Genomic DNA, 511,267 nt, shown 5'->3' with positions numbered 1-511,267 from the left:
ACAACCTGAAACCTATTTCATTTTACTCGTCCCTGCACAAACTTTGAGCACTCATATTCTAAATTCATGTCGACAGTGGCGCCTCTAATTGCATACACAATAGAATACAGACAGACAGTCAGTCCCTTTTAGTAGACTCCTTAGGTCAGATGGCTTTAGGTGGCAGGCCACTCAAATCGGCTATTCCTTCTCAGTTGGTATTTAACAATAGGAATAGGCCTGTGTGTAGTTTTTGAAATACATATTGTGTAAATAATAAACTGAGAAAAGAAACACTCCTACAGAGAGGTGGATCCACTTCCTGGTCAGTACCGACATCCAGAGGAGCGGCGCTCAATTTTCAAAGCTGCTCATTGTTTTGAAACAGACAGTTATTGATTCTTTAGTGTTAAGAATTCAACTTTCACACCATCTGTTCATTTTATGGTTCAGAAGCCCCTGTTTTGTGTACAGAGAGAACATCAGTAGACCAGGATGTGCATGTAGAGTTTGTTGACTCATCCCTTTTGTAGTGCATCTCCAAAACAACAAATGGAGGTTCCAGATGAACCATGCAAACAAAGCTGGTGAAGAGCAGATAACAAAGGGTCACCATGTTGGATCAGCCAGACTCGGTGTGTGAGCTTTAATGTGTGTGTGTGCATCTGTTAAGCAACTCAGAGGTCCAGAAGGATGATCCAACTGTGTACCAAAGACAGAATGAAGACCTCTAAAGAGAGCCGTTTCAGCCTGTTAGTATTATCTTCGCTGCCTTTCATGGCTGCGAGGGCTTCACTGGACTTATACGTGCTGGCAACATTAATTCAAGCGTTGTTCAGAGCTGCATTTAAGTTCTTATTTTATTTTTTGCTGAGGCCTCAAATTGGAAAAATTGTAACTGTAAAATGTCTTTACGCCTCAACGGGTGTAATTTTAACTCCCTAACAAGCTTGCAGTGAGAATATTTGGAACAATACATTAACATCTCTGTTGGGACTTGGTGTACTTACACATGGAAAGATGGGCTCTGAAACTGCTTCATGAATCTTTAAAGAGCAGCCCAGGGCCGTGGGGATCTTTGAGTAAAGTACATATTTGCAATGTGCTTCTGCATTTGTAATTCAAATCAACATTACATTTTTGCAACAATAAAAAAACCTAATCGATGGTTTAGAGGGGATTGGGGGGCGGGGGGTGGTTATTTTGGAGATGTTTGTCTTTCTTATGAATGTCTCTTAAACCAAAGACCCTCCTGGATTACATCTTTATGTCTTCCTTCGCAGGTCTAACAGTCTTTCCATAATGGAGAGGAGATCTGGGTCAAAGATGGGAGATGGACAGCTCTCACCTCTTGCTCCAGGCAAAGGTACATTGATTTCCTATCTTTATGAGCTGAAGCAGTGAAGACACGACATTAATGAGAGATTGGTTAATCATGTGTTAAAGCAGCAGAAGAGGGTGGTGGAAGGGGCTTTGTAAATATTTGTTGGAGCTCTTTAACACTCCTGCTACATGACAAAACAAAGACACACGACTCTGAGGTTCATGTTTTAGGTGTTTGGAGCAGACTGTTAAAATGTCTGAACACCAGTGTCATTACAGCACAGGTGTTGTTTTAGATAAAATAGGGAAGAGCAGTGGTGCCTGTGTGAGGTAACACAATGCCCTGCAGGAATGTGTCATGCAAAGCTATAACAGTGTCCTGATGTTGCTTTTAATCAAGACAGACTAATGAGGAGAAACAAAGAAATGAGAAAATAAGTTAGATGACATTTTCATTGTGAACAGAGGAATAAACCTTTAGGCCCCAGCTGGCAGTGGTTCACCAAAGGAAGCTGGGCTTTCAATTAGCAGCTCCATGTAAAGAAAAAATATCCCTGGAGCCTTTACTGGTGGTGATGATGACGAATGAGGTGTGAGATTGTATAGGTGAAGTGAGGAAATTTCTACAAAGAAAGCCAGGCATGTATGTCGCTGTGGAGACAAAAAAACACACAACCAAAGACAAGTGTGTCAGGTTGTGATTGGATGATGAGGAGCTGGTCGGTTTGTTGTCATCAGAAACTTTTTTCGGTTTGCCAGTATTTTCCTACATTCTAGGTTCCAGTTCAAGTTAACATTTCTACTAAGAAGCATTTGACCCTTTATGATGCCGTCACAGACATGTACAGCACTGCTGGCATTATGTTAGTGGAGCCCATATCTCTTTAGCTCCTGTGCTTGTTGAATTGAGAGCTAGAAGGACAAAACCTGTACTGTATCATAAATCAAGCTTTAGAAGACATAGGCAAGAAAAATGACTTCCTGACTCGCTCTTTTGATCTTGTTCCTTAGACAACCTTTAGTAGATGTTAGCCATTGCTTACCAAAAACTCCCCACAAGGCCTACAGAAGCACAGAGGTAGTATGTGGCCATAATAGTTTAGCAACACTCTCTCACAAAAAAAAGGGAATGTCAACGTCATATGCCTGTATTCAACATTGTTATATTTATGTAAACCGATTGCCCAACGTCATTCAAAATTGGGACTGATGTCCAAGTAGGGACGTAGGTTGGGGATGGTAGGGGGTCAGGACAAGTCCCCGCCACCATGTTGCGACCGAAGATGATGCGCACACATGATCTGTTTTCATAGACTGAAATATTGACCTCATGTTCATTGTCCTGGTAAAGAGTGACTCAGATCCTGCACAGTTTTGTCTTCTTCCAACACATCAGCTTGTAGAACTGACTGTTCACTTCCTGTTTAATGTATCCCACCACTTACCAGGTTCCATTGTATAAGAATATCGTCACCTGTCAGAGTTGAGGCTGCCTCTTTAGAAAACTCCTGTATGTAATGATTGTCCTCTCGCTTCTTTTACTGTAATTTTTTTCCCATTACTCATTAGCTGGTTCCACTAAAGACATTAACTGTGCCTCTGCTCCATGGCTCTGCTATGACTGTGACATCGAGGCAGCACCATGACCCTAAAACTAAAGCAGCTAAATCCGCTTTTCCTCCTGTAGCGCTAACACGTTCCCAGAAGAGCACATTGTTTGGGGTTAGCTCCTGCTTCATAGTAGCTCACCAATTAGCGCTGTAACAACATTCTAACACTTCTAACTTTGTTGCACCACTTTTTGGCATGCTTTCTGTCACAAGGGGGTAACATCAGTGGCAACGCAACTGTGGTGTTGCTCTAAATGTGTGTAATATATGGGCTTTTCTATTCTTCGTTCGTTAGATCCATAATAATGCAGAAACCAGGCAGCTACCTGTGTTTTAATTAATTGGCACTCATTATAATTGCTTTACTCCTGTACTAATTACCAGAATTTGAGACATCAGACGTTCTGTCCTTCACAAGAAGCTGTGGTAAACAAATGCACACACATTTCCCAAATGAGACAAGACAACCTCATTTTAATGTTGCTGCAATTCCAGGTGTCTTGTACGAGAGTGTAAAATATGTTCAACTGACAGCCAGCTGACATTTAAAGCAGGAAGTGAAAAGCACCTCACAGATTTTATTCGTCCGTGTTGGCCAACATCTCTCCTCCTCTGTCTCCTGCTCCAGCACTTCACTCTACACCTCCAAACACTGACAACAGTGGAAAGGAAGCAGCTCATGCATCCATATAGTTCTCCCAGGATGGTGATGTCATGTCTGCTTGATTATGAACAGAGTGGTGGTTGTTCTGTGTGAACCCCTGGGACACTTCTGCTTTTTTTCCCCCCTCACAGCTCAGTTGGTTGAAATGGAACATACTTAAAACAAAGTCCTTTAAACGCCACAATTATCTCATTCTTGAATATTTGAAGAGACTTCATTGCCTGCTAATATTAGCGGCAATTTTTTATCCACCTTGTCATCTCTAGTATTTAATAAATGTGACTCCAGTGTTAGTCAACCATGAGCGGAGGTTTAGGTGTATGCAGCCGCAACGATCTGCATGTTGTACAGCCAGAGCCATGCCAAATAGAGCAATGTTCAATTAGTGCCAGACTGCGCGGCGGGCATTCTCACAGACGGTGACTCCGTTACCTCTCACTACAACAGATGGTGTGTCTCATGCATACTCTGTGGAAGGTTATGTTACTGCTCTGCGGATGCCTAGTTGTGTCTTAAACTTAATTTGGACCACACAGACACTGCAGGCACACATACACAGACACATGGAGGGGTGGGAGAGTGCACTGTTAAATGAATTCATTGGTAAACGATAACATTTTTGTTATGTTAAGCACATTAAGCAACACTGTCACAAAGGTGTTAGTTCAGCCCTTTTTTATAAAATAGTATAGGGCCTCCCATTGTCTTTAATCTCAGGGTTTAACCATTAACACTCACCTAATTACAGATAAGCAGAAAGATCAGGTTTCACTAGTTCACTAGTTTTTTTTTCTAGTACAGGCCATCTATCTCTGTGGAAGGTTTAAGGAGGTGATAAGGTTATCCGTGAACATCTATCACTGATTTCCTGACACTCCTGGTGGCCAAAAATAATCAGATGGCACCTGGATCAACAGCTCTGTGTTTTAAGTTCCATAACTCCTCCCCTGGGGTTTTCTGAATGTTAAAGCTCACACTGAAATATGTGGGTGAGTGCAAGTGTGTGTACGGATCTGATTTGTTTTGTGTGTGTGGTTATAAATGGCTATTTGGCATTTTCAGTGAGCGTGTGTACATGTTTTCTTAAGCAAAAGGCAAAAGGCACTGAGCAGATGTTCATAGGAAGAGTTGTAAACCCTGTTCAAACGGACATATTTCCAGATTTTAAAACTCAATACTTATAAGATAAGGTCATAATAATTTTAGAATTGTTTTTTTTTTTTTTTTGGGGGGGGGGGGGGGGGCTTTTTAAGATGCATTTTCAATTAAATATTTCCACCATGCATTTTTGAGGCACCTCAGACATTCAAATGATTATTTCAAGAAGTTAGATACAACAGGCTATTATTCCTCTATCTCTATTTGTTAAAGCCCATCCTCACCAAGGTAGAAATGAGTAGTGGTCTGATTTTAAAGATGTTTGACATGACTGCTGTTTGTGTAGCTGCTGTTCTAGCAGCTATCTGTAACTTAAATAAGGATGGAACGTCTATTTTAATTAATGTGTTGAAACCCGTGAGGGGTTTTCTTTTTTCAGTGGGGGTTCAGACTGAAAACAGCAGAGTTGGTACCATGTTGTTTTTGTTAGTGGTGAGACAATGAAATACAATACAGTAGTGAGCTAGTGTAACAGCCATGTGATAAAAGGTCTATCAGATGTCAGAATAGCACAGGACAGCAGTTTATGATACTTTGAAGCAGTGTCATTTAATCGGCCAACAAAGCAACTTACCTGCAGTTGTTGTGTTGCTGTGCAGTAAAAAAGTTCAAAAGTTTAACTTTGATGCAGGACTTTGTGTGTGAATGCCCACAGTTTCAGTGAATTCAGAGGCCTTTTCTCCATGAGGCTAATGCCATGCCTTGATGTATATTGTTACATTACATTCTAGTAAAAACAACCTGGCCTCAGCAGAAAAACCAAAAATGGTGTTAAATTGTAAGTCAGTCAAAGTGACCAGACTTTCTACATTAAAAAAATGATCCTTGATTCATTCTGTCGGAGAAGCCAAATATGTATGATTTCTGAAATCGGTGTCATTTTTGAAAAACGTTTTTTCAGATCAACCCCGGGCTGTTTTTTCAACCAGGCCTCACGCTGGTTTAAACGTGTCCTTTTGGCCTTTTGTTTTGGTAACCAAAGCAGACTTGCTAACAGTGCAGTTCGGACAGACAGACAAGGTCATGCATGCAGTAACAGCATATTGGTATAGGCCACACTTCCCTTAAGAGGTCTGTGTTGTTATGAAAGTGCGAATTCCAAGCAATGTGCATACCTAATAATGTATTACCGATGTGACAGTGAGAGATGAGGCACATTGCGGGCACACATGTCTTTGTTATGAGCTGTGTTTTATAACACTGACCTGACCTGGACACCCTTTCATTGATGTTGTCCGTGCCGGCCTCGTATGTGCATCCCAGGGGAAACACACACAATTAGCCAAATTAGAAGCCAAAATCTGGTGAGGTCAAGGGTCAAAGTGGAGCTGACGCTGTTTTACATGCCATGTCGTAAAAAAAACCAGCTCAGCAGCATTGTTATTTTTAGCGGTCTAATGTGGAAACCCAATTACTTTGGCTGTCCCCCACCCCATACTCTTTTTTTTACATGCACTATATAGAGAATAATTTTCATAATGTGCTTAAACCCTTGAAATCAACATCACTTTCCTCTTAAACACACAGAGGTAGCAGTTTACCTCGTGTCTTTTTTTAACTGGAAATCAGGTGCAATTTGTATTGAGCCTCGCTACTAAGTAAAGTAGTTATTTAAGAAATGAGCTGTTTGTCAGTGCAGATGGTAGCAGAATCAACACAGCAGTTTACAAGCTGTCTTTGTGCTTTTTTTTTAGTATTTAAGTGTGATACCTGTTAAATTGTGTTAACATGGGTTTTAGCAGCTGCTTGTTGCGAGTTGGGGCGAAGTGGTAACAGGATTTGTTGTGAGTTCAAAGTGCTAAGGCTAATTATTTTGTATCCTACATGTGTGATAATTGATTTTTCTTTCTGCCATATGTATGGTGTATGCTTGGGGGTATGGCAGCTCCCACACCAGCAGGTGATTCAATCCCCTGGCTCCAAGGCAAAGAGATGTTATCCTTCTACTCATACAGTATTCAGCTTTGTAGGTTTTTGCCTCGCATTGCTTATACTGGCCCGAGGTTTTCATGAATATTGCTCTCTAGTATGCTCTATGGTAATCGCCATGTTGTGCGCAGTATATCTCATTACATCATGAATTATAGATGGGGGTTATGGAAGAGGGATACCTCACTTTTGCTGTGGTCTTCGATCCAAATTCTGGGTAAAATCAGAATATATTTGCCAAAATGAAGCCTCAGTCCCATGATACAAGGGCTCTTTGTTTCATGGCCTGTCTAGTCTAAGTCCCTATTTCTGTTGTCCAGCTTTCCAATTCCACATGTACAGATTTATAGCAACAATGGTTCATCTACAACTAGAAATTTAGGATTATCTCTGAAAAACATGCCATTGTCATTGCTGGATTCTTGTGAGATCTCAAGCTTTACACAACAATCCATCTTCCAACAACAGAGGTCCATATATCCTACCTGCCTTGGCAGAGAGTGTTGGAGAACTCATGTGCAATGTTGAATTTCATTTGAGTTGGTATGCACTTAAGCAATATCATTTTATCCAGAGTGAAAACCAATACACTGCTTAACTTCGTCTCCATTAAATTTCACATATAGGCAAAGTTGGACATTAGACCCAGACATTCATGTATTTGCATTCTCATATACAGCACCTCCAGGTGATGTTTTGAAACATTTTAAGGATGCAATGCAGGTGAAGGATTTTTAATTTTTTTCCAAGCTTGCAGCAACTTCTGGGGCTTAGAAATCAAGCTCATGTTGAAGTGTTAAAATTTGTAGTTCACCCCACATCCTTTAGGAGCTGGCTCCAAAAGGGAGTCAATCCCCATCTTCTGTAATCTATGGGTAATGATGTCACAGTAGATTTGTCCATAGTTATATACTGTGTCTATTGTTTATTTTTATGTTTGTGAGCAAATAATATACCTACCGTTTTAGTAGTAGTCTTATACTGCTTGGAAGCCTGTAATATAGGAAAGGTAACTGAATGTAATATAGGAGTGTCATTACCAGACATATCTCTGTTATACCTGAAGAAATTCATACGTCTTTTTGTCCTTTTCACTTGCACGAGAAATGCTTTGAACAGTATTTTTCTAACTTGTAAGACAACATAACGTTCATTCCCCTTCAGAACAGGAGGCAGTGCAATGGAGCTTGTAGAAGTCGTAAGTTTGTTGGCCATGTGACTATATAAACACAGCGCTTGATCCTTTCCTTACATCAGATGTTCTATTAAGTGACACTCACTTATTTGACCAGTTTGTTGTTTAAGTTATGATGGAAAAAAATAAATAGTTCAGTCATATTTCCTTAATATCTGATCTGATCTGTACTGACACTGAACCATGATATTTAATGTTGAAAGTAAATACCTTAAAAATCAAATAGTAAAATTTACTTCAAATTTATAGCATTAATCACCTCAGTAACATTAAGTAAATGACTGTCATTGAATGCCACATGAGACCTTGTGTCATGGCTGTACCTTAACTCCCCACACAGCAGTGCTCTCGAACGCTGTCATTGTAAAACCTCTCACATAATGTGCAGCAAGCATTATAAATAATAAGGCAGTCTGCTGTAGGTGTCATCCCTTCCTGCTTTAATAAATAACGGCTCCAACTATGGGTCCCTAGACCTTATAGTGCTCGCACTTCATAGTTAGGCTGGAGATCACTGCAGTATAGCACACTTTACTCAGCAACAAAGGCGGGAAACTTAAAGCTGTTTCTTTGTCTTCAGCGTCCCTGCAGCTGTGTTTCTCTGGTGGTCGCTGCATTGATGTACTGCACAGTGTAAAGAAATTTGTGCTCAGGCTTGTTCAGGATACACACATAGAAGCAGGAGGCAAGAAAGTTTCTTTATTGGAAGAGCGGAAATATTCAGTGATGCACCAATGTGTAAAGCAACTGGTGAACTGTGACTTGTTGGGGTTTTTCTGTGAGATCTTGAGATCGTATTGATTCTGGCAGCCTGGGTCTTGTGGTCCAGTTGTTCTCATAGAGTTTTTTTTTTCGGCAATCACTGTGTGTCATGTGAGGTAGACAGCCAGCTAAAGAACAGCTGAATTTATTCTTATTTAAGTCCTTTCACCTTCACTTGCCGGTGTTGGGGTTTGTTGCCTCACCTAAACTTCATTCTCCTACTGCTTCCCATTTCATTCATGCTATTCGTTTCTGTGATCTTGGGATCATCATCCTAAGAAAACGTTCAGTTCAGCTTCCGTTCTGGACAGATGGCCTCACATTATCTTCAAGCACTCTTTGATATTATGCAGAATTCATACTTGAATCAATGACTTCAAGCTGGCCGGACCCTGAGGCAGCAAACTGACCTCATAACCATCACATCTCCACCTCCATTTTTCATGGTTGGTTTGAGGTTCTTCTCCTGAGGAGCTGTCTTTGGTCTGCATCAAACATGTTACTGCAGCCAAACAACTCTATCTTTGATTCATCTGTCTGGAGCCCTTTTTCCAACCCTGCTTCCCTTGCATGTTTTTTGTTTTGCTCTAACATCCATAAGGACTTTTTCTGGCACTCATCCCATGCAGGTCAATTTAGATTTGATGTGATGAAAAATGTGGCGATTTCTTTTGCCTCTTTTTGTTTTTGCTTGGATGGCAAGTACTAGACAAACCGGTAGTTTTAGATTAGATTGTTTTCTTGTGTCCATCATCGGCACCATTTTTCTGAACATTTTAGAGAGCTCTTAGATCTCGATATAAGATACATGTCAGTGTCAAAAGCCCAATTTATACTTTCCACTTTTTACATGACTGTATTCAACATCTATAGAGAAATGCAGCTCCTAACCATCCAGTGGTTTCATACAGCGAAAACATCGGTTTGCATCACATTTTGACCTGCAGCAGTTTGGCTGAATCTGCTCTTATGTTTTCATAAAGCTCACAGTAACTTTCAAACAGAGGCCACCGTGTAGTTAACTGTTGAAAGGCACTCTGATGGTTAACAGCTGCAGCTTTTGAAACATTAGTGCAATAAAAGAAAAAATGCTTCATATTTGCAGGCTGCGTTTCACCTTCACAAAGTGAGCCACAGAGATGCTTGATAGAAGTGCTGATAAAGTGGAGGTACAATCAAAGCTGATTGAGATAATTATGTAATATCCATTAGCTTAGGTGGTAATTGGTCCCATTATGCTGTTGAGATTAAAGGAAGGTTGGTGACAGCATCAGGTCATAATTACTGTTATTTTTATATACATTGAACCACAGCTAAAGAAAGATTAATAAAATAAATCATATACCATGTGTTTGTGGACTTTTAAAGACTTTTAAAGACTAATTGATTGATTGATTGAATTAAATGATATAAGTTGATTTATTAGATTTCATGTTGCAACGTGTAGATTTACCTGAACACTGCTCTGCTTCTCTGTGCAGTGTGTGATTCCCTGGGGATCTGCTCATCTTCAGTTCACAGTTATATGAACAAGGGAAATCTTTGCAAATCTGTTGCAGTTAATAACACATTTTGTTTGATCTGAGCCAGAATGTATTTCCCAACAGTGTATAACACACGTAAGAGAAGTTATCAGCAACAACATGAACAATTTGACATCGCTATCTCAAGAAACACATGATAAGACAAAGTAATCAAAACCAGATGCGTTAAGGCATTTCATGATACAACCATTGCTCCAATAGCATGCAGAGTTATTCAGCTCCATGGGAAATGTGCCCCTGAGTCCTCTGGGGAGCGAGAGTGAATGGGAAGATTCAGGATCCGCTCTGCTGGAGAAGGATTACATCCCACAGAGTCTCGTGGGGAGAAAGACACAGATGCTGCATTGATCCTGCTGATAAACACTGAATGGCTGGAAGCTCCAGTAAGTGTCAGGTTCCCCAAACGGAAACACTGAGCCAGCCCGGAATGAAGTTCGAAGCTAAGCATGGAAGATTTGTGGATAAGCCGAACTTATGTGTGCTATTTGCCAATAATTTACATAATTTTCCCATTGCTATGTAATTGATGGAAACATGAGTGTAATGAGAGACAGACCTGGATTATGTGTGCTTTCCTGCGTGTGGTCTTGTCTTGAGTGTCTCATGCAATAATGTTAAGTGGACATTTAATTGAAAATTTTGACCAGTTATTAGAAAAGAAATGTCCGAATAGTTTTACATAAAATCAGTAAAACATCTCTGGGGACTGTTTTACCTTCATTAGTAAATGACTTTTAAGTGCCTATCAGTTAATTGATTAATTGATTCAGCACTAATATCGGTGAGATGTCTGTAAGTTAGTCCATAACAATCAAGATTTTAGCCAGAATAATCACACCAGAAATTGCAGTTTGCCACCTAAGGGAAAGGCCACCTAAAGGCAGAGGCCACACATTACAATACACAAAAAGAAGTGAGTGGATCTTTACATTGGCCAGTCAGTGGAACTGGACCTTCTTGACCACACAGGACCCTTTGTAGATAAGACCGGATGCTGCACAGTGGAGGAAACAAAACAATCTCACCCCTACAGCTCTTTGATTTGCACAGCGTGAAATGACTGCACTGTTTGCATGGATGGGAGCCACGGCCACCCATCAGGTACAGCCTCTGTGGAGAGAGACAGAGAGGTCCAAGAGGCCCTCATGAATTAAGGGTACATTCATAGAGTCTCCAGGGAGGTCTGCTGATTGCCCGTAGCACTACTAATTGATTTAGTGCAAGGTCGCAGCCTGAGTGACAGAGGGTAAAGGGAGGAATTTCCTGTTTCTGCATCTATAATTCAGTGGCTTCCTGTGTGAGTGTTCTTGTATGGAAACATATTTATTAATTCACATGTGCCTTACATAAATGTGTAACTCATCTATGCAATTAGACATGTATATGTTTGCAAATATTCCTGATGTTTAATTATATAATCATATTGAATTATATGTTATATATCATGTCCTTATTCAGTATATAAATAAAGTAAATTATAAGTATAGAATATTTTTATTGTATAATTAAACAATGGCAAAGCTATAATACAGGCCTTGATTGAATGCCTGTACATTGAAACTGCGATATAATTAAGCCTGTAAGTGCCAAGTAAATCTCTGCAGCGTACACTGTGGCAACAGTTACATGCTGGCATATCTACAGCAGTTCTTTTAACAAATGAATGAGCAGCAAGAACTATAGGAGTATGCCAAAGCAGAAAGTTATAGGAAGTATAAAAACAAAATGGTTCAACCTTTATTTGTGGTGATTATTCATCTTACAATATTTTAACCAGACTATTAAAGCAATTTTTTTTATTTAGTTACTTAGTTTAGTTTGTTCTTATTTGATATTATAGCGGTGACACATTCAGTCTTTCCGCATACCCTGTGACCCTTGGTTAAGCTGGGGACACACCACAGGATTTTTTGCCTGATTTCACCCTTGATTCCCTGTCAGTTGGTTTACCTCTTCTTTTTCTTCTTTGAGTTTTTTGGCGGTTGCCAAAACACAAATTGCCGCATTACTGCCACCAGCTGGTATGTTTGCTGCATTTATTTGGCTTTAGCTGATTTGACAAATCCTGTAGTCTGTGACCCGCACAGTTTATATTGTGTGACCCACATTGACATAAAAAAAACCTGCTGAAGCCGTGTCCGTCTTTTCAAAATCTGATAAGACTGGGGAAGTCATGTAGTGTGTCCTCAGCTTTAGGAACCTTTTTAGGAACCTTTTTATATGTTAAATATGTTGACCTATACATGGTTTGTTCATGCATTATATTGGATAATGCTTTGTTTTGGTGTTGGTCAGTTGAGTGGAGTTGTACGGTATGCAAGCTGTCCAAACCAGCAGTCTGCCAGCACTCCCTGCTGTGCTGTACCTTTGAAGGTCTGGTGGATTTCCCTCTGGTTTCTCAAGATTCTTCCACCAGCCACACAAACAGACCGCCAGCTTCATGAGGGAGGCCTTTGTTTTCGTTCTATTTCCTCTACAATGCTCAAGCGTCCCGTTACCATTGAACAAACACTGCACTGTTTTAAAATCTGTGATACACTTCCTCCAGTTAGCAGGAGAAGACAGCCCATCATCTGAAAAATGGAGCGAGGCTTTTTTCATTCAGGGTAGTTTAAAGAAATGTCTGCACAATTCCCAAAAGCAATTAACGTTTGGTGGAAATTTCTTATATGAACCTAAATCTAATTTCAGAGTGCATATATTACTGTTCAGACAGAATCTGGTCCTTATTTTAATGTGTCAAACTGTTTCATTTTGGTTGGGCTAGATGACCCTTCACTCTGAATAACCTCCAGTCATCTTTTTAACTTCATTTTAAGGGAGGAGAGGGAAGTAGAGACACTTTATTTGCTCTCATTCAGAAAAGGTGTTTTCCATTCCACCTAGAAAAAGCAAGGATTCCAAACACCCCCCCCCCTACTACCACACCAAAAAACTTAATTTCCCATCACATTTAAGAGAAACATCTGTCTCTTCAGGGGCCTTCATCCCATGTCACACTAAACAGGTTTATGTATCAAAATGCTAAATGCCTCCTGAGGTAGCACGGCAGAATTACGATGTTGGTTATGGGATTTGTTGGGTGGATCCCCCACCACAGAGGCTTTAATCACATTTCCAGCATGTGCTCAGATCCAACTTTCTGTCCTGATTTTGCACCCCTACGCATTATCGTAAAACTTTTTGGAACGGTTTCGTTTTCAGACAACGCAGGCTTTCAGAAGCACTTCCATCTGGAGAATAAGATGTTCTTCTTGTCACACTATAAACAGACACACCTGATCCAGTCATTAATCTGGTTTGTGGAGGACTGGGCATGTGAGGACTGAGTCATCTGGGAAATTCTGCTGGTGCTCGTGTTGTGGACTTTGAAAATATTTCCATTTAAACGTTTTATCTGTTCATGAACCAATGTTTGATGTAATTGGAAGCTGTTGCCAGATAATATGCTTATTGTTTGCTCCTGCCACGATGATTACTAATTAGATGATGTCCTGAGGTGATATTGATGACTAACAATACTTTGTCCAATAAAAGACACCCTTATTGTAGCAGGAGGCTTATGATGTGCAGTAAATTCCAATAATTATTTATTTATTTACAATATTTAATGACAAACAACCATTAAAAACAAGCCACAAGATCAGCTTTTGCATGCAAAATGGTGTCTGTGAACTGATCTTACTAATCATTTAGAAATTGCAAGTGTTTTCCCACACACATATATATGACCACTGGGTTATCTCAGCCTGATAACATAATGAAGGGGCCTTCTCTGTGCTCTTTTTATGTGCAATCAATGGAAATTGTAAGGACCTCAAACAACTGGGCATAACATTAGACATGTCACCACCCCCTTCCCTCCACATGCTGGTCAAAGCATGTCCTCAGGGTGTGTCTGGTGATGAAGCAGGAAAGGGAGGGCCGGCTCACTTTCACTTGCAGGCCATTTCATTTGGGGTGGTGCACTTAAATTTATAGATGAAGGATTTCTTTTTCGTTTGAATTCAAATGTGGACATCATGGATCTTGAAAAGGTCACTTCACAGAGGCTATTGCAGACATTCTTATCAGAGATTGATGGGGAAACATTCTCCCGGCACCTAAGGGCTAATGCAGTGATCAATGTGCAAAAGCTCAGAGGATAGATTGTTGGTTGTACAAAATAAATACAGCATTTTTTTACTATTTTCTGCCTTTTGCTAAATCAACTCATACATTAATGTACACAGAAATGACAGAATAGGCTGATTGCCATATAGAGCTGTAGTCGATAAACCAGAAGTCCAGATTTTTCCAGAGGAGACTTAGGAGTGTGTCCCATGTGGAACCATTTTCACTTAACAGTTTTTCAGTTACTGTTTGGTTTGGTTGATGGTGATTTGTGTTAAAACAAGTTAAACACATGAAACAAGTCGAGTTTCTCTGCCATTTACTTGTCTGGGGAATGGAGGCTCACCTGACACACCAGATGGTTCGTTACATAAAACCAGCCAGGCAGTTTTTCTTGGAAACTGTTTAATTAGATCACTCAAAACACTGTATTGGGATTCAGTTGAAAACAGGTGCTTGGATAAAGCGTGTCTTTCACATCCATCACAGAGCTGTGATCCTTAACCAGTCGGATCGCCTCTCGCTGTCATCAAAGTTGCACTACGAGACAGTTCTTCGCAATCTTCTGATTGTTTCCAGCCACTGTTTTTGGACAGAAGTGTATGCGTAGCTTGAGGCAGGACAAGATAGATCATTGTGTGATCTTGTGACTTAATGTATCTTGTGTAATGTAAACTGTGTTGCTTCTGTTATCTTAAAAATTCATTTGGTTCTTCTATTTTCCAATTTATGACAGCTAACTGTGCACTCCAGTAGTAATTATATTTATATGTATTTAGTTCAATCTTTAATCTGTTTTTTTGTGTATTGATCTACAATTATTGATCAATCAAGACCAAAACCTGGTAGGTTATTTATAATAAAAATAAATAGCAGCTCCAGTTCTGACCACATAATCTTAGAATTTAGAATTGTTGCAGGCCAAAGACAGAAAATTTTAAAAGGCACTTTAATCAGGTGGACAGATCTCAGTGGTGCTTTTATGCAAATTGTTATTGATTTATTTATTTTTTTTCACTTTCAAAGTTGCTTTCAAATACAAAGAATATTTTCATATTGTAATGGTCCACTTTATTGTGCATGCAGTCAGCTTTTAGAAAATTAAATGAAAAAAAAATGTGTCTAAATAACAGACTTGTCTCATTTCATCCAAGTCTTGTTTTCTATAAAAAAGATCCCTGTTGTAATTGGTTCACAAATGTGACCTTTTATAAGATGAGCAGTCCATCAACCAGCTGCCCACAGGATCCGAGAGAAGCCCTTGATATTGAAAAGTGTCTTATCTAGACAAGCTATCTTGCTAGCATGCTTATGATTCTGACTAGTGAGAATAAGCTGCACATAATTGGATACTGTTGCTCCTTCCGCGTCCCTGGACTCTGAAATGCCACAGCCGAAAGAAAGCATTAGCCTCATCCAGCAAGGATGTGTTGAATGTCCTGCATGAGATGTGAACATGAGATAGCAAGAGATAAAGCTGAATAGCCAGAGTGTTTCAAATGCCTCATTTGCACTACATGAGTCAGACCATGTTTGGTCTCGGCGGGAATGTCTGGCTTGACCTTAAAGGAAGAATTCTTGTAGGCATTCATGGTTGATCACAGTTGACCTCTTTCATATATGGCACAATGATCTTATTTTAATTGCGAAAGCTTCAAACATGAGGTTTTTAAAAAATAAAATGTACACATCTCACAGGAAAGGAAGGGACATGGTGTGTAGTGAAAAAAGCATTCAGATACAAAATGCTGAAACTAATCAGCTTTGTGTTTCCAAGGTCTCGCTGGTCTGGAGCATGAATATCTGCTGTTCCATCATGCTGACATCAACATATTTGACAGGTTGAGTAGAAAAACGTGAACCTGCTGCTGGAACTCTGAGAGGTAAATGGATTCTTCAGAAACTGTAGGCCACATCCTCTGGGGACCATGAATGTCTGGAGCAAATTTCCACAGAGTAGTGGACTGACAGGCCCACGTTGTAGCACATGAGCTGTTAGAAGTTGTACTTGGAAAACTTTTTAAACAAGACACACAGACTGCTTCAACAAACAAGGTTTCAGTGCCAGCAATAATGGTGGGTGGGTCAGCTATCCATTAGTCTTTGCACATTTTTCTGCATTACAAACTCAAGTCTGTCAAAAAAATGAAGGCAATAATCATGTTTTTATTCATAAGGGAGAAGCTTGGAAAATTCAGGTAGCAGTTTATTTCCTAGGTTCTTCTGTTAGACAGGCACAGCACAGCTAGTTCTACTGTATATCTTGCTGTTCTGTAACTTTTGTGATGCTAAAGCCTCCGTTTGGATGATTCATAACTCAATTCTTTGTGTTCCATTCCACAGGCTCAGGCCGCACAGCAAGATTTATATGATGACATTGAGGCCTTAAGCGTTTCTCCCTGAAGATGAATGCCTGGTTGTTGCACTGCCCGCAATGTTTCAAAATCAACCCAGATGAGACACGGCAGAGGTACTGCTGACAATCTGTACCATTTTGATTTTGATCAAGGAAATAATTCCAGCAGAACTGAACCACAGAAATCTCAAATAGGTCACTCAGCATCCATGTTTGTGTTCTTAAATTGTGTTTATTTTAATGCAGGGTGAGCTAGAGTGCAATAACCTTACCTCAGGTTTGCTGAGGCAGTCATTCATCAGTTCAGTTCGGCCCTGTGAGGCAGCCATGGTATCCGTTGTGGTAACCAATCTGGACAGCACTAATGTAGACTGCAGATTGTTTCCATATGGGGCCTGTTTTAAGCAGAGTCAATTTGCTTGGGTCCAAACATCAGCTTTTGTTTCATAGTTTGCTTTCTTCAAAAGCATGCAGTGTGAAACAGTTAGACAGCTTTCACACTAGCAGTCACAAACAAAACAGCCAACCTTTAACCTTAGAGGATAAATCAGGCAGGTCGCTGGAAAAGGGATAGATAGATAGATAGATAGATAGATAGATAGATAGATAGATAGATAGATAGATAGATAGATAGATAGATAGATAGATAGATAGATAGATAGATAGATAGAGCTTATCACTCGAGAAATGAAAGCATCTCATTTGTGAGAGGTAGGTTTGTATTCTGTCTTCAACTATTGATCAAAGAAGCTAAAAGATTATCTAATGTTAGCTGCTGCTGTAAATGTGTATGTCTGTGTTGCATGTTTATCTGCACATTATGGGCCTTCACTTATATTTTATTTAGTTCATAGAGCAACAAACCACATGAACATCTCAGGCTGACAGATACAGTGTTGTGCAGTCCAGTCTTAGGAGTAATAATGTGAATTTCTGCTTCAAACTTCAACAGTAACGGTTTGAAAAATATGACATTTTAATCACTTTATATTAAGTCAAGTACTCCTCCATCTTTATAATGCAGGATGACAGTGCTATGCTACTCTTAGATCATTGTAGTCTTTGAAATATATTCCAAGTGTTTTGCACTCGATTTGTCAGAATAAAAGACTCTTTCTCTGCATAGTAATAATGACCCTTCATAAAGCTCCCCCTTCTGTTTTTTCACTTGTTTCACCACTTCAGCCCTCAAACAAGCTTCTATCTGGCCCACTTCTGTCTGAACGGACTGTTTGACCTCTCTGCTTTGAACAGCTACACTGTGTGGTTGGAGCTATATGCGTGGCAGCCCCGACCCGACCCCTGCATTGGACCGCTGCACCAAAGCCCATGCTCCCAAGATACAGAGCTCCTGCAGTAATTCTGGCTCGGCTTCTGAGGACGACAGCTGATTGCAAAGAGCTTCAAGTGGGGCTTATGTCCAGAGGTCCAACCTCCTGCCACACTGGATCCCAGGTGTGCATCCTTTCATACATGCAATGTGTGTGTGCATGTGTGTTTTCACTTCTCTTTTTAGTATAGGTATTTGACTCAAGTAAAACTAAGATTTAAATTTTATTGGAAAAAATTAGCCATTAAATCCTGGAAGAAATCCTGGACACTTAACTTAACACTGATTGAATAGATTGAATGACACCTCCGTCTCTCACTCGAGAGTGTCTGTAGCACTGACACTAGGAAACTTTGGGGTTCTCGTAGGAACCCGTACCTCTCACTCCAACAACAGAGATGGGGACTCGAGTCAGAGACTCAGACAAACAAAGACCTAAGACTTGATTTGGACAAAAATGACTAGTGAACATCCCTGTTCAACAACATCAAACTACTGAACTTGATATTGCTTTTAGCAAAATCTTCTACTCCTCTACTAATACAGCAAGCAGCAGATAGACGATAAACTTTTGAGATCTGTATTATTGTGTATATCGCATAAGTTTTGTGTGCATGGCCCACAGGTGTAGGTTAAATTAGATACAAATTTGGAGTTGGATTGACAATGTATTTATACATGGTAGGCTCATATATGTATACTGCATGTGTAATATGTTCATTGTTAATGATGGGTTTATAGTGTTAGCTGGCAGCAACATCCCAAGACAGACAATGAAGCTGGATCTACTCAAAACTGAAATCTTACATTGCTTCCGTGTCCTTGACCATTACAGCAATGTCTCACTTGAGGCTCTATGTCTCACGACGGCCGAGATGCTAACCCTAGCTCTGCGTTAGGGTTAGGGTTAGGGTTAGAGTTAGGAAGGTCTCAGAGTGGTGCGTTAGTGTTAAGACAATTTAAATAGGAAGTTAATATGCAAGGACAAGTATTTTAGCAGTGCAGTCTTCTGTGGCAGGAGCCGTAGGTGTGTAAACCAGACATCCAATTTCAATGGTTTATGCCAGAGCAGTATAAATGACAACTGCTGGACTCTTGTTACAATATCTAAAATGTACATGTGATATACAAAGCCACATTCTCCCAGATGCTTAATAAGAAAATAGATTTTCAATATTTCCAATTTTTTTTGAGTTACTGATTATTACAGTCGTTGTAATATTGATTCATGAGAGCCAACAGCAGTTTCATGTAGAACCGTCCTTTGATATACAGTTCTCAACTAAGGGCAAACAGTTACTGACAAAGCAATTTTCCACACAAGGTCTCAATAATATATTAAGTAAGGTTTAACTTAACCACATAGATCATAGTATAAAAAGTGAACCATATATCACCGGCTGGGTGCATCCTGTATGACAGGGCTGTAATTATAATGGGATATAAATAAAGAGCCTCCTCTACACATTGTGCATAGTTATGTAGCAAATTTGTAGAGCAGCCTGAGATCCTGTCGACCTTTTGCTTCACTGCTTTACTCTCTTAAAGTAATCAAAAATAGGTTAAAAGCTGTAATGTAACCATGAAGATTAAGTAATGATTTTCAGCTGTAAAGCTAAATTACATTAGAGAGGAGGGCAAAAGGTTTCTTGTCCAGTTTGTTGTTTTGAAAAATTGTTTGTTTTATTTTTCTAAGATATTGAAAAAGGTGTCTCTGGAGCTCCTCAGTGTGAAAGGAAGATGGAGTAAGGATTTGGTAAGTCCTCTCTCTAGCAGATTAATTTGTGCTCAATCTGGCTGAACCCTTGTTTAGTGCATCCTGAGATGTTTGATGGAGGTTTTTCTGGGTCCTGGTCTCTATTGTTTATTCCCACTGACAGCATGGCCACCTTGACCTGCAGGTGAGGGTTTATCTTTAGAATTTTGTAGAAGTGGTAAGTTGATGCCCCTGGATAACTGCCTGTCTGTATCTGGTCATATCTGGAAGGCCGGGATGCGGTTTAGATAAGCATGCTCTTATTCGGCTCACTGGAACCTGTCAATGCCTCAGTTGAGTCTACACCCCAAAAACGACCAAGCTGCCTATCTTAAAGTCCATCTTAAACATAACTGTAACTCTAACTCTGGGTTGGCAACTCGGTTGTTTGGAGGTGTAGACCCTCAAATGAGGCACCGCAGGAAAGGTCATGGTGAGCTGAATAAGAGCAGTCTCCTCAGTCTAAACTCTAACACTACTAGATCTTGGTTGCCCATTAACATGTATTTTGTGTGTGTACATAAATATACCAGATTGACTTCTCAGTCATTGTGATGACATTATAATCAAATTGTTCACCAGATTTGCTCAGACAAGCTTTTTTCTTTAGTGTTTGTGCTGGTCATGAGTGAGCTGTGTGGCAGAACTTGGAGCGGATAAGGCTGGTGGTTCCCAAATATTTTTGTCCAAGGCTCTTTTTCTTTTGTAAATATTTCTGAATTCAATACCAAGACTGTTATTGTAATGTTTAATGTTTATGAGCAGTCTGTTTGACAGATTACATGTATTCTCTCATTGATCGTTTAACTGAAGTCAATTTATAATGTGGCAAAATTCATACAATTCTGATGTCATGTTATTTCATCCATTGAGTAACCCAGGATGTGTTGACTGGCCAACAACGCTGGTGGCTACTAGACACAACACAACTTTGAATAGTGTTCTATGTCTACTAGATGTATAATTAGGCAACTGTTCCCCAACACATTCACTGTAAGCTGTTGCTGTGTGGCCCTGGCGCCAGAAAGAAAAATGAACGCAGCTTGGTCTTTGTTTTATTTCAACCTCCCGGGGTGCTGAAGTATAGCCAAAACATATCACTGCCTTAATGCAGACACACATGCATGCACCTCATTAGCTCTCATTAGCTCTCTAAAACAAAGACTAAGTGGAACTGCTAACAGGATGTTGCTCTGCACAGTTCTGGCGAAATGCAGATCACGGCCTGGATTCTTGTGGGCTTCATGGCTGCTTAGCATGGTGAAAGGAATGGGAACAGCTGAGAACAATATGGGTGAGTCTTTCATCAGACATCTGTCATCTCATCTTCCATCTCATCCCCCTCTGTTTCACCTTCTGCCTCCCCATCTTCCTCTTCCTCCTCAGATGTCACATCCAGCTCATCCATTTGGGAGATGCACTTTGGACACGAGCAGACGAACAGATAGTTCTCCCTGGGAAGAAAATACTCCCGTCAGTCACACGTTTAGCAAGAGCTGAGGTAAATCAATGCACTTTGCTGTTAAGTTAAATGTGGTGCTATTTCACTGGCTGCTGCACACTACAGCAGGCTGTAATTAAAGCTTGTGACATACTCCACGAGAATAGATACTTTTTTCGTCTTCTCGAGGTGACAGAAACAAAAACAAAGACTTGACGAGATGTGCAGAACTCCTTATACAGCCATCCCACTACAGCGCACACACACAGTTTCTGAAGACGCTTCGCTGCTGAAAATTGGCAGAAACAGCAGTTTAGGCAGACATGTTTGAAGCGGAGGAAGATTTGTACTAAGATTTCTACTTGCTACTATTCGCAATTTTACGGTTTTGCTTGTTTGCTCAAATATCTGTTTACCTGAGGGCCATATTCAGGAAGGTGGGCGTGTACGTGCTTGTAGCGTAATAATAGATGAAACGATAGGTCTAGCAGACAGTATTGTTTAACTTGTGTGGATTGTGCACTAGAGGAAAAGTGTTCCCACTTTTCTGCATTCACCATGCCCACTCCAAAATTCTGACCAATCACAACAGTTTGTTGATGAAGGTTCTCAGTCATCCAGGTCATTATACGTAGAGAAGATTGAAGTAAGGCGTGTGGACTTGCAGAGTTTTGTTGAAGACATTTCGCTGCTCATCCAAGCAGCTTCATCATTCCAGCTTAACATAGATGGCTTCCTTGACTCCTCTTTCGAACCACCTTTCGTGTCTGTCGAAAATGTGAGCATTGTTGTCCTTTCTGTTTGAGGTGAACAGCTGAGTCTTGTCCTGAGGAGCTCTCTCTCTCTCTCTCTCTCTCTCTCTCTCTCTCTCTCTCTCTCTCTCTCTCTCTCTCTCTCTCTCTCTCTCTCTCTCTCTCTCTCTCTCAAGCTGCAAGACCTCCCAAAGCAGCGCTCCAACAACAAAGTGTTGTCATTTTCTTCTCTGGGCGCTCATAGCCAGAACAACTTCCTATATTCTTGTGGAGTATGTAACAGCCTTAATTCCTTTAGTCAGCTAATAACATACAGAAACCTCTGAGTTCACACCACCAACACCTGAAGCTGCACCTCCTTATAGCTGTGAAATTACACAGGATGAACTAAAAACTTTGTGTGTGTGGGAGTTGTGAAACAATCCCCTCCTTCTATATGTAGGAGTGTAATTTAACAATGGATGGACATCATGCTGATCAATGGAGAGAGTGAGCACAGGAGTAGCCATCAGACCCCACAGCAACTCAGCTTCAAGACTGCCTATTATTGCCTGGAAGACTTTCTATTGATCCAGATGAAATTCGTAACAGCATGACCCCCCCCCCCCTGTTCAGGAGAATTATCTAAAGAATTACAGATGTTTACCTCAGAATTTTGTGTCTGCTGTGGCGGCTTCGGTCCCGCTGACAGCAGTCCAAATAACTGATGCAGATCTCCTGATAATTAAAGAAAACACTACAGTTTAGTCCCACAAACATACACCCAGTGTTCCTGTTTTCTATCAGGAAGCTGCTCTGTCCATCCCTATGCTACAGACAAGTAAACTTTCTGTCTATGGCAGCATTCAGTGGAGAGCTGTGCAGTGAAAGTGGCACGGCTGCTGTGACATTACTGTGCCATGCAGATGCAAGGCTTCTCAATCTTTGTGACAGCTTGACAAACCCGCTCCAATCCTGAAAGTCTCAGCCTCCTAATGCTGTCTGACAGGGGACGACACAAAGCTAGAGCGGGCTGTTCTGTCCCATCTATCCTGGGCCAGAATTTATCACACCAAAGCCAGACGTGTCAGCTGACCTCTCCTGGGTTGATGTCACTGAGGGCACCGAGGTGAAGCAGGAAATTGTTGTCGGGGAATGATGCCTCTGCGTTAGGTATGCAGCTGTGGTTACCTGTAGAGGTCAAAGAAGCCATGTGGCAGAAAAGGTCATCAGACAGCCTTTTAACCAGAGTAAAAGCATCTCTGAAGTGAAGTGACAGCGCTCCTGATGACACGTTCACTTACATGAGCTCTGAAGCAGAAACAGTCCGGAGCCTTCACAGTTAAGAAAGTCTCCCGTTTCTGCAGAGAAAAAGACAGAATTTATGTGCATGCCTGACATTTGTTGAAATCTGCTCACAGGTTACATAATAATCACAGCATGTCCACTGGTCACAACTGCAGCGCACACACAATGATGAACACTCACTCAACAATGGGACCATTGCAAATCTGCTCAGCTGAGACACACAATTATTTACTCCAAAAAATACTGCAAGGCTGAGATAAAACTGTGACCTTTCTCTATGTCCTTGTACAGCTGGTCAATAAAAGAGTCCAAGTGCTCCCTCTGCTGGGCAGGAAGTTCAAGTGCATCACAAGCATGAACCCACTGACTCAGAGAGCTGACAAATGGATAAAAAAAAAACAGAGCACAAGGACAGATTAATCTATGAGCCAAACTGAGTGGGGTCTGTTGATAGTTGAAGTGAAGGAGCAGCGGTTTACCTGGTGCCGATGCCTTGTCCATTGGTCCCCACCAAAGCAAACAGAGAGCGGAATCCTTCAGGAACAAACCACTGAAATACAGACAGATTTTTATTTTTTAAGGAAACATGACAAAAATCAATAAGTCAGTGGAACCAATTTCATAAATGTAAATATTCAACAACAAAATAAGGCATTAGAAGACAATACTAAATGTAAAGACGACAATATATATCAATCAATCACAGAGCCTTAGGTGACACATGTCCTGTAATGTTTCTCTAATGACAGAAAAAGGAAAAGATTTTCAGTTTACAGTGATATGAAGAATGCTGCAGTCCTCACATCACATCCTGCCTCACTTTTATAACATGATTGACAATAAAGTTGGGTTTATTCTCATAGACCTCCTACTTTTGGCTCTGGCTGAAAAATACTTACATTGTGATTTTATCCAGTAAATAATGGGCCATTTAATAAGTTACTATTAGCACAGAGTTAGCTGCTAAGTTGAGCTGCCTTGCAATATTTCTGACAGCTCTGCAGTGTTTGGTCTAAATAAGGTGAATGACTGGAGAGTGGCAGCATTTGAGACGCACTTACCCGGCTGAGATGGTCATCATAAAGTGCTGCTGTGAAAAAGCTGTGTAACAAGGCCAGCTGTCCCTACAAACAAAACACAGTGTGAACACAGTGGTTAAAATAAATGAAACCAAATCGACACCAAAATCATGTCAGACAGGTCTCCCACAGGGATCACATTTAGGACCAGTACTCTTTACAATATACATCAACGATCTACCATCAGTATGTGACAATGTTAATATACAAATGTATGCTGATACAATAATCTATGCAAATGGACGAAAAGGTGCAGAAGTTGCTGCAAAGCTAACATCTGCTATGGAAAAGGTAAACCTCCTGCTTAGCACTGAATATTGGGAAAACAGCTCTAATGTACTTCACAATCAAAAACAAAATGGAAAATTATCCCAGTGTAACAATAAATGGAGAAAATATCCAAAATGTCACCGAATATAAAAACTTAGGACTCATATTGGACTCCTCTCTTAATTTCAGAAAGCACATAAAAAAGATATCAAAAACCTTAAAATACAATTTAGCCACCTTCAAACATATAAGAAATTAATAAACTGCCTTCCGATGTGTTATGCCATTGTATAGAAGTGTTTTTAGCCGTTTTTATGTATATACATACAGATGTTCTTAATCTCTTATGATTATAAGCAAGATGTCTGATGTTGATAAAATGTATGATGTGGTTGTTGTAGCGGGACTACAGATGGAAATTAGCTTGTGAGCTACAATCTGGTACAAGCATCTCTGTTCTTTTGAGCTTAATGTCATTGTACATTGTCCCAATAAAAATAAACTTAAACTCAAATACATCAATATTACAACTTACATAACAGAAAGCATACATCACATCACCCACGTCCCCTGTGGGAAGTGAAACCGTGTCAGTTGAGAGGGACACTGGCCTGCTTTGCTCACTGAGCTGTGATTGGAGCAGGACATTAGCTTTGAACCACGACAACGTGATATCTGCAGCAGAAATAACATGAAGGTAACTCACTCTGAACTGTTCTCCCAGGAGCTTATGGGCGATCTCCTCTTCCTCATTGGCTGTCCGGCTGCAGAAGTGAGAAAACAGCTTCTGCCAGTGTGCTTTATCTTTGGCCTGGACAACACGAATGACATTTTGTTATCACACAGAAGTTACACAAAATTCACATTTCACTGGAAGATAGGCCAGAGATATACATGTTGTATAGGAGCATTCATATAAACAGCAACCAACATCCTGAGTTAATACTCCGTGTTGCCTTTAGGGAAAAAATGTATTTTTCCCTTGTGCAGCAAATCAATGATAATCAGAATTTCTTCACAAGCTCAGACGTGTGTTGACTAGTGAGGGAAAAAAAACACCAGCACACAAGATTCTCTACAATATGTTGATGCAACATTCTGACTTGTTCCCAATTATTTTTTTACAGGTTTCCATGGCAACTTCTAAAAAGGTGCTGATTGCTCAGCAGCCATTTTTGCCACAAAATCTGCGAGGAACCAAGGTGTTTAAGCACCTTAAGTGTATCTCCAGCCTGAATTATCAGTTGAAACTGAAGCAGATTTAAAAAAAAGACTGATGATACTAGCACATGAATAACTGACATCCTTCAACAGAATTAAAGGAAATGTGATTTTGAACAATAAATAAAAACAATGAAGCCCAAAGTACTTTTTCTTTGTTAAATGTTTCTAAATTATTCGATTCGAACTGTTTCTGCTTCGACCTGTGCCCTTTTAAAAATGATTTTAACATGCAGCTTTCTTATTCAATGCATCTGTATCGGAGTTAATTTCAAGCTGTTGTAGTTTTAATGACAAAGTTTGATTTAAAAAAACCAAAAAAAACAATGCAGACTAAAAAAAATCTAATTACATGCTGCATGTTCTTTTCTTCTGTGTGCAGTATTGCATGTATAGCAGCATACCGCAGCTTCTTATCTAGAAGCTAAAAGCAATCAGACCCACCTGTTTGACCATGGCTACCATCCTGGCCATGAGCATGATGCTGGAGGTCTCTGGAGGATAATGCATGCTCCTGAGAAGGAAGAAGACAAATCATCTTCAGTGAAGAGAAGAACATCAGCATGCAGAGGGTTAAAACAGCTTTAAGAGTCTCTCTCACCTCCAGGCGTCTTTGAGTTTGTTGATGGGGTGGTCCAGATCTTCCTGAGAGGGACCCAGACACAGAGCGCGATGGTACTGATCCGCTGCAGCCTGCCTACACTCGCTGCTGCAGTACATCACCTGCAGGGGAAGCACACACACACACACAGACACACACATGACACATCATAAAATAAAGCAGTGCACTAATGCATCTTCTACACACACATTTGTGCAGGATTATTCATTATAACGTTTTAAAATTACTTTTAATCCACATTTATGACTTCCCTTTAATTAATTCTTCAAAGAGATTTACTGAAACAATTTACAAAGTTATTAAAGAATATAGATCATTTACACGTGGGGGCCACAGGATCATATCTGTGCTTTTTACAGACGATGTGGTCCTGCTGGCCTCATTGAGCTGAGGCCTCCAGCTCTAACTGGAACGGTCCTCAGTTTAGTGTGAAGCAGCAGAGATTTCTCACTGAGTCTTCACGAGTGAGGGAAGTGGGAGACTGACAGGGGGAATCAGTGTGGCGTTTGCAGTAATGACCTACTCAGGACCGCTGCAGACAGAGCTGAGCCAAAAGGCAAGGCGCTCAATTTAGTCGTTGGATCTATGTTTCTACCCTCATATATGCCCATGAGATGGGGTAGTAAAGCCAAATGAGGTGGTTTGGACATCTGGCTAGGATGCAACCCCGGACGCCTCCTGGGTGGGATGTGCAGAGCATGATGGAGGGATTATAGATCTCAGCTGGCCTGGGAATAGCCAGCAGGAGGTGGCTAGAGAGAGGAAAGTCTAGGTTTCCCTGATTAGACTGCTGCCCTACCACCTGAATAAAAATGGATAGATGGATAAATCATTTCTCCAGATTGATCTATAGGAGAAGAGTTAGGAAATGTGTGCATGTGCTGTATAGATAAGTAGTAATTTACACAGTAAGTGAGAGACTGCAAAAGGTCTCACTCTTCCTCTTTTTAATAAGAGTAAAATGGACCAGTAGTTTGGCTTATTAATCAATAGTTCTGACCTCTAAAAATCTGTAAGGCCACCACTTATTGAAGCTCCTTAGTGACCACAGCAAGCTTCAAATCAAAACATCTCCTGTCGTGTTTTTGAGGGTTTCTTACTGATGAGACCGACCTGACACTGAGGGCAGGCTTGGTGCAGCTCTGGTCGAACCCGGCAGAGCTCGGGGTGAAGAAGGCTGAGTCCGGGGTTCCCGCTGAGTCTCCTCGCATTCTCCTCGGCAGTCTCCAGAGCACGTAAGCAGTACTCGCAGGCTGTTAAAGGTAAAACAGTACAGCAGAGGTAGAACATCACTGCAGAGCTTACAGACCTGACCTATATAAAGTATAATTAAAGCTGCAAGCAGCGATGACGGGCCCTTGCACTCCTTGCGGTCCACGGGACTCGCAGCCGCAGCCCATCTATTGTCCCACGTCCTCTCTCTCCCGGTACCGACACGAGCTGTGGTCAGCAGGACAGAGGAGTGCAACAAAATATGTATATATACAAAAGAAAGGTCCTCCGGCCAGTAGGTGGCGCAGTGACTGTGGCATATCAGCATATCAATGTGTGCAGAGTCAGATGTTCAGCATGACTGTAAACTTTCATCCACGTAGGAAGAAGTATGTGGGAGATACAGCCACGTGTACCGATTTACGTGTGTGTAGGTCAAAGTGGGACCCATATCTAATCCTAGGGGGCGCTGCCGAGCCATATGGTCATATCAATCTGTGCAGAATGACAGGCTCAGCGTGCCTGATTTTCTGGATCAACACAGGATGAAGTATGTGGGAGATACAGGCAAAAGTACATCTATTTCCTGTGTGTTGGCGAAGGGTCAATTTCGTGGTGGCGCCACAGCCAGACCGTATGAAGAAGTGCTGGGTTTTTGAGAATTTTTGGTCCCTAATGCTTTAAGAGTAACCAGACCAATTTTCAGCTGTATTGGACAAATCGCCTAGGAGGAGTTCGCAGAAATGCGGGGATAAAAAAAAAATGCAAAATGGCGGACTTCCTGCGCCTTTTAGAGGATACCTCCAAGAGACTTTTTTTCTCGGCTACAGGGGATACATATGTGTACCAATTTTTGTGTGTAGGTATAACTGCAACCCACAAGTCAATGTAGGGGGCGCTGGCGAGCCATGTGGCCACGGCCACATGTGCATATGGTCATATCAATCTGTTCAGAATGACAGGCTCAGCATGCCTGATTTTTTTCATCCACATAGGATGAAGCATGTAGGAGATACAGCCACAAATAGATCCATTTCCTGTGTGTTGGCGAAGGGTCAACTTCGTGGTGGCGCCACAGCCAGACCGTGTGACGAAGTGCTGCATTTTTGATAACTTTTGGTCCCTGACCCCTTTAAGGGCAAGCGCACCAATTTTCAGGCCAATGGAGCAAGTCCCCTAGGGGGAGGTCGCAAAAGTGCGGGGAGTGCAAATTGGAACATGGCGTGGTTTTTTCAAAATGGCGGACTTCCTGTACGTCGTGGATTTTTTGTCCAAGAGGCTTTTTTTTTTGTCACGAGGCGATACACATCTGTGTACCAAGTATCAAGTCTGTAGGAGTTGCGGTGAATATTTTCACACTTTAGGGGGCGCTGCAGAGCCATGCGGCCACGCCCGCCAATGGCGACAGTGTCAAGTAAAGATTTTAGTTGGGGGACAATTTTGGGTAAAGTTTGGTGAGTTTTTGAGCACGTTCAGGGGGTCAAAATCGCGTCCAAACGCGGGAGAATCACAATAATAATAATAATAATTTCTTGCATTTCAATAGGGCTCTCGCACGCTTCGTGCTCGGGCCCCAATAAAGGTCTCACCTTTATATTTATACAAAGCGTTCCACAGGAACTGGGCAGAAACAAGAGGCCGCTCAATGAAAATGGAGTCTCCTTTCTTGATGCTCCTTTTGGCGAAGAGACCCTTACCCTGAAACATGAATAACAAATAGCATTTAAACCTGCACACAGCAGCAGAGGAGACACAACCACAAGGAGACATGCTTCAAAGAAAAATACAGTGTTACACAAAACAACATCAACCGCCCCTAAAAAGACCACAAAGCAACACAACTGCAAAAAAAAAACAACACAACAAATACAAGATGCAAATCAGCTACAGACAAACTGATCCGGACACACAGCTGCAGCCTGTCTGTGCCCGAGGAGCCAACATGTCAGAATCCATGCTCACGTTTTATGATAAATTTACAAACATGAGATTTTTACGTGTTTTATGTGTGTGTAAAAATGTAAAAACATGATGTAGTCAATGTTACGTCTAGTTCACCACAAACACAGGATTCTGTCTGAATAAATAAAGGTTCATTCTGTTATAAAACCTTTCAGCGCTGCAGGAGTCAAAATATAAAAACACGCTGCAGCTCTTAAATCAGAGAAAAACGATCAGACAAGAGCGTTTGATGTCATGAAAAGACGCTCAGAGGAGTTATTTCATTAGAAAGATCTCTGTATGTGTGTGTGAGCCACACTGACAGCCTCCACGCGTGTAACCACACACGCCGCTGCTTTAAAAACACTTTCTGGTTTGTTCCATTCAGTCCGACAAACTACCACCAGTCTCACCTTGATGTTGTCAATAAATCTCACTTCTACGCTGCTGGAAACTTTGCCGGGATCCACGCAGAAGGAAAACATGTCATCCACGGGAGCAGCCATGTTTGTTACCACCTTTCACCTTTCAACCCCGACCCTGACGTCTTATCTGCGAGAAAGGCTGCGGCGCCCTCTGGTGGTTACCCGGTGAAATTACAGTTAAAATGATTCTGACCTCAAAGAACAAAATAAAACATATTACAGCCTTATTTGAATATACATATTATTAGAATAATATATAAAACATTTTATGAGTATAAATTTAAAATTAAAATAATAAACAGTGATGAGACTAAAAAATAAAAACATGTACACATATAGAGTGAAAGAGTATTTATTATATATTGTAAAATAATATAGAGGTTTCACATTGTTTGTCTAGCAAACTTTTAATAAATTCATAGTAGCATTATATAAAGGTTTAAACAGTCATACAATATACCTGTTATAGTTTAAAATATTGTACAAAAGGAGTAATTTATTAAGAATACTGCAGGAGTTTAACAACAGTCTGTAATGGAGTTAAATGTCTTTCATACAAGGTAGGATGAGTCAGTGTTGGTTAAAATGTCAGTGTGGTCAGGTACAGTATACAGCCAGCAGAGGGCTTCACATATACTGTTTCATTGTCATTTTGTCTGTTGTCCATAAGGTCTCCATCACTGTTTCAGACATAAAGCACCAATATGGCTCACATGAGGACTGGAGATTACAGGCTAACCTGTAGACAGGCTCCTGTTCACCAGAACAAACCCGACCTGCTAACCCAGAGTGTTCTTTATACTGAGTCGACTAAAGAGAAACCATATAACGCTTGATTTAATTAGCTGAAAATCTTTAAAAAAAACAATAATAAAACAGATCACTTATTAGCAGGGACCTGGTGACACTAGTGGTGTATTTGGCAGCTAAGAAGAGACCAGAACAGGAGAGTAAATATAATCAGCCAAGAGTATAAAATACTGGCAACATGCCACATTAAAACATATATAACTGTTGTGTTATTAGCTTGTTAATATCACCACCGTTGACAAAAATAGGATTTATTGCCTGTTAAATCTGGATTTATAAACCAGTCACCTGTGTAGTGTGTTTGTGAGAACACTGTAGCGTAATAACCTAATAATACTGAAAACCCTATTTAACAGAAATCATTTCTATATACAGATTTCTCAAAAACACAATGAAAGGTACGGCGTTTCCTCCATGAGCTGCTCATGGGGCTAAACGGGTCCTACTGTGACAGCAATAATGCAGCAGAAAGTTCCCGACCCTGTCGACCGGAGGAACCCCCACCGCGGCTTCTTTTTGACAGCCTCATTTCTATCCTCGCTCCTCACCCTCTCTCCTCTCTCTCACACCACACCATCCATCATAAACCTTTGTTGTAGGTCACCACCTTGCAATCTGTTGCCATGGCGATCTCCGGCTCAAGGCGAGATACCTCAATCTGCCGAAAAGAAAAAACAAACACAAACTGAAGATAAAATTTTAGCTCTACATCTCGGTCTTTAGCCCTAAAAGTCCTTTTTAATTAGACGTGGGAGGAGACATCTGTGTGAGCTGTAGGCCGAGGCTCTGTGTGTGTTAAGTGGTGTATATGTAATCTGAATTTATTCACAGCTGCACACAAAGCCATCTGGCCTTGAATCGGCAGCCGCTCGCTGACAGTATACACTGTACCTGAGACATCTGGGGGAACAGGCTGATGGCCACGGGCAGGGAGAGGCTGAAGGTAACCAGGCACACCACACTGTGGATAGGCAGCAACAATCTGCGGTTGCTCTGCAGGAATCGCAGCCTACAAGAGGGAAGACAGAGATAACAGGAAAGAAGCTGCTGTATGGATCGATCCCTGATGACTACCGCCAAGTTATTTTTGGATCCGGAGAAAAAAACATCATGTGCAAAATTGGGGGGGAGCGGTTTCACACAGTTGGTGGGTGGGAGGTTGATCTGTGTGTGTGAGTTTAGTGAGTCAGACGACAGATATCCTTCTGTGTTACAAGCTTTTGTTCTTTGGCTTCTATTCCTTCTCTCTGGATGCAATGACCTACTATTGCACAAATATGTAGTAAGCACTTTGGGGCACAACATATGTTGGCTCAGCACACACACACACACAAACACAGGAGAGTATTTTTAAACCAGACTCCATGGGACAAAAGACACAGAGTAACTAAAGTTGAAGATACTGTGAAACAAATAGAATCTGTTTCAGGCAGATTACTCTAACATTTATGACAATAAGGCTACTAACCCAGCAGGCTAACCCCGCCTGATAATTACCTCACCTACCACCTGAAAGGTTATTTGCGAATTACTATTGCCACAATTATACAGGATAATATCACAGGTGATAAAGATCATAAAGTACTTTAATTTGGGGGGGGGGGCAAGTAGCTACATTTCTGCAGCTAGCTTTAACCTAGCACTGTGTTTTTAGGCATGTGTTTAAATAAAAAAAATTTGGAAGTGGATTTTTTGCTGTTATGCTATACAGCCTATTTATTTCAGCATGTAATTATCAATAGATTGATATTGATGGACGATAAGGGATAATTTGCATTTTACTGTTTGCCTTACCTTTTTTGATATTAGTGCTTCGAAGTGATGTTTCTTATTTTCTTGTCATGATTAAATATTTTTGAGTTTAGTACCACAGTGTGTGATCTTGAAATTGGCAATGTTTTCCTCTTACGAACCACAATCACTCAGCTGTTATCTACTTATTAAAAAAACAGTGATGTATCTGTGCACAAACCTCTCGAGGTAGGACATGATGATGGGGGGCAGGACAAAGATTGGCATCGGCAGGACCACACGTGTGAAGGCGGTCTCCGTGATGGCCTGGGGATAACCATGAGAACATTGTGCACACGCTTCATTTCAAATATTGCAACGAGTTGGATTTAATTTTCATGAAATCGGAGCATGCTGAGTGACAGGAGCAGGAAATGACACATTTTCCTATTATCTGCCACCATCATATTACAAATTTACAGCAAGGCGGTGTAAACACATTCAGTGCAAAACAACAACAACAAGAAAACTCCACTCACGTGTCTAGCAGCGATTATGGAGGATCCCACCACGTTACCCTGGTCGTCCAGCACGTCAATACCTTCAGACAGCTCGTTGTGTCTCATCAGGCCCACGTTACAGATGTTTGCACTTGCTGAGGAGGGAGGAGGAGAAATTCACCTTAAACACCCAGAGAGAGGCTGACAGACAGGAACTGTCAGCACAAACCAGAAGAAGGAAACCTCAAACCAGAACTATGATCTCAAAGAGTTCAAACCACCAGCAGAGGGCCACACAGGGACCACCCACCTACTGCTGGGAAGGGGACAAGTCTCTGTATTATCATTCTGGTGGCAGGGTTCAGCTTGTTGGCCTTTTGAATCAGCATGTTCAGTCCGACCTTTAAATAAAAGTTTGAAGTTACTGTAGATAACACACCAGCATTAGAGCTGTACTAGTGAAGTATCCGTAAGGGTTGACACACTCACAGCGATGGAGACCGCACTGGACACAGCTCCTACATAACCCTGGAGAAACTTGGACATTGGTGTGGGCTGAAGAGGCAAGTACATATTGTTACATAGCTTTATAAAGTTTGTTTGTACAATTTCTAAGGTGAAGTTTGATTTACTTACACAAGGTTAAAAGTAAAATATGGTTTTATGGGGTCAACACAGGTTCCTACCTTTGTGGCGTTGCGGTTTGCATAGTTCACACAGGCGTTGTGACTCTGATTCAGCCACTGAAGGGAAGAGAAAAAGAAAAGAACGACCAATAAGTGTTATAAGGACAAGCAAAGGAAAGAAAGGAGCGGAGATAGAGAGGAGGCGCGACACGGCACCGGTGCTTGGAGTTACTTTTATCATGTATATCATCATTATTTTAGTTTTGTCCATTCGTGATGGTGGCAGTAATGAAGAAGAAGAAGAGGATAGAGAAGAAGAAGAAGAAGAAGAAGAAGAGAAGGAAGGACAGGAGGAAGATGAAGAAGAAGAAGACTACTTTCTAGCTGGATATTAGATATTATAAATGAAAAGAGAGCAAAACTCTATCTGTATATCAAGATGCCGTCATCACAGCCAACCTGTCACCTTTCCCAGGTGAGAGCAGCTCTGTGTTCTGTGGAAGGCCTCTTTGTTTTCCTTCATTTTTACAGTGTGAGTCTTCATAGCAGGTGCCAAAGCTTTTACATGTACACAGCTGCCAAGTGCTCAAAATGGACAGTAAATGCAATGGTTAACAAAATGCATGACATTTACAGTACCTGCCATATAATGGTAGACAGCACAGTCTGATTTGGGAGAAGGAGGCCAATGACCTAGATGAAACCAGGGAACAAGAGCTTATTTTGGAATAAAATAAGTTCAGTCTCATTTCATCTGTTCCCAGACATGAACGTGTTGTTATGAAAATCTGCACAGCCGAGTAAAGTTCTGTGAAAGGCATGAGTCATTGTTCATGGTTCTCTTAATGGGACTTACAATTGGTGTTCCGAATGGTACATAACCTGCACAGTGAAAACAAAAAAGTGATGACAAAATGGAGCAACTCCAACAAGTTCAGCAAAGATCTTCATTCTGAGGTCGTACCTGACATTCGAAATGGCATGAAGATCTTCTCTCCTGTGTCGGGATGAATGATGGCCTGCGTGCAGACAGCATGAAAGCTTCCACATGCTGCCAGGAGCCCAAACACTTGAATGTATGGAAGCAAATTTATGACTGATGGATCACTTACCTGTTTGATCTTCTGAGCCTCCCACAGCTGAACAGGTGAGCGGTGAATAACACCAAGAGAACTATTAGTTTATACATTCACTTGATCTTTCTATTGTCCGTGTTTGTGCCTAATCATCATCATCATCATCATTATCTTCAGCGGCAAAGGCTCACCTGCTTGTCAGACACTCCTGGTGGAAGTGCGCCATGTTTGTAGTCATCAAGGAGTTTGATGCATTCTTTTAACCGCGTCTACAAAAACAGGGGGAATGTGTTGTCATTGGTTACACACATCACAGGTTTGTTTTTGAGTGATGTAATGAGCTAGCTTGACTTATTTCTGTTTGTCAGGTTTATAATCGAAGAATAATTGGCTTTTTATTCTTTTTTTTTCCCATGGTTTTTTTATTGAAATTTTTGAGAAGTACAAAACAGAACCCTTTCACAATTATCACACAGTCAAACATAGGATTTCTGTGATTAGTAAGTGATTCTTACATTCTCACACCTTACCCATCCCATCCCATCCCACCCGGCCCAAGCTGTGTTAACTAATTTTTATTTATTTTTTACAAAATAAAACAACACAAAAAAATAAATAAATAAATGAATAGTACTTAAAAAAAAAGAAAAAAAAAAGGGGGGGGGGTGTCCCTCTCAAATCCCATACACAATCAGTGTGAGGAGGAATGTGTAATATTTTAGGTTAGTTTAATGGTGGTTGTAAGATTAGTGAGTCAACATGCAAAAGAAAGGGCTGCCAAAGTGCATCAAATTTGGACACTGCACCCCGCTTGAGGTGTCTTATCCTTTCAAGCTTCGAGAACATTAGAACATCCCTAATCCAGAGAGTATAAGAAGGTGGGTGCTGAGATTTCCAGTGTTTTAAGATTAAACGCCGGGCAATAAGAAAAAGAAATGCAGCAAAGTCTGACTTAGAGTTAGAAAGTTTAATAGTGTTAGGTAGGACCACAAATAAGGCGGCAACAGGGCATGGGTCTAGGTCTATCTGTAGCATGTCTGAAATTCCAGTAAGGTATGTAAAGAGGGACATGTCCAGAACATATGTAAGAGTGTACCACGGTAACGGCGACACCTGTCACAAAGTGGGTCAGTGTTGGGGTACACACGGGATAGCTTAGATTTTGGGCTTTTTATTCTAATAATGGATTGTCTGCTTGGACCTGTGTAATTTCCTCTGCACTGTTGTAAATTTAAACCAGAAAACAGGCCTGGTCCTCTGTGACTCTCTCTTTAACACTGTGATCCTTCATCAGAATTTCTTTTGTGTTTGCACCCTCAGAAACTTTTCTCTGAGGCTCCGTCTTTCTCTTGGTGTTACTGCAGCCTGTGTCGTTTCCGTGGATACGGTGGCTCCACTTTTCAGTGTGCCAGTGTGAGAATGTCAGCACTGATGGGCTACTAAGAATTATGTAAACATGTATGACAGGAGCCTGAACATAATGAAGTGAAACATGTTTGTGACTTTACACTGTGATCCAGGTGAGCTTTGGTTGATTTCAAAGTACTGATGTTTGATAACTACACAGGTTTTGTCTAGACTTTGCACCAATATACACACACACAACATGTCTATAGACATGAAGCATAACTGCAGGTTAATGTGTGTTTATGTGTGTGTTTGTGTGTGAAGTGTTACCTCTGACACGAACAGGGTGCTGGGATCAATGATGTCGACAAAGTGCCTCAGTCGCCCAAGGAACGAGCCCTAGAGAGAGAAGCGACAACATGACATGGAGTTTGAGGTCATGTTTGTGTTCATACAATCGGTTCATTTAAAAGAACAGAAAATGGATCGGGAGGGCAGCAGCTAACACATACTGTGTTCATAAATGCACACACTGCCTAATAAAGAAACTCATCACCAACATCTGAACCTGATGATATCACATGTTGTTAGTACTCGTTGTCATTAATAGACTAAATAGACTATTAATAGATGCTTATTTTTGTCTAAAACAACCTGAACTTCTCATCATCTAATCAAAACACACACAAAAACATCAACAATATGTTAACAAACCATTCTCTATCTATGAGCTATGCTAAGCTAACTTCAGATTTCCATGCAGAACAATGACTGGCTTGTTCTATTCACTAATGGAGATGTTGTTTCTTCTTCTATTGCCAATTAAAAGTGTAAAAAATTGGGCAAAGTATTTACATCTCACAGCACAGCAGAAATATTAAGTGTGTCTTTCAGGATTTGGGAAAGGACTCAGCAGTCTGAGTAAGTTCTCATCTACCACACACACTGCTGGTCAAGTGCCCTGTTTTACGCTCCCTTCACTGTCTCCATCCGCATGCCAATTGCCTGGTATGTGTGCCAAGAGTCTGAAAAGGCCCAACAGCACTTTATGCCAAGAGTCTCTTTGGCAAAGCAGATAGGCAAAAACATGGCAGCTTCCATCAGATTCCCTCAGAGACATTTATCAGCGATGAAGGGAAACGCAGCAGAAAGACGGCAGAACCATCAGGTCTGTGTTTTTATTTATGTCTTCACAGCACCAGGTCCTAATCGGAATCAGTCTTCACTAGTCTTCACCTTCAGTCCTCACTAAGGCTGCAGATGAAACTGTCTTTCTGCACCTCTGCTCCTTCCTCACATGTCTCCTCCTCTGACAGGCCATATGTGCTGCAGTGCCATTTTGTAAGAGAGAGAGAGAGAGAAGGATCCATGTGAGGAGCTGCTTTTAATTATGCATGAGTTTCAGCTCCCAGGAGAGTACACAACAAGGCAACAGCAGAGACGGAGCACAGCAGAAAACACACAAACCGAGCCGGATTTATGCTGATTCCAGGACTGGCCTAATTTTACCAGCCCTGATGCAAGGAGCAGGAGGTGTTGGAGCACCTTTAACAGCCCAACACCAGCCGCAGGAGGCTGCAAATGAGTGAAAAGGCTTCCTGCTACAGTACTAATGACGGAGGCAGACAGCCGAGGATGAAGTATGTCTGCTTTCACACTTTGTGATGGTAATCAATAAAAAAATAATTCACATAAGACAAAGTGCACTATTATTTAGACTGTGAGTAATACACCATCTTGCGTTCACAAATGAATTATGACACAACAGGACCCCGGGCACAGCTCATCCATGCATCCAGATTGAGACATTAATCTGTGCCTCTTCGTCTTTTTTAGAGTTTGTTTAGGATCTTTTCATCTCTCGCTATTTTGTGTCTTATTTTGGGACGTTTGCAGTCATTGAGATCAGTTTAGTGAATGATTATGTAAACTTTGATCATTTGTTTGGTGTCAGCACTGGTTCTTTGTGTCTCTGTACTTGTTTTGTCTCAGTTTTCTATTTATTGTGCAGCAACTGTGTATTCATCACTATTTTTTGTCATGTTGTGCATCCCTTGTTGTTTTGCATACTGTCATTGTAACTACTTTGTGTCTCACTGTGGTCTTTGTGCATCCCTTTGTGCTTGTCCTGCATGTTACTGAATGGACATTAGGAAATTTAAATGTCTTCATGCAGCACAATCTGAGAAACACTTTAGATGAAAGTTGATGTCTTTTGAATAAATGTATTGTCAATTTTTTATGTTGCTTGAAAAAAAAAACCCACAAAGTTTGGTGACAGAATCTGGACTTCACACTCAGGTGAATCATTTCTGTATGGCTGCTGTATGTAAACATACATTTAAATGTAGCCAGCGTGTCGACGGTGAAGTGAAAGTGCCATCCGAGCTATCGTGAAGGACACATTATCTTTCAGGGCTGACCAATGCAAATTCATTTGTGGGCGTAAAATTGAGTAATGGTCTCCAGATAAGGAAGGACGGCCCATTAATCAGAAGCAAGCCCACAGTCAGCGCCGGAGGTGTGATCCAGACTGTGTGTTTGCACAGAATCTGCCGCGAATTTGGTGCAAATGTTGCGATTCTACAGGATAAACCGAGAGCAACACACACGCATGATGTAAAACTGACATAAAAATCACGCAAGCTCTCATCAGAGTCTCAGCTGCAGATCTGATCTGATGTTTGCAGCGAGCAGCGGGTGTGAAATCTGACCATCAGCGATAAAACACACACAGACCTCCACCAGGAAAACTGCAGTGAAGTCCGAACTCATCTAACCGCAGACAGAAGTTCATTATCGGCTGAAAGTTGTGGCGATGCCCTAACAGACAACAAAGAATCGGATCGCAAATCAAAGGCAACTTTGGCTCCAAGGTGCCAGCATCCGGAGCGCAGCGGCGGCGGCGGCAGGGCGGAGGAGGAGGTGGTGGAGGAGGATGGGGCTGTTTTTCAACCAAAAGCCTGAAACACAAACATCTTCAGCGGGCGCCTGACGGAGAACAGAGAGCACTTACCTGGTCGTATCTGGGTCTCCCGAGCTGGAAGGCAGGACACGCTGCAGACTCCGCCATGACACCCAACTATTTATTTATTAATGAACTGAATCATGAACGGATTTCCAAGTATAGCGAACTCCATTCAGTCCGTGTGTAACTACTGAAGCAATGCGCCGCTACGTCTGCCGGGAGGTGTAGTCCTCTGGTTTGCTTTAACGCTGGCAAAGTTGAACCGCATGACTACACATCCCAAATAATCGATAAAGTGGAAGCTATTGCATAACTGTTCGGATTGATCTTGGGAGAGATAACAGTGAGATGCGCCCATAGGTGTCAGACTGTGCCAATAAATCATCCTCCTCTGAGGAGGTGTGGCCTGCAGACACACACAACACCACACACAAGCTAAAGTTCACTGCACAACAACAATAACTGTGTGGTATAAAGCTATTTACACGTTTCTCTGCAGAAAAACAAACTCATTAACCATCCTGAGCATCCAGCCATCAAAATAACTACAATACTGTTTATGCCTTTGTGTAGACTGTGAGTATAATTTGTGGTTTTTACTTAGAAACAAAGATCTAAATACCAAACATGGTGTCTTCTGGTTAGATTTTGTTTGCATTCATCAGGTCAGCTCTGAGGAACCCTGTCTCCCCTCACAGAGCTGCAGCTTCCAGCACGACCAGACTTGTTGTGATTTTATATGTTTTTCCTCTGGGATAATTGTAGGCAACACCCATGGTGGTGATATACAGGCCCACTGAGCAGAAACTCTATGGTACTTTGCTGTCGTTACAACAAACTGCAGCTGTCTTATCATGTTTTATATTCAGGAGAATCATGTCTGCATCATTCACATTTTGAGGTCCCACTGTGGACCTGGAGGGGTTTTTCTTGATGTTTTACTTGTTGATGAAGATTCTCAGTCATCCAGGTCATCATACGTAGAGAAGATCGAAGCAAGGCCTCTGGACTTGTAGAGTTTTCTTGAAGAAGTTTCGCTGCTCATCCAAGCAGTTTGGTGGGGAAACATGGTTTATATGTGGTTGCAGACCTCAGTGGGTGGGTCTGGGTCTGGGACCACATATAAACCATGTTTCCCCACCAAACAGTTAGAACTGATGAAGCTGCTTGGATGAGCAGCGAAACGTCTTCAAGTAAACTCTACAAGTCCAGAGGCCTTGCTTCGATCTTTTGCTTCTTTGCAGACAAACACCAGCCTGTGCAGATATATTTTGCTTTTCACCAGAATTGTGACGTGAAAAACAGATTTCTCTATACACCATCTGTGCAGTTATAGCTCAATTTAAACTGAATTTGAAAACAAAGGGTGCAAAGCAGACATGCTGAACCACCAGGTTTTCCACCACAGTCTGTACAGGAGTGCCTTCTAGTGGAGAGACAACAACATCACAGCTTTACTTACCAAACATGCACACATATCTCCAGAGTGTCGCTGCAGCCTGTTCAGGGAGAGAACATAAAGACTTTGGTTCATGTGCACTTTATTTTATTACAGTACTGTGGTCATGTAAAGCATAGCAAGTGTAGCTACAGTGGTGCTAGAGTGGCATTAAAGAACATGTTATCATGACAAAAGTGTTTGATAGAAATAACTTATATTACTCTTATTTATTACTTTCTATAGTAAAATGGAAACAAATGACAACAAAAACTTAAAAATATATTAAAACATTCTGGTTGTTTTAGGCTGTGATTAAAGGGAAACACAAACAAAGCGTCTTCATCCCCTTCAGACACTGAGATGAATGTTTGCTCTTTTGCTCACATTACAGCAAAGTTAATGCAGAAACATCATCTCTTACATTGTTTTCATTGCAAAGCAGCATTTTTTTTATTTCTAAATTCTCAAGTTAACCTTTAGTAACACTGTTTAAGATAATGTTTGGAAATCTTATAATAAAATGTGCAAAGTCTTTAAAGGTTACTTGAGCTAACGCCATATGAAAAACACATTAAATGTGCTTCACACTGAGTTTTATTTCAAGCGTGCAAAAGCAGTGACTTTCTGCTGACTATGCTGACTTATTCTAGTAAGCATGGGTAAAGTAATTGCACCTGCTCTGATAGAAGCTTTCTGTCTGAGTATGCTGAGCCAGATTTATAGGGTAAACAGCATGCATGTTGGGTAATATCGTGTCTACATCAACAGGGCAGTATTAGCAGTGAGAAGACCTGGATGAGTTTGTGGCGCATTCGTTTGACTGTAACAGCCTCTAGAATAATGACTCCCATCCATAAATAATTATAATAATAACATTTCTCTAGGAAACAATACTCCAGAGGCTCGTACATCACACACCAAAAGCACAATATAACACTGTGGTCACTTGTGTCTGGAGCGTACTTGAAGCAGCGTGGGCGTCTGCTCCATGATCCGCAGTAACAGATTATCTATGTAGTCCTCCAGGTCTCGGACCTGCGCCTTGACCTTTTTCAGCTCGGCCTCACATTTCTCCAGCTGCGCCTCCTGCCGCTCGGAGGCCGCCTGCTGCTTCTGCATGTCCATCTCCTGCTGCAGCAGCAGGGAGATCAGCTCCATGTTGGTCAGGTGCTGGTACTGAGCCGAGCGGTCCACAGACACCTCCTGACAAGAGAGGAGGAAGAAGTTATGAGTGAAAATGTCCTCTAAATGGCACAGTGATCCTTTATATGATTATATGTTTATTATGAAGCGGAGAGGCTGAACATAACAATCAATGCAGGGCAAACAGCTGAGCCAGCTCATATTGATGGTTTTATAGATGCTGAGTTTCACCTTGTTTGAAGTGTCTATGCTAAGTCAACAGAACAGCGAATCAGCATGTCTCATAATCTCTAAAACTGTGAAACAGCAAATCCTGCTTATTTCTGACAGTTTGATTGCTTTTAAGTGAAATTAATCACGCTTAAAGTGAGCCGACTGTGGACTCATTATTATCATGTTGGAAGGGATAACATTAAAGAGCAAAAAAACGAAGATTAGCATCCACCTCCAGAAAGTATTATTAGGTAAATGTAGTCAAAGGTAAAGTAGTGGTTTGGCTCTGATGACTGTTATATTATATCTGCATATAAAGAGCAAGAGAGCAGCATGTTTTGGCTGCTGGAGTGGGAGCTGCTCTGTACTCCCTTTATGCAGGGATGGCAGATGCATCTTTATCTTGAATGTCTGATCTTTTGCTGAGCTGTTAAATCATTTAAAATGACTCCATGTGAGATGTGAGAGAGACAAAACCATAAAAAAACCTCATAAAAAGCGGATGCGTTTTATGAGAATACACAAGCATGGAAACCACCGCTTTAATCTTAAAAGCATTAAATATCTTCATCTGAATTAAAGCTGAAAAAACTGATGAATCTATCAGAGTGAGTAAGTAATACCAACTAATGATACGATAATTGACTGGCAGGTTAGAAACATATCTACAGATGCAGGTGGTAAAAGAATGAAGTAAATCACAGGAAACGATGAAGCTATACTCCTGCAATGCAGATATTCACACAATGTGCACTGCTGGTGTTAATAAATGCTCGTGGAAGCATTCATCTGCACCCTAATGGTGTTCTATGATTTAGTATGACACGTTATTAACTTCATTCTTCCGCAGTTTGCACACAGCATTGAGGATACCTTCTGAAAAGTGAGTGAGGTCATTTTAATCCTCATGAATGAATTTAAATGTTAGGAGAAAAATGCACAAAAACGAGTCAGACGTGAGGTAATAATATCCACAAAAAAATCATCTTATTATCACGTGAAAATCAGGAAAATGTTCCACTTGTGTTCATTTTCAGGTGAAACTAAAAGGTGGTGCTGAGACCTGGGAAAAATCTTATCTGGGCCAAAGATTATGTCAGACTGGAGAAAAGTAATGGGATCAGGCTTTCTCTGCCAGGTGTTGGAGGCTGACTCCGTTTAACAGGGAGCTGATAGGAAACAGCTGCAATCATACATGTGTGCTGTTCCTGTAACACACTGAGAAGTCATGCATGTATCAGTGATAAGAACCATCAGCTGCAGACAGGCTGTCCTGTCACAACATGCAAGGATGTGTACATAATGTTATAAAGGACTCATAAAGTACCTGAGTCCTCTCAGGTTCGGCTGTGACATGGTGGGCGGTGCGCCCTGGGTGGATGGTAGATTTGAGCTTCTCCAGAACAGAACGACCCTCCTTCTTCTCTGATTGGCTGGATGTCAGCGGCTTCACTGGATGAGGTCTGCAAAATAAAGAGGTCAGCACGAGCATTTCCACACAAGCACTCTGCTTCATGTTCAGTCAAACAATAAGACGTCACCGTTACTGATCTGACTCACTGTCAAACCAGTGCAAGCCTGGTCAAAACAAAATGACTCTATTTGCCTTTCTTGTTTCGCAAAGTTTTGAACATATAACGTTCAAACACGTTGAACATGGAGGCTTCCTGTTTGGTTAACAACAGCATGTTCTAGTTAAATAACTCACAGGTTTTCAGCAGGTGGCCAAAATAGCAGCAAAACTAGAATTTAGGCAGAACAAAGAGTACGAATGCAAAAAGCTACAACACTCAAGAAGAAACTGAAACATGAGGTGAAGAACATAAATGTGAAGCAAAGCCGAGAATAATGCAGCAAGAACCATCCATCCAACACTTTGGATGCAAAGGCAGAACTTAAAAATGCATCAAACAAGCCAAGACAGCAGGAAACCAAACCACCAGAGCAACCAAAACAAAAACAATCCCAATTACATGTTTTGTTAGTGCAAATCATGTCTGTTATTCCAATTCAGCACAGCTTGTAAAATACCTTCATGTCCTAGTGTGAGGGTTCTCACCTGCTCTCCTGATGGGGCAGGTTGTTAGCTGCTGGCTGTGTCTCCTCAGGCAAATGTGAGTGCCATGCAGCGACCAGGGGCTGGGCAGTGGTGGAGGAGGTGGAGAAGGAGGAGGTGTAGGGGGCCACGGCCAGCGTGGTGCTGGCTCCAGCACTCGGCCCTGAGCTCGAGGGATGTATGGAGGGGCAAGAGACGGGGGTGTCAGCTGACAGGGAGAGTGCAGAAGGGGTGCAGGGAGAGGAGGGTTCAGGCAAAGATTCTCCGATCTTTGTCCTGGGAGGGGTTTTCGAGTGTGGGGATACTTTTGCGTGGAGGTCTTCAAAGCTGATCTCAGAGAGTTTTCTTGACACACAGTTGGTGTCTGAAGATATTTGTGTATGTGTTTGATTTTTACTGGTACTACTTTCCAACAACTCTGCCTGTTTATCTAAAGATGTAGAGGGCTGACCTGGAGGCGACTCTTCACCAACTTCTGAAATGTTCTGAACAAGGGATAAAAACTGCTCAAACTCTCTGTCTCCACTTTTGCTTCGGCTGTTTGGGCTGTCACTGCTGTTCTGTTGGGGCGCTGCCTTTGGTCTGAAACGTGCACTAACTATGCCTGAAAATGCCTGGTTAGGATTGGCTAGCTTGTCTTGGGGGTTTCCATTATCGTCACAGTCCCTCTGTGTCTTTTTAAAGTCATCGTCAATACTTTTTACCTCTCTGCTTTCAGGTCCAAATTCAGGTGATGTCAGAGCAGCCACCTCCCGGTTAGAGTGACCACGTGGGGCCACATTATTCAGGTAATCTCTGCAGTTGTCTTGGCAAACTGGAGATACTTTGCAGAGTTTATTGGAAGTTATCTCAAAGGAGGAGTTCATCTCAGGTATGTAAGTGTCCTTTAAAGTGAACAGATCCTCAGGCGTGGTCTTCTCATGGTAAACAGCTATCTTTGAATCTTCATGCTGGAAACTGCTGATGCTTTTCAGAGTGTCCGTTCCCTCCGACTGAGAAGATGCATCAGAATCAATAAAACCAAAGTCTGTATTGTTCATATTCAGGTTCAGATCTCCTAAAGTTAGAGAGAAAGATATGTTATTGTTCATGCATGTGCTTTCTGGTGGATTCGTCTCTTCTGTCTCCTCTACTGGAGTGGAAGAAACATCTTCTACATTTTTCTTTGACGGAGTCGTAGATGACCGTTTCAAAAGGTCAGTAACAGATGGCTCATTCTCAAGAAGCATTTGAGGTCCAGGGTTTTTAGCTGTGATCACAGTTTCTTCAGCGTTCAGTGATAAACGATGGACTTTGGACTGTCTATAACTTTCCGTAAACAGTCGTCCATACAGATCTTGCTCAAACAGCATCCCTCCCCAGCAATCGGTCTCATCTTCCAAAGGTTCATATCTGAACTTTTTGAGCTTCTCTTCAGGCAGGAATCCTGGAGAGGTGATGCTTCTGACTGGCTGTGAGTGGACGCTGAGGGAGTCGGAGACCTCGCTGCTTGTGTGAGGGTCTGGAGATCTTTTACACTCTCCGTCTCTTCCATGCTGTAGTGAGGCGACGCCGGTCTGAGACAGGAGGTAGGCTTCTTTATGGACAGCTAGCTCCTGACCTCTGTGCAGCCAGCCGTCAGAATAAATCTCATTCACCGGGGTTCTGAAAAGTCTCCTCGGAGGTAAAGGTGGAAGCTCCTCTTCACTGTTCTGCAGTTGTTGTGTGTGAACTGGAGGGTAACTACGTTTACGTGATGAAGGTGGGCTGGTTCTCCGGTGTTTTTGAGGAAGACTGGCTTTAGGTGAGTTGAGCCTGCTGGAGGCGAAGGCATCGAATGAGTCCTCCCATTCACTTGCAGCACTTTCTGACATGTAGGGTGGGGCAGAGTGCAGTGGAGAGGAGTTATGTGCAACTGTTTTGGGTAATAACGCAGGAAGTGATATCTGCCTAGCTACTGGTCTGGGGCGCTCTCGCCTTATGGAAACCACATTTGTAGCACTAACTTCAGAAGCAGTGTAAGGCTGTGAGGTGTAATGAAAGGGTGATGAGGCAGATAAGGAGCGGGGAGCAAGAGGAGGTGACTTCTGCAAGTCTTCTGCTATGAGCTCCTCAAAGAAAGGGTTGCGCTGCATATGTGGGAGAAAAGGATTGGACGGGGAGATGGGGGAGGAGGAAGGGGTAAAGAGATTGGTATGACTGCAGTCATCAGGTGAGGTATGACCAGAGGGGGAGGCAGAGGGAGAGGGGGACTGTGGGTGTACAGGGGAGCGTGGAGGGAGTGGAGGGGGTACGTCTGAGCTGCTTTCTACTTTAGGAGAAACTTCCAGCCTGTGGAGGAAAATAGGGCACAATAGTCCTCTTAGTTAATGATGTGCCGGGTCACCAGATGGGGAACATCGTTCTTACACAAACAGAAAACACAACCAAAAAACAAGCTGATATTCCACAACTGAGACAGCTAACTTCAATTTAATTTATTTTTATGATAACGTATGAAAAAAGTAACTTAAAGTGAACTAAAAGAAGCAAAGCACCCTTGCAAAAATAATCAAGCAAACAAAAAAACTGATGCAGCCATTCAAGCAGCACCTGCACTGCAGCTATTCTGTTGGGTGAGCTCATATCAACATGGAATGATTCTCTTCGCATCCTCGAATCAAAACCTCTGACAGAGAAACACACACTGATAAGGAGAATGACAGGAGTGCTATTTGTGGAAAATATAGTGTGAGATGATAATGGTTGTAAAATCAATTCCATTTTCAAATGAGCAGGGAGCGGAGCAAAACACTGGACACCCAACGTGAATGCAGGCCTCCCATGTGCCTGGATAGAAACAGTGAGTGAATCCCGAGAAGACCCTGACTCACCTCGGCTTGTTCTGGGAGTCACCGGAGCCAAACCAGCCTCTCAGTCTTCCCTCAGATGTCGAAGCAGCCTGGTTGGAGTCGGACTTGGCAGGGAGAGAATCACTCCTCCCTCCAGAGAATAACGTCTTTCTTAACTTCCTGCCTTTGTCAGGTGATTCAGCTGCTGTGGGGACGGTGGGTGCCTGCACGGGACAACCCCCTAGCTGAGCTTGCTGAATTGGAGTAGTTGACGGCCGAGCTTCCTTTTCTTCCTCCTTTTCCTCTTTCTTCATCTTGTCAAAGGACCAGCGTCGGCCTTCTGCAAAGGAACCTTTGTCTTCACTTTTTTTGGTGAGATTCTGCAGCGAGCGAGACAGCGGGGAGCATTTCTCCAGCAGGACCAGCTTGGAAGGCAGAGCCCCGGAGCTCTTTGGAGTCGATGGCTCGGATTCATAGACATGGCTTCCATTTATGCACAGGGAGGACTGGGACTGAGTCATGGTCTGACCCTTTAGAGACTCCACTGCAGTATTTGCTCGAGGGAAGGCTGTAGTGATCTTACTAGCTTCATCGCTGAAGGCCCGCTTGTGTGTGAGGACTTTTGTGGTGTGTTGACTAGTGAGCACTGTTAGAAAGAAAGAAGAACTGGGTTACCACTCTAAAATATCAGATAAAACTGAGAAAAAATGTTGAATTTGCATATTAATGAGTATGATAATCAGTTTCTTTGTATCGTTTTGTATCCCCCTTTTTGCCCTAGAGCTGTAATGCTTGATTTTTTTTTCCTTTTTGCTCCATTTTTGGTCTCCAACAGAATCATCATCAACAAGATACATCAGCTATTTCCTCAGCTAGCTGCTATTTTTGTTTGTTGTTTGGTGCTGGGCTGTGAGTTAAAAAGTGATGAAAGAACATAACACCTAAACAAAGCCTGCAGCCATGAATTTAAATCAATGAGCTGATGATACTGCTAAAAATACTCAAGAATTAGAGGGGATGATAATCAATGGACATGGTATAAAGGCGTATTACATTACTTTCTTGTCCACTAGAGGAGGGATTTCAAGGACTGCTGATCATCAGACATAGGACTACATCTGTGTTTTTTTTAACTTTTTATTAGTATTTTGTACCTTGTCTTCTTTTTGATTCATCCCAGGGATCAATAAAAGCTTATTTTATGTAAACTCCATGACTAATACTTGTTACTTATTATATTTAGCATTCATTTTGTTTGTAGCTTTCTGCACAGACACAAGACATTGGTCGATAAACACCTGTGTAATATTTGTTTTATGTGATTCTGTCTATATGAAGTCATCTTCATTTAGCATGGTGGCTAACCTGTACTAATGTCCTGTGTCCTGCATGTGACTGGTGTCAAAGCCTACCTTTTTTAGCTAAGTCTGTCTCTCCATAGTGGGTGTCCACTCTCACTTTGCTAGTGTAGATAGGGGAGCTTGGAGGGTCTGACAGCAGGTCCAGGCTGGGTGGAGGCCCGAGGTTATCACTGGCCATGGAAGACACGCTGCTTTCTGAAGCCAACGAGGAGCACGACCTGGTGTCTGACGACTTTCGCAGCCTCCCTTTGAAGAAATCTTTCACCTTGCTCCTCTTCTCCTCTGCAATCTCCACATCTCGTGGTTCCACCGGCCTGCCCCCCTCCTCTCCAAACGGCTGTCCCACGGATCCTGACAGGGCGGCGTAGCGGCCTGGCACGATGGCTGAGGAAGACTCCACGTCTCCCCTCTTCCTCCCTGTCACACGATCCTTCAGCTTGCCAAATGCAGAGCGAGGTTTGTCCTTCATGGTGAGGTCGAACATGCTGGCGGTCATGTTGTTTCGAGTGAACTGGACTGTCACCTGAAGCTCCCCACGCTCCTTCTCCTTTCTTCCTGCCTTTGAGTTCAGCTTGAACCATCTGCAGAAAAACCAGGGAAAGCCCACAATGTGACACGCAGACTTACATAAACATGATGCAGCACATGAGCAGGATATTTTCAGAGTAATGATATCTATTCACAAATCAGAGCTTGTGCTTTTTTGCTGTTCACTGTGACAAAATGGAACAAAGAAAATGCACTCACTCCCTCCAGGCAAACTTCGTCACATATTACATAATCTGGAAATACAGCTTGAGGGGACTAAAAAAATCTGACAAACAGTTTTATAAACCTCAGAGCAGGAAATCACAGCTAAAACTCTCCAGGTCCACCCACCCACACCTGTGTGAATGTTGAAATTACAACAAAAAAAGAATATGAGGAGTCAGCCAATAAAATCCTCCTGCTGTCCCTGCCTCTGAGTCTTCTGAGTGGACGAGAGAAAATGTGACAGAGCCAAAACCAACAGCAGGAATCCAGAGTTCCACTGAGTGCAGAGAGGGCGGAGGAACCACAATTAAAGCCAGATGTGTTGTATTGTTTTACTTCACTCTGCTCCTCAGTGTTGATAGTGGGAGTGTTTCACATAATACTAGTACTACTACTAGTCCAGCTATGTCACCTGTGGCCCAGAGTGAAAGCAGGGTTTCCATGTGGTTAACTCAAGTTGTACCAAACATCTTCTTCCTCATTCACAGCTGCACCATTAGGATCACTGCGAAAGTGGTGCCCACTGAGCTCCTCCACCAACTTGGGGAAGGGATCTGAGGGTGACAAATTAAGGGAACAGGTGGAAGAGTTTGTGTTCTTCTTGAGTTTCTCCTCCAGAGGTCATTGTTAAAGGTGCCTATGAGCCTTCTGAAGGAAGTTCACCTGCAGCACTCTCTTTACATCCCAGGCAATCACACTGATAAACTCCAGGTGTCCTCCCCTGTCTCTGACCCAAGTCTCTTCAATTGTTATAAAGCTGAGGAGGAATCTCTTGTGCCCCATCACTTGTGACAACTTTTGCTGGTTGTCATTGGATCTCATTAGTGGACTCTTGTGATGGTGACACGCCTTCCAGGACAGGGTCTATCTTTCTTTTCATCATGCTGCTAGAAAAAGCTGCCACCATGTCCCCGTGGACCTGTTTGGATGATAAGTCCTTGAGACTGAATTACAGGGTGACTGTTAAGATAATGCTTCCTGAATGTATTTACGATTGAGTGATTGGAAGATTTCCTAAACCCTGTCACACATTTGGTTGTGTTTTCTTTCAGTAAAAAGTAAGTGAACTGCCTGTTATGTCACTCAGAGCTACATACCACAGTGGCATGATGCTTTTTAAAACTGCATGGCCACCACCTTGATGTGTCCTAAAAGTAAGAGACAATATGTGTGAAATTGTGCACAAAGATGGAAGTCTTCCTGTGTGAACCCACACACTGGGAACTGCATTTCATCCTGTTGATTTGCAGTGCATTCTGGGAGCTGCTGCTGGAGCAGCCTGGTGAAGGATGTCAGTCCACAGAGCCAGCATTGAATCAGTCTGTGGGTTCAAGCTTTGGCAGCTTCCTCTCTCTTACTCCTGTGTCATGCTGCAAAACATCCGAACTCTCCGCTGAGCTGCTGCGTTTTAGGTTGTAAATAATGACGCACATGACTGATAATCAGCGCAACGTGAGGCGGAAACTAGCCCCAAAATAGCGCACTGAATAAATAATAGTGCGTAGAAAGTTGGATGTCATTTAAATGTTTTATCATCTGATAGAGACACATGACACATCACTTCTGTCTCTCAAGTTTGTCATAAAAATAAAACACAACCTACTCATCTCTGGGACACGCTCCTTCCTGAAATATCCGATCCAGAGGGATGATGGTTTGACCGAGGAAGACGTCCAGTCCGATGAGCACACGGTGCATCACCGTGAGGACCAGGTCCCCGCTTCCATGGGGGTATGCGCTCCGGCCGCCGTCCTCCAGGATCCCGGGGAGCAGCTCAAAGCAGCACTCCTCGTTCCACTCGGGTACCTCCGCCTTTTCCACCAGCCCGGTGGTGTACTTCTCCTTCCCCACCTGGATGATGGTGTAGAGGTAGCGGCTGCCATGCTTGCCCTTGGTTCGCAGTCCCCTTGCCCGGAGGACGGTGACATTCACATGAGTGGGCACCCATCGCTGATCATCATCCAGATCTATCAGTGACATCATCTTGCACCGCAGAACAGGGGCGCCTTTGTGCCCCCTAAATGGTTGTACTTCAACTCAGTGGCGCAAGTTATCAGCGGGGATCATCCCCCTCGCGTTGCGCCAGAGTTTCCGTGCTGCGCAAAAAAAAACACCTCTGCAGAATATCTCCAAAGTCCGTGGAGCCTCTGAGGGTTTACCCGAGGTCAGGCTGCAGGCAGCTCCTGCTCAACTTCAAGCTCTGCATGCTATCCTAATTCAATCAATGCAAATCGCGTTAGAGTTGCGTGCTGCTGAAACCAGAGTCCACGCCGCGTTCATGTCGCATCATTTAGTTTACTGTCCAAAATCTGCTCATTGTGCTGACGGCCCGCCCTCCTCCACAGCAGCAGGCCCGCATACAGCGAGAGCGATGCCGCAGAATTAAAGAGAAACACCCAGCCGAAGCTCCTCCAGACACACACACACACACACACACACACAAGGTGCTTTGTGCGTGAGTTGTCAGTAGACAAACAGCACGCACAGCAACGTAGAGAAAAGCCTGCGAAACAATAAGATGCAGAGAGTTGTCTGACACGGATCAGAAAAGAGAATGCAGACCAGACTGATCAATACATTGAAATCAATCATTTCAGAGTCTGACTCATAGACTCATTTTAAAGGATAAGCCTTCTTCCTGCAGATAGACCTGTCCATTGACTTAAAATTACTGTAGATTATTTTTAGATAATTTTATTATTTTGGCTGAAATAAAACTTTCACTGATTGACAACATTTCTGTAAGCGCAGCGCCATCTACTGGATTGTAGTCACAACTCAGCATGAAAGCCGAAAAATCAGACAGTGAAGAGTCACATCCTGTTATTCAGAACTGACAGCAGGACGTCTCTGCTGTCTATAAGATGGCATGGTCCACCCTGGCCTGCTGCTACTACAATATTTACGGTAAAAATAAGTGAACAGTCTTTCAGGTTTCATGAGATAGATAGATAGATAGATAGATAGATTTGCAGCCTCAGTGCTTAATATTATTTATTTTTAAATAAAAAACCAACAGAATCTATTATATTTGTAAAAATGTGAATGATGTTTCACAGTGTTGATTACAGCCACTTTGAGGAGTAAATACAAACCAATGCTCACATTCAGCACAGCAACACAATGACAGAATCCACCTGTTTCAAGGTTTCTGTGGCACTTTTCTACTTGGCTTTAAAAGAGGGACACATGTTATTTCAACACTTTGCACAATAACTCTACTTTATATTACACATTTACACAGCACTGTCGATGCGGTGAAAGGACCTAAAAAAACTAAAAACGTGCTACATTCAAACAGGAAACAGTGTCATGAAGTGACAACAAATAAATAAAATGAAATTGGAACAATAAGACACTTAAAGGTGCAAATAAGAGCTTCAGAAGGAAATAAGTGCTCAGATTTTTTTCCACTGGGGTCTACTGATAACTGTAGATACTTTCTGTCATCACGAAACAACAAAAGAACTCACTGAATGAGCTCTGACAGCTTTTACATTTTACACTATGGAGGTTGTCTACCAGCTTTAAGGCAATATTATATGGCAGCTGCCTCAAATCCATCATAACACAAAAAAGGCTTCTCAAATCCTGAAGGAGAGTTTGGAAGTAAATCTTTCTGTTTGTACTCCAACAAGCCTTTTTTATACATACAAACCTTCAAATAGAACAGAACCAGACTTTTGTGCAGTCACTTTTCTTTTTTCTTAAAATATGAATCATTTGAATAGAGGGACAATTTAAGAGACCTCAGATAAAAGAGCCAATTATTCGACTGTTCAAATCGAAGCATGTTCGAGGACGAAACTTTGGCTGAATAAAAAATGGAATGACTGATTTTAACAGTGTGACTTTAACTGTGTGTGTTTGTGAGAGGATCAGCAACACTGCATCATTGATTTAAAAGAAATGCACTTCTCTTTTGAAGACATAAAACACAATAGAATCGATTCAAATAAAAAAATAATAATGTGGACGCAAAGTGCAAAACCATGGGTAAGAAAACACGACTTTCTCAGAGGCACTCCTGTAGAAGGGCTTAAGTAAAGGTGCTTAAACAAAATAAGTGCTACTTTTCATGCTGATAGTGACAGAGGTGCAGCTTCAGCCATATTTCAGCTTGGTCACAAACATAAATGTGCACATTAGAGGGAAAAAAATCCCAACCTTCTTGAAGTCCAATAAAACTTAACACTGAACGTGACATAAGTGCTCCAAACCATAGAAAACATGGAAGACTCAATTTAAAACCCTTAACAGTCAAATTTTGACTTTTTAGGTATAAAAATGGCAAAAAAGTTATAAAACTATTTGAAAAGAGGACTGTAGTTATATTCTGTATGATAAACTTCCTCTGGAATGTTTTCTTCACTTTGTAAAGTGACGGGATAAGGTCGGTGTTTTGGGATATGTTGTTGCACAGCTACATGTCAAGCATTTGTCTGTTAAAATTCTTCAGCTTCAATCCGACTGGCCGTTCTGGCAGCCTTTTAAGTACAGTTCGTCCTGTGACAGATGTCCGTCAAAGCCGTCCATATAGAGGCTGCTGGTGCTGCTGCCGCTGCTGCCCAGAAACGTGCTGACTGCCCGGCCCTGACGAGCGTGACCCACGGCGTCGCTGAACACTTTATTGATCTGCTCCTCTGACGGCATCCACCAGTCCGGGTTTGAGGCACAGTGCATCCGGATAAACTCTGGCAGGATTATGAATTAAAAGTGAAGTCAAAGGATGTTTTTGCTTTTGTTTGTTAAAATCAGGGCTTAATGAGGGAATGTTTGGGAGTCTGGGTGACAGTTCTGATGAAGATGAGAAGACCAGCAAAGGGACCAAAAGCAGAGCCACAGTGTCAATCATCTGACACACACTTTTAATAGTGCCATGTGCTTAATTTACAGCAGTGCTGGCACCAGATTTATTAAAACATCTATTTATCTGACGCTGAGGAGCACATTTATGGAAGAGGCTGCCTGATTCTGCTATGACAACAAATGTGTGATACGGCATTTGTTCTGCTTCATCTCTGTTGCCTCAGATTTTGGTTGGAGCTGCACTCAACACCAGCTAAAGGTAATTATCCTTGGTGCTGTGTCTTGAGCATTATTGGAGACCATCTGTAGCAAACGGAATGGATTGGACACACACCTGTGTTTAAGTCCTCTGTTCACACTGTGCAGGCACATATCTGGACCTGTAAAATTAACCCTACAATAACAATTTTTTGTGAGACATATGTGCGCCTGGACATGCTGGTTGGTGAAGTAATATAACAGATAGCTCCACACTCTGAAATGTAACCTTGAAAAAAATCATGTGAGAATCCAGTTTCGTTTAATTAGACGTGAGAAGTGAGAGCACTCTAATGAGCCTGGCATTCCTTCACTCAAAAAACACTGAGTAATATTTTATAAGCGCACATTTGCCAGAGATTCGTACTCAATAAAGGTCATGTTTAATTTCATGCTGACTGGAAGCAAATATTCTTCTGAATGAACTGACATTTTCAGGGCTCGTACCTCTGAGGCAGCTGACTTTGACGGGGTTGAGCGGTCTTCTCTCCAAGCCTGGCTCTCCTGAGTGGACTGAACGTTTCCTCTTGCCCAAACCACAGGAGAACTTGAGCTCATCTGTGGTGAAGACGTAGCGGATCAGATACCGCAGCAGCCGCCTGCCGTCCTTCTTAGAGGAATTCACGGCTTCGTCCCACTGCTTGTTGGTGATGAAGAGAGGATAGCTCTCGAGGAGCTGTTTACTGCCCTGCAAAGGAGGGGAGCACAAAAAGCGTAAAATCACACAAATTAATCTTAAAATCATCTTTTCTTAATTTAACACAAATGAAAACACAGACCTCAAAGACTGTTTGCCGTTCTTCTTCCTGTAAAGACACAAATTTGAATTTTCACACCGGTTGATAACACAATTATCACCATGAAGAGATTTCTAATGAATGATGGATCTGATGTTTTGACACCTTTAATCATGCTGCTGAGAACACATGCTTTAAATAGCTGGAGGCAAAGCAGGTCAGCTCACCTCAGTGAGCTGCTCCTCTGGCATCGGCTGGACCAGCTGGTTGTGGAACTCCAGGACAGTCTTGAAGTAGTCGAGAACATTTTGACAGGGAACTGCATAAAAACACAAACTAATGTAAACCAGTAATACAAACAATTAAATCATCCGATTACCAAAAATCCTGCAGTATTTTACTTCACATCAAATCATCATTTTGACTCTGATGTTGGGTTTGAGATCAGATTGTTGCTCTGCTCTGTACACAGGATTTTATATGCAGTTAAAATAAGCAGATAAAGTGCTAATTAGGTCACTGTGACACAGGGGAGCTCAGAAAACAAAAATAGATGCTTTTAAGCCCAAACTGCGTGATGCATTTAGAGACCATGTGAAAGAAGGGGAAACTTGTCTGATGGTTGAGTATCACAGTGTTGGCTCCCCTTTCTTTGCAGTGCCTTTGGCCGCTAGAATAGGATCCACAACAACTATTAATACTGTCACTAAGCTCCTTCTTCATTTTGGAGAAGCATTTTTGCTTTTTATTGATACTTGGCAGCAAAGAAGAATGAAAAGCACTGAGGCAAACAAAGGAGGATGACATGCAGTAAAGGTCTGCATGCTTGAATCAAACCCAGGCAGCTGCAGTGAGGACAATAGCCTCAGTTTAGGTGGCACCCACTCTGACAGGTGAACCATCTGGGCACCCCAAGGTCATTTTAGTCTATATTAGTGCTGCAGTACAAACAAACATTCCTGGATGGTCTTTGATAGTCCTGAGAAAACTGCATGCTCATTAAATGAGACTTGAATAAGTGATACCCTTCTGTTTTAGGACACAGACTTAAAGTCACTCCTCATAAGCTACGAGAGGGTTTGTGCAGCTAATAAAAAGTTATTTTTGTGCAAAATAAAGTACTTCTACAACAGAGTCACTAAAGCTAAATCATATGCATAATTCTCTGCATCATGAAAAAACCCCAAAACAAGAAAAGGAGGAAACAAAAGGAACAGGGCTCACAAATCCAACAAACGGACACAGAGCGGTCTCCTTCATTTTGCCACTCTGTGTCAACGCAACAAATAACACTGCTATTACTGCACCTGGAATATTCTCCAGCTTGTTGCGGAGCTCCTCGTTCTCCTGTTGCAGAGACAGCACCTCCTGCTCCAGCTCAAGGCAGCGAGGACAGCAGCTCTCCTCCTCCTCCTCTTCCTCCTCAGGCAGTGTGGATGAAGGGTGGCCGTACGACTCTGATGGAGTCGGGGAGCCCCAGCCACCCAGGTTGTGTCTCGGAGACACGCCTGAACCTGGTTCTGCTGATGGACACTGCTCCTCCTCTAGGCCTGCAGCCAGATGCTGCTGCTGCTGAGGTCCTGAGAGCAGGTAGCTCTGTAGAGAGTCTGTGAAGATGCGGAGAACTGCAGAGGTCTGTTGTTGGTTCAAATGGCTTTGTTGGGCCTCCTCTTTGGGGTCTGTGGTGGAAGAACTCTCTTTAGACTTCCCCTGTGACGAGCAGTGAAGCCCCTGAGCGTCCCCTGGCCCCTCTTCCTGCTTGATGTTGGAGGTGAAAGAGGAGGAGGAGGAAGGGGGCTCTAGGAGACGTCCATTGTTGAGGAGGCTGAGGACTCGGCTACACTGCTGGGCGAAGGCATCCAAGATGAGGCGGTTCTCTGCGGCAGAGCGACATTTCGACTACAGGTTAGTCATTAAAAAAAGAACCACATACATCTGTTTCTAACAGGTTTCTGCTTTATCTCTGAGGTCCCCATTGAGTTTGGTCAAGTGTCAGTACAATCAGATGAAGAAACATCTTATCTCTTTTTAAGTGCACTTAATGCTCATTATTCAGCTGCAACAGAAATGTGGACATTTAAACCTTTGCATCAACATTAGGGCAGAGATTTGAAGGCAGCTGAGCAAACACACTTTGCTGTGGAGTATTCTGTGACAAGCAGACCAGATACTGTATGGACCTCAAGCACCTTAGTGCTGATGATGTTTCTTTGTTAAGAGCCAAATGGCTGAAAAGACATTTCACTCTTAAAGACAGACTTTATATTTTAATACTTGGCAATTCTGATGTTTTATTTATTTCCCAAACATTCACAATAAAGTCAGTGTTTAAGACTTTATCGTCTTATGGTGGCAAAGTGTTTCATTACTGTAGCTCTTCTGTTCACAGAAATGCCAGCGTGATTATGCTGATTTATTCAGATGTCAATAAACTCTAAAGTCACAGTATCTGCTGTGACCAAACCCAGCCGAGCAAACAAAATCAGCACAAAGATGGAAACAAGCCTCAGTGTATGGTTTCCCTGGTAGTCCAGGCACGTCTGTATGAGATGATCTCACACCTCTGTGTAATGATTATGAGTCCTCTGGAATCACACACACACAGAGACAAAATGAGTTCTGGGCAGCTTCTTTCTGCATTGCCACTTGCTCAGATGTGTCTATCAGCCCGGCGCAGATGTGTCGCATTTATTAATATGCGTGCCGTCTCTGTTTACCCGTCGAGATGTATCTGATATCATTCGCCCTCACCCTGCCACCTCCACCCTCCCCTCTCGCTTCTCTCACCAGTTCTGTGAGCTGAGAGCCTCATAAAATTTCATTAAAAACAACACGGTCGGCAGAGGCAAATTTATGAGACCCATTTATTTTAATCACAACTCTTTGGGAAAGGCTTTTCAATGCAATTTGTGTTATTGTGTGCTCAACTGATTGCTGAGTCCCAGGGTCTACAGTGCTCCTCTTTATAAGAAAGGACATCAACTTTTTTTTTTACCAGCCACGAGAGGGACATTAAGCTGTTCACAGCGTGCAGATAAAAACACTCTGATATGTTACTATCTGTGGGATTACATGGCATGTTAAGTGAGAGCATCTTTGTGTGATTCATGCCAGAAACACTGACACCTGAGTTGATCGCATTAATTGTCAAATTATTTTAAATATTAAACAGAACACACATTCATGTATATTAAATAATACAGACCTGCAGAAACCTGAGCACTGGATCAACGCCGGATTGTCTGTAAAGCAACAATAACCAGCAGCAAACTGAGCCTCTGCTGCCAGCGGTGATAAAGAGATTAATATCTTGATTAAAGGATGAGATGTCTAATATTTAATTTCGCATCAGCCAGGATTAGGTCCATTGCTTTCATCTTAGTGTTAGTTCCCATGGACCCGCCCTCCACATGGGGAACACATTTCTTCCTGTACAGCCCTCTAATGAACAGCAGCTGGAGAAAAATGAGCAGGGAACAATGTGTTTCAACAGGAGATTGTGAGGGCCCTTCTTGCACGTGTGCACACACACAGTCACACACAGGCAATTTACACAGTGTAATTCTTAGCACATGCACACTGGAGATTCAATCATGACTGCTCTCATTACAATAGCAAATCAATCACTGCTGTCAGGAGGAAGAAAAAAAAACAAGAAATTGGAACAAAAAGCTCAGATGATGTGAAGCAAACAAAAGAGATGCTGGCTTTTCTCCTCTCACTTAAGTTTATGACTGTAGAGGCTTCATGCTCATTTTACTAGACAGTAAATCCTTAATATACATCAGTATCAGCGTGATATGGAGCAACATTCACACTGAGAAAGTCTCATTATTATTATTATTGTTATACTAGAAAATGCATATAAAACCTAGAAAATGCACATAAGTCTCTTTTATCACTCAGTCTGGACAAGTTTGAGACCCACCTGTGCTGATACCGTAGGTGCAGTCTGGAGAGAATCTAGGCTCAGCTGCGCTGCTGCTGGCGCACCGCTGCTGGGTACCAAGAGATGCTGCCGCCGCCACTGCTGAGGTGGATGTGGGGACCCTGCTGCTGGGCCTGGTCTCACATGGGAAACGATGCTGCTGCTGCTGCTGACTGCTGCTGATGCCGACGCTGTTTTGGTGGAGCTGCTGCAGCCTCTGTTGGTGGTGATGGTGAGGCTGGAAGTGATGAGGCTGCTCGGGATGAAAAGTGAAATCATGCCCGTCGCCAAAAAAAGGCACCTCGACCACAGCGGACCGGTCAAAGCGCGACTTGCCCGCCGAGCGCTTACTCTGGAAGGTTTTCAGGGTGCTGTACGGACCCCGCTGCTGTCTGCACATCTTCGGGGCGCAGGGCCCTTCATCTGCGGGCTGCATCTCTCCCTCAATCCCGGCCAGGTGTCACACAGCGCGGCGGGTCGGTATTGTAGTTAGTGGCAGCTGATGAGTGAGGGATCAGATCGTCACTGTCTGGCTCGGTTCCACTCACACACACACACGCCGTGTGAAGGGTGGGCTAAATCACTGACAAGACGCCGCTCCAATCCCCAGTCGGCAGCGGCGATACTGACACTCCTCCGGAGGGAAATGCAGGCGGGACTTGAGCGCCACTGCCTGCCTCCTTTGTAGCCAACATCCTCACTGAGAACAACGGGGCGGTGAAGCATTTTACAATCTGACAGTGGGAAAAAAAAGGAGAAATCCTATAAAAGAGCAGACAGAGGCCATTTTGCTACTGAGCTCAAAGCAGCATCATGAGCTCAAATCACTGAACAAGCGTCTGGATCAAAAATAAAGAAACGTGTGAAAAAGAATTTTAAAACAACAGATTTCAGTAAACATGACACAATAAAAAAATGTGGTTAATTTCAGATGATGTAAAGGCTCTCATAGAAAAACAGACCTGCCTCATTGAAACATTCAAATAATTAAAATGTCCACAAATAATATCAATTTACTTTATGTCTGTTTTCCCTGTTAAAGGTTAAAAGCTGTAAAATAGCCCGCAGACCTAAAAGTTTGCAGCTCCACACGGGGGCGCTGCTTCAATAGGTTTCACACAGGAGGAGGTTTAACAGATGCAGACGTGATGATCACACATTCTCATGTTAAACAGACCAGTGTTATACAGAATCTGAAATAAGTCCAATTAAATAATCATCAGAAAATAAAATAGTTTGAATGGTAGACTTCCTCTGAACAGTTACAACACTGACCGCTCCTATGAAAACAAATGTAATTTAGTTCAGCTGCTTTTTAATTCATTAGCTTATCTTACTGGAAACACAGTTAGCTTCACTGTAGTTTATAGATTATGAAGCTATTTTTATGGCCAGATGAAACACTGTCTAATAGAATAGCTCTGATGCTCAAGTGCTAACAGTTTTTATAAGAAAATTAGAAATGAGAAAAATTAGAAGACTTTAGAATCATAGTCAAATATTATCTGGTATCTAAACTTTGCTAACATTAGCATTTAGCCACAAAATAACAGTGTCTGATTTATGTTTACTTGTTCAGTCTTAAATGTAAATAATGTAAACAGCAGCTACAGTGACTTTAGTGCTAAAATCTAATGAAATTATTTAATTTCGTTTGTATTTATTTGTGAGAAACGACAGTTAGCTAAAACAAAGGTAGACATTAGCTTATGTTGTTGTTAGCTCATAACACTTTTACCTGCTAAAAGAAGACATACAGAAACATAACCGGCATGTAAGTGCGAATATTTAGTTTTTAAAACACAATTAGTCATTGGAAACTGATTTTGCTAACTTGAGCAAACACATCAGTCATATCTATGGCAGAAAACTACTATTTAGCTTTTGTTTCTTACAAATGTTAATCCTCATTTAAAGATGTTACTTTGTTTTAAAGTGGTGAATGTTAATTACCTCAGCTTCCCATTGACTTGTATGTTTTTTCAGTGTTGAATCTAAATGATAAACAGCACGATTATATGCAGTATTTAAATCTGCTGTACTCAAGTTAGCAAGCTAATTAAGCTAATGAAGCTAAACTGGCATTACAACCGCCACAGCAACTCGTGACCGCGCACGTCCTCTTTAATGGGGGTTCCGTGCGCGTGCACAGCAGCCAGACTCACAAAAGTAGCAGCTCTGCGGCGCGGCGGACTCACAACTTCTGCTCCGGCTCTATCAGGCACAACAGGAGAGGGTTTCAGGGGGAACTCGGGCCAACTGCTCGGCGTCGCTCTGCTGGTGATTCTCGCCAGAATAAAGTTCAGTTATGTTATTTTTAAAAGTAAACTGAGGATTTAATTGAGGATTTACCTCAGCGTGGTTCGGATGCTGGGAAGATGACGGTGACATAACTCTTTTGGATCCGGTCACTGAGTGTTTTTCCTTTTTGAAATCTCAATGAAGAGTCTGTAACTCGGACTTTACACGCTCGGTGTCCCGGGAGCCGCTGAAGCCCACAGGACGCAGGGGGGACACCGTAAAACCCACCCGCGGCTCGCCGGGATGGTGCGCCTGTTGAGCTGCCTGCTGCTGGGATATCTGACCTGGAACCTGCGCATATCGGACGCTCAGGGAGAGTACTGCCACGGCTGGCTGGACTCTAACGGGAATTATCATGAGGGCTTCCAGTGTCCGGAGGACTTTGACACAATGGACGCCACCGTGTGCTGCGGCTCCTGCTCGCTGCGCTACTGCTGCGCGGCCGCGGACGCACGGCTGGACCAGGGGAGCTGCACCAACGACCGGGAGGTGGACAACACAGAGTTTGCAGCGCGTAAGTGGACTGTGTCTTGGTGCACAGCGCTCCCCTCTACAGCTGTTCTTTCCTCTTCTAAAACTCACACTAATGAGGACAGTTGTTTAGAGTCTATTTATCCTCAAATAAACAGCATTTATGAAGCTGTAATTAGAACTAAAACACTGCCACGCGTTATATGGACATATGGCAGATCAGGTCAAAGGTCAGCTGGACAATTATGACAGAGCAGAGCAGGACATTAAAGCTCTTTATAGACATCTAGTTTCCACCCTGCTGTCCTTATAATGATGATTACACTTTACACTATACCTTTAAAACTGATCCTAATATTCAGATTGTTCTTGGCATGTTTTTATTTGCAGTGAACATCCTGCTGTTTTAAAGTTTTTCATGCACCTTCAGCATTACACAGAGTCCACTTCCCACTACCTGTTTGTGTCTCTGCTCCCTGTGGCTTCATGTGACCTCGTTATTATCTAACTGGACAAAGTTTTTGACAGAGTCCCTCATTTCAGTGTTTTTAACAAACAAATTCTTGTTCAAACGAAGAAAGAAAGAAAAAGAATGAAATTACTCGGAAACTTAATCAAGTGGAGCTAGATTACGCTTCAGGAATGTTTTCCAGAGTCCAAACCTTCTCACACAAGCAGGCCTATTGTGCTGCCAAATATAAAGCACATTCACTTTGACAGCTCACTAATTTTCCGACTGCAGTAATCACAACAGCTCGTTTCTGTGGCTTCTTTAGGCGGCGTCCAGGTGTTGTATAAATCTACTGTTGGTTGTGAAGGTTCGATAATAATCCTGATAATAAGAGCTCACTGTAACTCCAGAATTATTATTTTTTAAAATCAGTTTTCTTTAAATTTCCCGAACAGATAAGCTGATAAGACGTTCCACTGACTGCGCCGTGCGCCCACAATTTCCTATATTTCCAACTTAAAACAAATAAACATTGGCAGATTTCCTCCCCGAGTGCATAAGGTGAAGTGTATGAATGTGTAAATTGAGATGTTTGTGTTCACGGCAGGAATGTGTTCCTGTTTTGTTCGGGATTAAAAAGAAAATTAAAAGATTATAAATGTTTGTTTAAAAAATGCTAAGAAAATGTTTATAATCATAACATTATGAACAGCAGGAGAGGCCACAGTTCTTTATACTCTATAAATATATAAAACAATGCATGAATAAAATGTGCATTTATCTGCTCACAGTCTGTCAAATAATTTTTAATGTATTTTAATTTTAATTTTTTAATTTATGTATGAACATTTTTCTGTGTCTGATCCTGACCTGTGCCTCTTTGCCCTCAGAACCCGTCTACGTGCCCTTCCTCATGGTGGGAAGCATCTTCGTCGCCTTCGTCGTGGTCGGCTCGTTGGTCGCCGTCTACTGCTGCACCTGTTTGCGGCCCAAGCAGCCGACCCAGCAGCCCATTCGCTTCTCGCTGCGGAGCTGCCAGGGCGAGACCATCCCCATGATCCTCACCACAGCTCCTCCGAGCCTCCGCACCCCGTCGCGGCAGTCGAGCACAGCCACCACCAGCTCCAGCTCAGTCGGAGGGGGCAGCTCCATGCGGAGGTTTTCTCTCGGGGGTCAGGGGGGGCAGCAGCAGCAGCAGCACGGCTGCCTGGTGTCGGCCACCGTCTCCTCCTCAGCCTCCACACCAACCCAGACCCCACAGACTCTTCCTCTACCTCCTCCTCCTTACACATCCCCACCAGCACCCATGACAGGAGGAATCCAGCACCCACTGCCCCCCTCCCACGCCCAGCTGCAGCTCCACCAGCCACCCATGGCCTCTCACCCGCCCCAGAGCGCCAGCTTCCTCCTGCCCCAGCAGTACTTCTTCCCTCTGCAGCCCGACACCTTCACGGCGGCCAAGGGCTTTGCCGACTTTGGACAGAGCTGACAGGGCTGTCAGTGGGGGAAATAGAGGGATTACACGATTTTTAGGAGGTGGTGGTGAGAACAGACACATGGCAGCACAGCTGGTGGTGTGAAAATCCCGTCTGAATGGATGCAGAGAGAGCAACATGGGGTAAAAGCACGCCCTGAAGGCGCCTCCATGTCTGTGACACAGGACACATCCACAGACCTGTCCTGGATCTGATGCACTTTTGTAAAAAAGATCTCTGTGGTCTACATTTTATTTTCTATATGCGCCACCTCCCACACTCTGAGACTCTGCTGACCGTCATCACGTTATTAGATGAACATCATTAGACTTTGGAAACCAGGGAATTTTGTTTGTGTGACAATCTAAAGAGAGACTTGTTGTAAAAGTGTTCTCCCCACATGTGGGTTGTCATTGATGTACAGTGAATAAATCATGTTTCTCCGCACCTTCTGTGCACTGATGTGTGTAGGGTTTGTTAAATGACATTTCAACAAAAAGAAGCCTCATCATCACTTAGACAAAAAAAAAAGAAGGAAACCGGAGCGGCCAGGCCTGCACTGCAGCTCCCTACCTGTCGCTCATTTTTGCGCCAGACTTCCCAGCAGGAATGCGGCGCTGAGATCAGTCATTGTCAGTGTTCAATGAGCATGGCATGGTCACAGTGTTAAAAACAACTCGCCCCCGAAATAGAGGTTTAGGTTGCACCGGCAGGTATGGCAAAATTTCCACAAAGACTTCTCTGTTTCCAGGTTACCTGACTGTGAAATAGACTTGGCAATCAGTGTCTGATTTAAAAAAAAAAAAAAAAAAAAAAGAACCTGCAAGATGTTCAGTCTGCCACACTCACAGATCCCCAGAGTCTTTGTATTTATCATAAAATGCAGCTTAGAACTACCTGACAGATTCCAGACTTCTGCTTACATCTGCCAGCATCGACTGTATCACATTCCACACTGCTTATAAAAGAAAAATACAAGTTGCGAACACGTTTTCATGACGTTTCCCTAATCTTTTGGATAGGTTAAACCTTTTATGTCTTTGCCAGGCTCAAAAAAAAGTTTCCAGTTTCTTTTCCAAGCGATCCTTGGAGATAGGATCCCATTTATTACTCCTCACATTGAATGTTTTCACTCAAAACTGCCTTACAGTTCTCAGAATTACACTTCTACAACTCTGAGAACATAACCAGACATCTAACTGAAATCGAGAACAAATTAAAGTCATAATTCTTTAGAATTGAATCTGGTTTTTGATGCCACTGCAATGTATCTGCCACCACAGCTAACACTGACTGCCTTCATTCATCAAAAATGTGTCTACACAACAAACAAAACCTCTGATTTCCAGCTTCAAACTGCACAGTGATACAGTGGGACATTTAAAAAGCACCAACTGCTTGAAGTGCCCTCTTAAACAGTAGCTTTTCCACTGTTTTCTGACAAGATGCTGCTCAACAACTGTAGTTGTGGCAACAAATCACACATGATAAATACAGAAATATACATGCAAGGGAAAGGTTGTGAAAAACACAATGGTCAAACAAGTCATACATAATCATAACTAATTACATTATTCAGCAGTAAGTCAGTGACAAGAATCTGAGAACTAAAGAAGAGTGAAATGTAAATATTTCAGAGGAATCTCACAATAGACACAACGGAAGAGGCAGAAAAACAATCCGCAAGCTTATAGGCAGCATTCCCTAAAACCAAATCTCACCGCTTCCTCTGAGCTTAACACCCAGCTGGTGTGATGCTACAAAAATGCAGAATGTAAAGGAAGAGAAATGTATTCTGTGGTCACTATTAACTAATCTGGTCACTTATCTACATAGGTTTGATTAAATGCCACAATCATAACAATAAAGACTCTCATTGATATGATTCGTTTGCCACAGTCTGATGGCCGTCCCTGCCTTTTCCTGTTTAGGGTTTTCCATCCACACACAGACACTGACAGTTAACACAGATGTTCCTCCATGATTGTAAAGTTTATTTCAGTAGTCCTTCATGGCAGTAAAAGACAACACTTATTAAGTTTGCAGTCCCAACATGCAGAACAATCATCGAACAAAACGACAGAAAGAAACGAAGAAAAGAAAAAGTCAAAGGTGCATTTTTTTCCTCTTTTGTAAAGTGATCAACACTCGAGGGAGAATTAAAGTAGAGTACAGTTAACACTTTAGAGAACAGTTTGTGTTTTCCATTCATGCAGCCCACAGCCTTCACAGACAACAAAGTGTGTTCTATGTTTTCTGGAAAAAAGGCAAAAGCAACAGTCCAAGCCTTCCACAACGACGACATCCACATTCAGCTGGTTGGAAATTTTTGACAGGGTGACAAAGTTTTCACACAGAGAAAAAGAAACACAAGAGAGAGCTTTTTCCTGTAAAGCAGAGAACACTGCATAAAGAAAACAAGTTACAAACAGAGAAATTATATACCAAAACCAGATAATACCACAACTGGAAAGGTACATCGAGTGCATTGTGCAACATCTCCCGTCGAAGTGAGCTGAGCGTCAGTCGAGGCCGAGTCCCTAAACACACACAGTCACACCGCACGCAGTCTCACTGTCCCCGAACGGGCCATGCATCGCCACACAGCAGTACACCATAGCTTTACCTGGAGTCGTGCAGACGGACAACTGGAGCAAGCGTAACTACACACACACTCACTCACTCACTCACACACAATAAAAGATACACTCCAGGAGCACTGAGGCCCCTGTCTCGCTTAGAGGACACAGACATGCAATGCATACATTAAAGTTATCCACAGTAGAGGTGACACACACACACACCCACACACACACACACACACACACTCACACACGTACACCACATGCACATGCAGGCAATAAACACACACACATCATCAGAAATCTGATCTCCCATAGGGAGAAGAAAGCAATCACACAGACAATACGTAGTCAATTATAAATAACTCAAGCTGTAACAATATTAATATTAATAATAACAAGACATTTAAGAAAGCTCAGTTTCCTCATTAGATCTATTCTATCCTGCCAGTTTATCAGAGGAAGAAAACAAAAAGTTACAGACGAGTCATTACAAAGCCGGTCGATGCAAAAGTCAAACATTTCCAATATAAAAATACAAATCCACAAAATAACTATAGAGACAAAGTAGTTCTGATACTGTCGTGGAGCTTCCTGGCTAATATTTTTCTCTCCCTTAAGCTAATGGCACTTATGTTAGAAGGATAAAATCTCCATTTTAAGGGAAACACTACCATCACTGTGAGCTTCCATGAGCCTCCCCTCCTCCGTCACCTCCGCAGGAACATCTTCACTTGTAGGAGTGCAATAGTGTGGCGGGCAGGGAGACAGTGATGTTGTCTGGTGTGTGGAGGAGTACTGGTCTAAGCTAGCTGGCTAAAACTTATTTGCGGCCATGGATTTTTTTTTTTTTTTATCGTACAGGGAAAAGTTTCACGTAGAGGCACCGTTGTGATTGTTGAAACTGGAGTGATGTGTGTGGAATGCAATACTTCTGCTGCAAAAATGGTGGAAACAGGACTACTGTAGGTCGCTGGAAGCAACTTCTTAAAAAAAACTAACAGGAAAAGAAAAACAGGCACGATATCTACATCTTAAGAAGAACATAAAACTAAAAACAAAAAATATAGAAAAAGAAGCGACAAAGGACGAAGGCATGAGCAAATGTAAGGCTTTACATAAAAAATAAAATGAAAACATTACAAACGTCTGCTCTGGAGTGGTCTGTTCAGTGCTGGAATACACGCATCATTACATTTGGTTTTCCCAATTCACGAGTACTTGGACGATTGTATGTACGACTGCTCTTTGGCAATCTCTCCTCTAAACTTCATTGTCCAGTGTTTTAACTTCCATAATAACAGTGTTCAGGAATTTAACTTAATTTAAGTTTCATTTAAATACAATGATTTTAGCCTTTTTTTTTTTGGCTCAGTGCTAAAAGCTGTCATTCCTTAAATCAATAGAAAGGAGACTCCGACAAACTGAGCGAGAACAGTGAAGAACTTCAGACCACAGACTGCTAAGAAAGCACAGTGCTCATCATGTCTGCTGGACACACAACTACGGCTGATAGTGAACATGATTTTGTTTTGTTCCACATTATTTTTTTTCCCTTTTTCAAAGACTAACCAGTGTCCCTCTCTTCTTGTCCATTTCATGTCCAAACCCCCCCCCCCCCCTTTTGTGCAGGAGGCACCAACGCTTCTCCCCCCCCATTCAGCTTCAAACGTCGCCATTAGACACGACTGCAGCGGCTCTGAAACCAGCCGGCCGGGAACAGGAAGCCGGCGGCTCACCACTCGTTGGTCCTCTGTTTGGTGGTGTCGTACGCTCTGATGACCTCAGACTGAGACACCACTCCGTTCTCGTCTTGAGAGAAGGCGTAGCCGTCTGAAAATGAAGCGAAGCAGTCAAAACAAAGCTCATACAGATCAGGGACGGGTAATATCAAATGTACACAAAAACACACGCAAACAAAATAAATAAACAAAAAAATCTTAAAAAAAATTCTTAACAACAAAAACTTAGGGCAATTTGGTTAATTGTGCTTTCTTGCTGATGAAATGCACCTTGATCTCTTACACAGTCTACTTATTAGAGCCTGATGTTACCCATATGTTACCCGAACTAACCGTTTTACTCTGTTTACAGTCTTTTTAAAATATTTTTTAGAGAATGAAATCTGTCCATTGATCATAAAACTGATACACAAGACAGAAAGTGAACCGACAAATGAGAGTTGTGGAACTCAGAAAAGACAAATTAACAAATTGCCCAAAATGCATTTAACACAAATCATCTAACATAAATACCTCCCCTAACATTTGTTTTATCAGGTGTAGTATAAAAGCTGCTCTATGATCTACCACCTAAACTCTCCTACGGGAGCTGACCTGACCTTTGACCCCCTGACTCACCTTCAGGTGTCAAATGACTCGCTCAGTACCTGGAGGCCAGCGGGCAAGCTCAAAGGACCCCGCTGAGACGAGTGCATTGTGGGGGAATAACAGCGCAACATTTCATCATTTCATCGTTATCTCACTCTACTGAGCTCAACTCAGGACACACCAAGGCACACGAGAGAGAGGGAGGGACAGGAAGTCAAAAGGGGAAAGAGAGCGGTGTCTATCTGGGAGCTACAGTTACAGAGGGGATGGAGATTTTAACGGGTTTGAATTATGAATTTAAACAAAAAAAGAGAGAAGGGTATCACACAACAACGATCTCATCCCCACCTATGAGACAAACAAAAAACAAACTGATCAGACACAAGACAGAAAAGAATAGAAAAGAAACAGAAAATCAAAGCAGTCACACGTGAGTTTGGGCTTTCAGGAACTTATTAGATACCTGGCTACAGCTGTACAGTGTGTAGCCTTGTGTCTGAGGAAGGAGAGTTTTTCATAGACAGCAGAGTTTAAAGTATGTGTGTTCATGCTATGAATAATGGGAACATCATTCATAGCATGAATACACAGATAGATAATGTGTAGGGAGCCATGCAGCCACCATTACTGACTGATCTGCATCTGGTTAGCGCAAAAAAATATTTATGAAAAGACGTGGGATGAGCAGAGTGTAACTGTCTCCCAACGGAGGAAAGGTGAGCTAGTCTGGAGATATAGTACATGTCAAAGGAGGAGTAATGATGCTCGATCTGTTTTCCTGACAGGGGAACATATTTGGAAACAAATAAATCTAATGTGAATAATCTGTAAGACTGGTGCCTGGTGGCTGGGAGTTAGGAGGAAAGAAAGAGACAGCGAGAAAGAGAGAGGAGAGAGAGAGGATGAAAAACAAGAAAGAAAGAAAGTTTCAATAACTTACGTAGCAGGTTCTGCTGCATGGATTCAGAGCGGTACAAACTGACTGTGCTCTTCTTGAAGACGTTCTTCAGGAGCTGGGCCCTCTCCGTCAAACTACACACACACAGAAACAGAGTGTTAGCAGCATGCTGAGCACCACAGGCAGATTTAATGACCCATACATCAAGGCTGTCCAGCAGGCGAGGACCTGCCAACTGCCCTACCTGCTGGTACAAACAGCAGGCTGGGACACACAACTGTGGACGCTCATACTGCAGCATGGCATGTGTGTAACAATAGATGCCCTGTGCTTGCACACATGGATGCAAAAATATCATTCATGTTTTTGAGTGAATGTATCTGTACGTGTTTGTGTGTGTGTGTGCAGCCCGCTGGGCCCGGGACAGCGGCCAGGCAGGAGGATCACTTTCAGGCAGCGGGAGATCTCACACTGATCTCACCATGTCGATACCTGCTGCAGGCCTCAGACCCCAGAGAGCACAGCAGACCTGCTCCAGCTAATACCTCTATATAATATATAGCTTTAATATGGGAGAGGCTGCTGCGCTAAAATGAGACATGCAGTATTTGAGGACAGAGGGAAGGGGGGAAAAAGAGACCACCTCTCTTATGACATGATTACAGTCAAACTCCTGCAATTTAGCAGCAATTTTAAGATTTCTCCCTTCCAAATAGGAATATTATTGGCAGCGGAACATGAACATTTTGAGGCATTTGGGAGGACAGAGATGATTCTTTCCCTGAGTTGGTCTTGAGAATTTGGGAAATGCTTCAAGAGAAGGCATCAACGGTGCAGCTCTGATAGGGTAAGGAGACATGACACCCTGACACAATATGTTTGTTATGTTGCCATAGTGTTAGTGTTGAGCCATGTGAGCGATGCTGCAGGTCAAAGAGGAGACAGGTTTGCTACTTTTTGTCTATATATAACATTAGTTTGTGGTGGATGCTTCACCATTATATGTTCTGATCCGATTACAGACTAATCATTAGCTCAGTGAACCGCTGTGTATCTGAAATAGTGGAGTAAACACAGGAAGGGTGAGATGGTGTGTAACAGTACCTTTTTCCGTGCACCACTGCTCCGGGGTCTTTAGATAAAGCCTCAAGCTCCTGCACCTCATCCACCAGAGTCTTGAAACATGCCTTCTTCACACTGTAAATGAGATATTTCATAAGAGTCAGAGTCATGTGGCAGATGCTTTAACATGATGGAACCACCAGACACTGACATAAAAATACCCCGTTGTCCAATTTGGGCTGCTTGGAGTAACTCAGGAAATAAAACTTTTAGCTTTGCAAATTGCTCTCGACATCTAGGATCTGCTGCAGGCCGATGTCGAGCAGACCCGGGGGGGAGAAACTAACATTTCCCGTGGAGTATCCACAGAGTGGAAATGCTATACCTCCTTAGAAGTCTGAACAAAAACTCAAGGCAGGAATTTTTCCAGGACATACGAGAGATTCCTGAGGAATTTCCTGTATCAGATGTGTATTTGAAGCGATGATGAGCGAGGAGAGCAGAAAGAAGACTCACACTTTGTAGGCCACGTCAAAGACCAGCGAGGTGATGGGGATGAAGAACAGGCCCATCCAGAAGACACCTGAGCTGAACATCATGCTCGCCTGTCACACACATACACTTATTCTCAGGTCACTGTGACAATGAAAGTTCAACTGCTGATCAGATAAAAAAGAAGAGCTCTTTGAAAAGAAGAAACACCTGATAAGGGACAAACCATTACCGTCCTCTGTGCTGCCACATTTAAAACACATACATGACAAAAGCAGCTCAAAACAAACACAGATATTGTGGAAATAGGGAGAAGATGGGTCCAAATAACCGAGCTCAAAGTGGTTTAATCCTCCATGACTAAATGATACCATGTTTTTGTTTGGATCGCCCCCGCCTCTGTGCCCTTCAGGGCAGAGGAAGTACCTGTGATGTATTTAGACAGTGGTATCTCTTTCAAAGGAAAACAGCTCAGCTGTGCGCTGTGCTGAGAGCTCCTGTCAATACATCACAGGAGACACGGGGCTGTGATCTGAAGTGTTTTTAATGATACACAGCAACCACTCAGTGTGAGTGACTCTCATTATGGTTGTTTAGGCTTTATATTGGATTCCAGAGGTTTATGTCTGCAAAGAATGTTCCCATCAGATGAGCTCCAGACTTCTAGAAACCAAGAGCAACGTCTAAGAGTCCTGCCAGTCCTCTCAGTGGCTTTAACTCTCTGAACTCACTACAGTAGAACATCCTGCACTTCTACAGAAACCGCACAATCATGGCTAGAAGTGGAGAGAACTCAAATAAGACATAAGAATGCACCCTTTTATTCTGGATTTTACAAAAATTAAAATACACAGGAAGTACCTACACGTGTTAACCAGGAACCAGTTGACACTACTCTGCACATTTGGTTGTTTTCTGATTAAAACTCTTTGTGTTTTACAGATCAGGCTGCGATGAAGAGTCTATTTAAATGTATTCTATATGATGTATTTATTTATTTTTAAAGCAAAAAGCCTGCTGGCCTACAAGTGTCAGATATTACATAAAGCACCCATCACAGTTTCTCTGAGCAATTTACTCCTCCCTCAAACAGAATATTGAGTTGACCAAAAGTTCAGGCAGAGATGGTTTTCTTTGCTGTCATATAACTCTTAAATTATAAAGTAATGGTTTATTTTAGCCCAGAGAGTAACATAGCTCATGAGTAATGAGGTTGTTTTTTGGGGAGGGTAGACACACCATGCACTGTCCTGGTTGGGGGCAAAACCTTTTCTAGTGTGAGGACGATGTTTCCTTTGGCCCGCTGCATTGAAACTATCCGTCATTACACGTCAGAGCAAAACTCGGCGCTCCTTGCATTGTAATGTGCTACTTGTTTAAACTGCCGAGGCCCCTTGACGGCGTCCTTCCTGTAACATGACACAGGCAGACCCTTTACGATGCACACACACACACACACAGATCAGTTTCAAAACTATTAAAATGCTCAGATTAGCTAATCCGTTCACCATTGCCTGCAAATTGACTTTGATGTCTGACAAAACATTGGAGGAGGAGAGGAAACCCCAAATGACAGAAAATCAAAAATGGCTTTTTTCCCCTGCAGTTGGGGATGAGACCTGAATGAATGAAGCTTTTCTGTGTCGCCTGGAGAGGCTGAGATGAGGGAAAATTGCGTCGGAGCAAGGGATATTTTCACGTCAATTTTAAAATCATGCAGCCCCGGTGGAAACGTTTAGGTTTTTTTTTTTTGTCGTGAGTAGGTTTAATTATTTTCGTTTTCATTCAGTGTATCATGCATTTTAATGGGGGGGCGTTTAAGCTGTCGTGAGAGTCTTTTGAAAATAAACCTGGGATGTATATACAGCATATTAAATCAAAGTCAAAGAGCTTGAAAAATAAACCATCTGAGTCTTTCACAAGTTCAATGTATGAACAATATTTATGTAACTCCATATATAACTAAGCCACAAATTATGTGTATGCAGGACTGACTTTAAATCATATTTATCATGTTTTCTTTTTTGAACATGGGTAACATCACTTGGTACAACAAGTAAAAAAAATCATTGTTATGTTATCAATTTGACATCAAAATGTCGAAACACAAACAACTACGACCAGTTAGAAACAACAACTGTTTGTCTCCAGGCATCTGGACCGGCTCCACGGCTATGAGAGGGGCCAGCCGTGTTGGTGGATGCTAGCGATGTCTCATACCAGGGGGCCCCTGGGAGCAGGACGGGGTGAGAGAGGTCCGGAGAGCGGGGCTGTGTTTTTAGGACAAACTAATAAACTTGTCTGGTTGGACAGACGGTAGTGTCCGCTGGCATGGAGGGGTCTGTTTTGACAGGCCGTGCCTCCCACCCCATGGCCACACACACACACAAGACACAAGACTAGACAGACAGAAAGAGTCACACACAGAAAATGCCAACTAGTGGACAGACTGCTGCGAGGTTTGCGTGTTATTTAAAATGGTGTGAATCCACTGTGACATAATAAACAGAAAAGTGTTTCTGTGGTGTTCTGATCACCATTCTGTGTTAATCAACAAAATGTTTTACTAGCCCGCACTCTTCTGTCTTTTGGTGTGGTGATCAGTGGTTTGAAGAAAGAAAACGTTTTACATATGAAACATAAAAAATGATTCAGTGTCTGAGTCTTAAACAAAAGCTTCCTGGAAAAAACACTGTCATACTCAGACAATCTATCTTGTTTGAAAAAAACATTAAAGATGTACTTTTATTGAAAGATATAAATCCTTTAACTCCAGGAGAAAACTTTAGGAGAATACAGTTACCAGACAGTAAGTATTTTATGCCTCCTCTTCCAGGAAGACTTGATCAGCAGAATCTGGCACCTGGCTGAGGAAGCCTGTAGTCTCAGCAGTCTGAATTATGTTAATGCCTTCCATTGTAATGCTAAATGTTGAACTGAGGTTATACACTGCTTGATTTCACAGCATTGAGTTCACAGCAGACTAAAGTTTCAGCAAATAAGCCAACCTCATAATGCTCTGCCATCCGTACTCCATCAACTGCTGCTGATATTCAGACACAGACTGAGTGACTGCTGTTTAACACTTGACACACAGGTGGAGTAAGAAGGAAAGCCACACCATGTCTCCAACTGCAGTCTGCATCTATGTGGATTCTTAAACTGGCCAAATTCAGCCAGCTAAGAGAGAGATTTTGGTCTATGGGGCTCCAACCCTAAACATATTTTCATGTGTGCTCATTACAGTCAGGAAACGCAGCACTGAGGGATCAAGACGCCTGAGGATTAGAGATGCAGAAACCAATCCATGGCCAAAGAAGGCCAATAAAAACAACAAACAAGAAGACGTACTGGGACAAACGTCATTAACAGAGACAAATCGACCAATGAGCAACCCAAAGAAGGTCACTGTGAAAAGCAAACAATGACCCTCTGAGTTGAATTTTTCCTCAACTCTATGCTCTCTGTGTGTTGCCTAACAAACCCATCAAGACACCGACTAGAAAAACAAAGGGAAAAAGTCTTTATATAAACACTAATAACTCAGCAGTCTCACAGACGACATGTGATTTACAGTGTGTGAGTAGCTGATTAAAACGCCTCTCTTCAGCCATACTGTACATTAAAGTCAGCTATTACACCAACTTTGTGTTGTGGTGTTTATCAATCAAAGGGCAAAGAGAACAAACCCTCTAAAAGCACATACTCATCAGTCTCAAAGAAGGATAGTCCCACAGAGGGACAACAGTGATGGACAAAGGTCTATAATACCATTATATTTAAAGAAGAGGAACAGTCAGAGTTATAGGAAAAGCAATAAGAGATTGTCTTAACTAGAACAAAGTGACTCATATATGAATAAACAGTGTGGAGGAGTATGAGAATACATGTCTCTGAGTAAGAATCATTAGCTGACTGCAGATCAGCCTGTTAGCAATGTTAGGGTAGAGCTAATTTGTTAAGCAGGCCTACTTGTCTGTCCGATCTTTGAAATATTCGTTTGAGAGCTACAACCTTTTGGTACACGTGCTGGTTTGACCATTAAAAAAAGGCTTTTCTCTTGATATTTAAACATGATGTTTGTCAGTTTAAAATCTAATATTGCATGTCAAGAAAATGGCATTTCATTGTTGCATGTGAAACCACTTAGTGGACCAACATGGTAATCGCCATTTATATTTTAAGAGGATTAGACAACAAAGGGAAAACAAAATATTTTCAGTTTCTACTGAAAAAATTACAAATGACATTTAATTGCATGGGCACTGCCTCCTTATAATCTGGCATGTTCTGCCTGTGTGTGTGTTAGGTTAACAGTGGACTCTAACAGACTTAGGGGTAAGTGTCTGTGTAAACGGATGTTCTGTTCTCTCTGTTAGCTCTGCAATGGAATGGCACCCTGTCCAGGGTGGACCCTGCCTCTCGGCCGTAGGCTCCAGAACTGTGTCCCTGCACTGCAGGACAAAGCGGGTTCAGAATATGGATGGATGGATGGATTTAATTGCACATTATGTAATCTGTGGTGATATCGATCTTCAAAGTAAATCTCTTAACTCCTCTTCCTGTATGTACCAAAGAACAATAAATCACTTTAACTGAAAACTAAACATGACATATGATGAATGCTCTCACACAAGTTTCAACTTTCTCTAAGGAAGGTGGTTCTCTAAAAACTCTGGAACGAGCAGATACCAGTTGGATTGCCTGGGAGGTAAAACGCAAAACAACTAAATAAATAAGGATTAATAACAAAGCTGATCTGTTGTCATTCCTGTTATTAATCTCATCAATATCTCCCAGACTGGAACAGATAGCCTTGTGTGTGTGCATTCCTGGCACGTTAGACATCAACAAACTTTGAGGTAAAGTGATTCCTTTCAGAGAAAATGTTTCTTATCGCTGAAACTATGAAAGAATCTGGTGCACACTTGCCGAGTGTAACAACCCATGTGCTGATGACAGGTACTTGAGTCTGACAGAGCGAGAGGTGCTGTGCTGCAGCTTGCAGCAGAAACTGAAAAATAGCAAAGGTGTGATTGAGACGTGAGGAGCAAGAAGGGATAAACTGTACTGCAGACAGCTGTGTTGATATTACAGGCAAGTCAGCAGGTCAGTGTGACAGCGCATGCATGAGACATCTCCTGAGGTGAGGCTAAGCTGCTTAGTGCGGCAGATTACACTGCATGAACAGAATAATCTGACATTTTCTTCTGATATTCATGTTGGACTTTTGTAAGGTGGAAACCGGATCAGATACGTGGTTTGGGATGGGGCCAGTCTGGGAGGACCTATGAAAAACACGCTAGCCGTTTCGGTGCGTCTGTGGATGGATCCTGCACCTGTCTTGTCAATCGTCCAAAGAATATTCGGCCTGACATTGATGAATGCGTGAAGCCGAGCGCTGCTCAACGTCTCTACCTAAAGGCAGTGAGCCGGGTAGTGAGTGAGAGCAGAAACAGGAGGAGGAGGCGGTCCTGGTGTCTGTTATGCTGTTGGCCCTCCGGCACTTTTTCAACTGGCAGAGGTGGGGTGGGGGTGAACAAAAAGAGAACAGAGGGAAAAAAGTTGAGAAAGTAGAAGAAAATAGAAGGAAGGACAGAGAGCACAAAGTTTTTTTTTTTTTGAAGACTGAAGCTCACAACAGGGAGGCTGCGGTGAAATATGTAGGGCTGCTTCAGGTTCGAGAATAATCCTGCTCTTCAGAGGCTACAAGGTCTTGGAAGAGGAGATTGAGTCTCTGATGCTGTCTCAGGTTTCAGAGAGATGCGTCCCTGTTAGATGATGTACTGGCATCCCTGAGTTAGGGCTGGGCATAGAGTTACCAACTACCCACAGGACACCATTACTGTCTTCAGTCAAGTGCTGCAGGGCATGGATGAAAGCACCATTCTTCAGACAGGGAACAGGGTGAAGCTAATACACCTATCGCCCCTGTGTGTGTGGTGTGTGTGTGTGAGCCAGTGACAGAGCACAACAGTCAACATTTTGATGCATGTGTAGCTGGTTATGTTATTTATAAAACACTGCTGCGGTGGTTAAACCTATGTCAGACAAGAACCTAACATAAACTTAAAGAATTCTGTCTTCTGTCCAAAACCTAACAAATAAAATCTGCCACAGAAATCTTCTCGTCCAAAACAACAAACTGTAATCGTCCAGCTTGAGAGCAGGTCAGAAATGAAGGACATTTGACTAAAAATTGTAGGCCCCTGAAGGAGTAGCCTGACATTTAGGAGAACATACCTCAATATCTGGCAGGAAGTCCGATGAGAAAATTGATACCACTCTCTATGGTAAATATGAAACTACAACTAGCAGCTGGTTAATTTAGCTTAGCATAAAGACTGGAAACAGGGATGACGGCTAGCACGGCTGCTTCCAAAGGGAATAAAACCCAGCTACCTGCACTCCAAAGCTCACTAATCAACAAGCCGAGTTATTCACATTAGATAAAAGGAAAAAAACATGACTGGATGTAAACAATAATGGTGTCCTCCTTGACTGAGTTGTAACTATCTTATGTGAGGTACTACAGCGTAGATCTGTAGAAAATAGTTTTCTCACTGCAAGGAATTACCTGATGTTATTGGCGGTATTTACATGAATCCTGAAATTCTGGTTGAGCAAAAAAGCGCAAATTTGTATTCATGTGAGACACAAGAACTACTTTTAACCGTTTCTAAAGAATATTTTCACTTTTAGGAGTCCTAACAGTGCAAAGCATCCCTACAAAGGCAATCATTACTGTAAGGAGTAGTTTATGCTCCTCTGCTGTAGGCCGTGTAACACCAGCCTTTTTCTGTTGAATGGCTTCCTACTGTGTTGTTGTTCTGGAATGAAAAGGCGCCTCAGTCTATTCCCCAGGATGCACTGGGAAATGTCACCTGTTAATTAGGTTTGCTCTGACCACATGTGGTGACACAGAGATCGGTTACATTCACATGTAAATAACAAGTCTGAAATAAAGTCAACTAAATACTTGAAGGCCATTTACACGTGGTATTTTAAACTAAATTTCTGATTGCTTGTAATTGTTGTTGAGTCATCCTCGTCTGTCTCTTTACTTAGCTTGACTGTTTCACTGTCACCTGTGGATACTCAGAGCTCAGGGAGGGAAATGTAACACAAACACTGGGCAAATTGGCCCAATTAAGTCATTACGCAACACAAGCCACAGGTCTGACAGCTTGCACTCCTGTGGCTCTAGTTACAAAGACCTGTGTCAACTTTAGCTTGGAATGTTCCCACCAGCTGAAAATGAAATATACGGCGCTGCATTTTCTGTCTGTGATCAGCACTCTCTGTGAGCAAGACAGAGTGTTTAAAGCATGTGTACCACTACATGGTAGCGTGTGTGTGTTTACCTCGCCTGACATGTCGGGTGCCAGAGGAATGAGGGGCCATAGGGAGGAGTAGATAATGAAAAACACCACCCATAGGCCGATGCTTCCCCAGATGGCGATGTGACTGAACTGTTAGAGGAGAATCAGAGTACAGTGAAACGCATATTCACTTCATACATTTTCCTGTCTTGTTTGTTGCCAGGTTTACAATTTGCACTTTAAAGTTTACATTACAGGCCTTCTGAAGCAGTTACCATAAATTTGCCTGAGTTCACAGTTACAATCCCAGTGAACAAACCATAAAGAGATTTGGAGATAAGAAGAGGATGTCACAAGTGTCAGTGGTCACATAAAATGGAGGAACTGAAAAAGAGATAATGGAACCTGAGCAACTCACCATGGTCCACGATGAAGTTTCAAGGCCAGCTTTAAGGCAAACTGTAATGACCACAAACTGTGGAGACACAAATCACAGTCAGAGAGAATCCCTGCTGTATACTAAAAACATCTCACACTCCACAGTATTAACTGGAAATGATGAAGATAAATAAAAGGTTCAACTGATGTATATTCACCTACATGTGGTTCAGACACTAATATCTAACAGCAGACAGAAGACCGGCCACTTACTGTGTAAACCATGTTGCCTAAGAGGAGATAGTCTGGAGTTCTCCCATTGCCAAAAACTGTATCTGTGAAGAGAATCAACAACAGAGGCGTTAAAGGAGCTGATGCTGTCTCTGGGTCTGGGTTTTACACAGCGCCTGTAAGATATGACTTTAAGTACATCTCTGTGTGAATTTAATCGTAAAGCCGTCGGAGTGGAAAAACAGTCAGAGGCTGCTTCCATCACTGTCCTCTGAGTAAGGCTGGAAAATTAATTCTGTCTTTCAGAACTCAGTGTTTGTATGAAAATCCATCAGCAAGGCTCATGCATGCATTAATCACAGTCAGAACTAAACCATCTGTCTAACTTGCTGCTGAAAAACAGAGAGCAGAATTGTTTGCCTGAAAAATACTTATTTATTCTGCCATTAAGAAGAAATTCATCACTTCCTAAATTAATACAACTGAAATGAACTGTCACTCAGACAAATTTCGTCAAACCGCTCAAGTGGTGCCGAGGCTGAAATATCAACAGAATATAACGGCTGGTAAAGAAAGAAAAGAGAGGCTCCCTCTCCCTTTACTTCCGGCTGGTCACATGTCTCGTGTGCGCTGAGGCTTTGCTGACAGCCTGTCAGTCAGAGTGAAGGGGCTTGGTGCCTTTGTTTGGAGAGCAGGCCCAAGCTTGTGTGGTCCTCAGCTTCACTAGCCAAGATGTACTGGCTCAAAGATCCCTGTTTTCTCAGTGTCCACTCGCATTGAAACCTTGCATCTTAATGTGCACAAATATGCACAACCGACTTTTTTATGAATCAATAAAGTTATGTTTATTTGCAACCACAAAAGGTGTCATAATGGTCACTGTAAGCAGTTTGAAGCATTTATCTGAGTGATTTATAAAAAAAAAAAATGATACTTCAGCTGACGCTGGTGCACACATGAACACAGACTGAAGCACACACATGTTTGCAATTCATGACTAGACGGTTGGAGAGAGAACTAATTAAGACTAAGTATGTGTGCCTGACTGTCCCTCTTTATCCGCTGAGTCCAGCAAGAGCCATGGAGGGAGTCTCTGGGAGCTACTTACCATGCTGGAACGCTTTAAGGGGGAACCAGAAGAGGATGACGGAGTGGAAGAGGCCGTTCAGACAATGGGCCCAGAAGACCTGCAAAAAAAAAAGAGGCAAGAAAGATGGAGGGGAAGCAGGCAAGAGGAGGAGGGGAAGGAGGAGAGGGTGGGGGTGGGGGGTGAAGGCAGCAGGAGATTCCAAAAAGGGAGAAGGAGAGAAGAAAAAAAAAAGCATGAGAAAAGGGTGTGGGGAGCTCCAGCTTTCCAAGTGACCCCTAACCTGGGCCCTTTGTGCCAGCCCAGCGCTAGGCTAAGTGGCGGTTTTGTCGGGGCCTCCTTGCTGAATGGCCACCCCGCTGACAGACACGTTGTATATCCTCTGTGTGTGTTATGGGGGAAAAGAGAGGCTGCCGAGTGTGTGTACGAGCAGTGAAAGGCAAGTGGACAATATTAATGTGCAAGTTTTAACTTGCAAAGTTAGCAAAGTAGCAAGCATAAGAAATTGTAAGATGCATGTAATTGCATTGCATTCACAATAACAACATTATTCCACATGCTGCCAGGGTGAGGGTTTCCTCTCATTACGTTTCATTAGGACTTGGCTCTTTCATGTGAGACTTTTAACTGGTGCAGCAATAAATGACAGGAGAGTTTCAACAAGCAGGATTCAGTCTAGAAACACACACAGACTGACAAGCCTCACAGAGATTTATTTTTTTCAAGGTAATTATTTAGGGCCTGGAAAGTGGTGGACTGCAGTCTGCATGTGTGTGTCCGTCTGTAGAAGCGTGCAGAATTTGGATGAGTCGTCTAAATCAATAGTCGCCCTCCAAAACCACCTTGTTTCAGGTTTACATTATGCAACACCAGAGCCAAACAAAACACTAATGGGCGATGTAGCATGAAACAGCCGTGAAACCTATTCTGCCAAAAACTGCTCCACATTCGTGCCCCCTTTTCCTCCCATGTGTTGACCCAGACACTGGTGTAAATTCAGGGAAGATGAAAATCCATCAAATGTCTAATGGTGGAGGAGGAAGAGGAGGTAAAATAAAAACAGAACCACATTTTCAATAATCTTTGGCTTCCTTCTAATCATCACTTCATGGCAGATGACATGTTAAGACTTTTCTAAAACCACCCTTTTCAATTTCTTGCGCAAATCTGTCAGAAAAATATGAACCATTCAAGACAAATGAGGAAAATTTGTGCAGGTTTGAGTCGTTTTACTTTGCAAGGTCATTGCAAATATTCAGCCAGGAAAGGGTGTGAAAATGCAGAGAGGGGGTACAGTGAAGGAAAAAGTCTGCGAGCCTTCATAATACACCTTGGCCTCAGTGGCACGACCTCTTCACCTTTCCTATCAACCAAACAAATTCCTGCAGCAGCCAACCCCCCCGCCCAGGATTACCTCAGCCTCCCACTGTGTACACAAAACCCCAATACACTTAGTGAGGGGGTGGCTGAAAGAACCCCCCCCAAAAACACACACACACACACTCCTCTATCTTAAATGTGTATTAAATTATCGCTAATGTTACATTCACATGTTTATGCCAATTAGCCTCCTGCTGACAGGCTCAGCTCCTCAACAGTCCCCAAACGCTCTGTGGGGTGCACTCCTCTCCACAATAATGAATGCTAATGAAATCAATAAATGTTCATAATCATTTGTAACAGTGGGATCCTCTCTTTCACCCCTTCAGCCACCCAGCCCCTTTCATTCCCTTGTCTTTCCAGCAAGCTGCAAAAGATCCTCTCCGAATGAATGAATGCCTGGTCTGTCCTGTAAAGATTCGGCCATTTGTAAAAGTCTTAATTGCCAAAAAAGGAGGGAAAAAAACACATGAAAGCCAGTAATTAATATTGAGCCAAATATTTCCAGAGCTGCCCACTCCTCTTTCGGTTTTTCTATGAACAACTGAGGTAAGAAGGGGAAAATGAGCAGAAGGGTACAGTGGAAGGGGTGATAGTTGCTGGTAAACTGCTGTAATTAAAGGCCACATTTCAAGGGGGCCAGTTATTTAGAGCGGCTTAAAGTGTCCCAAATATGTAATTAAAAAGTGAATGAGCGACACAGCTAAAGCCACGCCTCGGGTTTCTAACACCCTCCATTTCTCCCTTCTCGCACCTCATCACAAACAGCTTTAATTCACAAAGACAGTATCTGTTGTGTACAAAAGAACCAGGCGTGCAGAAAGACAGGCTTCGAGGGGCCAAATTCCTGCTGGATTTTCTCGCCTCGCCTCGGGCCAGCTACAAGGAAAATATCTCGGGAAAAGAGTGAACAAGCCAGCAAAAACAACCTGCTGACCTGCCCGAGTCATCATTCATGGGTCTTGGAAAATGTGGCCCAAACAAAATTGAGGTTCATTTGCTTCTAATATCAGACACATACTTTTGTGATCCTTCTTTGGCAAGACGAACCTAATGAAGTCTTCAAAAAAGGAGGTAATGAAAGGAAAATCCATCCAACATTGGTACTCATCCAAAATGTTGGACATTTAATCTGCAGTGTAATTAATAACAAGATAATGATGACGTCTCATGTTCTCATTAGTTGGTGTTTAAGATACAAGTTGTTTCTACAAGTTGTTTTCCATTTTATCTGATTAATTTAGTGGGTTTAATTAATCATTTGTTCATTTTTTAAGATTAACATCAGCAAAACCTTTTTCTGTTTACAGTCATTTTAAAGTGTGAAATGAACAGCAGCAACAGATTTATACATATAAAAGAAGAAAAATAACATCATTCATTGGTTACCCAAAGAGTTACTGACTTAAGTTCTGATGATTAACTGATAATATCTGGCTTTAACTCTCTCCTGATGACCAAAAAACACTTGTCTTGTCCCACGTTTAACATGGTGAGCAGGTCTGGAGACGTCACTTGATACGTGCAGTCTGGCCATGTGTGGCTTTAACGTGATCTGATCTGTGAGCTCGTAGAACAAAACCCTCCCTCACTTAAACAAATTGCATAATTTTCCGCAACAAATGGCGTCACACAATGACAGCACACTCTCTATTCCCTCCATGCTCCAACTCTTTCTGCTGCATCCACACCCCCACCCCAACCCATCTGACCTTCCCTGCCCCTGACCACCATGGCCAATCCGCCTTTAATCCACCTCCATGCGGTGCTAACCAGGTCACCACGCCTGCGAGGAGGGGTCCAAGAGTCTCTGGCTCAGCATGAAGAAAGGAGGAGACAACTTTATTACCAGCGGGGGAAAGCTAACGGACTGCCCCCCCACCACCAGACAGAACAGGTCAAGCCAGGCCAAAGCAGGATACGACCGGAGACTCACAGACTACACTGATACGTCAGTATGCCACAGCAACATGACTGTCACTAATGTGATGTAGTTAAAGCTGGAACATTGACCATTTATCTGGAGGAGCAGATGACAGAAACATCGTTTTGTGTCACTTAATACTAGTTGGACAAAGTTTCTCAAAGTTACTCATATTCTTCTGATGAAGTCATCTTCAAAAACATAAAATCATACATATAGTCAACAGTAAATGAAGCTGTGGTAACCAACTTACTCAAGCAACAGGTCCGGAAAAATAACTAACATTCAACAATCACAGCTCGTCAATGTCAACATACTAAATCATTCTGCTGCCATGAAATTCAACTAAGAACGTCACTGGTGATTTCTTAATAGTGCCTTATAATATAAGAATTCTTTAAATGTGTGCAGGAGGCCTTCATCAGGATCATCTGGAGACAATTTAGGTCCAGCAGCAGTAAGTGGAAAGATGAAATAAAACTTACAAACTAACAAATCATGTGGCAATATAGAACCATTTACTGCTTGATACCCTGAGAAAATCTTAACAGTAAAAGAGAGCAATAATATTCAGAACTTTTTATATACAGACACTGACTGAACCACTACATAAAAAGTGGCAAAAATTTCCCTTGAACTAAATATTATTTACTTAAACCAAAGTCAAAACTAAAGAACAATTTAGCACTGTATTTGGGGAAACCTGATGCCTCCCCTTCATGTTATTGTAGCAAAAAACTCTGAACAAAAACAGCACAATGAGTTCAAAGCAGGGATACTAAATTGTAATATAAGATGTACATTTTTTCTCCAAATAAAACATTAAAATGCACGTTTATAACACATGATACAGACTAACATTACCTTTGTATTAAAGCCCATTGCATTCTGGGAGGTTTTGTAGAGCTCTGGGTACTTTAACATGTTCTCTTTCCTGCAGGAGCGTTCGAATATTCCCAGAGTGAGAGGGGGCAGAGCCGTGAAGATCTGCAGAAAAAACACACAGAGAAACGTTAGAGATAAAGAAGATGAATCGAGATTCTCCTAAAAATATTTAATTTTATAGATATGACTGTCAAATTGTTTAAATGAATGTCAGATGCTTGTCCATATGTTAAGGCTGTAGAAGAATTTGTTTCTGTTCTCCACTTGCTCCACTCAAACTTAAGTTTGCATCATTTAAGACTACTGACCCTAAAATCCTTTGGGGTTTCTTATTTTGATTTGACATGCTTCAGGTCTGTTCATATGCAAAACCCATCTCCAGTGAACATCTGCAACATTCGTGACTAAGAAGCAGGTATTAAAGTGTCCTTTCTTAGCGGTGTTGTAATGTTCTGTATAGCAGCTGTGGAGAGAGGACTGACGGTATTGTGTGACTCTGGGGCTCTGTGAGTCAGTTGGTGTGAGATCCCTGTACGCCCATCTGGAGTGGGAGTCTGCAGCCTTCAGACTGTAGGACCAGCGGGCCGCAGGACATGCTCCACTGGGCTTCTTTCTTATTCAGAGCCAGGCAAGGAAGATCTCCATTGAGGGGTGGATTCAGCCCACTGCCTCCAACAGACACCCACTGAGCCAGAGGAATTCACACAGTTTTAGAAATCCTCTTCCCATCCTGTCCTAAGAGGTGGTGGTCTCTTATAAAACCACGCAGGAGGCAGGGCTGTGCAAATGTTCTTCTTACTTGACAGCTTGTCCCTCGTCTAAATTACTTCCATTTGACATTGAAGAGGAGTTTGGGGAACTCTCACTTCACACTTTCTGCATTCGTTTTTGTTGATTCAATTAAGTTTGTTTTAATAAACAGTTTAAAGTTACATTTCAGCTCTTAAAGCAAGATGAGCCTAAAGAAGCATGTTTTTTTTCTTCTGCTTAATTCATGACAGATTTGAAATATGAGTTCATTAGGAGTGGTCCCATTATGGTGCCCTGTGGGACTCCCTACATCAGCAGCCGGATCCCCTCTCTGCTCCACTCTTCCTATTCTTTTTATCATTGAAACGTAGCTGCTGTTACTAACTACACTCTTTGGGGTAAGCAAAACTGTTGTTCTTTCACATTCAGTACATACTTTAGGGCACAGAGGGAATACAGACTTGACAACAGGCTATAAATAAAGGAGGGTTTTTTTCAGGATGTTGATGACAGTCGTGCAATAAAGGGATTGGTCTTGGGGTACTCCGGCCTGTGTCAAAGAGCGGGCAGAGGGTAGAGGAGTAAACTGGACTCTTTAGAAAGGAAATTACTTTAACACTCACCACGTTGTATAAGCCGATGCACCAGCGTTCAAAGAGAATCTGACCGGAGAAGCCATTGACGAACGCAAACCAGATCTGAGGGGACAGGAATCACACAAGTACAGAGTCGGTAAAACAGTTAATATTTTATCATTAAAGCATGATGAGTACACACTCTTCCCACTCTCTTTTAAAGTAATTTTAATTATACAGGCAATTATACAAACAATATAATGTTTATTAATGTATGTAGACTTTTTATTACCATTTCTGTATATGCTTTCTATTAGTGATAGTGAGGATGTGTTAACATGATCAGATTTGAGGCTGGATCTCTGTGTCTACTGACTAACATGCTGACCCTCCTATTTTCCGAACACACTACATTCTTCAGGGTCTTATGACAACACACAGCTCGTTCATATTATATGAACACATCAAAGAGAGAACAGCTTCAGCTAATACATCTTTAAAATGACCACACTGGGGATGTGTTGTTTCAGAAGCTGAACAGCACAAAACATTATAAATGTTTCCTGTCAAAGTGAAAGAAATAACAACATGATCCTTACACTAACATGGCTGAGTTCGAAGTGCTGACCTGTGATCAACATGTCATTAGTCTAACTTAGCCAAATTTCAAACTCAAGCAGCACAGGAAGAAGCAAAGCAAGCCAAATGAGAAAAAAAATGAGTGACAGTGGGAAAGCCAAGACCTCCACATGCCACCACCGCGATGCAAATTGTCCACAGGATTACCTTCAAACATACATCTTTCCCTCTGTGATCTACCTGATGACATGTGGGTGACAGATGAGGTAAGCTGTAGGGCTAGGGACTTGATATATCGTGTCAGGAAAGGGAGACAGAGGTAATGTAAACCATCTGCTGGGTGGAAACAAGGCTTATCACTGTATCATAATTAGTCACACTCATCTGAAATACTGCTGCTGCGATCAGGACAGAAGCCAGGTACCAACAGATACAATCTGGTACAAAAACACACACATCCAGAAGTGAAGTTTGCGTTAAACGATTTAGAATCTACACATTGCAGAGTTTCTGTTTGACACTTTATGTTCCAGGAGATGCCAAAACTGTTGAGGCCACAACCAGCCAAGCATTTCCTCGCTTCATTGAACTACATTATGAAGGCATGAACTGCTACAAATTCTCAGATTGGGACAAAGCCTGTTCGAGGGCCCCATCCGCCACTGCCACTGCCTACATGACCAATAACAATCTGCCACTGGTCCTTCCCATTTAATTGTACGAGAGTATGCATGAAAACAAATGTACCCCCACCTCCACACTCATTCAGCCCTCTAAATGGGTGAGTGGCAGTGGTGGGGGCGGGCTGTAGATGAAGACTGTGTTTATGTGAGTGGCCCCTCCCCTCCCCCTCCTCAGTCACACCCACCCATCACAGATCCCAGCCTTTGCTCCATCAGGTGCACTCTACCGTGACATTGTTTCTTTTACATGAGAAGGTTTTTAAACTCATGCAGGATGTTCAGCTGAATCCAAAGACTTACAGTACACCTACTGGCAACACTATAAAGGTTTTAGGGGGTCTTGGGTTGTTGACTAACACATTCAGATGATGTTGCTATGGGTTATGTGTAGATGAAGCCCAAGCCATGAGGCAGGTTAAACCATTAACGTGGCTCCAGCAATGGTAACGAGAAGCTAGTGGATAGGTCAAACTGCTGAATTAATTACAGCTCTGCTCAATGAGAGGCTCTGGGCTGATATATTGTTGTGCTAAGTTAAAAAAGGCTCCTATTCATTGCATGTGGTAACTGCTTCTGTGTGAGGGTTTTGGCCTGGTCCTCAGGGTCCCAATAGCTTCACTCTCTTTCTCACTCTCCCCGTCTCTTAAGGGACAGATGCATTGATTTGCTCATTAGGGGAAGTACCGGGCAGGATTTTTTCTACCCCTTTTCTTCTTCTCATTGAGTGCCACTCAGCGGAGGGGTGTGGCTGGCCTCTATCCCCCACTGCACATCGTGAAAAACAGTGATGAGGGAAGCGGGAGCTGAAAAAAAAAAGAGGATTGGGCAGAGGCCTTGCCGATAAGACGACTTGCATATTCATCAGCGAGTGAAAAATCATTGATTCCAAGTCCGCTCTGAAGCGTTGGCTCCAGGGTGGAGGGGGGGGGAGAATGACATTTGTCCACAACAATGTGAGTCCTGATACTCTTAGGCTTTGCACTGCAGAATTGCTAATGGAATCCATACACAAAGCAAGCACGGAATAAAGAGTGGTATAAAGAAGGAGCTGATAAATATGCTGGAAATATGTGGAGCTACAAACGGAGGCTGCCTTACAATGCCAGGCATGGCCTTCATGGATTAATTCAGTGCTGGCTTTGCTCTGCCATCTCGGACTACACTGAGCTCCACTGAATGAGCTTTCATGTAATTGCCTCATAAATGCCACTTGTCCATCAGCCCCCTCTGTAGCACCCTGGCAATGTGTCAATCAAACCTGAGTGGCCAGCTGGATCGTCCATTTGAACTTGGTTGCTATGGCTTCCTTTAGAGGGGTTTTCTTAGCTTTAATGTGGCTGAATACAATCTCTCTTTGCTCCTATTCTTTAGGCAGTGGGGTGATTTGTAACAAGTAAAAAGTTATGAATTATAACAGTTTACACAGCCGATACTGGACATGTTGTTTGTCAAATAATTATAGCAGCATTTTTTAATCAGATAAAGGCCAAAAAGGTTCAGGAAAGCCAAAAGAAACCCTGTGAAGCAGTTCCATCTGTCAGTCAATCATCCACAGCCTCACAATCTGACTCACACTTAACCTTTCAGTGAGTAGGGAATAATGTAGAGCTGTTCAAGGAGTTTCAGGTTTTCAACTCTTCCACAAAGGCCTTAGAATCCTTCAGCCTCCTACTCTATGTCTCTTAAACAGAACCAAAGACCCAGTGGAAAGAGAGAGCGATAAAAAGAGGCTTAAATTCAGTCTTCCAGCCCTGGCATTCAAATAGTAACACACACTGTACAGGACAATGGCAGAGTGAACAAAAAAGTCAAAATTCCTGTCAACATCTCTGATTCCGTCCCTTGTAAGTTAGCCTGAGAGTCAACCAGGAAAACATGTGAGCTCAAAAGTAAACCTATTAGTGCTACAAATGCTTTTACTCATAGCCTGGGGTTGCTGCTGTGTTAGATGTCAGGGTCTTACAAAACAGCCACATTTGAAATACTGAAGCAGCCAAACAGTGAAGAAATGTCCCATTATCTACTTCAGTCCCCTGAAGGAGTGCAGCATGAGGGGGAGGGGACTCGTATTTTCACGGAGCAACAAAAGGTGTGCTGCTGTAAAGAAGCTCACCCTGCAGACAGAACTATAGATGTTATGTTCCAGTTGCTGTAAAAAAAAACTTTGTGAAGGGACCTGGTGAGTTTCAAAAGAGGAGCTGCAGTTGGAGATGCAAAAAATGGATGAGGTGAAAAATTCTGAACAGGTTTGATGTGAGTATATTTATTCCACTGAGGATGGAGAAATTTAATCCAATTTTCAGGCACAAATAAATTGGTCAAATAATGTTTTTTCCCCAACAGAAAATTTGTACATTTTGAATTTAAATCCAATCCAATCTATCCTGGGAGGAGATTCACTACCTTCTTTCTCTTCTGGTCATGATCATTTAGAAGCAGACACGCTGGAATGTTAAAAGGTAGTCTCCTGATTTTTCATGGCACATAAACTAGAATGAGGCTGATCAGAGGGGATCAGAGGTCAAGTGTCACAGAAAGAGGATGAACAAAAGAGATGTTTAACGTGCTCATATTTCCAAAACGGGTTATGTGGTGATGATGTTTTAAAAATGGGCGGCTTATCGTTTCCAGCCAGGGAGAAGAGCACATATGTATCCACAATGTGCACTATTGAACAAATACTTTCTGATTTAGCATTTTCAGAGAAGATGCAAAGGCAAAGCTGTTACTTTTTCCAGTAATGTGTATGGCCTGTAAATCAAAGCAAAAAACCACCTGAGCTCTGCCTGTTGTGTGATAAAGCTGCTGCTGATAGGAAGCACTTAACTTGTCTGGTCACTCTTGGTTGTATCTCTGAAGCTGCAGTCTACACTGTGTCTGGCATCTGTCAAATGCCATCAAACACACTGCGCTCCAACTGGCCGATGCTGAGGGCAAGATGTGCAGAACTACTAAAACTTATCCACTAACATAACAGGGAGTCAGGCATGTCTGTGAATACCATTCATCATCTGATATTGACCTTTACCTATTCAAGTGGTGAGTACAATAAATATTTAATAAATGATTATCTCGTTGTTACCTCCATGCTACACTTAGCCTTAAACATTAGCAAACTATATGTTCCAAAGAAGAAACAGGAGGTAATGTCTTTCTGCAGCCACTCAGAGATATTCAATAAAATTAAGAGGAAGTTGTGCAACATAGAAAGAACTGTGTTCATATTCATTGGTGGATCCTAATAATTGGAAGGGGCATCCTGTTAATTATAGCGTATTTCCCTTCATTACTGAGTGTACTTGTGTGTGAGGGTGTACCCGTTCTTTCTCTCCACATTCACCCAGAGGCTGCACAAATTGCCAGGCTCCACTCAACACAAACATGGAAAGCCTAACAAGGAAATTTTGCCTTAACATAGCTGCGAAAAAAAAACATCTGAGCTCTGCATTCACATCTGGCTCTTTGAACGACTCTCAGTGCAGAGAGCTTCTATGTGAGACTTACCTCAATGATGTAGAGGACAATATTCTTGTAGAAGCAGTACAGGATACACTTGGCTACGCGGTTGTAATTCCAGGCTCCGTGGACGAGCAGCAGATTCTTTAAGTATTTGAACTGTGTGGGAGGGAAGTAAATGGGGGAAAACGACAACATGAATGAACAGCAGGGGTCTGTGTACAGTAGACTGTCTAATGATTCTTCATAATCAGAGATCAGTGCTGGAACACTGAAGCACTTAGAGGAACTTCAAGATTAAAGAAAGCCTTTTGTCAGTCTCACAGGACTGATGAGGCATTGTAGCTCTCACTAACACATTCCAGAAATGTCTCGTCAGACTGTAAGGCCGAGCTTTGACTTGCTGAAATTAGAGAGGTTCATATGGGGGTGCTGGTCTCCGAGGGCCGAGCATAATAGTTAAATGGCTTCATAATTATACAACAATTTAGGGCCTGCGGTAAATTTCGAGCTGATCAGTGTGATAACACACGTGCGGAGCTTTGAGGCAAGTGTTTCATCACATTTTTCTGCCATCTGACAAAGGAAACCGGGATGCTGAGGAGGAGGAGCTGAATTTTAATTTTTGTTTGTTTATGTTAAGTGTTGCTCGTCTTTCAGCGTCACCTCAGAGCTCTTTGGTGAAATGAAAGCACAGTGGCGGCCTCCGGTTTGTGTGACCCCTCGGATGGGTGGATCAGACATCATTTAACACAGACCTGAGCTGATGACAGACGGACAGCAGGGGAGCCTCCGCCTCTTTAACAGAGTTTTTAAATGTTAAATCTGAGAATCTAGCTGCCTAATAACCAATAGCAGCATGGAGCTCATCTGACAGACAGAACACAAATATATATCATGCATAAGGATAGAAAAACAAGTTATACAACTTCCCCAGATTGATTTCAGTTTGCAGTCAGCAAATTACAGTTAATGTACCGTTGCGCCGAGTACCACTGGAAGTCTGGAAGTATAATTTAATTTGATGCAGAGACAAAACCTAAATGGATTATCAGAGGCCACCTGTCTTTGAAAGACATACATTTTCTACATCATACGTGGATTGAAGGGGGCACTTACTGTGTCTTACTTTTAATCTACTGGTTTCGAATGCTCTCAGTTACTCTGTAACAGAAACATGATGTGCTGATCTGCATGTAACTTACTGCCCATGTAAACTGTAAGAGAGCCCAGCGGCTTTTGTTGCTAACAGATATCACATGTCGCTGCAGAGTTTCAGACAAGCTGGTTAGCAGGTCATAAGTATGTGTTTAAGTAGCATTTTGCCAGAGTCTGTTTCTGTATAGTTCTGATGAGAGTTAGGTGTCACTAAATACCTGTAAAACAGGTGTCACTACTTTGCTGCACAAGCTAAAGCCCTTTCAGACATATGACCCATTGTTACTCAGAACAATGTGTCCTGCTATCACTGACACTCATTACACTTGAGAAGACAGTGACAGGAATGACAGTCTGTGGAATCTGACATGCCAGATTGAGGACATACCGTAGACACATCGTGATCAAATTCCACTGCAACATCGCCAAAGAGCAAATAAAAAAGTTTTCATCTTATGCACATACTTTGGCTTTGGTGTAAATATATTAATTTTTAACAGAAGTGAATGACTGAATTGCACAGTTGTTGATCCCACATCAATGAGCTTCTGTGACCCTACAAATGTGGTCACATCATGCAGTCACGTTCCAGAAAACACCTGAATTTACTATCAGAGGGGTGATTCATACATTCTTGGTCCAAGGTAGGGCTGCAAGTAAAGCTGCAAATTATACAGCTTTTGTTTTACACACATGCAGCTGAGTTCTTTGAGTGAAAAGGGAATGTGATTCCAACACTTGAACTGTTAATCTGTTTCGGCCGACATAGACTACTACCTCCTCCCCAAGATAATAAAGGAGCCCAGTGGCCACTATTTTGCAGAGAACTGATCTATACGCTCCATGACTGCTGAACCAAGCATGTAAATGAAAAGGGGGGGGGGGGCTGTGGATGCTTGTGACTTCAATCTCCCCTACTAATCTCACCTGTGCAATAGAGTAGTCAGATGAGTTTGCTGCCTGCAGACCTTCGTTGCCTGAGATTCCCACACCGACATGAGCTGTCTGGATCATTCCCACGTCGTTAGCACCGTCACCAATGGCCAGTGTGATCACCTTCACCTGTTTCTTCACCATCTCAACCACCTCTGACTTCTGAAGAGGAGATACTCTGCAAGAGAGCAGGGAAACGGTGGTGTTAAAATGCATCAACAAAAAAGCATGGTCCTAAAGGGAGGACAACACTTGCTTTAATCCTCAGTAGCTGTGCTCCTGACTGCACTTGGTGTCACATAATTGGTGTAATAGTTAAAGTAGACCTCTGCATGTGTGATAACCCTGCGTGGTTACTCCTCTGCTGAAGGTTTTCAAGCTGCTTGAAGTAAGGTATATTTAATGTGGCATTCTGCAGGAAAAAGGCCCTTTAATACCACCTTATAATTCTTCCTTTATCAAAATTAAAACTTAACTCTGCCTTACTGCGGCCCCTGACACGAGAGCTTCCTCTTTGTGCACCACAATCAGCACAGTATACAGTACAGAGTCTCTGGAGATGATTGTAAACTGCATGTCTGTCTTTAGCTGTGAAACTGTTAATGTTTATGTTCTCCGCAGTTTAAGAGGCCTCATTCATCTCTTGGGGTGTCTTCGTGCCCACAGAGTGTGCACAAGGCAAAGGCAGGTAGAAGTGGGGGAATAAAAATAAATAATAATTTTGACGTTATGTGTAGAGTAATAGAGTGGCATCTGAGGGTTTGCTGCGGTGCTGAGTTTGGGCCCCAAACCCTGTCATGGTTGCTTTTACTTAAGTACTTTGTATTATTTATGTGGTCTGGGCAGGTCAACAGTGTACCTTCATAATGTTGAAAGTTGCCATTGAAATTTACAGCTATCACATATTTTAAACTGCTTCCATAAAAATAGTGAGTAAGCTTGGTGGCAAAGACATAAAAGTTCAAGTCGACCACAGAGTTCTTTAATTTAATTTGGGTCATTATTTAAACACAAATTCTGGGATTTTTGTGGGTGATTACAAATTTGATCATTTGTATCTTTCCTTGTTCTTTTTTCTTGTGTTTCAGGTTGACTTGAATGTTTGTGGAGTAAATCTTACCGGCAGCATATGACAGCTTTACAGGACAGGGCGAGGTCCAGGAAGTACTGACGCACTCCGAACGTTAGCGCGTATTTGAGAGTCTTTCCATCAATAATGAGAGCAAAGTCGTTCTCCTTGTAGAGGGCATCTCCCAGCATTCCACAGTGGTGGCTAAGTGTTTCTCTTGTTCTCTGTAAGACGGAAAACATATCACAAACATTAACTGTTGAAATTAGTTATTTTAATTTAGATCCCTTAGTGTTGTTGTAGGAAATGTGCGCTGTTGTTAGCTAAACTTGGGCATGGATGGGTTTTCAGGAGCTTTTCTTTACCGGTTGATTATGATTAATTAACAAGCTACAACAACAACAGCTATAACAAATTTAATTTGGCACAAACATTCATGAAAAAAAAAATGAATTCTCTTTGATGAGTAAAATAAGATTTTTCATTGCAACACAGTGATGGACTATAAGAAAATATTATGAAAATATGTTATTCTGTGCATCATTAGAATCTCATAAATAATTACAAATATCACATCAGTTTTTCTCACAACATTTCAACAATTTATGTTACTTTTATACTGCAGAGTACAGTTTGATTTTACTAATAAATCCTCTAATCTATACAGTATATAAATCTAAAATAACAAAACTTTGTCTCTGTCTCCTACAGAGCAGCTGCTTCTGATATTTTAGATATTTATTATGATTCCCATATTGATTGCACTCCTTGGCTTTGAGGTGATAACACAGATAAGTTCTGAGGATGGATCATGTTTGCTTTTACAGTATATACAGCTCTGATGATGAGTGATGATAAAGAGCCATTAATCTGAGACTGACGAGGAGAATAACCATCCTGGTACATGGGCATGTGGAGTGGTGAGATCATTATTGTATTCATCATTCAGTCATCTTCACTGCAGATGGTAAACAATGGTAAACAAATCCTATTTCTGTGTGTAATTATGTGACATAAAGTTAACAAAAACTTATCCAGATGTAATTGTGTACAAACAAAGCAGATACAATGAGATCTAGTGTCTGAATCCAGTGTTGCCAAGCGGATGCCCAAACAGCTGAAATCGCTGAAAAAAACGTTGGCTATTAACACGCCTGAAGAAGGGAGGGGTCCAGCCCGGTGTTGAGGTCAGATATGTCATAGCAGTCAGATTGTACCAGGGGGACCACGCAATGTTCGCTTGGCATAACAAAACCCTGAAACCCCAGCTTAAAGGAAATATTTGGAGAAAGGCGCTTTACGTTTCACAAAGCGAGGGAAAGAGAGTGAGAGACACGCACAGAAAGAGATGATGGATTAACAGAAGAGAGAAACTGAGCAAGAGGATACAAGCAGAGAGCAGCTGTGAGGACTTAACCATCCCTGATGGGGTCTGTAAAACAGCACGAGATGGTGAGCAGTGGGGAGGCTTGTGTGTGTGTGTGTGTGTGTTCAGGCCATAGGTTGTGATATCTACAACTTTTCCATTTAACTCCAGCTACTCATTCTATGGATTTTAGTTGCTATGTCAGTGCATATAGGCAGGTAAACTATACATAGGAGATAGGACTCACTTTGTTTGGGGCACAATCTATTAATCGCACAGCGTGATAAGCAAAGTTTACCATTTCCTTAAGTATAGCAGCCATTTCCCCCCTAATTTCCACTGAGGAATTTTAACACTAATGCAACATGTCTCCTCCTAAAGCCTCTTTGTTATGGTTATAATGACTGCTTTAGCCTATGTGACAAGCTAGTGTTTGGTTTTTGGAATGGGTATGTGGCAACCATTCAGATCATCCACAAGCGCTTCCCAAAAAGACTGAGCTTCATTGTTGATATAGGCCTTGAGAGATATAGGCAACAGGATGTGACATATATGATGTGGAATCCAGACATTTGTATGGATGCAGTGTCCTCATCATCATCAGTCTTAAGACTGTGAGGCACACAAAAGACTTTTGATCTGTATGTCACTGAAAAGAAAACACACAGCATCTAATATTGGTTTAGAAAAAGCTCTGAAAATAAAGGTCCTACCCTGGAGACAACACTGAACTTTGGGAGGTTGTAGTGTGACATTTTGCACAGGTGAAAACATTGCCCTCTCTTTGATAAGCATTTCTAAACAGAGCAAAAGTCAGACATGCTCCAGTTACCCCCCCCCCCCTTCGCAGCACGAGTGTGCTCAGAACAACCTGGCTCTCTGTTCACTGTACCTCCTCACTCTTGGAGGACTGAGAGTTTTCTCCGTTTTAACAAACTGCCTTATGTAAGCATCTGCTCAACCACAGCAGAATGGGATCTGACATTTCAAAGCGCCGGTCCTTTTGCGTTATGAATGCACCGACCCCAAATTTCTACCTCAACTCCATTTATCACGCTTAACGACCGGCTGACAGGGTGAAGGCCGTCCGTCATCACCCCCAAACACCCTCCTGCTGCTTTCCCCTCCTTCGTCCACTTCTTCTCGCCATTTCACCCCCTCCTTGTCCGACAAGCTAACCCCAGAAAGTTTCTCCTCCATCTGTGGCTCCTCTGCTTTGCTTTCTCCTGCTGGAAATGAGAGGACTTGCCCTTTTCAATCTCAGAAACAACAGACAAGGCTCTCCTGCCGGGGGGTCAACAGACTTCTCTGCTGGGTGTCTTAAAGATGTTAAATGCAGATTTCAGGCTGTGTGGTGGCTTTATGTGGAGTGATCCCTGTGGCCTCATCCTTTCAGCTTTGAGACTTTTTCCACAGGGATGGCGTGAGGACACGAAGGGGATTATTATAAACAAAGATGTCCTGGCATCATATTTTTTGACCTGAAGTGTCTGTTTTTTTCAAGGAAGATTTATAGAAGAACTGATAATCAATTTAGTAATCTGCTCCTTATTATGATTATAATAACATTATTTAACATGTCTTTTAACTATAGACACCGTGTTAGTCTTCACTGATTACATAAGACAAATGACTATTCAATTACTCTATGTCTAGCATTTTATAGAATAAACATCAACAAAGTTGATTTTTGCATATACTTACATCTAGTGTATCTTCATTGATCACAAGCATGCCCATGTTCTTGGTCAGTAGTTTGCAGGAATGTCCTACAGTAAAAAGGAAAAACACAAGAGAAGATTCTTTATTTAACAGCTATTCAATATCTACATAAAATTGTAGCTGTAGCTCAGTGACAATTTACCTGTTTGGAGCCCAAACACACAAAAAAAAGATTAAAAGAAAAGCAACCTAACATTTTAAGGAAGACCAATTAAAATGACACAGCTCAAAGGCAGCGTCTCAGGACATGACTAATGACTTTAGTTTACAAGAGTTTGTCAGTTTCCTGTTTTAATAGGCAGTTACAGCCCTGCGTTACCCAACATGGCTCTCTGGGGAGCATTCCTCTCAACTCTTGGCTGGGACAGATTCTCAGGGTCACCAGCAAGGTGGTAGAGGGAGCCTCCCATTGGGGAAAACAGAAATGTTTCATGAACAAACTGAAGCCCTTGGTTTAGAGTGGTATGAAAAGGCTGCCATCTGTGGCATAACCACATGAATATTTGTGGGCTTCAATACTTTGCTTCTGTCTGGAAAGAGATTTTAGTTTTTTTAAGGGGGTTACCACTAAGCTTCTGATTTCTGAATACATGGGTGGCAATTTCTGTGTGTGTGAACCTGAGATGATATACTAAAGAGTACACAACGGTGCACACACAGTGCACATACAGAGGAAATGAGTATGTTTCACCTCCAGAGTCAAAACCAAACAGGCCTGGGGTCTGGGGTCTGCCAGATTGTTTTCTTAAGTGCAAAGGTGCAAACGTCCAAAAAAATTTGCCAATGTGTGGAAAATATCTCCCCATCTCAGCTCTGTCTCCACTTTCCTTCCCCCCTTGTCAATTCCTGCCACAGCCCTTCCGCTTAATGTGTTTACCTTCAGCTCATTTGACTGCCTCGCTTTTTCTTTTCTTTTTTATTTCACCAAATTCCTGCCCTTTCTCCATCTCAGGAACTAAACACTGCTCCCATGGGACTTGAGGAATGTGCAACAATGACACTCATGTCGCAGTAATCTGGGACGCTGCCTTGGGAGCAACAATTACAGATAAAATGTTTCAGAGCCACAGAATGAATAACAAGACAACTCGGATTTTAGGAGGCTGAAAATGAATGGTAAGGTGGAAAAGCTGGCATAACATAGTCTAATATTTATGTGGGCAGATACTCTGGAGTGTCTCTCTGCCTCAGGGGATGGTGGAGCCGCTGGCCAACTTTCAGCAGGCTCTTTCCTTTCGCTGGATTCTGGCTCATACCTGTGTTGAGCATTACGTACATATAACTCTCTTCAAGCAACAGCCCTGCGAGCATGTCCCAGAGCAAACATAGCTCTTTCCTCAGGCAGCCAGACACACAGACAGAGTAGTTACTTTATATTATGTCATTACTGCTCGGGCTTAAGGACAGACTGAAACAATGACACAATGTCTTTACAGCCTCCAATCACACTCACCTGCCATGATTTGTAAATAATTTATCAAATTCAGGGTGGTTCAGGTCTCAAAATGTAAATGTTCTGTGCTAAATTCATCAGTCTAATTTGGCAAAAGGTACACCATTAACTCTGGGAATGAGGATCGTCTTTCAGTGAGGAATATAGTAAAAAACAAAGTCAATATTGAGTAGAGTTTTTACAGAGCAACTCAGTCAAAAGGTGGACCTGTAAAAATACTTCCAGCGAGCATGAGCTTCTGCTGAGCTCCCCTCACATCTGGGCACGGTGGGCACAAAGAGCCGATTCAGGCAGGCCACAGTGGTAGGTACAGCCACAAATGGAGGTACTTTTGATATCTATTTTTCTAAACTCTGTGTTACCAAGTTGGCTGCATTCAGGGTTGATGCTTGCAGTTGTGGTATTTACCCACATTTAATAAAATCAGGACTGAATAAGGAAGAAGGGAGATGAACCGAAATGGTTGACCAGTCATTCACTTTTTTTGATAACATCTGCAAGACCTCTGAGGAAGCCAGATATGTGAGAGGTGCCCGCTTGTGTACACATGCATGTTATTTATTTCATGTCAGTGCAGGCTGCTCATACATCATCTGGCATTCTGCGACAGATGCTTTCAGTAGATATGTGTGACAGCTTGTCAGTAGTTTGTCTTGCTGGGTGAAGAATGACCACAGAACCTGGGAGAGGTTGGCATATATTTGAACACAGTAAAGTCAGGTTCACCTGCAGCTGCAGTGTACAAATGGGGCTAAAATATGCCTTGATGCACAAACATTCCTTAAAAAAACATGGGTGCAAGCAGCTGTTGATTATGACTATGTGTTTACCGTCATTGGATTTCTTGTTGGAAATTCATCAGAGGAGATTGTTCAAGAACTTAACTAGTGTTATATTTATGACCATCTTTAGTGTTAAAACAGCATGAAGCTTGATACACACAAGCAACAATGTCCGGGGCTGAAAATAAAGCCAGTGCCAAAAACCACAATTGCTCAAATGCCCAACTTTATAGCAGACATAAGCATGTTAACAACCATTTTAGCATTTATAGATAATTTCCTGGTTCCTGACAGCTGTGCACAGTGTTATATTGCATCCCTTTCGGTTTAGCCATAACATTTTCAAGACTGCTTTGAATGGCAGGTGGATGCCTCGAGGTAAATGCCTAAGCTCCATCCACGCTTTACCCTTTTCCCCATTATAGATTTAATTTAAGAACCAACATGGCAAAATCTGAAACCACTACAGGCTTCAAAGCTACACACAAGTGACATTTAAAAGGGTTTGTCTGGTGCAGAATTCATTTAAAACGTAACCTTCCAGTCACCTGGAACTGTCACTGCTCACCTATATTGATGGCTGTTTCTTGTTTGTCCCCAGTCAGGATCCAGATCTTTATGTCAGCCTTCATTAGAGTCTCAATGGTCTCGGGAACCTTATCCTGTAGCTTGTCCTCTATCGCTGTGGCCCCGAGGAGCTGCAGGTTCTACACCAGAGAAAAAAGTCAAAAGACGGCCTTTAAAACACCACGTCAGAAAAATATCTGATCAGGATTGTGTCACTCACTTAGTCCATTTTTCCCCCCTCATCAGCTGCTCTTGTTTATCACCCAGAAAACCCACCACTGGCTTAAGGGGTTTTGGATCAGTTACTGTGCCCCTCTGTGTGTAAGTGTGTGTACTTCTATATACACAATCATCCCACACAAGCACACTCCACTAAATATGGTTGGTGTTTTTCCCAGGAAACTCTGTGGTTCTTGGGGGCTGATTGTGGGCTTCTATGGGCCCATCACAGGGGCCACAGATTTGACAAGACCCAGGAGTGGAAAGGAGACAGGAGCCAGCAGCAGAGGAAAGGCCGGGGAAGCTCTTTAAGCTGTGACCTGAGCCCTGCTGCCTGAACGTCTGTAGCTCTGTCTTCTCTAATCACTGGGAACCACACAGGGTGGATAACTGAGCCTCGGGAAGAACACGACTACATCTGATGAGCCCTCATTTGGCTTTTTGATGTGAATTGTTCTATTGTTCATGTGGTTGCTGTTAGAGCACTCTTTGTGGATTATGATACAAGAAGCACTTGGATCAGGATTTCAACCCTCGAGTCAGGGAGGAACCATCACACCACTGGCACAGTGTTTGCTGCTCAGTGTCCAGGTATGAATTGAAATGTCACTTCAACGTGTAAAAACAGGAGTTCTCACTTCAATAAATGAGGTTGCAGTGAGGAAAACAGACAGAAAGCTGGCTGGGCTGAAGCGAAAAGGTTCCAGAAATCAATTTAAGATTAGGCCTATTACTTAAGTTGATGTAAACCACCCTCTTTAAATAGTGGAGCAGTTCACACTGACCCTGCAGTACACAGTTATATGAAGGAGACGTGTAAAGTTTCTAAAAACAGTTACATTTGTCTATTTCTGTGTCATTGAGAAATCCAATAACACTACTATTAAACAGAACATCACATTGTTGGGAGTGCATCTGTCTTAAAAAACACTGCAACTCTATTGTGCCCCCTTGTGGCACATATTTTTCTCCTGCATTTTTAGGTGTGGGTGGCCTCCTGAGCAGCAATGAACCCCCAAAATTTTGGCAGCAGCAGCACCAGCCGCGGTGCCACACTCTGCTCATTAAGCAATGAACACTACATTTTCCTCTCTGAAAGCTTTTATGTATTTTTCATGATTGATTGCCTCCATTTGTTCTTGGGCAGCGGGGAGCAGCCATGAAGAACATGCCAAGTGGCTGATTTACAGCTGTGGCTTCCTGTGTTTGAATAACGCTTCCACACAGGGCCTTACCTCACAGAAAACCACGTCTACCTGCTGGTGAAACCATGAAACTCCCTCACAAAAAATGTAATTACACTTTACTCATTACTTGCACTTGAGTTTATGTCTGGGTCTGATTTTTCTACAGACGACTGTTAAAGTCCAAAAAGATGGTTTGTATGAAACCTTATACAGTATATGTAATCGGCAGAAAAGCTGATCCTCATGTGATATTTCACCTTCTCTATCAGTTCGTAGCTCTCCTCCAGTTTGAGAGCTCTGTTCTGCAGGGAGGTGCAGGCTCTGTGGTAGATCTCATGCCACTGCTGATAGGTCGACTCACTGATGTCTGCCACTGCGAAGCACAGAGTGCGAAGACCTAGAAGATTGAAAAAACAATCATGTGTCAAACAGTGTGAATTTTTTTCAAAACCATCATTTGTTGACTATGTTGATCTTTGTGTTCAATATTAAGCACGCTGTTCATACAGACTGGACCAGTGTATAAATTATGACCTGATAAGCAGTTGGAGAATGGTTACCATATGGATAGCAAATACTACTCAGCATGGCTGGTATAAATACATACACGTAACCACTGTTATTCTATATCTAGATTATTTTGATGATGTGCAGATACTATTCTACTAGTGCAGTACATAATTTCAGTAAATTATCCCATTTTATTTCAGTACACACAAAGTCTGTGAAACAATATTTTAATATATCATTGATTGTTTTTCTTACATACATCTAGTAAAAGTCTAAGTTCTTTCTACAGTAATATTCACTATGTGGTTATAACATGTCTTCTTCAGTGTGACTGAACATCTTCCATATCTGTCCTGAATGCTATTTTTAGCCTACATCAAATATTCCAGATGACATCATTTTGCTGGTGTCTCACAAGGGGGCAGTATGAACACAGAGCAAGAGGATGGGTCTTTGGTGCAGTTTCATTCAGGTCCACTGCCTTACTGCTGCAAAATACTCACTGCAGAATTGAAAAGAACTAAATAACAGCATGGCAGGAAAACTCTGACTGGGAAATAAAAGTTGTTCTGCTGCTTTATAATATGATCAAATTCTGATTTTAACCAGAAACAAATGAGGAATTAAAAAAAATATTAACGGCATCTATCTCACTCTTGGCAGACAGGGGGCGATGTTCATCCACTCACCCTCAGTGGCAAACTGCTCCAGGTGCTTCAACGTGATCTCTTTGTACCTCGAGCTGTCTGCCAGACGGTCATAGATCACTGTGTCCTGAAAGGAAACAAACGCTCGCTGGTTATTGACACCCAGAGAGGAAAGAAAGGAACCTCCTGAACTCATTTGCTGCTCTGTGTGTTTCAAATCAGATACAAGGAGCCTTCTACACAATTATACTAATGCAAGCTGCAATTTACAAACTATTACAGGGGATTGAATAATAAATGTCTACTATCACTCTATGTGATAGCTGCAAAATAATGGAACCACACACAATATTAACCTCCTCTGAGCAGCAAAATTGCAAAGTATAATCAGTAAATGCATTGATAACGGTATAACAGAACAGAATACTGATAAATGTTCTTTTAAATATATAATGCAGAAGGTTGATTCTATTGCAGACTGAACATCCTGGCTGCACAAATGCCGTCATGTGAAACACAAAGCTTCTTATTTTGCAGCATGTGTGAAATGTGGTGGTGTTGCTTCATCCTGCTCACTGACACGAGCATGAGGCAGTAAAGGTAGAAGAGTGTTCAACGTTTATATGTTCGAGTGCAACGATGATGGTGATGGCCTGTCATGCGTTGCCATGGAGAGAGACCGACACTCACAGCTCCTTTGCAATAGAGGCGGATCTTCCCAGATGGGGTGCGCATGATGACTGACATCCTCTTCCTCGCACTAAGACACAAAAGGCGAGAGTGAGAGAAGAAGGTGCAATGAGGGCAAAAAAAAGTGCGAGCTGTGTTAAGGTGTAAAAAACGCTAAAGCAATTTATGTCATACTGTTTGAACTAGCATGTGATCGCTGCAATTAGAAAACCAAGAGGTGGTTATAAAGATATCACACCATGGTCACAGAATTAATTAGTCCAAATCATAAGGGCAAAATGGAGGTAATGAACTGGGCAACATATTACTGAGCATGCTGCAATAAAGAAGTACCTTGTAAACTCCAGTACATGAAGCAGCTCGTACTTTTCTTCTGTTCCGAGCTAAACCAGAGAGAAACATGCGCGTTAACATCCTCCAACAGGAGACACAACCTCAGCCTTATGAGGCAACTTATCTTAAGTAGCACAAGCCAACCCCGCCATCCTCCTCCAATCAGCCTTAATTGCACTTTAAATGTGTTTATCAGTTGCCTGCACTGAACTGATGGAGGGAGAATAACAAGGTAAAATTCTATTAACTTCTTTAATTGTGGAGACTGCTCAGTACAACACAGAGTGATTAGGTGGAAGCTGAGAGTTTTAAAAGGTCTAATAGAGATTAAGAAATTGGAACCAGAGACAAGATATTCTGACCGGGAGAAACATAAATGAAAATTGTTCTGGCCTTTCTGCCTCAAGCTGTGAGTGCAATCATGAGGGTAGTCAATTAAAGAAACAACAGAATGGGTGACCTGAGCTCTGGAAAGGACATGCCGCCTCAGCTCAGGATGTAATCATGGCAGCCATTTTCCATCACTGAGGCCCAAGTGAATACAAATGTTTCAGCCAGTACTAGTTTAAACTTAGTTTTCAAAAAATAGTGCATTTACAGCTTCACTACTGACGGACTACGGACTAAGACCTGAACAACTTCTTAACTAAATGCAATAACTTTCTGGAGTCTTTACTCTTTCAAAGCACATTTTTCATATAGAAAGGTCATCATGGGGTTAAACTAATGGCACATTTTTAATGGGACATCACTCTTTTGTGCCTATTGTTATGTGGGACGGAGTGAGGTATTCTAAACCTGATGAACGGGTGAAGAAATAACAAGTCGTTTCATTTTTATAATGACGATCTTGCAGGCATTACATTCCTTTTTTTTGGATTTATACACTTGTTTCACACACACTCAGTGCCTGAGCCTCAATTGTCTTTTTTCCTGTTTGAGGTCATAGTAGATCATTATGATGCCAGTATTAAAGATTAAGTGGATCCATCCATCAGTACAACAGCCTTCATGACTTTCATTAAACGTACCATTTCCACAATGACGCTGTCTGGAGTCCGACCAGAAAACACAAAGCCAAGGTTTCTCGCTGCTCTCACCAGAGCTCCTTCATCTAGAAAGCAAAGAGACAATGTTACAGATAAACACACCTGCACCAACCCACACAATGATTTTTTTGTTTTTCAAACTTGGAACAAAAGCCCAACACATTTTCACTGTGGCTGAAACGCTGTGGGCCAGGTAACCTTATGCTGCAGGGCGAGAAAAAGCTTTCTACTTGTTTTTTACAGTTCACTTAACCAACCGTTCCCCCCACACTGCTGCAAACCCCAAAGCTCCATAAGATCACGATTGTTCTACGCAATCAGGCAAAAAAAGTCCTCTCTCTCATCAAAAGCAAAACAAGGATGGAAGGCAGCCGCAGTGCTGCTTTTTATTTCACATCAACAACTGTTTTTCAGCTAAAGAAAGCGTTCCTTGTTTCTATAGTGAAATGAATGCAGGTCTGCTTTACTGATGTTGTCAGAAGCATTAACATCTCTCATCAGTAGCAGCCTAGTGTTTGTTCATATCTAACAGAAAAGTACTGTCTGTCTTTTTTCAACTTTTTTTAGTGTCTGTTTAGATAATCTCACCTCCTGTAGTGTTTGACATGCTGGTGAGTGTGTGGAGTTAAAAACAATCATGACGAAGGGCATGTTTCCTTGACGGACAGCTGTCTCAGTCTATCAGATTCAACTGTGTTTATGTGATAGACTGAGGGATCACAGCGAGGTTTGATGAATCTCCATGCCATATGCCACAATCCTGGCTCTATAATTGTATGAATGTTAATAACAGTGTCTGTAGGCTGCAGAGGTGTGTTCCAGTTCCTAAAGCACAGATGTAATGTGTGTAATCAATTAAATGTTGCAATGAAGACAAATATCAAGGACACACAGCTTTGTTTATGCTAACAATATCATTTATGGAATCAAAGGACCAGCACCAGCATTTTTTCCTGCAGTTTCAGACCTGCAGTGTTGGACCTGCAGCAATGGAACACTTGTGCAGTATTACAAAGTAACATGTCACCAAGCACCGTTGACAAGAGTGGTTCCTGCATTTCTGACACCTACATATGTCACCTAAAGGCAACAAGTGTTGCAAGAGCCAATTCCTTTCTATTTTTACCACCAGTGTGGTTGTTAGAGAGACTATTAACCTCAGCGTGTTGTGTCTTCAAGTAAAGACTAGAGTTCCCAACTTGCTCTTAAGTTATCATTTGGTACAATATATATTGGTACTATTACAGCCTCTTTTACCTCAGAGCTAACTCAGAGTGGAGGGTACTCCTTTAGCCAGAGGACTGCAGATTTTAACATAAATTTAACATGATGTCAGACATTGCTTTTTGCTTAAACTTAAACTTATTATTTGTCAAAGTTTTGGATGTTTTCTTTACATATTATTTGTTTTTGTAATAAATGTTGAGTTTTTGTAAATCTGTATACTAAAACAATGCATTCACATTATGTTCTACATGACACTTAGCTGCTTTTTCTATGCAAAATGAAGGTTTAAGTATATTTTGTCAAAGTGTTTTTTGTTTTCATGGACTCATTCTCTCTTACTGTGCAGCCAGCGAGGTATGTTTCTTTATGCGTTTATGTTGTACGTTTCATTTGTAATTACGTTGCTTTGGGTTGTTTGGGAGACAAATGTGGAGCTAATTGCGTGTTGTGTATTTATGTTTGATGGTGCATATCTTGTGGTTTTGTTTCTTGATAGTACTGACCGGCAAATATGAATTACCGAAAACAATACAGTACCACAAAAGCTACTGAGCTTTAACGCCCTGCATGATCACAGCAAAACATTGGGTTTAACATTTTCTGCGCATTTCCCTTCATGACTTGATAATGTGTGCAGCCTAACAAACATATATGTGCACATCTGTGATTAAAATCCCTTCTGATGATATGCTTCTTAAAATATGAATTTTATTACTTGCTACACGCCACAGTATCCACATGGATCCCACACACACACTCCAACAATGAAACTGAAAGAATATATTCATTCTTGATTTATGCTTTTTTTTAAAGCACACAGTCCGCCCACTACACATCACACCCTGGGAGCATGCTCATAATTGGAAGCCACTAGTAGGGATGATATACCTGGAGATGCAGCCTGGTAGGTGATTTTTCCATCCATGCGCTCAGGTACTGCAGTGTGACAGATGGCCATCATGGTCATGAACTCCAGGATTACAGCAGCTGTAGGCTAGAGGAAGAGGAGCGGTCACTTTGACTTTTAATGTTCTTTAATAAAACATAACAGGAGCAAAACAACTAGAAAGACCTTGGTGACAGTGTAGGCAGAGAGAGAGCAGTGGCAGAGGATACACTGACTGAAACACTGTGATCAACCTGCATGACTCAGAGCAGACGTACATGTGGCACAGTGAGAAACACAACCTGCTACAGCAAGTGCTGAATGTCAATAAACTAATAAATCATGACATATGCTCAAACCTACACACTTGTTTCTATATTCAGTGTTGCAGTGTCTGGAGACTGGAAACAACCAAACTATCTTTCCCAGTTTTGAAATATTAATTAAAGAAACTAATTAGAGAAGAGGCCAGTTAACAACTCAACAAAACACTGTCATTAGTAGTAGAGCTTCTCATGCTAAACCACACTGGTCAATTAAGAAAAGTCTAAAACAAACACTGTAGGGGTGAACATAACTGTGGAGCAGCTTCTGGCACAGTAACATATACATAAACACATTGTAATTTGTGCTGTCCTGACCTCTACAATGGCCAATCATTAAGGATGTAATGTGTATTCTGTGTCTCTGGAGGCCATCTTTACAATAAGCTGTTCCTTCAGTAACCTATGCTGCACAAACTACAGAATCTGCTTGCATTGCGAATTAACCCCACCTCCACCTGCAAAAATGGTATCTTTATTAGTGCAACGGATGTTACAGTGGAACAATTATACTTGTTTCAGAGTACTGCTGACTCAAAGACAGCACACTAACTGCTGGTGCCTTTGTTGGGGGCTCTGAAAGTAAATTAGGAAAAACTGACCCTGTGCAGCAGGACTGAGGGCAAATTTCAGTGAGTAACGCTATTTCTATATATGTATATTTGGCCAACAAATTAAAAGCTACAGGCTAATGTGATGATACACAGGGGCACTGAACAAGAGGTTAGGTCAAACAGATATCACCATTTCCTTGGCATCCTGTTGTCATGGTTATTTTGTCAAACAGTGAATCACTTTCTCTGTCAACACAGTGGCAGGTAGGTTAGTAGCTACACAGATCCATGTAACAACATAAATAGTCATGAATTGTCCCTTAACTGTTTTTTTTCCTGTTCCAGCCTGAGGTTTGTCACTTACTGAAACATGTGGCTTCAGTACTCTTTATTCTGGCCAGACAAATGACTGCTGGTAACAAGCCAACAGGATCTCACAGAGCTCGCCAGCTCATCTCCATCCAACACAAACTGGCTTTAGTTAATGAAAAAGGGCCTAACCTATATACTGAGGGTATTTTACATTAATGAGGGGAACAGTATGACTAATTTGCCACAGGGTGGACACAGGCAGGCATCTGCTGAGCCTCCTGTCTGAGATCCACCAGCTTGTAGTCAGTGACCACAGCCGAGACAGATACCAGCCGCCTTCAGGGGCACGGCAGGCCCATATATACAACAGTAACACTGAACGATAAATCATATCGCTAATTTACCCACATTATGAGCAGTAAATTATGAATACAGTTGTCACTAAGCTGCAGCTACACAGAGAACATACAGCAGCTCCAACAAATACACTAATCTCTCTTGAATAATGCTATGAGGCAGAGCCATGTTATAAAGTGATAGCTCAGAAGTGGCAGTGTTATTCTCCTTCTCAAACAAAAATCTGTGTACTCACACACAGCATTATTAAATTTGGTCTTTGTGTTGGCCGTGAACTCTGTGATGAGAGGAACAGGGAACAAAGGAGCAAAAAGGATGAAGAGGGAGGAGGGATAAATCAAAGGGCCTGTAAATGAAAAAACACACTCTATTACAGGCCAGGTGGTGTGAAAGTCCCCTCTGCCTCCTAGCAGCATGCTAATCTGGTCTGGGTTGACAGGTATCCTCTGAAGGACATGTCACTGCATGTGTGTATTTGTTGTATGTATGGGTGTGTACTTGAGTCTTAAACCCCAAGAGGGAAGACATTTTTTTCAAAATGCTGACATTATGGTCACCTTTTCTGCAGTGAGACACACACCAGCTAAGGTGTTCTATAATTAATACTTTGCTGGCTCTCTGATTAGATCATGTACATGTGCTGCATGTATGATAATGTGTTTCAATCTGATGTATGCATGAATTTATCTTCTGATTCTCTCTTCTCCTCCTTTCTCTCCTGTCACATCTTTTTTCTAGTTTCTGCCTGACCTCAGACAGAAGACCTCTAACTGCTTGCTCTTGAGGACTTTAGTCTTTTTTTCATTATACATATTGTAAATCAGCAGGTTTCCACTCATGGGTTGTTGGTCAGCTTAGCAATGCTAACAGGCTTATCTGCAGCCAGCTAGAAAGAAGTTAGCTCGCAGGTTGCAGTTCAACCTGTTCACTTAAACTATAACAGATTGTGAAGTAAAAATGTAACGCTACCATCAAGTCACAACTGCCCTACTCATATGTTGTATTCTAAGTAATATGAGCTATTAAGAGCAATGGTAACCTAGGCAAAGAGTTCAGGCTATCTGAACTTTGCTCTGATGGCATAATTAGATGTGACAGTTATCACTGAGCTGCCAGCCATAACCTCCCTATGACTCCTGGGTAACCTGTGTCACGACAACAGTGACTGACACTCATCACTTTAGACACAGCCAGTGTGGAAGAAGTTGAAGGGTCAGGAGACAGTGAAGCAGAGAGCCTAAATGGGTGAGCAAACAAACACCCACGGAGTCTGCTGAAATTCTGCATGCGGGGAACATGTCCAGTGACTCAAGAGAACACAAAATGCACCAGAGGGGATGTTTATTTTTGTCAGCACTGTTAATTCCCCTTCTTCTATGGTATGCTGTCCCCCACAACACTGTATCAACATTACTCCTACAAACAGCCTGCAGCCATGTAAAACTGCTGTTAATGATGTAGATTAGCATTCAAAGAAGGAAGCATCCTGATGGCCATATGGACATAAGTGTGACAGACACATGAAGTGTTAAATAACCTACACTTCCTTTAGCATCCATAGCTGCACCTGAAGAAATAGTTTTTTTGGAAAGTTTTCTTTGAGTCTTAAAGTGAGCTTAGCTTAGCATAAAACTGTAAACATCATCATTTCAACTACAAACTGAACACATCCAACATCTGCAAAACAGTCGTACAGCCTAATAGATTCATAATTCTGCATGTGGAACAACAGCTGCTTGTGCACAATAATTAGAGAAGGCAGGGGGATATCAATATAAAGCTAAAGAAGATCTTAGACTAACAGCGTATGCAGGGATTCTGCTGTCATAGCAAAGCAAACATCACAGTTGGGATTACTACTTTCCCTGAGAGGTACTACTGTATGTAATTAGATGTGACATGCTGCCTCCCACACACTGTTCTGCAGCTGAGTGACTCAAACAGCCAATCAATCACAGCCTTCACCCGTTTCCTGACTACAGGTGGCCATTACGGCTCCCTCTTTAAGTCCAGCGAAAGCCGACAAATGCATGTGATCGTGTGGATTATGTGTCTCTCACTGGATAAAGCAGGTCTTGATCTTGTCAGATGACTTTAATCAAACTGATATTACAAAGAGTTGAGCCCACTGGTCTCCCAATTTGCCATGTCCTCTTGTGACAGACAAGGCATGCCATGAAATTTCACCAAAACACACTCTACGCACTCAAAATGGCAAGAAGACATTATGCATCCACACACACAATTAGATTGAAAATCCGTCTTAATGTTGTCCTAAATAGTAGCAGTCACTGCAGGCAAGCGGCGGGGAACCCTGACATTACTTACGTGATTACTTTGGAGGTTTTCCAGTAAGCTCGGGTCATTAAACCCCGCCTCGTCTGACGAGTGTGTGCTGTGCCTGGAAAGAAGAGATGCAGCAGTCAAAACAACAGAACACACTGGAATACTTGTCAGTGCTAATGTATAGCACTGACAGCCACGTAGAACATAATGCCTTGAAAGAAGACTAAGATGTGACAAGTAATTAATTTGCATCATGGCATCATGGTCGAACAACCATGGACATGTTAACATGAGAAATTGTGCAGTTTTCTAGCTGTTGCTGACACATTTCTAAATAAGATAAGTGTTACAAAAATGATACAGATCCTAAAGCTTCACTGAAATACTAGAAAACACAACTGTCTCAATTATACCTCCATCACTGAATATCTGAATCCTAGTCTCTCTATAAGCTGTTTTTTAATTGCATTAGATTTTCTTAGGACTAGCTAATAAAGCTGCTGCTAAGTATAGTTACTAATTAATTTTCAAACTAATTTGCACATAGACTGTGATCTGAAAAGTGATAATAGCACAGGCAACACTATGTGCCAGCAGTATTGACAGTTGCTGAGCAAAGTGATAACAACGTTGCAGACAGAATGCAAATGCCTGTCCCCTGGGCTTCAGTACTGTGATGTACAGTGTGACTGCTTGGGATTCTGTGCATGTAGGTAAAAGCAGATCCTTCACTCAGAAAGTACATTCTGAAAGGGGACATTATCATTATTTTATAATGCACAAAGAAAATCTATGATCATTTATTCATTATCCCGTTTATATATCATATTTACTTCAGTCATTTCCATAAATCAGTGCTGTTCAAATAATGTGTGAGGAGCAGCTCACAGGGCCAGGTTGCTTGTAAATTAATGACATAAATACATAAGACTATTATGAATATATAGGAAAAATATTAAAAAAAACAAGATTGTAGAAAAATATTCATTTATAAAATTGTGTTTCTTTCCAGCTTAGAGCAGTGGTTCTGTATGTTGCCATGAGTTCTCACTGTCTGGCTGTCTAGTGGGGATCGATTCATGATTCTGTGATAAAATAGAGCCCTATAGATCAGGCCGACAGCAGCTTTGTCCATGCCATTGGGGTTTGATAGAAATGTTGGCGAGGCTGCCATTAGCAACCGTAAGTCTTCCTAATCCCACAGGATGTACTCATTCAGATCAACGGAGAGCCAAGCCAGCTAGCAATACTCCCATCTACTGCACAGAGAACATGGGTTTGGACAGAAGGAAATTACAGGAAAAAAAGACAGCAGCGCAATTAAGCTGCGAGGCTGGAGCCGATGTCGTGTTACAACTACACAGATGGAAATTTAACACACTAAAATAGTCAATCAGAAAATGAAGTCTGCATTTTTGACAATTTTTATGAAAGATCTACACTGTCATTGTTGCTGCTGTCCCTGTCTCTATAGCCGCTTTAGCTGCGGTAGCACAGCTTGCCACATCTGCTGTCTTGATGAAATTTCTGAGGCACGAGGCTAGATGAGGACGGCGGTCAGTTATTGATTATCTGCCAGCACTCAGAGGTCCTGTCACTATGGGAACAAGAGTGCTGGCTGTTCACAGTCAATAATCAGGGACCAGTTCCAGATCAAACCTATGACACAGCAACACCGACCTGTTCCCGTCAGAAAAAGGAAATAATACACTTATAACTAAGCTGTGTCACAGATATTAAATCCCAGAGACACAAGCTTCAATAAAAGACAACTGTGAGAATAAGACTGCTTTGAAGCAATAAAACACTCATTAATATTTCACTTGCCTCTGTATATCTAAGGCAATAATGCACCTATGTCGTTTCAGGGAGGACAAAATAGCAATATAGAGACACATGCTTTCACAGAAGCTGGTTGCATCTTGTAATGCAGCAAGACTCAATATATTGGCATGATAGGCATTAACAAACAGGCTCCAATCCCCCATGCACAAAGGATGAGACACGCCCATGCTGTAACTGCAGATCTCAACACTGTGGCAGATGGATCTCAGAAGTAGGACTGTGTGTGTGTGTGTGTCTCTGTGTGTGTGTGTGTGCGTGTGAATAAAAGAGAAAGTGGGTGTGTAGAGACCATCTCCAAAGTTTGTTCAGTGTGAACAGGAGAATGTGCTGCACAGCTTCAGCCTCCAACCTGCCACTAAATATTAATTCTCAAACAGAACGTTGCCACAAATATTCACAATAAAACACTTTCCTTTCACAACCATAGAAATACACAGTGCTCCAAGAGCCACAGTTACATCAGTACTGAAACACACAAAGATTGTACTGTGCTCAAAGTCACAATTTCCACAAGGGCAAGACAGCACTAATACATCACAAAAGCAGAAAGCAAGGGGGGGAAAAAAAACAACCATCACACCCATCATCTTACCAGTCGTCCTCTGCAAAACTACCCTCCTCAGCCTCAGCGATGTGACTGTTGGAGTGAAGGTGGAGAATAACAAAGAGCATCTTGTTGACAAATTCATAGCATGTTGTGTAAATGTGGAGGCCAGGGGTTAGTATGAGGTGCACAGCAGGCCAAATGTCAGAGATGGGTCGACAGTGTTGATTTTAAATGTTAAATGTGAGAGGTCATTAGCATAAGCATCCTCATGAGAGAAAACAAATGACTGTAATTATAACTATACAGTCATAGAACATACTAAGTCCAAATTTAAGAAAAATAGACAAAACTTAAAAATGAGGAAAAATTGTTATTAAATCACTGAAATATCTTTGTTATTGTAACAGAAACATATCTGGCCAAATCTCTGTGAATGTTCTGTGTATATATTCCTGGCCAACGCTGTAGCACAGAGAACATTCACGTTAGAAAGTAAATGTAGTCAGAGAGCACCATGCTCAAAAATGAGGCACCAAATTATTTTGACATCTCTGCTCTGGCAGACTAACTGCACTGCAGGATTTTGTTAACTGTGATGAGAGGAGCCGACCAGACGATGTGCCCCACTGAACATTATGGCTTTCCATTTGATTCACACTGTGAAGCCTTTCCATCTTCTACCGTCACTACAGAGCATGTAGGTGATTATTTTCAGTAACAACAAAGCAGGCTCCCTCCACACTGGCTAATCTTAGATGTCTCATGTACAAGTGCAGTGGAATCCACGCTACAATGGCAACCTCTTATACAAATATTTAGAAATCGTAGTGAGTTCTGTCATTTAGGTACATATACAAAATATGCCATCACTGTAGTCTAGGCTAATAACACCCAGGAGGATTCTGGGAAACAGTATCTCTCCTTCAGATTTGGACTCCAATCCAGCTGAATTAATTAATGTCTACACCCTTGGGGACGACTTTATTAATTACAGCAGAACTTAATTTGTGGTGAGGAACACATGCAGGCGGCAGTGTCGGGGGGTTGTGTGTGCACTGACAGCAAATTACAAGTCACGTTAACGAGTAACCATATGCAGACGCTTATTATATTAATTTGTGTTAAAATATATTTTTTAATAAATAAATCTTGTTTTGTATACATTACTTGAGCTTACTGATGTAGTGACACATCTAAAATAGTTTTTAAATAGTTAAAGTATTCAAGTATGCAGAGTTTAAAGTTTAACAACATATCATATTTCATAATTGGCCTGAGGCACGCAGAGGGCTGAAAGCATTTATAATAGGAATAGGAAGGAAGTGTATGTTGTCAAACTTATATAGCACTGTGCAAATGCATTCAAGCTGCTTCACTAATAGGTAGATACAAACAGTAATGTATTTGTTTTGTGTTTATATGATATGTGCCATTAATAAACTGCTGTTCTTCATTATATTATTGACAACCTGTGAAGTAGGACATAAATAAACTGCTGTTGTAGTGCACAAGACAAAGAGCCCAAAACTTACAACTGAAACACGGAGCCTCTGGACACATGCACCAATATGAAGTGCAAGAAATCTTAGCAAAAGTTTTCCAGCAACAGAGCTGTTTATTATAAGGTTGACATTGTTGCCGTCTGGTTGATTATTAATACAATGACCTGTATTTCCCAACTCTTATTTTGGAAACCAAGAAAAAGATAGATCAGAAGAGGGAGCCGGCCAAACGATGGCATTATCAAAACCGCCTCGCCTCATTAGAACCTGTCTTCTGTGCTGCTATGAAACACTCATCCATATTTATGAGTTGCATAAGAGGGAGTCCTCATTTTACAGAATCAAAGAAAATCATTTCTATTTAGGATAAAGGAAGGACAGACTGCAGCCTAACTTCAGTAAGTGTTTGTCCCCGAGTAGTTTAATTAAAAAAAACTAGACTTCTGTGATTCTGCAACAAAAAAACCTTGAATACCAAATATATCAGGGTATCACATCATCATCATCATGTACGTCAGAATCCTCCTTGGACTCCTACAATAATAAAATACTCCTTTGTCCTTCAGTGTGCACTTTGTCAATCACGCTTTTAATCAAATCCTAATGGGATTAATCATGTACTGTCACGCCTGCACTTGCTCTGAGTCTGTAAAGACACTCTGCTCTCCCACTTGTTTTGCTTCCACTAAGCCTAATTATCTTTACACAAAAATTAAATGAGACGGGAAACACATCAAAAGCTGATTCAAAGACATGTTAAAATATAAAAGAATGTGCTCAGAGGAGCTGAGGAAAACACAAGTTCACCTGGCTAAATCTCACACACTGCACTTGTGCCAAAACATTCTCACTGCAGACTAAAAGTGTTTTCAAAAACACCTTCAACATGACAAACGACAGACGAAAGCCTGCAAAGGAGAGTGTAAAGTGCCTTCGCTTGCAGATGCCAGTCTGCCTTTTATTTATAGTTTATGTTGAGAGGAGCATTGATGCAGCTGTTAATGAGAAGGCAAGGGAGGAGAGAGAAACGCCAGATGTACAGTGATGCACACTCTGCATTTAATGAAGGTGATAGAGGGGTAGAGGAGGCAAGGAGGGAGGCAGGGAAGGAAAAAAGGGGGGAGGTACATACCCATAGGCTACACCAGCGATGGTGCACTTTTTGAACTGCATCACGTTGCAGGTCAGAGTTCCTGTCTTGTCAGAGAAAATGTATTTCACCTGTAAGGATGGAGAAACGCAGGATAATACTAATGAGTATGCTAATTTATTTTAACAGAGAGATAGGTCTTTCAAGTAGGCGCTGGCGCAACAGAAAACATGATTAGAACTGCAGTGTTTACCTGGCCTAATTCTTCATTCAGATTAGACGTACGGGCCATGGCAGGTGTGTTTGTGGGCTCATAAAGCATATCTGTGTCCTGAAACCAATCACAGAAGAACCTTAACACTACATCTTTCAATAAAGTAAACCTTGAATCACTGATGAAAATGAAAAGACAAAAAAACGTCACAGACATTTTAACCCCACAAGGACTACTGAACCTACTGGGCCTACATGAAGAAAAAGCTACTGCCTTAAATGTTTCTGAACAAAAGTGACCTCAGAATAACTTTGGAGAATGAAATGATCCCTGAGCTAGTTAGTATTAGAATCAGAATCAGCTTTATTTGGCCAGGTACACAAAGATATACAAGGATATTCTTTACTCTTGTGCAAGGGGAGAGGCGTTACAGCTCATCCTGTTTATGTAAAGATAAAAAGCAAAATGTTTCTTCAATGTCCACAGTCAACAAAAATAAGGCATAACATGGACGTATGCACATCTGATGCTGCCACCCATGCACCTATGTCTAGTCTATTCTGTAAATGCACTAATTTGTTTTTTTTATTTTAATACCCTATGTTTATACCCTTATGCATGCTATGCTGTCTGCTCCAGTGTTGCTACTGGATACCTGAATTTCCCCTCGGGATCAATAAAGTACCTATCCATCCATTTGTCTATCTATCCATGTTTGTTTCTGTATATGCATACAATTTTGTTCAGTCAAACTCACCCAGTTGATGAAGAAGGCTTGGATAAACTTGATAACCTCCAGTGTGACCAGAAGACTGATGGGTATCAGGTTGTTGAACAGGATAATAAAGGTCAGGAAGTTGAGGCCAAAGTTAGCTGCCCCGCCATCTATGAGGAAACGAGTTTTGGACAGAGGGAGGTGATACACAGGAGACTCATCAGTGCTGCTTTGTTAATATTGGTTAGTTAAATGAAAATGCCCAAAGCTACTTCCAGCCAATGATCAACATTATCCCAGTCCACAGAATGTTTGGGTTAATATTGTGCATTAGCTGGAATTAACTACTTCTTCCACCCAACCTCATCCTCTTACAACTCAACCGATTTGCAATCCAATTTAATGTCCCAAAGATTCAAAGTAGCGAACTGGGACTGAAGTATCTGAGATGTCATTAGTGTCACAGCAGCAGCCTTGGCATCCAGCATGATCCAGGCAATGAATTCCACAAAGCACTATGCAAAAATGATGCTGGTCCCCCAAAGCCCCAAACAGTTGGCAGTGATCAACATGTAACCCCACTGACACCAAACATGAAAACAGGAGGGATGTGATTTACCTTTCCTCAGCTTGCAGCAGGTGCAAATGTTACCTCAACCCAAGCCTTGATCTTAGCATTGTAGTTGAGAGGGCGAGCCCTTCCCCATGACAGAACGATTGCAAAACAAAAACTGAATGGCACAAAGAAGGTGATAGAATGGAAGCTACTGCTACAACAACACAGATAGGAGGGAAGTAATTTTTTCAGAAGTGGGGGGGAAGACAAACGCATTGGATGCTCTCAAGACAGAAGGAGGGAGATTCAGTCCATAGCACATTCTCAATCAGCAAGAAGTGGAAAGGAGTGGGTGAATTATGCCAGTGACAAAAATTTGGGCATGTTAACGGTAATCACCTCATTTCACTCATTTCTAGTAGCCTACTAATTATGTTAGACATAAGATCATATGAGAGAGTGATACTGGATTCATTAAGAGAGTCACTAAGAAACTCATAGCAAGCCAAGACATTCACAGATCACACAACTACAAAACACACCTGATGTATTTCTTTCTATGTAACAGCCATGTGAGGTCATGATGCTAAGTAACTTTTCATTGTTTTAGCACTGCATGCCTGCTTTAAGGTGAAAAAAACAACATCTAAACACAGAAGCAGACGTGTTAAAAAGACATTTCTACCATTCAGTTAAGACAGCAGCACTAACTATGCTGTCGTGACACAAGCCTGCATCGGGTAAGCTGTCACAATGTATAGGGTCATTGCAATGACCAGTGTTAGCACTTTGTGACAGGTCAAAGTCAAATTTATTAGAGCGAGTTTTTAGATAGCAAGTGTTTTGATTGATTTTCATAATACTGTAGTCAAAAAAAGCAACGTGCGCTGTGTTGTGGTGCTCTTTTGATGAAGCTATGAGATGGTGTGCTCCTTTGCTACCTGACTGAGGCCTCTGTTTATCCCACCGGCTGCTATGATGTAGGCTAACACAGACTCTATATATTGTCCAAATGTAGATGAGAGAGTGAAATCAGAATAATTTAGAAAAAACAAAGGGATGTGAGTAAATTAGATGTCTCAGATACACCAATCTTCCCACCTCTTTTTGTGTCACTGGTTGGACAATATGCACTGGACAGAGTCTCAACAGCTCCCTATGGAAGTAAAATCAGTCTCAAGATGGATGTTTGCTTTATAACTTACACTCCCCTCAGCAGTTTGATATGAAGTTCTTTGAGATATGGGTTTTAATGCTGCTGATGACAATATTAAAACCCTTACAACACCAATAGAAGCTAATGTAACATCACAAGGAGTAGTGTAAGTTGTAATGCAATCTTAAATTGACCAGGGCACAACCTCTCCTACAGGCCTATCAGGGTACAGAATAATGGCCAGTGTGTGTCACGAAAATCACTTTGCATGCCAGGTTCAGAGCTTCATGGGAACTTTTAGAATCTGTGCAGCCTATATTTCGCATTGTGTTAATGTCTGCAAGCCATTTTCTATAATAGTTTGAGTGTAAAACCCAAACCTCTCCCCCCCCTCCCCGCTCGGTCTGTCCTTTGAAAAATCCACACAAGAAAAGAAGGCGGTAGAGACATTTAGAAAATGTCAGCGCTTGCCCCTCGGGTTGCACCACATGTTGTGTTCAAGCAATAAACACGTATAAGCCTCCTGCTATGAAAAGCTTCCCGAGCACAACCTCATCTTCCTTGCAGTCAAATTAAATGCTGCCGTTTTTTTTTATTAAAAAATGAGGAGGGAAAAAAATGACGGTCTGAAGCTTGGGAACTGCAAAGCGTTTAACGTGGCACAAAAAAAGAATGGAGGAAAAGTGAGACACTGTTTGCATCAGGCACTGAAAATAACTAGACGAAGGTATAAGAGAGCTGGAGGGGAAAAACCTATTGTTGGATCCCTGGTATGCGCTTGTCCATGGCATGGGCCCATACAAAGTAGGGCAACCATATAGGGGCGAGGGTAGGGGGCTTCATTTGCTTAGCAAAGGCAGAGCTTCAGTAAAGGGTTAGTAAGGGAGGGTCATTCACGGATGGCCAAGGCTTTTAAATGGTTGTTACCTGGAGCTGTTAAAAAACGACAACAAAGAAAACAAAATCAAACAGAACATTAGAAGGGAACCAAAAGGTACAGCAGCGCAGTGATATTCAACCATTTCTCATTTTCTCATTCACAACACATTTATGCATGTCACAGCTGTCTGTTCTCAGTTAACAGGGAATGCACTTATTCCCACATTGCCACATATTTCACTTGTAAGGCGAAACATACTTTAACTGAGGCAACATAAAAAAAAACAACACAACACATACCAGCAGTTAAAAACTAAAAATGACAAAGAAATAAGCTGATATGAACAAGTGAGACAAAATATGTGGAATAACGTGCAGCTGTGCGGACTCTTACAGTTGAGATCCATGTACCAGGCATCATTGCCAAACTGGTACTTCCAGATGGTTTGGCCAATAGAGCAGACCAGAGAGATGGCAAGCAGACACCCAAACAGCACGAGGATCTGAAAGTTGGTGATGCGCTCCACATTGGACAGCTTCAGAGGAGGCCGCGTGGAATTCTGGGCAACAAGATAGTTGCGGTTAAGGAAAAAGGGTTAGGGTTAGTGTTAGGTTCTCCACCTGTTTTGTTAAAATAAATATATATTTGCTTCTAAATGAGTGACACAACCTGGAAGGTCTGAAACTATAGTCTGGGGAGATGCCATGAGTCTGACACTACAGCCTTAACTACAAAATAAATCTTTACCTGCATGAGCTTGGTGTCATGTCCTGTGTAGACCACCACACCATGGACCCACTGTGTGTTCCTCAGCTGGGCTCCCCTCAGTAAAATCTGATCTGGACCCAGTGGCACTGTGCTGTATCAATAAACATCACTGCATTCAGAATATTCCAATACTTTCCCTGTCTCAGTATAATTGAATGAGTGTCAGCCTAAAAATTAGCCACTGACCTAATCGTATCCTCCATGATTCTCTATTGATGAATAATGACTGTAACAACAGTAGTCAATAACCAATATTGAGCCAATGTATCCTTAAACTACTTAGTAACAGGATACATTGGCTCAATATGTTTACGTCTACTTAAATATAAATCACAATATTGGATTTTTGTCAGCAGACAAATACACTAGTCTATTTTGCCAACACAGATATGTGGACAGATTGCTTTTACTAGATAAAATGAAGTCTCTTCTGAACTTTACAAATTGTAAATTGTGGTGTCACTTATTATTGTTCTCAGACTGTTATATATAGAAAAGAGGATAGCATGAATACTATAACTTGAGATAATCTTATCAGTGAAATGCTAGTAATAATAGAGAAATATTGTGAAAAGAATAGGGGAAAAAATAGGGAAAAGATGCCCATCAAACTATGAATCTGCCAAACCTAGCATCTGATAACAACAATTTGAATCAAGCCAAAACAGCCAAAAAATCAAGCCAAACAAAAAACAAATGTCTAATTAAATATAGCTGCAGAGGCTTCTTTCATTTTATCAGCAGAAGGATTAAATGTTCCCTAAAACCTCATAATGCACTGACTCTGGCTCTGCTCCTGGCTAATGGACTATTGAGTGGGTAAGAGGGGCAGAGAGCCAGGCATGGAGCCCACCTGTGTCCGTCCAGACGGATGTTCCCAACAAACTCATACAGATGGCGGTTTGGGCTTTCACACTCCATCCTACCAGAGAGGCGCATCAGGCTGTCAATTTCCTTTATGTCTGCAGTCACTTGGAGACCCTGTTGGTGTAGTTACAGCAGGATCAATACAGTGTTAGTGCTTTACTTTTCATTTTTTCATTTTTTTACTTTTCATTGTATGTACAATGTTTTCAAAAATAATAAAAAAGATAATCACCTGTCTGATTTTAAGGTTTGTTTCTCCATCCAAGTTAGATGTTTCAATGTAGCACATTCCCTGTGGTTCACTGTTATGGAGGCAGAGGACAAAGAGACTTGGAGCCACATTATATTTTTTATTATATGATTTTTATATATATTTTTATTCTTATATGATGTATTTCTATGTTTCTTTAATATGTTCATAATCTGAAATAATACGATACACAAACAGATAACTGGAGTATTAATTTCCTAATAATATCTTATCACTGTCAATGTAAATTTGATTCATTACATACTAAATGTGAGAGAGAACAGGGCTACAACCAAACAACAGTTAAAGACTAAAGCACTGCAAGCAAAGATGCTGCATGCCAGCCGAAGTGGCCACTAAGACACACAAAACTACATCAATGTTACCCACTTAATGTTCAGTAAACATCAGTAGGACAGATATAACATCTTTGTTTGGTGCTATCCCTAACTTAAAGAATAAAAGCTAGAATACATTGCAAAAAAAAGAACTAAGAGCAGAGAGAGAGAGAGACCATCAGAGTGAGGTGATGTAAGCAAGCAGGCATACTAAGCACAACAAGCAAAGCAGACAAATGGGCCTCTGACAGACTCTGGGCAGAGAGACAGAGAGTTAGAGCATGCCGGCGGGTTAAGGTGAACTGGATCACTGGTTAGTTAATTTTTTCTCTTTCATACTGAAGAAACCGTACCACAGTGATTGTAATCTACCGCTGCCAATAGCCATCAAATGAGAGCTTTGTTTGATTTAGTTAATGTAATGAGCCAGTACCTAAAACATCAAAGCACTGCTTTAGTATAAATCCAAGATGGTTTCCTTCTCGTCTTGGACTGTGACTGCATGCAAATCAAAACTATTACATTCAGGTGCCATACAAGCCATGCAAGGGCAAGAATATGGAAAATATATTCACACCCAAAACATCTAAAATAAGGAGAATACTAGGTGTCTCCATTCACTGTGAGCAGTGTTAGAAGTTTCAGACAAACTATAAAAAGCTCTGCGTTATATGTTAGATTGTAAATAAAAAAACATAATAAAATAACTGTGTGAATAGCCAACAGTGGCTGCCAAACCACAATGTAGAAGAAAAAGAACATTGATTGAATCTGGCACTTCACAGGCCTCTTTCTTCCTTAAAGTGTGGAAAATCTGCCTTGTTTGTGTCAGGAGAGCAGATAACGTCTCCTCCCGGTTGTTACACACAGCCCCAATCTCTCCCACCGCTGTTTTGTTGGTAAATGTTGCTGGTTTCCTGACCTGGACGACAGTATGACGAGGTCAGCCGGGAGGTGATCCCCATTTGCAGCTCTGACTATTTCCCCAACAGCCACCTGATATTACCAACCACACACCAGCAGGGGGCGAGAGAGAGAAAGTGTGGCAGTTGTTCACGCAGGGGGGGCAGGAGGAGAGAAGATGAGGGGGGGGAAAAAACAAAGAGGAGGGATGGAGAGGATAAGGACAAACAAAAACAGACAAACAGCGAACATATAAGGAGGAGAGAGAACAACCAGTTCAGTTCCAGGGAGATGAGAAGAGCACAACGATCAGACCTCTATGATCAGAAGTATGCTTGGTCTTCTGTTCTTTTCACAAAACCATTCAGAAAACCATATCTTGTTGGAATTGATAGTTGTTTCTGAACAACATTTTTAGCTCATTCTACTATGCATTTTTAGATAAACTGCAAAACTATAAGCATTTAAGTTGAAGAAAATGGTTGTAGAGAAAACCTCACATTATAGTTATTCTAAATGGTTTTTGAAAAGGTGAAGGAGGTACCACGGTCTATGTTGATATGGTTGGTCAAACCTAATTCAAAATCACATTACCACTGATACACCTAATGAAGGTATGGTTGTCACACCAGCATCAAATCATATTCAAAAGTCATATTTTACACAGATTATCCTCCTAATTTCAATGTTGAATTTTGACAATGCAGTCTGAATGTATTATCCAACCATCACTTCATTAGATGGAGCTGAGAGAGAGCAAGAAGAAAAAAGACAAACAGAGAAGTTCCCCACAGACTGGCAGCAGGGTGGACTCCTATACCTGGATGATAAAATGACAGCATCCGCAGGAACGAAATCACTGCCATTTACTCTAATAATATCGCCCACTTCAACCTGTGAAAATAAGCTGGTTACTGCTGTGGTCTACCCATAAAACAGCAGAAAAAGAAAAATGCATTCAATAACAGGAGTGAAAATTCACAGCTGGAAAGAGAAAAAAATGAAGTACATTAAGGCACTAAAACATCAGTACAGCACAGATGAGGAGACAAATCGGCTGGGGTCTTCTTTCCATTACTGCTGAACAGGTGCAGCCACAAAGACGGTCATCATAAACACAGATAAAAGGCTGCAAAAAACTCTACAGTCTACAGTTCAATGTTTATTTAGCCACTGATTGCATTTGCAATTAAATCTAATCTTGGCAGCAATAAAACAGCAGAAAATGAAATGACTTGTGTTTGATTTGCATTAAATACATTTAATGCAAATCAAATTCTTTAATACATGAGCTGACAAATTAGTATCCAGGATAGAAATTAGAATTACATAAGATGGATACAGAGATGATTAAGACTGACATCATTACTAATAATTATGATCTAGTAGATATAAATATATGGCAAAAATATGAGAAATAAATAAAGAAAACACAGGTTAATCATTTCAGGATTATTTTAGTTGCCCTGAGAGAGTTAAAGAAACTCAGAAACTGAAATTAAGGACACATCCCGCTTTTACAATATGCATGATGAAGATGCAAAAAGCATGAATTATTCAAACCCTGGCTTTTTAGAGAATCTGTGTGTATATAAAGTGAGGGGGCATCCACATAGCAGTGAACAGCACAGGGCTTTTCTGTGATGCAGTCTTTAATCTCTGTAACATTTCTGTGGCTGTTCAAATATTTTATGTAATTAATTCTTATTGTTCATCTCATATCACATACAGGAGGACAGATTAGGTTTGTATGGCCCTTCTACATGTTGTATGTAGCTTGTAATGGAGGAAGCAGTACAGCTGCTTATTAAGCTTCAAATGTACCTCATTTCTGAACTGCCCTGTGTTTTTACACACACACCCGCTCCTTTGAAACAGTTTCATTATAAAGGAAGAGAGAAAGCTGCTCTTTATCCTCTAGCATTGCCTCCTAATGACCATCCACATGGAAACAGTGGATTAATTAGTTTTGACTGGTTACTAGAGGGGTCAGGGCGTGTTTGAGTGTGTGTACATGAGATTTGTCCAAATGACAACAGCACGATAGGTGGTATGTTTGCTGCTTCAGACGAATAAAAGGAGATGTGGTTAAAATGAGCGTTAGTGAGACATTGTGAGTTCATACCTTTTCCCAGTGCACAATCTCCCAGGCACCATTCCTCAGTACTGCAGTCGGTAATGACAGAAATGAAGGAAGTGGAGGAGACAAAGAGGAAGTCACAGTGAAAGACAGAAAAAGATGAAGAGAAGAGATAGAGACCAGCTGTTAGAAAACAATTTGTTCTATACTAACACCTTCTAACATGCTTACAAAAACTACAGTGATGTATTTTAATGTAAAACCGAGAGTACTTTGGCTTTCTAGGAAAAAGCAATGGGTTTTCCATACCTTGACATTCCTTTTTGTTGACAACACTGTCAGCATTGTGACGTTTCTGTAAGAACAAAAACAGCAATATTCAGATTACAAACATACAATGTTTAGATTTGATCTAGTGATTTAAAATAGGCGAAAAAAATGAAACTTTTGCCACAAAAATATTATTTAAACTAAAACAAAAGCAGTAGTTGCAACCCTACAAACTAACTTCCCATATACTAACTACAGTCTTTGTGTGTGAACACATCAAAGTACAAATCAGCAGAATTACTTCCCCTCATGTCCCTTTAGTTGGCTGAACAGTCATGCAATCAACTGTGACTTCAACAGCTGATTCCACGGGACAGCTTGTCAACATGCATCACACTGAGTAATAATGTGTGTCTGTGTCCATCTCAATGATTACTGTGTTTTAAAAACCTAGCTCTTGAAAGCACAGCGTGCTGCATCTGATTAGCAAAGTGAGGACATTTCCACTCACATTTCTTAATAACCTGTTTACCAGAAGAGAGAACAGATCTATTCTAATTTAGTCTAATTCAATTGAAAACTAACTCGGGTAATTTGTCCCCACTGTGCTGAACATTTCAGGAGCGTCTCACTGAGAAAAACCGAGCGGCTGTGTAACCAGGAGTGACAAGAGGTTTTTTAGCTCTCCTCAGACACATTTTTACCCAAAACTAAGAACTCAGGAATCTTCACAGTCACAAAAACATCTGTCTTCAGCTGCTATCCACCCAGTAATGACAATCCCTGCAGTCTGTAGGCCCTCTGGACAACAACATTGCTAAATCAACAAATAAATAATCCTGCCTTAAAGGTTTTATTTCACTTCTGTGATTTTATGTTGCAATGTTTCTTATACATCTCCACTCTGCAATGAAGTCCCTGCCTGCTATCCCCAGGCTCAGGATGAATTCAATTTGATTTAATATCCCTGCATCATGCTGTAGTGTCTAATGAATAGGCTGGCTGTGTCACATGGCTTTAGCCTTTCACCGGCTACACTATGCCCAGAAAAAAAAAAGTTTGCTATAGTAGAGACCTTTACAAAGCTCATTCATCACCATGCTGTGCAAGAGCTGTCAGCTAATTTCATTCACCCACACTATTAGGTCTGGCTGCACAGACCCTCCTCTATTCAGAGAAGTGTAGGAGAAGCTGAACTGGATTTGTATCAGTTACTCCACAACTTTACTCTTTAGATTTGTGGTTAGTGCCTCTCCCTCTCTCCCTGTCTGTCTCTCTCTCTTTGTGTCCCTATGGACATGAGAAAAAAAGAGATGTGCTGTATTTAGATGATGTGTGTAATCACAGTGCAGTAGAAGCCGAGTGGTGTACAGAGGTTGTGCATAAATACTGCAGTATCAGGCCTCTGTAAGCTGGAACCATAGAGGGGAAATATAAAAAGCAGTGAAAGTTAAAAGGAGCATCTGCATTGTACATTGATTAAACTGCTAATGTGGGGCAGACTGTAATGTAAAGCTAATGAGACTGTGAGCAACAGTGAAGGACGTTTAAGAGCAAGGATAAGATATTTTTTGGACCTTGTAGTTTGACAATAAGAGTATTGTAACGGTGTAAAAAGTCACCACACACTGTAGCTCAGTTACACTACACCATTTTTCAGTTTTTCTTACATTTTTATATAATAGGCAGCCTGAGTCTGCTGCCGCAGAGACAGCCAGCAACAAGGTAAGGTACATGCTGTACAGTGTGTGTCCGTAGTGCATGATTCATGAAGTTAGGGGTCGATGTTGCCCTGTCAGGTCAACTTGTGAGGGACAGCACAGTACAGAGAACAGACATGTGTGCAGGTGACCTTCAGTAATAAAGTCCGAGTCATCAACCACTCTGTTCCCATGTTTTTCACAACAGGCCAGGAGAAAAAGTGCTGCGCTGGTCCCTTCAGCACGAGAAGCTAATAGTATAGAGTAACTGTCCACTGGGACCTGCATAGAGGATCGCATTGCAGGGTCACTGCAACACAGTAGAATGCAACATCCTCATGGATGTGAGCGGATTACTTGCAGTGCTCACACCTAAACTTTATTATTCATACAAAGATTTACCCAAAATCAATTGAAATCAAGCTTCACACTAAATGAACTGCACAGCCTTTATTCAAGCATCTGTTCAACAGCTCAGACTCAATTGGGGGCAGGCAGTTGTTTGTTTTGTTAGTACTAACTGCCTTTGTACATGAGCATTCAGTATGTAGGTTAATTGACTGAATGACTACTCCGGGTGCACATGGCACAGCTGTGACCTCGGAAATGAGTGTGCCTGTATCTGTGTGTGATGTGCATGTCTATATGTTAGGGAGTATCCTGCTGTGGTCACATAACCATCACTGCCTCCTCTCAGAGGACACACTGTAGGAACTAAACAAAGGCTGTGCACACACACACACTGTAGAGACACAGAGTCTACTCCAGTTTATATGTGTCACTATTGACCTGCTGACCAAGGATCTAATGTATTTCGTGTAATTCACATGTAACGGTAATACACACCTGAAATACATGCCTCCATTAAGGCTCTTAATTAGATTGCAGAGTTTAAAACTATTAAGAAATAAAACAATGGTTACCAGATCTTCAATGATCTCCTTAACGGCAGCCACCACCAGGATGAAGAGCAGCGGCACCAGTGTGGTCCAACGACCAGTGGGTGATACATCAGGGATTTGCTGAAAGAAGACAAAACAAACTGCATATCAGAATGTTTAGAGGAGGTTAAGAGGCCTTCTATGTGTGCCCTCTAGATTTTTCATCACTACAGTATTTCCTCTCATATACTGGTTTGCTAGACTGTACCACCGATCATTTAATTCTGTCTTACTAATAGCCTCTGCCTCTGAACTTGGACAATGTGCCAAAGGAAAGCAAGTGCCGCTTGCCTGAAATGGGCCAACAAATCACTACTATCACCTCTTTACCATTGAATCTTTGCTTGTATGGCTCCATTTTTTTAAATTAACAGTCAAATTCTGCCCTAATTAAAGCCAAGCTTGGGCCTCAGGAGACGGTTACACGGCATGGTGGAAACTTGAACGAAATAGATCTCTCATCTGCATAGATGTTTTATTCAAGGTCGCAACATCGACAGGGCAGGTAATGAAGATTCACACTGGCTGCTTTTCAAAGCAGCCACTTCAAGGTCACTGGATAGAACTCTTTTACAGTCCTCAGAGCTCTCCATTCACATGGGGAAGTCTGTCTGCACAAATAAAGACAGAAACTGAATGCTATGTAGCCTCCCTTTTTCAACATTACTGAATCTTCCCTGGGACACTTTGAACGAGTTATGGATTTAAAAATCTTTGAGTCATGTAGTAATAAATGGTGGTTGCTGCTTTAAGTGTTCTTGAAAGGGATTAATGTTGACCTGTGTAGGCAGACCACTACAAACATCCTCAGGACTTGAAAGCCTTTGTTCTATAAAAACATTAGCAGTAATGCTGAGATATGTGGCTGGAGCTGTAATCAAAACATGTCCAGCACTGCAAATCAGATGGACCCTGAAACCTCCTGCCAGGAGCAGCTCATTTCTTTAACAAATTAATGCTTACGATTTTGACCCCTGCTACTCGACCTGTGGCTTTGTGTGTGCACAATGCAGTGTCTGTACTGCAATATACAGCACAACGAAGTACTAGTACTGTGCTTTAACCCTGTAGATAAGTCCAGATCCTTTTAAAGCAGGCACACATAGTATAACATGCATTATTCATTATCATGATATATATAAAGTACTGTGTCTGTGTGTGTTTGTGTTCGTGCCCCTCTGTCTGCATATGAAATTACAGATATGTCCTAGGGATAGGGTGTCTAGGTCATGGCAAACAACAAAAAGCACATTAATGAGAACAAGGGAAATTTCTAATTATGAGGGAGCCCTTACTCAACATGAATACAGTAGTTTGCATGTTTCCTTTGTATTTAAAACACAGGGGGAAAAAACACACAGACAACATCGTACCTGCAAGAGTGCAATGAAGAGAAAGAATGCATTGGCTGCCCTCCTGAACTGTGAGTAGAGGAATCGAGGAAGGAAGGTGAGGACATTGTACTTGGCTGTGCTGAAGATGGAAAGAGGAGTGATGGAGAGAAAAGGAGACAACAGAGGGGAAAACAACAGCAGGTTAGTTCAAAATCTTAAGATATTTTTTACCCAGTTGGCCCAAAAGCTTAGCATTGGTCATATAATTGCATTTTCATGAACCACCTCGCCTCCTATCCAGAGAGGGTCTGTGGTTGAGTGTAAGACTGATGAACAACAGAAAGCTGTGGACATGACGATCATAAAGAATAATTAGGAGAAGAGGAGGGAGCAGGCAGCGGGGGCATAAAGAGCTCCTGGCAGATGTGAGCTATGTTGCCCGTGCTGCAGTGTGGCTGGCTGCTGGTAATGGTGGTGGTATATTGAGGCTGGTGGAGCTCTCAGCAGCCCACAGGCAGACCTCCAGCCGTCTGATTTACAGTTGTGTTAAAAGGCCAGTCAGAGCAGCCACTTTGGGAGAAGATATATACCATGATGTATGCCAAGCCGCTGGCAACGCTGTGCTTACTCATGTGCAGACAAAAGCCGTCAGATGTATACAATCAGGATATCAGACTGTTTGGCCTCCAACTCCTCTGAAGGCGACCGAGCAGATGGTGTTCAACTTCAGCAATACCACTATTTTACTTGCAATGAATCATATTTGACAAGCACATGTACAGCAACTTACTTGTAGCATGTCCACAAGCACAATGTAAAATTACATAAAAGTGCACCATTCCAAACTAGAAAAGGAGTTTTACAGTCAATGACCCAGACAGCTCCACTGTACCAAGCTGCCAGGATGCCAGAGAAAGGACAAGCCACTGGCCCTTCTAATAACAAGCATGTAAAAACATCATCATTGTATGCACATATGAAACTTAGAGGGCATTTCTAGACAGGAGAAATATCACAGTTACAGTTATTACACCGACACGGCAAATAAAAACCAATCAAACACACCAGGTGGAGTATTATTAAACAACATCATCATAACATCAATAGAAGACAAACAAGCTGAGCCAGATGTGAAACAAAAGCACCCTGTGTGCATTTGTTTGAGTATGCGAGTGCTGCCAACACTATGTACAGCACTCTGTACTTTTATAAAATAGTCACTTATGAAAGAGTAACACAACTGGTTATCAAACACCTGAGGGCTAATGTATAACGACTGCAACAAGCTGGGTTCCATCACCCCGTCTTGAGCTTTTTAAAGTATCACATCAGAACATGAGACGGAAACATTTTAAAATAAAGCTTCTATGTCCGCTTCAAGGGTTTTTTGACTTGTGCTCACAATAAGGGGTGGAAACATGTATAAGCTGTGAATATGAAAAGCAGTTTTGACTTGTTTAGTTGCCAGTTTGTGGTGGCCTTTACATCTTCTACATACTCTGTTGCCTAACCACTATTTTTTTTGTGTGAATGCTTTGTGAAAGATTCGCTTCACATTTAGATGGAAACCAGGTTACAGTCTGTCCCTTGAGATACAAAGGCACAGAAACCTGAAAGCTCTGCTGCAGGTGAGCCTAAAAGCCACAGCTTCATCACTTTTCTCATTGTGCATTCTTAAAGATCATGCTTCCCTTTCTATGCAGCATCACCATTTCTTTCATTCCAACCTGATCTCATGGGAGTGAAATATAAAGCACAGCATGTCTAATCCTTAGTTACTCCTGGGTGCTGAATAACTTCCTCCACAGAGGCAGGGCAAGATAACACCTCCTAATGGATGATTATGGATCTGACATTTTATTTCTTGGCAGTGCCCAGAGGATCAAGATGATATGAGAGGAGCACTTCCTCCACCTGCCCACAGAGATCCACATTACAGCTATGAACCAGATCAAAGAAAGTTTTAACACAGTATAGCGTAATCTATAATTTAGTTTGTCTAAATTCTGTCGGTCTCTAGTAGCCACATCATTTCCATATAACCACCTATTCATGGTGGATTTGAATAAATGATAGATTACTCAAAATTCATACAGGAGCTGAATGCTCACATCACACAGAAAGAGACACAGACAACCTACAAAACAGCCAACAGGCCCAAAATTATTTCTGCAGCAAGACTTGCAAATCTTCCATGATTGCAGTGATTGGTAATGACAACACATGATGTGGATTTCATCTATGTTAGGCAGCCAGGGGCCACAAGACAAACAAAGGTTAACCAGCTGTTGACAGATGACAACTCTCACAGAAAATAAGCTGAAAATCCTACACATTCTAACATATTATCTGCATGGTTACTTTGGAACTATGTTATTTCTTCACATGTATGTTATGTATCATGGCTATAATGGCTACATATCATGTTAGCTTTATTATCCCTCCAAGATCAAGATTTATATTCTTATTTATTATTCTTATAAAATCACTCACTTTGACGGATATGCAGAATTTCTACAGTTTATGTGCAGAGTCTAATGCAAAACTGGTTTGTAGAGGTGGTAAGAAATTGCAAACATCTATCGAAAATGCAAAAAAATAAAAATAAAAAAATCAATACCATCCAGAGTGCCTCTATTTTCCAACTGATAAACACTTGTGGGCAAAATGATGTACTTTCTTACTTTATTAAATCATAGCAAAGGACATATTGGAGATATCGCTAATTCCCTGTGATTGTGCAGTTTTCACTAGTGTCACTAGTGAGACTATAAAATGTGGTTGGGGTTAAGCTGATTAGTATACAGTGGATTTAACAATAACACAGACAGACTTTCTACACTATATTGTCAGACAGGTGGTTAGATAAGGACTCATGCTATTGGTGTTTCCTTGTGTAAATAATTCTAAATGTACTAAAACACAGCAGAACAAATTTGACAAACTGGTTGAACCAGACCTTCTATTATGTGTTCTGGAATCAAAGATGTTGCTGTGTATATATGTAACATTCATGTAGCAGTGCAACTGATGTGGTGGGCGTCACATAATGATGATAAGAGTTAAAATTTTAATCCGTCTATTATGAGTAACGATTACAGTAATTTGTGTGTCTGTGCTGACACATTTTCAACACAACTCATCACAATTATAAACATCAGAGAATGCTCCATAGTAAAATGGTTTGCACAAGCCACTCCTGTTTGCTACACAAGCTTGATCACCTTTACATCACAAACAGATCTGCCTGCAGTGCAGCTGAGTAAACAGTCCAACATCGCATATATTAGTACACCGTACGCCTGCCTGTGATGTGGTAGGACTACTGTGCATCTGTGTGATGGTGAAAGAGTGATGTTGCAGTGGGCCAGAAAAGAGTGTAAGTGTTTTCTGTCTGCTTGTAAGATTAGATTCACCATTTATCACAGACCCTGCTCCTCTAAGTGTCTCCACAGGTCACTCTGAGACAGCAACCCATCCTGTTGAACAAATTAGATCTTTAGAGCAGCCTTCAGCTGGAGCCTTCAAAGCCTGAGGCAAATGTTTGGCCACATTTGGAATTTAAAAAGTACAAGTACAAAGAAGAGCTTCACAAACGGTTAACCATCTGTGGGATTTGTTGCTTAATTACCGTTGCGTTTACTTCATTTTATAATTTTAAGTCACAACTTGGACTTGTTACAGTCAGAGCCAAAGGTTTACTGTGTACTCAGACCTAATAGGCCTGCAACGATTAAACCTTAGCAAACAGTTAACATTTTTAATTAACTGATATTATGCTGAATTTACATACAATATCAGTATTTAATTGTATAGAGTACTAATAGTCACAGCAAAAATTACTTCTATGGTGCAACATACTGTAATTAAAGCATTAGCATTAACCACTTTGTTACTGTTGATAAAATCAAATAAAATGGTAATAAAGAAGTTTCATAAAGTTTCATTCACCATGCCAGTTTATTCCCGTGCCTGTGTTATCATATCAAAAGCTGCTCATGCAGCTGGAATGCTAAAACTTATATTCCTTGACAGAGGACAGCCTGACCTAACTATCTTGACCTTTAATGTTAAAAGCACTGCATGCCTCCAAGAAGAGCAATGGGATATAGATGCTAGAATACCTGCACTAATGCAGCCCCGGTGATATATGTCTTGCGGGTATTTATCAAACAAAGTATGATGGCTTTCATAATAATTAATTAAATTAAAATATCCTAATATACAGTGTCTTTGATTCAGACATCCCTCACACTTAGAGTAGTGCTTTGGAACATCACACTGTGACAAACTGTTAAAGGTCAAAAACAACATGCTGAAGTCCTCAGCTGAGTAAAACAAAATAACTGACAGTAACACAAGCACTTGAATGCTATTATTAGTAGACTATTTTAATAAATGAGACAAGAAGCTGGCAAACTCAGCTTAGCTAATGTCTGTAGTTGAGTTACAGTTATAGTTATAAAACTGCACATAACATGATAAAAATGCCACTTAACATGCACAAAATCTAACAATACTGTCACTGAGGCAGTCCATTTACTACAAGACGTTACATAAGAACAGAGCTCACAAAGTATCTTAATCATTCAGTGTGAAATTATAAGGTCATGAAAAGGGACATTTTCACCAGTGGCATTTCAACAGCAGCTGAAAGCATGGCTCCTTTGCTTATGAGTCTGAAGGTTAACATAGGGTTAAAGGCATGTCATGATGCAGGTCTCATCGATAAGCACAAATGGACAAAGGGGTCAAAAAAAAGCATCAACAGTAAGGGAATACAATACATACTTTGAATGCAGCCAAGACAATTCAGTTTAAGTGACTTCAGACAAAAAAACCTTAATAATTACTGTGCTAATGCTGAATGTTAAGTTTGTGCATATTGTGGTAAATTTTCTTCATCTTCATCTATCTCAGAGAGGATACATTTGATTTTCCTGCCCAATAGTGGGACTGTTACTTCCTGATCTCAGAGAGGAACAATACTGTATTTGTTCATTGTTTTTGTGTTTTTTCTTGGGCACCATTGTGGCAGCACTGAATGCAGATGTCATTCTGTTTCCCCGCAACACACAAAGAGCACATTTTCCCTCATGCAGCTGATATAGTAAAAGCTATAAATGAATACACTTTCTTACCTGACCCGATTGCTGCAAAACTTTGTGAACTGAGGCTGGTTGAGGTATATCAGTCGGGCATCTTCTTGGTCAGCCAAGGAGGTCTTTTCTGATGTGTCCTCTGTCTTTTCATAACCTGCAGCACGTAAGAAAAGAGATCTTAAAGTTAAAAAAACAACAATATACCTTGAGCAAAAGTAAGATAAAAGGTGTTTTGAAGTGTCAAGAGTTGGTGCAAAGTGGAAAACTCCCCAAAGGAGTCCACAAAAGGAAAGGCAGTAACTCAAACACTCAGAATTAAATCTATAGAGAGCTTAGTTGACCTTGATATGATAAAAGGCCTTAGATGTATATTGTATAACTCTTTATACAAACGTCTCAGTGTAATAGATAAAGTTAGCATTGTAAAGTTTTTTTATTTTAATATAAATATGTCACTACAACATTGATGATACATTTGTTATTGATGCTATGTACTATAAAATGCCAACATGGAGAAAAACTTTATTAGATAGACACTTACACAAGGAATCACTGGCTCTCTGTTAACAGTGTGACTCATATCTATGGAGGAAGATAACCCTTTCATATTCTGTCTGAAGATACACCCTGTATGTTGTCTTTTAGGTCCCAAACTAAGTGTATTTCTGTTCAACATGTCGAAACACTATCGTTCAGAGGAAATGAGAGGAAATGTCCAAAGTCTGATTAGTTAAAACATGTTAAGGAGCTCACATTTCAGCAATTGCCCAGTGAGTACTGTTACTGGAAATGTGCCATAAAAGATGGGAATTTCCTGTCAAGAGTCACATCCTGCCGACTACAGTACAGAGAACTTATCTGAGTGGATCAGCTACAGCAGCCCTGTGTCAATAAAGACATGTTGATACCAGACCCTTATCAGTTGTACTTCTGAGTTTATTGTTGGTATTGTTTCTAACTGAAGATATGTCACTAAAATGAGCCCATTCATTTCTCAATTAATCCTTCTTGTTACTCTGACTTTTACGTTGGGGGAAAAAAAACATAAACTGGCAGAATCCAACACTCTGAGCACTGCTCTGCTCCCACCAAGTTCAACAAAGTGGGATGGAGGCACTGCATGTTGGCTCAACACACTGGCTGAGGGCTGAATGTGGGTCGCAGAGATGCTTATGTATGTAACACGTTTTCTCTTTTTTTTTTCCAGTCACATACAAATGATTTTTTGATTGGCAAGAGGCTTTTCTGTGCCTTCCTATATTAGCAGTACCAACACATTGCATGCATAGACTCTGTTCAGTTTCACTTCAATGAGAGGATCTACCGTCATTTGTGTTAAAAAACAAAACACAACAAACAACAACAACAAAACACTGTCTTTGGAACAACAGCAAAGAAAAATGTTTTCCATTTTTTGACACTTCATAACCCAAATAATGATGATCATTGGAGCCTGCCAAGTTTATTCCTATGATTTTGAATTTAGTTCATATTTTAGATGTATAGGCTAAAAATCCACCAAACTAAAATTTCATCTAAAGCTGGAACATCTGACACTCCTACAAAAAGATGTGACTGTAAGAGGAGAAGTGAAAGAGAAAAAACTGAGGTTCACATTTCCCTGTCCTCATGTTTTAATTGATATGTCTAGATTAGTGCCTTCTGCACTGCCAAGAGAGCACTACTGTAAAACTCTCAAGTCAACAGTATTCCAGACTCTCGAGTTGCATGCATGTGATGCAGTGGGTGCTGGATGGCCTCCTGTAGCAGGCAGTCTTGGTGGGGTTAGAGGAATATGAGGTAAGGCAGGCATAGCACAGCTTCCACACCTACAGACAGAACAAACCCTGGAGTTTAAAATGGAAAGCAGGGCCATGCTGAGGCATAGACGGAGTGGGCACATGAGTGAGGCAGGCTGGATTCTTGAAACATCAACAACAACAAAACGCAGTGTCATGAGGTCCTGTAACCAGAGCCTGTTCCAGATATGCCCCAGTAGCAACCTCCCTGTGAGCCCCTGCCTGCAGTATTTCTTGTCATGTCAAGTCAAGAGGAAACAAAGTAGTGGACTGACACAACCTTCAAAGTCACACTTCCCACTTTCACCAGTCTTTATTTTCCTTCTCATTCTCACCTTACACGTCGCACTCCTGTTACACAAACTCAGAATTAAATTACAGCTCCTAAACCACTTGGCTTTGCATAGACGATTACTGAGGAGTGACTGCCAAATACAATCTCCTAAAAGTTTCCCTCCTTAGCATGTGCTCCAGGGATAAAAATAAACAACCCCCCACCCCCGGTCGTCATTTGGTCAACAGGGGAAACACGGGTTGGCTGACGGGTTGTCCTGACCGTATTATGCAAGGTCCATCTGTAATGGCAGGTGTCACAACTTCATTACACAATATTCCTGAAGAGCTGATCAACTGATCCTACACAACCTGGTGCTTCCTCCTTGAGAGGAGGTAGCTGCTCTCCTCTTTGCATGGGCCACACCTCATCTATCCAAAATTAAAAGTGAATTTGCAGCCAAGAGCTCACCTGGTAATACCGGGATGACAGGTGGTTTGCAATGAGTAACAGCACCAAGTAAAGGTAAGGCAAAGGACATTGACTCAAAGGCATGCTGCCTCACTGGAGTGTGTGAAGATGAGAACAGGGCGTATATCATAATATTACTTTATAGCAGACATTCTGCAAACAACACTGCTTTATTGTCATCATCATGACATGTTTGTTTCATAAGAAAGTGAAACCATCGCAGTTTCATGTCTGGCTTGTGGTTGCATGTCTGTCTGACTTTCTCTTGCCTTGTTTCTTGCCTGAAATTCTGACAAACTCATTAGAGGAAACTTTAGATCATACTGAGACCACCAGATGGCTCAATGAGATGACAGCAATGATCAATTACATGCCAAAGACAGAGATCCTTTGACCACCAAGGAACAAATCTATCAAACCAAGTTAGTTAAATTTGTTAAAACAGCTAAGGTAATCGAGAAATTAGCAACGAAAAGTGAAAACAGTGGACTGGCATACATGGTGACTGCAGCATACAGCAGGCCAGAGGAGCTGGCTGTGAGCATCTGTGATTGATGCTGTGTCTCAGTGTTCTGAATGAGCCTTCGCAGCAGGAGCCTGTGTGCTGGGGTAGGCCAGGTGCTGCAATGCACCAGTTGCAGCTGGTACTGCTTCTGCTTAACTTCGTCATTTTGGTCTCTCCTTTTAGCAGCAGTTGACACAAGAGATGTGTCTGTAAAAAGGTCATGTCAAAGCTCAAGACAAGTATTCCGTACTGTACAATGGTAGGATTCCAAGAAAGGCCATAGCACTACTTCACTATTTGTTTTAGTTTAGTTTAATTTCTAAAATGGGCCAAAAAAGGGACAGAAATAGACCAGGTAACCACGCATATATTTCCCCTGAGTGGACTTATTCTTGTCACTTGTTACTGTTGAGTATGCCCTACAAAGCAAATATTTATAGTCTTACTCATATAATAATCACAGTCTAACTTGACACAGCACGTACTGTCTCGCTTAATCAGCCTGCAGTTATCTACAATAAGTATTAAGAACTACAAGCAGAAAAGCACTGCCATCAATACACCTAATGCTGGACACTGCTAAATGCTGTGCATCACACAATCAGACAGATTAAACCTATACATGATTACAGAATTATAGCTGATATTTACATTTTCAGACACCAGACGTTTTTTTTCTTTTTCAAAAATATGTGTTATGTCTACACAGGTCTTTAGCTTTGTGGTCTAGACTTTTCACCAATCCAATCCAACCAAAGAAATAAAGCCCAAAAGTGCCAAAGTGGTCTCTTCATTGCTACCACATTGTGTCCACACTATAGATAATTGTTGTCAGCTAAGACTAGCACTTTAAGACTGCTTGTCTTAAAGTGCTAGTCAGGTTTTTGTGACAGCCACTATTTTTGTACACCTTATCCAATTAAAGGCTTCATACTAGACACTATAATTGGATTTGAGAGCAAAAATAAAGGCAGAATGCAGTCAGCTGGAAAGTGTCAGCAGTAACACTGGACTAATACTTTGGCCCATTATTTTAACAGTTTCAATCAAACTGGACAAATACTCACTGCTCTTCATTTTGTTAAAGTAACAGCTCACGTAAGCATTTTACTGTCAAAATGAGGACTTAATTTTAAGGCCAAGGGTTAACAAGTTTTCCGTTAGACCCAATGTAAATTCAGCTAAATTTAAAAGTACCACACAGGGCCACCATCCAAAGGGCGTGGGGGTGAGAGGTGGAGGAGGTCATTGGCCTTTTTCCTGCTTCCTCTACAGAGGCATTTATGGAATCCCCTCCTCCCACAGGCAGTTCATTTCCTTGTTTTCTAACACACTCTGTAGACAACGTCTGAGCTACTGCCACAGATGTCTCAGTGGGAACTGCTCTTAATATTCCCTGGTGGACACTGTGCATTTTCCTGAACTAATTTCATTAACTGCAGGCGTGTCATGGCTCAACTACCCTGACATCAATAAAGAGAGGCAGAATACTGTGAGCATAATTCTTAATCTGTGTTTTATTATGCTTCATAACAACACCTTTCATCTATTAACTGCACCACTGTATTACTCATTCTGGGTGGTCAAATAAAAACAACATAAGAGGCATGGAGAGAAAAGAAAGGAAAGAGTGACAAGGAGCCAAATAAAGCTCTGTAGAAGTAGAGAGCAGTAGCAGACAGCTCTGGAGGGGAAGCCTCTGGAGGAAGGATCAATGCCACAGAATGTCGTAATGAGTTTGGATGCAGGCCAGATGTCAGGATTATTGCTTGTGTCAGCCAACAGACAGACGGGTGGAACAATAGTCACAAGGGGGCACGTATTTTGGAGAGGGTGCCCAGTGGGAAAAACTGGGCCCAGAAAGGCTTGGCCAAGACACGCTGGTCTTCCCCTGATATCACACGCTGAGTGTGGCAAGAAACAGAGAAACCACCAGGCAAGAAAAATCCCTGTTCAAACATTTTAAATATATCAAATGCTGAAAGATAGTTTTTGCATTATATGCTTACAAAGAATAGGGTTGAAGTCCAGACTCTGTGTTTTAATTGTAACAAACAAATTGCAATAAACCAATCAAAATGACAAATTTTGCAAACTGAGCGAGCATCCGGGATAGAGAGAGCCAGAGCGAGCAGCCAACACAATCAGGGCAATGGAGACTCAAACAGTCATATTAGCAGCTGCAGCCCTAGAGAGACTGAATGCTCCATGGATAATAAAGCTTTGACAATTTTATCAACATCTACAGGTAATTGGTTTGATAAGTTGGAGATACCTGGACATTTTCACCGTGGCAGATATCAGGTTAACTTATTTACTAGCTGTAGCACGCTGTCAAACATACCCATGCAGTACAGAGAGTTAAGTACATAAAACTGGTATCAGTGGGTACCACTGGAATTCCAGGTATCATTACTGATACCTGTGTAAGTTCAAACGTTAACAAAGAAACAAGACATAAAGAAAAACTACTGGAAATCATGTCAAAAAGCGAAGCAGCCAACCTTCACACACTTGGGATCATAGTCTTCCTACTACTTCAAACAGAAACCTCTTCAGCACTATGTTGGAACAACGTTAGTAGATAAACCAGTTTGCAGATAAACCCAACCTCTGCAGATTTATTATTTCCTAGGTGGTTATGTATTAGCTCACGTCAGGGTGGGGTGGAGAGGGTGGAAAATTATTGCTGCCATGACTGTCAACACAAGCAAGATTAAAGGCATCTAATGGCAGCACTGACAGGAACAGAGACCAGAGCATCTTATGTCACACAGGGTTAAATATTAAAGACAACACAGCTGACCAATGTATTACCCTGCTACTGTGGAATAAATGTATTTTTATCAATCAGCTAATCAGCTATCAATCAGCTTATCTTAATAAATCTGGTTTCAAATAAAAATGTTGCAAAAACGCATAAAGACAACACGTGCTGCATGTTCGTTCAGTCAGCACCTACTCTGTCCTTGATTACACGATTCCGGTGGCTCCATGACTAATTCTTCAGAAAGGCCCAGTCAATCCCAAAACAATGTAAATCCAGAAGCAAATCAAAATACAAAAAAAAAGGCTTTTTCCTTTTCCAAATATAATCCTGTAAAGAGTCCTGTCCAACTCTGGAAACACTAATGAGCCCGAGAGACTTGTAGGCTGGTCAATAAAGTGTAGATGAAGAGGCACGTGACCTGGCCAGATCCAGGCTCCCACACGATTTACTCAATAATACCAGGGCAGGTGGGGGCCGGCAGCTTAGGCTTCGCAGACATTGATCTACCGCAAGCAAACGAACAGCAGCCAGACCACTGTCAAGATTCGTTTTGAAGAAAATCTGAATGTAGTACTTCACTCAAAAGAAAAGAAAATATAGATGAATGACACATGACCGTTTTTGCAGAAATTAACAATTCACTGTCAGTGTACCCATTGTTCACCTTAACCTGAGGCAGTTTTCCAATTTGCCTCGGATTATTTCCAAATTGCTTGGCTTTGGGATGTCTCTATCTCGCAACCCAGTGAGCATAATGTGCCATTTATATCTTTGCATTGCCACCAAAGAAAGATCTCTACATGATTCATTTATGCTGGATAAATATTTCAGTAGGCTGAGCAGCCACAGTCTATTCATGGGAATCAAGGTCTCAGAGATGAAAGCCCCTCCCTATGTGCAACACTTTGTGAATGGGAAGAAGAACTGGAGGGGATATAGACGCCTCTTCACTCAAAGCAACAGCAACATCCATAAGTCGCTTATCAGATCACAGTGCTGTAACCAGCACTCACAGCAACACAGGGCAGCTGCACAATTAATCCCCAACCCCCACCCACCCTGCTTGGCTCTGTCTGGCTCCTCATAGGCTCAGGCCAAGGTACAGTGGGACGAACAGTCCAGGGACAACACAGGCAGCTGGGGCTTGCAGTGACATCACAGGGCTGGCCTGGCTTAGCTTAGTGAGGGATCTGCAGAGACAGAAACCTTTCCACTGTGTGCAACTTTATGAATGATAAAGGGGAAGTGCAAATGACGAGCAATTCAAAGGTCTAAAAGCAAAAAATAGACCTTAAGGAAGTCTGTTACTGTTAGCATGCTAAGAGCCTGTGCTATAAGCACTCCAGACAAAAAACCTGCATTTAAAAAAGCTAGGGAGGAGTTATAAAGAAATATAAAGAAAGATAAATTACAACAATAATCAATGAATTACCAAACCCTAGCTTACAGCACACTGTGTCTCATGTGTCCACACAGAGTTACAAATCTAAAATTTCTTTCTAAAACATTTTTTTTTACACAGAATGCACAGCAGCTGCTTCCTGGTTTTGTAGCTGTAGGTATGTTTTAAGGGTTTGGCGATGGTACTGTTGGATTAGTTAACTGAGATGTCATCTTCTGTTTGACGAACTTACTGAGACTCGCCCCTGAAGGTAAATAATGTGTTTATTCACTGCCCAACTTTATGTAAATTCTACAGACAGTACACTATGCTGTGGACTTGAAAAGGGGAGAAAACTGATATTACATTTTATCTAAAAATAGATGTAATCCCTAAATGGCTAAGTAATGACAATTAATCCACGTCAGTGACACCATTTGACCTGATGTACCTGATGGCACACTTGACGTACCAGCCAAACTGGCAAAACCGGCACCTCCTTCATCTAGACACATGACATGCATGTAAAGCACTTAGCCAAATAAAATAATAATGACGCTGCCCTCTGTTATTGAACACCAGAACACCAGTTAAAGTGCTGCTTTTATTACAGCAGCATTTTATTATTCATAAAAGTGACAAAATCTTATTAGCACTATCATTTAAACAGTATGACCCATATATGTCCCACATTATATTAAACAGAACATTCAGATTAAGCTACACGTTGTATTGTACCGAAGGTAAATACTTCTTTATGATGACAGTTATAGTGCATCATCATCATCATCATCATCTAGTGAGGCAAATATAAAAGAATAATCTGAACAGTAATGTTTTATTTTTATGTGTATTATCAGATCTAACCAGATCTGCAGCACAGTAGCTTGGTTGAATAAAAACTTAGCTAAGCCAGGACAGACAGAGAGGGGGTAAAGGGCAGCATGAGTTTCATCTTCCCAACCATTGATGGTGTTGCTGTCCTGTGGAGTGCCTCTCCATTTGACCTCGTCATCCCACTGTGACATGATCACATCGACTGTCTCCTGGCACATGCAGGCTTACTGCATTTTTCTGCTGTTACGAGTGTGTGCTTGTGTATATGTGCATCATGCTGACGCAAACAGGACAGAAAATTCTGCTCACCAGCAAACGTATGAATGACAGATTCAATTCAGAGCTTCTTTTTCTAGATCTGATAATATTCATTGTTTCAGATGGCAAACTGATTCACTGTGCTTCTACTGCTGATGGCTATATCTAGCCATTTGGACAACCAATCTCTCTGGAAGCATAAAGTAGTAATGCAGCTTTTTAGTGGTTTGCAAAAAGATTCAAACAGAGCAACATTGCTCAAGATCTCCAGCTCCAGTATCTGATCAATTCCAGAAGATGAATAATTCATGGACAAAGATTATAAGACATTACAGTATCTGAGTTCAAGGCAGCACAAGCAATCTGAGGTTCCTGCTCACAATAAGGTTTGTGTGCTTTTTTTCCCCGTATTGATGTGATATTATCAGTTGGACTGATCCTTGGACAAGCCACTTGATGATCACTTACTAGAACTAACCATGAGAGAACTAATATGAGTGGACTGGACTGGAGTGTATTGGCGGATTGAGTCAAAATACACATCTGAAAAATGCAGCAGAGAGAGGCAGAGGCTGCACCTGCACAAGCAAAGCAACAGGATACGACAGCAGAGACCATTCAGAAACTGAGACACCCAAGACTAGCAGGACCATGACCACTGAGTGGAGTCCATTACATTTGTATGGTCAGGAATTCAGTTCTTCATCTGACAATTACTATCATACAAGCACTGACAACTTCCATTTAAGACTGGGTTGTTTTTCATTATTTATAATTGAAATGATTTACCAAGTAATTAAAGAAGCCATGTAGATTAAACTATAATTAAAATCACCATCACTTAATCAGTCTCTTCAATGACACTCTCTGTGAATGTTATCCATTAGCTTGCAGGTCTTCCCTATTTGGGCTCAATATAACAACACGTATAAGCAAACACGGAACAGTGGCATGTTCTCTGTACCAGACTGAAATACAGTAGATCCCTTTTCTCCATGTGAACACGCACACAAGCATTTTTCACATCTACCCCTTCCTCACAGTGACCTGCCACATCCACTTTGTCTTGCAGACAAGAACCATTGATGTGAGGGAATCGGAGTATCTGAAGACCACGTATTAGACTGGCTGCAGGTTAGTGATGGAAGCAGGACATGAAGTGGAAAAAGAAGAGAGGAGACATCCCACGGCGACACAGAGCAGAGCAGCCTGAGGGGACTTGATATGACACACCAGTGGCCACAGACAGGGGATTTAGTGGCGTGTTGGGTTTTTGTGCCACATTATTATCAGCCAGTGATCCGCCAGGCACATGGGCAGCTCTGGATCCCTTCAGAAGGGAGCAGTCTATCCCCCTCCTGCCTCACTCCCCGTGCTGTTGCCACTATTCAGACAGACTGAGGCTTAGCTGTGGTTATTGAAATGCTACAGGGGGAACATTATGCTTCACTTACACTAGAAAAAAAACCTGAGAATAAGAGAAAAGTAGAGCTGTGGTGCTTGAAGAAACTGTCTTTTAAACTGGGTATATGAGATGAAAAACAACTATCATGCGAATCAGCAGACACACAAAAACAACTATTTGGTGCTTTGATAGCTTCATCCTCTCAGAAAAGGCTTACCTGCCTCTCTGCACCTTTAGTGTCAATTGTGAGAAGGGATTTGGCCTGTCTGCAGATAAGCATGCATCTAAGATGGCAAACAGGATCCCTGCTGCCATCAATGTAGCTTTAATTTGTGTGGCTTCTGATGATCAGCTTTTCCATGCAGACAGAGTAGGCAGGTATTAAGCACCTTCATCATCATGGAAATCTGTACTGGAGAAATCAGCCTGTCAGGGAAGTATCACACGTTCAACACATTGACGTCACATGTATCCTAGATAAGGTTATTTTGGAAGCACATTGGGGGACAGGCTGGCAGTGATGAGAGATGTTTCCACAGCACAGCGAGGAAGAGAAAGACAAGGAACGCGGCGACATGGGGCGGCCAAGACTGAGGAGTGTGCAGCGTGGAGAGCTGATGGACAGGCTGCTGATGGATTGGGTGGTAAGCCTAGCAGAGGGCTGCCCTTTCTAGATGGAAGCCTGCCTGATGCACAGTGGTGATTAAAGTATAAAACTGAAGGGTGGGGAGGGTGCTTAGGCTCTCATGAAAACAGCCAAAAAAAAAAAGTTGCCACCAAAACAGTGAAGTATAAAGAGCCACAGTCATAGAAACCGTCTGGATCATCGACATGGCAGTACAAGAGGTGATCATGATACTGTTATTTTCATTGAAGCAGTGGGATATAAGTGTCCACTTCACAGCAAAGTGAAGTGAAAAGCTAAACTGTTTGCTCTTTAAAAGGCAGCGTGAGAATGACAGCAATAGCTATTGCATAATTCATGAGGTCGCTCTTACAACTGCAGCAGTCACACAGTTATAGAATCTATATTACTACATTATTTAGACCTCTACCAGCCTGTGTGGGGAACCACATGCACTTCCAACAAAGAAATAGCAAAACTCCAGTGAGATATTTTCTAGCTGTCTATCCTATATCCATAAATCTGAAAGGTGATCGCACCACTGCATAAATTGTTCTGTCACTGTCACATGAAATCTACTACTGTGTTTTGACTAGTGACACCAAGGCCACCACCTGTTGAGAGTTTTTAAACATGAACGTATGACCGATATTCACAGGAGGTTTGGATTATATTAGAGGCATCTCATTTACCACTTAACTCAATAAAACTGACAGCATGGATTGTGTGCTAATGACTCACATAAGAAAATATGACTGTAAAAGCCTGACAAAGTCCACATACAGCCAAGGAGTAGTGAATGATATTCTGGGACATATTTTCCTGCCTCATACTAATTCCAAAAGCTTCTACTGAAGATTATTGATCACTCTGTACACTTAACTAAAACAGACAGACTGGTGTTCATGTTGGGACCAGTATTTGTGTTTACATTAAACCCTTGTTTTCAGTTCCTGTGTGGTGAAGTCAAGGGAAGATCATGGTTTGGGTAAATCAGGCCTTTGCCTCTGCCATTTTCTTGGTTACCATTATGATGAGCCCAGACCCTGACCCTGACCCAGACTCAGACCTAGACTCCTACATTGCTTTGCTGTTGTTTTTTTCTGGCAAGGACAGAAACAATAGTTCATCTGTACAATGCTGACACTGGCACTCAGTGTTCCTTCAGTTTAGTTTTAGTTTAGTCTTGGAAACAATGTGACAATGTTAACAAGTCTAGAACTGATTTTTAAGCAGTTACTGTTCGATATAAAAACGCTTGCTTCATGTGTATATTTGGGAATTTTGAAATGGAGGCATGCAGTTTAGGAACTGCCCGTATGAAAACAGTAGTTAAAAGTGAAACTGTCTGACACTGATGCTATCATAGGTACAACACAGTTTAAAGTGAATATAGGTAGGCAACCTATTTAACTTAGTTCATTCTTAATAACTTTAAGAGAGCAGGCTGTCGGCTTTAGAGGCCAAATTATATTCTCAACAGCAATAACTCAGACTGAGATATTAGCCTGGGCCTTCAGTAGTAAATCAAACCTAACCCGTCCAAGAAAAATCAGACTACAGTAGCACTGCTGCATTTAGTGTGAAGGGAAACAGAGACTGCTGTATGCTTCATAAATAACGTGATATATTATTGACAGCAGTAGATAAATTCAGTCCTGACAGGCCAAAGGTCAGGGTCAGCTACAAATCAGTGAGAGACAGAAGGGATTTTAAGACTTTATAAAGAACACTGAAGCACCTGCTTCCAGAGGTGCTCTCCTCAATGAACCCAAATTTAAGTAAACAGATCCCTTATGAGCATTTAAATCACTTTAGTGATGTGCCTGCACACTCTTTCCTTGGCTAACCACAAAGATGCAGTGGAAAGTTACTGCTGCAGTGAAGGACCCAACAATGGCTGTATTATTTGGCCCACACTGTTGTTGATGCCATTTTCTGGACACTTCTTATTGCGGCCAGACTTGTGGTCGTTGTCGGTGAGCATGCAACTTATTGAAATGATGAGTGGGACATCACGGTAATCTCAGTCTGAATGGATGCTGCAAGGTTACCTGGATCAGGTGCACCTTGCACTAGTTTACATATACCAATCTGTCAAAAGGACATATTTTATTTATTGATGAGGAAGTGGCAGCTGACCGACTTACTTTCACTTTAGGCTAACTCAAAGTACATTTAGGCAGGAAGAGGTATTTTCCTGGAGACTCCTTTAGAAAACTTTCAAGACCCCCGGGACTTCCCTGGACGCCTGTTTGGCTTCCGTTAATCACAGCTTTAGCTAGCAAGTTACTGCAGCTGCCTGCCGGCCTTCTTGCAGTTACAAGCAAATATAATTAGAATGGTGGTTGTGATTTTCAAACGCGTCTCTGACACATGAAAGATTTGTTACATACCCTCTGCCCGGGTACGAAGATCGGACATCGTTCTCTGGACAGGCGGCATCCCTAATAGCCGGGCGACGGCACCTGTCAAGCGGCCGCGGCTTGTTAGTTCTGCGCCCTGCTGCTGCTGCTGATGCTCCTCAACCGTCAAAGAAATTCAAAAAACGGCTAAAATTCAGCGGAGGAGCCTCTCTCATACGGACCGGGCTGCTGCGTGCTCACTGCAAAGGAGGGACGCAGTAGAGGAGTAACCAACTTTCATTTCCTAGCGGCTGACAGAACCACGCTCAGGCGCCTCATGGATCCACCAGCATCCCGGTTCAGGAGCGGGGGTGAAGCTGCTAGACGCCCTCGCTGTGGCGGCAGTGGACACGGACTTACCATAAACTGAAGTGAGGAGGACGCTGCTGTTTCACAGTATGGACCGTACCACCTGCACCCACAGCGGGAGGGGTGGGCTGGACACATTGACTGTCATGTCACCACGACTAGGAGTGAAATATTCTATGTATGTATAATTTTTCACACGACATTAAAAAAAATAAAAAGCTGAATTGTAACCTTGTTAGCCAGTGTACTGTTAAAATGCAGATATGTGTGTTAAAAATAAAACAGGCCCTCATATTTACTGTTTGGCGGGGACACCTCCCCCCTCTGCGGTAGCTGTTGTTCACAGGTTGGGAGACGCCGTTGTAACAACTGAATCATGTTATTTGTGTAAAATGCTTTAATTAATATTCATCGTTTTTGCATCGTCATACAAACATAGGCTACATTCAAACACGCAGTTTAGGATTTAGTGATATTTTGCATGCAAGCAATAGGCTGCATATCACTATATCTGTGTCGACTGACATTTCTTTTGTCAAGTATAAGCTGTAGACCCTGCTTATTGTTTGAGATAGTAGTTACAGTAGTGGCTGTACTAAATTTTTACAAATAAATAAGTTAATATTGCACCCATGTGTGTTGCATTTGCATATAATAATATACTGTAATTATTTTATATTGCTTTTATATTATTCTTTGGGCAAAACTATAGGGTAGGATTTGACTAGAAAGCTGGTAGTGTTTGATTTAGACTTAATCACACATTCACAATCATTCACAGTGAAGAAATCAGTCTTTAGTCAGAACTATAAGAGACTTTCCCATAAAATGTGAACAAAATAAAGAACTTGCTGCCTTTATTTTAACACTTAGATATCGACATAGAGACTCTGTGACTGTCTGCTGCAGGAGGAGAAGAAACATTCCACAGATATTTCTCTCGTCACCTGGTTACACTCCTCCATATGATAACACTCAGGAATGTTTTTGGATGCCACTAATCTGTTTTGTTCACAAACTAATGAATCACTTCTGTCCACAAAGTTGTGGATGCTGTGTAACCACAACAATGGAATCAAGCAGATTGTAAGCAGACACGGGAATCAGTCACCGTGTTATTATGTGATTATTGTCTAGAGACGAGCTCAGTAGAAGATCTAATCCGGGGTGACTTACTTGAGCTCACAGTTTCCTCTAGATCCCTTCCCCAATGTGTCACTTTTGTGTCATGAATCCACTCTGACATGGACACTAAAATAGGACACATAGAAGAAAAGGAAATATACATGTATAGAAACGTGCAAACACAAAGAGGAGTGCAGCAACAATGGCACCCCTGCTGCAGGTCTGCTGTACCCACAGTAAATCAAAGTGGGTTCTCTTTCTCACTGCAGCTGAAATGCAAATCCACCAGAGACGACATTTGTGCAGCAGCAGCACCACTGCAGTTTCCTGAGAGAACTGCAGACCAGTGTGTGCATGTTCACAATGCTGTGTGAGTATTCACAAAGAGATTCCTCAGATTTTCTTCAGGATCTGACACTCGTCATAGAAAATGATTTTCCTTCTATTTTCAAGCACATTCCCTTTAAAATGAAGACGTTTCACTGCTGTGGGGATTAGAGGAAAATGAGATTATGCTTCTACTGAAAACAGTCTGCAGGCTTTGTGAGTGTATGAGCAGTGCAGCAGAATGTGTTGGTTTCTGCTTCTTCAAGTCTTCACTCTCTACAGCCAAAAAAAGCAAAATCACTAACACAGAATCATCGTGTTACATAGGAGGTCAAGATTCACCACATCTAAAAATAAGAAACCAACACCTGAACATCTTCGCCTCCTCCTGAGCCTGCTACACAGACACATCTCTCCCAAAGATTCCCCTTCTCTCCCCCACTCCACCTAATTCAACATCAGCTCACCACGAAGGGGATTTGGCTCTGTAGCTCCCATGGTTGCTAAGCAACAGTGACAAGAAGACTGCCTCTTCAATTATGTGTGAGATGCACTGTTTTCTCTCTCTCTCTCTGTTTTATTGCATATCCCGTCCAAACAATGACTCGTTCAACCAGCCATCTAGATTCCTGTCTCCCTCTGTGTTTTTGTTTATTTTATTTTATTTTTTATTTTTATCAAAGCAGCTACAAGATTTAACACATTTTAACTCATTTTCTTCAGTGTAATTTTTTTTTTGATTAACCAGATTAACCAATAATAATTTGACTATACTAAAAATAACTAAAAATTAAAAAGGTAAGTTATGCATGTATGTATGTTTTTAGGTAACTTTAATCTAAATTAAATTTTATTTATAACATACATAAAATATAATAAAATGTCCCTGGCTGAATATCAGTATGTCAAATGCAGTGTGCCAGACTACCACGATGATTGTTTGTTTTGATTTTGTAGCACGTGAGCTGACATATATTTTTTTTGGGGGGGGTTCTTACCCACAATCCTTTGTACAGAGAAAAGATATGTCACATGACTGAACTTCCAATGAAGCACATAGAACACAACATCATATACTAACATCAGCAGAACTTGAATGATTATATTTTGAACTATGTGAGGTCTAAGGCACCATGTTGTGTTGAGACTTGTGTGCACACAACAGTTCTGTATTGGAACAAAGCCTTTGTTTACTCAAGCACAGCAGCAGATCAGTAACATAAAGACCATTTAGAGAAACACACACTAATTTATAACAAAGAAGCAGGAACAGTGAACATGTGCCTCCACACACACATAAAACACACACGTCACTGCAAGCCTCTCCTTCACCTTCCCCACATCAAACTACAGTGTCCTTCAGAGATACCTAACAAAAAATCCATTTGAATAACCAGCTTATAAATGATGATGTGTGTAAGCCTCCGTCTGTCTGCGGGGCCGTTTTTGCTTCTGCAGGAAAGTACTTTGAGCACTTTGCTGCTGAGAAAGGAAATACTAAAGGAAGAAGTAATGCAGCTTAAACCCTGCAACAGCTTTACTGGATTCTGTCCCAGATGCTTTTAAAAAGGTATAGTTGACTATAGAGGATGAAGGACCAGCTATTTCCCTTCACTGAGATCTCGCCCATGGCACTGAAACTGTCTATTGTGCAACCTCACTTGTACGTATCTCCAATCCTTTAATGCTTGGCTATTTTAAGGGAAATTATCATCTTCATACCAATGGAATTATTACTGAAAAAACAGCTTAAATAAGAGTGTTTTAATTTCCCTTTATGAACACCAAGGTATGCTGTAAAAGTCTTGAAGAAGACCACACCTTTGCAAAGCCTGAAATTGAATCGCTGTCCCCTCAGGATGCATTAGTCCTGCTCCTAATCAGTGGGCTTGGATAATTTTGCCATCGATTATATCATGAATCACTATCCCTTCTGTAATGACGGAAGTAACCGAGCTGATGGATGCAGCTATCAGGCCTGCAGCTGCATCATTCACCTCCGTGCCTGCAGCTCATCTGGGAGTGATTGGGCAGTGTGACATTTAGCTGTAATTGAACTGTATTCTGCCCCCTTGTGGATGTTGATCTGCAGTCAAGGGAGGGGTGAGGTGGTTAACCACAGCACAAACGGTGAGCCACTGCAGAGTGGTTTAATCAAACTCTGTTCTCAATAGCTGATTATCCTGCTAGACATGCACAAGGACACATCATGGTGTATAACATTAAATATATTTCTCAGTCCTCAGTCTGTCGTATTAACACTCAAAAATGCTCATCTGTCATATAATTACGTAAACATACAAATCATACTGACATGTGTTTGTTTATTCAGGAAGCACAAAATTAAAACCATTTATCACCCTGCACTGGTTGACTTTTCCTTCTCTGTCACTGCTGAGCCGACGATCAGCATTGACATTAAAGAGTGTTAAAGTATTAATCCTTTCAAATGGTTTTTTTAATAGCAGCTGAGGTGGCTGGTGAGGCTACATTAGCACCGTTGATGAGCAGGGCTGAGAGAAAAGCTCTCCAGGTTGAACAGACTATCAGTATCTAAATGTGCTAAAGTGAGATAAAATGGCTGCTTGACTTAACATGGCGTGGGTACATTTCACTGAAGTCGAGATAAGCATGGCCCCTTCCTGTCTTTACAAGAGGCTCAACCACACAGCATGCTTGTTTTTGTGCGTTTAATATCTCTTTGCTAACTCGTCTTTGTGCTGCTGTAAACACATGAAGACTGCAAGAAGAAACCAGAAGAGAAGAAAGTGAAAGTTAAAGCTTCTCTGGAGGCTGATTGAGAACGAGTTAATTCTTAAAAAACTAATTTAGATAAAAAATGATGTGTAAAGACCATGACTGATGTATTCCAGTTATAAACAGAGTTAATTTAACTGCCATGCAATGTATGATAAGCAGCTTTATTCATATGCTGCCAAATTTAGAAGCGAGAAATCTGTAATCCATCTACAACAACGTCCAAGTAATAATGCGATATCATGTATATATTATAATGTATTTTAATATATAATATGAATATTTTTTATTTACATCAGGTCCCATGTCCCTCTTATGTAGGTTTTTATTTATTTTTGTTTGGTGCTCGTTTGGTACTAATAAAAATACAGAAACCACCTTTAAAATAACCAGTGTTCATGATTTAGTGACATCTAACAGTGAGCAGTGTGAAACTAAGCAGCAACCTTAGGGGCTGTGTTAAAGATTGCAGTTCACACCACAGTCTCTAGGGGCTGGCACCAACCATCATGTTAAAATGGCCAACTTTACAACAGAAATTAAATTATGCATAATCAGGGGCATGATCATGCTGATCAGTTTGTCTTCTTGACTCCAGCTCTTTTATGAAAATATATACATTTTAAAAAGTAAAATCAGTGTGCCCTTTTAACATTGTTTGTCTTACACACTCAATTCTTGAGTTCACTAGTTTGCCAAGTTGAGGAGTGATTTAAAGCAACTGTCAGGGCCCAAATTTGTTGTAATCTGCTTAGTTTAAAAGCCGTTTTCTATTTCTGCTAGTAAAATTATTTAAAAAAATTAAATGTAAAATTGATTTTACCACGCCTCTCACCCATAGATAGCTGGGATAGGCTCCAGCCCCCCATGACCCTGCACTGCAGGACAAAGCGGGCTCAGATGATGGATGGATGGATTGATTTTACCACCTTGTCCTCATCAGGCAGCAATTTTAAAGTTTACACACTTCAATGCAATCAATGCATCTATCAGCAGCAATATTGTGAGCCAAGTCTGCACAGGCCACACTGTAATAGCTTCTCCAATGTCCTGATAATAAAAGATTGTTTAAAGGAGAGTTGGGGTCACTTTGGATCAATAAGACCTGAAACCCGAGCCAGACTCATAACGCTGCCACAGCCTGAGGGTGTCACTAAATCTTAGTTTGACACATTAGACTTCCCCAGATGGATTTTCTCCAATGATCAGCACGAGGTGACATAAACAGGTGATGACATGCCCTGTGTGTGTGTGTGTGTGTAGGTCCTACCTCAGGGCCAAGCAGCAGCACTCAAACAGAGTGGTGCTGTCACTGCTATAAGCTGACGTGTCACATCTCCTGGGAGCTGCTTCATCACCTGGGACACAGAAAAACTGGCTGAGATGTCTTTATGGACTCCCTGCTGTATTGTACTGCTGTGACACATTATATGGTCCCATTCTGTCTGTGGACACCCACTGAACACCTGCACTCCCACTGTGTATCACTGCACAGTGGGAGATCAAGCAATATCCACTTACGTCATGCTTTTATGCACAGAAGACATTACAGTACAATTTACACATTATGTTTTGACCAATGACAGACAAATGTTTAACAAAAGTTCTAATATGTAAGCTCCACTAATAATATGCAATGGTAAACACTTTTGGTGGTGCTGTTAGCACTGCTTGGTTCAAACCTGTTGGCTCCTGTACGGGTTTTCTCCGGGGCCTCCTCCTCTCCATGGTTGTCTTCTCTACGTTAGCCCTGTGACAGACTGATGACCTGTCCAGTATGTACCCTGCCTCTCACCCATCAAAAGCCGGGTGTATGGTTCAGCCATGGTATAGGGACCAGGAATAAAGGCACAATTCAACAAATGTTGAGATATTAGCTTTAGAGGAACATACTACAGTCAGTGTGGTTCATCTTCTGGTGACCATGAATGATGATTTCACATCAATCAATTTGAAATATTTCACTCTGTACCATCTTAAATGATAAACCTTTAATGAATCCTGAATGCCACCGATAGCCTCCATAGAAGAGGATACGGCCGTTTGTTTGATTAAAGCATATGAAGTCAGGCCATTAAAAGTCTTCTGTCAAAGCTTTGGAGAAAACTGTGTAAAGTGTGATGAATAATTCACAGACAACTATCATTTTACTTGAGATGAGCTTGCGAGGTTGCCATGGTGGAAATGCATGTATTATTTACTGGTTGTGTGAGTCTGACTGTAAGGCAGCTTACAGGCTCTCAGTTGTTTTTAGATTCGTTCAAACAGCGAGGATTAACCGTGGTAGTAATCCACGGGGAACAAAATAGTTTGTCTGAGCTGCACATTTACCTCCGGATGAGGAGCCGGGAGCTGGACTGCAGTGCTGTGGACCATGTAATGTGGCAGAGTGTTCGCAATGGAGGGGACAATGCTGACAGCCGGACAGGAGAAGCCACAGAAGCGGGTGAGGTTCCGTGTGGCTTCAGGGAACAGCGGCCGGGTGCTGAAGGAGATGTTCAAGGATGAGGGGCCTTCAGACTCCCTGGATTCAGACTGCACCAGCAGTTCTGATGCAGAACGGGCCAGTACCCCTTCTACAAGTGGAGATGGACAGGGACACCTGTTTGGATACATGGGCTCCGAGCTGGACGACAGTGAGGGTGAGCCTGACGAACTGCTCATGTACGCAGGGGCCACCAAGGACTGGATGTTCACCACCAAGAGGGTCAACATACTCAGTAAAAATGGGACTGTGCGAGGGGTTAAACACAAGGTCAGCGCAGGTCAGACGCTGTTTGAAAACCTTCCAAATACCAACAGTGTAAGTACATCCGACAGGGTTTATCTGATCACTTCAAATAATCTGCTGCATCACACTGTCGCTTCAATGTTTTCAACACTGGTTTCTATCAGTGTCAAGTCTAGTTACAGGTAGGAGCGACATGTGTGTGTGTTAGCAAGATAAAAGCTCACAAGAGAGGACAAGGTCACAGGCCAATTAAAGATTAATGATGCATTTCGTTAAGTGTTTCAGGAGAAACTAATCAGGTTAATGAATTCCTAGCACTTCGCTTTGTAGTGTCTCAACACTGTGTGTCATTCTGAGGTAACTCCAAGTCTGAGTGCTGATGTAAAGGTGATATAGAATGTCGTATCAAAGACACTACTCCCTGTAAGGTGCAAACACGATGTCCACCAGACCAGATAAAGAGCCTCATCATGATTAAGTCAGATTATTTTTTTCTTTTAGGAGGAAGTTTAAATACTTATCCAGGTAATGCAAATCATGCTGATAGCTTGCTTTGTGATAAAGTATGATTTTATGATTTAATGCTCAAAATGGCTTCACATGCACGATCCTGCAATGCTCAAGATTCCAGCTCCACAGTCACAGCAGCTGCATAATTTACATCAGGACTGTACCTGGTTAAGCAGCAATGTCCCTCCAGCTGTGGCTCTCCAACATCACCATACTCATTGTGATTTTCACCTTTTAATTCTTTTTTTCCCTCGTTCTTGAACCAAAGGTGAAATGGGCCGAGGTTGCAGTAAAATGTGACAAATAATTTGTAAAACATGAGATGTAGTTCACTGAACATTTACGTACAAAACAAAGTCACTACAGGCCTTCACCTCTCATTTGACCTTGGCTAGAGCCTCAGTTTACTCATGAAAGAGTAAGAAATGACTCCCTGAGGCTCATATCAACACATATAAACAGTACAACTCTTAATTTTTAATCTATGCTGCGGTCATACATTTCTGTTACCGCAGATGGAGCTGTCAGTCGAGTTTGGGCGGATTGTCATCTACACTACGAGTTTCCGTGTGGTGAGGACGACCTTCGAGCGCTGTGAGCTGGTCAGGAAGATCTTCCAGAACCACCGCGTGAAGTTTGTGGAGAAGAACATCGCCTTAGACAGTGAGTACGGGAAGGAGCTGGAGGAGCGCTGCAGACGTGTGGGAGAACCTCCTTCCCTACCAGTTGTGTTCATCGATGGACACTACCTTGGGGTCAGTTCTTATTGATTAGGTCAGAATCATGTGCAAGCTCACACTGAACATTACAGACTTAACAGTTTGGGCTTTTTTTCTGCAGGGTGCTGAGAAAATTCTTGGCATGAATGAATCAGGAGAGCTGCAGGATCTTCTGACAAAAATAGAGGTTGGTATTTCACAGTGTTTGCATTACAAATCACACTATGAATAATTGATGTCAAAGATGATTTCCTCATGAATCCAGTGGATTTACACACACTGCTGTTTAATTATTCAAATGTTTCCTTTGCTTTGTAGCACATATAATATTTACGCTCACTGTGGTTATAATCATAATAAGTTAACGGTTTGTATTTGCCCGTTGAGATGAACACAGTGCAAACAACAGTTTCCCCTCATGTCATCAATAACGCATGAGCAAATGAGCGATGTAAAAAATGCATGCACATCAATAGGAGATCAATAATGGAGGGCTTGTTATTGATTGTTCTGCTAACATTTGTCTGCTCACACAGACACAGACAAACACAGATCCTAAAAAACTGTTTCTGTTTCACATGAAGCTGTAAAGATGTCCGGGTGGTTTCTGGGAGCTCAACCCCTCCACCCCAAAAAAAAAAAAAGTCTTCATAAGTGAATGCAAAGAAGCATGATGATATTTACGTCATGTGCTCCAGTCACTGCAGGCTAATAAAAAAATATGCAGCTGTGAAAGGTCATGCAGCCACTAATCAGTGCAGTACTGACACAGACTGTGTGTATTTATAGCTGCAGAAAGAAGACAGAAAGGAAGTTGTACTTAAAATAGTGGTTTGACGTTTTCTTTATAGCTGTTGTTCATTCTCATGTTTGTATGTTAATGCAGCCAGAAAGCTAGTTTAGCAGAAAGACGGGAAACATGCAGAAAGGGCCGTTGTGGCACCTTCTGGACTAGTACTGGACAGGGGATACCTGTTCCCCTGATTCATCACCTACCTCTTCACCAAGGGGCTCAGGGGTCACCATTTGAACAGAGGTCATGATGCCATTGATGTTTTCTTCTAAAGGGGAGCTATTTGTCACAAACTTATCAACCTCCTGTTGAAATTAAAAACAAATTGTCAGTTTTGTATCATCATACCAAGAAAATGTTAGTCAGATTAAAGAGTTAAGTTCATCGGTCTGAATATGTTGTAACTTCAGTTTCTGGAATATTTAAAAATACGTTCTTACCATTTTTAGAGGGTACAGCATCCTCAGACGTGCCAGACCTGCGGGGGCTTTGCCTTCATTCCGTGCCCGACGTGCCATGGCAGCAAGATGTCCGTGTTCCGCAACTGCTTCACGGATTCCTTTAAAGCCCTCAAGTGCACTTCCTGCAATGAGAACGGCCTGCAGGCCTGCGCGAGCTGCAGCCACTGAGGATGTTAAAGTGCCTGAACCAACAACCCAATTTTCCTTTTCAGGACTTTTTACAGGAAACTGAACTGGACAGCGACACAGGCAGTGAACTGCAGCACAGCAGGACTCTTCCTTCACTGCCATTGTTAGTACAAAAAAAGAAAAAAAGACATTTGTAATAAAAATCTGTGAAATTGTGGATTTTGTGTTGTCTTGCTGAATCTCAGTGTAAATCATCATGTGGATGTGTGAAGTCTTTAGATTACAGGACTTCCCTCTCAGGTCTGTAAACACGTCCGTTCTGTCCCCAGGGGAGTTATGAACTAGTTTCCCTCTCTACCTAAGCTTGTTAGTGAATTAGTGAGGAGGCTCCATCGTTAACAATGCTCTCATCACTAATCCCATATCAGACATCAGAACAGGCAGTGAAAGTCGACAGCTCATGTCCAGCCAACAGACAAACTGGAACTGAAAACCCCAATCAAACCCACACACAAGAAACAAACTGAGTGATGTGAAAACACTTCATGTTTCATGTTCAGAAGATAACCCCCCCCCCAAAAAAACAAGCAGGTAGAACAGTCAAAACAAAGAAACGAAACTTACAGCTAACCAGTGGCACAGGGAGCAGATGAGGACTCAGAGAATGACAGAAGGCAGCAGGCATAGGTGAAAACAATCAGTCACAAGGGCAGGAAGTAAACCATATAAAGTAGGAGGTTTTCAAAATAAAAGAGACAACATTTCAACTGAAAGCCAAAGACCATGGCAGCACTTTCAAATCATAAATATGGACTCTTGGGGGGAGTCGGTGTCCTGATCTCAAAATCACAGATGCCTCGGACTGGGAGCAGAGAAAAAGGTCTTTGGTGTTCACTGTCAGGTCAAATGACTCTGCAGTATACCCGGCACCTCGAAGTCTGTGTTCAAAATGGCAAATTAAAAATACGAGGGCACATATTTGAATTCATATTCATGCATTTTAGTGCCTGAATCGTTTGCACATTTCTCTCCACTGACAAAAGTCTCACACACACACACACACACACACACTTAAAGAAATCAATACAGCTGTAAATAATGCAGTAATGCTTTAAGTATTTATTTATTTTTACAAGTACAAATGCATACAATTACAGAGTGACCTCAGCAGATAGACCGCTGGTTGCTGTCTGCATTACAGTATAAAAAAGCAGAAACTGATCAAATGTCAGAACAGCAGTGAGAGCGGTTCAATGTGTTTTCTGGTCATTTACATATATTTTTTGGAATCAGATGCTTATCTGTGTGAATTATGTCAAAACCCACAAACTGCAGGATCAAACAAAAACACAATAAATTAAAAAATGATTATCTCAGTGTTGGCTGCAGAGATTTATCCTGATTAATGCAACCCACGGCGAGCTGCATGTGCTCCAGTTTTCTTTACCCCAAAAATCCATTTCCACTCGCGATCACATGCAATGTTTTTTAACACGGATGATGTCATTAGTTGGCCGCCATCCACGGGGTCAGGGAGACGCAGCGGCCGAGCAGCACAGCTCTCTGTGCTGTCATAGCCCTGTACAATGCTGCTTGAACATGATTAGACAAGGCAGCACTGTAAAGAGGCTAAAAGCACAGAGCAGGGTGGTGGTGATGGTGGTGGATGCTCATCCGCCATGAAGACTTCCTGCCATCACACACACACAACCTGGATTATTCTAGATGCTGCTGCTCCTGTGATAATAACCAAATCGATCATTTAGTATAAAAAAAACAATACAGACACGTTGTTATTGATGAGAGTTTGTGAATGGGTGATGAGAAGTGATTACACTGCTGCACAGAATCTCATTTCTTGAGGACTGAGGGGGGGTTTAAGGGTTTTGTAACCACAGGCTGGTGATGATGGGGAGGCTTCATGAAAATGAGACCCCAACTGTGCAGGTTTACTGCGCCCCCATCTGTGGGCTGCTGGGGACGAAGACGAGAGGAAAAAAACACAGGATGCTTCGAAAATATCAAAAATACTTAAAAACCAGCCACAAAAAAATCTAATGAGTAATGAGACAGAATCATAGATGTGATGTGCAGGAGGGCTGAAGGTGTGTGTGTGTGCTGATCAGACGTGACAGACGAGTCTCATTCCTTTTCTAATAATGAGCCGAATCAGCCTGAGGATCTGATTGTTTTAATCAACGTGCACAGGCGACCCTTTCTTTTTTCCCTCTGTGGACGGGGAGACATGAAAGGAAACAGGATGGGCAGTGGCACTGGCACTTGGGAATGGTATGACGAGACATGACACTGATATGCGCGCAACACCCAAAAATGTTAACACAACATTCAATGGTCAAAAACCTGCAATGGTGTTCGTCCGCACTGTCTCCTCTCTCCGGGTCTCGGCGAAAATTTATTTCAGTCGAGTAGTCTAGCGTGGTCCGGCCGCGGTGCTGTGCGTAATGTTTTGAATGGTCGGTCAATGCGCAGACTGGTTGGAAATGACTGTTTTTATTGACGTCAGCGCACAGGCTAGTGCCCTCCTCTCTCATCCCCACAACTGCACCATCTAATGGACTTGGGTTTACATTCCAGTCAACCATGTGAGCTTCAAACTGGAAGCGGAGCTCCAATTAAAAAACAGAAAATATGCAGTCCAGAGCGCCTTTCACGGTGTGCGTAAAAGTCCTCAGAGCCGCAACCTGCAAGGTCGAAAAGCAAGAAGCCCCATATCCTCTTAATATGATCACACATGGCAACAAAAATCAAGGCATCTATGACAGACACGGAACGAAAAATAATTTAATAAATTATTTCAAATTTATTCTCCAGGTCCTTCAACAGCGGCACTATCTTTATCACCAACTAGTTTAAGTATTAATACACATATCTGAAGTCCAAACACAGATGAAATGACTGAGGCCAACCTCCAGAAGCAGAATAAAGATGATGGAATCCAGGTGCTGCAGCTTCTGTGAGCTTGTATGCTGACAATGAATGCAGAAGAAGCAAAAAATAAAATAAAATAAAAAGCACAGTCACTGTTGTTTCATACAGATAATTCAGCAGAAACACCGAACAGATGATTCAGCACACGCACTGTACAGCGATGACTGTAACTGGTGGGTTAAAGTTGGCGGCTGTAAGAGGAGCTTGACGACACCTGAAACAAATGCAGCCGTTTCATTTGTTTGGTTTGTCGTTAATACATAGACCACGTATTTATTTACACATGGTGGAGAAGAGGCATGAACATCCCTCTTCTTCTTCTTCTTCATCTTTGGAACAATCAAACACGTGTACATTATTTGGATGTAAAGATGACCGTGGCCAATAAATGCTTCATAAATATAACCGTTATTTTCATCTTGCCTTCATAATATCACAGAAACGTGATGAATTTATGACTTTACTAGAGTTTCTATGCATTTAGTGCTACTTTATCACTCATCAACTCTATTATGCAAATCAAATAAACATCTCCATAACACAATTTAATCCGCATATTCTTCTGTAATAGCAATAAAACCTATTCATCAGAATTTCTGGGAAGCTGCAGCATCATACCACCATCAGCGTCTGTTTTTTTACATTAAAAGAAAAACAACAAAAACTAGTAGCTGTTTAAATAGAGTCTGGATTAAACATGTAGTTCTTAAGTTTCCTTTGTGCTAATAAAGGAAACACTATCACTGTGGCTCAAGCATAGCCGTAACATCTAGTAAGTGATACTGGTCCTGTGCTTTTGAAACAGACATGACTTCAACCAAATCTGGGCATGTTCACGGAGGAATGTGAGTTCAAGCAAACAACCAGAAGAGTAAGATTGTAACAGCTGTGTGTGAATTTTTACTGAAACTTGAAAAGAAACTAACAGCAGTCCTCAAACTATCCTCAGAAACACTCACACCTGAAAGCTGATCTCTGGCGGGGAGAACTCACAGTGTCACTAAAACTGCTCGAGCACTGTCGATTCTGGAGTATTCTATGGTAAGACTGGATGAATTGTGCAGGTTATGTTTGTGTGGTGGTCAGACAGGGAGACAGATTGTGGAGGCAGGCTTAGCCATCCTTTCACCTTCTTCTTTGTACAGCAGGATGGTTCCTCAGCGGATGCCAGTAAGTGTTATAGGATCTCCAAGTCTACATGACGAACCTCTGGGTTACGTTGCTGTGGAGGCACAAAAACAGAGTTAGACTCAAAGCTGGCGTATGTACATCTAATGCACTGAATTATAGTGTAAGAACTTTCTCTGTTGAAGCATCAGTACCTTGAGCTCTTTCTCCAAGCGGTCCACCTCAGCCCCCAGAGTGTCGATGATGTTCTCTCCATGTTTCAGCATAAAGCTCTCCAGCTCCTCAGGGGTCTTCACCTGCTGAATGTCCTGCAGAGACAAACATCCACTGTAATCTGTCTTTTGTGCTCAGGGTATTTACTGATGGTGGACATTTATCCACTCCAGCCTTAATGAGCGGTGAAGTACACTTAAAACCCAGATGGAAAGGCTAATTCCTGGTTTTCTTTTGGCTCAGTGCTGATGTGTTTGTTATAGTCCATACATATATTGTTTACTATCTATACCTATTGTTTCTGGGAAAAGTTCGGGTATTTATCAAGGAGGGAGGAAGAGTACTTACATTGAGGATTTGGTCAATGTCTTGTTTTTCCAGATAAGACCGTGTCACCACTCGGCCATCAAAATCAACTTCAGCCTTGAAGCGCACTTTACTCAGCCCCATATCCGTGGCCTTCACATCATGGATGGCCCTGCTCACAACGACGCCAGAACATTTCAGAAAACATTCATCCAGAATTAGAATTAAATGCAGAATAAAACTGGTTAGATAGTTAATGTTCATGCCTTAACGCAAAGCTTGTCCCTAACACTGCATGCTCATAAGACTGAGGAATTAAACTGGATCACTGCTCTGCTTTGCATACAGCCGACCATGGGGACAGTTGCATGTCAAGTCCAGTAAATATCGGGAGGTTTATTTTAAGCCTTTTAACATTAACAGACCTCCATGTTTGACCAAGTCACATCTGAGATCAACAAGACCTTTGTGTTTTCATGAACACTGGTAATGGTGTGTGTGTGTGTGTGTGTGTGCGTGCGCACTGACCTTACGGCAGGGTCGTTTTCCAGGAACTCTGTAAGCTTCTGCACATGCTCAGCCTGTATTGAGCGTCCCAGCAGGGCCTCTGTGTTTGTGTAGATGAGGAAGGCTGAGACGGCTCCCAGCAGAGTGCCCACGCCGAGAGAGCCCAAACTGTCATAATACGGGTTACCTGAAGCAATCAGCAAACTGTGATTTAGTGCCAGCATTTAAATTAGACACTGATAAAATCAGCAATAAAATAATAATAAACTGAAGCGTAGATACAGAAACTGAGGAAGGAGCATGCACATCCGTTCACCTGTGAGTGAGGTGAGCCCCATGCAGCCAGCAGCCATAATGACTCCTAACACAGCAGCAGCATCTTCCAGCAGCACCACATTAGTACTGGGGTCCCGGCTCTGCATTACTGCACACATGGAATGACAACAATGCAACATTTTACATAAATATTCTTTACAATGTTCAGATTGTGTTGTTTTGCTCTCTGCTACTTTGTCTCACTATAGCCTGTCTTGTTACAAGCTGCAGCCTGAAGGTGGTGCTGCCTCCACATGGAAATCCCATGAAAGTCAAGGCTCAACAGAAGCAGAACCTTCTTTATGTTAGCACACCTGATAACTCCTACAGGACACTGACTGAACCTCCACCAAGTTGTAAAGTGGATAGCTTGATGCCTGGCAAGAAGGATTTGTTTGATTTCTGAGATATAAAATCTCATTAGACTAAGGCTGCTAAGCAAAACAACCAAAAACTATGCAAATGAGATTAAAAAGCAAAACGTGGTATCCCTCAGAGTACCTTCACATATAATATAAGTCAAGGCTGTCAGTGACAGAGAGAGTAAGGGGATATACACTAAATGCATTTGTTTTAGTGAGTCAAACTTAGTAGTTACCAAATGTGGCAGCACTTGACTTTGTACATTTATCAATACTGGGATTACTGATCAGAAACTCGTTTGGAAAAACAATCAGAGGATAATAAAACTAATGTTTTAAATAAATGTAAATCTAGGAATCCTGTTCATCAACAATTAAATCATATGTAATCATTCAGGAGAAAGGGCTGCAGGCATCAACACATACACCGAAAACAATGTCTCCTGTACTCACCATATTCATAAAAAGACAGTCCGTTCTGGTGCGCGCTCTTCTTTATCTCATTGATGGCAACTAGTAATGTGGCTGAGAGACAAAAACAGAAAAAGAAATATTAGTACAAACTGCAAAAATCGAAAGATCTTTCAGTTGATTATTATAACTCACCTCCTTCTGATACCAGAGAGCCTCCCAAAATACAGTACGCCTGTAACACAGATACAGAGTTGTTACGTTGGATTTTTTTTTAAATCATTCATAATTTTTGAAATGCAGACTAGAGTCCACAAAGCTGCTCACCCATAACAAAGATTCAATGGGCTCTGGGTGCAGTAATCCCATGATGCCATGGTACCAAGAGAGGCCTGCTCCCATCATAAAAATGCCCACACCGCTGATGAGGGAGGCGATGTAGCGCATGTTGGTAAAGCCGTACCTAAAACACACAGAACTCTATTACAGCTGACACTAATTTAAAAAAGTTTAGTTAGTTCTCAGTTCTGCTTTTTGCATGTACTGAATGAACGTAAATAAGAGTTATATTGGAACATAAACCAAATGTGACTTTTATTTCATTTTGCAAGTGATTTTTGACGTAATATCAATAGCTGCAAACCTGTAAAGCAACTACAATCTACTTTTTCTCTTTGTGTGTATTGCTTACGGGTGCACAGCGTCTGGGTTGCGGACGGACTGGCTGATTCCCAGAGCGAGCAGGGCCTGGTTGCACGTGTCAGCCAGAGAGTGAATGGCTTCAGAGAACATGCTGGCTGATCCAGTATAGACCCAAGCCAGGAGCTTGAAGAAGAAGTTCAGCCCATTGCTGAGGACAAAGAGAAGAAAGGAATGAATCCATCATCTAAAGCATGACTTTGTTACAGAGCTGGATTTATCAGGCAGTCTGTACTGAACATCAAAGCACATTTTAATTCAGACAATGCAAAAATGTCACCAACCAAATGAATTAACTATGAAGCCAGATATTTGCAGAGAATCTTCTTTTTTAATGTGCTACTTCTAAATTACTCCAAGACCTGACCCCTCCGGTGAGTCTTTCTGTATAATCTGGGTGCTTCATGTGACTGCATGTGCCTCTAACACAATCATCCTAATCTAATACACCACAGGGCTGCATGTGATACAAAGTTTCGGTTCCTGGCACACTAGTCCTTGAATCTCTCGTGTCAATTAAAATTCTCAGTCATCCAGGCCATTTTCATTCAAGAGCTTGAAGAATGGCAGCTGGATTTGTTGCAGCTAAGCAGCCCTGCTTCAAGCCCTTCAAGAGACAAGTATCAAAATCACAATTACAATTACTTTATAATTCACACACAGTGTCTCCAGCATTGTGTGTGTAGTAACCCTGCAGAGAGCAAACCTCCATTCCCTCTCTAATCCTTGCCTACTGTGTGTATGCATGTGTGCTACAGCTCGGTAAAGCCACTGAGTACAGGGAGGCATAAAAGCAAAAACAAATGGCAAACAGGAACTTACATGCAAATAGCAACCATGACAACCTTCCCTGGGCCTTGTAGAAATGTTGCCCTCTTGCCTGATCGCGGCTACATGAAAAAAAAGATAGGAATGAGTTTGCAAGCAGATAAAAATAAAACACGACTTCTATTTTCGGCCAGTTTAATAACAACACAATGTTGCTGATAGAATAAACAAACATGGGGGAAATGTAGACATAATAAACAATAAACAGTTGTCAGTACAGTACAGTACAGTAGATGTTATCTCACAGGGCATGCAGGAGGATACTCTGCCAGCATAGTATAGAATATACCATGACATACCAGACCAGTGCCAAACAGTACAGTCACTGAAATAACATCAGCATCGTACAGTAAAGAGAGGGGCGTGCATGAATGTCAACAGATAATGACATTGTCATATACATGCAGTAACCTCTGCAATGGGGACAAAGGTCACACAGACACCACCTGGTGTTATTAGGGTACAGTGTTGTGTGTGTCTACTTTACTTTCTCTTTCACATTGTAGCATGATATGGAGTTTGTGGTCATATTATCCAAGAAAATAGCAGCAACAGAGGACAAAGTGCTCACCTTAGTGTTTCCCCAGAAGTCTTTGTATTCCTTCAACAGCTGCTGATTGCGAAAAATATCTGGAGGACAACACAAAGAGAATTCATAGACAACTCATAGAAAAAAAAATCAATCACTGTCCAAGTAAAAAGCTTAATGACTTTATGGTGAAGAGTTAAATGATATGAACAAGACCACCCATCACATATGAAGCTACAGCTAGGGGCTGTTAAGTTTAGCATAGCATTAATACAGCTCTGTCTAAAACTCACAAGACTCAGTAATGACCTTCTGCCAGGCCCTTTCAGCTTTTGCGTTTCCATTACAGTGCAGGATCCCTGGACTGATGAAGTGATGTATAGCACAAGCTAACAAAGCGTGCACTTCCTGGTTGCTATATTTCTGTTTTACATTCTTTTATTTGTGGCTATTTTTAAATGCCACTTGTCTTCTGTTTACATCCTAGTTTATTTGTATGGGAACCTGCTGCAGGTAGGGGTGTCATTTACTTCCCTGAAAACAGTTTAGTCATCTACATTAGAAAGTTAAAAAACCACATATTTTCCAAAATGTTAACCTTGATTTAAGATCAGAAGTGCCATCACCTATTCACAAAGAAGCACATGCAGCAAGAAAAAATGCAAACCTACTTTCTTGGTACTCTCTCTCCACCTCTTTCCTTCGATCTCTTTCCCGGGCGAGAGCTTCATGACTTCCCCATACATCTAGTGCTCTAATGGTCACAGAAAGTGAAACAACTGGAGTGAAAAGGGTGATGTGAGAAATTATTAGTTGTAGAACATACATTGATGTATTCTCAAGAGGTGTAAAATATAAAGGTTTAACACTGACTTGGCCTCCACGTCTGACCGCAAGAACACAGTGAACGCCTCTGTGTCGTCATGGGGGCTGCGCCTTCTGATCTTCCGGAGTTGTTCCAAATCGCTGTGAGGTGAGAGGGTAAGACCAAGCTTAGGCCAGTGTTTAATGAAGGTATGCTGTCTTGTATTAGCTAATCACAACAGCACGCTTACTTATTACCCCAAAGGAATTTGTGGTCTGGTTGCAGACAATGTGCAGCAGCTATATTGGGGAATAGAAGTTACCTTGGTTTGAGGCAGAACTCATTCATGGCTCTGACTGCAGTGATAAAGTTGTTCTGAGTGTACTTGGCTCCATATTCCCTTTTCTTCAGGACAGCCCGAACTGCATTAGACAATAAAGAAAGGGTTAATGTTACCTAGAGTTCCAATAGAACCACACAATCATTCTAAAGATACAACAAATAAAAAGTCTGCTAAAACAAATTATGCATAATATGGAAGACAAATGTCGCCACTTACCTTTTACCTGAATGATCTCAGCTTTAGTTAGCCCCTTCGGGATTGAACCTATGATAGTGAAAATTTGAGTTTACATCCTAAATCTCAAATAAACCCAAAGTCTTTATGAAGACTTAATTATTCGTATCAGTGTGTGCAAACCTGTTGAAGCTGGGGTGGCTTTAGCTGCATCTGAAACAACCTTTTCTGGTGATTGAGCATCACTTGATGGTGATTTTGGGGGACCATCTTTACTGTTGCCAGATGTAGAGTAGTAGTGGACCTTTCCCAGCCCCAGAGAAGTCACACGGCAGTCTGGAAGACTCAACCATAAACCGTGTATGCCTCCACTCTGCCAACCTGTGCAACACAGTGTGATAATAGTTTAAATCAATATCAGAGAAGAAAACACCACAGCGAAGAAACACAGATGAAACTACTCACCGTAGCACGAGGGGGACCTCGGGGACCGCTGTGACAGACACAACCTGTGCTGCAAGGAGACCCTGCAGAAGACATGCCATGGTCTGTGGGCCAGGCTGAGGAACATCCTCGCTGTCGCGGGGCTCGGTACCGAAGTGCAGGAATTTGCTGTAGAGTCACAGATAGCTTGAAAACTTAACCCTCTTCAGAGATTAATTCCTCGGAAGTTCAAATAGTATCATCAAGACGCAACTTTAGCACGTTTATAGCGAACTCACATAATAACACAGACTACATTTTTAGCCACAGTAAAGTTGTTATCAGAGAGCGATTCAAATAATACATTCGCTCCAGCCGGCTAACAGTAAGAGCAGCGGCTCCGGAGCTACTTATTCAGCTAAACTAGCTAGCTAGCATCGTAAGCTAACATTACTGGCTTCCATAAATAACAACTGCTGTACAATTTACAACTTTACCCCAAACCAGCAGCAACTGACATTCGGATGATGATAATCAAAATAGCCGATACCTTTCTATGGTGAGATTTGTTCTGCATAATCTATATCCATTTTGAGAATCTATGGCCAAACTGACAGTAACACCGCTACGGACGTGCGGTAAAGAGCTACAAACAGACACACGTGACCCGTGACATCCAAGTGACGTTACGTATTCTCGTGAGAGCAGGCCTAGACCCAATACAAAGTGGGCATGTATCGCGATATTCTGCAAACCGCTGCGCAAACAAGGTCATCAGAGTTTTGTCGTCTTCATATTTTGAAAAGTAGAAAATGTTGTAATATTATGAAGATATAAAAACGAAACATCTGAAGACAAGAACAGTATAAAGTCAGTCACCTTAAAGAATAGCCTGTGAATATTCCAAATGAAGGGTCCGAGGCTGGAATAATACCATAAGCTTATGAGAAGCACAGGCTGTTTGATTTGAATGTGGAAACGTAGTATACAGCTGAAGGATGATTAATATGACAGATACAATGCTTAAAATCTGATAAAGACTACAAACGTGGCTGCTTTGTATGCGTCTTGTGTGTCAGCCTGTTACCATGGTAACAGCCCTGCCTGCCTGCCTGTATCCATGCCAACCTGAATGTTTATCAACTGTATCAGCTCTCTGTCCCCCTCCTAATGCATTTCCAACGTAAAAACACCCTCTAAACAACTGCTGTTTTTGTCCAAACCGAAGCCTTCAGACAAAACATATGGACGCCATGAGAATCACAAGAAGTTGCTCTACAACACAGTATCATTTTATGTCTATGATGTCAAAGATGTGGAGATGGCAGCGAGTTAGAAAATATGGCTGCTCTGCTTCTCTGTTTTTGGTTTTACATTATGTCTTAATGGAAAAATGACCGGCACTCTCCCCAAACAGCTGGCTGTACAGGCAAAACGGTTTGGTGTTCAGTTAGATGGAAGGTGCAGGCCTGAGAGCAGGTTAGAGAGATTTTTTTAGGCTTCTCCTCAGCCTCTCTCCACTCTGAGTGATGACATCATCCACTCTGGCTCCCAACATTCCACACAATACACACTAATGTTAAACTCAGAAGAGACCTCAAAAACCACTCCAACTTTAAGAGCCTGGCGTGCGGAAACATCTTGTGAGCGTTTTAAGACTAAAATGGAGTCTGTACCTTGAAATTTGTAGGAGATACATTGGCAGATGACCCTCGTTGAAGGGCTCTCTCATAGACTTCAATGTTAAATGGCTTTTGAATTTTTATTTTTTTGAAAACGAAACATATTTGAACAAACTCAAAAAAAGCTGAACAGAATGATGTTTGAACGGTTGCTGTAGCTGACAGCATGTGGAACTAGTTAAATGCCAAAGTTGAAGGTGGTTTTGAAGGCTCCTCTATAGGCTCCTATGTTAAAAATGATGCTTAATATTTGAAAAACTATAATTTTTGGAAAAAAAACTTGAAATTGACCCGGTATGAGATGAACATTTTAATATTTGAATGGTTGAAATTGGTGAATGTATGCTGAAGATATGCTGCGCCAAAAGAGAATAAGAATAAGAAAGAAAGAGGGTGAAGAACAAGAGTTCAACAGTCAAACTAATTGCTTATTCTTTGCTATCAAATAAATGTAGAAAAAAAATGCAATACTTTTTAATTATAGTTTCATAATTGGAAAAAAATTAACCTAAATAAAGGTTTTACAATCTCCTAAACTGTTTTAATTTAATTTACAATTTTAAGATTAAGATTTACTTTATTAATTCCTGTGGGGAAATTAAGCAATTAGGATGGGAATGTAACCCAAACATTGGAGCACAAAACACAAAAGCAAAAGGCTTATAATGAAGAAAAAGAAATAATTCCACCACTTAAGAAAAAACCCTGCAAGTTTATTGGATCTTTAGTACAGTACAGGAGATAAATGCCTTGACCTGCTTTGGTAATGAAGAGGTGCCATAATGAGCAGCAGTGTTTCTAATATTCATCTGACAAATGACTAACAAATCAAACACATACATTAGGGGAGAGGTCTTTTGACTTCTCATGTGATCCCTTGACAACAATACCTGCAGATCAATCACCTCCATTTTACAATTACTAAAATGGAATCCAGAGTATTCAATCAATAATCAGACCCACAGTACAGATTAATAAGAAGGCCATAACTCGGTCCTGGTCCATTTAGATAAAAATAAAGAAAAAAAAAAAAGTAAAACACTGTGCACAAATAAGGTCACTAAATGAGAGAAAATGGAAGTAAGTAGTTTCATAAAGCAAGTTGTCAAGCGGGAGAGCAGTATGGAAGAATCCCTGTCCTGGTATGCTTGTCTGGGATGCTGATTGTGTAAGAAAGCAAAGGGAGGATGACTTTATGTTCGCTTTAACGCATTGTGACAAACTCCTCGGATGAGGTGGGGTGAATGGCAACAGTCTTGTCAAAGTCTGCTTTAGTGGCGCCCATTTTGATGGCCACAGCAAATCCCTGCAGCATCTCATCGCAGCCAAGGCCCTGCATGTGCAGGCCCACCACCTGGGGAAAGACACAATCAGGTGTTGTAAAGAGTTATAAAACAGTGTGTGGTTATAACAGTATGTAGAATATAATTATCTGAATTACAGATTCTTTCCCCACTGTTAAACTCAAACTTGTTCCAGAACTACAGGCCCTTACAGGCATACTCCGAATACTGGTAAATGTCTGCTGCTTCCTTGTATTACAAATGAGGTTTCCAACGACAAAAATTGCATCATGTGTTTCTACAATTATTGCAACAACTGTGTTGCATTCATCTTTGCATCAACAGTCCACCTAAACACAAGCTTGCAAAATCCTGATGCGAAGAAACGACTGGTGCTTTTATTCATCGTCTGTTTTTTCTGCGGTGTTTAGATACTCAGATATTACAATGTTTCCGTAACACAAATAACTTAAAGCAGGATCAGATCTTTATTATTATTTGAGTTATGTGCACTTTAGAAATCTTTTAAATCTACTTTCACTGTGTAGTTGCTGTCTGTGGACACCTCCTACCTTCTCCTCCTTGCCCACACACACCAGCTTCATGATGCACTGGCTCTTCCTGCTTGTGATTGCGTGATACATTGGAGTGAAAGACGTCTTGTAGACCTTCACATTCTCCTTTCCTCTTGATTTAATAGCCTCCTCTGTAGTGAGAATATGTAAATAAATGCAAGCAGGTGAGTCTTTCAGAGTAATGCAATAGTTCCATTAGATGATGACTGTAAGGTGCAAACTGTGGTGTGAAGTGTATATTTCCAGATTTACAAAGCAGCAAATTGGAACATTTTGAACAGTTGATCTCTATTTATTTTTGTTACAGCTGTACTCACCCTCTGTGAGGCCCACGGTACCGATGGGTGGGTGGCTGAACACCACTGTGGGAATGCAGGAGTAGTCCAGCTTGGAGTCTTTCTTGCCCTCAAACAGTCTGTGTGCCAGCTTCCTGCCTGCAGCAATGGCAACTAACCAGACAAATGATATCACATCAGTGTGTTCAGTGCAACAATACCGGAAATGAAAACACTATATAGACACTTCCAGTGACAGAAAAATAGAAGTTCAAATTGTCATCAGTGAATTTACTCCAAAACACCTGTCATGAAATCATTAAACTCTTTGGTCCTTCCTACCAGGTGTGAGAAGAGCCTTGCCACAAACATCCCCTACAGCATAAATCCCCGACCGACTGGTGTTCTGGAACTCATCCACAATGATATGTCCTCTGTCATCTGTATCCAGACCCTAATAACAGAAAGAGAAACTCTTTTATAGTGTAACAAATCAGAGATCACAGTTTTTCCAGATAAACTTCATTAATGTAGTGAAAACAACCTTGTCTAAGATGACCTACTGGACAATTTTGAGGACAGCCTTTTTTATGTTTTGGCTGTTCTCCCACTTACTGAAGAGTGTTAACAGCACAAAGCAAGCTGAGCAGACTTTCTGTTTACAGCAAGGAACAACAATGCCTCATGCTAACCTGTGCAGGAATACATGTGAACTAGAACACACTGCTTTGACGAGCCATTTATATTCTCCTTCATGTAAAACATCAGCCAGCAAAAATGAGAGTAGCTCATTTCTTACTTGGTGATTTAATTTTTTAGTCCACCAGCTCCTGTGACAGAGCAAAAATAGCCGGAAGAGGGCTTTGACTTAACCCTGACTGTCCTGCCTCTTTAATCTCTCATTAATAGGCCTGGTAACCTTGAGCTAACAAACACTTCATGGTTGCCAGAACCTCTAACAAACAAAGCTGTTATGTGACAGCTGTCTAGTCCTATTCCCAGATTACACTTATCACTGGGTTAGGATGATCCAATTCATAGTTTCTTTTTACATAATGAAGTTAGTGTCAACACTTTTAAACATTGAGTTCATGGGTGAGTTTTTTTAGGATAGGAACAATTTGTGCTTAAGAAATAAAAGTCAAACTGGTCTGCAGTGATGCTATAGACAAGAAGCCAGGATGAGGGCACAACAAATAAACACTGGCTCACTCCCTCTGCAGACAGAGCCACTGACTTCCACTTTACTTTGTACAAAGACAAAAAATAATCATGGTAAATTATGTTTCTGTCTATGTAGCTTGCATGCTTTAACTGCTGCACATTAAGTCTACAGAAGCTATCCTGAGGAGACCCTTCAGGAGCAAAACTATTACCATCTCGCCGGTGTTCAGTCCATATGTGTTTGGCTGTCGGCCAATTGCCCAGAGAAGGCAGTCCACTTCCTGGATGGTACCGATCCTCTCCTCGTCGTTCTTCTTCTCTGGGTCTTTGGTGACGACTGTCACCTCCAGGCCCCGCTCTGTTTTACTCACAGACTTCACCTGAGAGTTCTTCCACATATCCACACCAGTGTTTTGCAGCTCTTTGGTACAGTTTGCACTTATAAAGGTGTCAAAATTCCTCAAAACCTACAAACAGAGAATAGATGGACACTTCTGTTAGTGTGTGGTTGCAACACCACAAAAAGAGCCTAGTGTGTGGTTTACAATGTGATTCTGTGTGCTCCTCTTACTCCGGTCTGTCTAATTATAAGGGATGTTTGAGAGCCCAGGGTGGACAAAATGCCTGCCATCTCCACCGCAATATAACCAGCACCCACAACCACACTGCGCCTGTCAGGACGACAAAAGTCTGAATGACAAACGTTTCTGATGAACCTGTCCTAAATAAAAATTAACGAGATTACATAAACATCATACTTTGGCAGGGTTTCAAGTTCAAAAAAACCATCACTGGTAATGCCCAGACTTGCTCCTGAAATTATCAATAAGAATAGTAAGCAACATTAAATAAACAAACTGCTCAGGCACAGAGCGGAGCTGCACAGTACAGCTCAGTACAGTGAAGTCTTACCTGGAACTTCAGACTCACTCAAAACAGAGGGCTGCCCTCCAGTGGCAATGAGGATATGAGGAGCAGTGTACTTTCTTCCATCGACCTCCACAGTGGGTTCAGGATCACTTGTGAACCGGGCATGACCTTGAATGATGTGGATTTTAGCCTGAAATGGAGCAAGAAGCAGTTTCTAAAACAAATTATCCATCCTAGGTTGTGATGCACTGACAGAATAATGTGAACTTGCCTTGTCAAGATTGTTGCGATAAATGCGATTGAGGTGACTAACATATGTATCCCTTTTGGCCTTAAGCATTCTGTAAACAAACAAAACACACATAAACTTAGAAGTATTGCTTCACACACACATCATAAACCATGCAGTTAATAGTGCATCATTCAGCAGCAGTTAAGTCTCTTCCAGAGACAGCAGGTGGACCCAGGCACAGCTCTGTGAACCAGCCCTGTCGTCCTTGGTGTCCCAAACTAACCTTTCCTCATGTTGCTCTGTGTCACTCCCTCTAAAGCCTTATCATTAACAAACATCTTGACTCGACCGTGTTGTCCACAAAAACAGGGAAGTGGGTAAAAGTTAAACAACACAAATGCAACCGACTGAGACATTGTGCTATGAAATGAATACGACTTTGTTCCCGGAACCAGCATAACTGCTCACAGAGGCGTTCATTGTGGCGGCATGAAAACAGTGAAAAAAAAACACCAACAGAAAGTTGAACTTACTCCCAACTGAAACGAACATTTCCAACGTCAAAGCCATAATCATTGTGATCATGCAGATATTCAGCGTGAACTGCTGCATTCCACATAACCTGTGGACAAATGGAAAGGCACAGTAAAACTAGAGAAGATTCACTGCTACTATTATAAAATGACAAAGACGAGAGGAAACTGTACCTTCTTAGGGACGCAGCCAACATTGACCTGGAAACACAAAGAGAAAGCAACTAATTCAGTGACAGCTGTTAGATGGCCTCTGAGCACATGTTAAGGTCAAAGGAAAACAATTAAGACTAGAGCGACAGAGGTCTGAACATTATTTACACAGTGCAAAGCAGTACGTTGCCAGAGTCTGTGTCATTAACCAACAACTTCTTCCTTAGAGATTGAAAAAAAGCCACTAATAAAATCCTTTCATAACTACAGTCAGCTTAGAAGAACCAGGCTGATATGGGTTAAAACTTATTAAATATCACAGAATACATGTGTTTAAGTGATCAAAATACATGTGAAGTGAAGAACAGACAAACTACAATGTGACCACTTCAGAGTAAATAACTTGTTTTGTTAGTTTTAGATCGCTGTGTGCTTGAAATCATCAAAACATTACACAAAATAAATACATACGGCTCTACACTAACAAAAACCTGACATATTCTGTAGAACAGAAGACGTGCAGTTTGAATGGACATTGACAAAGCCATTCTGAGGATCAATATGTTCATTCTAATCTTTATGAGCTTACATCCTCACTGAGTAATGACTCACATCTTTGTCTTTGACCAATCAACAGAACAGCTTCATGATAAATGAAATGACACTCATATATAAACAGTGACTCTGCGTCTGTCTGCACATGGAAACATATGATCTGCCACACTGTGTGCACAATATAGTGTTTCCGACGTCACACTTGTTTTTGGTCATTATTATTGAACAAATGTGTTTTTACTCTGATGTTAGCATCAAGGTTACAGGGCTGCTTCGCTGCTTCAAACTTCTAACAAACACGATGTTTGTGGTACAAAAAGAAATTCCACAAAAGGAGTCCGGAGGCTTCGCAGTGAACCGGGCAACTGACGTGTGTGAAAGCTGCACAGGCGACATTACAGTGGAGGGGGTGGATAACAGTGTTTTTATATTGTTACTCACGCAGGTACCTCCGAGTTTGTGACTCTCGATCACGGCGGTAGACGCTCCGAGCTCCGCCGCCCGCCGAGCCCCGGCCAGACCGCCAGACCCGCCGCCGATCACCAGAAAGTCGAACCGGGTTGTCTCCCCTCCTGCTGACGAGTCTGAAGCCATGCTGCGGCGTAAAACTGCGTGTCTGCGAAAAGACGAGAAAAGTTGCTTTCTGCGGACAAACCAGCAGGGAGCTTGTGTCCAGGTTAGCTGGATTAATATTGCCATAACCAGGAAGCTAGCAGAGGGTATGTGTCAGACAAACGGGGAATGGGAGGGTCAAGAGAAAGCCACTGCTGTGTCATTATGAATCGCAACAATGGTGTGTAAATCCCAGAAACAGGTTTCACAATAGTCATGGTGATCCTCACATGAGCTACAGTATGAGGGCTACAATAACAGGTGTACACACCAGAGCATCTGCAACGGTAATCTGAGCCTAATCTGAGGAATTTAGGCACTGCTGCCTCTTTAAACACTTTATTTAAACTGCGGTCAGGAGGGCGTTTAGACGCTATTCAAAAAAAAAAGTGCAAGCTCATCACTTTATCAATGATGCTGTCACAAACATAAATCACTCACCTTGGTAGTGGCAGTGAAACTGACATAGTGGAAAGAAGTCTGCAGATCCTCGTGAGCGGCATGTTTTCATTTGTTTTAAGGTGTTTTATTGAGCGTCATCCACGGCGTGCTCTTGTTTATCTCTCGCTGGGTCTCAGTCAGCGGGGGTCTGTGTTTGACTATATAACATCACACACAAAAGCTTCAAAGCACTTCCTGTGTCAACTGCGTGAGCTCCTGCGGATCCCGACATGTTTAGATAAACAACGGCGATAAATCCGCGGTCTGATTGCTGTTAACACGAATACAAATGGTGCCATTGCCATTTATTCAGAAAAATGTTTAAGATTAACAACGCGATGGTGGAAGTGGTCATCTTTGACGGCGTGGATGACGTTGATGCTCAAAACATACGTTGTTTTAGTAGCAGGTTAACGTAAAGCCATCCCAGCAAATATAGGAGCTCTACGTATGATTTTTCAGGAATCGCATGTATGCTGCGCTCATTCAGCAAACTGTTATGAAAAAAACAACAAAACAGCAAAAAGTCAAACTTCCGGTCTGAATTTTCAAAATATAATTATACGCTACATTATTATAAGAAACAGCATCCATCAAATGGCTTTTTTGTCCTAAACAGCACGATTTTATGAAATATGGAACACACCACGGTGGTATAATATTAGAAAAGTACGAGAGTTTAACTTGCTGGAGTGGTTTTATTTTTCCTCCATGCTCTTATTTTGAAAAAGCAGCAGCTACCTTCCGGAATTCTTTTGCTTGCTATTGATGGCTAACATCAAGCTAACCCGAAGCGGCTCGGTTGGCTGCTTCGACCACCGTTAGAATCATCTTTTAAAGAGGGATTTTCATTTAATGTGTGGATTGGGAAACTATATTACCAGCTAAAAGGCAGTTTCACAACAACCGAACCAGGTATGTGTGAGAGATTTTACTCGTTTGCAACCGTAAACAGTTTTGATTGGGGGCCGTCGTCTTTACTATCCTCCCTGTTGTGTTTAGTAAGGGCCTTTTCCTCACAGTCAAAGGGAGACAGGTCGAGACAACAGTGGGAAAATTAAAGTACAGGCCATTGGATTCCATTGCATAATGAGATTTTCTTGCTTTTGAATTGTTTACAATAGAACAAATGGCAACGAGCGAAAAAAATACTGCATGGGGTGTGTGTGTGTGTGTGTGTGTGTGTGCGTGCGGGAGGAGGGGCTTTGAGGGCCTCTCAGCAGTGTGTTCTGTAAGGTTAATTTACTGATGGGAAAACGTATTACCTGCCTTTTACAGGAGAGAGACGTCTTTGTGTCAGTTCGAGATTCTACAACCGTGAGGATTATACTCTGGACATCAAGTGAAGATGGATGTTCTCTGCACTGTATAATCGCAGCCTTTGAATTGTGAGACCTACTGCCTGATGACCAGGAGACCTCTCCACTCACTATGAAGCCTGTCAGCTATCAATGCATACCATCTTCTGTGAATGGTGGGCATCCGACTGTGGCATTGGATCGTGTAGTTACCACTTCAAACGTGATGTGTTGTGAGAAATGTGGCTTCGCTTCTACGGATGCTGCTGTGTTCGGGAAGCACATGATGGAGCATACAGGAATGCGGTTCTACTGTTTTTACTGCAACAATGTCTCCTTCAGTGAGGCAGAATTAAATGAGCACCTGAAGCAACACACTTCAAAGTATCCATTCAAATGTCCTCACTGTGGACAGGGTTATATGAGGAGGCTGTGCCTTGTGAAGCACATTGACCGCCTGCATAGTAAAAACGTAAACCAAGGACCCGCTAAACCTGGCATGACAAAACATCCTCAGGTCCCGGTCTCCAGTGCCTTAACAAGCGTCCCCACTGCTGATCCACCGTCATATCGACCATTTGTGCGGGTGACATTACCGACCCCAGGTGCACCTGCTGTCAGACTTGGGAAAGATGAACAGAGAGCAAAAACACTGGACACAAATGTCTCGAGTACCACCAATGGTAATGCACAACTTGTGGCTCCTATGAATGGTCTCATCCAGCACAACAGAGCTCTAACGGTTTCACTGCCAGAGGAAGTGACACTTCCTGCTGGCTGCTTGGTTGAACTTGTAGAGGTAAAAACTGTCAACGGGACAAAGGAGCTAAAGTTGAGGCTCGTCTCTCAACAGGAGAATGAGTCAGTAATAAAGGACTCGAGGACTGTCGTTTCTCAAAACACTGTACTTGGAAAGCCATTATCATCCACAGTAAATCATCCAAACACAGCAAGGTCTATGAGTACAGGCACGTGCACACTTAACAGGAAACAGTGTGAAACAAATGCAGCGGATCGCCCTGCTGTCTTGCCGGTCAGTATTTCCAACAACCCCCAAAATCTACTGCGCAAAGAAACGATTGGATTGAAACGAACATCACAAGAAATAATCAACCTGGAGTGTAACAAAGTCATTCCAGTCAAGATTCCCAAAAACAACCTTAATTCAGGAAGAGAAGGAAGTAGTGGGATAAGAGTTACACCACCACTACCTGGGAACCATAATGCTGCTCCTATGACGGTTATTTCCAACAGAGGTACCAGCAGGTTGAGTGCTCCCCTACATCCAGACAGCATGGGATCAAGTGTTTCTCAGAGAATGGTGGATGAGAGAAAGAATTTAATTCCTGAGCATTCCAAAAGTATCCCACCCAGGAGGGTCAGTGAGACAAAAAACAGTCCCTGCGACCTGTCAGTGGCTGTGAAGCTGGAACCTGAAGCAAACTGCCACAAGACCAGCATCACTCCAAAAACAGTGTCCCTTACCCATCAGAGTGTGAAAACAGCTTCTCCCTCCTTGAATGTTCCCATAGCTGCACCTCTCCAGGGGAGAGCTCCAGCAACTTTAGCTAGTAAGGATAATACTGCAAACCACTCTTTTTCACAATCCAGGACCCTAAACAAGTCTAAATACCCTGGACCTAAAATACCATTCCTTTATAATCACACAAATTCAAAAGTCCCCACTTGGGCGCAGGAATGCAAACCTACTGAGGGGGTAAAAGAGGCAGATGTGTCAGAACCTGAAAGCTTCCCTGTCATCTCCTCTGTATTCTCATTAAGCCAACAGACAGAGGATGTCCAAGGGTCCATTCAGCCACTGGTTATGGCTTTGCGGGGCATAGTGATGGACAAAAGTAAAAGCTCTGGCAGTGCAGGTCAAGATCACATTAAGATAATAAACAGTGCAGAGCAAGTCGACAAGCCTCCAACATCAGGGCACTGTGCTGAGGTGGCCACACAAAATGGCTCCTTCACTCATGAACTCTTATTGACAGACAAGACAAGTCAGTCTTTAAAAGTAGAAGAGGTTGATACAGGTATTCAGCCCCCTTCTGCACCGATCCATGAGCATATCCATATTAAGGAGGAAAAAAGTAACCCTACACCAACAGACAATAATAAATGCAGTCCCACACCAGCATCGAAACCTTCAGCAGAAAAAGAATCTAATCAAATCTCACCTGTAGAGATAACTGAAGCTGCAGACACTCTGCAGCAAGTGGCCAAAAGTGAGCTGGATGTCCCCCTAAAGTTCCCGACCGTGTCTCTGAAAAGAGTGCAAGTAGGTGTGTGGAAAAAAAGCAAGAAGGGCCTGAAACTTAGAATATCTAAATATAAACCTCCAGCAGTGCTGTGCAGTGTGACTGATTGCACTGTTATTTACCTGATGCCGCTGAAGGTGGACCAACCGGTGAAGCGACCAGGTCCGAACCAGCCGGTGGTTGTGCTCAATCATCCAAAGCCCCGCATCTCTGTACAGGGAACAGGAGCAGTCAGTTTTTCTGACACAGGAGCCTCTGAAGTGGTTCCAAAGTGCCAAATTTTAAAAATGAGACTAAGCAAAGTGATGGGACAGAAGTATGAGGTGATGGGATGCACGGTTAGAGTCTTTCCATAAATGTATCGGACTGTACCTCAGTGGATTCAAGCGTGCATTCATGGGGATAAAAAGTATTACAAAGGAAAGATGTTAACTTCAAAACCCGACAGAAGCAATTATTTTCTTTATGGGAGCATCAAAAATATGGACATTTAAGTATCGACGAACACTGTCTTGTATGTATTATATGGAATATACGAGTGCAATGAAATATTGACAGCTTTGGGTCATGAAACGTGTGTGTGTCTCTACCCCAGACCTGTCACAGCAGACATTTGGACCTGTCGCAGTAGGAAAGCCACAAGTTTACTAAAGATGTGTCACAGTAGCCATGACAGTGAACCAGCATGCACAAAGGCTGGAATGCTGCCATCAGAAACACACCTGTGATTTCCTACCATGACGGTATGTCTGCTGTGAAAAAGGACTGTTGTAGTTTGCAGGCAGTAAAAAATATAGAAGTACTGTTTGAGAAACTAGTAGATCCATCAAAGGCATTAATGCATGCTGTCTATTATTTAAGGATACGTTCTTTTATTTATTTTTCATTTTTAACACTAATATTTCATCTTCCATCTAAAATGAGCGCAGTACACCAGTGAATGATCAGAAAGGTAGTTCTTGATGAGTCAAACCTGACAACGCAGGAAAGGAAACAGTGTCCAGTCCATGTTAAAATGTTTTTCTGACAGCATCACTAGTTCCTGAGCTCATGATGGCTCATTTTTTTTAGGCACTTCAACCAAATGCCCTTCAGCTCTGACAACTGCGTACTGCCTGAAAGGCCTGTCCAAGTTCAAAGACAAAAAATTTGGCCTGAAAAATATGGCTCCTTAGAGTGTCTGTACAGTATCAATTAATTTTGTTGTGATGCTTCCAGACAATCTTTGTAAACTTTACAAGTTGGCATATTACCGGCACCAAATTGTGTTTTTCAAAAGGTCATCACTGGTATGTTGGGCAAATAAAAGACCAAAAAGCCTCTACAAAAGTGTAAATAATTGAATGTAGGCATACGCTCCTGTAGGTTATTGTGTTCAGTTTGAATATCCTGTAAATCACTGGGTGTTGCAGAGGTGAGAAGGTTTGTGTGATGTTAATGTGAAGTGAAATTTCAGAGTTTTACCACCGGTATTATGGAACGTGTCCCTGCTTAACACTAGTATTTACCACTTTGCTGGCCACTCCTAGTGATGATCTGGTCAGAGCCCAGGCAGAAAAATTAGAAAGGTGAAGCTGCTTCATTCAAAAGGTCAAAATAAAATTGTCAATAAATAGAAACAGCTAAACTACACTAATCCCTGCAGGGAACTCACTTTATTACAATTTGAAAGTGTTGTCAATTGTCATACAATTTCCCCAGACTTCAGAAGTCTGGAGGATCATAGTCTCCAATGACTAAATTGTGCCACAAAGAGATGCTTTTTATTGTACAGTCTTGTGTCTGTATTTTAAATTCTATTTCAATGTATCTTAAAGTGTTAGCACTAACATATTCTGTATCAAGCCTGCAGGTAGTTACTTTGCTTTCTCGGCTGACACAAAGAGCTAGATAAAAGCCCGCCAAGCTGGTTTATTACTGCTATAGAAAGAAAGCCATGTACATGTTTATTTTCTATGTCCTTGCCTGTGATGTTTAAAACCTGTTGTATATTTTTCATAAGCATCAAACATTAACAGATTTCTGCGCTGATGCATTGTAGATCTGTTTCTCTACTCATGTCAGCACCTGTGTTTGAATATAATCCCAATGTATGAGGTGCTAGACTGAAAATTAGATGTATAGACTTTTGGTTTTTATTGTGTATATACATTTTTTGCCACACTCAGATTTTACTGTGTATATGAAAGATGATAACTGGTGTTCATACTCAGTTTGGCCTCCTCCACCCACTCTTTTGATGTGCTTTACTTTCCTGTCACTGCAGTCTGGAGCTGCTGTGACGTCTATGTTTCTGAATGTTTTACTTTGTCTTTTCATTCATTCATTCATTTGTGCAAGAATTAGACACGTTTAAAGTGTTCTGGATTTTATTATACGTACTGTTAACTGTCATTGTTATGTTTTTATAATAACATTTGTGTATCGTCATCAGTTTTTTCTATTAAAAACAATGTAAATATTAAACTTCTGTGGCCTATTCCTGCTTTTTGCTTGGGAGCATTAACTGCAGAACGTGTTTTTAATCATCATAAACATCTTTGGTATTTTGATTTTCTGATAGAGGCCTGTCTTATTACATTAACCCACTTAATCAACTAGCTATATGTCTTTATATCATTTTATAGTATCAGTAGGAAATGCTGATGTACAAACAGAAATAATGACAGCATGCCTTGTCAGCAGTTTAACCATGAAGATCAATATATTGTAGACGTGATAACAGTGCTAGCTATAGTTACTGCTTGCTAATCAGGAAAAATGGACGTAGCAGTGTATTTTATGTCCTACATCTATTATTACATTATTAGTTTTTTATGACATTGCTGACTAGCTGACGAGCCAGCTACTGTCGGGGTGAAATCCCCTGCTTTTCTTCTGATCAGCGCCCCAAATTGGTTTATGAGGAAGGAGCGGATATATTCTGGTCTCAAGATTACAATGTATTGGCAGATTCTTAGTCACAGTGCTCTGGGTTGTTGCAACACAGAGGACAAGGCAAGAACAACAAAGAACAATGCAGCAACAACTTGACATAGAATTCACGCATTCGTAGGCGTCTGGACTTGTAGAGTAAACTCTACAAGTCCAGACGCCTTGTTTCAATCCTCTCTACGAATGATGACCTGGATGACTGAGAATCTTCATCAACAAATTCATGCATTGATATACACCAGGGGCGTTCCTGCCTGCCGGCCCACAGGGGCATCTACTGCCCCCCCCCTCCCCACGGAGTCATATAGCGAATAGACCATTAGTGTTTACTGCCTAATAAGGTGAAAGCTTCAATTCCTTAAATCTCATAGGTTGTGAGTTAGATTTAGAGGTGTCCATAAAGATAGATAGAAGAAGAAAAACTCATATGAGGGAGTCGGTCATAAATTGGGCTCTCTGAGGCACAGAAAAACACATTCCTTTAGAATCTGGCTTTTATCAGGTCAAAGGTGCTGCTGTCCTTAGTCTGAATTTATGACCATCTCGTACCAACCGGCTCTCTCTCCAGAGAGCAGAAAAACGACTGATCTCATCTGCCACAGCCTGAACTGCAGAAAACAAAGTTATATGACACACAATGAAAGTACTTCTTAATACATTCAATATCCCCGAATTACTTTGATTTTTTTATAAAAGCTTCCTATAACAAAAACAATAATAAAAACACATTATTGAGTAATAAACACTAATATGAATACTTTATATTAGGGCACACTTCTAGATATGTGAACACACGCTACATGGTAACAGTGCAGAGTAAATACTTTCACCCTTCAGTACTTCATCAAAGTTAGATGTTCTAACATTATTTGCACAGATAGCAAATATAATCAGGACTATACTAATTCCAATATTAATTTCTACGCCTAAAGTCTGAAAACTTTCTAACATTTTACAGAAAAACACCATTTGTATCAATTCTTTTCCAAATTATTACACAACCTTGGATGTTGTTGTATCTACACAACATAACATGATGGTGGTTGCTCCTGTTTGTCACTGTAACAGCGAGTCAACATCTCTTTTGGTTATTGGACATGTCAGCACACAGTTCTCTGCAGTCATGTTTCTCCCACTGATGAGCACTATTGGGAATATAGAGTGGAACTTGATGATGTCTGCCACAGAGTCGAACATCTGAGGAGAAACAAGATGAGAGTTACAATGAATGTACCGGTAATGCTGATGCTGTTGTCTGGCAGCTGTGCACTCACGTCTTTTGAGCGTTGTCCTGTTCCCAGCGCGTACTTGCTGGTGCTCTTGATGAACCGGATTTTTACATTATAAACCTTCTTCTCGTGATAGACAACCAGTACCAAAGGTTCATTGTTTGTGTTGATGGAGCAGTCTCGCACCAGAAATGCTCCATCCTGATGTCCGGAATTACAAAAAGAAGACAGGTTTAAAGTCTCCAACCCAACATATATAACCACACTCTGATACTTAACACTTTGTGTCCCTTGTGACCTGAACCAGTGTTTTATGCTAAGCTAAGCTAAGCACATCCTCACCGTGGCTTTATATTTATTACACTGAAAGTGGTGTTGATGTTCTCTTTTTGTTCTCAGCAAGAATTTGAATAATTGTGTCTAAAAGCTTTGACATATTTAAATACCTTGTTTACCAGGTGCAAAGCGTGTTCAGCATCTGCTCGACTACAAGCCCCAACATACCAGTCTTCCTCCCTGACCTGCAAATACAGTTCAGTGATCAGTGATTTCTTAGCTTCTGGTGTGGTCGCATGTGGCAGCAAGTTCACCTGTAGAGGTTTTTCCACTGGAACAAAGTCATGCTGGTCAAAGTCCTCTTTGGTCTGAGGCCACTCGTGGTGATGGCGTCTGGATGGCACCCTTTCTTTAAATAAACAGTAATGTTGTCTTAATTTTTGATATGTACATACTGTATGTAATGATAAAATAAGCTCTCAGACATACCTAAGTTGTGTAAGGACCTAAATAATGAGAGAAAAGCGTGTGTAAATTAAATGTGTCATAGAAATGGCCTAAAAAAAAGAAACACTGAGAAATGAAAGTCACACCTGTGTTCAATGGTCTGAGACTCCAGATCTAAAGAATGTCTCTGGCTGGTTTGAGGGGCTGAAAAACTTGCAGTGCTGGGTGAACCTAAAAAAACAAAAAAACAAAATATGTTATCTGTGAAGACTCTTTTCACCAAACCGCTCATTTTAATATATGTTGTTTCAGACATTACCTTTGATATGTACATGATTTTCTGCCTGTTAGAAACACAAATAAGTCATTTCTATTCATGTTACCAATGTACCTTTATAAAATAAATGATGAAACATCACTTCTCAACAGATGGATAGATACTTTATTAATCCTGAGTAAAATTCAAGATGCTAACAATACATAATAGAAGATGACTACAGCACTCAATGCTGTGATAAAAGTGAGTTTTCTTTGCTATGATTTTGCACATTTAACTTACATTGTTAGTTGCCTTCTGCTGTGCCCTGAAGTGAACAAAAACATATCAAACCAGGTGTGATTATTATTCCAGCCAGCAGAGGGAGCCGCTGCACTGTAAAACACACTGTACTACAAACTGTGTTTTTTCAGTGTTCACATCATTATCGCGGCCTTCTACTCAGTTACAGTAAATTAAACCAGCGGGGAAGACTCGGTCTTCCTACTGTCCAGCAGTATGACGTTCAAACAGTACTCACTCTCTGCTGCAGGAGTCCTGCAGAGCCAGTTCAGCCAAGCGGTTCACCAACTCTGAAGCAAATACTGGAGGTGAGTGAGAAAACCTGGAAGAACACAGACACATGATGTAAGTCCTTTCATAAAGATCAATGAAATACTTGGATATGAACGAAGCGAATTACCTGTGTGAGAGCTATAATATTAGAGAGAGAGAAAACGTTTAATGAGTGATATTTAATGAGTTGAATGAACACAGTTTCTGAACAATATGCTGTGTATGACACGCACCTGTTTGCCTGGCTGCACCGGTGGGACCAGCTTATCTGTAAATGCAACATGTGAATATATGGGATGTAACTGTGACCCTGACAGTATTTCAGTATTTTCTGTTTATTTGGTGGGTGTTACCTAATTTGGTCTCTCGTCTGCCTGGCTTCAGGTCTCTGTTTATAGCAGGTCCTGAGGAGGCAAAGGAGGGGAGTGACCATATACAGATATAATCCAAACAATATCACGTACTTTACCACAGTAATCTGATGTAAATGTTACCCGTAGAATGTGGTGTTTCTCTGGGTGGATATCGGGGGCGGATGTTTGCAAAACCCTGATTGTTTGGGATAAGAAAGGAGTATAGTCATTGCTGCAGTTAAGCTGAATGGGTATATTCATTACAGAAGAACAAAAAAGGAACCCTCACAGCGGACACTGATGAAAGGCTCTGAGCAGACGATGACCTTGGAAGATCTCTGTCTTAAAAGCAAAAAGAAACTGTGATTTTCATGTGGCAGTAATGACAATAGTTTCAGTTCTTCCAGTGTTAGCTGGCAGTTTTAAACACACTTTGAGTTTCTTTCTCGGTCGATGCCAGTCCCAGTAGCACGCTGTATTGATTACAGGAGGAGAACTCTGAGTGTGAACACATTTAAAAAGCTACATTCAGTATAAAGCTGCAGACTCGCAGCTGTGAAGCCTCTGGCTGTGGGCCACATCCATGCAGGAGAGTAAAGGGAATCTGCTCACACTACATGCTTCCTTCTCTTCCCCCTTCAGCTTCTGGATAATTGTAATCTCCCGCAGTCTGACTCAGCCAACAGATGGCCCTGGAGACCCACTGGCAGATCATGCTCACCCAGCATGAGCTCTCCCTTTCTCTCACATCCACGCTGCTTTCATTCTCACCACAGTTTGCAGTGTAGTTGTGGGTTGTGTTTTTTTTGGGCACACACTTTATTCAGCTTCATTCTAATTTTACTCACTGGAACTTTTGTGTGTATGAAAGTGAAACACTCAACCTCATTGTGTCAGCTGAAGCACCGTAAACTGAAGTTTGAACAAGTTTGGGAGGTAATTCTGTCTTATGATGCTCAGTGTACATGTAGGTGATTAGTTTATTTATCAATAATGTTGGCATATATGCATTATATATTAAGGAATAATAAAGTTAGACAGTGGGTTGACAAGCACCAAAGGTCAGGATTACTCAGTCTCAGCCCACTGAGAGACAGGAATAACAACAAAAGCTGAACCTCTGTTTACATGTGAAAGAAAAAGTAGGTGTAGTTTCAATTTTCTATTCGTCATACATGCAAACTAATGTTATCTATTTAAAGCAGATATTTAATTAAAGCATAGAATCTTTAGACAGAGAGGTGAAATGAAAAGTGAAAGAGCGGATGAGAAGCTCTCTCTACCTGCGTACTCCTTCTCATCATGTATAGGCCTCGCAGGAAGTATGTGCACTCTGAACATTTCCTCTTGGTCATCCACCACGTCATACTCCGGCTCGGCTATGTTGTTATAGTTACCACATCTCTGAGTTCTGTTCCAGTCTGCCCCGCTGTTATCCTGCGAAAAAGAAGGTTCAACCCCTTTAAACACAGAAAGTATATTCTGAGCTGACACCTAGGGGTAATTACATATGCAGCCAAGACACTGATAAGCAGAGTAAGTTATTACATGAGGTGTTAAGACGCAGCCCACGGTGTGCCTCACAGGAAATGTTCTTTTTAAAGTTTCATTTCAGAGGCCAGCCAGGAGACGCACATTTATTTTAACAGCCTGTGAGAGTTTTCAATAATAAACATGTTTCTGAAATAATAGCGTATGACTCAAAATGAATTGTGACTGTTTGGTATTTTTGTGCACCTGTGGTGTAGCTGGATAAGTGCTTGAATTAGGATGAATACATTATCAGCCGGTGCATTAATCATGCCCAATCAAATCAGACTCTCTCTCTCTCAGTTTAAAAGCTCTCTGCCTCTCCACATCAGAATGGGCTTGTTTGTGACGGGGCTGAGTCCAGATTGACTTTTCTCCCAGAGGGAAATTGATGTTTGCGTCCAGCAGGTGCATCGCCACCATTAGACATGTGTGCAGCAGCCAACCTGCATGTTTTCACCACAGGAAGGAAACGTCCCTTTCAGAAGCACAGTGGTTTTCAAGTGTAATGATGTACACTTGCAGACAGTGAGTCTGAAGTAAACTATTCTTAGCATGTATGTAGCTGTTTCACCATAAATCTATTTTTTGGGGGTTGAGAGGTTTGTTAGGTGAGATCAATAAAGCCGGTTGAGGTGAGCAGTGATGACTGCATGGAAAAAGATGCATCAACACAATAGTTATCAAAACTAAATAGAGTTTACTTTAGTCATTTTTTGCAGTTTTGTGCCCTTTACAGGCTCAAAACATTGGAGTGATTAGTTTATAAGCTAAATATAAATCTAACTGTATAATACATAATTCATCTTAACATCAATGCTGTATGCAATGTCTGTACATAATTCCTCTTACCTTTTTAACTTTTATTATACTATATTCTATTTTATTCTATTTAATCTTGCTGCTCTTACTGTCGTTGTTGTATTGCTGCTGGTACCCAAATTTCTCTGAGGGTCCTTCCCAAAGGGATTAATAAAGTACATTCTATTCTATTCTATTCTTCAAAAAATAATTCATCCAAAATATATTTCTTCTGTTACATTTTAGTTGGACTTTCTGAAGTTTATTTAAACTATATATTCAAAAGACAATAATATAAAAATAATTTGTTATTTTAGGGAAACTACAGAAATATTATCATTATCAAACACATTTTTTAGCATTTTCATTATCACTGTAAGATATTTACAGTAAGATTTTTACATCATCAAATTGCCGACCTGTATTAACTCTCCATTAGACATCAGAAAAAAATTATAATTTAACTCCCACGTTAGTATAACAGCACAGAGAGGAACCCACATCTGTTGTCTTTACTGTCACTAACAATGGCCGAGCAGAATCTCCCTCTTTACTCATTTCTGTGCTAAAGAGTTATTACACAGGGGGCTGCAGACTCCCTTAGTTTCCCGTGGGAACGTTCATGTGGAACCAACGAGGAAACAGTGTGGATACGAGCACCATAACTCACCATTATCACAGCCGATCATGGCGGTTCTCTCTCTCTCTCAGCAGCTAATGAGGGAGTGAAACAAAAATGGAAAACATTAGCTGGGTGTTCTGTTAAAGAATGTGGCCTTCCAACACAGTTTGTCCTTGGCTTTATCTTCTTCAACAGTTATACATGTAGAAGGTCTTTATATACATATAATCTATATATATACACAACACAGAGCTGTTTGTGGACTTCAGTTTCTAACACCGGGTCTTTAGTGGCTCAATATTATTATTTTGACCATCAGTGTAAAAATGTTATTTAGAATTTATTTGCACTTATTTTTATTTATTTCTATTTAGGGTAATGTTACAAAAACACGGAAAACACAGTATATGTTAAAAAACATCATGGTAATGGGGTTACAATTATGCCATTATTAAGAGTCTGTATGTATGTGAAGAACTTATTTTTAAATGTGTTAACTGAACTTTATCTTTTGCTCACACGAGTTATGACACGTAGGTCACTGGATTTATCAATCTTCTCTGTTCATGCTGCTTATCTCCTATGTAATGCGTGTTATTGTTGTCACAGTGACTTCTGTTCAGCCCAAGTTAGAACACTTAACAGCAAATGTACTTATGCGGGAAATAGTTAGCTAATTATCTTTTTAAAAATTTAAAATTTTGTGTCACACGAAGCAGCAAAAAGTGCCAAATCAGTGTTAAAAATAATAGTAAAACTGTTACACCTTGAGACGCACCTGATGCTAAATTACTATTTAAGCAACCTCAAACGTTCCAAGTGCCAATAAAATGCCGATCAAGTACCAGGCCTTCAGTAAAATACTCACGCACCAGGTTGAATAATCACAAATCAGAAGTGCCACACAGACAATAATGACCGTTTACATTTGGTAATTCATCAGCTGCCTCGCCGAATGAATGGAAATCTAAAGTTTAAGGGAAAACCGCAATGAAAAAATAAAGTGTGAGTTTCTTAGAGTTCTCTGTACTGAGACTGACATTTAAGTATGTTGGACCATCAATTCTAAGATCCTGTTTTCAGAAAAAGAGGCATGATGAGGAAGAGAAACACAGACTCAGGACTAATCCTCCATTCTTTGATTGACAGCTTCTGATGTTTGAATGCTGTGAAGGAAAACAAAACAGGAAGCAGGAAGGAAACCTGCCCAAAATAGAAGGGACACTGTAGCTAGGACCAGGGATTGTGAAAATGCCAGCAGACATTATAGAATAAAAACTCACATTTCCAAAAGTAAGAGTCAGAGACAGTATTGGATTTGGCACTGTGGTCCGATACTCAGTGGGGATGTCTCGACTACTTTGCAGAGCTTACTGGGCCATGGGAAGAAATGGGGTGGGATGAGACATAAGGAAAAGAAGGAGATTAGATATATGGAGCTCGCATCTGAGGTTCCTCCACCCCATGAAAATTGGGTGCAGAGGATTTGTGGCAACTCAAACCAGCAGACTACTTAGGGATTTGTGACCTGGCTTTTGCTTCAGGAGGAAGAAAGCATCAACAGCAAAGAGCTCAGTGTGAGGACAGAGACTTAGACTAGGATGCTCTGTTGATATAAAAAAATGCTCAGAACATTCTTGTTTGCATTGAAGTAGATATATTTAAGTATTTAGAGTGTTGTTATGTGTTGCTGTTTTGGACCCCCGACACTTCAACACTTCAACCTTTGCTAACTTCACCTTACTGTTACAATCCTCACAGGGCATGGTGTGAACAGTACCTGATATTAATTTGGCCATGTTCCTTTATTAATGTCATTAAACCAATAATCAATGTCAAGCTCACGCATAATCAGTGTCACTTTTGATGTGATTTACACAACTCCTAAATTAAACGAACTCAATAGCAGCATAGGACTCTCACACAGAAAATGATATTCATCTATATTTAGACGAGCGTCTCTGTCTTCCGTAGCTTTGACAAGATCACAAACAGAGCATTTGAAAGTTCCCTACCTTTGTGGAGGACTGACAAAGGAAGCACACCTTCGTCTGTGGGTGTCCAGTATACCTTCTGCCTCTTTGGTTTGGTTTGTATAACAGAAATAAAGTGTGTGCAGTTTCCCTTCCCTCCTCCTCCCTCTCATACACTTACAGAAACATGTCGTTTCTACTCTGACTGTCAGGGTTAAGCAGCCCACTGCAGTAACCTAAAACAACTTCCTGTGTGGTAAATTACTGGTCTGTAACCAGAGGTCTTCACAGCTTTGACAGTAAAAATGTTTCATGTCATTATACAGGTGTTCGTGTAGACTGAAGTTAACATTCTATACATGTCTTTTTGCTTTTTTTAAAAGTCAGCATTGTTTCCATGGTGGAGCTGTTATAATAATCGACACCTCGGCCACACCGCAGTCAAATTTAAATGTGCAGACTCTTTGACTATATTTAAAATCAAATCCAAGATTCTGCGTGCAGTCAGAGTTAAATGAATCTGCTCCTTCCACTCGTGCTTCTGTTAATTTGAACAGGAACACACTGACATTTCAACATCTGCTTTCGCACTGCAAAAGGAAGGAAGGCTGACATTTACTCTCTTCATCACCAACTGGCGGCTTCGTTTCGGCATCAAACATGAAGATAAAATCCACATGCTAATTTCTGACGGTATTTTTGTGAAGCTTAACCTTTCAAAGTAATTTGGTGTCATATTTTCATTCTAGAGTTTAACACTTAATAAAATGTTTGATAACAGTCATTTAAAAATAATGCTCTGCTCTGAATGGCTTTTTGGTCACATCTTCAGCACTCACAGCGTGATGCTTATGAGCTGTGGTGGTTGACATATTTCACACACGTTCACACGATTCTGACGACAGTCAAAGAGAGAGTGAGAGACATACAACTGAAGCTATCAATAATAATATAACAGCTCTTAGAGGCAATCAATCACTGGGTGCTGGAGAGGAAGCTGGGTTTTATTGGACTGTGAACAGGGCTGACCATAGTTATAGATTTAATGTTGATGTTACATAAGTGAACAGAAAGACCTTTAGGTTAGGAAAACTCTAATCGGTTTTAATGGTAATGATGACACTGAAGCTCATCACAGGCAGACAGGCTCCCACTTAATCTGGACCTCAACGAAAACCACCTGTGAATAAAAAACACACTACTTTGGCCACAGTTTGTGTGTCACACGTGTGTTTTCACCAGAAATTCTGCATGATCATTTTCTGGGATCAGGCCATAATTCCTGACTCGCCAGATTTTTTTCTGTCTCTGGTATTCTTGTAGTGAACAAATCAGTTTTATATTAGCTAATGTTGTGGGACAAAAACTCAAATAAAAGAATCAACAGGACAACAGACCCTAAAGTATAAAGAATAATAGAAAAACACAAAAGGGGTAAACCAGCAGTTACAAAATTTCATTTTTTTTTTCAGATTACACTTTGCTGAAAAGAGAGCCTCTAAATTTTGAGTTTTCTTTTCCCGTGCTGCTCAGACCACTTTTCTGATCTACTGTTTTTAAACCGCCCAGTACTACGTGACGCTGTGTGCAGCGGGTAAAAGGTCTGGTCTCCTCCGCAGAGCAGTGTAGCAGAGCACAAGGTCAGCGTCTCTCCTGTGGTTTCTTCTGCAATGGTATAGCTTGACTTCCTGTGAAAGATTAAAATCGAGCCTCTCATATTCTCTCTGATGCTTATCTTTTGAGCCACAAACACCAGCTCCCTGAACATCTCTACACCTTGGCCCCCAGTGACAGTTCCATCGTCCTGTCAATCTGCCAGTCAAGTCTGTGTCCTCACCCCCCCCCCCCCCCCCCCACCACCACCCAAAAAAGAACCTTCTCTGTCCTGGACCTGTCACCAAGAAATCAGATCCACAGCCCCAGCCTGGGCAGCGAGGCACACACAGGGCGAGGTTTGTGAAACTGTGTGTAACAACAAAATGTCATAAAGTGCTTCCATAGCTGTTGCTCTCCAGTTTAAGTCAACAATATGAGCTCCATAGGAAGGAGGCATGTAATCGCAAAGATAAACTATGTCAGTAACAAGATGATGAACAGCTGCAGATGTAGTCCGTGTCATACAGCCCCTATACAGGATAACCACACAGTATCTGTGGGCTGCCATTTCCTTTAAAAATTACTTAACCTTCATTCTTTAGGTTCAGTTCAAATGTGCTAATGCTTGACAGATCTCAGTTTAGCATGTCAGTGTGTTAATATTTACTACAGCACTAAACTCAGCTACAGCAAAGGTTCATGGGACCTGATACATTAACCTGAGGATGCTACATGGAAGGTCCAAATATCTATGTGGCAACACAATGTATGGAAAGACTTCAGGTAAAAACAACATGCATGCATGTGTTTGGAGGAATAAACAGCATTGAAACAAAAGAGTGTGTCGTCCAGGCTGTGACGTCAGAAGAGCTTACAGTTGTTCAGCCTGAGGATTGTCTCCACAATGGGTCTCAATGTGGAAAGACTGAAAAATGGTCAGACCAACACTAATTCTGACAAAAACTAATTCTGAAAACCACAAAACTCATTTTTATCTCCTCATCTGTAAACACAGAAGTACCCTGTTGCTCCGAGATGAAACTATTCATTGTATGTTTAAGCACAGGAAAAGCCAACTCCATTCTAATCTAGAGTTTATAAGAGAAGGATGAGGTAGTGTCATACAGCCAGACAGATAAGATCACAGAGAGAGAGAGAGAGAGAGAGAGGGGGCAGGCAGTCTGGCCAGTCTGGCTATCTCTCTGATGAGTGTGTGATTCAGCAGCGTGAATAATTAAAGCTGGGAGCAGTGATAGGAATCTGTAGACGCCAGGCTCGGATAATACTGGACGGATATCAGGGGCCTTTGTTGCGCGGAGGTGGCAGCTGGGATGACATTAGTCACTCACTCTGTGCCCCAGGCAGCCGTCAGGGCACAGTGCTGAAGGTCAGGAGATGATGGATGGACAGAGACCAGCGGTGGCTCACCGCTGAAGTTGACTAGAAAACGAATGTCCTGTACATGAAATATTATCCTCACCAAGGAAGATACCTGATCTGATACTGCAGCAATGTGTCATGGCTATGTGAACTTTGTGAAGAGCTGTGGTCCATCAGCTTGAAATGAAGTTTGTGACAAGGAGAGGTGAAAAGAGAGAAGCAGTTTTTAGCAGAGAAAGGGGATTAGTCAGATCACCTTCAGATTGTCAAGAATAAACTTAATACATTTAGTATTTGATCATTAATAAATAGGGGTGAAACACACAGGGCCACATCTCTGTTTTGTTTATCTTAGTGCTTATCACCTGACAGAGAAATGTTTTGAGGAGGATGTGGTATTTTCATGAACCTGTCAAAAACCTACTGCCTACTCACTGATTATTCTTAGGTTTACAAAAACTTAAATTCATAAGGGCTGTGGGTAGATGTCACAGCATGCAAAAGTTAGATTGAAACAAGCATCAGTATAAATCCCACCACAAAAGAGCTGCCTCCTCCTCCTCCTCCATCTCCATCATGATTTTACTGTACGTCTCTTTTTCCTCTTTCTTCTCTACGTGCTACTTCATTCATTATAGTGGCAGCAGCGCCTTGGCAGTCTCCATGACGGCAAGGAACCCCATATTCAGGTCAACTCGCAGCCAGAAATATTCCTTGATTATTCCTTATTTATCCCAGTCATTCCCCCTGCTGTGGTTGGAGTCTCTGGAAGATGTGTGTCTGAGTGAGGGGAACCAGGGCTGGCGAGCTGAGAGCCAGCCTGCTGATCGTTAGCAGGCTAGGAGTCGTGCTTCACCTGGCTCAGATGGCACACTCACCAGGCCAACGTCACATTAAAACTCATGCAAGCCAGTGATGCAATGTAATAACACTAATGTGAAGGTGTTTACTGTCTCACACTGACAAGTTGGTTAAATTGTAAACACCAACACAGCACCATATAACTGTTTTTTATAAATAGCACTACAGTATATCTATATAAGACAGAAATACTTGTTTTATTTTAACTGACAACACGTGCAGATGTTATCGGTGCTTCTCATAACAGGCGGATGGAGCGCTGATGAGAATAGTAGGGCTGTTTGCCAGGTGCACCACATCAAGGGGAAATACATGCATGATGTATGATTCTTGGAAAAACATGCTGCTTTAATTAGTTCTGGTTTTGTAGCATAGAATATATATTATATATAATATATATTGTATTAATAGAACTTGTGTATTAAAAAACCAACAACCCAGAACTAGCATTTGATTTTTAAATGAACGTTGCGTTCAAGTCTAGTACTAAAATGTTCAAACTGCTGTATAAAGCACAGCCGGCATAATCAAGATACTATCAGTGTTGACATGAGAAGTCAAAAACCTCATTCTGTGGAAGAACAGGAAGTTGTGCTTACTGCCATTGAGATAACATTTTATCAACATAAACATCTCAATATAAAAGTGCAACATGCAAGAAAAAGGTCTATAAATCAATAAGAATTAGAAAAACAGTAATGTCTGAATAGATAAATAGGTTGAAACTTACAAAATGTCTTGCTAGATACTTCAAAATTAGAACATCTATGTCATATGTCATCATATGTGACTAGTGGAAGATAAACATGTCCATCTGTAGTGAGCCTGGTTGTTAAAAGAGTCAACCAAGATGTGTGCATGTACTCAAAAACTACCCAAAGTCTTCCATTTGATACACAGTCTGCATCACATGATCACATGTGTGTTAAAGCAGAGTCAAAGCTAGATGCCAGAAATGAGGCTACAGTAGGACACACACACACACACACACTGGAGGAAAGCATTGCTCGACCAATTCCAAATGAGCAACAGTGGGACCAGGAGTAATGGATGAGCAGGTCAAGTCTAATTACTGCAACCCCTCGACTACTGAATCCTGCTCCTTACTTTGCCAGCCACCGCCGGTCCCGCCACATGTGTAATAGCCTGCAGAGAGAGCAAGTATCAGTCTCCCTGTGCTGCTGCAGTTTAGCAGGCTAACAGTCCGGGTCCTCACCTCGGCCGCAGCCCCCAGTAAATGTGGCTCTTCATCACCCCGGACACAATCCATCTACATTAACTTCAAGCAAAAGGGGCCTATTTTATCCTCATTGCCTGCAGCTTCTGAGCCCGACAGCCACTCTATTCATATAATCCACCCATCTCAATGCGTTATGCCGAGCTCATGAGGTTCAAGTGGTCTAAAGGACATGGCGGGGCAGAGAATGGAAGTTAATTGACTGTGCGATGACTGTAATGATTTGATCCTGAGTGTGAAAACCATCATGTGTTTCTCTGTAGACTGTGAATGTCCACAGCTGCAATTAGGCAATAATATTCATCACTGTTGCTGCTGCTGCAGATGCAAATAATTTACCACAAAAACTGAGAACCAGCCTGAAGCTGCTGCTTATATCAGGCTATGTGACTTATTCAAACCCTAATCTTGATCACAAATGTACTTCAAAAGTCTCTAAACAGAAATCAAATCAAATCAAATCCAAATTTTACATTTAAGAACACGATGCTGCACACAGTGCAAAGTTTATGAACCTTTAGAATTTCCTGTACTTCTGCATGAATATGATGCAAAACATCAGTTAGTGGGAAAAGAAAACCAGATCAAATCAAACTATAAATATTTTACCTTCTCATTGATTTATTCGGTAAATGAATAAATAATGAACTGCTTGCTTCAGGAGCTTCTACAACATCTTGGACATTCTTTTGTAAAACGACTTGTGTACTTGGAGTTGTTGTCTCGCTGCATAACCCACTTTGTCTTGAGAGTTACCTCACTGACATTTCCTATTGGAAGTCACAAAAATAATTCAGAATTCATGGTAAACTAATGAAACACACACACACACACACACACACACACACACACACACACACACACACACACACACAGTGTTGTTACAGCTTCTGTATATATATATATACAGAAGCTGTAACAACACTGATCAGTAAAATAAAAACAACTAGATTTTGAATGCTTATAAATCTGATGGGATTCTGTTCTCTTCCAAGCTTGTGAATTTAACTTAACACTAGAAATACAAAGGTACGTGGCTCTCCCCCTTAGTGCAGACAAGTCTTTTTGAAACTGCCACTTGGTGGTGCCAGTAATCACATGTTTAATTCTTCTGTCTTTCATTTCAGCTTTTCATTTAAAGCTCACTGTTTATTCAGTCACTTTGTTTTCATTGTCTGTGTTTGGGTCCTCCTTTAATACAATGTTTAAGCAATACTGTCTTATATGTATATTAATGTAAACCCTTCTGATTTTAAGGTTACTAAGAAAAACAATTGCAGGTAGACTTTAAAGTAGACATTAGTAAACTCTGCATGGAAAGACACTTTTCTGTGATTCTGTGTGACAAGAACTCAGCACAGACACAGGTGAACCACAGGCGAGCAATAAAGTCTTTAACAGAGTTTTATCAAACTTTGTGTAAATCGTCTTTAAAATGAAGCGCCTGTGAGACTCTTTCACCTAAAAAGACGAGACACACACACACACAGTTGGCCTTGAAGACACAGAGAGATTTTGTCAACTTTCAAGAAGCAGGTTTGGTATTTCAGGTCTAGTGCTTCCAAATTGGAAAGGTTACAGTGATTTTGTTCACTAAAGCCCCGTATGGGACAATTTAACGTCTGTGAGCCGAGGTTGGAAAAAAGAGGTGACTGTCCTGTCTGATGTTATTATCAGGTCACTGGCTGTGACTCATAATTTAAACAGTCACTATGAGCACCTTGCAATAAAAAAAGGTTCGGTCTGGTATTTTCTTCTACGGCCATCCTGGAGACACACTCAGTGAAAGAAACAAAAATTCCTTGGTTCCTTGGTTGTAACATGTTTAGTTTGAGGTAACAAAGGCTTGATAGAGCTGATTTATTTTATATATTATATATATATATATATATAATAGATGTATAAAAAAACAAAAACTATGCCAACATGCATGAGATTCAGGTAGATGTAAAAATAGCTTTCATTTTGGCCTCCAGCAGAGAGGATGGAGGAGGAACCAGCAGCACTGTGGCTGCATTTTTACCACATGCTGTGGGTCTATAGTAGAATCACATGTTTGCTTGGCCTGGCAGAGATAACTGACCAGCCCAGAATAATGGCTTCAGTTCATTCCCACGTCAAACCACTGGTGCAGTCAAGGGTATTTATTGGTCATAGTTCTTTTCACAAAGAGATCTATATCTGTGACACTCCACAGATAACATGTCAGTGCAAACTTTCAAGTGGCATGCAAAGTATTCCTCATGCTGCAGCAAGGTGCTCTCCAGGTGCATCAGTCCCACATTGAACAGGGTGCGAGGGACGTAAACATGCTGTCCAGATGGTCAGATTAATTTCTACCCTGTTTCTGTGCACCTCTTGCTATCTCAGCCACAGATTTCACAGTGGGGAATTTGAAGAGAGTAGGAGTAAAACATAAATAAGCCTTTGAAGTGTCTTAACATATGTGCAGTAATTTTAGTGTAAAAATGGTAACACATTCAGCACGATCCTGACAGCAGATGGTAGCTTAGCATAGCATGACGAACACAAATAGAGGCTGCCTTGCTCTGTTCAAAAGGGGGAAAAACCAGCTCTCCAGCATCTTGACTTAGCCTCCATGCTAAGCTAATAAAACAGATTGTGGACTTACCTGACTGACATGATAAACATGTTTCTAAAAACAAAGTGCTACTCTCCTGACGAGATACATCTTACAGACAAGCAAAGCTGTCTGAGGACGATGGCGCCTGCAGGACATGTACTTGTAAAAAGTCAAAACTTTGCCAGCTTGATTAATGGATGTCTCAAAGCTATTTTGGTCACCTACAGCATGGAAAGAATTCAGCTTTCTTTCACTGAGATGAGGTAACGCCTTGAGGGCGGGAAACAATGAATTGATCAGGATACAGCTCGAGCCTCCTTTCTCCCTGAGGGAACGATAAAGAGTGGAGGAGAAAAGTGGGAGGAAAATTTTATGGACCAAAACAAAAACAGGATCAGGAGATACTAAACGTGCACTGCAGTCTCTTAAACAGTCACATCTGATAACAGAACCACTACTTTTCTTTGTTAAGAGGCTCCAACAAAGTTGACACGATGCACAAAATAGCCACTCGAGAGGCTTCTTACTGTACATCCTCAATTAATGCTTCACGACTTTCCAAACTGTTCCTCTTGATGCTGAAGGAACAGTGCAACAGGGCACTGATCATATCAAAACATTGGCAGTGCTACAATGGCTTCACAGGCATAAGACAAGTTGAAGATGTTTTGAAGCAGACAGCATACTGAGGTTTTTTTTTCCATGCAAAACCTTGTCCTACATTCAAAACGGCTCTGAGCAAGGCGATGAAATTATTACATCAAACTGAGACACCAGTTTGCTCCTATTCTTATTTCAGCTTAAAAGTGAAAAAAAAGAAACTTTGCTTTAAGGAGGAGTGATCAAACGTGGCTATTTCCTTGGACTAAGAGATCAATACCACTTATAAGCTTGATTTATACCCCGTCGAACTGAAGCCAGGAACTCCTGCAGCCTGGCAAGAACCTCCTCCAGAATTTAACTACATCCTGTGCAAAGACCACTGTGATTGGTCCTCTTACAGCTTTACATTTCCTCCTCTGCATTCGTGACAGCTAAACAAGTAGATCAAGTTACATTTTAAGCTGATAATATCAATTATCACATCATCCTTTCTGCCAGACATGCATTTCCTCATCCTTGTCTCTCAATATCCGAACAGGCACAAAATGTTCAAAGCTATTTCCTCAGACGTCTCCTGAGAAGAAAGCTTTACGGGGTTGTTTTAGTGTTTTAGTTTCATCAGCTAACAGCTGAGTGCGCTTCAGCTTCAGAGTAGCACCCTGTGAGTGGATAGGAGTGACGTCTGTATCAACCAATCATGTCAACATTAGTCACCAAAAGTCTAAACATGAGGAAACACCATATGACACAGAATATGTGTGCGTATTTCCCCAGCCACATGTCTATGTGTAGGATATATGTAAAGGGAAAGTTTTTCCTCATAACATGTGTTTAATGTTATGAATTTAAAGCCTTACCCCGACAGCAATTGAAAACAAAACAGTATGTGACAACGAAACAAGCAATGTGAATTATGGACTCCTGAGGTTAGGGTCTGCAGCCTACCTAATGTGGACTTTTTCAGCTATACAATACAGTCACATGTTCCATTTTGGCCAGTCGGCATAAACATAACCATGTGTTGTATCTGGGGGGTACATTATTAAACCAAAAGAGGCAATAACGTGTATTTTACAAAAAGTGCAAAAATCCTCTAACATAACTAGTGCTTGCTACTTGCTAGCTTACAAACAGCCTCATTCACTTCTTGTGTTTCCTCTGTGAGTGATTCATTGATCTGATTGGTTGTGGTTAGCCTGTAATTGGCATTGATTGATTCAGTTCATTAAATCAACCGTTCTTCCCAAACAGTTTTTTAATGGCGACCTTTTTGATGGTTCTGTGTGTCACATTAAGTCACTTTCTATTTATCCCTATTTCCAGGATGCTAGCCTGTGCTAAGCCTTATATTCTAATGTGGTATCAGTCATTTAACTGTGAGGGTTTTACAAGCGATCAAAAATAGTAAAATATCAGCAGTAAGGTCTGTTCACACCTTGATTATGTGTACCGTGTACTCTACATGCTAATAAAGGTGGAGCGCTACCAGGTGTAAAACCAAACACTTGTCTTACTGTGAGGCCTCACACATTCTTGAGGTTAAAGGTGAGATTTCCCTTCAAGCTAAAGCTGTATGTGAGAAAACAGGAAAGTAACAGCTACAGTTGAAATATTTCTCCCCTCAAACAGCAGAGGGTTGTGGCAACGAGTGTAAGAAACTGTGGAGTGCTGCTCAGAAAGAAAGAAACCACTAGACCAGCTCTGCCTTTGCCCTCCTAATCCCTGCACCCTTCTCCTCTCATCTCTCTCCATCACCAGAATTCCAAATGGGTATGAATGTTTTTCTGCCCGCTTTTCTCAAAGCTGCGTATTAACAATTGCATTGCGCTGCAAATGGCATCTCCTAGGTAGGGGCTGACCTTCATTTCTCTGCAGAGGGCACGCCAGTAAATCCATTTCTCCAGAGATGCGGTTCACTGAATAACAAATCACAGGGGCAGACGTGGCTCTCTCTCTCTTGTTAAGAAGCCTGTTGCAAGAAGCTTCCTTTGCAGGGCCAGTAATACCAAGAGTTTATTATGAAGAAAGGGGAGTGGACAAACAGAACCTGCTGCCATGGCCCCATATCTTCAAACAAACCAATCTTATTTTTTTCCAACCTTTGCTGATTATAGTCTTGGTAAATTACACACATTACCATGCAAAAAAAATTTAATCAGTCCCTGTATATAAATAAATATGTTGTTCTCACTTCTCCCTAGTGTTCACACATCCCTGAAACACAATGCTATCAATGGTGCCTTCAGTATCATCACTGAGCAGTGCACAGTCCCATTTCTGCAGCGACATCTCACAGCCTCTGCACATATTCCTCTATCTCATTTCCCATGTTTTCCTCCTTGAACCAAATCAGCTCCACAGAATATCAGCTAGCTGTCAAAATCTGTTAAGGCTCACATTTTGTGAAACACCTTATCTTACTTCATGACCAGTGTAATGTTATTTACACCTCGCAAACAAAATGGCTTCAGCACTGTCAACGCTGATAAGGGCCTTTAGCCGTGGAGTAAGGTGACAGCAGCCAGATTACAAGTTGGTGATTTACCTTATTCATTCCTGTGACCTAGAAAAGAAGACCAATTTCAGGAGACGCTGCTGTTCCATTACAGACAGACTTGATTTACTGTCTGTGCTGTTTTATTGAATCCTCCCAAGAACTGTTCAACAGCAACTTTTCTACGATTTGAGAAGAGATTAGTTTGCAGATTGAAGGAGATAACATTCACAGCTTTTGTAAAAAACAATTTTGAAACATTATGGCACAGCGGCGATCTGGACTTCATCTACTTCATGTCTCTTTGGGTTATAAAGGATCTACGTTTACTGAAAGAGAGGTCCTCATACTTGTAAACACGGTTTTGTGCAGTAATTAGATTATTGCTTATGCTATGTGTGCACTTCCACTGCAAAAGCAAACTTTATCTGAGCCTCCACAAGCCTACATTAATCCTGTATCCTGAATTAGCTGCAGCAAACTGGGGACATGCTGGGAAAGAAGGCGAAAACGGCTAAAGCTAAAATGTGTCTATGTAATAAGTATATTGAAGGAAGTAAGACCAAAATGATTGTCTAAAGTTGCTGTTTAAAAACAATGAATTCACACAAGAGGTAATGTTTTCTGGTTATAATCTCATTTTGAACATTCATTGTCTTAAATATTACAAACTTGTAACCAATCCATAAAAAAAATAGTTCTATCTACCTAGATAGATAGCAGGATGATTAAAAGTTACTAATAATATTAACCTAGAAAATGATAAGCATACAGCAATCCCCCGTCAAGGTCCCGGACCATCCAGATCATGGGAGCTAGGCAACATGAAATTCAAGATATTGAGTGTGTGTGTGTGTGTGTAAAACAGATCTCAGAAAAGTTGAAAAACAAAAATTGACAGCATAAAAAATATTTGCTAGATAAAAATAGAGACGACTGTATCCATAATCCATCTATCAGACCTTGTTATTAAAGGGACACTTTAGAGAGGGTAAAATTATGTTTCCTCCATCCGTGTGCAGGTGGACAAAACATGTTTCTCTTCACCGGTCCCTCTGGTGTGTGTGAAATGTAAAAAGTTTGGGAAGTTGAGGAATAAAGGCTAAAGGAGTATTGATTTGAGGGCTGAGCACTCTTGGGACACAAAGGTGCAAAGAGCCTTCAGAGTGCATGCAGGATCACTCTTACTTCACTTCCCTTCTCGTCTCACACAAGGATGTAGCTTGCACACAGGCTTGCAGGGATGCCCAGAGCTACAACCTGATAAATGCATCACACACACACTCACACACACACACACTCTCCCATGTAGGAGGCAGGTTACATGAATGCATGGATGGGTGAGAATGGGCCTGGTAGCAGCTTATTAAATAAGTGGAGCTCCTACATGGTGAAATGGAGCAGTGAGGAAGAGTTATATGCACTGCCTCCTCTGCAGTGTTGGTGGACCGCCAGCATCACCATAAGCAGTCAGTCAATAGGCTGACTCAACAGTGTGTGAAATTAAGAGGGAAATAGAAGTAGACAGACATTAAGCCTCTCTCTCACTTCCCTCCACCCTCTCAGACGCCAGACAGCGGCTAATGCACCCCCCCAAGCCCCCCACACACTGCTATCACACACCAGCAGCAGCACCGCTTCACTTCGTGTCATTTGCTCCTCAAAAAAAAAAAAAAAACTCCAGGAGACACAGAAAAGCTACTCTGACCTCCTTTGACAGCATTAATGTAAATACAGCTGCAAGACACATTTTCACCAGCATGTGTTTCTGCAAGGGTTAATAAAACCTGCAGAGCAGTAAACATCTTTACATGCAGCCACATGGCAGGAAGCTCAAGCTCAAAGACGAGGTTCTGTATGGCAGGTGCTTTTCTATATATATGGAAATCATCAGGACAAACTATTACAGTTTGTGATGTAAAAAAAAAGACAGAAAAATGAATTTTTGATTCCTAAAAGACAGAACAAAAGCACAGAAAGCAAAGAAATATCAAAGCAATACATAATGTGATGTTTAAAAAAACCCACATGGTTGAAATAACTGTTTCTGCTACAATAAGACCAGACATCTATTGTCAGCCGTCCGCTGGGAAGATGTTTAGAATATCTCTCCGTCTTTTTTTTCCCTGTTTCTTCAAGCTCCTTGATATGTTAATACAGGTCTTGTTTTTGAGTTAGAAACAAAATCCTTTCTGCTGAGAGCCTCATTTTGTCAGAGCAGGGAGGAGTCACATTTCCATACGAAATGTCTCTGTTAGAATGAAACTACTATTAAGGAAATTTTGAACAGCGGCCTAATGATAAAACAGGCAGTTGCCAAGGTAATATGCAAAGCAGTCTCATTGACTCTGAGTTGAACTATGGGAACCACCTCCAAAATGGAGGCAGGAGAGTTAAACTGGATCCTGCTGACTGAGGATGAATTCTACTGCTTTCCTCATTATTACATATTCTTTAGTGAACAACACCGAGCAGAAGCGTATCTTAGGAAAGTTAATCTATATTTTCTGATTTATAATTTTTCGATTTTGTTTTGCAATTAGTTATTTCATTCATGAAATTACACAAACCAGAAGTGAATAAAATCAGCTTCACCTTAGATTCAGAAGCCTTATTATGACAAATAAGCATTGCTTTACATTGCTGTATTGCCATTTTTTACAAAGTGTTATTTACCGACCTATTATCCCCTTTTAGTCCAAGGTGACTTAAGAATCCACTAGAGGGAGCAACAATAAGCAAATGCAAAAAGAGAGGCTGTGTCAGGATTTATATTGTTCCCTGTCTGCAGCTTATAGTCTCTGTATTAGACAATAGGGCTTCATTGTGTGTCCATTGTTTCAGTATTTTGGCTCACCGTGATGCTGTTCCAGGCTGATTCTATTAGACATGCTTAATAGAATCAGCCTGAAAGTTAATAGAATACAGATTTCTTCATTGAAATCGGTTGAAACATACAATGTCGGCTCTCTTTTATTTCTCTAGAGTCTGCCCTGCATGTCAAGAGTTTTTTTCCTTCGTTCTTTCCTGTTGCAATCTGATTCTGCCCTCTCAGTGAAAGCAGCCGTCTGCAGATTTATACAAGTGGCTGAGGGCTAGGAGACAATGTCTGTGGAGACTCTTCAGATGAATATTGACCAAAGGGGAAAAAGCTGATGGAATTTCATTGACCTATGGCAAACTGCAGCATGTTACACAACTAGATCAATGTCCTACTCCCATCTTTTCTCTGTTCACCTCTCTCCGGGGGACTTTTAATGCTCAGACTTGCTCTTGTTGGGGAATTGAGAGGCGGGAGCACCTGAAAATGTTGACAGATGTGTGAGAAAGTGTTCTGCTAGGCTCCTTTGGATTGTTGGCTAGTGTGTTTGATCTGCAGGATTGAATGACGGCAAGCCGTGGCTTCAGCTACTGTTGTATATTCCTTTTCTGACTTCAGAGAGAATGGCAGAAACAGAGAGCTTCTGTGATGTTGAAGATCCTCAGCAGACGCTGCATATGTTTCTCTGCTTCTCAGAGACGTTTCATACTGTCGATGTGCTGTCTTTATGTTCTGTGACCAAGGTCAGCAGTTGAAAATATCTTATTAAATTCCTCTGGTTGATTTGTGATTCTGAGTTGTGCTGGGTCAAAAACCTTGACTTACAACAGACATACTCAAAAACACTGTCAGGGTTTCATGTCAACTGCAGCATTGAGCCTGAAGCTAAAAGAAACAGAACAGTCAAGGCATTTTCTTTGATCTATACAGTCTTACGATCATATAATTATATAAATGGAATATGTGCTTATTTGCCAACTCCAGCTACAATGACATGGACTGAAAAAAAAAATCACTTTCAACAGTCAGCGGAGACATGACAAGGGCTTCTGAAGGTTCCTGTCTGATTAAAACATTGCTCTTTTATATTAACTCTACTCAGAGCTATCAAATGATGTGAGCTGCAGTATGAACAGAGGGACCAATAAAAAGCTGGAATTCATGCTAGCGACAATCTCTGAGGCTGAAAAACGAAGCCCATGCGAAAGTGTTAAACATTGCAGTTCACCCTACAGCCTCTAGAGGCCAACTCCAAAGGTTTCATGTTAAAATGTCAAACTGCAGAAATAAACATGTTTACAGCTGGTATATATATATATATATATTACATATATATATATATATATATATATATATTACATATATTATAATTATGTGTAGTAACATGTGAGTCACAAGTTTCATGTGTGACAGGCAAGTGCCAACTCATAGGGCGAGCCTCCTGCTTCCTGCCTGCCCCAGCTCTACTCCTGTCCCTGCCCTGTAGGCAGACTGTGATGCTGCCAACATGGTGACCGTCGGAGCCTGCCACAGAGACTCAAAATGGCTCCATTGGTGACATCACAGGTTTTGTCCATAGTTATATACTATCTATACATTTGTGACTAGAGATTTTTCTTTTATGAATGTAAGTGGCCTCTAATTTACCTCTCTCTAAGCCAAAAGATGCACGTGACCAACCAACACTGTCCTAAAGCCACCATAGCTACCATTCCATTACCTTCTGAAATGTTCAAAGAGTAACAACATTACTGTAACAATGCAGACATCAAGTTTCCATGTTGTTTTTTAACACAAAGGGTCAGAAAAATGACAAAAAGTGTACACTGTGCAGCATATAATGAGAACAGACTTTAAAACAGACCTGGGCAAAGTACGGCACGTGGGCCCCCACATTCCCCCAATGCCACCTGTGGACCGGGCCAGCCCGCAAACAGGCGCTTTTTCTTTAAAATGAGGTGCACAACTATGCTGAGATGTACAATAAAGCATTCTGAAACTCCAGAGCGTATGCAGGTGTGACCGCAGTGCTGCAACTGGCATATTTCAGTCGTCAGCTCCCAAAAAACACATTTCTCACCCGACTTTCACATTTCTCACCCGACTTTTGTTCTCTTCTTGTTTACTAGTTTTAACTCTAATGCTTTTCTTCAGTAGGCTAGGCTAAAACTAACTTCACACCACCTGAGTGGGGAGATGCTTCAACACGCCTCTAGCACACATTTAAAGTATTATTTAAATATTATTTAGCTTAAAAAAATCAGTGGCCCTTTGCTTTTTTATAGAAGTCTATGTGGCCCTCGCAAAAAAAAAAAATAATGTTTCAATTAGGAAACATGACAGATAATTTCATTATCATTCTCCAGGGGAGACGCCGTACATCAGCTGAGCAGGTCATTGGATTTCAAGACTCATGGGTGAGGGGATTTGGTCAATCATTAAACAGCCAATTGCTTTTTCTCTCTCTTTATTTGCAGAAGGCAGGCATGAGGCAGGAGGAAATGTCTTTCCCTGTGTGCACAGATTGAATGTAATTTTGTCTTTACACAACAAGCACACTTACCACCTGTTTCCTATTTTCTCAGACTGACATTGGGGAATATGATTTCCCTTTGTGCTATGCTGTACATCATATTGGAAGAAGCGCGGTTCAACTAGAAAGACAATGTTTCCTGTGAGAAGTCAGAAGATTATAAGAAGAAATGTCTGAAGTGTGCCAAATGTCAAATCAAATCAAATCAGCCTTTTTTTTTAAAGCACTCAGCTGTCTGTCTTAATCTGTGAAATTCAGACTCAACATGCAGGGATGGATTTAGAAATTTCAAGGGTTCTTGGCGGTAACTAACAGTTATTAAAACTAACACCTATCAGTGTATTGAATTATATTATTATGTATAGATTTATTATTACCATTAGTACCAACTTGTGGTTGTTATAAATTATATTTTTGTGTCTTTGAGGTTGTTTTGTGTCACTTCTTCCTTGATCGTCCTGATTCATAAGAACAGAATTCTCATGGCAGTGTTGGGAGTGGGGAGGTCCCACACTCTCCCCCAGCACTTCCAATATTAGCCAATATAGCTGCAGGATCCTTGTTTTAATTAGAATATTATTGTGAGTTTTGTTTTCCTTTGACCCGGAACAGGAGTGTGTTCACAGCATAACACCACCACCAGTCAACACCTGGTTTTAATATGCAGCTTGTTTTAATCCTGATAGCACACACTCAAAATTCAGTGATGTTGTAATGTGATACTTGCGTGCGCTTGCACGTCATTTAGCTTTGATTTGAACCATATGCAGTGCATACACAGAGAACATTTGTTGGGTGTCTGGAGAACTAAGTGTTATTATGGGTGGATTAGAGAGGCAATGTTTTCTGACAAACTGAGTGACACTGCAGTATGATTTGAGTCAGAAGTGTCTGAATAGGCTTAGCTCTGACGTCAAGTGCAAATGTCACTATTCCCAATTACAGAACTCATTTAGAGCTATTTGAGTGCCAATATGTGGTGAGTATCTGGAGAAAATCCTGCTTAACATCAAAATCCATATGTTTCACTGCTCTGTACGGATGGACACACACATTTAATCCCACATATACATGGGCTTGCATGGACACTTGTAGATTTTTCTCCCCAATGCAGGACAATTCACATGTACACAGAAAAACACAAGCCATGAAACCTGCATGCATGTTGCACACACGCAGAGGGAGTGAGGGCTATCTGTGGGCCCAGTCATGCCTCGCCATGCAGAGGTGTCAGTTAGCAGTGGGAGTTATCGTTGGCCATGAAGGCTTATTCCTCTGCCAGAACACACCGTGCCAGTAAATGACTGATTACAGCACGCAGCTATGACTGGCTCGCACAGCAGTGGCCCATGTAGAACCTGAGCGAGATAAGGGAGTGATGGGAATATATGCGCATGTATCAGGCAGCAGAGAGCAGGCCCTCCCTCCTGTAGCCTTTTCCCAAATGATATGTATGTTTACGTTCCATTAGCTCTGAACGGGTAAACAGGATTGAGGAAGCTGCTCACTCAGAGGTAAAAGCACATTTTTCAGATCTAATACCTAAATGCTATACGTCAAGCTGCAAAATGGAAATGCTCATAGATATAATAAGCATAGGAATAAATTGATGATTTATGTGATGGCCTGTGGGAGAATCATAACTTTGAGTCACTTGCTGTGGTATTTAATTTAGTTGATTCAATCTATTCACTGTGATGCCGTCATCTTCTGCCAAAATCACTTTTAGTTTGTACTCTTACAGGCTTTCTCAAGAGGCTAAATAAGCCAGCCAATCTTGAGAATTTCCAAGAAGCAGGTAATGGAAGAAGGGCAATTTCTGTAAGTAATTTAAAACAAGCAGCCACACGGACTGTAGATTCAGAAGAAAAAGAAAACAATACAAACTCTACAGCATAAAGAAGCAGAATACGGGGTGTGTATTTCTCAGGCTTTCAGGGGATTAAACTGTCTGAAAATCTACCATATCTATTTCATAGTTTTTGCCTTTGTGGAAGCTGTTCCTAAATACTGTTACAGTCTGGGGAAATGTAAAACCACCGAATGACCTGGCCTGAAACAGTGATGCTTACAAAACCCCTTAAAAGTCTCCTCTAATTATAGATACAATAAAAGCATATTCTAAAAAAACTGTTATTCTTGGTTCTGTGTGGGGGATGATGTCTAAAGAAAATGTAGGACATGTTGATGTAATGTATGTAGCCCTGAATGACTTATTTAAGGCCATATTGAAGAACTAATTCAAAAATTTACAAAGTTAGTCAGTGATAGTGTTTTATACTCACGCACGCTGTTGCTATTGTACCTCAAACTAACAGTGGTAACTCTGACAGTTGTTACTGTAAACTGCCCTGCAGAGCATCAAAGTGGCATCACAGCTGGATTTATGGGGAAGTAAGAATTATAAAGCTGCCAAATCTGACAGATTCTGAACAGGAACCACAAGCTTGTTTGTTTCATCATGATTTGTTGGACTTCTAGTGATAGATTACACTGACAGCAGATTATCTGAGTCAAAGATGCTTCTCAAAAAGTGCAGATAAGATGGAGCATCTTTTCATTTACCTGGCATGTCCTGATTTCAAGGTTACCTGGTTCAAAAAGAAGAAGCTTTATTTTAGGCTAGAGTGCATGTGTCATAACAGCTTCCTCAAATTACATGGTCCACTGACAAGCTCAGGATCCTTCCTGGGGATCCACGAACTGTTGAAATATTGGACTAGCAGATGTAGGATGGGAAATGTGTAAATTATCAGTCAGTCTTTTGTATGTACATTGACCAAAGAAACATGTCAGTTCCAGCTCCTAGCTTTCTTTGGATTCACAGACGCAAATTAAGGAGGGTCAAAACTGTGTAGTAGAGAAGACAGAGAAGTCAAGTTTAAATATCAGGTTTGTTGTTTTAGGAAATTCAGATACTGTACTCTGTGACTCAAATATAAAGGTAACACACACACGTAGCCAGGTTTGTAAGCTGACAGTGTGTGTGTGTGTGTGTGCAAGATTCCTATTTCAGTGTTTGCATAGAAAATAGAGAAAGAGTGGGTGCATGTGTTATTTCTGCCGGCTTCACACACTGAGTGGACAAACAATCTATTCCAATTAAAGCGAGCTGCAGCCCGGGAGACTGCAGAAGAGGCTGTGCTCCATCGGATCACATCATCCTTTGAAAAACCCCAGAATGGCTGATTGTGATTTGGAGGAAACAGGCCCCTTCAGGAACAACCAGTGTGAGCTGGCAGCAGGGGGAGCAGGGGGGAGGAGAGGGGAGGAGAGGGGAGGAGATGTGGCGGCAGACAGTCCAGAAAGTTTCACAGAAAATAGAGTTACGGAGGAGGTGCTGGACAGGGGGAGGTGCTGGAAGGAGGGCAAAGCCATTAATCCTTGTTGTAGCACTGGTTTGCCGCTCAACCTGCATGTGGGGCGAGTAGGCAAATTAATTATGTGGCTGAGATTAATTAGGTGATGTTAAGGGAAATCTGTGACTGTAAAACTTTAAGAGGGCCACACAGCTGACTAGACTAATGGGGCGTTCATGAACTCTTAATAGATGCTTCGCTAATGTTGAGTTGTGAGAGACACAGCCAGAGACAGAAACAGTGAGAGCTGTGCTCTCACTGATTTCAGCCTTCAGAAAGCCAGAGCAGGTGCTTCGACATTATTGCATTATCCATCTGTTCTTAAAGGTGCTTTAATCAATATTTTATAGTAGCAAAGGATCAAAAGATGGTGCTCACAGTGACAAACTTACACAGAACTTCTACAAATTCTGCAGTAACACTCAATCAATAAGCTTCTTGAGTCAGTGTATTGTTTCTGGTTTCTGTGATTCATCTCCCAAATGTTCTGCTGAGGACTGCTTCAGAACAACAAAAGACATCTGCCTGTCAACAAATGATAGACACAGTCTGAAGGCCGAGTCATGGTCCCACAGTCCCACAGCATTATGGGAATTCAACCAAAGTGGAAGCTACAGAGACAAACTTGTAGGCAGTTTGTCTAAAACGGTGGATTACTGCTGAGTGGTGACGATGTGTGTGAAGTCAATGATTGGTTAATCTGGGATTGGGGCATCCCTAGCAGAGGATACCATAAAGAGGAGTACATATTTAAAGCAGCATGGGCATGAGAGAAGCACAATCAACAGCTATATACTATATGAGTTTTAACATACAACATAAACATAGCAAATTATGGCCTTTGGGATGAATTCCAAACAGATACATTCTTCACACCATTGTTTAACTCCTGATTTCTGAACTCTAGAAGTTTGCTGTGCAATGAAACAAGAATATCCACCAAATAAGCAGTTGTTCTTGGTGGTCAGTGAGCTAGCGTTAGTCTGCCAGCGATATACAATTAGAGGTCAAAGGACACAAGATAAAGCTGAGGGTCATGAGATGATTAAGTTAGGAAAGAAAAGAACTAAACTAGTTGTGACTTAGTTGTGAATTTGTGTATTTTTTATGGAAAAGTTTTGTGTTAAAATATATTAAATGTACATTTTTCTACCTAGCCTCAAAATGTTACATAAATAAAATGATCTGAGAAGACAGGAGTCAAACATGTCAAAAACAAGCCTAAGTGGTTTCTTTTTACAAGCTCTTTTTTTGAATTGTTATGTAATATAGAAATATTAAGCAAGCAACAAGACAATTCCCTCAGGTTGAGACCACAGTTATTTCAAGTATGAGGTTTTCCTCCTAAACTGTGTGTTTCTGCAGCTCCTGGTGAGACGAGAGAGCCACATTTCTCTGAAGGTGACACTGACATTGTCGCTGCTCTGTTTTGGATTTCTAGTAATGCTCATGCGGTCCTACAAATTCCTCCAGATGTGGCGACTCCAAAAAGAACATCTGGAGATATTCAGAAACAACACTAGAAAGCAGAACATGCTTGTTCTCGCTGCACATTCCAAGAGCTGGTAATCTTACAGCGTTCATCAGCCTCCACGTTGAACCTCCACATACTGTTTACTCTGTCTGCACCTCGTCTGCAGCCAAAACCTGTTTTGCCCGAAAGCATTGATAGTCTTGCTCAACAATGTAAGAACACATGTACACTGCATGCAGATCAGGGGATTACTCCTCTCACACAGGACACAGAAGAATAAAAGGTGTAAATATATTGCTGTGGTGTACGTTTAAAGGGCAGCGAGGTTAACATCCTGTCCCACTAAGCCCCCCGAGTAAAAACTAGGCCACATTCAAATATGAAACAGCTACTGTGGGTTTCCTGGAGCTTTATGTCGTCGAGACTGTGCTGCTGATGTTTTCAAAGTAGCACTACGATTTGAATAAATAACACCTTGCCTCTCTCTTAAAAAAAACTGAAAGGAGATCGCACCCTTGGGCATAAACAACTTCTCTTTTGATTTCTCATGGTTTGGATTGTGTTTAAATTCTAACTTTACCTACCTGCCCACTCTGAATTCTCTTACACTAATCCTAATTTTTTAAATATATACCTGTAGAAACTGCGGCCCACATCTTTTTGGCAAAAGGCAGCCAACAGTAATGATTGTTATGATTAGATAGCACCATTGTTTCACCTCTATAATGTGGCACACACACACAGACAGGGTACAGTCCGTCCACAGACACACCTTGAGCCGTCCTTTTTGCTCATAGATCAACAGACTGATACTTATTAGATGAGTAAAAATAGATAAACCCAAGAAAAGCATCACAGGACATGCTAAAAATAAAATTCATCTTTATTATGGTATTAATTCTTCACTTCTTTAAAAAATATATTTACAGTGATGATCAGCAACAAATGGTGTGCACACAGCGTTTGAATAACTTGACTCATACATAAAGAAATAATTATATTCAGTATGGTGTTTAAAGTGACTGAGAAAATCATAGCAGCAGGTAAAGGTCCTTCAGAACTCTAAAAAGTTAGATGTTATATATTATAGGAAGTGAAACAAGAGGGTATGACAATATAAAACTGCTCAGTGCTTATCTGTATGTAACATATTAACTGACACAGTCTAAAGTCTGAATGTCTTAATGAATGCAATAACAACTGTCTGCCTTCATCAGACAAACTACAGTACAAAAAAAAAATGTCAGGAAAATGAACAGTCATCAACTGCCGTCTGCCCTGATAGTTCGGCTCCATCACTCTCCTGTAACAAACATACTAGTACAAAAATAGATTAAATTTACATTAGCCTTGTCTCATCTTCATCTACGCTGTTACTGAGGAAAATGAGAGTTCACCCCTGTGGGTCTCTCACAGGGTTTTACTTCCAGTTGAATGTTCGACCGACCAGCTCAAAGAACTTCTTGTTGGGTTCATGAAAGAACTGGTAGAGTTTCTGCAGAATGGCCGGAGCCACGTGAGGGTGGGCCCTGCCTTTTGAATCGTGTAAACACCTCTCTCGTCCGTGGTCTCTCAAACAGTAGAATCCTTTAGTTTTGTTGAAATAAAAATTTGAAGCATTTATCTGGGGTTCCAGCTTCAAGAAGCGTTCCACTTTTATCATCTCGGGGAAGGGGTCCCTGATCAACTCGTCCCCGTCCACAATGTGAATGCTCTCCATCGGTAAGTACTGCAGCCAGTTCTGCATGTGAATATAGTACAGGCTGCGATTGAGAGCCTTGTATCCCAGGTTGATCTCGCCATCCTTCACCAGCACTGATTCGATGGGCTGGTAGCGCTTGTGCTTCTGAAGACGGTTATAAAAGACCTGGGTATAGTCCGAAAGCACCCGCTCCGTGGGGTCTCTAAGGATGAGCAGCAGCTTGATGTCAGGGTTCATCTGGTGGATGCGTCTGGGCACCTTGCTGGAGGTGAAGTAGGCCGGCGTCTTCTCTACCGTCAGCTGGTTGGGGAAAGCGTAGGGCATCTGGCTGAGATACCAAGGCAGGCCCTTCTGAAAGTGACTCTCCCAGTCAAAGAAGTGCACCTCGTTCTGAGCCGCTGCCACCGCGCTGTGCAGGCTGAGCATCTCGATCAGCGCCCGCGTCCCCCCCTTCCTCACACCAATAATTATTATCTGAGGAAGCTGCTGGAAGGTCCCATTAGGGTGGCTAGTGGTCCCGTTGTCTGTGGGTGACAAGGTGGGAGGAAAAGGTGGCCCCCCATCAACTACTGGCCTGGAGGGGATTGGGGGAGACTGCATTGCAAAAAGCAGCAGCCCAAGGAGCAAGGCTGCCATGAGGGAGGTCCTGACCCTGGAGGATTTCAGCCTGGCGAAAGCACTAAAACTGTATCCCACATTGAAAGAGCAGCTGCCGGAGGACAACGGTCTGACAGAATAAAAGGAAAAACTGCCTCTTCTCTGCCAGCAGCTGTGACTGCAAGGGAAGAAACGGCTGTGATTAGAGGATTTCTGCTGAAAATCTGGCAGTACCACAGAACCAGACTGCTGTGAACAAGTTCAAGAAAGAAACATTTGGATCATTTATGGCTGTTGTTGTGAATAAACTCCATCCTGCAAAATCTCCTATAGCCACAAATAAGCAGGGAATAGGAAATGTGGCATAAATTACCAGTAGATAAAATATCCTTCTTTAATACATGTATGTAGGATAAATTGTAGATAAGCCAAATGTACTTGTTTACAATCTATAAACATAACATAAACAATAAAAAGCATGCATTCGCCTTATTAATAAATGTGTCTTGTCTACAGTAAGTACAAATACAAAGCAGGCAAATTAATTAGAAGAAGCACGCACATAAAAGCTGCGCGTTTTTGTGCGCGCTGTCACACGTTGTCCTCTTGTGTGGAGGCATCTTGCTTCTCTTACCTTTATAACTGTACCCGTCCACTCGACAAAGGTTTCATTTCGTGCAGGTTGTGCCTCTGTCCTCTCTGTCCTCTCTGCACCGACGCGTCCACGGAAGCGGCCGCTGTACCGATCCACCCTGTCTGCGTCTGAGTGTGTTCTGCGAGCGCGCACGAATAAAGGGAAACAACTTGCTTCCACACAAACGGGGAAGTTCACCGGAGCCTCCTCTGCGCTGTGTGCTCAGCCTCGGACCGTCCTCTCGGTTTTGAGTGTCAGCTGTTGTGTGGAAGCCCACGCCTACATTACGCCCGCCGGACCACTCCCCCGGTCTGACTCACGTAGCTGAAATGTGAAGGTATTTGACAGAAAGTGCGATAAGAGACTGAAGCAGGTGACCGAGGCGTGGACCACACACACACACACACATACACACACACACACATTTTAGGGGGATAAAAAGCAGCTAATGATTCATAACACAGAGAATTGCTTCAATCTTGTCGTGTGTGTGTGTGTGTGTGTGTGTGTGTGTGTGTGTGTTGAAAGTAAGAAAAAAAAGTGTTTACCAAAAAGCTCAATATAAGCAGCCTGAGCAGTAAATTTGTTGCACACAGAGAAGCCTGCGCTGTCTCAGGATTCACATTGAAAAAGGCTATTCAGCCGAACCTCCAGGAGTTCTCCTCTCACTGTTCACATTCAGGGGAGATCGATGAAAGAGACAGACCAGTTATTCATCCCTGGCATTCTTCTCCTCTTTTGTCCATGGTGCAAGTGCATGTGTGGGTAGTCACCAAATCCAAGCTGCACAGTCCTACCACCTGTTGAGCTCTCTTTAAAATCCTTCAGCAACATCAAGTCCAAAATATTGCTCCAATCCAAGCTACAGATTCACTGATGAGGAAAGGAAACCGGTGTAATATTTCACAATTTCCTCTGAGTCACCTCTGATTGTACACTGAGTGAGAGTTAGTGACTTCACAGTGCTGATGAGTAAGTGGCACATCACTAATGTCAAATACCTTTGTGTCACTTTTGTCCTTCACAGATGAGAAAGAGGTGTGAGATGTAAAGTGTCTGATGGAACTGTTGTCCTCATTTTTAATTGGATGGTTACATACAGCCTGATTAACATGCTGATATTACGCCTGAAGCATGAGCAGCTTAAGGCCTGTTCGGCTGAATATCTGATTTTTACTGATGTTTGCGAAAATTTCCGCAGTGTAGGTTTTTCAAGTGAAGGCCATCGTGCGCATTAACACAGGGTTCTGCTGTATGTGGGCTGTGAGCAGAAGGTCAACCTCACTTCTTAAATGCATCCTTTCTTTGTGAAGAATGTCTTCTCTTTGCTATTTCAGCACGCAAAGTCTTAAGTGCTGATGAAGCCAAGAGTTTCCCACCACATTGATTTTTAGATGCAGTTTAGTAATCCTCAGATTCTGCCCTCATCTCTCCTGGAGAAGAGTGAATTCAGCGGAGTGGTAGTACAATATAATCCCGCTCTGAGGATCACCAGAGGCATCCGACTGCATTAACATGACAATGGTACAAATTCACGGAGCATAAATACCCTCAGTGCCACCTCAGTGCCTTCCCTCAGCCTCAGCTCGCAGCAGTGAGAGAAGCATTGTGATCTCTTTACTTAAAAAAAACAAACCCAGTGCCACACTATGAAAAACTCGATTTTAAGTCCTATTCAAAACTTTACTTTAGTAAGAGTACAGAAAAACAAGAGAATGGCTCTTTCATGGTGTTATATCACTGCATTAAGGTGCATTTTAACTTGTGGTGTGTTCCTTTAGCTTCTGGAGAGTATTTTAAATATACATGCTGCATGTTGAGTAGTTAAACTATAACATTTGGAGCCAATAGTTTCTGACACCAGTTTATAGATATAGGCAAACTGTAGATACATAGATGGAGGATGCCTCCATGAGCTCCTTATGAGCTGCTGTAAAGGTCAGCACGATGGCCCTGGCTGTCAGTATCTTGGCAAAGCCAGAATTCACCCAACTACTAAACAACCTATGACTTAAAGAGAGGTGGAGCTGAGATCGGTGGCTAACTAAGCAGGCAGCTAGTAGTGTGTGATGGCATCCACCTGTCACTCTAAGTGGTGAAAAAACTCTCCCACCACATATTATCAGACTGATGAAAACTTGTTTCTAACCTGGTCTGATATTTTTGTATTATGTGTGGTGGCTCTGGCCTACAGAGGCTTGAGGTGCCCTTGAGCAAGGCGTTTAACCATTAACTGTGCTGTATGTGCGACCACTACTCACTGTCTGCATGTACGAAACGAATATCTCTTGTGTCAAACTCTCTTCCTCTGTGTTAGCTGCATATTTTTATCTTTTGAGGCTTCAAATATTTGTTTTTAAAAGGTCAGAGACAAATCAGAGGTTGCACTCCAACCAAACAAATCACTTCTGATGTAAGTCAGATGACTCTTGTTGCAGTGTTGCTACATGATCGGCATGCTTGAAAACATTTTCTTTAGCGCTCGTGCCAGCAATGTGGGACATTAAAAAAGCAGGTTTCATCTGGCTGTATCAGCCTGATCAGATCCAACTTGGAAGATGAATGTTTCATGACACAGTTCATCCAAACAATAAATCCTGAAAGGTTTCATCCTCACACACATAAAAAACATTTAATAGCAACATGCTATGTGTTTGACAGACAACATTAGGAATAAGTAAATCTTGTGTTTAACAATGGAATCTGGATGGAGATGTTTCTCCAATTAACATAACACTGTAATCACCTTTAGGCTGAATTTTACTGTGGTGCGATTATACGGACACAAATGCACTGAGCACTATAACTGATTATCTTTTTTTATGAACATAGACGCTTCTCTGCCCCTGTAGGCTCTTTAAGGGGTGTGACTTTACACACTTCATATTTCTGTTTCCATCTACTAAACCATTTTGTTATCATTACTTTGCAGCACATGTACATGTGCCCCCAGGCTGCAGATAGCAATGTTATTCAGGTTTAATTCTCCAAATCACTTTGGAAAGGGGAAATTAAGATTTTTCTTTTGCAAATAATTCAATATATTATGGTGTTTTGTGATTGGAAACACCTGAAGAGGAACAACAGTCATGTCAACACTCATTGGCAATTGTTTTCTTTCACCTAATTCTACAGTTTAATTATGTACGCCGTGAATCATCAGCCATCTCACACCCACCTGTGGAACACTGCAGGTCATCCGCTCGTTCTGTAGCTTCATCTATTTAATGAAATGCTGCGCTTTGTTCAAGTGGGTTCACTGTGTGGATCATTGCTGCAATTATTTCTGGCGGTGATACAAGATGATGACAAATGACACAATCACACGATGAATCATGTCAAGAAAGCTTTCTCACAGGAACGCAACAAAACATTGTGAAATGAAATGAATGTCTCTGTTGTGTTATCCAGGTATGTTTTAGAAATATCTTTCCATGAATAACATATAGTGGAAATTACTTCAGCAAACAGCCAAAATAATCAGAGTCAGGGAAGCTTAAAACCTGATATCATCATAATCCAACTCTTTTTCTCTAACTGCCAATACAGAAACTGATACAGGCACATTTATCCTCCTTGTTGCAGAGAACATCAGACCTTCCCTATAGCAAACATTTATTTGCAACTGTGTGTGGATGAGAACCCCCCCAAAAAATCTATGTAATGACTATAACAGATGCATGTAAAATCTGCTGGGAGTAGACGAGACTTGAAAGGTTGAAACTGTTTTTTTTTGTTACTTAAACCTATCCAAACAGCAACTGAAAGCCGTAAACTGTGCAGTGACAAAGTGAGGATCCAACACATCTTAGTCTACTGGGTGAAAGTCCTGACCTCCACACACTGTGCCCCACCTCTGTGTGCAGACCATGCTGTTCTTTTGACGATCTCCCCTAGACAACCATTTATGACATCTTGGAATTCATTGACAATCCATCTATTCTGTGGTGTGTGTATGAGGATGAGTTAGAGTGAAAGCTGTCAGAATCAGAACCAGAACCAGTTTTTTTTTCTATCTCTGACAAAAGCTGCTGTGATTCTAAATAAAAAAACATGGTAGTCACTGAACTGTACTCCTGTTTGATCAACTCCCCAAAAAACTTATAAACCGGTTTTAATTAGTTCAGAACAGTGCTGCCCTAGAACTCTCGACATTACACAGCGTTGCACCAGCCTTTGTGTCTGCCATGCTTCCAGTCTATGGATGAGGATGGTCTCTTGGGTCCTCAGGACTCTTTCAGTTGTTCCAAAGTGCAGAACAAAAACTTTTTGGGAAGCTGTTAGTTCTGTATGACCACAGCTAAAGAAGAGAAAGAAGTGATGATCTGACAACAGCTGGACGTGCTCAAGACTTGTAATGATGTTTAAAATCTACATGTTTCGGCTGAGTTTTGATTTGGAAGTCGGAGAGTGACTGAGTAACTTCTAACTGTGAGGGTGTGCCAATTAAAGCATCTCCACAACTGCAGCTTCTAGATTGCATGTGGAGGTCAGTGCACGGGCCAAAGAAGGACAACAGGGTCATGGGGACATATTGATACTTGTACAGAGCCAAGGAAGAAGAGCTGCTATACCACATATTTCTGAAAACCATTATGCTGGCTATGACAGGAAAGAGGTAGAACACACAAGTGCTGTCTGCTGACATGACTCCAGCCCAACAAACAACAAAACAGTCTGAGGCTGTTTGGTTGGAGTTAACAGGAAAAAGAATTAACCATGAATCCATTGAGTTAACAGTAGTAATCAGTCATACAGATGTTTGTAGGAATCTGCCAACAACAATTATCTGATAGTAAATTCACACATTTATCAAGTCAGATCTCAAATGACAAACGCAATATCACAGACATTTTACGGGCATCACTGCACGTTATCGTGTTAAAGCAGGGGGGAGATCATCATGCCCAGGCATGCTCACTGACGTCAAGTCATGGGAAAGCAGTTCTACATGGGAAACAGAGGGATTTCATAAAGACATATAAACATGCAGATGATTCCAGGGTGCAAAGTTAGACAAGGAGACTTTTTGACATGATTAACATGAATATGATCTATTTTCATATTTACACCAGAAGCGTTATAGAAGTGCTGTGCAACAGCCACCATGAAACGCTTTCATTTTAGTCAATGAGAGTATTTACAGCAGACGGTAGCAGAGCGTGCCAGTTCTATTTTGGTGCTGTGTTGCGCCCAAAATGCATCAATTTGCACCAACCACATCAAGCAGACAGGAAGTCAGGCACCACAACACCAAAGAGTTTTCAAAATAAAACGCTGTGAGACTGAACTCTCGCTGATTTAACATTGCAACCAGCAGAGAAGGTTTATATTGGAAGAGAAACAGCTTTTTATATGGTATAACATGTTTTGTATATGGACAACATCAGAAAGGAGAAGCAGCAGCTGTTTTCAGAGTGGGAGGTGAGAAGCTGCCCTGTGTGTATGTGTGTTGATGGAGCAGAGGTTTATCCTGATACATGTAGAGAGGACATTGACCATCAGGTAAACAGGCAGATTACTATGTGAGTTTGTGAATGTCGCGGGAGCTCGGATAAACTACGCTTCAAAAAAAACGCCAGGTGGCTGTGCTTCTGTTACACTTCTGGTGTAAATCTGGGGTCAAAGTCATGATTTAGATTCGTAAGTATTTTAAATAAATCTAAAGATTTAAAAGAATCTTTGCTGTTTCTGCCTATTGTACCTTTCAGTGTGCACGTTTTTAAATTAATTATTAGGATGTCTTCAAAGAACAGTGAAGTCAGGAACAGGGAGTGTTTGTCACAGCTGAGGTTTACTTTATTTATTAGCTAACACAGTATCTCCATTAGTATGTTATTTCCCAGGGCGAATCATTACCAATTAAACAAATAGGTGGTGAAGTATGAAGAAACAAGTAGGCCTTTCTTTGTGTTAAGTGGCAGAGATGATGCGTCGCTCTGTAACAGTAAACATCATTATCAGTCAGGAGCTGTTCAGGCTGCATTTACTGCAAGTTTACAGTTGTGCACAAGAACAAGGAGGGATTACTATTTATAGTTCCACTAAATGCTAAAGGTAAGAGGAGTCTCTCTGTATCAGTAACTGCAGCAGAATTTGGCGCTTGCTCCAGGTGTAAATCCTTGGAAATGGCCTTCATTACTGGGACGCTCACAGACTGTGGCTGAGAAGTGAGGATAATGACAGTCTGGGATTAACCCTGATTCCAACTTCTCTGCCTTCACAGCCAACACCAGCCAGGCTCTTCTCTCAGAGGAGGCCCTTTTCTCAAACAATGCAAAAGCTTGCCGAAGGGGGTTTTGATCATCCTGTGATGCGGCGCTGTGTGACAGGCCTCAGACACAGATATTTAGTTTCCCACTCAAAGAACCTCAACTCAGGAGATTAGTGGAATAACTTCTGACACAGCTGCAGCTGAAATATTTTACTACCTCTATCTCCACCTCAAAAGAGATGCTTGAATATGTTTGTATGTGAATGTGAGCAATGCTGCGGTGAATCTGAGCATGTGTGCCTTTTAAAAAAAAAATCATTTTTCACTGGTACTTAACGCTTCCCCACTCCTCTCAAAGTCAGACCAAGGTTTACTACGGCTTCTGAATCAGCCGGCTTTTTCTATTTAAAAGTAAGTTTTCAAGCATATGAAAAGAGGGATTAGAGGCTATTTGGTGTGAAAAATGTTTTGGAAAATCCACTTGAGTGCATTTTAAAACTCTCCGCTTCACAAAAATGAAAATTCAAATAGCAGGTCTTGCATTTGGGCAATTCGCGGTTCTAAAAGCATTTTCTAGTTCCATTGATTATGTTATGTATTCATTAAATTGAACATCTTGGACCTGCGAAAATGTGCAAAAATGTCACAATTAGAGCTGTCAGGCTGAAAGACTGTATTGTAGTGGCTGCAAAAAACATCTTGAAAATTTGGGAAAATAAGACAGAACAGTACCTTGATTTTGAGCAATATTTTTAATGGAAAAAGAATTTTGTAATAAAATAGAATAACATAAAGTAGTTATTATAGATTTTCAGCTATGAGCACTGTGGAAATGTGTTTACAGGCATTTCTGTTTACACTGTGAATGCCTGAAAACATGACCTGACCTGTCAGACTGAGCATGAGAGCAGATGTTGAGTTCTGAAGGCAGATGTTCAGGTAAAAGGCTGCTGTAAAAACCCATCTCCAAAGAAAACTGCAGAACACCATATGATTATGATTTTTATCCTTTTTATAAGCTTTATTATTTAATGCAAACCATTACATACTAAATGCTAAAATGCAATATGTAGTAGTAGTAGTATCGATGTTGTTGTTTACTGCTGAGGGATGTTTTTGTGGTTAAATATTTAAAAACATGAACATGTATGATTCACTGTCAGCATTGAGAAAAAAGCAAAATAAGGGAATATGTTTTCATCTCAAAGATCTTATAGATTTTTCTATTGTGGCAAATAGATGCTGTGACCTACAAGTACCCACGGCACTGCAGGCGTAAATCTCAGATCTGAATGATTCTTTTGTTCAATTGGTGCTGCAGGTGTTACACAAAGATCTTTTAGTAATACTCAACTGATGGGAAAAAATCTATAATTCAACAGCACAATCACAAAGGAAAACACACGTTAACATACATTCCTTCCAAAGGTAACATCTGGAGGATATAATTAAAATTACAAATGAGAAGCTGCAGGTGTGTGATGGTGAAAAAAGACCAGCTGAGACTGAAAAGGTGGGCCAGATTAAAAATAATTAGCAGCTCAGCAGAACCTCATTATCGAACTGTAATGACAGATATCAGTCTGGATATGTAAATAAATGTCCTGGAGGTCATCTAAACACAAATACAAAAGTTTTCCACCCATATCCACAGATCCACAGTGTGGCGACTGGTTTTGGGTGCATGGCTAATAAAAAACATGAACTCATGAAGAACAAGCACAATATAAAGACAGATATCTTAAGCTTATTTTAAAACCTTGTCTTCACAATGGATCCTATAAATGTAGTTTTTATTGGTCAGGCTGTGACTGTCATCACACATTCTACATTTTTATCCAGGCACCTTTCTGCCATCCGTTATTTCACTACTATGCTCATTAAATAATTACTTCATTACCTGTCACAGCTAACAACATATGTGTTGATGATGCTTACAAACACAAAAGGACTAACAGTCAAACAAAGAAGGCAGAAGTAATGTAACTCTTTCACACTTCTCTTCACTAATGCAGACATATGGAAGGCGGGGGGGCACAAGCTGAAAGAACAACATGCAACAAGGAGTGGGATATATAAAGGTCGTCCAGTTCCTGCTTGCAATACAGCTTGTGGCGACCAGACTACACATAAACAGTACGCTGTGTTTGGGTTGAAACTCTACTTCCCCAGGAGCTTGCTGTCACTTTCAAAAAGACACTGCTGGAATGAAACAAAAAGCTGCTTCAGTGCATGAAAGCAGCAACGCAAACTGTGCAAAGATGAATTATAGCCTTGGATTGTCAAACATCTGTCAGTTCGGCATTTTGATTGAAAACTGAAAAGGTGAAGCTCCACTGAAAAATTTATTTCTTGACATGCTCCGTCATTTGATGTGATAGAATGTAGGTGGATTGAAATTTTGGGAAAAAGTGAAAATGTCAGCTCTGCCAATATCTTCAAAATTAGTATCATAAAAATGTGGATGAAAGATGTGGATGAAAGACTCAGCCTTACTGTACAGCTGGAGGGGACAGGGCAGGAATGGTGTGTTAAATTGGGTAAAGCCTTGAGCGGGGCCATAGACGGCAGTCCAGTGAGGCCACTTACAAAGGCCAGCTGTCATACAGAGGTGCACCGAGAAGAGAGAGGAAATCAATGGTCATAATTGCTCAATAACAGTCCAGCGATGGAGGTGCAGGGAGAGGGGGCGCGGGTCACAGCAGACACACTGACGTGTTGGCTCACTGTATCACTGCTATGAAACACAAGTGCCTCAGTATTCAGGAACCTTTGGGAACATAACAGCTTGCTTTTCTGTCCCTACTGGCCATTGGGAGATGTATTGCTAATGCACAGAAATGTAAAACAGTAATAGAAGCATTGACCAGGGATGACCCATGTAGTCCTACCTCAAAAAGAACATCGTAATACATGTTTGTATACGATAAAGATGTAAAAGAAGCCCAGTGTAAACAGCATTACAACAAACCTGTTTCATTGTACCAACCTTGTTGTTTCAAAGTAGAAGTAAAAACGGTGAACTCTAATCCTTTAAACTCGATGAGTGTGTTTCCCTTTAAACTGAAAGTTTTACTTTGTTACCACAGTCCGTGTTAATTTTTCACAGCTGTCTGTGCCACCAGTCACCCTGATTTACTTAGGAGCCTGAAGAACCGGTATCCTAGCAACAGAAGCAGATATCCGTACTTTGTTGTTCTGTCACACAATGTGCGTGTGTGTAAGTGTATATCGCATGTGTGTGTGTTTGTGCACTTTCGCACAATGAGTGTGTACATGTGTGTATGCATACATGGGAGGTTTTCTGAGCTCCTCTATAGAAACCTGCAGAATGCAAAGCGACACCTCACGGCTGCCTGTAATGGCTCTGGATTTATTGGCGTCTGGGAGAATGTGTTTACATAATGCTGGCAGACAAGGCTTAGTGAGCCCAGTCCTCTGTCTCACACTGACTTGAAAATGTGCTCTGTGCAGTGCTGGTCCAACAACACACCCTCGCTGAGGTCACTGGTGGAGGGGTGACTGCTGACCCTTTAAATAAAATGTCAATATTCCCAGTTTGGACAATTTAAATCCATCAAGAATCCATTAAGAGTGTTGTAATCTAATTTACAACAACTGGATCTAATAAACTCTACAGAATAGATGGAGTTTTTCCAGCAGTCCCTCAGAGAGATGCAGTGTGCTTTTCATTGGCTCTAATTGAATTACTGCTCTACCACTTGGACCCTCTTCACATATCTCAGAGCCCTCGTGTTTTACATAAGCTCTGTCAACATGGTTTCGATTTACAATGTAAGTATTCCACCCAGAGGATGTTGAACATGGATGCAACTTGGGATTTTTTTCAGCTGGTTTTGCAAAGTAAGTTTCAGTTCATTGCTCCTTTTTTTAACAGCAATCTACTCAAAGAGACAAACCTCAATGACCTGAGCAGGCACTGCACACCATTGATGTTTGTGTAAACAGGGAAGCTCAGTCATAAGGGCCAATTCAGATCTATCAGAAAGTACTCCTACACAGGAGTTCTTTCAGGGCTGTTTTTAGAGGGGGAAGCTGCTGTAGGTCCATCTGAGAAACCCTGAGAGCTGTGGGATGGTGACTCAGTAAGGCTTTGTTCTGGTTAACCTCAAAAGTAGATAAAAGATGACATGTAGCAGAAGCAACACAAAGATCAGCAAAACAGAGGCAGCAGAATTGGAATCCAAAAAGTAAAACCAGCTGAGGTACAGTGCAGTTTGCTTCCAGACATACATAGCATAGTTTCCGGAGAAATCTATAATCACAGCAACCTGCTACAGATGCACAAGACCAAGCTGTAAAATAACAGTCTGCTCTGACCACGTGACAAAGTCTTTGATGATGTACCAGGAGCACAACACGTGTGATGAAACTTCTCTAAACGGAGCAGTGTTCCCTTCAAACATAATTTTCAGATAAAGATGTTAACACAGCTGGAAAACAGCCGGCAGCCATCTCTATTCACAGGGTCCAATCATCTGTTTCTGTCCTCACTCCCAACTCCCTGCGCCCGACACCAAGTTTGTCCTTATAATTGAAACTGTGTGAAGAAATGTGATGCCTGATAAGGTTAATCTTCACAGTGATTAAGCTCCTCTAATCTCACTGATGGAGGGGATCACATGCTTGATAGCTGAGATAACACAAGAGCCATGTGTTTTTTTTTCTTCCTAAAAACAGACACACACACACAAGAACAAATTCAGGCTTATCTTACTTAATATGTAGCAAGGTATACAGAGTAGGACTGCTAACATCTGTTCTTGTTAAATTGCAAAGAAGGTTTATTGATCTGATGCTGGGGCCACATTTCTTCGCAATTTACTGCTGTGGGAGGAAAAAACAGAGGGTGCTTTTAAAGAGGATCACTAGTTCAGGTAGTTAATGCCACTGGCCTTTTTTCCCTGATAAGTCTACCAGGAGGGGTATGCAGGGGGAATTCAAATGAAAACGGACTCCTTTGCCTCTTCCATAGTCCAGTCAGCAAGTCCTGAGCTTTGTGTGATTTAAGAAGCACTGTGCAAAGGCTAAATTGGCTGCAGATGGGTAGGGGGTCTGCAGCCTTATAGCCTCACAGCTTATATGTATGTATTATCCAAGGTAAGAGCGCCATAAATTACACATGGGAGCTTTCTTATACTCTGACCTGGCAACCCCAACCTGGCTGCTGTAATGGGATAGCTTGAGAAGCTGGTGGTTTCAATTAAGGAATGCTGGCTTTGTGATATAATTGTTTGACCACAGAGATCGTACATGAGTGCTAAACAAACCCAATGTATCAGAAATGGCTACTTCAGTGGACGAGTGTTTAATTTAGATATTGATATTACAGCAGGAAAAATTAGTACCAGCTACATCTTTGTGTGAGGAAAAATAGAAATATAATCCAGACATAATAAAGCTATTAAATCTTTGTATTGATATAGTAATCATCAAAGTACACTATGCATTGACAAAGTGTATTTGGTAAACCCACTGGTGCTTGAAAGATACACTGAAAATATTGTTTTGTTAAATAAAAGACTTCAGTTTGACTGCAAAACCAACACACCTTTATTCGGATATCAGTTTTTTGGGCCTCATTTTAACAAACATCACTTCTTATCAGTGAGTCTAGGAGGTGCTCCTGACAGCCCATGGTTTCACCCTCCCACTAACTTGAAGCTCCAGCATGCCAGGAAACAGTTGCTTCCTTAATCATTTCTTTCCTCAGTCTGATGCAGAAAGAACAAATTCTCTCATTTCTCAGAGCCAAAAGCTACAGAGCATGGCACCAGGAGTTTATCAGAAAGATTACGTTGAAAAGAAAATATCTGTAGGAAAGGGATGGTTGCAGTGAGAGGCTGACACACAGGTGACAGAAAACCACAATAAGCCTGAAAGCTCAGAGCAAATACTTCACAGGTTATTGCAACTTTTATTAGTGTCTTGTATTGATTGTTCTCAAGGTTAATTCAAAGGGCTCTCCAAATAATTGACACAATGTGGTGAAATTGTAGCAATGCCTTAAATGTTCACTTTCATTTAGGTGAAAATAAACAGGATTTACTCACTATGAAAATATAAGCATACAATTCAATCTAATCATAAAAAGAGTTGAGTGAGCAAGCAAATTCTCAATTGGAAGCATTTTCTGTAACATCAAGGTGACAGGTTCAAATTGTATCATTTACAGAAATTGCTCTTGCTGCCAAGATGTTATAGCTCTGAGCTAACATGCCAGATCAAACACTCATGGTCAGAGATGTGAGGTCTAAAGGAGGCAGAAAAACAGCTCTGGGTGTCATCACCTCTTTCCACAGCTGAGGTCTGCTGTCTAACAATGTGAGATTTGTCAGCTTGTGTGCAGAACAGGAAATTAATTCTCCAGTATTTTAGGGAATTTGCTCTTTCTGTCGTACTGCAGAAAATATTTTGATGGAAAGACCTGGTGAGGTGTGTTAGTACATATTCCAACAACTGCAAACAACTGAAATGGAAAACAAGACTGTGACCCAAGTAAGCAAATACCTTTTTTAAGGTTTTTATTTTCAGCATAGTCCACTGGTTCACTTCCATCAGTGTCCAGAAAGTGGTCCACTACAGTGAAGATGTCATCACTGTCAAAACAGTGACCACAGACCTCCTTTATCTTGGAGAGTAGGTAGTGGTCTGAGGGTGTGAAATTAGGTAGGTGTCGGACAAGTTTCACAATTCTGTATGGCAGCCATCACCACTGTGGACCGGAGTGCTGTCCAGATGGAAGAGCACTCTTCCTGTCAGCTTCCCTAAATAGCAGAATCTTCTTGATTCTCTCCCGTAGCTGTCTCAGTATTTTAGTGTAGTTGCCTCCTGTAATAATGTGACACTCCAGGTAGTCCACCAGCAGCAACACTCCATCTCCATCTGAATCCCAGAAAACAAAGTCCAGCACTTTTTCTGCAAATTTCATGAAAACTGGAAAAATCTGTCAGGATCCACCTCATAAAAACAGAATTGTTCTTCTCATAGAGAAGAGTTCAGGACCCAGACCCAAGCTGAGCTCTTGGAGTTTATTGTGGTAACTGCAAGGCCACATTCCTGGGAGATACCCAGCTTTGTGCATAGTGTATTTACTGTTATAACAATGGTCTCTTATGTGTTAATGATGAGCAGAACAGGGTTATCGTTCAGGCTGAATTCAGAAAGAAATCTACAGCAGTCAAGGCAGTAAAAAAATGTTACACTAGCTGTCAGAGGTCACGACAAAGACACACACGTATGAGACAACTGACTGTAGATGGATGTAAATTCTTTCTAAAGACCAGCAAGAGGTAAGTTCTTGTTGGAAAAATGGTCTTTATTGCTTGTTTAATGTATTCTGCAATACGTCATGATGTTAGTTTAATACATTATGGTCACATTATGGTCACACAAAACAGACACCAAAACAGGTTTAGTGCGTGGAAGCTGTCCAGTGTCAAGACCCTCGGATGGCGACTGTCAAAATACAGAACTGCTACAAACAGGAGACTGAAAACAGGAGATACCAGCATGCATTAAATGATTCTATGAAGTATAATTGATTGTTTTGCTGTGTATTTGCAGAGTCAGGCACCTCAACTGCAGCAGTAATCAGCAGTCAGAGCCCTCAGGGATGTCTGTCTCTTTCATGGCTCATTGTGAAGACACAATGACATAATGCTGCATGTATGATTAATGGGTGTGTCTGTGAAACATCTAACAGGATCTGACAGTACGTGATGTCTCATTAATGACAAGCAGGTGTGTCATGTAACTTTAACGCTTATTTGTTACAATTCTCTCTCTACAAATTCAGAGCTGCACACTACAGTGTTTGTGATATTACAACACCACAGAGGAATGCACCGACATGCCCTCAACCTCTCCTTGTCCACAGCCAGTAAATTAGAAGGAAACACTGCTGAGAATAACAGTGGTGGCGCTGTAGTGGTTAGATCATTGTTTACTGATATATAGCGAAGCGCCTCATGTGTCGCTATAGAAATCCCCCACTGCAAGTATTGTGTACAAGATGTGGTAGAACTAAAACACTGTAACATAAACGAAAATGGATACACACAGATGTAACACAGCTTAAAGGAGCAGCTCATATAAAAATAGAGCAGGAGTCACTGTTGTTTCTGTTAGTCTGCACTCACTTTATCATCATATGTTATACAGTATTGTGCAGGAAGTTAAGTCCAGATGTTTGTCCAATTGTCCATAAAACTAGCATTTTTGTATCATCATACAATGTGGAGACAGGATAGACAGTCAGTCCACTCCACCAACAATGAAAAGTAAAACACTTCAGCAGCCACCATGAGCCACTCATTTGGACGTAGGTTTTAACAGCTGTGATCCTGCATGTGCTTTGTCTCAGTGAGAAACATCGATCAGTGGGAAAATAAAGGTCAGTGTCTGTCGTCCGATCATTTAAATCTATGGAAACCAAACACGCTTTACACAAGCAAGTGACATGCTAGCCAATTGCAATCAGTGTTGGGAAAGTAATCAGTGTTTGATTAGATGTAATGCTTCTTGTATTGATCTCTTTCTGCACCAGGAAGCCACTTCAAGTGCCTAGAATGAGGAGCATTCGATCGCCTGCTGAGGTTAAACACAGGCTGTTACCGCAGAGTGAACTGCCTGGGACAGCAGGAGTGACAGGCAGGAATGAGATAACTGTCTGTGATCTTTGGCTGAATCAACGTTTATCCACTTCTGCCAATGTGTCTCTGGTATATTAGTCGGAAATGCTGCCAAGTGTTTTTGTTGTTTTTTAACTGTCAGTGTCAAAATTGATTGTTTTTTGCTTAAGTGCTCTGCCGACACCTCAAAGCGTCACTGCTGTGATTTGACAAGACAGCACAGAAAAACGGCGGACCAACAGAAGATAAATCTACCTGTGACTCCTCTGGGTCGGAGGATTTTCAAACCATTTTTTTCTTCTGGCTGTCATGTCATGGCAGGTGTGAGAAAGGTTTGGTTGAAACATGACATCGTTGACTTCTCAGCTACCTACGTGTTAATATTCATCACACAGTTGATCCCATGGTTCACAGGCAACTTTAGCTCCCCCTGCTTAAAATTAACATGCTGCTTATTTCAGCTAAGAAACCAAGTTTTTATTAACAGGTGACAAAATTCGGTGTGATCATGTTCTCCCCAAATGAAACAGAGCATTTTATCATGTGACAAAAGATATTAACATACTGTATGTTTGTATTCTGTTATTTGTTCAAACAAGGAGGAACTGCCTTTGGAAGTGATTCACTCAACAGCCAGTTATGTTTATTTGCTTTAACAAGTTGCAGAGAGATGTAAATCATTTGTGGTGAACTTCTCTGATTCATCATCCCCTCAGCCAGTGAAGCGGCACCAAACAGGAAAAAGCTTCAATGTGATGATGATGACCAGAATATGTTCACACTGCGAGCAGCTGGCCTGGTTCTTTTCCTGGAACATTACAAATGTGTGCAGAAAATCTTTCCTGATTCTGGTTTAACGTGTCAATGAAGTCCTATGGACTGAATAGTCTGCTATGATGTGAACCACAGTACATCATATGTTTTTACATTTAAATGAATTTACATTTGAATTGAAGCATGAGAGGCTTGTGGATGGTGATATGAGTTTTAAAAATTGTGTCTTACAGTTTATACTAGTGAGCTATAACTGCTTTTATCTCTAATTAATAATTGTTTAAATAGCTAATTTATACATTTCATGGTTTGAATTGTTATACCAAGGCGAAGAAAACTATATAAAGCTGATTCAGTGAGGTCTGTGGGCAAAGTGATTATCTCAGTTTTCTGGGAGTGCTGCTGGGTGACTACAGGAGGGATCTGGTGTGAAGATCCATGACCTGAGTGCTTTTCCATCAAGACAACGGTCCTGTCCATGGTAGTGATAGCTGCCATCTGGATTTCAACTTGTCAAACACTTGCCCTATTTATCTGATGAGTACCTTTCAGACTGTTATCTCTTCCCTAAGATGAAGAAGTGTCATTGCTGCGAACCAGTTTGTGGAGGTCCGCACAGAAAGGGATCTATGATGGCCTGATAAATGTAGAAGTGGACTTTGTAGAAAAATAAATATCAGGCTTCAATTAGGCTATCATTAACATCAGACCTAGAGAGTTCCTTGAAAGAAAACCAGAGTGGACATATTTCTATTGTCGAAAACAACAGACGGAATGTTAGCACTGGTGTATCTGTGACTAGCTTACACCCACAGTGTGACATCCTGTGTCACTTATTGTTTCAATCGCACAGATTTTGGATGACGAATGCAAACGGCCGGACAAAAGAAATAAAATCAGACCAAAGTCGCAAATTCAGTGTTTTCATCAAAGTTTAATCCAAAAATACAACTATTGAAGGCATTCACAAGGTGTAAATGAATGTTTCTTCTCAGTATATACATCTTAAAGTGTATTATATAGACATGAGAGAGCAGGTAAACCTGAGTATATCTCTACACTTCTAAGCCGATTCTGTGAAAACTACTCATCTTGCAATCCTCAGGACCCTTTTCAGACCTCATCAGCCAGGACGCACGCAGGGCTCGTCTCTAAACAGCCCCTATACGGTAAGGCTGGTCACCCTATCTGCGAGATTAGAGCAGGCTGCAGAAAGTAGAATTGGCCTGAAGAAGAAAAAAAAAACGGATTTTCTCAGTTTGAGGTTGAGGCACTGTGGTTTATGGAAAAATAAAACCCTGTGATGGCGTCTTTGAGGGGTGTCCACTAGCAGATCGCAGCTTCCAGTGGGACGCCATTTGGTTTGTTCCTATCTTTGCCCTGCACAGGTGGGTGGTGGTGCAGATCTCCCTTTCTCTCTCCCGCTCTGCTTTTTTCCTCCGGGGGGAATCTTTAGCTGGCTGGGGTGTGATATGGCAGAGGCCCAGCTAAATAATCACAGCTCAGACAGAGGGGGGTGTGCAAGCCTTCACCCCGGCATCCAGGGATTTGGGAAAAGTTGTCTCAAGGGGGGCAATGGAGGTGGTGGAGGGGGATTGGAGGCTTGGTGAGGATGGTTTCATAGAAAGATGATATATGTGGAAAAGGATCAAAAGAGAGGATTTTGGCTGAGCAGTGGTTTTCACGCTGAGTGGCTCCATCTCTCAGCCGGTCTGTGTTTTTGTCACCATTTCTTCAAACTCTTAGTCTTTGTGATCTCTTCCTCAATCCGCTCTTCTTCATCTGAGTTATTGTTCCTTTATTCTTGCTCCCGGCAGCACTGGGTCTTTCAGTCTGGATCCTCCTGCTGTGGGCTCGTCCACGGGCATCAAATCAGCTTTACTCAATTTTGCTGACAGCTCACTCTGAACTGTCAACAGTTGCTTTTCTCCTCATCCACCACGACCAGCTAGTAATTACTCTCATCATCCCCTTCCCTATTATTATCATCATCATCGCTATCGCCATCATCCTCAGTCATCATGCCTGTTTTGAACATTCAATCTTTCTTTCTCTCAAAATGTACTGAAAATCAGAGCGCAACCATTTCCACAGTATTACTGACTGATTCTGCTGATAACCACACACAGAAACACAGGAAGCAGAAATGCCTTTCAGATTTTAAGCACCACTTCTGGTGAAACAACAACGACAAAAATAGCAGGTTTTGAGCAAATTGCAGTTTTAGCAGCATTCACATTCAACATGCTCTGCACCTGTGGAACCTGTTTAAAGATGGGGTGAGGGCCGATGAGCAACAAATAACAAATCAGCTTCCTATTGTTGCCTTCAGGTATTTCCCTGCTCATTTACAACAAAACTTTGTCATTACAACCCGAGCTGCAGCACATTAGCTGCTCATTTAGGATGGAGCCTCATCCAAAGCTGAAATAGTGCATAATTGCTCAGCAGGGAGTGTCGCACAACAGAGAGCAGAGCAGAGGGCTGAGCTGAGACGTTCATCACTCAGAGCTGCCCAGCAAATCTACACTCTGCTCTTCACTGCTGATTTAGAACTTACTTTAACAATGTACATCCTCCTTAATGAGCTTGGAACTAAATCAGCACCTCTTTAATAGGGTTAGAACACACTAATGAAGGTAGCCTTTATCAGCTGTTACATTTGATTGCACCAGCTTTAGCTTGGTAAACATAATAAGAGCGTAGTTATTATAATCAAAACAAAATGTAAATAACATGTGACACATAACTGTTGTTGTGCCATTAAAAACTTTAGTGTTAAAGTGACATACATGTGATATTTGTTTTAGCTTTGTAAAGCAAACAGCAGCATTAACAGGTTTTTTTTAGAAAATGACAAAGTTACACAAAGTTTCTACCTACTTTATATGGGCAAGAGAGAAAAAGTGGAGCTGAGGTGAGCAGATGGTGTCTAGACAGACAATTCTTAGGTATTTCTTACATATTTCTGCTTTGATGGAAACCTGTTTCCAAGATAGGGCAGGTAGGTAGGTAATGGGTTTCAAAGGGCCCTAAGAACACCAGATGGTTTGTTACACAGAATGAACTGGAAAATTGTCCTTGGAACCTGCCTGGTGATTGGATCAAGCTCTGGCGTGTCACATCTTTTACAGCTTCAGCATTTCTGACTGATATCTGATGGCCCATCGCTGTTGTGATCAAACTGAAAAAACATGACTGTAAATGCCTAGTTGCTCAGATTATGCTAAATATTGTTGTTCAGCGACAAGCACACATCTTAAGCTTATCAAAATGGATTGGTCATGTGATCTCCAAAAGCTTTTTTTTGTACAGTAATCAAGGCACTGCTGCAAATCAAGACAACTTATTCATTTTACAACCCAGTGGCATCAGAACAAAATAGATAGCATTGCAGTTTGTTGTTATATAGCTTTTAGCTTTTTGTTTCATTTATGTGATAGCCTGTCAACTGTGAGTGAGGAGCATATCCAACTATACTATGCCCTAGTCCTAGAAAGAACCTGAGACTCTCAGTAGCTACAGTGGGGAAAAAAAGTATTTAGTCAGCCACCAATTGTGCAAGTTCTCCTATTTAAAAAGATGAGAGAGCCCTGTAATTTTCATCACAGGTATACCTCAACTATGAGAGACAAAATGAGAAACAAAAATCCAGAAAATCACATTGTAGGATTTTTAAAGAATTTATTTGCAAATTATGGTGGAAAATAAGTATTTGGTCAATAACAAAATGTCATCTCAATACTTTGTTATATACCCTTTGTTGGCAATGACAGAGGTCAAACGTTTTCTGCAAGTCTTCACAAGGTTTTCACACACTTTTGCTGGTATTTTGGCCCATTCCTCCATGCAGATCTCCTCTAGAGCAGTAATGTTTTGGGGCTGACGCTGGGTAACACGGACTTTCAACTCCCTCCAAAGATTTTCTATGGGGTTGAGATCTGGAGACTGGCTAGGCCACTCCAGGACCTTGCAATGCTTCTTACGAAGCCACTCCTTTGTTGCCCGGGCGGTGTGTTTGGGATCATTGTCATGTTGAAAGACCCAGCCACGTTTCATCTTCAATGCCCTTGCTGATGGAAGGAGGTTTTCACTCAAAATCTCACGATACATGGCCCCATTCATTCTTTCATTTACACGGATCAGTCGTCCAGGTCCCTTTGCAGAAAAACAGCCCCAAAGCATGATGTTTCCACCCCCATGCTTCACAGTAGGTATGGTGTTCTTCGGATGCAACTCAGCATTCTTTCTCCTCCAAACACGACAAGTTGAGTTTTTACCAAAAAGTTCTATTTTGGTTTCATCTGACCATATGACATTCTCCCAATCCTCTTCTGGATCATCCAAATGCTCTCTAGCAAACTTCAAACGGGCCTGGATATGTACTGGTTTAAGCAGGGGGACACGTCTGGCACTGCAGGATTTGAGTCCCTGGCGGCGCAGTGTGTTACTGATGGTAGCTTTTGTTACTTTGGTCCCAGCTCTCCGGAGGTCATTCACTAGGTCCCCCAGTGTGGTTCTGGGATTTTTGCTCACAGTTCTGGTGATCATTTTGACCCCACGGGGTGAGATCTTGCGTGGAGCCCCAGATCGAGGGAGATTATCAGTGGTCTTGTATGTCTTCCATTTTCTAATAATTGCTCCCACAGTTGATTTCTTCACACCAAGCTGCTTACCTATTGCAGATTCAGTCTTCCCAGCCTGGTGCAGGTCTACAATTTTGTTTCTGGTGTCCTTTGACAGCTCTTTGGTCTTGGCCATAGTGGAGTTTGGAGTGTGACTGTTTGAGGTTGTGGACAGGTGTCTTTTATACTGATAACGACTCCAAACAGATGCCATTAATACAGGTAACGAGTGGAGGACAGAGGAGCCTCTTAAAGAAAAAGTTACAGGTCTGTGAGAGCCAGAAATCTTGCTTGTTTGTAGGTGACCAAATACTTCTTTTACTGAGGAATTTACCAATTAATTCATTAAAAATCCTACAATGTGATTTTCTACATTTTCTTTTCTTATTTTGTCTCTCATAGTTCAGGTATACATATGATGAAAATTACAGGCCTCTCTCATCTTTTTAAGTGGGAGAACTTGCACAATTGGTGGCTGACTAAATACTTTTTTTCCCCACTGTATAAAGAAAAAACAGTAAGTGGATTCCGGTAAATAGACCTGACAAAGCCCACTCATTTTCTGCAAACAATAACAACTGTGATAGTAAACAAAACCATTTTCATTGTAAGAATTTATGATCATAATTTGCGAATGGAGCGAGCAGACAGAACATATCATCTGTTGTTCGACAACAAACATCTGAAAACACTAAAGACAGGGGCAGAGCTCCTGAACTGCAAACAGGTAACTGCAGAGCGGCCCACTGCTCTCTGCCGAGGTGGTCATTTCCTCACTTGGAAGATAAAAGAGTGATAGATCATTTGATATGACAGTGTTTTACACAGATGCAGTTATGTGGCTTCACAAACAGGAGGGAGTCATTTTCCCCACAGCAGGAGGCACTCCCTGCATAGAGACCAGCAGTAACCATGTGAATAATACCCCTCCCTCCTGTTCAAAGCCCTTGTTTCTTCCTCAACTGATATATGCCATTGTTGGACAATCATTTGCGTTTGCATGTCGTGATGAATGGTGAGGGCTTTTGATAAATATTGCAAAGGTGTGATGATACGTCCGTTTATTGCGGATGCTGATATACAACAGCTCGTTTTATGCACAGGGGTGCACAATGCGTTTTTACGAGCCACACTGGTTGTCTCTGTGATTAAAGATGTGTTGGACTATAAAACTTTTACAGCGCAGGAATAATTGCTGGCTGGTTTTAGGAATAGGAGATCTCTCAAAAGAGATCTAAAGAATAAACTGGGCCAGAAAATAAACCTGCAGTGAACGATGTCACGGCTCAAAGCCTTGTGATTGTTTGCTGCAAAATGCAGACATAAATCATTCAGCACATGAACACTTCTTTAATACGAGCTGTAAATAATGTATGGCATGTTATTTATTTTGTAGGAGGACCACTGATTAATATCTTAATTTTCACAATAATTGCCAGTGAGTGATAAACTGCTGTCATCTAGCTAGACTGTTAAAACGCTCTTAACACACAACCCACCTGGAAACCCACCTGTGGGTTTAAAGCATGCTTCCAAATTACACCATTCATTATAAACAGGCTGCTTATACTGCTGAAATCATCATATACTGCTCAATTATAGAATATAGCAACACTTAAGCTTAAAATATTAAACTTCATTGCAACTTACTGATTTCCTGTCTGAGTTAAAAACCGACTCTTTACACTAACAAGATCCTGCAAATAGCACTTCTGCACTCCAATGTGCATATTGAAGTCATGATTGACTTCAATATGCACATTGCAATATTATGCAACCGACAGTGAAATAACAGAAATTCAGCACATAGTTTATGTACTGAATTTTTAGCTAATATGGAGGCAGTGCTAACACAGAACAGAGAAGAGATGACAAAGGAGATGAAACATAACATTATCTTTGATGATAAAAAGATGATAAAAAACTGTTACACTACACACTTCTTTAAGTCTTGACTGTGCTGCTTCTCGGGGTGTAAGAAAAAATCGATTCTGTGAAATATCGCAATATTTTATTTGGAGATACTGGTATTGATTTAAGTTGTGGCCAAATTGATTTTTTATTAATTATTTATAAGCAAACTTAATTTCAACATCTTACTTTTGTGGTGCACACTGTCTCTTTCAGCATAAAACAACTTAAATGTGAGATACAGTTGCATTGTGCAATGTTCTTATAATTAAAATAAATATAATTAAACATTTTGTTCTTGTGAAAGATGCATTACTAGTATTCAGATGAGGTTTACCAGACAAGCTTTCCACACTCCTAAAAATATATATAAAATCGCAATACATACCATCTTTGTTCCAGTATCGGGATATATCGTACATCATATTGTATCGTGATATGTATCGTATCGCCAGATTCTTGCCAATACACAGCCCTAGCTGCTTTCATAAGGTACACAACTTTACACTGCAGTGAAAAATTAGTCCACGGTGGCTGTAATGACAGCTATATGTTCATAGGGCTAACCTGCATTTGATGGCGGACAGCTCCAAAATATATGACAAGACATGAAATCTAAGTGTTGTCATCAAGCCACCAGTGTACAGTGTAGTCAAAGCCTGGCCATCTTTCTAAACTGTGTATGCAACATTATAATCACCAAGATGAATGGAAATGCATCACAACAAATTGCATGTAATCCTTAAAATCCCCAGTACAGGTTTCATTTGGAGATACACGTTTCAAACTGTTGACACAAAATGCTTCATTGTGGTAAGAGGATGTTTCTGTGCGTGAATGACACACAAACTGTCAGAACCAAATATTTAGTCTTTGAATCTTTGAGGCCTTTTTAACATTTCCTCCTGAATCTAAAAATAATATTACAACATTATGCATTTTATCTAAAACATTGAATGTTTTCTTTATTTTGAAAAATGTCCCATGCTTCTCTATGTGCATGTTTTCCGTTCAGGGTTACAACATGAGCTGGAAGTTTGGGTTGTCTCAACTCTTGATGTCATGATTACACTGTACAGGAATGTGCAGCCTTTTTTTTACAGTCATGTCCAGATTGTGTTTGTCAGCATCACCTAAAAACTCTGATGTAAGTCTACAGTCCTGACATGCAGCACCAACCCCACAATCAAACTGCAGGCAACATGATTAACAGGTTATTTAAACTTAATCAAATAGCAGGAACCGTCCGCCAGGCAGTCATCTGCAGTACTTCTGGCTGACAAACAACACAGACAAGTTGATTACAGCAATTCAAAGCTTTCAAAAACGAACAGAAAAATAAACATCTCAAAGCTGCTGTTTGGAGAGTGGTGGCGCCCATGGTCGGCACAGAGTTTGTATTTATTTATTTTTTATTTTAAACATCGAGTCTTCAATCTTTCTTTTTAAGTTTAGTCTGGAACGCTGTACAAAGTATGAAATATTATTAAATGAAAAGCAGCAAGAAAACACAGACTGTGACTGCCGAAGATAAAAGATGACACATCCCAGATGACAGCTCAAACACAAGTATGGTTCAAGCTATTTTACAGTACAAATACAGTAATTAAAACCCATTAAAATGAACAGCTGAGACACTGTTTCCTTACAGACAGCAGGTTTTAGGGTGATTTTTTAGGCCCAGCAAAAATTCTACAGTAGTACTGCTTTCTTCAAATATCAGTCAAAATATGTATATTGGAAAAATAAACTTGTGACATCTCACAACACACATGTTACTTCTGTCTAAATGATGTCAGTGATGTTCATCTATTAAAAATAGGAAATCACCAAAAAACAGAGCAGTGGTTGATTTCATTCATTCATTAATTAATAAACCTGTGGATAAAAAAAAATGACACACTGTACTGTATATGGTCATTGGGTGATAGAATAGAATAGAATAGAATAGAATAGACCCACCGATTTTTAACATTGTTATGGGTAGGCCTACATGTTTCTACAACTGCAGGACAACAAACCGAAGGTTGAGTGGGTGGTGGTGAAACACTCATGTAGTTTCAGTTGTTTAAGCAACAAAACTACTTTAGGTTTATGCTGATAGCCCATGTATAAAGAGATATGCAGGCCCTCTTGTCAGGTGAGACTCAACACTCCACATGTCTGAGAAACCCGTTAATAAGAGACATGTGTTTGTTTTAGAGTAGAGCAGGCAGCCTCTGATAATGGTGCATTCTTGACTGCTTTTAAAACAATACATGCTGATGAAATATGCATAGGTTTGGCATAACAATGACTAACATGACATAACATAACTCCTTTCCTGCAAATGCACTGCATGTCTCTATAAGGAATACAAAATGAGACACACTTCTCTCTGCTGTCCCTACTTTTCTTCCTCGTTACATGAACTCAAACTATTGGTATAGAACACACTGCGCATGAGGCCACTCTGCAACACAAGCATCAAAGTTGAAGAATATGCTGTGGCTGCTACAATAAATCTATGTAATTACGTTGGTGCAATGCGTCGTATTTAAAACTTTAAATTGGTAAGTTGTGTTAGAAAGGAAACGCAGTAAACGTCTCACACTCCACATGAAGAATATTACATGACACATGCTCATTTGTCTCCCTGTAGAGACACCACTAAACAGGTTGCAGACAAGCTGCGGTACTTCTGCGGCGCATCGCCTGGGACGCTGCCATCTGTTTGTGCACACAAGCTTGTATCTCTTTGTTAAGAGACAAACTACTGCTGGAGCCAATTTCTGTTATAGTCGGTGCTCAAACAACTAAAAGTGAGGAAGTTAACATTAAGTAGAAACTTCTTGTTTTACTGAGCTGGCACTAAATCCAGCAACTGTCAGCTTCATTGTCACACACTGTGGCAATGACTCACCAGGTGTGTTTGCTTAAGATTAAATTTTGCAGCCCCAACAGTGTTTCACTGAACCAAAATATGGATTTAATATGCTTTGATGCTGTGCTCAGCTGACCTCATTACATACACCTAGGAGACCAAGTTTTATTTAACTTCTATTATGTGTTTCGCTTGTACTCAAGGTGCATGACCGAGCAGTCACTGGGGTATAAACCTGTAATTAAAGTATCAACAAATGCCACAGAGGCAGTCTGAGAGGGAGCACACTGCTGTTGACACAAACAACTTTAAAGTTTGTGTTATATGTTATAAAGTCTGTGCAAATTGCTAAACGGTTACATCTACAGTGCATTGTACAATAGAAACCAAAGAACTGTAACATTGCATGTATGTGTCACAGACAGTTTGTTTTATTTACCAAATCTTTAATACAGTATGATAAATCTATATAATCTAATTCATCTGATGATGATGTGCTATTTAGCCCCAATATACAGTGAAGCGAAAAAATATGTGCTCCCTAATTTATTCTTAACATTTATTTATTTTTATACTAACATGGCAGTGTTGGTGCTTTCCTTGGTGATAAAGAAAATCATGAATTAACATCTGTTTTGTGGAACAAAAATATTAGGACTCTATAGGAGGCGAGTTTTGTATGATAACTCGCTGCATCTCAAAGACTTGTTTTTGAGTTTGTTGTTGTTAGTTGAGTTTTTTTTTTCAAAGTAGAGACACAAGCTTCAGCACCATGTAGTCCAGAGTCTAAAGTAGGCATTAGAACTTGTACCAAATAGCAGATATTATGCAACAGCCACATTGTTTTGCTTCATTGTACTCTAGAAGCCTTTGCTGGTTTAAAAATATGAAAGAAGAGGAAAAAAAAGAGAGGGAATTGATAGTAGCATAAATATTTACTGTATGGGTTTTATTTCTCAGGTAGTTTTTTTTTAATCAGCTTGTTAAGATAAAAAAGGAACCTGATGTTTCAATTGGAATGCTGCATCTAGTAAAGTGTACAAATATCAGCCCTAATCAAGAGAAAAACATGCTTTGGCATATTGTCATATAAAGCGTTCCACACAATATCTTCACATCACCTCCTTTGTGATCTTTTTATAGAAAACAGGTCGACCAAACAACACTTGCTGTAATTACCGAGCTTCTAACAAACGGAGAAGTGTGGTACTAGGCGACCTCTCCTTAATGAGCGGTCGCTGAAGTGAGAGGAAGTGGACATGAAGTGTGGAAAATGAGGATTCTTTCAGAGCAAAGGAGATTTCTCATCAGCACTGCTCTACTCCCACTAATGATTCGAAGTGGGATCACACGGACTAAAAAAAGACAGTTTTTCAAAGATTTCTGAGATTTTCCCTGGTTGAAGCAGAATACTTTTTATCTGATAATTCATCATAATTCAAAGGTCTTTATTTGATCTTTACAATGCCAGAATGCAGTGCCTTCTGGGACACCTCATTTCTAACTTAGTAAGCCATTAACCAGCTTTCAGAGTAGAAGAAAAGAGTATTAAGGCTGCGCTAGATACTCCACATTTTGTCCAGTACATCACGTATTATTGAAGATTTCAGTCTTTTGATCATTTTCGATATGAGCCTCATGTACATGTAGAAGATTTCCATCAATGACTGCACACACAAAAAAGAAGAAAATTGGGTCTCCTTTACAATGAACAAGAGGAATGTAAGATTCTTTTATATAAAGGTGATTACAAGAAGGACTCCAAACTTATTTCTTAGAATTGCAGAAAGCATTACACAAAACTAAACCTTTAGTAGCAGCACTGAGCATAATGCAGTGAAGGAATCAAGCGTAATCTTTTGATTTCATCAGAGCACACCTCTACTGCCCAAACCCCCCGAGAGATTTGTGACCCCTGGAGGTCACTCAGGTTTATATGTACAGATTCTTTTTCAGCCTATAGTCAATAAACCAGATACTGGACTGATATTTGTATGTTTGATTATACATTCTGTGGGGTTTCCTGTCCTCTAATGTCACTGCTATGTTTGTTCTCAAGTAAGTATAATAACCAATATAATTATCGAAACAACAAAACAAAAGCATTAGTTGCTGCTCCGTGTTCTTTTGTTTCTGTTCTCCAACTTGACTCCAATATTTGGCAGTATATTTCTATACAATTAGAATTGTTATTATTACAAATAGCACTGTTCACTAACATGGATGTGTTCTAATTCCTCAAGGTTAAAACCTGAGCTGTACCACAAAATGTCTTTTTCAGCTAAAAGTGTGTAAATCAGCCAACATTGTTCCAGTGTGTTTCTTTCCACCTCAGCCTGTAACTGTGTGCCAGTCGTACCAGTGGCAGAGATTCTGTGATTGTTCCACGATAGTGTTGTTTTTCCTCCATTGGCTGCCATCCACCAGAGGATGTTATAGAAGTTAACACCTATCCTGTGCATAGCTTGGCTTCCTCTCATTTAAAGCGCAACACATTTTCACACACACAGTTTTACACCTTTTCCTTTCAATAAATGAAACACGACCTCAAACCTCTCACAGGGTGCAACTAGGACTCAGCCTGATGCTGCTTGACTTTGAAACGTTTCTGTAAGAGTGCTGAAGTTATTCTGTATCCACAGAGCAGCTGTAAATGAAAAGCAGATCTGAATTACTGCAGTCAGGCTGAGGTTTAGAAGTGTCACCTGTGAGAGTGATGGCTGTCTCTTTTGTTTCAGATCTATTTGAGTGCTTACATTATATCTCAAAGCTTGTCCTATAATGCAGGGTCAAGGTTTTTCTTTTCTCTCCAAGTAAAGTGGGCTCAATGTATCAGGCTTTTCACCACAGATGCATCTTGACTAATGGAAACACCTCGGGCACATTATTGTATCTCATATCACCACGAGGCAGACTGTAAACCATTAAATAACAGTCACAGTGTTATTTATACTCCCAGCACTAAGAGCAAAAGACAGGGCAGAAGAGAGTGTTTTCAAGGTGTCTTTAATGGCTTCAACTCAGGTTCACTCAGTAACTTTGAAGCCTGTGGAGGTAAGTTCTTCTGCTAATTAAATTAGTTTGCTTACACCTACAGCTAAAAACAAGTCAATCAGTTTGTCATTAGCACCGAGGAAAAACGAAGGAGGATATCTCTGTGCACTGTTTGAAAGCCAATATGAGGTCACATCAGAGGTCATATATTTCCTTTAGAAAGTAGATAAGGCAGCAGTGTACTCATATGAATGTTTCCCTGTACAGTTTTAAACAATAAGTCATTTCTCAGAAAGACAGAAGGATGTAATAATCAAGCTTTTGATCGGTGCCTGTGAACTGTCAATGATTTTCCTCCATGTTTAACGGCTTCCCATACTGTTGTTTTAGTTGCGTTTTTTTTTCTGTCTTATCTACTTTACCGACTATTGACCAGACAAGAGGTCAAACAGTATGTTCCAGTGTGCTGGCTTGTGTTGTTTGGAACAGGTAAATCTGGTCGCTTCAGAGCATCTAAAAATACATTTGTTCAAAAAATGCTTCACGGCCTGTACTGCTTAGGTCATCCTCTATTCTAAAATCCTCCACTTGAATGAGGAAAAGAGGGCCCAAAGAGGAAGAGACCTCAGGAAGAGCAACATAACTCCTCTCCTGGGAATGTTATAGTTAAATAACAGCTGCTGATAGAAAGTAGCTACACAGGAATCAGGAATAACAACAGCATGGTTATAGCAACAGCTAGTTACACCAAAACAAGGTAGAAGATGTACTTTTTATCTTGTGATTTAGCAGTCTTTTGTGATATCTGCCCTCCTCTAGTAGAGACTTCTTTTAGGGCCATTGGAAAGGAGAATATACTAAGAGCCACACATGAAGGCTACACCCAAAACCAGGGACAAACACAAGTTTGGATTCTGGATGAAGACACATGTAGGGCTATTAACAGCTCTTATTCCCTGTGTGGGTACAAACTACAGGTGGTCATCATAGGAAACACATCCATCATGTAGTTGTAGCTCGGAAAGTCTCGAGCCACCGTGACCCTGAACCGAGCGGGTTCAGAAGATGGATGGATGTTGTGGTTGTGCAGCCAATCTCAGAACATCAGAAGTCTCAGGACAGGGGAGGTTTTATCTCCCTCTGATGAGTGTTAAACTTAAATCAGCCTGTATATTACCTATCTTATTTTATTTATATGGTTTCTGACACAGATGAAAACAGATTTAACTCAATAACCTGTCACATCCAAATGTTGTCTCAGAGCTTGGCTCAACAGTGCTTACATCTTTTCCGCCTTTAAGCTCCACGATCATGTTTTACAAGCTTGTCCGTGTCTGATGTGCAGAGTCATGCAGTAAATTAATTATCCTAACCAACTAGAGTTTTAAAGGGCTTTCAGCATGAAGAGATTGAGTCGATGTTGATGCCCAACATTTAAAAATGACAGAGCTTCCTGGTAGTCTGATAAGACATCCAATTACTGTGAATTTGACCTGGGCTGTTAATGGGTGAGATAGCACAAAAAAGTATTTAATGTTTGTTATTGCATAATAAACACGCTTAACCTGTTTTCTCATCTTGTGACATATACATGGAGATGCTTCCTGTAAGTGAGGATGATTTAACTTGTCTGTAAGGAGCAACGGAAGCTTTGAGAACTGAGATCCTATTTGCACTGGTAATCCTTCCCAGAGGGCGAAGGAAGGAACTGAGGTACCTGTGCCAAAAACTCAGCTCAACAAGATCATCTGAGGAAATATATTTCATTTATTTCGCTAAGGAAAGATCTAACACATTTTCATATTCCAGCATTTAAGCTTTGAAACTCATTCTGGCCTTGATTTACGTGTGTATTAGAAGATGTATGGCACGCATCATCTGAACTGCGGCACAAAGCTAAATGATGTTCAAGGACTGCTTCTAGGACTCCTTAAGAATCCTTATTTAACTTCACCCTGACAGTATTTAGGGCATAAATATTTCCTCTTAATGCAGGAATGTGCATTTTCTGAACTTCTTGACTGATCTGGTGAGGTTCGTGCTTACATTTGCTTTCACTGTGTTTTCATGTCAGCATGCAATGTCTGATGTAAATGCTGAGGTGTTTTTGTAGTTGCCTGCCACAAAGATTTGACATCTCATTTGCTTTTCTCACTAAGCGCTGCATAAAATTGGTTGGTGGTTTGACTTCTCATCATATGAAGGAAAAAAGTGCAAATGGACTGTGAAATCTTCCTTTACTGAGAATCTCTTCACCTTTTTCATTTCATATTAAAATGACGTCTAATGTGGACTAAGCATATCAGCAGGAGCAGCTGTGGAGTGTATGGGTGTGTTTGTTTGGTGTGTGCTGACATGTCTGTGCTGGTGTTTATATCTGTCAGAAGGGCTCTGCAACCAGGTGGGAGTGAACGCCTGGGACTTTTCAACACGTCCCTTATCTGAGACACACATGTGCACCACAGGTTCGACGAGACTGGCAAAGCTGTGGGTTCCCCAGATTACCATCCTCTGCTGTTGTCAAATTCTGTGTCTTAATGCCGCTTTACAGTTTTTTTTAAGCAGCAACAAAGTTTGAACCACAAGCTAAAGCGGAACATCGGATTTAAATTTTACAAGCAGCAGTTATCTCAAATCAACCACCTTATAATTGACTAAACAATGATTCATGCAACACTGGGGTCCTTGATGATAAAATTATCTGGATGGATGAGATTTAAATAACTTCAGGCACTGAACTCTTGAGCTCGACTGAATTATTCTCATATCAGCCATTTTTATTATTACCTCTTGCCTCAGCAGGCAAAATTTAGCAACAGCTACTTCCCTCTTAAATATCTCTGTTTTTAATCTTTCTATTACTTATGAGTGACTCCACTAAAATAGCTCTAAAATAATCTTATTTTCTTTGTTTTGCATTCCTAAAGCATTTTCAGCATGAAGTGAAGTGCTTCAGTAAGGTTCACCTAATGGTCAAAATGAGCACAGTCATGTCTCCAGGCACATCTTCAGTGTGAATTGTTCTTTATGGTAGTAAGTTCGTTCCATGTGATTATAATCACACCTTTTGTTTGTCGGAGGCCTGCTCAGGTAAATAATAAGCTTTAGGGATTTGTGTTTGCAGTGCAGGTGTGCTTAATGCTCAGCTGCAGTTAAAAATAAACATTTGTACATGTGATGTTTTTGTGTGTTTATGTAGCAGACCTCCAGCAGCAAATAGTGATTCTATACAGTGTAGTCACATAAATGTGATCAATTCGGTGCTTCTTCAGTATTTATGCATTTCAATGTCAACCAGCAGAAACTGGTTTTGATGAGCTGAAGTGACGACTACAGGGTCGTCGTCACTCACTGCCAGAAGCACAAGCCAAAAGTTCTGGCTTGCCATCCTTCCGCTGGTTTCCTGTTACTATGTGTTTATTATTGTTAACAGGGCCAGTGTCCAGCAGGTGCAGCCTTTAATTCTAAATCAGTTTAAATTTGGTTAAATGAGCTGTATCCTTATGGTATTTGAAGAAGCCATGGATACAGTAAAGCACACCATCTTCAAATTTTAACACCTTTCACAACCCTCTGCAAACTTTGACCCAAATGCTGTGTCTTTATTTTTACAAGGGTCCTTTATAAAAGTTGTAAAACACAAATACAGATGTCAACGTAAAAAAATGCAGTGTTGTTATGTCTAAAGCTGGCACAAATTATGCATTTATTATTTTTGGAGAAGTTTTGGTTCCACTGAGTGGCGTGGAAATGAGAAAGTTGACAGCATAACGTTGCCAGAAGAACATAAAAGGATCCTGCAAGTCTGTCTGTCTGCAGGTCTATAAATCCTGTTAAGACAGGTCCATGAGGACGCCTGACGTCACAGTCATCTTGTCACTCTATCATCAGCCAGGTTGGGGGGGTGTCTCAGAAGATACATTTGTGGAAATGACAGATAGGTGATAAGGTTTGTATTTCAGCCTGAAACCCTCCCTAGACTGTAATCTTGTCTGTTCCAGTCCTTTTCTTCACTGCTCCTAAACGTACTTGCTGTTCTGATTAGCTATAGGGAAGCTGAACACTCAGCATGGACTGCAGACTGATCCAAGCCGCTGACTGCTTTTCACTTGATCTCTATCTGCCAGCGCTTTGATCCGAGCATCCCGGGATCGTGTAATCCGCTCATGTCAGGCAATAATAGATGCTGTCAACTTTTAAGTCTCTTTCAGCAGGGTATTTTTAAATATTTCTCTCACATGAACTTTAGACGAGAATTATCATATGAGATACAGCCTTAAATTTAGAAAACAGCACCACTTAGCACCTTTGAGAGAACTTCTCCGTTTGTCTTAAACAGAAAACATCTGATGCAGGAGAGAACATAATTTGACGTGAAACCACACATAAAAAGGAAAATATGTGAAATATATTTCGGTGAGATTAACAAAAATAATGAGACGTGATTTTCTGGAAATCACCGGCCACAGACAACAGAAAAGACTGCTGCAGTAAGAACATTATACTTGCCTCATTAAAGGTTGCCAGTGACTTACTTAAACCTGAGTCTCCCCTTGGGGATCAATAACGTATCTATCTATCTATCTAATGTGACCAATCAATTCTTTTCTGTTCAGTTAAAATGACACCGTCAATATGTTGTGGCAGCACAATGAATTTATATTATTGATTTTCACTGGACTATCAACAAATACCTTTTTCTGAAAAATACGATTTAAAAAATAGATACATTATAATTAGAAACATTTAATGACATATTGATACCTAAAGTGACTTGGGCCAAGAAGTAATGATTAGGTTTCAGGTAGATGATTAATAATGCTGAGTTATATCTTGTGTTGATTGAAGCTGAAAATGTATCTGAGATTTACTGTTAAAATATCCTGTCAAAGTCCCTATAGCACAGACTACAGCAGGCTCATATATAACATGCTGCTGTGTTACAGGACAGTTTGTTTTCTTGCAGAGTTGCTGCTGGCCTGAATCTGTGGCCCCAGCTGGACGTGAACAGATGCACATGTGGGATGCTGGGAATTTGGACCTGAGTGGCGTGCACTATTTTCACCCAGTCTGTAGCAATTGTTAGTTAAAATGCAGTTTGGCTCATCTGTCTCAAAGTTGTTTTAACACTGCCTGCGTGACCTCAGGCGAAAGAAATCTGAACAAAACAAAACCCCTCAGTTGTGACTATTTACCTGAAAGCCCAAAGTTATAAAAGATTTAATAAAAAGGAGAAATGGAGGACAAAAGTATTTCCTGATCTAGCTGAAAGCTCAGAGGCTGATCCATCACGTTGGTGACCTTTCTGTGGACTTTTTGTCCTGCTTGACCTGAACAAGAAAGCCTGGATGTTTATCACATAAAAACAGTCTAGAGCTTCTCCACAGAAACAGCAGATCAGAAGAGAGATATTTTTCATCCTGTATCCTGGAATTATTATATGTGTGGTATTCTGTGGGGATTAGAAGCATGGGAAATTGGTTTTAACTCTGGGAAGAGAATTAGAGGCAAATTCAATGTCAAAAAAGGATTTGGCAGTAGCAAAGAGGAAGAAGTTAAAATAATTTATAGAAAATTTGCTGCTGCAGACATGCAGATAGAAATTTTATTAACATTTTCTTTTCAAACTGCTTACTGCTATATATACATCTCACCCTGAGGAGATGTTAAATTGCATGTCTAATGACAAAATACTGGTAGCTTTAAATCTTTTACAACACAGCCCCTAAAACACGTCAGTGATTCTCAGACGGGCCGTTCCTTCCGCAGTTGCTGTCTGTCATTTGCCACCTCACATTAATGACTTTGATTTCTTCACGATGCATCAAGGAACATAGCCTGCATGGAACAGACACGGGGTCATGTTGTGTATCGCTGCAGACGGAGAAGACTTCATTCTTAGTTAGCATTTCACTCCTCATGTCCACAGACGTATTTTATTGAGAGGACACTGGAATAAAGGTCAACCTGAGATCACAGAAAACTAAACTCTGGATAACAATAGTTTTTGCACTCTCTTAACAAAATAAGTTAAAGCCTGGGTCAGTATAGACTTCAGCTAAAACCCAGCAGCTCAAATCAGTCCTGTACACTGAAGAGGAAGATAATCCTCAGCCCATCAACCCATCAGCAACACAGAGGAACCTCCTCTTATCACCAGCAGTCGTGGTAGGTTTATAAAATGTGTCTGGTTGAAGCACCGATTACACAGAAATCTGTCCACAAACAGCTCAGTGGATCGATGCAGCTGCAGCAGAAGAGAAGGTGGAGAGGGTCAGACTCCTTCTTGCACATCAACACTCAAGTGCATTTATCTGCTGAATCAGCATTCAACTTAAATCAGTGCGGTGATGAAACTAAGCATCTCTCATTGCTACAAGTACGAGAAACATCCATTTCAATTTTCCCCCACTGACTTCACTGATTCTATTTGATCATTACAATCTTCAGAACCAGAAGTCCAATAAAGAGTAAACACCATTTGTAAGTACATGAAAAGTCTTTTACTGTGGAATACACATGGTGCAAATTGTTTACTTGTTTTTAATGTTACACAGTTATTTCTAATCCCTTCTCTTGCATGATTCATTCTTGATGTTAATGTTCTTGCCAGCAAACACAAGCTTACTGCATGTGCTGAATCAGTAAATATGAAATGGCAGCAAAGTATCAGAATGATGTTGTAGTTAACCACAAAAGCTCACTCATGCTTAACCGCATCACCCTGTGGTGTGGATAGTTACAGCTAAATATTTACCGTACTTGTCACAAGTTCAACATTTTTTCTTTTGACAAAATAGTAAAAAAATATTAACCTTTTAGCCTTGAGCGACATGTCTGACAAAGATTTCTCAATAATTCCTGGAGAGTCTTTCATTTTCTTCTTTCTGGCTCAGCCAGGAAGGTCATACATGTGGCCCGACTCCCTAATGACACACTAAGTGCTTTTAATTATTTAAGACCAAAGTGGGAAATATGCACCAGTGCCATAGCTTAAACAAGGCAGATCAGAGTCCTATTGTGGACTTGATGCACATAACGATGCTCCTGTTCTCATGTTGCAGTGTGATGGTTTTACACAAATCCAATCTGACAGGGATCTCCAGGGTTTTACACAGAAGAGTAGCTGTGGTTTATCGCCCCAGGTTTACCAAGGCCAGATCAGCTCCACATCAAGATGCACTTGTTATGTATGAGACGTTCTGTCTCAACATCAATAGAAAAAAGTGAAGTGTAGTATAATGTATTGAAGGCAAAATGACGAGAATCAAAACTGGTATTTAGTCTCAAACACGTTGTGAAATACCCAGAACTTGCATATATAATGATGCAGCCTTAACATATGATGTAATGGAGCAGCCATTAAAAATTTAGAAAGATTAAAGCTTATGATTCTTGTCTGAAGAATCAAAATGCATAAATAAAAGACATAATGTGACTGCATGTTTTGATCCCACAAAAGAATCTTTGTCAGGCAGAAACACTGATCGACGCATAATGGCTTTGAATTTTTAAGTGATACCAAGTCGAATCAATTAAGTGATGAAACAGACATGTAAAGTACTTTTTTTCTCATTAAGATCCCTGCAGGCACGTAGACACATTCAAAAGGGGGAAAATTACAAAGACTTCATTCTAAAAAGGTCTATAAAGTTGTTGTATTGCTGCAGAATCTGTTCCTAGCCAGCTGCCTCAAAGCTGCACTGTTTAACAGTAAATGTTCTCGCATGTAACGTTCCACTTCAGCAAATTAATCTTAAAAACATCTTTTTAATGTCAAACTTATTCTGCACAGAGACGACCAAATGAAATATTGTCCTAAAGGGATGTTTGAGGGGACATTAAAAAAATTGGCCGAGATTAGCACTAAAGGTAGAAAATATAAATTTTGAAGTACATCAATTGATTGTAGAGACACTGTATGATGACACCACTGCAGCATCTATCCGGCAGCAGCCGCTGATGCAGACACACAGCTGTGAGCCTGTCAAACCTGGGTTTCACATTCATGCTGCAGCTCTCTGAATGCATCTGGGACAAAGTGAAGACTGCAGCTTACATCAGCTGAACAGTGCAGAATCGAAGGAGGAAAGATGGTCAGATTCAGCACAGCAAGTGAAGAAAAGGCATGTCTTCACACATATAAGACAGAATGTTTTAATTGTCAAAGACTCCAAAAAGCCTGGAGATGTGGATGATTTGGAGATCCTGATTTAGCTATGATTTAAATGTACCATTTAATCTCTCCCTAATGTGCTAAATTTGTATCACTTTGCAGGTATGAGCTGGTGAATAGAGACTCAGCAGCATGTCTTGTTTCTTTAGTGAAAGAAAGGTTTTTTCTCTGTGTATATTTTGTACATTAATCATCCATACAGCAGCACTCCTATTAACTGCCAGCACCGCTGTAGTAATTGTTGTGTTTGCAGCGATTTTCTGAACTGCCTTTAAAATGTTTCTCTGTAATGTTAAACTGCAAGTCAGGATGTTATTAAAGGAGCTCAGGTATGACATGAAAAATGGATTTTAAAAAGACAAATCAGCACAACAAAGTGGGGAGAGTCAATTAACATGATGAATGACTAAACATAGCTGAGCCATAAACAAAGGCCTAAACATTTAGGGTGCCATTTCTATTTCATACATCAAGAAGCGGCGCTATAATGAGCATCCAGGTACAAAGCCACCATCTTGAGCCTGCGGTGAACAAGCCTGAGTGTGATTAATTGAATTTGTCACTCTGCCTTGTTCCCATTGTGCCGCGAAGAGTTGCTTTGAAGTGATGACAGTCTATCCATTAAAACCAGTTTTCTAAATGGCAATAATTTCCAGAAACAAGCATCTGCTATGGGTGTCACATAATAGCAACAATAATGAGATTTCCTTCATGAGAAACGTCTGTTGCTCTGCTCTGACACAACAGCTTTTTAATCACTAAAGCTGAATGTTAAAGCCTCAGCTTTGACTTCAACAGCACTTTGTACCTCAAAGCCTTTAAAATCTAATATTCCTGATGTGTAGCTTTATTTTTTTAAAAGTTCAATTAGAATTTTTTAAACTTCAGTGATTTGCCGTTTCTCACAAACAAATTAATATGTTCATTGTCACAGTCCCTGTTCTGCTTTCACTTCTTCACCCAACAAATGCGCTCAGACTTTCTGTGCCTGCTTTCAATTTCCCAGTCTGCACCAGTATATTTATACCTGCCAACGTGCTTGTGTTTCTTGGCAGATTGCCACTCGCACACTCAAGTGTCTTTTTAGTTCCATTCTTGTTTTCTAATTCCTGGTTTCCGTTTTCTGTTTCCTGCCCGCCTACCAACCTGCCTGTAAGCCTCTATTTTAGGTGTAGTAAATTTCTAAACTGCTGCTGCCTGCATTGTCCTGCATCTAAACTTGTCTTTCCTGCTGTTCTTAGACAGATTGTTAAACCAACAGGAACACCAGTTGTCTGAAGTTCTTACCGTTTAGTCTGTCTTGCTGACTGAACTGGAAAATGGGTGTGAAGGGCACTGTCCTCTGAAAGCAGGGACAAACAAGATAATGGCAACTCACTGAGAAATGAATAATGTCAAGCCTAAGGCCATGTGATGGGAAAAAAAACATTAAGGGATCAACACATTAAGTGGCTTAACCCTCTGTAGGACTATATACAATAAGGACCACCCGACTAAACAACATACAGTCAAACCACACCCCACTAATTCCAAATAAAGCACATTCTTTTACATGCAATTGATCTGAAAACATTCTTGACAAACTCAAAACAGTGCTCGGGGTCAGAGGTGTCACATTTGACACACAGATCTCGGGTCGGGTCTACACAGCTTGATCCACCTCTCCCATATGTAGCTGCTAAAACTGTACCACAGTCGAGTATCGCTGTGCTACAACACTGAGTGGCACCGGTGCCTTCTCAGGGAAGATAGCCACATTGGCTGAGGATATCAGCCATCATTTAATCAGTGTGCCTGAGCATCTGCTCATTTAAACAGATTGTGTGATAAGGTGAAGAGCACTCCTCTCCTCATAGCATCAATTCACAGCAGGTTCCAAGATTAAACTACACTGTACTATATAGATTACAGGTGCACACAGAATTCAGCTGGGACTCTGGGATGAAGGTCATGATCTGTATAGTGGCCAAGTAGCAGCAAGGTAATAACGATTTACCAGATGGCAGTTTGAATAAATGAGAAATGAAAGAACTCATGCAAAGCAGAGCAGGGAGAGATTCACTCCTCCATGGGTTACTTTGACCACAGCGTTGGGTCAGCCTGGGAGTCATGATTGCACAAATGTGTGGGAGGCATTTGTTGGCAGAGCATGAAACTTTCTTCAGACAAATAATGTCCATCCTAAACAGAACAGGTGCTGTAAGTCAGTCAGGATGGAGCTCTGCCTCCAGGGTTTTTCACATCTGTTGGTACAGACAGTGTTCAGTCTGCAGGAGACAGTAGATTGATCAATACTGTCAGAAATCTCAAAGCACAAGAGGAACACATGTTTTATCAGCAATTCTAATTAGAAAGAATTTGTGTATTTTGTGTAAATTGTGACACTGGTTTAATAAACTTATTGCTATTGAATGGGTGAAAACTTGATTAAACAGGGTATAAGGCAGAAAGCTGAGGTTAAAACTACCTCTGCACTGCAACCTAATTGAAAGACTCTTTAATGGTAGTGGTAGTGGTGGTTGAAGAGATTCTGGTGCATAATCAGCAGCTCATTTTCTCCTCTATTACAAGAAGATCATTGAAAGTGGAGTTCATTTACTAAAGAACAAAAATACTGTGATCAGCAGAAAACACACAGTCATAAAGTTCAGACAATGTAAGCCAATCAGGATGTTTCTTTTTGATTTGTGAAAATGAATGTAATAAATAAATAATAACAAATGTAAAACACATTAAACCTGAGTATTGTCCTTACGATGCACTTAAACAGGATAGTAAAGTGTGTTTACTTCTTTTCTGGCCCTCTCATGCATGCAGAGTGGAGATGAGACATCGGCTGGACAGAGATAAAGGGGCAGAACAAATGCTGGCACGCAGCTCAGATGTTCTGGCCTTCTGGCGATAATTAACTGCAGGAAGTTAGCTGTGTAACGAGGAAACCTCTGGCTCTCTGATCAGACCCACTAACATCTGGCCTTTTTCTGCTGTAGGAGGTCACCATCTGCACCGAGTCCGAGGTCAAGTGACACTGCAAAGGTCAAATGTATTTACTGGCTCTAAAGAGCAGTGATGTAAACATGACACCTGGGTGGACGTGCTGATTTTAGTGCTTTTCTGACACCTCTTCAACAACTTCTATAACTCTTTAACATCCCAGCTACAAGTTCCATTGGGCACCATTCAAGCAGCGTCACAACCACCAATGAGAATGTAGTATTTAAAACAACATGGTAATGGTTTTAATGCACTAATAAAAGGACTTATGAGTTCATAACAATAATGTTTTGAGGCCTTCAATAAACGGTATTTGAGACTATAAAGTTATTAAAATCCTTATAAAAAGCACTATTTAGGAAGATGCACATCATCTAGTACTTCCAAGTGCGCTGCCGGCCTCATTTTACCAAACCGTTTTTAGCATGACAACAGTCTGTAAATTGCCCACAGTCATCCTGTTTGATGCAATCATGTAGTTCAAATTCACTTATGCCATATTTGGAATAATAACATGCTGAGCTGAGACTCCCAGGTGTGTGCTAATGGTCCAGGGTGCCTGTGCAAGTGCACTTATGTTCATGCATGTGTGCATGTGCACCTGCTGAAATGAGAGAGTGGAGAGTGAAACAGGGAATCTATCAAAATCATCTAACTGCACATAACAGCCTTTTCCGTCTGCAGGCTGGATCTCACAACCAGATCATCTTAACATGGTTGTTACTCTGCCTCATTTGCTTTTTCACGGGATATTAGTCCACTGCCTCAAAGCGTTTTTAGAACACATTTGAGAGGTAAACTTAACTTCTAAGCTCAGTGGAATTTTTCAAAAACACATTAATGTAACATGATAACACAAACAGTAATTTCACTCATTAGGGAGTATTTTAGCATAGCACTGCTGCAGGTCAGTTTACAAAAACATATGAAGCACAGAAAAAAGGAAGCAAAATGCTTGTTGGTCTTTTGATTATAATACCATGCACTTAATATAGAAATCTTTGTGAGTACTTTCTACAGCTTGTATTGGAATGTTAATTTCAATTAAATAAATGCTGGAACAATCAGTTTAGCATAATTAGCCAATAAAATCAGCTTTATAAATAAAACAACATACTGCACTGGGTTTGACAGCTAAACTGATATAAAATGGCATACAATGTAATAAGTAAAACAGATAATGAATCTAGAATAGTGTGCTTAGAGGAAACTGTCTAAAGATATTTGTAATTACTGGACTACAGCCCTCCAATATTCACCTGGACTCTGTCATGTAAACTGGCATGACAGTGTGCCAACAGGAGTAGCAATGGCATTAAAATGGTAAACCAAAATCAACAGCCAGTATCAAAATATGTAGACATACACTTTACAAAAACACAAATGTATGAATATCTGAAAGGTAAATGTTCAGTCACCACTGGTTGTATGAGTTCCTCTGAGAAATGCTGAAAAAAGGAGCTTATAAAGAAATGCTTGTACGTCAGATTAGTGCTTGATATTCAATTTAAAGCTGGGATTAAATAATCTATAACAAACTCTGGGGAATAATGGGACAAAAGGACTTCTGCTCTCTTTGTGTGTGTGTTGGTTGGTTTAGAGAAGATGCTCTTTTGTTTTAGTTTCAATGAGTCCTTTACTGTAGAGAGCTGCCTTGACATATATTTTTAAAGCTTATTGGAGTATCAGCTTGTTTCAGGGTGTTGCTGTTGAACACAGAGGTTCAGCACTCAGTTACTCACATTTTTCCAGTCTATTACTCCTGCAGTTCATGCCTCTGTTAACTTCTCTCCTGACTGATTCAAGCCAACAATCCTTTCAACCATCAAATCCCAAATCGCAGGTTAGTTGACTTCAGTCAAACAACCCCCTCTCATCGAGACCATCTGTCTCGCACTCTGACATCAGAGCATGTGCACTGTTGGGGTCAATGATAAATTGATATTTTGCTCAGGCTCTTCTTTGTATCTGTTTTTAGAGCTTTGTGGCTGTATTATAAGGTAATACAGTCTCATTTTATGCAGTTACTTTTTTGTTTACCACACTATGGCTGTTAAAACTAAATAATAATATTATTGTTTAGAAGCTATGGTACTGTGTGTTGTCTGCTGCTATGGTACGACCAATTTGCCCATCGTATGGACTGCTATATGTCAACTAGAAAAAGAAAAACCTGCCAATGATGATATTAATAGGCAGATTACTCAAATTTTCAAATTACTCAAAAATTATTGATTTTTGGATGTGCGTAGTGATGCTGGTCATTGCCAAACTAGAAGCATAATTCAAGGACTAAAAGGACAAGCTCTCACACTGACCAGTCCTTGAGACAGACTAGGCCACCTTCGGCCTCTGGAAAGACACTTCCCATTAACTCGCTCAGCATTTTCACCAGTCAAAGACCATGGGACCCCTCATATCTACAGAGACAATGCAGAGGTGGCAGTTTGCCTTCCTAGTTTTCTCCTTCAAAGCAGATTACATAAAAGAAAAATCGCCTTGCGGACAAAGTTAATCTGCAGGTGATGGGGGAAATGTTCCAGCATGCAGAGGACGTTTCCTTTGAAAAAAAAAATAAAGTGTTTTGCTAGATGTCATGAAGACTGAACAGTGCATTGTTGACTCATTTGTACTGAGCTGTTTGCTCATTTAGCTGCAGAAAGTCCAAGCACTGCTGTTTCTGGCAGACTGTCAGCTGGATTAATTACTGTCTAGACTGGCATAACTTTAAAGATTGTGAGTTTTGTGACAAACTTGTTGACTATTTGTCATTGACTACAGGTAGCTTCCTGTTGTGTACATCAATGTCTGTATTTGGTGATCACTGTCATATGAATGAATGAATTTTATGTGCCTTGAGCTGCATGTTTTCCCTCTGTGTTTCCTCCTGTGCCACAGGCGCCTGTATTTTGGCATGGACATTGCTAAATGAGGCTACCTCCACTCGGAGTGAGTATAACTCTTGTCTTGTACGGTCACAGTGCAGTTATTTGACAGCAGTTTGACAACCTTTGAGAAGATGCCAAACTCAATTATGTCTGGAGTACAGCCTCAAGCAACAAAATCCTCAGCTGATCACAAATCAAATCTAATTTCTCTTCCAGAAGGCAGTGACCCAAGTTTGAAGTCTGACTGCATGCTGAAAGATAAACCATGTCTTACTCTATTTGGTCCAATAAACATTCAGGATAAATCCCTTATCAAAGCGGGCAGGTCTACCATTGAACCACTTGCTATCAAAGTTGTGAGGCATCCTGCTGGTGTTCATTAAGGACACAATGTGACCATTTCTCTCCTGGCCTCTGTCTGTCCCTGCAGGCACAGGAGGCCATCATGCAATTACCTACCTCAGGCCTGCGACGGTCCCCGAACAATCAATAACTACAGTTCACTGACTGGGGCTTCCAGCAGTTTTATAGTTTTGACACTAAGTAGTGCAGCAGGTTGCAGAGTTGGGCTGGGATCAGATGGGGGCAAAATCCTTGTCAGAAAAGCCAGATCTTTAGGTGCCAGGGGCCATGGAGGCAGAGCAAGATCTGACACTTAAACAGATGAGAGATACACAGTGGTGACATTTCGTTTCAGCAAGAATCTGGACAAAGCTTCCCTGAATATAAAGAAAAATGGGTTTTCACTTTTTGGTGCAATATGTGGGTTGTATATTTGCAAAATCGCACATGAGGCAAAGACAGCCCAACAAAGTAAATAACAGCTCCAGCTGGAGTTACCGTTACTACCCCTTCCTTGACTTAACCTGTGTGCAGCCACATAAAGATGGCAGGGTGTCATGCTGAGTTTATCAACAAGAGGATTGAAAGCAAGAAAAATACACTAGGGTGCACAGGTGGCATCGGGTCCTGTGTCTTCTATGTATTGAACAATTCAGTTCATCACCTGCACACAGGGTTTAACAGCTTAACAAATATGATTTTAAATGAGAAAAGAGGATATTTGTTCTTTTTTTGAGACAATCCCTGACCCTTAAAGATGTGTGTGCATTTGTTTACGTATCTAGTTATTTTATTGTTTCATGTGCAATGGTTGTGAGCATGGTGTTCTGGCTCTGCTCTATCTACCTCTGCCAATATACTATAACAGCATGCAGTCTGATATTCACTGCTTCAGTTGCTACTGACCATATTTACACAAATATAAGAAAATCAAGATTTTACTTGTTGGTAAATATTGAGATTTTTATTGCAGAAATAGCTGAATTAAGTCATTCTTAAGATGTGAACATTTTTCTGTTCCTCTTAGATGTTTACATTAAGCTAAAGATAAAAGTCAATATTTTATTAAAACTATAGCATATGAAATTGCCTGATGACTTTGCAGCGTCGAGTGTGTTACTGATGACAAACAAACATTCCTGGCAACATTTCCAGAGGAAATTTAAAAAGCTTCAGAGCTGGTGTACTGATTTCTTGTTTTTGTTTTGTTTTTTCCAATTCAGTCCATAGCAATAAATCCATAAATCACAAACATTTGGACACACCTACACACAGTTTTTCTTCCATGTTATTATTTTCTACTAGATTCATATAAAAAAAAAATTATAAAGGAACATAATGTGCAATTGTGTAGTAAACAAACAGCTGTTAAACAAGCCAGAATATGTTTTATATTTTTCATTCAAATAGCCAACTTTTGCTTGGATGACAGCTTTGCACTTGGCATTCTCTCAGTTAGCTTTATGAGGCAGCCACCTGGAATGGTTTTAAATTAACAGGTGTGCTTTTTCATTAGTTAATCGGTAGAATGGCAAGGTTGTCAGTATCCCTGTTCACCTACTTTTCAACTTCACATTGTGGCAAGGCCCACTAAACTAAGCAGAGATACGACAGTCCATCATTATCTTAAGACATAAAGGCCAGGTAGCCCAGATAATTTCAAGAGCTTTCAATGTATATGTAGGTGCATTTGCTGAAATCATCAAATGCTGCGATGAAACTGGCTCTTATGAGGACAACCCCTTGGAAACAAGACTAAGAGAGAATTGGTTCATTAGAGTCACCAGCCTCAGCAACTGCATATGAACAGAACCTAAGATCAGAGCACACAGAAATGCTTCACAGAGTAGCAGACACATCTCAGCATCAAATGTTCAAAGGACACTGTGTAAATCAGGCTTTCATCATTGAATAGGTGCAAAACATCCACAACTGAGGAAGAACAACAAGAAGAGAATTGCTTGGAATTGGCCCAGAAACACATGGAATGGGACCAGTGGATATCTGAACACCAGCTATGAGAAGTCAGAAGCAGAAAAGGCGGTGGTTTCTACATGGCATGGTCCCCACTATAAAGAATAGCTGTGATGGTGTGGGTGTGCTTTGCTGGTGATCATATTGGTTATAACTCAAGATTTAAGGCACACTTGCCCAGCATTCTGCAGCCCCATACAAGACCCCAAACACACCTCTAGGCTATGCAAGGGCTATTGGATCAAGAGGGATAGTGACTGAATGCTACATCAGATGATCTGGCTTCCACAATCACCCGACCTACACCAAACTGATCGCAAACCATCTCCCTTGGGTGTGGGGTGAGTTGGGTTTAACAGCCAACAAGTGCACAACAACTCTGGGAGCTCCTTCAGGACTGTTTGAAAATCATTTCAGGTAACTACCTCATACAGATGACAGGAAAAATGCAAAGAGCATGCAAAGCAAAAGGTTAACACTTTACTGACTACATTATGCCATATGCGCCTTCAGTTGTGATGTCTCCAGCATTAATCCACAATGTATGAAGGAATAAAAATGAGAAGAAAATCTGATGAATGACATTTGACAAGTGCACATGGCCTGCAAACCATTTTCTTTTTTAGTGTTTTTCTTTTCTTTCCAGTTTATACTCCTCTACACTAAATTAAGGTGGTGCTACAAAGCTCATAGGCTGCAGTAGTTTCCATCCACTTTCAGGGTAGGTCATAGAAAGTGACTGTAGTTCCATTGAGTTTGCCTCTTTCAACACTGGTGTGATCATAAGAACTGAACTTGAAAATCAAATTAAACCCACTGTAATTTACCGCTGCAGTCAATTTTCTTGTTGCTCTAGTGTTGCATTCTATTTTCTACATGAATTGGCATCAAGTGAAAAAAAACATTCAAAAACACATCATATTACAGTCCCACATTCGTACAACTAAAACTGTAAAATCCTTTATTTGGAGTGTTATACTGTGAGGTATGCAATCAGCCAGTTTAGTGGTGGGAGGTTACAAAGTGAGGACAAAACACAACAAATGAAGTCACAGAAATACAGAAACTGTGACAACATAAAGTGCGTTATTTAAAATACATCCACTGGCAATGCTTCAGCATCCAGTTTAAAACAGTGTGGCAGTCACAGCAAATCAAAAACAAGGCTGTGGTAATTTTTTCCACAGGGTCACTTACGGGCTGTGAGTGTCTCCTCCCTGAAGGGCGTGTTGGTCCAGGCCTGAATGTTAACACACAGTCTGTGATACAGATGAGACACACTGAACTGTTCTAGTCATGTGTAACAAATCACGCTCCCATATGGGGGTTTCAGGAGTCATGGCACAGATGTGGCTCGTGATTATTGTCCAGTTCATAATGCTTACAGATGGAGTAACCTAACTGAAATGGATTGGAAGAGTTTAATGTTAAAATGATGATAATAAATGTAAACTGTTAGTACATGTATGGTAATCAGAAATATACAAGCACACTGCTATGTGCTGTGGATTACTTTAAGGGCTAATAGAGCTGCAATGTTTTTAGAAAGCAAGAAAATCTTTTCAGGTAATCTATTGAAGAATTCCACTCACATCTAGTTTATGCAGATGTCTGAATTCATGTCAGCTTAATGTATGATCTATAAAGAGTAAAAGGCAAAATACTATGTGGTGCTTTAAACATTATGAATTCCACATCTTTTAGTTACTACAGCCCATCGTCTCACAAAGGTCTTTTTTTAAATTGTATTGTATTTTACCAAATTTACATAAAAATCCCCTAAAACCACATTTTTGTAATACAGCAATGTATTACTGACATCTCCAGGCAGCCATATATACATATATTATATATACTTTATTTCTGCTGGTAGTCTCCTAAAACTACTGTATCAAGAAACTAGAAAGAGGCATGCAGAGATGTATTGCACATAGGTTACATGACCCCAAGTATGATCTTCACTCCAAAGTATGACTACCACTGTCCAGGTTTAAGAGCCTTGTGGCAGATGGGATGAAAGATTTAGTGTACCTATTTGTCTTTCTGAGAGGTGCTATGAAATGGCGACCTGAAGGCATCGCCATGAACTCAGAGGACAGGATGTGGCCATGTTAAGAAGTTATTCCTTTAGCTTTATGGACCACCTGTCTCTCCCATAAAGAATTCAAAGCCCTCTGCTGGACCCCAGTGATTTTAGAGCAGACTTTACAATGCTGTGAAGGTGTGAACGTTTTTGGTGCACTGATGATTTATGTAAACTGTTAATAGTGGTTTATTTGACTGATTCCTTCAGCTCCAGCGTTGAATGTGTGAGTCCTAATGAAATGATGGTTCAAATACTGATGAGGTTCAAAATGTACTACAAAGTTTTTATATAATCCAATGACAAAAAAAGTGAATACATATTTAAAATTTCTAAGGACATATGATATGGGTATATGTATATGTACACAATGTTGTACAATCTTTTCTCAGATAATACTGAATTATGCCAAACACCAGTAACACTGGCATAGTATCTTTTTTTAAATCATACAGCTTCTCTGTCTCACTTCAGCCTGCTGCTACACTCCGTCACACTTAACATCTATTCTTATCTTTTCCAGCAGATGTGTGTTTTTATAAGGACAGACATCTTCAATCCTTCAATTCTTCCTATTTCCTGAAGACTCCGTCTAGACCCAGGAGACAGATAAAGCGATTTTATTCCCTAAATGCTTCTCACTCATTATTATCATGAGAATTACATGCACTTTAATGAGCATGAAAGCTATCACCGCACGAAGCAGCACCACAGGCAGGACATGACAAACCTTGTCTCTCTCTATCCTGCTGGTTATAAACTGCTCTGTCTTCTTATCCAAACACCCATCCCAAATTCAAATAACCAGGTTCATGCTTCTCAATTAAGGTTTTTAATGTTGTGCGGCAGTGTGTGGTGAGGCTCCCCTGATAATCCAGGTGAGGTAAGACTTAAAAGGCCTCATGCTGTGCCCTACTTAGAGTGCTGCTCATGTAGGAACCGAGGACACCTCTTACTCCCTCCCTAAAATGTAAGTGTAAGGGGTTGTGATGATTTTTGTTTGTTTTGTATTTATCTATTTTGAAAAGGAGAAAGTCACTTCCTTCAGGTCAAACAAATACACTAAAAAGCCATATGTCAATATCCAGTTTTGTCTTTTCATCATATTTTCTAAACTTTTCTAAAACCTAGTGCTAGCCACTAACTGTATCTGTCTGCTTTGGTGCTGTGACTTCCAAGAGTTTGAAACAGCTGGAAGCAGCTGCCTGCTGTGGCCAAGAACAGCTCTTAGACAGCACTGAGGTGGAACTACAATGGTTTTAGTTGAATCAACACTCACTATAAAGCTGAGCAGATAATTCTTTGTAACTCCATCACTAGAAGCAAGCTTGTCATTGCATTATTGAGTATTAATAAGTATTAATTATAGCTTCTTTGGAGCATCAAGGCATGTGAAAATCAGGGAGTTGTAGCTAAGGTAAGTAGCTAAGGTAAGGTCCGTAACACACTCATGATGGGTTAGTGAACAATGGGAGCAGAGAACACCTGCTGCATACACCAGCTCTGTAATGTTACATCTGAACGTACATCTGCAACTGAAAGCAGCAAGTTCAAGTTGAACAATACAGCTTCAATCCATAGTAACACTAATGGAAAATTAACAATCGCTCAAGAAAAACAACATGGCAGTGTGTGCTGTTCACACAATTAATGACAAAAGAGCATTAAGAGAGAGATACCTGTGTTTTTGTCTTGACAGCTAGTTGATTGAACGATTTGACAGACAAACCCTGTTTGAGATAGCAGATAAGCCCTCCATCGGTTACAGCTGACCCCCACCCTGCAGGTGCTGATTGCACTCAGATTTTTTTTTTTTTTTTTTTTAACAAATACAGCCTTTCAAAATACTTTGGGAGACATGATTGATGCACATCAGACAAAAGCACCAGGCAAATAGCAGAAAGCCCTTGGTGCTGTCTGAGGTGTCATATGCACTCACCCACCCAAGAAGAAGCAGCAAGGATCAAGCAGGATTTCTACTTGAAATTGGTGCTGCCTGGTATTGTTGGGTGCATTGAAGGTACTCATATTATAATATACAAGCTCCCTCTGACAATGAATATTTGTAATATTAATTAAAAAATGTTTCATTTCAATGTCTGAATCAATACCCATAGTGGGTATTGATTATAAGAGAACTGCACAACTACATCAAAAACTACAAAAAACAGCATGCAACCACATGAAACATTGTTGAGCACTGCATTGGAGCACTGCATTGGATGCTCAAACATATCATTATCGCTGCCCCTGCAATGCTACATGACATTTGTGTTGCCTATATTGGGAGTTTAGGCGGACTGTGATGTTGCCAACATCTCCCACAGAGACTGAAAACAGCTCTTCAGAAACCTGTGGTTGAGTTACATACTGTCTATGGGCCACACCTGCATTCATAACATCTATCAATAGACAGTTAGTGGAAAGGTAAATGTGTTCTGTTCTTTTATGTTGCGTTCAACTTTCTGGAAGGCTGACATACACAGTTTAGTCTTATATCCTGTGTTACACCATCCAGTTTTTTTTCTTGTATGATCAAGTGTCACTGTCCATCTACAATGCACAGTGGAACAACATGACACTACTCCAAGTGAATCTTCCTGCAGCTACTTCACAATTCTTTAGCTTTACATCCATCAGACAACTTAAAAGTTCTTGATCCTTCAGTTCTGTGGTTGCTTCTACAGTTCACCTTAACTGTGTCTTCTTGATGACAGTTCAGACAGAAAATTACAAAGTGGTAGCATTCCCCTGCTGTGTAGGTATCAATTAGCTTCATGTTAGACCACTGCCAGTTGCTTACAAGTGTTACTACAAACTTTTCAGTCAGAGGATTAATTGAAAACTGTCATAAGATGCCAGGTCCTATCGACAATTCCTGACCTGTCTCAAAATGAGTCAATTTATTTTTATACTTTCTACATCATTGACATCATGCACTGTGCACCAGATGTGTAGGTCTTCCTATTATACCACTTTAAAGTCCACCCACAGCTTTCTGACATGCACAGTGGATAGATATTTATAGGACTGTTTCTCAGTTTCCTGCAACTTTGCTTGTGATAATAACCCATGACCCTATGATGACAAAATCTACGTCACAGGGACCCTTGTGGACAAGATAAAAAAATCACTTTTTAGACATCTCTATACTGAAGAGGTTGTATTTACATTTATCAAAATAATTTATTAAGGTGTACATGAAGTGCATACAGCTATATACACCACTATAAAGAGGGAATCTAAAGCTTAAGCAATGAAGTGCACAACCCTAACACACACACACACAGCAGGACGACTGAGCCAACACAGAGCTCAGGAGGCAATTGTCTTTTCGTCTGTGAAAATAAATGAGCTCATTCGGTGGAGAAAACGTTCACAGTCTGAGGAGAAAAGCACTTTAGTGACGGAGCGTCGTGTGCATCTCTCTTCCATCAAGTCGCTGCCATTTTCACACTAAGATGGTTCAGAAGCAAAAACAGGATAATCTCTTGTTCACAATGGTTTGATACTTGACTTGGGTGTATAATACTGCCTTAACAATTCATCACTCCTGAAAGGTCAGCAGAGGAGAATCACAGCTAACTGTCTGCTGTTCACAGCCGACTTCACAGCTGATGAACTGCATTTGTTTTCTGTGTGTTAACTGCTGGTCTTTTGTGTATTGTTATCGTGTGCTTTTAGATAAGATTAGATACACAAACGAGAAGTGGCCAGAAGAACTTCATGAGCTCAAATATATTTAGTGTATTTTTCACTTTTCTCTAATAAATCAACTCAAATATAAGTGTTGGTTCACATTATTACTTGTTATAACAATTGTTTTGTGAAGAAACACTTGTTTTTTTAACTACAAAACATAATGAATTGCTCTTTTTTTTACTCGTTCTGTCACATGGCTAGCGAAAGGAACATTTATCTTTATTGGCAGTGACCTGCTTTGGCTGTACTCTTATCAATAATACGTCCCTATTTGATTGACAGCTATGTATTTTCTGTCCATTTTTGAATCACACTAATCCCTAGAGTCCGCAGTTTTCTAGACAGCAAGTCAATAAAACTCATGAGGCTTGACATTGTTTTTTGTTCCAACAGTAAGAATATCTCAATCTGTAGTGCAACCTTTGATCCATGTAATGTATCATAAGATATCAACATAAACCAAGATGTTTCTTTCAGTCAAAAACAGAAAACAAAGTAAGCTTCAGCTTAATTATTGCATCCAGTCCACAGTAAGCAGCCCTTACCACTATTTGCATAATCTGCTGGTAAACAGAAGTGGACTAAAGTAAATCCTCTGCTACCCCATAACAATGGTGAGAACACCAATAGGACAAAACATCATGACCACTTGCCTCATTTGCTGTGGGAGTTATGCATCTTCCCTTCAACAGCTCCAATATGCCGGAACATAGGTTCCACGAACCCTGTAAGGATCTGTTGAGGGTGTCATAGACCTGACTGATGATGAGGATGCCTGCATACCTGCCATAATTCTACAAACAGGTCAACAATGAGCCTCTACTTTGATTTACTGAAGCTGGACATACACTGTATGATTTTAGGCAGTTTGTGAGCTGATTTTTGAGACACACCTTTTAGAGTTATTTTGTATTGAATTCACACCTAGACCTATGTCTGTTCTGTAGTGTACACAAGGAAAGGTTAACTGCTGCTAAATAGACATTTAAATGTCTTCCTGACATGTCAGAAACTTTGGTTGGGTGATTCAGAGGTCTTGGGCAGTTAAAGCAAAGCAGAGCAAACTGTCATGGGAAAGAGATGCTAGTCAACAGAAGACATGAAAGCCAGGTCGATCAAGCTGTGGCAACAGCATTTGTACCTCTTTGACATCACCTCCTCTTATGACTAACACAGTCTCAAATTGTACCGTCTATGCCCAGTTTTGCTGTCACTATCTTCCTTTCTCCACCCTCCATTCTCTGACTGACACGCTCCCTCAAGGAGACCTGTTATGCTCCATGTCAGCATCGGGAGCAGATGAATTATTTGTCTCCTCCTTCCATTAGTGGGGTGGGGATAATGAGACATGGCAAGCAAGGGTTCAACACAGTGGCAAAGGCATCGCCTTGAATCAGAAGGACTGTTAATCATCAGATAGCACATTTCCAGCTCTGCTGCAGCTGCTGTCATTTCTCTGACTCTTCCATGGAGGGAAGGCTGTATATGGTATTTAAATGCTTCTTACGGTCCATTATCAGTACCTGGAGTGGCAAGGCAGGAATTTCTTTATCTTTTCTCAAATCATGAAATTGTAAAAATTGACTTTTTACTTGTGGTATGATGAACCTGAAGTAATGCTAACAGCCAAAATGTTGCATGACACAAATCTGATTGTAGTCTTTGAGACAATAACAACTCATTAGTGGAAAAAAAGTGAAAGAACTCTCCTGTCTGACAGGCTGTCAACCAGGAGCTGTTTAGAATAATATGCTGATTTAGACTGCTGATTTATTTGTCACATTTTATTTTAATGACACAACTGACCTGATTTTTAAGCAAAAACCTTGCAGCCTGAATTTGTTTTTTTTTTTCACCTTGTACATACTTTCTGCCTTAAATGCTTTACGCTGCTGGCAAACTTTCACATATCTGCTCTTGTCCTATAAATCTTTTAGCACTGTCCTTCCGTGGTGTACTCAGCTAGGTGTGGGCACTGGGAATTGAATCAGCTTACTTCACATGCCATTAAGTGGAGAAGGTGGGAAACAAATCCACCTGCCTAGTTGTTGCTAACACAATATGCACTCCATCAAACAGGTCCAGTTGGAACACAATTTAGGAAGGTAGAGGACACTTCTTGTGCAAATCAAGATTGATATTGCAGGGGTGTTTTCAGCCTTACGAGCTGATTGCCAATGTATCTTGTAAGAATCAAATGTAGTGGCTGCAAAGTGTTCAATTTCATGCTAGGAACCTGATTTGCATAAAGTCTGCATCCTGTTTTCTCTTGTTCAAGTATTGCCCTCCAACTTGTCTAAAAAATTAAGAATTCTAGGTGCTTTGTATGCAACATGTTACTCTGGCACTTGTCTCTTTACTTCGTCTCTAATTTCCATCCACTGAATGTCTGCTACATGAGTACATCATACTAAGTACGCAGAGTGTTCTTTATAACCCTTTCTGATTTGCCAAGCTAGCATCAATTGTAGCTGAGACATGGACTCACAGTATTATCCAAGAATGTGGATTTAACTCATCTAACACCTTGCCCTCCTCGCCCTATTTTGCTCAATTAGATGTCTTCCTAATACAAAGACGGAGCTCAGTAGTCACTCCAAAAACTTTAATCATCCCAGAGTACAGCCAGCAGGCAGCTACCAAGTTAGCTTGAGGACTATAATCTAACGGTCTGAATGTACCATTCAGCGAAAACAGTGCTCACTAATTAGAGTGATAACCGTACTTAACCAAACAGTAGTTATTATGCAATTATATTGGATATTGGACAATCAGGATTGTTTTATGTTTTATTATTCCTTTATTTTGTGTTATTGTAATTATCTTCCTTGAAAGCTATTAGACTGGATGAACCATCTTACAAGCTGGTGAAACCAGAGAAAATATTTGTGCAAATATTAGGCATATTAAAAATTGTCACTTTACTGCTTCTGACAACTGCCCTGCTATTTCCTTGCAATTATTAGCAGTAGTATTCTCATTTGCCACACCTGACTTCCCACCTACCTGATCTTTGACTGTGATACCAGATACCCAAGAGAAGTCTAATGTCTAGAAATACTATTACTATTATTATATTAGAAAATTGTGGCAGAAGGAGTCCGTAATTGCCAACTAACTTTTTTTCCAAATTAATTGTGCTGACAATGTTTCTTACTGGGCCCACATGTCCTACTGTATGAGTTAAATGGACCAGTGCAGGCTCATATGGAGCTGCCACATCTTTAGTACATCTTTATTACAATGTGCTCCATTAATACTTTGTAAACAGAGTCACTGCCTCATAAATAAATATCACTAAAAACAGTTAAGTTCATTCTGTGCAGATTGAACCTCCTGCCCTACTCTGACAGATTCAAGCCTTCACATGAGGACAGCTATCACCAGAACACCTTCTTGACAATGATTTTATTGCTCTCCTGCATATTGTTAACATTTCTCTACAAAAGTTTCTGTCTCTCACAAATGGGAAATTTCATCTGAAAACTATTTCTCTCCTCATTTTCTTCAGTTAGTGGGAGGACAAGTTGTTTTTTTACAGAGTGGTACTGCATTCTCAAATACTGTCAGTCTACTGTCAAAATAATGTATTCATCTGCCTGGTACATTCAGATCAGCTTTACTAAGCTGTGTCTAGCATCGACATGAATCATTACTGCCATTTAACTAGAATAGTGGTAGACGTTTTTTTAAGTCACAGCCGTCATTCTTCTCACCTTTCTACTTCGCACCATCTTCTTTAAGTTTTTTGTTTTTTTCCAAATGAATGAAACTGCGCTCCGGTAAAGTCTTTCACATGTCCTTACGCATAAGCATAAGAACTGACTGGCAAAGATTCTCAAAGTGACATACAAGGTTGCTTTGGTATTTAAATGACTGAGAGAAGGTATACATGCAGAGGAGGTGGGGTGGTTGTTGGCATTCAACCCAGACCTACACCCAGCAAATAGAGTTTGTGTCCTGTCATCTCAAATTGTGAGCCACCTTCTTATGTGGCATATGTGGCATCTTCATGCCTCAAATCTATTACTATTACTGCAAAAAAAACACACACACACATACTGCAAAAAAAAAAACAAAAAAAAAAACACACACACACACTGCCCAACTACAAAAAGATTTTGAAACCCAGTAAGTTTGAGATAATTAAAAATCCATTAAATTTCGACCAGGTACTCCCACACGTGACAAAAAAAATAAAAACACATTAGCACAGTAATAAGTAATCAACACACATCTCATCTTATCTCTTCAGTATAACCTTTAAGGAAAACGGAAAGCTGCTGAGATGAATGACAGACTCTGTGAGCTCCTTTTCTCACACCGTTGTGTGTGTGATGAAGGTGAACCTTTGTGTCAGAGCACATAAATACCTGCAGCAGCCTAATAGCGATGCATCTATTCAACCCCAGAAACGGATGAATCTGGCCCTTTGGAAAGACATTCAATAGCTGCAACAGCACAATAAATGGATAAAATAAAGAGGAAGCAATTTCACATACACGCACCAGAAAATTGCATTTGATCCTTTGCAAATGACATTTATAAAAAAAAGTCTGCAGTACAATTACAAAGCACACTTTAGATACTCCAATCATTCAACTTGAGATAATTAAATGCCTCATTTTGTTATTATACCAAGAGATGGACAATGACAGATTGACAGCTGGAAAGGCGAGGAGATGAAAAGGGGGAAATAAAGGGTGGTGATGTGAAACCTTGGTTGTATTACTCCTCTGCAGGTCTACATTAGCACTGGCTGAAATAATAGCTTGGTGACACAGAGAGCTGTTGAGAAATCAGAAAACTCAAGAAAGAAACCTTGAAGAAACTAATTTACAGCTAACCAAGGGCTATAATCATAGAAATGAAAAGCTGCGGGTTTTTAAAATTAGCATTCCCAGCTTAAATACCTGAGGATGTTTGAATAAAAAATACTTACAGTGAAAACTAAGGCACTTTAAACTCCTGTGGGAAATAAGGGTTTTGATGAATTTAATAAAAGAGTAGCTAGTTCCTTCTGACTGCCTTTTTAGACAGCAATTGGTTGTCATATCAGAATTTAAATGGTATTATTTTATGTATTAAAGAAGACTTTGTCTGCACTGTCCTCTCTGTCTCCCGCAGCTGCAGCTTTCTGTCCAGTTTGCCGACATGAACCAAAAACTTTAGCTTTGATCAAAGATGTTGTATTGACGGTAAGAGCTCTCACTCCAATGACTATTCACAATGAGACAAGCGATAAGGAGAGTCAGACATCTGCCGTAAACAAGATCTTTGTTGTAAGAAGACAGTGATTTTTATGTGACTTGTTTCATCCAGCAGAGTGAAAAAACATGTGAAAGTACAGTCGTGTAATCCACGTATTTTAGAAATGTAACTGTATTCTCATTACAATCTCTTTACAGTTACGCATATTTTGTATTCTAAATATGTAACGTCGGTACATGTAATCCGTTACTCCTCAACACTGCAAGTGACTAACATCTATAAGAAAAAACACGAGAAGCTCAATAAATTCCAAGGGCTGGCTAAAGAGCTAGAAAAGATGTGGAAAGTGAAGACAACAGTGGTAACAACACTCAGGGCTGTGACCCCCCCAGACTGGGAGAGCGGCTCCAGCAGATCCCACAAACAACAATCAACACAACACTCAAGCTCCCAGGTTTCTAGTAAAGGACCCAAGCTTTGAAGGGAAAAAGAACACCCACAGGGAACAAACTCCACATTATTTGGTACAAACTCCATACATATACCAAAGCTGCCAAGAATAACTTAAAGTGCATCAACATATTGCTCATTGTGTTTGATTTCTAAGAAATGAGGGGTGCAGATAATGCCCTGGTGAGTCAGTCTCTAAAAAAAAAAGCCTTTAAGCACTGGGAACCACAGGAACTGCATTTAACCACATTATCACCATGGTGAAAAACTGGAAGCAAGGCAGCATTTCAGCAGCCAGAACGTGTCTGTTCTTGGAAGTGAAAAAATAAAATGTGATCATAGACACACAAAGATGCCCAGCATGTGTCCGCCAAACTGTGAACCTTAGTTTCTTTTGAACACACACACACTGGTCTCAGCAAAGCCAGAAAAGATATGTACTGGTGGGGAATAATCCACTGCTAAACGTCTTGGACTGGTTTGGTTTCTAGTTTGTGTAAATGAAGACAGTTGCCATAAATTAAGGTAGAATTGCCACATCCATTACTGTCTGCAGAGACACACAATCACACACTAAAGAGAAATCAGCTGTCAAATGCTAGAATGACATCCCCCCTTTCACAGAAGCAAGAGTGACTTTGGAAAAACACATATTAAAATTTAATTATGTTTTTAGATTTATGAAAGTCTGTAGACAGGGGTCTCATCTTTTCACAACTGCCATAAGCAGCTTAACAAAGGAGATGTCAGGAGTGCATTAAACATTTAAAGGTTTTTTTTTGTGACCTTCTCATCTTGTTTTGTTGCCACTGTGCCGCTGTGAGATTTATGCCTTTATCTAAAACAGCTCTACATGACTGATAAGCTAAACTGAAGCAAAACTCCACCTCTGCACTGCAGAAGAAAGGAATGTCCATATCAAAGTGCTTTAGCTGAAAAATTGAACTCTGTTTTGCCCTCTATCACACCAAGGTATGTGCTCTGATCATCACCAAGAGAGAAGAGAAACCAAAACACACACACACACAGAAGAGAATGGGAAAAAAATGACCTTTTGGAAATGACACCTGAGAGTAAATACTTGAATAAATGCCTGGCCGAGTGTTTTTTGATGAATCTGAGATGTCGGGTAATTTTATTTTTCACATCTCATGGGAGAGGGTCAAATGTAGGTGCACATAATGCACTGTCGCCTTTTCAAACCACTGACCTTGATAACAGTAATATAACCTGAGACATTTGTCTTCAGTATAACAGGAGCCGTTTGCAAGTTGTCCTAAAAGGACACAGACCCATGAATATGTATATGTTGTTCTTACTTCAGCATTTTTACTGAAATGTTGTTAAACATTTGCCATGCCAGCAGTCAATAAATTTAAGATCTTTGTTACAACTGACCAGTTTATGTTTGTTTTTTTGTATATTTAAAGATTATATTATATTATCTTAAAAACTGTGCACTACCAGTGAATCACAGAGCACTTGTCTGGGTGAGGTAGTAGGTTATGAGGAGGGGTTGATGTATTTACTGAACAGCAGACGTACAGTGTAGAGGGGGTTTGTGTCCTGTGCCATATTATCAGATCAGTAGTTAGAAATAGGAAATGCTTATGGTTTATGTAAATACAGCAAAAAACCTTCTGATGTAGGATGTTTACCTAATGTTTATTGTTAGTCAGTTCTTACACGTCTTAAATGTAATCTTTCAAGTTAAACAATTCTCTTGAACAAAATACAAACACTTTCTAATAATACAACATTCATAATAAATCTATGACAAAATTATGCACAATTAACCTTAATTACAAGGGTTTTTAATTACTTTACTTATTTTTTCACTAAATAGGAAAAAAGAAAAATCATGTAATGGTAGTAATTAGATACAGTAATTAGTTACATGACTCGGTGTACAGTACAGGCTGCTACAGTAGCTGGTACTCATTCTACTACACCCCTCAGACATGTTGGTAGAGATAGCAAGTTCCATGTGTTTTTCCTTTGTAATCAGACTGTGTTGTCAGTGACACCATTGAGTCAGAATTTGGGCGTCTTTAAGATCACTCTGTCAAGGAGTTTTGTCACACTCTCACCATCACACGCTTTGGGCTGATGTGTCCAGCCAAAAAAACAACACGCCCTGCTGTCTGTCCATTGAAAACCAAAGCAGTCAGTGGGCGTCAGCACGGAACAAATGAATGTAAGAGCCTCCATTAACTGTCTGCAGGTTGACTCATTCAGTGTTATATAAGCAGCAAGAAAGACCGGACTGTTCCACATAGTATCAAAAGTCTCACTGTTCTGTGAAACACTGCTTTAACATGTCCTCACAGTAACTTTTGTCTGTGCTGCCTGCTGTGATGAGGCCCGTTTTCCTTTTTGTCTTTCATCTACCACTGTGACAGGGTGTCACTCATCTCTCTCATTAAAGAAGAAATAGCTGTGATCAGGTGAATTTTGTTGTATTAATGATGCAACAGCCTCATCTTCAGAATTCAGCACACGGCAAGACATTACAGTTACAGATAAACAAAAAGGTGGCTTACTGTTTCAGCACACCGTTGTGATGCTGGACTATATTCAGTCATGAAGCTGCTGCTGCACATTAATCTTAAGATAATAGAGTTTTTTGTGTGTACACTGTACTCTACTGAAAAGGTTTGCCTGAGCTTCCCTGCTCTTCTATTTAAAGTGAGGAAATGAATAGCAGTGGGAGTTTAATGCATTTATATTCAATGTAAATTGACTTTTAATACATAAAAGATTAAATCCAGAAGAACCATCAATAATTAAAAAAAAATATTAGGCAAACAACACAAACACTGAGATCAAGAGAAAGGCAGCCCAGTAAGACACAAAGGACACAATTAAAGGTAGCAGGAGGCAGCAGCTTTGAAGGAGGGCAGACAGCAGGAATGTTGGAGAGAAGAAGAAAAACGATCGGCTAAATCCGCTCTTGTTATAATTGAATTTTGCCTTGTTAATTTATAACATGGCCTTATTCAAACACAGCCTGTTTCATATACTGCATTTGTGAAAAGGCTCCTTCTGTGCCATTAACAACCGATGCCTCTGAAATCATGTTACAAAAAAAAAAAAAAACCCTCATTTTGAAACAAGTGTGTATCCTCTAATTAGTGACTGGGCAGAATCAAGTTAAAAAAGCATTTGTTAAACTGGTCCCAGCAGCAGCTGGTATTAGGGAAAGCCTTTGGATATCAGTCGTAAACAGTGCATGAAGTCAAACGTCCAACATAACAGGATACCAGGACAAAAAAATGTGACACAGAGTGTGACATTACAGGTTCATCAAAGCACTTACATCACTACCAAGCCAATTTAAACTATGGATGTAAAAGAAGTGGCTCTGAAGATCATGTCCTTGAGCCTAAAACCAGAGTTGAGACAGGTTTCAGCTTTTTTCCCCTCAGAGTTTAGCTCATAATGCCGTAAGTTGCACAAACATGTTCCTCTTCTACGTTTTGCAAGGCACAGAAATATTTTTATATATATATCTATAACTAAAGTTATATTATGGCCCCTGTATGTGGCAGCTGTGGAACTCTTCTCTGTGGTTACATGATCACTCCAGTTTTTCCTCTGCAGGCTGAGGAAATTATTGGATCTCTGGCTGTTCTCACAGCTTCATTGAACAAACTCAGAAATGATGTTAGTTAATGCAGCTTTCACAACATATTTACTGAACAGCACTTTTATCACTTTCTAAATATTATTGTCTGCAGCTGAAGGGCAGAAGAAAAGATGATGCACACGTCAACGTCACACATCATCAGCTGCATCTCACTAGTTGAGTCAGTTATCCAAGACGACATTACGATCTGCCAATGGACTTCTGATGGGCATGCTGATATGTTAATGATGATGGCCTCTGGGGTGACACATTAATGTTTTCGTTGTATTTTTTCATCCAGACTAATTTAAAAAGACAGATGGTTTTGCTTATTAACTGGCATCTAGAGAGACAGTTAGAGAGAAAAGTGAGGACTACATGCAGGAGCCAGTGCAGCGAGTCCTGAGCCAATTGGGGATCAATGACCCTCACACGATGAATTCAACTTGTAACAAACTGTATTGATTTCTGACATCCAGCTGGCTGCAAGAAGAGTCATAAATCTGGGTTTGAAGTGTGCTTTCATGGGCTGTGAAATATCTTTCAAACAGGACTTTTTTTAGTACAGCTGGATGTTTGATGGGTATCAAGTAAACATAATGAAAGCCAGGAAAAGTAATTCAGCACCTCAGACTGCCAGGCCTTGACCTGTATGAGCAGCTTCAGCAGAAAGAACTGCTGCGACAATGAGTGATATGTTGAAATACAATACATCAGCTCAAAGGAAGCCTTTTATGCTATTGTGCCATTCAGTTACAATTTCTGCTGCATATTACAGATTTGATTCAGTACACAAAAGGGTCACAGTATGTCAAATTACTCTGATTTGTTTCCATTCACTGTAGTTCTGACAGAATCATAATTCCTTCATTACTTTCTTTGTGTCGCAGCCTTACTATCAGGCACACATGGAGACAGCAGTATCAAACCATACTAAAAAAAAAAAAATAACATTTTAAATTCTAACACTTGTTTGTAATTCAAATGTACATCAAGATGTGCTGTGTTCTGGATAGTTTATCTCTACATAAAGACCACCAGATATCAGATATGTACCCGTTGTCTTTTTATTTACAAAACGTCGCCCAGGAGTTAATACAAATTATTTATCAGCCACTTGGCTTTAAGAGGATGTGAACACATTTTTTTGCGATGGCTTTTTGACAAATTATAAACACAACAATGTAACGCATCTTTCACACAAAGCCTCCAAACCTCCTTTTTATAAGCAGACACCAAATCCACATTTAAACTCTAAACAGAGCTCAAACTAATCACCACAACACTGATCTTGGCAGGCATTTGAAGTATTTATCAAACAGCTATACACACACTGAACACTACAAATTGTCTTAAAATGGTTATCTGCTCCTCACTGCTTTCTCTACAAATCAATCCATCTAAGATGCCAATAGCTAATTATGCACTGTGAACTAATAGGGAGCCTTCCATCTTAACATTTTCCCTGACTTTGACCACACTCCTCCCATGACTACATTGCTTGGAAGCATGTATTATTACAAAAAAGTAACAATCATAGTTTTCATCACTTATGTGCATATCACAATAACAATGAGCGTATTTGCACATGCATCACACTCATTAAGCGTCAGATGGGTTCAGTCTCAGAGGAAAGGAATAATTAAGTTGAAATCAATACTTGAATTGCAGAGGTGAAACTGGAGCTTACAGTACATTAGCTATAAAGTATTCCCACTGCAAAAATCCTTATCTTGGCTCTGTGAACACCCTGTAGGGAAATTGACTTCATCCTCTGAGAGCCATAATTTCAAATATAACTCTGCGCCTTAAATGTGGCAATTACAGCCATTTACAGAGGCTACAGAGACCATCTTCAATAGGAGCTGTGGAGATAATCGACCCCTGTCAGAGATATACATAGACTGCAGAAATAACAAGAAGTTAAAACGGGGCAAGAACAGAAGGCATGCTTTGGATTGGATTGGATTAAAGCTACAGTTTTGAAAGTATTTATTGAGTATGTATGCATCAGATTATTTGCTGACACCTGGTAAAGACAAGAGTGAGATGAAAAAGGCAAAGGTCTTTGGCTGAATGGATCCTTGGGGACTAAAGGATGAGCTTTAACCTGCTAATCAAAGAGACAAACACCTCAGTGCTATTTTTGTAAAAACGTTTCAGCACTATCTGGCTTTCGTGTGCACCTAATGAATGATACATTACTAAAATATTTTATAACAGCAAGCAGAGACATCATCCCTGAGTTAGTATGTATGTTAGCTCTAATTTAAGTCATGTGTAGCACTTGTTTGTGCAACGTCATGCTGTATCTAAAAGAGACTGGGTCAAACCGTGGGCACTAGCTGTGTCTGCCCAGTATGAGGCATATACTGTACAAGTTGTATGGTTTTTTTTCTGCTCATACAAATAGCCCCAAAAGCTAAGCACTGAACAGCAAGCATTAAAAAAAATAAACAATTAAACCTTCTAGCCCAAACTAATCTAAGTAAACATTGCACAAAAGACAACAGGCATGACAATAAACATCATTCTTACAAAGTTTGCCTTCAAAAATAAGAGTTGACCAGTCACTAAGCATTAATGGCAAAGATGACAAAGTTACCACAGGCGAGGGTTCACTTTCCATTCAATGAGTAAACAGTGTGTTTTACACACAGCATGATTTTCTCCCCCAGTAAGGCCCACCTGCTTGGCCTCTGAGGAACAGACTGTTGCAGAGAGAAACATGTCTGATAAGGAGATTATTAGTTAATTAGTAGATTATACATCTCATGTTAGGCATCTGAACAGTGTGTTACAGCACCATGAAGAGCTTAGGTGTTATAGGGGTCGTACTGCACACACAGATGGTATCGAGACTGCAGTGCAGAAATCGTTACTGTAAATGTAACTGTCCGGAGTAAAAAGTCAAGACTCAAGGCTATGTATGCCACTTTTAATCCAAATATTCAATTAAGCATTTCAGTAATTGATAGTTTAATTGGCTGTCAGAATTGCTAGCTGCAGCCCTAACTGCCATGAAGACATTATGAGACAGTCGGCATCTAAACAGAGACAGGAAAACCACCTCCATCCGTTCAAATTCTGAGAAAAACACCAGACTGAATACCACCCAGAAGCAGCTATGCTCATTCTCTTTGACTGATCTTCCAACAAACAATGTTAAGAGTTAATTGCTGTGGATTTGTGTACGCTAAGAGAAAAGACTATACTCCTACACTCTTGATGTCTGAGCCTCTGCATGTCATATTAGACTCATCATACAGAAGACAGAAGAGCAGATTCAGTCTGCATCAGTAATTTATGAGAGCAGATGAATCCTGTCATCAAACTGTAGAACATTACAAGTCAAAAAAATGATATAGCTGTTTGCATTACTTCAGTAATTCTGCCTTCCTGCTGCAAACACAGTGTCAACTAGCCAACAGTTACACTTGTAGAACTAGGAGGTAAAATGCAGCACCTCACGGCTGACATCCATGGCGCCTTTGCATAGCAGCAGAAAGTTCTGTTTGAGTGTGCTGTCCTTGGCACGTAAAGGCAATACTGATTATGATTCAGCAGTAGCGAACGTCCAAATCCCTTTAGAGCCCCGGCGAGTGGATTCACTGTCAAGGTCCAGTGGTGACAACAAGACTAATTACTCCATAATGGGAATCATCCCTCTCTTTCAACCCAAGACAGCAGTCCTGGATCACTAGGAACTGGCTAGGTGATTACAATGTGGGCCTCAAAAGCATTGTGCCATACATACAGATTAACTGTGGTCCAATCCATCAACACAGGGAACTGGTTGTTTCCAGGATGAGTTAGCATGCAGTTCCATCAAAATGCCCCAGTGGACAATTTCATTGGGTCTGACTTTGTTTTCTTGAGGGTCTGTGAAATGGACGCTTACATATGGTAATACATATTCAACAGCCTTTAAATCGTGTGCAGCCTGAAAGCAAGATGAAAAAGTTTTGAGGGTTGGGAGTTTTCCTCTGATGTTTTCATTTACATGTACAGTAGGTTTGTCTTCATCTCATATTCGCTAAAGAAATCTGCCCTTCTGTTAAGCTCATTTAAAAAGCAAAATAAAATAATTTTCTGGTCGTTTCATTTTATGTGGCACTGACAGAAACAGGAATGTTAATTCTTTGGCTTTTGAAATTAATTTTTCAAGAAAAATATATTCAAATATATGTTGAGAATATTCTTGCTTAGTGGACAGAAACATTTCCATAAACATCTGGCAGACTGTAAAATCAGCTGGAAAATATGCGAGTCTTCCTGAGGCATGCAGTTTAATAAAAAATTGGATTTGCATTCTGTATAATCAATTAAATCCAGCCTGCATTTCCCAAGATAACAAAAAATGGCACCTAACAATAGCAAAACAGAATAAATGTAACTTTTATTCTTCAAATTTCAACAAAAAGCTCAGAATATTATTGAACAACTTGCCAACTAGCCGTGTATTAAGAAACGCTTAGCGTCTCATTTTTCCTGTGCTGCCTTTACAGCCTCACAGCAAACACTGTGATTTTTTTTCAAAATCAATTTCTTCCTTTAATAGATTTCTCCTCCAGAGTTGTTCTTGCCACATTTTAAAGCTGTTTATGTATTACTCTGTCAGCTGACAGCTGGCATAAAGTGCAGACTGACATTTGAGAGTAGATGGACAGCCTCCGTCCACGAGTGCCAGAGACAAATGTGACGAGCAGTGAGGCAGAGAACGAAGCCGGCCCGTGATTGATACAGGTGCCACTGCGAGAGGTCAGAGCCATGCCTCAAAAAACGGGGCCATCGATTCTCCTGCCCTTTAAACAAACAAAGGGACATCTCTGCACGGAGCCTTCGCTGTGCTCCAACTTCTGTCAGCCCCACTGGAATAACTTCTCACATCAGCATTCAGCTCAGTTGCAATCAAACGTAGTTGAACAGCTACACGTTCCTCCATACACATGTCAGTTCTTTTGCATTGTCACAAGGCTTTATGCAGGGTGGAAACCCAATTCCGCCTCACTTTGGGAGAAAAGTGCAGCACTATTTTTAGTTTTAATGCCTTCCCTCCATCACTATTTGCTTCATGTCTTTTTCCTGATAGAATGCTTTTGAGAGTTACCAGGGCATTGCCGAAATCTATTCCCCTCCTGCTAAGGCAGCTGTTTAGAGGCTCTCATTAATAAGAGAGGACTGTAAAAAAAAATCAGCATGAAGAGGAGGGTGGCTTTCTCCTTCCTCCCGACAACACACAACAACATCCACCAGACTGAGGTGAGAGAAACCACAGCAAACAGAAAAAGAAACACACACACACCCCAAAAGCTTCTTGGTGGGCTAATAAAGGGAAATGGGGCCTATCATTTATCACACGTGTGCCACTGGTGTGATCCAAAAGAAACTGTGTGTGGAGGGCCGGACACATGTTAGCGAGGTGATTATCTCTATAAACCGGGTGTGCACAGAACAGTTGGTGGGCTGCAGTAAAGGTCAGGTTTTAGGAGTAAATGCAAGAGGTTTTCGCCACTTCAAACATCCGGCTTCACAATATGCACATGGTTCTGTTTTACCTCCATGTCTCCCTGCGGTTCAGCTGGCATATGTTAGTGCCAGATATGCCTCAAATATAAAAACCACAATCATCATCGCTCTTCCTGCTGACCACTCCAAACGATCCCATATCAGAAATATGCCTTTGTTGAAGCCATGTTGTTGCCATATGAAGCTATATTTGAACAACAGTTTCTTTCCCTGCCAAAGCAACGTTCCTGAAATGTGATGTGGTCCAACTCTACAGGGTCAAATATAATGAATCTAAGTATTAAAAATACAATATGCACATATTTGTTACTGTACCTTGTTTTAGTCACTGTTGTTGTTCAAGCTATTTTTGTCATTTAGTATCGTTCTTTGTCGTTTACTGTTGTGATGCCAAACCGGCTCCAATCCAGACAGAAATCACACCCATGAACTTTCTCCTTGAAGTAAATGTCCATTAATAATTTGAAGTAAAAGCATTTTCTGGCATTTAATGAAACAGATTGCTGCATTTTATTCTGATTACCCAGCTGGCTGTTTCCACTCTGAGCGGCAAACATTAATTATCTGTGATTAATTTTACAAGACTAAATGCAATTTACAAATGAAATCTAATAAGACCTTTGAGGAGATAAATGTACCTTACCTACCTCTGTTGAAATAATGGTGCAGTCTGTGATTCAGCCTTGTGTCCACAGACTTGTCCTATGAATACAAACAGGAGTTAAACAATAACAAACCTGGCATTAAATCCTGTTTTTGCTCATGAATATGTTCTATTTCACAAAAGCACCAGAATGTTCTTTGTAAAGCGTACAATCTGGATTCATCAAATAGGTATTTATTGATTTAATGATTATAGATTTTACTGATTATCGGCAATGTAAACATGAGATTTTCCAGCACAAAGCGGTAGCATGTGTCACAGTTGGAAGGGACTCCCTGCCGGTTTCTCTGTTTCCTGATGCCACTGAAGTGACACATCAGGAAGAAGAACAAAAGGCACTCTGTTGGCACTGAGAAAGAAGTCACTTTTTACCCGGCTTCTAAAACTAAAAACTAAAAAACTGCATAACAAAAAATGGATTTAAAGTGCAAACAATCAAAAGTGTTGTATGTGACTGCAGTGTACAATACACTGTTCCTAAACTACTGATTATTCAGACCAGGTACACAATGGTAATACTGTATTTTGTTACTAGAGAGTTTAGATCTCCTAAGATTTGTATTTGCTAGAGGGTATAAAAGCCTCTGTTGAAACCTTAAGACTGTCATGGGGGAGAAGTAGAAGTGGATTAGCAGCTCCTTTAGGAAAGGTTATTTATGTTTCATTACACATTTTACAGACCAGTGAATCCATTTAACCCTAATTAACATGTAGCCCTACTGTTCTTTGTTATGTAATAAACACATTGTCAGGTTTGTATATAAGTGGGCACACAATCCGTTTTTATCTCAAAGTAACTGAACAACCAAGCTGCACAGCAAGTATTTGAGACGAGCTCTCAGTGGGGTGTTGGCCTGAGTGACGTAAGACATGGGTGTACTGTACAGAGAGTGGAAAGGTCATCAGTGAGAGACTCATAAATTTTTCTGACACTCAAATACTCAGGCACATGTTTCTAATCAGCCCCGCTTCAAATAATATTATGGTTGAAGAATTCGCTGCAGCCATTAGCTGTTATCAAAGACTAACTTTAGTAAGGGGGAGACTCAGGGGGGGGCTTATGGGTTTAAGACCACTGGAGACTCGAGGCGTGAGGAATAATTATGTATGTTCACGGTAAGTGGTTCAGGAAAGAATAATGCTTTCTGCTTTTCTGCTTAAACATGCTTGTGTTTTCTGTAGGCTGATCAAATATTTTAGTTAACACATCATTCCACAGAGAGAAGCACCACCGTCCACCGTCTCTGCTAACTCCTCCGAACTCCTCCAGCTGGAACTAAACTTTTACAAATTGTTGAACCAATCACAGCTGTCAGTCCAAAACCTAGAGAGTTTATTTGTAATATTTCCCTTCCTGCTCAGCACGCGATAAGCAATTATTCCATTCCATATATTTCACTGAAGACTGTTCAGCAACCCATTCTGCACTGGGGGATGAGCTTGGCAGTCGAGTGTTGACAGTCATTTCCAGAATGGACTCCCTCTTTTCAAATAACTGCAGTCAGTAATTTGCTCATACATCTCTGGAAACGGCTCACAAAGCCATAAAAAAGCCTTAAATCCAAGAGCAAAAACAGGGATTCAGTACTAGAGGAAACCATTTTTGTTGTCTTTTTTTCACCTGGACGGAGTTATTGTGCAAAAGAGGAAGTGAGGCTGTTTCAAAAGAGAATCTATACTTCCTGTGCGTGGTCTCCGAGGTTAATTATTACAGTAGAGACAGTAATTTGCTCTTTGTATTGGTACTTATCTCCCCTCACAGCTGGTGTGTTTTGCCGAGTGGACGGCCATTAATCAAACCTTTCTCCTGCTGGAAGTTGGACTATCCATCACCACCCTCTCTTTTCCTCTCCCTCTCTCTTTCTACCCCTTCTGCTGCCTCTGCTGTCCCAACACGCTCTAAACCTTTTCATTTTACATGCCCAAGTGCAACCTTGAATATCATTCCTGCATTTTCCCGCACTGATGGGTTCAGTGAATCATATGTGCAAATTGGAGCATATCACAGAAACAGTGTGTGTAAGTGTGGTTGGTTGGTTGAAATGTGATGTTTGCCTGTCACTGTGGAAGAATGGGTGAGAGAAAGCAATCACTGAAATACCTATTCACAGGCTACACTATTAATCATTAAGCTGTAAAATTAGCTTCATTCTGCATGTCAGTCTCATAGCCTGAGAATTAAACAGGCATAAAATGGGAAGGTTTCATACAGAGCCATGTTATCATTGATTACCAGTCTGCCTTGTATTGTTATATGTTTCAATTAGGTTATAGGGCAGTTTGAGCTGCAGCCCTGTCTCAAATCCATGCTACATGGATGTCAAAACGGAACATATTTTAGTGGTGCTACACTTGGAAACAGCGTTTGTTTTGCTCAACAGTTCCATCCCAACACACTAAGAACCTCAGCTTTTATCATATATCAGATGGCATTTAAGCATTCACAACAAGTCCTGTTTCCATCTATTTCATACAGTACAGCACTGGTCTGCCCTCAGTATCAGCTCTGTTTTGTTCTTCTATGCTACTTTGCCGTTTCCACTGTACAGCAGATCTGTAAAACAGTGGGTGATCTGGCAGCTTGTACCTCTAAAGATCCTTGCAAGTATTTTGTCTGGGATTCAGCACACAGGCAGATGCACACACACACACAACCAAACGCTCCTCATGAGCTTTACGAGCTGCAACCCTGCTGCATCATAAATAATCCAATCTCCTCAAAACAATGCAAAAAGAGGCCTCCTAGGTGTAATGGTTCCCCGTGTCAGGGTGCAGCAAGATAAAGAAAGACTCGTTAAAAAACACAAGGAAAAAAAAATCGAAGCACATTTGGTGGACACAGTGTGGAGAGGATTACACTGAAAGAGGTGAAAAACTGAGGGAGAGTGAGAGCCGCTCTCTCTGCTCCCTGAGTCTGCTCTTGCCTCAAACCAAAATGCACTTATTCTATTTTTTGCGTGAGCAGAAGCATAAGGGCTCAAGCTGAGTAAAACAATGATTCAAGGTTGCGGTGATAAATGAGCGTGTCTGCTCTGATAGCAGAAGGTCATGTGCATCGGCCCCCAGTGTGCGTCTGCCATCTAGCACGCAGCAAGGGTGCACTGTTGGCATGCCACGACACGACAGTGCTTTTTTTCCTCGGCTTCAGTGATCGCCACCGGCCGATTTCATTGTTTAGTGCGTTGAGCTTGAGGCACGGTGGGTTCAGGACACGGGTAATTTAGCTTAACTTGTCCAGCAGATGCTGGATTATTATATTTATTTAAGATTATAGTGTGAAAGCAGGATTGAGTGTGTTGCTTGTGGAAACACCAGCTTCTGTTAAAACGGTAAGAGGCCTGATACATGAAAAGACGGACAAATCCTTATGTATTATATATTCCTCATCCACTGGTCAAAATATACTGAATACCGGAACATGGTGCAATATTATTGTTATATATAATATATTTTGGTTATTACAAGCAAATATGCTCTGGTTCTAGCTCCTCAGATGTGAGAATATGATGTTTTTATATAATGTCTTCTTTAGATTTACTAAGAGTGATCAGACATGTTGGGCTTTTTAGGGATTCCTGGTTTCTTCTGTCATCTAATTCTCAAAATGATTACTTAATTTGACGGTAAAACAAAAAAGCAAAATAAAAGATACTGAGAAAAAAATTTTTAGTCCTGTCATGCACCGACTGGTTCATTTATAATCATAAAGAAAAACTTTTAATTAAAGCTGACACCACAAAAAGCTCTATAGATGAAATAGGTGATCTGATATAAATATGACCTCCTTCCCTTCTATTGTCTTCATTTTCATTTATGCACCTTAGCTTTTCTCCATCCCTTTTCTCCTGGGTATGGCTCACTGTTTGACAAGTGCTTTACCCTTCCAGCTTTTGCTCCACAAACAGGTCAGAGGAAGATCAATAATGTGTGTGGATAGGCTCTTATCTCTGTCCAAAGGAGGCCTTATCAGCCCTGCTTAAATGGTGTTTCATGAAAATTCCTTGAAACATAATCCTCCTGGTGATGGAAGACAAAAGAAAAATGGCCCCCTATCAAAATATCAAGTGTGTTGATGCAAATAAGTTCCACTTATCTGCTAGCGGCATATCACAACAATGGAAGCCCAAGAGTGGAAAAAATACTATCACTCGGGCTTGAACTGAACAGCTTTTCGCACTGATGAATATCCTGAAACTAATACACACCCAAGCGTGCATCTAGTATGTGTACTTGACTGGAAGGCAGGTGCAAGAATGTGCTGATAAGCTCTGTGCTTTATTTTGTAGTCTGGACACTGCAGGTAGCACAGAGTGGGGTGAAGTTGGCAGGTACATCAATATCTGTTTCAATTCTGCACACTGAATTATAGATATCAAAGTAGTCTCTATAACTATTTAAAAAACAACATCATCACAAGAATTGGATTAATAAACAGTGGCTGGGAAACAAGCAGTATGAAGTGATCAAAGATGTGTTAAAAAAGTGCCGTTCCTTCAGTAGCCACTTGTGGCAGGCTTCAAAAGTGAATCACACCCCATGTTAAAACTATGTTTAACTTTACAGTGGAAAGAAGTGTGTTTACACCCTGGCTGTTTGTGACAACTGCAGGGGATAATTTTAAATTAAGTGTGTGTGTTTTGTATCAGTTGAGGGCGGGATAGGTACCCACCTCAACTCCACTCACACTTCACCAATATGGCAATAACCACCACACACTGAGCTACTAAATCACTCTTCACCTTCAACCTATAGATGTCCCCCATGGAGGCTTTGTTCATCTTTATATCAATACGTAGTATATAGATAAATAAATAAAAAATAATGCAGTATAAAGTGGAAACTAGTGGTAAGATGCAAGAGCATCATCTGCTATATTGCTAACCAGTTACATAAGCATAAGATTTATTTATAATATGCATTTTATTTTTTACCAAGACAACTATTTGTTAAATATAATTGCAAAATGTTATGATTATAACACCTCTGATTATAACAAAGGTAACCAATGCAGCATTTAAGTAGCAAAGATGAAAAATTCAGCCGATTTGAAGGTGGAAGACGTGCAACTCTATAAAACACAGTTGTGAGGTTCTTTCCTCTGAATCAGCCTTTGTAAAATGTTATATTTAAATCTATACAAATGTTGCCTTTGTGAGTCTAATAAAATGTCTTTCTAGTGTGCAGACACCATTAAAATTTTTCCTTTGATGGAAAAGCACTGCAACTGGGAGCCAAAATCAATTAAAGTCATAAGCTGCTTCCAAAAACACAGTGAAATAGTGTTGAGCTTTGAGGACCAAGTACAGCAATTAAACTGGTTACATTAACACCCTGTCTAAACACAGCAGCTTGTTATATAATTGAATAAATGGCTGCAGTTCAGAACATCTGAACCAGGGGCTGTTAAATTTAAATCAGACAGTCCTTTTACATTACAGTTACAAAAAAAATTACAATTGTGTCTAAACTTCTATACTCTATGCAGTCTGCGCATGTCAAGATGTACTCAGACTCTTTTACCTCTGTTCCTTTCCTATTTTTATTTTTACTCTGCAGTTGCACAACAAGATTAATGTCAAAATAACAGATATTATTAATGAGTTAAGAAGGATTTCAAGCACCCAATTTTAATATCAAAGACACTCTGATCCAGTGTTTCACCAACATGAATCATCAGGTAATTCACACCGTCATCTTTTTTTTGTGCAAATCCACAAAAATCAGCTATTTTATGATATAAAGTTGCAAAACTCCTAAATCTGGGATTATCCAGCACTGTAGTAGGTAAAGACACCTTGTGGTTAATGTTTTCGTCATTATACCTGATGTTGATATATTATGTATTGATGTAAAATATAAGTGTGTTTAAATGGCAATGAATGCTAAATAGAAATGCAAACTGTCATAGATAACATTATAGATAAATACTGTCTAAAAATAGGTTTGAATACACAGAAGACTGGGATTTGTTTTTTTCAGTAAGCCATGTATTCCATTACATTTGTGCTCCTGTCTCTCTCCACTCCAGACAGTCTTTGCACACAGCATCATGTGATGAGGAAGCTTTGCAATGTCCTCATTCAGGGAGGCTTCTGAATGAGAGCAATGCAGAGCTTTCTCATTTGTCTTAATCTGCAGATTATTTTAGTCGGGATCACATCTACCTGGAACTGTTCATAAAAATAAACATTTATCTAAACAATGCATATTAAGTATACTGCTCACTTCTTCATTGAAGTATCGAGTTGTTTAATAATTAGTGAGAAAAGTAGTTAGGCACTACTAGAAGATGACACTATAGTAGCAGTAGCAGTAGCACCACCATCTGTGTATTTGTGGTGGCAGTATTGCTGGCAGTAGTCCTATATACAGGAGGTGTTTTGTTAGGTGTTGACTTAAGAAAAGTGTTATACTAATTCTCACTTTACATTGCACTGTAAAGTCTGTAAGATTAGAAGCTTATTGTTGGAATTTACATCAGCCAGATGACCTGTTTTGTTTATTTTTCTTTAACTTCAGTTTTGATACTGGGCCCAGATATTGCTGTCAGATAGATGGTTATGCCTGGACTTGCCCACCACAGGCACACAGCTTGAGCTTAGACAAACACAGGGTTGATTAAAAAAGCTGGTACAGGTACATTTTGATTGTGTTTCTTCCAGATTCAGATTGATAGAAGCAGCAGCTGTCTCCCTCTGCTGTTAGAAATAGACCTTCATGCTTGACATTTACTCTTTGTACTTCTTTACCACATTTAGAATGGACTCCACATAAGTGTGTGTGAACAATGCATTTAAAACAATTTGCAAAAAACTGTATCATTTAACATGTTTCCTTCTTCAGATATAAAATATTTTTTCACATTTCCGACAGATTCCACAACCGAGTCGAATCAAATCAGTCAAATTTTGGGAACCATGCTATTTCAATGTCTGGTGTGAGGCCAGACTACTCTGAGGGCTCTGGCTCCCTCTTGTGGCTGCATTGCATATTGTGAATTCATTACGGCAGCTCTCCGTAGCTTTAAGACATAATATTTATGAGCTCTGTACACTAGAGAGCCCTGTGTCGTCTTCTTGAATTAACCGAGTGCACTGAATGCTACTCTGTTAGAGTTAATACAACTCTGTGGTTTGTCTCTTAGAGATTAATTACACTGCAATTAAAAGTTTTAACCTCCTGTGATTGTGTTTTCGATGAGAGCAGCAGGGTAGCAAGTTAATAGACTTACTTTAATTTATATATAAGTCCAATAAGGGTGTAACCCATTAAGGAAATACCAAGCGGCACCACACTATTTTCCTAATTTCCCTTTATGTGTCGTAATAAAGGTTTAGTAATACTACTGTAATGGGAGAGAAAGCCAGCTCCACAAAGACGCCCACACATGAAAATGCATTAGGCAACATTCGAGTTGTGTTTATGCTCAGTATTACTGTATAAATTAAATGTCTGCACACTATTTATGTCCGACACAAAGAAGAGTTTTGTGTGCTGCACAGCCATGGACATAAAAAATAATCTAATGACCACATATTTACTGGAGTGTTTTCTGTAATGTGTACTATACAGTTTAATATAATTACAGCAGAAGGGCCGAGACTCACAGCAGGGAACAAACACATTTCCAACTGCTTCCAACTGTTTAATAAAGAGTCTGAACAATTTGTTTTTCCAGTGAGCAGTAGACTTAATCTTATATTGACCACACCCATGTCACCCATGTCATCTTTGAACTGATAATCCGCAGAATTGCTCTGTTGAAACACAAGAAATACACAATCACTTCAGTCTTGCTTTGGCAACAGAGTCTAAAGAAAATACTGTAGGCAGACTCATCTGCTCCTGCACTGTAAACATTCCACTTTTCATAGATATTTGTCCTTGGAAAAAAAAATGAAGTCATAGGTAACAGCAAAGCCAATCTGCATCCAATCACTGTGAACTTTGACAACATTCATCACAATATTTATTTATCATGGCTCTCTCCACAGTGATCCATCAACACTCAGATCTGTTTAATTCACCACTGTTTATTCAGTAGATTACTAATTTAAGAGCTGGCAGATCACCTTTTCTGTGGTGCTGATGACTGATCCTGACATTTGATCAACATGGGCAGGTTAGGGTTCTTACTGCCAAAACCAATGGCCATGTTTTAATTCAGTAAAACAGGTACACCCTGCCATATAATTTCATTCTTGAGAAGGTTTGACTGTGTTATTTTAAGGCCCACGAGTAACTTTGATTTAAAATGAAGTGGCTGGACATTTTGGAAATTTCAGTTTTAGTTCAATTGCTGAGAGAGGATGACGAAGACAAAGATTATCACAGTGTGTCAAGTGATAAAGTGAAGTTATATTAAAGAGGTCTGTTAGCTTACTTCGGAGTTATGTCCATCAATACTAAACATTGCAAATAGAATAAAATAAAATAACCCTTAGCCAATGGTGGGGTGAATACATTTTTGTCCTTAAAATATGGTTCATCTTTAAAAGCCCTTGTAGTACCAAAACAGTACCTTGCTGGAGCCTGATTGACACAGGACTCATTAAGCACTGACAATGATTTTCAAACGTATTCCTAAAAAACACCTGAGCTGGCATATATTTACCACATGAAGAGGAGATTAGGCTACTTATGATCTCGTCTCTTCTCCTGTGTAAAAGGTTACGCAAGTTCAACATCAACACATAGCACCTCTGGATTACGAGCTCTGACTCCCGCATCTCAGTCTGTTATCACTCTGCTGGTGAAGGCATGTCGGTGTATCGGCCTCCTCAGCAGCAGTACAGCTGTGTGTGGCATTCAGTGGGTGGTATTCACAGTTGAGCTCTTAAATTCATGGATCAAGTGCGCTGACTTCTGTCCACTGTGGTATGTTACAATATAGTCACCTTTCCAACCCTCCAACGTCTCTGCAGTGTTCCGCAGCCAGCTGCTGAGAACATCTGCACTCACCGTTTCAGGGTTACTTAAAATGAGACCTGCTCTTAATGCTAAATTGACTCAACTGCTTTCTGCCCCTCTGCCTTCAGGAATCCACAGAGGACTCTGAAATACTCACATGTTTATGTTTGTGTTGTTATCACCATGCTGCATTTAGTCTTGAGATCCAACATGACTCACCAACATACCATTAGGCTGAGCACATTTTCTACAGTTTTGTTTTCATGTAGCTGCTGTCCCAAGAGTGTATATGAATTCATTTCTGTTGCCACTGTGTAAATGGAAATGTTTCAGTTGCCTAAACAGACTGCAGACCAATTCATAAGTAAAGTACACATGCCATACTATTTCACCAGCCTTGTATTGCTGTATTAAGTCAAACGAGCATCACACACCAAGAGAACCAAACAGGCTATGGTGAAAAGGCCAAATGATGTATCTGGAACCCTCCGGCCACACCTTTAAGGTGTACTGTGTGTATCATTATGTTGATTAAAAAAAAGGAATTCCAGGCAATTTCGAGTCATCTTTTCTTCAAAACATACATGCTATGACTTGAAATCATATTGAATATCAATAGAATTTCAAAGAGACTAATCAAGACAAAGCACAGTAGATAAACTAAACCAGTTACTAAATTAGCTGTGTCGTGAAAAAAAAAAAAATAAAATTTTCCATTACTCACAAATTCAAAAGTGAAGTCAATATACTGTGTGTGGGGAAGCTGAGGACTTCTTTCGAGCACAGCTGCACTGAAACTGAAAGTAAAAATACGGGTTAAGATTAGGTTTCATTGTCGGCCAAATAGTAACACAGACAGTCTACATCATCTGACTAACAACACAGCAAAGCAGCCACTTTGCAGGAATCATGACCTTCTTTCTACTTTCAGAAAACAAAACAAAAAGCTGTCTGGGCAAGCATCAAAACTACTTAAGTGCTCAAGTGACTTTGAGGTAAAACTTTTCCATTGATGCCACTAGAGGTTTATGTAACTTTGTAAGATCACACGCAGTCACAGACCACATTCTTTGCGTCTCCCTTTTATCTGTATGAGGCAAGCTGTAATGTAGGACCAGTAAATCACAGCTCGGTCTTTGTCTGTGTGTAGACAGGACCGTCCACTGAGCCCACAGCCGCCATAGCTGCCTACTTAAAGACCTTATTTATGCTCTCTGCCTCACTGCACACTTTTCCCAACACGGCCCATTAATCTGAAGAAGAAGTGGAAGGAGCCTGCTCATAGGGGTGCATTATATCTCACAACACCTTATCATTGCTGGGATATGTAAAGGAAAGTTCATAATCCTTTAAGCATAGCCCTTTAATTCTTCCTCATATTACATTTTTACACCCTGATTTCACTAACTAGGGCATGACCAAATCATTTTGAGTAGCAAATGATGACAAACAAGCGTAGGCATTAGAATAAATACACATGCAATGAAAAATGTAAACAGTTGGCAGGTTTTCATTTTTGTTATAAAAGACAAAGTGTTGGCCCACTTCGTTTCCCACTCTTATTTATTTCAGGCTCGATTGTCCTTCGGCACTGTCTTTTACGGCTCTCCCAGCTTGCGTCTTTATAGAACCATAGGAAAATACACTATGTCTCGCTTAATCATCAGTCGGCCAGTGGCGGAGAGCCATTTCGTCTGTGTGGTCCTCACTCCAGCGTCTAAAAAACTCCACCGACGCCGCTGGAAAACAGTCATCGCTTTGGCCGTCACACTTGAGTGACGCTCTCCTCGTCACAGTGCTGCGGTGCATCACATGTCTGGCTCAAGATTTGGAAGTGTCGGACATGAATTGTGTGTTAGAAAGGGAGGGGGGGGGGGGTGTGCAGGGTTAACTGTGAGGTCACCAGCATCTTCATCATATCGCTTCAATCAAGACACCTGAATGAAACTTTTTAGGACTTTGAAGTGAAAACATCTTTTTGTCTCATGGAGGATTTTTTCGTAGATTTATTGGCCAAAACATGTGCAGGTGTGTTTTCCACCACAACTGAAGAAGCTGGAATATACATACCACGAATACTATGTGCACACTTAGAACTTGCATGTATTCTCTGTGCCAAAAGGTCAACATTTATCAAACCAGCTACAATATGAGAAAAGCATCAATGAGGCATTGTCTGACTCAAAACAACTGTCTTTGCCTGCACGTACACCCTTAACAAATCAGCCAGTTTTTTTTGGGTGTGTTAATACGGGTCCCGTATCCAGAATGCCTGCAGCCAGTGATAGATACGTGTTTTTAGCAGATGTGTCATGTATATAAAGATTGAGAGGGTGCCAGTTTCTTAATGGAATGCCTTAACATTTGATACCCAGTGCGATGAAAGAAGCACTTGGTTTGTTTATGGTTTTTAACAACTGACCATTGTCACCCTGTTCTCCTGATTACCCCAGTTTTCCTTGGCAAAAAAGGATGAAGCCTCTATTTGTCACGGTCACACCAAAGAGTAACAGAGATTGAAAGTAAGGCAAGACACTGGGACAAAGCCTCATTATCACGCTTGGCATTAATATGTAATATTGTCATAAGACATGACACATGAACACAGTAAAAAGTTCCTGCTTACCCCACGGTGTGCTAGGTACTGATCATTGCTGCTTGCAGCTTTCATTCTGGCTGATGTTGTTTATTCCTTACAAAATGGTTTTGACACAATATTAGACACAGAAAGAAAAGGAAAAAAATAAATCACAACATAGTAGGACAGAGTTATAGTTCCGCCTGTGAGGCAGTGACCTGACTGTTCAAAAAAGCAGCAAACAGCATGTAGCTGTGGTCCAGCAGTGATGCTCTGCTCAGCAAGACAGCAGCTGAATACATAAAAACCTTCCTGAAGATCTTCAAAACACTCACATTCCCCTCAGTGAGTGTTTAGTCTCTCTCTGCTCCGGGCTAAACTTATCTGTGCCTCACAGCACTTGCCTCAGAGGCGAAGGCAGTCATTTAGGTGTTGGTCAGGATGGTTGGTAAGGCTGTAACATGGTTACCTCGAGACCACTCTGGCCAAGAATGAATGCATCGGATCGTGAAATATTACACTTGCTGTAAAAGTGCTCATCGGGGTTTGTCCATGTTTTAGTTCATTTACTAGAAATCATATAAAGGTTATATTATTTTCTCAAAGCATTCCAGTCTTTCTCAGTGTGTCTCTCCTAATATCAAGGCAGTTGCTGGCATATCCTCATATCAACATGAACTTATAAACTTTATCTAGAGAATTCCTCTTATGATCCATTTCATTATTTGTTTATGGGTTTGATTTTCCAACAAGATGGCCTGGACTACTCACTTCATAGGTCAGGTAAAAGCTTTTTGAACCTAAAAACAACTATTTTTGGCAGTTTGGCAAATATTTTCTTACTGTATGCAAAAAAAATATCAATATCAATAACTTCACAGATTGCCGTATATTGACTTTAGACTTTTCAGTAGGGAGGGTGTAAATTTAAATACCCGAAATGTGCTGCCAGGTTGGACGTGACTTCCAGACCCTGACTTGAGTTTGAAATTTCACAGCTCTGAGAGCCCAAACACCCAAAGGCCCGTCTGCACTGAGCGACCTAACATCCAGTGCAACATGATGCATGTTTACATCAACTCACATTGTTTATACGGCCTGCCACTTTGACAGGAGAGCCATGGTGGGTTCTAAGTGTTTGTGTATGCAACAGTGCCATGTTTATGAGTGCGCATTAATGTACAGTCTGCATGTTTATACAGGTACGCTGTAGTGTACATTTCCACACTGCACATACCCACTCAGGTCAAGTGCTGCTTCCTAGAGTACTTGTCCTAAAAATGTATCTGTGTGTTTGTGTTTGTTCATGTAATAATACGTTATGAATGCTAAGAGGCATCAGTGTGGGTGGCACTTATGAAGCTGCATGTGCTGCAACATTACTAATTTAGTTCACTACCATCCTGACATTTGTAGAAAAAGTCAAAGAGGAAGAAACCTTCACACATGAATCCTTTGGCCTCTCTTCAGGGTTCTATGTCTCTAGCTCTCGTCTCTAGCTCTCGTCTCTGCAGTCTTTCTCTGTAATTTGGAAGCATTGTGCTGATGTGAAAAGGCAGTTGTTGTTTCTTGCCGGCCAGCCAGGCGTCCCCCTGCCTCTCCCATACATCCCGAAGCTTTTCCAGGGGGCTGTTTATGTGTTGAGTGCAGCACTCCGTGGAGCTTAAGGCCTAATGGAGTGTGAGAGAGGGGCCTGGGCTTCTTCAGCTTGTGTTCAGCTGTACAAACATGCTGCCACACCACAGCTCTTGCTCCCTCTTTCTCTGCCCAAATCACTATTTCACCTTTACGTCTGTCTGCCTATCTGCTTTTTATGTGTGTCAAGCATAACAAAAAAAGAATGACACAGAAAGTAAAGAAGCAGAGACTCAGGTTGTATTGGTGTTTGAGAGCCAAAACAACAGCTGAAAGATGAATGGAAAGGAAAAAGGAAACATAGGCATACAAACTTCCTATTTAGTTCTACACTAAATTAGAACATTCATTCGTATTCTGATTTAGTATCAACTTCACTCTCCAAAGTGAATATGCTTTCGTCCTGAGCAATACAGCTCTATTGCATGGCTGCATCTGTTTGCAACGCTAAACCACTAAAAGCCTGTTGCCACCATAATACTACATCTTTATTTTTTGAGACCGGGTCCCAGAGTGGAACAATTTCAAAACACTGTTTTCATGTTTTTGTGTTTATACCTTAAACGCAACCTTTCTGAAACAATGACACCACAGCAACCCCTCTCCCTTAATCCACATGCGCTTATTCCAACAACAACAACAACAACAACAACAACAACAACTATGGCACGAGTTTGGTGCGCATGCTCCATGTATGCTTCTCTGTTATTGGCGTGTGTCTGTGGTATCGTTACACTGCCACTAACAGGCAGTGTTATACTACTTTGTGTACTATGTGTTTTTTGTGTGGACACGTGTGGAAACACACAATTATTGAAACATAAATGATTTCATCTCCATGTGGATGTAGCCTAGGATTGTCACATGCTAACCAATTAACAACAGAGAGCGGGGTTAAGAATGACACTGTTAGCTTAGTTTGTCAGTCCTCTGAGGGCTTCAACTGTTGCACCTGACTTTTGTGAAACTTTAAGCCATATGATGATGACTACTTCTAACAACTTCATACTCAATACGGTAATTTCTTGGGTCCCTAGAAATACATCTGCCAAGTGTGAAGTAGATCACATAAACAGTTTTTGAAAAAGTCAAAGAACAAAGTGAGAAGCAAAAAAGTGTAAGTAATACATCAATAATAATGAATGATCATAAAAGTGAATGACAGGCAGCCTGCATGAACAGGAAGTTGATCCACAGCATCATTAATTCCTGACTTGATGACCTCATAGGTGTTAACGAGCTGCTGTAATTTAGGAATCCCTGTATATCTCTGTGTTTATACGAACACTGCCATCTTCCTGCACTCTCAGCTGCCCTGGAGCATTAACGGGCCATGTCATGATTAATTGTTGCATCATTATCCACCATCCATTGCCAAAACCCAGCCGACAAACACTGCATTCCCAGAAGTCCCTGCTCTGGAGTAAGAGTGGAAACCTCCAAGGTTGTGGCTCACCGTTCTCCAAAGTACAAGCACCTGAAAAAATAAGCTAGCCTCCGCCGGCTTGTCCAAGCGAGGCACCGCTAAGTTAAATATAGATGTAATATGCCTCCCTTTCAGCTGAATCCAAACAAATTAAAGATGTCTTTCTTACAGGATGGTTACCACAGAGAGTGATCGTAAAAGTACTGAGGGAAATATGCAGTGTGTGCCATGACATGAGATTTGAAACAAAGCCTTTAATGGTGCTTTTATGAGAGATTAATCCCCTCATTAATTAGTTTAGGCACATTGAGCTGCTGTGGTGATTGGCAGTCTCAAAGCTGCTGGACAAGTAGAGCAGGTTTCTTTAAGCACTTAGTGAGTAACAGAGGCAGTTTAGCTCAGATGTGGCCAGAATGGGCACAGAGTGGAGAACTATGGGGTTCAGGAAAAGTCCCACAGTTGCTTAAAACATGAACAGAAAACAGACGCACAACATGGTCTGATTTCTAAGTAAGAGCCACCAAAAGACATTTTAGCAAACACTGTGGCTGTTCAAAATAAATGAATCTGTGTTTTTCTGTCAAGCAGGAATCAGCTTCATCCCCATCATGCAATTATTCCTACAACTTAAAGGAAAGTTTTGACGTTTTAAAAGACACATACACCTGGCTTTGGAAAAAAAAAGCCTATATATATCTGTTAGAAATATGAAGATTCAGTCGCTTAGCTCAGTTTTGCAACCCATTTGAAAAATACTTGCTTTATTCTTAAAAACTTAGTATTTCAAAAGAGTCTTGAAAAGTATTTGAACAAAAGACGAAAGCAGAGTAAATTAAATTTCCAAGGGATTGTTGACTTCTGCAAATCGTCTACCTACCTAAATATTACTGTTCTTTTGATATGCAAAGCTAAGCCATCCTATTAGAAATTGTGGAGCGGTATAAAACAGGATGCCAAAAACAAATTAATAAAATATATATTTTTGTCACAATAACCAAAACAATATTGACATACTAAAAGTAAATACAATGAAAAAAATTACAGTTTTTTTACCTGAGTTTTATTTGGTAAATCTTTTTTCCATATGTCTCCCCGCCCTCGTAAAGACTCAAAGTGCTTCTGTAATAATTTCAGGGCCTGCTGCAGATTCCTCTTGCTGACAGATTGACTGCTTCATAATGATGCATTACAAAGAAAAACACGTTTGAAGTTTCATTAATCGTGTGTGTGTGTGTGTGTGTGTGTGTGTGTGTGTGTCACTTAGACTAGTGAAATGTATTTCACTCCCATTATACCTCAAAATACATTTCCCTGCTACTTATTAGATATTTTCCATTTTACATATCCTGTCTGTTTTTTTTAAACTTCATTACATCTTCATCAATATGTTTTTCCTCAGGCTGCATATGAAACAGCAGGAGCTGAAAGTAATGATTTGTGAAATGAAATTGGATTCAGCGTATCACTGCTTTAAGTTATATTAAGTCATATAATCACTACATTGCTAAAAAAAAAAAAAACTCATAAAAACAAAGCAGGCATATTAGATTGTCACAAAATTGAATTAAAGTAAATCACATACATGAAAGCAGCAAACAAAATCCTATCAACAAAATGCATTTTTGGGATGAATAAAAGAACTCAGTTTTTAAAGCCTGGAAATTTTAAAAACTAAATCTACATGAGTTTAAAAACCTCATCATCACATTGCCATTTTCTAGCCTCCACTCTCCAAATGAATCCTACTACTCCTTGGTTTCTCTTCCTCTTCATCCCTCCAACAAGACATGTGTGACACAGAGACCTGAGAAGCTGAAACTGGATCCTGAAAGTTAAAGAATGTGTAAAACGCAGAACACATGGCCTGTTAATTCTAACTTGCTATGTAGGATGTAAGGGTCATCAGTGTTTCCAAGACAACAGGACCTCTGTCATACCCATTGCTGGTATTTAAAACTGTCATCACATCTGGCACACACACGCACACACCCTTCTGAGACATTCATTTTAATAGGATGCACCTATCGCAACCACAGTTACAGCAAAAGCAGCTGATATTTTGTGCACCTGTGTAGCACTTTTAATTGTAAAAAATACAATAAATAATTTAATTTGTTATATTGAAAATTCAATTGAAATCATCAGTTGAATAACATAATTAGTTCAACTTGCATTTATTGCTAAAATTTCAAAATAAAAGCAGAAGTACTCATAAATTTTGGTATTAAAAAAAATACTGCAATTTACAAATCTATGAATCGCCAAGTGTTTACCATATGTTTTGTCCCATTGTTTAAACCTGCCATGCTGCTCTGGTGTAACTTTCACACTCCTGGAATTTCACACATTAAAATCTGTCAGCCACTGTGCAGCATTTCATCCAGTGTGTAAAATGTAAAAGCTTCCAGTAGAGGGCACTCTATCTCTGTTTATACTGGTTCAGCTGTAACAGAGCTCTAATTCTCTCCTTCACTGCCCCACAAGAGCCCCTCAGTGTGACAAGTTTACATAGACCATCTGCAGACCTCCCTACCACCATAAAAACACTAATCACAAGGTCATAAAATGTGACTCCATAACGACACCCAGAATGCAGCAACTGGATGAAGTGCAGCAGACGCCAGCAAGTGAGCATAGCTCACCATGAATGTAGTTATTGATTTCGTTTTTTTATATTAATTTACAGCTCAGTTTTAAATATGCAACAGGTAATTCTGCAAGGAGGTAGTAACTAAAGTAGTTTGAACTTAAATACATGCAAAGCATCCAGCACTAGGTTTGTGGATAATTTGTTGTCAGTTACTAACTAGTTTCAAACTAGAGAAGATTGCAGTTTACCTTCAAGTCCGAACCAAAGCATTTAACAAAACTAATGCTGAAACCAAAACTGTACCATAGTCGCTAAGAGACTAAAATTATTGTAGATTTGCACACAAGAAAGAAGAAGAAACAAGAAAAATATCCTTTAGAGTGAACACATGCAGTTTACCAGGAGTGACCCCAAAGAATTTAGCATAACGTTTTAATTTTTTTTATCAACTGTTTTAAACCTGACCGGCTACTGCAACCCGTGCCTGGTGAGCAACCAATGCCAATTGCTACAGTTTTATTTAGAGAAATTGAAAACAATGTTTGTAGAAATCTCCAGGCTTTAGAACTAACTAACTAACTATAGGAGTGCCAGAAGGCACTGGCAAACATTAGCACATGAACAAGCAGAGTCATAAACAATCCTACCTCACGAATATCAGTAATACCCATCAGATTAGATCAATTACTGCTGTGAAATAGTGCGAAACAAATAAGGACTTGCTGTATACTAATTAAACTTTACCATAAACTTCTCTAGTAAACATCATGCTACAGCAGAACAATGAACAAATGTCCCAGCAGGTTCCTATGAACAACAGCACAGGTCAACTCCCAAGAAGTTTGGTTAGGCATTGGCTGAATTGGTTTTCATTCATCACACAACATTCACTTCTTTACACATAACAGCATTAACATTCGTCGTGTTAACCAAAAAATGTATATTTTTTTTTTACCTGAAGAGAATGGGCTGGAGGATCCTAATGGCCTCACTCAGATACACATGTATCTACAGTTTGCTAACTTTAAAGTAATCAGACTACCACACAAGTTGCATAGGAAACAAACACTACCGAGCATCTGCCTCTTTGTCTGACTTCTTTCTCTCGCTTTATAGACCCTAAAAATGAGAAAGCCACGGGTGATCGATTGACAGACACCCACCGCAGAGCCTAAATTTATTTCAACAACAAGCTGACACATTATGGGAAATCAAACATGGTGGGATACTATCGTGGTGAAATCACAGTATACCACCCACCTTGTTCCCATGCACAGCAGGAGAAAGTAAGTAAGAGAGAGGGAGACAGAGAGGGAAGCAGGAGAAGCTTTCTGATGGACTGTTTGCAGCGAGGGCCACTTGGCTCATCGGCAGGCCCCGAACTCAGCGGGCCAGTGAACGGGCACTTGTCATCTGGAGTGTGAGGCAGCTGGGGTTATCCTCAGAGACACGGTGAGGTGAAGTGGGTGACCATGTTTGAGGTACGCCCAGCTGTTATTGCCCCTAATATTCAACAGATGTCTGGGATCCCAGCCCGCTAAGTCCTTGCACATGCCGGAGCAGGGAAATCAAAGCAAAGACCCAGCAGCCGGCTGAGCACCATGACTTACACACACACAAACACACACAGGCAGCTGTTAGCGGGTGCACACACTCAAACAACCCTGTGTGTATTAAATCACTGTCATTAACCATTTAGTGAGATGATAGAGGCAATTAAGATCATTCTTGATTTTTGTTGTGAAGGATCAGCAAGCAGCGGCACCGTCACTTCAAAACATATCTGTTTGTGTCTCCACATAAAAATAATGAATATTCAATCTTTTCCACGAAAACTTATTGTATTTTTAACATTTATTGATTTCATAATTAAAGCCTGAGTGGCTACTTACATGGGAAATAATGACTCGTGCACCAAAAATCAAACCACCTGCAAAACATTCCCCATAAATATGTTTGGGATGGCAGCGTCCCTTACAAAAATATTTGTCGCACTTTGCCTGTTTATCGTCCTAAAAATATTGCCCCTGTCCCAATCATGTCAAGCCCTCTTCTCAGCAAGAGAAACCCTATGCCTTCAAACATAGGAGCAAGAAATCAAGTTAAATAAAAAGCACCACTGTGTTCAAACACATAATCCATGCAGAGGCTTTCGTTTGAGGGTAAAAATAAGAAAGTGGAGAGTTGCTTTGCTCCAAGTGGTCACAAGGGGGTTGAGCATTTCGAGCCCCGGCTCACGCAGCTCGCTTACTTTGGAGAGCGCTTCAGGGAAGGCAACATTAGATATAATGAAACATTCAGTGACCGGCCCTCTCTCCAGCCTCTGCTCTCGTTCACTTCCATAGAGGATATTCTGACTGAAACCTTTCTACAAGTTGTCCAGCGTAGACCATGCCAGTGAAAAACGGGAAGATGTAGGGAGAAAAAATTCACTCTCCTGAGTCAACAGCTTTTGTGACTAAAAACTGTTAAAGATTTCAATGTATGCTACAGTAAAAAGAAAATTATTTGTATATAAATTACTTCAGTGCTCTTAAGGTAATGGATGGCAACTTCCCAGGAGCTGAGACAGAAATCGTAATAAACTAAAATGATTTCTCACTGTAAAGTGCAGACTCTAAATATTTTTTGACAACAAAAAAGTAAGGGGGTTAAAGCTGATTAAAAGTGCAGGGTTGAGGATTTCATTTTAGTTGGTGAGCACTTGCTTCAACATATTTTTGCTGGAAAAGGGGAAGTATAGAATTTCATGATGCTGAATTACTGCAGGAGAAGAAGTTCACATGATGTTTTCCCTTTTTCCCCCCCTCCTCAATTAATGCCGTTTCCCTGGTTTCCGTTGTGGTGCTGCATGTGTCCCACACTTGGCCACAGTGCTGGCCGTGGAGACACTCCCAAGTATATAAATTCACTTACTTGCTGTGAGACACATTGATTCGTACCCAAATATCCAGTCAACTGTGAAAAAGATAGACTCCACAAATCAAGACCCGGCTCATAACGAGCATTTCTTGCCATCTAAAGAATATATTCATGATTTGGGGACCTTTTATGAGGAAGGTGATGGCAGATTGACACCAGATGTGTCATAAATTATCAGCAGAGAGATGCCAAGCTAAACAGTCCAGCATAAATATACAGTGACTCCAAATATACTGGTCGCTTAAAATTCAAATACTGCTCTTCTGTGTGAGTGTATTTCAAATTACTGTGACACGGAGACACAAATAATCACTTAACAGTATTACGGTAAATGAAATTTAATAAAGGAACTGTTGTAATTATGTGTAGCTCAGTGGAACATTTCATTGTTATACTTATTATCTTATATTGATGAGAATCAGTATGTACAGTTTTGCTACTAACTTTGACCTTTTTAACTTTTCCTCTTATTTAAAAGACTACAGATAAAAATAGTTCAAAAGTAGTCACTAATTATTGTCATGATCACATTTGTCTTAAAAATTAGTTACATGTAATTATTAGGCTCTTTGAAATAATTAGGTGTAGGTCATTTTGTCACAAACTATAGGAAAAAAACGACAGCCCTAATACAATATTTAATTTACTCAAATCCATTCTACCGTTTCATTTTATATCATTCTAAATGTAAATACTGTAACTGTACACGTATAAATACCTTGAATTTGTTATGAGCACCCTTCAAGAGATAAATGTAGGATTTATTTTCATCTTAAATGAAGACATGTAATGGCTCTATTTTGTAAATTAATTTAAAACATTACAAATAGTAATGGCCAACTGTGAAGTGACAAATTGAATGTGTTCTTGATTGACTGCATACATATTTAAGCTACTAGCTTCTACATATGAAGTAGTTAAATGTTTGAGAAGCAAGGTTGTGAAGAGTGTGATGGCCATATCTGACCTGCTGTTTCACAAGACCTGGTCATTTAATTTGAATAAACCCTGTGACTGACCACAGTGAACACAGTTTCTATGTACAGGCTACACCAATGACGTCTCACAGCAAGAACGTGTCCCCCTAGTTAGGATGCCAGACACTGGGCAGTGTAAGTGAGTGTGAACGTAAATAAACCCCATTATACTAGCCATCTCCACGGCTCCTGTCGCACACTCGAGGTAAACACAGAGCTTCCTGCAAAATACTTCTGGTGCTCAGCCACAGCAACATTACATCTTAACATCTCAGCAATTGCTGATGAAAAAAAGATGTCCAATGGTGTGCTGAGGTGAGTAACCTAAAGTGAAAAGGTCAATTATTAAAGTGTGTCCGCAGTATTTGTCTAAACACCAACTGAGCCACGCAGGGAGCAGCTGTAACCTGGGTAAGCACCATGCAAAGTGGTCTACATAAACTAATGAAATGTGACAAACTGTTTCCACACAAACGTCGAAGTGTTCGCACCAACACACACGCATGTTAGTGACGTGACCAAAAGGTCATTCAACATATAAGAGGAATTCCAGTTTAGAGCTGAGGGGATGTCTCCAAGGGGAAAACAGTCTACCTGGAAAATGCCAAAAATATCCTCATATCCCCATAACACCCAGTTATACGTATATTTGACAAATCCGAGAGCAGCTGCATGTTTGAATACATATTAACAATGATTATGAAATGTTATTTCTTAAGATGCTCACAAATAACATATTTGACTTGTTTTGCTACAATATTTGTACAACTAGATATGTAAAGCAGGGATTTAAGTCAAGAAGTTTAATCTGTAAAACTAACTGACGTATTGATAAGGACAGTATTGCTTTTATAAATGTTTAAACTCTGTTCAATTTGTTACTTACAAGCACAGCAGTGGCAGGTATTGGCAAGACATAGAGGGAGAAGCAACATGCTGCATGTGCGTTGATGTCGGAAGGTGTTAATTTCGGACTCTGGCAGATGGATTATTTTCCAATGTCCGATCAAATATTTTTGATATCCCAGTATCAGTCCTATACCAATGCATCCCTAAAGCATGATGAAAATTTTAGGCTCTGATTTAAAGTGACTGATAAGCATTATGGGTAATTTAGGCACTAGGATAGGACCATCAGAATCAGTATGTGATAGCTAGTCCTTTCACTTTATTGCCGGTCGCAACCTGCATTAAAGTGCATTATTGCCACCCACTGTAATGAAAATGAGAACAAAGAATTATAACACAGGATTGTTTAACACCGAGTGTGCTATTAACATGATGTCAATGTTTCATTTTTAAATAACATCGTTATCATCTCTTCTGATGTACTGTGAGACCATCACTGCTCATATTCACAAGGAAAAGTAATGTGCTCAAAAAGGATTAGATCTTTAGTTACAGTGATTTTTCTTCTTGTCCACCAATCCTCCAGAATGCAAAGCTAATTCAGTGTAATGCAATTTTTCAATCAAAAAGCTTTTGGTGCCCAAGCATTACATCGGCAAGACTCAACTGATTGAGCGACTGTCCCAAGCCTTAACCTCCTGTTCAGTCTTGCCAAACATAACCCAGATGCACGTTCTTTTACCAGCTGAGCAGCTCACCCAGACTCACCGGAGCCCAAAAATCCTGCAGTTGTGGACACGTTTTTTTTCACTTGATAAATTTAAACTTAAACTTCATCTGCATCCTTTTTACTTTTTAACTCTGTAATGAACCATTATTTGTAGTGTACTGTCCAAATATATGTGGGTTGAATCCAATTAGCAGTCATTTGTGCTATGCTATATTAGTGAGGAGGTTTTGATGAAGTACACAGTATCAACGCACCTACAGGCTGTCCACAGAGAGCAGAGGACGAGATTCATGTGGTAGCTGGTTATTCTATAAAGACAGCAGCTCTGACAGGACCACCTAGGTCCTCTGTTTATTGTTTAAGAAAGTTTTTAGGTGGACAGAAGCTGAGCAGTGCTCTTAAAGATGTCAAATGTAACTGGCTGAGGCAGATGTGGACTAACGGAGGCAAAGGACAGAGAAAAGAAAGTGGACAAGGTAGAAGAGTGAAGGTAAGGAGAGGAGAATGACTTTAAAGGCCAGAGGCTTTGTGGTGTTTCAGGCCACGAGGGCACATGGGAGCCTTGGCCTGAGGATGGAGCCCAGCCGACCCCCTCCTAGGTGTCAATGTTATGACATGTGTACCGCTCCACTGTTTTCTCTCACAACAAGAGCACTTCATCTTCCAGGGTGGCCTGGCCTCATAAAAAAAGCTTGATTTACATGCTGGGGATCAGACCGTCCACCTTCTCCTCTTCCTGTTGCACTTACGCTTCACTTCCTGTGGGCCCGACCTCTACAGTCAAGGGTGATAAATAACCACAGAATGGAGTGGGGAAAAGGTCAATTCCCAATACAATGTACACCCAGAAGAGAAACGCCTTTTATTCTTTCATTTTGCTTTAGTGCACTCAATATTACATGGAGGATTAAAGTAGGAGAAAATCTGCTCTTTTCAGTCGGATGAGAGGACAGTTGGAATGTTTTGTCAGTTCTGCTTTCTTCTGTCTACCATATCTTGTCCTCAGATGTAAAATCAGGATATGTACCTTGTTACTGTAATGAAAAAAAAACAGACTTGCTTGATGTGGAATCACAGCAACATGCCCAGAACAAATACAATATGGAGGGGATTTTGGATGTCCATTTTCTCCTTGCACGGAGAAGCACACTGTGCATGGAAAACATGATGTTGGTTAATAAATATCACATGCTGCCTTCAGACTGAAGACGACTGCGGTTGTCAGTGAGGTTTTAGGACATGATACTCATTGTCATGTGCAATGACTCATCAGGAATCATTCAGATTTATACCACTCTGCACAATGTCTGAATGTTTTAAAGTATTTAAACTGTGTCCTACATTTTTCTTGATTATGATCATTACCACTGGACATAGAGCATATGAATGTGACGTATTACTAAAGAGTTACCTTCAAAAATATTTCAATGAATCTGACGCTAAGCAAAAGTCTCTCAACCCTATCCAGGAGTGACTCATGAGAGTCCTCTGATCTGTCATCCTTATGGCTAGGGTTGGTCAAATTCAGGCTATTAAAACTACTTGGTTAAGGTCACGAAAACGATCGCCCTCATGGTTAAAAGAAACCAATTTTGACTGCTCAGAGAACCACAGTTTCCAGTACCATAGTCACACGCTTTGTACATCCAACCATCCAGCCCAGGCTTGTCTTTTAGGAATTCAAGCAGCATAATAACATCACACAACTTCTATTTTTGCTATTAAAGAAGAAAAAAGAGAAAGGAAAAAGTACAGCAAACACAGAATCGGCAAGATCATGAGATGCACTCCAGAACATTGACTCAATTGGTGTGGTGAAATCATTTTGTCAAGCTGACTTTTTAGTGAGGACAGCACCATTTATATCCCCTTAGCATCCTGTTGTTTCTGGGGCAGGTGAGTATTGAACAAATGTGTTGTTCATTCTGTTCATTTCACAAACAGGGACGCTTTGATTTCTATATGTCGTAGAAACTCAGGTTTAGAAGCAAAAAAAAGGTACTCTAGTTTTTTAATGAGTCAACAGCTTGTGGCCAAAGACTGTGATAGCAAGTGCAATAGTATTTAATCTTAATTAAATAATTAAGTAATCTATTATTATTTTCACTAAATTCACTGAACTGAGGTGATGGCGGAATCACTTTAGAGAAATGTTTCCTTGTAAGCAGGGTGAAACGACCCTTTAATGATAGTTGCAATGAGTAATATTTAAAGCACCTCTATTCAAGTACTCATGACCATGTCTGCAACATTTGTACAGAATATAAACAAAGGGTCACTTTCTTCAACACTAACATCTCATCCTTCTCATTGTCTCCGACATCAAGGACATTATTCACATGCAGCCACTGTCAGCAAGATCATGAGGTTGCTCTTTTAATCAGCCTATGGTTCACAGGGCCCCTGGCGCCAGCGAAAGAAACACCCTCTCATCTTGTGGCACAAATAGGGAAGCCCTTATGCCCCGTTGCCATTGCCAATATATTCGAACCATGATGATGTTCCCACACAAATATTTCATGCTGTACGCAGCATCCAAGACTCACAATGTATGAATAGAAGAGGAAATCTGCATTTTATCACTCTTAAAGACAGCCAACTAAAAGTGAATGGAAAAAGACTTTACATATCCCATCATGAAGTGTAATTCTCTTAACACCCTTTTATGTAGGGAGTATTTCTTCAGGCTATCCATGTACTTTTTTCTTTACTCATAAATTTGAACTTTACCCACATAGAGAACACTCTGATTCCAAAGATAATTTCAGTGTTAATTTTAATTGCCATTTCCATTTCATTAATTAAAGCAAACATTGCCTCAAGGACCTCTTAAGCCAGTCCCACAACATCCACGAGTGTTTCTTAAATATGTGTAATATATGCACTAAAGCATGTTATAAATGAGGTTTTCTTTGCTAAGTGTCTCAGTCTATTTTTGTATGTCAAAGCACATGATTGACTGCACAGAAAAAGAAAACAACTTAATGTGTGTGATGGTCAAGAGTTAAGGTATTTATTCCAATTTGCCAATAAAAAGGCCTTTGAGTGTGACTTTTATCTTGCCCGCTGAACTTTTCGTGCAAATATGCAAATGCGTAAGTGCATAATTAGAGTGTAAGAGAAGTATAAACATCTTCAATTATTTAAACGATTTCAGCTGCTCCAGCTACATTCATCACAAGTTTTACTACAGAAGACAAACTTGTTTATTCTAATTTAAAGTCTCTTATAAAAATATAATCTCAGCCAAAAAACAGGATGCTCACTCTATCTAAAATCTGACATTTTCAACATGACAGCGATAAGGCAGATATCATTAAATAAAATATTTAACCAGTTGACTCGGACTCAGCAGGTGCAGGTCACCCAATAAAGCTATCCAACAAAGAACCCTGTTCATAGCACACTAATTCAATGCTTCAAACTGGACCTAAAATAATTTAAGATCCATCACTTCTTATTATCATTAACTCTGATATCTCAGCATCTATGAGGAATTTTCTAATATAAAATAAAATCTCCCGTTTGGCCTTTGGTTTGTTGAAAACCTGGCATGAGATACAAGTTTATTTATACATCGTATGTGTTGGGTCCAGCTCACAGCTGGGTACATTTCATGCTATCAAAAGCTCCTTTTTCAGTCGTTTTTTCTGCTCCTTTTCAAATTCATTTTCACATACACGGTGTGTACACTCAGTGATGCACGCTGGAAGAAAACATTACTGTAAATGACCATCAGACGGTGTTTTCATTTTAGCCCCAAAACAGAAACACTCAGTGAAGTTCACATTTGTCTTGTCAAAAATATATGATTGGCCAATATTTTAAAACATCAACTTCGAATGTCAATATGTACTGTAACACAAACCGTGAAGTGACTACATGTAGCTGCTGGACAACAGCCCACTTTGAGAAAGTGGTCAAGTGGGTGAAGGAACATTTCCAAGTTTACATTTTGAAGTTCAACATCAAATTCTTGCTTAACCAAGTATGCCCTGTGGTGATAATGAGATAACTTTCTTCCACGGATTTAGCACCTACAGCTCCTGTAAACTGAAATATGAATGAAAACTGAAGCTCGAAATATAACTTTCTAAACAACTTCTGTGAAGTTATTCAAACAATCCAACAAAGCAGTCATGTTCACTAAACCCTGACAAGCGAACACTAAAAAAATGACCTCATGTCTGCTGGCTTATTAGAGAGGAGCAGCGTGGGACTCCGTGGCAAAGAATCATGGTTTCCCTCCCCTTTGACAGGGAGAGTTATGCCTCACAGGCACCAGATTCACCACCAAGCCTCACAGGCTTGTGGAGAGCATTTAGGGCGCCACAGGGGCCTCTTGACCTAAGAGGAAGTTCGGAGTATAAAAGCTGACAAATTGGTTTGTAACCAAACAAAGACATATGCAGATTTTGCCCCACCCCACATGCTGAAGCATAACTGATTACAAAAACACAATTTGGCAAAGGCAAAAAAAAGTGTCAGGAAATAATTCATTTTTGCTACTTTCTTTTAATATTAATGCCAACCTTTGGGCCTGTGCCACTCCAATTACAGGAAATGTAAGAGCAGTAGGTCTCCCTACACCAGCCTGTGATGAATGGAGCACTATGTGTGGGGAAAACCAGCTTGCTCCTTTTAGAGATGCACAAACTGACCAAGAGTCTTTTTATATTGCAATAAATGGGGTGGGGGGTAGGGTATACAGCTTTTTTCTTTTCTTTTTTGGTACAAGGCACCAAAAGGACCTGATTATATGATGGGTCAGTTAACGTAGAGAGAGCAACTGAATAGTTAACAAGAAAAAAAAAGTTGAGGTGGCTTGTACACTGTGGTTGGCAAAGGTACCACTTCTGGTCCATCCAAAAACCCCTCACCACACTATTCAATTCATGAGGCCAAGGTTCTGAGAGCTCCCCTTGGGATGAGGGAGCATGTGCCTCCCTTCTCGTAATTAGAAGTTTCCCCCCAGCCCAGATACTTATTTCTCTATCATCCATCATGGAGGTTGTTTCCTTGCTACTCGAGTCTTCTGACTGCAATGCAGTTTTCCTCCAGTTTTACTTTACAACAAGTATGCCTTTATAGAATATTTAGCACGGCAATGGCACACTCCCCTCAGCTCATTTCATTATATGAAGATAATAAGAGTAAATATGCATGAAGATATCTTCACATACAGACAAGATGCCTGTGATATCCTCTTCCACTCTGCACCTTGTCTGTTTCTTATCCCTTGGGGAGTTAGGATAAGAATGCAGCTTGACATTTCATCTACTGATCACCTTGGTGGTCTCCAGCAAAGCTGCTGTCAGGGAATCCCCTGGAGTGTGGCTGACCCAACTCTCCCCACTCATCTGCTGGAAGTGAAACTAGCCACACTGCCTAGGCTGGTCCTCCTGGCTGATGAAACCTGAGCAAGCTGCTTACTTTGAAGTGAGAGCAAGCAGGATAGTGCACTTTGTGGTAAATTCATTATTTACTTCATTTATTTACTTGAAAAGTAAAATAATGCTCTATTGCATATGGAGAAAATACATACAACCCATTCCTAAAAATGGTTTAAATTATCTAGCACTAAAAAAAGTGATTAACACTAGCAATCAAAAAAAAGACTGATTACTACTGATTATATAATTTCACTTTCACAAGAAAATGAATCCTAAATGTCCAGCATTGTAATCAGGCATGTCTATTCCTTACTGCCACCACCTGCTGTTACTATTCCTGTTCAAGGCAAATTTTCTATCAGGAATTGACCTACGCATAGTGTTAATAACAAAGGGCAATGCAATGTTGAAATGAAAAACTATGCTACAGAAGGGTTTCCCCCAGCACCTTATAGTTATATTGACAAAAAGAAATCTGCAGCATCCACGCAGTAAAATAAGGCTGCATCGCGGATATGTTGGTTAAACATGTCCTTGCAGGGCTGCAGCTATATTGTTTTACTCTTTACCATAAGGTACCGTACCGCAGTACCTTTGCCGCTAACAAACAACTCGCCACAAATGGGCACACAACCCATGGGCTCTCTCAACTTGTACACTCATGCATGCTCACCCCCTCCCAAGTACGTGCGCGCACACACACACACACACTCACTGCCCAGTTTCTTAAAGGACATATCCACCTCTTATAACATCCGTTTCATTAACATAGGCTATATGCAATTCGTTTAGGTTCTGTCTATTGTACAGTAATGGCTGGAAAAATGTAAATGCTCTTCCTTTGTTTCCTGTTAATTGCAGTCTTGACTAGAAAATAATTTTCTTTGACATCTTCTGAAAACAAACTCATGCACTCAGAGTTTAATTTGTATTAGATCAGTGTAATATGTAATGGAAAGAAAAGAAGAAGAAAAAATACAGACTGAGCTCATGTGGAGAACAGACATCTCTGTGGGTTGTGGTGTTAATCCAGGTCTTTATTATCTGCCTCCACAAAAACTTATCTAATAATACGGAAATGCCCTAAAATAATATGTTGTAATATGTTGGAGAAAAAAGTAGTTTATTTCTTTTCTTTAAAAAAAGGCTGCATGGAGACCTTCATCTTTCAAGGAAGTATACCTAAAAATGTCCAGGTAGCTATAACACTCTAAACTTTAATCCCATTTAGTGTTTATGTACTTTCTCATTGGGCCAGAAACTATCAGTGTGTGTGTGTTGAGAGAGAGAGAGAGAGAGAGAGAAAGAGAGCAGGGAGAGAAGCCAAGGATCTGGCAGGTCACAAAGGCCGCTTTGTAAAGGAAGTTAATGAGTGTTTTGTGAATGTCTCTTGATGCTCTGCAGCTCTGCAACACCTCTGCAGCGCATCAGCCTCAAGAGTGTGTGTGAGAGAGCATGGGTGCATAAGCATGTGTGTACAGTATGTGTGAGTGGTGTTTGTTCATATTTATAGCTATTTATATGTTCTTTTAAGCAGTGATTTATAATGTTTGTTCACTGTTTAAGTTCTGGTGGTTTTGGGATGTATAGAGGTTGGTGGGTGGGTGGTTTTCAAGTTCTTTTTTCTTCAATATATATGCTGAGGGTAAAATACTATGGAAACAACACAAATTCAACCATAGTGCACAGTTTCTTTTAAGCTGCACATCTCCTCTACTCCTGTGGTCAAGTGCCTTGCAGTTATTATAGCTTATTTGTTCAAGTGGTGAGGAAATATTAAATATCACAAGTTCTCTGCTGAGACTGGGCAATAATTATCAACAGATGTCTGCCAGTTGGGCAAATTGCATTTAAGCGTGTGTGTGTGTTTCTGTGTGGCGCACTGGACAGAGATTGAGGTGCATGAAAATGGAGAGGTTGTGTCATCATGAAGCTGATTGAAGGTTGCCACTACATCTGTGCTTATAAGGAGGAAGAGGAGGAGTAAATGAGATGGAAAGTTTGGAGCAAATAGGCTCTGAGTGGCAGCCATGAGACGTCCCAGGTGACCAATAGTTGGCCATCCTGCGCAGGATCAGTGTGAAGTTAACAGCTGCATTTTTTCCCCACTTTCGACATTATGTTAACCTTTCCTGCAGAAGACTAATGTAAAGTGGCTTTCAGGGCGAAGTGAATCCTTCACCTCCAGAACAGACTGACATACATTTAACACGTACTACAAACAATAACAATACAAGGTCACTGCTTTTGTGTGTACGTACGTGTATAGATAAGTTAGACCTTATTTCCAATGTCAACTTGTTTATCTCTTTACCAAAACTCCATCCTATCCTCATTCTATCCATACATGACAAGAAATAAACACAATGACCAAATGATTGCGTGTTAATTTTCCATGCAAAATATAAAGGTTCCCAGTTGCTCGGTTCCCTTAGCTGTCAGTGCCGTCCCTCAATAAGCTGTCATTCCACTACTTAGCCTCGGCTCACCTGGTCTTAGCCTGTGCCAGCTCTCGGCATGCAAAGCCACGGCAAGCTAGCAGAAGCTAACTGGGAAACCTGCTGCGCAACCTTTGCTGGCTTGTATTCTGCTGCCCAGTGAAACGAAGTCGAGCATTGAAATGATTGTTTTTACTGTAATTAAAGCAATGTTCTTCATGTGACAAAGGCAAACCTACCACAGCCAGAACTGGGAGTGCAGTGTCAGTCTGAGGTGTACCTGTTTTGATTAGCTGGTTATACACGTGGAGTTCCACACCTGCTGCTGGCCTCAGATGGCCCTCTGGTGGTCAAACCCCTCAACACGGTTAAATCAAGGCTTTCTCCATCATTTTGCTTTTTTTAAACTTTATGTGTATACACGGCTGATATTGATAGATCGGCAAATAGCTCATATCAGTCAATAAAATTGGCCTAGCCGATAATCAGTCAAGCTCTAATTAAACTTTGATAATGTTAGTTGTAAGTGATGGTCTGAGATGCACCATGACACAATCAAGAATGCAAGAACTTTCAGACCTAGATGACTATTGTGACCTACATTTGAAATTTAAAACATAATGTGGCAAAAGACATAGCGGTTTGCTCACGGACAGCTGGGATAGGCCCCACAGAAAAGAAATTGAGGTGTTAAAGATGTAAAAGTATTTTCTTCCACACTGCGTTGACAACGTTAAGATTGTTAGTTTGTCTGTATGAGGGTTAAAGGTCATTAGGGCTCAGAGAAATGGGCGGTGAATGACAGGAAGATCCCCCACACTTTCTCCACACGTTCCACCCAAAACACTGACCTCTCTTGTCCCCCATGGGTACTCGCCCACCACAGGCATTATCCACTTAAAAGAAACTCGACACCACAAGAAGCACACAGGGCCATGTGCCAAATTACATTAAGAGGTGACATCGTCCTAAACATGTGTGGATCCACCACTTAACTTCTTTCACTCTTCTTTAATCTCCTTGAGTCTCACATTAAGAGCGTTATGCACGCTGATTATCACTAACTCAATTATGAGTTCAAAGATAGATAAACAAACAAACACTTTGCCCATAAGTATAACAGATATAACATAAGTGAAGAGCTACAACCTGCCTGAATTGATCAGCCACAAAAACTGTCTAATAATAAGCACTTCATAGTTCTAATGCCTTGTAGGGAAATACTTTTATTTAAATGACACAAAGATAGTTAATTGGAGGAAGGGTGCAGTTTAAGATCTGTATGTTCAAAAAAGATGAGTAATTTTAGCTGTTCCAAACTTAACAAAGTGACTGTGTAAGGTGTCTTTCAATTCTTTGCTTTTGTTTTGCAGACCACATACGAGAATAAGCTGCATATCTGCCTCCAATAATCTGACATATTGAACTTATTAAATGACATGTGAAAAGCTTATAATGACACACAAAATAGTGCTCATGATAACATATAGAACAGTTCACCTTCAAGACTCAATGTTTAGAAGCAGACAGCTGTTTATGTGCAAAACAATACACAACCCACCAAAACACAATATGAAAGTAGCCTCCTATTTTTTGACATTATTCTAATGCACAGAACTGAAATTTAGAAAATAAGTATTTTGACAATGATAAATTTGGTATTTTTATCAATGCAAATTACTTTGCACATACTATTATTGCAAAGCTGGTGTCATTTTTGGACAAAGAAAAAAAAATTCTTCTGTAAAATCCCTAAATACTTAAAATTTAGGTGGACTACATTAGACAGAAAAAGTCATCATTCTGACCTCACTGTGACCTAGTAGGATTAGGTCACATTTTAATGAACCCGTTGCTAACTTATATTGTTGTACTGCATTCGGTTTAAATATAAAGTGATCTGCTTATAGTAATAAATGGAATCCCTCCGATTATCTTCACTGTGAGTTTATACATATCCTTTGTTCAACTTTGAGCTCTTCTAGCCTCGCCTGCATTGATGCAACACAAAGCATGCTGTGTTGAACTACCGCCTGTCCTCTGAGAGCCCGTCTTGCTTTTTTAGCTGGAGAACATAAGTGCTGACCCCAAGACAGAACCCTCACTCCCCTACTGTGAGTGACAGCCCTGCTTGAAATGTGGACACAGGACCTTGTTGCCCCCAATGGGAGGTAAGGGGCATGCTCCCTCACAACACTGCAGTCTGGGTGGGCTCAATCACAGAGGACATCTTCCGCTGGTGGTACAGTACATGCAAACATCTCAAATGTGAATCAGTATATTATGTTACGGTGAAAGCACCTTCCATTCAGCCTGCAGGTTTTGCTTGTGGAAAAAAGGCCTAACCTACTCTAACTCTTTAAAATTAGCCATGGCGATTAAATTTCTTGTTTCTTTGCTCTGCAGATTAAACTTGGTTTGTAAAACAAGAACATTAAATAATCAAGCGTCGATTTTGGCCGTTGAAGAAGAGCTCTACACACAACTCCACCAATCCATAACATCGTATGAAACTCAAACTGACTCACCCAGTGCCTGCCTTTTTAAAACAAGCTCCCTCTCGGGCCAAAATCATTAGTAAAGTAATCCATCAGCCTAACTCTGACTCACTGACCCAAACCACAATGTCAGCCAATACAGACAGAGCTATTCAGCCTTCAGAAGGTAACAGACCTTATCTGTTGGGATCAGGAGAGGATGAACTTGCAGATAAAAGAAACTGAATGACAACAGACTGAATCTTAAGGAAACAAAGTATTATATTATATTTACATGCTTTTTTTCTATAACTAAGAGAAAAGGTCTATAAGACTACAGGTACCGACTATATTGACAGCATCTTGTGAAACTCTTGAACTCTTTCTCCTGCTTCTTCTCTTGACTTTGGGCCGCTCAAGGAAACGGCGGTTACACTAAACCGGGTTTTCTTTGGCCAGAACAGAAGAGGCTCACTACACACCAACCACTTATTGCAGCAGATGCCAGTCATGGGCCGCTGATGTTTTTGTAGAGAAGTTTGGTGAAATGTCAGTCTTCCTCCTTCCCCTCTCAATGTATGTATGTATGTGTATAGATATATATATGTTCAAATATTAGCCACTTTGTTACTCCTTGAATCTCATATGCCTGCTGAATGTATGCGATTCATCTGTAAGTCAGCCAATCTGCTACACTCACAGTCCAGGATAGCTTTGCCAAAACAGGGCACAGCAAAACCTTTACAAAAGGAGTTTTGTGGAGCCTTTGATTGTTGGTTAAAATAGCAGGGGAACATAATAACTAAGATCTAAAGATGGGAATGAATGAAGTTAAATTATGACAAGTTGCATACTGTAGGTAGTTAGAGTGTAAGGAAAAACTGTGCTCCGCATCTCACCAAGCATGAAGCTGTGTGGTGTACAAACAAATAAGCTCAAATAAGTCCAAATAAAGCAAAGTACTTTGGCTCCATTTATGTAACTGGGCCTCTTACAGTAGGAATGAGCTCCTCTCTTTGACTTCCTTTGATGCGTCCAGCTCTGTGGTGCAGTCAGATCCCATCAGACAGGCAGACATAACGTAGACACAGCACACCTGAGCTGCTGAAGCCACCACAGAGAGCAAGTGGGGAGATGTATTGGTATGCAGGAAAAACCAGCTCTATTTCAAGCTCTACGAAATCGCTGAGAGGGTTTCCTTGTAATCCCATCCGTCATATTTACCTCCAGCCCCCCCAAAACATTCACAAGGAGCCGAGCCCACCCCCTCTTCAAACAAGCTCTCTGGAACTGAATCAAACTTCTCAATAAGGAGAAGAAAAAAAATGGCCTCACCGTGCTGATCAGTGCTCAGAGATCAACAGAGGGCAAGTGCTCCCTTGCTATCCGTGTGATGTTGCTCTTCAGATTTTTGGTGAATCACTTTGTTCAGAGCAGGAGGCCTGCCTCTGCGTCCTCTGGGTCCCGCCAGCTCAGCAGCCTGTCAGCCAGTCAGACTCTTAGAGGTATTTAAATGTGCGCCTGCAGCAATGTGCTCACTCAATGACCTCTTTATTTGTTAAAATAGATTATTTTAAATAAATTACAGAGCACTTTCACTGAATAAACAGAGACTTTGGGGCTGCGGCCTGCATTACATACTTACCACAGCCACAGAGATCCTAGATGACTAGTGAGCTGTGTAATCGCCTTTGATTTCACTGATAGGACTCTGATTCTTTAAGTAAAAGAGATGGAGCCATTGAGCAATCTGAAAGGCAACACCACTAAATGGTAGGGGAAAAAAAGAGAGTCATGTGGGGAATATAAACTTATGATGTTTCTAGCCCCGCCATGTCAACGGAGGAGTCCATTAGAAGAACAGAGGGGAGCTTGAGGGAGTCCTGTCATTTCTTCCTCCCACAGCCTGAGAGGTTTAACACTCCTTCAGCCTGGGTTTGTGCCATGTAAGAGACGCCACCCCGAGTGAAGAGAAGAAGGAGGAAAAAAAGGAAAAAGATCCAAACTCACTACTTCTTCCTCTCTTTCTTCTATTCTGACCAGCCAGTTAATCATACCAGAGGTTAGACCTGTTCTGATTGAAGAGAAAGGTTCTCCACCACCTCACCAACCACAGAAACGCAGCAAAAAAAGAAGTATTTCATGTATTCTGAGTCCAGTCCAAATCTGCTGCTTTCTAATTAGTTAATTTCCCCACAAGTTGCTGGTATGCAGTCTTTTTCTAAAGTGTTATGCACAAGGTGAGAAATGCACACTCTCACTCTGTTCTACATCTGTTTGCAGCTAATTTAGTGTGGCAGAACCCAGTTCTGCCTGGATTACTATTGGCCAGAAAAAAAAAATCTACAATAATAAAATGACAGGGAAAACACTGGCAGACCAAAGCTTAGAAACCATGAAGAAATTAGGTTTGATTAACCTTATGAGTGCTTGTTTCAATTCTCACAGGTCTATTTATTTTTGAACATGTGGCCGACATTCCTTCAGCGGCACATTTCCCGGCACATCTATTACATTTAATCTGTAAGTGACTCCAAAAAAATGAAAAGAGGTGAACGTCATACATGCAATTTTAAAAATCGACATTTGAAAAGGTAATGTGCCCTAACTGTTATTCTCAGGAGGTGCGCATATAATAGTGTAAACGCAGCAAAGACATTATGCATGTTTTGCTCACTACTTCTAATGTAATATAATGTAATTTGTCAGAAATGTCACAAATATTCTTTTAAGTAACTTTTTTGTTGGTGCTAGGAAACAGTGACAAATTATTTATGATTTCCTAAAGACCAATGTGACACATTTTTTGTTACTGCTCATTTTATCTGACCGGCAAAAACCACCGAGATGAAGAGTATTATGAACAGAAAAGAGGGTCAGAACATTAATGTACAGTTAAAGTTGTATATTTATATAGCATTGATTTCTAGCTACTTAAAGAGTTTGTGAGAAACTTAGGGTCTTGCCCACGGACACAACAGCATGCAGCCAGGGTGAGATCGAACCACCAACCTTGCAGTTGTGGACAAACACTCTTACCACCTGTGCAGCTAGAACCTGAAACACTCACTTGTCTGTTTTAAGGATCAGCTAAACAAGTGATTTTCTTTCCTCTTCAAAAAATCAATAAAAAAAAGTTTTAAAAAGTCTAGCAATTTTTTTAAAAATATACATGAGTGCAAAGCATTTAACACAAAAAACAACAAAAAAACATTTAGGCAGGAGATCAAACCTCTTACAAGCCCAGTATTAGTACTAGTAATATCACACAGCTATGGACTGTGAGCATTCGTGACAATAATGCACTTTACAACTGCATCCATGTCAATAGTCACTTTGAGCATTGATACCAGGGACAAAACTCTGTGCACTAAATTGTCTGCGTATAATTACTTCTCCATTAATCTGAGAAAAAGAAGTTTAAGAATTCTTTATGGATCTCAGAGTGCTGTTGCATAATCCCACACTTCCACCACTGGCGATGGAGCATTGAAACTGATGATAGTGAAGACATTGAGACTGTGACAGTTTTCCAGGGTTCTGATTGAACACTATGGCTTTAGGGTGGGGGTTACATCCATGTCTGTTGTTTTTGACAACAGGTCAATGACATCTTTGCATTATTATGTGCACAGAAACCTGAAAGAAAAATACAATAAACTACTAGGTCTCCTGTGGACTCCAGGTAACCCTTAAACCACAGCAACTTATCTGAACCTTCATATTTATGACATTCACATTTCCAGAATTGCAGTGAATTATAATATTAAAAATGATGAATTGTGACTCATCACTTATTAATTCATTTCAGCTTGGATGAATCTTTGAAAACACTTTAGTCCTTATATTGACTGACCAATCAACCAGGAGCTCAAAATTTTACACACCGTTAAAACACAATCCATTTGGCAGGTTCCCAAATCCCAAAATGACTTTGAACTAATAATTTATCACCTAGCGAAAAGAAATATTATACCACATCTCTTAACATCATAACATCAGGTTTTCTCATGAGATCTCCAAAGCCAGACATATCATTGCCTTTTTTTAGCATGCATGTGTGATTAGGAATAATTAGAAGGAAAACTTAATTCATAAGCCATTAAGTGTTATGAATAGCAATTTCTGTGACCCTCTCAGTGGCTCTTTAAGGCCACTCTGAATGCGCCGCACAGAGCCGGCTTAGTTCTCCCTCTTTCTGGCAGCTATAATTGAGTCTAATAGCTGCAGCACAGACATAGGGAACCTCTTTGACACCTAGGCCAAATTTTCTAATGAAACGATCAAATAAGCATCATCCAGCCTCAGCATATCAAAGCTGCCGGCAGCTGGCAGCATGTCATAGTCTGACATTTGGGCTTTTTAAGCACTGCCAGGCCTGTTTCCCTCCATGTCCTCTGGCCTTGTATTAACACTAATAATAGGGAAAGGTCTACAAGGAGAAAAGATGCAGTGATGAATGGAGGAGACTTTTACCAGCTGCTGAGAAGATGATGTTGCCCGATTGCATCTGTAATGAAGTATGACAAGTCACTGGGATGATGTGTGGAAAATTCATTTTATTTTAAACACATGTAAGATATACTGTAGGATAAATGTCATAATGACTTAGGTTTAGCATATTTTTAATTTACCAAGTTCTTAGTTGAACATAGTATATTTGATGATACTAAAATTCAGTATCAATGGATTGTACACACCAAATAACAGTAGAGATCAAAACTACATGGCAGTCAGTCACCATGGTAGCCAAGATAATAACAAAGATGTGTATTGCCCAAACCAAGAAGCTGTTTTAAGGGTGTTCATATATGACACTGAGCCACTTTACTTCCTCAATGGTCCTTGCTTGCCCCCTGCCCCTGTTCATTAGGTTTGTTAGTATAAACTGCCTTTTCTATTGTATCAAATCACCTATATCTTAAGTTTACATTTTGTGACATCACATTCTGTTTTTGGTCTATTTAAATGATTAACAGTAGGAGTACACTGCAAAGATAGACAATGAGAAATGGACATTCATTTTGCTCTTAAAGTAAAAAGTGATCTGCGTGCTTGCACTTTGTCAGTTTCAAACTAAGAGAAAGCAAACGATTTGTCGAGGCTCCTCTTTCAAAGTCTGACACTGCGCCCCTGGCAGGAGCGCTTAGACTTTTTCAGGAATCCCCAGTGGAGCTGCGAATGTCGTCAGCCCACCGCCTGCTTATTTTTCATGCATCTATTGGGACTGAACACGTGCAGACCAGTGCCCACTTTTTCCCTGCACTTGTTTGGTTACATTTGACTTTCAGCAAGATAAGAACCAGATTTAGCTCAAGCTGCAGCTGAATGAGAGGACACTGGCCGAGGCTTGTGTAGTCTGCTCTATCTCTGCAAATGTGCCCCTATTATGTTACCTTTCAAGTGCTTTGTCACTGCAGAGAGGGTGAGCTATTCTGGTTTGCTTCTCCTGAGGGTCGACTCAAACAACCATGGAGCCTTATAGTTTAACAAGCAAAGTGTGTATGGAGAATGTTTCCAGTTGGCCACACACTGTTTATCTATGGAATCACACCTACTTACATCATTATAATCTCTTTTCTTGTTCCTGAAGTAATACCTTGAGGGCGCAGGAGCAGACAAGTGAATAATAAAATGGAGAGATGGCCTTTTAAAACCAAGGATACAGTGACTGCTTTTAAATCAGTATTCAAACATACGTCATCAGGAAGTGCTGAATAATAGGTTTTTGTCTTGTATTTTTGTTTTATTCAGTATTAAATTACCAGAAATACACCAGTCATTTTTGTCCAGAACAAATGTTCAGATTTTAGTTTTTAAAAGACCTTTTTGTGCAGAGAAGCAATATATGCTGAGGAAATTATGCTATTACAATCTCACTGTAAAGGTGATTTATTCTATTTTTATCAATAAGAATTTAACAGTTTAGTAATTACAATGTCTAAAATAAATACCACTGAAGTTTTGATGGCCAATAACGTGTGTGTGTGGAGGGAGGTCATGCAGAAAGGTTTGGGAAGCGTTATGTTACTATCACAGAACACACATCTAACAGCGACACTGCGAAAATTATTGACAAAAATCTGTGGGTTAGTGACAACTCACTTTTTAAAAGCAGCTGTTCACACAAAATACGTCTTTAAAAGTATTTTTAAAAGCAGAACTTTTATGTAAGTGTGTGTCACGTCCTGCTCTTGACATTGTTTGTCATTGTTTAGTGTCAGTGAAGGACAAATTAAAACTGCCCACATCTAAAAAAAGAAGGCAAACAACTCTATGTCCATCATTCCTCAATCTCTTCATCCCTGTTATTTGCATTGACTCCTGTTAGTGCGAAGTTGGTGCGGATGGTTGTTTTATTCTGCTCTGTTTAGATAAGGCCTCCACTCTCACCCCCTGAGCCAAAGGCTCTGCAACAATTACAAGTTCAAACACTGTTTTAAGCAGGTAGGGATTTTTCCAGACATTCCCTCAGCCTCTAGCTGCTAACTTTTATCATCTGCGGGTATCAGCTTGTCATTTTCAGGCAGTGGACACTAAAGCCAACTCAAAAGGCAGGGAAGTAACTCTAATTCTCTATTTGACATTGACAAGTCCTCTCTCCCTCTCCTTTTTTTTTTCCCTTTTCTCTCTTCACCATCTGGCACAGCTGCAAGGAGAGGGCTCAGCTGTGACCCCGTTGTCAAGGACACAGATGGGAATTAGGAAAAGTGGACTTGTTTCAAACAATTATAGAAATTACTTTAATATCTTAAAACAAAAAGACGGAGAAATATATTTATTTGAGATGTTGACTGTCAGTTTAAATTTCCACTTCTGTATGTGAGTGTGTGTGTTTTTGTGACAGACAAACTCTCGTGGAGGATGATGTGGAGATTGTATCCACCTGGTGTGTTTTGTATTTGGACTTAATCTTTTCTGTTTGGTCATACTTTGTGTAAAATCAAGTCTAACATAAGCACCTGCCTGAGGAGTGGATCGTGACCTCCACCCCTGAAATGAACACCGACTAATAGAGACCCGTCTGTTAAATTGTAATTGAATGTTACACGGCACTCTGAACTCAGAATGGTCGTTTTTCCCGTAAGCGTGTAGGATTAAGGCAGACGCTCCAGTGACAACTTAATTTCATCACCAAGGAGGAGCGCAGAGTGTTTTTGTTCGAGTCTCTCCCTTCAAATAAGGCTCTTATTAATGATAATTGGTAAAAAAAAAAAAAGAAAGAAAAGAAAAAAGGTGACACATGTCTGACTCTTGTTTATCTTACATTTTAGATAATTTGAGGCACACTTTTTCACAAGGACAAATTAAAACTGGAAAAACTCTTGCACAATGCCTTCTTCATGCACAAAAATAACCAGACCATTGTCGTGGTCACACAAGTGCTGCTTTTATCACACTGTGAATGCATTTCTGTACAAAAATCTGTTAAAAAAATTGTAACTTTAAACTCTCCATTTCTTTTCAAAATGTTTTTAAATTATTTAGTCAATATTTGTATTTTTGTGGAACAATCTTGAAATGTCCATACACTAAGAATGGACAAGGACAGTGTAAGTCATGTGACGAGCAGTTAGTTTCCTGTCAACATTTTTTGCACGTTAGATTTTTTTAAAAGCTGTTATTTTATAATAGATAGATATAAAAAGCAGAATGCCCTAAAATTAGGTTTGGACACAGAACAGACAACAGGAGACCTACTGAGGCCGGCACACTCTCACTAGTGGAAATACTGTGAACGGTTTAGCTGAGCTAGCTGAGTATCAATACTACATGTATCCACAACTTCAGGTGGTCAGCAGTATACAGTGAAGCAAAATAATATGAAGTCATCACACACCACAGCATCAACAGTAGATATGATGACAATGATTTGATTTAACAATGCATTTAGACTTCTGCATGTACAATAAGGTGAAAAACAGCCAGGGGGAGCTGTGTTTACAGAGGAAAGGCAGCACCATCTGTGGAGAATTCTGTGTTTGTATTACTGGTGTTGTAAGGGCATAAATGTGTTTAGAAAGTAACATCTGCATGCTTTTGTCCCCATGAAGACATGATTTAAAATTAGTTTCTGGGAAGTTGTAGTCAAGACAATGTTGTGTGAAAGGTGGGTCTGTGTCATCTGAGTAAACTAAGTAAGCTGTAAGAGTTTCTGTGCAGACTAGTTGGACTCAGATCATTCTTCATGCTTTATATTTTGATGAAAGGCAGTTTGGGTTGTTAGATCAGACGGGCAAAAATAAAATCTTCCAGCATGTTCCCAAAGACGGCACGAGTCTTTGCCTAATTTCAAAGCTTAAGACATGCCAAAAAATGCAAAGGGCAAACTTGGGATTGAACTTGTCTAATGTTTCCAAAACGGCAAACAGCGAAAGGCCCCATAATTGATACGCAAGACCCCAGAGGGCACGACTCCTGTCAGATCAGCCACAGACAAGAACTGCCAGAGCCCCGTACTGCAGGGAATATTGCTAATTAGCCCCATTTAAACATTTCCTGATTTGAAGAACTTAAAGACCGGGGGCCACAATCACACGAACAATAGCCACTCACTAATAACCCCTTGTGAGTATGGATCAGACAGTTGGCAACATTTAGGGAAACGGGACAGAGCAGCAAGTCAAACCTGAACCAGACGACCTACGACACCTCTGAGCCACTGAAAATCAAAATATTCTTTATCAGCTGAATGTGAAACAACTGATCTCTGTATGAAATCAGTCATTTTAATCATTTTTTTTAAACAAAAGTTCTGAATGTTCTCACACTGCAGTCTCCATGTTTGAGATATAAACAAAGTGCTGTTCAGGCAAAAGCAGTCTGATCACAATATGACCCACATTTATATATCCAGGGTTTAGGATTCAATATACTGCAACATAAAGGATAGCCTTACTATACATGGATTAATTTTCATTTGAAGCATAAAACCAGGAATTGTCTATTTGTCTCTTTCAACATCCAACACAGGCTACCATAACAAAAACAAATCAACTTCCAGGCAACTTCTCAGCAGACAAGAACACAGTTATTGAAACTGGCCAGAAAATCTCACACAAAATACAGTCAACCATGCGAATATTTAACAGCACACATGCACACAGGCAGACTTTGGGTGTATTGGAACACATGTGTTCGGGTAGTTTTAATTTAAGATTTGTTCCAATTGCTACCTAGCCATTGACCTACTGATTAAAGTGCAAACATTTCGCTTGCAGTCAGGTAGTTTTACAGTTAAATACATGGTTAAATGATGAACCCTGTTTTACATACAACTAAAATAAAAGTAAACAGAGTGTTTACTGTGTGAGGAGCAGACTTTTTCTGTGTTATATAATACTGTTCTGTAGATCCATACATTTTTTCGTTTAGTAGGTGAACACTGGATTTGTTTAAAACAATATTATGGGTGCTCTTGATTCATACTGTGAACAAAAAGGAGCGTATTGTGTCTGCTGTGATAATAAACTGTAGTACTATGTGGTCAAGACTTGTGCACTTTCATTGCAGGACTATAAACTACTGCTTTCCTCAGGTTACATTGTTCTGTTGTTGATATTGATTTTCTTTTGTCATTATTGGAATATTTGGTGTTGAAGTAACCAATAAATAATTGAAAGTAATCAAGTTACATTACTTCCATATTATTGTTCTTGGATTACATTACTGAATACATTTTGTTAACAGGTAACTAGTAAGTTACTTATACAGCTTATACAAGACTGGTATGACATGACTAGGGTGCAAGAGAAAGCCACTTTACCCTGTGCATTCTCATGTCATACCAGTCTCATATAAGCTGCTATAACTTAAACTATTCCTGTTTACATTATGCCAACTGCACTGTCTTGCACTATACATCTTTTGCACTCTTATTGCATTGTGCCTTCATTTTGTGCCTTGTATTTTGTGTGTGCCTTATTGTAGGTACATAGGAGTGAAGCACATATAGCAGATTTGACAATAAATGTGGCTAGCTTGCTAACTCTAACAGAAAAGTCATTCAATCTTCAACATGCAAAATATATCTATTACATTTAGACCAGCTACCACTGTTCATAAATGTGTAAACTAACCTAAATGTCTGATAACCAACACAAACTTTGAGAACAACAAACCTGCCTTCATGCGAGCTAGCTAGCTTCTTCAGCCTGTTACATGAAGGACACAGTGGAGCACTAAAATCATTACTGTACTTAAATAATGTAACTGTACAAACCACACAGACAAACACTGGGGGGAAGGTGAGCCACTGTGCAGCACAGACACTATGTACCAAAACAAGCACAACATAACACACAGCTTAACAAGAAAAACAACACAACCAATTTAAAATGTTTAGCAACCAAACTTCTTACCTGGAGCTGGCTGTCCGAGTTATTTCAGTCCAAATGTTGTACTGAACCTCCACCCTTGAGGTAATATTTAAACGGTCTGTCACTGAATTCCAAAATGTTTGTGTGGACTTTAATCAGCTGCAGGTGCAGGTGTCTCCATGTGCGCCCCGTCACAAAGCGCTGGTGAGGCAGGCGCTGAATTGCTAGCCAGGGTCGAGATGTTTTCAGGTTTTCTGATGAGCTCAAATCCAGCTTGTTTTCCAAACATACGGTCTATGCTGCCAACCAAAGTCAAGAGGGTTCCGTGAGGGTTCCACTGTGACAGCTAGCCGCCTGCAACGGTGCGAACTACGGCTGGGAATATGTGACGTCCGTTCTTCTTCTTTTTTTTTTTGGTGTGATGCTTGATGCTTTTACATATTTTAAAAGATATAAAGATATAAAATCCCTTAAAAATGTTTAAAACTTTTTTTTGTCTGCCATACAGTGCTGTGATCGCTGTCGTCTCCACCAGGGGGCGCTCTATTTCCCGCAGCGTCATCACTGCAGCAACTTCCGGTTTTCGAATCCGATACATGTTATTATTGTAGCCCCAACTCCTTTCAGCTTGTGTTTTTAATCTATCATCTTTTACAGAAATGTTAGAGAGACAAAACAAACAAACAAAACAAAAACTACTCAGACAAATAATTAGTATTACCACATATATTAAAGAGCCAAATAAAGCTTTGAAGATTTTTTTAAAGTGTGTGATATTAAATTATGACACAATTCTGCTAAACGCCATTTGGCATTAACATGAGCTGTATAAACGTGTTTGCTTATATAATTATATATAATTGAAGGTCTACTTAAACAATACAAAAGGGACCATGACAGGTGTTCATGCGATCATCTCCAGGTGCACTGTACCATTATGAAAACCTGCCTGTTTTAATACTTATATAATTAACCACATTAAGTTGTTTGCACATATTATCTGACCAGGTGTACCTGGTAAAGTGATTAACAAGAGACTGAACCAACTGGTTTGTGGAGTGTAAATAAATCAAATGAACTGCATTAGTTTAAATTATTTTAATTTTACAGTTTAAGTTTGGAAGGTAGACTGACACTTTGTGGTTAATCTCCTTGTTGGTCTGCACACCGTCACAGTTTCACCACCTCACAGCACCACACTGAAGTGTTACCTTCTCACTTCAGCAGTATGTGTTTCCATGCTGAGCCTGCAGTACAATAGGCATCATGAATAGACATCAATAAATAATAGACAGCTGGATGCCAGCTCTACACAATGCTCACCTCACTGAAGAGGACCCAACCTCCCTCCCCTCCCTCACCCTCCCTCACCCTTCAGCCGTCTGTCAAAGATCATCACTAACACCGTCTCGCTTTGTCCCTCGGCTTAGAGAAAACACATGCAGCACTAAAGTAAATAAGCCTTTTATTATTGGCAACAACCAGATTCTCAGTTATCAACATCCCAGTGAGTATGATGAGCATCACTTTGTAGTAATCTGCATTCTAATTAAATTGGTCTCAGACTGTTTGCTTATATGATCGCATGTCAGTGACACTGCACATCAGTGAAGTCTGCACATTAGTGCAGAGATGCCATGTTTAACCTTAATTTAATTCATTTAAGCTCACAGTGCTGAAAGAGCAACCTGTCGGTTTTGCTTTATTTCACAGTGTGGACACAGACGCACAAAATCTGCATCTTCATAACAGAGACTTTGGTCTTTTAATGAGAATCACAAAAATTAATCTATTGTCAGCATGTAAAAAGGACAATCAATCACATACTTCCTGCTTTTTTAAGATGATTTGTTAGTTGTCTAAATGGGCATTTAGCAAATTGCTGTATTTTATGAATAAATATGCTGAAGTAAGTACAGCGGTTACATAAATGCAGTAAGAAAGTACGTAAAATGAAGTTGATATAATCATTTCACCACCAGTTCTGGACTTTTATTCATTAATAACTCCTTTCATCATATCAGTTGTGTCTCCTCTGATCTCCATCCTGTTTGGGGATCTTGTACTAAACCCGGGTGCTTTGTGTTCCCACCTGGCCACAGGTTAGCAGGTCGTCAGATAAGCATTTAACAAGCTCTCCATTGGCTTGTCTGCTCCACTTAACACCTGACATACCCCCTCCATGCCGACCTTTGACCCACGACCTCAGGCTGACAACCCTGGGAGACGTCTTTGGATACTTTCCTTTCTCCGCTGCACTCCTCCTTTCTTCTCCACCCCTTGCTGAGTGCTGCAGAGTGAGACAAGGTGAAAGGTATACAGATAGAGGGGGGAGGCAGCTGCACAGGTGTTCATGCCTCCACACCTCTCAAGTTCAAAAGCCATTGAGTCCTTAGCAACCAGGTAGCATTCAAACAATGTGTCACCCTGAGGCGACAGCGCCTTCAGTTTTACTGTCAGAGTGCTGCGGCTTTAAAGAGCCCAATCCAAACACCTCTAATTCACGTCATCCTCCTGCGCTGACAATGAAAATATACATATTAACCAAACTGCCGACACGCATATGACATCATACTTAATATTATTCAGTCATACCTAAATGACAAGAACACAGCCAGACACAAACATTTGTGAGGCTTAAAAATAATAACATGGGACAGACAGGCGTGTGCTTATCTAACAAAACACCTCCTGTATCATGTCTGAATCTGTCACCTTTTTCTTCTCTCCTCCATGTCCAATATTTCCCAGCTCCTGCAGCTTTATAGGTTCAAAAATGGGAGCAGGTCCAAGCATTACTAGTAACATTAGTGTCAGTAATTTAATGCGCAGGTGTGAATGGATTCTCAAACAAGCCGGGGAGGCCCCCGGCGAGGCCTGTGCAGGACCGCCAGGGCCAGCGGCAGGTTTAAATAAATACGCTGCTGAGCAGATATGTCGGCAGCTGGGGCCCAATATGGCCACTGCTGTTTGTGTTGTGGCTTTGCAAGGTCGCTGAGGAGAAAGCAGCAAGACTCTAGTGTGTTTCCTGGGAGAAGAAAAGGCGGAAAAAATCCCATAACTGGCACCTGAAGATGTGCTGTGAGCAGCAGCGTGTTTGGCAGATTGTGAATTCTGAGGCCCTCATCACAGACACACAACTGCTAAGAACGTATCTACATTAACTCCTAGTGTTCACTATAGTTGTGTGCTTGTTATTTGTGAAAGATTACAGTCACAACCTAGTTCTTTGACACTAGGTTACCATATTGATTGAAAGTATAATCACACCTGATGCTCCTTTGATCATTTGAACTACCTTCTTTGACAACATTTATTTATCAAAATCTAGATGTGACTTTTGATTTACTCGTATCGTGAATTTGAAGGTGACAAACATGACCCATGTATACATAGCTTAGTTTTTCAGGAGTCAGTATTTTTAAGTTAATTCTCACATATGGCAAATAAATAAGGCCATGAATGCTACAACATAATAAATATTTTTTGTCAACTGAGCTACAATCACAACACAAACATATGTGTGTGATATATGTGTGAGATCAGCAGAAAACAGAAGTGAGGAAATGCCACCTAAAAACCCCAGAAAGATGGACATGTAAAGTGAAATCACAGACACGGAGAAGAAACGAGGAGCTGCTGTCTGTAGGCAGCAGAGAGGGAGCGTCGACCCGCTGCCAGATGGATGGTTTATGGATTAAGAGCTAAGCAGAAAAAAAATGGCAAAAAAGAGGAGGATCGGTTTCAATGTTTCTTTCCAACCTGCCAGAATTCCCTCATGGACTTCCTGACAGTCATTAAAAAAGCCAAAGCTGTTGATTCCTTCGGGCATGCAGCCAGAGGTGGTATGAAGAGAATGACCCTCTGAAGTCCTGCAGTAAATCCTATGGATTCAAACAGAGTCACAGACAGACACCTGCAGGATATTTGATACTGTATATTTCATCTCAGCCTTTGAGCTCGGGTACATCACCATCACTACACATTAGCTCAGCTCTAACTCATCACTCTGTCCTCATGTCAGTCCACCACAAAATACCACATGTCTGCACATAGAAGTTGGACGTTTCTCCACTGATTGCCGTGAAATCTTGCTTAAAGGTAGGGTAGGAGATTTCATTCTGATGCACTTTTTGTTAAATTAGTGTAACTTCTCTTTACAATCCAATAGCAACCAATTAGTTTGGTAGTTTCACATTAAAACAAAGAATATTAATGAACTGTGGAAGCTATAAAACACTGAAAACATCAGCCAATCCTGCGAGGCGCCCCTGCGTGGAGTATTGGCTGGTTGTCACTCTCTTCCTGCTCTGCTCGCACCAGAGAGGTACGTGCATGATGGCCGAAGTCACAGGCCGCAGCTCGTCTTCAGGTAATGCGCGTCCATGTGATTGGGAGGCGTGGCATCGGGGTGAGCTCCGAGAGAATGGGGCTGACTCTCACTGAGTTTTCAAAATCTCCTACCCTACCTTTAACAGGATTAGAATAGTATTTATTCTCAAAGCACAGTTCTTCCATTTGACTCTGTTCCATATAATGCCTTCCTGCAACCAAAGTAAGTTGTTACACAGAGGTGTGAGTAATTCATGCAGGGCACAGAAAGTAATGATGATATTGTTAGCACTGTGTCAGAGGTCAGGGGTCCCTGAGGTGTGTGGTGGTTTTGTGGGGGATTGAGATAACACCTTGAAGACAGTGTAACAAAACCGGAAGTAACTTAATTCTGGCTGAGAATGTACACCCCGGGTGTTTTCTTGTTGTCGCGTGTGTCTACCAACTTTTTGACAAATGCAAAACCCCTGCTAAGCCATTATCATCCTGTATATAACATGAGTATATCAGCAGCATGTAAGTAGATCTGGGATGCATTTAGTCATTTTAGCAAATGTTGTAAAGCAGTGACAGAGTTAAGATTGTTTTACACATGTAAAAATGCAATATGTGGAGATATTAATGTAATTTGCAACATTAAGAAGTGAAGAAAACTTACACTCCTCGTCCATTTAAACTGTCCATCACTCTGCCGTCCCGTTATGGAGGAGCTCACATGATATTGATGAGAAGGGCACACCGACCTTTGTTATTCTGACTTCATTGTGTTTCTCTCTTGGGTGAAACTCTCAGAGTGGGAGTGCAGAACCCTATCCTCCACTCTATGAATAGCAGGGCAGCACGGGGGGGATAACAATAGACGAGGGTTTGGGTGTTCCCTGCATCACACATTCTGAGAGACCAGCCTTTGGTTCATCCCAAGTCCCTCATCAAATATTAAACCTGCTGTCAGTCACCGGTGGCAGCAGCGCAGCCAGAGCTGGATGAGGGTAACACTTTTCACAGCTGGTGGGTTGCTGCTGTTGGATCGACTGACAGCAGAGGCTGTCAGCTCTGTGATGGTGGTGGCGTGGTAAGATGTGGCTGCAACTGTAAATACACCACGTGAGGAAGAGTTTCACTTAATGACAACTAAAAACAGTCAGAAAGTAGAGTATAATTAAAATAGTAAGCTTGCTAGATTGATAGAGACTTTATTGATCCCTGAGGTGAATTCCTGTCAGTTTTCTGCTGTTTGATCACTACTGATCATCAGAATCATAAAAAGACAAAAGGATTTACCACATACTGTAGCTGTTTGTGTGTTTTCCTGATGCTTCTGTAGTGTTTTATCCACCTATTCATTCTCCTAAGTCCATAAGAACTGTGGGAGCAACAACAGAGGCCTCCCGGTCTCCAACAATTTCCTTCAGTTCAGAGTGAGTTCAGAAGGATCCCCAGCTGCTCGCAGCCCAGTTGGGAGGCCTCCACCTAACTGGCTGTGCCTTGTAGGCCTGTAAAGGGAGGTGCCAAGGGAAACATCCTCATCAGGTCCCTGAATCACAGATTTTAATATGGAGGAGCTGTGTCAGATTCCCATAATCCCTTACACTATAGAGCTATGAAAACAAACACTGGCAAACCTGCTATCACCAGTCACAATAAGGGATAATAATTAAACTTTAAAGTTCAATTGCTGCCTTAAAAACAGGACAAAGCGTTACTATAAATGCCATTTGGAATAATATCTTGAAGGCATGAGTTGAATAGCTTGGAAATACATTTTTATTTGACTTGATGAAGAAAGTTTTCGTGATGTTATTAGTTTGTATGTTACTAGTTAAACATCTTGTCTTGACAAAGCTTATCTTCAAGTTTACATTTTTCAAGCAGCAACTAAACTTTTTTTTAGGTTTCAATCACACGAATTAACTAGAAATTACATTCTCATAGTAATTTTTGAAAATTAACATCTTCTACAGGTTTGATTCTTAGTCTTGTTGCAGCTGTATCTGAGTCCTGTGTTGTTTTTGAGCCCTCTGCTATGATTTTAACCGAGAAACACTTTCTGTTATTCAGGCATAGCTGTATAAATCAATACATTACAGTAGCCTGTTGATGGTGAATTGATGCTCTTGTATCAGAACAAAGTAAAAAAAGACACCTTACTGATCTGATGAAACAGAAATTTGTTGCAGACAATAGTGGTGAACTTGTTCCATTGGATTCCTCCCAGCGGAGATCATTTTCTTTTGGACTCTTCTCTTTGTGAGTTTGTTCTGGTGAAGAGGAAGAAGGAAGGCCGACGACGATGGACACAGAAACCTACATCTCCCCTCCACCCTGCTTCTTTGTGCCAGTTTTGGGATTAGTCATAGGATACCACAGATATTAATGACTCCTGTTAAAATGAATATTACGTGTCATCAAATCCCCTGTCGCACGATTTAATTTCCACACCCCTGAACATAATGGTGGAAAATATAACTCCTGGACCTGTCAGAAAGTCTGTAAGTGGTGTTAAGTCCTGTCAAACGAACAAATGGAAGAAAATATTTTTCACAGGGTCTATCACGGCGATAGTGTTTCAGCTGACATTCTCCCTCGATACACCTGAGACAGGTGACTTTTGCGGTGAGAGGATTATCTGTTATGGAGTTTGAAGAGGTTCCTATTGTCTGAGGCCAGGAATATGAATAACCAAAGAGCTGGCGTCGCTGAAGGGGGCAGGCGCTGTCAGGGAGCTGACATGAAGACAGCGTTAGCTCATGAAAACATATGAATTAATAACACGGTGGAGACACTGTGGATGGTATTCTGCAGCTTCTTCATCACAGCCACCTTTGACTGTGAAATACTATTATTGGTCCGTTTATGACCAAGTGATTGAGTTTCTAAATTTGACTCAATAATTCAGAAGATAATTGGCCCAGCTTAATTGGCGGTGGAGCATAAAAGATTCAAGGTGACTCTTAAGTGCAGCACATCAGGTGCCACTTATAATGATGACAGATGGCTGTTTGTTGGGTTGGGTGTCAGATGGGCAGGCTTTGTCATATTCACACTTCCCCTTGTTAGGAGACGGATCAGGTTTTTCCTCCCAGAGCGCTACACAGTTTCTCTTTTTCATACGCCAACTGTGACTGTGGTGAATTATTGAGACACAGCAAGTTGATGAAGTGGCGGCCAGCGATCCTCTGTCTGCGTCAAATGTTTTGTTTGTGTTTTCTAAATCGGCCTAATGAAGTACTTCATGGAAAAAAAGTCTTGTGTTACCGCCTTAATGTCTGTACAATTAAACTGTAGGTTACATAGTGTGACACCAGCTTGAATTGTTCAGTTAACATTAAATTAACATTAGAAGAGTGATGACATCACCATGAATTAACCATGGATTTGTGGAATATTCTGTCAACTTCTCACTATTAACAGGGTAAACTGCAGGTCATTTTATTTAATTCCAAACAGTTTACACTAATATAGCGTTTTTAGCGAGCTGCATGTGGCGGTGCTGCGAATCAAAACACCAAGCCGCCCATTATTATGTGGGCAAGTGAAGTTTGGGCCATAAAATGACATGACATCTATCTACCATCCATTTTTTCCACCCACGTTATCCTTCCCGCCATCAGCAGTCATGAGCCGGGTCCTGCTCAAGATCTCATCTGGGTAAAGGGAGGTTTTTCTTGAAACTGTTTGCCTTTAAGTGCATGCTTGGGGGTTCAGGGTCTGGGTTTCTGCCTAGAGACAGTTCTGGTCAAAAAAGACACTATACAAATGATGGGTTATCAATGAGTGCGAAGTGGGGTTCAACCTTAACAGGATGCTAGTCTATCACAGGCCCTCACAGAGACAAACCCTCATTCAACTTTTTAGATCTCCAAATCTGAATGAAAGTGGTGAACTGACTGACCAGTCCTGCTCTCAGGTATTAGTTTATTTACACATAATAATAAAGACCAGCTCAAATCAGATAAGTATGCGCATGGTTCCACTGACCAATCACAGCACACCAAGTTCCAACAAATGTGTTTATTGTTCCTTCACATTAGGAATTACCAAAAAACTCTAAATGAGAGTAACCTCCGGCTTAATCATCAGTATATCATTAGAACGAGGTTAATTAACATGAATCAAGCTGCAGTCAGTTCTGAGCAACACAACATTTTTCATAATCACTAATGATACATTTAGCATTGAAATTACACACAGAAAGTTTGCCGACTTTCTCCTGAATCGCACAAGAAAACTCCACATTGTACGAGTTCGCAGGGCATGTACACACACCTAATGTCTTCCTGTGTTCAGCTCTCTCTACATTTCCCGTCCCTAATTGCCTAATAATTTAAACACACTTTAGCTGGCTCATTAGCAGTGTAAGAAGACTTAAGGGGGGAAACACCTGTTCATTTACTTAATGAACTCCAAAAAAACACTGCACTGTGTTCAGGGGCAAGAAAATAAACCGTGACATGGCAAACAGGTCTCAAGACTTACAAACCTGTAATGGAACTGCAATAGTGAAAAGTAAATATCACCACTTATGCTTTTGTTAATCTACCTGCACAGACAGGCTGGAGCAGCGTTCTGCGACTGTAAATCAAGGGTTTCCTCCCTTTGGCCTTCCACTAGAAAAATAATGAAGGGATTCATGTGGCCTGGAGCAAAAATAAGGAATAAGGTAAATATCCAAAAGAAACCATTTGGATTGTATTAATGATATTTGCGTGTGCACACATAAGTGAGTGAGACACAGAGCTGCTTAGGAAAACGACAATTTGTGCTACTGGGGCCAAAACTGAAAAATTGAAAGGGCAGGAGTGCTGCCATGGCTCCTTAGTGCAAAACAGGCAGGTGTTCCTTAGAGTGCAGTAAAGTATGGGAAGTATCCAACATACAGCCTCCTATTAACTAACTCACATGTGGAGACAGTTTGTTCATTCACCTACTGTAGAAATCATGACCTACTTAGTCTTTTGTTGAGTAGTATTCCAGATCTGCAACACATTAATGGACGATTTACTGTAATGTATTTGTGAAAGGTCAATTCAGCATTAATTACTCTACTAACGGTTCCATACTATAAAGCCTGGGCAATATTCAGTACCTGTTAGGTTTGTCCTGGTGTGTTGTTATGACAGTTGTTAACTTTGTATACAGATAATGACTAATGTATAGAGTGATTTATTGCAAGCTAATTTAAATACTAAGTGGAATTTTTAGCCATAGCTGTGTTGCTTTAGTTCACTCCTTCCACTTTTGTACCATTCAGGGAAAAAAATCTATTGTACAGTATTTGTGCACATCTGAACACAGCGAATAAGAAGCTTCTCGCTAAAATTGCTTTCTGTCATATTAGTTTTGTTTCTGATAAAAAGCTGATTTAAATTTTGTAGATTTGTCTACTGGAAATTTATACTAATTTGCACGTATTTAATTAGATAATACTCAATTTACATGCTCAAACATATCATTTCAAAGAATGCTGTGTTTGAAGCTTTCTTGGAGTCAGGACCAAGCGGCAACCTTCGGGGTTCAAAGTTGAAGCCCATGCGGAAGTGTCAAAACTTGTAATTCACGCCGCAACAGCTGGGGGTTGGCTCCAAAAGCGAGTAATTTCCCATAGACTCCCATGTTAAAATGGCCGACTTCACAGCAGAAATTAACATGTTTACGGCCTGGTACAAAAAAACACTCTGGTCTCAGATGATAGGTTCTCTTCTAGTGTCAATTGTAGGGGGGGTGAATTTTTTTACAACTCACTCGTTTCAATGGTATTCTGACTTAAAATTACGCATAATTATGGGCGTTGCCGCTTGAGTGACAGACAGTTGACGTATCACAACGTGAGTTTCCTGCTTCCACGATCGCCCGCCCCCCTAAACCCCGCTCGTGCTCCCCCTTTTTGTCCATATTTGGAGTTTTGGTGGACGTGACGCTGCCAACATGGCGGCGGTCATCAACGTCCTGGAACCTCCCACTGAGCCTCAGAACGGCTCTTCAGAAACAAACGGGTGACGTCACGGAAGCTCTGTCCATAGTTTTCACTGTCACTGTTTCAGTGTTAATTAAAAAAAAAGTATCAACATGATATGAGCCCAATCAAATAAAGTCAGACATTCATGCTAATGACCAGGCTACATGAGCGTTGTGTCAGTATGAGTGTTGTGTTTTTCACTCGGGACTCGCAGCTGCTGTCAGCAGTGATCGATGTGGCGACTTTAGGATGGACTTGGCCCGTGCAGTGTCACTGCTCGCCATCTTCCCCGGCGCCCTTTGCTCACACCTCTCTCGAGCTGGAAACCCAAGACTGCGGGCCACAAAGGGCTATGTAAAGCATCTCACCCTTCCCTCTCAGTATAGTAATTAACCCCCCTCTCACCTCCCTGTCCAGCAGCGTCCTCAGAACAGCCTGGCAATCACCAGACACTTCACACAACAGCCTGCACATGGGAACTTGACCCTCATTGGGTCCCTTTCTTCTTTTGTGACACTTTTCTCTGCAGGCACTTCTCTTTCCAAATTATGGCGGCTGGCCATACCTCGTACACACGCAAATGTCATCACGTTCTATAATGACTGCACGTCTCGATTAAAACGCTTTGACAGATCACTGTGAATTAGTAGCTACTTGTAAGTGATTTCATATGTTATAATAGGGGACATAAAAATAAAAAAAAACGTCTTGATGTGCAGCTCAGTAAATCACAGGCTCCACTCTGTCCATAGGCAATTCTCAAAGTAAGAAAACATTAAAGACTTATTAACTTTTAGTGGACGTTCAATGCAGGTCAAGAAATGGAAATAGACGGAACGGCCAATAAAAGCATGAGTCCTTCTTTGGCACGAGCCATGACAAAAGCACCCCTTAAATCAGATGTGAACAACTCTGCCTTGTTCAGTCTAGCAAATCCACATCTAGCCTGGTTGTAAGAGTCCAGCACCTTTATTTCCATCAATAATTTCCTCTCCTTGGCTGATGACCTTAGAGCCCCCCAGAACAGGCTGGTTCTGATTAACAGCGGCGTGTACTATAAGTGAGACCTGCAGAGTTTGTGACGCTGTGATGGATATTCTGAAAAAAGTCACACCGTCCAGGTTTTCCACACTGCCCGCATTGTGTTGGACAGAGAAAGGAATTCTAACGTCACCTCACATTATATCAGCGTTCTCATGCTTCTCAATACGAGCCAGCTACTTTTTCCAACATGCAAGCTTTCTTACCGGCAATGCGGGGAGAGAACATTGTCTGTTACCACCGAGAAATGACCCAAGCACTGTCGCAGCACATTTCTTTCAAACATTTCAAGAACTATCCCGTGATTTAAACATTTCGGCGCTGGTCTGTATCGTGCCAGTCTCCCATTAGGTTTTATATTGTTGTTGGCTGGACCAGCAGGGGGGTGTTGTGATTGGTGTCATAGTGCTTCAGCCAGACGGTCTGGGCTCAATTCTCCTTGACAGCCAAGATCCACCCTGCTGAGGTGCCCTTCAGCAAGATATGGAATTCCTTCCAGCTGCAGGGATGCAACTCTGAAATGGACATTGGCGGCAGTCAGACTGACATTAGCCCTTACAATGGGGGAAAAATGCAGTCCATTCATTTGAATGGCACCACAGGTAATGAGTCAGACGATGCAGGGTCTGGGCCACCAAAAGAGGCACAGCACTGGCCAATCAAAAGCAATCTGAAAATGCCTTTGTAACATCAACCATGGCTCAAGTGTAGCTTATAAACAGTGCGATGAAAGATAAAATGCTGCTATGATTACTTGTCAGAGTTGTAGAATCCTCTCAAAATTCTGTGTGATGTTTTGGCAACCGAAAGGGCTAAAAACCCATAAATCTCTGCCTCTTATTGGACATCCCTGATGGTACATTCTCTCATCTGAAACAAAACCTTTTTAAACCCAAAGCTGTTTTCAGTCTGACAATCATCTTATGCCTGACAATGACCTGGGTAGGCCAACATTCTGCACTCTTATACACACAAATAATGTCAATACAGCAGAAGTGAGGCAGAACTAGGAGGTACAAAACCACTAACTGTAAATCTAGATCAAGTGTGGTGGTGGCCATCTCTTTCTGATGTCAGCATGGTGTATTTGGGCCTTTAACCTATAAGCACATCATGCAAAAAGTATGTATAATTGGTTAGTGTCCAATGTGTCATCCATCATATTTAATCACCAACATGAATAATAGTCAGGAGTCCTCTTTTTTCATCCTGTCTACTGCAACTTCATTTATCACACGTTTCAGAAAATCTCAACAACCGCAGGCTTTAGATGTTAAATTCAAATACATGTAGTGTTCTATTTATTGTTCTTTGGGCTCAGAATATTGTCTGACCATACGATACCGCTTCAAATCCCTTTGGATAACAGGAAAAACATATTGCCGTCAAGCTGAAACTAAAAGTCGTTTTTCTTGATTCCACAAAGGTTGACATTGTGGAGGTTCACTGGTGATGTGTGCCCTCTGTACACATCACGATGCACAGTGTGTCCAAAGACACCTGGTGGAAACCTTCATATGCCTGAGCCTTTTGTTCTTTGGAATGAGGCAGGATGGACAGATGGCATTTTTTTTTAGCTGAGTTTAACAGATTTTCCCTGTTTGAGCAGCCGTCCCTGTAGAGAAATGCACACCTGAAACAGTCACTCAAGGATGTCAATAAACACAGACTTCTACTGTGCTTCATGCCATCTTCACACACTATTGTTTCTCCACTGAGGCCTGAACAAGAGGCTCATTTCTGAGGCTTCATGCTGATTGAATTTTCCAGTCAAATACGGAGTGAAAGTTCCACTCTGTCGCACGTTAAATGGGACATCATTTGTGGTAGAGATCAATGTGGAATTAGCATACTTCCACAAATCCAGCAGGGACATGCCCTCTGTAATTAGTAATAACGCACAAATCATTGCGGCTATGATCAGTTTTGCTCCACAGAAGCATTCATTAAATCCCAGAGCCATACTTTCCCACCTCAAAAAATGCCACAGTGGAACATTTACAGTATATTCACACTTTTCAGTGGCTTAGAGCACTGCAGCTTCTCTTAAGTAGTCTTTTGAAAAGCTTCAAAGTGTCATCTTTGGATAAATGCTATTTTCTGAAGCCTGTAATGAATAGCACTTAAAAAACTGAATGGCTCTCGTATCAGGTTCTGTATCCAAAGTATTTTGGGGAACAATGAGGGAGGAATCACAAAGCAATCGAGACAGAGAGAAGGAGAGTTGAGTAATGACCTGGTAATCTGCTTCCCTCCTTATAGTTTCACTGTGCTTATTAACTCTGTTGTATGATTTACATTTATCTTCAGATGCAGTAAGTACTGACGCCAAACTCTAGTCCCACCCAGTAACCCACTCTTTGTTGGATGACAGCACAGGCTGGACTCAGGTGCTGAGAAGAAGAAGGTGAGTGCTCAGGTGTGGGATCATTACTGTCATTTTTACATGATGGCATCATTGTGTTTACTGAGCAGATCCTTTATCAAACACATGATCTATTCAAGCCTGCGAGTCAGAGGAGGTCTCAATTATCCGCTCTTGAAAGGCCACACTCATTCATCATCATCACCATCTCAGGAAAGAGACAGCCTCTGACGTTTTGTTATGATGTGCACACATGTAGCGTGTCTGCAGCTCTCACACTATCTCTGGCCTGCGATCATGACAGAAGCACCATTGATCTGCTCTGAGACTGCAAACACTGTTTTGCTGCTGTGTTCTTACAATGGATGTTATTTTTGCAGAAGACAGAGAGGCGAATTTATTTCAGTAAGAGCTAATCCCTCAGTTTATAGGAAATCCAAACAGATAATCTCACATAAACCTGACACTGGGATTCCCAAAAACGTAGTTTGGTGCTACAGGACAAATGCTGGACTCCAACAGGGACATGTTAAATGACTGAGTACGATCCATTACTCTGCTGGACACTGACCTGTTGGAATTCATGGTGGACAAGATGAATCATGTCTTTTAGCTGAAACTTTATGCCAGTTTTGTTTGTTCATGGTGAATGAAAAAAATACAGGACAAAGATATCAAGTGAACTTCTAGCTATGGAATCAGTGGTTCAAGAGAAACAGTTGTTGGTTTCTTTCTTAAAGACTCCGAATCGCCACATGAATTTTAAAGTTATTTGTTCACATGATGTGTAAATAGATTCTTGCTTTGTTATTGTACCCCTCCTCTCTGCATCAAAACATTTGATACAAGAGCTATTCAGGTTTAAGTGCTATTCAGTACACCCCACTGAAAATAGCATTCATCCGTGGCCTCTAAAGGAGAAAGACTTTTAGTTTTCTGTCCCCTGTGCCTCCTTTGAGAATCTTTGCTTTTACTGGCAGGTCTTCTCAGCAGACCAACAGACTATAAATATGACCCCTCTGAATACCCACATCCTTGCCCCTAAAATAAATCTTGCTGGAGCAGACACACGGCACCTACCAGGACAGGCCTGTTGGTCTGCACAATTGAGACAAGCAGGGTTCTCAGATCACAATCTACCAACACACACACACACACACACAGGGACACCCACAGACAACAGAGAAGAGCAGTCCTCTGCAGTAACCTGGTAACTAAGCACTGCTTGCTCACCCCTGGTCTCTGCCAGCTCATTCCCTGCCTTGCCTGTCACTCCAGTTGCTGCTGGCTGGCCTAGTGCGCTGCAACAGAGAATAGGAGCCAGTGTGGGGACTGGAGCTCATCAGAGGGGTTGACTCAGTCCTGCCTTCTCCCTCAATGCTGCGGGTCTGGCACTCTGCACAGGTGGAAAACGGAAGAGGGTGAGTGGGTAATCATGAGGGTGTTGGCCCTGTTCTGCCCACACACACAAAAAAAGAGCACAGCCCACAACTATGGCCCTCTTACCAGCTTGTCGTGTGTGGTTTTTTGAGACTGTCATCACAGAATTTGGGCAATGGGAAACACAGGCAGCAAGGAAGAGAAAAGAGAAACACAAAAAAGCAGGACGCACGCCCACTGAATTCATTCAAAACAACCTCCAGAGGGAAGAAGTGTTTTGGTTTCACGGGAGAACCAAAACTTAGCCTGTGACTACAAAGTACTGAGCAAATTTACTGTGTCAAAGTGGTCAACTAAATGCTAACAAATACAGTTTGCCTGTTTACTTCTGCATCTTCACTGGTGTGTGTACCCAAACAGGGAGTGAGCAAACACCAAAACCAACTAATACACAAAATGATTCACTTTGGAGCGACTGAGGAAACAGGTAGACAAATTCATTTTGACACAAATCGCCTCTGACTTTTAACCGATCTGTCAGAAGCCTCACCCCGCTTAGGCATTATCCACGCACTAATATTCTTTCCTTCCGTCTTCTGCTGTTGCGAGCGACTAAGCTGGAAACGGGCTGCAGTTGTTTTCTTTGCAAAAACACCTGTCTAAACAGCAGCAAAGCCAAGGGCAAGTCTCGCCTGTCAGCGTCGGTGACAGCTCTTGACAAAAATTCAGCAGAGACAATTCTTAAGACGTCCAGTCAAGCGAAACAATGCACGTGTGCTGGAATGACCCCAGCTGGGCCGTGTCACTCGCCATTAAGACTTGGTGTTGTTTGTAGTAGCTTTGCAACGGCCAGACAGTCACATTTAGCAACACCTGCAGGGAGATAAAATGGAAGATACAGTCTTCACTTTGTTTGTCTCTGTGGTTTCTCTTAATCCTTCTAAATACATCAGTGGTTTCAGTGACATTGACTCAGCAAAAAAAAAAAAAGACGCTAAATGGAAAACCAGAACCCTCTTACAGTTGTGTGACAGCAACAAAGGAGATGGACTACTTAGGTGATTAATTAATACAGCTTACAACCATTAATAAAGCCATTTGTATCATCTATCCAGAGTGGATTTAGGGGCTGTTTTAGTGAAGATTTACTGAACAAAGACCAGGTGGCTCATTAGCTACCAGAGACTTAGCCCTGTATAGAAAAGGGGATCTATGGAGTGGTCAGGTTTCGGATCCTTACGCTTAAATTTCAACACATGGTTCCTTAATCTGTAATGTTCTCATCAGCGATAGTCTTGCTGCCATCATGTGCCGCTCATATGAGCACCTTCGGGGCCTGTTCCTATTGGTTTGTGTTAGCAGCACAGAGTGAAAAATTGCAGTGACACTGAGGCCCAGAATGTGGTCACAAGCTAACAAAGGTTGAGTAATGGGAAAGTCTGCACACATTCACAGGGTGGTAAAACTATACTCCTCAAACTAACATCATCTGCTAATTCAGGGTTTCTGCAAGGTTCAGCAAATTAAATTTTAATAGCACACACAATGAAATTCAATACAGTCATTTCACAGTAATATGAGCCAAAGTATGAATAGAGGACTGAAGATACGGCCTAGAATTATTTATTATTATCATACTATTGCACCTCACCGACATGTGCGAGAGACATTTGACCAGAGGTGATTTGCGATAAGGCATGGGCGACAACTCTAATTCCACAGTACACGCAAGTCCTTTTTCTTGTATATGTGTGTATATGTTTTTGTCACATACATTTTCGACCTAAACTTAAAAACAATTGGTCTGAATTATATTCGGCATAAGCTTTCTATTTATGTATCTATTTTATTTGTTTTATGCATATGTCCCTAATAATGAATTACCCAACAGGAGGCATCACAAACTAATTATATATCACAAATCCCAATGTTGGTTTTCCATGATGCACTTTTATTTAGGAACACAAATCTGTGTCACTGTACGTCAACTAAACATTCACTTTTAAACGGTACATTTTTTTAAAACATTGTTGTGAACATGATCAGAATTTACAGCATGAGTTTGGATGATTTTTAATCAGTAAAATGAGCTTGGAAATGGATCAGATTTAGCTTTTCATGAACAAATACATCACACTAACATGTATGCTAACTGGTTAATATTCTTTTTTTACAACGGGTAAGCTAAAATGTGGTCAAAATGAAGATTCTATGAAGCATATAAGCATCATAGCCATTCTTCAAAGCGAACTCCTGTTCTATAACGGACAGTTGAATAAGGCTATGTAGAGAAATCTAATAAAATGTTATACATTTAAGCATCATGCTCAGGTACATCCTGAGCCGTAACCACCTAGCTTCATCCACAGTTTATCGACACAGCATTTACGTTTTCCCCTGACAGGATGAACCTGGGAATGTTACAATGTGTGAAAACATAAAGCAGACTCCCCAAGAAAAAGCTGGTAAACACTGTCTGAAAGATGTAAAATGTATTTGGAGAAAAAATAGAAAATGTAATAACGATTAATTTAAGACTGAAAATTGAAATATTTCTATGTAAAATAAGAGTACACAGGTCACATGACACCACCGCTAGTGCAAGCCTCTAATTGGCAAATAGAAAGCAGAGAATTATTTCAGTCCACTACAGCATGAGGATGCCTTTTTCTCTTCTCTTCAACTGTTGAGCACCGCCGACATAAAACAGCATCATGAGCGTGCATACCTGTTACTGTCCCATGAACTCATACCATAAAGCCACTTTGCAATTATAAGAGATAATGGTGCTGACATACTGACTCGTTTAAATAAATGTCTCTGATTGAAATAGCAAATTAAAATATATTTCATAAAAAAACAGGTAATTATAGGGACTTATTACAAGAGCTGTCTTCATACTAATGTGTAGATCAAGATTTACGTCTTTTTTTAAAAACATATGTTGAAGATGAATGAAATAAAACAATAGCTGCGTGTAAACTTGAAATAAGATGAGGTCCCGTTTCCTTTTTGGTGAACCACCCAAGAAATTGTTCCTGTTAAACATTTCAACTACAGGTCAAGGCCTTGAAACTGCACAGTCTGTTCTTCATCTCCCCCAAACACAAGGAGAACACTTTCATTCAGTCACCCCCAAAAAAAACGCTGAAAGAGGAATACTGACTGAAAACTGGAGATTTTACATCACTGTGTGTGTGTGTATCACTGCAGCACACACATGGAGCTGCGCGGGGGGTTGACTGTCCTGGCCACGGTGTCTTGACTGTAGTTCACGATGTCCGCCTTAACCACACGCTAAAAGGATGAAAGACAGACATGTGATTAAAACAGCTTCCATCTTCAAATGCACCAAAACATTTGCTGGCTAAAGGGTGACAGGAAACACACAGACTCCTAACTCAGCAATAAAGCAAGCACATTCCTCAAAGGGATGTGGGATATTGTGCACTCCTTCTGCAACAACTACCATACTACTGTTGCTATGACTACCAAGCTCCTGTTTCTACAGACTCTTAACAGATCTACTGCGCAGACATACTTCCACCTATTGAACAGAGCATATTTTGCTTTGCTGGTTGTTCTCTTGTCTAATTGGGCCTTCATCCTGCGGGTAGTCCACCAGCTCAGCCTTCACAATCCTCTGAGCAGGTTCAGAGTGTGACAGCAGCGAAGACATAAAAAAAAAAACAAGAAAGGACAAGGACAGAGGACAGATGCATGAGAGAGCATGATATGGGTGAGAAGAAGACTGAAAACCAATGTCATACAAAGACAGTGGATAAGAAAGGATGAATTATGGCATGTTAGGAAATGACTAGTAATCAAACAGACATGAAGAAGAGAGGCATGGTACGAAGGGACACAGTGAGCACACACAGCTGAGCAAACACACAAAAGGAACAGACTTAATATTGTATCCTATCTGTATTTCTATCTGTGTATACTGTATTGATGTAAAGTACTATTTTGTGAATTCAATTTCACATTAAACCTTATGCAGCATAACCACTGAGGAGCAGCCCACATGACTAAATACCAGGCCCTGGTTGGCTGGTCTGATTAACGAGCTGCCGAAGCCTGATGTCAGAGTCAGTGAGTGATCCATGGCCTCGCTATCTGATCCAAAAGACAGAGGACCATGACGGAGAGAGCTGCCAGGCAGATGTAATACTGTCGAGGGTTGTGACCCTCGTGTTCAGCTCTCTAAACCTGACAGCTGATAATGAGGCTTTGCGCGCCCCGCGGCTAAACCCAGAACCATGACCTGCTCAGCACCTCATCCCTGGACACAAACTCAGTGTGCTAAATTATGCACACATTAAACTACTTGTATAATTTTTAACAAAAGGAAAATTTGATCAAAAAGAGGTTCTTTAATACCACCTTTCTAAATGCAAGTACTCTTCCAAAATACCCAAATATCACTGTGAGCTTTAAGAGACTTAATTGATTTGAATGTTTTATGGCTTAATTGATCTGATTGCAGCATTGCCCCACTGATACATTTGTACAGACTCAGTATATACTGAATGTGTGTAAATTTGGTGTATTTTTGTATACTGTTGAAACAAATATATTGATAAGGATATCGAAGGTTTAGATGGTAAGTATCACACACTCACTATTTGTTTCATTAGAGACAATAATGTTTTATCTCTTCTTGATATTTCTGTGTCTTTGTGTGTTTTATCTTTAGCCTTATCCCTTCTCTGTGTAGTAACTTCCAGCTTGATTAACCTGGATTAAAGCACTTTGCTTTCCCGACAGAACTATCGAGGGAGGAGTGAGGATGAATGTAAATAGATAGCTTCATTTGTCTGAGGTCATTTTTGGTTAGTCAGCAGCGGTGCTGGTGATGGGAGAGGAGCTTGAGAATTCAGCCAGTCCTTCCTCTACATGCTCTCCCTTCTCTGGGGGTCCTGACCTCCCTGTAGCCCCCAAAGTCATCAACTACTACCCAGCCAGTGTGGCTCCAGCCGCTCATATCAGAGCCAGGATTAATGCTTCTGGGGGAGGTGACCTTGTAAATCCTACAACTGCCACCATTGGGCACCTTGGCCTGGTTGGCAAGCAGAGACCCTGCTGGATCCCAGAACAGTGGGAGATAAAGCAAATAAATCAGACATCCACTCCTAACCTCTTCACCCCTACAACTGCCTACCTTTAACCTCTGACTTCACGCATTAATGTGGTCAATGTGGGCAGTGTCAGTAGTGAAGGTATATTCACTGCAGCAGACGTAACAAACTCATGTTTACACAGCAAAAAGTCCTTTACAGTGTGTGGTGACCTCTACTGACCTAACACACTCCCTGTGACCTCTTCTGAAGTTCAGGCATAACAGCACACATTTTGCTGAGCAAGTAAAGCCACAAAAATTATAGATTACTTTTCACTGCTCTAATGTAATGTAAGTAATTGCAGCCTTAAAAGGTACTAGTGGCAAACGAGGAGTCAAATATTCATTTTATATTTGAGACAGGGGACATGTGTTGTAAAGGGGCTTCAGCACAAAAGACCTTTATGCTGTGGTGTCTCACCTGGGACTGCTCTATTTCTGCTTTGTTTAGCTTTACACCAAGAATCTCAGCAGCCACTCTCTGGAAGCAAAGGTAGACCTGGACAAAGATATAACAAAAAAATACATTGTAAATTTTTTATCACAGCCACCTCACAGTTTTAATTGTAACTTATTCATTAGTTGTCTGGTACAAACCGAATCCCCTGTCTTGGCAGATACAAACTGACTGATGAGGCTGTTCTCTTGGCAGAAGCGCTGGTGTTTATCAGCCTTCACTGTCCTCATATGCTCCAGGTCGACTGTGGATAAAAAGCAGTGTGACGTGAGAAAACTCGCAAAAAAGATAGATAGATAGATTTATGCAGTGGTTACACAGTACTCTCGCAGGGTTAACTGTTACATATCAGAACATAAACACAAAAGATAACTGTTTACACTTCAGTTAAGAAGGACGGGGTCTGCCTAGTGTACAAGGCTGGTGGACATAAAGGCACATGAAAACAAAGCATAATTCATTTGTTATGTTGCTTTCAAACCCACTGATGGTCACATTTGTAATTTATGGAGGGAGACTTTTCAGTAGGTTTGAGAGTAGATATGATCAATTCAGTAGCCCCAAGCTCCCGTTCCCAGCTGGTATAAAAGCTGGATGTGATACATTCCTCCATGTGAGCCTAGTACAGTTGCACCCTGAAGCCACGAACCACTGTTTGACCCGAAACAGACAAACCAACCCAGCTGTGGAGAAATGCTCAAAAAAACAATACATGAATGAGAGAAGACTTGAGGCTACACTCACAATGAGAGTGCAGATGGAGAAAACAGTTTGACTTATGTGAGCACCGGCCCTTTAAGGTGGACATGAGGGACTAAGATCTTGGACTGTCACCCACAAACTGATTTACTGTCAGCACACAATGCCAGCACCTTCCTTTTTAGCTATTGTGGAGATGTCGCTGTGCATTCGACTCCTGTGCAGTGATACTAGGCACTATGCTTCTCTCCTTCCTCACTATGGGGTCATTCTAGGGTCGATAAGGAAGGTCACCTGGGGGTCTTGTTGCTGAAAGCAATAGCTTCGTTCTTTATTTCTGGCTTTGTGCAGAAAGGTGGCCACGCCCGGTATCTGGTGCATACATGTCTATGTTAGCTGGAGGAGGTCAGACTACTGTACGGTGTTGCATTTCTCTCGTCCCCCCGAGTTTTTAGTCTTTGTGTGAGGTTTCATTGAAGCTGTCAAGGATTTACCCCGTTCTCATGCCCCTTAGTTAGTGTGTGAGTAAGTTAAAGAGAGAGAGAGAGAGAGGGAGGGAGGGAGGTGGGGATAAAGCCAAAAGCAAGAAAGAGAGACAGATACATAGTGAGGAAGAAATGTAAACACTGCACTAATCTTGTATTATTAATATCTCAGTCATATGACATATGACCCCAAAATGCTAAAGGCCAAAAAAAAAATACATTCAGAAAGAATCATTTCAGTCTAAAAGGAATATTACCATCATCATAAGTGACATATAAACACAAACCTTTCTGGGCACGGAGAGACACTTTTACAACTACTCAGCGTCCAGGGCAGACTGTCATGTCTGTGTCTGTACATAAACAGAGCTGTCTCATAGGCGTCAGCAAGTTATTAATTCCAGTCATTAACAGCGGAGGTACCCAGCATGCTACTAGAAGTAAACACTGCTAATCCTTTGGATCCTGCACACTTGGGAAAGGTTATCAATCATGTGTCACAGTCAGATTACCCAACATTAACATAGTGGCTTGGGAAGTGAAAAAGGTGTATGAGTGAGTGAAACTTCTGAATCTGGTGTGTAGGTGCACACATCAAGTGGAGGGAGGGAGTGGAGGGATACCAGAAGAGCCAAATTTTTGTAATGAGAATGTGGTCACATTAAAACATTTCGGGGGAAACGTTTATAAATATGCCTTAAAGTTACAGTGCGGAACTTTTGTCTCCCCCTTTTGACTCTGAGAGTAATTACACAAACACTGTTTCCAAAGTAGCTATTACATTGGAAATGTAATAGTGTTAGTGTCTAAAAAAGTGTTTTAAAAAAAACTGTAGAAATGTTTCAGCATTCTTCATCTTTGCTGTTGGGACCAGATTTGAATCTCTACTATACTGTGAACTGCAGAGAGAATTGTCTGGTGCTCATATGTTAAATCAGCAAAGTGTGCCAACAACTTGAATGAGCAATTTATGTGAGCTTCAAAAAAGTTATATATAATTTACAGTCTCAGGGTACAACATTCATGTTGTCCAGATGTTCAGAAAAAAGTGTAACAACTGGGTGGTAAAACAGACACAAACAACATACTGTAATCAACAGGAAAACAAGACAATCCCCAAAAATGGGAATGTTTTTTTGGTTGGAGAACAACTATGTAACACTCCTTAGTCACAGAACGATACTGCAGGTGGGCCCACTTTCTCACACAAAAGAATTTTTCACTATGTGGCATCCGTGTGTAAACTGAACACAAGACTAATCCCACAGTTTTAGTGTTTTGCTCCATTTTTCTCCCTAATGTACCCATTTCTACTTATCAGGTCAAAGCAATCTTCCTCCAATGATCTGGTTTCCCTCTGTTTCTGTCAAACTGTACATCAGCCTAACAACCCCTAGGAAGTGACTGCAAACACGAAATAAACTGTTTAGGCCTCTGAGCGCATAGAGATAGTGGAGTGGATCATCACTCGTCAAGAGCGATGGCCCTCCCTCGCTCCGGTCACCATCAGTGTTTATTTAAAAGGTCTGCCTGTCATTGCAGTGAATTACAAGACAACAGTTGGAGATTAATATCTCACAGATGAATTGGGCTTTTACCGTAAATGATTGGTTTGTTATTTTGGTGACCTATTGAATGGGAACGCACCCAAATGAGAAGAAAATATGGATGTTCCTCTCCACAAGTTTGTGTCTACGGGGATGTCAGCTTTAGCTCCTTCATGGAAAGAATCCTCTCACTGGCAGAATTGATTATCCTGAAACCAGACAGACTTGGAGAGGTTTTTATGTCACTTAAAACCTTCAAATTAGTAAGGCGGATGAATTTGCCTAGAGAATGCTTTTCAGCCAGTATACCCTCAAGACTTTACCTTCTATGAAAACACAAGTGTGCATCAACTGCCAATGACTGAAGTTAAATATCCTTTAACAATACATTTACAGCATCATTACTGAACTGGGTCAATAAAATGTGAGACTGTGAGAGTGTGGGTCTATTTACACTTGTACTGGAATGATCCAGATTATAGAGTAAATTCTAAATCTTGATAAATCCTTATCCTGGCTTTGTGTAACTTCGTTAGCTCCAGTACTCCTTTAGACATTGACATACCCTGAGATGTAAATGCCTTTCCCTGGGTTCTAAACATTCTCTGTTTGTAGAGAATGAGTTGCTGGGATGTTCAGGAGTGAAGATACAAGAGAGATCAAACCCAAGATTCTAACATATAAATGAACTGTGGAACATTTGAAGAAATAACGCACATAACACACTTTTGCTCAGTACAACAATGGTCTCTGGTGCTCGGTCCACTATATGCTAATATATAATTTAGGCTTCTGTTAATTTTTGTTAGCAAACTTTTGACATGAAAACTTCTTGACAATCCCGAGCCAGGCAAATCTTTTTTTATAACTTCTGCTAAGTTTTGCTAACATTAGTGACTGTGGACATTATTATGTCTCTTTTTTTCTTCCATTACAAAAAGTTAGTTCAGGAAAATCCATACCAGAAGTTGTACTGGATCCAAAAGTTTACTGGCAATGTTCCTTCCCAGCATAATGTCTTGTTATTCTCATTGATACATGTGGACAGTGTGATAACTCAAGGATGGATTGTTCTAATGTAGAAGTTCACCCACACATGTTGCCAATGCAAAACAATAGGCCTATAGGTCTACATTGGCTAACCAGCATGAAACCCTATACTGCTCCGTGTAATCCTCAGTGGGCTTTTAAAAACCATGGTGTGATAACAGAGACACCTACTTACTGTTCTACTCAACCGGCTGCCGGGGACCAATTGAAACAGTTTATCCAGCGGGCAACAGCCAGAGAATAATCCTGACATAACACAGTTAATTGGCGGCAGCCTCATTTTAAACTAAATAGCAGTTGGTGTGTTGGGGAGTGCGAAGGCTGATGGTGGAATGTGTGAACTGCGTGCACGTCTATGCGTCTGTGTGTGGCAGTAATGGTCGGGCGTGTGTTGTCTAAGACTCTGGGCTCTGAGGGGTCATATCCCATTAAGTAAAAGTTACAGGGTTGAGCCTAATCAACCCCAGGGGAGAACCTATCACTTCCAACATTACCTCACACTGTGCCTTTAAGACCCTGTTAAGAGGTTTTGCCTCAGTTTCCCCTCAGTGACGACCATGAATTGCTGTAGACTGTACAGTGAGGGCATAAGATTATTAAACAAAGTCCAGCTCCTAATGAAATGACTTAAAACTGTCTGGGCAAATTGTTCTCAACGCACCACTAACTTTAAAAACATCCCAGAGCTCTTCTGCAGTTCTGACATTTAACAAGATGTGTGAGCCTCAACTGCTGCTTTAACACTGCTAGAACACTAGAATGGCATAGAAAGGGAATAAAAGTTGTGAGTTCTGGATAGGAATATGAATTTTTAAACTTTATTTTAGCATCTTATTGATTTATTTGCCAATGATTTGATACACTCAGTGCCTCACATCTATCCAACAACATGACATGTCACAGGTCTTTACGACCTCACTGCTTTTAAAGGCCCACATGAAAAACAATTACGGTGAAACACTCAGCTTAGTAACAGACATCTGTGTGGCTATTTAGTACGTATTAAGAATATATTCTGACACCAAGCAACAGTAAGTACATCAATCAATGCAGTTATATTAAACTGCAGACATGTGTTAAAGCAGCAGAATATTTTCCTCAAACTCTTGATCGTGAACAAGCAAACTTAATTGCAAGTGGCATTTTATTTACCCATAAATTTTCTAGTACATGATACAAGGAAAAATTTACTGGTCTAAAAAGTCAGTAAAAGTATAATAAATCATTCTGGGTGATGTCTGATTGAGTTAGACACTGATATAACTTTCACAGCACTAGTGGCTAATAAAACAAAACGACTAGTGGAATTTATGTGAAGCATTTAAATGATTGGGTCCAACAGATTTATACTACTCAGAGAGACCTCATAAAAAGTGAGTGTTTTTAAATATATGAAGGGCATGACAATTCTGTAACTGAATTCAGAGGTGGAAGAGGCATTTTTTTTGCTAAAGACAAAGCAGGCAGGCAGGTACTATATGTGATCAAAGCAGTGAAGGTGAAGCATAAAGTAACATTAGAGGAAATACTTGAGTACAATCAAGTATATTTAACGTTGCTTTCCATTCTGCTTGTGGCACATGTATGCGACATCATGTGAATATAAAGAATAATTACTTTTCCTTTTAAAAAAGAGTTCTGGCTTGTCCCAAGTTTCTTTTTTCAGACATACAGTAAAATACAGAAGTGTCACAGAAGAACATGTGTTTTCTTTACTCTTCAGACACTATGCAGTCATTCACAAGTCAAGCAACGGCACTCCTGCACATTTCATTAGACTTTAACAGTGTAGATATTGTTTATAGTTGGCAGTGTTTATTTTTTACAGACCGGAGCATCTAAATTTAGTGTGCAAATACTGTAAACTACAACTTGTTATTGTAATATTACTTTGAGCATTAGTGTTGGAAAACACTCTGTATTTCCAGCATCCCTGCAGTTGCACAATGCTGCCGCAGTTTATTTCTGACTGGTCTTATGACAGAATCACAAACCTGTGATGGAAAGATTGGAAATAATTATCAGTACATTAAAACTTAAAACTGAGTTAATAATGTTATCATGACTCTTCTAAGTGAGTATATACAGATGAACTGCTGTTAGTAGGCGGGTGTTGTCGAGGTAAGCGGGGCCCATGCAGGAGTCCTTGGGGGAATCCTGACAGAGACAGAGCGCTCTTTGTGCATCGGCGCCCCTGCTCCGGTGGCCTGAAACGGGCCAGGACCGTCAGGGGACCCGCTTTCCACTAGGTCAGAAGTGTTCTGTCAACAGCTCATTGATCACAGCTCATCTTGTCATTTGATCGTTCTTCATGAAAAGACGCACACATGTACAAATGCACACACACACACGCATTCACACTTTCAAACACAATCAGATACTCCACTAGCGGCTAGTAAAACAATGTGGTCTTCCTCCCCCGGTCAGGGAATGTGAAACGGTGAGAGTCCAGCAGTAGCTGTGCAGGCAGGGAGAGAGCTGGAGTGCTGGGCTGTCACTGCTTCAGTAAAACATGGGGCCGAGTGCCTCGCAGGCTGGGTTAACAGGCTCCCAGGACTCGTGAAAAGTGAACAAAAGGCCCAGTTCTGAGCCGACCGCACAAGATGCTGCCCGGGGTTTCACTGGCCATGTCCTCCAAGCTCTCCTGCCGCTGTTAAACTAAGTGGACTTTTATGGGAGAGCAGTAATACATGCCTCTGTTAGCCGGCAGCATAACTATGAGCTATAATAATTATACAGAGCACAAGGGAGCCTTGGTAATTGTTGCATCGCTATAAGTCTATTCATAATTATAAAGTCTTCCTATGGGCAATGATGCGTTAGACTGGGCTACAGCTTCATCTTCAAGCCACAGCAGTGAACCTGAACGTGGAAAGAGTTCTGCTCATGAGTGCCCGAACAAACATCATCCAAGTTAAAAACTGAAGCAAGTGTGGGGTGCAAAGACTTTGATGTAATATTTCACACCACAAAAAGTAGATTTAGCAAAAAAGATGGGAAGAAAATGTTGATACTTCACATACATTTATAATATATTCCTGTGGATCCACATCAATGGGTTATTTACCCAATACTGTGTCAGCAAGTCCCCTTCCAGGAATTCCTCCATATCAACGTTGTGGAGCAGCAAAGAAATAAAGTATAGCCTGAGTGTGATGAGGGTTCCAGGCTGCACTCCGGTCAGGTGGCTAAGCTGTGCTGTGCAACTCAAATGGCCCATGACTTACCACACAAGAAGGTATTCGAAGACTGATCATCTACTGCATGTGTAACAATATTTGCTTTATGGATGGCTAAAATGAATGAGGACTTTCCATGTTTCAACAGGCAAGAGAATCAAGAGAGATGAGTGCAGGGACAAGAGCTGGGTCAAAAGCTGTTGGAATCAAATCTTTTAAATGTACTGGATTTAGCGAGCAGTGCTGGATTAGCTCTTTTTGCTTTACTCTGTATTGGAAGGACCACCAGAATAGAGCTACACAATCCCTGAAAAGTATTTCTAAATCACTGGTGGACACAGGTCTCAGTATCTGCAGCTGTGACTTTGCACTGATTTTTCAACCGCAATGGAATACAGCTGTAATTCTTCATTTGTCTTTCTGTATCTTTGTCTTGTAACTTGAATCTTTATTTCCCATCTTTTCCAGACAGACAGCAGGCTACAGCCAGTGTGGTTACTGAGACAATTTGATACACACAACTAGTCTGACCCTTTACCTTAAACAAAACGTGAAGAGAACCAGGAAACATTGGACTTGCTGTAAACTGTAAACATTCCACATCTTTACCGAACCATACGGCGTGCCTTACTAGGTCTATATACTGTATATATAATGTTTTACAGCGTCGAACTTGTGGTCGTACTACCCACAGTGCAAAACAGACACTGCTGACGTGTTCATCCCTCCTATCTGGGGAGGGGTGAGGGTGCTGGGGTAAGAGTACTGGGCTTTTGTCCCACCACATGTCTATTGTGGCTAAACCTTTCCCTTGGGGGCAATTAGGACCTTTTAGTTTGTTGTAAGAGGACCTAAGTACGAGTGGGTTGAGCCAGGAAAAACATTTTTGAGCTAAACCAAAAACAGAAGCGCATTGAGCTCCTCTGCACTCCTGGACTTCTGAGCATCTCTCTATTAAGAAATGTGCAGGCCTACACTGAACAGACAGGAACTGTGGCAGCTTTACAGGGGCAGGGAGGTGACAGGGGTGAGAGAACTGCAGAGGGGGAGGCTTCAATTCCACCCAAGGCCCAGCCAAGAGGGCAAACAACTTAAGACCAACAATGTTGGTGGCAAGGACATGCTTCACAAGAATCAAGAGTTAAGGGAGATCCATGTTTCGCTTTAACTTTCACATGGCTGGATGGAAAACTGGGGAGAGAAAAGTGCGACGGGTAACGGTATGCGGGGAGATCTGCCGTAGCGTGCAGAAAGCAAACACATGCATGTTGTTTAACACAACAGAGACACAGAGCCAATGAAAAGACATTACTGTAAGTAAAGGCAGTTACAGCAGAAGTGTTAGTCTACACATGTGAGAGATAAGCATTAAGAGTAGGTATAAGTGTGTGATTGAAAGAGTCCGTGTTTACACAGGCATGAAAATGAATGTGCAAGTATGTTTGAGAGATGGCTGAAGATATGGGCAGGGAGGAGGAAAAAGAAACAAAGCATAAGAAAAGGCAGGTAAGACATGAATGAGTGTGTAATTCCTCTTCATGCAAGACCTCGTCTTCGTTTAGAATGGAACATTTCCCATGGTGGGCCTGTGGATCAGCAGTGAAGAGTGTTAGAACCTCTGAGCAAAGACCCATGAGTGATGAGAAGAGGTTAAGAGAACTGAACCCATTTAAGTCACCCAAATAAGGGCTGTACAAGCCCATGATGGATGTTCTGGAGTTCCTGAGGGAAAGAGCACTGGCAATGGGAAGGGTGATGGGTGGGGAGCGAGCAAGGTCCTGAAATCCGTACTTAATAAAAACAAATTGGGTTGATAAACGACACAGGCTTAATGTCCACAAAGAAATATGTGCACTAATTCTGAACAGTAACATAAACCATTTTAAAACAATGACTGTCCCATTTATTCTGTGTGCAAAACGGCAACCAAAAGGATGCAAAGCAGTTTACCACAGTTTTTATATCAGTGACTTGAGACAAACTCTGATTTAAAAGTCAAACAGCCACTAATGGGCCAAACACAACTGAAGCAGAAAGCAACAGAATTTATCATTTGGGGCCCTGCAAAACACACTGCACTTATTGCTCTACTAAAAATGAAACACTCAAGTAGTAAAGGGGATGACTGTGCAACAAGCCAACATTTCTCCTGAGAGCTTCCTGTATACCATACGGTATTACATGAGCCTGCACTGTAATAAACAGTTATAGTATGTTTAGACAGAGCAAGAGCTTAGCATTCTTCCATTACTCCTGTGTTCCCAGAAACTCCACCAGTGTGTCACTTTACTAAAGTGCAAGTTTCTACATGTATGTCTGTGTGTGTGTGCCTGCAATTGCACAAATAATTGTGTGCGCATATTTGTACCGTCAATAAAACTTTTCATTGCCTTCCTTTATGAATTGTTACAAGTGTTACCATTATTTAACACAAGGCTCTGGGCAGCGTCTAGGGCATGGGGGTGCCGCAAGCTTAACAAGCACACTTAACCCTGGCCGGCCATGCTAAGCCAAAGAAAGGGAAGGCTGTTCCCCAGCAGTGATATGGCACAGGAGGGCAGTCAGGCCAAGGTAAGGAGAGGAGGCGACAGCATCGTTAATGAACCCGTCTGGTCCGATGGCTCAAATGCCATACACCAGGTAGAAGACAGTGTTTGGATTAAACTAGAAGGAAGGCACAGGAGTGAGTGTATACTGTACTTTAGCACATGCAATGTAAATAAATGCTAAAAATAAGTGATCTTTTAAAACATAGAAAAACATTCTGTTGTAACTTACAACCAAAATGTTATGTATGGACATCTACAACCAGTGTTCGTCCTTTAGTTTATCTGGAAACGGTAAAAATGTCTGAGTGGTGAAACACTACAATCTCCCCTAAGACGATTCCTCACAGGGACATAAATCTGTAGTGTTTTTATAAGCTCCTTGTTATGTCTGTACTTCTATTTCAGTTGTCACAAACATGTTGTCTCACTCAAACCATCATCATGGGAACTATTTAAAAGAAATCTAAACTCCCAAAAGAATGTTGTGTATTCATATTCTTGTGCCTATTGTCAATGTGTGCTTAAGTATTTAAGTTGGAGATACGAGGCAAAAAAATAAGGAGGTAGGTGTGAACATTTTCAGCTAGACTTGTTTCAAGCATGCTGAAAAAAGTAGTCCGTGGGAGGGTTCAGGGATTCATAAAGCCTCGTAAGGTAATTGATTGCTCCTAGTGGGGCAATCTGTGTGGGATTTTGCTTTTCTTTTTTTCAGTCTGTAGGAACAGAAAAAACTCATGGACCATGTGTAATAGAGCCATTAGATGGAGAGTGACTGTCCAAGTGTGTGTGGGGGGGTGGGGGTGGGTCTGACAGAGCAATGTACACTACTTAAATATTACAGTACACACACGCACGCACACAGCCAAAACCTAGCCTAAATACAGTGGCGCCCACCGTTAAATCTGGGCATTAGAAGATGCAACGGATGCAAAGACAAGAGAATCCGCTCTAGACAGGCGAATTAAACCATGACCTATGGTCCCCATTGTGTAACATTAGCGAGAGCTTCCTGTGTACAAGCACCACTCTGTTGACAGTTCATCATTGGCTAGGAAGGTGGACAGTCACCACTACACACACACACACTGACGCCTCACTTTATAATAACACAGCGGCAGCCATGACTCCACATGTGTCAGATGGATGTTTGAAAAGAGTCGTCATTATTGCTCTTTATTTTGGAGATGGGGGAAGGGGGGCATGCTGATAGGAGGAGAGCCGTCTGGTTAACGTCGTCTTGCTCACCTTAACCAACAGACAGACCAGCAGGCTCAGACTGGAAAGGGGGCAGACAGGCACTGACAGGGAGGGAGAGGGGTACAGATAAGCGTTAACCTGGGTCCATTGGCTCTGGGATATTAAATCATCGTCAGTCACTCCCGAGAGTTCACAAACATCAGCATTCCCATCGCTCTAGGACCTCACTCTCTTATCAGCTCCACTATCACGCCAATCAGTTTTCTGGTGCTCTAACAAACACGTCTGCTACCATCAAACACTCACTCCTCCACACAAACACAGACACGCAACAAGAAAAAAAGCATCTGGGTAACAGACATTGCGGGAAATATGGTAGAAATGGTCTGTGTTTTCTGTACACTGTATATATTCCTGAAGGCAAAGAACTTGTTTGCTTTACTGTGTGTATGTAGTACTCACTTTTGTTGCCAACCAAGGAAACAACAGGCTGAATATCAGATTCCTCATTGGCCTTCTTGACCATGCTGTACCAATCCTCCAGGTTCTCAAAGCTCTGGTAGTTTGTTATATCATACACCAGAAGAACCGCCTGCATTGGAACAAAGATGAGACATACAAAGTTATCAGACGCTCATTTAATTGCCTCACATTTGAACTGTGAGTGATGGATGTGAGTATAAACTGTGGACATTTTTTCTATCTTACATCCACTCACATTAATGATTGAGTGAGGAAGGGAACAGTAGGTGGCACTGCTCCTCTTCTTAGAGTAAGGGACAGACTCACACACAAGGGGACACACTTTCTAATCTAGGTAGATTCTGTACTATTATTATTTAATTAAGAAATGAATGGAGTTTGCACAGAAAATAAATCACTGCAGAATAAAGGTCAGGTTTGGTGCTCTCCTGTCTGAGCTAATGATCGAAGGCCGTCTGCTTTGAGGTTGTTGTTTTTTTTGTCCTCCCTTTGTAATCCTTAACACTGTATGCATTACAGAAACAGTCATGCAACAAAACCAGGGCTGTTTGAGCAAACACTCAGGTCAGAAGGAGGTGTTTACATGAGCACATAAATGAATCAAAAACTAAACAGATAGAAGGGCTGCTGGCATAATTCAGGACAAATAGTAACACAGCGTAACAATCTGCTATCACTAGTCCAACCTCTGCTATTTCTATAGGTCTGGAAATGAACGTGAGCCAAAGTAAATGTCTGTACTTTTACAGCATGATGCAACACGACCAAAGGGGTATCTGTTGCTTTTTGTTCGGCAGACACGCGCTGTCACAACATGCGAGGTTGGTGACGACAGCTTACGCCCCTGACAATTACGCAGAGTCTCTCTTGAACAGCCATGATTGATTACAGGACGCACAGTGCTGAACAATAGGTGTGAAAGTTCTATAGAGCACTGACGACAAACTCCCTGAGCAAAGTGTCGTAATGGGGCAATGATGTACGACATTTTGTCTGAAAGAGAGAAAGCTAGTAACGCAAAGGATGCAGACACTGAAAATACACACACAAATAATGCACAGTTTAACAGTTGTCCTCAGAAAATAGCAAAGATGCATTTACATAGCTGGAATACTGTGACAGATTTTATACAGGTGCCCAAATATGAGGTGCTCCGTGCTGAAGTGTGGGCTTTAATTAGTTTTTAAGTAGGCCTCTTCAAACAAAGAGACATCCTGGAGGTGACAGATAGTACTCACGCACTTTATGCCATGAGCATAAACAAGCACAGTGTTTGCACAAAGCTCAGCTGATATATAAATATAAAGAGTAGCAATCAATCTCATGTGATTTTGTGTGTGGCCTTACATGAGCTCCGTATACATATTTATCCAACATTTTCCCTCCTAACGTCTGGCCTCCGATGTCCCACACCTGCAGAGTCACATTCAAATTTCCTATAGTGGAGAAAAGACAAAGAAATACACTTAAATAACAAAACACTGTGCAATTGAATTCAGTCTCAGGGGTTGCCATTCAGGATCATTTTACACTTTTTTCTGATTAACTTGTTTGTTCTAAAGAAGTTTGGTCTGTGTAGGGGTGTAGGGTGAGCTGTAACACAAGCCTGCATTTTTGGTTAGCAATTTTTATAATAAAAGTCAACATTGTTGTTGTACATAATGGAAATAATAAATCAGGCATTAATCCTTCATGCAAAGCGCTATTGAACTGGCAGCTCACCTATACCTCACATCCAAGAATATCCAGCCCAGAGATTGGTGGTGGGGGGGTGAATAGGTACGCTTACCCTCTAATTTAAACATTCTCAATACCCTGGCAGTAAAGAAAGATTTCTTATTAGCTTAGGAAGAGTTGTTTGCATTGTTCAATATGCTGCCAAGCTGGGAAAGTGAGGAAAATGATGTGCTGTTAAGGAAAATAGCAATAATTAAACACAAAATAATAAGAGGAAAAGAAGACCTGTGGAAAGAGAACGAAGGAGTGAATGAGATGGAGAAAGAGAAAGACGGGCACAAAAACCAAATCCAAATAAATATTTTCTTCCTCTGGAAAATGAAAGGGCGGTTTTTAAAAAAAAAAAAAAGAGTCAAAAAAGAGGAGGAGGGAGGACCAGACAGCGAGGGTTTATGTTGGTGTGATGAAGGCCCTGTGTTGGGTTGGAGCGGCGATGGGGTGCAGAGCGTACACTGTGGACACGGCTGGACGACTCAGCCCCTTCATAAGTCACTTTTTTTAAAGCACAGGAAGGAAACGCTGAGGTTCACAGTCACTAGATCTAGACTATACAGTGTCAATGTAAAGCTACATTGAGGAGAGCAGTGAATAACGGCTCCTTGGTGTCATAAAGAGCCATCCCCACCCATCCACCACTTTCAGACACTCACTTTATTTGTGTTTCAAGGATTCACGCTGACTCCACGTTTTTCTGCTTACACTGTGCAAGAAACGGCGACCGTGAGCCTGACAGACCATCGTTAAGACTGATAACAAGGTCAGAAAAAGGGCATTGACAATATATTGTCTTCTATAAGTGTCATGATGCAGATGCAGACCAATGGCTTCCGAAAGTTCTAGAATTTATCAGATTTCACCTCTAGTCAATCCCCTTCACAGCCGGTACCTCATTGGTTTGGCAGAGACATCTGGAAGAGGTATTGTTATAAAAAGCACACACAGAGGAGGCTGTTGTGTGCCAGTCGGCCTCGCCTCACCTCTCCCTGCTTTGGAAAATGTACATTAAGTTTGACAAGCTGGGCCTTCATGGTGAGAGGGGCCAGGTCCAGCTATAGGCTACTCTCCCCCCTGCTGCAAAAGATCCTTACAGCCCCGTGGAGACCCAAAGAACCACACAACCTCTCCGACACAAGGCAGGGTGGGGGTCCTAACGAAGTTTGGGACCACCCAGCTCGCATAGCCACCCTCCTCTTCATCAGCTCATCAACACCCAATTCCCCAGAAAATGGGCCATTTAACAACTCTGGGGCTGAACCCCATGTTGCTCCTGCCCAAGTGACACAGACATGTGTACACTATATTTAAACAAAGCTTACGGTTTAAACCTGAAAAGATCAGTGAAAGAAACCTACTGGAAAGAGAAGACAATTATCAGCATTTGTTCGAGTTTATATTAAGAAATCGAGCCCAGTCTCTGCTTATGGTTGGCTCTTTTCATCCTGATTCCACCACAACATTTTTGGGGCTTTAGTTCTCCTAAGTCTCATAAGCTGAAACTGACACAAAATCAAAATAGAATCCTTCAGCCAACTCACAAATCAGCATAACTTTTACTTTTAGCACTTAATTTGCCCTTTCTTAATGTTGTTTTATTAGTAATGAAAGAATGGAGCCACTTTGCAGATTTCTGGAGCTTAGGCTTTGGCAGAGTTTGTGAAATGCCTTTTAAAACGTTGAAAATCCCCATTTCACATGGTAGGAAGTAAAGTCGGAGTGCTTTCGTCTAAATATAGCTTCAGTCAATAAACATTTATTTTATGGATCTAGAGGGGATACAGTGTGTGGCTTTATTCCTGTGGGTTCAACATAAACAAATAGCAACATCAATGTTTTATGTGGTACAGGACAAAGATCAGTTGAACTTGGACATTAGCGATACGGATATAAAATGTTAATGTATTTACTCTGTACTGTGTCACAGAATTAAGCGCAAGGCTCGCCCGTTTAGACATAACCTGTGCTTTGGCCTAGAGGAGCCCCAAAAAAGGTGTGTGCTGTTTGCTCTGGAGAGAAGAACTTTCAGAGTGAATAAGTCTGAGAAGTGGCAGACACTCTACAATAAGGAGCTACCAGAAAAGACACATTTAGCTCGATAAACTCTACCTGGAAACAGCAGGAATGTAACAGAAAGGCCTCTCTGTTCAATTTTTTTTTTATTTTTATCATACTTAAATGTAACACAACATCTGCAGCCTTTCAGTTGATATACAGTAACAGCTTAGTCAGTCTGTCTAAGTACTGTTTTGGCAAATACGTATTGTATTGAATTTACAAATCTGCAGTGTGCCAGTAAGTGCTTTTTAACACACACGTGTGTGTTGTGTCTTTAAACAAACGCACACTCCCCAAAGATTAGGACGGTGTCTCACCTGGAAGGCTTATTCTCTTCAGAAAGAAATCCAGACCGATGGTTTGTTTGTACTGCTTCCCGAAGGCCTCCTGTGCAAACCTGGTGGCGAGTGATGTCTGAAACAGAGATACAAAAGGACAGTCGTGGAGAATGAGTGTCAAACACCTCCGTACGTATCAGCATGACTTAAAATGTGTCCTTTAAAGCTGTTAGGAACACATATTCAGGTGCATATTATCTAATATTGACACAATCATGCAAAATATAGAAACTGAGTCAAGATCACAGCGTGGCAACCAGCGAAATGCAAGATGCTGCAAATCTCCTTCCAGAGAAAATATCCAGTATATTAAAGAACTTCCTGAAAAAGTGATATTTCAGTGGTGAGTAGAAAAACTTTATTCACGCCGACTAAATGCCAAGCTAAGCTCTTTACAATATTTCATTTTCTAATATTACTAAAAACACAAGGCTATAATTTATCACATCATAGCCACAACCCCTATGAAATGTAACGTTGAAGCATTTTCTGCAGGACATTTAGTATCATCATTCAAATCCATTTAAGGCACCTTCAAAACCTTCATGATTGACTACAAGGGCCGCTGATGTAATTGTCTGCCTCCTCTGCAGTCTCACAACTGCCACGGGTGTGACAGTAAAAAAAAAAAAAAAAAAATCAATGTGAATTAGAAAAACAGGTGTCGGGAGTATGTGTCATGTCTCCAGACCGTAGACCTAATAATTGCCACAAATTATAAAACCTCCATCACTGTCACTGTTGTGTTTGAGGAGGAAAAAAAATAGCATGTTAGGGGCTCTCCTGAAATCCATGGGAATTCAGAGCGCAGGCTTGACATGCCAAGTTTAATTCATTTTGATGGATGAGGAAGGGGAAAAAAAATGAAGTGCTGAATGTCTATTAGCTATCTTTAGAGCAGTGTGCTTACATAAACACAACAGCGAAGTGAAGCAATGGGATTCCCTGAGCGTTCATGTGGCAGCAAATGCATTATAATGTGGTACTTGACAACTGCTAAGGGTGGGAGGATTTAAAACTGAAATCTTTCGTTCAATCCACTAAGCCTAACTTGAGCCTATGCCCTTATCTGCCTTCATTCATGTTCATAAGGTTTACGTTTCACAATATAATGTTTCAAGTAAAACTGCATTTCCTTAAAATCACTCCAGAGAAGACACATTGTAATGTATTTTTTTTTAAAAAAACCTTATCGTGGTCTAACCAAGCAGGCTGATTATTGTGGATGTCACCATTAATATAAAGACCTAATGCTTTGCGGTTTTTAACTAAAACCTGCTGAATGTGTAATTCTGACCTCTGCCACTGACTTTCTTGATTAACATTTCCTTTGAGGCACAAGACACATTTTATCCACCTAATTCCTTCAAAGTTCCCTAATCAACAGACGTTTTTAATCTCAGCCTACAGAAAATGTTTCAGGCTCAGGAGTGACTGAAAAATTACTAGAGGTGACTGACGCAACAAGGAGAAAATCGGCCATTTAAGTAGCCCAAACAATCACTGACAACACAGGAATAACAAGCTCAGACAGCAAAAATTTATTCCACATGCTCACGCTGGCCTCGTCGGCCATTTGTCTTGGCATTCCAGTAGCTTTTGGCTCTCCTCCCTCAATGTAGTCCTTTTTTTTTCCACCGTACAATTGGAACTAACCAGCGAATGTAAAAGTTGGCGTAATCCTGACACTCCAACAGAGAACAGCACAGGGTCACCAGTGATACCAATGCCGGGAAATGGGGGGAAGTTCTATTGAAACAAGAAACTGAGAGAGAGGGGGTGAAAATATGGCAAGCAGACTATGGCCATGTGATGCAACTCGTGAACGAGGCAGTGCATATTTACAGCGTGGTCCAAAACCGGCTCCTTATTTAAGAAGCCATTTGACTGCACAGAAAATTGCTCCATCTATTAATGTACTGGGCCTGCACCTATAAAGCTCATTTTCACCCTATGGGACAGAGAACAGCAAATACTGAGGAAAAACGGAGTGCCTGTTGAAAAATAGACCTGTGTGTAAGCTAGGCCCAGTGCCTTAAGAGCCTGGCTAAATGTGAGACTCCATATTTTAAAAACATCTCGCTCAGGTGGACAAGCCTTCCCACATCTCCCTATATTTCTGAATGGACAACCAACCACAAGCAAAAATACCACTGAAAAAGCTGTCCAAGAAAAACTGATCCGATTGCAATTTGCTCAGCAAATTGACATTAATAAGAGGGGAAACGGCATTCAAGATGTCAGTCAGTGGTGCCTACTCAAAATGGGGGGCAGGGCTGCTGTTTTCTGCCCAAAACAGACAAGCAGGTAAGTCATTCAGACAGTGACGAGCTGACACCTGGCAGCAGTGTGAGGAGGGTTATTAATGTAGCGTATCTACTGGGAACTGAGGTGTGTGTGTTCTCTGCACACACACACCCTAAACCCTACCCCCTAAAAGAAAATGCCGACCTTCCAGAATGAGAACATTCATTTTTCTCATCGGGTCTCAGCATTACTGCTACATTCATTTTCTTTCCCCCAGAGGAAGAAGAGATTAGTTACAAAAGGGGATGTGCAGCTGAAAAGCACTTGACATCTTTGCCTTACATTCACTGGAGGATTCAAGATGCAGTGAAGAAGAAACATAGCCGCATTGTCATGACAACCTCCTTGCTTTGCTGCAAATGATTGTTTGGTGTAGGTAGGAAAAATTCCCCTGTTGATATAAGCTCTGTTTTATTCAAAGATCTTTAAAGTGATTGTAATGAATATGATCCAGTCCAGTACTTTTGAAAGAGAACAGGGACCAACGACAGTCCTAGCACGTGTGTATATTAAGCAAGGAAAGATAGTTCTATAGACATTCAGTGTTTGCGTCAAACTCCTTCCCAAGTGTTGTTTTAGTCAATCAATAGAGAAAACAGTGACCTCTCTCATGTGTGCTGTCCAAATGTAATTTTCTTAAAATGGGCCTCACTCTGGAACCAAATGCATATGGGGTCCTTGGCCAGGAGACAAAAGGTGCGCTAATGGAAAACAAGCACCAGCTGCAAGAACTACAGCCTTTATCAGCTGTCTATTCTGTATAATGCTGCATAGTGCATTGTTTTAGACCACTGAGCAGTAGTAGCAGGCATGAAGTGTAGGAACAGTGAGAATTCATTTTCAGACTTATGTGTGTATCTATTTCTTATACATTTTATAGGTTTATAGGTAGTCATCTTTGGATGGGTAGATAAATACATAAACAACTCATTTTACAATATATGTTAAAGATTGTTCTTTGAATTCAACACAGCACGGCAGGCACCCACCGTTCCACTATGCTCAATAGCACATGCTATGTGGATTAAGGGCTGGGTAGACTTAATAGGTTTAGAATAACGGATTTGTGTCAGATTTAAATCCATTATGCTATCTTTGAGACGGAATCAAAACCACAGTGGTCCATTAAATTTGTAAAACAGGCAATTCATGCTGCAGAATTACCTTAATTCCTTAATAATTAGAGCAGCAACATACGGTTGTCTACTAAAGCCAAATTTATTCTACCACAGTGTCACAACACATTTTTATGCAAAGAAAAAAAAAAAAAAAGAATCTCAAGATGAGCTGTGCCCATCATACAGAAGTCTTGATAGACAGATAGATTGACAGGATCCCCAGAGAGACATCCCATCCCCATCATGGAGGGGTTCCATGGTGTAATGGTTAGCACTCTGGACTCTGAATCCAGCGATCCGAGTTCAAATCTCGGTGGGACCTGATTTTTGAATTCTGAACTATAACAGTCACTCAGACACTGTACATTCATGTCATGCTCTTTACTGTGTAAAGGTTTTTATACAGTAGTAAATATGTTCTTCTTCTTTGGATACAACTCAGGAATTTAAATGCTACCTAGGCATTAGATATTTATTATATATTTACATCTTTGATTTTTATTCTTGTCTGTAACGAAAAAACAATTTCCCCTCGGGGATGAATAAAGGAGTTCTGATTCTGATCTCTACATTACATAGACTTTTTCTCTAAATCTCCTTTACTGAGTGCAGCATAAGAAAACTAAGCAACCTGCTGCGTCCCACCACTGAAATGTCACAAAATAGACAAATACTTCTAATTACCTGCACATAACATCTGAATGCATGCAAAACTATTTCATTTAATAGCATATTAAACTGCTCATATGTGGAATAATCTGCACCCACCCCACTTAAACCCCACTTAAACATTGTGGCCAGGAAGCTTAGATATACCCAGTGTCCAGTTTTCTGATCCTAAACGACAGCTGTGCTGTTTATATCCCCATGTTACGCTGTCTTTATGCGATTGTTATCGGTGTTGTTTTTAGCTAATAGCCAACTTAGCTCCATTAGCGTCGGTCGCCATGGTGACTGGGAGGACAGCGCACTGTCAGCAGGAGCTGGACACTGACTGAACCGCCGTGCACAACAAACGGAAACACACCATCGTTTTAAAAATGTCACACTTAAATATGTGCCTGCTTCACAAGCGTTGTGTGTGTGTATGAGCTGTGTGTGTTTCTGCGATGGTCTCACCTTCCCACACGCTCCGTCACCAATCACTACAAATTTGAGCTGCCTGTCCTGGCTGTCCTCCTCCGAGTCCGACATGACTAAAGTAAACACACGTGTGCTCCGTCTGTGTCTTTGTGCAAACCGAAGCGCTAGAAAGCAGCCACAGGTTGCTGAATCGAGCTATCAGGCTAATTACAGATGGATTAAACGACCGCTGAGCGAGTACGCAGACGCCATTTTGACTCCGCTGGCTACAGCTCTGCTCGGCATGATCCACTCTCACACCGCTGCCAACTCATAACTTTGTATAAAACGTGGATAACGGCAACGGAAATACAACCCAGAGGGTACGATTAAGCTTATTAACCCGGCAGATATTTTCAGTGTCGCCGTGAAGTCCTTTGTTTTCACAGGAAAAGAGCAGAACCGGAAAACGAGACACCGGCGTGTATATGGTTGAGTCCTGTGTGTGACGCGCTGTCGTTGCCAGGGCAACAGAGGTCAAAGTGCAGGTGTAAGTAAAAAATACATGAAAAACTCCCTTAAATCACATAAACTGAAGGGGAAAACCCTCACAATGTCAAGGCACAATGCACGATATTATTTTCATTTTTACCTATTTTATGTCACATCACTTTTAAATCATGTAAATGGTTGTTTAGTTAGATCATGTTCCCTTTAAAATGGGCTATTATTAGTTAAGTTATTAGTAAAAATATGATGTAAAGCTTTATAAACTACATAAACAGTGTATTAATATTGAAAAGCTCCAATTTGTTTACAATAAAAATGCATCAGTAATCCAGCAAAGACTCATGTTCACACTGATAATAGGTCACTTGTTGATCATGAAAATTCTGAGCACAGGCCTCGTGGTTGTACTTTCCTTCCATTCACACCTAAACAGTATAAGAAAACCGTACATCTATTCACTGTAATGTTATTATAATAACAGTATTTCAAATGTTGGATGTTCCTTTATTCTTATTGTGTCCAAGACCCAAACATCATTATGTTGCTGACTATAGCTATAAACCTGGAGAATCCATCCTTCTCAAAATTCTTAATCCCTGAGGTTATTTCTGAGGTGTCTGCTGTTTGTGGACGTGTAGATCCGAATTTTACAATTCCAGCATCCTAGTCTGGAGAAATGTCTCAGCAGCCGTGTAATGTATTCCATCAAGATGACAGGCTGATGTATTTACAACACAAAGTATGAATATTTTTGGCACCTCTGACCTTGGATAAAGAGACAAATTAAACATTTTACCACAAATATTTGTGACCTTTAGAGTGTTTTTAATTCATAAAGACTCTTAATATGAGAGTGTGATATTTTTTCACTTAATTTTGCAGCAAACAGCAGACAACTCTTTAAATAATAGAACCATAAACTGAACGTCAGGAGAAAGTACAATTTAAGGGTTAGACAGGGTTAACACTCACACTGCATGAATCTGTCAAAGGGGGATTAGGACACACAACTTTGTCTCAACAACTGTGAGAATATATATTAAGTCTATATAATAACCAATTAAAGTCAGAAATGAGGCATTTCGCCGTTTTTACAGGTAACAGTGGAAGGTGTTTGGCATTGACTCACCTGTTTAATATGTGTTTGTGATGCCCTTTGTCCTTTGAAAACAAAGATGAGCTGCAGTCCAGAGGTTGAATCACGGTCCTCGTCTTTCACGCCTTCCTTTCACTGCGGTGGAGGCTTATGTGGCCATGAATGGGGGATGAAGAGGAATCTGCACCTGGGCCACTTTGAAGCAGGTGGCAGTGAGTGTCAGCTCAGCATATCCCCAAAAATGCTTATAAGGGTGTGATTGACAGTTTTCCAAGCAGACAGAAAGCTTTGGAGGAAAAATGACGCCTAATTGTTTTTAAAAAGTTTTTTTGTAAGAAGAGAAGCTCGAAGAATAAAAGGAGAAGACGGAGAATATGTGGAGAAAAGGCTCTTCAGAAAACTCTCGGTGAATTTTTTAAGTGGATTTATTTGCAGTTTAAATTTAGGCTGAAGCCCTTTATGTGATTCCATCAAGGACAGAGAGATTTTTTTTATTTTTTAGTGTCAGCTGTATTTTGGATTCTGAACGGATACAGCCACAGGGATGAAATAAAAAACGCATCGGGCTTCTTGCACGTCAGTAATTTCTATGTTAAGGTTGATTTATTTAGCAAAAAATGCACAGAAATCTACAAAATGTTGTAAATCATTTAATATCTAGTGATTTTTTTAATTAATCATCTACGATAAACTATTCTAAATTAAAAATGCATGTGGCGAAATGTCCAGTTCCGCGAAACTGATGATCAGTTTATCTGTAGGAGGTTTTCAGTTCGCAACATTAAAATATAAAAAGGAAAAAAAATTATGCAATAAATCCTAAAACTAAATGTATAAAAATCTGTTATCGATTAGCCTACTCTGACATCCTGAATTACGCACATGGATGATCAAACATAAAACATGGACGTGGAATTTATGTCAAATATTGAGAATATTGTATTGTTAAAGAAAGTTTAAAGTAAGTTTAATTAGAATTCTGTTTACATTGAAATTGAGTGTACGGGCTGTTTTTCGTGGGCCATGAAAACCAAAGAATATTTCAATAAGCATATTTAAAACATATTTTTGCCCGTATTTAACTCCTAATATTTTTATTACTTGAGACATAAAGACTTTTATATCGCCTTTCTCACTGCGCCTCTTTGTGGTTTTTCCAAAGCATCATAATATAAGTAAAGGTCGACCCAACAGTAAGACATGGCTGTTCCTAATCAACATTTTTGAATCATGATTCTTTCTTGAATTTGTGTTGCACACTCTTCTGTATCTACAGGCTAAAGGGCTTAATAATCCCTATTAATGTCAATTTTCTATCATCGAAACTGTAACTCAGTAACAACTGAGCGCCTCCGTGCAAAATAATTACTGCGAGAAAACACCCAAGGCCAGACCTGGTTAGGAAAAGGAACAAAAATACATGAAATAAAGTGGCCTGTTCTATTCTATCTATGCGTAAATAATATATTTACCAAAGGAAATAGTAGTCACCATATGCAGCTCAGTCACAGTCTTATTAAGAAATACAATAACTATCTATATTCCCACGTACGAAGCGTTAACTATGAAAAAAATAATGAGGGGACCGGGGACACCGGAATGGGGTTAATGCACACCGATGGGGGTGTTTGCATTTCAAGTAGTCAAAGTTGAAAAGAAAAAAACAACCGCGATATGTCCCTCTGTATCAGATATCTCCACATGCAGGTATGAAAGAAAGCCATGTGGGACGGTCCACTCCTCAGTATCCCTCTCTGTCCTCTGCGCGCCACAGCAGCCAATAAGGAGCATCCGTGCCGCCGGTGATGGCTTCTGGTGGCGCGTAGACCTGCATCAAGCAGATCAGATTTTAGGACATATAGGCGCCGATGGAGTCTTTCCATATAGGGTTAAAGAAGATCAACCAAGACCCCATATTACATCCGGCTGTTGGTGCGTAAACGTGCGTAAAAACGCACTGGCGTTGAAAGCGATTTTGCAGTTTGTGTGAATAATTGTTACCAGTGTCTATGTACGAGCTGATTAAAGTGGTCAGTGATCATGACCTGGAGAATTTTCAGCAGCAAACACTCATATACAGAAGTGTGGGGGCGTAAGGGATGTAAGCAGTTTACGTCGCCAGAGATGGATGTCTGATCTGTGGCTTCTCCCTGCTGACCTCGACATAACTCTCAGGCCTTTACTGGATATAGAATAACCCGCTAACACAACTCCCACAATAATTCAATTCCAGTATTAGGCCTTACATCACAAAGAGAAACTTCAATCTGCCAACAACGCAAAGCGAGGAGCCCCCTCTCCCCTCTCTAAATTCAAGCGCAGTGACATGGGCCTCCTTAACCCCGGAATACTCCTCTCCTTGTGTTGACATACAGCCCTAAAGGTAACTGTCAGTTTGCCCTGTCCGGGAATCACAGAGCTATTCATCACTGTCTGACAGGTGTGTTTAGGAAGAAAGCCATCGTGGCCCGGATGACATGGAAAGGGTCTCAGTGTGCAGCAACACCGTGGTGAAAAGGAGGAGAAATGAAACACAATTGAAGCAAAACTAAAAAAATATTAAAGAAAGATTTAAGTAATCACTAAATGTTGCTTCAGTATTGTTATTTATATGTTTGTATTCTGAAAACAGAAAAAGAGGCTGAAATTCATTTGTGCCAATTTTGAAACGACGTGTTTTAGGGTCAGTTCGGTCAGAAAAACAGGACGTATTTGACGTATTTGAATCCTACTGCAGTTTAAAAAATAAAATGCAATTCACGTGTTATTTTTCTTTCTTTCAAACCAGTCAGTTTGAAAACCGAAATCTGAAAAACCAACATAGAAAAAAATATCTTTTTAAAAAATGTTAAAATGTTGGTAAAATCAGTCTGTTTATTATTTATACCTTTTCTTACATTTTGCATTAAAAAAAAAATAAAATAAAAAAAATCAGATGAAAGTAATGCCTGATATGTTTTAATGTTTTTAACACAAATAATAACACATGAACTTTTCAATTAGGAGTCGGTTCGTTTCAGCCTCACGGTCATTTTCATGCCAATAACTCAACAAACCGCCTCTTCTCAGTCTGACAGCGAACATGCCCACACTATAATGCATTCAAATAATAACGTATATGCTCAAAAGTGCTGAAATATCTTACCTTTACAAACACAGCAAGAAAACAAACAAAAAACACAACCTGTAACAGAGACAGTTATTTGTAAAGTCAATGGAATATGCCTGTTTCCAATCACTGCAGAGGTAGGAAGGCGCATGTAGAATATAAACCAACATAAGGTGACATTTTCAGTCTGTTTACAGGCCGCCTGGTCCCGCTGAGGGGTCCTGCAGGGGCTTCAGAGGTCCTTGAGGGTTTCCCAGCAAATACAGGAATATATATTACTGTGTCACTCCTCACATGTTAACATACTGACATTTAAAAAGAGCTCGCTCACTGCAATTCAAATGACTTTAGAGGCTAAATCAGGAGAAATACTTTCTTTACCGGGGTCCCTCGAGACACTCTTACTAAAGGAGTCCCTTTAGGGGTGTGAAACTTTATGAAGAAGTTAGGGAAACCTTGGTACTGGCCTGGCCGGCTTCATGCAGTTCAATCAGAGACGTAGAGCAGATTATAACAGTCCCCTCGTGTCTCCTCCTCTTTTTCAGAAAAGGTAAAGTTAGTTTTGTTTCCTGGGAGCAAAAAAAAATCGTAAAAAGAATAAATACAGTCACCAAGTTCTCACTGATTCCCCGCACACGCAGAAAGTGTCCATGCAGGGAGGCAGTAGGCGTAGGGATAGTAGTAGGACGGCTGCAGGGAGAGCAGCGGGGGCCGCAGGATCTCTCCCGGGCTGTACTGTCTCTGGTCGTCCCGCACCAAAACTTTCACCGCCACCTTCTTGGCCGCTGGGGTCGACGCCATCAGGTCTGCAGCCATCTGACGGCGCTTCGTCTTGTACCGGCGGTTCTGGAACCAGATCTTGACCTGAGTCTCTGTAAGCTTCAGGGAGGCCGCCAGGTCCGCCCGCTCCGGCCCGGACAGGTACCGCTGGTGGTTAAAGCGACGCTCCAGCTCGAAGACCTGCGCGTGGGAGAAGGCGGCTCTGGAGCGCTTTTTCCGCTGTTTGGGCTGATCCAGACCCTTCTCATCCAGGTTGCTGGAGTCTGGGAGAGAGACACACACACAAACACACACAGATGGATTGTGTGATTTCAGCAGTCTGGCATTTCAATGCAGCCCATCTTATCTCTCATATTTGAGTTGTGAATCACAAAGATAAAAAGGAAACGAATCTGAAGGAGTCCTCGGCGCAAGAGGATGTTTTTATGTTGTCTTAAAACAATGTTGGGAAACGTTTTCTTTTCTTTTCTCTAACGCACCCTTAGGAAGCTTTAAAAATGTCAGATTCATTCAGGCCTTAAATCCTAAACTTGTACAAACCATTTGTTGATTATTTCATAACTTTTGTCTCCGGTCTGCGGAGTGTTTGGATTGTTTATGACTGCCCAGAGGCTCGATCATGATAATGCAACAGAAATTATAGACACAAAATTCTACAATAAACCAGAAGATTCAACATATAAACGTGCGTAACAAGGACACTTTGTGCGTAAAGTTAGCAGAATGCCTTCCACAACAGGCCTGGTATCTTACAATAACACAATCCTAACACTCCCTGTGATTCTAACAGCAGCATAAACATCTGTATTAAAGTGGTTTTACGCACGTTAATAAATATCAGACCATAGAACCACACATTATCCTTCCTTGTTGTGCACTGGCATACTAATATCTCTGGCCTACTTACCTGTGGCATTGTTGGGCTCACTGTCACTCTTCGCGTTCTCCGCAGCTGCAGACTCGTGGTCCGTCTCCTCCTGCATGCTTTCCTCCGGCACATCCGACGCGGGGTCTCCGTCCTTCTCTGATTTGCACACGGCCGGAATCTTGCTGTCGTTGTCGTCGCTGAGTCCCGAGTCCGAGTCGTAGCTTTTCCTGTCGCTCGGCTCACAAGCCTCCCCATCAGTTCTCCTCGAGCCGCCGTTCATTTCCCCAAATATTTTCCAGCAAGCCGTCTTGGAGAAGCACATGTCCAAATCTGGCAAGTGTCTGCTGTCGTCCTTTTTGTTCAAGATAGCTTGGATTGAGAAAGGCATCAGCGAGTTGCCACGAACGGCCATTTTCAAATAAGCGAACTTTCGCTCGGTCTTCAAGTTGAGTAATTAACCGGCCCGGAGAGTGGAGTAAATGTCAGTCCATCCACATTTTAGTCTACTCCGCTCAGGAGCTCTGCTGTCGCTTAACTTTTTCCTCCAGCGTTGTTTCCTGGTCGCATCCTGTGAGAAGTTTCTGCTAGGTCCGCAGACACGATGCTGCTCCACCGCATAGCTCTGCCATCAGCCCGGACTCGCTCCAGTCCCCGGCCCTTTTCACCCAATTTTTTCCATACACCCTCACCTGTGACTGACAGGCCCTCCTCATCGTCTCCTATTGGCCTAGAGAGGGGGGAAGCCGACCCACGATTGGTCACTGTAAACGACGTCACGCTGCTTTCAGCTGGGTGGGAAAAAGTTAAAGAAAAGTTTGGTGGTATAGCAGGAGTCTGAAGTGACGTGCAGGCTGCACCCGCAAAAACTGTTTAAGCAGAACTTCATCAGATCTGATGAATAAAGTGTGTCTGCGTGGTTTGTGGGCGCAACATTCCTACTGGCTGTGTTTGATTGATTTCAAAGGAGTTTAGGGTCAATTCAGTTAAGGTGCACAACCTGTGCGTCCAGTGTTCAAACTTTGCACAGTCAGAAAGATTTCGTGCGTAAAAGTCTGACATGATCTCAAGAAAGTAGATTTTGGCAGAGGCACCAGTCAACAATATGAGGGATTTACTGCCTCCTATCCTGTGTCATCACTTAAATGCAGCATCCGAACAATACATTTGTAGGAAATATATTTTTTTACCTAACCCTTCATCATCCAAGCAGGACTGTGATGAGCGTAATGTGTTTTTTCCTTTGGTAACGTGTTTTGCGCAGACCAGCGAGTTGCAGCTTGTCACTGATTCACCCCGTCTGCGTTGTGTTTGAGGTTTAAGGTCATGTAAGTGCTTTTTGTCACTTCCTTGACAGCCTGCGATGCGTCATGTGCCGCCATGCCCAGGTAGGCCTCAGTCTGCTTGTGCGCAACAATCCTACGGTAAAAAGAAGTTAAGAGTTAAATCAGGCATGCTTGCTGCCTGCTGGTCCTGTGTGGAGTAAAAGAAGAGCTCTATAAATGGAGACAAAGTCTCTCATCATAAATTCGTTTCAGCAGCACTCTGCTTGTCCAACATGAAGAAGAAGTTAACCTGACTCTTTAAACGTCAGTTTAATATTCATAAATACTGACTGCAGGTTTGTTGTCCCCAGTGTGCGCAGCTGTTACGTCATACATGAGTGCCATAACAGTATTAGTACATTCATTAAATATGCAGAGTGACCCCTGCTCTGAGTGGACAAACATATGTGCTGCTGATCCGGATCGTGACCTCTGTCACGTCGTGACTCTCGCCTGTCTGCAGAACAGATGTCTCAACTTTACACTGTTTCTATCAAATTACATTAGAGCGCGTCTGAAAACACTGACTGATATATAACTGATCTGAGTTTTAACGGAATGTACATGAACGTAACATGGACTATAAAACAAGATTTATACGCGCTAAAGTCACACATTTCTCTACAATGATCAGTTTGATTGACTCATTCTATTTGTCTCTAATTAAACAGACATTAAGGTGTCATAATGACACATTAATGCATTAACAGGAGTGTAGAAGTTATTGTTTAATATACGGCAAATTACCAATGCGCCAATGAGGCCCAATTAACGACCAAATTACATTGATAATATTATTACAGTTATTATTATTATTATAACTAATGTTATATAACATACAGTATACGTATAGACATATAATAGATAACTAACTGATATTAACATAAAGAGTTGGTGCTCATTTTTATATTGATTTGAATTTGGGTGTGTGTGTATTTTCTCATAGTGAATCTTTATAGAGCACATATTTATATATTTAGATTATTTTGAGGAGATTATTTTAAAGAAATACATTTAAAATGAGCGGTAAAAGATTAAAAATAAATCTCTGTCGCTTTGTCAGTTATTTACTCGTAGACGCTTCTTCTAAAGAATGTTTGTGAAATAAAGAATTAAATCGTGCTGAAAATAATGAAACGAAATTTTCTGTCATTCATGTCAATCCGATTTTTTTTTAATTATTACTGTGATTATTAGAATTATTATTATTAAGTTATATTAACTGCCTTGAAAAACACTCGGTCTATGACCTCTTCTCATCGCCCTGCGTAACGAAGAAAACAGAATCTATATTACGAACAGCCTAAAAAATAAAACCTGGATCAAGCTGTGTCCGGATAACTTCAGGGCTTCACGGTCAGGTCCTTCAAACCCTGCTGCGTGCATTTACTATACCATCTAGTGGCCGCAGGATATACCTCCGTGACTCTTGGACACCTTTGGGGTCAACGCGGCACCGCGCAGACAGTACTTTAAACGCGGTCCCTCATTTTAGTACAGTCATTGTTTTAAAGATATGAGGGTATTTTACTGAATGTGTTTTTTTATCTGAAGGCTGATGTCTTAAAAAACACCAACATTTTATTACTGGGTTTATCGTCCTCATTGAAAAGGAATTACAGGCATATTATGTGCAATGATGTGGCAGAGTCTCGGGGCTGGATGTGACCTTGTGGATGAAAGTCTGTATCACCGCAAGCAATGAAAACACAACTGGAAAAGGGAAACGCACAAACCACTGACGCATCTGGATACTTTCACACACCCTGCCCTGTTCTTTTAGCAGCAGCTCACTCCATCCAAGGCCAATACACAAGTGCTACATCACACACACACACACACACCTTACTCTGTTGTGTTGTAGAAGGTTTCCCTGTGTGCATTTTGTAACATCACTGTTGTCTCTTGTTCTGTAGAAGCAGCCTCGCTGACCCCGCGTTTGGAGCCTCATCCTGGGGAAAAAACACAATAACTGTCTCCAACAAAGAGTCCATCAGTGTGATGTCTCCGCGGGTTAACTGTGCTTCAGTAACCACACAGTGAGGAACAGCAATAAGCAGTAAGTAGCTGTAAGTGGCAGGAAATGTAAACAGCTGCTTGGTTTTCACTCAGACAGCAGCAGAGGGATTCAAATGAAAGATGCAGCTAGTTTGAAGATCATCTGAGGAATTCATAAAGAAAAGTGTCAGATGAATTCAAATATCCATTATTCATGTTTTACTTATTTGTTGATGTAAACAAGAATCAGTGAAAGGATGACTAAGAAAATCATTAGAATTAATTTACTGGTGTGTTTCTGTGTCATTTTGCTGTATTTATATAAACATGTTAGTGATAAAGTCATATATAATATAATCACTGATAATTATGTCAGAGATTTTTGTTCTATATATCCTGAAAATAAAATAATCTTTAACCACTGAACAGTAAGTGGCACTACATTTATATTACACTACATACATATGATCAGAATCAAGCATCACCAACTGTCTCAGTGTTTAGTTTATTGTTGAATTGTTTTGATCAATTACAGTAAATTCACTTGTAATATTTCTTTTTGTAAACTAATAAAATCTGAAGTTTTTAAGGTAATAACTAGCTGTTAAATTAATAAATGTAACTCAGTAATATAAAACTGCATACATTAAAAATAATAAATTGAAGCTGCTGGTAAAAACAGAATTATGGATGTACAGATATTATGATTATCATTATTAATAAGCTGCAGCAGCACTTTCACTGCTACAAAAACATGTTTTCTAGTTTCTTGTGATGCTTGCTTTTTTGCCATACTGATTGCTCAAAGTGTATTATGATAGCAATATATGTACATTATGTGTATTGGAAATCAATTAAAGTAGAAGAGATGTGATTTTCTACTTACATAAACAGACACACACGAGCTGTCTCACTGTAGCTGTAAAAGTTTGACTTAAATGGTGAAAACAGGAGGGATAATTACATTCAGCTGTTTATCCTTCCATATCCTTTGATTGCATTTCCAAGCCATAGGTAACAATACCTTCTTGTTAGTATCTTCAAAATATTCAAATATATAAATCAGTAAAGGAGATAAAAACATTGATTTGTTTTTAAATTATTACATGTAGAACCTCCTTTCTGCTTTTTGTTTTTAAAGGGGAGTGGGCTCTTTCTGTACAGGATGGCTCCCTCTGCTGGTGAGCACAAGAATCTGCCTGCTATAGAAAAAAGCTCATGTGGAAAGATGAGATGTTCACTTTATAATGGCCGTGCCGGGAAAAGGTATATTTTGTGTGGGTTTTATTTTTCTGTCTCTAGTGACACAGTTCTTTAACATCCCTGCAGACTCTGTGTCTGCTGCCCTCCAGTGTAACACAGGGGTGAAATTCCCACCAGCACCTTTCCAGTAAAGACATAAACGTTAATGGCACATTAGACTATTACGTTTGCCTCCACCCTATAGCCGCCTCTTTTCCTGCCTCCTCTTGTAACTTTAATCTCGTGTTTTAAACAGAAATTGCTCCTGATGCAGCAACATGCCAGTTGCCGTGGTAACGTCTCTGTTTCCCCTCCTCTGCAGGGTGAGTTTATGACAGCTCTAGTTTTTTTTTTCCTCCTTTCTTCGCGTGCTGGTATGAAGAGGGAGGCTCAGAGCATGCCATGCACCCCTCCACCCCCCACACCAACACCCCCTTACAGCTGCCAAATTGTGTTCAGATGGAGCAATACATGAGAGGGCACTGCCAAGAGTCATTTGCAGTAAATGCTCCCAAACGCCCTCTAGATTTCTCACCAAATATCAGATCCACCATGATAGCAGCTCTAATCAACCCCAACATTGGAAAGTGGAGGCAAAGGGAGGGGAGAACATGAGGAAGGGTGGTTACTGCCAGCTTTAAGTATGCTTTTAGTCACCTAAGTTACAACTGAACCCTCCTTCCCAAAGAAGAATTATCCTTGCATGCGATGGAGCACTAAATGGAAGAGCCCTTGGGACAGAACACTTAATACAGTAAATGGAACCAAGAGACAAGCAGAGAGAAGTTCCTCCGTCTCCTGGAAGTTATTCAAAACATCTCTGCGATGGCTACATTACTACAGACACAGGAGCACAAGTGGGGGGATAGGCCGCTGTTACAGTCCAATTAATGTGTGTAGATAGTGCAGACGTGATTTATAGTTTATTTTTTGGCTCTGCTGTGCTGACAAACGAGCTTCCATCCGCCTCTGGCACGCAACAGATAATGCAAGCAGCTCAAGCACATCATGAAAGGTTTCTCAGGTCTGAAGGGGCTTTGGCTGCCTCCTCAGGGCTCTGTGACCGGCTCTTTTCTCCTCTGCTCACGCCTAAATAAAGCCGTCCGTCAAAGCGGCGGACTCCTTTCAGTGGTTTCATGTCACATGCAGAACAGCACTTTTGAGAGTCGATGCAGTTATGAAAACTTCAAGGCCCATTTAGAAATTCTTCAGATATTATGGTCATTTCTCATTTCAGGGGACAAAGTGCAGCTGCGGCAAACGTTTAGGTGAGAGGTGTTTACAGTTTCAGGGACTGAATTTGGAGAGTGAAAGATTGGGAAAGAGAAGAGTAGACTTTGTTTTGGTCTTCTCAAAACCATCTTATATTGACAATATACAAATGCACTACATCACAGAATATATTTTGTTCACTATTAAAGCTAAGTGGATGTTCTGCCCCCTACATCTGCAGCATAACAGAAGAAACTCATGGTGAGGTGACAAAAGGTATAAGTGTCATTTACCACTGTGACTTTGGGGCCAATTAATCACAGCGTGTTCAGTCTGTGCCAATTGTGCAATACCACTTTGTACCACTAGATGGGTAGTGAGTACATGTAGCATGTAGTTATAGAAGAGTAAGAGTGGTTGTCCAGAGAGATATTCTCCATCATTTTCACTATTATCAATCAACAGACAGGTCAATAAATGAATCAGTTAATAAGTTCTTAATAGAACTTATGTTCTTGAGTTTTCATAATTATAACTTTGACTACTAATAATTTGGTATTGCTTTAGTATTTATGGGCTGCTAATGCTTCCAAACAAGAATCATCAATACAAACTATTGTTTTTGTTCGGTGTTTGTAAAAAAACATCAAATTAAAATCACAGCAGCAGACAAAGCCGAACACATGATGCACCTTTCAATGTGGAGATAAGTAAAGTTCATGCTTTTCACACACAGCACGGACATGTTGCAACAATCTATTTGACCCAAAAATGTTGGGAAACAAACAAATAGCTGAGAAATGCTTCTGCACTCTGGGGTCCATTTGTTGCAGCTTCAGATGCCAAAAGTCGATCCAAAATCTCATCTCAGCTGCACAACAATTCCAATCCTGCGGACTGTAAGAGTCTGAGCCGCCGCCCCTCCCCGCTGCCTGTCGCTGGCCATTTCTACGACTGGTGCATGAAACACTTCTGACGTTAAACACCTGTTAACTTTTATGTCTTGTGAGAGGAGTGGCTGAATGGGAGAGCATTATATTCAGTGCCAGGCGGCCTGGCCGAATCCCCAGAAGAGGAAAGACCACTCCCAAAGCAGAGAGGCAGCAGCAGGAATGAGCGAGCCCCCCCCTCAGCCCAGCGGCAGCCTGAGAGGATCCCCTCTGCTCACAACGAGCCAGCACCTCTTGTACAGTGGACAGCTATGTGAAACCACCATCTTTCCACAGCGACTGAACCTCCAGCACACCTGCTGCAGAGGAGAGGTGGGCGGATGTGAGGTTATGTTGTAGCTGTATCAAGTGTTTTTTGTTTCTCTTTTTTCTGTAGTACCTCTTCTACACTTCAGAAACAAACATGATATTTTTTCTCTTCACTGCCACATTGTGGTGTTACTATACCAATAGGAGCATCGTCAATTGTAAATTATCATTAAAATAAGGTTTTACACTGCAGATTACCTTTGTGTCTATTCAGACTCTCAAAAGTACTGATATTTATTATTATTTATTTTTAAGATATTTGTGTGAATTTCTATAATTAGCATATAAATTATGGCCACAGAGATCAAAATCTTATTAGTTTTTACTTTGTTTGTGCCAATATATAGAGAGAATAATACGGAGTCTGAAAGTCTGAAGATTTCTAATGAACTACCACACAGGTTAAAAAGAAAACTTCAACTACTTTTACACTTTTTTTATAATAATTTGGAGAATATCATTATTGTCTCTCTTGTATGTATACGATTAGTTACTGCAGTTTAATTACTTTAAACTAATGATGTTAGGTCTTTTGCTCACTGTTAGGATCAACAAACCAGCACAGCCCTAATGATGATAAGACATGTAGCACCAGTTAAATATGTAGCTTTAAATGATAATCTTCTGTTTCTCCACCTTTCTAAGCTCCGAGCTGAACACAGTCATCCTCCTCTGCTCAGCTGGCTATAAAATCTGTCTGATGTTTTTCAAATATTCAGCAGCAGAAAAACCTACATTCAAAATTCATTTCAACAATAAAGGCAACTATAATGAAGCGACTTCTCAAGTCGGTCCAACGGCACCAGCAAGTGAAAGGAGTGCTGTTTCCCTGCCAGACCTGGTAGCTAAATGAAAGCTGATGCAGAGCTTTAAATGGGAGTCATTGGGTTAATATTTTAAGGTTTGGATTGGACTACCAGGAAATACCTGACAGTGTTTCACCTTTAAGGAATAAAATTCAGCAATCTGCTGGAATGGTTGGAACACACACACTCCTGCTTTCTGTACTCCTCTCTCTGTGCTTTTTTGGATGCCGAAGGTTCAGGTGCAGCGATTAAAGCCTCCTAACGTGTTAATGATGGTGGAATATTTCACTCTGAGTTTGTCAGTTTTATCCCCCATTAGCAGGCAGGAATGTCCTCTCCTCTCCTCTGCTCTGTGGGGATTGGTTAAGATCTGCGGCTATCTACACACTACAGACAGCTCCATTCATTTAGGAAACAGGAGATAACGTCTGAGACATAATAAGGGTCAAATAATACAAATCTGTGAATTCTGCCTCTCACAGAGAGGTTTTAGAAGAACAGGAGCAGCATGGATGTGTGTGTTTAGGAGGAAAATCTAATGAGCAGTCAGGTGAGTATCTGAACATAAAAAGATATGTATAAGTACGGTAACTGCAGATGTAATGAACTGTAAACCTGAGGCTTTCGCATGGACACACAGATCGAAGAGATGAACACATTTTTTTCTTTCACAAATTTAGTATCAAAAAACAAGAATTTAAATGAGTTTTTTTGAGTGAATGTAAACACATCGTGATCATGAACCTCAAATAAAAACCTGATTTGTTTGAAAAATGTTTGAACTACAGCAGACAGCTAATTATACAACATCAAAACTCTGTCAGCAGAGATAATATGAGGAATACTGAGTTTCCACTGATCATGTTTTTCTTTTTCGTGGCTAATACTGCAGCTTTTTTATGCTAAAAAAACAAACACTTCTGACCTTCTAAGAGTTATGTATAAAAGCAGAAATCAGGGAGAAAAAAATGTCCCCACTCATTCACAGAATGAATAAATAATAAAATTCACAATGCAGGCTGGATGCATCACTGCGGTTTCTATGTACATAGTGATGTCTGAGACGTGATCAGGCATCTGACGGACAGCTAATGACAATTCACCCTCTTTATCTCAAAGCGCACCTCGTGGCACATTAGGCCTTTGATTGGCCTGAAATGTGGCGGTTCACTGGGAATTACTGAATAAACGGAGGAATGATGAAGTCTGATCCAAACCATATGGGCGTACAGTGGTGGAAGGCATTCTGCGGGATTCTTACACAGATCCTCAGGTTTACACTCAACCATCAGAGGAAAGTGTATAATACTATCCAGAGCTTTTCAATATCTGCAGTCAGTGAGGCAGAAAAAGCTTTTAGGTGCTAACTGACTGTATGTGGAGAGTAAAAACAACACTGCTGGAGCAAACCCTTCCACCGCCGCAGATCTCAGCGCTTGGCTCTCTTGGAAGGGGGCTCCTCTGATTTCTGTCCTCCCCGCGTTCGCACAGCAGGAGGGCTGGCCTCCCGTTTACGGCCCCCTTTAACTGCCACTGCCGCTGCCTGGCCCCTCGTCCCGCTGCAGGAGGGAAACAAGGAGCAAGTGTTAGTACATTTGTCTGTGTGTGCCAACGGACTCAACAGAACATGCGGACTGAAAAAGTGCATGACACAGATTTCTACAAAAAAATTCAAATAAATAAATGTTGAGACTTTTGTAATGTTGTTTTGTTGTTTTTGTAACAAAACTAAAATAAAATCTGAAGAAAATATAAAAACTAAAATAACAACTAATAACAAAACAGATTTACTCCCAGTAGTTAGTTGTAAAATACTGAAATATAAAATTTTTCACAAATGCAAATTTTCACTAAATTTTAAGTCAGTTGTCTGATTTGAAGTTAGTTAAATGCTTTGTTTGAAGTTATAAAAAAACACACTGCACACAGTGTTTTACCCAAACTGATTATTATTGAACAGTTAATTGTTATATAATCCTCAGAATTTTAGAGCTGACACAAAGCGCTGACTAAAACATAATAACTGACAAACAACCGATTAAATAATCGGTTTACGGTACTTTTTAAGTTTTAAAATAATCTGAATATAGAAAAATGTTTAATATGCCTTCCTTTACCCAAGCTTAAGGCCATGCAAAATATTTATTATTTTTTTTATTTAAAGCTAAAAACTCAAAAAACTAAAACTAAAATGTTCTCTTTCACAGAGCAGCGGTCGGGCAGTCCGCTTTGGTCGGATTCCCCCTTAAGCTTGTTGTGCTGAAACTCAATGAAACAAACTCACCGTGTGCCAGCTGCGGTCTCCTCTTTCCCGTTCTGCCGCCTGGCCCGGGTGGATGGTTTACTTGGCTTGTTTCTGAGGAGCAGTAAAAACAAATATGAAACAACAGCTTCAGCACTGAAGCCCTCTCTTACATTTTAATAGGATGTGACGGTGACGATGTCTTCTGGGTGCTTTAGAGTGCAAAAGAAAAGGATTGTACCGATACATGATCAGTGTATCAGATGATATCAAATGTAAATTATGATTATATCCTGTCAATACATTTATTGAATTTACTCTCAAGTTACCTTTCAGCCTCCAGGCGAGATGCAGACCGTGTTGTAGCTCTGGTTGCAGTTCCTTTTCCCTCCCCCTCTTTCTCACCGTCCTCCTCCTCCTCTTCATCATTCTGTCCACCTTCTGTCTCATCTGCTTTTTTGTCCTTTTTATCTTTAAAAGGATAATAAAAATGTTACTTTGATGGTGAACTTTGGAACAGATCGGCAAAGGTTTCAGTCTTCTCACCTGAATCGTCTGGAGTGGTCGTCTTTGGTGGTCGTCCCCTACGAGCAGGTTTCTTTTGAATCTCTTGCTCCTCGTGCTGTTGCTCCTCCTCAGTCTGGAAGGATAACAAACATTCAAGATGAAGTCTAATGAGAGTTTAAATAAGACAGTAAGGGACTCTGCACAGGTAAAAATCCCATTAAGTTTTGTAGTTACATATATTTTTTTTCTTTCTTTGCTGCATTCATACTTTCAGTTGAAAACAAACAATTTTATCAACATAAATCATGTAAAATACAGAGCAGGGGTAAAAGATCAGCAAAGATCAATGATGCATGAAGATATTTACAACACAAACATGATTTCTTAATTGATTGCTAACACACATTATCAGGCTTCTTCTCGCTGCCACTCTCCTCTGTTACGTCCTCATGAGCCTTTGACTGGCTCACAGAAGCTGAAAAAGGAATACAGAAGCCATAAGAACCAACTCACCAAAAACCAACCACTCATACTGTTTTGTATTCATGATAGACAGTGTGTGTGTGTGTGTGTGTGTCTTACCGCTCTCTTCAGGCTGATGCTCACTCTGTTCCTGTCCACTGGTGTCCTTCACCTCCTCTTCAGCCTGCAGGATACAAACAATCAAGACAAGGAAGTTAAAGCAAATGAATTCAGACTGTGAGGAACTGAGCGAAGAAATAATTTGATCCGCAGAGATGATAACTCTTACCTCCACAGATTGCTCCGTGTCCTCTGACCTCTTCCTCTTCACTGCTGGTTGAACTGGAATTTAAATAAAATTTGGTTAAAATAATCCAATCACCTGTTTAATTCACAGCATAACATCCAACCTCTGTTTGAGACAGACTAGCACTACGTCAATACTCAAACATCCTATTTTAGTTAACACACTTCAAGCTGTCTCCACATTCTCAGTCATTTAAATAAATTACAGTCAATGCATAGACAGAATCTGAAATAAAATCAACTTACGTGTGTCAACAGTCTCTGTGGAGTCCGACATTCCTGCAGCTTCTTCAGAGTCCTCTGGAACAGCAGACAGCAGATCGACCTCAGGTCCCTGCTGGCCACGACTTGGTTCAATTTCTTGTTCAATTATCTGAAAAAAAAGGAGAAAAAAGACAATGCTGTGAAAAAGGCTAAGTTGGTTTAATAAAACATTTCTTTATAATCAATCAATCAACCAATCAATCAAATAAAATGATCTGATAGCTGATAGAATGGTTAGATATAAATTACATAATGCTTTCCACAAACCTCTGTCGTATTTTCTGGTTTCAGTGCAGATGTTTCAGTTGTGCTGTCCTCCTCTTTAGCATCGTCTTTCCTCTGATTATCTGAAGTTTTAAAAAGAGCAAAAACATCTCTGTAATACATTAAAAAGTGCTAATTATAATAATGTAAAATGCTAAATGTTTACACTGAATTAGTAATATTTCTACACACTAAAATCAAACACTTAATGTGGGCAACTTACCAGCTGTGGCTTCTTTGGCTGCAGCTCCTGGGCGCCTCCCCCGGCGGCTCGGAGTCTCCTCTGGTTCTTTCGGCTGGTCCTCTGAGGTTCTGGATGATCGTCTTCTGCAAGGTGTTTTCACCTCAGCAGCTTTCTCCTGCTCAGTTTCCTGCAGATAGGTCTCAGCGTCAATTCAAACGCATGTCAAAAAAGAGCTGCTGCGTTTCCACAACAAGAAAGCACCAACCTCTACATTATCACTGTGTGACAGGCAATATGAGAAGTCTGTATTTACCTCAGACAGCTGCTCTTTAGTTTCCTTTTTGTCCTTCTCATCACCTGATATGTTCAAAAATGTCAATCAGCACAGGAACACATACACAATACAATTCAGATCAACCAAATATTTTCAGCTAATTAAGCTGATTAATTATAATTTTGTGCAGAAAAAAACATCAGTTGTGCAGCTACCGTACCAGATTCTGTCACAGCTGTACTTTTCGGACTGGACAGTTTTCTTTTACGTCTTCCTCGTCCCGCAGTTTTTTCTTCCTGCAAAACACAGGGTGGGTTAGATGCATCAACACTTTTTTTTCTTTTTTTTTCAGCTGGGAATTTACCTTTTCTGACATGTCTGTACCCTTCTCATCTTCCTGGCTGTCTGTGCTGGAGACATTACCTGAAACAATTCAAACAACCATCAAGAATATTTTTCTAAACTGAAATGAATCTAAACTGCGTTACTCAATTATCATTTAGAAAGCATTTGTGTTATAGGGGAATGGAGCAGAAACGATAAATGTGAAACTCACTGATTTGTTTGACTAGTTGGGACTCTGGTTTACTTTGTTCAGCATCCTCGGTTTTCTCTGGATCGCTGGTTTCCATCTAAATGAAATGATGATGTTAAGTATTTAACACAGCAAAGACAGATCAGAGTAGGTAGCTAAAAAAACGGCTGAAGTTTAAATGACTGAAATCTGAGCACTTACAGTTTGAAGATCACTCTTCTCTGCTGGAACACTTTCCTCCTCCATAGCCTTGCTCTCAGCTTCACCTAGTGGTGAAAAGAAGAAAAAGTTTAGATTTAATCTGATTTTACTGCCTAAGTTTGTAAAGAGAAAAGACCTACTCTGATCCGTGTCCATCTTGGCCTCGTTCTCCTCTGCTGCTGCCTCCTCTGCCTTTATCCGAATGAAAGAATGAGATCAATGAGACACAGGGACACATGACATGAAAGTCCAAAATCAACTTAAATGTAAACTCACCACAATGTCTGCCTCTGTGACTGGAGCGTCTGCCGCGGTGACTGGAGCATCTGCCGCGGTGTCTTGAGCGTCTGCCTCTGTGACTGGAGCGTCTGCCTCTGTTTGCTCTAAATAACAGGCATAGTTTAATAAGCTGTCAACAACATCAATGTGTATTTCAACAATAATGTAACTGTAGCTCCTCTCACCTTGTTCACTGGGGAGCTCTGAAATGTGCTCAGTGATGTCAGAAACAGCAGCCATTGTGCTTTCTGCATCTGTATCTACTGTTTTACTCACAATGGCATCGGCAGCAGCTGGAAAAAAGGGCAAAATATTAAAGTAAAGGCTCAAAGATTATGAGACAAGAAGAAGAATACTTTAACAAACCTTCTGTGTCAGCTGGAGCTGGCTCCCTGGCATCTGGCTGTAGTTCAGCAGACATTTCTGCACTTTTTGGTTCTTCCTCATTTAAAGGAGCCTCACATTTATTTGAGGTGGAGTCATCCTCCTACAACAAAGACAGAATCATGATTTTCCTCTGAGGGAACTTTAAACATATATTCAATTTTTCTTTGGAACATTTTTGCTCCATAAGTAGCCATGGGATGAGCGAAAAAGACACAATTTTTCAAGGTATTACTTGGCATTACTGTACCTAATTGTACAAATGTGACATATATGTACCTGTGGAGCAACAGACTCAGAGGTTTCCATCTTTGATGAATCCATTTTACTCTCTGAGATGTCTGCTTCATCTGTAAAGACATGCAGATTCAGCTTTTTCTTAAACCATTCTGACAAGCCATAATAAACATTTAGCCATGTTGACCACAAACCTGCAATGTTTAGTTCCTCCTCACTGATCTCAGCTGTTTCCTGAGATGCAGCTGCCGATGGCTCCATGGCTATTAGCTCAGTTTCAGCTGCTGTCTGCACGTCCACAGGACAAAGCTGCTCCTCCTCTCCAGCTGTAGTGGTTTCCTGTGAGGCAGGTGTATCCACCACCGGTTCTTCTCTTGTGTCTTCGGAAATCAAGCTGGAGGACACTGTGCTGTCAGGATCCATGGAGAGCAGAGTCAAAGCTGCCTCTTTCATCTTCATGTCAGCATCCTCCGGCTCCATCTCCGTTGTCACGCTCTCCCTCTCAGATGGAAGCCTGGCCTCTGCTGAAGTGCAGACGTCCATCAGAGTCAGCAGGGCATCGGCCTCAGCCGGGACAACTGGCATCTCACTGAGCCGTGACTCTGTCTCACCTTCGGGTGGTTCGGGGGTGATGTCGCTCAAAGCATCACAGGTGTCGTCTGAAAATGAGGTAGTAACGGTGGTGGTGACGGGATCGGAGTCTGTGCTTGTGTCTGCTGGAAGAGGTTGTTTCTTTGGAGGCTCTTCAGTCTCGATGCTCAGAGAGGACACCGAAGGTTTTGGAGCCTTCTCAGATTTTTCCACTTTGTCTTCTTTTGGTGCTTTCTTCTCGTCTTTGCCATCGTCCTTCTTTTCTGAAGCTTTCTCTTTCTTCTCCAGTTTTTTCTTCGTAGATTTGTCATGTGAGGGATCTTCGGAGACTTTGCGCTGTTCTTTTACGTTTCCTTCTTTTTTCTTTTCTTTTCCTGCTTCCGGTTTGCCGATTGCTGACCCTCCTACACTTTTGACTTCTGGACTCTGAACTTTCTTATCAGTCTTTAATAGCAGTGGAGTCTTTGCCTCCTCTTTGGATTTAGATTTAGATTTTTCTGCCAGTTTTCCTTTTTCTGTTGGTTTAACTTTTTTTGGATCTTTGTCACTTTCAGAGCTGGATTTGTTTGACTTCAGGCTGTCTTGATCTGCTTTAATCTTTTCCTTTTCCTTTTCATTGTCTTTGTTGTCGATTTTAGATTTGGGTTTGTCTCCTGGCCGGTCCTCAGAGTGACTCTTTGACCTTTTCAGAACCTCCTTGGAGTGTTTATCCTTCTTCTTGCTGCCGTCTGTCCCAGGCTCCATGTCAGAGCGGTCCTCGGATGAGCCTGCAGAATCTGGACGAAGCAGCTGCTTGAACTCACTTTTAACAGAGGTTTTTTCTGCTTTGGACTTTTCCTTTTCTTTGAGTTTCTCTTTGTCCTTTTCCCGATGTTTGTCCTTCTCTGCTTTGGCAGTCTCCACAGATGCAGCCCTCTCCTTTTTGACATTTTTAGGAGCTCCCTCGTCAGGGACACCTTCAGACATCTTTCCTCCTTCCCTTGCACCTCCTGCCATCTTCTTCTCACTTTTGATTTTCAGCTTTTTCTCTCCTTTATGTTCAGAAGATCCTTTAATAACAGCGGCTTCCCTTTGCTGAGACTCATCCGTCTGATCTGATTTCTTGTCCAGCTTCTGTTTGAGTTTGGCACGTTCATCGGACAAGCTGCGCTCTTTCTCTTTGCGTTCTTTTGAATGAAGTTCTTTGCGGGACAGACGGTCGAACTTTCCGACTGAGCGCTGTTTGAGAGCCTCTTGGGAGCCTTGCTCCAGCTCTAAGATAAAGGAGTGTGTGCGATCTTTATTGGCGATCTTCTTTACATCACTAGAATCCTCTGAGACGCTGCCGCTTGTCCTTCTGTGCCGCTCATCAGAAGATGCAGATTCTGACAGATTTCTCATCAGTTTAGGTTGGGGAGGCTTTGAGGCAGATTTCACGTCCTAATTTCAAAAGAACAAAAATGCGTTATCTCACCGATACAACAACAACAACAACAGGTCATCTAAAGTGTAATATACATGCTGGCATTCACATACCGCTTTCTTAGGTACGTCTCCTGTCTCTCCTTTCTTCTTGCTTGAAACATCTCCTTCTTTTCTAAAAGATCCATTTGAGTCATTAACACAGAGAAAAGCACAACAATATTCAAACATTTAAATGTGATCAGCAGCTGCTGTATACATTTCTATCTGGGTGTGTTCTGTCTGGGAAGGCTCACCTGGAGTCTAGTTTTCTCTTCCTGCTGAGAGCCATTTTTTTCTCCAAAACTTTCCTTTCTTTGCGAGCCTCTTTAGCTCCCCCGACGCCAGAATCTCCACTCTTTGTTTTCTTGCGCTCTATGAAGGATGATAAATGACAACAAGTAAGAGCACATGACTGTTTGGAGTAGAAGACATTACACAATGAAATTTACAGATCTTGGCACCATTTGAAAAAAAAAACAGCAAACACAAGAGAGAGAAAAACCTTGCTCTTCTGCCTGCGTTGCTTTCTGTTTACGCTTCTCTTCCATTCGCTCTCTGTTCTGCTGTCTCTTGAGCAGCCTTTCTTCTTTGTCCTTTGCCTGTGAAAACACAGTTTGTTAACTTACTGCATATATAAAATTAATATAACTTTACATTTAATTAATAACTGCAGCTATAAGCTATACAAACAATTCAATTTCTGAGGATGCTGCACAGAAAATGTTAAAAATACAACTCACTGCAGATCTGCGCCGCTCCTCCACGGTGATCTCATCATCCGAGTCGCTATAGTAACGAGAGTAGAGGAAGGGTTTGTGAACATAGGCCTTGCGGCGAGGTTTGCGCTCTTTGTCTTCATCTCCTGTGTCTCCGCTGGCGTGTTTCTTTTCTTGTGTCTCGTCTTGATCTGAAGGAATAAAAGACACATATAGAAAAAAACATTGAACTCTAACATCCATGGTATACTCTGGAGATAACATGAAAACAAGAACTGTGAAAAGCACCATCTGGTGGAAGCTCTCCTTCTTCAGAGGACTCGGATTGCATCTCCTCATTTTCACTTTCCCCCTCAAATGATGACAGGTCACTAGTGTGGACAGAGCTCACTGTGATGTCACTCAGCCCATCCAGGTCAGAGTCCTCCAAAGAGTATTCTGCAGGTACAGAATTGTACATTTTTTAGTCACGCCGTTTTCTGTTTACAGCTTAAAACAACAACAAGAAGCGGTCATTTGGCATTTATTTTCTTAATGTCAATAGACACGCACATCACAAGCGTATCAAGCACATAAGTTGAAAAACAAGCAGACACGGGATTATTCAGCTCACCCTCTTTTATCCGCTCTCTGGCTTTCTGCTTTGCCTGGCTTGTGGATTTTACAGTTTCGTCGTCTTGCTTCTCTTCTAAGGGTTTTCCAGGTACTTTGCTGGCAGCTTTGTCTTTCTCCTCCTCTGTCTGGTCCTGAACTCCTGACTCCTCCTCTTCCATTTTCACCTCCTCTATTACACCTTCTTTCCCTAGTTCCATCTGCTCCTGGGTGTCCTCTGTCTTGACCTCTGATGGATGATCTTCTACTGCCAGTTTTGCTTCATCTGCCTCTTCAGATGGCTTCCCCTCCTCTTGACTGTCACCTTCCTCGACAATACTCATGTCCTGCTCTCCCTCCTCAAGCAGCTGCATGGGGATGTCCGAAACTTGGCCTTTTCTGCCTTTTTCTGTTGCTGAGCCGGCCCTGACGCTAGCCTCCTGGTTGAGAGAGGTTATAGTGTCTAGGATGGACATGGCATCGCTGGCTGCTGCCGTGGTGGGGGTCGAGGATGAGGCTACAGTCATGCAAAGAGGGAACATGTTAAAAAAGCTGTTTTCAACACTTCAAGGCGGCTCTTGCCTGCAGTACAGTTGTCCTGCAGTTACGCACAAGAGGAAGTACATCTCATCATGAAGACAAAAAACAAGACATCAGTTGCAGCAGGAAAAGTGTGAAATGTCTCGTACCCTGCTCAGGAATGCTGCTGTCCGGTTTGTTCTCTGTTGGAGGTGGAGGGGCCGGTGGTTCCTCAGAGAAGCTTCCAGGCGAAAGAAATTCACGGACCACCCTCTCCACCTGCGGCCTGAAGATATGATTGATTTTGGGATCCACCACCTGAGCCACAATTCTGTCCACTCCCTGCTCCAGCATCCCAGATCTAAGAGGCACAGATTGCTGAAAGTTTAGATAAATTCCACGTACACTTGGGTACAGAATGAATGGAGATGAAGAACAGAAAGTACAGAAACAATAATTATCGCCTTCCACTTACTGCAGAACGAGCTGCCGGATGTTGTTTCTCAGCTGGTTTTTGTTTAAGTGTGGGCTCCATGTGTGATTAGAGAGGTGATTAGAGACAAAGTTGTCCACTCGTTGTTTCAAGTTCAGGTAAGCTGGCTGCAAAAGATTTTACCATTAAACCCCGAAAACAATAATAAACATAAACAAAAGTAGCTAAAGAGAAGAATAAAACATTCTTTAAAAAAAACTCTTTAGCCACCAAGTTAAATTTGAAATCATCCAGTCCACAATTTTAAAATCAAAGAAAATCCATACTGTAGCACTGAAATAAACAACAGTAGGGACTCAGTTTAGGATTGATATGTAGCTTTAGCAGCCATGAAAATGCAGAATATGTGCAGCAGACAGTTCCCTAAACGGACGTGGTCACTTATTCGACATGACAACTGCAGCTAAACACATAAATCTAAGCTAACGATACGTTACGTGCTTTTAGTCGGTACCTTTGTGTCAACGTCTGCCAGGCAGTCCCTCCTGAACTGGTCGAAGAGTCCCTGTGTTTTTAAATGACTAACGATCATGGAGACCAGCTGCGGGTCTCCCGGAGGTAAACCAGCCATGTCTCCGTGTAGGCAGCTAAAACTTTAATGATTAAAAGCACGTCCCCGTACAGTACATCAGGCAATATCCGACCCGAAAGTACCAGCCTTGTGTTATGGTTTGTGAAGTTCGAAGCAGGTCTGACCCGGAAGAAATGTTCTTCTGCTGAACCGGAAGAGCTTTGAAGGCGGTTTTTTGTTCTACCAAGATAAAAGTCGAAATAAAAATCCAGACCATAATAATGAAATGACAACAATAACACACATTAGAGCTCTGTACTTCATTGAGCTCATTTTAAAAGCTGCGTGTGGTTATTTTGTCCACCCACACAGACAACAAACAAGACTGGGTGGCAGATGGCAACTGGTAGCGCCCTCTAGCGACATTGACTGCAGCTATTTTCTATTTTTAACGTTAAAGTTGTTTTATTCTATTCAATTCGTGTTTTATATTTTATAGAAAAACACACTAATGATGAGCTTATGAAGCATTTTATTATGTTTATGTAGCTGACAGTTAATTAATGCACCAAGTGCAGTACGAGCCTTTGGTTATACCTATAGTACGGTGTTTTTGGTGACATAAGCATAAAGCTTTCCAAGCTACAAGCCAATGTAATGGGAAAAAAACTTGTTGGCAGCGGTGGGATTCGAACCCACGCCCCCGAAGAGACTGGAGCCTTAATCCAGCGCCTTAGACCGCTCGGCCACGCTACCGTGAAAACACATGGGCGTAAACGTGGAAAATATAGGCAGCCAATATGACGTCATCAAGATAACCTAGCTCTGATTAGAACTTACTGAAAATGTCCAACATAACAGAATTGTTCGTATTTCTTTAAACCCTTAGCCGGTCTATCCACAATATATCATATATGACATCCTTTGTAATACAATTACTCATTAGATTTCCACAATTCCTTTCATAATATTTATTAGAAAACTGAAGCATAGTTTGGGGGAAATTCAAACACTCCAATCCAAGCCCCAAACACTTGACCTTCAACACAAAATATAATCAAAAAAGGTGATGAAGTGATACAGTAGTACACTGGGATGAATACTGCCTCAAACAAAAACCCAAAACAGAGCTGTATCCATTTTAAAAACACCCCACTCAAGAAAATACAATAAAAGCACAAGCAGCTCTATGAGAAGTTCTACACATATATAATCACATTACACTGTACAATAAAAAAGAAAAGTGTGTAGAAGATAGAACACTTAATCAAATGATAGGGGGGAAAAAATTTTGGATCTGACTCCATGTAATTTTGATTAGTGGATAATTCTTCATGTTCTCTGCAATGTTCCCAAACACAGTATTTGCTGCTTGCCTTTGTCATGTAATACCAGCCTGAAACATTCTATATATCCATCATAAAAGGTGCCAGAATAATGGCAGTTTGAAGACCATGGCAGTAAAACCCAAACACACAGGGCCAGAGTGTCTTGTGGTGGACAGATGTAAGACCTGGTCGGAGGGCTGTGGGCTCAGGACTTCTTAGATGGGCAAGTTGGAGGCAAGAGCCGGTGGGAGTTGGCACGCACCCATGGGTGGTCGATGACACTCTGTAGTGAGAGACGATCAGTGGGGTTGTGGCGAAGCAGCTTGGAGACGAGGTCTCGTGCACCACTGGATACGTGTTTAGGGAAGTTCAAGTCCACCTGTAAATGACAAGATCACATTTATTTTCTATTCACGCAGAAACTGATATACCTCCAGGGTTCTTGCGGGTTTTAGTAAGTTACATTTAAGATGTTTTAAGACCTTTCAAGACCATTGTGAAGGAAATTTTAGACCAACGACACATTACCCAAAACTAGATGCTGCAAATATCAGCACAACTGTTATGACAGATGTTTTTTTTTATTACATTTTGGAACCAACTGTAGCTGGAAGGTCGTTAGTCAAAGTGGTAGTGACAACGCGCTGGAGTGCAGAGGGACTGGGTGACTGTTGACGAAGGTGAGGGCAACGGGGGTGATATACAAAACTGGGTGATAGCTTGAGCCTGCTGAAGGCTTTTTACAGCAAGCTGGTGTTTGTCCACCTTGGAGTGAGACTCAAGCGCTTGAGGTCACAAGGTTTACAGCGAGCTTGCTGGGAACCACTTGCAACCAGCTGTGAATATCACTGTTATCAAGTCTTGTTGAAAACACACTTCCCCCGTGTTTTCTACGACAAGAAGGCGAAGTGACTGAACACAGACATCTCAAACATGGCGGCAAACTGACCAGCAGTTATCGCTGGATTTGTAGTGCCATGTTCCAACAACGGTAGCTATCCAAGCCCTCAGAAAGAGAGATAATGCAAAAGCAGCTTCTGATTGTGGCGTTTTACTCTCATTTTATGCAACAACAGGAATGAACAAAAGCAAAAAACTAAAAATTAAGACTTGACAATATTAAATTTAAGACCTTTGGGTAGAAATCTGGTCATTTTAAGACTTTTAAGGCCTTAAATTTTTAAATTCCCAATTTTTAACTGACTGACTGATTTGTTCTCTGGTGTAGTAAAATATTAGTTACCTTAGTCCTATGACACTGTAGCCCTCAAACATATCCCTGACTACACCAAACTGAAATTTAGAATATTTGAAATGTTCCTATAACATACTTCTGAATGAAAGTTGTTGTTTGAACTTGCAGACATAGTTTTATAATTAACTGAGTGCACACCCATGGACAACACCAACCTTCATAATCCTTTTGTATGTTTCTGTGTGGCTGGCAGTTTCAAAAGGTGGATGCCCGACTAAGCACTCATAGCAGAGGACTCCAATGCACCACAAATCCACCTTCTCACTGTGGGTGTGGCCCTCAATCATCTCTGGAGGAAGGTAGTCTAGGGTCCCACACATAGTGCGACGCCTGGAAGGGTTGAAAACAAGAGGTGAGCACAAATGCAGAAAAATGGTAATGAGCAGCTTATGTGAATACAGCATTCAACAGGTGTTTGTAACAAAACACTGTGGGGCACATACACCATGCTTCCTTACCTAAGAGATGGTGCATGGACTGACCAACCAAAATCTGCAATTTTCAGCTCTCCACGGTAGCCGAGAAGCAGATTCTCTGGCTTGATGTCACGATGAATCACTTTCTTCTCATGGCAGTACAACAAAGCATCAGATATCTCCTCCATGTACTGGAATTTAAATAGGTTAGCATTATATCTTCGTCTCATACCAAAACAGCGTTCATATTGGTCAAAGCAAGTACTACAATCTTACCGTGGCAGTGCGCTGATCATCAAATCGTCCACATCTCTGTAGCTCCTTGTACATTTCTCCACGTGGTGCATACTCAAGCACTAAAAACACCCTCTTGCGGTCATGGAAATAATTATAGAAGCGCAGAATGTTTGGGTGCCTGTGGGGAAAAGAAACAGCTTATTCTGAGTTCAGTTGAGTGTATTAAAAAAAAAAAAAGCACGAAGCAATGAAAACATGCATCAATATGAATGTATAGTCCATCCTAACCAGTGCTAGCAATACTCAGTTACTTTGTACTAAACTGAGCAGCAGTAAATGTAAGAAGACATGTAAGTTTAAAGGAATATATCTTTATAACATACAAAGAGTTTAGACACTTCACAGTAAACTTGGGAAGCACAACTAGTTTCACATTTATCTTTTTAAAAAAAAATGTTGTTTTATTTGCCGATTTGCCTTCTTATCTGAAGCACATAACTGTGTGAATAAGATGGCCACTATAGAATGAAAAGTTCAACTAAAACATACTAGAGTTGACACCACAATCCAGGATACTTACTTAAGATGTGACTGTATCTCTATCTCCCTCCTGAGTTGATGCTCCACACCTTCCTTCTCCATCTGTGACTTGAATAATACTTTCAGTGCCACAATGGCTTGGAGTTTCTTCACCCTTGCAAGGTAGACATTCCCAAACTTGCCCTTTCCTAGAGGTCGACCAATGTCAAAGTCTTCAATGGTAATTTTCCTAATAAATAGGGCACAAGATCCATTAGACAAGTTCAGTAAAAACAAACAGCTGGGCAAATATTACACAGCACACTTACTTGGCAGCTGAACTAGATGATGAGCTAACACATTCCCTTCCAGGGCCTGAAAATGACAACACAATCAATACAAGAACATTTCCTTGAGATGTCAAGACGTCTGTAAGCACGGAGGATAAAAATTACCTGTGGCAGTCCGTGGTTTCACCTGGACACGCTGTGGACCAACTGACATGCTCGGGGTTGCAAACTGTTATTCAACAATCACACAAAAATGCAAAGTAAATACCAATAAAAACCAACAATGTGTTATACAAATGATAAGGCAGAAGGCAATGATGGTTTTGTTACACCAAATACTGATTTTCAAGCTTTTATTGAACACTACATCTGATCTCTATGTGCTCTATGGCAAATGTAACCAATATTGTATTTTTTAACGAGTGTTACTACAACTTACCGGTCTTTGGAAACCCCTGGGTTCATAATTTTCTTTATTCTAAAAAGAACATAAACAAAAAGTAGCTTTACTCTGCAAACCAGAAGACTTATTCGTGGCTTTCTGGCCATTTTAGACAAAGCCCAGTGCATGTGTACTGTAGCGAGCAGCCACAGACTCCTCCCCATGAATTGATATATCCACGGGTACGTCTGTGTCAAAAAGACTCATTCTGATTCTGATTTTCTTGAGTACAGACGGTCATTTGTGTATATGTCATGTGCATGCAATATTACATGTTTTAGCTTGACATGAGGTACTGCAACTAAATATGCGAGGCAAATAAAACTTGGATGTATCGGATGAGGACACATTTGTCTCTGCTCCATCTGTAAATATATGACGTGTTCCTAGATATACTTTTACGAACAAATATTGCGCTAATTATCACTTTTATCACATGCTAACGTTCGCTCTCAGCTAAAGTACCTAGCGCGTCACAGGTTAGCTAACGTTGGCTAAAGTCTGCGCAAACGTCAGAAAAAAACATATATTCGCTGCCGATAAACGTTATTCAGGGTCAGTGCTCAGTCCCATGTCCTTGTGAAAACATAAACATCAAATTACCTGCATTGTCGTGAAGAAAACAGCGTAAAAAGCTCAGTCTTTTTTTAGTTAGAACTTCAGCGACCGCCAACGTTTTCAAAAAGCTTCTCTACATAGACGTGATTGGTCGGTATGCTACGCACACAGCGTTTCTATTGGTTAGAGTTGCTGCAAGAGGAAGCGTATGATTGGTGAACAGATGAGGAAGACCCGCCCCCTGTCTTGTTGATTTCCTGTATCTTGGTACACCAGGCCAGGTTTTTTAATTGCATTATAACACTGTGTTATATCCTGAGCCTCATTTTAACACCAAACTGAGATTATTATTAATTATTTATTGTGGCACGTGAAAAAGCAGGATATCAGAAAGGTGAGAAAACAACAGTATTGATAAGTGACATTTCATCAGTCTGATATGATGATCTATGTTATGATCCACATTGGTGTTGGGGGTGGTGTCAACTCTTGAGGCTACAACTGTATCAACAACCAATCAAACAATGTTCAAGTATATTTCTAGAGTTTACAGATATTTCATTCAGCTCTTTCGCCTATAATATGAGTTGCTGCAGTTTCAACGAACCAACACTAGGTGGCAGCATTTGGTTGCCGTATGTTATTCTTACTGACATTCAATTGAAGGTACATATCAGGTGTAAATGAAAGGTTTCCACAGTGAATGAGGTGTGATGTTCCCATGTGTATTCTGTTGACTTCAGTTTTCATTTAATCTTCTCCAATATGTTGTGTTGTTCAGCTTTCTCTAGCCTTACATTATTTTGTTTATTATCCTCTCCTGTAGGATTCAGTACTTTCTGGCCTGTAACACAAACGAACAGCTCAGGTTTTTGTAGGGAACGTATGTAGAGATTTAGAAACAACAACAAAAATGACATTACATGTATTTACAGAATCAAAACAATGAGCATGCAGCCTCCTCCACACAGTCAGTGATGGGAGGACAGACCTTTCAATAATTTGAGGCTTAATACCTTAACCTCATTTTCAACTTGGATGTGGACTTTCTTTCTCTCACATAAAGTATTCCAATTTGCATCAGGGGCGTCCAGGAGGCCTGCTTAAAGCTGGGACGTTTGGACGTGTTTAGGTTCAGTTGCAAATACTGCCACCTAGTGTTTGGTGTTTGAAACTGCAACATGATTTAGCCAGCTGGATCTGAGGGGCACATCCCTGTTGTGAAGGTACAATCGTTTTGTGACTTTAACTGTCTCTGAAGGGAAATTCCAGTGAGGCAGATCATCAGGACCTACTCTGGCCTCGGACCTGGGCAGAGGCCAGCCCAGGGCTGAATGCAATCCACTGTTACAGTCATCCATCTAGCAAAAGCTACTGATATCAGGTGGCAGTGACAGTTTAAACTCGGGCCTTGTGATGGTCATTTCAGTCTAATTTTCTTACATAAATTGAAAGGTTGTAAACAGAGAATGTATAGTCCCATACAATGTTTGTAGTTTCAGTAACTTAACAAAATAAGTACTTAAACTTTATTCTTAATTCTTTTTTTTTTCTTGTGAACTTCCAGCGTCCTCTTCAGGTGCTGCAACTTGAAGACTAGGCTACACAGATGACTGCTGATCAATTTGATCACCAGTCATTAATAAAATTTGGCTAAAAAAAATAATAAAATCCACTCTGACATTGCCTTCGTCACTTCCGGTGTACACAGCCTCCCTCAGCCTCCAGGTTCGAGCACAACCTGTGTCACAATCACAGCGTTGCGTTCAAGAGCTCCCGGAGATCATATACCTCATTGACTCAACAACATGATGGTGCATTCAGGTACGTAAGAAAACATGTAGAGCTGAAGGTTATTAGCTTATTGTTTTCCTAAGGCAACATGTGCATATGGACAGTTACTAAAACAGACAATGATAAAACTTTATTAAAATTTTTTTTTGTTGATGTCAGTTTTATCGTTTCCAATCTGGAGCCTAAATCTTGTCTTTGTTGTTTTGCATAGATCTTAACGAGTGGGACATACATTGATAGAATCATTATTATATTTACTAAAGTAACCAAACATTTAAAACATCACATGTAGTTAAACTGAATAAATAAAATAAAATATCTGACGCACATTTTGTGCTTTAGCAGATTATAACGTTGCTTATTATAAACATCTTTGTATTAGCTCTACATTTTACAGATAATAACAATCAATCAAACCTGTAAAAGAATCACAACAATTTATCTGACAGGATTATAGATCTCATTTGTCAGATTGAATTCTTGACCTGTAAATAGCTTCCTGTGAGGCACGGCTCTGTCAAACTGCTGCAAACAAAGCAGGAGAACTAAGATGGAAACTGTCTGGAGGCCTCAGGTAGCGCAACAGAGACCCCTGAAACCTCCAGGTTCATCGACTTGGAAAAAGAAATTGATAGACTTTGAGAATCTGCACCATTATGAGAGGTAAGTGTGTGTAGGTCCTGTTGAGAGAGTGAGCTGAGTGTGTGGTAAATAGGGGCCCCGCAACCTTTGTGTCCAGCTGTGCCTGCTGCACATACAGCCTGTTTAAATATGCAGCGTTACTGCAGGAAAGAGCCGCACTTGTGCACACAAAGTCTCCTCATCAGATGTAATTTTATGTAAATATCCTCATGTTGTCTTTATTGTAAAACGCACCAATTAAACGCACGTACAGGCGCACGTTTTTGCCGCGCAAATCTCTAAGAAGTGCTTTTTCCATGACGCAGTTTGTCTTTTCATGCAAAAGAATGGGGGGAAAAACACCCTCAGAAGTCCCCCTCTCCCACCCTTACATGGGGGTAACAGAGGGCTACGTGACCGGAGTGCAGATGGGATCGAGCAAGAGGACTACTTGAACTTCACCAGAGCAGAGCTTATGGTGAGCAGTTGCTGCAGGAGGAGTGTGTGGTTGGTGGTGATGCCCACCGGCGCTGGCAACTGGATTAGTGTGCATGCATGTGCAGAGACAAACAAAAAATAAAACCCCATGACTGATTTACATTTTAGATTTATGATTCATGTTAGATAAACCCCCGAGGGAAACAAAAAGAATACTAAATACTAATTAAAATAAATAAAGTTAACTGCTGGAGCGTCTTTGTGTGCAGCCAGGCCACTGATTGACAGTGTCTTGTGTTCGGATACGCTATAAATATTGTATTCAGGCTTTGCTTCAGTCTTAGTCCAGCTTAGCAGACAATGGCCGATGGTGTGCGTGTACAGAATGCAGCTCTGTGGTCCACGCTGCTGCCAAAACGTCTCTGGGACCCAAAAAAAAACACTTTGAATCCCACCCCCAGTCTTTCTCTGTCCAGCGTTCATTCACTATGATGCGTGCTTAGTTGCAGGAGGATCTCCACACCCGGTCCCCCCTGCATGCCTAAAACTTTCTAATGAAATCCCAAAATACTTTTTGACAAATATTTATTTTTTTTTGCTTTTAGAGGGATTTTCCACATATTAACCTGCGCTTTTACTGAACAGGAAACTTAAGGTAGGTCAGTTTTTTTTTCTTGGAACCTCTGACAGATTTAAGTGTAGCCATACAGACTTGTGATGTTGTGAAAAGTGTGCACACGTGTTGTTTGTAGTTATTGGAAACCTGATCTAACCAGTACCTTTCCTTCCTGGGAAGAATATGGAGCCCACTTCCACAGAGGGAGGAGCTGAAGAGAAGTCCCTTAAAACTCTTTCAAGTCCTGTAAGTGCTGAGATTAATCACAATTCTTTAAAACAGGTTCAGCAATAAGTGCATGCTAATAATACAATTATCTTAAAGTCCAAAAAAAAAAAAAGATTCTTTACAAGATGTGAAAAGGTCTTTGTTCCACTCTTAAGCGTCCCTGTGGCTCCTCTGGGATCTGTGTGTGTGTGTGTGTGTGTGCTGCTCTGTGGATGCTGAGAGTCAGTGAGTAACATCTGGCTGTCAGAGTGACCCTCCAGCTCTGCTGACTGCAGCTGCTGCTCCAAGCAGGAGGGTCCACTCAGGGGAGGTCAGCTCTCCCAACGAGTGCCACAAGGTCACCAGCGGGTTTATAATTCGCAGAAACAGGGGACGGAACCGTCAGTGTGATGTCCATTAATATGCAAAGCATCGTCTGGCAGCTCATAGTGTCGCTCATATTCGGATCAGGAGGCATGCCATTTTTTGTCCTGCAGTAATTTGTATAGGAAAAAAAGGGTTAACTGCAGGAGTTTTTGTTATCAGTTGTAGAACATGTTTGGTGAGGGCTTTTTCTCTTTTTCTTTCCACCAGCCACACAGAGTGATACTCAAACATGGCCAAGAGCTGGAAGAAGAGCAGGAGGAACTGGCCGAGCATCAGCCTCTAGAGCAGGAAGACCTGAACTTTGAGAGATGGAAGCGCAAGCCGATTCCCAAGAGGACACTCCACCAGAAAATAGATGACTTGAAGACGTACCTGTGGAATGCAGAGACCAACGAATTCATGGGTCGCTCTGGAAAGAGCTGGAGTGAGTTGATGAAGAAAGAGGTTCTGAGTACTTTATTTTCCTAACTGCATTTGTCTACACTCTAATTTTGAGTGCATCACGGTTGACTTATCTTAAACATAAGAGCAGACACGGTGTTTGAATGTTTTTAAAAAGATGCACTCAAGGATAGTTGGGGGGTGAGAAATGCCTCTTCAGTCCAGTGACTCTGCTCACTGTGCTGCAAGTGTGTGTGTGTGTGTCCTCATGCTCAGTGTTTACATAGGTGCACAGACGATTCAGAGTGTCCCGACAAAAACAGACTGCCTGGGGACGTGTCCCCAGCGGGAGCTCACTGTTCCAGGCCTCGCATTGGCCAGGAATCACATTCCTCCACATCTTACCATGCTCTCCACAGCCTGTTTCCCAAAGCCTCGGCGACCTCATCGTTGAACTTAACATGCTTATGGCCCCTCAGTTGCAGTTAAACCCGTAGAGATGCTCATGTCTTTTTTTTCCAAAGAGCTCACTGCCAAAGTGACCGTTGGTGCAAGTGAACTCTGTTTTTGGCAGAAGGGCCTGGACTGGACGAGTTTGTTGAGTCAATGATGATGGAGCAGCCTCTTGATATTCCAGAGTGGTTGCTGATGTGACGTTGTGGAGCCCCCTCCCTCACAGCTCCACTGTACACAATAGCAAACATGATCCAACTGAGAGCAGAAAGAACATCTAAGAGAAAGCGAGTGTTACTTGCATAAGTTGATGTGCTGGATCCCTGGCAGGGCTTGGTGCCGATTTCAGCCACATAACTCGTGTGTGCACTCTTGTGGAGGAGTGGGGCCCATGTGTCTGATGAAGAAAGGCCCTGAGTTGAAGTCTGTACTGTGTGTCCTGTGAGACGAGTGTGTAAGAGGGGACACAATACCAGAGTGGGTTGATTGGGGCTCCTTGGAGCTGGCTGGGCCTCTATGGCTGCAAAAGACCTTCACTACGATGGCAACCGGAGGTTCACTGTGTTCCTGAGTGAAAGGACAGCTGGGAGAATTCTCACTGAGCTCAAACAGAAAGGCCTTTGTGGCTCTAGGGATGCAAGGCTGGCTGCAACTAGTCCCCTGTGAAATTGCCCGCACAGCAAAAGCCATTTAATTTAGGGCACGTTTAGCTTGATTAGTTGCTGATGGATTGTCGATTGAAAATTGCAGAACAATGGTTGTTCTAAAAATTCTTTGTCACATTAGCTCAGTACAGTGGGCTCCATACCAACATGTGTTGGAGCTATTTGCATGTCCAGACATGAGGAGAAGACAGTGCTTTTGTATGAGTAAAAACAAATTAGTCACCGTCCTGATCAGGGACAGTAGCTGGAGTCCAGACGGACCACACAGTCTGAGAAAAATTCTTTATGGTTCAGTCCCTCCTCTTAGATCAGACATGATTTATTGAGAGATTTGTCGTTTGTTACGTAAGCCAGTTTTGTGCTGTACAAAAATACTCACTCTCATTATTTATTCTCTCCCTGCAGGCCTCATCCTCCTCTTCTACAGTGCACTTTATATCTTTCTTGCCGCCATGTTTGGCGGCTGTATGTTTTGTCTCATGTGGTCTATTAGTCCCTACCATCCCACCTATAATGATAGAGTGATGCCACCAGGTAAATATAACCCCAAACCTGTCTGTTGCTTCTACTTGAATCTCAGCACAGTTGACTGTCTCTGGGTCTCCACTGGCAGGTATGACGATGGCCCCACACCTAGAAGGCCACGAGATCGCTTTTAATGCGTCTGATCGCAAGTCCTGGAAGAAGTACACCAGGTCAATGGATGAATATCTAAGACGTGAGTCAGTACTGATGTTGATCGGATGGGGGATGTTAGGGGGGGGGTCTGATGAGGTTGTTGAGTTTGTTGTTTTTTTTTAAAGGAAGCAGACATGTAACGGGTTAATCTTCATCTTCACTACCTTTGTCCCCATTTATCCATTCGGTTCTTGCAGGGCATGCTGGGAAGGGAAGCCTCTTTGTGGGCAGAGAGCAGCTATTCAGTGCAGTTTTTTTCACACTCAGCTTTTGTCAAGCTTCCTTAATCAGAGGCCTGATTCTGGCAGGGCATTGCTGCTGCAAAGGTTTATTTATACCCCCCTCCTCTCCCGTTTTCTTCCTCATTTCTCTCCCCTCTGCTCTCCGTTTGCAGCATATAACGACGGTGGTCAGGAGAGGAAGAATATTCGCTGCACACACAACACATACTTCATGCAGGACAACTTGGAGGAGAGCGCAGAGCGGAAAGCCTGTCAGTTTAAGCGGTCCTGGTTGGGGGACTGTTCAGGGCTGCAAGACCCCCACTACGGCTATTCTCAGGGAAGGCCATGCATCCTCCTTCGAATGAACCGGGTAACAACAAAAAACTGCAAATACAACTTTATGCATGTTGATGAGAAGAGGAAGGAACACTGCCACAATAAGGAACACCATGTTACTGTGCTGTTGAAGCTCTGTATTTGTTTATATGAGTGACATCTAGTGGCCATTTTAGGTAGTACATGAAGATACACAAAACCTTGGTTGAGGGATAACTTTTTATAAACTTTACTTATAAAAACAAACTTTTGCAATTGATTTATATCATTGATCTTCCTGGATTTCACTTTAAAGCTAATGGTAAATTGTGTACTCATATAACTGGAACAGAAGGAAATGATTGTGTTTCAAGAGCTGTTGTTGGGCTATGAGGCCATGAAACACCCCTGTTCTTCTTACTTTTTGATAGATTCTTGGTTACTTACCCGGCCAGGGCACACCCATCAATGTGACTTGTGGAGTTAAGGTACAGACACAGTCAACACTGCAACATGTCTGAAAATATCATGATCATGTCACACAAGTAAGAAAATAAATGTCTCTCTGTTTGTCTCTCAGAAAGGACCGCCAGAAGTCTTGGGGGAAATCCAGTTTTTCCCTAAAAGCGTCTTTGACAATAAGTACTATCCGTACTACGGGAAGCTCAGACATGTGAGTGACAGTTTCATCAATTGTGTTGCTGAATAACTCCTATCACCTGTCAGGTCTTAATCTTTCTCCCGTCTCCTTTATCCCAGGTGAACTACTCTGCACCGGTGGTGGCTGTGCGCTTTGCAGGAGTGCAGTACGACACTCACATCCAAGTACAATGCAAACTGAATGGAAAGGGCATCATTAATGATTCACCCACTGACCGCTACCTGGGCAGCGTGACCTTCTCCCTGGATGTCGGAGCATAGGGCAAAGAGGCAGGAAAATATGTACAAGAAAAAATGTAAAATGATGTTTTCCTGAAATATGTGACTTCCATCTCCTTACCTTTGACCTTTAAATATCCACATCCTCTGCTATGAAACATCATCTGTCGTACCCTTGAGTGTGCATCTGGCACCTGAACCCACAACACACAGTGCTGAGCACACAACAAGTACGTAGAGTGAGTTACAGTTCAGTTCCTGATACTTTGTAATGATTAGTGACATTAATCAAACTAAAATTACACTGCCCAATAGTTAGCATGTCTTGCTATGCAAATCCAATTATGACTTAAAACATTATTAGGGAACTAGAAGTAAGTTGTTGGGTTAGTTTATGGTTATGTGTCAACATTTTTTGTGTGACTAATTTGTTTTGCATTATATTTTTCAGACATGTATATTGTAAGATGTCAAAGAACTATCATGTAAACACTGAAAGCAGGACTTGTACTGTACTTACACAGTAAAAAAATACATAATAAATGCAAATACACAATTACTATATTTTTGTTGAATAGAGCAGTATTATACATTTATGATAAAGCCACTTCTTTTGTAAAAACATTTGCTTTTGAGAATGAAATACTACAAAAGACTGATCAATAAAGAGACATACTGTGCTGTGAAATAGTTTGTGAAAGGTCTGTACCATTTAAAAGATTTTATTAATAAACATTCTATTTTGTGATAGTATTAATCCTGCCTGAACTGTGCTACTAAACTTGGTATCAATGTTGTATTTATTCCTATTATAGAGCTTATAATAAATACAGTTTTATGGTATATATGTAGTTTTTTTCGCATAAATAGCCAAAACGGAAAAAAGTCATGTAAAAGGGTAAAATGTTGAGCTGCAGCAGGTGCTGCTGATCATCAGCCTTTGATGAATTGATCATCAGCAGGTGTGCAGACTAAAAGCAGACGTTTTGGCAGTTTGCTGCTCTGGAGCTTTCAGGTGTGTGTTAACACAATGCTAAGAGGGAAGGATATAAGCAATGATTGCTGCACACCAATCTGGAAAGGCTTATAAAACCATTGGCAAATATTCACAAGTGGAAACCATTCGGCACAGCAGAGGAGGACTGATGATGATTTGGGCTTGTTTAGCAGGACCTGGACACTTTGCAGTCATCGAGTCAAACATGAACTCCACTGAGTATCGTAGAGGCAAATGTCTGACAGTTAAAGACTAGGCCATGCAACATGAGTCAAGGTTTTGGCCTAGTCAAAGTCCAGACCTCAACCCAGTTAAAGTGCTGTGGCCAGACATTAAGACGGCTGTGCATAAACCATTGCCCAAATACCCAGAATGAGCCAAAGTTCCTCCACAACCATGTGACAGACTGATAAAGCTCTACAGGAAACCACTACTTTAAGTTATTGCTGCTGAATATGGGTCTACAAGTCATTAATCATGAGGGTTACGTACACTGAGGAAAACATTATGTTGTAGTAATATGTGTGTCATTGTCCCTGTAACCTTTAACCTCCACCCATAAAAACCTTATCAAATCACCTTTTAGTAGTTATCACATAAGACAGGAGAATGGGACGGACAAATGTCACCCACACAAAGACCTACGCACTAGATCCTGCCAATCATTAACAGAAGAAATGAAAAGATAACTTGATTTTTAATTATTGTGGTACAAGGACGAGCAGATGAGTTAGATGTACACTGCGCCCCCTGGTGAGCTGATCGATGGACGCCCTGCATCACAAATGAGAATGACAGAGTACAGAGAACTTATCCAGGACTTTGTAGACTGGTGCCATGGAAACCGTCTCCAGATCAACGTGGGTAAAATCGAGGAGCAAGGCAAAACCAGTCCTGCCCTACATTAGTGAACATCTGGGGACTGGACTTGGAACAGTGGACTATCCCAGTACCTGGGTGTTCATCTGAACAATAACCTGGACTGGCCGCACTTTACAAAAAGGGCCAGAGCAGACTCCACCTACTGAGGAGACTCGGGTCCTGGAGTGCAGGGACCACATCCTCCCTGATGGAGAACACCCCTCACCCCGTGCACAGCACTGAGCAGCTCCTTTAGTAACAGGCTGCTCCATCCATGCTGTGTGAAGGAGCACCATCGCAGGTCCGTTCACACAAATATATACGTATGTATACTGAGTTAACAACTATACTACCTCCTGCTATATATTGGCTCTTTTATACAGTACAATAGCTGTTTCTGCTCTTATAGTGTAAATTCTGTTTATATTCTCTTTGTATTCATTTATATTTATTTTTTATATTTTTGCTATTTTGTGTGTTTCTATCTTTCCTGGCTGCTACCACTGTGGGGGACTGATAAAGGATTAATTTATCTTATCCTACACATAGGCCTACTAGTCTAATGTGTGCAACTGTGACAGCTGCAGCAAGGGTCACACCGGTTGTAAAAAAGCATGAAGCTGATCAAAGTCATGGCAGCAGTTTAGTTTAAAGCCATTAACCTTTGGATTGTCACAAGACTCTTCTTCTTCACCTTCACAATAAAAGCAGGATCCAGACAGTAAGAACGACAGTTGTACAAAACAAGAACAAAACTTTATTTCATTGGTTCCCCACTAGTGTTGACCGAGCTCATCATATCACATTCTTCATCAGATGGAGACAAGCTTCAAGCAAGCAACTCAGAGGTGCATAACAGAAAGGCACAAAACTGTCGGGGAGCGATCGAACAGACAAGAACCAAGGAGCGGTGTGGACTGGAGAAATCACCCATACTTGAACTACTCCTGTTTATTGTACTGTCATGTGGAGGGCGGTGTGTGTATTTTAACATTTTTTTTTAAGAGCAGATCAATGTACAAAGTTTGGTCCTGGTCATCAGTGTAAGCCTAACACTGTGTTACACAGGATCACAAGGGAACACGATCATTATTTCACTAAGTACTCACATGGAAAGTAGTGTACAATTCAAGAAAATAAAAATCTTCCATCTGCCTATCATAAGTGACACAAACATAAAAACCTAACATCAAATTAATGTCTGGTCCCGATGCTGGTAAAGTTCCCTTTCATCAAGCTACAGTGACTCTATGTGCAACAGGCATTCAATTATGTTACATGACGAATTATTGAAAAGGTGGTGGATGAATGACAGTGGCTCTATTAGCTTGCTCTTACATTCATTTCATCAAAAAAAAAAAAAAAAAAAAAAATCAACGTCATTCATTCTATACAAGAGAGTAATTTACACATATACTATTATACAGCACAGGAACCCAGAGCGAAAAGCTTCTCTGAGGCAGGGAGGAGGTGGACGGCTGCTCACAGCCAGGAATTTAACTTTTTTAAAACATGCAATATATAATCAAACGATGCAATATCAATCTTGATCCTGTATGTGGCATTAAAGCAAAACAAACTATAGAGGTGGTTGCTTGGATCATTTTGAAACTGGGTACAACAAATAAGCTGAGGGTTAACGTTTGATATTTTGTTTAGGGAGATGCTGCCTCACAGGGGAAACAAAAAGAAGCACAAATTTGGGAAGCTTCTGATGCAAGGTTGGATTTCTTTTTTTAAAGAGCTGTGAGGGCTGAAAACAAGGAAGCAGCAGGGCTGGATTATACAGACTGGTAGCCAGTGCGACTCTTCCTCCGACCAATCAGGTAAGAGATAAGCACAAGGATGATTAGGAAGCTGAGAGCGATGCCCACTGCTATGGGCACCAAAAAGCTCAGATCAGAGTCCAGGAAACATTCCTCAGCTGACAGACAGACAGGAAGACAAACAAAAGAGACGGCAGGTTAGCACTTCAGCAGAAAACTGCTGCCAGGGGTAAGAAGCAAGCGGTTAGAGAGTTAGCAAGAAGAGACCAGGACCTACAAAGTAAGTGGAATAAACAATGTAAGCGTAGTGTAGATATGAGGTTAACAAGCATGAAAAGGAAACAATCTAGTCATGTCATGCATAGTGTTCAAAGGAATTAATAAAATAGGCTGGGTCAATTATGATCAATACTCCTAGCAAGCCTGTCTGCCCCCATTATAAAACAGGAACAGGTGAGCTTATCATAAAAACTGGAACATCACTTTTAAGATTAAATCAGTTAAATCTGGTGTTCGCAGACAGACCAGCTTCCCAGTTTCCAGTCATGATGCTAATCAACCAGTCATGAGTCAACACCACATAAAATGTAGACACAACACATACTGGAAAATGTCCCACATAAGAAACACAGCAAACAGGCAGCAACTACCCACTACATAGCATAGAAAAGCTCTGGTAAGAAAAGTTGTATTAGAAAGACTCGTAGCCGGTGGCCATGTTTCTTTTTCTCCCGATGAAATAGGCCAGCAGAACAATAAGAATGAGAACAAGCAGGGCAACTCCGACAGCTATGGGAACAAGGAAACTCTCCGCATCAGCCTGGCATTCCTCAGCTAGACGAGAGTGAAGAGAGCAGAAAGGTGAATGTTTTAGAAGTTTAACGAAAGAAAAATAAAAATGTAAGGTTAATGGAGGAATAAAAAAAAAACAAAACATAAACGTTTACTCAAGGATCAAGAAGAGCAACATGTTTTTATTTCCACCTTTAAATACTAAAAAGCTCCACTGACACAATTTGAAGTCCAATTTATTATCGCTAACAGCATGAGAGAATGCAGATGAAATCAGCAGTCATTTGTATTCACAACACACACGTTAGGATGGTCTTGCAGCACAGATTCCCTTTGCTGAGCGTGCATGTGCAACATTCTCCAATATCCAAATAATGAGTCAAATCACTTCAAGTAACCATTACCAGTGAGTCACTGGGCGTGCATAACTGAAAGTTATTACTGAGCAAAGCACAGCTGTAATAAGAAGAAGCTTGTTTGGATGATTTATTGAGAGATTATATCCTTATTGTTTGGGTGCTGCAAAACCATCATCATTATAATTAAGGCAATGGAGTTTGTACAAAGCTGAATTACACAAAACAACAATCACAAGAAAAACAAAAACAATAATCAAAGCTCATATTTGATTGACACATATACAAATGACCTGGAGAAGCAAAATTTATGAGCAAACATTTCTGGTAGCAAAGAGCCGGAACAATGCAAACAGTACACAGCACTGCTAGAAAACAATATACAGCTACCGCCATGTCTCATTGGCTTTCTATCAATATTATAAAAATAGACCTACTCTGGCTTGACGACACTTCACTGCAATTTCCTGACGTAAAGGTCCTGAAAACCTATTCTCAGCTTCTTTCTTTGATGAATTCTTACACACAGAGAGGAGATTGATAAGTCATAGGCCTAAAGGAAGAGGAGGTGACTCACACCGCTGTCGGTACATGCACATGGAGTAACTGAATAATTATGTAGAAGTGTCACACTAACAGCTTTTGTGGTATTGCTGTTTGGGTCAACTGAATATTGCAAGCCAAGGTTTACTACTGAAGGGGGTCCATGAGGACAAAACCCGGGGAAAGAGTCCCTCCTCTACGAAGGGTTAACTCATAAACTGCTGAATTCAAAGCATTACTTTTGCCTACTTTGTGCTGACTTGCGATATTCACTTGATGCTTTCTGCATAATGACTCAGAGCTGAACTGCACAGACATGTAGAGACAGCTTCTCCTCCTGAGTTACCAATCACACCCTTATTCTTGAGCACGTTATCTGCTTACAGCTTCAAGGAAACCTGATCAAACCACAATCACATGGTCCTGATGAGATGACCTGAGCCTTTCAACAGAATAGCTTGATCTACACTTTGAGAGTAGGTAGCATGGATTAGATGGATTAGGGCCGAGATAAGCTAACCAACTCCTGGCTGTAGCTTTAAATGTTAACACAATAGCAACCTTAACCTTCTCATAAAGTGTTAAACCATTTTTTCTTGTCTTCTGTTCAAACATCTGTCTCTGACGATAAGTTTTCAAGAGCTTTAACGTCTCCTGATCCAGCTGCAGCACTCAAGAGGCCAAGCCCAAACCTTTACACAGGTCAGATAATGCGACAACTTGCATCTTTAACATAAGCAAAACTTACAAGAGTGTCTTTATTTAGTGCATTTATATGCAAATATCCTCGTTTCAGAATCATCTGTGCTGAAAGTGAATATCTACACAATAGTACTATCCCTTTTCTAAACCTAATGCCAGAATGGCTTTTCTCTTCAGTCTAATTCTCTGACTGGAGTGTGTCCATGTAGAAATGCACTGGTGTTATTCGGAGAGTGCAGCAGGAATGTCAGCTTTTTGGAAGCCAATGAGGGAATTTGCATCATGGATATACATTTTTAGAAGAATCAAAGCAGGATAATCTTAGTAACAGGCATAGAAGTATTATAGAATAAAACTGCAGCACGGTCGCATGACTACCACCACCAAACTTACCACTCTTACCTCGACTACAGCACAAACAGTGGGGTAGTTTGTGTCGTAAAATAAAGACAGGACAATTTTGTGAGCTTAGTAGTCATTCCAGCTGCACTCTAAAACACCAATGATGGCTTCATCACAATGAGCCACAGTTAAGGTCGATTTTAAACATGTCAGAATACCTTCAGCGAGAAAAGCCTGTCAGACAACACATGTCATGTGGAACCACAAGACAAAAGTCCCAATGTTACACCTGCTCTACAGGCAACACTGTGCTAAAGCATAACTTTCTATATGGAACAGACATTTATTCTTGTTAGCAGATTTCAGGGAACAAAGGAAGAAAGCTGCTTGATGCTTTTCTGTACGTCTTGATAATTATGGGGATGAAAGGTCAACAGAAAACAGAAAATCAAATGTGTTTAAAGATTAACAAAGCAAACACAAAGGGAATATGTGCTGAACAAGTGCAGGATCCCCTATCAACACACTCCAATAATCACACATTTTGGGTTGAAAATATGTGAATCATTTACTGTGATGCTCACCTTCTATGAGACTGTAATGATTGATATTTTAAAGAAAGGTTCTGTGGATCTTGCACTTGTCCGTTAACAAAAAGCACAACAAAAGGGAAAGACAGGAAAATAAAACACAAACAGTGGGGGGGTAGACAAGTTTGGTCCTTGAGAGGAACACTTTCTCATTAAATATGATTAAAGACCACAGAGTCAACTCTAAATATGTCCCATAATAATCAATAGCTTCAATTATAACCGACAGTAAAATTGAGTTTGGGACAGTTGTGATATTAAAAGCTACGTTCTGGGTTTTTTTCTTTTAGGTTTTAACTTTTGTTTCAACGCCAATTTAACCACCTGCACATGAAGGACAAGGACCAGGCTTGGGATCCCGCATGATATTTGAGGTTCTAAAGGGTCTGATATCCAACGTAAGTCTTTCTTCGACCAATCACATAAGCAATCACTACAATGAGAATCAAGCCAGCCAGAGCAGCGCCAACAATGATTGGGATTAAGATGGTGGTGTCATCCAAAGAACATTCATGTGCTGCAGATAAAAGGACAGTCAGTCAACAGGTGGAACAGTCAGGAGGTTTAAAACACATTCTGAGAGACTAGAGTGACACAGCCGGAAAGCAGTTCAGGCCATCTGCCATGTATTAAAAGCTACTGTGACAAAACATCCAGACCTTACTGCTACAAAGGCAGCTTTTAATGAACTGAATGAATGTCTGACCCAATGGTTACTTTATAATAAGGATTCAGGTGGATGAACCTGATGTCTCAGAAAGGTTTTTTTTTAAACAGATTTTTCTATATATAATATATAAATGCGTCAAATGGCAGATTATGCATTATTTAAAGTGTGTTAAATCACATGTGGAGCTAATCGTTCAACTTTATTTCCCTGTTTCTGTGTGAATGTATCTGCAGCTTTTTTTATTTTACTCTAAATTCAATCTATAGGAATTGACTATAGATGACTGTATGACTGTGTGTTTTTTAATGAGGTACTGAACTGCCTTATTATTAGAAGGTGATTTGCAAACACTGCCTCAAACACATAGTGGAACAAACCTACAATAAAATCTATCTTCCTCATTTCAACGTTTACACAGTGACTCCCTAGTGACTGTGTCAATATAACAACAGTTGCAGACAGAGTTAGAAATAAAATATAAACAGCGAAACGAAGGAATCACCCACCTGTGCTGAAAACACCCTTGTTGACTGCAAAGGGCTGCACTTGCAGGTTGAAGGTGTAGAGGGTGAGAAGGCTGGTGATGGTGTAGTTCTGCTCCTTGTTGCACATGTAGGAGGTGCCAAGCGATGCCTCCCACAGACTCAGGTTGGTGTTCGCCACAGAAAACACTCCACCTTCAACAAAAAGTCTCTGTGTTAGTTTTCTTGTCAGTGTGCCTGCATGTGGGTAGATAATAAGATTCTTCTAATTACCAGGGCTCGTGTTTATGGTAATATTCAGAGCATGTAGGCGGAATTTCTTTGTTTCCTGTAAGAGTTTAGAAACAAATATGAACATTTGATTAAATCACACCTTGGCAGCTCAATATATTACTAATACCTGAAGCAGAGTCAGTGTGACATCTATAATACAAACATGTTTCCTCCCGTTTTGGGTATTGTCACTGTTATTTCTGTTTGGTTACATAATGTTAGCACCATGCTTCTATTTCAGCTATTATCAAACACAGCAACACTAGACTAAAAGCTAGGTTAATAAAAAACTGACATGAGATGATTGACAAATGTGTCCTTGTGTGTGTGAATCTTTTTCCTTTTCTGGACTTACATTAGTAAAGGTGAACATGATGCTCATTGACTCAGACACCAGCAGAAGCTCACTGCTGTTCACTCCACAGGATCCAGACACGTGGGTCCCATTTGTCTCAAAGTTCATCTCTTGATATTTCTAAACAAGAAAATAAAGTGGTTAGAAGGTCATTAGCATACCGTCTGTAAAACAAAGAGTCTTAACAATATGCGTTGAAGCACATACGTCTCCCTGCTTGAACCCAACGCGCAGGCCAAAGTTGGCCAGCAGACAGGCTGTGCTGTTCTGATCAGGCTTGATGCTGTACTTCCCAGTGGGGGGTGTGGGGAGGCTGGGTGTAGGAGTGGTAGTAGGTGCTGCTGTGGTAGTAGGTGCTGCTGTGGTTGTACTGGTAGCAGGAGTGGTGGGGGGAACAGGGGTGGAGGGTGTGTCGGCAGCACAGGCAGTTACTGTTTGTGGAGATGACAGAGAACAGAGCATTAACACAAAGCTAAGAGAAACACGACGGCCCATCTGAGATGTGTCATGGCATCTAAACTTACTGTTCTCACTCTTGCTACCATTACTGACAAAAGCCTGTATGAGCACGTTCCACAGAGTCATGTTAACCGTATCAACTTCGACCACTTCTTTACTGTGGCAGGAGTAGCAGGTGTCCATGCCTATGTTTGTAATCTGAGGCTTTGCAGTCACAGATGCTGTTCCTAAAGACAGACAGAGATTTTTAAATTGTGTATAAACTTGTTTACATATACGTCAGATGTCAATGTTACCATTTGATATGGCTTTCGGGAAGAAGGTAGTGTCACTCAGGTTGTAAGAAAAGGTGATGTTTTCTGCCCTGTAAGTGTTTCCACTCATGATGAACTGCACACTCCAGGAGTGTCCATCTCCAAAATTAAGCTTCAGTGTTGAGCTCGTGTTGTCACATTTACTTCCATCTGATGTGACGCTAGCAGGAAGTTCAAACACTGCTGTGCTGGTCTGAAAGACAGCAGGATGAAACAGACAAGGTTAAATCAAACACCCTTTACACTATTTACCTTTCAAATTATATATTTATTTCTGTGATTGTTTTCTATTGCACAATTCACAAGGGAAAAGAAAAGACATGACAAGTGCAGGATATGCACCAGGAAACGACACGTGCTGACTCGCAAGAATCTGCTTTTTTTTGCTTTCTTTGTAGTAACTCCCCTCCATTCGCCCTTTCCAGGAAGACGCTTGCTTCCACAACACTGTCTGAGTGGACTGATAAGAGCAGAGCTGGGAAGTATTTCATAAAGACTCTGCTTGTTGTACTAAATATACAGGTGGCCTTTGTAACACACCTTGTGTTCAGGGTGGCTAAGACCAGACACTCACCTTATTGCCATCTATTTCATAGTTAACCGAGAAGTTCAGCATGAGATTGGCATAGAGGCATAACTTGCCATCTTTTGTGACATTCACCACGGTGCCACACGACAGCTGGAACACTGAAAAGAAAAAAAAAACAACACTTTTAACATGTAAAGTAAATAATTATAATGAACAGAAATTACTCCAGGTACTAATAAAGGTTTCATCATAACACGTATAAACGTTAACATGTTCAGACTTCTTCAATCAGTGCTACAGATGCATTCTTTAGAGGGAGCCGATCCTAGAACAGAACACCCTTCACCCCTCAACCAACACCATGTATGAACAAAATCAGTTTGGGGACTCCACTCAAAAGCAGGCGGAAACAAACTAAAATCAAAATTCCACACTGTGAAATGAATTATATTGCACACAACTACCACAGTGTTGTAAATATCTAGTTCAGCTCTCACGAAAGTGAAAGCAAACACTATTTAAACTAAGATTAAAATATAATATTTTATATATTGTATATACATACACAATTGCAACAGTGTGGATTTTACCAGCTCTGAGAAACTGAATACAAATTAACAGTGTACAAAGTCCATATAGATTAACTATGGTTTGATGCTAGGTCATCAACTCAACTCAACTGACATGTCATAATGCTTCAGCAGCATTACATAAATCTATAAAAACTCATCTTTAGCAATAACCTACAGAGATCTTTAAGCTTGGCTACACCTAAAGTCCCTCACACTTTCCTAGAAGCCAGTATTATGAGAACACCTAATGTTAGCATGTGTGATAAGGTCATTTACAATGGCAGCATAGCTGAAATACCTTATATGGCCACATCATTTGCTATCTATCTGCACTAGACATGAACTTTCAGGAAAACAAAACCAGTGGCGGCTAACTTGATCACTGCAAAGCAATTAGCAGCTGAGTTCTTATGATAAATGTTTGCTAGGTCAACAGACGGATTTGAAATGCTAAGCGATGTTTTAAAAAGTGATGAGTGTTATTCTGATGTCTGTTGTTTAATAACGTTTATGCAAGTCATCCTATTGTGATGCTAGAAGGCTAACTTATTTGTTCCTTCGCTTTCGGTAGCAGTGCGCTGCAGCTCTACAGTCACGTGCTAACTTACAGTAAACTGACCGTGGTGAAGTTGCTAATGCTAACAGTATGAGTCAGTTTGTTTAATGTCGTTTCAACTCAGTTTAGAGACGGTTTTTTGTCTCTTAACACTGGTGTCTATATAGCTACCTTCATTTAGGAGCCGATATGATGGCTGTTATGTCGCTACAACAATGGGTTTCATCATTAACTTGACTTTAATCTTTCAAAACAACTGTTATCCAACCAACAAGCTAACCGCTAAGTTAGCTCGCGTCAGTATCCTTAAACATTAGCTTATATTAGCTTACAACGTAGCGGCTAAACTAACGTTATAAAGCATTTTAAAACATTTATTTGGCTGTTGCGAGTCAGATTAAACACAAATCGCCATCTGACATCGTTTTATAGCTGCGCGCAGCCGTTTGGCTGTGTGTCAGTTTTATGTTGACGTAGGAAACAATTAGCAACGAAGCCACAGGAAAAGCTCAGAAGCAGACACTGCTTTCGTTTTAAGATCTGAACAACAAATCCCCCACATAGAAAAACATTTTAGGTCTACACAGTCTGAGACAAGGGACTACAAAGAAAGATATTCTTTACATTTCTTTTCTAAGGGGAAGCATTTAGCCTGACCTCAAAGGCGCCAGGCCCTGGGTGTCCCAGAAGTTTAATCCGTCACCTCTCAGAAAGCGTTTTTTTTTTTTTTTTTATTCTTCTGATTTGTAGATAAATGAATGTGATCATACATACCGAGTCCAAGAGTGAAGAAAAACACAGATGCAGCATGTCGGGACATTATCGCGTGGTATTTTTTGGAGTGCCAGTCACCGGAGAGAGAATGAAAACAGACGACAGCGGCGCTCAGTCAGCAGCGTTTTAGGATGTAGCTGAGCCTCCGCCGACTGTAATGGAAGTCAGATGACAGGAAGTCTGTCAAACCTAAAAGAGGTGTGGACTAGTGTTTTTTTTTTTTTTAAGTTAATTATTGTACTTTATGCATTTTAGCCTCAAAAGAATGTCAATGTTTATTAGCGTGTGATAACAAAAACTTATTAATAACCTTTTTTTTTATACAAATACAATGTTTGGCAACCAGTGATTAAAAATGAAAACCGATTGAAACAGTTGTTTTAATCTGAAGCAATAAATCTAACAGACTTCTACAAACATGTCGGATCAATCACTTTTAATCCTCCTGTCTAGGCTTTTTCAGCATGACCTGCAAGACCCACAGAGAGAACAGTAAAGAAAGTGTGTGTGTGTGTGTGTGTGTGTTATGACACCAGAAATGACTTCTCATTGTGCTGTGCTTTTAGTATACCACATTCTAAGTGTTAACAAAATATCTAACAAGCAGATGACTGTCAGATGTCACTTCTGTGATGTATGTACAAAAACATACAAAGAAAATAAAAGTCAAAACTTAAATGCATATACTTGAACAACTGAACTGTCTCAGCAGCTTGAATAAACCCTATAACAGAAGAAGTGCTCCTTTTTTTTGGCACAAACTGCTCTGAACATTTTGTGTTCATGATCACAGCATTGTCGTACGGCTACATTGCTGCAGCGTCACACATTTGACACAGATATTACCCCGAATTGGCCACATTTGACAGTTACTGAAGAAACAAGCATCAGTTTAATGTTTTGATCCGTTTTTCTCTCCAACATGTGGTACATTTAGAGCATTGGTAACTTTTGCTTGGCGAAAGGAACAAAAGGACTTAATAGCATATTGATTCAAACTATGGACAAAGAAGAACCTAAGTTTGAAAATAAATATTTTCCTCTTCATTAAAAAAAAAAAGAGCAAACTGAACAATATCTGTGTGTCTTCCATGTCCGAGCTCTCTCAGAGGCACTGAGAAATATGGACAATACTCTCTTTTCAATGGGCATGCAGTCCATAGGATCACAAGACCCCTGACAGAAAACCCTGTGGAGCAGTAGCCATTCACATGTCGGTCGTTGGGTTGAAGATGATAATGTTAACATCCACTGGAGCAAAGGATTTAGAGACCGATCACTCAGAAGAGCTTTCATTCAGACTGGACCGTGTGCATTTTTTTTTTTGCTTTTTTTTTTCTAGGCCACGTAGTTGTACTGGTTGGAGTTCTCCTTGTCACGTTCCATATAGTCCCTGTCAATAAGAGACTCTATCCTCTTCTTCAAGTCAGCAGGCTGAAAGTAAGAAAGGACAGAGAGGGGGTTAATACATGACAACATTTCTAATGAGGTGTGAGGGGTGGGAAAAACTTCCACAGAGCAAGTTATCATAGAGAGGCCTGGTCTCCGATTTAATTTAAATACAAACTATTCAAAATTTCCTTCATATAATTTCAGAGGCCAGGAAACCGGTCCGAGTTCAACTGGAGCTTTTGTGGCTTCTCCTCTCTCATCCCTCCTTTAATTTCCTGTCACCTCTCTAATGCTGCTGTGTAATAACAGACGGACACAGAGATTCACAGTCCTGCTTATCACCTTGACAGGAAACTTGAGCTGGTTGTACACCTCAGACATCAAGAGATTATGGCTCAGAGCCTTCCTCATCTTCATGATCCGCACAATGGCAGCATCAATCTGGTACTGACGATCCTGAAAGACTCGTTCTGTGGTGCTGGCTTGTTCTTCCACCTTGGGTTAAAAAAAAAAAAAAGTTAAATGATCTCCTCGCACCTTGAAGCTAGTTAAATGCCAATGAGACAGCGGTTATACCGTTTCTTTCATCTGAATCTGGTTTATTTTGATCCTGAAGAGCTTATGTTTGAAGTCGTCGTTGCAGGAAAACTTGTCACCGTCCTCCACATCTTTGCTTTTTGGGATCTTGGTGAGGACTCGAGCTTTTCCACATGCAAGTGACTGCAACGTCCGCCGCAGTTCACTGTCCTCTGTGAACAGGAAGGCACATAAGCACCATTTTAAATCAGTGGTGCTAATTATGCCTTTTTCTGTGTGAAAAATCAATATGCGGTCTTACACACTTTGATGTGATAATACAAACCTATTCCTGTTGCCAGTTTGATCTCCTCCAGGGTAAACTCCTCTCCTTCATTAAACATCAGCAGCACAAGTGTTTGGAAAAGTGATACCTGAAGCTCCTTCTTGCCCTTTTAAAGTGAAAATGGAAACAATGAACATTCAGCTAATTCACCTCCGTATAACACAAGATCATTTCATAAAAAGAGTTATAACCTCTTTAAATTCAGCTTTTAAGACACAATGGCCTAGTGTTGATTGCCACTGCAGTTTCCTGCCACTGTGTTTGCCCAGGTAGAAAGTCTTAAATATCTCTTGGAGTCGCACCATCTGGACAAAGATAACAGGCGTTACACAGCGACACACTGTATATTTATTGCAGGACGGGTTATAAAAAAACAGCATGTTCTAAAAAAAAAAAAAAATCTCAATATTTGCTCAGCCCTTACTTCAGGAGGCAGGTGCACTTCCATGGGGACATAGGTTGGCCAGTAGCCCATAGTGAGGATGTTCACCGTCAGCTCAATGTTACCGGGAATGTTTTGGCACTGCATATACTAAAAGAACACAGACACACATGACATGTCCATAAACTGCACATCTATCAATCGGGTTTATCAGAGAAGGACGCAGAATCCATGATTAAAACCTGCTAAATATATACCACTTATAATGAAGTAATATCAAAATGAATGCTGCTCTTGTTTCTGTTCAGAGTGTATTATTGATATTTAGCCTGTTTCATGCATGCACCCTGTGTTTGTTTAAATATTTATTTTTAGGTTTGATAGGGCTTCGCAATAATTAGTGTCGGTGATTCATGTACAGCTGTTTTTCTTACATAAACCATCATCATATTCATATATAATCAGACATGCTACATGGATCATCTTTTAGATATACCTGTTTGAACTGCACCATGATGTCTTTAGAAAGCTCCATGTCCTTAAACATTCCCTCCAGCTTGCTGGTGAAGGCCGCTCCACATTCTGAGAAATCACAGAAAAAGTCAAAGCACAATCAGTTTCAATGTCAGCAGCAACTTTTATCTCTTTATACATTGTAAGAGGTGGCAGTGATGGATGACTGACCATGTTTCAGCTTTGACAACATAGATTTTTCAGCATCCACAGAAGCACTTTTTCCAACCAGCAACCTCTTGGCTAGATCCTTTTTGTAAAAGGCCTCAAAAACATCTTTACCTGCAATGATGACACATGTTAAAATGAGAGCAGCCACCAAAAGGGAGCAAATACACAGCTGAAACTAATGAGTTACGAAGTTATTACCATAGATGAACCTAAAGATAATCATGATTTTATCGAGCATCTTCTCCAGTTCTTCATCTGTTGCTTCTTTGTTTCCTGCCCTGAGCTTTGAATCCACATGTTTTGCTGTAAACAAAGATATTTCCATACATTTATAGATCATGAAGATGGTGATCATATGCAGGCTTATATTGCAGGCTGTTATAAATGAGAAAAATGCCAACACTGACCTATGAGCTCTGCAGGTTTATTTGGCCGTTTGTTGATAAATGTTTCGAAAGCTTCTTTCATGGCATTGACAAATTTTTCATTCTTCATGAAGCACACGTCAATGATGTGATCCACCTTGTCTTTGAAGTCTAACAACTCTTGCACCATTGTTTTATCTTTTTCTGGATTGATTACGATTGTGCTTCCGAAAGCCTGGAAGTAGAGTTTTAAGACATTGGAAAACAGTGTTAAAATGTGTACATAATCATCTTCATACTGCATTGTCTTCGTGTTGTCATAATCATACCTTTATGTATTCTATCCAGTGCTGCAGGAGCACCTGAACACCACCTCGCACTCGACTGAAGAGCTGATAGAGAAGAGACAGATCCTGAATTCTGTTCTCATCCAGCAGGTGAGTCAGCCCTGCAATATTACAACACAACACAACAGTCAGCCCAGCAATGCAATGTGAACAGGGCGGCCAGGACATTCTCTGCTGCTGCAATGCTGCTCGTGTACGTTTGTTTACTGCAGTGTACCTTTCTGCAGAGTAGCAGTGAGATGTTCACCCAGCAGCTGTTTCTCCACTGTAGCAATGAGCGGCTTTCTGAGAGGAGGAGGAAGAAAGGTCAGGTTACACGCAAATCCCCGTCTGTGTTGAGTTGCAAACTGTCTACGCTCCGGTCTAACACTCACTGTGTGCTCTGGTCTAGATATGTGATGACTCTGTCGGCCTCCTCCTCCAGGCGTTTGTTTACATGGTGGAGATATTCTGGGACCTTTGAAATAACAAGATGAGGAAAACATCATTTGTGACATGTTGCAACACATTTAATTAACTTTAAAGATACTGTCACTTTCATCAGCTTCTGACATGCTGCTTTGTGAAATACAGCTAAGATCCATCCACATAATTTGTACTTTCTACTTTCTGCCTTGTAATATAATGAAACTTGGCATCACTGTTACATTTGATTTAATAAATCCTAATCTGAAGACCGACACTGAAAAATGACTAGCTGCTTTTATTTCAATGTTAAATTAATTGTTGTTACACGAGTTCTCATCAGCACAAAGATAAAATATTTAGTTGAGCAGGTAAAGTCTATGCAGAGTGTGCAGGTACTTAACATAATGTGTCTAAAGAATAAACGGTTTAAATAAAAGCTTTTAAGGCTGTCAGAAACAAACTCTGAGGCCCTTAGATCAAAACCAGAAAACACAATAAAATTCTGATTTCAAGGTTTCACAAGCTGCCAATCACAGAGTGAAAGTTTTTGTACTTCTGTTACTTTAATCAAATGAAAAAGGGGTTTTCAATCTCTAATAAAAATAAAACCTTCACTAAAAGCATGTTGTGCCTGCACTGCATTCTGATCTCCTGTAGTTATCAACAGTGGAAATGTTTGTTTTCCCCTCATCTAGGATGGATGTCTGGTTGTAGTTACATTTTTTAACACTAACACAAGATATTGAGCCATGTCTGTTTCATTTTGACATCTAGAAACCTAAACCTACATGCTGCACAGTACAGTGAGACTATGTTATTGACATATTGCTTTGTTTATGCAACAAAACATGCACTATAATCAACAACAATGCTCGAACAGCTGCTTGAAATAATAAAAATAATTATCATTTCTTTTTAGCAACTAAATGATTGAAGTGATAGTGATTGAATCAGTAAAAATACACTTCAAAAAGCACATTGTGTCCAGTGTATCAGGCCACATAACCCACCTCCCTTTCCTGCATTAGCCTCTGTCCCTCGGCAGCGTATAGGCGATTAGTTTCCTCCAAAAAGCGCTGCTCAAAAGAGTCTTGATAAATCTGTCAGAGAGAGAGACAGAGAGAACACCGGTTTTCTGACAGTGCATCACAACCTGTGAAGGTGACAATCCCAAAGACCACATCTGACAAAAATATACTTTTCTTAGAGTGCAGGTCAAATCCAAACCATCTGTTCCAATACTCACTAACAAACTCATCACTTAGAGTAATAAAGACTTGATCGGTCTGTTACCTGCAAGTCAGAGAGCATGCTCAGCAGGCTCCTGAGCAGACTGCGGTCTATCGCCTCCCCATTTCGCTCCCTCTCAATGAGCAGCAGAATCCCATCGATAGTTTTACTCTGGACCTTCAGGTCACTGATGATGTAGAACCTGAACAGCTCCAGACCCATGTCCCTGCAGACCACAGCGGCACAGATCATCAGCACCCATACAGCACAGATATTACTCATACATGATGTAGCTGATCACTCACCAGATAGACGGCAGCATTGAATTTTGTAAAACATAAGTGCGATCCAAAAACAAGAAAATACTCCTAATCATAATCTGTAAAATAAAGACATGACCAGTGAGAAACAAGAACTGAAAACATCACCCTGATCTTGAACTACTTTTGAAACTTTACAAAGTTCACAACTTTTTAAAAGCAGTTATAAATCCTACCATTTGTCTGCAGTGATCTTGCCAGCACTTATCAATTTTCTTTAGAAAAAGCACACTGTCCAGGGCATCCGTAAGGACAAAGTTAAGGCCACATTTAGTTCGAGAGTGTTACAGCACAGTAAGACGAAGCCAGATCCACACAGCGTAATAACTGTTAAGATTTAGTAACTGAAAGTGTAAAGGATATTCTCTGAATTGATCGATTTGCGCCTTGATGTGGTCTTCACACACGGCCCTCAGTTGCTTGTAAAGCTTGTCAGATATCTTATGGGAGCACAGATTTTCAACTGCCTGAGAGGAGAAAGTAAGAAGAAAAATGTCATAAAAGGAGATCAGACGTACAGTAAGTGTCCTCTGAAAGGTCAGCAAGTCGCCTCCAATACCTGGTAGAGCTCCTCTAGATTGTACTTGATGGAAGTGCTGTTCTGTATGGCCTCCACTGCCTCCTTTAGCTTCTGCCAGGTGTCCTGTGTGTAGTTCTCGGGTAACTTTGGCTTTTCTGTGATCAAAACAAAACGCAACAGGCTGAAACCACAATCTGGACCATTACGCTGTGTCACCAGTGTCAACTGACAACAGAGCAACTGGGCTTACATATGTCTGCTCTGAAGTGTCAGTATTGACATAAAATCAGATATTACATGACAGAATTGTATTACTAGATCTTTGCTGAGTCTTTTCTGTAACTTACACTACACTGATAATTATGCATTAATTCCTACGCAGGTTTAAACTAAGTGGTGCAACCCTTTCTTTAGTATTATTATTATTATTATTACAGGCTCTAATACGTTCTATTTAGAGTATTGATTGTTGTCTATTTGTTGTTCTTGTGTGCTGATTGCTTGGCTTTCCTGCAACTACTACTGTTTGGACACTGATGCCAGTACTGGCAATTTCTCTGATATTGCCCAAGCTGCAGAATTAAGTCTCTCCAAGTACATCCATCCATCCATCCATCTTCTGAACCTGCTTTGTCCGGTAGCACCGGGTCACAGGGTGCTGGATCCACAGCTTATCTAAGCACATCTGATTTATACAAGTAAAACATTGCCTTCTTGTGTTGACAAGACTGTTTTAAGGCACTACTACAATTACAGTGTGTGCGGTTTAAAGCCATTTTGAGAGGGAGCAACACTTTTCACACTAGAAACCAACACACAAAACATGTTAAGCTAATGAGCATGATGAGCCCACCAAAGCAAGAGGGGAAAGAGTCATATACGTTTCAAAGCAATATTTCCCAGTACTGTCAATCTGCTTTTAAAATAATAACAAAACTAAACTACTGCTAGTGCATAGTTTACTCTGACCTCTTTTGTGACTTAGTATTACAAAAAAATTTAAAAAAAATTGACTATAACATTATTACAATTTAATAAAAACTAATGAACCTCTGTGTTTTTATACCCATATAAATTCTAGTACACTGCTACTTTTATTTTAACTGTTTTAGATATGTTAAGTGAGAAAACAGTTAAACATATTGATCATTTCTGTCGAATATTGTGCCTATATTCTTTAATTGACCCCCAAAGAAGAGAGGATAGTTGTGGCTATTTATCTTCCCCTTGCTATCCAATTGTCTAAAAAGAATATTTTAAGCACTTATTTGTAGTTTGCAAACTACTGACAGTCCAGCAGGGACCACGTCACTGTAATAACCGTGGGAATGGAGTTGTATTTTGGTGTCAAGACTTTTATGGATCACACATTACATCAGTGTCTGCAGTACCTCTGAAGTTCTTGATGACTAGTTTCTTGGCTGCGCCGGGTTTACTGTTGGAGAAGGTGCCGGATCCTGCGGTTTTCGTCAGTCCGTTTGCATGGTGCCCCACGCCACCGGCCAGGAACATGGCTTTGCTTTTGTTATTGGAACACGAAGCGGCGGCAGCAGCAGCCTCCTCAGCCATTTTCACATCCAGTCCAATGAAATCAACTGAATCCTCAAACCTCAACTTCTTCTGAATGTGCAGCGGAGTGGGAGAGCAGGAGGAAGAGGAGGATGAATTCAGGGTCTTAGGAGGCGAAGAAGAGATCGTGTCACTGGTGTCTTCCCTCTCTGAGCCGTTTATTTTCCTCTTCTTCGGAGATGTGATGTTACCGCTGTCGTTTTTGACATCAGTAGCCGCGGGTCTAGCCTCCTGGGTTGGCGGTGGTGGGGGATTAGGGGAAGATAAACCTGTTGGAAACATGAAAAAACGGGAATACTAATTCTTAACAGCCAGTCTTCTGATCCGAAACTTCCAGGCTTGCCGGGGGGAAGAGCTCAGGGTCGGGGAGCTTTTATCTGTTTTAACACGGAGTGGTTTCACCCGAGTCTTTTAGCCAGTCAGTGTAAAACATACAATAAATTGCAAACTACACAGCTCCACTTGAACCTAGCCTTGTCTCTTTCTTGTTATTGCTGGCAGAAGAAGAAAGATGGTTGGCTATTGCTTCCTCTTTTTGCCTCTCTTGTCTAACCGCGCCGTAAAGTCGTTTAGTAAGAGTGGATAAGTAAAGCGACCGTTAAAGAAAAATAATTCTCTAAAGACGAACTGTAGCTACAACGCGAGCAGGCTCACGTGACGGAAAAATATCCATTAATTAACGTGGGGAAACGCGCTCGGGAAAGCTAGTCTGTGACCCCACCGGAAGTACTTTGTACAAAAGTACTTTTTGCACAAGCGTGTATTTTTTATACCGAATACGGCGCCGTGACAGTGCTTGGTCACAAGAGGGCGCCATGGCAGCGGCGTCAACGTTTGACGTCACTCATACGTTTTCCAAAAATAATAATAAAATCAAAATAAACCAATTTAAGCTACAAAAAAAATCTGTTTTGAGTCTCGAGGTGTTTTGGAGTATGGATGAAAATTGTTTTAAAATTTTACCTATGTTTTTATTATTTTTAAAATGCAAAAATATATTTTATGCATTATGTACAATAGAATATAGCATAAAAAACCTATTAAGTTGATATCACATGGCATAAAACTGTTTTACTATAGCAATAGCGTCAACATATTAAATATAAATAAATAGGCTATATATAAAATATAAATATTTTGAAATGTTTTAGTTATGAAAGGGGGCAGCTTTTCTTTTCTATTATTTAAAATTAAAAAATAAAATCTGCTCCCTGATTCGGATTTAGTAAACAAAGTATTTCAGTTGCAGGAGTTACCTATGACAGGGGAGAACGGAAGCGCCAGTCTGAACTGCCGTGTAACGTTAAAAACTGTCGTAAAATGACGCAACATTTACACCACTGGCCTTCCACTGCCAAACAGGCGTGGATATACTGTAGCATTTAATAGCATAACCGTATTTTGTGTTTTATTTCTTGTTTACCCATCGAGGTCAGGCGCAGTAAATACGGACGAGCTTTGATACACTTGAGGAACGCGGAAACAGTGACCAACAAGGATGTTTAAAAAGTATGCTACTTTTTATTTCAGTGTTGTTACGTTAGCTAGCTACAGTTAGGTGGCTAATGCTAACTAGTTGTTCATAGTGTCTCCCGAGTTTATAGGAGGCTAATGCACATTTAATGAGAAAAGCAGTCACAATATATTGTGAGATTATCTGTTATTGTTGTTAGAGACGAGCTGCATCACTAACACTCATTAAAAAAACAACTGTGCGAGTGTGTCAGTGCTATGATGAATCGAAAATGCCCAGACACCAGTTTAACATTCTCTGAACTTCTACAATCAGAATCACAAGACGAGTATGTTGTTGTCTCTCCAAGACTGTTATATGAACATAATATAATATTTGGTAGCATTGATATATCTTTATAGGAAACAAGCAAGAGTTTCATTGCTGTTAAGTAAACTGACATACCATTGACTACCAAATGTGTTTAGGTTTAATTTAACTAAAGCACAGTGGACATATTTGTTTATCAAATGATCAGAAATAAAGAAAAAATGTATCGAAATGTAATGTATGTACAGTATGTATGTAACTCATTGCTTTGAATGTACACGGACTGTTCGTTCATGTTTACTGTTGTGCTTACTCACAAAAATATTTTGTCATTTGTTGTAGATTTGATGAGAAGGAGAATGTGTCTAACTGCATCCAGTTGAAAACATCTGTGATCAAAGGCATCAAAAATCAGCTGTTGGAACAGTTTCCAGACATTGAGTCATGGCTCAATCACATAATGCCAAAAAAGGACCCTGTCAAGATAGTGAGATGGTAGGATTGATCATTTTATCTATGTTCTACATGCAGTGGTTTAGTAGATGTCCCTTACATTTTTTTGACATGTCTTTATTTACTCCAGCCATGAACACATTGAAATCCTGACAGTGAATGGAGAGCTGCTTTTCTTCAGACAGAGGGAGGGACCATTCTACCCAACCCTCAGACTGTTGCATAAATGTATGTGAGATATGATGACAGCTGGGTTTGTATTTGACAGTCCTCATACTGATAAGATTTATTTTCTTCCTTCAGATCCTTTCATTCTTCCACACCAGCAAGTAGACAAAGGGGCCATTAAATTTGTCTTAAGCGGAGCCAACATCATGTGCCCAGGGCTGACGTCACCAGGCGCTAAACTCTATCCGGCAGAAGCGGACACAGTAGTTGTATCCTTTTACACAAAGTGCTGCACTTCAGGCTGGCTGATTTCTGTATATTATATGTAATATGAATAGCACTGTCACCTTTCTTCTGCAAATTTTTCTTTAATAAGTTTTTGCAGGCCATAATGGCAGAGGGAAAACAACATGCACTATGTGTTGGTGTAATGAAGATGTCAGCAGAAAGCATGTGAGTACACATCACTGAAGCAAATCCCACTTAAAGGTAGGGTAGGAGATTTCATTCTGATGCACTTTTTATTAAATTAGTGTAACTTCTCTTTACAATCCGATAGCAACCGATTAGTTCGGCAGTTTCACTTTAAAACAAAGAATATTAATCATCTGTGGAAGCTATAAAACGCTAAAAACATCAGCCAATACCCCTGTGCGTATAGTTGGCTGGTTGTCACTCTCTTCCTGCTCTGCGCGCACCAGAGAGGTATGTGCATGATGGCCAGAGTCAAAGACTGGTTGGGAGGCATGGCTTCGGGGTAAGCTCCGAGAGAAAGGGGCTATGTTTACTTTCAAAATCTGGCTGACTCTCACTGAGTTTTCGAAATCTCCTACCCTACCTTTAACAGTTGCTGCTCTTTTAATGTGTAATCTTAACCTTTTTGTTCTTTGCTAACAGAGAAAAAGTCAACAAGGGAATCGGAATTGAAAACGTTCACTATCTGAATGATGGATTATGGCACATGAAGACGTACAAATGATGACCTTTATGCTTGCAACGCCTAAACTCCCCTCCCTCCCTTGACAGTCAGGCAGGAGCTGCCATTCAGTCAACTGTTTACACCTATATACAGACCTAGCTGTGTAACCTGCTGGAGGCTTTGAATCATCCAATAATATGCACAAATTAAAAGAAACCGCTTGCTTAAAGCCACTTTCTCTCTTGATATTTTGAACTGGATACACTTGAAGCATTGTTTTTATATTTGCATTGTTTACATGCAATTGAATCGTGCTGTGTCTACACAAGGGTTCAGGATGTGACCTTATTCTTATTAAACAACACATAATGACAAAAGGAGTGGCAAGGTGGAACACGTTTTGACTGTTGGACCAGTTTTGCTATTAACTGATGGTAGTAACCAGGGAAGCACTAGACACTTTATTTAAAAGCTATTACCCATTTACATAAAAAACATTAACACTTCAGGATTCTTTACCCACAAAACCACAGACCTGTTTGGTAATGAATTTTATTTTTATTACTTTTAAGTCAATTAAATGCATTTTCAGCGGAACAATGATGCTTCCACTGTCTTTTTAAAAATGTAAAAGAAGAAACTAATTTTACCCTTAACAGGGGAGTTATGTGTTAATAATTTAGCTGCAAAGGCCAATTTTCTTCAAAACTGATCTTAAGAACAATCTTCAAAACTGAGAGATTATGTATTCTTAAAAAATATTAAGTAATAAGTTATTCATAGAGAGGTCCAAAACTTCAAAATCACTTGAAAACCACAAAACATTTGAAATTAATCACAACAATGATCACAGATAAGAGACTCATATCACTTTGATGGATTTTCCAGGTCAATCTGCTTCAAAGGAAGGCACCCCCACTGTTCAACTACAGCTCAGAGGACTTGAGTACAGACAGTGCCTTGTGCAAAAGGTACAAAATAGACATAAAACTGTTGCTCCCACGGAGGATCCTTTTTTATAAACAGCATAAGAAAACTATCTCCCCAAAGTTAATTTTGCCATCATAGAAGCAAAATATGTTTATACAGAATATTCAGCTTAATACTTTCAATCATTGTCCGAACCTTCGGGAGGATAAAACGCTAATGAGTCGTGAAAATCATGGCCATAAGGACGAAGTCTGTAAACTCCAAACATCATAACCTGCATCTGATTCGGGGACATTCCGCTGAATGTGACTGCCATGTCGGAGCAGCAGCCGTCCAACACATCAGCTGGGTTGTCCCCCATGCTGTCTTTGATCAGGGTGTCGACAGTCTTGCTGTTGAACAGGCCCTTCCCATGTGCATCCTCCCCATTCTCTGCAAACACACCTGTGTATTTAAGACACACAGCTAGTTGCTTGTCTTCACTTAGCTTCCACAGGGCACGTCCTCTTTCTGGACACTTGTCTTCATCCTTGAACACCTCCACCAGTCTTTTCAAAGCTTCATAGCTCAGAACAATGCCACTGTCGTACGCCACATATTCAAGCTCCCCCGACTTCATAGCGTTTCCCAAGTAGAATGGTTCACTGGGATTCTTTGTGAGCACAAGGTACTTGAGGTTCTCAATGATGGCAAATGTGGTGGGTTGTGCTACAAAAAACCACTGCAGGTCACCGGCATTTTCGTAGGCATGCTTCAGAGCTTTGCGCAATCTTGCCCAGTCGTCTTTTTCATTCAGGTCTACAGCCTCGAGTGCTTTAGAGGCCTCTGAGGTGTAAAACACAGGCTTGTCACAGTGTTTGCTCCAGGTGTCCGCTGTTGTAGCCCAGTAAATGAGGTTCTTAGGCTGGACCATAATAACACAGTAGACCTGGACCTGATTGTTCAACTCCTGCACTTGACTCTCAGAAAGACTTGTCAGATCCTCTTTACTTGGAGCCTTCACGTGGTGGTGATGATGTTCCTCTGTTCTGGACTCAGTGCCTGGGCTGAAACTACTCAGAAGTGACAACACCAAGCAGAAGAGGCCTCCCATGACCATCCCCTTCATGAATGAGCCCCCCTCAGACAACATGGTGGAAACGGACACTGCACAAGGAAAAATATATATCCTTAGTTATTTTCAGAAGCAAAAATGTACATCCATCATGAGGATTGGAGTGGTCAGGAGAAAAACAGCTTGTATTTATAATGAAATTCTGCCTAACAGGGAAGACATCTACAGGAGAGAATCTGCTGGCAGAGAGAGCCCTTTGTACATGCTGTGACCTTGTGCGTTTACGTTTATGTGGTGAAGCATTAAATTCTGTTAAAAACAGGAAGAGTAAATTACAATTAAACAGGCTCCAGGTTCAAAATGTGTTTTGCCTGACAGTGAGAAACTAAATAGCAATGGACTACAGCATGAATATTATTTTTTGATTAGGCTATTCTAAAATGGCTTGTTTTAAAAAGTTAAAATAATCATGTCATACTGATAAAAGTAAGATACTGTGATCAATTAGTGAAAAAACAAGAATTAGTGACAATTGTTGTAAAATTATAAAATTACATAAACACTGTTAGAGCTGGCATCGGATCGTGTAGTTCAATGTTACCTGAACAAATTAAACACCAGTTGTTGAGATGCTATTTACACAGAGGCACAGGGACAGTTCGGGTCAGACAGGATGAACTTTTAATATTACAACATTTAAGGTTAGGTCCGAACATCGAGCATTCACGTCAGGCCACTTCATAAAACTACAACGAAGGTCCTAACAGAAGTCTCCACAACTACCAACTGTCACCTTACGGCTTCTTCGTACCAGGCTAACTCGGGGGTTTTGTTAGCAACATAAAAAGCACAAATAAAGAGAGTTTAATGTACCTAGCTGCGTTGACGCTGCCGTGCCAGCCGGTGCTCCTGCTCCGCAGGTCTTTCAGTCCCCAGCTCTTTTCCTGTGAGATTAAAATCGTCAGCTCGGACAGTTAAAATCCAGGTATGCGCATTCTCTCCTTCCTGTTTCTTCGCTCTCTTCTGCTTCTTCGTGTGTTTTTTTAACTTCTTCTTCTTTGAGTTTCCTGGCAGCAAACAGCGCTGGAGTTGAAATACTGCCACCGTTCGGAATTAGTAAAGCATTACACCAACATGTCTATTGAGTGAGTTCAGACAACATGCAGTCATTAGACATTACATTACATTTAAAATGATTTAAGTTTTTATTTATATAATATGTTTTCTAATAATTTAATATGTTTAACTACATTTAAATACATAATAACAATTCAAATTCTGCTCCAAGTCTTTTATTTTTTTCCAACTTGTAATCTGATATAAATGTCCTAAAAAGTTCATTTAGAGCAAAAAAGTGTAGCTACATTCAACAATATGTTTTTTTTTTCTTCGTTATCATGTGTTATCTCACACCATGATGGTTTGGTCACACCTGCTGGCCAGGCCAGGTGGGGCCTTTACCATGTTATCCAGGTGCTACAGCTTCCTCCCATATCCCCATTATGGATGTTAGGCTAATTATGGGACACTAAATTGCCTGTAAGTGTGAGTGTGTATGGTTGTGTGTCTCTTTGTGTTAGCCTAGACTGGTGCCTCTTGCCCATTAAAAGCTGGGATAGGCTCTGTTATGCTTTTTTTCTGTGAGATCCTTAGTTTCCTGGTTATTCTTAGTATATTTGTGTTTTCATTTCTTTTCCTGTGTTTTTGTAGTTGTGTTTTGTGTTTCCTGTGGTTTGGTCTTGTTTCCGGTTTTATTTTGAAAGTCTTGTTTTTCTTGCATATATCCATGTGTTTTACTTCCTCCTGTGTTTCTTTTTGTGATTACCTGCTCCACCCTGATTGTGTTCACCTGTGTCTTGTTACCCTTGTCTATATAAGACTTGCGCTCCCCTTTGTCCCAGAATCGGTCAGGCTGGATTTGAATTACTGACAAAAGATATTTCTAAACAATGTCTTTTCAAAGGACCCAGTGACGTCTATTTGTACCAGTGACTCAGTGCTGTGATTGTAATCTTCTTGCCCTTAACAGAACTAGGTTTAATTACAGAGCTCATAAATCGAATGCTCACGCCAGAGGAAGAAAGATTTAGTCAAATTGACAATGAAGTGACACCAAGTAACATCTGCTCAGGTTTGTTTTTTTCCTCTTTGGAGCAAAACCAACCTCTGGGTGTGGAACCTTCACGCAGACATCTATACAGTTTCATCAGCTATCGTGTTCTGTCTCTTCTGCCTTTTCTATACCCACAGTGTAACCTTAAAGCTGCCTCTTGTCACTGATGCTCAGCAGCCAGACGCATCAAATATTGTTGTTTTCAGCAATGTCACAGGCGCAGAGACAATAAATCACCCGATACCTTGCCGAAAGAACATTACTGACCTTTCAGTTTGACAAAAAGCCCAGTGGCCCAAGGCAGAAGAAAACTATATAAGAAAATTACTTAACTGAGGCAAAGAATGTGTAATGTGTAATATTGTGAAAGCAATATATATATATATATATATATATATATATATATATATATATATATATATATATATATATATATATATATATATATATATATATATATATATATATATATATATTGCTTTCACAATATTACACATTACACATTCTTTGCCTCAGTTAAGTAATTTTCTCATAATGACTCTAAACAGGTGAAAGCTAACACAACTTATTCACAAACTTAAATTTAAGCCAAGTGAATGTGAAGCCAAGTGTGTGTGTGTGTGTATAAAAACACTAAATGGACAAAAATTAAATTAAATTTTTATAATCAAATACTAACATACACTTTTTAACCCAGCCTTACAGACCTCTTCTTACCCTTTTTCCCCTCCACACGTGGTTACAGTGGTCCATACAGGGCATGCAAAAACAAAGCATTGCTCATGGTTAACAAAATGTTTTCACCGTACTGTGACCTGCAGTCAGAATTAATGGCCTCACAGATGTTTGTCATTGAACAAAAAATGACGTAGAAACTTGCAGTGACTTCTCACAGGCACTGTGTGTGTGTGTGTGTGTGTGTGTACCTGAGACATGAACAATGACACGACTGAGCAGCTCATCACTGAGCCATGGTGTCAGACACGGCCATCAGAGCTCCTCTGGACTGATTACTGCTGCAGAGTAAACATTTGTTTGGCCGCTCTGGTCAAGCAGAGATAGGTTTCGGCTGAATTGACAGGGTCTCCTAAATTGTGTCTATGACGCCTGATCCATCGCGTCCAAACCATTAAGAAGGAGACTGGGTGTGATGATAATGTATCGATCAGACTGTGATGGATGGGCTCTGGGGTTATATAAGAGAAGTTCTTGGTCGAGTTGAGGATTAGTCCAGATCTGGTCACCCGAACAGTAGAGGCACAATGCTTTCTGTAGCTCTGCTTTACCTGCTAGCTGTCATTTGTTCTGCCACATGGACACATGCTCTGCCCCTGTACCCCGAGCCCAACCTGGAGCCACAAGCAGGTGAGAAGCTTTTATGGTTGTCTGCTGCTTTTTAGACATTTTATTTTCAGTTTTAACTGTACTTTTGTTTTATACAAATGTAACATTTTAAAACAGACCTGTTGACTCGAGAAATACTGGGATACTTGTAACTTTATTTGTAATGACTGGATTCAAATCCATTCCAACAGATTTCATTCAGAAATTGGTGTCAGAAGTGGAGGATGGAGCCAACACTGCTGAAGAGGAGCAGAGAGAGGTGAATAATCTGTATCCTCTTCTGATGCAGCACAATGGAGGGAGGGACTCCTGGATTAAAGGTAAAGAAAAATCTGCACACAGCTATATGCAGTGCAAAGATGGAGGTGGATATAATGATGTTTCTACTCTTGTTTCATTCAGGGGCAAAAGATTCTGTACAACAGGATAAGTTTTCAAACATGGTAAGGCTTAAAAAAAACCCAGCATTTCTGCATACTAGAAGCTAGACCCTTTCAAAATAAAAGTTTTGTAATAGATAAAACTCTTTCATTAGTGAACGCTTTCATCCCATTGTTTTTTTTTTTTAGGTGGAAGACCTGAAAGAAGCTGTGCTGAAGCTGGCAGCGGCTGACAGGTTTCGCTCTCAGGGTTTTCTCAGATCAGAGCAGACCCTGCCAAAAACTAACAAAAGAGGTGAGTGACTGTTTGTTTAACAAGCAAATGCCACACCTGCTCTGAGCTGAGATCACATAACAATACAGGATATGATATATGAGCTGATCTTATTATAAATGTAATATGTACATAAGGATGTTTAAGTAAGGCAAATAATTTACACCTAAAACGACAGGGATGGATGCAGCTCTTACTCTTATTTAAGTAGAATTGTGTTATAATCTTTTTAATATGTAAAGGACTAATATAGTAATGAATCTTAATATTTAATGTTAACATCTGTAACTCCTCCTTTAAGTTGTATCTCATTTGTTGCATCCTTGTTTGATTATATTGTCAGTCCTCCTAATATTGTCAAATGATCACATTTACATCACAGTGTGTATATTAACGAAGGAAAGTGACATATCATGTAATTACAAATAGTGACAACATTTTGTTATGTTAAACACACACAGCAGCAACTACACATGTGGAGTCAGTTTTATTCGCACAGTTCAACGTCAGAAATTTCCTTTAAGGCGCATATAGTCCATGGAAAATATGAAATCCATAAACACAAAACATGCGATATAAAGGATGTTACAATAAAGAGACAGGATTAGGAAGATGGTGTATAATCCTCTCACGCTGTGTATAATTTCTCTCCTGTTCAGCCTGTTTCTGGAAATACTGCGTGACCAACTAGTGCAGTCGGCAGGACGGTGTGTGTTGGAAATCCTCTCCCTCTCCATCCTCACCTTTGTTTCCCATCATTTATCGTCTACACTGGATCAACAGAAGATATATTTTTAAAGCTGTAAAATGTTTTTCTTTTTTCGTGTGGCTGAAAATAAACTTGAATATCAGAAGTGCCATTTACTCCGATCGTTAATGAAATGTACTTTATGAGCACACACAGAAATCAAAATTATTACAAAGGAATGTTGTTTTTTATTGGTGTGACAGTGAAACAAACAAATCAATCAAATCAGGTACATGAGTGTTTGTTCATATTTTAAATAACTGTTTCTGCAGCTGCTGCTCAAACTAACACAATTACATATGTTTTAATGTGGGGTGTTTTGAATGTAAAACAAAAACAAAGCATGGAAAAAACATTTGTATTTACACTATAAACAGAACTCTGGTAAATATTAATCAACAGTCAAATTGCACTTTTGGCCTCTTTTTTTTCTGTGAGTGACTAAAGATAAACAGTCGATACATGCAACCAGTACAACATTTCACCCCGAGTCCTACCACAACATCAGCTCAGGGTTTCTGTGAAAGAATAGTATCTGGTGTGTAGTGCCCTCTACAGATGCTGGTTAAAAAAATGAGGATATTATTTGGTCTTGGCCACGCTGAAGTAAGCCTTCTCAATCTCAATGTCGGCCGGACACGTCTGTCTGAACTCCTCTCTTTCGTAGGCGTTTTTGAGGTACCGCCACACTCCCGTGAAGTGAGAAGGAATTTCAAAGTTGCAGTACTTCATGGCAGCAACCTGAAATAAAAGGAAAGAAAAACCAATGCTGAACACTCTGGGACTCACAGAGTAAAATATGCACAGAGAACCAGAGTCAGCTGGAATAAAATGTCGATTTTTGCCTTGGCTTACTGTTTAATTACTTTATTAACTGATTTTTTTTTTACAAAATGGACAATAAATACTGTCAAAGATTTACAAGTAGCTTCCGGTGGTTAGTTAACAGCTCCACCAAACAGTTATCTTCCCTTCAAATGACGTCTGCATGAAAATCAAAGTAAACAGAGGTGTGTTTATCAGAACTGTCTCCCACTGATCATCTGACACTCCCACAGATTGATATCTGCTGTCCTCATATATAAAACTGTATAAACAGTAATTCACACTAGCTCCACCTGCAGCAGATACAATGCTTCACTAATACTGAATAATTTAATGAAGTCTATATCAGTCACTTAGCATCATTTTCAGACTTGTATTTAATTAGGATTTGCTATGCTATTATTAAGAGGATAGTAGAGGATAGTTTACATATTTTATATAGCCTAATAAGAGTTTGGTGGTCCTCTGGTTCTGGATGTAAAAAGATATGAGATGAAACTAATTTACTCCCTTTTTCGGCCTGTGTTTTAGTTTTTTGTCCCTCAAACAGCTGGAGACGAGGTCAGGTCTCTCTCCCACATCACAGTCTTAAGTGATGCACTGTGTTCTCACATGTAGGTGGCCATTAGTGAAAAAAAAAAACACTCGACCATCTCACCCTGATCACATGCAGTTTAGGCAGCAGGTTGCAGTCAGCTAAGGTGAGGCGGTCGCCATCCAGGAACATCCTCTTTGAGATGGTGATGGTTTCTGTTGAGTTGTGGTCGATCTCCTCTGGGAGGGGAGAGTTCAGGTAAATGTCCAAGCGCTTGAACTCCCGCAGCAGGTTTTTCTCCTGCACTGCAGAATCAGAAACAGAGACGAAAGGATGAGGCGAGGCCATGAGTTGCAATAACCGTACACAGTACAATGGTTTGCAAAACTTTAAAAGTTAACGTTCAGTAAAGATAATTTCATGTCATCTAATCCACCATTTCATTCTGCAAACACAGTACTGGAGTCTAAAGATTTGTACATCACATGCGACTCTGGTCTGCCCTGTGTCCATATCAGGTTACCTTAATTCTCTAAATAAACTACATTACCCAGGGGACACGCTAAGTTCTCAACTGTCGGCTTTTGTCTGTCAGCACTCAGTCTCAGAGATGTTCCATTAAACTAACAATAATGCTGGGGGCACAAAGACATTCTGTCATTCTCCTGGCAAGAACAAGAACCTGGTTGTTGTTTGGAAAGACGAAATGCAGGAAAACACTGGGTGCTGTTGGATGTTAAATGGAGAAACCAAACTTACAGGCGTTATTCGGCTGGTTCTTGATGAAAGCGGAGAACTTAGCAAAAATGTCAGCACCCACATCAAAGGACTCTTTGTTTAGCGGGCTGAGATGAGGATACCTGCAGGGGAGAGTAGAAGGAAGAAGTCTGGGAGTACATTTGTGTAACATGAATAAAACACACTTCACTGCTATTTGTACAATGATTAAACACAGTACTTGGGAGGGGCTAGTGTTTGCTCCAAAAACTCCTCGATTTTGATGAAGTCTGTTTTGAGGGTGCCATTGTAGAGGAGGAAAGGAGGGTTGGTGCCGGGGGCCAGGTCTTTCAGCTCAGCTGGCTTCCTGGAGAGGACAAACAGAGTGGTGGAATAGGATTTATATTTGTGCCAAAACTGAGAGCATCTGTCAGAACAGAATCAATTCCCGTGGAGGAATGCTTTCAACACTGGCTGTTGGTTTAGCAATAAAAATACCCAGTGCTGGGAGTGGTCCAGTGTTTAAAAGGCCTAGTGTATGTGTGCTCTGAATCACTCAATTATCAGCTTCCTTTCAAAGTTTCCTGATCTTATTTGCATGTAGGTAATGACCCTGAGAAATCCTCACAATAAAACCTCAATTAAGGAAGGTGTTTATTTGATGGTGACACTGAGCTCTTTGTACACGCTGGCTTGATGGCTCCTCCCTCTAAATTCAGCACAACAGAGTGAGCAACACATCTATTGACTGGTGAGAAATAGTTTGTATTACAGGAAAAACCTCTCAAGTTCTCCCTCCTTTGCTTCTTAATAGTGTTCTGTGTGAAAGTCCCCACGACCAGATGCTCAGGAAATGTTTGTGCCAGTGGAGGGGTGCTTACTTCCTCATATCAACAGTGGTCACTGTGAACTTGACTCCTTTCAGCCACAGCACCATGAAGAGCCTCTGGCAGAAGGGACAGTTGCCCACATTTTCACCATCATGTCCAGCCTGGAAAACACAAGACAAATGTTCATTAGAAGTGTTCTACTACCTGCACTACAAAAAAAACTATTTAGTGTTTGCGCTGAAGAGGCAGGCATGTGCTGTAACAGACATCAGCAGATGCTGACATTTGCCAGATTAAAACCACAACAACATGGCAGTTAAACCCACAAGTGTTTGACATAAATAACTGGTTTTCGTGGCAAACTGAGTCCAGTCTCAAACTGTTCAGTTGTTCAGTTTAACTTTATGTCTATAGCATAAAAAGAATAACAGCAAAATATGAACAGAAACGGCCTGTGATTACATTTTAAGGTACACTTATTTATTTGAATGAAATGACAGGCTATAGCTTGTAAATGAACCATAGTTAGTAAAATAGCCTAATTTTTCTTCTTGTCTCCAGCCAGTTCATGGCTAAATAAGATAAATAAGAGCAATTGATTGATAGCTCACTGTCTCATATGTTAGGCTGTCCTGTTTTTAATTTAAACTAAAAAAATAAATAAAAAATAATTAACATTAATGCCTCAAGAAGCCAATCATGAACTCTGCTGCTCATTGCACTTCTGTTTGTCTCACAGTTTTGAAAACAATAATGTCCAGCTTCTATATAAGGGCATGACATCATGGTGGCTATCTGTGGCTGACATCTTACACATGTGGACGCAGTCAACCTCAGTGTGACATCACTACCAGCTACCTGCTGTCCTAAAACCAAAGAGTAAAAATGTGTCTCAGGCTATTCCTTGTCTTATCATTTATCATGAACTTATATTTACAATGTTAATAAATGGGATTCAGGGGGCACGTTTTAAATCTAAAAACATCATATTAGTAATAATTCTCATTACTGACTCCCTTTATATGTATTTTTTTCGTTTTTCAAATACAGTCCTATGTAGTCCACTAAAAGGGGCCCCACTAAGTCTCCTCATAGCTGTGGACAGCAGAATAAATGAGAATATTTGCAACTTGACAAAATGTCCCTTTAAGTGTCTGAGTTTATTTTACAAAGAGACGTAATATTTGACCTTATAGATCAGTATGAAACATGTCTGGCTTCATCTATATCTGAATGTGTGTGTACATAAAGTGGGTGTGCCTGGCTCATGCTTGAGGCTCTCCACGCTCCTCGCTCCTTCTGGGTGCCTGATGATAAGGTGGACTCTGTGTCTGTGCCCAGAGGTCACTGATAAAAGCCTGCTGAGACCCTCAGCTGGGATACAAACATCAACATCTGCAGTACATGGTATCTGGAGATGGTCCCAATCAAAAGGAGAGTTGTCCTCTGATTGATGCTGCTTATACCGACACATTTACTGACCTCCGTTAACTGACTCTTTTTTTTTTACCTCGGAAGGAATGGATGTAACACAAATGAGCTGAAACGTTATGTATATAGACAAATCTATGCAGCACTTTGACAGGTGCTAAAAAAATGAGAAAAGAATGACTGACCTTAATGAACAACTCGATGGTTGGCTCCTTTTCTGAGTTCTGTCGGAGTGCCATGTTGTCCCAAGAGTTATTTAAAGTCTGAGTGTCTGCTCCAGACAAAACCTCTCCTTGAGTTGGTAGGTTTGAGTTCCACAGATATCCAAACACCACGAGAGAGAAAGCTGATAACACTGTGCTCTTGAACAAACCCTGCTCTGGTTTCAGTGTGGATGTCAGGAGAAAGTACCAACACCTCACGGCTGCTTGTGTTTGTCTGAGGGTTCCTTAGAGGCTATCGCTCTGAACATACTTCACGAGTCAGGGGGAGAGGGAGGATCCAGAGCAATGGGCGGGGTACACACTCTTACACAGTCAAAGCCAAACTATTAGGAGGGGAGCTTAAAATAGGTCTTTCTGCATATTGGGCTCCACAGGACAGTGACTCAAAAAACACACAATTCAGACAATTGATTTTTAACCGTTCACATTCCAAACACTGTTTAATAAAACAAGCCAGCAACTGTGTGTTGATCTAACTGTGTGTCAGAAAGGTCCCACATGTGTGATGTGTGTGATGTATAATAACCTGGAAAAGCTGCTTTATTTGTTGTTTTAGAGAAAACGTAGTTTGAACAGTGGAGCAATGTCAGCAATATAGTATCAATGAAATATTTGATCAATGTATTATTATAGGTATAGGGCATATTTTGCATGTTGGTGGGGAGGTATTGGGTGTTGGTGAGTAATGTGTTCCACAGTGGGATTCCCCTTTGAGGGCATTAAAAAGGTTAGTTTTATTTTCTGGTTTAGAGCTGTATGTATGTGTTTACACAGAATAACAATATGTTACATTACCAATCATTATTATATTAAAGAATATAAGACTGATATACATGTGTTAGATTGGTGGACTGCACACTAATACTGAATTGTTCGGTATCAGTGTTTCTTGTAATGTGGTCTCATTTACAGTAAAGAGGGAGAATGGAAACATATGTGGCAAAATCCCCACAGCAGACACTTCCCTAAAACATAAGACCAACATCATGGCCAACATTATGAAATCTCTCACAAGGAATTTAAGAAGAGAAAGTATGCATGAGGCCCTGTGGTATGTGTTTGTGTCATTTCTGTCTGAGAGGATTCGGGGAATTTACACCACTTTAGGAGAAATGATGAAAAACATGATCAATCCTTGAAAATCATTAATAACATTTAACCATTACAGGAGATTTAACTGAGAAAGCGCCACATGAAAATGTAGCCTACAAACTTAGGGAGGTTATAGCCTGATTTTCCAGTTTTATGAACTGTGGTCTTCATTTCAACACAGTGGTGAGCCCATCCAGTTATCATTAATCGCTTCACTCAGCCTTCCTGTGGGAGGTGAGTGGAATTTTACTGTAGCATGCGGCCGAAGAGCCACCAGACTAGATTAAAACAAAGGTTTCTCCTTTTAAATAGTCAGCCTGCATCATTACGTCCACTCTGCTGCAGTGCAGGGAGTGTCAGTTAGAACGTGTGTGATAAATGACCGGAGTGTTATTCAGAAATTCTCTGATGATAACATCCAGACCTCTGTGCTGACTGTGTATTATGCGTCAGTGTTTGGTTGGTAGGACAACAGCTGCCGGACAGTGTGGGGGTGTATAAAAGGGAAATTCAGGTTAAAATCACTGTTTTTAGAGTAAACCGAAACCAACTGATTCCAGCAACACTGGACAGAGTTCCTTGGTATTCCCAGAAAAAAAATCGGGTGGCTGTGGAAATGTTAATGATCTTTCACTTCCTCTTTGACTGCAAAAAAGATAGGAAACCCCTATCTCATGGAGAGAGATACACATATCTCCACTGGACACACACAGCAGCTGGAAGTGACCTCCAGGAAAAGTGCCTTATCTCCATAAACAGGACTCTCATTGCTGACAACAGTGTCCAAGTGAATGAGATGTGATTGTGCTTTTACAATTACACACACACACACACACACACACACACACACACACACACAGAAGGCAGAGATGTTATCCTGCAAAGAAAATGCTCTGCTGTTATGTAATGGATTCAGTGCAAAGAGAAGCCAGTCAGTTTTGATGTGAGGCCTTTGACAGAATGTTTGCCTTCAAGGCTGAAATTGGTGGCAGATTAGCCTAGCTTAGCATAATGACAGAAAGTAAATTGAAACAGTTTGCCTAGCTAAAATTAAATCATTTTACCGTACAAAAAGATGGGTTTCAACCTCTGTGTGGGGACTCAGGTCAACACCAACTGCTGGTATCTGACTAGTAATCTCATGGCTAAAACAGAAAATTGGGGTTGGGATGGTGGGGTGCAAGAGAGGAGCTGAGGTTGATATCTGATGGTGCTCACTTGTCACTCAAAGTGGCCACACCAATATAATCAGGACTAATTAGGTGAGTAAACCTAAACATAAAAAATTCAAACCCATTAGAGTTGAATGAGAACATTAGCTATAGAGATTATCTATAGCTATATATTACATATTTCAGACTTCTGGACTTGTTTCTGGAGCCAGGCCTCAGGTGGCCAAATGAGGACCTGCAGGTTTGGTTTAATTTTCAGCCCCAGAGGTTGATTCTTCATTTAATCTTGTGCTTACTTACAAAGGACAGGTTGTTTTTGTTTTAGGGAGACAGTACAGTTACATGCTGACACCATTCCTGACATAGAGAAGTTGCCAGGTGTGGTCATGTCAAGGCCTTTAATAAAAACCATGCTCAGAACCACATATAATCTGAAACAGAATGTGGAAGGGTAAACCGTGGTCCTCTAAAACACACCTGCATCATGTCAAAACCACTGGTCATCATAGTGTTGTAGTTGTGTAGAAATGTATAAACACAAGATATATTGTTGAGTCAGTTTTCTGGTCACTCCACATCTTCATATCTGTACATACAGACATGAGAGGGACTTTCATGTCTGTTTAGAGGAATGAAGTACTATGTATTTTTATTTGTACTATGTGTAAAAGTACTTTGTGTAAAAGTACTTTCACAAAAAAAACTGTCTTCAGCCTGTGGTTCAAAAAAATGTTGACAAGCAGACAAGATCAGCACTTATATCTCACACCCGGGACACTTTCTGTTTGAACTGCTGCCATCAGGAAAACGGCTCAGAGCAACAAAAACAAGGACAAACTCAGAGACAGCTTCTACCCCAGAGCAATGCCTCCATCACACCACCCCTCACTGCATCTCCTCAACCCCAGTGACAGATGACAACAGCTCACCTGACTGACCTGTTAATCCTGATTGTGACTGCACTACTGGAATTATTATTATGGCTGCTATTTAAGACCACTATGGTGTCACATATGATTTGTACAGTTACTTTATTAAAGATATAATCTCAAGTTCAAGCTTTTTCAAGCTTGCAGCTCCAAGCTTTTTCTTATTTATTTATTAGAGAAGCCTTGCAAAATGTCATTGTACCCAGTGTATAATGACAACAAAGATCATTCATTCATAAACTTGACCCACAAACTTTCAAATATGTATTAATAATATCTAGTCTGACATTCAACAAAAATAACCATTTAATGTGACGCAGTATTGATTTCCTGCAGCTTCAGGCAGCAGTGTTCACTCCTCTGCTCTGTTTACAGCTAAATGGAGGCAGCTGTTTCTTGTAAACACAATAGCATCATTGACCCACTGACCGCTCTCATTTGTAGCACAACAACCCATTACAACAAAACCCAGAGGTCTTTTGCAGGATATGCACAATGACAGTGCCTTGGAGGTCTGTCTATCTTCTGCTCCCTCTCCTCACTGTGAAGATGCACACTGCACAGGCGGCTCCTGATTTCTCTTGTAAGTGACCTGTAGTTTTTTCTTGAAAGTCAATAGTGAGTCAAAGTGCTTATCTGCACATCCTGCTTTTTTAAAGCAGCTGGTGGAGATCGTGCTGAGAGACCAGAATGAGCATGAAGAGGCTGCAGAACAGGTCATGAACTCAGAGTAGGACCAGATACTCCCGAAGTAATAAATAAACTGCAGTTGTCTGTTTATATGTTTGGACGAATAACATTATGACAAAACGTTGTTTACGCGTCAGCCGCCTTCTATTGTGAATGTTGTGTATCTTTCTGTTTGACCACAGCAGGGTTTTTATTGTGCGTTTGTGTGTGGCTGCAGCCTCTAATAATAGGACATTGTAAGTGAGTGTCTGGTACTGTGTTGCTGTTTGCTCCCCAAAGCTTCAAACTGCCACACACAGCGTGTTTCCATCACTTCAGAGGTCATTACTTTGATGTATTGATTTCCTGGAGGCTAAACCTCCCCAGAACCACAATGTAAATGTGAAAATTAACATTATGTGGAAACTTATAGACTGTTTAAATAGTTTATGTCATCCATACAGACGCACACTCGTACACAATATCAGGCTCAAGTACAGGAAACACACATGGGAGGGGAAGCTTCAGTCCAGCGTCTGTGTGCTGTTGCAGTGCATGTTTGTGTGTATGGTCATAGTGCAAACATTGTCTTAGAGAGTTACACCCAGAGACTGGGACACCACCCAGGCAACCAAGAATGAACTGTGAGGACCAACAATGGATCAAATGAATCACACTGTGGACATGTGATGGCTTCTAAACCTATGTATTAGTGATAATAAAATTGATTGATCAAAAAGGTCTCTCTCTTTCAGTGTATCTTCACACCATTCTGAAAAACCACACAGCTCATGCTTGTGAAGGAGACACACTCATCATCGAGTGTCCCTCCAGGACGTCTGTGGCTGTTCTATCAGCCTTCTATGGAAGACGTGTTCCTAATCAGCACTTGTGCCCCTCTGCAAACACAAACACGACTGAGGAGGAGGACACGGAGTGCACTTCCTCAGTTGCTACTGAGGTGAGATGGTTGTGACCTTGGTCTATGGGTCTGTGTTTGCCTTCTATGAATGACTCCAATAAACAACACACATTTTTCCCGCTCCTGCAGAAAGTGGTGTCAGAGTGTCAGGAAAGGCGATCATGTCACATCCCTGTCTTCAGTCCAGTGTTTGGGCAGGATCCTTGTCCACTCACCAGCAAATACCTGCTGGTGTCCTACAAGTGCCAACCAGGTAGATCACTGTGAAGTCTATTCAGCCAAACAAAGAATCAAAGGTGATTCTTGACCTTTGCAGGAGGTCAATGAAGTAATAGGAGCTTCACAAACATAATGTCCATTTGACAGTTCATTCCTGGATTAGTCCTCACCTCCCTTTCCCTCATCCCTTCCCTGGTTACACTGAAGAGAACTTGTCTTTTTTTGACTTCCACAGGTTTATGGATAATTCAGCAAAATAGAAAAACATCTGCATTAACTTCATGTATTCCTCAAATAAAATGATAAATCACACTAAAACCACCAAATGCCCATTCAGTAGAAGACAAAATGCCTCATTGCATGCTTTTTCTTTCACACCTGTCTTAAATTTCCCCATAGGGGACCTCTATAGGCAATTAATACAGTATATCTTTCTGTCTATCACAAATAAGGAGCCAGTATGAGCAAGAGGGAAATTAGATCAAGCATAGCTGATTAATTGCTTGTTAGATACTAACATGTCTCAGAGCATGATGTCCAGAGTGAAAAGAAAAGTCACCAGCACCACCAGAAACACCAGCAACAGTGTTCCTAGAACTCCTTTCACAGAGCTGGACATCTCTGTGTCTCATTTTTTAGAGCATCACCGCACAAGGCTGGTGTGTGAAAATGAGCGTCTGAGGCTGATGTGTAAAAATCAGACTGTCCTCGCCATCTACTCTGCTACGTTTGGACACCTGCTGCATGGCAGTCCTTACTGCCCTCAAGAACCTGCATCGCACACTGATATGGGTCTGAAACACTGCACTCATGTTGTGGCAAAACAGTGGAACTAGTGCATTTTATACATGATAGTGAATACTTTTCTGCATGATTATACATTTTTTGATCTCTTCTAATGTTTCATACTTTATTCCAGAGTGTTTGTCACCCACTGCTCTGAGAAAGGTGTCCCGCAGGTGTCATGGCAGAATGAACTGCTCAGTTTTGGCCGATGCTCAGACCTTCGGGGACCCCTGCTTCCCTGGCACCAGGAAACACCTGCGAGTGTCCTTCACTTGTGGTACAAGACAAATCAAACTATAAGAGACGTGGTGTGCTGCTTTGTATAAAAGTCTCTCATTTCCTTTTTAGTGCCTCGATATCTTCTGGAAGACGTGGGCCGAGGGTCAACAGATCCCTTCATGATCTCAGACTACACACATGGTGAGAAGAACACAAAATATGATCAGCCTTTGTTGCATGTAGCAGACTTTGGTCGGAGTTTGAGCCCAGACCGCTCTCACCTGCAGGTGGATGGTACACTGGCCCCACCTACAGGCCTCAAAATGTGCTCATAACCAACTTTCTGGAGATCATTGAAAAAATACTGGGTATGTGCACTGACGCCTGGAGATATCGAACTTCAGACTTGTGTATTTCGTATTGTTTTGTATGTTAAAGGTCAATGCAGCTGCCAGACCCAGTGGAAAACTGGCGTAATCACACTACTCAGATTTGGTCAACTGAATCTTTCCTTGCAAGCTGAGGAGTTAAAAATATTTTGTGTATACAGCTCTCATTCATTTTTCTATTTATGACAGAATTGTATTAAATATTGTGAATTACTGTGAATTACTACTACTGATTGTTTTCCAAAGCTGCTGTGCTTGCTGAATTGAATTTATTCTATCAACAACACTTTCCTCCAGGTCTCCCAGAGCGGGTGGCTCTGTACTTTGTCTCTGGTATCTGTGCTGGTCTGGTGTTCCTGCTCTGCCTCTTTGGCCTTCGCTCAACCCTGGTGAGAGACGTTAAAGATCTGGTGTCTGACCTGAACGAGGAGCTGAAAGCCTCTCGCAGACGGCGCAGAGAGCTCATGGAGGACCTCTACGAGGAGGACGTCTCTGACACCTCGTCCTTCCGTCGCCTCACACAGTCCTACCGCACCACAGACGTCTTCAACCCGTCAGTTTTAGAGATGGCCGAGCGTGAGGTGGAGCAGCCAAGGGATCTGCCCAATGGGGACATTTGGCCACACCACGACTCCAGTCCTTATGCCATCCACAAGATCAAAACCTACAACAACTGAGAGAAGTCACATCCATTAATGAAACTAGAGTGTCCTCCTGCTATAACATGTAGTTCACAGACCATTCTTTTACTTAATTAACCATGGTGCCTTATTTATTGCACAACCCAGTGACTACAAAAAGAAAATAATTTTAATTAATTACTATTACAAATGCCATTACTAGTACTAACATGAAACATTGTTGTTTAAATCAAACGTGGATTGATTTTATGAAATAACTGTGAAATGTAGCCGTTTTGTTGCTGTATGTAAAAATGTTGACAAATACAGAATACAATGTAAGTCATTTATACTAATAAATATTGTGTAATTTGGTTGAGATTTGTAGTTTATGTTCATACCTCTTTTTGTGTTTCAATAATTACTAATTAAATTATGATTATTCATTATTCCTGATGAGTAAAGACCTGGACAGAGGTTCCTCATGCTATAAGCACCTGTGTCAGGCAGTATCTGTGTTATCAAATGCTTCATGTAACCATTGCAGCATATCCATGATATGATGTTCTGTATGACTCCTTAAGGCTTATCTGCTTATTAAAAGTTCAGGATTATACTTTACTTTATAATTCTGAAAAGCAGTTTTTAACTAGTAATTAACTATTAAAATGACATTTAAAAAAACATTTCTTAACATGCTTTAAAAACAAACAAGTTATCCTTAAAGAAGCTGTATTAAAACTTTCATGGGTAAGTGTATCCACTGTACCGCACGGTGCTGCAGCTTCCTGTCAGTAGCTTTGTTCAGGCTCTGCTTCACACTCCGGGCAGGAGATGGCGCTATGCGCCTCATATTTGACGCCGACTGCGGTTAAGGATCAACCTGATGAAGCCGAGTGGACGAAACAAACAGCAGCAGCAGCCGCCGCAGCAGCAGAAAGAGGAGGAGGGAGTGCACATAACAAACTCTGTGCTGTAGCTGAACAAGCTAAATCTGCCACAAACTACTAGCAAACGTTATGTAGTCCGAGCAGCCAGCTCCCGGACGCCCAGCGGGACGCGCTAAATGGCGGATATCTAGACGTCTCTGACAAGAGTGGTGAACATTGGCCGGGTCATTTTGGTCCTCTTGGTTCTGTTCAACATATGTGACACCGGCGAGAAACAACAACAGCAGCTGGCTAACAGGCTATTAGCAATTAGCATCGCAGAACAGCTGCCCGGAAGGAGGCCGCCACAGCACCGGGTGGGGATTTAACTTTCTCTGCCCGTACCGTCTGGACTGAACCGTCAGAAATTTGTACTTGCTCATGTAATCTGATATTTATTTCATCTCGGTAAGAATGGAGTCCTCGTTGGGAATAAGCGGCGAGGAATGCTTGGCAATATCCTTTTAAGTTATGCTAGGATATATATTTGGTACTCATTAGTTTGTTTTAGCTTTTTGGCTAACGTTAGCTTCCACTGAATCCCTGAAAAATGTCAAATATCGTTAGCACATTGGCTAACTTTATACAAAACCACATATGAAGACTTGCTATACTTTAGTAGCCTAATGTCATATTCAGAATGTAATAATATACACACAACTGACTTTTATTCTAATTCACTGCTAACCGTGAAAATACAATCCTGTCTGTTTAATTTAACTCACTTGTTTAACAGTTAGGCGTGATTTACCTTAAATTAGCTGCCACTAACAAACTCAGCTTTCATCTGTCACTTTAATTTGCTTCCTTGTTTTCATTTGGCATGGCTTTTTTTCTATCACCTTTTTCTAACCACTAGTATTCTTCAAAAATCCTAAAATAACAGCGAGGCTCAGCCTGTGTCAGTGCTGTTCATCCTCAGTCACACTTATTCCTTGATTGTGCCGCTCACACTGTTAAAGGTCAGGAGCTGAGGTCTGGCCAGAAGGAGTCCAGACTACTGTCACTAATTGAGCGCAGTGGAGAGTTTATGTAAGTATCATAGCACCTGATAACTGACATCTTTGTGTGTGTAGTAGGTGAATGTCACAAGGTGTTTTCTAGTAGTTTCTTATAGCATTGTCTTTATTCCAGTAAATCACACATTTTTGACAGCTGCAGTTATTTGGGTCATTCGCTGGAGTTTACCTGAAGATGTATTTTTATTCAGTATAGTTCAAAATACAGTCAGGAAGGTGTGTGTGGTAATGATGTCACACTGAGTAGTAGACTTGGCTGAAGTATGTTGCTGCTGGTATCACTTTCTAATGACCTCATCCTCTTGGGTTCAGGAAGGATACTAGATGGCTGTGCTGCATGTAGTCTGTGCTACACGTGCTTTGTTTTGATGTTATTTGTAGACTTATCACTCCTCCGTGCAACCCTAGAGTTGTGGTAGTTGCACCAGGACTCAGGGCTTCACTTATTCTGTTCAGTATTACGTCAACAGGTTCTTGACCTCCGGGTGATGGAACGTGTTCCCTAAAAACAGTTCTAGTATTTGTTCTGTAACAGGGAACGTTGGTTATGTTAAATCATCTGTGTGGCTTTTGCCAAAGAGGTTCATCTGACAAGGAGCCAGATCACGGCAGATTATCCAGAATTCCTTCAGTTAGTCCTGGGCAGTAATGAGACTCACATGGGCACACAGGCAACATGCTCAGCTAACTGTGTTAAAGCCACTCACACTGAGAAACACTGCTCTTGACAGGGAGAATAAATGCTTAGTAGCAACCAGGTGTGACAGTGCTGATATTTTTTTATAAAGATGTTGTTATTCCAGAGGAAATAGCAGTGAAGTACTATTCTATAAAATGTAGTATGTCTGTGTGTCTGTAAAGCAAGCGCTTACTTAAGTGTTTTTGGGTCAGATTTGAATTAAGAATGAGTTTTTCCTTTTATTATTCTTTAATTGTTTCTAAGTTAGAAGAACAGATAACATAAGTTAAAGCATCATGCCTGACATTCAATGCGGGGCTGTAATATTGTAAGGTGTTTATATTATTTTGTCCATCCCTGTGTGAGGGAGAAGGTCCCTGCTTTTTGGATGTCATGTTGCTTTTCGACATCAAAGGTTGCCTCGCTGAAGCCGAGGAACGGCAAGGCGCATTCGGACACGCCTTGCCTGGCAGGGCTGAATCATTTTCCTCAGCCGTAATCAGTCATACTGTGGATTGGAAGGGAAGCGTGGGCAGTGCTCAGAGAGCTGCTTTGACCCTGGCTGTTAGTCAGCTATTGTGGAGTGCCCACACTGACTGACATTATTATTTGAAACTATGGGTGCTGATTATTTAATGACTCCAAGATTAGATCCTCTGAATATGCTTCATTCAAGTATTGATGACATCCTTCCACTGTGACAAAAGCACCGTGCCTGTTCAGTAGTTTTTATTTTGCTATTGTTTGCTCATTCAATTAAAGCAACCAGCCTGCAGATTACATGTTTTGCATGTGTGCATGTGCTTTGTTATTGTTAATATTGTATTGTCAAATTTAATTTTCACCACTTGATGAACATAATGTAATCCCCCACATCTAACCAGATGCATGTTGTGTTCTGTTATGCTAATTTTTTAATGCTGTGCATGAAATTTAATCCCAAGAGATTTGCAGTTGTGGGAATACTATGATTGCAGCTTGTCTGCAGCTTGTTTATGTTTTAGATGATTTTAAGTGGGAGTCTGTGCTGTTCTCACCAGATTGGGTGTTCTGGCCACCCCGGAAGCTGTTGTGTCTCGTCCAGTGGCTCAGTTGTCCATACCTATCAATGGCCATTTCGAAATTGTGAGAGGTATGTGACTTTTTTGGTTTTCTAATCCAAACAGATTATATCAACTTTGTTCTGTTTAAGTTTCAACCAGGATGTCAGGATATTTTAAGCTACCCTGGAATCTATTTATTCCTCTGTAACATGTTTGAGATTATACAGTGGGGAAAAAAGTATTTAGTCAGCCACCAATTGTGCAAGTTCTCCTATTTAAAAAGATGAGAGAGCCCTGTAATTTTCATCACAGGTATACCTCAACTATGAGAGACAAAATGAGAAACAAAAATCCAGAAAATCACATTGTAGGATTTTTAAAGAATTTATTTGCAAATTATGGTGGAAAATAAGTATTTGGTCAATAACAAAATGTCATCTCAATACTTTGTTATATACCCTTTGTTGGCAATGACAGAGGTCAAACGTTTTCTGTAAGTCTTCACAAGGTTTTCACACACTTTTGCTGGTATTTTGGCCCATTCCTCCATGCAGATCTCCTCTAGAGCAGTAATGTTTTGGGGCTGACGCTGGGTAACACGGACTTTCAACTCCCTCCAAAGATTTTCTATGGGGTTGAGATCTGGAGACTGGCTAGGCCACTCCAGGACCTTGAAATGCTTCTTACGAAGCCACTCCTTTGTTGCCCGGGCGGTGTGTTTGGGATCATTGTCATGTTGAAAGACCCAGCCACGTTTCATCTTCAATGCCCTTGCTGATGGAAGGAGGTTTTCACTCAAAATCTCACGATACATGGCCCCATTCATTCTTTCATTTACACGGATCAGTCGTCCAGGTCCCTTTGCAGAAAAACAGCCCCAAAGCATGATGTTTCCACCCCCATGCTTCACAGTAGGTATGGTGTTCTTCGGATGCAACTCAGCATTCTTTCTCCTCCAAACACGACAAGTTGAGTTTTTACCAAAAAGTTCTATTTTGGTTTCATCTGACCATATGACATTCTCCCAATCCTCTTCTGGATCATCCAAATGCTCTCTAGCAAACTTCAAACGGGCCTGGATATGTACTGGTTTAAGCAGGGGGACACGTCTGGCACTGCAGGATTTGAGTCCCTGGCGGCGCAGTGTGTTACTGATGGTAGCTTTTGTTACTTTGGTCCCAGCTCTCCGGAGGTCATTCACTAGGTCCCCCCGTGTGGTTCTGGGATTTTTGCTCACAGTTCTGGTGATCATTTTGACCCCACGGGGTGAGATCTTGCGTGGAGCCCCAGATCGAGGGAGATTATCAGTGGTCTTGTATGTCTTCCATTTTCTAATAATTGCTCCCACAGTTGATTTCTTCACACCAAGCTGCTTACCTATTGCAGATTCAGTCTTCCCAGCCTGGTGCAGGTCTACAATTTTGTTTCTGGTGTCCTTTGACAGCTCTTTGGTCTAGGCCATAGTGGAGTTTGGAGTGTGACTGTTTGAGGTTGTGGACAGGTGTCTTTTATACTGATAACGACTCCAAACAGATGCCATTAATACAGGTAACGAGTGGAGGACAGAGGAGCCTCTTAAAGAAAAAGTTACAGGTCTGTGAGAGCCAGAAATCTTGCTTGTTTGTAGGTGACCAAATACTTCTTTTACTGAGGAATTTACCAATTAATTCATTAAAAATCCTACAATGTGATTTTCTACATTTTCTTTTCTTATTTTGTCTCTCATAGTTCAGGTATACATATGAGGAAAATTACAGGCCTCTCTCATCTTTTTAAGTGGGAGAACTTGCACAATTGGTGGCTGACTAAATACTTTTTTTCCCCACTGTATATCTCCAATAGACACACCCTCACATTCTTTAACCGCCATGCATAGTAGTGTTACCGTTTACTTAAGGTCATGGCGCAGTGGTGCAAAAGTCCAAGGGGGACCTGAAAGAGAAAATTTAAAAATCAACAACGAAGAAGAAGGGCCAGTTGGAATAATTTATAACGCCTCAGGTTTACTCCCACTGCAGACCTTTGAACTGTGCTGTTTTTGAGCTCTCTTCCCTCTTTCATTTCAGAAGCTGAAGAGGCCCTTCTGATTGATTTCTCTGTAGATTGTGAGTACTTTTTTTTATTTATCTTCAGGTTAAATAAGCAGTTTTTTTTTCTAGATTTCTGATCTTGCAACTGAGTGCAGTGCAAGCTGAAGAGGTTATCTTATATTCTCACATTCATCACAGCACAGCTCCTTTCCTGCCTTCCTACATTTTTTTAGACCATGCCAGCAGCTGAATGTCTTTATGTAGCAGCAGTCATGAGTTACCAAGGCCTTTCTAAAGGAATGCTGAAATGGGTCACTGTTAAATCACTTTGCTTTGTTTCACAGACAGTCTGCATTTCTAGTGTGTTTGCAAAGTCTCGGGGTGTCAAACATGTATGTGTGTGTGTGTGTGTTTTCTTTTTTCCTCCCCAGCCTATGTTAGGATACGAATCAAAGGAGAAAAAGCCCCAGAACTGCTGTTGGAACTCCAGGATGATGATCGGACTCAGACTTTCTTTGCCCAGGTGAAGAGTGCTCAGCAACAAGGTAAGTCTCTGCTGTTTATTAGTAGTCTAAGGCAATGGGATGATTAATTATTTAATCACTCATTTAACATTTATTTAGAGGGTGGATTACACTGCCTGCTGATTTCCTGTGTATTCTTGCCACACACACATCGGTGGAAAGACTCCTTAGGCTGCCATTTTTGAAATCAGATGCTTTCATCAAGGCAGCCAGCAAAAAAAGGCTTTATGCCATCATGATTTTACTTTTACAGTTATGTTTTAGCTGAATAAGTTTGTAATGAATTAGCACAGTTTCCAGCACAGTGTCTGTGTTGATGCCGTAGCAGAGATGTATTCTTGAGAGCATTTTTAGTTGGTTGAGGAAGATCAATACGCAGGGATATTTAACACACATGCTGTTCTCTCACTCTTTAGGGGAGGGGAATGACTACATTAGGTCTTACGTAATCACTTCCCTCCAAAACTTGTTCATCGAGTTTGGAAGTTACGACTTACATTAATGCTCATAATATCTTACAGTAGTGTGATGGGAACTTCACAGGACATGTGCTTGCTGTGTTTCCTCTACCTCCTGTAATGATAACATTTATCTGCTGGGTGTGGTGCAATTTTGTTTTACTTCTCTTCATATTTACATTTGCACAGAGGTCTGTTAAAACAGGATGTGGGTTTATTAATGTAATGTGAAGCTAAGATAATAATGGATGCTACTCTATTTAAAAAGCTTAAGATTCATGTATATCGTTGTTGTCAAACAGAGGCTGCTTCTTAATATGTGCTCTTTGGGTTTTTTAGTTCAGTCCAAACTCACCAAACCCAAAGCGATGGAGCCAACAACCCAGAGAGGTCCAGTCCCCATTCCACCACAGAGACTGAGCAGGACAGCGAACGCAGCGGTCTCTGCAGTCAACCCACCCAAATCTACCAGTGCACTGCCTCTAAACCTCAACAACAGCACTTCAACAAATCAGAATAACACAAGTAATCATGCATTGTGTCTGCAGTTAAGAAAGAAAGAAGCACGAATAATAGCTAATGTGAAAAGTTTGATTATTTTCTTCTTTCTGTTTTTGAAGACCCAGTTCAATCGCTTGCCTCAGACTTTGGCTTTGAAGAACACTTCAACAATGCTCTCAAAGTGGAAGAAAAGAAGAACCACCAGAATCGCATTGTTGCCTCTAGGGAACCTCCACCTGTGCCCGCTCTACCTCCTCGCAAAGCCTCCTTCACTCCATCCAATCCTCTGCCTCCTGCACCCATTCCCAAAGAAAGAGCTGTCTCCTTCCAGGCCAAAGACAATTCAAACACCAAGCCAGAGTAAGTCAGGTTTGTTTAATAGTTTGATTGCTGCAAAGCAGTGGGCAGAATCTTTTTTGGCTCGGCCCATCTTCAGAATGCATTGACCGATTCAAACCGCTCAAACTTCTAAAGATTCAGCTCATTCAGGACATTCCCGGAAACCTTCAGTAATAATTAAAAATATTATAATATTAAAATTATTCAGCATTTTCCACCCTCAAATTAACATGGGAGTCAATGAGGGAGCCCTTCAAAGCCCTACACATTTCAAGATAGAGAAACCATTCAAAGCTTAAAATACTTAAAAATTCAGCTCCATCTTCAAATGGCAGGTGATTAAAGATGAAGTGGTTTTTGAGGTCTCTTCTGAGTTTAACAGTAGTGTGTATTGCGCGGAATGTTGAGAGCCAGAGTGGGCAGAATCTTCAGCAGAGTGAAGAGAGGCTGAGGAGATGCCTAAAAAAAATCTCTCTAACCTGCACTCAGGCCTGCACCTTTGGTTCAAAGGAACACTCGTTAGCTTTCTGATGGTGCCAGAAAGCTAACAACTGGTAAAACTGAACACCAAACTGTTTTGCCTGTACAGCCAGCTGTTTGGGGAGAGTGCTGGTTATTTTTCCATTAAGACATAGTGTAATTTAACAAAAACAGAGAAGCAGAGCAGCCATATTCTCTAACTCGCTGACAATTCCACATCTTTGACATCATAGACATAAAAATTATACTGTGTTGTAGAGCAACATCTTGCGATTCTGACGGTGTCCATATGTCTGAGTGCTTCGGTTTGGACAAAACCAGAAGTTGTTTAGAGGGTGTTTTTACATTGGAAATGCATTAGGAGGGGGACAGAGAGAGCTGCAGTTAGGGGCAGTTGATAAACATTCAGGGCTGTTACCATGGTGACATGCTGACACACAAGAAGCATACAAAGCATTTGTAGTCTTTATCAGACTTTAAGCATTATATCTGTCATATTGATCATCCTTCAGCTGTATACTACTTTTCCACATTCAAATCACACAGCATGTGCGTAAGCTTATGGTATTATTATAGTATTCCAGCCTCAGACCTTTCATGTGGTATATTCACAGGCTATTCTTTAATAAATTAATTAAGAAACTTTTATTAGTCCCACAATGGGGAAATTGCTTAAGGCAGCCCAGCAAAGAGCGCCATACACCAGTGAGTACACTGGAGGCTATGCGAGTAAAGTGCCTTGCCCAAGGACACACAATGGTGACTAGGAATAACCTTCCAGTTATTGGACAACCCTGCTATACCACTGAGCCACTGCTGCCCACAGTCAGCAGGTCAGTGACTTCATACTGTTCTTGTCTTCAGCTGTTTCTTTTTCATATCTTCATAATATTTAAAAACATTTTCTACTTTTCAAAATAAGTTTATAAATAAAATAAGATTAAATTCAGATTGCAGATTCTCCAGCAATTCAGAGCAATCCTTCACATCAGCGTTCAAAGCAATGCTTCAGCTGCAGCAATCAAACTTGCATTTTCTTCAGGAAATGCTTTTCTAGTTTTAAACATGTTTGATTTCATAGGGTCACTGCTGGTATTAAATTATCCCTTCATTTTTTTTATTCCAGTAGTTTCAGGTCAGGGTTTGACTATGTGGAGAGGCCACCATCTTGGTGTGACAGCCCCACCTCTAACAGTATGAGACATGCCATGTTTTCCAGCCAGGCAGGACAGAGAGAGTATCTTATTAAACACCGCCTGGGCAAGAAGGAAAGCGAGTATGTGGACATCCGGCCTTTCAGGTGAGAGCAGCTGCTTTTTCACAGTGTGTCTGTTTTTTGTTATTTTGATTTGTAAATGTGGAGACGATTGTTGCTGCTTCGGCCGCCGTTCACTGTACACTATCTGTTGTTTTGTAGGTTCTTCACGGGTACATGGAACGTTAACGGCCAGTCTCCAGACATGAGCCTAGAGCCCTGGCTCGGCTGTGACACTGAACCTCCTGATATTTATGCTCTGGGGTGAGTTGACCACACCTCACATTACAGTCCTACATATTGTCATATGAGAAACATTCAACATGGTGACTTGATTTGTGACTCTAGTTTTCAAGAATTGGACCTCAGCACTGAAGCTTTTTTCTACATGGACTCGTCAAAGGAGCAGCAGTGGGTAGAAGCTGTGGAGAGGAGCTTGCATCCCAAAGCCAAGTACAAGAGGGTGAGTGATAAACTCGTTGGTGGAATCCTAGTCCTACTTCACTAACCTATAAGTCCCTGCCATCTTTACATACTGACTTGCTTTTATGTCTACAGGTCCGGATCATACGACTAGTTGGCATGATGCTTGTGGTCTTTGTCAAAAAGGTACACAAGAATCATATAAAAGACATCGCTGCAGAGCATGTGGGGACAGGAATCATGGGAAAAATGGTTAGTTCACACTATCTAAGAAAACAATTACCAAGAACCATAACCCTTTAACCTATGATCTGCAATTTGTAGATAGTGTGCATGACCTTAAGGTCCTGTGTATTTTATGTTTCAGGGGAACAAAGGAGGGGTGGCAGTGAGGTTTATTTTCCACAACACCAGCTTCTGCATTGTAAACTCTCATCTAGCAGCACATGTGGAAGACTTTGAGCGTCGAAATCAGGACTATAAAGACATATGTGCCCGTATGACCTTCCACTTGCTTGACTACCCACCTCTCAGTATTGTCAAGCACGAGTGAGTTTCTCTGTCTTTCATTTTGAGACTGACGATGAGACTCTGATTTAATCTGCAAAGTGTGACTTGGTTGTTTTGTTGTATACCACTGTAACTGTAAGCCTGACTTGTGTTGGTTAAACCTTTCTTCTGTCATTTCTGTGTGTTTTCAGTGTGGTAATCTGGCTGGGAGACTTGAACTATCGTCTCTTTATGTACGATGCTGCTGAAGTCAAACAGCTCATTGCTCAGAATGAGCTAAAGAAACTCCAGGAGGTTGATCAGGTAACGGACTGTTAACCCCATCTGTGTGTCAAGTTATTTTTGGATGTGCATTGTGTATTACCAGTGAATTTGACTTATTTCTTCATGAACAGAAGTTTTGAAAATACAACAGAAAACATTACATGTTTTTGGATTGCTACATTCTTTTTTTGTACGTGGAAATAATTAAGGTTTTCTTCTGTTTTTTTTGACTCAATATTTTCCACTTTTTATGTGTAGCTGAATATTCAGAGGCAGACAAAGAGAGCCTTCACAGACTTTATGGAGGGAGAGATTAACTTCCTTCCCACATACAAGTATGACCCTAAAACAGATCGATGGGACTCAAGGTAAAAACACATCCCTTTCTCCAGAGTTCAATTTGTATTGTGATTGGCCACAGGTTTAAGTTTCTTTCTTGGTATTCTGATTAATCTTTGCTTATAAGGAAGCCTGTTCTGGCCTTTATCATTAAACTAATACTGGGTCAGCATTACTATGTTTGTACTTGATGTCCGATCTCAGACTTTTAAATCTAAAACTGTGTCTGTTTCCTGCAGTGGGAAGTGCCGTGTCCCGGCTTGGTGTGACAGAATCCTGTGGCGGGGCAACAATGTGAAGCAGCTAAAATACCGAAGTCACATGGAGCTGAAAACAAGTGATCATAAACCTGTCAGCTCCCTCTTCAGTATAGGGGTAAGTTAGACAATCAAACAAAAAAGCCCTACAGGGCTCCTCTCTATATCGTTTGTGTGACTCACACGTATTTACATAAACATGCATCTGTGTGTGACAGGTGAAGGTTGTAGATGAGCAGCGCCACAAAAAGGTGTTTGAGGAGATTGTACGTGCCATGGATCGGATGGAGAATGACTTCCTCCCATCTCTATCCCTGAGTAGGAGAGAAGTAAGAATACTGAGCTATTTACTATTAACTCTAATGTTTTAAACCCAACTTTAAAAACAACCTAGCTTGGTCTCCACATTTGTAATGTATAGCATCTCTTCTTTGTACTTGTTTTACAGTTTGCATTTGAGAATGTAAAATTCCGGCAGCTTCAAAAGGAGCATTTCCTCATAACAAATGACGGGCAGGTAACCTGTCACTTTGCCTTCATCCCCAAACTCAATGACTCACAGTACTGCAAGCCTTGGCTGCGTGCCGACCCAAGTGATGGATTCTTAGAACCAAGTAAGTAATTTTAATTCTAATGACACTCTCTGACTCCTCTGTCAGCTTATCAATTTCTAATTTTTTTGTTGTTAATGTTGTCGTTTTTATATATTTCTGATCAGATGAGACACTGGAAATCTTTCTGGAGGTGTACGTCAGCAAAGACTCTGTCACGCTGCTAAACTCTGGAGAAGACTCCATAGAGGACATTCTGGTGCTCCATCTGGACCGTGGCAAGGACTACTTTATTACCATCTCTGGCAATTACCTGCCCAGCTGCTTTGGCACCTCGCTGGAGACCCTGTGCCGCATGAAGAAGCCCATCAGAGAGATCCCTATCACCAAACTCATCGACCTGGTAAGGGAAAGCTAGTCAGATGCAAGCAGACCAGTTAAAAGCAGGGATGGAATTAGTGAATGTAAACGCATTGTCCTCAGATTAGTTGTAATTGATGTATGTGAAATGTAACACTTCCTCTGCACAGACCAGTTCACTACCTGAAACCTGAGCGAGGACACGTGAGGGCTTGTTCTCTCCCTCAGGGTAAACTCGGGCACAGAGAGAACCTATATTTGGAAAGTAGAAAATGTGTCAACTTGTATATTTCTGGCCACAAGGGGCCAAGGGAACAAGGAAGTGGCAAAAACATAAGGGAGCTCCTAAAGAGCAGGAAAAAGTGACTCATGTTAGACCTGTTTTAGACTGTTTCTCAGACTCTTCATGGTCTTTAACACAATCATTTCTGTCTGCTTCCATGGTGCTGTGTTTTTTTTTTTTTACCCTAACTGATCTGATTCATAGTGTTTCTATCAATCAGTACTCTGTTAAATCTTTATTTTCCACACTGGCATTCTGATAATTGATTCAAGTTCAGTCAATAATCTTCTTTTCTGATTCTGCAGCTGTGCATAGTACTTCTATCTACTCTGTTCTTTCTTCTATTGTTTCCCTCGTCGCCTCTACTTGCCTTGATCATTCCTTTCCAACTCTTGACTGTGGTTGTGGGGCTGACTTCTTGCTCAGGGAGAGGACAGCTACATGGAAAAGGTAAAATATTAACACTGATACTGATCAGCTATCGGTCACATCAGGGTCCATACCACCTTAGACTGCTGTGATCATTATCCACTTTATGGCAGTTTACTCATGTGTCTGTGTCATAAAGAGAAACTGGTTCAAGCATTAATAGAATTACTCATGGCAGAAGGTCATATCAACAAAAAGCCACACAAACGTTCACCTCCTGTTAATGTGTAACTTTAGACCTAAAGCTGTAGTGCAGGAAAACAACAACTGATTTAAACCAGATCAGTTCACACACTGCTGATTATCATATATTACACAGTATACATGAGATTTAAATCTTGATCTCGTGTGTGGAGGCATTTCTACAAGAATGTTGCAGTTCACAGGTGAGATTATAGTTTTAAAGAGAGCAGTCAACTTGACATATACAGTGACACTAACAACACCGGAAAGCTCCCAGCTCATGTTGCACTACAGACAAATTTCTACAGTTCTAAGATTAACAGCCCATTCAAGGTAGAGCCTAAATGTGAGGCTGCGTAGCCTCTGTGTTTAATTGGGAGCAAGATGTTATCGGTATCTGCCTCAGTCATTGCTCCTTTCTCAATGGCGTCTTTATTTTGAGAAATGATTTTGTCTCTAAGACTCTAAAAACCTAACATCAAACTGGCAGCATGGTTGTTACATAAAGTGGTGAATGAGTCTTTTTTTAGGTCAATACTGGGTTTAGTCAAGGTCACACCATTGATCTCTTTACAGACTTTTTGGCCGATAAGCTGTAATTGATTTCAGAATCAGATTCATCGATTTTTTTTTTTTTTTTTTTTTTTTTTTTTTTTCCTCTTATACCGTGATGATGATGATGATAAAAACATTTTTGTAGTCCTATCAGATCAAGTGTTTTTGTTGTACAAGCAGAAGCACAACCTTGTTTCATAAGACTTGCACCTTGGATTCCTGGTCTGAAAATCAAATGACCTTACATTTCTAAAGTCTGACTCGTGCAGCAGTAGACAATCCACACTCAATCACAGACTGCACTGTGCTTCAGCTGTAATCTCTGTGGGTGTGGGTCAACCACACTTTCACTTTCCCACAATCCATTTGTTTGACCTACATCTCATTTCACGGCAGGTCGCCCTTGTTGCACAACTCCTTCATAATGAGAGGAAGCCTAACGACAAGCCTCCTCTTCCATTTCATAACTTGTTACTGCTCAGTGAAAAGGAATAGCTGCATGAGTAAACAGAGAGCCACTCAGAATATAAATGTCTTTCATGTTAAAGCTCCATCCAGAGTCCCCTCTGTGAGTTTCATTATACCATAAATATCTTTGGGTGTTAAAACATTTCGTAGAATATCACATTAGTTCTCCATTTTGACTTTGTACCCCATTAAAGGGCCGTCTCCAGTTTCTCCTGTCTTTATGTGCTGCCTCAGTAGCTGTGGTTATTTGTGGACATCTCCTGTGAGATCTCAGGGATCCATTTGCATGGATAAAAGGAATGTGATATCCAGCTCTTAGTAAAATGGCTCTCCTCCATGTTTCATGTGTAATCAATCTAGTGCTCTCTGTTGCACTATGAATCATATTATACACAAAAATATCCTGTATTTCTTGTGTCTGTAATGAACGTATTCATTAGTGTCTTATTCCAGACTATGTTAAACAATGTGATTTTCCTCTATATCAGGAAAAATCCAAGGTGAACTTCCTGATGGTGGATAGTGCAGGTACTGAGGACAAACCCCTGAAGATTCCCAAAGAGGTGTGGATTCTGGTCAACCATCTCTTTACCAAGTCATGTGATCAGGTGAGAGAGCTTCAACAAGGGTCATCTGCTGAAAGACATGTTGGTCGTCTGTTTGTCAGCATTTGTAATTCTAAAGTAGGCCTATCGCCATAAGCCTAGTCCTCCTGTGCTTTTTAAAATTCACTGCAGCTGTCTGCGCACAGTGGCCCAATGCGCATACTAGGGATGTCCCGACCAGGTTCTTGCCCTCGAGTCCGACTCAATAGATTTTGAGTATCTGCCAATACCGAGTCCCGATCCGATACTTTCAAGATTCTCTATAAAGGCGGCAAATAGCAAGTCACTCAAATAGCAAGTTTGAGAGCCCTACTAAATATATATCTGAGTCCTGATCGGGAGGCAACATCCGATTCTACCACTACTCATAAGATGATGATGATGACGATAATAATGATTGGGGGCTAAATGTTCTTTAGATATTAAAGTTTATTGATCTTTGAAAGGGTGTACTTGCATTATATGTCGTTATCATTATATTAGTTGAACATGGTCTCAAAACGACAATATTATCGCTTATCTCAATAATTTCTCTTGGCACTTAATCGCCCAGCAAAATTTGTTATCGTGACAGGCCTATTCTAAAGCTTCTTTCACATTGGATAAAGGTGTTCTGTTGCTCATGATGTGATGACATAATGGCATGTCTATGATATATTGGATATGTTTTTCTATGTGATGATTATAAGCAGCTCAAATATGTGTTTTTTGAGTATCTGATTTTATTTGTAGAAACAGAAGACTAACATTTGGTTACAGTTTACCAAATAATCCTCTGTGGGGGTTTTCTTAAGCTTGTGTGTGCCTGGCACATAACACAGTAAATTAAGTAAGCACCTTTTTTGTGTTTGTCTCCCAGGAGGACTTGTTTCAGACACCAGGCCTACAAGAGGAGTTACAGAGCCTCATTGACTGTCTGGACACCAGCATCCCGGACTCCATCCGTATCCTCTTACTGTTTTAAATGGCAAATAAACACAGCTGTGATGTTGTTGGTGGTGTTAAGTAGGCTTGGCCACCTGTTGAATAAGATATAAAGTATAGGCAGAACAGTGTAGTAGCTGTTGTACTTGTAGTTGTTACACTCATACACTACAAATGGTTCCCTGACTGTTGATGCAGCTGGTTGTAACCACTCTGTCGCTGAAGCTCTGTTGATCTTTTTGGAAGCCTTACCAGAGCCCGTGGTGTGTTACGAACTCTACCAGCGGTGCCTAGACTGCGCTCATGACAGCCGTCTCTGCAAACAGGTGTCCTTTACACTGCTGTCATTATATATACTGCACAGGCGAATATAGCGTTGATTTTTTTTTTTGTTTGTTTGTACATATTATTGAGTAATCTGTCTCTGTGTTGGTGCAGTTGATCTCCCAGTTGCCCCGGGCCCACCGTAATGTGTTCCGCTACCTAATGGCCTTTCTGAAAGAACTTCTCAAACACTCACACAACAACAATCTGACAGCCAACCTCATAGGTAAGACACACACCTTTTATACTCTTTGTTGTCTAAAAAACCAAGAGTCTATTGAAAATATTGCTGAAGTCTGGTATATACACTCACTCACAATAATAATTACATAGAGCATGTAAAGGTTTACTTGATGGCTTACCACTCTGTGTTGTATTTCAGCTACCCTCTTTGCCAGCCTTCTCATCCGACCTCCTCCCAACTTGGTAGGCAGGCAGACATCACACGACCGACAGAAAGCCATCGACTTCGTTCTGGGTTTCCTCATGGCTGGAGATGACGAATGATCGATCTTCCTGGGTTTGGAGTTTATTCCATACCTGGCTTACTGTTTGCAAAGGACTCGGACCTGAAGGACACTGAAACGTGATCCACTTACCTAGTCATCTTTTTGGAGACCAGTGCAGCTGCACTTTACCTTATAAAAGCCCTTACATTAGAGATACCAAGATTTTGATTAGAGGATTTTAGAGTTACATACATTCAGTCCATGAACAGTATGACCAGTTGCTGGATGTGGAAGCACGTAGGAGAGGTTTGAACTGACGTCTATGCACTTTCTGATGACCTAAAGGACCTGTGCCTCCAGACTAGAGTCGACAGCTGACACTTGTTCTTATCATGCCAAAATAAAACCCTGAACAGTGAGAGGTATGAATGTGAACACTATCATGTTAAAAAAGGAAAGGATCACTCACACTAAAGCTAAGAAAAAGACCCGAAGTTATAGAGACTGAATGGATCAATGTAGTTTGAAGTAGGATAGTTCTGTCACAGAGAAGCTTAAATCATGACAATCATTGGTTTTACAGCATTTTAGCTGAGGGGACAATATTATGACACCTGATGATTATTTGTTAGCTTATCTATTTTAACTGTTATTTATATTTTTGTTTGCACCATCTGAAAAGTTTCTGGTTTTTATTACTTTATTTTCCGATCTGCATTGAAAGTATTCATCATTTATTTTTATCACCGTGTTGTAGAGGAAAACTTTTGTTGTAGACGTTTGCAGTGTTTTTCAGTAACTTCAGCTGTGAGTCTTACCTCTGGTTTGGTCAGTTCCGTTTGAGTTACAAAACAAGTCTGTTCACACACTAACTTCCTGGTTAACCGGAATCGAATGGGGACTCACCATCTGTGTTCTTGACGTCTTAAATGGTGTAAATAGTGATTGTTTACCTGTCTGACTGTTCGGTCTGTGATGATATCTACAGTTTGTCCTGTCTGTCATGAAGGTGGTACTGCTAATGTCTTGTTTGTTTACCAGTTTTTTCCACTTAAGCGCTCATTATTCACTGTTTTTAGAACGGTGTCATGCCAAGACTCAGCCGTTGTGTTTCCTCCTGGTAAATCCAGATGATGCAGCATCTTTCTGGATGTGGGTTCAGCGAGATTTAATGGCTCATTATTCCACAGGAAGCAGCCTGTCTTTGTGCTCCTATCACTTCTGTGCCACAGAGGAGCCTTTTCTCTGTAGTTACTGTTGCAAAACATGTCATGGTCAGTGGAATAAGGAACTTCTGTGCCGTTTCCTCTTTAACAGTTTTACCCAAGAGCTATCAGCATTCACATTTCTATTTTATCAGTTTTACTTTCAGACTCTCCCAGGATCACACAGCTGACAATCTTAAACCTTTTTTTATTTTTGTTTCTTCTGCCTTATTGTGTATGTTCTTCTGTTGGCCTTAAGCTGAACTTTGCCAAAATGTGGCATGAGCCGGACGCAGGTGTTCCTCGTAGTTCAAATTTGTGGGATTGTTCATCCATGCACCCTGTCAAACAGAAAACCATCAGTGATCAGAACCCTCTGATTTTAAGTGTCTTCTTATGCCACTGTATCCGTTGATGTTAAGGTGTGGATTCATTGTGATTTTTTTTGTCTTGGTTTTGTCATAAAATTAAGGTACACAAGGAAACATGTGTTTTCAGCTTTTCAGATTTTTGGTACTTTTAATTTATTTAAAAGAAATAAAACTATGTATAAAGCTGCTTCAGTTCACGGCCTTCTGTTTGTAACTACTGTGCAGTAGAGTTTATGGGCTTACTCCTCAGGTACATGTGAAATTACTTGGTGATGTTCATGCTATTGTTAGTCTGCTTCACTTCAGTGCTACATTCTCATTCTGCATGAATATAAAACCCACCTCTGCCCTCAAGATGTTATTTGCCTGGTGTGTTGTAGGCCAGTCTAAAACCTGACACCATGACTATGCTCAGAGTTTCTTCTTACCGCAGGCTGTTTGAGGAGGACAGCTGGAGTCAAAGTGAGCAGCGTGCAGGGCAGTACCGAGCCTATGCCAGGTCAGTGCTGGTTTGACTCACTAATTATAATAATATAGTATTTAAGATATGTGTATGTGGCAATAATTATAGCTGTAAACAGATGCATGTACAATTTTGCAGTTGTAAGACCATATGGCTCCATATTTGTTGATAAATATTAATATAAAGTATTCATAACCACTTTAAATGCCCTAATAAAGGGTCATAACTGATAGAGAAGAAGGTCTTCCATAGAAGAAATGGCATCATAGTCATATGTTCATGATGAGTAGTGCAAAAAAATATATGGCTTCTGAACATAAACATATTATTTTTAACATTTTCTCAGTCCAGTCTTTGTGTCATTCTTCCAGAGGTGCAGCTGTCTGCAAGTGTGACTGTGACAGCTTAGACTTTGCGTCTGCCAAGGCTCTGAACAAAGAAGGTCTGAACCGGTTTGTCCAGGACCGCACCATCATTGCTGCCCTCAACGACTGCCTAGTCAGGCTTATTGAACTGGTGAGGACACACTGTCACATGAGCACGTTGTGTTCCCTCTGCTGTGTCATTCCTTTTGTTCAGTGTGTACCTGTCCCCACTCTCTCTGTCTTTCTGTCCTTCAGGCTCATTGTTTTGAGGAAGAGAATGTGTCTCTTGAGTGTCAGATCATTGAATTAGAGGAGAAGCTAAACAGTCAGCAAGCCTCCAGCAGCATCACCTCCACTGTGGCTGTACCTGACTACAGTCTGGATGCAGTGGTGGAAAGACTGCGCAGGCAGAGGGTGAGGTTGCTGCTGGGTGTGTCAGCTGCGTGTTTCCCTGTGTGACAGCATGTCTAAATTTACTGTTCTCATATCAGTGCACATGTCACTACATCTCATCAGTTTGCAGAGTGACAGACAGGAGTGACTTGTTAATATCCATCACTGTGTTAACTGTGCTGCAGGATGAGATTCTGAGTGACACTGAGGAGCTGCACAAAGAGCTCAGACATCTGCAGGAAGAGTACGAAAAGGCTGCACAGCAGAGGATCCTCCTCCAGCAGGAACAACAAGATGTGGCTCAGGTGATACATTTATAAACCAAAATGTAATTTAATTTGTATAAACTGAAAATGGAAAACAGTGAAGTAGTTAGTAGTTAGTTTATTATTTGACAATAGCAGTCACCTTTAAGTTTGGGTATTTAGTGCTCATTGATGGATTGATAATTGATATGGATTAGTGACACTCACACATCATTCTAATTTTTTCTATAGGTGGTGGTCTCCAATCACTCAGGGCTGTGTGTTAAGCTGAGTTTAACAAGGCATCAGATAACTATTTGAATTAGTGTAACACAATTCCTCAGCAGTAAATGTTTTAAATGTACATTATTATCTATACACACACACACACACACACACACATATATATGAGACTATAAAATCTACACCACAAAAAAGCAGCTCCAGAAGATGTATGGATGGATGCAATTCAAGCAAACCAAAAATAATGTGGACAATAATTATCAATACATGTGTATTTTTCTTTGTTTTTCACCTGCAAGTGTTAAAAGCTGAGGAAACAGCAGCAGAAATGTTGGACTCCAAAAACACTTGATCCTACATTTCCCACAATGCAACAGCATAGCACGTTTTCTTAGTAAACATTTTTATCTGGTATTGAATGCTTACAAATATAACAACGTTCATTGTGTGTTGTCATGCATTCAAACCCTTGTTGTAATAATACACCCTCGACACTAGATGTCAGTGTTGTCAATGCTGAAACATGGCTGTGGCTCCCCTGTAGTTTGGTCCAGTGGGTGTAGATCATTACCGGCACTCACGCAGATTGAGTTGGTGCCGCTCCCTCCCTCACACATGGCAGAACTCATCTCCTGCTCTTCCCAGCCGGGCCAGATGTGAGGGAGGGAGGCTTTAATATCGCTCATACAGATGTAATACGTTGTTGTAATGCTCCTGCTGGCTCAGTTCTCTGGTTCTGAATTGAAAGCAGCTGCAGGGTGACAGGACATGGTGGGAAATTCAGCAGGGAGGTGGAGAAATGAATACTACACAGATCAAACTGCAACAAGATGCTTACCTCACATTATAATAAACAGCCCATGTTTGATTTGTTTCTCCCCTGTTCATTTTTGGTTCCAAAATTTTCCCACGTTTTTGTCTCGTAACACCTTTTTTGGCTGCACCAGTACGTAGACTGAAACTAGAGATGGACAAACATCACCTGTAGAATTCCTGCAGAGACTGGTTTTGAAGGTCAGTTTTAGAGGCTCTGGCTGTCACCATCTCGGTAGCGCCCACATCTGAGTGTGAGCAGACCATTTAACATGGGGGTCTGTGGGGATGGACTCACTTTCAGAGCCAGCCTCAAGTGGCAGCTTGATGAACTACAGTTTTTTACCTGTAGGCCTAAAATTCTAGCACACAGAGCCACATTCCCTTAGGGCTTAGTGAAGAGTAAAACAGAGGTAAAAGCAGAGTGAATATTATTCTTTAAAGAGCGGCATGGTGTACAGTGGTTAGCACTACATTTCTGCGTGGAGCTTGCATGTTCCTCTTTTGCCTTTGTGGGTTTTTTCTTGGTACTCTGGCTTCATCTTACATACCAAAGATGTGCATGTTTAGTTAATTAGGGACTCAAATTGGCCACAGATGTAAGTGTGACTGGTTAGCCCTGTGATAGGCTGGCTCCCTGTCCAGCCTTTCACCCATTAACAGCTGGAATAGGCTCCAATGGACACGTTTTGTTGTTTAAATGGTAGAATTGGATTCAAACAACTTCGTAATCTTATGGCAGTTTTGTGTTTGCTCCATTTGCCACATGAAGTAGTTAATACTCTGCTAAATTTGCACTCTTGTGATTCATAAAAAAAGTTTATTTTTGCCGCAGCAGGAGCACACTCCCTCTGCCTCCTGCTGTACATCCCTGACCCTGCCCTCCTCTCAGTGAGGATCCACCAAACATTCCCTCCTTGTGTCCAAATGTGAATACAGACACCAACAGTAATTGCATCCAACACAGATTAATCTGGTTCTTTAAGAGTAGTAGATGAGCTGAGAACCCCTGCTGGTAAATGGATTGGGCGACAGGAGTTTTCTTTCTAGTTAGCCTCCTTCCCACCTCGCTCCCCCCCACCCCCCACCCCTTTCCTCTGCATTGCAGTGTCTCCTTGCTGTTCAGTAAAACACAGTGGATGTACTGATGGTTCTGAAAAAAAGAAAACAAAGACTTTTTCTATATTTCTTCAACCTCCTCCAGAATTTGAGTTTAAACTTTTTAATGTTGTTCTTTCATAACTTCATTTCCTCTGCAGGAAGTGGATGCTGTGACAACAGAGTGTTTGGCACTGAGGGAGCAAGTGGCTATCTATGAGGAGCAGCTGGCCAACATGGACGCCCAGCACAACACGGTGAGAGAGTGTGTAGCTGCTGTGTAATAGAGCGGGAAGAGTTTATAACCTGTAAGCGGCTCAAAATGTAGCACTTAGGTTCAGACAGGAGTGTTGGAGGAATGCCCAGAGCTGTGGTGACAAACATGGTTCTGATGACCTCGGTCACCTTGCTGAAGAGATGACGCCAAAAAACGGCCACATCAACAGAGAAATATGAGAAGAGGATTACCGTGCCAAAGTCAGTTTCCTCTTTTTAATGTTAATCGGTGTTGTTATTACAAGAGGTGTGTATATTGGTTTTGCAGTCTGGTAAGGTCACACTGACATCTGTGTGGAAAGTGCAGGAGGTTAGCTTAGCTTAGCACAAAGACTGAAAGCAGAGCGAACCTTGATAGTATATGGACAGTGTGCGTGACCACCTGTAGGTTTGTGAAGTGTCGCTTTAAGTCTTTGTATGAGGCTCAGACCATCACCCAGTTGGCAGTGTCAAAGCCCACCTTAACTCCAAATACAGGCAAAGAAGAGAGGGAGCTGAGGCAGGTGGGTGGTCGTGAAAGCAGGAAGCTCATGCTGTGAGTTTGCTAAATAAACCAAATATAGGTGATTAAAATAAGTGAGTTATAAAAACATTCAGATGTACCTCTGACTAAACATGTTTAACAAATAGTGCAAAAATTCCTAACTGCTCCTTTAAAATGAGCATGGTTGCAGTTGTATGCATTGCCTATTTCACATCCAAATCCCCCTGCTCTCTGCATCTTTCTACAATTTTCTCCTCCTCGCCAGGAGATGACAGACGCGCCACAGTATCAGATCTAAAGGCTGTAGGCAGAAAGAGAAAGAGATAGAGCGAGGGAGCCGGAGCAGGAGCAGCTCCATCACTCTGTGTTTTTCTCTGCAAAGCCGGGCCGCCCGGCGTTTAACACACTCCCTCTGGGACACGCTCGATAACTCACAGTCCGGGAAATGCGGCTGAATACCAGATGAAAACAGAAGTTCCCTTTGTTTTATTAACTGTTGTTATTATCGGCACTCCCAGATACCACATATTCCCCTGACAAATCGGCAGCCATGTCGTTATTTAGGTGCAGTGAAAAAGAGAAAACTGGCCCTGCAGTCCTACAGCAGCTCTGTCTCTCTGTAATCAATGTGGTGTTTTTCTAAGGGCTCAATATGGCAAGTAGGACATATACATGTGCGGCACTTTGTAAGTGTAAATATTTACTGTGAACATTTGGTGTTTAACTCAGTAAGTTTCTTCATAAACTGCATGTAGGACACATAACAACGTGTACTTAATGCATCAAAGTGAATTATAGAACATTTTAAAATAATGTGTTATTGATTTCTTAAAAGCAGTCACTGATGACTACAGTGTATTGAACAGATGTACTGTAACTGCTACTCTGCAGAGCAGAATATGCATGTCACCACTGTGTGTGTTTGTACGCACAGGAGATGCAGAGTCTGCTGGAGCCTGATGAAGAGGCTGAGGGAGCAGCAGTGGTTAAATTCAGCAGCCCTGACATCACTCGGGTCCTGGATGTAAAGGAGTACTACTGCCAGCTGGCTGAGAACCTCCAGGTACAGTGTAGCATAAAAATACAAAAACATGACGTTTTACAATCACGACTTTGGCTACACACAACAAAGGTTCCAAACCTCCCAACGATGGCTGGTCGATTAGGTAATGTGATATTTATATTACTTTTATTATTGCTATGTATTTGTTACAGTTGTTGAGAAAAGACCATCCACTTTATTCATCAAGGGGGAAACAAGTTTGCAGCCAAACAATCTAGGAGTTTAAAAAAAAGGATCTCTGATTTATATGTTCTGAACATAAGCTCCTCATCATCCTCTTGTCCCTCCGATTCTCACCACATCAGCCTCTGAAATGGCCCGGTCAGGTCTACACGTAAATCTCAGCTTTCACAAATCACACAACGATACTCCCACTTGTTTTCTTTACCTCTTAACACAACACCAGGGAAGAACTTGAGAGTCGGAGGTGCAGTTCTGGACCCGAACAGAATGCCTCTGTTCACCTGTGTGTGTGTGTGTGTTTTAAAGTGCCGAAGTTCTGCATCGGGGGTCAGACTACAGCTCCGGTGGGTCTGACCCCCTTGGGGGCGAGGATGTCTGCCCAGTTCAGAGGTCAGGGCTGTAATCAGACTGCAGGCCGCCTTCCCAGGCTCCTTTAACAGCACTGGAGTGGATGCTGGTGTGTGTTGGAGACATGACTGAAGGGTGTCCAGTGTATTTTTATATATGTGTTTGGTGTGTGTGTGTGTGTGTGTGTGTGTGTGCTTGTTCTTAAACCCATCTATTCACCCTCTCCCACCCACTCAGCCTCTTCCCTTGCCAGCTGGACAGCATTCTGACTGCGTCTGGCCTCAATTACGAGACAGAATTGTCTCAATGCTAAAATGATTGCTATAGGTTTTGAACAGTAATGGTGATTTCTGGCTGACTCCCACACACCTGTGCACCCTCATCATGCTTGTTTCGGCTGCATTTATTCCATCTAATCATGAATGTGGTAGACACTGAGAGGCTTAAGCATTAGCCAGTATGAGAGCTTCTGATTGCTCTCTGCTTGCCCTATTAAAGGCACTCAACTGGCCCAAAACAGGCCGCTGCTTTCCCTGTATTCAAAATAAAAGATCTGATAGCTGTATTCTCTCTGCCTGCTTATCTCCTGTCTCTCCAGTTTGAGTGTGGTGCTTCCTCCTCCTCGGCTGTGGTTCGCAGTGATGATAGAAAGAACCTGGAAGTGGGAGGAACTGAGGGGTCAGCGGTCAAAGACCTCTCAAAGATAAAGGATGTGAGCGAGATAAAGGCGCTGGTGAGTGGGCTCCCTTTCAGTGTACCATGGATCATTCAAGAGCTTGAAGCAGTTCTGAACAGACCTGATGAAACTGCTTAGAGAAGCAGCAAAGAGAATCCAATCGACACATGGATCCACGATAGACATTTATGATCAGCAGTGAGCCTCGCTGTCAGCTTTTCCGGTGGTCACTGGGGGTATTACAGCTAAAACTGTCTCTTAGTAAACGTTCCAGTCAGACGATAAAATATATTTTAGTGGTGAACTCACCCTTTATTCCTGTGTTTACATGTCATTTAAAACCTTAGTCCTGCTGATTCATATCTTCCCAGAATACATTTCAAACCTCTATACTAACGAAGAAAAGAGGAGTATTACATCCCACCACTGGCTCTGCGTCGGCCGTCAGCTCCTAAATCAGTTATAATGGTGAAAATGAATGGTTTCCCACAGCAGGCGAAGGGAGTGGAGACCAGCTGAGTGACAGCAGAGCAACAGTGTGGGAGATCCTGCTGACCAGAGTGTTTACTCTGCGGACACTTTCAGCAGGAGATGTGACGGGCCCGGCCGCAGCTCAGACAGGATTTATTGCTCTCTGTGTCCTCAGTTATTAAGTACAGTCAGATCAGAACGCCTGCAGCATCATCGTCTTAAAACTTCACACACGCACACACACACTGAGGAAATAAACTTTCATCATCAAATGTTTTTCATCCAGCTAGCAAAAAAAGAGAAAGAAATGTGAGGGGAGCTTTGAATGAACCAGACCGCAGTGTGAGGCATCAATAAAGTGATGAACCAGGAAATTGTGACTCAGGTAGAAATCACCAGGAAACAGAAACGACCTCCTCTCAGTCTCTGAACATCCATCAGTGGTCTGACCACAGCTAGCACCCAACCACATCTGTAACAAACATGGTGGTTTGGTTCTCATTACTGTGGCTGGTTCTTACCTCCAGCTCTTTAAATAAACAGCAAGCCTCTGTAACCACAGCAGAACTTTCCCAACACGTTCTAAAGCTCCGGCTCAGCTCAATCCAGCCTGACGGATGGGCAGCATGGCCTGATCTGCTCTGTTTCCTCCCTCACCCCTGATGGATGCCTCAGGTCTGGTTTCTCACTGAGACACAACATGGCCAAACAAACAGATTGCCGTGAAATCAGCCCTGTCGCAGAAATGTATATAATAGAGCAGGCTGTGATGAAGTCGCAGGCTGCTGCTCACGTACACATACACGGCCAGACACCACTTATTACGCTCGGCAGAAGGGAGGAAAAGTGTGAGTGAGTGACTCAACCAGTTTGGGAAGTCATCATCAGCCTGTCAGTAGTAACCAGGTCGTCTTCTGCTCACATGAGCTTACTGAAAGATGAGTAGGACCGCCTGGATCCCCATCTGGCTGTGACAGCTAATTGTTGAACTTGTGTGATTGCTGTAATTACTCACGGCAGGACACCACAGTCTCAGACATCGGGGGGGAGGGATGCTCCTCAGTAGGTTTGTGGAATAAGTAAAATAACCTGTTCTATCTGTGGATAATTGGCAGGCTTAGTTAAAGCTCGATTTCCATTCAGGGTTTAATTAGCACAGAGTACAGCTGAAGCCGATGGGACTGGTTTTAGGTATTTAGCCATAAAATAAAGTGGGGACCAAATCCAAATTTTGACTTGGTAATTACCACCAAAGTAATTACAATTCCTCCTGAGGTTGTGTGAACCAAATTTCATGGAAATCCATCCAGTAGCTGCTGAGATATTTCACCCTAAAACAACAAATATGGTGGTTGATAAATTGTCAGAGAAATAAATCTTCTGGAAACAATGAAATATGTACAGTATATAATATATTTTGAGGACCATGGTACTAACTATCTAAGAGAACAAGAGGCTGGTAGCGGATGAGTAGACTAACTGCAAGGTGAGGCCAGTTTTTACTTTAATATTCCAAACTTTAAACATTAAAATAATTGAACTACTATAACATGGTATTTCATCTTTTATTGCAGACACATTGTCTGAGCTGTTTGCTGTCAGTCATCTCCTCTGCTGAAGTGCTCTTCTTGCTCTTCTTGAACTGGATTACTGTAGTCCAGCATCATTACATCACTTCAGGGTGATTCATGCAAAACGTATTTTCAGTGCTGAATGTTGTTTTTCTGTTTCTGTAGATTTCGGAGCTTCAGAAGGAGCTTGTTGAGCTTGAAAAGTGTAATGAGGAGCTGGAAGATGAGGTTGAGATGAAGCAGGCTGCGTACACGGATGAAACTGCTGAACTGGAAGTATGAGAGCGGAGTGATTAATGTAATCATAGCCTGTAATGGACCAGTGGTTTTGGCTAATTTTGTCATTTAATCTCCTCCTCTGCGCCGCACTCTGTGTGTCTGTGTGTGTTATTCAGTGTACTATAGACGAAATGAGGCTGCAGGAGACCGACCTCCAAGTACAGATGAAGGAGCAGTGTGAAGACTATAAGGAGCTGCTCAGTGAGAAGATGGCCAGAGACATGGAGATCGCTGCCTACAGGTCAGTGAGTCAATCAATCAATGAGCCCCCAGCAGGATTTATCAATAACAAGTGACCTATAAATCGAACAAATTACGAATAAATAGTTTGTTTATAGGATGTTACAAAATAGTGAATAAAATTAGAGTGGAGTAGAATTATTTTTTTTGTCCACCATGCTGATGAGTCCTTCCCTGCCTTGAGAGATTGTACATGTTTGTATTAACATGACCACAGGATGGAGCATAGCTGACTGATTTCATCATTTAAAATGCAGAGCTGCCATGAATGCACAGCTCGCTGTCTCCTCCGCACTTTCACGACCTTCATCGTTATGCTCCAGGTTGTTATTCTAAAGTGAGACTCGAGGTTTGAAGGAAGGTCCTGAGTGGGCTTTGTGGTAGTTTGGTTTATTTGTTTTGTGAGGCTGTCAGTCAAGAGGACAGCAGCAACAGTGTCTTCCAACAAAAACAATCCACCAGGTGACTTCGCTGATTAGTTTGTCTTCCCCTGTTAAAGGTGTTTAAGCTGCCTGCTGTACTGTCTGATTGCAATTAAAAATCCACAGACCCTGTGCCCTCCTTGATACGCACTGTGGATTCCCAGCTTTGTGGGAGGCGGGCGAATGAAAGCAGACAGCTCCCTGCGGTGCTCAATAAAGTGCCACATATTACTTAAACATGTCAAAAGGAGTCAACTGTTTGGGTCCTGGAATGATTTATTAGAATTAAATTAAACAGATGTGCAGTTTACTTTTGACATTCTTCATGTATGACCAAACCAAGATCCTGTGTATGAGTCTCGTATTGTCCAAGTCTCCTGGACGTCCGCAGTGTACATTTTAAGATATCCCTGCAAACAAAAGGCTGACATCACAGGCCAACTGGGGTCTCAGGAAACCACTGAATATGATTGCACTTTCCTGTGTCTGACCTTGAATACATTTCAGGCCATTCTCTCCATTCAATGCTGTTATTTAACCATCTGCTATCCTGGTACGTGAAGTGACGCACTTCAGCCATCCCATCCCACTGACACAGACTTCCTCCTGTTCCCTTCCATCACCCATCCAACCCAGGGGGGCCCCTACTGCAGGCCTGAGCTCAGACCCTCAAAATACCTTATTAGAATGGGCAAAGAGGACCTCACACTGTCAGCCCTGCGAGCTGGGCCGCTGCCAGCTCTTCTCCATGCCAGCCTGTTAATGTCTCCCTCCCTCTCTTACACACATTTACAAATTCGCCACAGTTTTAATTCCCTCTCATTACCCAACAGACTGTTCCAAAGACATTTAAAAGCACACAGTCAATGCCAGCTTTTTTCCTCCTTTGCTATATTTACTGGATGTTTTGTCATCCGTGATTAAAGCCATGAATAAGAAATGAAAATGGTGGCTGTTTATTCTCTTCGTGCCACAGCAAACTGTCTGCACAACAGACCCTAATGACCCCGGGCTGCCATTACAGGGTGGCTTATCGCCTGTGAAAGCATCTCAGAGCGGTTTGGGCAGATGAACACTGCTTTTGCTCACTGCTAATGTGAACGATTTGACACTATAATTAGGGCCCGAGCACTGAATGGCACAACAAACCCAACTGTAATACAAGTGATTATTTTATTTATTAATTACATTTTGAAGGCGTAGATGTAGGCACAAATTAAATTGATCCCTTTCCTTCCTGTTCGCACTAGAGAGCAACAAACGTCAGTGCGTCACCACAATAAATAGTTGTAAATCCCACGTACATTGTCCAGTCTTGACCAGGCCTTACATCATTAGTAAGTTTACTAGTAGTAGTAGTTTACTAATTGATTGGTCCTTATGCCCCCTAGTGATTGTAGCAAATTTTTCTGTTGTTTTGTTTCTCCTACTGTATATATGACAAACCAGAATCACATCTTTTGATTGAATTTGAATTTTGATCAATATTTTATTGAAAAAGGAATATTCACTTTTTAATTGCTTTTATTTTTAGTTTGATTTCCATTGCTAGGCAATCAAACTCTTGTTTTTTTTTGCATTTGCTTATTAATTTGACCAATTAATTTTTTTTAATTAATTTAATTTTTTAATTAAGTCTAAGGAAGAAGCAAATAATTTTCCATCTTATACTAATATTTTCAGTGGAGTTTTATATTAATTTTTAATGGAAAAGTCCATTTTCATTTTGTATTGTAAGAAATCAATATCACCTACATATTAGAACACAGTGGAGCTTCCAACAACAACCCACTGGAGACTGGTCTTTCCTCCTGCAGTCTCAAAACAAACACAACATGTCATATAATAATTTAGGGAATTCAGTTCACTTTTGTCTCCTTATTGCCTTCCATGCCTGGCTGGGTGCCGTGTTTCTATCAGTGTCTTGGTGGGTATTCATAACAGCGCTTTGCTGGAGGCAGTGAAAAGTGTGACACACTTTTCTGTGATGATGGCATACAAACGGAGAAAGCTCCAGAACAGCCTCTAAATGGACTCGAGCTGAAAAGATTAATCAACACAACATTTGAATTCTGATTGGGCTGGAAAATATGTGTGTCATTTTGTTTTATGTAAAATGTCCCAGCTTCCCTGCTGGCAGCATTTTGACATTGTGTGGTCTAGACTGAGCTCGGTCTTGGTGATGAGCAGTGTAAGCTCTAACATGCATGTTGTTGTTTTTTTTGTCTGTGTTTCAGGAGTCTAGTGGAGGAAGAGGAGGAGAGGCTGTGTGTATGCTGTGAAGAGTAAAACTGGCTGGATGCTTACAGACATGTGGATTAGAAAACAGACAAAAAAAATCAGACCCCCAAATCAGATACCAACACAGCGATTCAAGCCGATGTAAACTTATCATGACAGATTAATGTGGAGGCCTAAGCCGGGCCATTGATAACAGGTTGCTGGCAGATGACCCCGAGACTCCAAGAAAGATGGAGCTGTCTAAAAATGGAGGGAGGATGGGGGCTGTGCAGAGAGTGTGTATCCACCCAGTGTCTGGCAGTGATATTTCCTTAAGTGGGTTTTATCTTTACCAGCCCACTGATATGATTCATAAATGTTTTGTCCCCTCTTTGTTGAACACAGATATAAACACACACACACACACACACACACACTAAACTGCGGCTCTGTGAAGTCATCCCTGCTCTGATCCCACCTCGTCCATCACTCAAACTTTGTCTGATTAACAGCTCTTAACCTGTGACCCCCAGCACTGTTAACAAACATATTGACGGCTCGCTCTGAAGTAACTAAAAGCGTGGAGCCTTCCCCTCTGCTTTTACAGTCAGCCGCTGGTGTTGGTTTTGACAATCAAGTGTGCAGTGCACTGTGTTTGCTTTTCAAATGGTTCATAACGTTGTTTCTTTTCACTGCAGCACCTGGATCTTTCTACAAGGAGTGATTCATTGTTTCTTCTTTGAAAAGCAATGTCCCAATTTGCTGTCATTTCATAAATAGGCCTTTGGTAAGACATTCCTCAGTAATCTTTTCCTCATTTTCTACATGACGCTAAAAGCCCTCTGCGATGAATCATTTTCAGTTTCTGCCTCTGCACAAGCATCAGAATGTACTTTAGATTTAAATGAAATAAAATTAGCTGCTTGAGAGATCACACTTTGTGTGTGTGTTTTCTGAACACCTCAGTTTCATGAGAACTTCTTTGTCTTAAGACGTTCTTCGCCACTGTACAAGCGTGCAGAGAGCCGAGTGATTTATCTTCAGTGATCCCTTTTTCATTCATCTGCATGCTTAACGTGAGATTTGAACATTCCCAGCTATTAACAATCTCAAAAGCTTGTTAGCTCTGCCATGAAGATGAAAAATGCTGCTAATAACAGATCAGATAAGATTAGCCACACTCGGTGAACTTGCCGTGATGAGGAGTTAGCCTCTGTAATAATTGAGTTCAGTGTCTGGAAAAGGAGTCGGGGTGGCCGCGGTGACTTGTTTAATTGTCCCGGCATGAAACATGGTCGGCTGAGGTCTGTTTTCTCAGACTGTTTGCACCCACTTTTATCGTTTCTCTATTTAACTGAATTAATATTTTCCAAAATATGCGACAAAAATACTGGGCCTGCAAAGACATTTATTTTGCTTCACTGAGTGCATTAGACCATGTACACTGATAATCATGTAATGCAGCTGGATATTGTAGTCATGATGGTACCAGCTTAGTGTAAAATGATTATTGACTATCAGCAATGGCACCCATAGGTTCTGCGTGTGTTCATGTAGACAGTGTCTGAGTCCACCTGAACTCCTAGAAAAAGCAAATAAAGAAATCAAATTGTGACACGTGTTCACCAAAGTTCATCATAATCTATCCAGTAGTTCCTGAGACGAGTCTACAGCACATACATTTTCTAATGAATGGGTTAATTGAGATCACACTTTATATCCACAATAATACATTAAAATAATAACAAGCTGCCTGACTCCTTTCACATATCAACGATGTTAAAATGTGTGTATCCTTGGACAGATGAGTACACCAGTGAAGTTTAGGCTTTATAAAACCCAAACCTTCATGTTAAATGTTGTGTTTGTTGAGCTGGTATTTTCAGCTTCTCTTATAACACAATTAAGTATTTCAAAGCCTCCTGATATGTGGAGTGCAGTGACCTCTGGGCTCCTCTGTGTTCTCTTGCCCCCATCACACGTCCTTGACAACTGAGAAAAATGCGCGTTAACCCCTCAAAGCTGGCCCGGTGACATCGAGTTGGCCCGGGGCAGGACTGCGGCAGCTCTCCTCCTTGAAGCCGGACAATTTGATTTGAAGGCGGAGACTTTCAAAGCTGAGTCATGGATCAGTGGTCAGCCGAAGCATGGCCTTTTCACTCCACTTTTCTGTGGATGTGGGGGGGTTGGAAAAACCTGACAAACACCAACAAACAAAGAAGTCACTGCAGGGAATAGCTAAAGGTTTAGCCACCATTGTGTAAAATTGAATTTTCCTGTGTGCTTTGGCTGAAAGAAACCATTTCGCACAACATGTGCTGTGTGTACATAACATCCTATTAAGTTCACATGGTGCAGGAATGTCTTTACATTAAGAGTGGCAGGCCCAGGCTGATAAATTATGACATGTGAGCTCCATGTATCAGTCGACATATCTTCAATTTGCAGCAGAGGAAACTGATTAAGGCCTGAGGTAATGGAAACCGAGGTCAGCTTGTGTGACTCAGCTCAGCTGTCACCTTCACATAGGTGTCCCCCCAAAATACTTGCATGCCTTCAGGTTCACCCAGAAAAATAAACACTGTCCGGGCTGAGGACAAAAGTCATTTTTAAAGTCCTGTCATGGCAGCTTGAATGTAACGAACCAAGTTGGTGTTTAGAAAGCAAATAAATAAAAGAAGACAGGGTTGGATCAAGGAAGAAAATAAGAACAGTAAAAATATACAAAAGGAGAAAGAGCTATTGAGAAAGTATTTCCTTAACAAGAGGGGAACAAATAATAAATTATGGGGCCCCTGTCCCTCGAGGCAGGACTGGCATGCCTGAGGGTCGAAGGAAGTGGGCATCCTTCTCTTTTTTATAGAGGTCATGGACAGGATTCCAGTGTGGGAGCATCACGACGAGGCCTGAGAGAAAACTGTTTAAAGGAATGTTTATACACACACACACACACACACACAGCTCCTCACAGGATTTATAAACTGCAGTGTTGAATGAAGATGTGACTGTGTAATCCTCGTGTCCCTCATCATGTCATCACTGCAGTTTCTGCCCTCTTCATATCTGCTGTCCCACTTGGCCTGTATAACTGAGAGACTGCTGACAGCCATGACCTCACACTTACCCCAACACTCTGACCCTCATGTCAGTCCCAAAGCAGGTGGCAAACACCACCGACACGAGCCTCTCACCATCCATGCTAATTTTTGATACTTTTATTTTTTTTGCCTTGTCCTATGATCAGAAGATAAAGAAAAGCAGCTGTTTTTTTTTTTTTTAATTCCCCTCGCTCCACACAGTGGGTTAGTTATGGCCAAAGTTAATAAAAGTTTCTCTTTTGTCCCAGAGTGTTCAGTTAATCAACTTCACAGGGCATGCTGGATGGAAGCAGATGAAAGTCTGGGCTTCAGGGAACATGAGAGAAAGCAGGCAGGATTTGTATTCTCCTGCAGAGCCTTTCATTCATCCGTTAAAGGATGCTAAAGCGTCTTTTTAGGCGTAGTGACTTTATTTTCAGCTTACACAGATACAACCATTTGCTGTATTGGGTTCTTGGCAGATGGCCTGCCAGAATCTTGGCCACCCCTGAATGTACCGTAGTTCTCATGTTAAGCTTCACCCTGTCAGTAAATGGGCTGCTCCCTGCACTTATGCTACATATAGGAACTCATGTAATGGTTTCTTATCAGTCAGAAGGAAAAAAAAATCAATCATATACAGTAGTTGTTGCAAGAAGTCCTCCCATCTACTGCAGCACTTAAACTGGTTATTTTTCTGGAACTTCTCTGTGGATATATGACATCCTGGGATGTGTACTGTGAAAGTGAATTAGACTGAATCATGCTGGAAATACTCAGCATAGATGGAACATATTATATCATAAATGTATTTACAGACCACCAGGAGGAGTTTGGAGGCATGTTTCTCAGCAGCTGAACCCATATGTGCACTATTCAGCCTAATAGTGTCATTTTTGTCTCCAGGCTTTGGTATAAGTATACCATGTTGCTAACTTTTCAGTTTTCCTGCCATTTTGTAGCAGGCAGGTAATACAGTGTGTCTGTCAGAGCAGTGAGACTGAACCAAAACAATACAACAATATAAATATATAAGCTGAAAGATGATGCTCTACAGAGCTGAACTGCAGTTCACATTTATCTGAGGGCTTGTCACTACTACCATTATCCATATGAAGTGTAGACATGTGAAGCGTTCAGTCATGAAGAAGGACATGTGTTTGGATTGAAAATGAGAGTCAGTGAAAACATTTATTCCTGTTATGATCTATTGATTCATTCAGGCCCACAACCAATTTCTCCTCCCCGTGCCTCTGTGGACTCTCAGCCACAGCGCCAGCACTCCAAATTATCATCGTTTGTGCTGGTAGTAAGAAATCACACATGTCAGAGTTTATGTCGGCGGTCGTAGCCTGGAGCAGTGGCTGGTTCAGAATTTGGAACAAACTACGAAATCATTTTCTTTGTGCACCAGTCATTCATCTTTTTGCCAGACACCCAGACATCTCAGGCCTGCTTCCTCTCAAACTGACGTGACTGGCAGGTAAGCAACATTTTCCATTCCTGAAATCACATGTAGACCTTTTAAAGTATGTTTTAACATACATTAAAATGTAATATAATTGGACATGATTTCCACATCTTGAATTGAAGTCTGTTTTATTTGACAGAAACCGCTTGGTGTCACGTAGAGGACAGCGATTCTGAGATGATGGTGTGATGTTAAGGAGGTTCTTCACCAGTTTAATCCTGGAAATCACAAACATATTATTTACAATGGGAGGACAGTTCAAACAGTCCTCATCATTGACGGATTCCAACCCACTTTCCGCTTGTCTCCTGAAACCTTTCTTCATAAGTGACTATTAAATGGATGGTTGAGCGTTCAGCCACTAGTGCACCTCAACAGAGCTACTAAAGGTCTGTATTCCCCTAGTGCTGTTTCACCTTAGAGGCTCACCAGAGGGCCTGTCAGGCCTGCGATGTTTTACAGCTTAGATTGCAGACAAAACACCTCAGAACCAAATCCCTCTCAACAACATCTGCTGCCAATTTAGCTGAGGCATTCCTGCAGTCTGTGCTGTTTAATATTCACAGGGGTTAGGATTTGCAAGGACAAGGGTAGAAGGGGACTGTGGGTAAGGGAGGAGGGGGAGCCAGCTTCTACAATCCTTTGGTCCATGGTCCAGACGCGGTGAAAAATGAGGGGTTAACAAAGAGTGAGCCGGAGCAGGGGCAGGTTAACTGGGCTAATTTGCAGGGATAATAATGGTGTTCACGCAAAGGCCTTTTGGGAGCAGCAGTGTGGAACACAGACCTGACGGTACAACCACACAGGAAGTTTACAACATGGCCCAGCAAATCAAAATGTATTTAATCATCAAACAAGCAATAAGGAGCTGGCGGCAAAGGCCAGAGCCAGCAGCCATTCTGGAGATGAAGACAAATGTTTGGAGAGAGGGACAGACCGAGCGCCAGGTCTGCACCTCAAAGGTTTTATTGGAAAACTCCAAGCACAACATGTCAGAGGTGCATAGTTTCTTCTGCTTTTGCCAGTAGCCTTAAGCATGTTATTAACACTACAGTGTACATTATACATGTTTTAATTATTCTCAGGTGGGTATCTAAAAATATGTTGTCATACCATGAAATGGCCAATAAACCTGCATCTTTCACAGGAAATGACTTGTGAATGTTGGAGCTAAAAAAGTAGTATTTTATTAGCTTTAATCAATGTATGCCGCACACATCACACAACATATGTGCAGCCTGGCTGAGTTAAGAGAGAGTAATAACCTAGTTAATTGATAATTAGAGCCGTGGCCTCCTTAAATATGGCCACACAACGTCCTTGTGAATTTTTAGGGATGTATCCCAGGCGCTGCTAACTATAGAAACACAGGAAACTCAAACCAGTTTCCTCCTTTTGGTCCCAGTGTATCTGTTTATACTTATTTCTGTGAGAAAATACATTTATATGCATGTGTATATATTATGTTTCAGGAAATACAATACCTTGATACACTGAGATGACTTCATTTGTAAGATTATTTATTTTTCCTTCAAGCATAAAAAAGTTTTAATAACTGCCTGGTTGTTTTTGTGGGAAAAATAGCAATTTATGTAAAAATAAATGCTGTATATGTTTTGCTGTGCACATGCGCCTGCCCTATGAGGCATCCTCAGCACTTGATTCAGCAGGGGCTGTCTGCTGATGTGCAACACCTCTGCAGCTTACTCTGCCCTTGCCATGGCAACTGCATAAACATCTGTCTCCCCATTTAAGGCATCTAGGGGGACTGTTATTTATTATATATAAGAAGACTCAGCTTGTGTGGGTCTCCATATTACTGTTTAGTGGACTGACAGTGCTGCATGTTATAATGGGACTTTCAGATCAGTCAGTGTGTCCTGTGCACAGGATTGCACAACATGTATGTAGATGTGTGTAGAGACAGATGGCAGGAGCAGATCATGATGTGGTGTTACAGGAATAGTCCAGAATTCTGAGTTCATCCTCTTTTTTTTTTAATATGGTCGGATGCTAAATAGGAAAACAAAGTCAGCAGCCTGTCAGAAGCCTGAAATGTTGAATTGAGCCAGCCTTCCAGTGTTGTAGCATATAACACCGCCTGGGCTAGGCAAACCAAGGTTTTCATGCAATTTATTCCACACCGGTAACTAGCGGGGGTCACAAAATGTCTGCTGGTGGATCATTTTTTCATTGTTTGTGTCTTCATGGGTCTTCATGTTCAGCAGCTTTGGCTTCATCATGCAGAAACCCATTTAACACACAGTGCTCCTTCTGACCTTTAAGAAGAAAGTTACAGTTACTCAATAACAAGTTATTAGTGACTCAGTCATGTGTGTAATTGAACATGGCTGCTGTTTGTTTATATATATATATATATATATATATATATATATATATATATATATATATACCTCCACACAGCCTGGCAAGCAACAAAACTTTTAGGTTTTCATATCTGTACTATATACAACTGTTTTATTGATAAAGTCGATCGTTCCAATTTATAAAAGATGATGTGTATTGATATCATTTTCACTCTCTCTACAGTGTGTTGACAAGTTTCCGCTTGCTGACCTGGAATTAAGGCCTAGCAGACATTTCTCAGTTCCACCGTCATGTAACATTCAGGATTCAGTCGCCCTCTCTCATATCTTGTATCTGTGTCAAAACACATTTCAGGGATGTGTTGATTTGTGACATTCAAGAGCCATCCGCACTCTTTGACGTGTTTTACATTCCCACCTCCTGCCTCTCTCTCTCTCTCTCTCTCTCTCTCTCCCTCTCTCACACACACACACATTACACAGCGGAGCAATTAGCTTGATGCTGACAGAGTCCCCAAACATTCAGTGTAGGAGGAACATTTTGCTCATGCTGAAAATGAAATGACCTCGGGGTGATGTGAATGCACGCGGTGGCCTCATTTTTAAATGGTTTAAAAATGATTTATGACAATATGATTTATGGCCAAACACTATTCACTATGTAAGTAGTGCAAATCAGGTAAAGGACTGTAAAATATTGTTCTTGTCCTAAAAAAGTATTTCAGGTACACTAGTGCACATACTGGTGAAAATATTTGTGTTCAGTAAAAAAATTATTGCAATTGACTAAGCAATGGTGATTATCTCTGACCCTCAGCTGTGTTTTCATACATTGCTTGGACTGTAAATGAAATAATAACCTGTTAGATATCCAGGTTGAGCACAGAGCTGCTCTATTTTTCAGTTGATGCTTTGTGTGTGTGTGTTTCAAAGAGCCAGAGGTTTGTTCGGAGTCCCTTTTGTTGCCTTTTGAGTTGTGTTGCTGGCACACAGTGAAAGGTCTGTGGAGAGCTGCCAGTGGCTGAGGTCATTATAATGTGAGTTTCTAGTAAACTGTGGCCACAAAGTTACTTTCACAGAATCAGACAGCAGACAAACAATACGACTTGGACTCTGTAATGTATGTGGTTTGGACCGGAGTTGATACTAAGACAGAAAACTGGTCAAAACCACTGCATTTTGTGCAGTGTACAGAATTCAACTTGGGAAACAGAAAGTTAAGTCTGGGTTCCTTTAACAATACAGCTCTGTGACTCTGGCTGGGAAGCAATAAATTGTCACAAACTTCTGATGACTTACTAGAAGTTGACTTTAAAACATACATTAATGAGCATATTTCAAAAGCAAAGAAGTTTGTATATTAGGTGATTTTATACACTGTTTCCCCCCTGTATTGTACCTCTGCTTTGTCACAGTACAGTAATTTCCTGAATAAGCAGACATAAATGTGATAATAGGTTTTGTAAACTGTCATGTTTTGAGGGATTATTTCCTTGTTGTGTCTTCCATTTTTCCCCTGTCTGTACAATGCATAATATAAAGTCTGTCAACTTATTCACGGTTGGATAAAATGAAACAGAGACACCAACAAAGCCTAAAATGAAGCGCTTTTCTATGATGGATTACTGCACTTGAGATATAGTGTCAGCAGAGTGTCGCTGTGGTTTTTCACGCTGCTCAGAAATGAATAATAGCAGATGTCTTCTTTTAAAGGTATGCCAACATCAGAGGGAATGATGTGAGGAGGGCTTAGACATCAGTATTATCCGTTAAGGAAACCTGTGCTTCACTAGATAGTCCACAGTGAAACATGACAGGAAATTTGGGAAGGAAACAGATGATGTCTAACAGAGGTCATGAGCTGGTTTTGAACCTGTGATGACAGGAACACATGGCGCTCACCTCTCTTCCACTGAGCCACACAGACCAACGATTTATCCCTAAAGTTGAAAATGTGCCACCAAGATGTCTGCTAATCGGTGTGTTTGGCACACACATGCTTAAGGATTTCCAGAGTGCTTGGTCTGGTTTTATAGAGAGTCCCCCTGGAATGAGATTACTTTAAAAAAAATCAGGCTGCTGTTAGTCTAACAGAGGTCATGTTTACATAAGTTGAGGAGCTACTGAAGGGACGGCCCTGAGGGCAGGCCTGGGATTTAATGGTCATCACATCAGTGGATGTGTGTTAAAATATTAAAAACACTCATCATATGGTCATACTATATCACCAACTAGGCCACAGTCCAGAAATATACACACACACACACACACACACACACACTTGTTTGTGGCTCTTCTAAACATGTATGGCGCCCACACACCTGACCTTTTGAGATCTGAGTCAAATCATTCCTAATCCAGTGTCATCCTTATCAGTCAGTGTGTACTCTGCGCCTCTCCCCACAGTGTTTACTCTGTGATTGGTTGGCTGTGAGCTGATCCATGTGGTTTGCTTCTAATGTTTACCTGTGGCAGGCAGATGTTCTCCAGGAAAAGTAGGAACACATCCTGGCTGGGTGTCAGAGCTGAATGCACTCAGTACCCTCAGCCAAAAGATATGCTGGACAGAAAAGCTGTCACTTTTACTGTTCTCATTTGTGTATAACCTGTCTAATTCTGTCTAATTGTTTTATTGTACGTAATATTTCATTCACATTATGCTGTTTTGGATTCCTTTAGTAGCATTAAATACCAAAGCAACAGGTTACAGGTAAGTTATATTATAAAAATCATTAAAAAGAAATCAAAGAAATGAACGTAGTATAAAATATCTCTTCCCCAGCTACTCAAAGCTGATGTACCAGCTGGTCACCAGTTAAACCAGGCTAAACATGCTGGATTTTAACTGGTAAACATAGAAAAGACTATATTTCTTTCTTTCTCTTTTTTTTTGTAGTATTTGTGTTTATACATTATCTATTTTAATATACTAACTTACTAATAATAATAAATTAATTAATAACTGTTTCTTAATTTTAAAGTTGTAACGGGGAAGTCCACTTTCATCTGAGGGAAAATAAACAGGTGTCTGAGATCAGTCGACGCCCTCTGTCAACATGCTAACCGTGGAGGCTAACCGTTAGCATATTTTAACTACAAAAAGCCGTCGGATAAAACGAGCGACTGCCCAGTAAGTGTTGCGCTGACCCAGCGTCGCCTCATTCAGCATGTCGGTGTCTGACTCTGACATTGTTAACTACAGTCGGTATTAGCCATTAGCAATGTTAGCTTCTTTAGCTAGGCAAGAACGGCTAACCATTTAAAGATAGAAGCAAACATCGGTAGTGTTGCTGGTTGTGTTCACAGGTTGTTGCTTTTTTTTGGATATTTGTAAGTCACGAAAGTAGAAAGTGTTTATAAAAGACGAACAAAATGGTAGCTAGCAGTGCAGGTTAGGGTTTTTTCCAGGTAGAACAGGCGGAACAGCAAAAAGCTTCTTATGTTATTATTACACATTTTACAAAAAGATGAACCATGATACCTCCAGGAAAACTGTGTTTATGCCTCATCTAGCTACAGCCAGCAGTTTACAGATTATTACCCACCCTTTTGGTATCCTTCAGATATTTCACATACAGATACAGTTACAGTGTACATAAATATGACATAGATAAACCCCTGCAGTGTATATATGTCCAAACTTGTAAACTAAGTGCCATTTTTGTTTTACTGTTGCATCACAGAAATGTTTGTCAGTACATTATATGGCAAGGGTGACATGACTAAAAACACAGTGTTTCTGTCTCCCTTTAGTCTCTTTTGTTCCTTAAACCCCTGTTTTCTTACATTTGGTACCGAATGTGAAACTAACCACCAGTTTAGAACAGAAATGATCATTTTTTTATGGAGTATACGTCTGCTTCTGTGTTTTTCAGGGATTATTGTTCAGAAAAAAACCTGGATAGGTGACTGGTGTGGCGGTGCACAAAGATATCGTATGAAAGGTGAGTGAACACGTTTTCTCAGGCTGTAGAAAGACAAGTAGAAACAGTCCAATGAAGTTCTGTAACTCTACAATATAGAAATTATATAACATAATTTTATCTCATTATCACAAATTTAGCAGACACAGCTCACAAGAAGTGCATTGCAACACCATTAACATTAACATATACAAGCTGTGTGCTCATTTCATCATTAACTTGCTGGCCCTTAATCATTTTCTCCACCCTCAGGCCATCCTGACTCATATCCACTGTGACTCCCTGTGGCACCCACGGTCAGTGTGCTTTGTATCTTGCTGATGTCTGTGTTTACTAACCTTACACGCAATGTTAGCTTGAGTTGTCACCTATACCACACACATACATAAAGTACGTTCACACACCAATACGAGCGCAAACACACAGAGATTCAACCGAAAGGCAGCGGTGAAGGGGAGAAAAGTCTGCAGGCTTTTTGTTTGATAAACAATTCTGTGGAGATAATTAGTTGATAAGACGTCACTTTCATTTAGTGTGGGGACTCATCTGCATCTATCGCCTGCATGCCGAGCCTCACTCACAAGCTTTGTATTACCATATGTTGAATATTTAATCAATTAACGTCCTGAAGGAGAAATGTGAAAGTGCAGATTTGCTCCAGTGGGAATCCAGGGGCAAGGACAATTCTCTGATATCTGCATACAGCACATGCATGCACTCTACATGTACACTTGTAATGTGTTCAGCTATATGGCTTGAGAGATTGTTGAAAAAGTGCTGTCTGCTACCTCTGAAGTAATTAGTAGCTTTGACCATTCAGGCAGCTGGCCAATTAAATGAGCTTGTGGCTTCTGCTGCTGCTGCTGCTGCTGCTGCCTGTTGTGTGTTGTGAGTTTCACACAGAGGTGTAGATGGGAGGACAAACTCAGCTCTCTGTAGTGGGGGGGGGGGGATGCCAGGAAAGCTTGGCTGTGTCTGAGAGTGCTGTGCCTGTGTGCTTCTCAACTGGCTGTGTGAGCAGATAAGAACGGAGGCAGAGGGAGAGCTGCTGATTCTGGGTTTATTCCACATCCCCCCTCTTCTGCTGGTCTGTCTTTCTCTGTGCAGCTGCAGGTCTGTGAGCTGACCTGCATTAAGACATCAGAATCTGCCTGACGGGCTAATTTCTACAACATCTTCAAAAGCTTGTTAAACTGTGGCGTTTTGGCAGTGATTTAAGGAAATCTGCTATTATGGTTTAAATAGAGTTCACCTAATCTGTGTTGGCAGTTTAGAAATGCCTGGACATCACCCAAACGCTTCCTCACTAACTGGTGTCTCTGTCCACACGAATATATTTATTCTACATGTACAAACACAGGCTTTTTCTCTGCAGCAGAATGAATGAAACTTTAAGGACAGCAGTTCTTCAGCTCTGTTACTTCTTAGACATCAAATGCACTTGCGGCTGCACTGTACAAAGAGCCATACAGAATGTTCTTTTGTGACTTGACTGCTTAGCGGGCGACTTTTTTTGTTAAAATTGCCCAAAGGATTCTGTTCTTTTTACTGTAACTATCTCACTCTTATTGTCTTCTGTAAACTCTCTGATGGAAAAATGGCTTTGATTTGGTGAAGTTTAGCCAGTAGGCATCTGACAGTGATTTGCTGATCCTGTGCAATTGCATGATGGCTCTCATCCTCTAAGGCCACAGGGCTCTAAGAGCCAACCAATCACTGCCCCTCAGCACTCTGCTGTTGGCAATTATAGGTCAGTGTGTGTCACGACATCATTGTCTTCCCTTTGAATGGCTCGGTACCAGCTCCCACTGCAATCAGTTATGTTTTTCTCTCTGAAATCCTGCAACAACATGGCTCCTGTTTGCTGAATTATTATTTTAGAATTGTCACTGAATGCAGTAGAAATACTTGGAACTTGCTGATCAGTTAAAACCACAAGTTCAAAAGTCAGCTCACCTTACCACTGGTAAATGCATTAGCTTTGCAAAGATGTAAACACCAGACGCTAACAGAGGGGCACCATAAGTGAGAATTAAGCTTGATATATGCTTCTGTGTTGCATCTATGCTGAGACTCCATATATATATGTGTGTGTATATATATATATATATATATATATATATATATATATATATATATATATATATATATATATATATATATATATATATATATATATAAATATATATGAAATAACATAATATCCTATTCATAATATAATGTCGGCTGAATCATGATTTGTTTTATTTTGCATACAGATAGAAATTATCCACATTATACAATCGAAATACACAGTTCTATTCTATTCTAATAAAATGTATTTTGTCTGCCAAAAGTAATGGCAAAGGTTAAATCTTCCATTTTCTGTTAGTGAGGAGAGAGCAGCTTTTCCTTTCCAGACAATTTTAAGAAAGCTTTACACTGCTGTAAAATGGAAAATAACCTAATGGCAAATGACAGTCATACAGTTGACCAGAAGAGGAGCCAGAATGGGTTACACATGGGCTTAACTGTTTTTCATCTTTTGCAACAAATGTTTTATTAAGTATGTGTGGTGCAAGCCCTCATATTAAGTCTTAACTATGTCTGAACTCAACTGATGCAATAACTTCACATCACAACTGCATGTCTAACTCAATGAGGCCTCTCAATAGTTTTACATTAATTTGAAAATATACATTTTGGTCACTGAATAACAGTTTTATAAATATCGTCAGCTGCTTTGACAACATCATTCAGTGTCTTTTCTCTGCAGACTTGACTCCTTTGAGGTAACCTTAAGGGTTGCCAGACGACTCATGCCACTCTTAAAGTGTCTTAAAGTGTTTGTCTCTAGTTGTGTATGTGGCGAGGTGGTTTGAACTGCCTCAGTGGTTGCATGGCGGTCCATGGAGCAAAGTAGTGCCTTCATGACAGGGTAGTCTCAGCCCTTAGAGCCATGGCCTCTTAACTGGCCCTAACAAGATAATAACACTGCGTGGTGCCCCTGACCAACAGTGAAGTGTTTTGTTAATGTGTTGTGTAGTGGGTTTTACTGACATGACCTTGAGTGAAATTCATCTTCAGGATGTCGGATCATCTGTGCCATACAAACAGTAACATGTACTTGTGTGATCTGCTTGCTCATTTTCTGAGCACATTGAATGTGCATGATAACCCTAAAGATAAAGAAATCGCCTTAAGGACTGTTGCATGCTTTAGATTTTTGTTTGTCAATGTTTACATCCTCTGTTGTTAAAAATATAACCTGTAGGAAGGCATGAGGAAGTTTAATGTTACAAGCAGCCAAACAATAGAAAACATCCCTGTAAAAAGTCATTTCTAAGTGAAACATTTTGCTTTTATAACACAATGGTTTTACAATGTCACATAAATTCCTTGCAGGGTTGCTTGTTTACCACTTCAAATAAGATTTCACTAGTGTTCCATGTAACCTTTATTAAGGAAGAAAGGCAGGGAGACAAAGGCCAACATTTTTCTTTGTAAAAGCAAAGGAAATGTCCTCTTGGTCCCAAACAGGGACACTTGAGGAAGGGCTTAAGGAAGCCAACAGTTTATATCCTAAGTCCATCCGTCATCAATGTGTAACATTCTAATGATGGGAAAGTTATGACCCTGATTATATTAGCCTACGGGCCGGTGCATTTGCTTTGTTCCTGGCTCCTGAGCTAAAGCTAATGTCGATCTCTAAGCTGTGTAGAATAATCCTGAAGGAAGTCTTGGCTCATTGACACAGGACTGACATTAAGAGAAAGGTGCAAATTCGTTAGACTCTTCCAGTTGACGTTTTAAAAGAGCAAAGGAAGTTCAGAATTACAGTAAATCCTATACACGTGTACAGTCAAGGGGGAAAGTCTAATGGAGCCACTGCTTCCTTTTTTCTAAATGTCACCCCCTTTCCAGTTTTGTATTGCCGCTGCAGCTGCCCCTTGTCCTGTGTTTGTGCTTGCTTTGTTTCTTTGACCACTTCAGTGATCCATTGCCACTGCAGAGCTGCTGGTGTTAACACAGCTGAGGTGCATTACACAGTGTTGTTGCTGCCTTTTACCTGGCTCCAGGCCCTGTTTACAGTCAGGAGGATTTTTTTTGTTCACTTCAGAAGTAGATGCAGGCACTTTGTCTGACATGCACACTAGGAATGCAATGACCGATAGTCTGTAGATTATTGAAATGGTTAATTTAATAATTGGATTATTAAATCTCCTGACTACTTAATGGTTCTATCATTACTCAACACACACTGAAAGTAAGGACAGTTACTTTCTGTGGAGTGTACGTCTGCTTCTTTTGTAAAAAGCCACAGTTCCTTTGCTCTTCTTTGGACTGCATAAATGTGATTTTGATTTTAAATTCTGTTTTGTAGCAGTCAGCTGGGTTTATGGGTTTCAAAGTATTGTCTGCCACTGTTGTCTGACCGCTTCCAGAATGTCTTGGCTTTAACACTGTACACACACACACCTTTGAATCATCTACTTATTACTGCGCAGTGACTGAGTAACAGTTCTGAAATGATGTTAATGTAATGGGGAAACTTTTGTAACACCTGCTTGTTACATGTGTGCCTAATTTGTGATCACATTCAGCACATTGACCATAATTTGAGTCAGTGGATTCCAGGTGTTTGGGCGATAGTAATAAGCTGGGTAACATCCATCAGTGTGGGTTTGTCAGGGGCTTTGAGGACTTTGTTGGTGGTACTTTGGAAACGCCAGCTGCAATAAAGGTTTTTATGATGTGGCAGGAGTTGATTCTAGCCCCCTGTGCCAAGAGTGATCCAGATGTTATAACCACAGTGGTGTGGTGTGTATATATTACATGTATGCATTTAGCCACAGAATGCACAGGGCATGGTATACTTACAATTAAATCTCACTGCTTTTCTTCATTCTCTGGGGAAGTTGTCAACAGTTGAAGAACTGTGTTGTGAGTTTTGCAACTCTCACAAGGTTCTTTTTACGTTCTATTTTTTTTTCTTTATAGCAAACCCAACATCCATTTTACAATGACTGTGACCAGCACAGGAGCCATTCTGACAGATGGACCTTGACTCTTTAAAGAGACGTCTGGCCTCACAGTAATGCCCCACTGGCTGCCCTCACTGGCCAGCCACAAACTGTAACTCTATAGCCTCATTGTCACGCTCCATATCCTCCCAGTGACCCCAAGCCCAATTATACAGCTGACCTAGGCTTGATGATATAACCTTGGGCGTCTTTTGGGGTCTGCTGGGGCTCAGGGGTGCACCTCTTGTCTATCGTGACATGTCAGTTCTGTGTGTTAACCAGACACTTCCCTGAGCAGTCCCAGTGGGGGTTAGGGAGGAAGAGTGGCTCCCATGCAAGGCTGAGAGCGTTTTATCACATTCACTCACTGAGGCTCTTTTTTCGAGGTAAACAATAACAATGAAAAAGTCTGTTGGATGTAGATTCTCCAGTGTAACATGTATAAAGCACATATTTAATCAAAATCTTATCTCAATGTTGCGTTATCAACAGAATTCTCTTGCATTAAAGATTTGGAGGAGCTTCGCTTGTATTTCAATTTGACATGCACCCAGAACTTCATAGCACTAAGACATATCGGGGATGTCTCCATGCATGCACAGCAGCTGTGATGCATTAATGCACAGCATGCTTAGTATGCACTATAAACTCAGGAAGGCTACCTGTCACCGTTGAAGTGTTCCGTAATGGATGAGGAGTTGATTTACATTTACAAAGGAATGTGCATATACTGCAGCTTTAGATCTTTATGCAGGATTCACCTGAAGGTAAAGGTTAATAGTCAATAACTGTCAGATTTTCATCCATACCAATGGAAATACACAAACGGCAACCTGTGAGTTTAAGTCGAAAAAAAGGGGTATAAATAATCAGTAACAGAAATCTTCTATTAAGTCATGAGAAGTCTTTCTGTGATTACTGGCCCATTTGAATTGAACAATCGTATCACCTTGCTAATATTCAGGTTGTGCCACTTTCTGCATAAAGCAGGGAGGTAGATAGATTTCTGTCAAAAAACAAACACTAATAACACTCACTGCCTTGGCAAGCCTAATTTATTTTCCACAGAAGAAAAAAACGAGTTATTGTGGTTTTTCCTCTAGCACTACTAGCAGTTTTTTACATTTTTTGTAAGTGATGCTCTGAGTTTTTGTTCAGCATCAACAGCGGTTCACAGTTAATTATCCATTTATGTATCCTAAACAAACAGACGATGATAGAAATGTGTTTTTACTTTGGCAGTCTCTTAACTGTCTGTGTAGCACCATCATTAAAAGTGTAGTAATTAGCAAATGTAACACACAGCATGTTAATGAGACCATGATAACCAGCTTCAAGACATTGTCGCTGATCGAAGCATTTATATCGAAGCACAACTGTGTCTACTGCACAGTCGACTTTATTATATTAATTGAATCTGTTTTTGCCAATAAAGACAGGACACAGTGCTTTCTTAAAATAAGATTTTTAATATTACTTATTATCATAAAGATATATTTACACACTTTACAGAAATAGAAAATAAAAACACAAAGCTACGCATGAAAGGAAAAAATAAAATAAGTACTCCAAGAGCTAAAGCTTATCTTTTATAAATTAGAAACCAAAAGTTCAATATGTACACAGTATTTCAACCATTTCTGATACACTTGTTTTATTCATTTATTTATGTCATTTATTTTGCCCAGTTTAACATCAAAACAGAGACAGGGACTGTACATTTGGCCTGGTGAGTAATATGAGCACACACCATAAACAGAATATATGTTTCCGGAGTAATACATCATCTTTCAAATAGTATCTGCTTGAGACCAATAACACTGTTGCAATGGCATGTAAGCCTACAGACTGCTTTTCTCCTAAGATTGTTCTGAATGTAGCTGATCTTGGACACAGTGGTTACATAGATGGAGAATGTGTCACAATCAAGGCAGGAGGGGCCTGTGCTATTCTGGGTGTAGGAAGTCTCATTTTGAAGCTCCAGGATAATGACAGATCATTGTCATTTCTCACAGGAGGTAAAAATCTAGTTATCCTTAGGGTTGCCCAGCCAGTGGAAAAGTGTGAATGCATCGGATTGAATATCAGCCACTTGATTCTGCAGACACCCACTCTGAAGGCCAACATGATACAGTTTGATGGGCTTAGAGATTAACAAGGTAAAATCATGGAATGTGTTGTGTGCTGACTCTGACTCTGTTTCCATTTCCACAATGAGAGTAAAAGTGTTAAAGAAATTTTATCTGGTAGAGAACTGAGTATAAAATGACAATATTACAAAAAAAAGAAACAAAAACCTTGTGTGTAGGGTGATTTTTATGTATTGGGTTGTGCCTATACCTATTGGGAAACTGAGATCAATGGCTAAGCTATTTTTTTAAAACCTGCTGCTAGCTTATTCTCATCCCCATCAGTAACACATATCTATCTCTCCTCCGATCCTTACCCCTTAAACACTTCCAGCCAAATGTATTTGGACAAAAAGAATTAAACACAGAGGGGGCAAGGTCTCAGAACAAACATTTTTCTACCAGGAAAACATGCTAACAAGTGCATAGGAACATTACTCAGGCCTTGTGATGGTCACAGAAAAGAGGAACCATAGAGGAAACATTGAGAGGATAGGAATTGTTTCTCTTGTGTAAGCCTTGCTGGAAAAGACCATTAAGGAAAATGGTTTTGCTCCCCGAGCATAATGTATTGGTTTACCATTTCAGTTTGAGCCTGGACGTGCTTGTCCTTCCACACCACAAGGCCCATTAACCTGATGTGCAGGAGAGGGCTGTGGGCTATGATCTACAAGAAAAGAATGCCTGAAAGCTTTCACGTGTCCACGACATATTGTGCTGCAGACTACTTATTTCTTCTAATTGTTACATCCACAAAAGATACAGTTTTTCACACTGTATTCAAAAAAGTAAGCTTTGGACAACCAGCAAGACAAGAATCGGACAAAAAAATTGTCACAATACACTGGAAAACCATTCCATACCAAGAGACTCTTGTTTTCAGGGTGTATTTTTCCAGCAGCATAATGGAATTGCAAAAGTGCAGCCTTGCAAACCCATACAGAGAAGTCCTGGAGCAAAGCTACGTCTATTTGTTGGGACTAGTTGACATCGGAGGCTTTGGATTGGTGTGATATTTGGCTTTTGATTTTTGGATTCAACTGATAACCAGACCAAGATTAAAAATGGTGCTTTACATAAACATTGGTTTGCTCTGGTCTCTGGAAGGGCAGCATGGCTGGTGCAGATGGTGAGGATACATTCATGAAGAACAGTGCGGATACAGACGTTGCTCGGCTCCGTAACAATAACTTCTGAGATGGGGAAATATTGATTTGAACCCCTTGTCATGACCCAGTCTACTTCCAGCATCCCAACTCCTGCAGCTTTGAACTTTCATCCCCAGCTCATATCTTCCTACTATCTTTCCCAATAATACATGAGACATCCTGAGCAAAGCTGTCTCACTACCGAGGAGCATTAATGAAATCTACATCTCTGTCTGAGAGGTTATGAAAAAATAATGGTGGAACTGAAATTATTACTCTTCACAGTGCCCTATGATTTAATACATTTTTAATCAAGGTGAGCTTGGCTGGGTGGATTACCACTGTGATTTTAGATGCTCTCTTAATAAAAGCTTCTCATGCTGGGACTGAGAAGACTGCATTTTTATTACAATATTTGCATGAGACATGGCGAGAGGGAAAATCTAGGTTAACCAGTTGCTTTATGTGGTCAAAACTGATTTGAATTAAGGAGGTTGTTCCAGAGAATTGAAATTTGATTTGCTCTACACACCTAATGGACAATAATCAATTGCAAGTGGCTGCTCTACAGGTCACAGTCCTAATAAGTTATATGGTTACACACCAAATCAGCAGGGGTTTGGAGACTGAAAAAGGGGGAAGGGTGTGGTTTCAGTCTAAGCCAATTTAACAATGAGCTCAGACTAAGTGGCCCTGGCCAGCCTTGGGGAGATCCATATGAGAAAGATTAACTCTAGGATTTAATGAGCGTAATGATCAAAGCCACGACCACCTGTGCTGTGGAAGGGCAGACTAGAAAGGCAACTGTACCCAACATAATGTAGGGAAAGGATTGTGACTAGAAATGACTGAAACTCATGGCTATACTGGTGTATACAAAGAAGGAGAGTAAAGATACAGTATACGAAAATATGTTCATATAAGTTTTATATGTATTGTATGTTTGTGTTTTGATAAATAAATGCACAAAATAGACTGCTCTAGTACAAGCCTCTGTCACAGCACCCTGAGGAAAAAAAGAAGTAATACACAGAATTAAACTTAAATGTAATATTCCAGTATGATGGAAAGGCATAGTGTTTCGTCAGTGAAAGATATTGGTAAAAGGGTTAAACCAGCCATATGCTGAATATTTAAACAGCCACAGAACTAGTGGTAGGCTGGTTATGGTGTATTATATTAACTGAGCTGATGTTTGCTTTGAAACTTTTTTTTTTGGTCTAATTTAACTTGTCCTCCTTGCTAACATTGTCTCACATGGGATTTCCGTTTGCAGATTTTTTTTTAAATGCATAATGCGTCAGTGTATCAAGACTTCAAACAAGAGGTAATGTGTTTCTCCCTAACCTTTCATTCCTTCGTTCCTGGCAGCATTGTGGAGAAGTTATTATTTGGCACTTCATTAAAAGGCAAGGTGGCCTGTCACTGGAGCAGACCGCCACTGCCAGTTAACAGTCGTGTAGAGCAGCTGCACAGTGCAGCAGTGTGGTGAGAAGGCTGAGGATTGGGGACAGGATTGGGATTGGGGGATTTGGGGTCAAAAGACTCATCCAAGGTGGGACATGTTACAGTAACCTTGAGGATATCAGTAAACCCCCACCCCCTCCCCAACCCCAAGGTGTTAATGAGTTCAGAAACACCAAAATAGCTTTGGATTAAAGAATCTCCTACATGAAGGAATTATTCTGTCACCTAAATAGATTGTTTTGACAACATGTGCTCTCTTCTCTGTCCAGCTTTACTTTGCATGTGGACATACTGTCATTAGGAGGTACAAAGCACCATTAATAATGATAATTAAGCAATGATTATAATGTCATTCACATGTGCTTGTTGATCTCAAAAACCTTTCCATTGTCCAGCAGACATCCAGACTATCATAAGTGATTTTAATAGTTGCCATTAAAACTGACACTACCCATTTGCATGATCACCCGCTAGTAAAGCTGTTAAGTAGCTACACAGCAATGAAATCAGCGGCTGCAGTAACCTTGGATCTGAGACATGGAAATACCACTTTGTGGAGAAATGACAGATGCTTTAAGACTAAGATTGTTTTGACCGGGCTCCCTCTCCACCACATGTCATGCAAAGTGTGTGAGACACTCAGGGAGATCGCTATGATTGGGCTCTATTAAGCAAAAAATTAGAAAATTGAAAAAAAAAAGAAAGAAAATAAAACACTTGGGAAAAGACAGAGATAGATAAGTAGTGAGGGAGGGAGTTAGAGAGAGAAAGAGAGAGACGGAGAAATAGTCTTGATAGCTCGAGCTCAATACCCCCCACCCCCCTTCCCTGCCCCCACATTCCTCCTAGAGCTGAGGGTGAGCGGCTTGTCCTGATTTTTTTGTGGACAGAGTTGCTTGAAGAACCAGCAGGTGCTATGGACATCACTCTTCAGGCTGGGCAAGCGTAGGCCCTTCATTGCAAGGCCCCCCAAGGCAAAGGAAGAGCATAGAAATCAGAACCTGGGGGAGGGCGCTTAAAGCAGTGCCTGCAAAACAGAAAAATAACAGAGAGAGAGAGAGAGAGAGAACACAATCACTGTGTGTTTTTTTCCTAAAAAAAATGCAGTTGTGCAGACTCAGGCTTTGATTTAATCCATTTTTCACATTTAATACATTTCCAACATCTTTACCTAGATTTTTATTATACAGGCTGCAACTCATTAACTGTTCCACCTCCTTTAATGAAGACACAACTAAACTCTCTATGTTTCATAGCATTCAGTGGTTAACATATACAATAAAAAGACTGACTGACTGACTCATATGGGTGTTTTGTAGGAAGTTATGTGAAGAGCATGTTGCACTCTTCACATATACAATCACTTGGTTCATGTGAAGCACACGTTTTGATACCATGAAAAGACAAAGTGCCAATTGTGCATTTTGAAACTACCATGGTAGCAAGTGTGGCTAGCAAGTCACAAATGCTGTCACTGTGCTATTGAGTTGCTGCTAAAAGAGCTAACACTGTACAACCTAGGAAAAATGTGATGTAAATGGCATAAATGACAATGGAAAAAAAAATAATGGAACTGGTTGCTACGTCCGATTGTCAGCCCAGTTGGAAATTATCTGAAATGGAATTTCATCACTTTTTAAGGTCCCCTGGAAACATCTTTTTTTTGCCTTACATTCAACACCTCCTCCTGCCACCTTTCCTTGGTTGTTTGCGGGAGACCAAAAAGCCAGAGGGTGTCTCTCACAATAGTAAAGATCATCATCATAGTATCCTTTAATACTGTGGTACTGCCCAAGACTTAAGCAGCCATTTCAATTTCCTCTCCAATAAATGTGCCCCTCTGGGAGATTATAGTGAAGCCTTCTCTGTGTTCTATGCTTTGTGATCTCAATGTTGAACAACTACAACAAAAGGCTATCCCAGACATGTTCCAACCAGATTTCACGGTCTTTGATTGGAAAATGCAGCAGGGAGTAAGAAAAACAATTGTATATCTCAATGCGGAACACAAGCCCAACATTACACTACACTCAGGGGACTGCAATAGAAATGTTTTATCTTTCATCGTCTCTTATCTTCTCCTGCCCTGTGATAATTTCATATGGTTCAGACAACAAGGTTCATTCACCGATAATGGCCTGTTCTTGTTCTAAATGACATTCTTCTGTGGTCATGTAATGCCTCCAGAACTGATGTAAGGTATATCTAATCTCCATTGAGTTGTGCTGTTGTTCATTGTTGATGTTCTTTGTGTTTTAGAATGATCTCAGTGCAGCACCCCCCTTTTAAATCATTCTGCATCACAAAGTGAGCGTATACGAGGGGATGCAGACTGGCTTGACACTGTTTTGAAGGGAAAATTCTTTATAAGACTTATTCATGGGATTTTCTCACACTCAGGGCCACTTAGGTTTTCCACAAATTGCCTCCAGCTTCAAATGTGTAACTTCCTGTCATCTTTGAGACTGTCCCTGGCATGACTTCAGGAGTTGTAATTGCATAGTTTGATCTGAGATGCTCAAATAGGATGACCTTGGCTGCTGTCTTTCGTCTCAAGAGTCACTCACATCTGGAATGTGTAATGATGAAAACTACCAACTTTGCCTCAGGTGTCATGGAGAATAAAAGATTAGCTGCTGTTGACATGGAAATGGGGTGATATTGCTAAATAGCACAGCACAGAGGTAGAGGATGGACAATGTCAAGGAAATCATTCTTTATAATCTTTATGTAGAGTGTAGTAATTAAGTTTAGCTCAATAATGACTTATCCACTCTGCCGGTCCCAGCTCTCAGCTGGATGTGTTCATTGAACTCTAGCTTTGATCAAACAAACTGCAACTCCAGCTGTTTCCAGAGGGGGTTTTCCCATCAACAGGTTAAACTTACGATGGAAGCAGGGTTTAAAGTTGAACAAACAGGGACTTTTAGTTCAGGTTGGTAGCAATATCTCTAAAATGCTGCTGGTTTCTCATCAGTGAAGTAAATAGGTATGCAGAGAGAAATCCTTGAATGACGTGAACTATGAACTTTGCAAGAATGAGAGGGAAGTGAACAAAAAAGCATGTTGTGGTTTAAGCGGGGTTTTATGGAGACAGCATTGTGACTCACTGAACCATTCCTTTTTACAGAACTTCACAACTTCCTGAAGCTCCCTTTATTATGTGGCCCGCATTCTGGCACTGAACATAAGCTCTGACCACTCAAGTCACTTAGAGGATTCTCACATTTAATTGGCAGGCTGTGAGAAGTTGTTGGACCCATATTGTCCCTCAAGTGCAGACTACTGTGGCTCACTCCTCACTTATTGTTTTTACCTTTCTTGTTAGCCTCTAGAGTCTTGTATTATAAGCAGAAAAAAATACAACAATCATCCATAATTCACTATAGACTGTGAAATGTCTTAGGCTGTTTCAAAGAGATTCCATACTTTTATAGCTTTTATCCCTTCTCCCTAAAATTGATTAACTATGTCTTGACACTTTGTGGCCACAGCTACTTCACACTATAGATTTAATTTATGGTAGACCTCTGCAGGTCAAAGTTGTATGGTTGGCACCTCCTGCTAGGATATTGTGTCTTGTCAAGTACCCTTGTCTCCCACAATGTCTGGGAGTAACATGTAGATGTACTGCTGTTCCATTCCATTCACACTGACATGCTGACATTAGCAAGTTAAATCTGTATCCTCTGTAAATGTGATCATGTTGTTTAATTGGCTGTTGTATATTTTAGTTTCTAGATCTAGATAAAGCTTGATCTGTTTTTAATGAAATACAGAGAATTGGTTTTGGTTCAGAATAGAAAGTCAAACTGTGAAACGGTGATAAGTTAAATATTATCTCTGATTTTGAATGAAAGAGATTTCTTACACAGTCTTGTTTTACTTCACAGCAAGTTAAATATTCCCTCCTAGGAAATTGGTGTTAAGAAACCTGACTCTCTAAGTATTATCTTTTGGAAAAGGGTTTTTTAATTGATTTAATCAGATGCAAAGTAAAAATGTATTCCAGCTGAATTGACTCAAAGTTTAGGTTTCTAAAATGACGTAGATTTAAAAACAACTTTTGCTGTACAAAGAAAGCATGCAAGCTAGTAGGCTCAGTCCAATAATCTGCTAAGACAAACTTTTCTTAAATGCCAACAATAACATCCTTCTGTTGGAGTTCAGTCTGGCTGCAATGCTCATTAACAAACCTTTCAATATTGCCTGTAAGAGTAAGAGCCATTTGCCGTTAAAAACATCCAGTGATTCTGCCAACAAAGCATTTCAGGACTATGCATTGTATTTACTTTTAGAAAATCCTCTATGAAAATGGTGTTTTCTCAATTTTATAATTATTAGGAAGAGCTTTTGTTCATATTCTCTAGGAAATTGTGTAGCTCTGAGTTAACGGAAAGGTTTCTAGCAAATATAGAGACATCTGTTGTTTCTTCACAGAAAGGGCTTTTACAGAGTGATGCTGGGTGTTTTATAATGTGTTTGTCATTACAATTTTGTCAAGAAACTCAGAATTAGTTTTAGCCCTGATTGCTTGAAACTCACCTTGCTTTAGAACGGCATGGGCCCCTTGTGGGAAAGACGGGGCCGTGGGCGTCTTCTCTTCCAGCCAGCTGGTCTGTGGGTCTGACCGCCCCTCGTAGGGTTTTGCTGGACCATTTTTCTCATTGTAGCTGCCTCTTCCAGCTCTCTGCCATGCTCTGTGGAGGCCATGGGACCTATAGGACACATAGAGACAGAGGAGACCAATTAGACATCCAAAAAAAGTAGATGGTGTTTTACAGGCCCTTCTCATCCAGGGTATCACATTTTGATTATGAGCCAAGTCTATCGGTGTTCAAAGCAAATATGTGAAAAAGGGAGCATGTTGGTAATGGATGAGGAAACAAGAGACATGTATAGATAAGTGTGTGGGTGAGACTGTGTGTGTGGGCCTCTCTAAGCCCACCCAGCATTGTAGTTCATCAAGTTTGGACCAATGCAGCAGAAGCAAGAAGCCTGGCAGAGGCGAAACCTAAACCTTTGTGTCTTATGTCTCCATCACCCTCCCTCCAGATTACAAACATTGCACACCACCAGACCATGTGGATAAGCGTCATGTCACAGCATTTGATCCTAGTGCAGGGATGAATTTGAAAGCCGTGTGTTTTACAGGAGTGTGTGAATGTCTAAGGTGTGTGTGTGACTGTCAGTGTGTTTGAGAGCAATTCCATATGTTTTGAGTCATCTCTCAATAAGTGTGGCCTAATCCCCTTAAGCCCCTCTTTTTCAAATGGTTCAGTCCACCCCAAGTTTCTCTACGACCTTTTAACCTTTGACAAATTGACAGACCCACTCTTGGAAATCCAAATGTAATGTTTTGCAGCATTTTCTTATATTGCCAGTTGATTTGTTCAGTTAAAGCAGTGAGTTACCGCTTTATACTACAATGCATTTTTTTTTTCAACAATTGAATCATGCAAACCACTATAAATCTCAGTACAACGCTATTAAACTGCAAGTGACATTAAAAGGTGACAACTGTAAAGTTTGGGATGGGTTTTGAAATTTAATCTAAAACATAGGCCCAAATTATAACATTTAGACTATAACATCAATTTTTTGTGTCAGATACCGTCCGGTGCCAATACCAATATCAATTCAATATTGTCTTTTCCCCCCTCTTGAATAAGCGAGTTGTTGAGAATATATTTATTTTACATGTATGCGGTTTTCTTAACCTAGTCAACCAAAAACCAAATAGTCTACTCCATTAAAACTAAACACACATATTGATATAGAATTTTTCACAGGGGTTTGAAGCATTTAGCTGCTGAAGCTGCAGCTAAAATAAACATAATGGTGAGAAACTATAGACGTAGCCTGTCTCTGGTTGCTGTCTTTGTAGAAAGAAGATGTTTCATGTTAACTTGGTTAAAAGACTAAACACAAACATCCCACTGTGATTATATAATACATAGAGACGGTGGATCAGTAGCATTTTGAAAATGGTTATTTTCTAAGTGCGTAACTTCTCTTTTACGCCACTGCTGACCTGCCGACTGTCCACTGTGACACAGAGGAGAGTCTGCACTGCGACAACGCCAAAACACAACAGCATAGCAGCAGCATAGTTTTTACTGTTCCCATGTGTCAGACACTGACGTTGAATAAGTGTTACAGTGGTGGTAAAAAAAGTATACTCCACACTTTGTGGAGATATAACAGGTTTCAGAGTCAGTGCTCAGAGAGGAAACATGCTGCATATGTGCTGATGTTGGTGGGTGTTCATTTTGGGCGCTGGTGGATGGATTGGATCAGACAGATTATACTTTAATTTTCCAATGTCTGTTCGAGTAGTTTTAAATAGTGTACCAACACTGATCAGTATCTGTACACTAAAACCTCAGTATGGCTCATTTTTCAAATTCCCTGGTCCCTGTCAATAGAATTTTTTTATTAGACTACTACCTCTTTTTAAACACCACTCTTTATAGTAGACTGTAACATAGTCTGAAGCCCAATCCATCATGGTTATTTGAAGTAAAGTTATTCTCTTTAACAAAGCACAAATAGAGAGAGATATCCTCTTCCTGAGGGAACTGTCACCTTTTCTCCTTTCTTTGGGTTTCTTCCCTCAAAAAGGCTGATTGGCATTATTCACATGAGGTCATGACATTCCTGCCTTCTCTCCTCAGAGAGACTGGCACCATTTTTAGAATTCCCCAGGGAATGACCTTCCTTGGCTTTACAAGAGCTTGGGGTGAGGACACAGCTTAAGATAAGTCAGCTAGTTGACTACACAGCTTTGTAAAAGCAGAAAGTTGGAGGACAGCAGTTGAGCAGCTTAGAAAAGCCATGATGCTGCTACTGTACAATCTTTGATTGGTTAAGATTCTTTTCATTTCATCTTAGTTCTAACATTGAATGCTGTTACATGAAGAAAAAACAGCTATGCCAAAGAGGATGACTTAAAAGTTAGAGACTTCAAACCTGTATTTGAGTTTCTCAAGCTGAGATCACTTTGTTTGAATCAAGGGCAATATTCTTCAAGAGCAAAAATTATAATGCCAACAGAAAAAAGACTGCAGTCTTTATTAGTTGATGACCTTCATAAAGACCATGTTCAAAAGAACAATTTCCACTAAAAAGGAAAAGGATTTCTAGCCGTAAGATTTAAATAACTGTACGAGTTAGACAGCCTGTTAAATGTTTGCAGTGTATATGCCAAAAACACCAGACATCTCAAGTTCCATTTCCATACTAATCTTCTTCCGCAAGCACATTACACACTGTATTTGTGGGCTAACAGTGGGCTAATTCATTTGCAGCGGGGAAAATCTTGGTTGCATATTTCCGCATCTAAAGCACATCTTTGCCCCTAGGAGCGCTAAGCTGCACATTATCCTCTTGTTATTGTTCCAGATACACACTGAATGACGGACGTTCACACATTCTGAAGGCATTCAGCTCATTTCTGTCAAATCCAGGGGGTTGAATGTTAATACTCTCTGTGTTTGAGTAGATTTTGAGGCTAACAGGAAGTATTACAGAGAGGTCTTTTTTCTTTACTTTCGCCTTCAGCATTCAGATGGAGAAGATACAGAAACACAATGCTGTACTCGCAACTGCGCCAGTTAGTCCTATAACAACATAGTATATGGTTGTTGTATCAATAATTATTCTATTATTATTGCTGTTTTTGCATGGTTCCTGTTCTAGTATGAATGACGTTTCGGTTCAGGGAGCGTGTTCTGTTCGGTTCTGGACATGCACATAAAGTAATATAGAGAGGAGTTTTTACCACAGCATATAGACGAGTGTTGGCAACTTGGCGTCTCTCTCGCTACATTTGGCGGCTTTCCAAACATTTTTTTAATCAAAAGCAAGTAGTGACTGTCTCTGGTGACTTTTGGAGACTGACGTGAAATCATTCTGCAGTCAGGCTACTGTCCTCGACGAGCAGAAGCCGTGAGCTCCTCCCCCGCCTCAAAACACCCACAGCCACTGTAGCTTCATGCAGCAAATCAGCTGCAGGCAGAGCAGAGAGATCCACACCACTCTGCGTCCAATTGTGCTCAAAGCTGCCACTGGTCCCGTCAATGCTTACAGAGCGGGATGTAAATAATATATTTCAATGGCAAAAATAAAAACTAGCACCGTTAGCTTAGCCTAGCGTAGTCATAGAATTCAGGCCATCCAACTAGCATGTCGTTCTCTGTCCGACGGTGGGAGTATGTGTGCACACGTGTGTCTGTGTTTGCAGCGCTGAATTGTAAACGCACCATGCAGACAGAAATGACGTGCTGCCGTGCAAAGATAGATAAGATAAATAACATGAGCTGTTTAGTTTGTTTAATAAAAGAGGTGCAGACCTGTTCTATAGGAAAGGTTTTCTTAAATGGCTTCTGTTATGATCCGGTGCTATATAGAAATTAAAAAGAAATGAAATTGACTTGACCTGATGTAATGATGGGGAAACACTGAACTGATTCTTGAATATGGTAAATGTTGGATAAATAGGATATATATATTTTGTGCTCATCTATGGTATTTCCAGAGTGTTAAAAGTAGAAAAATCCTCAAAAATGTGAACCGAACCGAATCAAACCGAAAACCGTGACCCCAGAACCATGATATGAACCGAACCGTGGATTTAGTGAACCGTTCCACCCCAATGGTTTAGGCATAAAAACTATTTGGCTAGGATCACAACATCCTACAGTCTCGTAAATACTTCCAAACAGGTTTTGAATAGTCCCTTCACAAACTGATTGAGAAGCCGTTTTCCCTAAACCTACTTTTTAGTTTTAAGACCTACACATAACCATCAGTGCAAATTTAGGTGCTGTTCACAGTTCACACATTCTGTGTGCAGCTGTGTGTGGTGTGTGTGCATTATTGTTTGCATAAGAAATTACTAGATACACCCATCCAGTCCAGAGGTGCGCAATAATAAGTCATATACGCTGCAAGGAATTTGGTCAAAGCATACAGTCACCTTATGTCTCTCCCGATGAAGTAAACGCACAGCTGCATGCATTGTTGAATGATGGTGCTGCAAACATATACACCCAGTCGCTATGCACACATACAGTAGCACACACTGCAGTGCAAGATGGTAAAGTAATTGTACTTCTGCTCACACAACTCATCTGCCTCTCCTCCGGGTGGCTCAGCCTGTCATAACCCAGGTCCATAATGAGACAATTTAGATGTCTCCTGCCATGGCAAGCTGTCAGACACTGCTCTGCACTAAGGTTTTTGAAGGGAGAAGACCTTGTAATTCTCCTGACAAATCTCAACCTATCCAATCTGGCTACAAGATAGAAAAGTGTAATGAAATGGCTAAAAATAAGGTGGGCCCTGATGATAACACTAGCAGTATAGATTAACTCTTACAGCATGTAGGGGAAACATCTGAATGTGACAGATACAATATACAGTACATCAGCAGCAAGGCTTGTGTCTCTACCCATCTGAGGAGTGCCTCAGTACCTGTTTCCATGGTAGGTTTATCATTGGTTAGTGCATATGTCAACTCCATAAACAAAGATATCTCAGCTATCATATTGCTCTGAAATTGGATCCAGTGTCTGTTGTATTGCATTTGATCTTTTCCCATGAGGTGTTCACATGTTTATGTTCAGCTGGTAAAACAGTAAAATGGCAGGATAATATGTGTTTCCTAATAATAAGCGTCTTATCTCTTTGACCTTGACCCCAAAACCCCAGTTGTGCCCTCTTTATGCCAAATCTCAACACTTCTTCTATCACATGGTAATTCCCTAATTAAAGTTTCATAAAGGGGGAATTTCAGGAATGCCTTGTTATTGCTGAAACTGCTGCTGTGTCCTTAAAGAAGAGAAAATAGCTAGAAGTGGTCAGGCAGGGAAGAGAATAGTCGACAGTGTCACAAACTGGCCAATCTCCAGACTAATGATGAATAGCTGCCCAGCTGCTCCCTATTTCCCGCCCCAGTTTCACCACCTCCTAAGGTAATATCTGTTATGTTGTCTTTTTCAAATGGCCGGCTCTCCGTCTTATTAAGGTCTGGTAGAAAGTGGAATACTGACAGTATCCCTGTTGATTCTGCAACAGTCCATCAGTGGAGCCTGGAGAGATATACATCTTCCCGCACTTGTCTGTCCAATCAGAACAGAGAAGAGAAATGGCTGTCCTCTGGTTTAATGCCAAGTTCATCAACTGCCCTCATGGCTGGCAAGAACAAACTATATATCACAGTGCTGTGTCAGTGCAGGATAGAGCATGGCAAATGGACCTGAGCTATTTTCCTTAGCTGCTTATTAATGGCTGTAAAGCTGATTTGTGTGCATCGAATGGCAAAATGACCACATAACAAATGTCTGCTCTTGTAAATGCAGCCGGTGCATAATGGTTGTTCTGACACTAAGAGATTAAGTCAGGCTAAGTGAAGCAACAAGTACACACAGGGCTGTGTTCATTAGAAATTATTGCAAGATGTAAACATTGTGAAGTGAAGAATGACCTCCAAAATTTAATCCCAACTGTGTTTAATTTTCTTTGTCACTGCAAATTGATTTGCTGTCCCCTTGAATTGTATCTGTTTGTTTACTCGTATTGCTCATAGCTCACAGTCACACTGATTATAAATCAATTATGTGCAATCTTGCAGATTCATGGCTAGCTGTCTCTATAAGATTTGAACTGTCCTCCGGGTTCTTTGTTGTTTGTTTGTCTACATCACTTATCTGACAGGCACCTCTGTGGCTCGCTGCAGTTTTTACAGATATATCTGAAGGTGTGAACAAATAGCTTGGAGAATGAGTATCACGGTCAGTACTGAAATGAGTTTCTGTTTTAGCTACATGAGATTCTGCTTTATCTCACAGCATCATAACCTCATGGTCTGTGGAGTCACAGACAATGTTGAGTTATAGAGACATATGTGTAAAACACTAATGTATGTATTATCATGAATTATGAACAACAGCAATTAACCTAATGATTTTTGTGATTCAGTCTTTCTTTTTCCCTCCAGTAGAGATTTTAAAGATCAACTTACTACTTACAGAATTAATGTTATTCCCACCAGTTTCTTATATATTTTGTGCTCTCAGCTAATTACCAAACACTGACAGGATAAAGTAATTAATGAACATGGTGAACATTATACTGAATATCAGCATGTTAGCATTGTCATTGTGAGCATGTTAGAATGCTGACATTAGCATTTTGTTCAATGCACTGCTGTGTCAAAGTGCAGCATCACCAATCAGTTAGCACAGCTGGAGGATCTTGTTTCTATCAGTTCTTGTATCTTTTTTGCAAAAATAAAAACATGACTACCTTTACAGTATGAGCACAGTTTTGTATGATGACCCTGGCATTATTTCTGTCTTCATGGGAGGTGATTGTAGCTTCTGGTGTGTGTCTGTGTAATCCTTGTGGGTAAGAGAACAATATTTATGTTACCAGGAGAGAGGAAGAATAAATACCCTGGTGTGTGTAGCCATGGTTATTACCATGACGTTGGAGGAGCAGGCCTGCTGTCTCCATCGTGTTCTTCCCTCCTTCATTCACTAAAAGGATGCAAATAGGTTTAGCTCTATAGAATGCTATTTCCACAGACATACTAGCCCACACAGCCAGACATGTCATAGGCAGAGATGCACCACTGCAGGGAGTCAGTATTATAAAGCCATGGATAAAATGTGTTAATTGTGCTATAGACAAGCCAAATATTCTTTTAACCTAGAGTAAGCCCCAGCACAGCTAAAGAGGGATTTGCCTGTGACTGCCTGGCGGCCTCCAAACACATTTATCCTGCACATATGGAATGGTGCCTAACAAAAGAGGCCATCCCTTGTTGTTCATCTTTACAATCCAAACATTTAGTGTTGGAAATGCTGCTTATTGCAGGCCTACCAGTTAGTCTGGGTCTTGGCAGAAACTGGTACCCATTCCTTGCCGACTTTCAGACCACGTTACCATGGCAGCCACCATGAAAAGCACTCAGTTTGGAGCAAAAAAAGAATGACATTGTCAGCTGAATTCAACCAGGTTCTCAGTGTACAAATTTCACAGAACAGAATCCAAATCCATGATCAGCCGTCTGACTGTGTCTGTGGGCCATAGCACTTAGCCTCTGAGTGTTCCTCTCAGGGGTGTTTGTTTTGGTCGTGAGCACTTGCTTTTATTTCTGTCGGGGACTGTTTGATATGCAGCATTGTTGTTTTGTGATAATGCTAGGCTTGTGGCTGAGCTGAAGGCTGGCTTTGTCTTGTGAGGAAACCAGAGTGCATGAAAAGTTGCTCCCACTGCTGCAGCATTTAAACTTAACCCCTTGCCTACCCTGCTCTGAAATTTACCCCCACTCTCGCATAAGGTTCTGAAGTAATTAAAAACAAACCACAAGTCCCTCAGGCTTCTAGGTTTCTACAGATGTCCCTTTGAGTAAGTCTGCTGCCTGTGAAGTGTGGTGCTATATATGCTCCTGAATTAGAGAGTGTATGAAATGATGAGGTGTGAGACTGCATACTCTGCTATGATCAGAGAACTGAGAGTTCAAAGGGCCGGCAGCAGCATTGAGCTAGCTAATGAAGCCATTGACTCCGCTCACCACTTGACTGCCTGTTGGTTTATTCACACTCCCACTCCAGCTGAAGGGGTGAAATTGTGGCTACAAGGTTACTGTAGGTTGGAATCTACAGAATATGAGCAGTCATCAGCAAACATAAAGTAACTCCAATGGGAGTCTTCTTTTACACAAGTTTCTGCTAGGTGTGCCAAAGCAGCCAAGGGCAGAAGTATGTGAGATGCTGGTGTTGCTGTTTCTGTTAACAGCAGTGGAGTAAATCTATTTTGCGCATGGCAGGTACAGTAGTTAGGTAAAGATACCAACCAGTGCCCTGATCTCTAGAGACTGCATGTCAAGGGCAAAGGGATCCTCCAACCATCCGTTTCCATGGGCACACTAATCAGATGTGAAACACAGCCCCTCCCGCCTCTGTGTCATCAACCCCCCCCACCCCCCCCAACCCCGCCCCTGCTGTGAACCTCTGTACCTTCTCCCATTTGAGATGTAAGAAAAAGAAAGACATAGAAAAGAGGCAGAGAATCATTACAGCTGCAACTAATAAGAGGGAGACCATCACCTCTCCCCATATGTATATACCCTACTGTACTATTGGTGCTATTCAAGCAGAGGTGTATCAAGCAAGCATTAAGTACATACTCACTTCTTTTTAATCTTTGCTATTTTGCTGTAAGCTGTAGCAAAATGAAATGAAACCTGTCTACTAAAATATATTATCAATATGTAGAGGATGTGTGTGTAGAGAGAAGCCCTTTACAAATACAAGACAATGAAACTTAATAGCCAATGTCGTCACACACATATTCAGAAAAGAAATAAAACTTTTAAAGACTTTTACTGACAGGTTCAGCTGTGTGGTGCTGAAGGTGAGCTAAAGTTCAGTGTTTATTGGCTTAGCGTGTCCACAAGCTTTTCATCTGCTGCTAGGATAAACTGTTTGCCTGATGTGGATGCATGTTTATGAATTCTATATATTGTTTTGCTCTTCTGATTTTACAAACATCTGTTCATGTTCAGGGGGCCATGAGTGCACTACAGCCTCCTTTTCTTACAGTGAATGAGACACAGCGGGGGGCCCCTGTCCTGATCCTGGAAACATGCACTGTATGTGTGGTGATCCATGCTATTAGTCAGTGGCAGATCATTTGATTACAGCATTTAAGTCTATCTGTATGTGTGAAATACTGTAGTCTCCTAGGGAAAATAACATTTGTGATCAAAGACAGAGCAATTGTGATGAATAATGCATGATTTCATAAATGAATGATTTCTGTGTTGTCACAGACGGGACCCAGTTGTGTGGAAGATGGAGGAGATTGTAGGTTTCACAATTGTAAGCTTTTAATTTAAGGTGAGAACATATATTACATGACAGATAACCACATAAGGTGTAGCTCAACATCCCACTGTATAATTCTCTGAGAATAAGGGAGACGTGCACATCCTGTTGCCTAAGGCTTTGAGTTTAGGCAGATCCCAGTGGGGGTGTTGCTAAATGAACCCCAAATCTACAAAGTCCCACTACAGATCTATAGCCTCAATCCACACTGACATCTCCACAGCAGTGAAATCCTTTGTCTGGCCTAAAACAGCCTAACAACAACCAGCTGTAGCACTTATAGCCATATATGAAATCTCACTGATCCATGATAACGCCTATAGAGTCTTGACATTAAAGGCACAAATAAAGTATAATTTTCTATACCAAATGATGTCTTTAAAGCAATATACAGAAGTCATATTTTCCTGTTCTAGGTTTCTACAAATTGAGCATGAAAGTAATTAAAACACCTGCATTCCTAAAGGCCACAGTATTTGTTCTGCGGTCTGGCAGGCCGTTAATAAAAATGTCCACTCACATCTTGATCAGGAATCTGATCTGCCAGTACAGCCACTATAAATGTAACACTTAATGTTCAAAAGGAGAGCCATAAATCACTAATATTGGACACTGGTACAAAACAGAGACGATTTTTTTTAAATATCTGGGTTTAATTAAGTTGTAAGGAGTGCCCTGGGCTATAGGATAGGGTCTGGTGATCACATGAGGTCTGGTTAACACAGGGCCCCCACCATAGTCCCAAACCTAAAGGGTTGTGCCCTCAAAACTCCAAATGGGGTCTAGACTGAAAGTGACATTGGGAAACAAAAACAAGCTGAGCAGATGTCTTTTTTTTTACAGACAAGCAGTGTCATTATTCCACATATGAAATCTGTAAAGACAGACAGGATCTCCAGCTGTGAGTTTTTCAGTGTAACTGTGACTTCCTTCACCACAGAGAGCTCACACATCCTCTCATCTCCCAGATAGTGTCTTCCTGTCCATCTTTTTTATTTTTCTCATCCATTGGACATCTTTGCTTCTTTTTCCCTTCACTGGATTTGCTCTCAAGGGAAGATCTAAGTGAGTGGATTTATTCATTCAAAGGGTTCTGAATTACATTACAGCGGCCCAGCAGTCACATATGCCAAAGTCTTCAACAGTTGAGCTCTCCAGGGAGTGTTAGCCCAAAGGTTAGCCTTATATCCCTACCAAATGAGTTATGATTTTTCACTAAATCTCTTTCTCTACTCCCACTCTAGAGCAATTTTTGGTAAATGCCGTTAACCAAGCTCATGTTGGCTGATATTATACAGATGTGAGAAATAAGAAGATAAAGTGCTAAATGTTAACATTTCACTGTGATCTGTATCATTTTATATGGCTATATTAATGATATAGATTAAGCAATTGCACAAGACTGTATATAGTACTGCTATAAAGCATGAGTTATGTTTACAATACAACTATAGATTTCAAAGAAATGCAGTGTTTAGCTCGTTATGCTGCAGTCACAGTTTTCAGTCTTCTGTAGCATTCTTGACCAAATGAGAATTGTTGCTGTCAGATATTTTGATGTAATTTTCCCTTGGCTTTTCCTAAATACATTTTATTTCAGAGATGCCCACAATATTCCCCACGAAGGGCTAAAATGAATGTAGATGAAAGGCCATGGGCCAAATGTAATTGCTTAAATTAAATAAGGGAAAGTAAAATTGTTTTCCTTTAAAAACAAGACAAAATACATAATAAATAACTCCTAAAATATGTTGAGAATATGTGGTTTTAAAATACTACTGTGGCTAAAACCAAGAAAAGCAGAGCTCCACTTTTTCAGCTTTGGTTCCAAACCATATGACATCGATGCAGCACAATATATCACTGCAGCATAAAGTCATCTGTCATCAGTCAAACCCATCCAACACTAATATACAAAGTGTGCATCAAAAACATAGCTCATATGCTGCTATTTATCCTGACAGGAAAACATCCCTTTTTACTTACAAACTCAACTCGTGGATTGTTTGTGTGTTTGCAGCTGATGCTGCAGGTCTATTTCCTCATAATGCTGCATCAAGAGGAACTCTAGGTTCTTTTGCCTGACCCTGTGTGTGTGTGCGTGCGTGTGTACAAGCAGGTCTTCACAAGCGCCTGTGCCTCTGTGATTCTCCATAATCCCGTAATAACCTTTCTACTGCTCCCCCTTTGACACGAGTGTTTGCCTGCTGTTATTATGTTATCCCCGGACATCTGGAAAAGTTTAGCTGCTTTTCTTTTCTCCACAACCACCATAATCACGTCCACAGGTACAAACACCTTCTTTACATTTGTGGGGATTATGATTTAAAGCTTCCTGGTAACGGTTGGTTTACACCAATAGATTTTGTCTAACAAAATAATCAGACCTAACTAGCTGATTTTCATGCCTCTGTGTGCTTTAATTAGTGGCTTCATGTACTATGGCCTCCTTTTTTTATTTGGGTTGTACTTTGACCCGTAGCACTTGGTTGAGCATCTATCTGGCAAGAGTGCGGTACACATGCATGCTGGTGCCACAGAGCAGCCAGCCCCAACAATACATCAAAGTTTAATTTGAAATAATAGCACTGCTGACAGCTCTCATAAAATCCCCTCTTTCCCAAGCAGACGATTTCTCTATTAGATAATGGTTTTGATCTGGGCTTCCTGTCCTACTCACTCTCACCATGGCCTCACCTGTTCAACTTTAGGCTGCACAATGTGTGTATGTGTGTCTATGGCCAGCTGCTATTGTTTTTATCCTGAAAATTGGCAGGGTGTTTCCATGACAGAGAAAAATTAAGCTTTGACATCTTGTAAGAGGATGTGACAGACACAAGAATGTTTAGAGAGTAAGGACTGTTTATATCCCCAGTCTTAAGACACACAGGGAGGAAGAGTGATCGGCCTCCAGATGAATTATGGATACCACATGTCTAAAGCTGGAGCCCACTCTTGAACCAGAGTGCTTTTCAAGGATGGGTAATTGAAGTGTGCTGCTAAAGGATGCTAATATTACATAGAAAAGGCCACAGCTGCTCTTTTAGTGTCCTGAATGAATACTGTCAGCAGCTTTAGGTTGTTGAGGTGAATTGCCTGTTGCGTTAGGAGTTCTTGCTTATAGGCTACTGCTCCCATAAATACAGTCAAAGCTCACACTTGCACACTTCCCCACCCTATATCAGTCAGATTCAGTTCTATATTCATTGCTTCCTGTACACACACACACACCCTCTGCCTAGCTCAATGTGTATCTCTTCTTTCTCAGATACCCATGTACACACACAGATGCCTGAGAGAAAGCCCAGTGAACTGGAAAAGCGTTTGTCTCAAGATGAAAGGCTTCACACCCACTGCCTACATGCAGAGCCTCTTCCGACACCTTCCCGCGACAGCGCATACTGTAGCAGAGGCTTGTGCTACGCAGACACACTCCAGCTAGCATCCCTCCCCACACCCATCAACGCTGCAACACACTTGCATCCCTTGCTCTCTTTCACTCTATTTCTCTCTCTTCCTCTCTGTCAATGGAGCTCTGATACTACAGTAGCAGCCAGGGAACAGAAAGGCACATAAGCGGCATGACTTGAACGTTGAGAGGGATAAGCTCCCATGAAAGCCCGAGGCACAGAAGCCTTATTTTCCCTGTCGCTGGTGTACCACGGTGGGCTCTCAGGCGTGGAACACGCTTAGCCACACGCAGGGCGTGAAAAACGACACTGACCATGATGCTAGATAATTGCTTCCCATTTACTCATGTGCTGAGAGCCCCAGACAAAAATAGCATGTCGCTGTAACGAATGTGCTGGGAAGCATGGGAACTGTGAGTGCTGTGGCCATGGATCGATACACAGAGTGGACAGCATCAGGTCTACACAGTCTATACAGCACCTAGCAATATATGAGCATCTTACAGTATATATGCTATGGTCTGCATCTTTTAAGGTTTTATAATCATATTCTGTGCTAAAGATTTGGTCTGTATCCAGCGACATATTGTCTATACAGCATCTTACACGTGTAATAAATACAAACACAAGCTGTCTGGGTGTTTTCAAGCAACTGTAGTTGGTGGGTAGGTTTGTGGGTAGGTGATAATCTCAAGAATAGTCTAGACATTTACACAGACCTAACTGTTGTTTTTTCACACCACAATGTTACCTGCATCACATCTGCAGGTTGCCTATTACCCCCCCAACCACATTTCTCACAACCCATACACTCCCATGAGCCGCCACAGAGAATATGCACTATCTCTCTATAATAGTCCAAAGTCAATATTTTAGTGACAAATATTAGACATTTTAGGTCCACAGTGGAATTGATATCCTAACCAACAATGGCTCCAGAGACACAGCAGCACTTTACGGAATTTTACTGTGACAAGGCATCAAGCCGGAGCGGCTCCAGAGACGATCCATGCATCTGGGATCTGTGTTTCCCTCATTGATGCGTACAGCAATTACAGTCCTCATTATCATCACCGCAGGAGGCACGCATGCACATATAGGTGCTGTGTTACCCTGCTGCACAATCACAGTCATGTAAAGATCATATAGTACTTCGGTCAGATAGAATACATTAAGCCATAAATTAATGAGATTCACTCCACCTTACAGAACATGTGCCATGCATATCGTACATTTCATAACAACCACAACAGTATCTGACACTCAAGAAAAGCTCTGCACATGAATGTCCAACAATAAAAACCTCTCCACATATCTCACAAGCATACATCAAGGTGAGGCAGGGAAGAAAATCATCAGTTTGAACAAAAACCTACATTCAAGTTTACCATAAAAGCAATGTCAGTACAATAGCAGGCAGTATAACCACTGCAGTGCAGTACTGTATACAACCAGGTGCTGATATTCCTGCCTTTTAGAGCCCACACAAGGCTAACCATGCTGGGTAACTGATCAACTACAGCTGCCTGCACAAGCCCAAGGCAAACAAGAGAGAGAAATAGAAAGGGAGACAACCGGTGACAAGGCTGGCCGCTCCTGTACTCACCAGCACTGGCAGAACACAGCAGAGACACCAAGAGCACAATCACCAACGTCAGGATCTTCACATTCATTTCTGCACTCCCCTCTGGCTCTCCGCTAGTCACTCGCTGATACACTGTAGTGGTGTGTGTGTGTGGATGGGAGGGAGAGGGAGAGAGAGGAGAGCAGCTGAGTGAGCGAGAGAGAGAGAAAGAGAGAGAGAGAGAGACTGTTTGCTACCCTGTGTGTGTGTGTGTGAGAAGTGAGTGTGTCAGTTTGTGTGTGTGTAGAGTGTGTGTGGTGGCTCTCTGACTGTGCCTGTGTATTTGTCTAAATGCGTATTTGTATATCAGTGTGTGACAGCGCCACTCAAGACTGAAGGCTTGTCTTTATCTGAGCTCTCCCACGGAGGTGTGTATGTGTGTCTTCTTTTATTCTGCCAGAGAAATGGCAGCATGGACCAAGTTCAGTGGAACTGTGAGTGTGCTAGAAGTCAGCAGTGTGTGTGAGTGTATGAGTCCTGTTTGTGTTGGATAAGAAGACTAGTTGGTCATGTGGCTTATGTATCATTGACTCTGTGGGTCACGGAAAAGCCCCCCTGCCCCAACGTCAACCACCATCTCCACCCCTTTTCCACAAACATGCAAGTGCACACAGCTGAGGAAGGAAAGAGGTAGCAAATGGGGGGAGGAGAGGGGGAATCGTAAGGTGAAGGGTGGGGGTGCATGCAGGTTTATGATAATACCCAAACAGATGCTCTTGTTGAAAAGTCTTTGAATTGAACAGGGCTGCTTGCCAGGAATCCAGGAATCAAAATACCAGCTTATGAGGGGAAGTAGATGAAAGAAGGGAAGGTGTGAGATGAGGTTCAAGCTTTCCTGCTTTTGTATCTACGCCAGCTGTACAGACCTTTCTTCCGTACACTATTCTTTAGGGCGATGGCAGCCCTGTCTGCACTAAAGGTCCTAAATCATTCGTGCCGTTTGAAGTTAGTGTCCGTGACACTGGGAGTAACTGCAGGAAAAAAACTTATCAGACTGCCTGATTCCATCACGCACTGTTTGTTTCACTACACGGAGCCCATTTGTTTTGTTTGGTTATACAGATTATATTCTTTCTATGAACAAAAGCTGCAAGAAAACCACCACCCTACATGGCTATAAAATATTTTTTTTTACAATAAACAGGAAAGGTTGCATTTCTTGCTATGAATTGTGAGAACTGTGGGCAAGTACCAGAAGTACAACAACTTTT

The 511,267-nt window shown here is 41.0% G+C and overlaps 26 protein-coding genes and 2 non-coding genes across 46 annotated transcripts; 9 read left to right on the top strand and 19 right to left on the bottom strand.

Moving 5' to 3' along the window:
- Nucleotides 1-20,762: 20,762 nt before the first annotated feature.
- smyd5 (SMYD family member 5) lies at nucleotides 20,763-30,090 on the bottom strand. The gene is made up of 13 exons (XM_028416241.1): nucleotides 29,958-30,090; nucleotides 29,193-29,301; nucleotides 27,505-27,644; nucleotides 26,371-26,492; nucleotides 26,214-26,283; nucleotides 25,255-25,359; nucleotides 24,261-24,323; nucleotides 23,679-23,749; nucleotides 23,469-23,575; nucleotides 23,196-23,252; nucleotides 22,988-23,082; nucleotides 22,559-22,629; nucleotides 20,763-21,173 (listed from the first exon to the last, which is right to left on the bottom strand). Exons 1-13 carry the CDS (start codon nucleotides 30,048-30,050, stop codon nucleotides 21,026-21,028), a joined length of 1,251 nt encoding a protein of 416 aa, XP_028272042.1. The 5' UTR covers nucleotides 30,051-30,090; the 3' UTR covers nucleotides 20,763-21,025.
- Nucleotides 30,091-30,502: 412 nt separating this feature from the next.
- On the bottom strand, nucleotides 30,503-39,209 carry sfxn5b (sideroflexin 5b). The gene is made up of 14 exons (XM_028416299.1): nucleotides 39,076-39,209; nucleotides 36,390-36,458; nucleotides 34,904-34,981; nucleotides 34,749-34,775; nucleotides 34,601-34,655; nucleotides 34,493-34,518; nucleotides 34,276-34,329; nucleotides 33,697-33,753; nucleotides 33,500-33,565; nucleotides 33,321-33,411; nucleotides 33,050-33,165; nucleotides 32,752-32,837; nucleotides 31,671-31,788; nucleotides 30,503-31,437 (listed from the first exon to the last, which is right to left on the bottom strand). The coding sequence occupies exons 1-14, from the start codon at nucleotides 39,130-39,132 to the stop codon at nucleotides 31,360-31,362; spliced, it is 978 nt and encodes a 325-aa protein (XP_028272100.1). The 5' UTR covers nucleotides 39,133-39,209; the 3' UTR covers nucleotides 30,503-31,359.
- A 2,201-nt stretch (nucleotides 39,210-41,410) lies between these two features.
- rab11fip5b (RAB11 family interacting protein 5b (class I)) lies at nucleotides 41,411-50,839 on the bottom strand. The gene is made up of 6 exons (XM_028416959.1): nucleotides 50,408-50,839; nucleotides 48,103-48,632; nucleotides 46,733-47,336; nucleotides 43,884-46,190; nucleotides 43,152-43,287; nucleotides 41,411-41,671 (listed from the first exon to the last, which is right to left on the bottom strand). The coding sequence occupies exons 1-6, from the start codon at nucleotides 50,785-50,787 to the stop codon at nucleotides 41,411-41,413; spliced, it is 4,218 nt and encodes a 1,405-aa protein (XP_028272760.1). The 5' UTR covers nucleotides 50,788-50,839.
- Nucleotides 50,840-53,265: 2,426 nt separating this feature from the next.
- Nucleotides 53,266-58,972, bottom strand: bend4 (BEN domain containing 4). The gene is made up of 5 exons (XM_028416466.1): nucleotides 58,873-58,972; nucleotides 55,916-56,485; nucleotides 54,836-54,927; nucleotides 54,319-54,559; nucleotides 53,266-53,498 (listed from the first exon to the last, which is right to left on the bottom strand). The coding sequence occupies exons 1-5, from the start codon at nucleotides 58,970-58,972 to the stop codon at nucleotides 53,266-53,268; spliced, it is 1,236 nt and encodes a 411-aa protein (XP_028272267.1).
- A 1,780-nt stretch (nucleotides 58,973-60,752) lies between these two features.
- On the top strand, nucleotides 60,753-63,657 carry shisa3 (shisa family member 3). Its single transcript, XM_028416467.1, has 2 exons — nucleotides 60,753-61,351; nucleotides 62,650-63,657. The coding sequence occupies exons 1-2, from the start codon at nucleotides 61,081-61,083 to the stop codon at nucleotides 63,246-63,248; spliced, it is 870 nt and encodes a 289-aa protein (XP_028272268.1). The 5' UTR covers nucleotides 60,753-61,080; the 3' UTR covers nucleotides 63,249-63,657.
- A 3,007-nt stretch (nucleotides 63,658-66,664) lies between these two features.
- On the bottom strand, nucleotides 66,665-145,646 carry atp8a1 (ATPase phospholipid transporting 8A1). Of its 6 annotated transcripts, none has more exons than XM_028415471.1 (38): nucleotides 145,258-145,646; nucleotides 132,576-132,690; nucleotides 127,474-127,573; nucleotides 126,083-126,181; nucleotides 123,499-123,544; nucleotides 123,235-123,275; nucleotides 121,930-122,003; nucleotides 119,851-119,920; nucleotides 119,605-119,732; nucleotides 118,731-118,842; nucleotides 118,377-118,542; nucleotides 118,031-118,036; nucleotides 115,434-115,561; nucleotides 114,716-114,793; nucleotides 114,505-114,593; nucleotides 111,916-111,960; nucleotides 109,521-109,593; nucleotides 105,649-105,754; nucleotides 103,516-103,598; nucleotides 102,485-102,534; nucleotides 102,152-102,221; nucleotides 101,504-101,588; nucleotides 100,562-100,701; nucleotides 98,900-99,038; nucleotides 96,079-96,143; nucleotides 93,060-93,232; nucleotides 91,934-92,117; nucleotides 89,897-90,007; nucleotides 85,179-85,253; nucleotides 83,785-83,907; nucleotides 79,638-79,716; nucleotides 78,572-78,633; nucleotides 78,339-78,395; nucleotides 77,963-78,070; nucleotides 70,623-70,711; nucleotides 70,149-70,241; nucleotides 69,087-69,178; nucleotides 66,665-67,649 (listed from the first exon to the last, which is right to left on the bottom strand). In XM_028415471.1, the coding sequence occupies exons 1-38, from the start codon at nucleotides 145,304-145,306 to the stop codon at nucleotides 67,552-67,554; spliced, it is 3,501 nt and encodes a 1,166-aa protein (XP_028271272.1). In that variant the 5' UTR covers nucleotides 145,307-145,646; the 3' UTR covers nucleotides 66,665-67,551. The 6 variants fall into 6 exon arrangements, with proteins under 6 accessions (XP_028271272.1, XP_028271271.1, XP_028271275.1 ...); XM_028415470.1 differs by lacking the exon at nucleotides 121,930-122,003 and adding an exon at nucleotides 121,129-121,202; XM_028415474.1 differs by lacking the exon at nucleotides 118,031-118,036.
- A 6,536-nt stretch (nucleotides 145,647-152,182) lies between these two features.
- On the top strand, nucleotides 152,183-155,166 carry grxcr1a (glutaredoxin and cysteine rich domain containing 1 a). The gene is made up of 4 exons (XM_028416958.1): nucleotides 152,183-152,587; nucleotides 153,541-153,780; nucleotides 153,866-153,931; nucleotides 154,987-155,166. Exons 1-4 carry the CDS (start codon nucleotides 152,183-152,185, stop codon nucleotides 155,164-155,166), a joined length of 891 nt encoding a protein of 296 aa, XP_028272759.1.
- Nucleotides 155,167-157,915: 2,749 nt separating this feature from the next.
- Nucleotides 157,916-165,789, bottom strand: slc30a9 (solute carrier family 30 member 9). Its single transcript, XM_028417025.1, has 18 exons — nucleotides 165,670-165,789; nucleotides 165,162-165,308; nucleotides 164,880-165,077; nucleotides 164,739-164,786; nucleotides 164,502-164,601; nucleotides 164,248-164,340; nucleotides 164,046-164,128; nucleotides 163,417-163,475; nucleotides 162,840-162,907; nucleotides 162,010-162,168; nucleotides 161,646-161,781; nucleotides 161,514-161,553; nucleotides 161,361-161,432; nucleotides 160,547-160,654; nucleotides 160,252-160,417; nucleotides 159,766-159,895; nucleotides 159,399-159,512; nucleotides 157,916-159,298 (listed from the first exon to the last, which is right to left on the bottom strand). Exons 2-18 carry the CDS (start codon nucleotides 165,265-165,267, stop codon nucleotides 159,254-159,256), a joined length of 1,725 nt encoding a protein of 574 aa, XP_028272826.1. The 5' UTR covers nucleotides 165,268-165,308; nucleotides 165,670-165,789; the 3' UTR covers nucleotides 157,916-159,253.
- A 1,704-nt stretch (nucleotides 165,790-167,493) lies between these two features.
- On the bottom strand, nucleotides 167,494-173,915 carry gsr (glutathione reductase). Of its 3 annotated transcripts, XM_028417017.1 has the most exons (13): nucleotides 173,495-173,915; nucleotides 172,883-173,057; nucleotides 171,908-171,934; nucleotides 171,734-171,822; nucleotides 171,240-171,309; nucleotides 171,011-171,158; nucleotides 170,857-170,911; nucleotides 170,670-170,769; nucleotides 170,311-170,565; nucleotides 169,277-169,388; nucleotides 168,977-169,108; nucleotides 168,657-168,790; nucleotides 168,006-168,155 (listed from the first exon to the last, which is right to left on the bottom strand). In XM_028417017.1, exons 1-13 carry the CDS (start codon nucleotides 173,554-173,556, stop codon nucleotides 168,006-168,008), a joined length of 1,509 nt encoding a protein of 502 aa, XP_028272818.1. In that variant the 5' UTR covers nucleotides 173,557-173,915. The 3 variants fall into 3 exon arrangements, with proteins under 3 accessions (XP_028272817.1, XP_028272818.1, XP_028272819.1); XM_028417016.1 differs by lacking the exon at nucleotides 173,495-173,915 and having other exon boundaries at nucleotides 167,494-168,155; nucleotides 172,883-173,140; XM_028417018.1 differs by lacking the exon at nucleotides 173,495-173,915 and having other exon boundaries at nucleotides 172,891-173,027.
- Nucleotides 173,916-174,266: 351 nt separating this feature from the next.
- Nucleotides 174,267-179,522, top strand: znf518b (zinc finger protein 518B). Its single transcript, XM_028417015.1, has 2 exons — nucleotides 174,267-174,409; nucleotides 174,773-179,522. Exon 2 carries the CDS (start codon nucleotides 174,926-174,928, stop codon nucleotides 177,410-177,412), a length of 2,487 nt encoding a protein of 828 aa, XP_028272816.1. The 5' UTR covers nucleotides 174,267-174,409; nucleotides 174,773-174,925; the 3' UTR covers nucleotides 177,413-179,522.
- A 1,141-nt stretch (nucleotides 179,523-180,663) lies between these two features.
- On the bottom strand, nucleotides 180,664-320,953 carry clnk (cytokine dependent hematopoietic cell linker). Of its 4 annotated transcripts, XM_028417021.1 has the most exons (19): nucleotides 320,891-320,931; nucleotides 287,239-287,311; nucleotides 277,588-277,642; nucleotides 186,129-186,172; nucleotides 184,411-184,564; nucleotides 183,417-183,469; nucleotides 183,269-183,323; nucleotides 183,128-183,178; nucleotides 183,008-183,042; nucleotides 182,902-182,912; nucleotides 182,740-182,823; nucleotides 182,502-182,526; nucleotides 182,262-182,286; nucleotides 182,089-182,173; nucleotides 181,985-182,001; nucleotides 181,810-181,904; nucleotides 181,666-181,740; nucleotides 181,265-181,420; nucleotides 180,664-181,187 (listed from the first exon to the last, which is right to left on the bottom strand). In XM_028417021.1, the coding sequence occupies exons 4-19, from the start codon at nucleotides 186,129-186,131 to the stop codon at nucleotides 181,047-181,049; spliced, it is 1,065 nt and encodes a 354-aa protein (XP_028272822.1). In that variant the 5' UTR covers nucleotides 186,132-186,172; nucleotides 277,588-277,642; nucleotides 287,239-287,311; nucleotides 320,891-320,931; the 3' UTR covers nucleotides 180,664-181,046. The 4 variants fall into 4 exon arrangements, with proteins under 4 accessions (XP_028272822.1, XP_028272821.1, XP_028272824.1 ...); XM_028417020.1 differs by lacking the exons at nucleotides 277,588-277,642; nucleotides 287,239-287,311; nucleotides 320,891-320,931 and adding exons at nucleotides 187,364-187,453; nucleotides 188,096-188,240; XM_028417023.1 differs by lacking the exons at nucleotides 277,588-277,642; nucleotides 287,239-287,311 and having other exon boundaries at nucleotides 320,891-320,953.
- Nucleotides 209,861-212,174, bottom strand: hs3st1 (heparan sulfate (glucosamine) 3-O-sulfotransferase 1). Its single transcript, XM_028417024.1, has 2 exons — nucleotides 211,929-212,174; nucleotides 209,861-211,472 (listed from the first exon to the last, which is right to left on the bottom strand). The coding sequence occupies exon 2, from the start codon at nucleotides 211,331-211,333 to the stop codon at nucleotides 210,416-210,418; it is 918 nt and encodes a 305-aa protein (XP_028272825.1). The 5' UTR covers nucleotides 211,334-211,472; nucleotides 211,929-212,174; the 3' UTR covers nucleotides 209,861-210,415.
- Nucleotides 320,954-337,940: 16,987 nt separating the features above from the next.
- Nucleotides 337,941-361,786, bottom strand: rab28 (RAB28, member RAS oncogene family). The gene is made up of 7 exons (XM_028416238.1): nucleotides 361,362-361,786; nucleotides 356,797-356,893; nucleotides 354,038-354,126; nucleotides 352,670-352,799; nucleotides 341,642-341,745; nucleotides 341,466-341,543; nucleotides 337,941-339,219 (listed from the first exon to the last, which is right to left on the bottom strand). Exons 1-7 carry the CDS (start codon nucleotides 361,434-361,436, stop codon nucleotides 339,127-339,129), a joined length of 666 nt encoding a protein of 221 aa, XP_028272039.1. The 5' UTR covers nucleotides 361,437-361,786; the 3' UTR covers nucleotides 337,941-339,126.
- trnaq-cug (transfer RNA glutamine (anticodon CUG)) lies at nucleotides 360,493-360,564 on the top strand. The gene has a single exon. It is a non-coding gene; the product is annotated as a tRNA-Gln (tRNA).
- A 4,066-nt stretch (nucleotides 361,787-365,852) lies between the features above and the next one.
- Nucleotides 365,853-368,342, bottom strand: nkx3-2 (NK3 homeobox 2). Its single transcript, XM_028416324.1, has 2 exons — nucleotides 367,707-368,342; nucleotides 365,853-367,062 (listed from the first exon to the last, which is right to left on the bottom strand). The coding sequence occupies exons 1-2, from the start codon at nucleotides 368,077-368,079 to the stop codon at nucleotides 366,638-366,640; spliced, it is 798 nt and encodes a 265-aa protein (XP_028272125.1). The 5' UTR covers nucleotides 368,080-368,342; the 3' UTR covers nucleotides 365,853-366,637.
- Nucleotides 368,343-376,250: 7,908 nt separating this feature from the next.
- On the bottom strand, nucleotides 376,251-386,684 carry bod1l1 (biorientation of chromosomes in cell division 1-like 1). Of its 3 annotated transcripts, XM_028416632.1 has the most exons (31): nucleotides 386,453-386,684; nucleotides 385,981-386,105; nucleotides 385,676-385,866; nucleotides 385,009-385,503; nucleotides 384,684-384,833; nucleotides 384,420-384,586; nucleotides 384,182-384,278; nucleotides 383,934-384,051; nucleotides 383,752-383,812; nucleotides 381,840-383,655; nucleotides 381,688-381,758; nucleotides 381,391-381,511; nucleotides 381,210-381,317; nucleotides 381,097-381,128; nucleotides 381,022-381,033; nucleotides 380,886-380,937; nucleotides 380,746-380,810; nucleotides 380,566-380,641; nucleotides 380,374-380,432; nucleotides 380,230-380,305; nucleotides 380,049-380,092; nucleotides 379,775-379,922; nucleotides 379,555-379,634; nucleotides 379,270-379,396; nucleotides 379,007-379,059; nucleotides 378,838-378,901; nucleotides 378,660-378,730; nucleotides 378,295-378,388; nucleotides 378,078-378,219; nucleotides 377,791-377,862; nucleotides 376,251-377,065 (listed from the first exon to the last, which is right to left on the bottom strand). In XM_028416632.1, exons 1-31 carry the CDS (start codon nucleotides 386,567-386,569, stop codon nucleotides 376,936-376,938), a joined length of 5,034 nt encoding a protein of 1,677 aa, XP_028272433.1. In that variant the 5' UTR covers nucleotides 386,570-386,684; the 3' UTR covers nucleotides 376,251-376,935. The 3 variants fall into 3 exon arrangements, 2 of the variants coding, with proteins under 2 accessions (XP_028272433.1, XP_028272432.1); XM_028416631.1 differs by having other exon boundaries at nucleotides 381,022-381,128; XR_003671382.1 differs by lacking the exons at nucleotides 376,251-377,065; nucleotides 377,791-377,862; nucleotides 378,078-378,219; nucleotides 378,295-378,388 and having other exon boundaries at nucleotides 379,270-379,383; nucleotides 381,022-381,128.
- A 499-nt stretch (nucleotides 386,685-387,183) lies between these two features.
- trnal-aag (transfer RNA leucine (anticodon AAG)) lies at nucleotides 387,184-387,265 on the bottom strand. Its single transcript has one exon. It is a non-coding gene; the product is annotated as a tRNA-Leu (tRNA).
- A 40-nt stretch (nucleotides 387,266-387,305) lies between these two features.
- Nucleotides 387,306-391,715, bottom strand: aurkb (aurora kinase B). Its single transcript, XM_028416232.1, has 9 exons — nucleotides 391,600-391,715; nucleotides 390,994-391,032; nucleotides 390,720-390,783; nucleotides 390,594-390,639; nucleotides 390,326-390,514; nucleotides 389,785-389,923; nucleotides 389,551-389,699; nucleotides 389,248-389,422; nucleotides 387,306-388,216 (listed from the first exon to the last, which is right to left on the bottom strand). Exons 1-9 carry the CDS (start codon nucleotides 391,603-391,605, stop codon nucleotides 388,043-388,045), a joined length of 981 nt encoding a protein of 326 aa, XP_028272033.1. The 5' UTR covers nucleotides 391,606-391,715; the 3' UTR covers nucleotides 387,306-388,042.
- A 3,172-nt stretch (nucleotides 391,716-394,887) lies between these two features.
- atp1b4 (ATPase Na+/K+ transporting subunit beta 4) lies at nucleotides 394,888-399,969 on the top strand. The gene is made up of 9 exons (XM_028416414.1): nucleotides 394,888-395,062; nucleotides 395,204-395,269; nucleotides 395,825-396,041; nucleotides 397,522-397,650; nucleotides 397,730-397,834; nucleotides 398,189-398,388; nucleotides 398,765-398,821; nucleotides 398,914-399,006; nucleotides 399,093-399,969. Exons 2-9 carry the CDS (start codon nucleotides 395,207-395,209, stop codon nucleotides 399,252-399,254), a joined length of 1,026 nt encoding a protein of 341 aa, XP_028272215.1. The 5' UTR covers nucleotides 394,888-395,062; nucleotides 395,204-395,206; the 3' UTR covers nucleotides 399,255-399,969.
- Nucleotides 399,970-401,807: 1,838 nt separating this feature from the next.
- lamp2 (lysosomal-associated membrane protein 2) lies at nucleotides 401,808-411,303 on the bottom strand. 2 transcript variants are annotated; one of them, XM_028415879.1, is made up of 9 exons: nucleotides 411,146-411,303; nucleotides 409,289-409,401; nucleotides 408,697-408,907; nucleotides 408,466-408,627; nucleotides 408,149-408,372; nucleotides 407,942-408,061; nucleotides 407,587-407,641; nucleotides 407,338-407,508; nucleotides 401,808-403,670 (listed from the first exon to the last, which is right to left on the bottom strand). In XM_028415879.1, the coding sequence occupies exons 1-9, from the start codon at nucleotides 411,189-411,191 to the stop codon at nucleotides 403,528-403,530; spliced, it is 1,245 nt and encodes a 414-aa protein (XP_028271680.1). In that variant the 5' UTR covers nucleotides 411,192-411,303; the 3' UTR covers nucleotides 401,808-403,527. The 2 variants fall into 2 exon arrangements, with proteins under 2 accessions (XP_028271680.1, XP_028271681.1); XM_028415880.1 differs by lacking the exon at nucleotides 401,808-403,670 and adding an exon at nucleotides 403,844-406,678.
- Nucleotides 411,304-411,511: 208 nt separating this feature from the next.
- cul4b (cullin 4B) lies at nucleotides 411,512-419,972 on the bottom strand. Its single transcript, XM_028416404.1, has 20 exons — nucleotides 419,047-419,972; nucleotides 417,695-417,810; nucleotides 417,499-417,602; nucleotides 417,312-417,381; nucleotides 417,121-417,194; nucleotides 416,879-417,041; nucleotides 416,596-416,685; nucleotides 415,552-415,634; nucleotides 415,395-415,462; nucleotides 415,160-415,278; nucleotides 414,873-415,065; nucleotides 414,664-414,768; nucleotides 414,466-414,576; nucleotides 414,278-414,363; nucleotides 413,824-413,931; nucleotides 413,591-413,704; nucleotides 413,400-413,505; nucleotides 413,114-413,286; nucleotides 412,880-413,032; nucleotides 411,512-412,579 (listed from the first exon to the last, which is right to left on the bottom strand). The coding sequence occupies exons 1-20, from the start codon at nucleotides 419,504-419,506 to the stop codon at nucleotides 412,484-412,486; spliced, it is 2,592 nt and encodes an 863-aa protein (XP_028272205.1). The 5' UTR covers nucleotides 419,507-419,972; the 3' UTR covers nucleotides 411,512-412,483.
- A 565-nt stretch (nucleotides 419,973-420,537) lies between these two features.
- Nucleotides 420,538-422,780, top strand: mcts1 (MCTS1 re-initiation and release factor). The gene is made up of 6 exons (XM_028416749.1): nucleotides 420,538-420,733; nucleotides 421,350-421,502; nucleotides 421,591-421,688; nucleotides 421,764-421,897; nucleotides 422,014-422,081; nucleotides 422,526-422,780. The coding sequence occupies exons 1-6, from the start codon at nucleotides 420,723-420,725 to the stop codon at nucleotides 422,605-422,607; spliced, it is 546 nt and encodes a 181-aa protein (XP_028272550.1). The 5' UTR covers nucleotides 420,538-420,722; the 3' UTR covers nucleotides 422,608-422,780.
- Nucleotides 422,781-423,081: 301 nt separating this feature from the next.
- Nucleotides 423,082-425,569, bottom strand: c1galt1c1 (C1GALT1-specific chaperone 1). Its single transcript, XM_028416748.1, has 2 exons — nucleotides 425,405-425,569; nucleotides 423,082-424,623 (listed from the first exon to the last, which is right to left on the bottom strand). Exon 2 carries the CDS (start codon nucleotides 424,607-424,609, stop codon nucleotides 423,656-423,658), a length of 954 nt encoding a protein of 317 aa, XP_028272549.1. The 5' UTR covers nucleotides 424,610-424,623; nucleotides 425,405-425,569; the 3' UTR covers nucleotides 423,082-423,655.
- A 3,986-nt stretch (nucleotides 425,570-429,555) lies between these two features.
- clic2 (chloride intracellular channel 2) lies at nucleotides 429,556-434,202 on the bottom strand. The gene is made up of 6 exons (XM_028416686.1): nucleotides 433,914-434,202; nucleotides 432,349-432,458; nucleotides 431,709-431,834; nucleotides 431,510-431,610; nucleotides 430,874-431,055; nucleotides 429,556-430,131 (listed from the first exon to the last, which is right to left on the bottom strand). Exons 1-6 carry the CDS (start codon nucleotides 433,965-433,967, stop codon nucleotides 429,973-429,975), a joined length of 732 nt encoding a protein of 243 aa, XP_028272487.1. The 5' UTR covers nucleotides 433,968-434,202; the 3' UTR covers nucleotides 429,556-429,972.
- A 3,401-nt stretch (nucleotides 434,203-437,603) lies between these two features.
- LOC114442862 (protein eva-1 homolog C) lies at nucleotides 437,604-441,178 on the top strand. Of its 2 annotated transcripts, XM_028416684.1 has the most exons (8): nucleotides 437,604-437,728; nucleotides 438,570-438,775; nucleotides 438,866-438,989; nucleotides 439,595-439,747; nucleotides 439,875-440,018; nucleotides 440,090-440,161; nucleotides 440,248-440,328; nucleotides 440,647-441,178. In XM_028416684.1, exons 1-8 carry the CDS (start codon nucleotides 437,641-437,643, stop codon nucleotides 441,024-441,026), a joined length of 1,248 nt encoding a protein of 415 aa, XP_028272485.1. In that variant the 5' UTR covers nucleotides 437,604-437,640; the 3' UTR covers nucleotides 441,027-441,178. The 2 variants fall into 2 exon arrangements, with proteins under 2 accessions (XP_028272485.1, XP_028272486.1); XM_028416685.1 differs by lacking the exon at nucleotides 440,248-440,328.
- A 694-nt stretch (nucleotides 441,179-441,872) lies between these two features.
- On the top strand, nucleotides 441,873-458,840 carry ocrl (OCRL inositol polyphosphate-5-phosphatase). Of its 5 annotated transcripts, XM_028415801.1 has the most exons (25): nucleotides 441,873-442,215; nucleotides 442,312-442,354; nucleotides 442,851-442,930; nucleotides 444,637-444,728; nucleotides 446,706-446,744; nucleotides 447,101-447,214; nucleotides 447,991-448,176; nucleotides 448,272-448,512; nucleotides 450,098-450,271; nucleotides 450,389-450,490; nucleotides 450,575-450,689; nucleotides 450,785-450,901; nucleotides 451,017-451,198; nucleotides 451,351-451,462; nucleotides 451,682-451,791; nucleotides 452,002-452,137; nucleotides 452,238-452,348; nucleotides 452,468-452,633; nucleotides 452,738-452,973; nucleotides 453,640-453,663; nucleotides 455,337-455,456; nucleotides 456,313-456,397; nucleotides 456,576-456,703; nucleotides 456,816-456,927; nucleotides 457,084-458,840. In XM_028415801.1, the coding sequence occupies exons 2-25, from the start codon at nucleotides 442,313-442,315 to the stop codon at nucleotides 457,206-457,208; spliced, it is 2,949 nt and encodes a 982-aa protein (XP_028271602.1). In that variant the 5' UTR covers nucleotides 441,873-442,215; nucleotide 442,312; the 3' UTR covers nucleotides 457,209-458,840. The 5 variants fall into 5 exon arrangements, with proteins under 5 accessions (XP_028271602.1, XP_028271603.1, XP_028271604.1 ...); XM_028415804.1 differs by lacking the exon at nucleotides 442,312-442,354 and having other exon boundaries at nucleotides 442,206-442,215; nucleotides 442,861-442,930; XM_028415802.1 differs by lacking the exon at nucleotides 453,640-453,663 and having other exon boundaries at nucleotides 441,874-442,354.
- Nucleotides 458,841-459,097: 257 nt separating this feature from the next.
- Nucleotides 459,098-471,399, top strand: vimr2 (vimentin-related 2). The gene is made up of 10 exons (XM_028416562.1): nucleotides 459,098-459,225; nucleotides 459,561-459,705; nucleotides 459,810-459,968; nucleotides 460,133-460,252; nucleotides 462,508-462,603; nucleotides 464,041-464,169; nucleotides 465,299-465,433; nucleotides 467,584-467,694; nucleotides 467,814-467,938; nucleotides 470,597-471,399. The coding sequence occupies exons 1-10, from the start codon at nucleotides 459,128-459,130 to the stop codon at nucleotides 470,646-470,648; spliced, it is 1,170 nt and encodes a 389-aa protein (XP_028272363.1). The 5' UTR covers nucleotides 459,098-459,127; the 3' UTR covers nucleotides 470,649-471,399.
- Nucleotides 471,400-488,008: 16,609 nt separating this feature from the next.
- Nucleotides 488,009-510,557, bottom strand: apln (apelin). The gene is made up of 3 exons (XM_028416616.1): nucleotides 510,039-510,557; nucleotides 495,670-495,842; nucleotides 488,009-492,151 (listed from the first exon to the last, which is right to left on the bottom strand). Exons 1-2 carry the CDS (start codon nucleotides 510,103-510,105, stop codon nucleotides 495,676-495,678), a joined length of 234 nt encoding a protein of 77 aa, XP_028272417.1. The 5' UTR covers nucleotides 510,106-510,557; the 3' UTR covers nucleotides 488,009-492,151; nucleotides 495,670-495,675.
- Nucleotides 510,558-511,267: the final 710 nt, after the last annotated feature.

This window comes from Parambassis ranga, chromosome 10 (genome assembly GCF_900634625.1).
Source record: "Parambassis ranga chromosome 10, fParRan2.1, whole genome shotgun sequence".
Classification (NCBI taxonomy): domain Eukaryota; kingdom Metazoa; phylum Chordata; class Actinopteri; family Ambassidae; genus Parambassis; species Parambassis ranga.
The sequence above is the reverse complement of the archived record's forward strand: the minus strand, read 5'-3'. Positions and strand labels throughout refer to the sequence as shown.

What these genes read in the sequence shown, in the direction of transcription:
- gsr (XM_028417016.1), bottom strand. Translation starts at nt 173,140, where the DNA reads ATGGCAATATTAATCCAGCTAACCTGGACACAAGCTCCCTGCTGGTTT. An exon ending in AATGTTCGTTTCAGTTGGGA is followed by an intron (nt 171,310 to 171,733) that starts GTAAGTTCAACT and finishes GTTTGTTTACAG; the next exon opens with AATGCTTAAGGCCAAAAGGG. An exon ending in CAAGGCTCTTCTCACACCTG is followed by an intron (nt 169,109 to 169,276) that starts GTAGGAAGGACC and finishes TTGTCTGGTTAG; the next exon opens with TTGCCATTGCTGCAGGCAGG.
- znf518b (XM_028417015.1), top strand. Translation starts at nt 174,926, where the DNA reads ATGAAGCCTGTCAGCTATCAATGCATACCATCTTCTGTGAATGGTGGG.
- mcts1 (XM_028416749.1), top strand. An exon ending in CCTCAGACTGTTGCATAAAT is followed by an intron (nt 421,689 to 421,763) that starts GTATGTGAGATA and finishes TTCTTCCTTCAG; the next exon opens with ATCCTTTCATTCTTCCACAC. An exon ending in AAGATGTCAGCAGAAAGCAT is followed by an intron (nt 422,082 to 422,525) that starts GTGAGTACACAT and finishes CTTTGCTAACAG; the next exon opens with AGAAAAAGTCAACAAGGGAA.
- shisa3 (XM_028416467.1), top strand. Translation starts at nt 61,081, where the DNA reads ATGGTGCGCCTGTTGAGCTGCCTGCTGCTGGGATATCTGACCTGGAAC. An exon ending in CAACACAGAGTTTGCAGCGC is followed by an intron (nt 61,352 to 62,649) that starts GTAAGTGGACTG and finishes CTTTGCCCTCAG; the next exon opens with AACCCGTCTACGTGCCCTTC.
- vimr2 (XM_028416562.1), top strand. Translation starts at nt 459,128, where the DNA reads ATGACTATGCTCAGAGTTTCTTCTTACCGCAGGCTGTTTGAGGAGGAC. An exon ending in AGCTGGCTGAGAACCTCCAG is followed by an intron (nt 464,170 to 465,298) that starts GTACAGTGTAGC and finishes CTGTCTCTCCAG; the next exon opens with TTTGAGTGTGGTGCTTCCTC. An exon ending in TGAGCGAGATAAAGGCGCTG is followed by an intron (nt 465,434 to 467,583) that starts GTGAGTGGGCTC and finishes CTGTTTCTGTAG; the next exon opens with ATTTCGGAGCTTCAGAAGGA.
- apln (XM_028416616.1), bottom strand. Translation starts at nt 510,105, where the DNA reads ATGAATGTGAAGATCCTGACGTTGGTGATTGTGCTCTTGGTGTCTCTG. An exon ending in GCTGTGTTCTGCCAGTGCTG is followed by an intron (nt 495,843 to 510,038) that starts GTGAGTACAGGA and finishes TGTGTCCTATAG; the next exon opens with GTCCCATGGCCTCCACAGAG.
- ocrl (XM_028415801.1), top strand. Translation starts at nt 442,313, where the DNA reads ATGGAGTCCTCGTTGGGAATAAGCGGCGAGGAATGCTTGGCA. An exon ending in CCATTTCGAAATTGTGAGAG is followed by an intron (nt 444,729 to 446,705) that starts GTATGTGACTTT and finishes CTTTCATTTCAG; the next exon opens with AAGCTGAAGAGGCCCTTCTG. An exon ending in AACTCCAGGAGGTTGATCAG is followed by an intron (nt 451,463 to 451,681) that starts GTAACGGACTGT and finishes TTTTATGTGTAG; the next exon opens with CTGAATATTCAGAGGCAGAC.
- bod1l1 (XM_028416631.1), bottom strand. Translation starts at nt 386,569, where the DNA reads ATGGCTGGTTTACCTCCGGGAGACCCGCAGCTGGTCTCCATGATCGTT. An exon ending in TACAGCTGTGACAGAATCTG is followed by an intron (nt 380,093 to 380,229) that starts GTACGGTAGCTG and finishes TGAACATATCAG; the next exon opens with GTGATGAGAAGGACAAAAAG. An exon ending in GAGACCGCAGCTGGCACACG is followed by an intron (nt 377,066 to 377,790) that starts GTGAGTTTGTTT and finishes TCCCTCCTGCAG; the next exon opens with CGGGACGAGGGGCCAGGCAG.
- clic2 (XM_028416686.1), bottom strand. Translation starts at nt 433,967, where the DNA reads ATGGCACTCCGACAGAACTCAGAAAAGGAGCCAACCATCGAGTTGTTC. An exon ending in CAAACACTAGCCCCTCCCAA is followed by an intron (nt 431,611 to 431,708) that starts GTACTGTGTTTA and finishes TCTCCCCTGCAG; the next exon opens with GTATCCTCATCTCAGCCCGC. An exon ending in GAACCAGCCGAATAACGCCT is followed by an intron (nt 431,056 to 431,509) that starts GTAAGTTTGGTT and finishes CTGATTCTGCAG; the next exon opens with TGCAGGAGAAAAACCTGCTG.
- hs3st1 (XM_028417024.1), bottom strand. Translation starts at nt 211,333, where the DNA reads ATGGCAGCCTTGCTCCTTGGGCTGCTGCTTTTTGCAATGCAGTCTCCC.
- smyd5 (XM_028416241.1), bottom strand. Translation starts at nt 30,050, where the DNA reads ATGGCTGCTCCCGTGGATGACATGTTTTCCTTCTGCGTGGATCCCGGC. An exon ending in GTTTCTGCTTCAGAGCTCAT is followed by an intron (nt 23,083 to 23,195) that starts GTAAGTGAACGT and finishes TGACCTCTACAG; the next exon opens with GTAACCACAGCTGCATACCT. An exon ending in AGCAGACACAAAATTCTGAG is followed by an intron (nt 21,174 to 22,558) that starts GTAAACATCTGT and finishes TTTTCTTCCCAG; the next exon opens with GGAGAACTATCTGTTCGTCT.
- sfxn5b (XM_028416299.1), bottom strand. Translation starts at nt 39,132, where the DNA reads ATGGCGGAGTCTGCAGCGTGTCCTGCCTTCCAGCTCGGGAGACCCAGA. An exon ending in CAGGAGTGTCTGACAAGCAG is followed by an intron (nt 34,776 to 34,903) that starts GTGAGCCTTTGC and finishes TCACCTGTTCAG; the next exon opens with CTGTGGGAGGCTCAGAAGAT. An exon ending in TGTCCCCTTCCCAGCAGTAG is followed by an intron (nt 33,166 to 33,320) that starts GTGGGTGGTCCC and finishes CTCCCTCCTCAG; the next exon opens with CAAGTGCAAACATCTGTAAC.
- lamp2 (XM_028415879.1), bottom strand. Translation starts at nt 411,191, where the DNA reads ATGTCCCGACATGCTGCATCTGTGTTTTTCTTCACTCTTGGACTCG. An exon ending in TTGGGTTCAAGCAGGGAGAC is followed by an intron (nt 408,062 to 408,148) that starts GTATGTGCTTCA and finishes TTTCTTGTTTAG; the next exon opens with AAATATCAAGAGATGAACTT. An exon ending in TACCATAAACACGAGCCCTG is followed by an intron (nt 407,509 to 407,586) that starts GTAATTAGAAGA and finishes TTTTTGTTGAAG; the next exon opens with GTGGAGTGTTTTCTGTGGCG.
- nkx3-2 (XM_028416324.1), bottom strand. Translation starts at nt 368,079, where the DNA reads ATGGCCGTTCGTGGCAACTCGCTGATGCCTTTCTCAATCCAAGCTATC. An exon ending in TGAGCCCAACAATGCCACAG is followed by an intron (nt 367,063 to 367,706) that starts GTAAGTAGGCCA and finishes TCTCTCTCCCAG; the next exon opens with ACTCCAGCAACCTGGATGAG.
- cul4b (XM_028416404.1), bottom strand. Translation starts at nt 419,506, where the DNA reads ATGTTTCCAACAGGTTTATCTTCCCCTAATCCCCCACCACCGCCAACC. An exon ending in AAGATCACTGCAGACAAATG is followed by an intron (nt 417,195 to 417,311) that starts GTAGGATTTATA and finishes TTTATTTTACAG; the next exon opens with ATTATGATTAGGAGTATTTT. An exon ending in AGCTCAAGTTTCCTGTCAAG is followed by an intron (nt 412,580 to 412,879) that starts GTGATAAGCAGG and finishes TCTTACTTTCAG; the next exon opens with CCTGCTGACTTGAAGAAGAG.
- LOC114442862 (XM_028416684.1), top strand. Translation starts at nt 437,641, where the DNA reads ATGACAGTGCCTTGGAGGTCTGTCTATCTTCTGCTCCCTCTCCTCACT. An exon ending in GCGAGTGTCCTTCACTTGTG is followed by an intron (nt 440,019 to 440,089) that starts GTACAAGACAAA and finishes TTTCCTTTTTAG; the next exon opens with TGCCTCGATATCTTCTGGAA. An exon ending in GATCATTGAAAAAATACTGG is followed by an intron (nt 440,329 to 440,646) that starts GTATGTGCACTG and finishes ACTTTCCTCCAG; the next exon opens with GTCTCCCAGAGCGGGTGGCT.
- bend4 (XM_028416466.1), bottom strand. Translation starts at nt 58,972, where the DNA reads ATGCAGCCCGCAGATGAAGGGCCCTGCGCCCCGAAGATGTGCAGACAG. An exon ending in CAAGCTGGAGAATATTCCAG is followed by an intron (nt 54,928 to 55,915) that starts GTGCAGTAATAG and finishes GTTTTTATGCAG; the next exon opens with TTCCCTGTCAAAATGTTCTC. An exon ending in CAAAGTCAGCTGCCTCAGAG is followed by an intron (nt 53,499 to 54,318) that starts GTACGAGCCCTG and finishes TAATCCTGCCAG; the next exon opens with AGTTTATCCGGATGCACTGT.
- slc30a9 (XM_028417025.1), bottom strand. Translation starts at nt 165,267, where the DNA reads ATGTTCCTCAGCCTGGCCCACAGACCATGGCATGTCTTCTGCAGGGTC. An exon ending in GAGGTCCCCCTCGTGCTACG is followed by an intron (nt 165,078 to 165,161) that starts GTGAGTAGTTTC and finishes TGTGTTGCACAG; the next exon opens with GTTGGCAGAGTGGAGGCATA. An exon ending in GAAAACGACCCTGCCGTAAG is followed by an intron (nt 159,896 to 160,251) that starts GTCAGTGCGCAC and finishes CGTTGTGAGCAG; the next exon opens with GGCCATCCATGATGTGAAGG.
- rab11fip5b (XM_028416959.1), bottom strand. Translation starts at nt 50,787, where the DNA reads ATGATGTCACTGATAGATCTGGATGATGATCAGCGATGGGTGCCCACT. An exon ending in GACAGACTTAGCTAAAAAAG is followed by an intron (nt 47,337 to 48,102) that starts GTAGGCTTTGAC and finishes TCTTTCTAACAG; the next exon opens with TGCTCACTAGTCAACACACC. An exon ending in CCGAACCTGAGAGGACTCAG is followed by an intron (nt 41,672 to 43,151) that starts GTACTTTATGAG and finishes CTCTCTTGTCAG; the next exon opens with GAGGTGTCTGTGGACCGCTC.
- c1galt1c1 (XM_028416748.1), bottom strand. Translation starts at nt 424,609, where the DNA reads ATGTTGTCTGAGGGGGGCTCATTCATGAAGGGGATGGTCATGGGAGGC.
- atp8a1 (XM_028415471.1), bottom strand. Translation starts at nt 145,306, where the DNA reads ATGCCGCCTGTCCAGAGAACGATGTCCGATCTTCGTACCCGGGCAGAG. An exon ending in AGGAGATCATTGAAGATCTG is followed by an intron (nt 123,545 to 126,082) that starts GTAACCATTGTT and finishes TTGTTCTTACAG; the next exon opens with AAACGTCACAATGCTGACAG. An exon ending in TGAATGAAGAATTAGGCCAG is followed by an intron (nt 114,594 to 114,715) that starts GTAAACACTGCA and finishes CCATCCTTACAG; the next exon opens with GTGAAATACATTTTCTCTGA.
- rab28 (XM_028416238.1), bottom strand. Translation starts at nt 361,436, where the DNA reads ATGTCGGACTCGGAGGAGGACAGCCAGGACAGGCAGCTCAAATTTGTA. An exon ending in AATATGTATACGGAGCTCAT is followed by an intron (nt 352,800 to 354,037) that starts GTAAGGCCACAC and finishes GTTCCAATGCAG; the next exon opens with GCGGTTCTTCTGGTGTATGA. An exon ending in TTCCTTGGTTGGCAACAAAA is followed by an intron (nt 341,746 to 352,669) that starts GTGAGTACTACA and finishes TTTTATCCACAG; the next exon opens with TCGACCTGGAGCATATGAGG.
- grxcr1a (XM_028416958.1), top strand. Translation starts at nt 152,183, where the DNA reads ATGGAGGGGACAATGCTGACAGCCGGACAGGAGAAGCCACAGAAGCGG. An exon ending in ACCTTCCAAATACCAACAGT is followed by an intron (nt 152,588 to 153,540) that starts GTAAGTACATCC and finishes CTGTTACCGCAG; the next exon opens with ATGGAGCTGTCAGTCGAGTT. An exon ending in TCGATGGACACTACCTTGGG is followed by an intron (nt 153,781 to 153,865) that starts GTCAGTTCTTAT and finishes TTTTTTCTGCAG; the next exon opens with GGTGCTGAGAAAATTCTTGG.
- atp1b4 (XM_028416414.1), top strand. Translation starts at nt 395,207, where the DNA reads ATGGAGCCCACTTCCACAGAGGGAGGAGCTGAAGAGAAGTCCCTTAAA. An exon ending in TCCTCCTTCGAATGAACCGG is followed by an intron (nt 398,389 to 398,764) that starts GTAACAACAAAA and finishes ACTTTTTGATAG; the next exon opens with ATTCTTGGTTACTTACCCGG. An exon ending in ACTACGGGAAGCTCAGACAT is followed by an intron (nt 399,007 to 399,092) that starts GTGAGTGACAGT and finishes CCTTTATCCCAG; the next exon opens with GTGAACTACTCTGCACCGGT.
- clnk (XM_028417023.1), bottom strand. An exon ending in TGATGAGAAGGAGTACGCAG is followed by an intron (nt 183,470 to 184,410) that starts GTAGAGAGAGCT and finishes TTTGCTTTTAAG; the next exon opens with ACAGAGATCTTCCAAGGTCA. An exon ending in CAGGACTCCTGCAGCAGAGA is followed by an intron (nt 182,527 to 182,739) that starts GTGAGTACTGTT and finishes TGTTCACTTCAG; the next exon opens with GGCACAGCAGAAGGCAACTA.
- aurkb (XM_028416232.1), bottom strand. An exon ending in GAAACCACGGACTGCCACAG is followed by an intron (nt 390,640 to 390,719) that starts GTAATTTTTATC and finishes TGTCATTTTCAG; the next exon opens with GCCCTGGAAGGGAATGTGTT. An exon ending in GTCCATGCACCATCTCTTAG is followed by an intron (nt 389,423 to 389,550) that starts GTAAGGAAGCAT and finishes CAACCCTTCCAG; the next exon opens with GCGTCGCACTATGTGTGGGA.